The 524,179-nt window shown below is 41.9% G+C and overlaps 4 protein-coding genes and 4 long non-coding RNA genes across 17 annotated transcripts; 3 read left to right on the plus strand and 5 right to left on the minus strand.

Annotated features, from left to right (window-relative positions):
- Nucleotides 1-35,923: 35,923 nt before the first annotated feature.
- Nucleotides 35,924-39,558, minus strand: NEUROD6 (neuronal differentiation 6). Its single transcript, XM_061464723.1, has 2 exons — nt 39,314-39,558; nt 35,924-37,883 (listed from the first exon to the last, which is right to left on the minus strand). The coding sequence occupies exon 2, from the start codon at nt 37,860-37,862 to the stop codon at nt 36,849-36,851; it is 1,014 nt and encodes a 337-aa protein (XP_061320707.1). The 5' UTR covers nt 37,863-37,883; nt 39,314-39,558; the 3' UTR covers nt 35,924-36,848.
- Nucleotides 39,559-46,863: 7,305 nt separating this feature from the next.
- On the minus strand, nt 46,864-61,235 carry LOC133275197 (uncharacterized). Its single transcript, XR_009745432.1, has 3 exons — nt 61,057-61,235; nt 60,500-60,593; nt 46,864-46,964 (listed from the first exon to the last, which is right to left on the minus strand). It is a non-coding gene; the product is annotated as an uncharacterized LOC133275197 (long non-coding RNA).
- Nucleotides 61,236-105,765: 44,530 nt separating this feature from the next.
- Nucleotides 105,766-149,056, plus strand: ITPRID1 (ITPR interacting domain containing 1). The gene is made up of 12 exons (XM_061464725.1): nt 105,766-106,035; nt 113,826-113,877; nt 114,693-114,779; nt 115,422-115,624; nt 121,303-121,865; nt 124,488-124,542; nt 140,520-140,605; nt 140,978-142,468; nt 145,562-145,689; nt 146,501-146,612; nt 147,286-147,639; nt 148,537-149,056. The coding sequence occupies exons 2-12, from the start codon at nt 113,846-113,848 to the stop codon at nt 148,591-148,593; spliced, it is 3,168 nt and encodes a 1,055-aa protein (XP_061320709.1). The 5' UTR covers nt 105,766-106,035; nt 113,826-113,845; the 3' UTR covers nt 148,594-149,056.
- A 17,626-nt stretch (nt 149,057-166,682) lies between these two features.
- Nucleotides 166,683-183,955, plus strand: PPP1R17 (protein phosphatase 1 regulatory subunit 17). Of its 3 annotated transcripts, XM_061464727.1 has the most exons (6): nt 166,683-166,955; nt 169,075-169,148; nt 173,867-173,979; nt 175,888-176,040; nt 177,345-177,506; nt 182,451-183,955. In XM_061464727.1, exons 3-6 carry the CDS (start codon nt 173,901-173,903, stop codon nt 182,528-182,530), a joined length of 474 nt encoding a protein of 157 aa, XP_061320711.1. In that variant the 5' UTR covers nt 166,683-166,955; nt 169,075-169,148; nt 173,867-173,900; the 3' UTR covers nt 182,531-183,955. The 3 variants fall into 3 exon arrangements, with proteins under 3 accessions (XP_061320711.1, XP_061320712.1, XP_061320710.1); XM_061464728.1 differs by lacking the exon at nt 169,075-169,148 and having other exon boundaries at nt 175,891-176,040; XM_061464726.1 differs by lacking the exon at nt 169,075-169,148 and having other exon boundaries at nt 166,684-166,955.
- A 5,351-nt stretch (nt 183,956-189,306) lies between these two features.
- PDE1C (phosphodiesterase 1C) lies at nt 189,307-466,097 on the minus strand. 8 transcript variants are annotated; one of them, XM_061464732.1, is made up of 20 exons: nt 366,261-366,408; nt 365,690-365,792; nt 347,296-347,322; nt 330,526-330,588; nt 256,699-256,812; nt 255,617-255,799; nt 254,501-254,567; nt 250,727-250,843; nt 249,519-249,659; nt 244,563-244,663; nt 242,268-242,396; nt 234,720-234,821; nt 233,336-233,456; nt 229,771-229,852; nt 224,687-224,807; nt 223,309-223,484; nt 217,874-218,173; nt 214,554-214,628; nt 192,788-192,853; nt 189,307-189,984 (listed from the first exon to the last, which is right to left on the minus strand). In XM_061464732.1, exons 2-20 carry the CDS (start codon nt 365,788-365,790, stop codon nt 189,815-189,817), a joined length of 2,256 nt encoding a protein of 751 aa, XP_061320716.1. In that variant the 5' UTR covers nt 365,791-365,792; nt 366,261-366,408; the 3' UTR covers nt 189,307-189,814. The 8 variants fall into 8 exon arrangements, 7 of the variants coding, with proteins under 7 accessions (XP_061320716.1, XP_061320714.1, XP_061320715.1 ...); XM_061464730.1 differs by lacking the exons at nt 330,526-330,588; nt 347,296-347,322; nt 365,690-365,792; nt 366,261-366,408 and adding exons at nt 414,011-414,182; nt 420,047-420,097; nt 465,890-466,096; XM_061464731.1 differs by lacking the exon at nt 366,261-366,408 and having other exon boundaries at nt 189,308-189,984; nt 365,690-366,231.
- On the minus strand, nt 412,966-413,983 carry LOC133275031 (uncharacterized). The gene is made up of 2 exons (XR_009745373.1): nt 413,774-413,983; nt 412,966-413,717 (listed from the first exon to the last, which is right to left on the minus strand). It is a non-coding gene; the product is annotated as an uncharacterized LOC133275031 (long non-coding RNA).
- LOC133275029 (uncharacterized) lies at nt 431,875-437,449 on the minus strand. Its single transcript, XR_009745370.1, has 2 exons — nt 437,340-437,449; nt 431,875-431,950 (listed from the first exon to the last, which is right to left on the minus strand). It is a non-coding gene; the product is annotated as an uncharacterized LOC133275029 (long non-coding RNA).
- Nucleotides 466,098-477,412: 11,315 nt separating the features above from the next.
- Nucleotides 477,413-481,019, plus strand: LOC133275030 (uncharacterized). The gene is made up of 3 exons (XR_009745371.1): nt 477,413-477,553; nt 479,263-479,348; nt 480,854-481,019. It is a non-coding gene; the product is annotated as an uncharacterized LOC133275030 (long non-coding RNA).
- The last annotated feature ends 43,160 nt before the right edge of the window (nt 481,020-524,179 follow it).

The raw sequence follows: 524,179 nt of genomic DNA on the forward strand, positions 1-524,179 counted from the left end.
TTGCAGAAGCATTGAAAGAACCCTATCTCAGTCCTGTGATTACAGAGAGGAAAAATTCAGTTATTTCCTAGAAGAAATAATCTGAATTACACAATAAGTTACCAAAAGTATCATTTTGGGGCAAGGTGGAGTATTTTGGTTTGAGTGCTCTGACTTTAGTTCTTATATTGTGAAATTAATTGCATGGACTTGTAGCATAAGTAGTTTAAAGATAAGTGGAACACTTTTAAATACTTTATTTATTTGCAATTTTTTCTTCTTACATAAATATGAAGTTTCAATGACTAGACTGAAATAAAAACACTGGTCAAATGTTTATTTGGATGCAAAATTTACCATTTTTATTTTGGGACTCCATAAAACTTCTCAAAATACATAAATATTTTTAAAAGTTAGGTTACTTTGAAATTGAAATTTCAATTAAAAGAACAATAAAAACAATTTGCATTGAAATTTTAAAGCAAGCCTGTCAACTTCTCATTGCTATTCACCTTCTCTTAAGCAGAGGAGGTGTAAGAGGTAGGTGAGGGTAAGGAGAAAGACCAAGAAGAGTTGCCAAGACATGCCCCAAGCAGAACAGAGACCTTGTATGTCTTTGCTGCTCTGCTCCACACTCTGATGCAAACAGGAGAGTTTGGGACAACAAGGGAGAATATAGTATTGGAGAACAGACACCCGTGGATCTGAAAGAAGAGATTTGCCTCCAGTCTTTTTCAGTGTTAAGTCTTTTGCTGCCTTATGTCTACTAAAGGATTTTCCTTTGTTTTTTTCTAGCTAATTAAAATTTTCATTTCATCACTACTAATGGCTTCATCTTCCTATTCACATTCTCAAATTAACTTTTTTGGAGTTTCATTTGTCCAGTACTTCATGTTTTGTAGAATAAAGTTTGAGTTCTCAAAAGTATATAGCATAATTTTATTAGGAAGCAAGAGAGACTAGTAGAAATCATGTCTGCTATTTTTGTGTGAGAGAAGAAAGAGGGGGAACTTTGCATCCTCTACACAGTGTCAGTTGATGTTTTATTTCATATGCACACAGTTATCTGAATTTGCATTTCTGGTAAAAAGGAGTTAACAACTAACGTGCAGTTTGTAACAGTGAGGAAAGTTTGCATGCCATAAAAGTGAGACTGGCTATTTGGATTTAGCCCAAGGTGACATCAAATAGAAATACAGGTCTGTTTTTATAAATGGGTAAAATGTTATACTGATCACAATAATATCAATGATCATTGTGTTTGTGGGATGTGGTACAGTTACTGTAACACCTTGAAGATGAACAGGGCTATGGCCATTCAACATCACTACTGCTATGGTATTTTTAGTATTGGCCATTTTACAATGATGTCATAGATTTGACAATGCTAGGCAGCCTTCCTATAGGTCTTCTTATTTATCTGACTTCTACTAAAATAATCCTGACAACAACTTCTCTGGTGTGCAGCTGTGAATGTTTTGTGCCATGAATCGTGATTCCTTGTCTCTTTCTGAGCTGCTAGGATACACTGCTTACCAGTAGCTGTAGCAAAGTCTTTGAAAGCATGCTGTAATTCATGGTTTTGCTTCTTTTCACACTGTCTTTCACTGTTTTCAGCTGGACATGTTCTGTCTACTTAATACCTGCTGGCATGGTGTTGAGTATTTTGATAGCTGAAGAAGTTTACTTTTTTTACCGTCCCTTTACTTGAGAGGGAATTTGGATATTCAGTGACAAAATCACTTGGTCTTGTAAATTATCTGAATGGTCCTTGGTCTGCTTAAATATTGTTTCTGTTGTGCTGTGTGATTATCAGGAAGTTTGAATACAAAATGAATAGCCACTTAAGTGTCATTAGGAAGTAATATTTAAATGTGATGTGATTCTTCAGGTTCTGCAGCTTAAGGCCCATTTCTCAATTGCTTTAAATAGTATTTACTCAGGATTTGGCTGGGAAATGAAGTGGCACCATCTCAAATGCTGGCTGCTTCTTACTGCTGCTTCTTACTGCAATTGCCTTCCTACTGCTGTCAAAAATTTGGAGGCAGGATCAGCTCACCTAGCAGGAACATTTAACTGTCAGTTGAGGAGTTGGGCTTTTTGCTACAGGAAGGAACGCGATTTGGAGTTGAGGTTATAATCTGGGATGGGAGCGGGGACAGAAAGAAGCTTGAGGAGGGAATTAGCTTTAAACATTATTGTAACCTTTCATAGAGGGAATAACCCTGACTTTCTCTAAAGCAGTGACTGGATATTTTGCATACCTGTTGCTTTCACTGAGTAGCCAAGAGGCATGGAGCCTTATTTGCTGTCAAGAGTCTTTGATTAAATCTGAAGATTTCAGATCAGATGCCACCAGCTCTTTCATAATAGCTGTGCATCTAGTAGTGATGTGACTATTCCCTGACCCCAAGCTATCTGCCACAGTGAAGCCTCTATCCACATTATTAACACTAGAACCATGCTGAGGAATGATTGGAGCGGGTCCTGGCTGGCCTGGGCCAAAACTGGGCAGCAAACTGCTCTGGGAAGTTTCCTCCGGGAAGGTGGGAAGTTTCCTTAGCACTATGTAATTTAGTAGTACAGGCTAAGTAGCACCTTAATTGACTGTTTTGATAAATGAGTAATGAAAATAGGTGTTAGCCAGCAAATGAATAGTAGAAGCAGAGCTTTGGTGCTGTGCACAGACAGTCAAAATCAGGATTCCTGTGCCCATAAGGAACATGTGAAAGCCTGGTAGATTAAATGGCCTACACTCTCCACTGGTGTAAACCAACTGATGATTTAACCTTTACCTATTGTCAGCAAGAGACAAGAATGCCAAGCGCTTTCCAGAACTATATGTTCCTATTTAGTATGAAAATAAAAGCCTCTGGCAATAGTAGAGTCTTCAGGTTACAAGAAAATGGGTACTTTAGAAGATGCCTGACTTACTCAAGAGCAAATAGAGTAGTAGGCAGCTTCTCAAACTTCTTGGTAGGATTTTTTTTTACACCATACTTTGTGCATTCTTGTCATGCATTGCCAACATGCCATATGCTTACAACACATGGTAAAAGCATGGGTAAGAAAATGTGATTGTGACATGTAAAGACAACTCTGGATCCGTAATACTTCTAAGCTAAAATACATTTGTGCATTTGTTATATAAGTTTAGAGGATATCTTATCAAGCGCTTTGGATGTATATCACTAGAAAGGTTAGAGTAATTCCAATTTAGCAGACTCCATACAAAGAGAACAAAGATTGATCAAGTGGTTGGCAGCCAGGTTTTCAAGGCTGTAGTCCATAGTTTGCCACCGACTCTGAGAAATCAATGCTAGTTGCTTGGGTGTCCTGTGCCAATTTTACTCTGTAAAAACATATTTAACTAATTGTTTGTGAAGTGTTTAAAAACTATATGCATATACCAAAGAACTGAAGTGCTATATCTGTGATCGGTGCAATGGCCTGTTTTCTGAATGTAAAGAGTGGCAGAACCCATCTCAGAGAGTATATACCATAAAGATATAAGGTAGAAAATGAGTGAGAGAGAACAGGAGCTAATGAGAAGTAAAAAAGATTTACTCAGGGTCAGTCACAAAACACTCAGTGACAGATTTGGAATAAAATCCAGGCTTCCTGCATTCCCAACCAGTTTCAAACTCACTGGATCTTGCTGTCTTCAGCTACCACTGTTACTCATCTCCCTGGAGAACTGGGGAGCCTAGCAGCTGTCCTTGGCTAGTGGCATATGGGGTAGGCTCCTCTTCAGAAGTTATTGTAGGAGTTTCTCTTTTCAAACACGCCATTAATAAAGCCAACTGCATTCAAGAAAAGTATGTGATAAAAGAAAATGCATGAGAAATTGCAGTTAAGAGACATTAACCTACTGACACAGTTAAAAAAATGATCTCTGCAGGCTCCATCTATGACTGAGCAGAGAGAGATACTCTTTCATAGGGATATTGAGTAAAAGAACATAGTTAAGATGCCTGAGCCAGGCGAATCTTACATGTATGTGTATTTATAAGTGTGGACCTTGAGGCTTGGCAATTATTTGATATAGTTGATTAAGAACATTATGTTACTTATCCCCACTAAAATCATTAATACGGATGCAAGATTACCTGCCACCAAACAATATACAGACTTCTCAGAGATAACATGTATGACAGCTTTTGTCACAGACACCCAGGCAGAAGCCACTGCAAACTCAATGTTAGTTCATTCCTTGCCTCTCCCTTTGCCTCTCTTCTCTCAGCAGGCCACTGGGCTCATCACAAACTAAGAGATGAGAGAAAGGAAGCTACACTTCATTTATCATCCCTTCAAACTTTAAAACCCAAGCGGTGCCTCAGATCAGACACATTTGATTTAATTCATTCATCTAACAATAGAAAACAGAGCCAAGGCTAACATACATTTTTGTTCATTTACTGTGCCCCCAGAGGGTTCGTAATGGAGTTTACTGATACCTTGTTGGCAATGATGGTGAAATACTCCAGACTTTAACCTCCAGAGATTTCAGTGTTCATGCTGACAGGAGTGCAGATATAAAAAATCACAGAACCGATGTCTTCACTTCCCCATCTGCATTCCCAGGGCTTAACTTTTACTCACAGGCAGTTTCAGGGCTTGCTTAAAGAGATTGTACTGTGTCGTGGTTTAAACCCAGCCACACGACTCATTCACTCACTCCCCACTTTCCTCCCTTTTTCTTTCCTCCCCCCCCACCCCTGCCCTGGCTCCCAGAGGGATGGGGAGGAGAATCAAGAGAATATAACTCCCATGGGTTGAGATAAGAACAGTCCAGTAACTAATGTACAACACAAATCACTACTTCAATCACCAATGATGATAAGAGAAAATAACAAGGGAAGAGAATACGATACCACCCGCCAAAATGAGTCCGACCCAAAAGAGAGCCCGTGCCCTTCCCCGGGTAACTCCCAGTTACCTCCCCAGGCATGACGTGCTGTGGTATGGAATACCTCTGTGGCTAGCTTGGGTCAGGTGTCCTGTCTCTGCTTCCTCCCGGCCTCCACTCCTCCCTGGCAGAGCATGAGACTCACAAAGTCCTTAGTCAGAGTAAACATGACTTAGTAACAACTAAAAACATCAGTGTTATCAGCTCTATTCCCAGGCTGAAACTCATTTTGGGTACATCAATCCCAGCTCCAGGTCCTCCCCACTGGGTGACTTCCAAAACCAGTGGAGAGTGCACCTTTGTCCCCTAAGGACATGAGTTTTCTCCCTGCAGAATCCCCATGTGCAGTCATTAGCAAATTTTAAGGCAAAATAAACTCAACCAACAGACATGTACAGGTGACAGGTAAAGTTCTTGAGTGCCTTTCACTACATGTGGCCTTGCATTTTATTCTGTGGTGACCCACTGCTTTAGGACAGTGTTGGCTGAAGCAGTGTTTGAGAAACAGCATGACTTGCGAATGTAGTTTTGTTGGAAGGTTTCACATAACTTCATCTTTCACTGTTAGCCTTTAACATTCCTGCTTGTCATCTGTGTTGGCCAGTCCTTACCTAAACATGGTTCTCATTTTGACCAGGCACAGTGTACATATACCATGTAGTCTCATATTCAGGAAACCACCAGCGAAACACTGAAGCATATTTGAACAACGGGCATGGTGTGGATGTGAGGTGCTCTCCATGCCAGGTTGACTTGGTGAAAAGAAAATCTATTCTCAGCTCTTGACCCCTTGTGTTCAAGGTGCTCAGCTGTTATCCTTTTATTTCTAAAAAAATCATTTACATCTCCAGAAAGGAGATTGTAGTAACAGCTCTGTATTCAGAGCCCTTTAGAGCTCTTGTAAGACTAAACCTCATTTGTGCAGAGCTAACAACATGGTGTCAGTGAACGTGTTAAGGAGAGCCTGAAAACTCAATTAGCCCCAAAGCTGTGCAACCTGATTGAATTATTGACACACCTGATACAGCAAGAGCTGGGAGAAGAGCTTATAAGAGGTTGAAAAGAAGGGGGTAAGACTTTAGGGCCTGACCTTACTTGGTTTTCTTTTGTGACCAGCACCCTTGATCCTTTGGTGTGCCCATCTCCAAGAGCATGGGGATCCTGCTTCCTCTCCAGGCACATGGGCTGGGAGTTATAGGGGCTGTTTGCCCAAAATTTCTGGAAGAGTGAGTCTCAGAAGGGTCGTCTAGTATGGAAGACATGGACAGAACAAGGTAAAGCTTTCTTTTTGCTGGTGGTGTTTCTCTTGTTTTTTTTTTGCTGTTGCTGGTTTTGTATTTTTATAAACAATTGAAAATAGGCCATTCCGATACTAGTTAAGAGGGAAATTGAACAAAAAAATGAGCTATTTGGGGAACTATTATGTTAGAATAAATTTGGCAGGTAGTTGCTGATTAAATTAGAGATGGGTTTATTCTGAATCTGAGATCTGAACACAGAAATTTAAAGAGTGTTTAAACCCTGAGTAGAAAAAGCTAAAATCAATTTCCAGGCTTGAGCACTGGTGCTATGTCTGGTCCTCTGTATGCACGTGTTTTCCTAATAGTCTTCCTGGCCTTAAGCTGAAGGAGTAGGGTGTCAAGAGCCTAACGGGAATGAATCCCCAAAGGTGATAGCAAGCCTCTTGGTCCTCTAGGAGAGCAGTGGCAACCTGCACATAGTTGTGATGAAGCTTTCTAGGATTAAATCCCCTAGGTAGCCATGGAAGTAGTTATAATGAGAATTTTGCTCTTTTCATTTTGCCGTTGGATTCAAATCTGGATCCCTCCTGTTGTCAAGGTTTTCGAACCTTGAATTTTAATTTTGATGGATTTATCACCAGCCACCCTTTGCACACGGTTGTTTCCATCTATTTCTGGACATACTGGCTGTGCTGGGATAGCAAACGGTAGGAGAAGATATTAACTTAAATGAGCTACATGAAACAGATTTCTGTCCGTGTCCCCTCGGCATTTCTTGATAACAACACTGTCAACAGATCTAAACATTGTCAAGACGTGTGAAAAGAAGCTAAGTTTATGCCTGTGACTAGAACTTTTCAGAGAATGGGCTTCAAAAAGTTTTCATGTTTTTATTTTTTCAACAAGCAGGCAAATTTCCTTAGAAAGTAGATACTTTTTGTAAAAATTTAATTTTAGTCAGAACACCAGTTTTTCTGTTGGAAGAGATTCGTTAGGAAAACGTTGACAGGCTCTTCTTGGTGAGTAAGTGGTTTCAGCATTTCATTACATAAATTATGGAGTCTGCTAATGGAATAAAGTCCACTTTAGACTTAAGAATTCTGGTGGATGCTGGTGACCAGATTTTCACCAATACTCTGTATTCTGTACAATGCTGATGACTCAGCCCTCATCAGGTGCCCTATGCAGTAAATACTTAGGATAGGTCAACAAGAGAGAGCCATTTTGTGTATAAGGCTGAAAGATGATTTTACTCAAAGATAAAGTTAGTCTTTGCATGGGTTCATAACACTTTTGCACAAAGAGGAGGTGAAGTTTGTAATATTTGACACTAACACAATTCTTTCACCCTAGCTTCCCCAGAATAAGTTTTTCTCAACAGTCTGTGTGTGCAAGAAAAAGCAGACGGAAAACAGCACACACAATTGTCCCCTTTGGGAGAGGAGGACAGAACAAATGTGTGACACATTACCCATGTTGTTTGCTGCTCTACTGGAAGGTGCTCTGATACTGCATAATGCAAGAGATTGAATGGAAGCACTTTTTACTACATTGTCAGATTCTTACTGCCCTTTTCCTGGGATCCTGTCAAAATGAGATATACGGATCTCCTCACATAGTTCTCCAAGAAAAGATTTTACGTAACAGGAGATGACAATGTGTAAGTGTATTCCACAGAAATTCTTAGCTTGTCCATGTAGATAAATTATTTCTGCTAGCATAGGAAATGAAATTATTTATGTATGTTTGCATACATTCTTTATTACATTAAATACATTCCACATTATGGTATACATTTGGCATTTATATACATTTCTTTGGCACATACATTTCTGTGTATCAGTCTCAAAGAAGTTTTGAGCTTTTCTGCTTGTTGATTTGTTCCCAGTTGTGGGCTTGATCCAATATTTAAGCAATGAATGTCAAATTTCAGGGAACAAGTGGTTTCTTCTCACACAATTCCTTTCATATAAAGAAACTTCCTTTCTTGCGAGTTAACTAGAGCTAACTTTGCCTGCACCTCTACTCTGGTGTCTTAGATTTGATGCCTACTTAAGTTCTTCTGAGCAGCCCTGGCAATGGGATGGGGGAAGAGGAGTTCCTCTTACCTGTAGGCAAGAGAAAGGAAGGTAATTAAAGGCTTTCTTTACCTTGTAGTGAGCGTAACCTATTTGATAAGAGTTGTTTTAATGAGCCAAATCACAAATACTAGGGTGTTGAATTCAGCTTGGGCTAAAGTGTGAAACTCCAAATGTGAGCCAGCCAAAGAGTTCACAGTTTGTGTGTGTACATATATATATATATATGTATGTGGCTGATGATGCATTTTACCTCTGAGTCTAAAGAGGTCCCCTAGGCGTTTTTCCATCAAAGACTTCAATAGTTTGTTTTCAAGAGGAAGGGTGAGTCTGAGGTCCATTAAACACAGTGAAATTTCCTAATGTCTTACGATTACAAAACCTCCTGTGCCAGGTAGAGTAACTTTTTGTTGAGTCACTGGATTAGACTCTTGAAGTAAATGTGCTTATATTTGTTTATAAATCACTTTAAAAAATAAGCAGCATCCCATAGTGCAATTTACTTTCTTTAGATAATTTGATAATTGCAGCATTCCTTACAGTATTTATATGAGGAGATTGGCAGTTCATAAATGTTAAATTATACTCTTTCTGCCTATTTGCCAACTGCATAAAATTACTGAATCTTACAGCTACCAGAGTAACATAGCTCAAGCTACAGTAAATTCTGAAATACAGCTATCCTATGCAATGCAGCTCTAAATAAACTCATGTCAAATACTGTCAGTGCTGTGAAGAGATACTACCTGTTATTCAGAATGGATACAGCCATGCTACAACTGCAGTGCACTAGGGTAATTTGCTCTGCCCTCAGGGTTGTTAAAGAATTTCTAGCTAAATTTTTCTAGATGGGTTCATATTCTTAGGAAAACTGTCTTTTGTTTGTGCTCAGTTTTGGAGAACAACCTTATCTCGGTTGTTTGATAAAACATGTTCCTATTCTTAATTATTCCTCATTATTATGGTTTGATTTTTATTTTCACTGTTTTATTATTCAGGCTTGGCTCAAAATATCTGCTAGGTTTTGTTTGGTTTGGGGGTGTGGTTTTTGTTTTGTTTGTTTGTTATCTTTTTGTTTAGCCACTGAATGCAGAAGAAAAGCCCAGAGTTGCAGTTCTGCAGCTATTCCAAGTGAAGTTTTTTTTTTTGTTGTTGTTGTCAGAGGAAAAATAAAAACATGTATTTATAATACAAATCCTAATGATCAGAAACCTGGATGGGCTGTGCTGGTGTTCTCTAACAGCTTGCATTTATTGATGTATACGTCGTATTCCTTTCAACAGAGTTTGCTCATGACCCTTTCCATGCCTTAGAAGCTTTGAGCTCCCTTGATAATAAAAAGAGACAGAATGGGATTGTTTTTCTTTTTCAATTTGGCTTTTTTTCTTCCTCGAATGTGGTGTCCAGATATGCCAGCAATGAGCAGCACAGCCCGGGCTGAGGCGAGCAAGGCAGAATGTCAGCATATGGATTCCTCAAGCACCAATCTGGTGCACAACTCTCTTATTAAGCCAGAGAACAGGACAGGGCACTTGACCCATCAATGTTATTTTGCACAGAGGTTGCTCCCTGGAATTGATGATCGTGGTAGTCTTGATTTCCCTGCGGTGGTTACAGGCTGAGTTGGTAAGTTGCAGAAGTATTCCTTTACCATTGGATCCCAGTTGGCATGCAGAGCTGCTTTTGATGGTCCTGTATGTGATCCTTGTATAGTCTTTATTTTTTTTCCCTGTTAAACATAACAGAATTTAACTTGCAGTCTTATTTATTGAATACGAGCATACAGTTAAATTCTCAGGCAGGAGTTATTAGCATTTTGCCTTTGTAGCCATTTTCTAATGTGCAGATGAAGTATTTCAGGATGAGAAAGTTAGTGTAGTTTTTTAGCAAGTACCTCAGGCAATTTGCTGACATATATCAGTGCACTTGTCAAATGCTTTGACACAGATGTCTAGTTTTGGCAACCACAGAATTTGAATATCCTACCCTGTACATATCTATTCATAGAGTCAATTCAGATCCGGTGTAGGTGGGTGCAACTTCATTGACTTCAACTGTGAGGCAGCCGCCTGTACTTGAGCTGAATTTAGGCTTAGAGAAGTGTGCCCAAGAACAGCCTGGAGACCACTTAAAAAGGTCCTCCAAGACCTGTTGCTGTCTGCCTGTGAGCAAGGGTGTATCACAGGTGCTGCTGAGCCACCAGGGCCAGCCGTGGCAGTGATGGATTGGCTGGCCTTGCCCTTCCCCACCTCTGCGGGAAGGCAATTTGGAGTTGAAGCCAGCCTGGGTGATGGGGTAGTCTTGCTGTCACTCATGCTCCAGTCCTGATCCTTACCCTCTGGCTGTTGCATTGCTTCTCCAGTTGGCCCAAGAGCAACTGTGGTAGTTAGGACTCTGTGTTTCATCTTATAAAGGGCTTTGTTGGCCACTGCAAATATCCTAAGCATCAAAAAAGACTCTTTATTCTCCCTCTGGCCAGCTATTCTAACTTCCTGCAGCTACAAATCCCCAGGATTATTAATCATTACTATTACTCACTTAACTGAGCTTCTCACTAGTTTCCCAGTAGGCATTGAGAGGGAGGGTTTCTTTTCCACCCTTGGAGAAGCAGCCACCCCAAACCATCACAGTGATGGAGGTCTGGGCTGGTGGCACAGAGGCCCTTTTTCACTTCAATTAGTCCCAGTCACTTTGGGTACCCTCCAGAACATACAGTTTCCCCTCTGCTGCCCCAAAACCCTTCCAGGGAGAGTTTCACATTGCAGAGAGGACAGCCAGGAAATCAATGCCGACAGGATCAGCCTTAACGTACCTGCTAATATCCCATGGGTCCGTGGTGGCTGGTACTGCCTCTGCAGCTGTCACTTCCACACTCCATGATCCTCCATACTGTGAAATATGTTAGTGTGGCTGGAGGGGAGAGGGAGGGCCCATGTCCCTCGCATTGCTGGTAATCGCCTCTTCTGCTACATCCCAGTCCGGAGCTGTTGGGTCCCCTTTCCTGCCTGTCGCGTCAGGGGTGGCCTGGAGAATGCATTATAGTTTGGAGCAAAACCCCAATATGAGCATATTATTATTTCTAGACATTGGGATTTGCTAAAGATTTGACTTGTTTTAGCAATGCTGTGAGAGAAGAATAAAAATATTGTTGTAGATGTTTGCCTGTAGATAGAAACACAATTGCTGTGGTATATTTGGGTTTGTCACTTCATATTGTGTCCAGATTTGATTTTTCTCAAGATGGTAGTGAAGTGAAACCCAGTGGATTGACACAATGTCTTCGCTTGTAAATCATTGTGCCGAGCTGCCCTGCTGCTATTGGAAATAATCAGCGCTACATGACACAGACCATCCTTTGGTTTGAAGAACACAGTGTTAATTTTATGCTCTCCTTTTACATAAACACCCTCACTTGCACCTTAACAAGCCCCCAAACATTGGTTACCAAATGACCATATTATATCAACCCCCCTTTTTGTTCACTCGCTATAAAATTGAACAACTGGGACTGAGAGAATTTGGCCTCTGTCCAAAACATGGCTAGATGCATCTGCATTTGGCTTTGTGCCCAAAGATATAATATTCAAATGCGAGTTGTCCTTAATTTTTGTTTAAATCATCCTTTTTACTTTTTTCGTAGGGAGGGTGCAGTGCTTGCAAGATGTTTTCCCCTCTTGTCTGATTTTTGGTTTTTAAATGCAATTTCTATCTCCTCTTTCCCCATGGAATTCCAAAGAGATGAAACCCAGTGGGACTGTTTAGAAATTAAATACCCCCCCCCCCCCCAAAACTATTCTTTCAGAACCACTTAATGTTTCATAAAGAATGGTACCATTTCTGTAGGGTTTTTTAAACATTCTATGAAGTATAATGGTGAACCTTATTTCTCTGATTTTTTTTTTTTTTTTATTGAAAGGGCTCCTATTACCTATTAAATTCTAAGGGTTTTCTACTCAAACAGCTTTAGCTGATGCTGCTGATGATTAATAGTTATAAATATGCTATGGTCAATAAGGGCTTAGTACAGACTGGGGGGGACGCCTTCTCTGACGGCAATGGGCTTTGGGTCAAACCAGTGCAGATCTTTGCTGCAATGGAGTTGCACAGAAATCCTTTGTGCATGAAGCTGCCTGTGATTGAAGCAGGGCAGGACGTTATGAAGTGGCACAGTACAAAATCAGCTGCAGATTCGGTCTTGTCTTGCACTTCTCTGTTGATGCTGCCTTAAATTCAATGACATAAAGGGAGGAGAAGGTCAACGGAGAGTGTGACCTTCAGCTGAGGAAATATTTGCTGTATTTTTCCGTGCTGTAGTTGCTGTTATTAGTACTGATAATGCTTAGCGGCAGTACCAATTAGAGTGGTGTAAATAGAGATTATAACATGGTTAGGGATAACACAACTGACGATACGTGTATTTAGTAAACAAGACTGTCAGTATGTGTAAAACATCAGCAACATGTTAAAGCTTGATATTTCATAAGACAGCAGAGCATGGGGATTGCTTTGAGACAGCAAGCTGAAAAAACATTTCATTTATAAATGAATCGTGTTTTAGTGTTATAAACCCCAGCAGGCAATTCACTCATTGGGGCTAATCATTCAAAATCTGCTCTTCTTTGGTAACAAGCTGAAAGAGAGACAGAGCAGCATTTCCAAAGACATTGGGGGTTTTCTAAATCCTTAGGAACAAGTTTATTCTAGCTTTATGTTGTTTTTTTTTTTAATTTAAAGCTTACTGTCTTCTGTATCTGGAGAGTAGTCCTAAAAGGCTGGATTTGTTAGTATTTTCCAGATTTACATGAACTGTTATGTAAATAAAGATAAATATGGAGACTTAAAATACATACCACATGTGGTGGAGGTATTAAGCATCTTTCTTAGACATCGGATCCAACAACCTTGGTTATGGTATTTAAAACCAGGTATAGGGAGTAATAAATTGTAAACCAAGTGCTTGACTGGCTGAAGCAGTTAACAAAAGAAGTTTATGCTTATTGTCAAAGTATTTCTGAGACTGAATTGATTAGTGTTCGGTCTCAGGCTCTTGTTACTGCACTTTTGCAATCCTGTGATCTGAATGGGAGATCTGTAGCTTGTTGTCGGGGCTGGCAAGGTGGATTACCAGCATACCGAAACAGAAGAGGTTTAAGTCTTAGTAGGTGGGTGTGAAAACTGGAGTTGTTGTCAATAAATTCTGATCTCCCAGAGGTAACCAGGTGCAAAAGATTTCATCTTATCGGAATTTATGAGGGATCAGCTTTTACTGAAACTGACTGAAAAATCACAGCCCTGGCTCGGCATTTTCTTTCCCTCCTCTTTTCTCCCTACCTCCCTGCGATGGTACAAGACTTTTTCTTCCAGCTGTAACTGTAAATACAGCACAAATCTGGGAGACATATAGTGGCTGTGGGTATGCCATATTCAGCATTTGGAAAATGAAGCAAAGTGGCAAGAGAAACTACTCAAATAGCTTTCTGTAAAACTCTGGTCTTGGTTGCCACATGGGTAGTAGTTGGCCAGCACTGGGAGGAGACACAGCAAAATCAAGGAACACTATTAAAACATACTGGGCATAACAATGTGTTCCTGTCCTTTTACTACTTTCAAAAAATGTCTCTATACAAAATGGTGTTTTGCTTCAAGTTCTGGGAAGGTGACTCTTTCTTAAGTGATATAATGAAGGTCACTTAGAAATTGAAAAATATGAATGATGTAACAGTCCTTTTGTACTGACAGCACAAAAATAAATGTTGGAAGTTGATGAGGCTGGAAACATAGCATAATTTAAGAAAAAAAAAGCTGAAACTGGTGATTGAGGGGGGGGGGGGGGGGGGAGAAGGCAAAATAGATGTACATCTGCATGGAATGAAATAGTCATACACTTATCTAAGTTAGAAGGGGAAACGGGGTATTTCTCCCAGTCTGATGTCCTCTCTTTCCCAGGTTGTTCTAACTTTGGGAAAGAGATGACCTCATCAGTAGATAATTGTTCATATTGAATCTGTTCCTTATACTTTTTATGTCTGGCATAGTAACTTCCCCAGATGAATTATCACAAGTGGGAGCAATTTCTTCATTTCAGGTAAAGATTTTTACCAGCAACTGGTACTCTCCCTTAACCACCAGCAAGGAGGTTGCTGTAAGACAGTATCAGAATAATATTGCCTGTCTTTAAAAAAGGCAGTGAGGGCAGACCTGATTTGTATATACTGCTCTTAAATTATAGAGCAGTACCAATGAAGCATGAATTGTCACCTGCTGACATTTTGTTCAACCGGTGGCCGCAGAGCACAGTATCTGCACTGATAGACACTGATGTCAGGTTCAGTGAAGGTGTAGAGATACAGAAAGAATAAAGATCAGAAAAGCAGATGCTTGGTATTATTTGACCACCTGGGTGTTGTCATTTCTCCAACGAGCGATGTTGTGTGTGTCTACACCAGGAGAATCTAGCTGCAGATGCTGGGGATAGCGTACGAGGTAGCACTCCAGCTGCATGAAGCTTCCATTCCTACCAATTGTGGGTCTCCTATGGAAGAACAGATGGCAGATCTCCAGAGTGCTGGAGCAGTGAGGACACCAAGTTGTTTTGTCGAGAAACCCTGGACCCTCCTCCTGGGAAGGGAGGTAGGTTGAGCACTTCTCATTGCTGCCTCACTAAAGTCACATGTGGATGTGGAGGTCCACGTGCCACTGCAACTGAATGTTTCTGCTTGAGTCAGCAGGTTACTTATAAGCAACTGCAATGTGCACTGTGTCAGTATTGATCAATCAGTGTTATTTCTAAGTTTGACAAGGAGATAACTGTGGGAAGGCTGTCCCTTGTGAGGTTCTGCCATGAAAGGGCTAGACCCAGTGTCTGTATTATAGAGGCTCGTGTTTCCCTGTGCTGACCCACTGACACTCAGATACAGCCTGTAATGAGCTGCTTGGTTTTGAGTCATTTCTGTGCAACACAAGTACTGCTCAACTTCCCCTTATACACTGCAAACAAGTGCAAAGGCTGAAATGCTTATGATTGTGCTTCAGTGCAGATGTTTGGGTTTTTTTTTTCCACTTGAGCTTATGTGTCTTTTGCTCAGCTGCTGCCTGAGTCTTTCCCACAGCACCTTCTCCATCCCATCTTTGGTGCAGTTCCCTATGGCAATAGTTATGCCGGCTCTCCTTTCAGCTGCCTCCTCCGCAACAGTCAAGCTCTTGTGAAAGCAACTCAAAATCCTTCCATCAGAAATTTGAGTGACTGCATTATGGACATCATGGATCACATATGCATGCCATATCACTAGATTGTGCTGTCTGCTGCTAATTTTAGGTTACAGATTTTCTCAGGAACAAACGAGCTTTTCCATGGCTTGTGCAGCACTAACTTCACCTTTAGTGCCACATGGTTACTGAGAGGCAGACACAATTTTTTCAGCTGGCTACTTTTACTGCCAATTTTCTCTGAAAATGGGTTAGGTCTACCTTATGACAAATCTTTTGTGCCCATTTTCCCACATCTTTTGACTTTTGTTTTCTCATTAAAGCCTCTCACATGTCTAGGGAGAGGTTTTTTCTTCTCCTTGGGAAGGAAAGACTCTCACTATAACACTTCCCTTGATGATTTGCTTTCCATTAAAGCTGTGGCAGCCATTTCTTTCTGTCCTTGCCCAGTGAAATCCTAAGAAGCTCCACTGACTGCAGTGAATGCCACTTTGTGTCTGAATTCCCACAGCAGTCCTAAGGCAGCCATAAAGTCTTTTGACTCTAGGAGAAAAGGTGATGTTTGGTCCTTACAAGATAGCTGTTCAATATTGGATTCTTATTCCAAAATCCCAGTTAAAGGCAAACATGGAAAGTTCATTATCTAACATACATAATGTAACAGCCCCAAAAATAGGTTAATGTAACAAATTATGTGCTTTCTGAGTAGGAAAAAAAGTCTAAAATGAAAAGCCATTTCTCAGTAACAGCTTTAAAAATTGAATTCTACTTAGGACAAGGGCCAGTGCCATGGGCATAGCAGGGTTCAAGGTGGAAAAGTGATAATTCAGTGCTTTTTCACCTCGCAGATGCTCAGTTGTCATTGAAGAGAACACACGAGAGAAATGATGCAGAGTGACCCATCCTTGTGACTGCTACATGGTATAAGTGCAAGATACTCCCTGGTTTGTTACTGGAACGGGGATGCATATAACTCTCAGAATGTAGACCGTTATTTCAACCCCAGAGAGCTCTTGGGTCTTCCAAAATGGCTAAAGGAAAAGACCTACATAATTTACAAAAGAAACAAAGGATTCCTTTGATATTTTTCTTTGCTTGAATCAGCAAAATTAAAGGTATCTTTGTTATTATTTCTTCCTTTTCCCACCTCCCCACAGAGTAAGATTTTTGATGAATAAGCAACTGATGACCACGCTGTTTCTCTAGATCCTCTTTGGTAGCAAGAATATTGAAAAGTTAAGAAATAAAAATGCTGTAAGGGTGTTTCTCCTTGTCAGCTTTTCCCTGCATTTTAGCTATCCAGAAGAGATTTTCATTCCAAAAAGGTAAATTTAATCTGTCATTTCTGCTATTCTTCTAAAGACCCACTTATCACAACATACACAGGGGTAGATAGGGGTTACTCAGTGAAGTCGATCTTAATTTAGTCTAACTATACAGGATATTTTTCCTCCCATACAGAATAATCAAATGCTTTATTGGCTTGGCTTCTGATGAGCTAGGACCCTACTTTATTGTGTAGACCTGGATCTAGTCTTGACAAAGGGATCTAATTTTACCATGTTCGTTTGTTTTTTAACAGCCACGTAGAAAGACCTGGTCACACGCAGTATTTGTCTGTTTTGGTACTTTACTTCATGTTTGTCTGTGCGCAACAGGTCAAGCACAAGACAGTTAAATACATCAATATGGAATATAGCCTCATTCATTTTAAAGTATTCAACAACTCAATCTTTATCATAAAAATAGTGCATGCATGTTTCCCTCATGCAGTTTTATTCCATGCTAGCTTCTGTACTGTGTACATTATACAAAAAAATATATTTTTCATAAGAAATACTCTTGTAAGACCAGCCTGCCATCTGAGAGTCCGACTACCACCTTCTCTTGTTATTAACCAACACCAGCAGTGAAAATGCCTTATTTTTCCCTGCCACAGCTTTTTATTCAAGATTAGACTTACCACAACATTAGGGTTAATACACAACCCCTGTGTTTTGAAATCAGTTGTTAATGCTGCCTCCTAAAAAAGAAATAGCCATACTCATTCTCTGTTATTTTGTCTCTGCAGGGCAGGCAAGGAGCAGAAGCAGCAATAGCAACAACAAAGATTTGATGACTAAGCAGATAAAATTAAAAGCAGTGATAAAATTTTTTCTAAACGCCTGATTTTTAATTCAGTAGCAATTATTCCTTTGTTAAAAATACTTACGGTATTTAAGGATTTATGCATAGTTTCTTTAGCAACATGAAGGGTCTGTGTTTTGCTTTCCCCAAAATAAATAGCATCACATATTCTTTCCTTTGTGAAATATGCAGTTTTCCCATAAGAAAAATAATAAAATTCCCTAATAACTTTGTTAAATTGTTTGCAGGTGTCAGTCATAAGTATAGACATGCATAAACCAAAATAATGGTTGCATAATATTAAGGAATCATAAACCAGAAATACAGCATGAATAAACTGAAACATCAAGGGGTCCTGAACGTAGTTCCAGTCTTTTGTTTCATACAGTAATCTCTGGACTGTGCATGCATCTCCCCTGTTCAAATGATATAGCGACCTGCTGCAATTTAATTTTAATCCTGCCTAGATGTGGGGTTTTTTTGGGAAAACAAATATTCTGCTCCAAAGCAATGTCAAGAACTGTGTTCTTGATATATTACAGAAGATATTTAATAATGTGCTTTTTTTGTCTAACATAGAGGAGTATTTTGATTGCTTAATATAAAATATAGCGAACTTTCTTTAGCATCTGTGTATATCTGTACTTTCACAAGAAAAGCTTTCTAGAATTCTTGACATTTAGCTTCAAGCACAGTATTTACTGTGCAACATGTTTACTTTTTCTTTCTTGATGCTGCAATAGCTTTCTTAACAGCTTAAGAAAGAGTATTTGTTTCTATTGAAAGGTGGCTATTTCACTTTTCCTTGCTGACTTATAAACACATGCAGTCGCATGGGTTATTTGCCTTGACTTCACATGGGGTACTGCTGGTAACAGAAACTGAATGTTTCTGATGGAAAGGGGTAAAATAATTCATGCTAATTTATCTTTCCACACTCAAGCTTTCAACAGAAAATATTTGAAGTACGAGAAAGTTACATGCCTCATAAAATGTAACAGATATTGCATACTTTAAGCAACTCATCAAAATATTGTCCAGATTTCCAAAGCTGTACACAGCTCTGTGTGTGCAGCAGGACACGCATCACCAAACTATTTAAGCACTTGGACAAAAAATCATCATATTGCAAAGCTCTCCATAAGCACAGTAAGTGGTCTGCATTTATCCAGGCTCAGACTTCCGGTGACAGAGAAGGGTACAAACAGTTGACATCATGGCCCTGAAACTATTCTAACCTTAGAGCAAATACAGCTTTCTGATGAGAAGTTTTTGAGTTTAGAAGAGGCTTTGGCTGTTTAGTGGATTAGCCATGGTAGATGCTGAAGAGAGTCACTCCACCCTTCTTTCATTCTGTAAGCATGCCTGTTGCTCCTTGAGGGTTAGGAAGGGGTGTGCTATGCAGGTGTTCCAGCAGAACAGACCCTTACAGCAGTACATTGCTACGCCATGAAACCCAAGACCATTGCCCCTTTATGCCACCTTGAAAACACCACTCCACTAAAGAGCTAGAGACTGCCTTGGTGTAGCAATGCTATGACTATAATCCTAAAAGCAAGGACTGAGGCAATATCAACCTGGCCTGACCAATAATCCTAAAATTACCTTACAGGGGTTCTCCCAACAATATCGTGTGAAGAGTATCTCCATGGAAAAGGCATGGCTTTGTTTTGATGAAATGCAGAGTGCTAAGAAAGTGCTACATGTAGACACTATTTCCCATCTACCCCGTCAGCAGCCCATTCTGCACTCATCCTAGAAACTGCTCTACTAATAGGCTAGCTCCTGATATGGTGTCTGCAGTCCTTGATCAATTATTTTTCTCATTTTTCTGGCTCTGAACAAGGACAGCTTTCTGTAAAGTAAGTGCTGGCTCAAGAATTCTCTGCTTTTTCCCCGGGTGTGTTTGCATGCGTGTGTGGTGGGTACATAATAATGTGATGTCTCTGCATCTAGAGCCTGGTGATTTTCTCTTGCAGTCTATGTCAAATCATCAGGTATAGCGATGTTGTGCCATGAAATAAATCTCCCTCAAAAATCAGTATACCGGTTGTGGACTGAGATGAGCTTAGCACCCATCAGCAAGCAACAGTTGCGTTATTCTGCTGCAGCATTGATTTATCTCTTCTCTCTGAGACAGAACCATGATCTGAGGCTTTAGGGGGCAGCACCCATATCGTGGAGTCCTGTTCAGCCCAGTGGACCACCCACAGGGCTGAAAGAAAAGCCTTTACACCAGGGGTGACCTGGTCTGCTTTAGGGGATGGTGTGCTCTTTAATGGCTGAGGCTTCTTCAAAGTCCCACAACCACTCTGTGAAGATAGCTGGTAGCCCAGGTGGGGTTTTATTTGCATGCCTGGCTTTTGTTTGTGACAATATGCAAATACAAGTGTCCTGCACCTCCAGATAATGACAAGGAGTGGAGTTAATTTTTAAGGAGAAGCTGTATAAGCACAGCACAGTTAAACTTCTTGATGTAAAGAAAGTCACCAATTCACAAAGGAATTTGATTACCTCTATCCATTATACACACACAGTGAGTGATCGTGCTACTAACCATCTGTCATCTATTTCATTTGCATCATCAACACCTGCCCTGTTTATCTGCTACATTCTTTTCTTCGCTGAATTCTTACACTGCTTTAATAAAATACAGAAATGTTATTGTTAAAAACCAATTAATTTACAATCCTCCATAGAGATAGTATTACTTATAATTCAATTTAGCTTCTAATGACCTGCTTTCTTGCAAAATGACTTAATTCTAGTGTCAAAGATTAGTTATTAGACATTACCCTGCTGCACCAGTCATGTACTGCTGAGACAGGCAAAGCAGCTCTAGGTGTCCCTGGTCATTAATCAGAACTCGGAGACATTTTCCCTTTAACTCATTACAGAACCTGATTTCATCTGCCACTTTAACTCTTTGCTTTACAGAGTATTTTGAATCTACCTTTCCTTGTGTTCTCATATTTGGCCTTCAAGGGGGAGGACAGAGCTGGAAGTCCAATTGCTTCGGAAAAAGCTGTTGTAGCTCATGCTTTCTGCTGACCCTCCACTGAGGAGTTCATTTTGCATCTCAACCATTATGTGAATAGGGCCCAAAAAGCAATACTGGCTTTATCCTACATCAGCTATCGGGAAATTAACACAACTGGATTTTCCACACAATTATAGCACTGGATGTACTTTCCTTCTTATTAGAAGAAATGGCATTATGCGCATCCACCACAGAGGCCAACCTGATGCCAGGTGAGTGCCTTGGCAAGGCAGCTACTGCCACTCCCTTCCTGGGCTTCACAGAAGGCATTGTGAAGCAAGTGGCCAAATCCAGCCAGTGTTCACAGCATCAGATATGCTCATGGCCATTCAGAAGTGACGTTTTATATACAAAATATGACATACAATTTAGAGCTGGACCATATTCTTTCCTTCTCACTCTATCCCAGGCAAGGGTTGACTTTTCTTGCTTGTTTACTAGTATAGCTTCTTCCTCTTTCTCAAGTGTTATATCACTTTACTGGGAGTAAACCTATGTGTGGGCAATTGAAGACTGTGATAAGACAGTAAGGATGGATTGATCTTTGGAAAACAGTCTAAAGCATTATTCTGTGTCTTTGATTTTTTTTTTATTTCTGTGATGCATAAGAGAAATACCTGCCATTAAATGAAATCCCAAGTCTGTAGGGCATTTCAGTAACAAAGGGCATAAATGTGGCATATGCAAATGGGTGGATTATATACAGCAAGTAAACCTTTTAAACAATTTATGGCAACTTTAGCTTTTGAACAATTGCACACAGAGTATTTTTAAAATGCAGAACAAAATTAAAAGTTCAGGCTCATCAAAACCTCTTCATGGAGACGGCACAACTGGCAGGATTTAGTGTGGAAAAGGTTATTTCTCCTATTCACAGCCAAGTCTATATGCTGCAGTACTACTTCCAATAAAATCTTATTTTTAGCATGTTTGAGTGGTGCAGCTTACAGTTGCTGAATTTTTTTATTTTCCCCAAATACAGTCACTTCTGTCTTTTGAAAACTGAGAAGCTACCTAGTGTTATAAAAGGCAAATAATGTCTCATCTGACTTCTTGACAACTGCATGCCACGCTGGAAGAATAAGAGATGCTCATTATTTTCCTAAAGCACAGGAATTGGCTGTACAGTGTAGGCTGACGAAACAGCTGTCTTCTAAGAAGCAGGTTTTTTTTTCGCAATAGACTATCAAGGGACATGTGAATAGTACACCAGACTAACTCTTAAACAACAGGCATTCTTACAAATGAGCAAACTCAGCTATGAGCGCCTAAGAATAACCTCCTCTGGATGGCAGGGGTGGGATGTTGCTCTTCATGTACTGCAAATGCTAAAGCTTTACATACAATATTTTTCTGGGTGAATGCTCTGTTTATATAGCTGAGATTATTTGCAGACAAAATCTATCTGAAACACTAATTTCTTAAATACAGTGAGGATCAGCCCTTTGGACAATATGGTAAATATCTTTGTATGAGCATTCTTAACAACACTGCTTTCCAAATGATATAGACTTATTGCTTCAATCAAACTAATAAATAATTCACATTTCTAAATGGTTTCTACACAGGGTGATGGAGCGTTATGATAGGGTAGGAAACATCCAACTAGAGCCTGAAATGTCTTCAGATATAATCCTAAAATAATCCTGTTTTCAAATGGTAAAAGTTCGTGCCTCCTGCTCAGGCGGCACATCATCAGCATCCAGATCAGGAGTTATGCCAAACTAGCTGTAATCTAATATGGAAATGAGATGTTGGCCTTGATATTGTGTCATTCTTCTGAATGGGATCACCTGCACCCATATCTCCTAGGAGGAAATTTCAAACAGAGTTAGCTCCTTAAACCTTCTAATTAAAATGAGAAATCCCCAGGCTTCCATGACTCAGCCTCGGAAAAAGATTATTAGGAATTTAATAGGGAAAATATCGCATCTCAGACCATCTGTGACCCAGTGCTCTGTGAGAATTTAAAGAAAACTGGAGGGAGGAGGTGCACGCTCCAAAGCACACTCTAGGAGTACTTTGTTGGAGCTGCAATAAATCAACATAGTTAGAGTACAGCCTTTTTCAGATTTAATTACTGTTACATAATTATTAGCAAAGCAGTCTCCTCTGAAACTGTAAAACTCATTACATCAAAAATCCCCAAGCTCCTGATGGAATTTATGAACTAGTTACTTTCTTCCTAGCTCTGGGAAAATGCAATAGGATGCATTTGGTTTTGTCTCCAGCATTTTTTAGTCTGCGGATCTATTCTGCTCTTCTTAGTTTCAGGGAACATTCCCTATTTGCCTTTTTTTTTTTTTTAATATTATAAAACATCTTCGTTTTCATTTGTTTGCTTTTCTGCTCCTGGCACAGAATTTAGACATAAGCACTGGGGGACAGATACCCTTTCCCCCCTCGCTGAAAGGATTCACATCTCATTTCCTCTATCACTCTAGCTGCTACTGTTTGAGCTAAAGCACAGATTCCCTCATGGAGATGCCAAAGAACAAAATTTTCATTGTCTTTTCCCAGAGGTTTTGCTGTGAATACACAGCTTTAAAACCTGCCAATGATCTGAACAAATTGCCACCAGGGAAGGCCATTTGGAGTCTATATCAAGCAAGCCTGAGGCCAGCCCTTCCTGACCATTGCTGCCTAGTTTTGAGACTGTTGACAGCTGCCTTCTGGCTCTCCTGTAGGATAGCAAAGGGATTGCACAATGCCCTAATAGACAGGCTAACCCTTAAATCCATGACAGAAGTAATAATAGACATTCCCTTAGACAGCTGAGAGAACAAGTGAAGAAAGATAATGGCAATGGCTCCTTTAGGGTCCTATTATTTCACAGCTGGTGGGGCTGGGCTGAGCAAGCAGCAAGATCTCAGCCCAACCAGGTGAAAACAACTACAGTAATCCTCCTTCTTCTACTTCTTCCTTCAGCCAGGAAGTTGTGCTTCTTAGCAGACCTTTGGGTAGTACAGCCCAGCCATCAGTCCTGGGATGTATTCATAAAGTTAAGCCTGATGTTGACTGCTTGTGAGCTCAGGAGTTACAAGTCTAGGGAAGGCATCATAGTTTGTTCAGGATAACTCACAGCTAATCAATGCTTTTGTGCTATAACGCAAAGCTGAAAACACATTTGCCTGTTGAAGTTGCTGTGACAATGTCATTACCAGGTGATGGAAGACTGGCACGCTTTTTCTTGAGCTGCTGTGGTAAGTTTGTGGTATCACGGAGTAACCAGTCTCCCTGCATTCGCCCACTCCAAAATATGACTTTGTGAGTTTATGAATTGGCTTGTTCTTTCATGCAAAATTGCAAATCTTACAGTGATAATTTTATACATGACGAAGCTTCTTGTCTCAATCCATTTTTATTTACCTGTAGACATAATAGTGAGGTAAAATGTGCCCCAGAGTTTGAACTAGTGACTGAAGAAAACTTCAGAACCTGAGCTACACTGTGTCAGGAACATAGGGCTATTTACTTCTGCTCTGCATTTAATATAATTTAATGATCTTCATAGATATTTCTCTTGGTAGATGTTACAGGTTGCAAAAAAAACAAGAAATCCATGCAAAACAGTAAAGTATAACTTCATTTTGCATAACATTTTAATGTGATCTGGATACTAAAATGTTTAATAGGGTTAAATGATACATTTACAATACTCCAAAAAAGATATTAGGGAAGGAAACAAAAATGAGTAGGTGCTCCCTTTCCAAAAGAAGGGATATGGCTGAAGGATCAGGATGTGCATTTCACACAGCACCAGCTGAACTAAAGTTTCCTGCAGTACATTTCTGGTAGACAATAGACGAACAGATGGTTTAGGGAGAAGGGAGAGACAGTTTGGAAGTGCATTTTTAAATGAAGGAGGAGTCAGAGTTTAATGAAAATAGGGTTAGATGGCTGATTTTTGGTTTTTGGTTTTTTTTAATATTATTTTTCTTTTCTCTCTAGGAAAAAGCATTTGCTTGAAGTGTTCTGGAGAAGCAAGTCTTGAGGAGATCATAAGAAGAAATTACAACAGTTAAGGTAAGAGGAATGAACAGTGTAATCTTCGTTGGTGCCCTGAAGAAGAAAAATTTGTATATGAAACAGAATATAAAGACAAGACATAAATCCTAGTACTGTTCCTGGAGTTTATTTCAATTGCAGAGAGCTTCACCAAGATCTAGGACAGGGACAAAAGAAATAAAAGCGTCCTTGAGGATTCTCTTCTTATCTGAACAAATCTTCTAAGGCATCTCACTGGAAAATTGTACTGAGCTTATTTTATTGGGCATGTCCTTACTTTGTGAAAGATGGGCTCTGGGTGTTTATTGGCATGGAGGCAGAGAGTGTGATTTGGGCAGTTATGTGGGCCACTGGGTAAAGCATCAGATTGAGGTCTCAGACACTTGAGCAAGTTACCATAGCTTAATGAGTTCCTGTGCAGCAGCTGAGCTGTTGCAAATGTAGGGTAGCACACACTAATTTAAACTGTTTTCACTGGGGCTCAGCTGATGCATGGCAGCCTTTTAGCCAAGGTAGCTCAATCATATGTCTGAAATCTGATTTAAGGAATCTGGGCTGAGCTCAGTGCAGGAGGTAGGACACCAAGCTTTTGCTTGCTTTGACTTCTTGTGGCAAACATTTCATCTTGTTTTTTTTTGTACATGCAGCAGCAGTAATGGTGCCCACTCACAGCTATGAATGCTTTGAGGGAAAAGAGAGAGGGGAGGGGAAAAGAAAAGAGGAGGGGGTAGTGCTAGAAGAGCAAGATGTGTCTATTTGTTGTTGAGTAGAAGTGTGGAATATGTTGATCTTTGGCTGAGGTTAATGCAAAGTTTTTATGCTTGTCTGTTTTAATACCTGAATAAATCCAATGTGTTTAAAGGGTTTTGCTTGTATAAGTGAGGGCAGAATCTTGCCATAGGGACCTAGCCTACTGTTGGTAAGCATGCATAACATCAGCTGAGATTTATCACAATTCCTGGGAAGAGCAAAAGAATCAGCAAATGTGCTTTTTGCTTAACACTTACTCACTTTGGGTGTTTTGGAAAGTATCAGGTGCCCCTGTCCTCCCAGGGGAAGTACAAAAAGTGTTCATTTATATTTGTTTTTAATGATATGCTTTTAAATCATTTAATATTGAGAGGTTTGCTTTCTCCCTTGTTTGAAGTGAAGGTGCTCCCCTGTGGAAGGATTTTTATTCTGTCTTTTTTTTTGTGGTGATCATAACATGTGGCACTCCAGACAGCTATTCTGCTTGGAGCGGAAAAACACCAAGCATTTCCTTTAATACTACCAATAAACATTTGTGTGATTTTTTTTTTTTTTCCATAAAGTGGTACTCTGAGCATTGTGCCAGTTCTCCAAGTGACAGATTCTTTTGGAGGCAAAAGAAAAGTATCAGTATTTAATAGTTACCATAAGTATTTTCCAACAGTTTAAGAAGCACAAAGTCCTAAAATATTTATGTATTCACATCAGTAGCAGTACTCTACTACCATTTATTAGGCAGAATGACATAATACATGTATCAGAGTTATGATTGCTGTGATAATTACTTGAGGGAATCGTTCCATAATGAAAATAAAAACCAAAACCATGGCATTGTGTACAGTGATTAAATATTTGTGTAATGATTTCCTTTACGTTCACAGAGGTGGTTCATATTTCAAAATATTTGACCCAGAAAATTAATGTCTTGCTGCAAATGGTCACCTTATTCTTACAATTACACCTTTAGAAGTTGCCAAGGACAATGGTTCTTGTGTACTTGCAGTCAATTTCCTGCCTTGTCCATCCTGTTTGTTACAAAGCACTTTCAGACAATAAACTCATGAACTGCTACAGAAATTGCCTCTTATCGCTCCTGTGAGTATTTACACTGGTTGATAATGGGGAACAGCAGAGCAAGAATCAAAGGTCGTGGTTTGGGGTTCCTGCCTCATAAGCATAGGCAGCCTCTTCCTAGTTATTCAGCAGACTAAAGATTTTCACCAGAGCTGTGCTAACCCCCTCAGCTACTGCTTCTGGGCTGGCAGTAGCAGCTGTCTCTTACCATTATGCCCCGAGGAAGCAATGGCATTTGCCAGCAACTCCCTTTGTGTCTAACTCATTTCCTACATTCTCTTCTTTCATTTGCATAGTCAACTGGTCCTTACGCCTCAAGAAAATCAGGAGAGCATCTGAGGAATAAGTTGTTAGAAATGGAGTTTTTAAACATCACACCAGGAGGTGCATGCACAGACCTCATTATATTCCCAACAGGTCTGCCAGCTCACGAGAACATAACGCACCAGAGAGACTCTTTGTACTAACAGTTGACAGTACTAAAATAAAGAAGGCAGCACCCCCACTCCCTCTGATCTCAGGAAATCATTGTGTAAATGCAATGAAATATTTCTGTGAGCCTGCTTTCCACCACGATGCCCTTCTGGTGGACAGGGCTTATTGATGTCAGGAGTGCTAGAAAGAGTAGGACTGAAGTTATAACAGGCTGCCTGCTTCCATTGTTCTTCCCTCCATCTGTCTCCCTTCTTTCACAGTAATTTAGCCTGGGGTTGTCCCAGAAGTGTCAGTTAGAAATTAGTCAAAATAACCTGAAAGCCTAGAATGGGTTAGATCGGAGACTCGTTTCACTGAACCTCTTCAGAATCAGGGCTTCAGCACTGTTAGTGCTTTGATCTCTGATGTTTTTTCCTATCTGTGGTTAGCCTGACTGCAATGGCATGCTGATGCCTTTGCTGCCCAGGAGAGATCGGGCAAAGATGTTTTCCAGGTGAGGGGCTGTGTTGACACCAACCACTCTAAACAACCAACATCTAATGATGCCTCAAAGGTGTCTCTGGTAAATAACAGTCATCAAGACACTCCCTTGCTGCTCCCTCTTCTCATTCTTTTTGACTAGACCAATGTATATGCGGTAAGCCGGACTTCCTGGTTCTGGGTGGTGTTCATGCCTTTGTTAGGTGCTTTCAGGCTCTTGATGTATTGTGGTCTCAGGATGTGAAAGCCTCTTTTTTGCCCCAGTCCCATGCCTTCTTATTCTAAGTCCGGATATGACTGGAGCTATGCATGATGTGGTTTCCCAGCTATGAGTGGAACACAGCAGAGCAGTGCTGAACCAAACCAGCTGCTGACTTGTCAAACAAGTGGCAAGGGTTCAATGGCAAGCACTGCTAATGAAGAAAAGATAATTCTCTGCCTATGATCTTGGTCTGATTTGCTGTTGACCTGATGCTGACCACCATGCTACAGCCAATGCCAGCTGCAAATTTGAAACAACAGAGAAAGCACACTGGGAATCTCCAACAGTTTTATTAACAAAGCTGGTCAGAAAACTTCCCATGAAGAAAGAGTGCTCTGAAATATCTTGCTTTGGTTATGAGAGAGAAGTCATTGTGTGGGGGTTTTGTAGGAGGGGAAAGAGGGATGGAATGAGTATTGCTGTGATCTGTGTGGGCTTGCAGCCTAGTGGCTAGAGCTGTGGCATAGGATGCCATCATTTGTGGCCTGCTCTTATTTGGAAGGGACTCAGTTTACCAGCCTTGCTCTCAGTTAAGCAACCAGTCAATCAGACTTGAATTTAGAGGCATAAATCCACTGTAATTACCCTTCAGTGGGTGCTTTTAGGCAATGATTCTGGTGTTGCTGGAGTTTTGTTGTGGTCTCAGTGCTTGCAGGAAGTAAGAAAATGACAACTTTGAACAACCACTGCTGCTTCAGACACGATAAGGTTCTGCAACAAGCCTACTGAAGATGAAATGTATGTGCAACATAAGCTGATGTGTTCAAACTAATTACAGTGTATGCACAACTCTGAGTATGTTATGCATAAACTCAGCAGTACCTCAATAATAAACTACTTATACGGTGCTGTCAAAATGTAAGCTCTTTTGCTGTTTTTAAGCTTTGTAATCAATGCTGATGTATCATCTTGTTGTGCTTTGGTCCTTTTGGCTCTAAAAGAGGTACTGGATGCTCAGTGCTTTTAAAAAAATGTGCCCTTATAGTCAGGAGGCTGAACTGGTAATAGCAGTCTGATTATGGATGTGTTCTTCATAAAGACTGGTTATAACTGTGGTTCTATGAAAGCATGTGGATATTGCTCAGTCTTACACAGGATATGATAATCCCAAATGGTGTTGGTGGGTTTGGACCTGTTTGGACTGTTGTGGGTATGTAGGAGCCATCTAGAACAACTTTTCTGCCAGTAAGCACAAGCTGACTTCCCATGCCTACAGACCTTTCTGCAAATGAGCCTCTGGAGTGACCAGGGAACCTAAAATTGAAGCCATATGGAAACTTACTGTGCATATTAAATTGCATGCAGCAGTGTTAACAGCATTTTGATTTGTGGCTGCAAGTAATAAATGAATTATATTAATTTTGTAGCTGCAAGCTAATTTCTCCAGAATTACTTTTTAATAACCAGCATCATGTTCAGTGGTAAGATTTAAATACATTTAGGAACAATTTGAGAATTCTTTTCTTTTTTTTTAAAAAATAATGCTAAATTATCATTTGAAACTGAGTTTATTTAATAATTCTCTAGATAGATATTTCAAAGTAAAATGTCACATAGCAATTGAGTGACCTGGAGAGCAGATTACCTACACACGATGCATGAGCTGGGATAAATCACAGGTGAAATGAGTAAGTAAAGACTCTATATTGTTTATTGATACCTTCCCACCTACTGGCCAGCAGGAGAGGAAGGTGAGCTATAGCACTGATCTGGGATATCTGAGCTAAGAGTTATTCCTCCCTGCATGTGGGCTTTCCTTGCCAATAACTTTTTGTTTTTGGAGGAGTTGCTTCCCAGACATCTCATTGGTGACTGTAAGAAGGCAAAGCATGATGATGAGTGTATGGTTGCAGTCTGGGATTGCTAGAAATGTGCATTGTCCCATATAGAATATCTTCTCTTATGCTTTAGTCTGTTAATCATATATTTAATATATTAATACTGATACTGTTAGTGTCATTTTTTCCCAGAACAGTGCTGAATTTGAAGGAGGGCACACACCCAACACATGGATAGGAAAAAGAGTGTAGGGAACATGACCGCAGTAGCAGTGAGATATTGTGCTCAGGCAGCTTGTACTGTTAGTCTCTCATGGAGGCCACTAGGCACAGCTTAAACGAACTACTGAAGAGCTTTTCCATAAGGCTGTGCCTGTGGTAGGGGCCATTACTCATGGCAGAGTCACCATCTTACAGAACATGCTGACAGCTGTGTGAGTACCTGAGGGTACAGGGAACCCATGATTAAGTAAGATGTGGATGTATTGTACAGCAGCATATCTCCTCTAGGGCATCTTTTGCAGGCTCAGCTGTTGTGAAGTGCCTGTTAATCCAGCATGAAGGCTGAAGTAACTGTTATGGGGTAGATGACCTGCTGTGCAAAGCAACTGCGTTGTTCAAATTGGGGATAGGCAGAGTTGTGGTTGGGACACACTTGCTGTCCAGGCAAAGCACACTGGCAGCCCAGCTCATGTTTAACATGCTGTTTCTGAGAGGAATTATCTGAAAGTGTTCTGGCCATGAAGCTGCTTCTTCCCCACAGAAGCCAGATATTCCCTTACCTACATTTCCATCGGGTGCCACAGTGCACCCTGCACTGAATTACTCTGTTCACTGGGAAAGACATGGTCATACTTCTGGTGCAATTTAACCACATGCTGTGTCACTTACTGTGTTGGGTATGTTTTTCTGTGGTTGCTATTTGTCATTCATATATCTACGTTTAGTTATCTTAAGTCTTTCCTAAAAAGAGAATGTGAGATGAGGCGTGGGGCAGGGTTATCCTTTTAGCTAAGCTTCTGTTTTATTGAATAAGTGAAAAACTGACTGTAGAAAAAGTAAGACTATATGAAGCTTAGGAGGAAACATGAAAGTTATGACTGGTTTGAATCCATGGGCTGAACACTTGGGAACAAGTGACTGGACATATTGATGGTTGTTCACTCCCTGTCTTAGCACACTCCTAAACTTTGTGCCATTTGGCATCAAAATGAATAAAGCTATACATTCAGTCAAGTGATTTCCTCAGTTTCTGATGGGGACACACAGAATCTGTGTCTCAGTGGGTATAAGAATGCCTCTATATGTACCTTGATGAGGGTGGACCAAGATGGTTAGGTTATCATACCTATTGTGGGGAATAGATTTACTTTAGGAAAGTAATGTCTGTTACCAAGACGAAGATGCCACGCACAAGAGCAGCTCTCTTTGTAAATCCAGAGGGCAAGGATTTTGCATTGTGACTGACACAGACTCTCCCTCAGAATTTGGGGATGGAATCTCAATTTCTTAATTGTTAAAATTAGCAAAAGTCACACTCCTGCTGTTCTTGGTGTCTGGACAATGCTTTTCTTTCCCACATACACTTGTCCTAGTGCAGGGCAAATATCTGCTAGTAATCATGTGGGCTTCCCCCTGGATTCTGAGGATGATCCCATCACAGTTTCTTTGTTTGCAAGCTGTCTGCCCAACAGAAATGTCATTTCAGTTGCATCTAAGCATTATGCATCTGCTCATGTGGCTGTAAATAAATAACGTAGTGGATAAGGCTACGTTTAGCTTCCCGTGTGATTTAGAATCCAATCTGGTATCTGATGAACTCCCATGGAACAAGAGCAGAACCAAGCCCTCATGTTCCTGCTTTCAGGAGTACAAAATGTACATTATAATCTCTGTTTTAGCCTGTATTTTCTATCTGTATGAGGATCTCCAGTTGATTATTGTCATTTCAAAACAGAATGTCCTAGCACTTCAGGATTTATAACCTTTTTGTGTGTGGATGTAGTTACAGAAATGCAATACACACACCAACCCCCCTGAATATTAGTACAGTGTTCACTAAGGTGGGGTGGGGACACGCTGGATATCCTAGAAAAGTGATAAATCATAAAGGTTGCTTTTCTGTTTCTTTGTTTTATTGTTTTTGTTGGGTTGAGGGGGGTTAAGCTCTGAAGTAGTCAAGAATTTCAGCTACAGCTAGATTCGGCTTGTTTCTATATGGTATGTTCTACATACGTGGTGTCCTAGAATCAGTTAGTGTAAGTAGTGCAGTTACAGGGATAAATGTGGAAGTCTAAGGAGCTAGTGACAAAGGAAAGCAGCCAAGAAAAAAACAGTGGTTTGGTGTAGAAAGGGAAGGAACCCTCTTTACAACCCTATAACAACCTTTGTGAGTGATGCCAACTCAAAGCCAGTTGTGAGCTACAGGGACTCCACGCTTCATGCATTAGGGGGGAAAGGCTCTTTTGCCTGTGAGTTTGGCTTTCCTTTCCCTGTCTTGTTCTTGCACATCCTCTGGGGTATGAGGGAAGGCTGTGCAGGAAAATAGGCCATCCTTTTGGCAGAACACACAAGGATTCTGTGAGACTACCTGCTCAGGTCTGATTGTGCAGCAGAGAGGGTTCTGCGTGGCAGCCCCGTGTGCGCCGGTTAGATTTGTATCAGTGAGACACGACAGGTCTGCCCTTGAGATTCTGCAGTGGCACAGTGCCAGCTGCTCGCCACGCTGATCTGTGTCTCTCCAGAGCAAAATCACAACCTGCTGCCATGGTTCAGCTCTGGGTCAGACCCACAGCCCAACTGCGGAAGAGGGGGGTGGGTTGGTGTGGGGGTTTTTGTTTGCTTTTTCTTGCTTTTAATTGGGAAATCGGTGAAATTTTATAAGAGGAGCTTGTTTTTTGACAATCCACCCCAAAGCAGCACCATCTCTGCTACTGTACATGAAAAGCTGTAGGTTTTCGGTACCAGATTAAACCTGCTTTGACCTTGGGTATGGGCTGTAAAATATGACCATAGGCTTGAGTTAAACTAGATTCACAATCTGAAAAACAAAACCATGCAGCTACTTTTTTAATTTAGGCAAGTATTATTTGCTTTTGCAAGGAAAGATTCTGCCATGTGTTTCACTGGGATTTCATTCATCTTTATTGATGGCATTTCACTTAATTTGCTGCCATTTGAGAGCCCTACAGGCAAAGGGGTGAAGAGAAGAGTAAAATAGGGGTAAAAATGGGAGAGGGAATTTCTAGTGTAGAAAAAAAAAAAAACCTGCTGTCACGTTTGTGCCTGTGCAGTCTCCATACATTTTAAGAATCTTTGTGCAGGTAACTATGAAGTGAAAGAATGCAGACAGTCCCGATGGGAGCACAGCCGTGATGTGTCCTAAAATGAGCGTCTTCCTACTGTAATGCAGAGGAGCTTTGAGATCTCCTCTAAGCTCTGGCAAAGCAGTGGCTACCCCTCCCTTTCCCTTTGTAGGACTGCAGAGCTGGGACCACTGATCCTGATAACATTTTGGGGGTTTGAGGCTGTGTTCAGAGGTACAGCCTAGAGCTACCCAGTCCACCCTACCCAGTGATTCCTGGTGAGCCCAGTGTTGCAGAGGAAAGTGTGTGAAAGCTGCAGTACGCTGTCATGCCTCCCACCTCTTTTTCCAATTCAGGCACATCCCTGTCTTCGACAGGGCTGGCTGAAATCCTGGAACATGATGTTTGGTTTCTTTTCCAGCATTTTTATTACTAAAACAAATATTTATTTTCCTCACCCTGTTCTGACATCTTTGGGCAACTTTTTTCTATGCCCTTATGTTGCAAGCAGGGCACTAGGTTAGATGGATGTTTAATCTGAACCAGTACAGATATTCTTAAATAATTAGTGTACTTCTGATACCACAAACCCATACAGTGCCTTAAAAAAAAATAATCACACTAAAATGTTACTCTGGGAAACACTAAATGGCAAAGAGTTCCACTGTGTAAGAAAATGTATGAAATAGCTTTTCTTCTGCCAGCTATGGGGTTCCCACTTCTAAAATTGACAGAAGGCTTCATTACTCTTGTGCTAGAGGACAGGGGAGAATAGAAACTTCTCACCTAATTTTTCTGGAGCAGTTGCTATTTTACATATTTCTATCCTCAAGGAAGTGAAGGCAGTTAAGAGGGGAACAAGGCAGGCAGAAATGAGCAGCTTCGTTTTGCTGTATGAATGGGGTTGAAAGGAGACAAACCTTATATAGCAGAGATTACGGTTAAAGAAACCCACTGTTTTTTATTCCTGCGAGTTTAAAGCACCAGAACTTTCTCGGCACTTGGGTTTATTCCCGAAAATAAGGCAACTTCTGTGTCTTTTATAAATCACGTGAGAGCTCGGAGCACCTTGTGTTCTGTGACTGGCCAGGGAAGTAGCACAGAAATGTTTGTCGTGTGCGTGAAGGAGAAGGTATGCAAGAGAGCCTGCTCCCATGGGAATCCCCTACCTCCATATCTCTAAATAATCCATACCCTTCGAGACAGGGAATGTCAGGGTTTTTCATGCTGTCTCAATATTTTTCTGTGACTTGCTCCATTATTTATTCTGGACTGGCTTTCCAATTTGCAATGCCCTGAGCAAGCGTGGTGCCTGCCTTGAGCTACCAGAGGGGGAATCTGGCTGCGAATTGCCTCCCCATCTGTCGTGGAGTGAGCAAGAAAGATCCGAACTGGCAGGGATGTATTTTTCCCCTTTCCCTTTGCTTCTGCTGCCAGAAGGGGAAACTGGAACTGGCCCATGAGTTATTGAGTTAATAGAGGGCCACAGAACTGGAGATCCCCAGATTGCAGAGCCTGAAGTCTTAGCACCCTTTAGGTTCCTGCTGAACGTATTGAGGCTGGCATTTCCTTCTCTTGGTGTAGGACTTTACAGCTGCCTCTTCGCTTTGCTCTTAACTTGTGTAAACTCACCCCTCCCAGATGCAACAACGCTGCTCTGGAGTGCTCAGCTAACTTTCAGCCTCCTGGAAGAGGCTCCTCTTACAAAACTTAGTTACAGAAGTTTGTTGCCACTGCTCTGTGGGAGGGTATTCAAAAGATACTCTGTTCCTGGATCCACTTGCCTAGAGCTTCTGCTGATATATATCTCAGTGTCTCTTTCCTGTGAATACGTGCCCAGGACTGGATGCTTGCTCCTCCTTGGCTGGCTTCTTCCTCTTTTACTCTCCTGTCACCTATTCCCTGCTTTGCTGATTATCAGCTAATTCTGAATAACAGCAAAAGCAGTCAAATTTACCCTCTTCTCTTTCCCCAAACCCCTCCTATATGGAATGCAAAACACCTGGGGATGCTTCTGAGCTGACAGGCATCAGCATCACTTTTCATCCAAGGCAGAAAAACCACTGCCTATACCTTCCACAGTTCCTGACTCTGAAAAAAGGTGGGATAATCCTGAGCCAACCCCACTGAACCATAGCTGAAAGCTCTGCTTCAAAAGTCTCTGTTTTGGGCCTGGCTCACCCCCCTCCCTCTGCAAGATTCAAGCATTTAGACCCTGATCTAAACTTTGTAACTTGTTAGTCCTCTCCAGCTGTTGTGGTAGCCTGGTCTTATTTGGAAGAGATGACTCTTAGGCTGCTGTTGTCCTGAAGGATCTGCAATGCTTGATTTTGCAGGCTGTTCATGGCAAGTCCCGCTTGTGAAATTAGGAAAATTATCAGGAAAATTGGCCCGTCCCCTCTTTGCCAAGCTGTGTGCTCAAGTGAGAGTCTGAGATTGATGTATCATTAAGAAATTGTGACCCAGACTGTAATTCAGCCAGGGGTCTCAAACTTGAAAGTAGAATTTGCACTTTTTATGTGCTGACTTGGGGTTTTTTTTAACTATTTTCTGCTCATTCACAGCATAGCATTTTGGTGCTGCAGATGAATGCCTGTCAGGTAGCTGCTATTTATCCCTCAAAATCAGGAGGTCTTGCTCACTCACAGGTTTAAAAGCTCTTGGCTTTTAGCTCAATTGGTCATTCCTGTTGTCGCTCATGTAGCTTATTGAGAAATAGCTCTGAGTGGTTAGAGAACATCTGAGGCTCAGCTGAGCTCAGCCCTGTTAAGGTGCCGTGCAGACCCCCATAGGTGCTGAACTGATGCAGGTTGCGGATGCATCTGTAGTTTACTGGTGCTGTTTATTATCTACGACTAACTTTGAGCGGTTCAGGGAGCCCTTCCCGGTGCAGATTTTAGGCTTCCTGAGTTCTTACACCCCTCTGCAAGCCAGAGCTAGAGGGGCAGCCAGTGGCCTGAATGTCCGCTCAGGGCCCTCTCCTGTGTGAAATTTGGCTTTTTTGTTGAGAGATAAAGTTACCTTCTTCCTCTAACCTGTGTTTCACTTAGCACACAGCTGTTTCCGTGATATTTTTGGGTCTGCTTATGCTGCATTGCTAATACATCCTTCTGAAAATAGCACGAGGTTCACCCTGATAATTCATGATTTCCATCCCCAGGCTCAGGCACTACAGGGGTGCAGAAAAGACAGCTTGTGTAGGAAAGACCAAAGGCAGCTGTATACTGTGAAATAACAAGTATCAGGCAAAATACAGTATCACAGCTAATAGATGTATTTTAAAAGTGGAAACATCTATGTTTAATTGCATTTAAAGTACGTAGTGAGAAACCACAGTTATACATTGTTATAACAAACCTTTACATCTGAAGTCAGAATAATACAAAAAAAAGTGCTGAATATATATATATATATATATGGTCAAAGTAACTGAGGCAAAATTTTGACAACATCTTCTAAAATATTAGCATGTGGCCCCTGCCAGCAACACTCTAAAGGTCAGGCTGAATAATGTCAGTGACAAACACTGGTTTTCCTTAGCTCACCCAAAAACAACAACCCAAAAAAAACTGTTTTGCTTTTTTGTTTGCTTTTTTTTTTTTTGCATAGCTTTCAATATTGCTGCACTCTCACCTCTGCATATTGCAAGCCCATCTCAGTTCTGAGATAATTTCTCTAAAGTTCTGAATATGTTTAACCCAGCTCTCCTCAGATACATAATATATATTTTCTACCAATTATAAATACATCATTTTAATTAATCTGATTTCAATAACATGCATTTGTATAATTACTGTACAATCAAAATAGACATTGACTTTACACAGTGTGTATTCTTTTATTTCAGCAATATTTTTTTCAGACACACTGCTCAACATATCAAGCAAAGAGGGAAATAAAAAGAAAGAAAGAATAAGGTGAAATAACCTCTGGGAGGGAACAGAATCTCACAGTGTTTACAGACAAAAAAAAAACAAACAAAAACACAAAAGGAAAAAATAATTATTGGGAAAAGGTTTTATTAGTACATAGAAAATCCCCACAATAGTTGAAACACACTTTAGGAACTAGTAAACACGTTAAATAGAGTTGTGCCAATTACGCAGTGCCCAAGCATCTGCTTGCTCTTAATTAGATGGGGAGGTGAATGACCACTGTTTATTTTCATTTTCCTCATTAATTATGAAAAACTGCATTTAATTCATCTTGCATGGTGAGAGACTGGCTGCGCAGATGTAAGTCGTAAGGGAAGTGGCTCTCTGTAGGCAACCTGAACATAGAGCTCTGCCCAAGGGGACCCCTGGGTGGCACTGCACAGTAATGCATGCCGTAATTGTAATTTTTGCCATAGTCCAAGCTTTCTTCTTGCTTCAGGGAAAATATCCCATTATAGTTAATTGGGGGAGGACTTAAGGGACCTTCAAACTGTGGGCTGGCGCACTCAGGGGAAGTGCTTTCATAGAAGGACTCGTAAGCGCTGCAGTAATTGTAAGGTTTCATGGACTTGGAGTTGTCGAGAGTCCCATGCCCCGGGGGGGTGCCAAGCTCGGGGCTGTGGTAGGGGGGGTAGAAGGTGGAGTAGGGCGAGCGGGTGTGATGGGCACCTTCGCCCGCCTGGCCCATCAGGAAACTTCTGGCATTCAGCTGCAGGCATCCCGCCACCAAGTTTGTCGTTGGCTGGGACAGACCCTTGCACAAGTTTTGGACGAAGGTGAGCAGGTCAGGTCTCTTGCCAATTCGCAGGATCTCGGAAAGAGCCCAAATGTAGTTCTTGGCTAGTCTTAAAGTTTCTATTTTGGACAGTTTTTGTGTTTTAGAATAACAAGGGACCACTTTCCTTAAATTGTCCAGGGCGTCGTTAAGGCCGTGCATCCGGTTCCTCTCTCTCGCGTTGGCTTCTTGTCGCCTGAATTTGATCCTTTCCATCCTTATCTTGCTTGTCTTTTTTTTCCGAAGGCCCCTTCGCCTAGGCAAGCCATTCTCATCCTCCTCTTCTCTCTCTTCCTCCTCCTCCTCTTTTTCTGTGTCTTCTCCAGGAGATCTTTTAATATTCTTTCCCCGGAGCACAATTTGCTTTGAAAAGCTTTCTGGGTTCTTCATTTGCTTTTGGTCATCACTTTCTCTGGGAAACTTTCTACACATCTGGGATTCTGGCATTACAACAGACTCATCAAACGGTAGTGTTAACATGGTTCTATAATCTTAAGTTACCTGAAAGAATGCCAGCACAATATTTAAATATTTCCATTTTTAAAGTTTGCCGACTTACACACACATCCTCATGCACGTTTTGTACGTCTGCATGCACGCTCAGTGTACATGAGTGTCTGTGTGTACATAGAAATGCATAATATATCAAATATAACACATTTTTTTTGCATAAACACCAGTTGAAAATGCTCATTTAAAAAAAAAAAACAAAGCTGCATAGAATTTTAACATCACTTGAAGCTGTCAGGATTTTGCAACTGAAACCCCACATTTCTCACAGATAACTATAGAGTAAATCAATATTTAAAACGTACAATTAGCTCTCTGGTCATTTATCTTATTTTTAAACAAGCTCTTCAAACCTTTGCCACGGTGGAATTCAAAGAAATGCAAAACATGATAAAACAATACAGAAATTTCATTAATCCAAATTCCCCTGGGTGAAAACCTGAGGCGAGCGAGAGCACTCTGACAATTGAAAAGTGCCGTATCTCTATTAACTGATGGATAAATATTTTTAAATCACTTTTGAACTTATATTTTGAAGTTTTCTCCCCCGCTCCCCATTTTTTCCCTTATGAATTGAGATACTAAACTCTAATAAGTTAGAGTGGGTGAGAAAACAAAATTAATGGAACATTCCCCTCCAAATCACTCAGTAACAGTTAAAAATGATTTTTTTCAACTAATGAGTTGTATGAAAATTGCATATTACTTTTTTCCTATTATGAAAAAATCAGAATTATCTAACCCTATCCGTATCCAGATTAGAGTTAGGAAATAAAATCCCCCTACCTTTGTTTTTCCTTTTTTCCCAGCAAAAAATTCTAACTGATATTATCTGTTTAGTTAAAATAAACTTATTTGAGGTTTTTTCCTCCTTTTCTTTCCTCTTTATTCTTTTTTTCTCCCCATCAGTTGCGGTGGGGGGGGAGGTGAAAAATTCCCTGCACGCTATAGCAGTGTTTATGTTCTGCGAGGCTCAGACGTCTCCCTCCAGCTCGTAGCTGACAGGAGCGGTCTGTGGATTCTGACTGCAGTCCTGCACGTGTGCTCAGAATCCAGCCTGGAATGGAAAAATAATTTCCTTTTCCCCCCATTATTTTGCTTTTGTTTGCAGTTTGGGAGCAGCAAAAGCTGGGATCCCATGTTCCTCAAAGAGACAAGCAAACCAAATGCAGGGACTTTTCCTAATAGAACAAAACTAAACAAAAACCCCAGTCAAAGACTAACTCTCTCAGTATTGTCTACACACTTGCAATATTACATAATACCAAGGAAAGTCTGCAATTGCATCAGAAGAATAAAAATGTTAGGAGGAGTTATTAGACAGTAAATAGCATACATAAAATACAAGACAATGATACTGTATCTTTAAACACTTGCATGCACACCCAGCACCAACTGAAATATATCTTTATTTGTATTACCTTTAGCTTTTTATTTCATTCAACAATCAGTTTTCATTTTTTGCCTTCCAAATCTTTTCAGTCTGAATGTCGCATCGTCTCCTGGAGTCTAGATCTGTGTATATCTGCACTATCTCATTGATCTCTAAAAAGTGACATTGATGCCAACTGCCAGAGCTGGTACCCATGCCATCTGCTAGTGACGTCACGGGGCAGAGAAAACCACGTGAGCCTTTCTCCTGGGACCTTCATTCTGCACTGATCATCTGGCATCCCTCTAAGTGGGTACCAGCATTCATGTATCAACACAGAAGGTTAGACTGATAGAAAAAAAAAAAAAAGGGGGGGGGGGAAGGGAAAAAAAAATCTGCACCAGCATTTCACATACAGTAGGTGCATTTCCACTGGAGCTGCTTCTTTTTAGCAGTCTAGCTGCATGGATAGACGTGCCAACATTTGGTGCTATCCCTGCCTACAGGTACGGCTGCCCTGTGGTTGTTAATACAGTATTGTTTATAGGGAAAGTGATGGCTTGTATCTCTCAGAGTCCCTCTGGTGCACCTGGTACCCTGGAAAAAAACACACGGAGGGGCAAGGAAGGGAAGGCAGTAACGGGGCAGTAATGCTGGTGCTGTAACACATAACACAGTCACAAAAGTAGTTTCTGTGTGAAACTGCTGGGAGAGATTTTTGGGGTGTGGGGTTTCTTTGAGTGTGGCGTGTTGCCCCAGAGTGCAGGGTAATGGGAGCAAACCTCCTGCCAGCTGGAAGAAACCCTCCCCTCGCATCCCTCGGTGAGGTTTAGACATTCCTGAAAGAAGGCGTTTGTGAGAAACTGGACATACAAGGTGAAAGCGTAACAAACTGATGCTTTATTTGGAAGCGTGTGTCGGGGCTCGCTGGTCCCCATCCTGCCCAGTGTGATGCGTATGACCAAGGCACACCTGCGTCTGGTGGGGTGACACACTCGGGTCTAAGTTGGGGTGCTCGGAGGGTTTGTGCTGCTGCCAGATAGTCTCTGCCTGCCTGGCATTTTTGCAAGCGTTCCACTGAAACCCCTTTGAAAACTGACTTATTTCCTTTGGAAATACACTCTTCCTCCTAAAAATCTCACCCTGTTCTTCCATTTGCCTCCCTTGCTGCTTCTTTCTTCGTGCCCTTGTTTCTCCCCGTCAGCTCCCTCTCCTGTACTCCCTGCTCTTCTTCCCTTAACCCTTTTGTCTCTTTCTACAGGCAAGAAACTGTTAAATGAAGCTGACAAAGCCTCTCGGCTCAGCCTTGCCATGGAGCTTATGGCAAACTCCACCTTGGTGTGTTTGGGGTTTGTGGGTTGTTTTTATTTAAGGAGTGGTGTGTCACATATAAGCGATATCAGGAGAGTTACAGGGGGGATGGCATATCATCTTAAAAACAAATTTATTTCATTTTAAAGTTTGCTTTCATTATTATCGCGTATCACTGCTTTTTAGTGACCGAGTAATTTCTGCTTTTAAAAAGTGAGTGACCGAGTATGCTTTTAGTATTAAAATAATCCCTGGCAGAGCTGCTATTGTTATGGGTCTGTGTCAGCGTTTCCATTATAAATCCTGGTTTTGAAGGGTTTATAACTCATCTGCTTTAATTCGCATTGGGCCCAAGCTTGGCGTTAATGTTTTCAGCCCCGATCCAATTATTTTGTTGTCACAAAGTTTCATTTAAATCTGTTTGGGTGTTTTTTTTTTTTATTAGAGAGAGGAACAAAAAATGAGGCAGCATCAGAACAACGTGTGTGTGTGGGGAGAGCATGTTGTGCAGATCTATATGTATATGCTCAATGATTTTAGAGCCTTTCATTGAAAAAAAGAAGGAAAAAAAAAGCCTTTGAACCAAACTTTGTATTTTTCTCTTCTTTACAGAAGTGAGACATATCGGGTCATTCATTCTTTATGGAGCTCAGGCCTTTTTGTTTTATTTTTTCCTTCCTTTTTTAATTTTATTTTTATTTTTCAAGGAAAATATATTTGAAGTGATAAGGATGCTAAAACTTCAGTGGCAACTATTCAAAAGGAGCAAGAGCTGTATTATTTGTAACATTAGTTTCATTTTATCCCAGATATCACAATCTCTGTAACAGAGGAGAGGGTAGAATCCCATTATTCTCAATAAGAATTTATGTATTAAGATTTATATTGTGGAAGGTCCTAAGGGTTGTCAACCTTTTCAAGGATTTTGCATATTCAGAGTATTATACAATGCACAATCATCTAAATATGCAAAGTCCTGAGGAACCAAACCCTGGTTCAATGCATACTAAAAATACTACGAGAAATTGAAGGAAAGGTTGACATTGTAGTGGCCTTGTATTAAGGGAAGGACCATCAAAATTTCCAGTTATATCCCCCCAGCCTCCAAACTACACTTTAATAAAAATATTTCCTCCATCCTTTTTTTATTGCTGAAGTAGGTGGGGTTTGTTAAAACTCTTCAAATATTACTGTAAAATGCCTTTTTGAACAGCTTTTATACTGCTACTAAAAACCAAATAAATGAATTAGTTTGTGTTGAAGGTTTCCCTCTGTAGTAGTAACATTACATTTTTGCAGATTCTTAATCCATCATTTGACCTTTTTAATATTTTCAAATAAATAGTGGAGAAACAAAATAGCTGAGATATCAAGGTTTAAAAAGCTTCTACTGTGCATGCATAATAACTTTTCATAAGGATTTTACTACGCATTTTGTATTATGGATCCATGATATGCAAATGTGTACTGCTGTTAATATGCATTCACAGCATACCCCATAACTGCTGCTTTGCTGTCTACTGTGAATGCATGTTAAGAATAATACACAAAACACAGTTAAATGCACTCTATAGAATGGCTGCGCAGCAACAAATATGTTACTGAGCACATACCACGATTTTTTTTTACTGTATAGTTTTGAATTATAAGTGACTCTATTTCCAAAGCAGTATTATCATAATACACTTAACAGAGCCAAACATTAATACATTCACTGAAATAATACCAAGTTCAAAGGACTGCAGAGCCTCCACAGTGCATCAGGGGGACTGACCCAAACTGCACTGCAATCAATGGGAGCCCTTCCAGTAACTTCAGTGCGTGCTCATCGGATACCCAGGGAATGTCTCTACTGTGGTTTGTTTTTTTTTACTTTAAGTTTCTTCATCATCCTCTCCCAACTGGCTCCTATCTCCCAGTTTTGCTGAAACATTGGAATTAGAATAAGAATCATTAGAATTAAGAAACTCTAATGAAGTTTGCTCAGGACCAGTTTGGTGTGTGGTGGTCTGGGTCACCCACTGACAGCAATGGGACCTTGTGGTCAGTGGGGTACTGTTCAGAAGGGGGGGTTAGCTAAATCTTTTTCTCTTCTTTATTTCCTTACCTTTCTAACATAGGCACTAAACATCCCAGCAACTTTGTTCCTTGTGTGTGTAAAGTCATGGTGACAATCCCACAATGCCAAACTCCCTCTTCTTCACTCATGAGCTGGCATGAGTTTGCCTTCCTCCCACAGCACCTACATACACAGCCTAAACACCACAGGAGGACCAGAAATGCCCTCTCCAAACCTGCTTACGTCTGGTCAGGCTGCAGTGTTTAGTGTCTAAGCCAGAGCAAATACATAGGTAACAGTATGAAAAACAATGGCTTCTGGCTCCAGGATCCTGTTGAGTTTGGAGCTCAGGGGGAGATGGGAAGACCTTTTTGGAATTCTTTTGTTTGTGTGGTTTTGGGGTTTGGTTTTAGTTTGTTTGGGTTTGGTGTTTTTTTTTCACTTTCATTTTTATTTTTCTTTTACAAAAGTAGAACGAAAGAGGATGGTGTCTTGTGCAGGGCTCTGGTCTGTCAACCCCAGTGAGTTTAAGACTGAGCAGAACTGGGACCCTCTGGTGAAGGCAGGACTGTATCCCTACGGAAGGAGCTGCTGAGGGAGGAACCAAGACCAATGTGCCATATGCTGGGTGCCTGTCCTGTGTGCAGATAGCGCACTATGAACTGAGGTGATGTGTATCCCTGTCCAGCGATGACCCAGCCCCGTTCTGCCTCTCTGTGTCCCTAGTGTGCTGCCTGAGACTATGAACTGCTTTGTGAGGGGAACTTGATGTTCCCATCAAGTTGACTAAGCCCTCTCCCACCAGTGCTAAAATGGTGTTCAAGGATATACGTCCTTCTCCCAGGAGATATTAAAGATGACATTAATAAGGACCCCTGGCTTCAGAGGAATAACCTAGATTAGCTCAAGAGTTCAGTCTGAAGATTGTTGGGTTTTTTTTTTTAACCCATCTGCTAATGCTGCAAATTATTATAAATGTGCTCTGCTCTCAGCTCCCTGTAATGAGGATGTACTTTTTGCTCTAATCAGACATCCTTAGTTTTATGTTTTGAATAGGCTGTTAGGGACAAATACGGAAGAGCTGCAGAGGGGTTAGTTACTCTATTTTAATGGGAGTCGCTTCAGTAAAACATGAATTTAGAATCTGAAAATGGTCTCTAATACTAATTGCTGATGGTTAAGCAAAAATGAGTTTGTGACCAGAAATTCCTCTAAGATTTCTGGAAGACATGACCAGAATGGGTCTGATTTAGATATAACATACATTTGGCTTAACCGTCTTAGTTTTGAGCTACTCCTGGCTTACACTTAATATAAATGAGTTGAGAAAGGGTGGGACCAAATAATCTTAAAATTGAAAATACATATTTTTAAAGATTAATAAAATGTATTTCACCTATAAAAGTAATGGCACAGTATAGGCTGAAAGTTTTATTACCAGCTTAAGTGGTCATATGTACCATGCAGCAATATGGGATTTAAGGTACTTCTTTCCATGGGGAAAAATGCTCTAGTCAGACCAGTCATGAAGCTGTGTCACTTCTTGAAACTGCAGGGGGTTAAGATCATTCCTATTGCTTTGTGGTGTGAAGCAACCCTATGGTACATCTGAGAAACTTTCTTATTTTATTCATACTTGGTGGCTGGGGTTGTCACACTCTCTGTTACCTTACCTTAAGGATGCTCTGAGATCAGTAAGTTAGCCTTTAGAGGCTGCAGCAGGGACTCTTAGCTGTAGCACACACCCTGATGCTGCTAATCAATGTCTACTCTCTAATGGCAATCTCTGTCAAACAGCTAGTTAGTGATGCTGCTTTTTTCCTCTCTGTAGTCTGCTGGTGGCTACAGTGATTCACAGGCATGCTTCCCCCGTGTTTCCATTTTGAGAATGTCTCTGTCCCCATCAAATCATGGTTTTGGGGATGGACCTTGCAGCCAGTCCTCTCTAGAGGAGTTAGTGTGGGTGTGCATGACCCCGGAAGAGACCTATGCTGCTTCCCCTTATAAGCAGACCCCATGGCTGTGATGCATGCTTTCTCTTCTGTAAAGTGTGGCCATTCTTCCTTACAAAATCCCTGAGGTTTATGATTTGGTTTCCTCTCCCCAGTACAACTCTCCCACAGCAAGAGGCACCTGATGGAATGCTCTCCCTAGATCACCCATCTGGGTGTTCCTGATACTTTTTCTCCCTTCCTGCAGTCTTCTCCCTGTGAAATTATCTGTTGCATGGGAAGCAACAGTGTGCTGAGCCTTGTGTGGTGAGGTGGTGCTGGGGCAATGACCCTCTGGGAAGCAGTGGGACCTCTGAATGTGTGGCACTGACACCAAACCAATTAGAGGAGCAGAATGCCCTTACAGAAGGCGCATACAGAGATGAACAGTTTGCTTAAGACTTGCTCTAAGTTAAGTGCAAAGCAGAAGGAAACAGGAAAGTTAACACTAACTTGATGGAGTGATGTCAACTTCTGGTGGACAGTTACCCCCCAGGAAATTATAGGATGTTTTGTAAGGGGAGCTTCATAAACGATTCTTGCAATCTTCATGAGAAACTGACATTTCCATTAGTTGCAGCAGACCTTTGAAACTCAGCAGGGAGAAAGCCCTCAGGCTAAGGGAATGACTTTTCTTTACCCCTATGAAATTTTATCCAGGTTTAGGTGAGCTGTAAGCTCTTAACTAAGAATCACCATTTCCTTTCTCTTTTGTGCACTCCTCAGGCAAACTTTAGCAGTATGTTGAAATAATGCCTGAACATCTTGGGGGGGGGGGGGGGGGGAAAGACCTTAGAAATAAAAATTCCTTTAAACTAATTTTGAAAGGAGATTATCAATGTTGAGAAGTTGAGTAGCTGAAGGTAGAGAATGCCAGAGCTACAGCTATGAAACCTCTATTTATGTGCAAATAGGCAGGTAGTTTCTGAACAGCACAGCTCGGCTGAAGGGCTTGTTTCTATGGAATAATATGAAGTATGGGGCAGGATGACTCAGGCTTGCTGTAATGGGAATATCTGCTCCTTTTGGTTTGCCTTCTATTATCTGAATTTATAACCTTCCTTGGACAGAGCTTTTCCTGAGATACTGGTCTGAGGAAGGCAAGTAAATTTTCCATTCAAAAAGCAGAAAAGCTGTGCAGCCAGGCATCCCAAGCTGTTAACGAACTATAGCTTCCCTTACCTTCCCAAATCTGTGTTACGCTTTTGACTCCTCCTAGCACCTGTGATTGCCAGCCAGCATCTGAAATGTGATGGTGTTTACTTAAAACCTTACCAGAGATCTTTTCTTATTGAAGAAAAAAGTAACTTTGGGTTAAAAACTAACTAATAAAAAAAAACAAAAACAAAAAACCAAACCCAAGATAAAAAGAAGTAAACCAAAGCCAGAATTCAATGTTTTTCTTTATACCACTCCTATGAAGTAGGAAAATGTTACTTTCCAAGAGGAAAAGGGAGGCACTTAATGCAAATGTCAGGAGTAATGAAGAGCCCAATAGCTATATGATAAGCACTACAGAAATTATTCTCTGAAGAAGATTATATGAAATGTACAGTCACTGGATCCTCTGGTCTTTCTGCTTTTTCCTCTTACACAAAACTATATGTATCTTCACTGATTTGAAGGCAGTGGAAGATGGACAGCAATACACTTTGGAGGATCTTGACTGTCACATTTTACCTCAACACAGAGAAAGTTTTTCACTGCCGGGAGTAGGAGCTGGGTCATTTAAGGTGTTTTACCCTTAAAGATCGGTTTTCCCCTGACAGTTTGAGAGATTTGGTGGCAGAATTTGACCACAAATAGAACAGGATTTTATAAATCTGTTTTCTGGATTCGATCCCCCAGCTTCTGAGAAAGTGAAAGGCACAGCCAAATTCAGCTCAGCTGTAAAATGGTGCTGAATTCAGATTGGGCTGTAATGATCTTTTTCCAAAATCATTTTGGGAAATTGATGTCTAAAGAACATTTTTTTCAGTGATGCATGAACAACTCCATTACTTCTAGCTGCAGATCTAGTTTTTTTTCTTATCTTTATAAAAACCTGTTTCAGAACATTTGTCACCAAATTTCCAGGGCAAGCAGACACACAGATGTTGTAAACTGTAAATTCCTTAAATTCCCACTGCAATCCTCATAATTTTCCCAGGACAAGAGAAGATTAATAGAACAATAATTCCCATCTATTCAAATACACAACTGAAAGAAGTAGAGCTCAAGTGAGGGTTTTTCTTATACCTGAATAGATATTTTTGGTAAGATTTGTGGACATCCTCTCAGAATCAGCATTGTCAAACAGCAGTCAGTAAAATTTCCCCAAATCAACATGAGTTTATGGTCTGCTATAAAGAGAGGTGAGGTTATCATGTGTTCAAGTATAAGCCGGAGTAAACAGTAGTTTCAGTAATCTCTGTCTCTTTCTATTTCTTATGTCTGTGTAATCTCTAAGGAGTTGTGTAAGCTCTACAGCTTGCCAGCTTCCTCAGCCACCAGGCATCATGAAAATCAGTGCTTCATGCCACAGCCTCAAGCACACAGTGTTGTTTTTGGAGGTAACTGCTCTGCACAGCAGTTTCACCTTACAGAGTGTGCAAAGGAAAGCAAGTAGTATCTTTTGGCAGCCCAGAGTTTTCATTTCAGTCCTTGGTCTGGCTGAGGACTGGTTTGAATCCCCAAGTAGTTTAAAGCAACCATGGCCAGAATGCACCTGGAAGTTTGGCAAAAAGCCTTCTTTCCTGGCCAAATTCCCTTTCCTAAGAAGGGAGCATGGCTTCCTGAGCCCGAGTGCTGCTTGTGTTTCATTCTGTGGTGCTAGTTGCTGTATGAGTTTGACTTTTTACCTGGCTTTCATGGCCTTACTGTGGCCTTGACCCTTTAAGCTCTTGGGAAAAGGTCATACAGGGCACAGTTCACAAAATACTAAAACAGTAGCCATCAGAAACAGTACTGAATATGGATAGAGTTTTACAAGTTAGGAATCTTTCTACATTACTTTTCCCCCCCCATGGCATTGTTTATAGTGTCAGCTAGGACGTATTTGGCCTTATTTTGGATTCTTCATGATCATCTTTAATTCAATTGCTATTTTTGGGGAGATGCCTATTGTAGTTTGATTTGTTATTACTGCGGTGTGACCAGGAGAGAAAAAAATAACGCACTTTACAAAGTATTCAGAGATACGCATTCTGAAGAGCATACTATAATATGGTTAAGGCCTCATTCGTGTGCTCTGGAGTTTTATGTGTGGCTTGGGTTGAAATTTGAAGCACACTTTCTGCCTAGAGAGGAGTGCTGGCTTCTGCCTTGTTCATTTGGACCTGTAAGGCATCTCACTATGTAAAAAGCCATCTAGGTAAAATTTATCTCAAAAGGGTACTTTGCTATGAATTTTGAAGACAGCCATGTGGAGAACATTTGCTGTCACCAGCAGATGGTGACTGGAATAGCTGTCTCTCCCTGTACCTCTAAGCCCTTGAACAGTGTGAATACAGGCAGTGCAATAGTGATTTGGGGAAGTGATGGAGTAAATACACCCAGTGTTACAGCATGGGAGCAAATCCTGAGAGATGCAGAGCTCCTGCACAATGCCTTGAAGGCTGGGTGTTGGAAGAGTAAAATCTACAAGGTGCAGGTTGGTGGGGTTTGGAGTAAATATTGCTTTCCATTGCTTTCCATTCAGTCTGTTGTTCATTTGCTTTTTGTGGCACTAACTGACATCAGTGAGTTTTTTGCAAAGAGTCTGTGCAAATGTTCTGACTCCTGTGGAATCAGAAATAGGGATTATGAACAAGGTGTTTGCAGTTTGACCTTGTGACATAAAGTGGCAGAAACTAGAATATGTTTTCTTTCAGGAGATTGTGTATTACTTTTCGGCGTAAAACTGTATGTATTAAGTGCAATATACTGAAATTTCACTTTGAGGATAAAACACTTGAGAAAGTAAGGTCTTTAATTCATTTCAAAGGGATTCAAAAGGATACTTCTTTTCAAAATCACATATATATATAAAATAAAATAAAAAAAAGGAACTTTTTTTTTTTTCCTAAAATGAGACATTTTGTTTGATGTGAAACAAACAGGTACTGAAAATTTGGCATTGTGGAAATTTCCCCCCCCCCCCCTTTGCTTTTGTTTCATATCTGAAGGAAAGCAAGTTTTGTAATGTGAGCTTTCTCCAGACAAAGGCATTTCTAGCTAAATCAGGATTTCTGAAAGGCAAACCTCTTTCAGCCGTGTATTCTGGATTTGCAATTTTCATTTTATTAATCTCTTTCTCTGTCATTTGTTATCTCCTATAATTCAGATAGCCTATTCCTGTTATTTAACTGCCATAGATAAATGTTTCTACTGCTCCCCAAGTCTTTTTGGTTTCTTGTTCCTTGTAATTTAATCATCAGCAATTCTCTGAAGTAGCAGTTCAGGTTCCCTTATACCCTCGATTCCATTTTGCCAAACACAACACAAAAAAGATAGCCTTTGTTAAAAAGTTTAATGTTCTTAATTAGTAGAATTGTCAGACTAATTAGAATACCAATTAGAATTGGCAGGGCTATCGTTAATTTAGAAGTGCTGTGGTCTAGTGTTAATCGCTATTAAACCTTATAGTTTGTGAAAGAGAGGGAGCAAGGAGATGAATACACACGCACACAACCTCCCTCCCCTCCCATTTGAAATGTTAAGGGTCCATAACCATAATGATCCGTGCTGTCAATGTGTACTTAGGGACTGTTTAATCCATGGAGATGTTGATGCAAAGTTAATAACTATTTGTGCACAAAAGTAGCACTACGGAATAAAAACTTGAGGGTTTTTTTTTTGTGTGCTGCTATTAAAATGACAAAATCCCATTGGCGGCTGGAAAAGATACTCAAAGCACCAAAGACTTCCTATTGGAAACGTGCAAGATAAATTCACTTTACTTGCTGTTACTTTTGGTACTGTGGAAGTTACTTTGCACTTCTTACAGCGCACAGCAAATAAAGATCTCACAGTACTGTAGATAGTGAAATTAAGCTTCAGCACCTGCTGGTTCAGTGAGTTCATATCAGTGCTTCATAGACAGAGGAGCTATCTCAAGTTCCTGTGGTGAGTCAAATATACAGTGGGAAACAGTGAGAGCTCAGCAACTTTTGGTCTCTGTATCTAACCCACTCACACACAGTCCCATCCCATTGACCTAGTTCTAACTTTAAAATGGTGAGAAGTTTATGGAGCAAAACAATTTTATTTTTCAACCTCAAAGGAAAATAATGAAACTTCTATTCAAACTACGTTCTTAAAACATCTGTTCCTGAATGAAACCATAAGGGACAAGTTCCCAGAGGTGGATGCTGTGAATATTGCTGTGAATTCCATGTATGCTGATACCATGCGCACAGAGCCCAATTTATATCTGCAAGCGATTAGGAAAAAAGGGTACTCAGGTGGCTAGAGAAGTGCGCAAGAGCCTTATGTGTCCAAGTCCCAGGTACAAGCATAACTTTTCCTTGGCACAAATATATTTTCCACTTTGATGTTTTCTCCAGCTGGGCCAATTGCCTTTTGAAATCTCTTACTGGTGATAGATTGAGGCTAGAGTGCTGGTGCTGATTATTATTTATCTGCGGCAATAGTGATGTGAGCTAGAAGAGGATAGACTTAGGGCAGAGCAGGAAAGAACGGTCAGTGACACTGCTGGTCTTGTAGCACAGCATGAGCATTTTTCTGTTCCTCTCCAGCTTGATCTAGCTCAATTATTTCTCTACATACAGCACAGCTATTTCACAGTCTGATAAAATCCATCCAGATCTGACTGGGCTGCCTCTCCTCTTCCAGGGAAAGTGAATTATTCATTTTCAAGGAAGTCAGATGTTTAAATTGCTACTTGTGTGTGGTCAAGAAGTCTTTGCCTTGGTCAAATATCATCTTGTACACTAATGCTTCATTTAACTTCTGTTTATTGTAAAGCTATAGTTGAATATGACACATATGTCTCTCTGCGCTCTTGCAGAAAAAACAGTGTGAATTTACATGCTTTATAGAGGAAAACGGATTTAAGAATTGGCTACAAACTTAACCTTCATATTTCCAATCCTATTACTGCTCAAAGCTAAGATTTGATTCTGGATAAGTAGAACACTTAAAAAAACCCAAACTAATTAGGATACAGTAAAATTAACTGATGAAAAAATTGTTTAACTGAAAACCAGCCTGTAGGTTAAATCTTTCTCTAAGTTAGATAGTGAATGTCATAGAACTACATACAAAGCCATTTTGCTCTCTGCTCTTTACATTAGAGGGTAATTCAAATGATAAATAAAAATTAGTAATTAGTTAACAAAAAACAAAAAAAAAATCTTTTCTCCCAACTCAAACCTTTGTTAAACACACAAGGATTCTCCCCAAAACATAATTGATTTATTTTCTTTTAGGGATTTTTATTGACTATGGGTCTTCTTTTAAGTACTAGTACACTCATTTCAAGGCTTCAGTTTTGAGCTGCCTAAATGCTGTACGCAATGTGAGACCACTAGGACTTTTTAAATCTCATCAGATCCCACTCCAAATCCATCAGTTTCATTTTCAGTGAGAGTTTTTCTGATTAGGGAATGAAAAGAGGTTCTTAGCCTCTTAGGCTGCTGAAACATTTTCTCTCAGCCACTTATTTCATGCTATACCTGCAGGTCTTTCCCACTTAGAGTCTAAAGAATCATTTCACTTTTGTTGAGGCAGAAATATGCAATCAGGGTGACACTGAGGATGGCAGTAAAGGTGGGCTTTTTTCACTGAGCTCAGTCCCAGTCAGATTTCACTCAGCACCACATTAGATGGGGGGTGAATAACAGCCCTGCATGTACGTGTGATGCCATGCAATGACTCACGTACCCCCAGCTTGCTGCTCAGTGAAAGCCAACTGTCTAAACTTGCTTTTAGAGAATGGAAAGAGCAGCCACCATCTTCTCCTGGGATGTCTAAACTATATGCAGTGAATCAACTTCTGTTACTTTCTACCAACTCTGTGTGTGTGTTAGACACCCTGCTCAAGACAATGTTTTTTTCGTGGCTGATGTTAGATGAATTGAATTCCACTGTAAGTCTTCGCAGGGGTCAAGACTAGAGATGCTTGGAAATCCTTTGACAGAAAAAGTTTCTTGTGATAGAGCTGCCTTCACAAATCAGAATTTTCTTAGGCATGTTTCACCATTAGTGAAGTCTGTTGACTGTCTACTCAGAAAACCAAAATCATTCCTCTGTGGAGTCAATAAATCCCAACAGGAATAACATGTTCCTTGGGCTGTCCCAAAATGTGTATTTCTCTAGTCAGTTAAATGACAATGTGTCCTGTCTTAGAAGACACACTGGGTCATGGAAGCTGTGGTGTGGGCCCCAGTTCTCCTTCATGGCTTTTGTTCTGCGAGCATAATATGTTTTCCAGGGCATACTGAAACCCTGCCTCTGAACGACCATCCTTCTGTATCATGAATTGCAAACAGAGCAGGAAGAAAATGCTGTTGAGAACTATATTAAGTAAATACTGCAACATTTCTTCATGGCTGGAATATAAAATACTGACATTTTGGGATAACTCACTGGAAGAATATTCCAATTTTGGATTATCTTTAACTATTTCAAGGTGTCTTGCAGCCACAACTTCATTTTAACCTGTCATATAGCAGGCTTTATGTTTCTGCCTCAGTGTAGTACAGTGAAGTATCCCCCCAGTAAAGATGAGTGAAGGACTTTGAAATACAAGAGAATAAGCCAGACCTTTTTATCTCCAGTTCCATTTTCCTGATGGGCACCAGTGGAAGTCCCTGTCCCTGAAGCACTGACCTGCTTCACACCTTGATTGGTGTTGGAGATGCTTGTTGTCACTGCCTTCCTGGGCAGCTACAATTGCAGCATCCAAGCACAGGGCTCCCACTGTTGCTATACATTGCTGTATCCACCTGGCCTGACCTCAAATCCTGTTCCTCATGCAGCTGTCCTCTCTGAGCTATGGTGGTGGTGCTGCACCGATGTGGGAGCAGAGAGAGTGGCGTTGCTCTGCTCCTAAAAGAGATACGAACAGCAGTGTCAGTTTGCTTCTCTGGATATCTTACCACTTGGGTGAGAAGGCATCCTTGTGCTTGGAGTGCCTGGAGGCAATGAGCTGCGGTTGTGGAGCTTTGGTCTAGACAAATGGTTTTCCCGTTTTACTGCTATTTCCCCAATTGTTATTTTTATTTTTTGCTTAGGTGGTTTGCAGTTACCATACTTATTCATTCTGTTGTTTGCCTTTAGGGCTCCTCTGTGCCTTTCTCCACCATTAGTCTGTCCTCCTTTTTTATTCCCTCAGTGATTTTATATGTAATCTTCATTTTAATCTAGCCCGATAGTTGTCCTCTTGTCCATTGTAGATGCAATTGTTTCTAAAGAGATGAGCAATATTAATTAATTTGTTTGGTGCAAAAGACCTTGTGTATTATGTCACCTCTTTTGCTCAAGTGATCAAGTTTTCCTTGTTTCTTTTTTCATCCCCTTTTTATTCTAGCCTTAGAGAAAATTAGGAAAGAAACTAAATCAACTGCCAAAAGCCAATCATTCCCATAAGAGAAAGGGCCATGTAGGAATATAGTCCACAGCTGAAAACACAGGAATTGTTCCTATTTGTTTCGATCTAAGATCGGTCTCATCTTGTATTTATTTTCTGGCAATAGCCATTGCTGAATAGAGACCCCTAAAGTGTGTACATGAAGGTTAAAAAGAGATTATCCTTGTTAAGTCTCAGCCCGTTCTCTAACAGTTGCTGAATTCTGTGAGCTCTGAAGCATGACCCAAAAACGTTATTATAATTAATTATGGTAACTCTGATATGCATATCAATTCCTTTTTGCAAACATACATTTCTGAAATCCACTTCTTTTTGCAGTGAGCTCTCTAGCCTAAGTACATATTGAGACAAGTCCATTTAGGATGCTTTATTTTGTCTTTTTTCAGTTTAAAACTCTTAATATGTACGAGCAAATCCGTAGCATCTCACATTTAGGAAAACAGCAACGTTTTCGCCGTCCTTTTGCTTTCTTTTCCACCACTGAGCCTTTTATTTCTCAATTTAGAATGAACAGGACCTTGTTCAGAACCCATCACGATCCTTGATAAATTTCTGGCAACGGCTGCTGTACTGCCATAAGGTTTCCTACTTGTGCGCCCTTCCTCCAGACATCACTGAGTCAGTGCACAACTGAGGACAAGGCTGCAAATTAGCTCGGCGTGGTACGTGTTCTGTTGCTCTGGGGCCACCCGTCTTTCCCTTAGCAAGGGAGGGGGGTCGTTAACCCTTAAAAGAAGAGATGCCCCAGCACTATGTGTGTGGAAAGCATTTACCTGGCAGCAGCAGAGTGACAATAGTTAGGTGACATCCTCCTCCAGTGCAGGGCAAAGGAAAGGGACATCGCTGCAGTTCTTGTTTGTGCTTTGCTCACATTCAGTTCTTTTTAAATAGGACACTAATAAGTAGCAAATAATATATAGCAAAAAGCTAACAGAAGTCAATAGCAAGTACGCTGGTTTACTTGCCAACAAGAAACAAAAGTGAAAATGTTAACATGTGAATGCTGCTCTCTGTATGAAGAAGTGCCATGTTCCAAGCAGAAGTGCAAACTAAAACCCCATTTGTGTGAATAGCTAATTATAAGGGTGAAAACACTGTCAATCTTAACACTCATCTGGGTTTCATCTTGATTGCCAAATGGGTCTTGCTGTCCTATATGTTAAGAAAAGCCTTAATTTCACAGCCCTGACAGGAGAATAAATATCAGCCAGAAGTAACTGAAAGGGAATAAACACAGACTATCATGATGGAATTTTTATTAGCATCACTCTTGTGACTCTAAGTATTCTGAATCAAGACAATATTCTTCATAAATCAGTATTTGCAAAACTTTCTTAGCTATATTATGAAGACAATCAAAAAAAGAGATTATTTTGTTTCCAGTGCCTGCCGTGAGGAAGCCTAGTGCAGTTTGCAAAATAAGCATGTGCTGTTGAAGCTGTCTAATTGAAACTAACCCATCAAAGGGCCTAGAGACTTTGTCAAATATCTTAAGTTATATCTCATGTCCCAGCGCAATTAAGATTTAAATGTAACTCTTTAATGAACACTACAGACAACCAGAACGAAGTCCCATCACCACCTCATACCTCTTCATTATTAAAGAGTTACTTGTGGAGTTTTGTCAAAATCTGCATGCATTAATCTCTGAAAACTTGTAGGGTTTTAAGAAAAAAAAAAAGCTGTTTTTTAAATATCAGGCAAAAATCACAGTAGGCGGCGGGGACTGTGCTCTATAACAAATAATTTGAATCCCTTGTGACTCTAGGATCCTGCAGACCCAGAAAGATCACAAAGGTGGTTTGCTTTTAGATTAGTATTTTAATTTGTGTGCTGTTAAATGGCATAGCCATTAGCGTATGTTAGTATTTCAGGCAAAGATGACAACTTTCTAAAAACTAATTTTATCTTTGGCTGTTAAATTCTCGTTTAATTTAAGTTGGTTTAGTTTCCTCTGTTTCCCAGAACCTAAGTCACAGGACTTCAGACTATTAGTTCAATATTATTTTATTCTAGTGTGTGGGTAGGAAAGAAAAACAAAAGAGAAAGAAGCTATCCTATCATTCCACACTGTGAGAAAAATATACAGCTCAAGTTCTGGCTAAACCTAGCATGATAAAGGCTCTCGGAATTTAATTACTTGTAAACCTCATTTATGGTTTTAGTTTAAACCCAATAATTTCAAGTATAAAGCAAAATATTTGTTAATGCTTTTTAAAATTATTCTATTAATATTGGTAGACTCTTTAGATGTGAGATGCCTGAATCTCAGAAATACAAGAAGAGCTCTATTGACTTTTATAACATCTTTATCTGTTTTTCAGACTGTCTCTCTGAGGCAGATTAACTCACTTGATCACATTCAGACTCTCCAGAAAATGCTCTGTGAATGTTTCACATTTCTTGAAATGATGGTATGTAATAGTGAAAAGTAGCAAGTGGAGGCTGAAGAAATCTTCCAAGAGCAGTGGGACGTGCTGCATTTCTTGTGGCTTAACTTGTGTAAGATAAGAGGATGGACTTTGCTTAATGTCTTTCTGAGGCTCTTAGGAAAGCCTTTGGCTCCTAGGATGCCCACGGTGCACTGTGCACCCCAGTATTTGTGTGACTTCATGTAGATCCATATGGTGAGGGGATTGAGTGGCCCTCTTTCTGCAGCCAGGTGCTATTGGGTTTGTAACGCTATGGGGATGTTCTTCTGTTCGACAAGGAGGAATATGTAGATAGAGTGACATCCGCACTTTGTCGGGCTTTGGCATCTGAGCCTCCACCAGCGTGACACCCTCCTCACTGCACCTTTCAGACTTCAGCATGGCGAAGGAAGACCACAGCTCCCCTGAGGCTGGGCAGTCCAACAGTAGGGGGTGCAGTGGAGCAACCCCCCATTCCTGGGATGTGCTGGGGAGATGAGGGGTACAAGGGAGATGTGAAGCTGACTGTGGAGCCTCAAATTCCCTGTTAAAATGGATCAGAGCCAAAGTAAAATTAAAGGCCAGAGGAGGGCTCTACAAGCAGTTTCTTCTTCAGCTACTATTCATTTTTTCTGGCAACCCTCCCTACTGGGGTCTAGTGAGGCTTCAGGTCTGAAGCGTATATAGTTCCGATGGTTCTAGCAGACCCAGCTTCCTAGTATTTGAGCGCAAGCTTTAGCAGTCCGTTCAGGTAGAGCAAACTGAATGCTTTCCTCCAGATTATCTTTCATGTATGTATAAACAGCATTTGCTGCAAAATGTGTGAACTACGGAGCTCAGAGTCACAGCCTGCAGCACAGCAAACTGGCTTTTCCTGGAGCTCATAATGTGATAATTAAATTGCTAACAGGCACCTTAGTGATGGCATTTGCTGGAGATGTGAAAGCCTTCTTACAATCATACCTTTCTGTGGGGGACTCATCAGTAGAAGCAGAGCTATCAGAATCAGGGTTTTTTTTTATATATTTTCTTCAATGAGTACATTAAATTTTTATGTGGAGTGAAATGGGACAGGACGTGTTTCCCTTCCACTGCACAATGATTTATTACCCCAAAAAGACCGCAGAACTAATTAGCAGAGTAATTAATTAATATAAATTTGCATATTTGCATTTGCAATTAGTGCAGCCGACTGATTAGTCTGAAAATGGGAAGTTTGACTCATTAGATGTTAGTGTCTGCTGGACCGGAAAGCGGCTGCCAGATGAGGCGAAAAAGCATAGAATAAGCATGAGCGTGTGCGCGCGCGCAATCTCATCATGTCTTTTGTTACAAGAATGGAGTGCAAATATGTTGTCTAAGATATTAAGACTGCTATTTTTTATTTTTTTTATTTTATTTTTTTATAAGCACCTTTTCAGCTGTTTTCCCCATTAATTTACTTCCTGCAATGAGCCTCTGCAACCATGAAACCCACTGATGCTTCTGAACAGCCAAATCTTTAAGGGAGGGTAACTGCTGCAGATATTCTGATTTAGGTGCTGAAGGGGAGCTGTAAGGAGCCTCCTTGCCGTGTGATAGATGGGACAGGGACATTTTCCCTCTTCCTAGTTACATCGTCTAACCAATTGCTAACAGTGAGAGGTCAAACTCAGCTGAGCCCATAAAAACCTGAGATAAGTGATTAGTTTTCCAGGTTGCCGTGCTGTCGTCTTTTCCTCCTTGGGCACCCTTGTGGGTGTGCCTTTCTGCATACAGCTAAACAGTCCTTTTGCTCTGCATACCTGAACTTGGTATACATGGACATCCATTGCTGCAAGTTTTAGTGAGGCTTAAAAGAACATTGAAAAAAGACATCTCTGTCCATTGGGTAATATATCTGGATGTCAGAGTACCTGTAAGCTGATTGCTAACGCTCCTCTCAGGGTGCCAGAGCAAGGCTGGTTTTCATGGGGGTCGGTGGAGGAAGCTCTGGTACCTCTCTGGGCTACTTTGTATTGCTCTCCACTACAGCTGGAGGAAATCTGCAGTCCTCTCCCAGTGAGTTGGATCATCTTCTCTTCAAAGTTCTGTGACTGGGAAAGGGGTTGAGCAGAGGGTGGCCCTAAAACAGTCCTTTGAAAGCTCACTGGGTCCTTGTTCAAAATCTTTGATCGGATTTTAGCCCTTGATGCCACTTTGACAGTTGTGTGGGTGTTCTGGAAGACTGAAATAGGTATTGCCTGTTACTTGCCATCTCTGTGCATTTAGAGCATGGTGGTGGTTTAGACTTAGAGTAGCTTCCTCTAGCTCCTCTGCTGTAACACAGCAAGTCACTTTGCTCCCCCTCCTTTTCTGACCTCTTTGTTTTTGCTACTGAACTTAAAGATTTAGAGCCATAGAATAGATGCAGTCGTACTTTCCATAAAGTATATTTCTATTCTGTCCAAGGAAGGAGTTAAGTTAATGTACACTTTGCAGGTATAAACTGTCTCCTCTGGTGTACCTTCATCAGTTTGTAAAATCTAAGGGTAAACTGGGCCGAAGTTAACAAGATTGTCTTATAAACTTGAATCCAGTATTTTTTGTGAGATTTACAGGTGTTGATTAGCTCCCAAGATGCCCCTGGCACACTAGATGTATGCAAGATGATTCAAAACATAGTTGTCCCAGTGAAATGAGGCAACCCCTATCTTTCCTTTATGCGCATACACCCAGGTACAATAATTCGATACAATAATTTATTACAATGTCTTTGTGGTGATTACAACCAAAATTAATTTTTTTCCTCCCATACCAATCAGTAAATTTTAATTCTGTATTTACTACAAAATATTAATAAATTTCATCGGTATTTGAAAATACATACAAGATGAGCAAATATTATTTTGCATTAGTATTATTTCTTAAATGCTATTTGTTTCAATTATGAAACCCAGTACTAGTAAGAAAGAATATGTGAATAAACATTTGATGAAGAAGGAACTGATATGGGTAAACAACAGTACCTGAAAGAATCTCCAAACATGTTCAGGACCTATAGAGGCAAATTGGCTCCCACTGCTGTTTTCAGTGCTTCATTCCCACAAAGTTCTCTATCTGCACCCTTTAGCAGATAAAAATCTTTAAAAATCTAGCCCTATAGGCAGGTGAGAATGATTTTGGACACAGATACATGTATGTCTATGAGACAGCCCTGTCCTGTGATCCATGTCACTATGTTATATGGGTGTTCACCCTGATGTTGAACATGCTGGTTGTTAGAAAGGTGTATTATTGGGGCTCAGCACCACAGGCACACAGCTCATGGTGAGTTAGGATTTCTTGATGCCCTGTCAGCCTGAAGTGCAGACAGATGCACAGCTCTACATGTCTGTGAGCTCCCAAGTCACTGAGCTGCTCTTTGCTTTAATTTACAAACAGCTGTGAATTTGCTTTTGGATCGAGATGGAAATACCATCTTCCCATATTTGCAGCTTTGTGTTCTGACATTGTCTCTAATTCTGTCAAAACAGCACTAAAAGGAAACAATGCTCTGGCCATTTAGGGAGGTCCTTTCGTCCCTCACTGCCCCCAAATGCTGACTCAACAACTGAGAAGCTGTTCACCTTCCTAACCCCCCCCCTTGCAAAATAGCAAAATATTCCGTTTTCATGAGGTCCAAATGTTTCATTTCAGCTTTATTGAAGAGTTGCATTTTGATAAGGCTGTTTGATTCCAACCACAAAGTAAACCGTTTTGTAGGAGCATGACGCATAAGCAAACAGAAAAGTACAGGGTGTACGGTGCTGGCAGTTGGAGAGCACCCCCAAAGAGACTCAAGCAGCAGCAGTGACACAGCACTCTTCTTGGCTACCGTACAGTACAAAGAGAAGGATCACAATGCAGCTAGCTTCCTAGGTCTCATTAGCTGCATAGGGCCAAAGGAAAACCTGTGACATTCAAAACTGATAACTGGGGAAAAACCAATCTGTATTCATGAGACAGAAGATGGGCAAAAGCCAGCTTCCATTTGGACTCTAACATTGCCTGCATCAGTAGGTCTAAAGAAATACAGAGGTCTTCCACCCCAAGTGTTGGAGGAATACAGATTGAATATAGCTGCAAAGGGAAAGGTCAGCCTGTCTCTTTCTATGTGGTTAACATGCTGGTAAATCAGTCCCGAAACAGAGAATGGTTTTCCTTGCTACCTGTGCAATCCATTTCATAGCAGAGGCAATTAAAATGGGTTTTTTCTAACAGTTAAAGTTTTTTTTTGCCTGGAAACATAGGCTAAATCCTGGAAACCGCAAAAATAAGTAGTCCTCCAAGGCTCTGGTACCCACAGCTCAGGTATTTCAGCAACCAATTCCGCAAGTGAGGTGCAAAGACGTAAAGGAACCCCAATGCCTGACACAAAAGTATGATTTAAAGTAGTCAGACCTCTAAAATGGGTACAATGAGAAAGAAAATGACCTTTCAGATACCTACAGATCACTTCAAAAAAGCAAATCAATTTTTCAGGGAGGGTGTAGGCTCCCTGTGTTATAGGCTATTATTTATTGGGACTCTGCAGCATATTCTGAGCTGCATGAGGCAGGTGAGACTGAAAGAAGAGATGAGCAGCCACAACATTTGGTAGGAAACACCTGCTGGCCTGTTATCAGCACAAGAGATTTCCTGGGAAAAGGGTGCACGATGCATGAATGTTGACAGGAGGTGAAAACATACATGACAACTTAGAGGTATGCGACCGAGACAAGAGGGAATACTGCCACTCAGCCAAAATTCGGGAGCATAAACTAAACCTGGATCATAGCAGAATGTAAATCACTGCATAGCAAATGAAGGATTCAGGCACCATGAATGAAGTGAATGCCGTAAAACAACCTCAGCTAAGAAACTGGAAGCCTTGTGTTGGTTAACTACTTACCAATTAATAATGGGTACCAAGATCATCAGAAGTCACAGGCCTTCCATAACAGCTGGGATGGGGCAGCGATCTGGAACATGAAGAACGGTGTTGTCTTGGGAAAGAAACAAAATACTTTATGAAAACAAGGGAAATCCCACCACAAGGAAGTGCTTAACAAGCAGCAGTTGGAAAAGCACTAGCGCAAGAAAAAACTCCAGTGAAAGGGTCAAGAGTCAGACGTCAACACAGCAAAATGATGTTCAGATGGAAAAAAAATTGGATTATTGCTGTTGTCCCCTAATACCAGGAGCTTAGTCAGCACCATATAAGTGTGCTTTTATTACTGAAAGAGATCACAGGTTCCCGGAGGACATTCCTGACAAACCTTGAGCATCTGCATGACCAGGACTTCATTGCAGCACTTTTAAGCTGTGAGGGTGCTCCTTGAAAGCACAGTAAAAGCCCAGAAGAATTCCTTTAGGAGATTTTTCTTGACTGCTGTTGTGTCAGGCAGCATGTTGCAAAAGGGGAGGAAGAATTAAAGGAGCGGATGTGTGTGCTGCAGCAGCACTTACCAGGAGAGAAACAGAAAGTGACAATGTAATCGGTCCTTTGAAAGAAGGGATTATGTCAAGAGGGTCTGTACACCAGTAAGTTCCTTTTGCTCTGGAGAGAAAATGAAGCAAATTGTAGAAAGTATAGCAGGCTGAGTCCAAAGAAGCCATGGTCAGAGCCAGAAATAATATTCCTAGCAGACACCTTCATATAGCACTATCCAAAATACGGTTTGGAGACACATCCTCCCAGTTCATCATTTGTGTACCAACAGCCCCGTGCTAACACACAAAATCCTGGGCTTGCTCCACATGGTAGGGCTGTAGCTGCAGGGGACCTTTGGGCGTGCATGTTGGACCTAGAAAAATGAGGCAGCAGCTGGTCTCCTCTGACACAGGAAAAGCTGTCTGATGGTGAGTGAAGACAACTGAATTCTTTTCAGGCCTCTTCAAGAAAAGCCAGGCCAATAGTCACCGCGTTACCACAAAGTAATCCCAGAAAGCAGGGAAGAAATTTTGCTGGAAGACTCTTGAAGATTTTGGAGGCTGGGTGTCTCATGGTTTGCATGCCACGCTGTCCCTGGGGAGGCTACTACAGGTGACTGGAGAGGAGCCAGACCATTTCCTCAGACAGCTGAGTGGCTTCAACATACCTGATGATATTTTCCCCTGACTCCAGCTATGAAGGTGCTGCCCATTTCATGGCCCAGAGCTGGAAAGCTCAGCAAATTAATACAGCTTCCTGGCTAGAAGAAGGAGGAAATCCTTCTATGACTAAAGGCTATAAGATGGAAGAAAACCTTTATACTAGCAGAAAACCCTGTTGGATGGCATTATGCTCATGTGGTAGTCACCCAGGTGAAATGCAAAGCATTCAGTTAGAAAAAGTAGTTATCAAAGTGAAGCTGCAGGCTCCAGGGGATTGCTAATATTAGTGCAACTGTCTCTGATAATGAAAACTCAGGCCGCAGTGCAGAAATTGTGAGTGAGATTACTAGCAGCAATCACAAAAGCACAGCAAGAAGGGGAAAGGAAGAACACAATTATAACCCCTGTAATCATGGTCAGTCAATGACACCACCAGTATGTGTTCAGCTACCTGGCTTTCTGAGCTGCCAACTATAACCTCATCTTCCAAGGTATCTTCCATACTCAGTGAAGAGAAAGAGAAACTTTTCTAGAGGGATGAGTACTTGCAGTAGGGTCCTGTACTATGTTTTTCTCTGACGGTGCCTGTTTCCCATTTCTCACCATTGGAATGACCTGGGGATTTCAGCTCTGTGGTGGGTGCTCTGAGGAAGCTGCCTCATGGTAGGTGTTCCCATAACTCTTCTCGCTCTGTCTTTGTATTCAGAAAGTAATACTGGCTACAGACACTGAGGGAGTTTCCAACTCCAACTGTTCTGAAGCAACAATATCATCAAACTTCCTTGACTTCCTGATTGGGAATACTTTGTGTCTATCCCTAGTGAGATGTTTGATGTCCCTTGTAACAGAGGGATAGGATCCTTGCTTATGGGTCCCTAGAGCAGTTGCAGAGAGCAAGGGATCTGCTTGTGAAGAGATTTCCTAAATCAGCCCTTCCTGTTTTCTTCTGTTTAGTCTAAAATCTTCATGGCGGGGAATGGCCTGAACACAGGCAACTTCAGTGAGACAAAAGAGGCAAAGCTGAAACGACATTAATTGGTGGCCATTGTGCAGCATTCTGCAGAAAACCCCACTCTCCTGAAGACAAGACAGAGTGCTCTGCAGGCCTTGCAGGTCTCTTGGACTGAGCACTTCTAAAGAGATTGATAAAAATGTCTTACTTACGCAAGCAGGTGTCTTCCTCACCCCAGGGAGAAACCTTCCAGTGACAAGCCTTGTGGAGGGGCCAAGGGAAGGCTAATTGAAGATTGAGACTACAGGGTTCAGCCCTCGACCAGAAGGCTGCACACAGTTCCGCAGCAACAGCAGCCTTAAGCAGGGGACTTCCAGCAAAGGGAAAACCCCTAGAAATTTCCTTTCAACCACAGCAACAAGCACAGCCATGGTTCACGAGAGAAGGCAGGCATTTGAATGCAAAGACAGGCTCACAGAGAAGAGCACAAGTAGTCAAAGCTCATGTGTTCCGTGCTGGTCTTACGCAACAAACTTCCGCCTCTCTTTCTCTCGTAATTAGGTCCCATTCTCTTGCATATGCAGGACAGCCTTGTGGTTTCCCTCCTGATCCACCTCTTACTGATGAGATGTGGTATATGGAGTCTCCATGGGAAGGACAGACCATGACGAAAAGGAGAGGTGGGGTGTCATTTCAACGAGCTCAGGCTGGAAGTACACTTTCTCTCAGGGCCACACCACCAAGTTTCAACATGCCTGCTGTGGCTGAGCATGCCAGAGCTGCATCTCCCATGTGTGGGTGGCATATGCAGGGGATAAAAAGCTTGAGGGGTCCAGAAATACTGGTAGTGGCAGAAAGAGACTTTCTATCACAAGGTTTGCAACTTCATCCAAATTGCATTGTGAGCTTGGCAAAAAGGGTTTCAGAGAACCATCTGGTGGCGGTTTGGCATCCTGTGGGAGCTGAGTTCCTAGTTAGTGGAGTATCTGGCCAAACAACAATATAATTATGGCTACTATTGGCTTTAAAGGTCTTCTTTTGTGGTTGCTTCAGCACAGATATTTAGATCGGAACAAGAATGGAGGTTGAACTGTCTTCCCCTTGTTGATGATGGCTGCGGGTGAGGAAAGATTTGTGGTGGTTTAGATGGGGAGTTATATGAAACATGAATCTCCACACAGCATTTCGATGGTTAAGCTTTTGACTTTCAGCCTCCAGAACCTGTCACTCTCACCTTTCTCCTGAAAGTCATGGGATGTCAGGCCAAGTATGGTTCAACACATATTTTCCTTCCTGCTTCATACATCTTGTTGCCTATAATACATGTGATTAAAGCAGCAGTGCTAGAGAGTGCAGCATTACAAATGATACTGTAGGTCTTTATACAGATATGTAATTTCAGCAACGATAGCAAGGGAGAGTTTGAAAGACATACAGTGCATCTTTTCCTCATGCCTCTTTCTTCTTAATAGGGAAGTGCTGAGGAACCATTATATCCCACTGGTAAAATAAGTTACCAAGTCTTCCATTACTCCTCTTCCTATGTATTACCCCTGTAGTGGCTGCAAATATTCACAGTCAACAATTTCTGTGCTGTGGAACTAAAAGAGTTCCTTTAAAATAGCACAACTCAGAATGTAGCGCAGCCACCTTATCTGACCATTATGTTAGAAGAATGAAGTAAGCTTCACAGACACCTCACACCATCCAAATTATGGCAGCAGTTGTATCTGCAGTTCTGTTGCTGAAGTTTTTCATATCATAATCTACAGTCAAAAATAAGGAACTCCCTTGCAAATGCTTGATTTGGCCTAAACATTGTCAAACCAAGTCTCAGTGTGATAGAAAGAGCTAGATGGGATAAGGGTGTTTTTGTAAAGAGGATGAGAAATGTCAGGTCAGAGTGACAACAGCATTTGATTCTCTAGTTCCCTTCCTCCCATGTTGAGATGTGGTAGTGGTATGAAGTCTGAGGGTGTGAGAAGCCCATGTTGCTGGTCATTGAAAACTACAAGGCCTTGAATAATTTAGTTTTAAATGTTGCTTTATAAAATATATGTTTGCAAAATGATTTAGAAAATTGCCTTTCTATCCTGGCTTCAGTTCTTCACTGCAGTAGGACCATACCCTCGTGTTGTTTTTTTTTTCAAAGCAATTGAAAAAAAGGTGGTCTTGAATATAAACACACAAGTATTGTCCCAATGGAGAGCCTGTGGTTTCTGAGAGGGAAGCAGTGAGAATCAGAGTTTCTTGCCAGGATGCAAAAACCTCTTCTTGAGAGGGGTCTGATAGAGATGGATTCCCAGCATGGATGTGCAATTTCAAAATCCCGAGTCCAACTTTCAAGAGCAGCAGGAATATAGAAACCTAAGGCCCATGGACTTCTAAGAAGGGAGAGGTGAGGTTTTGTTAATAAGACACAGTGGTTTGGGTTTTTTTCTCTGTCTAGGTAGAAAATTATGCAAGAAGACCCCTCATTAGATTTAAAAAAATGTCTGATGGCTCTTTTGAGGTGAGCTATGGCCCAAATACTAGAAAGGGATAAGCTGTTTGAAGTCTCCAGATCTGAGCTCTGCATAAAATCAGTTGAGAGCAGGAGCAACCATGGCTATGCTGCCCATCCAGAGAGGATGATCAGAACGTGATTCTCTGCAATTAGCTGTGTTTCAAATTAGTAAAAGGCAAAAAGAGATTAGGTGCTTTTGGAAGTGAGCAGAAGAGGCAGGAGAACAGCACACAAATTGGGACATAGCTGACAAATAGGTGATGACTAAAAGGAAAAAGAAGATCTTCCTCAGAATTTATCCCAGTCACATGGCTGTTTCCTTGCAAATGTTTGTGGTAGAATCAGGTCTTCCAGAGTTATCTGAACATAGTGAAAGTTTTAACTCAAGGGACAATCTAGCAGAATTCCACACAGTATATAGTATAGAAGAATTGCCAAAAATGTCTGTTGGACAGTAAATAAAAACCTAGCAATTTAATATGTATATTGAAAGTGAATATCTCAGAACACACCCGGCGTCTTTTTCTTAGTTTAGTGACATTAGTAAATGACACCTTCCCTTGAATAGTGATCGTGATTACCTTGTGCAAAATCTTTGTTCTGGAAAATAGGTGGGACACACTGCACTTGTGAATATGTTCTTGCTACACCCGCTTCTGATGACAAGATATAAGAGAACTGCAAAATCATTCTAGTGAGTATTAACTCACTATCAGACTTATATAACTGTATTTGCACATGCAAAATATCTTCATTGTACAGCAAAGAGTACAGAATTCTTATGGATATTAACTATTTATTCCAACACATTAGTAGAATGTGAGTCTTGATTTTATAAATACGAATATAAACTCCAGAAACCTGAATCTTATAATTAGATTTATTTAGACAGGAAGAAGAAATCTGAATATTGTCTAGAAAATCATTGTTGGTTGTTCTGGATGGTATGACAGCCTCCACTGTAATCAGCCTAGTCAAGTGTACTGTAGACATAGCTGTTTCCCCTCACACTTTCAGTCAAATCACATGTTTTGATGTAAATTCTGTTCCCATAGACATGTTTATAATACCTATCTGAAGAGTGTCTAGGAGAGCCTTGTAACTACTAGAGGCTCTGCCTTTATGCAAGCCTCCACAAAGTGCAATCTGTCTTACACTACAGATGGACCAAACCTACTGCACAGGCAGTGTAGGAAGTCCAGACTTGCTCACCACTCAAGCTCTATGCACCTTTATAAATTAGACTTTTTCCTTCTTATATTTGTGTGGCTGTGAGAGGCTTTCTGCTAGGGTGTATGGACAGTTTGCATGTCTGATGGTGCCTGATGACAAAAGTCACTTATATTCTACACAACACAGGGGTATGTGGTGTACTACGTAGGACATGAAAAGAGCAGAGGTGTCCAGGGTCTAAGTTGCTAACAGTGAAGTTGGCTTCAAATTTTGTTTGCAGATCTTGTCCATTTTATTTGTGGTCTTGCTTCTGAGGCTAATGTAATCATTTAAATCCTGAAACTGAGCTTTCAGAGACAAACATCAAATATTGTGAAACTTGATGAAACCATGAGCTCTGGCAAAACCACCTTTAAGCTGGCTGGTTTTATGTTAATACACCTACAATGTTTCTACACAACATTATTTAGAAACCCTACCATCAAAAAGGTATATACTAACATTTTCCCTGTTTTTTATTTAAGTTCACATTTGACTTTAAAAAGGCATAGTGCAATAAGTGTTACCTGAAGGCCAGAGTCTGAATTCCTAGCTCATATTGAACAACACCTTGCTCCACCAACAATACCAGAAGAGTCAGACTTTAGGTGGAGAAAGCCACTAAATCAGTGTGAGGGAAAGAGAATTAATTGTCCATCAGGTTAATATACTTCAGAACTTGAAGACCAGTTCACTTTGCCAAAACTGAATGGTTTAATTTTTCAATTTCTTGGCAGGGATTTGGTGATTTCCTGTATGCCCAAAGCATGACTTTGAGGCCTAAAGGATTTGAGTAGATGATCCAACAACATCAATGTCAATGATGCGTGAGAGGATCCTAAATTAGCAAGGAAATAAAGGCTGCTTGTGTAGGCTTTTTCCAATGCTAACTCCTGTGGTACCAGGATAATTTTATTCAAGTATCACAGTATGAGAAAAAAAATCTGCCCTGGTAATTGAAACTTTACATCAGGCAATCATTCATTTTAATATGTCAAATGTACACATTACACGAAACTGTTGAAAAACCCAGACTGGAAAACCCCAGGCCAAACCATATACCTCAAGATTGAAACCTATTTAAATTCCAAGAATAAGTAGCTGACAAAGATAATTTTCATAGATTAACATTTTTCACCTGGGTTTTATATATCTGGAAGAAATATACACTGCATTGGTTATGCATTGATCAAACTTTTATTGTGCCAGCTGTACTTCATAGACCTGAAAAAGTGATTCAAGCAAAACAAAAGAGAACATAAAAGCACAACTATAATGGTTTTAAATCCCAAAGAGGCAATTACAAGTTTGATTCCAGTGATGCAGCTGGAACTACATTGGAAAACTAAACACTTTACACATATTAAGTAGATATGAAGGCTAGGACTAGGACTGTAAATAATAAATCCATCCTGCAGTTTTATTTGTGAAGTACAACCCTTTTAATAAGTTGGGAAAATACAGCAATAAAATTCACACTAATTCATGTGTAAAAGATAGTTTAACAGAGCCAAAATGTGTTAAAACAATTTTTACTTTTTTTTTTTTTAATACAAAATAGGTTGCACAATAATCATTTAAATAAAGCTGGAAAGTGGACTAAAATAATGTTGCAATAAGAATGAATTATAGTTCTTTAACCTTTGTGAGTGTGTTGGGGTATAATATAGTGGTTTATATTTAGAATTGTTCTTGGCCTGTTTTTGTAAAGACAAGATGGGTAATTGCAGTATATAGTATTTATCTTTGCTCTGGGGGCTAAGGAGAAGAGTAAAAGGCAGGTCAGTGTGGCACATAACAAAGTACCCAAGCAGTGGGGTAAAGATGGTCTGAGGTTTAAAAATGTAGCGATGCAAATGGCAATTGGCTGGTGTGAGTAAAGGGGAAGGGGACACGCAGCCACTTCTGTGTGCACCTTTCCCAAAAGCAGCCTTTGCACTCAGGGTGCATGCACGGGATCTTTGCCTTCGGGTCACCCACTCCAGCTAAATGTGACATGCCAAGTATAAGCTGGTTCTGTTGACCGCTTCAGTAGGCGCTTGAGACATTTTGGAGAGCAACTCATCCCACAGAAACTGCTTCAGGCTGAGATGGGTCATCAATCTCCGCTGACCCTACAGGGATGGTTCCAACTGGATATCTCCATTTTAAATGGATAAAGTTAGGCGGAAATGAGTCCTTCCCTCAGTAGATGTTGTAAGACTGATCCATCTTTTATTTGCTGCTTCTTATGTGCTGAGCATACAGCTGGGCAGAGCAAGCTGAGGCAGTTCCTGGGCTGTTCTCAGAAGTTTTGCATGTGTCTGGAGTAAAGTCCTCCTTGTGGTTCTTTCTGGGCGGAGCAGGGTGTTAAGGGTCACCTCCTTTGCTGAAGGCCAGGATCAAACACCAGTGCTTGGGCAGGGGAAAATGGCTCATTATACATTTATTCTCCAACATTTTGGCTCTCAGAATTAAAGTAAAATTAAAAAAACCCTGAAGCACAAAATGAAAAGCGACAGAAGGGTAAAAACTAGCAGATCACAAGGAAAAAAAAAAAAGGACACAGTAAATCTGACATTTTCATTTTAATTCTTTGTTTTCTACATTTGTGAAAATGTAGGTTCACTGAAACAACAACAAAACCTGCTTGTAAGAAAGGATTAGCTTTGATTGTTCTGATCTAATCTGAAACATTTCTGGGGGAAAAATGTTTTAAAACGTTCCCTTTTGATATTTTCATGAAGAGTTTACTGTTTCACAATTCAAACCACTGCTTTCATCACAGCATTTTAGTTAATTTCTAAAGTTAATTAATAATTGATAGTTGCTAATAATTATTAATTAAATAATAGTTCAATGTATAGTTTAAACATTAACAAAAATACTATTTCCATGAAATATTTTAACAATTTAATCTTGTGGATTTCTATTAATTTCTCCTCTTGTACAGCATTATTTTTCAGGTTTTTGGCTTTTTACCAAAACTCTAAAATTTCTCATGCGACAGGAAAAACGTTTGTGGCTTGGCCTAATGCTTAAAAGGTTTGTGGCTGAAATAATGGTCAATGTTGCACTGTCAAATTTTGGATGCACTTCAGTGAACTGTGGGGTGATGCTGCTTTCCATAGGAGCCTGGTGGATTTGCTGCTTCTCTTCAGGTCTGAGAGAATGAGAGAACGTTAAATATGCCCTAACATTTATAGAGCCACCTTTCCCGAGCAGTATGATTTAGACTGGAATTTACACCATTTGGCCTTAACATTTGAGGACACGCAAGAGGATATGGATGTCCGCCCAGGCGGTGGAGGTGTATAAACGGCAAGTACCAGGAGAGTTTGTTTCTTGTTTTATAAATGCATGCTTAGTTTGGCTGGAGCTGCTTCTGAGTGTATTTAAAGTTTGTGATTAACACCTCTACCGACAGCGAGGGACAAATCAGGCAAGAATCTACAGTCAAGGTCCGCAGAAATAGTGGCAAGCATGGGCTGAGATGTTACAAACATAACTAGTGCCATCTAAAGGTAGTAGGAAAGTAACCATTAGAGCTGTGGTCTGCTTTGCTGATGAGTTGCACCACAGTAGCTTCTAGATTTGGTGGTGTCGGTGGTTGTCTGCATTATTTGCAAGGTTTGTGAACAGGCTGTATTTCTTTGTTGTTTCCAGGTTTTTCTAGTATGGACATACTATTGCTCTAGGTAGTGAGCTGAAGCTGCAGAAGTAAATGGGATAATGTAGATGATTGAAAGAGAAATATCCACAATGGTTTCCTTCAGGACGGAAAAAAAGAACAACCCATTATTTCATGTTTTTACATTTTAGCTAAAGGAAGTTACAAACAACTTGAGATGAGGAGCAGGAACTTAGGTTTAGTCCTTCACAGCAGGACCAGAACAGAGCTGAGAGAAGCTGGATTAGAGTTGACTGAGAAAGAAAACCAAGATCATCTTTAAAACCAGACTTAGGGGCACAGTAAAATTATAAGTAAAGTTTCAAGGGCTCTTCTCCATCTCTGCAGTCTGTTATGATTGTTATTACTATTTTAAAAAAATAAATAAATCAGACCATACAAAATACTAGTATAACACTCTATTACAATTAGGTAGGAATGGCTTAAGGAGCCCCACAGGTTTCACATCTAGCCCTGGGTGCTATTCCTACTTCCAAGCTTTAGCAGTTTCTATAGATCTTACATCACATTATTTTATATTTTTTCTGTGAAAGATTTAGGTGATCAAGCAGGGCAACATGAACCTCAGATCATGATAAGAGTTGCTAGAGATGTTTCTTGCTCCTGTTTCATGGGACCTTCATTTGAGGCCAAACATGTTGGCAGTTGCAGAACAAAGCCCTGGTTTCCTGTTCAGGAGAAATACTGAAATTGCTCTGAGTGTTCCCACAGGCTACATGTAGATTTAGGTAAGCTTGGTGCCACTAAAAATGAGAACAAAAGTGATGCCAGATGTAAAATTCAATTGATTTTATGTGTGGGAAACTCATTCAATAAAGAAAACATATAGAAAAATATTAATTTCACCTTCCTTTTCAATTATATTTATTATAATAATAATGACTTAAAAATTCTGAGTGGAAATGTGAGTCTGAAGTTGACCTTGTCTTGTGTTGCTTTTTTCACAGCTTTCAGCAGAGCTTTAAAATTGGTTTTGCTGCAAGGGTTTTTTTTCTAGCATATCTAAGGTATGTTGTCATTTTTCTTTACTGTTTCCTTCTGTCTCTGTGTGAGGAATACGACATAACCCCCATGAGATTTTGTGTTGCCTTTCCTTGCTTCCTAGTGCTCATCCTTGGTATGCACCATGGCCTGATTTTTTGGTCACTGTTCTGTTGTGTTCCACTTCCCTTTGTTGATGTGTACATACCATGCTTTGTACTACGCCTTGTACTACTAGGGCTAAAGATAAGAAGATTTTACTTTTCTGAACCTCAGGACATCCTCCCATTCTGATGCTTTGTGAGTTGTAGCTTTTTATTACCATCATGAAGTGTATTATTGCCTGTCAGATAAGCCAGAGAAAAAAAGAGTGTGACAGGCTTTTTGTGAAGCTTCAAGCTTTCGGTGTCTGATCACCTTCTCTCCACTCTTATCTCCAGCTGATGAAACTTTGAACAGTTTTCCCTTTTTTTCTATGTCTTTGAAAACAAATTGGGCAACTGTTTTGTTGCTGAGGACAAGTAGATGTCTTCTAGCTTGCCAAATAAGGAGTGATCCTCCTATCTGTAGCAAGCACAAGTGATAGTTTTAGTAGAGTTGCTGTTAAATATCACTGTCTGGATTTAAGTGTTTGGACAAAGATTAGCTGCCAGTACAAAATAAATAGCATGAATGTTTAATCAAGATCTATCATTCCTCCTGGTCAGATACTGCTTTTTTTGTAGTCCTATGACTCTGTTAATAACTGCATAGTTTTAAGCGAAATCCAATTCATTCCTCGGTGCACAGTCAGGAGTGAAAGAAAAGAGACTTTAATAGGTAGGTAGATGTGTACTTTACAGTCCCTTTAAAAATTATATCTTTAAAGTTGGGGTCATGACTTTCAAAAATACAGATATTTAGTCACTAGAGGGAGACATGATCTCGTATAACAAGAATTCCCACTGGGGGGAGGCAGATGTCAACCAGGCTGGAGTGCTGCTGCCCAAGTGAAAGCCTGCTGATTTGTTAAGCCTCAGGGGGCCGTGGGGATTGGAGGGAGTGAAAGAAGCCTCTGAAGACGTGCCTGATCCTCTAGAGTAGAATCAGCAATGCCTTTATGTAAAACACATCTCACTCGGGTTCCAGTGAGAAGATCACCTGTAATTGAAACAGGCAGAGAAGGCTTTAACCACATCTTCCATCAGTGCTGGTCTGTGCTACGCTGCTCATCTTTCTCCAAAGACTTGCTGGGCAAGACACTGTTTCTCACCCCAGAGCAGTTGAGAAGTACAAGATTGATGCAGAGAGCCCTGCTTCTCCTCAGGAGCTCTTTTATTGTCAGAAGTGGACTGGCACTTTTATCAGCTCCTGCTGCATGCTGCTCCGTAAACTGTCTATTCCCCAGCTGCTGCATTTGGGCTGAGCAAAGTTGCTGCTCGGAGGAAGCCAGTGTGGGAAGTAGGTGCAGAGAAGGCTCCTGGACCATTTGTTGGCATGGGTGGGAGAAGACCTGCCTTCTTCTTGGTGCAAGACCCTGTAGGGGACAATCTGTGCAGTCACTTGGCTGCGGAGAGCAGTCTGCAAGGCTGGATTGACAGGGTCTCACCCCAATGAGTTACTTTAAAATGAAAGCTTAGGTGCAAACATTAGAGGCAGATTTTGTGCCCACTGGAAAGTGCTTTGATCAAAGCATCAAGCCCAGCACAAAGTCTGCACAAGTATTATTATTCATCCAAAAAACAAACAGAGCATGCCAAAGGCCCTGTCCACACTGGGATCAGGATTGGGCTAGCACCAACCATGTTGCTGCTGATAAAACCACAGGGAAACATCTCTACATCTGGAGCTTCTGTTCAGTGTTAATCCATACTGGGATGCTGTTTAATAATGTATTTAACTGGAGTACTGCAAATGTGCGGTAAATGACATTTTTACCATTACATTAATAATAGGTGTTATTTATCCTTTATTGCCCAGAAACATTTTAGGGACTGCTGTTAATACTTCCTCAAAATAAATGTTTATGGAATCATTAACTCTGGTTTTATTGGCCATATTTCTCACAAAGCTTCTGAGTCATGCCTTCAAGTCTGCTAGGATTTGTGATCCTATTTTCTGTTTGCTTTGTACATTTTGTCTGTCTGTGTAATTTGAAGAGAGAATTGTAGAGGGTAAGATGGAGGCAAGTATTCTTTATTTTAATTAAAATGCTAACATAAGAAATTATCTTATTGAATGATTGTGTTGTAACATAGCCACTTGCTCTGCCATACAGTAGTTAAGTGTGATTTGATGCTTCCTCTAGAATGCTTCATATTCTCCAGGGCTTATACTGTAGCCAAAAAAAATCCCTTTAAACTGAAACTTGGCATGCAGAATCTCAGCTAAACTTCAGTGCTGCTTGAAACTGAAACCTTTGCTTTCCCATGTTCAAGTAGCTTTGGGACACTACACCTGGTGGTTTCTTGGACCATTTCTTTGTGGAGTGATTGAAGAGCTGAACATCTTTCTAATGTTAAAAATGAAATGTTGCTGGCATTAATTCATAATGGGAATTCATGGCTGCTGACTGTGGAAAAAGCCATAGGCCAGATGAGTTCTAGATGGGCATACATATATCACTGCACACAAGGAAAAGTTAATTCTTTCTCTGTCAGGTTTTGTCCATGTTGCCCATCCTAAATGGAAGTCTCTTAACCATTTGCGGAGCTCCCACGACACAGGCTCCATAGCTGACCCTTGTCGGACACAGGGGTGTCAGCTAGCTGGACATTTGGTCTGATCCAAGCGTAAGCTGTTGTCTCTTTTCAACAGCACAGTGAACTATTGGAGAGTCTTGACAGAGTGCCAGTGGTGTGACCTAGACTCTGCTATGATTGTCCTGTCTATGATTATTTATGTGTAAATGATTTCTGAAGCAAGCCAAGTGTGTGGCTGAGCACATTGCCTGTTCCCATTCCACTGACCACAGAAAGCTGGTCTTAATCATCTGTTTAGCCCGTTAGACTTGGATAAGTATTTGATCTTTTGGTTACAGTATATGCCTTTACTCGAGAAAAGAGAGTCAAGCCTACTGTAACCTGAGGATACATAAAGATTGAGTCTAGCACAGCTTGCACACCTGAGACCAACAAGTACCTGTGCAGCAAGGTTATGAAGCTGGACAATACACATCTACCTAGGTTTTTTTTCTTCAGTAAATTGTGTACATGATTGATTTCAAGCCATTTTTGTAGAATGTTTTTCCAAGATCTTTACCATAAATTTAGTACTTTGAGATGACTGGGATGTGTTTTCTAACAACATTTTTCTCCTGTTTTTCTTTATATTCACCCTTTGAAATGTCTTTGCACATAAAAGAAATGAAAGGGACAGTGTTTATTACATGAAAATTCCCATGTCTGTGAGATTCCCATGAAAAGGGCTCCTTTTGGTAGAAATAAGGAAAAATTTTAGTTTTTTCAGTATAGGAGAAAAGGAGCACTTGAAGCTTTTGCAGTTGGGGAAGTACTGATGGACACTTTAGAAGAGGAAACAAACTCTTGAGTGGAAGAATTTGTAGTCATTTAAGCCAGCCAAAAGTCATAAGGAAATTCAGAGGGAGACAACAGGACCTAACAAAATGACATGGGACACTGGAAGCTGATAAATGCTAGTCATTTATCTTAGGATAATGAAGGGAGAATTTGAAATAGCCCATTCATTTTGGAGGTGACGAGTTAACTTTAATACTCAGGAAAAACACCACTGAATACAGGTCAGTCAGAACTGGTCAGTCTGTAACAGTAGCTCAAAAATAGGCAAAATGTTAGCACCTGTAAATGCTGGACTATAAAACTATGTCAGTCAGTTACAGAACAATATGAACCTGGTAATATCACTATTACCAGGTTTTTATTAGTATCACTGGTAATGATCAGTGATGCGTCACCTGCAGCAGAGGATGAGACAGGACTATACAGAAGACAACACTTGCATTACATTTGTAAGAGTCCAGTGCTTACACGCCAGTACAGTTCAGAAAACCTGCTTTTGACAGCAGATACTCAGAAACAGATGTGGATCTTCTGTCACACTGTCCCCATGCCTGTGGGAGTACAAAGCTGTATAAATGCAGAAGAAACGCTGACTTGCCATTTTCTATCTTTCCACGGACCACATGTCCCTTTTTGCTGTATATTTTGAGACAGTGATTGGAAGGAGGTCCATTTCCATGTCATGTCACTTATCCTAAAAGAAGTGGAGGATTTTCCTGTTCTTTCCAGCAAAGCATCTACTTACCTGCTCAGCTTTGAACACATCAGTGACTTGGGAGTTCTTGCAGGAACTCACATGCACAATAATTGTGGGCAGGAGCTGGGTAAAGAGAAACTTGTTGTACCCTGTAATGGTGGGGGAATGGCCTGTCAGAGGACAGCAGAGGGTGCGTTAGTGTGCAAGGCTGTTCACTGTGTGCACGTGGAAGAAGAGTGGTTGCTCACAAATGAAGCCACGGGTCCTGGTTCTGCTCTCAGAGATTATGGGAATCATTGGTCTGAAAGAGTTGGAGATGCATTTATGCAGAAGTGGCTTAACAGGAGTGAGACCCTGCGTCACAGCCTTTGTGGGGTTAGTCTTTTCATGTTTCTGAGAGCAGCATCAGTGAACAAGGTGAGTTAATAGTACGTAAGTAAAATTGAAGCCTTCAGCAATTAAATTAAAAGCTAAAAAGATTTAGAATGGTAAAACTGAATACATTTTAATTTAACATAATTCTATTGAAGACTATTAAATTGCCACAGTGGAATAGAAGCACAAAAAAACCATGATAATGAGCTCCTGAATGAAAATTTTAAATGGATAAACTGAAAAATTGCAGGTACCCCGGTGTATGACATGCAGAGTGCTCATGATACGAGAACATGAATTATTTATATCTTCTTTAAATGTGGAATGTAAATTTGTTTTGAATTAATTTCTGTTGGGAAATCACTACACAGTAAACATAACTGTCTCTAAGGGCAATGTTTCTTCCTTCTAATTATTATTATTATTATTTTATCATATTGTTGTTTGGAGAGGGGAAGAAAAACGGCAAATTTTATGGTACTAAGTCATTTAAGTAATAGTTATATTAAAAAGAAATATAGTGCTTTACTTTGGGGTGAAATATACTTGTGAGCTAGAAGGCTGTTCAAGTAACATAGAGCACATAGACTCCACTTTGATGTTGCTATGCTGGGACAAAGAAGTTGGTATCTCCTTGTCTTTCCCACAGCAAGAAGTTCAGTAGACTGGTAGGGGACATGAAAGTATCTGGATAGTGCCTTTTGTGGTCTTTGGGTGCAGAGGCAGGTGCCAAAGCTTATGCTGGGGTGGTTATGGCTATAGTAATAATCTAAGAATGGATGAAAAGCTCTTGTGGATACAGAGAGAGTTGTTGAAGGAATGAGCCACCATTATTGTTACCTTTATTCTCTCTTCTTTGTTTTCACCTGCATAAGTGTGTTTAGCAGTAGAGGACACATTGCTTTGACAAACAGGTTTGTTAAAACACAGATATGCTTGAAGTTTGCCTGTTGGCATTATTTTAGTTGAGTAATTATTGCTTCTTCTTTGTAATAATCCTGCTGGAGCAATGTGCAGGTAGGTCTAGGATAAAGTCATTGAGGATAAGGCCTTCCCAGCTGTGTTTTGTACTCCTAAGTTTAGAAGAAATGAGGCAGAGACCTCCTTATGGCTTCAGTGGGGCCTTGTGCTTGGGTGTTCTTAAAGTACCTTTGTCTAAGACAGAGTTACAAGGACTGAAGCTTTTGCTGCTTCGTCTGACCTTTGCAACGCTTGCTGCTCATTTCTTATGACACTTTATTGGTTCATCTCTCCCACCCCAGGGGATAATAATGCCTTGTGGATAACATTATAGGAAACATGAATTTTGAGTGGCAAGTGGAAAATTAAAAATATTAAATTATTTTGCTGCATATACTGTGCTATTTTTTCATTACTTATATCTTTGACTTGCAACCCACCTGGATCTGCAGCTCCTTACTAGCTGCAAACTGTCTTCTGCCCGTTTCCAGTCCTCTGACAACGGGAAGACGATGAGCTAAAAATGTAAAGATTTTTGTTCTTATTATTTTGGAACAACTGCTTTCCCATTTTCTGCTGTTTTCTTTTCATGGACCATTAGCAGCTTCCAAAGGCAATATCCTTTCACTGTCACACTATGCCATGGGGTGCCATTTCAACAACTTCAGACGAGGGCATTAAGTACAATTCTGGATGAGAGTCAGAGCATAACCAAATAAAAATAATAAAGGAAAGCTTGTAAGAGCAATTTGGAATGCTGTCCTGTGCTGAATTCATTTGCAGCTTAGCAGAGAGCTACCAATCACCGGTGATCAGTGCAATACTCTGCAGCACCTTATTTAATTGTAAAGTATTTCATACCCCAAGAAACATCGCTGTTCATTTGCTCTTCCTTTTTCGGTGATCATCTTAGCTGAATGCTGAGCGGTGAATCAGTAGGAGGGGAAGAAAATTCATGTTTCTAATTCAAGAAGAATAAAAATGGACTTCTTGTTGTTCCTTTCCTTTCCCTTTTTGCAATTAATCTGGAGTTATGCATTTCTTAGGATAGTTAAAAAAGAAGTCCTGTAAGGAGGGAAAAAAAACCCTCATAATCCTTTGGTAAATCTCTCAATGCATAAAGGTCAGATTGTGGTTGATGTTGCATGCAGGTACAAGCCAAAGCATCCTCCTGGTCAGTGATAGGACTGTGGGGCAGGAGCAATTTCCTTTAGAATGCCTCACAGGGAGACAGAGGAAGGACTATTCTACAGGTTCTCACAGCATCCCACGCTTTGTAGAGAACTCAGGCTACCTACATTCGTTGAAATAGCCCCTAAATTGGCACTGACTGATCTGGCACCAGCTTTTGCATTCAGTGCTTACACAAATTATTCATTCTTTATAGTGGGGAAAATCTGTAAGTTGCACAATGAACGGGCTGCTCGGGGCTGGAGCCGAGGCAGCCGCTGACTCTGATGCTGCATTCCCTCTCTGCACCTCTTTGGTGGTGATGGATATGCTATTTAACAAGCACTGCTTGGAAGTGTGGTGCAGAGATCCGTGTAGAGCTTGTCAGCTGGAGAGCAGATCAGTCAAGAGGCTTAAGCATAGGACTGGGAGGTAGCTGGGATGGTTGCTGTCTTGGCTATGCTGATAGATCACTTTAGGCTAGGTACTTAACATCTGTGTATTCTGTTTCCTCCTTCTGTAAAAAAAAGGCTAATCTCTCCATTTATGTGTGTTGGAGTTTTCTCTGGCACTGGCCTGTGAAATGATATCTTAATGCCAACAAGGAAGGTGTTGGGAGTCTCTGAGAAAGTTTGTAAAGCATTCTAAAACTTGTGTTGGGCTATGTTTTAGGTGTTACTTGCTACCAGAATGTTTACCTTTGACTTATGCCTTATGTTAAATACAGTTTTATGCTGCTCTCTGCTCTGCTGAACAGTGTTGGAACTCCTGTCATTTTCTCCCTAAATAGGAACTATTTCACCTGGGTGTGGTAGGCCAGACAAGGGTGTCCAGTACTGGAGTAAAAGGCACAGTGGACATAAGACTGGAGATGCCAGGGCTGTAAAGAGAGGACTAGAGCAGTGAACCCCTTGAATTAATTCCATCAAAGTAGTACAGATTGCTGATCCTAATGTGGTTGATGATTTTTAGAGTTCTCTGAATTTTTTCAGTCCCTTTTGAAATCATGCAGAATTTCAGCATCTCCAACAGCCCTGACACAGAGATCCAGAGCCTAAGCACATTATATATGAAGCAGTATTTCTTTCAGGACATTTGAGCCTGGCAGTGCTAGCTTTATTTCATATGCCCTGCTTGTTACACCAGAAGATGCAACAGATCGTTTCCTATATCAGTGGCACTCTGCTTTATAGATTTCTTTGGATTCCCACACCATCATCCCATGCCAAGGTGAAAGCCTATCAGTCTATTTAGCCATTCCTCATACAAAAAAAAAGTGCAATACAAAAGCTACGTCCCACTCTTGAACATCCTTGCCCCAATTCCTTTTAACTTTTCAGTTCTACCTTATTATTTTAAAAGAGCAGGGACTAAGGTTGCAACAACATGCATGAGACCAGCACATTCTGGATATTTAAAATGCTATACCCGTGTCTTTGGCTTGTCTTCAGTGACAAGAATGTCATTCATGGGCTTACACTACAATTATTTCAGGTGTGGCAATAGCACTGTTACAGTGGCTGAGGGTATACAAGAGCCACAGTGCTAAGTGACAGGACAGACAGTGGAAGGAACTGTCCAGACCAGCAAGGTTTCCTCTCCATTCTGCCTCGTTTGCGTCTTTGCTGCTTTATGATGCCCCACATTTTATTCGTCACCTTGGATTGTTTTCCTCTTATTGTACATTTGCTAGAAAAGCAAAAAGCCTCTCTAAAACTGCTGGACTGAAAATGAAATATAGGATGGCTGCAGGCTATGTTTTTCTTTGCTGGGAAGCACTACCATGATAATTGTTTCTACAAAAAGAAACTACTACTCTGGCAAAAAGGGAAAAAAAAAAGACAAAACAAAAACCAAGAACCCAAACACCCTCTATTTGCTTGAACCTACCATAAACTACTGCTAGTAATTATGGAAGCCGACTGCACAACAGCTTAATTTGACTTAATTGGCAATTTTTTAAAGCTGCGACACAATAAAAATAGAAAAAGAACTCAGTGCACAGGTTCTGGAGATGTTAAATTTCACTTTATGAAAAAGCTGTAAACCTTCATGCAACGTGTTGCCTTGTAATTCACTTCAGTTGGTTATATAGTATTTTCTTTTTTGTGGTTTTTCGGTTGGGATATGAAAGCGTAGAATTATGCAGCAGTAGCTGAAAGACGACTAAGCTTTGCTTTCGCTCTCAGTGCTGGATTCCAGTCTGACAAACGTTTCACAGTGAAAGGTTATTGAGAGACAGAGAGATCATCTGGTAGCCTTATTATTTTGTTAATGGCCGCAAGGTTGGGGTTTTCTTTCTTTATTTTTTTTTAAAGTGACTAGTAATTGTAGATGCTAATTTCTTTTGTTCTCCTCAAACACTTAAGAAAATAGTGGTCTACTAAAGCAACAAATCCTTTTTGAGCTACAAATCTATCCGTTGTGGGCTTAACTTTAAATAGATTAGTAGTCCCCTTTAAGTCAATTGAGGTTTAGTGGGTATTACAGAAAATTAAGCCATCTGTACACACTACCAGTGAGATGATTTAATTACACAATGTTCTAATATGGTAAGAGAACAATTTATATTAAGTCAATGTTTATTTATTTGAAAGTGAGCTGAGGATTGTCTGTTATAGCATACAGATATTATACAAGTTGATGTGATGACAGAGTAGATGAGTTTATACAGTAAGTACCTAAAGGTTGTGAATCTATGCACACAGCTAAAATAATCAAGTAAGAATCTGCAAAAGCCAAGAGTTCAAAATTTACATCCAATATCGTATTTTACACCTCTCCTGTCCCATACAAAGCACCTAGTCCCAACTGCCTGAAGAATGGCCCTGGCCCTGAGAGTCCCTCAGAGGTCACCTAGGCCCTTCTCTGGGGAAGGTGCTGTAGATGGAGGGGATTTGAGAAAGACCTGGGGCACATTGCAGCTAGTGGATGATTTCTACTGAACATTTTCGCATGACATAGTTTATCGCAGCTGCAGGCCAAGCAGAATAGAATCAATTCGTTCACATAATTCATCCAGTACTGTGGAGAATCTACTCTAGACTTTGACATTAGTCCTCTGTTGGCATCACAAGCCAGACTCTGCACTTTGTCTAAAAGAGTTCAAGAAAGATGAGTACATGAGCTGATTTTAAGCACATTTGAACTTCCTTAGTACTAGAGTTGGTGCACAGTGAAGGCTGTTTTATGTTGCCTGGTTTCATTTGACCTAACTAGTCACAAGGATGTAAGTTTGCTTTTCTCTTTTTTCCTCTGATAGTGGGCAACAGGATCACCAGTTCCCCAGTATAGCTTTATAACAATGATGGTTTGACTTGTGGCTTAAGCTGATTCCATAACTGTCAATCGGAACACACGAATCATCCCAGATAATGAGGAAAAATGAGCCCTACCTGCAATAAAGCATGTACAAGATGCACACTTCCAGTGGCAAATGTGTATGCATTCAATAGCACTTAGCCACTCCTAGAAACAGACTTTACAGTTTCATACTTGGAGTGCTCTGTACTTATATGAAAGAATTATGCTGGATCATTAGCCATCAGATGTTACGGGACTCTTACTTTGCTTTTATATGAGCTCCCTACACTCTGATGCTGCTGAGTACCATGCTGGAGTGTGGTTTAGTCCTGAATCAAAGAGGTACTGCAGGTAAATTCTGACATCATGTGGTGATGCATACATACACATGATATTACTCTGTGGTTTGCTTTTGGGATTTTTGTGGCTCTTTTTTCTTCTTTAAAGTCTCATTGTTTTATACAGAAATGAACCATTAAAATGTGGAACTAGCTCTCCCATACTGTCCAGTCAGCGTTTAAAACCTACATGCCAGATATATCTATGTCTTTATGGCTATGGACTTTTCAATGAGAGTGGCAGCACGCTGCACACTCTCCACAGTGGTTAGAAAAGAAACAGGAGGAGAATATTTGAGACTGAAGCTGCAGGAGTAGAAGATGGCAGGAGCTGTCACACAATCTAGCTTTTCACCATCAGTTTTAGCTCTGTTCCATTGAGAAGTTGCTAGCAACAGGAGCAGAACTGGACCTGTTAAATCATTAACACTCCTAACCTGCATATTTAGTACTTGCCAACTGGCAACAAAAAGTGATTTGTCTGATGTGTTTGCAGAGAACCATGCAGCCTCCACGGGGGACATGCTGTTATCTACTGAAATTTGATGAGGGAGGAAGTAGCAAAATCCTAGCTTAAGGACCGTGAATGGAGAGAGGCCCACTTTGTGGGTGCCTTTACAGTATTCCCAAGGCAGATGTAGTATTTGCATTGTTTTGTTGAAACACATCCCAAGGCAGCAGAGAATATCATACATGATATGGCAGTTACACAATAAATCAGACCTGTTGAGGTCATGAGGATACTCTGCCAGCCACAGAAAACTCTGAACTATCCAGAATGCTTTCCCTACATGCAGTCAGGTCCTAACAACTGTGATCACAATTTAGAGGTTTAAAATGTCAAGAAAAATTTAAACACCCAGGTGAGAATTTCTTTGTCCAAACCTGGAGCATTCACCTTAATTTCATGTTAATACCATTTCAGCCAGCACAGCCAGCAACTTTATTTTTTAGGGTTTTTTTTTCTTTTTCTTTGGGGGGGGGGGGGGGGGGGGGGGAGGAGAGGGGTTTATTATTGCTTCTTCTAAACTGGAAATACCACAAAAGAGGGAAAAAATAAAGAAATCAGTAGTATTTGCACTACGAGGGAGTAGAGCAGTATGTACTCCCAGGTGCACAGAGAATTTAATGATGGCATGAACTTTTTTTAAGCCTCATGCAGACTAAATATGGATTTTGTTGAAAGTTCTTGTCAGGTTTTTTATGACCTGAGATGCTTTGATGTCCATAGCTGGGATATTTCAATTGCCACACAAATGAAACACTGGAAGTTTCCATCCAGGCATGGCTTCATCATAAGTGAAGATTAATTTACAAGCTGATTTGCATGTGCTTATCTTTTCTTTCCCCCAATAACACCTGTCTCTGATAAAAATTATTCTCTGTGTGTTTGAGTGGTTCCCCTAACCTAAATATTCATTTCTTTTCTCTGTACATTGACATTGCCTCTGGCTAAGACAACTGCATAGAGCCAATGAGTGTTTAAGGTACAGAGAAGAAGCTTTTGGCTTTCTATTCCCCCCCCAGACATCAAGGTTTCATTTCATATTTCACCTGGGAGTTGCAGGCACATGCTAAGAGAAAAACATGACCCCAGCCATAGCAAATATTCAGCCCTATTGATTTAGTTAAAAGTTTCATTTCACCTCTTCAGAAAACTGGGCTAATTGACCCAAAACCGCAGCTGGACTGAGTCAGAGTTGGCCTGCTAGCTCAAGGGATCTGTAGCTACAGTATTGCTCTCCATGACTTATACAGCTGAGGATAGGGCCTCACTCTTTTGTGGATAAATCATTTCAAGATGCTCAGAGCTGTACTTCTGCCAGAGAGTCAGCACAGTGAGAAGCATCTTGGACGTGTGTTGAAACATCTCTTGTTTCTCTGAAGGGAATGACACTTAAGAGCGATCAAGCATGGTATGGATAGTATAGCTGTAACCCAAGGATGTATTGTATAGGTGGAAATGGAATGCAGATAGGGTAACTGTTTGACACATCAGCGTATGGTTTTGTTCTTGTTTCCTGGCGTATTGCTCCTTTTCTAACTACTTCAGAGTTAATAGTCTTTGACTCAAGGAGCTGCTTTGATTTTAACACCAAAATTTTGGCTTTCTGCCTATACTCTAAACTGGTGGGTTTTGGGGGGAAGGGGAGGATTCAACATAATCTAGAAATATTAAATACTGATCTGAATTCCCTTGAACTGAAGAAAAATTCAATCTATTTATTATGCACATTGAGTTTTCCCTAAGCTTTTTTTGCTCCACATAAAGCTTGGCACGATGTGCTTAAACTAATACCACAGCAAGAACCATTGAAAAACTCACTTGTGAGTTGTGGATCATTATTTGTGATTACCTCACCTAGAGTCCCCTAGAAAGCGAGCTGCAATTTACCATGTGTTGTTATACTACTCAGGTGTTGTAAAGAGCTCCATTTTTTAAAAATGCAGAGAATTAGTCCACCTATAAAAGGCAGTATTTCCTATTTAGTTGAAAGAGTTACATGCCAGAGATTTGCCCACAATGATTAGAAATGCTCTGTAGTGATTTTGTATTCCTTTACATTCATTATCTTACATTTCATGACTGAATTCTCTTTATTCTCTTTTCTATTCTGCTCTGTCCTGTCCTGTTCCACGTGTGATCAGAATAAGATACTCAAGGTCTTGTCTTAAATTTCTCAATAACCACATGGAATTTGGGGCTTATTCTTTGAATTTCTGATTTCATGCTGATTTCATCATAACCCAACATCTTCTGATCACACTCCTCCCATACACAACCCTTGTTATGAAAGATGTAGCTCCTGTGCTTGGGAATTAATTGTAAATGAACTCTTTGACCATAAATTATGGTTTGTTCTTAGAGGTACCATGTAAATTTGTTAATGGAGTCAGGTCAAGATGTCTCCAAACAATAAACCTAATAATTTAAAACTCCACACTTCAGAAACAATTTGTCTAATAAATCTTCCACTTTTCTTTCACTCATCCAAGAAACTCTTGTTTAAGCAGATTTCATGTAAAAAATTAAGACCAATGGAGGTTATATTTTTTCTGATCACTGGATTTTGAGTTTCTCTGATTTTTTTTTTTCTTTACCTCAGGATGTTTGCCTCATATGCAGCAGATACCCTTTTGTGATGTTCATTTAATAGTAGACACCTCATTGTTCTTCACCTTCAAGGATGTTCAAAGAGCTTCCGAGGACTGAAGTAGGAAAGGGTTTTCCAAAAGTCAGAAGCCACAGTGAACATGCGGGTGAGCAAGGAGTTTCTCTTTCAAGTTTTCAAGAGTTATCATAATCAGTTTCCAAGGAGAAATAGCTTACCAGTGTTTTCTATGGGAAAAAAAAATGTGATTCTTTTCCCAAACTATGAGCATTTGTAGTAAAATATTTAAGGTAGTGAATAAAACCAAACTGAGATATACATTAAATTCTGGAAGTAATACTTGGTCATGGCTTTAACGCATGCATTATATAAAGTACTGACAAAGTGATGCCTTGATGAAGTAGATAATAGTATATCATAGATTGTGTTCTATCCCAGGCAGAGGAGAACGTCCTGGAAGACCTTGGCTTGATTCTTGGCTCTGTCACAGTCTTTTTATGTGACCATGGGCAGGACTTTTCATCTGACAGTGACTCAGGGTTTTTTATTCCATTGATTTATTTTGGTTTCATTTGGTTTATGAACTCTGTAAGGAGGAAATGCCTTGCTCTGTGCTCCACTATGAAAAAGAAACTTGAAGAACAGTAATATAATGTAACTAAACTTTATCATTTGAAGAGGCTGATTCAGTTCAGTGAGTAGAGTGATGAACTCTGAAGGGTATATAGTTCATGATGCTGTGTGTGGTCTGAAATCTTATGCAGAGACAGATTGAAATACTGGTATTTTAATGAAGCTTTAGGTATGAGGAATAATACACTGTCATATAAAATGATGGTAGTGAGTTATTTTGCCAATTTGCAAGTTCCCATAACACTGTAAACAAAAATTAAAAAGCCCTACCCTTGGAAGACTTTGAAAAAGAATCAAATCACACAAACCCCTTGTATTTGAGAATAGCCTAAATAGAAGAGTTGCAATATTATCACAATAATTTCAAAGTAAAAGGATAAAGCTAGGAAGCCAAGTATTTTATAATGAATGCAACATATAGCTTTTAAACAGGGCTAACATATGGACCACTAATGTGAATGTGAATGCAAATTAGATACTTTTGATTGCTTGAAATAAAGTCAGCAGAATCCAAGCTTCAAAAAGCAAATTGTGTGGATTTAACTACCTGAGTGCCACAGAAAGAATGCTGTTCCTACAATATTTCCATATGAAACAAGGTAATGAAGCTAATTAAGATAATTCTAAGACAAGCTGCCCTAGATAACTTGAAGATGAATTGTATGGTTTCCTCTTGCCATTTTTCCCCCCCTTTTGGTTTACCTGGATTTCTCAACCCTGGTTTGTTTAACCTTTTGAGACTGTTCTCTGCTAATTTTGTCACCCAAAGCTACAGGTACATTACTGGTATCTGTCATTTTTAGAGGGGATACAGCTTGCTGCAAATATGTTGCTTTTGTGGAGAATCATGGAATCAAAAGTAACACAAGTGGTGCTGGCTGGAATAAGCAGTCACTGGGAACTCCTCAGCTCATAAAGTATGATTTAGCAGATTGTTTGATTGGGCTTCTAACATGCTCTAGTTCAGTTAAAGGGAGAAGATTAGAGGTTGCTTTAACCTTGAAAGTGCTTGCGTAACAGCACAGCAGGACATACTTTGCATCCAACCCTGCTGGGCTGTGAGCAATTGGGAAAACTGGAGAGTAATGCTCATTTTCTCCATGAGCCATTGGCCTTCATGCGAAAGCAGTAAGCTGCTCTTGGTGAGAGGGGAAATTAAGTGCCTATCAGGCTACTTCTGGCATGGCTTGTCCCTATGCAGCAGCTATATCACACCCTCCCTGTGAGCAGTGACTTGCAGGTACTGCAGGAGCTGCTGCTAGGATCTCTTGGGTGATGGATGCCCATGGAGCTGCACAGTCTGCAGGGGAAAGACCCTGGAGTCTGGGTGCTCAGACATCTCTATTCCTGCTCCATGTCCTGATTGACTGTTTTACAGCCAAATCCACAACCTATTTCTGTCAAACCATCTTTCCCTCATCCAGGGACACCAGCTATTCTTCAAACTGCTGTTCCCTGCAGCAAAACCAGTTCTTTAGCTCCCCTCACAGCCGGTGTTGCCTGACCATGGTAAACGTGACCACACACACACCCATTTACTGCTGATACTTCTGCAGCTGTGCTGGGTACTCCCCTGATGCCTTCCTACTGCATCTGGAGATCTTAATGCATTAGCAGCCTGAGCTGTTTATTAACATCCTTATCATGCTTGACCCAGGCACATGGGTACCCTAGCCCAAACTGCTGCAACACCTGCCAGGTTTGGGGCAGTTGCATTAACTTCCTCTCATTGCCGTAACTTGGGGAAGGGTATACTGATGGCAAACTGAAGTTTAAAGGAAGGGGAAAATGACTAAATGAGCTCATTTACATGTTTGCCAATCACTTGCCAATTTGCAAATATGTGAATTAGCGCATTCTGAAATTTGCATAAATTCACACATGGAGCTGTGCAAGACTTGGCAGCTATGAAACAAAAGAGAAAAAAATGTATTAATGGCTGTGCAAAAAGGAAAGGAAACTGGTTCCAGAATATAAATGCCTTTATGACTATATGAAGAATGGAGAAATGGCTTTTGAGCCTAAGATTGCTTGTCAGATTCAGGACTGGTGAAAACAGATGCAACTCTGTTAATATTGCTATACCCAATTATTTAAGTCCTGAAATTGGACTTTGGGATTCAGAGCATTGATTTGGGCCCTCTTCTTTCTTGGGAAACCATGAAAAACTGTTGTGAAGACTAGGAAAAAGAATTCTTATGAAAAGAAAAGTGCTGTGCACGAGGCTTTGTTTAGTGTTACTGAAGGGCTTGGGGGGATTCTCCATCTCCTGCACTTCACGTTTTGCACCAGCAGTACTCACCCCTGGCTGCGCACTTGCACTCTGAAAATGGTTTTGATTAAAGCAAATGATGTTTCTAACATATGGCTGTGTTAGAATTTAAACTGAGCCTGAAGGGCTTCTGGACGTCTGTTTTTGCACTCATGTTCACGTGTGGGACTTATCTAGTAAGACCACTGAGCTTAGGCTGCAACCTGACTTGCAGTTTTCCTGCCTTCCTAAGAGCAAGCAGGTGTGTGGTGTTTGCAGCTTGATCAACCTCAGCTTGCAATCATTCTACAGGGCGCTGACTCTGACACATGCGTTCACATCCTTACCTATTTCAGGGATGGCTGCGTGCAGGTGAACAGGTAACGTATAATCCTTGTTTTCCGTGCCTTCCCAAGTGCTGCTGTCTCCAGCTAGTTACCTGTCAGCAGGCAAAACTGGCTGATAATATCAGTTAATGTCAATGACATGGGCAGCATCAGTCTATACCACACACTTTTATTAGCAGAGGTGTAGCTCCCACAGATAGGTAGGGCAAGGTGCGAATTATGGCACATGTAGGTCTCACTTATGGCTATACAAGGGGTACCTGATAGTATGTTATGTTGTCGGAACTGGGCTTTTGTCAGTATATTCTGCTTTACCTGTAAAGGTTGGATTAATTGCTACCCAAAAAGCACGCTGTCACTTCCAAAAAATCATGATCCCTTTTGCTACTCCCATATCCTGTTACTGTTACACAAGCTGCTTCCATCATTGGTAGGTCTGACCTCTGCTGTCAACACCATGATCTTTTATGAGTTGAAAATTAAAGGCGCAGAGCTGTGTGCAATGCAGTGGTTAAGTTTCAGTGTAAGGGCTTAAGGAAATCTCTTCTTTAAAAATGCTTTTTCATAAGCAACTGCTTTTTTGACTAGGATAAAAAATTGTAAGTTTGTCTGGAGTTTCCCAAACCCTTAAAAGCAATATTAAAAAAAGGAAAGTCAAAATTGTTGTTATAAGTAAACTTATTTTAGACTAAAATTACCTTTTTTTTTTTTCAGAACTGTATTATTTTACAGAAAATGTTTACAGAAAATGGGATTTTTTGCATTATTAATATACAAATAATCTTTAGGAAATTTAGGAAAGCAGGAGAACTATTAGATATTGTAGGCTGACTTTTTAAAATTCAACTGGAAATGACCATCTTCATCCTGAAGTGCCTTGATACCGCAGACTTCAGGACCTTGCTAAAGTGTTTTGGATCATTAGATGCACAGCTTTCACGGGTTTGCTTTTTCCTAGCTAAAAATGGTTGAAACAACTTAGTCCTTGGTTACCCCTGTTATAGGATATATATATTCTATATCTCTATTCAATATATACAGTGAAATATAATTAAAATATTTTTAATATATTAATGGTTGGAACTAGATGATCTTAAGGTCCTTTCCAACCCTAACTATTCTATGATTCTATGATATATGAAATTTATTTAAACAAATATATGCATGAAATGTATTAGTTATAGGTGATATATTATTAATATATTATAAATAGATTTATATTTCATTGTATATCGCTATATGTTACATATAATGAATTTTTATTCATTATTTATTGTTACATATTATTCATATGTTCATTGTTATTGAATATTATTATATGTTATATAATATATATATTTCAAGGGCTGTTTATTAGGCAGTATGTGAAGGTATGATATACAGGGGAGAGACGGTATAAAAGTCAGGACTCTTTTACTTCCAAAATACCTGAAAAGATTCCCAGTCTTCAAAGTCTCATAGGTTCTTCCCTCCCTGATTTGATTGTCATCCTCCATGCTGAATATGTTTGCACATTAGGGTCACCGACTACCTTTGTAGACTACAGTAATTAATCTAATAATACTCCCTTCGGTGTGAATGACACAATTGGAAATTTGTCCAGGTAAAGACAATTATGTAGAAAAGGCGAAACATAATCCTGCTGTCCCTGAAGTGACACAGTACTTATCTGCCACTCTTCCTACATTTCTTCTTGTGACAGTCAGCAACTATTTCCATTTCCCTCACTTTATTCACTTTCAAGTCACGAATAGATTAGAAAATTCTGCGGTTGACTCCTTCCCTTAAAATTCAGGAAAGCAGAGCTGAGCTGTTTCACTTTTTAAAGATCATTTAATTGCCTTAATGAGTTTGCTTGATTTTTTCAAATCTCCCATGAAATCATAGCCAGAAGTTGAAATGGTTTTATTTGCCTTGGAGAAAATATATACACTCTGTACTAGGCAGGTGGTTTACGTGTGTAAAAACATGTGCCAAAGCAGTCTCAGCCTCATATTTCCACAGCAACGATGAGGGGACTCCCATACTGCCCTTAGCACCTCGTGATGTGCAGATGTAAAATCTAGTTTGTAGACAAGAAATGCCCCAGATTTTCACCAGTGCTAAGTATTCTCAACCTGAAGCAGAGAGGAGCTGAAGGGCTGCAATATCCTGCCAGAATAAGAGTATGTTATACAAAACTATCCATGCAAATATTCATGTTTACGGTGGTCAGATCTGGGTAATTTGTTCTTGTATAGGTTTTATTTCTGATCCTCTGTAAAGAGATTCTCTATTCTTCAGAAGAGAAGGGAAGATGGTGCCATGATGCCGATTCAGACTTTCCAGGTGGTCTGAAGCAGGTCATTTATCTTCCCTGAGACTTTATTGTCCACCTACCTAAGAAAAACATAGTGCATAAAGAGAAATTTGTTAGAGGTTGTGGGGTGCTCAGAAGCTGTTAGAATCATAGAATGGTTTGTGTTGGAAGAGATCTTAAAGCTCATCCAGTTCCAACTCCCTGCCATGGGTAGGGACACCTTCTGCTAGAGCAGCTTGCTCCAAGCCCCATCCAACCTGGCCTCGAACACTGTCAGGGATGGGGCATAATGGAGGTGATGTGTTTTAAAACTATTGCAGAAGTAAGTGAAACTAGCCAAGGGGTATGCATAATCTCCTTACCCTTCAAGTAGGTAGGTTAAATCTGGATAAAGGTTGCTGGTTCAGTGTCTGAAACAAATAGATGTCAGTGGGTCTATCTATGCTTGCAAGCTTAAAGACTTCACTTGCTTCTCTGGGCTTTTTGAATTAAACCACAGGAGATTTGTTTTGCATTTAGGACTAGGAAGGATCCTATCTGCTAGTGAGGCACATAGCAGACATGGAGCTGCTGTGCAATCACTTAAAATACTGCTCTATAATAATTTTGGAAATCCCATCTGTAATCTTATCTGTGAGACAGAATATCATTTTGCTGAGACACAGGATTTCCCTGCATGTAGACATTACCCTAGCTGAAGAGGGCATACTGGATAACCAAGCAAGAAATCAACCCAGTGGGTCTGGATAAGCATCTTCCCAGCAAACTTGTGGGGGCAGTTATCAAATACAGGTCTGTGCTCAGGGTTGCAGCTGAGGCTGTTTTGTAAAAGACCAGAAGGACACGAGTGATTAAACAGTGATTTGTTCCCATAGCAGGAACAAATGGCAGGGACTGAGCAGTGTCAGAAGAGTCTCAAAGCTATGTGGGGCCATGTGAGAGCACAGGATCCCAATGGCAAAAGCTGACCCAAGGCAGGCAACCTGAGAAAACCCTATAGCGGGCTTTTGTGGTTCCTGGCAGGTGAAACTTCTGTGAGACCAGTAACATGAGCATTGTTAGCATTTTTTAGAGAGCAAGGGAGGAAAAGCAGTGTTGAGCAATGTCTGCTTTGCCTTTATACCTGCCTCCTGGCCAGCTGTATTGCTGGGGTTTCGATAGCAGGAGCTGCAAGCTGGGGTGATGGTCACCTTATCTTCATTTGCTTTGGTGTGCTGGGTTGCTGCACATAGGGCCACCAGCAGCCAGGCCTGGCGCTTGGGTCTGTCAAAACCCCTTGCTGTAAGGCTTCTGTAGTACCAGCTGTGCAACACAGGACCCAAAGCAACTCCTCTTTCTCTCTTTCTTTATTCTGTTTCATCTTGTCTGAGAAATAAAAGACTGCATTTCAAGTGCAATAAAGCACTTAAGCGTGTATTTACAATAGCTTTACATATTTAATAAAAGCATTTCACAGTGTTTTTGATGCTTTAGACTGTCACAGTAAGAACACTTTTAATAATGTTTTCTTCTTTAGTACTTCAGTGCTGGCCCTTCCTGTCTTGATCACAATTAAAGGAAATAAGGGTAAGAAATAAAAACCAATCAAACGCAACCCTTTACACTTCCCCAAAGGTCTGTGATCTGGTTTGTTTCAAGTTCAAATAAAAGTTTGTGTCATTTCTTATTTAACAGCATTGTTTTCCCTTCTCTGAATTAATTCATCCTGGAGGCAGAATTGTCTTTGGATCTTTCTCAACTGCTTTTTAACATGCCCATAGAACATACAGTATTCTAGTGATGCGCTGCCTTTTTGAACAGCTGCCTGTAGCAGAGGTCTACTGAGTTTAACCTCTTTGGTCTCTGAAATTAATGAGTGTTCACACTTTGCTCTGTATCCAGGTTGGACTAAATGATGACAGTAGTTGTGATGAAAAAAGTACATTTACTTTGGTATTTAAATTCCATGTCTAACCATGCAGTGAAGTGCTGAACTGATATGGGGCATAGACGACACTAATCAGACTATGATAGCTGTATTTCGTAGCAAGAGTGAGCCTAGCATGTTTCCTTGACAGAAATACTGGCACATGAGCTGCCCAGTAAGTGGCCAGTATTTGGGAACATCAAATCTGTTGCACGTAGTAAACACTGCATGAATCAGATGTACCCTGGAAGTGACAGAATCAGTATACATGGACTCTGAGGTTTATCTATACTTACTCATTGCTCTTCACCATAAAAACAAGGATAAAAAAGCCTGTTTCAAGCAGCAGGAGAAGACAGGTCTGAGGGACCCCAAAACCAGAGCAGCTTTATGCAAATATCAGTTGTATGGGTTTTGTTTGCAGGTTATTTAAATACTTTAGAGATTGTTAATTGGGTGGAAGTGCCTTTTTCATCTTTGAAAGGAACAAAATCACCATGTGGAGGCAAGTGAAAAATGTAAGAGGCTTTGCTTGCGCTGCTCCATGCAATGCACCTGGAATTGTATCTATGCAGCTTTACAATTTAATTTAACATCTTTTTAACTCAGATAGAACAAATGTCAAATGAAAAACGATTGGCATCCTCACCGGAAACAAAGGATGTAGCAGCCAGAAAGAGTTTCTGCAAATCTTTTGTGTAAATGATGGCACTGCTATTGTTGGCATTGTTATCTGAATTATTGAAATGCTTGATGGTTAAGTGGGAGAGACGTTTTGATTCCTCTACAGGTATTTAGCAATAAACTTTATAATGTCTATATACTGAAGATTATATAGATCTAATTTTGTATACACAATACAAACAAGTACTGTGGTTAGATGAACCCACAGACTGGGTAAATTAAGATACTAAGGAGTAATTGCTTTTCTTGTGACCTTTGAAGTGCATCCCTCAGCATTTGCAAATAGCACCTTCATGTGAAAATGTATATTCTACAGATGGGACTTCAGTTTTTAAAAGCAAGCCAATACAAAATGACTGCCACAGTATTAGGGAATCGTGATCTCAAAATCTTCTTTCATAGGTGTACCTGTCATTGCTTTCCTTACTGTCTGCTACCAGTTAAACCTATGTCCCAGTTATGCCATCTATGTGGAGAGAGCAAGTTCAGGCAGGTTGCGCACAGCTGCGGAATTTGAGTTCACTTGTCAGAAATTGCTGGTACTCATGTTTTCCAAACGATGTGCTTTATTTTTTAACCTAAGTTCAGTGGGATTTGATCCGCTGAGCTTGCAACCAGCCTGTTTGCGGCCCTAAAAGCATGGCATTCCACAAGGGCACAGTGATGATGCTGTAACAGTACCTCATTTAGCACAAGAAGGGAGCTTTCTTCATCAAAGAGTTCTCCTGAAAGAGGAGGAAGTGCCAGTCATGCTCCAGCCACAAACAAGGTTAGGCCTGGCCAGGACACCCCACTGCAGTATTGGAGGAAATGTGAAGGTGTCACAGGCTGTGCTTAGAAGAGGCTTGTAGCAGGATGGGGATAGCTATCAAAGTACCTGCTTGTAAGTTGGACCTTGCAAGGCAAGAAGAAAGAATTTTTCTTCCCCAGTGAGCTTATGTTTGGGGGCAAGAAATTTATGCCGAGGAAGAGGAAGCAGGACTGTGTTGGCTGGTGAGAGCTGAGTGCTGTAGGCAGAGTTGGAAAGGATGAGCGTTTCTAGAGTTTCCTCCCATCAATTAGAAATGCAGAGTAAAAAAATAACATTGTTCTCTCACTAAGTATTTTTATCTCAGAAGAAAATGAAAGAACTGTACTCTCGTTGCTGAACTTAAGTCCTTCAAAACGGTTTTTGTACCAAGTACTGCAGGTGAAATTACTGGTTCCAGACAGTATCAGTCCTTTATGATTCCAGTGTGCTCTAAGGTAAATATGTTATTCGTATTTAATGCCCTGTTTTGTTACAGTATTGAGCAGCTATGGTGGTTTCCCAAACTCTAAAAACGGAGTTCTTCTATTTGTATGAGAGCGTTAGGAGTGGGATGCATCCCATTCCCTCCAGCTGTCTAGAGTACAAATTTCTGTGCCTGAGATAGTTAACCTGGATCCCCTTGCAATCAGCCATTTGGGTGAAAGAACCCTGCTCTAGATGTCTGAGATTCATGGGTGTAATATTCCTTTTAGATTTCATGTAGGCAAGTTTGGTGGGGTTTATTTTTGCTATTCCACTCCTCCTTTTTTTGAACTTTATCACTAGGTAAACCCTCTCTCCCATCAGAAACTCGATACTCCCATATGCTGTTATTCACAGGAAGTTTGTACTGATTTCAATTATAAATATACTAACAGTAGTTTATATGTGCTAGCTGAAATATATTTAGCATTTTTCTAACTCTTAAAGAGCTCAAATATTTGTTTGCATTGATGGATGAGTAAAAACTACACATCTTTTCTTCCCCTCCTAGTTCCCCACACTTTGGGAGAGAAAAGGCAAGCAGTTATGCTTCTTAACTTTTGGAAGTTTTATGCCTCTACTGTCACCACAACCTGTGGTGTAGATCTTGAGAAGTCTTTTGCAGTCTTTGTGATAATGGCAGTTTTTAATGAGACATTTGCTGGAGAAAAGTGAGGTACTTGTGTGAATGTTCTTAAGTCCAGGGAACGCACAGGAGATACTGTGATGGGATTTGTTTGCAAATGCAGCACCAGATTGGAGGAAGATGACCTCCCATTTGAGGTAACATCACTTTCTCTTTTTCTTGATCTTCTGTTCTCCCCAGGCATTCAGAAACCATGAGTCAAGCCTCGGAAGAACACCATGAAAAGGAATGGAAAATAACTGACTTGGCATGCTTTTCATTTCTCCATTCACAGTTGATTTTGCAAGCTTTTTCTTGTAATGAGGACCACAAATTCACTTCCTGTTCTTGTAGAGCAGCTTAGATTCTTAAAGATTCACAGGACTCCAGTAGCTGGAACTTCAGGAATAATATTGTGATACATTCATTATAACTGTGATATATTCACGGGAGCTAGCAGCTGTGAAATAGATTTGGAGCTGAAAGTGTAAGTGTGAGCTTCCACTTTCTGTAAGTGGAAGTACTTTGGGCTAATTGACCTGTAGGCTCCTTCCCTTGAGGTACTTTGCTGCGACAGGGATGGAGCACAGTCTCCTGCACTGCCGCTGCATCCATGTCCAGCTCTTGGTTTGAGGTTGTCCTGGAATGTTCCCCCTCATACTGGTTTCTGAGGATGTCTTTTCTTGATTGCACTATCAAAAAGTCCAGGGCTCCCTCTGTGATGGGAGCTCAGGCAGCCCAAGAAGGGCATAAGTACCTCTTCCAGTTTGGAATGTACACACACGCTTAAAGGCATGATCTCTGAGCAGCAGTGGGACTTGTCATCGTAATTTCTTGTGTGCCACGGTGACCATTTACATTTTGCAAAAAGCTGTCCCTACAGAATGAATTTTCAGCGTTGGGGAAATATGGGCAGCTTTTTATAGTTTTATAATAATTTATCAGCCTCTCTCCTGCAGTCCTTGGCTGGCTGGCTGGCTGTTCTAAAAGCACACAATCAACAAGAGAGCAGTGAACAGAAATGTTTTCAAGAGCAGATGGGATGTACCTTCAAAACCCAGGATTGTCCCAGTGAAACTGGGACATCTGGCAACCCTAAAAAAACCCAAACTAGATGAAATAAAAATTATGAGATGGAGGAGCAGAAAAATATGTCTTTGCATTGATTAGTAGGCAAAGTAATTAATCTCCTTCAACTCCCCTTTCGGTCCTTGGTGTAAAACAAGGAGAAATAGGGATATTATTGCTTTGCCAAGCATTAATTCCTGTATAGTGATTGCCGAGCAGTGTTTTCAGACTTAGAAGGGCTATTTCACATAATTTCCTCCTTTTTTCCTATTACCCCCACTAACAGTCTTGATGGCATTTGTAAACAAAACCTGCCCCTTGCTGTCTTTGGGGATGGGTCTAATTCAATGTTTTTGTGTTGTCTTTCAAGCACTTTGGACCAACCAGCTTTGCTGGGTTGCTGAGATTGTTATTGTGCAAGACACCAGCACGTCCACAGTCCAGTTACAATTGACTTTCCATCCTGGGACTGCTTTATAACAAGTAAACATATATGGGCCTTCTCAAAATGCTAGACAGACAAAGTAGCATCACTTCTGTAGTTTCACATGCATCATCGCATCCCACAGTAGGTTTCGGGGTAGGACGTTCACCATAATGCTGAATGTGAAAGACGGGGACAATTGATCTGTCCATTCCAGAAATTTCATGTATCTTGCTAGAAATACGTGCTAGAAGTCCATATTAACTATAAAATTTTGTTCCTTGCATTGCAACAGTTTTGAATTTATTTCTATGCCATGAAGTAAGTTCATGCTAATAGCATTTACACAGTGCAGTGAGATCCTCGCCCATGTTGGGGTGTGGGGAAAAAAAATCATGTGTTTTTACAGATAAGCTCTGTGGGAATGTTAAACAATACTGGGTTTGTACTGTATTTCTTCAGCAGACAGCACAAAATATCCATAGTGGAAACTTGTCATTTCAGTAAAGGGAAAAACTACATAGTAGAGAGGTATTTGGCCAGCAAGTGCAGATGTTTTAATGGCAGTGTGATGGTGTAGAGGGAAATGTTTTTCTTAGCATCTTGTCTCTCATAAGATGACAAGACAATGCAAAAAAAATCAAAGCTTCTTAATATCCAGCATAAGTGCACTTCCCAGTACAATTATATGAGGAATAGTAACTATTAACTCTTTTCTTATACATGTCTATTTATCAGAATCATTGTGTTACTCTCAATGTTCATTTGGATAATTGCACATATTTCCCATTTCTCTTTGCTTCTGTTTTTAATTTACTACAAAATTCCCATTTTCCTTTGTTCCTATTGTTAATGTGTTACAGTACAAAAGGGTAATGCTTTCTCAGGTTCATGCCATCGGTGTGCCTAAACAGGTATTCCTTGGTTTTTAAATTTTTTCCTTTTTTTTTTTCTTTTCCAAATAACAGATCTTACCTTTGCTAAAGCTAAAAACTTAAAACACACTCCCTTCCTAAAAAACACCTGCCAGCATGCATTAATTCATGGTTTGATCTTCAGGTGAATATTATGCATGTGTATGTCCTTGTGAAAACAGTGTCTTTGTCAGACGCCCCTCATCAACAGCCGTGCCACCAAGGCAGTGTATGTGAGGGTGGGATTTGGCCTTCTGGGAAGGGAGTCACAGATGATGCTGGTACACACGAGAAAGAAAAGGGAGAAAACAGATGGCTCCCATTTGCCCACTGCATTTTTTACTGAGACTTACATGAAGTTTCAGTGTTGCATAGGCAAGTTTTTCCCAGACAAATATAATTTTTCAGGAAAAATATTTCGGCCATCAGGGTTGCTTAAACTGACTGATCCTATACACACAAGTAATGTGAAAGCAGAGATTTTGTTGATTTTTGACAGCACAGACTGAATTTGTTTGATCAAATTAAGAATATTTGTTTAAGCTTTTTTAACTTTCATTATATCCAGCCCCGGACTACTTGCCTTTATGAAGAACACCCTGGGCATTGGGACTGGATTTAAGATATTCCCTTAGATAAAAAGACAGGGGTTTTTATGAGCTCCTTAACTCATTCTAGAGTGAAAATGACCTCTGCTGGTGGAAATTTGCAAGTCTGTTCAACTAACCAAGTATTATCCAGGTCTTTTCATGAACATTTTTTTCCAAATGCTGTTATGTTGTTTTCTCAGTGTATTTTATTGCAGCAATCTTCAAGGGGGAACTGGAATATTTCAGAGATAATGCATGTTACAAGATTTTCAGCTGTCTTCAGTACCAAAAAGGTATAGGCCCAAGGAATATTAAGGAGGAGGTCACAAATTCTGCAGCACTAAAGAAAAGACAGAGTGACCCCAAATATTTGTTCTTATGTAAAGCATTTTGACTGTGGACCCATTCCTGTAGCATCCTCTCCTTAAAAGTACCGAGCAGACTTCCAGCAAGGATAAAATTAGATCACATAAGTAATAGTAGTAGAATTATTTTACTCCTTTCTCCACAGAATATGGATTTGATTTGGAAGATCAGCATTCTGCACTTTCTTTCTAATCTTTCTGTAGGATCTTAGCTATTATGATCTGAATCATGTTTATAATATATGTAATTTTCTACCTCCTTTTCTACCTCTTATAAAGCACATTTAGTGAATGATAACAACCAACAAACTGCATACACAGTAGTATTAATGTATGTGCAGGTATGGAGATACAGAAGAAGATGGCCATATAGATTTTGTAGATTATGGCAGTTTTGACAATGTTAACTGAAGTCATAGTACCGATTTCTAGATACCAGTTCACTGGTTTCTATGTCAGTGTCCACACACTTTTGTTATTGTCAAAGACATGAACATAATCAAGAAGAAAACTGGGGGATTTACCCACTTTTTTAGCTTCTGAGCCATGTTTGCTGGTTGTAACACAGTAGCAGGGTGGGAAAAGGGGATGTTAAAGCCCTGTAGTGTCTTTCTAAATGTGCTTCTTTGAAAGCAAGGAAACAAACTCCCAGCTTGTGAGAGCTTGATTCTCATAAGAATCTGTTTCAACATAACCCCATTTTTCACTGGGGAAAGAAAGTTCTCAGAACCTTTCCAACCAGACATCTCTAGGGAGCATGGACAGGGCAGGCCCTTTCATTTCTATGTTGTTTTCCCAAATTGTCTTTAGCACTATGACTTGGACCCTCCCACGTGATAAAAAGGATGCAGAAAAGACACAGCAAAAGCTCAGAATGTGTAAGAGAGCACATATTAGTTGTTTCCCCACCCAGATTTATTATTTGCCATGTTTCCGTCTAACTTCACAGAGAGTGCTGGAAAATGCATACTTTCAGTATTTCTAATTTTGTACTCTCCCCGTATGCACCCATAGAAAAGCAGACACATGCACACATGCAAATAGCTCCTTATTAATTGCTGTCCTGTTGAAAAATGTTCTCTTCTTTTTTTGTCTAGTATTCTAGAAATAGCTCTGAGAGGAATAGTTTCACTTCAGTGTCACAGGTCACCAACAAAACTTTTCTATTTGATTTGTACAGACGGCATCTGTGGCTTTAAATATCTGAGGAAAAAGCTGGATTATTTGGTTTAATTATTTACAGGAGGTGGGGAAGGAAAATTTTAAAGATTACTGCAGAAAAATTGACCAAAATCTCCTGCTAAAGGGCTGAACCTGCCTTGCTTAGTTTCAAGTGTAAGCCTGTCTTCATCAGCAAAACAGTGGAAGCTGAGCTTAATTCTAAGGACGCACTTTGCTACTTCCAAGCCTGAACCCTCGCCAGTTGCTTTAGATTCACTGGGGGACACCAGGACATGAGGAGGGAAATTTGCTCATTGGGGTGTTTGTGCAAATCCACTCTGTCTACAGAAAATACAACCTCATATTTGTTGGTGCCATCCCAACTTCTTTGCAATGGGTGAGACTGAATTTCCCAGTAATGAATGAGCAACCTTTTAATACCTGGTCTTTGGGATAGTCCTTTCCTGTGGTTTGTATGGAGCTGAAGTAACAGTATGTGTCTTTCATTCTCTGTCAAGGGCCACAACAAAGTACATTCACTCTGCAGACCCAGCCAAGGCTTTCCTTGTAGAAAGCCAAAGACTATGTGGAGAGAAGGGCCGGAATGAGCTGTGGTTTCCCACCAAATGCAGAACATTTGCCTGCAAACCTGAGGAGCGGGTTGGGGAAAAAAAAGGAGAAAATATTAAATAGGAAAGGTGGAAAGATCAGGAATATAAACAATCAAAGGATTTTGTTGTGATGAAAGTTCAGAGAGAAAACTGAGAATGCAGTTTGACCCAGCAGTTACATGCTGCAGAGTGAGTTGTTGACTTTGAAACCCAGTTTGTGAGTCCTGATGAAATCATCTCAAAATGATTTTCTTGTACAGTCAATAGATTGTGTTCATGGTAACAATAAGTTGTGTCATCCTGGCTGTCACAAAGACATTGAAGTACAGACTTGGTTAAAAAGCTGTGGAAAAAAGAGCTAGTTTATTTCTGTTGACCTCTTTAATTTGATTCTTCTGACCTCACTTCTCTAGTACAATGGTGCACTTAATGCTCTGAAAATAAAGGGAGAACAAGTGCAGATAAATTGCTAATCTAGGCTGGGTTCTCCCGCTTAAAGAAGCTGGGATTTCACTAGAGAAAATAACATAATTTTGTGAAGGTGAGTTTGCTTTATGAGCATCATCAACACCACTTTGTGTTTAGAGACATCCCTGCAAGCTCTGCTGGGCATCTTGCTGCAATATCAAACTAGTGCTGTTAAGACTTGTTTAGTTCTGGTAAAATGCCATGTGATAGTGCAAGCTAGTTAGTGCTGTACACCAGGAGTTTGCTGGAGCTCAGTGTGATTATGTTGTGCTTATTTACTGCTTTATTACATCTATCCTCAGGCATAAGCGAGGAGGGATAACGAATGGACTGAGGTCACACGTGAAATCAGTACTCTGTGTTTTGGACATCCTCACTGACACTATGGGAAGCCAAAAAGTGCAGAATACTGGGAGGAAGAAATTACACTTACTGAAATCATGTGTTATTTATGTGTATTCATGCCTGGTACGTAGTTCCCCTCCAGGAGCACTTACAGAGCTCCAGATTAAATACCTAGATTTTGACTTGGTCATGCTTTGCCTTGTCTCGGTATTGGCTTAGTTAACCTACTTTACTACAGTTTCATGATCTGCCTATTTTATGTAGCTTTACAGGTTGTATTTGTTGTTTTTCAGGCTGCTTATTTTCCTTTCAAGTGTGATGAGAGCAGCTTTGTAAGCTTTGGCTGTGTTGTTATTTTCATTAGTTTTCAAGTGCTGAGTTTGTTTTGCTTAGTAGGCCTGTGATTTTTTAAAGGATTGTTTGTTCTTGGGATTGATGTTTGAGAGCACTTTGTGCCATTTCCATGGGTCGTGAAGGTACCAGGAATTTTTAGTGTTCTGATGAACCCTGTGGTCATCACCATCCTCAGGCGCCTGACACACAACTGAGCAGGCTGGCTTCTTGCAGACATACAGACCTTCACAGCTGTAGAGGATGGCATGGATTGACCACTTTAAGGCAGTTTTGGATGCTGTTGGGACAACAGCCTGTGTCTGCCTTACCCCAACAGGATTGCCCAGAGTGTTTTCCATTTATGTACAAGACTGTCCACAGATAGGTTGGCTTGTGGCATCAGCAGGGCAGTGAGAGGTATTGTTGGCCCTAAAATCTGTACCATGTCAACTTCCCATATTGCTTTAAGGAAAAAAATCAACAATACAAAACTTCCTGAACACATTTATTCTTGAAAACATGTGACACAGAATAGATAAATTGTGTTTGAAAAACAGGTTTCTTTTTTGCATGAATGGTTGGGGATTATGAAAATATCAGCCCAGGTTAGGCAAATGTTTGTCCTCTCTCTTTTAGGAAAGGGAAAGCTGTGAGAGGTTTTCAGAGTTGTTGAGCTCAGATGGGAGAGCTGCTGGAGACTCTCACTGTCCCTCCTCTGGCTTCTGAAGGGGCATTAGAGGATGATCTGCAGTACCAGGGCTCACCCAGGTAAGCTTTGTGTCCCTTATTCTTTACTGAAGCTTCATTCTTATTGAAAGCCTACCGCAAACAACCACTGCTGGCTGAAGTGTGATGCCAAGGGAAGTACCTTTTGAGGACAAAATTCCTTTTCTACTGTTCCATTGCATGCAAACATATGCAACAGAGAGGGAAGGTGTGTCTAACACAGCATGACTGTGTCTCATACTCCGTGTTCATGGGACAATGTAATTACCAGCAGCTAAAGCTTGAAGCTTTTGTCACTGAGTAATTAAATATACAGTGTCTAATGATACCACTATCAAAGACGTTAAGCCATGTAGTTTTATTGGTCCGTATAAAGTCAGATTAAGTTAATGACTTATCAACTATACTCTCTGTTTTCTCAGACAGAGAGGTAGGATTATCAGTTGTTTAAATAAAATTCCTGTTTGACTAAGGGACATAGAATCTGGCCTACAACATGAAAGATTACATATACTTAGTGTCCATACCTGCCCTTCCCTGGTATGCAAAGAAAAGGAAAATGTTTGCCCTCAGGGTTTCCTGTGCCAGTACACAGATGGAGGAAATTAATGCTTGTGGTGGCTAGCAGAGTTCAATGTGGATGAAGGCTAAACCAAGTTCTCAGTGAGTAGATTTTGATTCACTTCTATAGTCTCAGAACTAGACCAGAAGTGACTTTCAGTTAAATCAGGAGTAATTCTGGGCAAAGCCTGCCTACTTCCATAAGAAAAAAATTAGTTGAAACCTTGCACTGAAGAGAGAGAGAAAGGAGCAATTATGGTTAAACACTTGTCAGAGCAATTCTAGTGAATATGTGCTATTTCTAACCATGATAGGAGGTCAGCTTCATCTTATTTTTTCCTAATACACTGACACACACTAAGCATGCTGGCTTCTGACTGAAATCAGCCAGGCTGCTTGTGAACTAACCTAAAGCTATCTGAATCTGATCCAGACTCATGGCAAAACTGGGTATGACTAGCTGCAAGCAAGCAGAATCAGTGTTTGCTTCCCTGTGTTAGGACGTTACTGAGATATGAATGAAATACATACCCACCCCATAAATCTGGTACTGGCTTTTTGAACTGTTGTTGTCCAATACAAAGTTTGAGCTCATATATAAGGGTGAGGTAGGGTGATAAAGGTTGGTGAAAACCAGATTCCACTTGAACTGTGTGGCTATAAATAGCAAAAAAAGAAAAGTAAAAATAGTTTGCACTGATGCTATACTTTGAAATGAGCCTTGTAAGAATGACATTGCAAGGGCCAATGCACTTCACTATTTCTGTATCCTTGATGACTTAAAGATCCTAGTTTTACAGAGAAGATAAAAACTAAATGTTCCAAATTTCAGTTCTGTAAATTTAGCTTTGTCCATAAGAGTTAGGGTGAGTTATTCCTAGCTCTGACAATGCCAAGAATAAAAACAGCAGGTCGCTTACCTCTTCTGGAGTATCTGTCTAACTCCCTTGAAACCAGTGGAAATAGCAAGATATCTACCATTTATAGATTCAGCATTACCATATAGAATTTGCTGTGGTGCAGATGTGGAGAGGCAGGGAATGCTGCTTTTCCCATCCCTGTTGTGGTTGTGCAGGATCAGTAGAATTAAAGCAACAAAATGGTTTTTACTAAAATAGAGGACTGAATCCACAGAGGAAACCGGCCTATTGATTGGTGGACTGAGCCCTAGCTTATTTTCAGGCATTAAAGTAAACAGTGCTTTTCATAGATTATTCACTCCAAGTCATTTTGTCACTTGAGACACTTAGCATCCTGCCTGCCTCACTACATCTCCACTGGCTTGTGTACTTATTCTTACAGAAATGCCAAGAAAACTGTTTCCTAATCAATTTTGTTGCAAAGGAAGGACAGGCTCCTGCAGGGCAGGAGGATGGAACTGAAAATAAACAAAATGCTAAGTTTATATTTCAAGACCTACGTATGGTCTGCATTTACATGTGCTTTGGCCTGACAACACAGGCTGGCACCAGCATTTTCTACTCTTTCCTGTTGCTGCTGCAGGATGCACCTTGAAGTGCACTAAGAGCAGCCCATGGATGACTTCTCCCCACTCTGCATGGTTTCAAGGGGAGGCTGAGGACTTGCAGCTGTGGAGAGCTGTAGAGAGAGCATGCAGAGAGAGCAGCCTGTCCAGGTATTTGCTCCCATTTCAAGTCCCACCCTTCTCCCTCTCCCTTCTTGACCTGCTTCATGGGATGATGCAGAAAGGGAAGAGGACATAGTAGACCCAGGGCTTTATTTCATTGCTAGGTGCTCTGAAAGGATAGAAAAAGACTGAAGTGTGTGTGTATAAAGTCCAATGGTGCTTATGCGTGCACCAACGAGACTGAGGCAGCATTTCTGTGGTTATCACTTACCCCCTTCCCCAGCAGCACATTCACTGGAAGGCCAGACAAAATCTGTCCCATCAGTAGTTAACTTAGCATTATGGTTGGTGGAAATGCCTGAAATAATACTCGGGGTACATGAAGGTGTTGGTCTGGTGATGATGTTGCTGTGCACCTCTAGCACCAGTCTCAAGGGTGTATATTGCTGTGTCGCTAGGGAGTCTGGAGGTGAGAGTTCAAGGTGGGACACCAGAGCAAAGAGGCAACTTAAACCGTCTGCAGGGCTCCATGTTCTCTGCTTACTGTGTTTGCTCAGGGGTACCATGGCTTGAGCTCCCTGTGATTGGTGTTAGGAAACGTATTCAGGGCTAGGCACGGTGCCAGCTGCTTGCTTTAGAAGAAAGGGAAAAAGCTTCTGGGGCTGATGCATCTCTCACTTGCAGACACCAGCAGAAAAAAAATCCACTGATGTGAGTGGGATTATATTGGAGCAAAGCTACTATTTAGTGGACCTTTTGATGAGCAAATGAATGGCGGTGGTCATCCTAATTGTCCCCCTGTACCCGTAAGGAACAGTGGTGTAAGGACAGAGGGAAATCTGGCTGCACCCTCTTTATCAAAGGAAAGCTATTTGGATGGTGTTGGTGCCCTGTCACTGGTTGTGGGCCACTCTCCTGGACTGGGAAGCCAAGAAGAGTATCCTGGAATGATATAGCTGCCCTGGCCCTATCAGAGATGTGCCTAGTCCAGTGCTAAGGGAGGAAACACTATTTTTGCCAAACGTCTGATCTACTGTCCTGGTTAATCCATGCCTAAAATCCCTTGGAAAGGAAACCCTTGATTCATGCATGTGGGCTAATCATTTGGGATCCAGTTACTTTTTCACTCAAACCAATAGTAATTTGGCTATTCCTATCCATAGAAGAAGGGTCATGCTGTTGTATTGTATGTCAGTTGAAATAAAAATGATGTGTAACTATATATCCGGCAGAGCTTAAAGCAATAATTAAGAATTACTGACAATTAGCAATCTAATAGACAAACAATCATTTGCAATTTGTTATGGGGAAACAAGACAATTTCCCTCTTTGTTGTTAACTGTACTATGCTGGTTCCCACTGGGTCTGCTTAGGGGACTGTTCATGTTGCTCATTTAACTGGCTTTTGTATAAAATTAAGGTACTTTATAGAGTGCTTCTGCAGAATGAAGAGGACACTTAACTGGATAAAAACTTGCCATCAGAAGATTTGGCTGCTTCCTATTCCATTCCAGTGCTTGTGAAAATCTCTTCTTCCAGATTAGCAGCATATTGCTTCAGCTCTAGTACCCCAGGGGGGAAAGCTGTAAAGCTGAATGACCACCATACCTATCTTCTAGCTATTTCTCACAAGAAATGCCATTTCACCTGCAGATGTGCATGATTCTGTCTCTTCCTTCTTCATCTGAAACACAACTTCCCTTAGCCTTGCTCTCTTGGTACCAAGCACAGACCCAAAGTTGGTGGTTGTTTCACTTTTGATCAGTCATAAGGAAGAACCTGGAACACTCTGTGGCCAGAATATCAAGTTGGGTGTCCTTCACTGCTTCTAGTCGTTTGCAATGCAAATGGTAGGCTTTGTCTCACGTAATGCCATATCCATGGTAACCAAATGAAGACAAGTTTGCATTACTTCCTTAGCAAAGTGTAATCCTTCCCTTGGTATATGTGCCAAAGAGGCATACAGCGTTAAAGGGACAGCAATATATTTCTTGGGAATGGAAGCAACCAAAGAAACTTCTGCTTTCTTTCCCTAATTCACATTGAGTTATCGCTGCCTGTAATCCTTTACCCTCTCTTTCTCGTTTATTTCTAGAGTTCCTGTTCTTAAATCTAGACCTGTCTGTGCTTCTGCTTTGAGGCTAGCAATCGATCATCTGTCTGAACTGTCAACTTAAGCACCACTTCTTGGCAAACAGCCTTTCCTTGCCCTTCCTGGTATCTTTAAAGAAAAACGACAACAACTAATAGGAGTACAAAGCTAAGCCAAGAACAACAGCTCTTGTCCTTCAGTTTTGCAGACTTTGAGTCGGTGGCAGCGCAGAGGCGCAGATGCACCAGCCTTCAACTATTCCATTATATTAGCAGCTGGATTGAGCCATACAGGTTGGAGCTTATCAATTTTTTCATTGTAGTGGTCAAAATTTTAGAAAGCTTTTTTTTTTCTTTTTTTCTTTTCTATTCTGAGCTGTAAGATATGAGGTGGGAAATATTTATGTATTTATTTATTTATAATTTCTGGGTTGAATTCCAGTTAAAAGAGCTTTTATGTATTTCATAGCTTCTTTTGACCAGCCAGGGTATGTTTTGGGATCAGACTCAAACTGCATGTACTGCACTTATTGTTGTTGTTTCTGTTTTCACTGTTGTTCTGTTGCCTTGTGCACCAAATTTATGCATTTTTCTATTATGTATCTTGAAGGCTTAAACCACAACTCTTTCTCTCCTTCTTCAGCACAATCTTATGCAGTTTCAAATGGAATCATCTTTAGCTACTGTTATTTACTGTTATCTGTAATGTTTCTTCTCAGTTAAGAGTGAGTTAAATGCAGCACGATAACTTCACCTTCCAATGGGGTTATTCACAATGAGCAACACTGATTTTCTCAACCAGCCCCAGGACTTCTACTTTGAAAAGAGCAGAACAAGTTGATATTGTAGCTTCTGAGCAGGAATTTTACCAAAGACTTCACACAGACAGAACCCTACACAAATTTATATTTACCAACATATGAGAAGGCTTGAAGTGTTATTACAGCTTTCACTACCTGGAACACTTCCAGGAAGGCTTCACTCCCTTGTGAGTTTTCACATGGATGTTGCAGGGGTGCTTTGAATATCAAACTGAGTGTCCTTCCTTTCTTTCAATGCAAACAAATGGTAGGCATGCTGCGACAAAATAAACTAATACCTTCCTACAGTAGCTGCAATTTCAGTGTGGTTAACAACTACCACTTTGATAGGTAGGGAAAGGTGGCCTCAACTTCATTTAGCTGTCCAAAGTCAAGTCCTAATTTTAAAGACTGAAAAGGCTTTTGTCATCTTCTTTTGTTTCTGAGTAAGACAGTAAAAGCAGGAGTCCTCAGTGTTCAAGCAGTAGTTTGTTGTTGTAAATGGCAACTGAAAAGAATGAATATTACACACCAGAAATTATGATTACTCCTGCCTGAGGGCACCGTGCTAGGTGTATCTTTCTTCTCATTTACTGGAGTAGAGATGGGTAGATGGGTACTGTGAGCTTTCTCACTGATGGAGCTGCCATAAAAAGCATAGCTTTTATGCAGAATGCAGAACACAGCTACATCACATAAATGACTCCACAGTAATAGTATGAAGAATCTTTGCTGTATTCCTGCCATTTTTTTCTCTTTTTTAATGATTACCTAAATGTAGCGATTGATTCAGAAACTATATAAGAATTCATAGAGTTGATAATGGAAAAACTTCTCATCCTAGCTATGAGATCTGAAAAAAACAGGTTTTTTTCTCCTGTTTATTCCATGTGTCATAAGCATACTTAGTGTTCTGCTGTCATGCTAAACAGACCAGTCACCGTAAATACGCTTAGTTACTTTTCTGGATGGATATGGAATATCTTGGGAACATAAAGGCTTTCCTAACTCCAAGTATCTCAGACTTGCTGCTAGCTCCTAATTCATGTCTGTACAATTGCAAGTTTAGTTGTATAGTTCTCAATATTAAAGTTAACTGTAGGCTGTCTACTCAAGTATTGATGCACCTGGATATGGATATGGAGATGTTTGCATTCATAAATGTCTAAAGAAAGTGGATAAATATTAACCAAGTGTGACTGGGTAATCACTTGACAAATGGAAAGGGAAGAGTGATATTAACAGCACTATCCAGCAGGTATCATACAGTGTGAGGAATATCATGTAAAGCTGATGAAGTTCAAGATCCTGTTTCAGTGAAACAAACACACTTTACTGTAGTTGGTGGCAAGGAGAATTGTTTCGTTAAATGCTGGCAACTGAAGTGAGACAAATCTATCTGGGAACCTGCCATGAACTGTTCATGTGTTGATCAGGTTTTATAAACTTATTTCTTGCATTCTGTAGTAAAGAGCTGGTACAGATTTCTTGCTGGTGCAGGGTCCTCAGTTCTACCTCAGAACCTCCTTTGAGGAGAGGGGGGAAAGGGAAAGACTTAAATAATTATTAAAAAAAAAAATATTTCCAAGATGTTCTCAGTGTGTTATCAAATGAACAAAACACACAGAACATGGAAACCAGCCAGTCATTCATTCCATCGACAGATTTGCAGAGCTAAATTTGCTTCTGGAGAGCAGTTAGAAATTAAAACACACAGATGATGAGTGGTGCTGGCACCCAAACTGTGATCAAGAGGACACTCTTGCCTGAAAAGATGTACCCTATCAGATTAATCATTATGTGTTAATTAATTTGAAATCAAAAGGATGTCTTCTGCTGTCTACGCACAGGAAATTAATAGTGATAGCACTAATTAAATGTAATGGAAGTTACCTCTGTACTTCCCACATCTGGGGCCAAACTTTACTGCCCTTCATGTTCTGTCATTTACAGTTTAGTCCCATTGTAGCATCTTACCTTCATTGTGTCCTCCTGTAAATGGCTGTGCAAAGGAGAATCAGGTGGGTGGATTACTCAATGAGGAAACTAGCTCTAAACTTTGACTTCTAACCCTGAGATGGTGTGTCATTGCATCTCCTCCACTGTAAGTCATCCAAACATGATAAAATGGTCCTTCTGCCTCACTCTCTTCCTTTATTCCCCCCAAATACTACTGTTCTTTCTTTGACCTCCTTCTGTTGCACAGGCATTTCTCCTGGCAACTTCTCTGACAGGTGGGAGGCTCCGTTTCCTTGCAGTTTTTCTCTTTGACCAAATGCAGCAGCAGATATTTTCTTACCATTATAGTGTAATTGCAATGCTCCTACTGGAAGGACTTTGAGAGGCCAAAGAAAGTAGTTAAGACTGGATTCTCTCTGCCCAAGCACTTGGAAAAACAGTTCTTGCTGCATATCCCATACTCTGCACAAAGAATGTTGTTAGCCCATTCTTTCAGTCTTTACAAGCCCTCACCTTAGTAAAGGAAATTACTAGAGCCTTTTCCCAGTATTTATCATGCATTCCAGGGTCCACCAAAAAAGAAACAGCACAATAGGGTGGTTAATCGTTATGAATTTATTGGCAACACTTTACATTACATCTCTGCTTTCAGTTTTAGAAGACTCTATAGAGGAAAATATTAATCACTGGTTGAATTACTGTGTTTTTTAAGTTTGAGTCACATTATTATTTGTTGCCTGATTTCTCCAAATAAGAAATAGAATTTCTGTAATAATAAAATGTCCAGTAGGGAAATTGTGACCCCTGCTCTGGACGATTTCAACCAAAAGATTAGCTTTTTCTTTCGCTCTTTCACAAGTCTTCAGTCTGAAACAATATGTCTTATTTATGACCTAGTGCCTCGTGAGAAATGTATCTCAGTGCTCTGTTCATTTCCAGAGTATTCTTTGAAGGAAAGCATTTCCCATCATGTTTCTGGATAGCTTTCTGATCAAGCTATTTGCTATACCATGGGAATTTTGCAGTGCTGTGTGTCCCAGGGGAGACATACCCTGCTGCATGAATATAATTTATGGCGCAAACTGATTACACAAAGCTACCACGCCTTGAGGCAATGTGCTACTATAGGAAAATACAGTTTAACCTTGAACTTACTTAAATTTGGAGGAGTTTTGTTCACCAAAATTCTGATATTTTTAAACTTTCTGTCCTTCTTCAGGATAGAAATGAAGTCTGAAAGACTGGTATTTCCAATAAACTTTTAGGTATGACTTCATGCACTCACTGCATAAGCAAGCGCAGCTGAAGTGTATTTAAGTTAGATGCAGTGTTTTGCCAGAGAAGAAAAAAGAAAATAGAATGATGTTTGAAAGTAAGATGAGAAGCAAAACAAGTAATGGTAATTGTCTGCATCAGTCATATCAGCATTTTCCAGTAGCAGAATAAGGCCAAGTCAGCCAAACTCATGCATTGCAGGACTGGTGTCATGAATAATTACCATGTCACCATGTGCAGACACAGTATTATACAGATAAGATGCCTCTTGCGTGATGCACTGAAAAGGTTTTTGCTTCCATTTTTCTCACTCCTGCCCCAGACATGCTGATTTAATTAGATTCTTGGTAAAAATTAAGTTCAATAGTGACAGACTTACGCAGAATGCAAAAATTTCATCGGCTTTGTTTCAAGAATTAACTCAAGATTTGAATCTCTTAACAGAGGACAATGTATGTTGAGGAGAAAGTAGGTGATGTTCACAGGCAGGAAAGAAGGTTGAGCCTATAGGTCTGTTTATCTACCAGTCATCCCACCCAGCTCATCCATGCCTTAAATGCCCCATCAAACTGTCTCTCTAACCTCATCCCTTCTCAGGAAAGAGTAGCAGTTCTCTTGGGGCCATTAATTTCTTTGCTTTTTTTAATGGTTTTTGTTTTACAGTCTATCTATAGGTAAGGATAAGCTGCAAGGCCAAGAGTAGGCAGGTAGGAGAGAATGCCATTTATAATTTCCAATAAAGACTCTTAACTGTAAATGTCAAACACCACAGTTCTCAGGAGGGGGGCTATTGGGAAAATGTAGTACCCATGGATAAGCAGTGTATTTTTTCCTCCATTTGGTGTCATAGCAAGAAAATTCTCCCATGAGATCTTCAGTAGGAAAGACTTAAGCTCACCTCCACTGGCATGATTTGATTTTCTTCTGCTGAAGGAGTGAAGGTCTCTAGGATGGGTTTGCACAGTGGTCTGGAAGTTATGGTACAAGAGTTTCAAGTGACTGCAATTCTGCCTGACCTGAATGCAGAACTCTTGCTTGTTCTCATCTGCTTTTCTGATTTGGTGAATGTAGTGAATTCAACATTTTTTTCAGGAAAGGATACAGAAGACCAAATCACCTCCTGAAAATTTCCACATTTTTAGTGCTTTTGGAAGCCCGAAATATTATTTTCAGTGCTTCCATATCCAGGTTTTTTGTTTATTGGGTTCTCAAGTAGAAGATGCAGTTCAACAATATGTGATTTAATCTCATTTCTTGTTAATCAGAGATTACTGAGGCTAAAATGCCTTATCTTCCCTCAAGTATCAGAGGCCATGTTTTGCTTATCAAAATATATTATTCATAAGCAAAGATATACTTAGATGTGCAGTAAACAGAGCACCAATTAGCACCACAGTTGGTTTACAAAGTATTTTCTGTTTGTTTGTTTGTTTTCATAAGGTTTTCTGACAGATTTCTAAAGGGCATTATTTCCCCCAAAGTATCTTCCAGTTTGGTAATGAGATTCAGTGTTTCTTGTGTCAGGAACAAAATACTTACACAGATCAGGAAATGTAAATACCGTACCCTCCCCATTACTATTTCTGTGACCTCTTAAATATGGAGAAAACAAACTCTAATATTTCAAAATGTCAAGCTCTATCCTCATTAGGAACTTCTTATGAGAGTCTTCTCATTAAAGAAAGTGGAGACTCTACCCATGACTGAAAAGGTCCATGCTACACAACCTAGAGGGGCAAAGTTTGTCCTAGTCACAAGGGCTCCTAAGCAGCTCACTACCACTTAACAGGTTAGATGGCTTAGCCTTGGTAACAGTACATTGGCATGTTCTTGACCCACAGCAGTACAGGACAATTCAACTTAGTTTAGCCTGCAAATGGTAGTTAAGGTTTCACACCTTGTCTTTGCCTGGTTTGAGAGTACAGCCGCACCAGCTACTGCCTCTTACTCAACTTACTGTATCCTATCAAATACTGCATGTTTGACTTTTTGCTGACCTGCTACTTCCTAAACCTCCTGAAAAAAAACAGGTTTCTCATCATTAAATTATTTACTTAACACCCTGGCCAGTGTTTTACAGTACTAGGAGTTTTATTTGGCAACCCTTTTTTTTGTTCACTCCTGACAATATGAGGTATTGAGAAAATCACAGCAGCAGCCAGTTTGTGGTATAATGTTCCGTTACAGAGAGGAGTGCCTACGTGCTACTAGGGAAAAATTGTATTAACTCTCACTTTCAGATCTTAGTTTTTACATTCTCTTGCATTTTTATGGTGAATCTACATCTTCTGTTGGCACATGAGTAGGAAATAGTATACAAGAAGTAGCTGATTCTTATTCAAATTATGCTCAGTTTGCTGCTAGAAAGTCTCATTTATGTTACCATGGCAAATTACAGGATGTCAGTAACCTTTATGTTCTCAATTTGAATGGATATCCTTGCACTGAGTAAGCCAGAAGGAACTTATGTTAGAATTTATGAGCGGAAGAATAATCCAGCAGAGAACATGAAAGGATGTTTTCTCCTTCTTTATTGACACGATTTTGTTAAATGGAAAAGAAAATTTTAAAAGCTAGAAAATAAAAATATATTAATCTTGTGGAATGCAGAATCATAGACTCATAGAATAGTTAGGGTTGGAAAGGACCTTCAGATCACCCAGTTCCAACCCCCCTGCCATGGGCAGGGACACCTCACACTAAACCATATCACCCAAGGCTTCTTCCAAGCTAGACTTGAACACTGCCAGGGATGGAGCATTCATAACCTCCCTGGGCAACCCATTCCAGTGCCTCACCGCTCTAACAGGAAAGAATTTCCTCCTTATATCCAATCTAAACTTCCCCTGTTTAAGTTTTAACCCGTTACCCCTTGTCCTGTCACTACAGTCCCTAATGAATAGTCCATCCCCAGCAACCCTATAGCCCCCTTTCAGATACTGGAAGAACGTCTACTGCTGCTTGCTAGGCTAATGTTACCCCAACTTTCAGAAGGTCAATAAGTGTGTTATTGTGGTGTTAAGAGGGAAGTGACAACTACAGGCACTGTATATTTGCATCTTATTTATGCCCATTTCATCATCGTAAATATAGCACACTTGGAGTCCATTAAACAATGTTATTAGTTCTTGGGCAAATATTTTCTCCTTCAGAAACTCTAAGCGTCCTGCAACTGTTTCCCTCCTCTCAAACACATTTAGAGCGTGATGCATAGGGATGCTGGGGAGGGACTCTTCATTAGGGACTGTAGTGATAGGACAAGGGGTAATGGGTTAAAACTTAAACAGGGGAAGTTTAGGTTGGATATAAGGAGGAAGTTCTTTCCTGTTACGGTGGTGAGGCACTGGACTATGTTGCCCAGGGAGGTTATGAATGCTCCACCCCTGGCGGTGTTCAAGACCAGGTTGGACAAGGCCTTGGGTGATATGGTTTAGTGTGAGGTGTCCCTGCCCATGGGAAGGGGGTTGGAACTTGATGATCTTGAGGTCCTTTCCAACCCTAACTATTCTATGATTCTATGCACAGCCTAGAGAAATCAATATTCCCGAATACTCAAAAAATTTCAGTGGATTAGACTTGAAAAACTGTTATACACAAAAGAAGTTGTACCAGTTCTGCTGGAATGAGTATTTAAAACAGTGTATTTTAATTGCTGGGAGAGGGCGGTTACTAGAAAAGCAGAAATTAATTTTTTTCACCATATCTGCTCTATGTATATCTTCAATGTCTCTGCAGCAGCTACCAAAACTCAATTGATACTACTTACTTTTAAATAGAAGGGGTTTGGAGTGTACTGCTACTGGTTTATGAAATGTAGAGACACCTATCTTCACCTTCTTATTGACATGTGTTGCATTTACCTATGACTAACGTAGACTCTGCGTTGAGCTTCCCACAACGACATTGTTCTGCAACTTGGGCACTTGGGTTAAAATGTTTCCTTATATAATGGAATCAGTCTTTTGGTCTTTTCTCTAGTTTGATGCATTGTTGTTTTGATGGGAAGAAAAGGTAAGAAAATAAATTATTTTAATTTCTTCGCATTTGCAGATTCCCTGTCGGTACCAGAAATGGTACAAATAACGGTGCAAAGCTACAGGAGGTAGGTGTCAGACACCAGATAGCTCTGTTATAAATTATTTGTGCTTCCTTTTCCTTTTGACAAAAGAATGAATTTTAGTTTCTTTATTTTTTTTTTTCCTCCCCCAAATTGATAGCTACAGTGTAGATTCAAATGTCTGCATATACCTCCCGGCCTGTTTAAGAAGTGAGCTGATGGATAAGCTGCAATGGTAAAAATATCAATGCAATGCACTGTATATAAACATTTGCTGCTGACCTTGATAGGTATGTGTAGGTAAAGTTAAGCTTGGGTATAACAAAACCATGTTGTTTTACATATCAAGAAAGACTCCCATGCTGCAGGAAATTTCTTTAGCAGTGAGAAGGTTCTGAAAAGCAGTTATTTATCTGCAGATTAGTGGATACATACACAATGAGAAGCAAAGCACAGAATTGTTCTCAGGTGCCACTCCTGTTGCTGCAAATCATTGTGCCTTGTCTCTCCAAAACTTTGTTAAGAGCAATTATATCTTTTGAAGTAGGTGGCTAGAGAAACCATGCTCCCTAAAGGTTCCTCAAAGATTTACCATCTGTCAAAAGTGAGCCATTCTGCCACCTTTATAATTAGCATTTACTGGTACCTCACACCTACATTCTCACACCTACTGTAACATACTGTTCTTGAGAATAAGTGTATTGCCATGCTCTCATGCCGACTCTCCTTCTAAGGCATCGCTATTATGTATTATTATAAACCAAGAGAAAATGCAAATGTTTACTCTAGGAAAAAATCATAATGACATCCCAGAGGAACACATGAGTAAACACATTTCATTGTTGTTTTTTTCCAACCAGGTCCCTCCAAGAGTTTTCAGAAAGTCCGGTTATGTCAAGATGCAAGAGTCTCAGCTCTTCCAACTTGCTTACTGGTGCACCCCAGAGGTTAGTTATTTCCACATATTTCCAGCTAGGAATATAAGGTATTATATTATACCTTATATTATTATTATACATTATATATATAAGGTATTACACTATACCTTATATAAAAGCGTGTGTGTATATATATATATATATATATATATAGGTATATATAATATAAGCCCATCTAGGGATCAACAAATGTGAGTACAATTTTGAATACAGAGTCTAGGTTATAGTTGTAAAAGGCATATCCTCATTTATTTAAAACAAGCTCAAAATAACCTTCTTAACAGGTGGCTGGTCTCAAATGCATTTGTACCAGTAAAAAACCAAAACCTACCTGAAACTGCAGTGGGCTTTATCGGTATTGTGTCTGGAGAGAAGTGACCTTGCAGAGCTGTGAACCTACACCTTTTATTAGTGTTCTCCTTGCTAAGATACCTAGATCCAGTGCCACCAAGTTCCTCTGGGGGAGGAACGTGTATTAATCTCTTAGCAATGTGACTGAGAAATGCTACTTTCACTTAAGCAGAAGCATCCACAAGAAGAGATAAGAAGGGAAGATAATCATTTAATAAAAGTGAGACCATATGATAGACTCTGCAAGAGAAAAGTGGTACCAAAACAGTGGTGTAAATAATCCCAATGTTTTCACTGCAGCATCACTGAATGGCTGACACTCTGGGAAAAGGATCCAGTGGAGATTCTGCTTGATTTGGGCTTTGGTACAGAAGAACCTGACGTCTGCACTAAAATCCCTCCTCGGTTCCTCAGTGGTGCTTCTGTAGCAAAAGGGATCAATATCCGAGTCTTCTTGGAAGCTCAGAAGCAGCGGATGGACATTGAGAGGCCAAACCTGTATGGTAAGGGAAGACATTTTGGAAAAGCAGAATTTTTAACCATAAATAGCATGGAAACTGCTAGAGTTTTCTGAAAAAAAAAAATGTGAAAAAGGAGCATGTATTCAGGAAACATTGAGGATCCTCAGGTACCCCTCTCTAGCAATGGTACTTCCTAATACAACAGAAATATTGTGTAGCTCTCCTCAGCTGTGGGCTCTGATTTATGTGCTGAAGCTACCAGCTTGTGGCATTTTAAAGCATAACTGCCTATTCCCTGTAAAACACACCCCACCACCAGAGATTGTCACTGATGTCCCAGAGGCTGAAGAATTGAACATGAGCTCATTGCCTCAGCCACTTCACTGGGAGCACGTTAGTGTGTACCCATCATCATTTGTGGTGTAAGCCAATATAGTGGATTTTGAATTCAGCCAGGCCTTTCCCCTTGCTGGGCACAGGACCCTTCTCACAGGGAAATGCACAGAGCAGATAAGACCTTAACTTCCCATGACTAGAGCTGCCAAAGCTTGTGCATCAGACCCACAAATCTCTACATGGAACCTACAGTTTTGTGGTTCAAATATGCCCTAAGATATAGATGAGGATCATATTTTAAGTCCTATAAAATTTCACCATTTAAAACACACAGTCTTTTATTCATTTAGATGGGTTTTGTTCTCTTTTTGTGTATTTGCAGTTGAAAAATGAATACAAGGTCCTCAGCTTAAAGACATATCTGCATTAAAACAGCATAGTTATTTTGCTGGTGTATCACCAATCTGAAAAGTCCAATTTTGACATCATTTCCCCTCATGTTTGTTGCACAGTATAGCCAGATGGCTCTTGAAATCTTCTGTTTACTTAAGATGCTCAGCAAAGCAGGATCTCTCACATAGCCCATGCATTCCCATTTAGAATTACACCAAGAAAGCAATATGGATGGAATAAGAATTGAAACAGAAATGTCAGAGCATTGTGGAAAATGTGTTTTTCTCTCTTCCTCTCTTTTTTTTTATAGCAAGATCCGTGCACACATTTCAATATTTACAGCAAACTGACACATCAAACAGGTTTCTCTGCTCTCACTCTTCTTCTCTCTGCAACTCCTCTGAGACAGAGAGAGAGGGATCAGAGATAATCAGTGTGAATGGATAATGGATGGAGACCTCAGGGAAGAAGGTAGAGAACTAGAAGGGAATGAAAGCAAGAGGAAGAGCCTCTGAGGGAAGGCGTTGAAGCCAGGCAGTGGTAAGCCAAGGTGTGAATTTAATGACTCGTCCTGCAGTCATCCTCAATGGGAGCTCTCTTAGTACATGCTAATATCTTATCTGTACGGGGGAGTTGCTGTGAAGTAAGATAGGATCTGAATTTCTGTTTTGGTGGGTGTGATGTCCATCAAAACATATTATCTTGCTTTTGACAGTTTGGGAGGGGATTTTCACACCATCTGCTTAGGCCTCCAAAGTATGTGCCTGGGCTGAGAACATCAGATCCAGAGAGGTGGAACTGATCCTTCAGGAATACTTACCTCTTCTCTTTTTGCTATCTTTCCGTATATGTGGTGATTAACATAAGCCTGGTTCGTTGTACCATATTATAGCCATTTAGCTGAAGCATCATCTCAAGGGGCTTAGTCACTGTGGAGTCTATCTCTCCCCATAGCAAGTGAAGAGAGTCAGCCAACTCCTGCGGGTGATCATCCAGATACCACTTAAAACACCTCTCAGAAGAAGCCAGTCTGTCTCAGTGACCATGGAGGTAATCTTGCACAAGTACCTTCCTATAGCCGGTGTTCCAGGAGAGGACTTACAGCTAAAAAGGGATGTATCAGGAATATCCTCAAAAGGCATTTGTTTTCAGAATGTTGGGGTTTATTTCAATCTTGCCAACCTTAGTTTGTCTAATGATTTTTCAATGATGCCTAGCAAGAAGGAGTGAGTGGCAAATTCATGTTTATTAGATTTTAAAATGGATTGCATCTTAGAGTGGGACCTAATCTATCTGTCTTCAGTCCTAAAACTGCACCTGTATTTTCAGGCAGATGCCTACATTGTCTTGTAATGGCAATGAGGAGAACAGGTGCTTTTGAAGGTCTCCAGAAGATGCCTCGGAAAAAAGACCTTCAGTAGAAGGTTCAATTCTAGAGATGTCCGTTGGCATTTACCTCTCCGTGAACAAATAAGGGAACTCTAGATTCCTTACTGTTGGAGGACTTCTTCACCAGGGCATTGGAATGAAAGTGCCAAAATGAGGCAGACCATGCACCACCTGTAGAGATTCCAAGACTGCATTGAATGACTGTTCCCAGAGATGTGCTGAATGAATTCAGTTATTGTCACCCTGTTAAGTTTATTACCACTGAGCCATTTCAATGCAAATACAGTCTGAATCCCTCTCATTTGTCTCTAGCCATGGAAAACGAAGAAATTGTTTAATCTGAGTTAGTGAATACCTGAGAGGTTATCTGATTGTCTGTTTACTTTCTCCTGTTCTCTGAATCAGCAGAGAAACTTAATTGATTTGGTGCAATGTGTTATTCTGAGAAAGTGAGAAACAAGGAGAAAGATTATAGTTACAGTATGGAAGACAAGAAACCTGAAAGAAAGAAGGAGAGAGGGGTGAGAGAAACCAAGGACTTCCATAGCAGGGTGTTCCCTCTCCACTTTCATATTTAATTCATTTCCCAGTGCAGCCTTTTTCTGTTTATGTCTGGCTCTTCCCTGCAGCTGAATATAGTTTTCTAGGCCTCCTTTACTGCTGATTAGACCTTTTAAAATACATGTGGATCGTTATAGAGTTACATTGTTCCCTCACTTAGTTCTGTTTCTCCACCATTGTCAGAGAGGGTTTTTAAAAGGTTTCATTCACAAGACTAAGGTGCATTTTCAAAAACATCGATCACCCTTTCAGTTTCTCAGCCAGATCCAAAAGAAAAGTTTATCTCAATCTTTAGCCAGCTGAGAAAATGTTACTGACCTCATTAGAAGTGATATTTGACTTCTCAGCTGAGGAAGTAGCCTCTTGACAATCAGAAATGGTCTCAAGTGAAAAGTAGTTATGCTTCTGAATATATTGCTCCCCAAATTCTTTGAAAACTTCAAGTTTCTGAATGCCTTAGTTCAGAAATGTTGAAATGTTTCAATCTGACACTTAATAATATGAAACCCCACCACATTTCAGTGCCACCTGTTCTTACTGCCATATCTAAATCTATGTCGGGTTTGGTGTCTTGTTCCAGTGGATTTTTCACACTCATTTTCAAACTCATTTCTGACTCAACTGCTGCAAGCCCCTCACTGGAGCTGTAGTTCAAGTCTCACTATCCTCTGTGAGATGAGTGTACTAGGTGGACACCATTTCCCATGATACATGGTTCTGCCATGACAAGCACAGGTCACAAATATATACAGAAGCCTGTATGTCAAGAAGATACATACGTCAGCCTGTAAATACAGCCCTAGAAGAAAAATTAAATGTAAATTGCTAAATGCATTCTCTGAAGTACAGCTTCAATTCAGGCTTTGATTCAGTATTGCCAGGACTCAAGCTGAAACAGTCTAAAAAATAAAGGAAAAATATTTTAACGTATGACAAAGTAGACACTGCTGACATTTCATTTTTCCTTTTCCTGAGGAGAAAGAGCAATTCTTGATTTCCCCGCTGAAAGCTTTGGGGTTGTTTTTTTTTTCTCCAAAGTCTGCCATTTGCTGTTCAAAAAAGATCTTGATTGAAAATTTCCTGCTGGTTTTGGCAGTGTTCTACATTATTTCATTGCACTGTGGGCCTACTGAAGACTTTTCAACTCTTCCACGGATATTACTACATCAGCCTATGTAATGTTATACATTTAAGGTAGGAGGAGCAAAATGGTGAGCTTCTCTTCCTGTATTATAAAGTGGTTGATCGTAAAGTCATTAGAAGCCCTATAAAATACATAGATTCTATTGAAAATTCATTGATCATTTTTACAGCATGGCCATTTGAATTTTTGGCTGAAGTTTCTGGTGAAAATAAATCCTCATTTACGTCCTTTAGTATGTCATCTGTGCTACAGTTTTAGACTGGTCTGCAAGGATTAAAGAAATCTTACCAGCCTCTTGCCTATTTGAGAAATGATCCTTGGAGAGCACACCTAAAAACTGAAGGGACTGCTTGCCTGGAGGGAAACAGTCCACGGAGCAAGGCTGCCCCTGACATCATTTCTTTATGACCCATGTATTTATTACAGTTCACGTGAGCAATGGGATTTTTTTCTGTTGTTCATTTACTATGTCTGGTGTAGCTTGATTGGTTCTTTAGGTGTCCCAAGCTCTTTGAAATGACTCACAAAAGCTAAACAGTGTGTAAAAACTATTTCAAATTGCAGCAAGTCTGGTTCTGGTTCAAGCCCAAAGAAGGACTGGACTGCTGTGCCACCGTCAGTCAAATGAGATTAGCATTTTGCATTTTTATGGCCTGATGTAGTGGGAACCAGATGAAATACTGAGGATAAAATGTGCTTTACACAGAAAGCATATGGTAGCAACATGAATGTACAAAACCCAAAATTGCTTAGTCTGATGCCCCAAATTTATGCAAATGGAAACTACACAGCACTGTGTGTATCTCCTTTAAGCCATATCAGGTGAGACCTTTGCCTGTATATCTTAAAAAGCAGCCATATTTTCCTTCAGTGTTACAAATCAGGCAATGTCTGGGACAGAGACAAAAAGGAATATTCCTGAGATATAGTAGCTATCAGGAGATATATGTCACAGTATTGGTCCCCAAAGCAAAGCACCAGCTCAGATCCATGTTAAATATCCCCTTGTTGTCTAATTGTCAGTGAAGCAGCATTAGCAACAGCCTGCATGCAGACTGCATGCAGTAAATTTGGCTGCTCTCTAAGAGAAATGGCAGCCAAGAAAGTTAGCTTTTGCCATCTACTGTCCTCAATGAATCGCTCAAGGAAGGAGGAGTCCTGGTGACATGGTCATTGCCTCAGGACAGGTACAAAAACAACATGCAAGCAAATGCATTGTGTTTCTTTGTATAAATAACTTCATAATGTTGTAGTGATGGAAATCTCTGCATCCCTTAGAGAAAAAAAGATTTTCTTCTCTTTAGATGTTATGCCATTTTAAAAAATGACCCTGAAATTACAGGAGGGTGGTACAGTGAAAAGAATCTGGGAACCTTTATTCAACATTGGCTATGAGTTTCTGGGGGATAAGGGTTTTGCTTTGCGCTGTTGTGAAATCAGGAACACAGCTTCTGCGGTCAATTTTTGTCAGTTAATGCCTATATGCATTTTGCAGTTATCCTGGACAGGTGCCAGCTGTAAACATTGGAGATCAGATTTTAATAACTTTATTCACATGAATTTTAATAAGTCCTCAAAAACCAGCATCCAAGTCTGGCCCAGCCAAGCGGAGAATTTCAGGCTGGATTCTGTAACCTTTATTCACACAAAACAGCATTCAGCTGCACTTGACCCAACAAATTCAATGTTGTGTGTTTGCCTAATAAAAAGAACTATGCAGTGACGTCTGTATGTAGCCTGAATGGATCCTCTGGAAGCAAATGGAAAAATTTAGGCACTTTTGAATGAGATACTTGTTATGTTTCTTGGCAATGACAAGTTTGATAATCATTGTACCTGATTATTTCAAATTACACCTTTAAATAACCATGTTGCCTTCCATTCTGCCAAACTTAAGAACGTTTTCGACAGCTGGAAGTACTTGACCATGTAACGAGTGCACTCTCATCGCTGCTGACCGGCATCAATACCCAGCAGACCAATCTCCTGGATACTACGAGGAGCAGACCTGTGGTGACACAAGCAAAACGGAGAAGAATAGGACAGCTCCTGAAAAGGGCTTCTCGGCAGACACTGCAGCTGAAACAGGGCTCACTGGCACCTGGAGAAGCCAACTTGCCCAGCAGGAAAGAGCAGCCCTGCTCTAGTGCAGATACTGCTGAGAGGGGAACAGTCCAGGCATACTCTTCTGCACATGTTACATTGAACTGTCTGACCAAGGGGCAAACTCCCAGAGACAAAGGTGCCTCAGCATATCCCACATCCCAGCGTTCACTGGCTCCATCAGGGAAAGCCTGGGCTCCATCACAGCAAGTTGCAAAACCGCTCCACCTTTCTCCTGTGTCTGAGGTACCTGCTAAAGACAGGCCAAGAAAAGAGCCACCTTTGCTTGTAGCCCACACACTTAAAAAAGTGGCCAACCTGAACTGCAAGCTGCCAGACTCATTTGAAATGGAAGAGGTGAGGTGTACTGTGCTAGCAATGTATCACTACCCATATTTACGGTGTAAGTTTGGATTCCCTTTTTGAGGACAGAAGCTAAGTTATTTTCAACAAGCACCATGAAGCAGCACTATGGGAAAGAGCAGTAGGATTTACACTGCTCATTGGGGTTTTGATTAGTTTAAATTGTCTTTGTGTTAGGAGACTGTCAAAGAAGTTGGCGCTGAAGTTACTGAGATAGGATTCATTCAACCAGTATGATAGTGTGAAGATGCCAATGTGTTTTATGTACTGCTAGGTTGGTGGGTTTTTTTTAATAGAAAGAGGTTGCAGGAACACTAATACATATGGTAAAGGATATTTTTTATAGATCCAATCATTAACCAGGTTTGGGTTTTTTTTCCCTATCTTTTTTTCACCCCCTCAGCTCATTTTCTGGTATGCTCTTTCAGAAAGTTTCGTCACAAGATTAGCCTTGATTTTCTAGCAGTGTTTGAAATACTTTATCGCTCTGTAAGCTGAGCATCTTAGAACCAGAATAACTCAGAACAGCAGCTTGTTCACATATCCAGTCTGTGAAGTCCATGATACTCAGCTCCCTGTATGTTTTAGCAGCAGTGGGCTGTCAGTGGGTGTTCAACATGAAGTAGCAGAGACCAGGATACTTGCCAGTCTCTTTCTTACTTCCAGAGTTGTTATATGAGCAGCAGTTTTTCTGGCCATATACTGCAGAAAAAGGGCAATGACAGGATACTCTCCAATCATACAGACTCCACTGGGATGCCAACAGGGATACTAATGCTTTTCCAGCCATCCTTCAAGAGCAAGGAAAAGGAAGGAGTCCAAAAACTAGGCTCTACTGTAAGAATCAAAGAAAGGAGGAGAAATGGAATGGTTGAAGATCCCCTGAAAATATGTGGAGAATGAGAGGGAGGGAGGAAAGGAGAAAAGAGAAGGGAGGAAGGAAAGGAAAGAGAGAGCAGCAAGTGACAGGAAAAGGTGGGAGGTTTAAAAAAGTTTTCAATTCCTTAAAGCTTTGGAAAAGGTCAGGTTAAGATGGCATTCTTCCTGAGGAAAGAATATTTATCTTTCCAAGTCCTTCCAAAGGTGTCTTTTGTGTTTTTCTGTGAAAGGTTTGGTGCAGCTTTCAGACTCAAGAATCAGCACGGGCCTGATTATCAGCCTCCGTGGGGAAGAGGGTGTCTTTCAGAGATGTCCAGCACAGTAAATTTATAGTCTCAGAGCAGCCCATATGTCTCTGTATAGCACTTAACATGCTGAAGACCTTACTTGGAATATTGTGAGCAGTTCTGGTGTCCTCAACATAAAAAGGACATGGAACTGTTGGAGCAAGTCCAGAGAAGGGCCACGAGGATGATCAGGGGACTGGAGCACCTCCCGTATGAAGACAGGCTGAGAAAGTTTTGGCTGTTCAGCCTGGAGAAGGGAAGGCTGCATGGAGACCTCATAGCAGCCTTCCAGTATCTGAAAGGGGGCCAGTAAGGATTCTGTGGAGGGACTCTCCATTAGGGACTCTAGTGTCAGGACAAGGGGTAACGGGTTAAAACTTCAACAGGGGAAGTTTAGATTGGGTATAAGGAGGAAATTCTTTACTGTAAGGGTGGTGAGGCACTGGAATGGGTTGCCCAGGGAGGTTGTGAATGCTCCATCCCTGGTGGTGTTCAAGGCCAAGTTGGACAGAGCCTTGGGTGACATAGTTTGTTGTGAGGTGATCTTAAGGTCCTTTCCAACCCAACTATTCTGTGGTTCTATGACTCGCAGCTCTGTGAGTAGAGGCTCACACAAATGTGATGACATTGACTGAGCAGTAAATACTGATGAACATAAATTGCCCAGTTTGATGTCCAAGACAATTTGGTGAATGCTGTATGCTCAAATTAGACAGGGTGTATATTGTTTAACTTCTGAGTGTCCTCTACCACATAGTTAAGTTAAGGCTGTAAGAACAGTATAATGACTGAAACAATCAGGCCACCTAAACTGTTAGCCTGGCAATGGCCAGTAGGAGATGTATGGGGCAAATCCTTCTCTTGTATTGTTGTAGCTTTTGACAATGAGGGGTTTAGAGATCTCTTGAGCTACACAACATGTGTGTTCATGTGTTACTTGTATCTATAAGGTTCCCTTTTCTATTAAGCATTTTTCTGAAGGAGTTTATGCAGCACCGTGACAAGATGTTCCCTTCATACTATGAAAAAGTCAAATGGGTCTTCGTTCCTAGAGCAAAAAGAAATCCCAACCTTACATGCACTCTCTGGCAAGAATTTGCTTCCATATGGTTACATTTCCTTGGGTTCCTTCTAGTAAGTAATTTTTTTTTTCCTAGGGATATTTCTTTGAGGCTGTTCAAACAAGATTGTCAGTGTATTTACATGTTGGGAACCTTCATGTATTGATGACTTTGAGCAAGGCTTGGAAAGGTTCTGAGACTAGAGTGTGGTTTATGACAAAAACAAATACTTTAAAGAGGAAGCAACCAAAAAAGAATCATCTGAAAGATTTTACATTTTCACATGGAAATGTAGAGATTTTTTTTCCTGTTTTTAGTCCTACCCCCCCTCATAATAAGGCATAATCATTACCATCATTAATAATTGTTCCTCCTCTCTTCCTTTTCAGATTCAGAGTTTCGAGGATGAAACGCTGTATGGAAATGCTCCTGCCATCGCTTTAGGTGAGTGTTAAGAAACAGACAGTTTGGCCAGTTTTGTTTTTAAAACACTGTTCCCATGTAGCTGCTTCTAAAATTTAACCAAACAATACATTTTCCCTCTGCTCCCTTGATCTCTGGCATTTGGATGTATTACTCTAGATGTGGCAGTCTAGAATAATGATGATATGACCAGATAAATCATAGGGGTGTAAAATATACTCAGCTTGTCAGGCAGACACAATGAGTGCACATGAAAAGGTACCTCACATGCACAGCTTTGAGTGTGTGGTGTCCCTGTCTGATGCTATAAGCAGAGCTTTCTACTCTTCCAAGCAATACTAAAGCTTTGCTCCTGCTTGGTGAATTAGTTGTCAGATTCAGATGACCCTTCATCTGCCAGGTCTCAGACCCCTAGGAAATGACAACCAAGAGACTGGAGATAGTGGCTCTGCAACTGCTCTGTACCCAGCTCAACCAGGACCATGCAAACAGGTAGTTGTGGTGTCAGCATGGCCTCTATCCCGTTACCTGAGTATCCAATATTACATAGACTATCACCCCATGAGCTGACATAGCACTGAATCATGTGCTAGAAAATAAGTGATTTGAGGAGTCTATGAAAGGATTAAGAGCAAAGCTGTTAGACCAGACGTTATACTGTCATTTGGGGCAATTTGAGTTTGGATCCCGAGTAGCTTTTGCTGTCAGTGGCGGCAATATTGGGGAAATGGCTGTTCAGCCTCCAGAGCAGGGAGCACTCGGCCCTGATCTCTAGAGACCCTTGTTAACCAGTGCTTAAAGCAGGACTGGCATGGGGGGGTGGAGAGGGTTATTATTATCTTTTTTAATGGTACAGAAACTTCATGTGAAAGAACTAATGGATAGCAAGAACAAGATAGAGAGCAACAAGGGTGAAAGTTTGATGAGCCTCACTTTCTGGGGACTACATTGTATTACTTTAGGGGAACCAGCACAGATAATTAAACAACCCAAGTTCATACACAGGTATCTAAAAAACCAACTCAGCTATCCACTGATGCTGGTCATTAACAGATGCCATTGGCTGGAGTGCCATTGCAGGAGTGATATCATGAGCCTGTTGAAGGCAGTGGCATAAGTCCTACTGACTTCAGTGAGGCCAGTGTTTTCATCTAAACACTGTGTGGGGGGTTTCTTAGTAAATCCTAGAGCCAAGTAAAGGTGATGGAGTAAAGGAAGAATTCCTTAGTTCCAAAGGGCTTATTTTTGTTTTCACATGACCTGTAAGCATACATTTGCTGCTCTGCTACAGGGCTTTTTAACTGTGTAATAGATTGCATACCTATGACATTCAGCTGTTCTTGCCATATCTTCTGGCAGGGCTGTATGCGTTCAGTCTGTCTATGTGTGGCTCCAGTGACTTTTGGGGCTTAATGTCAGGTCCTTGTTGTTATTCAGACTGTATGATTTGTCACCTGAGTACCGTGGGGTTATTTTGATTTTATTTTCTGATTGATGTCTTGATCTTCTTGAACAAAGACAAGCCCCCATATCAGTATGCTCATAGCAGTATCTATACAAAGAATAGCAATTCCCCAGGACTGGTGCACTGAAAAACACCATTTGGACAAACATTCAGTGAGAAATTAAAAAAAAGGAGAATGTGGACATAGATCAGTAGGGAAAAAAATAAAAATGTAATAACGTACCCACAAATGCTTCTTTTTTCCTTTCTTTGCCCATCTCTAAAACATGGCTTTGCTACTTAATGATGAAGGGCATAAGTTAAAGGATTTAATGGACTATATAGGTATAGCAATCACAATGTAAGGAGGAAAAAATAAGTATGTGCCCTGAATACTCTTTTAAGACACAGGAATAAGCATGTATTTAGCAGTAATTTCATGACAGAAAACACTGAAAGTAATTATTTGGTTTGAATTCTGATAAGACTATAATCCACGAAAGTGGTCAGTCAAAATCATACAAGTCAACTGAACTTTTGTAAGGTTTACGCCTTTGCAGAACCATAATTCTATTTCAGAGTTTTGCTTAAGCACTGGAATATTTCTCCGTCCCCCTCTCTCTCTTTCTCTGTTGTTTTAGTGTCATTAATGCTTGGCCTAAATTTAAAGTGGATATTTCCGGCTGGTTTTTACAGGTTTTTTTTCCATATTCTGTCTCTTTTTCCCACTGCTCTTAAATGGTGCCCTCCTCCAGACCCATGGGAGCTTTGTTGCAATTTCAACGTGCTCTGCATCATGGAAACAGTCTAAAAATGGCCGTCTGTGAACGTGGTATTGTTGGTAGTGAACAATACCTCTCTCTTAAGAAGGTTCCTATCAAATTCAGCAGAATGTGTCTCAGACCCATAAGTAGGGGTCCTCAAAATAGGCATGAGTGGGAAACAGAGTCCATCAAGAGCCTGTACAAGGCAAACTTCAGCTCCCAGGAGATCATGTCTGAATTTAGGGTTTGGCCTCCACATTCCCTTGGGCACAAGCTGCCTATTTTTCAAGGCTCATGCAGTGCCTGATACCATAAGGGCCCATTCTCATTTAGTTGTGGGCTCTGTTGGAAAGGGTGTGAGTGAAGATGAAGATGTGAGAGCCTGACGTGACCCTGCTGAAATGGGAGCTCACCTGAGCAGGAAAGTGCAAGGTTCTCCCTTTGAGAAGAAATAGAGATCAAGAGGAACAGACTGCTTTGCCTAGATGGAGCATATTAGGGACGAGTGACTTATGGAAGCGCTTTTCCCAGTGGTATTGTCCCTTGGCTCTGTAGCCTGGCCTCAATTTTAGTCCAATTGCTTAATTTTCTACACTCCCCATGAAAGCCAATTCCCTGGCTGCTGTGTGTCTTCTTTATATTTCTCCATAATGTAGATTCTGGCTGTTTAACTGCAGTAGGCTTTATGATAAGGCTTTTTTTCCCCTCTCTCTTGGCAGAATGCTGAGACTTAATTTTAAAAGACGCTGAAACCCCCAAACATCTCCGAATGACTTACAGGGGAAGCAGAGTGTTTTCTAGCTCTGTTTTAAAAAATATTACAATCTTTTTTATTAGGCAATTTTATCATTGTTATAAATAAGTAATTGTACTGGGGAGAAGGGATAATCCTTATTTAATTAAATTCATCTATACTCCCAGGTTGGCAGCAACCAGACATATGTGAGACTAATACCCACAGCCTGCCTGTATGCATGTGCAATTAAAAATTCACTCTACAGTAGCACTGGCAGTTTAGTGTTGCTTTTGGCATTTACAAATTCTTTTATTTTGTGACTTTTTTTTTTACCATACACATATGCTGGAGCAGATGTTGCTTATTTGTTGTTTATTCAAATCTGTAGGCTCTGGCAGCTAACTCCATTGTTCTGTAATGAAGCTTTATTCACTGTCCTGTATTAGGACCCAGCAAATGCATGACAGGCAGAGTTAGCTCTCAGCAGGAACTACAGTTATTGTCCTTACTTATTGGCTGTTTATATTCTAAAGCTCACAGTTGAGAAAGCTGGCTGGGCAGGGTAAGGGGCTGGGGATGATGTGTGCAGAGGAAAATTACTTGACTCCACTCACTGTATCTTTGCCCTGATGAGGTGCAGGCTTGCATGTAAACTCATCTGTTGCAGGATTTCATATTCAGCTCTTGAAAAATAGAGCTGTTCTCTCCCTCCACCCCCTCTTCTGCCTTGTTCTCCCCCACCCCACCCCACCCCACCCCTGCTGCTCCTTGCTTTTTCAATTAGCCTTTGTAAAGAGCTGGGTTTAACTAAAAGATGTTTCCGTGTGGCTCACCCCTGTTAACTCAGCACGTGCCAGAAAATTCATTAGCAGCAACGCCTATTAGGGAGGCATCAGAAGTCGGTGCTATTTCAGTGTGCATTCGAGTCACCCGCTCCCCCTTGCTCCTTATTTACTTCCTTCTCCATCTGTGGGACAGCCACGTGCCCAAAAGGCAGGAATTCCTGCACGTCGCTGACCCAAGCGGACACACTGAGTGCCAACAGAAAGGCATTAGCCTGCTGGAAAAGCCCTTGGTGTAGCCCAAGAGGCAATCAATCAGGGAAGTAACCACCTCCATCTGGCTCACTGTGACATGGTAGCTCGCTACCGAAGCACTTGTGATTCATCTTGTCCCAACGAGTGATGCCAGGGATTGCATCCACCCAGTTTTTGCAGCAGCTGGGAACGTCCTAGCTTGCCCGCATGCTGAGCTAACACATTAGCTCCTGTGACTTCTCAAGTAGCAATTCCTTCAATTATCACACCTTCACTCCTCCTACTCGCCAACTCCTCTGATGGTTTGGCACCATGGGAATATTTGCAGGATGCAATTGGTATCTCTTTTAATTGACTGAGTGCCAAGAATGGGAGTCTTGTTTGTTATCTATTATCCATTGTAACTTCCGCCTGCAACTGAAAGAACAGTGCCTTTAGAAGTGCAGGAAGAAAAGGCGCATCTATTTCCTGTGCTTCAACGAGCCCAGGGGTTTCCATGTACCTCTCTCCAGTTTCAGAATGAAGAAGTGAACAGCTATTTCGTATTTTGTAGTTGCTGTAGTGCCTACACAACACTTTATGTATGACACAGTGACTTTTAGTTTTAAGTACAGATTAACAGAAAGTGAAAGGCAAAGAGATGGCCAAAAGCAAGACTTGTTAAAGCTGCAGTCAGAATCTTAACAACAAAAATCCTACAACTGGTCTTGTGTTGAGTCTGCCTGACATTTATGTGAACTTCAGCATTGGTTAATGATAACGTACATTCTCCAAATATGAGTCTTCCCTTCATAAAACATGATGAATTATAGATCTATAAAAGATAGACCCCTCTTGGCAACAGTTTAATTTTCTGCAGGTAGAAGGAGCAAAGGAGACTTCCACTTTCTTTGGCTGCTTTGGGTTGCCTCCATTTGTTTTATGATGTTGCAACCCACACTTTTCCCATCTTCTGCACATGGACCATGGAAAGGCCTTCTTATTCTTCCTTATTTCTTACATAAGGCATCTGTAAGTGAGAGGAAGCTGTGCCATCTTAATGCACTTCTTATCCTGAAGTAGTCTGAAGGGAAAATCCTGCCGTCCCAGGAATGAGCAAAGACCAGGAGAAAGAACAGATTGAAAAGCAAAGTCGTGAAATGATGAGTCATCAAACCTTCCTGCATCTTTTCGCCTTCTAGAAACATCCTGAGTTGTCTGGTTCCCTGAAAGGAGTCCTTCTAGAAATACAATTTGCTTCTTCAGCTCTTGAGAATGCCCTGGCTGCTTTGCTTTGTCACAGTCCTCCTTGGTGTATCTCACGCACTTGCATGTCGAAGTTCAGCAATGGAGGTGGTGATGCCACGTTCACCAGTACAGAAACTAGATGGGCAGCAAAGAAAGGAAGGGCACCCACCAGTGGTGCCAGGACACCCTGCCTGCAGTCCTCAGGTTTAAGAATCCATCCCAAGAGCTTTGCAGGGTTGTATAATTCTCAGTGAGTACGTTCCTGAAAGTCATTGTCCATTCATTTCATTGCATATACGTGTCATACTTTAGGTCCTACTGCAGCAGGCTGATTCATCCTAGTGAGAAAGGATATGCATACAACGTATACTTAAGGCAGATGGCCTAGTGAAGGTTATAAAACCTGCTGTTGTTTAAATCATGGGGGTAAAAAAAAAACCACCGTAGGTATTGAGGAGAACAACCAAATACTTAAGTGACATCAGTTTAGATTAAAAGCAATAGTGTCTTACACAAGGAAAGTACTGAAATGAAATCGATTGTGCTAAAGTTGTGCTGAGATTTTGAAAGGTCTTTTATAATATTTCTTCCTCTGCCTTTTCTTCCCATGCCCTCAGCATGGGAGGATCAGAGCCTTGCCAGTGCAATTGCAGATCTCCATGTTGCTATAGTAATTGTTCTAGTTGACAGCTAGACCCTTTGAACCTTCCTGCAAAATTCATAATCCCAACCCCACATCCAGCTCAGGCTTTGAGGCAGCTCTGTGAGAGCATCCATACTTTTTCTGATGGCACTTCATTGCTTTGCTGTGGCTGCTATGAGGGTTGATTCACCTATCAGTGACACCTGTGAGAAGAGGATGACTGGTGTTATCCTGGTTGTATTTTTATGTTCTGGAGAACTTCAATTTCTTTACAGGTGTGAAACATGATTCCTATTCCACACATCCTCTACATACTTGCCAGCTACTGGGTGTAGCTGTGGCTGCCCCATCCCTGGCAGTGTTCAAGGGCAGGTTGGATGGGGCTTGGAGCAACCTTCTCGAGTGGAAGGTGTCCCTCCCCATGACAGGGGGTTGGAACTGGATGAGCTTTAAGGTCCCTTCCAACACAAAACAGTCTGTTTTCTCCTTGGGAAAGTATCACTGACAAAGAGAGGAAAACTTACTAAGCCTGATGCTCTTAGACATCCTGCTCACAGTTTGAGTAGAGCTATTATAATTGACTGTTGATTTCTGCAAAGAAGCCAGATACCTGTTCTGGACTCCTAATTGCTTTGGGCACTACTGACCAGGCAGAAGTTGCAAGACCTACCAAAAACATAGGGATTTTCACTTATTTTTTCTCCAGGGTCTCTGTAAGCACTGCTGGAAGCCATCCTCCCTTTTGTGAGGTGTTCTCAGTTGCAGAAAGCCCTATGAGGCTCCCTGCAATCGCTTATTTTTTATTCATTATCTCTGTGCAGCTGCTACTGGGAGAAGTTGTGATGTAACGTGATCTACAGTGTAGGCTGATGACATTCAGCTCTACCTCTCATTTTCATCAGAAGCAGACACAACCATCACCCGTCTCTCCCGACATTTGGCAGCAGCACGAATCTGAATTAATGACAGTTGGCTGAAGCTCAGTTGAAATAAGATGGAAGTGATACTGATTCTCAGGGAAAAGTAGGAGGAGAACCTGGCAAAGTTTGAAGCTGTTTCATCAGCTGAGGGAAGATAAAAGACCATTGTCAAAGTGACTGCAATCTCAGGTTTTGACTAGATTCATCACTACTTCTAACCTCCCAGACTGCCGAAACATCATTTATCACAGAGAACTGCCTACAGTGTTCTCTCTTTTCCTGTCAAATTCAGCCCTTAGATTACTCATTTATACTTCTACCATTTCTAGGGCAGTGTGTTCTTTTGTAGGACAGGCAGGAGATGATGGGAAGCTCTGACTCGCGGGGAAAGCAGCTGCCTTGCTCCCGAGCATGGCAGTTTGCAGGGATGCGTCTGCCACTCTCAGCAACAGCGTGGGAGATTCACGATGTTGATCTATATTACCAAACCTAACATGACCTCCCTCCTCACCTACATTAAAGGTTTTCTGAAGCTCCAGTAAATCTATTACAGGAGGTTTACAGAGCTGTGGACCAAATTGTAGTGAAGATATTCTTGAAAGGTGGAGACTTCTGAATGGGGAACCTGTGCCACTAGTGCCCACATACATCAGTTCTTACCCCTCTAGAGATACACGGTGTGACTCATTAGTGCAGGGAATTATATCCTTTTTCATTCATGTACAAGGTAGAGAACATGCTTCTTCCTTTGCCCATATTCATCTCTGATTTGAGTAGGGAGGAGAGGAAATGAACATTAAGAAAAAAATAAATTATTTCATTTATCTTTAATGAGTAGCTTTATGGAATATTACAGCTAATTCAGTCCTTCTCTAAAGCTTCCTTCTACACACGGGCTTGGGACAGCCTGTAATGCGGAAGAGTGAGAGCGCCAACCAACCCACCCACCAGCCCCAGGCATTTCACAAAGGAGTATATTTATACCTGCTGTCACGGCACTGACTGTAGTGCACAACAGATGTACTGAAGCTAGTTTTAAATCAGTAAATATGTGCACCAGCTTTGAAGCATCCTAGCATGTAGCGCAGGTACCAGTGGCTGTCTAGCCACAGCACTGGGGAGCTGACAGTGTACCCTCTCACTCTGCTTTTCAGACAGGTTTTGCAACCTGGGCAGTGCTCCAGGCTGCTGTGCTCTGCCTGACGGCTCTGCTGTGCTCTGCCTGACGGCTCTGCTGTGCCACGAGCATGCTAGACATAACCACACTCTACACTGAATCTTAAGCCAAAAACTTGGCTGGAACTTTGTGTAAAACTGCTTTTTTTCCTCGGGTGTTCTGGAGGAGGGCTGAAGCTGAATGCTCTGATGATAGATGTGGATTTGCTACCTAGCTATGTCTGTCATACTCTAGGCTGGCACAGTTTGTGTCTTTAATGCTCCGTGACCTGGTTCCTACAAGTGCTAATAACTGCTATCTGGAGAGCATCTAGGCCAATGTCCTCCCAGGGGAATGTAGACACCTACAGGTCTACAGGGAGCCAGGTCCTGGGTGAGGATGTGGAGCACAGAGTGTGCATTCCAGTGCCTGTGGAGCTATGCACGTGTTTCCTGCTGTGAATGATGGCTGTGACAGCCAGACACCAGTGATAACCATGTAAAGAACCGCAGGATGAGCATGGAGATGAAGCAAGATATCAGTAGCTGTCACTTGTCATATGTGCCCACCACCTTTCATCCCTCCTGGCCCTGTCTCACCTCCTCGGGGTGCAGCATATGTGCATTCATGTCCACCTGAAGTGGTTGCAGCCGCGAGGACTGCGGGGCTTTCCCCTCCTTGTTTGCAATGAGTCTGGCTTCACACCCACAAAATGTATAACTGGAGTCCTCCATATGCCAGTGGTACCCAAAGTGATGGGGAGAACATTGCAGAGTGTGTGAGAGCTGAGGAAACTGGGTTTTGACAAGCAGAAGGAAGTAACTTCAAGAAGAGTCAGGTTTTGTTCACCTTGTCAGTAATTCTGGGCATAGACAGTTCTCCTGTCCCATCCATACAGCACCTATCAGCATGGTGTGGCACAATTAATAATAGAAATTGCTTCGTGCAGAGATTTTTAAAGATATATTTTCACCCAGTCACACTGTGTAAGATGATTGACATGAAATTCCCTTTCAATTCAAAAGGAGCAGGGGGTAAACAAATTTAATAGCTACGTTTGGTTTTGAATGCGAATAGGAGCTTTTGCTGCATCTAGTGCATTTTGGGGTGTATTATTTGCTTTACAATAATGTGACTATTCTGATAAGATGGTTTATCTCATTTCTGCTCCTTTGGAAACACGATTTGTGGTTTATGTGCTGCTGCCATCTGGTGATTGTTCTCATGAAATGCAGCACAAAACAGCGGTACAGAAAGGGGTCGGTCAGCGCTGCAGCCCTGCTCCAGTTGCAAGCATGACCGGACTGATCTCTTTTACGGACAGGTTATAGAATCGTTTATTGCGTTTGGGTAGAAAATAAATATAAAGTAGATCTTTCTCACCTCAGTTTGCTTGTTCACCATTTCTGCAATGTGGAAAGTGGATCAGGGTTACAGAAGCTGGACAGAAAAAGACTTAGATTTTCCCTTTGAGAGATCAGTGGTACAAAAGTACATAGTACAAAAGTACTATGACTACATTCATAGTCAACAGCCACTAACCAGTGCAGTTGCCTATGGGGGAACTACTTAGACTAAGTGAAGACAGTACGGTATGCTGGGAATGAACGGATTTTATGGGACACTTACATAGGATCAAGTTTTTCCGCATACATGGGAACTGATATGAATAACAACATTTCTTTCCACCAAATGCTGACAGTTGTACAAAATCATTTCTTCTAGTGCATCCGGTTGAGTGAGCTTCAGCAAGTCCACTGTTCTGGGTAACAGCACTAAAAAAAATGCTTACGCAGAATGTGTACTTTCAGTGGAGTTTTATTAGCTCTTAATAGCCATATTGTGGAGTGTGATACTTAAAAATTGGTGGTATCTATCCTTTGACTAGCAGGAGAGGGATGTAAGCTGCAGCAGCTCTCCCATCATAGGACTGGGTCATCTGTAACTGTAACTGTGCTATGTAGCTGACTTACTCCTCTAGAACATAGCCAGCTTGTCCTGCAACATCATTTTGCATGGTGCTATAGGCAAGGCAGTGTTGTTAAGGATAATTTATGGATTTACCAATTTGCAGAGCAGGCAGAGATAAGAGTGAAACCTCTAAATGAGATGGATCCAGTTAACTACTCAAATGAGCCTATTTCTGGTTTGAAAGTACTGTTTGAAAATGTATTGTTGAAAGCCCCTTTTTGGCATGTAAGATGCAAATTCTTGACTTTTTTTTGCTTTATGATGGAGAATCAGAACCTTCACATCTTCTGCTTGCTGCCACTAGAGCCATAATGCTGAGCAGCTTTGGTGGACCAAGCACTTCCAGTATGTGATGCCTGTGTTTGACAAGCGAAAACCCCAAACATCCAGGATGCAATAAAATACCTATTCAGTTCTGGCACTTCTGTGGACATAGTGTGATGTTCCTTCAGCACATCTCTTAATGCATTTGACTACTATTGAATTCAACTGTCATTGAATGGATATGTTTAAGGCAAAATCAGTGAGATATTTGTGTCTCCACTTAACTCTGGGTGTGGGAATATTGCACATTGATTTAAGCCTGAGCCTAGTTTCCCTGCTGAATTTAGCCCAAGTGTTTAAGCTGCAATGAAGTTAGTGCCTTGAGAGTTTTGTGTGAGAGACACTGCAAATTACTTTTGCTAATAGAGGAAAGCAGGAAAGACATGTTCTCAGTCCTTCAAGCTTCTTTTTCTTTGAAAAAGCATCTCACTAAATTGAGGCTTCGGTGCATTGTTTAGTCCCGTCTATGTAGCAGATTTAAAAATATCTGAAATTTGAGCAGCGTTGCTAGGTTGCAATTGGCCATTCTGCTTTTTCCTGTGACAGGATGAGCAGTCCAGATTTTCATTTGTGATTTTAAAGTTCATATTTGCACAAATGCTCTTGGCTTTGAAGTTTCTGTGCCTTTGCTTCCTCACGTACTCAAATGATGTCGAAAACAAATATTGAAGTACATTCATCAGTGTTAATGTGGTCCAAAAGACATGTAAAAAAATGTGCTATTATTTACAAGCAGTATAATAGCTCTCATGGTATCTTCTGCAGTTTGCAAGTATTCTCCAGGCTGGGAACTAGAAAAAGGTTGTGTCGTTTGCAGCCAAGTCCACAGAAAACCAGCTGTGGAGTCTTCAGAGGAATGCAGAACTGTACTCTAGCACTGATTTTATTACTGATTAGGGAATATTCTTTCATTAATGGTAAACCTAGGAGCCTGATAGTTTCAGAAAGTTTCTGTAATGAAGGCTGCTGAAAATGGGAGCCACTGTATCTGCATGCAAATAAGGGGAGAGAAAATGTCTCTTAATGAAATTGGACTGATCAAGTAAAGGGTTGGAAAGCAGTGGGAGCTTTGGGGTTTGGAAGGCATGTACTTTCTTACACGATACAAAATGAAGCAGAAACCTGATTAGTAAGTTCCTCTAGCCTGTTTTTATTTAAAATTCAGGCAGAACAGAAATGGGATGCAGGAGCTAAACTATCCCAGTTCAATTAGCACAGAAAGGCGAAGAGCCAAGGTTTTCCTCACCAAGATCTTCTGGGGCAATCCTCAGGTTTCCTCTTTCCAGCATAGCCAGATGTACTCTCCACACAGGGCCCAGAGTTGTAATTTTTAGTTCATAGTTGAATACGGTCTGCGTCTTTACTTCTTCTCCAAACATACTTTATCTTTCCTTGGTGTGATGCTCTGCATGTATTTGCAGAATCTCTACAGGTTTTGGGTGTCTCTACACACCAGGAGAACTGAGTAGAGCTACATGAATAATAGATACTTTGGTTCAGTGGCTGAACCAAATGGTTGGGGAAAAAATGCAGTTTGGGTAGACTAGAAACAGAAACATGTTTTGCTTGAAGTTCAGGTGATTTAACACATTTTTTTGCACCATTCTTCAAATTAAGAAAAAAAAAAAAGTTGCTTTCAGGAAAACAAAACAAAAACTGTTAATCTGAAAGAGAAAGGTGAAAGCATCTAAAACTGTCAAAATGAACTATGTAAATTTTGCTGACCTGACTCCCCCCCCCCCCCCCATATATTTGGCCAACTTGTGTCCCTCCTTTAGGACAGTATTCCAGTTGCTAAAAGGCTTTAGTTCATTTAAACATAAGGAATTGTTGTTGTGAAGAAGCGGTGACCTTGGCCACTGCTGAAAGGTCTTTAGGTGCTAGTCTATTCTGGCACAAGCCGCTAGCACCAGCGTCCAGTCTAGACATTTTCAGATACCTGGTAGATAGAGGAATTTGTCCTAGGAGACATAGCAAAGACCTGCTTTGGACCCCTGCGAAGAGTCAGTCTCCTGCTAGAAACTTGGGCTATGTGTATCCTCACTGGGGAGCAGGGCCTGCCAAGAAAAACTGGACTGTTACCATTGGCAAGCTATTAACATTGCTGAAAAATTCACAAAGAGGGAGACTCGAATCCTCATCAGGCACGGTCTAATTTGAAGTGTCACTTAACTGCTGTTAGGGACACTAAGAGGAAATGAAGTGATCGATCGGCTCACTCCACACCCAAAACACAGTTTCCGCGCTATGCAAATGCTGCCTGCCATTATGCAAACATTACTTGGCTCTGGTATACAGACATTACACCAAACTATATTTACATAGGTTGAAAGCTAGCTGCCTCAAACTGAAAAGGCTATCATGCTTAATCTGGTTTGGGCACAGCCCCAGCTTGCACTGCGTCCTGCCTTCCCAGGACAGCCCATCTCTGTGTCTCTCCCAGGGCCACATTCTTCAGCATGAAGTCCTTGTGGGAGCACTTTGGCAACCTCTTCGTAGCTTTTTACCCACCTTGAGTTGGAGGCCTGTGTTCGCTTTTACTGAGTCTTCTTTAAAATTCAGGCTTCCACTGAAATCAAGGGAATTGTGACTGGCTTGAATAAAGCATTACAGAGTCAGAGAAACATCTCATCTTCCAAAAACCCCGTATCCTCACCTGCCTACCTTCAACAAAGCTTGGCATACTGGGTAGGATCTTGCAAGTCCATGTGGGATGTAATGATTAAATTAGGCATCTGAATGTATTTGGAAAAGAACTGCAGCTCAGACCCTCAGAGACATCGCTTTGCACTGACTGTATGTGGAATTTAAGCTTTTACTATGTATTAGGTCATCTTGTATCTGCTATGCACGTAGGTGTAAATTTGAGGCCTAATGCAGTTGAAGGTTATTACTTGGTCTGAGGACAGGAAATCACAGTAACAAGCACAGGTGAACTGTGCTTAACATGGTTTGCATTCTACTATACTTTTATAAGTTTCTATTTTGCTAACATAAAAAGTTTTAGAAACTGGATTTATACTCAGAATGGTCATTAGATTCTTGCCACAGAAAATATATGGAGTCAGTCAGAGATCAATATGATCAGACAAAAGCCATTTATTATAGCGTATCAATCCTTTTTATACTGTTTCTCTGCCTCAGCTTACAATAGCTTGTTGTATTATAATCGGATACATTTTCTCGTAATACACCTCAACTACAGTTACATTTACAATAGCTCGCTGTATAATATTGGATACATTTACAATAGCTCTCTGTGTTATAATTGGATATATATGCAATAGCTTGTTGTATGATGATTGAATACATATACAATAGCTCAGTATACTATGCTTTGATACATATTCCTGCAGCACACAGCAACTAGTAACAATGAGCATATGAGAACTTAACCTTTAAAATTTGCTAACAGTCCACTATTTTGTATCTTAGCACAGTCCAGTTTCTTTTTATCTTGCTTGCACTGCTACTTTTGCTGCTGCTGCTTTTGCTTCTTTACCCATGTCCTCCTTCATCCTCTGTTCATGTCGAGCTCCACATAGGCACTTGCTGACTTGGGAATGTGGCCATTCTTTGCTAAAAATCCATCCACAGGTTCTACTGTATTGCCGTTTTTCAATGAATACATAGACAGCCTTTCAGAGGGCTTTAAACCTTGATTTATTTAGATGCCTTGCATGTTTTATCAATGAGAACCATGATAGCAAATCACACATCACACCTCCTTCCTGGGCAAGTCCATGGAGATACATGGAGGTCTTTCTGTAGCCTAACTGCAGTGATATTAACTTGGTATGCAGACATTTTATCCAGTCTTTAATGTCTCACCTTTTACCTAAAGATCAGCCCTTAGTCCACTCTCCCATGTTTTGGGTAGCTGTCTAGCTAGAGCAGAAATGTAAACGTAGGTGGGAAGATTGCACTGTTGTTGACAGGTACATCACATTTAACTTAATAAATGAGTCAAATCTGGCTGCAGAAGATGAATTCTAGCTGCACTTACTCTTCCATCAAAAGCTACAGGGTTTTCACTTACATGTGGCGTGCCAGCTACTTTGCCTGCACACCTAAGGAGAAAAACAGGCACCTTAAAACACTAGGCAAGCAGATTGTGGTCTTCTAACTGCAAACTTTAAAGCCTGAAATCAGCTGTTAGGTTTGTAGGATTTTCAGTATTTGAAACTCAAATAGTTTGAGTCTCGGGTTGGTTGGAACTACAGCAGCTGAAGCATTTCAGCTTTTCAAATCTTTCCCTAAGCCTTTCTTCATTTTTATGTGTGGAAAACTCTAGACCAGAACAGCACACTGGAAGCAACAGCTGGCAAAGATGCAAAGGGTAATTGAAACAGCTTTAAAAAAAGTTTCGAGAATGTGTAGATCAGCCCACCTTGGGGAGAAGCTGGACCATGATGCTGTTTGTGGGAAACTGCAAGGAAGAGTTTTGAGACCACCCACAAAACCAGGCAATTTTCAGCAGCATCACTGCAGATTTTATAACGTGTGAAATGGTAACCACATATTTCTCATCCAAAATAAGAAAGTGACTGACTGGCTGGTGTGCTGAAGATGATACCAGGACTAACAATGCAAGTAATTAATTTCAAAACCATAAAATGATAGCTGCTTTTGATTTTACAGTTGCTGCCTACAAATAGATTGTGTGATTTTCATTAACTGATGTCCAAGATACATTTAATTAGAACATAGTCCGTTAATGTGTGAAAATATAATTTGTAGACTGCAGATTTTTGCATTTTCCAATTCACACAAATGGGAATTAATAACTCAGGTCTCAGAACTGTTTGGTGAATTGTCATTTTCCATGGATACAACCAGAAGATAAAAAGCCCTAGTGTTCAGTAGTGGTTATATATGCAAGGAACAACAAAGGAAGTGTAGCCAGATTGTCTGTCTCCATTCCTTCCATTCCCCTCAGCCTGCTCCCCCAGCTCTACCTCTGGGTTTGTGTCAGCTATCTGAGAATGAGGGCACTATCTGAGGATTAAAGTTACCTGAAAGTGTAAGTTATCCAAGGGCTGATAGGTATCAGGATGTACAGAATAACTGAGGGTTTACTTTCAAGCATTTGTACTTTTAAAAAGGGCTGCCTTTTATTCATTAAATCAGCCAGTTACTGGTGTATAATTTGTCTAATTGCAAAAGTTGGGGTAAGAATTAATTTAGCCAGATGGTGTGGGTGTTAAATTAGAAAACTGGATTAGTAAATCTGGAATACTGTCCTCTTCCCTTTTTGTCTTGCCATGCAATCCTGTATCATCTCTGTTACTGTGATTTCTTGTCCTCAGACCAAAAAATGGCAAAGATGATACTTAGTGCCTCAAAGCAGAGACAAACAGGTTTAGGGAAAGGCTGGGGTAGATTCCTTTGCCTGCAGGAGTCACCTGGTTTAAGCCACCAAAACTACACAGATATGAATGAGACTTGGTCTGAGCCAGTTCTAACAATCAGAAGTCAACATTTTATAGCAAAACAAGCAGTTGGCTGCTTTATGCGTTATTTACACAGTATGCATTGTGTGAATATATCGAAATCTGAAATCTGTAGTTGTAGATTACACTGGTAAGTCAACGCTTAGTAATATCAGCAGTAGCTATGCTGTGGTTGTAGCAATATTGCAGAGCTCTGGCCAGGATCAAGAATACTTCTAGAAATGGACAGTTTAAAGTGGTCCTGCTTAGCTCCACATTCATTTTGGCCTGGTACTACTTTCTGTCCATCTTTCTAATTTTTCTTATCCTTTTGTTTTCCCCAGCAGATGTGATGGTGACAAGAACAAGCAGCTGCCAGTCAGATAGCAGTGGTTTCATGGAGGAGCTGCCAGAACCTTCAGGTTTGCAAGTAAGAGATGAGCAGTAGTCATCAGTAGGTCTGTAGAAATTCAGTAACCCTGGCACAAGTAACAAATAAATACATAAAAATTCATGGAGTTGTAAAAGCTTCATGAAAACAAATTGATCTTCCTGTAAAACCTCAGAAGGTGAGAAGCTTTCTCAGAACTTTGTGCACCACACTGATGCAAGACTAGTTCAAGGCTACAGCCATTAAGGAAGAAATAGTACAAGAATCTTTGATTCTTTAGTTCATGGAGTATTTAAGATGTATTTAAAGATGTCTTGGGGTGCCCAGGGCAAAATAGTGATAGGCAAACCAGTGTGATAGAACAAATGTAGTATTTCAATCCCTCTTGTTTTGGTTTTTCCCTCCCTTCAGAACGCTTCTTCATCGGGAAAGATTAATTTTATTTCTGATATCTACAATCAAGAAAGAGCTCTGTCACACAGGACTGGTTTTCCTATGCTAAATCAAGATTTTCAACAAGAGCCAGATGATTGTGTTGCTAAGGTCTTTATTGCAGCTTGTGAGAGCATTTTGGCAGTACCTGGATCAATGAAAGCATGCACCAGTCAGGGAGAAGAGACTCATCTGCTGCTGACTTCAGAAAACAGCACATATCAGGCATGTAAAGCTGCGGCACAGAGTTTTGTCCAAGAAATTGTATGTGACAAGGACAAGAAAGAGAAGACTGAAAGAAAGCAACTGGAAAAAGAGAGGTGCATAGAAGAGCAGAGGCCTTGTTTGCAGGGTGATAGCGAGGATGATCCTGGCTCCTCCAAATTTGATTGTTATTTATATTTTAGTAAAGGACACAAAAAGGCAAACGTAACCTTCACTGAATTGAGTGATCTAAACCCTGCAGTCATCAATGAGAACAATATTAGAAGTGAAGATGAACGTAAGAAGTGCTGGACTGACAAGGACATTGGAGTTGCAAGCAATGAAGATGCTCATGGAAGTAGTACAGGACATGTTAAAGGACCGAGGTGGGATATGGAAGTTGCCAGCAAAGACGATACCCTGCTTACAGCAAATGAAATGACAAACAGGCAGAAGTTGTGCAAAATGGATGGTGATTCAAAAAATACAAGATGCTCCCCCAAAATGGGGGTCCCAGAAACCCTGCAGTGGGGCTCAGCACCACAACGTGGGAGCAGTGTGTCTTCTCTGCAAGTATCACAGAGGCATCCCTCCTGCCTAGCAGAATGGCCTGAATTTAGTTTATCTGAAGAGCAAGAGACTGGTAGCACAGGGGAGATGTTAGGTGCTAACAAATCAGAACAAGGAGATGCTGTCCAAACAGGTGAAATGGCTTCTGCTCCCCTGAAATCTGTTACTGTTCAGATGCCTTCAATGCTGGAGTTTACTCCAAGAGCAAAGGGCACAGGGCAGAATGCTCCTCTTGGTGAACGCCTTGCTAGGGAAGGTCCCGTGGACTTCTCCAACATGTCAGTGCACAGTTCTGAGGGTGCTCCTCTCATACAGTCAGACCCAGGGGCTTTGAAGGGTGTTGTGAAACAGACCACGGAAGCCTCCAGCCAAACTGACAACCCCACCAGGAAACCCAGGTGGCCACCACTGCTTTGTTCACCCCATGCTCATCTGACAAAATCAGCCTCTCTTGACAGCATGGTTTGTGGCAAATACAGGTCACGCTATGGGGGTGAAGCCTCTGGCACCAGGGGTGTGCAGGGCAATCACTGCTGTCACTGCTGCTGTTGCCATGGCTGGTGCCCATGGACCTTCCCTGTGGCTGTCTCTCCCCAGGGCCCTGTGGGCTGCTGCTCAAACCATGCCACCACTGAGCTGCACCTCTTGAAAACATTGGTGCTCCTACAGGACACTGCAACACATAATCCTGCTCCGGTGAGTAGCTTTCTCCACACACTTGGATAGCTGACACGCTAGCTAAATGTACAAGCTGCCTTTTTCCTTCCTCTCCTGCCATGCATGCTTCTTTAGTGAGACATGTCCTGAGAATGTAACTGGGAAAATGAATGGGGAAAGAAACACTCCTTTCTGGGTAAAAATGACAAACGTATCTGTGTGCCTTCAGTTGTGCCTCTTTTAGTAACTTATGTACATCAGTTCAATCTTAAAATGATTACTGTGAGCTGGGTGATAAAGTTTACAGGTCAAATGAGAAATTGGAGTTCCTCTTCAGAATTGCTGAGGGTTCCCCAAAGCTGTGAAAGACTCAGCGTATGTTGTGGAAGAAAGCAAGCAGGGAAGTCGAGAGAAGCCTTTGCATCCTCAGGGAAACGTGGTAGGAGCAGCATACCTCCTGCTAGTTTGCAGGCATTTCCATTTTTCCTCTTCTATTTGCTCTTCATAAGGACATGAAACTTGAACTGCTGTACAAGCTGGGGAAGAAAATTCTTAGCTAAAAGTTCTAGAAAATTAAATTGATGACTTTTATGCTGCTACATCATTGAATAGATCATCCTGCAATGTCTTGTCTTTGAACAGTGTATTGCAAAATACACCTTCTGTCAGCTGCCTTGCTGTTGCCACAAGATGGCAGTGAGTCAGTACCTTATCCTGGACTGAGGAGCTTTTCCTCATTCACTACCATTTTAGCAGCCTTCTAGTGGGGGCTAATGGTAATTTGTCCTCTCTAGTCTGTGGACAGGGAATGTGGGAGGAACAGACTGCACTGTACTGTTATCCAGCCTAGTCTGGTGGAAGTGCAGAGAGGGGGGTGGAACTAGATGAGCTTTAAGGTCCCTTCCAATTTACATTCTTCTATGATTCTATGATATGTTCTTAGGGATATGGCTTCACATCCAAGTCACTGTGCAATATGTGAGTGAATTTAACGTTAGTCACTGCAGAGATTACATCCGTGCCTACTTTGTACTTTGCATTACAGATGGGGTAGTTTCTACATCTTTTACTGAGACAAGTTTGCTCAGGTTACATCCCCTTTACTGAAGGCATGCATGGGGAATGCAACCACCACAGAGCAATGGTTAGATAGTAGGTTTAGCCTGCTTACATGCACATTATTTTGAAAAAGGTCTTGCATGAGAATAGTTCTAGAACAGTTAATTCCCCTTCCATCCCTGCAGAGTGTGAACTCTGAATGAATCCATATGAACTTGTGCTCTGCAATATACTCAAAAAGACAGTGCCAGGGGAGCTGCCTGTACCTCATCTATAAGGGCTAGCATGACTTTGTACCATGATTAGATTATGGGCACTGCTCACTTGCACTCCACACACTTCCATCTAGGAACAAGAAAACTGTTTGAGGATCAAGATTAACATTTAGGGTGGAGGAAAATGGACAATCAGCCAATACTCAGTCTGCAGGTGCTCATTAACACACCAAGCTGCCTCCCAGGTGTGTGATTGCTGCCCTCATCCGCAGCATTAAGAGTTACAGTTGTGCTCTACATGAAGCAGATACATAGGAGAGTTCACCTCCGCTGCAGTCACACAACTGGCCATATCAAACTACTGTTAGTCTCCGAGTAGCCTCTTCTGGTGCAAACCCATGGCTGTTGGGTCAAGGCTTTTTCGTTTGCTGCTATGGGATGGTTTATTCTGGATCACTCACGGCAGGAGTGCTCGTACATAGCGTCTTCACTGAAATTGAGATGGAGAATTAGGTTTTTCAAATGCATGGGGAGCAGCTTTAGCCCTCTGGTTGAAGCTGATCCCCTAGCAGGGAGGGCTTCATCATGTCTCAGGTTTTGCTGGGACTGAGGGACATATTCAAGCACAAGCACAGATGTCATCAAAGGATATGATTGCAGGAATCCAAAGAGACTGAGCATTTCTATGCTTTGCAAACATGCCTCTTTATCAATTCCAGTAGTCAGTAATGGAGTGCAGGTCATGCACTGTCTTCCCATGGCTTACTAGAGACCAAAATTTGCTAAGATGGGAACATGCCAAACACCTTCTTGCACTTCGAGTACTTTCAGCATAATAGCGGGAGCATGTTTTCAGAAGGCAGGCAGTATTGCTTCCCAAATCACTTGGATGATGCTGTCTGCATTGCTGCCCTGGACAAGGTGTGAAAAGCCAAGCAGAAGTTTTAAAGTGGCTAGAAACTCAGACCTAGATGGCCTCTAGTTTTATTCTGATGGGCTGCTATCATTGTACTAGTCCTGTGTTGCAATGTAGTAACTTGCAAATCTGCTTATGCTTTTTCATGTGCCATTCCTGCTCATTTATCTCCCCTGCATTGAAACATTCCTGGTGTAGATAGATACATCAGGGTAGATGTAGATGATCAATCATACAAGATACCTTTTTCTCAGTGAAGAGTAATGGTCACATTTGTGGCATAGGTCCTCTGACCTATTACAGATGTCTACTTCTGGATCAGAACAATTGCTCTGTTGCAGCACCTACCCATACACTGTTGCAGTAAATATCTGCACTTGGTTAGATAAATCCAATTTTAGGTTAGTAACTGGTAATAGATGAGAAATTACCAGTGTAATGCTTGGCAGAACCCTTCAGGAAAGACTCTTTTCCTTCTCATAGTTTGTATTTATCTTCCCTCTCTTCCCTTCTCCCTCTTTCGCTTTTTAAAAACAGTCCAGTGAACAGTAATTTAACCTATCATTACTCCATAGCAACTCATCCTGTTCAAATATAATGTCTGACAACAGGGTGATAACATCAGATTTTGGCACATTGCATCAGATCTTTGATCAAAGTCCTTTTCCCCTTCAATGGCAAAAAATGGAATCATCGGGTAGTGCCAGGACTTGATCCTACATGCTTTAGGGGAAAAGGTGGTGACTGGGATGTGAGTGATGCACACAGAGTAAACTCACTTGAAGTGCCATCTGGACTTTCATGGCAGCTGCTCACAAGGTCCCTGTTGTGCAGGTAAGAGGAGGACCCATAAGGTTTAGGCTGTCAGCTTCAAATGCACTCAACATGGAAGTGTCCAAAGAAAGGAAGTAAAGTGGGATGTCTTCTTGATTTTCTGTGTAGTGTACCCTCAATGAGATAGAAGTGATGAAGAGCTCCTGCCAGCACTTCCAGGAGAAGCTGGATGAAATTGAACAGCACCTGACAGAAGAGCAGGTGCTGTTTTCCAGCGCTATGCCAGATGAAGGAAGGTAACGGCAGCCCAACACACTAAATCCAAAACTAGCATCAACAAGAGCCCATGGGTGCATGCAACATGACTGGTCATTTGCGGCACCACAGCACTTCTGGTCACTGAGGTGCAGCTGTGGGCATCTCGCAAGTGGAAATGTATTGTGATGTGGGTTTTGCTCAGAGGAAAGTGAACTTCTCTCTGCGTCATTCAAGGATCTTAAATATAAACATCCTAAAGGGGAAGATTGCACCATAGATGTAGGCTAGATTTTTAGCATGGAAATACTATGTTTTAATAACAACAGTAACACAGGAACAAATCTCATTCAGCTGGAGCTTGGTGTCCCAGGGAAGGAGGTGGTGATGATCTCTGACAAATCAGTCCCTTTAGGCCATGTATTTAGCGCACACAATCAACGCAGGGGCAACAGAGGAAAACTTGAACTAGCTCTTCATGGACTCAGCCCAAGTTCACAGTGATTACCAATAAACCTCAGATTCACAAGAAATCACAAGGGGCTTCCAGTCTCTGCTGCCTAAAAGTAGGACATTTATGCAGTGTTTGTGCGGGTGATAAATCAGAAGTGATAAACCTGCCCAGACTCAAGCTGGCTCTGCAACTACAGTGTGTTTTATCTTGCAACTGAGATAATCAAGGAAATGAGAGTCTAGCAGAGAAGGGCTGTTATTTATTGTTTTGTAAGGTATCCTGTGATCACGGGTAAAAACAAGACTGCAGTGGAAGAAGATACAGGCATTATGTTGGAGCTGAAGAAGAGGAGGTTGTTCGCTGCTCGCTCAAGTGTGTTTTCACTGCTGTCCCTGCAGGGAGGAAGCCAGACACCTGCGACTCTTACGGCGAGCTGTTCGTCAGGAGGTTGCAGAGCTGGAATTTCAGCTGAGGGATCAAGCTTGCCAGGTCAGGGGGAGCATCCTTATGGTATGTTGAACAAACCACTGCTATGGGTTGTGAGGGGAGAGTTTAAAGTCTGTCCTGCTATTCATTGTTTAAAGTGCTGACCCTGAGGTACAGCTGAACAATCCTGTCACTGCCAAAAAGAGGAGGCTTTCCAATAACAGACTTCAGTTTACATCTTTGACCCTCTTTCTTCTTGGTTAAGCTGCTTGAGCTCGACTACCCAGGAGAAGTGACAACACTTATAAAAGTGTCTGCATCCTACTCTGCTCTTGGTTGCTAGAATAAGGTAACAGGCAGTCAGCCTACATAATCATTGAGAAACAGTTACCGGTCTGGTTCTTTTCTGGTCTAGCTCTCTGGTCAATAAGGAAAGGTAAAGAAATTATGGTCAGGGGACTTGTCTTTAATTCTTCCCTGACAAGGTTAGGTTAGAGGGCCAAGATTGCAATGGCCACAGGCTGAAGTCCATTTGCAGATTTTCCATTAGGCAATTAGGTCTATAGGTTTGGATTAAATGTCCTTTAGGCTTTTCTCTTTCTCTTTATGGCTACATCACATTAGCCAGATATTACATGTCTTCTCTGGACCAAGCAGAAGAATCAGGCATGCTTCATAGACTCTTGTGTATCCTGCTTGATTCCTTTTATTATATTTTTATTACTGCAATATGCTTTTCCTTCTATTTTCTCTGCAGCAGCTGGACCAATTACTAGCAGAACAATCCCATCTGTTTTTTGAGCTTGGACTCTCTGATTGGAAGGGAGAAAGAAAAGCCCAGAATAAACAAATGTTTCCAGATGCTGCTGACACTGAGCATCCTCAAAGTGGGTGCTCAAAAATGGTGATCCCAAGAGCTCCTAGCAAAACCACAACAGCAACATGTTCACTCTCTGCCCCACAGCTGGAGGCACCCTCAATGCAGTTTCCCACCAGGAAAATGCCTGAGTCAAACACAGTCAAGTCTGCCCCACAGGAGCTCTCTACCAGTGCAAAGGAAATAAAAGGAACTCCCCAAGCAAAAATGGACTTCAAGGCATTTATACACAATGTAAGGAGGTGTTTCAGGCTCACCCTCAAGGTTTTAAGTGGAAGGGATCGCTGATCTGCAATGCAATTTTACTATTCCGTATCTCATTGCCACAGCCTAGAGCAGGACACTTTCCAGCTCTGAAGGGGTGGAGCCCGTGTTTCAGGGCACTTTCAGTCCTCATAGGCAACACGGGCAGAACTGGAACTGGACCTGCCTTGATATTTCTCATTAAACTCTGTCAATGATCTAGATTCTTCAGAGAAGAACATATAAATATGTGGATGGTATTTGGCTTGCTTGGATTTTGACTGCAACTGTTTGACTAATTAGTACATCCAACCCTCTCCTACCGTGTGAAATCAGTAATTTATGGCTTCAGATTGCAGAGACAATTACCCAGTTTTACAAGGGCAGTAAAGGCAGTGAACTGGAAGGTCTGTTGTTTTTCTGGAGAAGCTCAAAGTCAGCATTTCTGACTGCTCTGATCTCACTATGTAACCATAAAATATTGTTTGCCTGCCTTTTGTAATATAAAATATGCCTCAAAATTCTCTTAGATGGCTGCCTTATCGTTTAATGGTCTCTTCCACATACACATTCCTTAAAGGATTTTTGAGGGATTAATCAATTCTCTTAAATTAACAATAAGGGTTCAATTCTGCAGAAACTTCATGTAAACACCATGGGAGGGGATGCTCTTTATTATAGTCTTATAATACTTTATTGATTTATATTAATATTACCACTGATATTATCAAGCAGAATCAAGTTCTTTAGCACACAATTCAAAGAGTGAGAGCCCTAGACAGTGAGGAACAAAGAACTGAAATGTTTGAGATCATCTTTTGTCATCTTTTGCACCCATTTCCTTTTAAGATTAGCCTTACTAACACTTATTTCCTTTTTTTTTTCCAGTTGAAGAAATCTTTCCAAAACTCTTTAGGTAATGATTCAGCAGAAGGAAAAGACTGATAGAGGACAGATTTATGGATTTTGTTTCTAGTAAACGCGATGGTTTTCCTGAAATGCATGGTGTATCTCAGAAAAAAAGGGACCAAACATCACATTATAGAATGTCCTGATCACAGCAGGTTCATTTGCAATGAGATGACTGGCCAGAAAACAGGCATTTTTAAAGGAATTTTAGAAGAGAGGCGCTATGTATTTTGCTATTCTGTGTCTGTGAAACCTACTATGTGCCCAATTGCAGTAACATGGGATAGGGCTGTTCTCTGAAAAGCCATTTAGCAGGAAGAGAAGAAGGTTTGTTTTAAGGATAAACTTCAGAGCTTGCAGACATCTCAGGAGATACCAGCAGAAACGTATTCTCCTTATAGCCAATTACTTTAACACAGTCCTTCAACCAATATTAATCCTTAAGCCCACACTACCTTATATAGTCCTAGTCACATTCTAACTTTTAAGTTGTTACTAATTTCCTCTAATTTTGTAAAGTTATAAAGTTGTATCTACTGTTAGTATCAAATCAGAAGCTCAGTGACAAAACACGTTAAACACCTGCTCTGTCAAAATATTACTGTGACTAGTCTCCTGGCTGTCTTCCTCATATTTTATTTGTTTAAATCCAATTTAAACCAAAATGAGATGAGAAACACAGGATTTTCTATATTAGAAGCCTTGAATCAGAATCCTGGTTCCATTTGCTGGGAGTGCATAGAGCCTGGATTCACACAGAAAAAGCCATAAGAAAAGGCCTCTCAGGTTTGGATCACAGCAAAGAAATTCAACCGGTTCATTTTCAGAGCAGTGTAGTTTGTACTACTGCTTTCAATATAGCACTTCCCAGACTGTGAGATGTCCTACTAGCTTGTTTGTTTAATGCTCTGGAGGGATCTTGGGTGTCATTTAGGCTTTGGTGTTGCAAATCACAGCTCTGCAAAGGTGCAAATAGAAGTAGCATTTGCACATGTTTAAGGAGAAAATGGAGTCAAGCATGCTGAGCAGCCTCGAGGCTCCCTGCACCTCCACGTTTCCGCAGATGTTCAGGGTAATAAAATGATTGGGGGAGAGAGGTACATAACATAGCAACTGACAGGATCCTCCACAGTCTGCTGGGCCATGAATTTTGCTGGTTGAAATTTGCCCCTTCCTTGAGACCCCGCATGGGATTTGTACACCACTTCCTTGTACCAAGTGTTTCAGAGTTTGTATGTCAAGACTTGTGATTGTGACAGTACCTTCTGGCAGCATGCAAACTGGACCAAAACATCCTTCACCTATGTTTTGGAGGAGCAAGCAATAAATAAAGCTTAATATTTACTTTCTTCACTGGCTTATGAACTGCGCTTACAGATGTTGTACCTCAGTTTGTGGAGGAAGGCAAGCAAAGAGTATGGTTGAATGACACACAATGATGCCAGCGCTGAAGGTCTCCTGGAATAAAGGATGACAAAGAAGCTTCCTTGCCTCAACCACACCATGGCTATGATTATTCCCATGAAACAAGATGGTTTTTTACAAGTGCAGCATGATGCGTAAAAGCTCTGTAGGTATGTGATGCTGCAATCACTGTCTGCCTGTCTTATGTTCATGTGTCCTGAAGATGGCATTGGCAGGCAGCGACTGTTCTTGATTAGAAAGGTCACGCAGGACCTCTGGTGCCATTTGAATTCTACCATTTGCATTCTTGACCAGGACTGAATCTGACTCCTGCTAAGAACTTTGTATGGTTTCTAGACTGGTATGTGCAGTCCAATTCCTCATTTCAATTTAACTATGAAATCAGTTCATGCAAGCCACGGATGGGATAGGGTTGTGCCCTATGCAAACACTTAGACACCCACAAATACTGTTAACTGTGAACTTGTTTGCATTTATAGCTAGATGACATTTCAGGCCCCCAATGTTATTCTAACAGTTAAGTTGTAACCTTGTGCAATAAAAAACATCCTAAGCAATGTGAAAGGGAAAAATCTTCTGACTTACCCTAGAGCACAATGAGTGATATTTCACTTCGTAACTCCTCCGAGCGTGTTACAAAGATGGCTGGGCAAAGTCTCATAATGCTGCTGTTGAAGATGGGAGAGAAAAGAAAACAGGCAGTAATTTTGTGATCAGGAAATTCCAGAGGTAGCACTGGTGACAGCCAGCTGTGTACCCACTTAACCTCACAGTGCTGTGAACCCTTTAAATGCTATCACTTCTTTCCCTTTAGGGCAGTCATAAGCAAATATGGTGGGAATCTTAATGATAACTTCACAGAATTAATGAAATACTAACATATCTGATTGAGTCTCATAATTGCTCTAGCTAGCTAGAACCATAAAAATTAGCTTGCAGGCTCACAAAGCAGCGGGTCATATCTTGGGGGGGGGGGGGGAACACACACGACTACATTGCTTGCAGAAAGCACTGGCACAAGGCAGTTTGCAAGTTTGAAATGGGAAGAAAACTGACCCTGTGACACTGAAGGACTTCAGACAGAAAAAGAAGAAGAAGAAAAAGGAAAAGAAAAAAAAAGGAAAAGAAAAAGAAATGCAAGTATTTGAGCAAAAGGCTGTTTTCCTCCCTATTCCAGCTCTTTGACCTATGTAGAAACTTTGGCTCTGTTTCACAGAGCTGTTGGGGCCCCACAGAGGTCCATACAATATAGATCAGAGTTGTTATGGAAAGGGGTAAGATACCCAGGGTGTAGGTATGCTACCGCAGTTGTTCTCCTCCCTGCTCTCTGGTGCTTTTTCAGCATCTCGTACCTGCAGAAAGCTAAAACTGCCACCTGAAATCCTTTTAACTCCCTGTTAAATGCTCAGCATTTCCTATGTCCCGGTCACGCCTTCTGGAGTGCAAAGGCAACATGCAACCTCACTGGAGTAGAAGGGAGGTGGGCAGGGGAGGGTCAATGGAAAAATGGTTCCTTAGTGAAGATAGAAAATTCAAAAACTAATGATTGCTTTTGCCTACCCTTTTGTATCACTTGGATTTTACTTCTTTTGTCATTGTCTTTTGCCTTCATTGGTTTTCCCTGATGCCCCATAAATCTTTAAACCCTGAAGCTAAAAGAGGCTGCATTGCGCACCAGCTTGAATATTGATTTTGCTAGAGAGTATAAAATCTAGAGAGATAATAAGGAAATCCATCTAAGGTACCCTGCCAAGGGCTCCCATTAGTTGCTTTACCAGGCATCAATTCAATAAACCCTCGAGAGCAGCACATGAATAAACATCAGAGCCTCTCTGGCATGTTAATGCATCAGTTGCCTAATTGTCAATGCTGCCAACAGACTACAAGAAAAGTACTGTCTTGGGAGTTCAGACCCTTCCAACTTCAAGTCCAAAGAAGATTTGACACAAGTTTAGGAGGCAGGGCTCAGGAGAGGGGCCGTGACAGCCTAATAAAATGGGCACAGCTGCTTGAAATGTATTGCTGATCTGCTGGATGCAGAGCCCAGCTCTAGGTGTGCTGCCTCTGTAATGCCCTGTAATGCATCCCAGTGCATGGTGATGAGGTGCCCCAGGTCAGGCCCAGGGTTTTCCCTGTGCAGGAGTGGAAATTGTGTTTGGGGAGAAAAAAATTCTCAAATCTTGGCCTCAAGCAAAAGAAATAAATGGGTCCTGACACGAACAACTTCCTCCTTTAGGGCTACCAGTGATGCCCAGTGGCAGGAACTCAGCATCTTCATCCTAGCTCTGCCATGTGTGTTTTCCCTGTGACCAGGACCCTTTTCTTTACCCCGTGGGGACCCTTATTCCTGGCACAGCTTCTTTCTGTCTTATGTAATGAGGTTTTAAATTCCTTGCAGAGAAGTTATTCTCTCCTAATGTGTTCATACAGTGCCTGGCACAACAGGGGCCTAATATCAGTTGGGACCTCTACTTGCTGCTGTGATAATAATTTTACAAGCAGCCTTTCATTAAGATCCATTGCTACTTAAGAAACAGCTGCAGTGTCAGTTTATAAGGCTGGTGACTGTTTTAACTGCCTCTGCTCCAGAAACAAGGTTTTGATCTTCCCTGTAAAAACGGATATGTGTAAAAGAGGCTTGAACAAAAAGGCAATTTTGTTATCAAATGGGAAAATTCAGGATCAAAACATCTCAGACTTCCAGGAATTAAACAAATGTGAAACAACATTGTTCTCACCTTGCTAGAGAAGTGCTTTTGAATTCATCCATCTTAATTTCTTTCTTTTCCATTGTCTTTCAATGGGCACATCATTCACTCAATTAGTACAGATCACAGCTAGTAAGAGGGACACAGGTGTGTCCCACTGAGGCTATTCAACCTTAATATGGGAAACATTTATTACCATGACAAATAATGCAGAACACAGGCAGCCTTTTCCTGATTTCCTCCCCCAGCCTCCTTTAAAATACTAAAGAAACCTGTTAGGACATTGGGGTTTATAGTTAATGATAGGCACAGAAGTAGTGAGGAGGCTAGAGGCAGGAGAGATTAAAGGATCTAAGAAGATTTTCCCCAAGTCACCCCTTATCCTAAGGGAGTGCGAGGGCTCCCTAGGGTTTCACCTGAAGCTGTTAACAAGTGTATTCCTTGCATGTCATGGCAAAGTCTAGCCCTGTCACCTGCAAAAGGCTTCTGCAAATACATAGGTAAGATATTCCTGCTCCTCTGTGCTCTCTGCTTGGCCAGCTGCCACCAGGAATGGCTACAGTAAGCATTTATTAGAGGGACTTCAGGTAGGGCAAGCACCGGCCAAGGGTAGCAGGTTACCAGGGGTCCTGAAAAGGACCAGGATTCAAATACTGGGTGCTGAAGAAAGCTGTGGTACTCACCTCAACATTCTCATGCTCCATCACATTTCATTTTCATTGTATGAATTTTGGGCAAATTGTTTTAAGATGGCTCCCAGTCTCTGAGGGTACAATAAGGTATACCTTTCACAAGCAGAGCTTCCTTTCCAACAAACAAGTCAAGCTATTGTAAGCCTACTGTGAAACAAGGAGTGTGGGGGGAGAAAAGCCTGTAGTTAAGTATTACCTTGCTAATGAATTAGCTTTTTAAAGGTTGACTGGACTTTCCAAAGGTTTTTAGGAGCTCCTGGCAGAGAAAAAATATAGTGAGTAAGAAACAGTTATGGTCACTTAGGGGAAATAAAATAAAAAGCTAATTACTTGAAAACTAGGGTCTAAGTGTCTCAGTCCTGCTTCTGCAACGTCCTGCATAAGGGTTCCACTGCCCTTAATTTTTGATCTACAAGGAATAGCAATAATGAGAAAATGTTACTCTCTTTACATCAAGAGAGCTGTTCCAGATCTAGGGCTGCTCTAACCAGAGCAGAGCACTATGGAAGCAGGGTAGCCTGGACTCCTCACATCCTTGTCCCATTTAACAAGGTGAGAAGTGGAAGCAAGGGCACCCAAGTCATCCCAAACCAGGACAGGCAAATATGAGAGGTACCTTTCTCAGGCTTGGGTTTTCTGCTGAGTACGAGTGCGTGTGTGGGGTGGGGGTTGCAGGAGTGAGATGTCCAGGGAAATCCAGAGCAGCTGATGCCAAAGAAATCTCATTCTGGGAGTCAATGCTATAGCCTGGTGGTGTCGGCAGGTTGTATCCAGCTGTTGCCTAGCAAGCCCATCCTCAGAGACAGGCAGCAGGAAGCAATGATGCCAACGCATGCAGCAGCTGGGCTGACTACCACCCAGGCAGGAGATGAGAAAAGGGGCTCCTCAGCAGCATGGGAGAAATGTTGTAGCTATGGATGGGACAGGGGAGACTGGAAATAAGGGGCAGACATAGAGAGAAATTAAGAAAGAACAACAGTAAAGCAGGTATAATGACGTGGACTGATAGACCTGAAACTAGACAAAGGAGAGCTGAAGTGGAAGTTCACCTATGAGTAGATTCACCTGCCTAAATGTACCCTAAAGCTGTTAGTCCAATACATAGAGTTCTTTCAGAAATAAGTAAGCTTAGCTCCCACTCAGAAACCCGAGGAAATAAATTCACTTAACTGCTTTTTCCAAGAACACTTACAAGCACTTCAGGGTCACAGACTAGCAAAGGGGTTAAAGACCACAGTCAGATTAAGAGAAAGCACAGAAGAACAGTCAATTTAAGGCTATCTAAGTCCTCAATAAAGCACACAGCTGTTGAGAACATGAGAATTTACAGGGCCAGACCGCCTCTGACAAGATTATATCTTTGACAGAGAAACTAGGAAACATCTTTTTCAGAAAGCGCCTGGCCACTTTTTTGCAAGCTGCTCTCCTCACATGTCCTCTGCAGCCACAAAAGCTGGAGAAGGGACACTTGACCAACTGATGAAGCTCCTGATTAGGAGGCACCTATCCATGGTAAAGAAAAGGGATGGACATCAGCAAAGCATCCGGTTAGAATCAGTTTGCAGATGCTGGCTAGAACTGGAAGATGGATGAATGTGCTGTATGACTGTGCAGATGCTTTTCTGTTGCTGTTTTCCCCTTGGTTCATAGTTTTACTCCTTCTTTACTGTTTTTATTCTTCACTTCTGCTATGGGAGATCCACTGACTTTTTTATATCATATCCTCTCAGATTCAGTCTTGTTTTTTGTGCTCTGTATTGCAGCCAACCTGTCAGGTAAAGCTTTAGAGCCCACAAAGACAACCTCAGAGAGTCTCCATAGGAATATTTAAACCAGAGGATGTGTTGGTCTTCTGCTAGGCAGCTAGCAGTGTGAGTGCTTTCCCTCAATACAAGAGGGATAATGTTAACACAGTTAAGCATGAATTTAGACGTGTCACTGCTAATCCCTAGATTAACAAGAGGGAAGGAAATGTGTCAAAATAATAAAGTACCTATTAAAAAGGCTGTAGAGACAGACACTGATCCACAGTTAGCACCGATAGATGACAGAACATTGCCAGTGAAGCGTGAGCTGTCATCTGGCAACACTTTGTTCTGTAGAAACCAGATGAGTTAGGGACTTATGTCAGATTCACTGGGGATTTCCAGACATTGAAAGAAAGGAGTAAGGAAAGCAAATTTGGAAAATCTTATTTATTTATTTATGTTAAATCCTCACTTTAATTTGGGGTCTTTAGGACTTTATCCTTTCTTTCTCTAGAAGTACAGTGGGAAGTGGTGATCCAGCAGGGTACTCTGAAGCCCTTTGGAGGAATAAATCAGTTACTTTCTTTAGCTCATACTAGGAAAGAGAATAAAAGTCTCAGAGGAAGTCAGGTAGGAGCCCCAAGAGTCTAAGACATCTGGAGACACTTGGGGGCTATATGAAGCATAGAGCTTCTCAGGCGCTAATGCCATGTTGCTGATTTAGTTTATCAGGTAACAGCATGTATGTGGAACTGGCTGATGTTGGTTTTAATGTTTGTTAGTGGTTATGCTTTCCAGAGGAGGAAGGACAGTCTATAAGCTGCTTTTTAAAGCCCACCATCCTGTCTGTGGAAGCTGTGAGAGAGCCGGGCAGCAGAAGGTGGATGGTGGTTGGGGCTAGTGCCTTGGCTCTGCCTGACTTCTGGACAGCGTGCTTGGCACCAGCAAGAACTCCCACCTCATTAAATGGAGATTAAAAAAGGAAAAGAAAGGTGTGTGTGGTGTCTTTTAATTGCCTTATGGTTTTGAGCCTCATTCAAGATTTTCCTATAAGCAGGTGGGAGGTCTAGGAACTTAGCTGGATGTGTCATTCTGTGTCTCATTTGGAGAATGAGTGGCGTACAATATTATAAGTGCTTGGAAATATGGCCCATGGCAAAATCAAAGGGGAATCTTTCCATCTCTCTTTGCTATAGCTTAAGAAATACCTGCTTGCTGTCCTCTTTAGCTGTCTCTTCCCAGCATTCATTAATAGAGTATCAGCTTTCAACGAAATAAAAGGTGGGTTTGCAATCTCCTTTTCTTGCTTCTCCTTTCTGTGCTTCTATGTTCAAATCTGCCTGTACTGTCTGAAAGGTTATGTGTCTATGGGTGGTTTAAGGTATCAACTTGATACCTGTTTTTATAGCAAGGGTACTTAATTATACAACTCCAAGAGAAGCATTTCAAGGATAAAGATTAATTGCTTTTAACATTGCTTCATATTTGTTATGCTGTGGATAATGCTTGTTTTAAGTAAATGGAAACAGGTGTGTAACAATTGATTAAATTAAATTAAACAAGCAAGTAGGGAACGAAATGCACATGGCTATTTTCAAGGAGAGATATTGTAAACACTAATTAAGCAGCTGGAAATCAATAACTGCATAAAACTATTCCCTCTTCCCAATTTTGTGAGATGGAAGACACTCTCATATTTTCAATCATGACATGTCTGTTTATACTTTGCTGTGGTATGAATAAGAAGTGCCTATAACCAGGCCAGCCATGATATGTAGCCAACTGAATTTTCTTTTCTGAACCTTTCTGAGTCCTGTAGAGGCCCAAGCAGCATGATGTGGAACCACTTCCAGACTGCCTGTTGATTCCCAAGAGAGAAAATACTTGTCAGAAGTGAACCAGTTTCAGAACTAATTAGCAAAAATAATCCTCCATTCCCCTTCTGGCTAAAATTAAGTCCTTTTATATGAAATAAGGAATATCTAGTACCTTTCCAGTGCTGAATTACCATGCAAGGCTACTGTCAATTTTGTGTGTATATGAATAAAAAAGGGGACAAATGGATTTGCTAAATTCTCCAAAGGCCTCCATATTAATTTCTGCTTTTAGAGAGTCCCCATTAGCATTGACCTTCTTAGTCAATAGTTGTGTTCCCTGCAGAAGCACAGACAGGCTCCTGGCTTTTGTAACTAATATCAGTTTGATGGCTTTTTTCTACTACTGCTAGCAGAATTCAACACAGCTAAGTAAGAGCAAGAAGCTACTTTCCAGTCTGCTTTGTGCAATTCTATGCACAGTGTTTTACAAAGCTCCTAGCAGCTACCTGTTGCTGGCTCACACAAGGCAACAAAAGGCTGACACTGGATGCACAGAAGATCCATGGCAGACAACTTGCCTCATGGGGTTGATTTCACAGGTCTCCCCATGTTGGTTAAGGAGGGCATTTCCCTTTACCCAGTGGAGCAAGGCTTGTGCTGGCTGAGGAGGAGGAACAGGTCCTGCGGCAGGTGGCCAGCCCTGCCTGCTTAGCATTTGTGTTCACAACTGGCTCTGAGGTCTAAGGTACACCTCAGAGTCTACCTTAAAAAAATTGGTATTATTATTAAAAATAATAATTGGCAAAGAAAAACATGTGTGGAGAGGACAGAGCTGTAGTCTTCTCTTTTTGTCCCTAGGAGCCACAGGAAATGTGAGTGAAACTGGTTCTATCTCCATGCGTGAACACCGTCTCCAGCTAATACTGAATCAAGTCCAGGTATATTTTGCAGGCAGAGAGTGGTGTGTCACAGGGTCTGGATGGATGCAAGCTATCTGGATGGATGGAGCTGTTCACTTGGCATATATAATTAGAAATGAAGTGGAACACAGACTGGACTATGCTCATCTTTGCCCTCTCTCTGTTGCTATAAGGGATGGGAAGCCATAAAAATACTATTCCTGATAAGGGAGACTTGGAGGGGGAGCAAGGAGGAGAGGAGGCTCTTCTCCTCTCTCCCGGCTTTACAGGTATGCATCTGAAGCTTTTATTTTGGGTTGTAAGGGCATCCAGAGGTTTAAGTGGAAGGCTGGATTTATGTTCACCTGAGCACCTTCAGCAGGGACCCACACTGCTGCTTTCACCTGGTCTCTGTTTGGTCCTCCCTCCACATGTATAGGAGCATTTGTGACAGAGGCTGTAGAAAGTGGGCAATTTGCTGTTATTCATAGAATGGTTCGGGTTGGAAGGGACCATAAAGCTCATCCAGTTCCAGCCCCCTGCCATGGGCAGGGACACCTTCCACTAGACCAGGTTGCTCCAAGCCCCATCCAACCTGGCCTTGAGCACTGCCAGGGATGGGGCAGCCACAGCTTCTCTGGGCACCCTGTGCCAGTGCCTCAGCACCCTCACAGTAAAGAACTTCTTCCTTATATTTAACCTGAACTTCTCCTGTTTCAGTTTGAACCAATTACCCCTTGTCCTACCACTACAGTCCCTGATGAAGTGGTTTGCTTGTGGCTGGAAACTCATGGTGTTTTGTTTAAACATGTCACACCTTCACTGGATGAGAGTTTATGTAAAGAAAAGAGGGTTCAGTTCAGCTTGTTTTCAAAGCCTACTTGCTGGAAGATCTGTCCACCTCTTCTACCATGCTTTATGTTAATAATTTCCTGGCCCTGATGAACAAAACTTAGACCTCTGTGGTCTCACTGAACAATTACAAAAGAGAAGCAGCTCTCACCTGTCTCTGCAAAATTTTCTGATATTAGCAATTATTGTTCTGATGTTTTATCACTGGTAAGCAGGAAATCCACCAAAGAATGAGCATTTAATTAAACTACAGGCAAAGAGGCACTTGATGGTTACACACTGCTTGAATTGAAGCAGTCTTTATTAACATAACTGAAATAGGTACTGACCATTGCATATCAGCTTCATGGATGTTCCTCTCTGACATTACCTTGGCACTGTTCAATTCACACTACTCAAGTGGTCTCTTTTCACTAGGATATTACTTCAGAATACATTTCCCCAATGCCTTGTGGGGAAAAATAGCAGTACTGAGAGTGGATACGTGCATGGTTGCCCTCCTCAGAAGAAACGTTGCCCAGTTCATTCTGGTGACGTCAAAACTCTATACGCACAACAGAAATTGTATTGCATCAGCTGATTAATCGTGCACATTTTCTGTGTGTCGTGGTAATGCTCCTTATTCTAATGGCTGCCTCAATAGAAATATGTTTCTGATAAGGTACCAAATCTGCCTTGCTAAGACAACAGAGAGTTTAATCTCCTGAGGTCTGGACTCCACTGAACTCACTCTTCTGGGAGAGTTTCCAGTTTTCACGTTGTTTTGGGAAATTAACTTTGTGCCATCTTGGCCCCATTAAACCAGTGGGAGTTTTGCCTTGGACTGCAGTAGAATTAGGATGTTGTGCGCTCTATAATAATTGAACTGGAAATTATAGGAGCACAATCTTCCTTCTGCCCTGTTAATGAGCTTAACAACTTGCTAGGAGCAAGCTTCTGCAGATAAGGAATTTGTGCAAGTATTTACACAAATCCCACATGAAGTAAAGCTTATGTGTTTCTAATGAATGAAATGTAATGTGCTCATGCTGGGCTCAGTGTTCAGCAGCTTGTTGCCAAGCCTTCAGCTGGGCTTGGGTCTATTGATGTTATAGGAAGAATGGATAAAATGCTAATTTGTGACATACCTTTTTGGTATTAGAATTGCAAACTTGAAATGCAGGCACTGAAACCGAGGGGAATTTTAGACTTGGTTTCAATGGAAGCAGAGCTCCTTCTACAAATTCCATCCAGCATGGGGAGGGAGGTTTCTGTTTCTCTTTTCTCCGGGAAATATTTTGTGTTATCTCCTTCGTACCATGTCACGTAGAGGAAGATATTGTCCCAGACAGAGGACACCATCCTACTCTGAATAGTAGGCACCAATCTGCTTAGCAATAGGAACCCAACAAGGACCATTAGCCCATTTCCTTCCCCCTTGCCTTCGTGGGATTGGCAATCTGAAAGTTGAGGGGTGTGAGTGAAGACAATGGGGAAAGCCCTGCACCACTGTTGCCACTGGTCATGCACCACTACTATCCTCTGGGCAACTTCGGATTTCTCAGGATCCACCACAGGATCCACCATCCTTTTGTTTCCCTTCAGCCCTTAGCACAGCCGCACTCTTCAGGAGGCAGGGCTACGAACCAGGTAGCTGTCAGTGAACTGCACAAAACCCTGCAGGAAGCCAGAGGGCTCTCACTCTGAAACCTTCTCTCAGCAACACAGCACAGAAAGGTACTGTAGGGATCTTTTGAGCAAGCCGTTAAGGACAGAGGAATACAAATAAGATGCCCAGAAGTGGACTGGGAGATGTTTTGATTTGCTTCATTGGTTAACACTCGGGGGATCTTTAGCATTTCTATTAAAGCTCCTTCATTATGCAAGTAGAAGTTTTCTCAAATTCTCAAGAATTACAAGTGATAGTATTCACAAAATGCATATATATTCTCTCTCTCTCTGTATATACAGATATTTATATGTAGATACCACAAAAACAACTGCTTTTTTTCAAAAGCATATCTTGATGAGAAAACTGCATTCCTCAGCTGGCCATCAGCACATGATGGTCATCAGGGCTCTGAAGGGGCCAGCCAGTTGATCAGGTAAGGACTTACTTACATTAGGTATTAGTCAATGATGACACTCAGAATGAAGAAGGAAAGCCATGGCATGTAGACGACTGCTTCCTTGAACTCCCATCCTCTGTGTTCTCTAACCAACAATGGTTTCTCATCTACTTAATTTTTCAGGACTGTAAATACTGAAAAATAAGTTTATTTTCCTTTGTAAATTTAAAAGAAAAAAACTTAGGGTATGGACAGATATGTTCTTACCTCTTCTGGCTGAGTGATGCTGGACAAGTCAGCATCTCTGCACAGGTTCCCCCTTGAGACCTGAGCCAGCTGCAAACCAAAGTTCATCAGCACAGAGATGTGATCTCATTGCACAGTAGGACAGTGACTAGCAACGAGCATGTGATGCTGCCATAAGGTGAAGAATAACAGGTGGGTAAGATGCTTGCAGAACACTGGAGATTCCCAGGGAAGGTGAGAGGAGGCAGTATTCACCTTTCCTGAATCTCTCTGAAAATACTTCCATGTGGATCACTCTGCTCCTTGCTTATTTTGTTTCATGCCCTGGATTGAAAGACTTTTAGTCTGGTTTCAATCAAGCCCAGCTTATTCCCCGTTTAATAAAGTGTTTACTGGATAACACATGCTGAAATATCCTTTGTCGGGAAAGTTCACAGACATCCTCTCAGATGTCTACATCTCTTTGCCATCTCGCTGTGAGGCACAGACAGGTGAGGGACAGCCCAACTTTGCTAACGATTCTCTGTCTCTAGTCTAAGCACACACTGCAGGCACTGGTATTTCTCACACCCGTGCATGTAATTTCTATTCAGGGAAGTTGTTTTCTTCCCAGGTTGGCAGTCTAGTAAAACAAAGCAGCCAGCATGGAGGGTGTCAGAATGGAGAGCAAACACAGCGGTGTTTTAGAAGCTGTTTAATATTTTAAGCTATAAATGCAGGAGGACTGTGATGATGTTTGAAAAGATAATGCTCAGATGCATAGTTAAAAATGCTGTAATCTTTTCAAGTGTTTCAGCAGAAAGACCCTGTGTGTCAACGCATGGGAAGACATGGGTTCAGCACTGAATTAACTGAAGCAAGAAGTTAGAGGGTAGGGTGAGGAATTACAGCAGGTGATCCAGGAAAAGGAGCATGACAGATCTAATGCTGGAAAGAGAAGGAGAGAGACTTCTCTCAGGGCAGCATTCACCCCATCCCAGCTCCCACCTTGCTCTGTGCTGCATAAGAGTGATGCATTTATGAAGAATCACAAGTTACATGGGCCAGAGGTCATCTGCTACTGCTTTGTCCCACGTCTCCCTGGAATACAGTTTTCCACTACCATCTGTCGTTTGCTGGAATTTTACATCTGTCTTTCCCTAAAAGTTACTCTCTCAAAGCACCCTGACATAAGGATCAATGAAAGCTGTGGACTGGGGTCTTTAGGAGCTTGAAAACTATTTTCCCCTCATTTAAAGCCACATCTTTTCCTTTCCTTGTTTTCTGCTGGCTTACTCCTCCTGAAGTAAGCATGAAGGCTTAGTTAATTAACTATCTAAATGTGAAAGCACTGGTTAATCTACAATCATTTTCATTGTCAACTTAGTGTGATGATTTTCTTTTCTCTTGGCTTTGTACAAGGAGCCTTGGCACAACACTGACTCTTAACATTGAAACTCCCTTTGCCACTCTAAATGGGGTTACTCTCTTGCAGCCTTTTAGTTCTCCTTCATAAGCCTCCTAACCTTTGATGGGGCAGAAGAAAGGACGTTTGCATGAGAGCCATCTGTCAGGGTCGATAGAAACCCCAGACTCATATGGGCCTTAGAGACTGCTCCAGCCTTGAAGGCTTCACTCAGCAGTACAACAAACACAGATGGTTTCCCTCTTGGACCTGGGACAAACGTGCTGCCTTACAGGACATGGCAATGATTTTCCTCAAGTAAGCCTTCTGTTTAAAATCATGAGCTATCTGTATGTTTAGGTCTGCGATAAATGCAACTTATGCCCCTTTATGTGTATTCTTTTATATATAAGGGAAAATGTAAATATTTATGACAAGTTTTCTGAAAAGCTAGGTGTGCTGAGTGCAGTTTTCAATCTACTGCACTTTTAACCTCCACAGCTTAAAAGGAAACCAGCAAAGACAAGTGTTGACTGTACCTCAACCAATCTGTTTGATAAAAAACAACACTGAACATTGATCTATCAATTGGACTGATCTGGCTGCAAAGTAACTTATTTAATCAACCATAGTCTGTTTTATACCTGTGACTAAATGAATAAATTGGTCCTTACAAGATACAATTCCTTAATTCTCCATGTATAAATCCTCCGTGTACAAATTTACTTAATATGGTTAATACTACCCCACGTATAAATTTCCTTATTTTATAAATTTATTTAATTCTCCACGTATAAATTTACTTTGGGCATGCACATGCTTGCAGTGGCTTAGGAGTTAGCACAAACCTGCACCAAACTTTATGTACCGTGCATTACACTTTCACACAGAAATAAGCAGCACAGGCTCAAACTGGGTTTAAGCACAATAGGATAGTGTGAGCCCTGAGTTAGCTCCTCTGCAGAGAGTGTTATCTCGGATGTAACCACATGTTACTGCATAGAGAAGTCACTTGAGGCTGGATCATTAACAGTTTTCAGATGCCTAAGACCTGTTAAAACGAGATCACCCTTCACCTGTACCTTCTCAGGGATTCTTATTTCATCTGAAAATAGTGCCAGGGGTGGAAAGTCAAATCTGAACTTAACCATAATGTAAGCAGTTGAATACAAAACCCCAAAGAATCACAGTGGAACATCTCCTTTGAATTGAGAGAATGGAGAGATCTTCTTTTGAATGGAGATCAAACAAATACCTTTGATTGTATGCTAGTTTTTTCACAGCCTTCTGCAGTAGATATGGAATATGCAGAGGTGACAACTACGTCATTTTTAGGACAATGGACCTCCTGGTGCTGATGACACACTCACCCTCATTTTCCTTTGGCATGGGAACATGCTGTGATATGACTTACCTGATGGTACCTTGTTCTTCTCCCTTGCAGCACAGTTTCACCTCCTTCCCAGAAGACATCCTTGCATTTGCAGGCAGCTTCAGCAGCTCTGCTCCACACCCGTGCCTGGTAGACAGCCTTCTTTGTGTATTAGGCATCTTTTCCAGACCATAATGATTATGAAAAAGACACTGTTATTAACAAGGACCAGCATAGAAATCCATCATGTAGAACTATTTTATTCATGGTGGAGAGGAGACCCGAAAGCCAGAAAGCTCAGGCATTTTAAATGCCCCATGGCATCTGATATTTACCAGCCTCAGTGCTCTACTTGGAGTAATTCCCCTCACATCCTGAAAGTGGGATTTTTATTTAATGTAAGACTTCTAAGCAGGCAAACAACCCGCCACGTGTTATGAATCAAGACTAATAATAGTTTTGTTCTAGCAGAATGTCCTCAAAACCAACCCTACAAACCCATCATACTAGCCATTTGTCAAAGTTGTTTATGCTGGTATGAGCACAGCACCAGTAATCTGTAAGGAACAGTCTTTCATCTGGCCACCCCTTCTATAAATCCAGTATTTTAACTGGTTTATAATGGACTGCTATTGTCATGAATGAGATCTGGTTTTGGTCTTCAATTTGTACAGATTCAAAGCGAGTTCACTGTGAGCAAAATTACAGCTGGAAAAGGATCTTTACTAACCACTGCAGTGATGAAAAGCCAGCTGTGTTTGCTCTGCAAAACCCAGTGCAGACCTACTATTGACCAGCAAGCATAACATCAAGGGGCACCATGCATCTTTCAAGAAACCATTCTTATGCTGTGTGCTGGAAAGCTTCAGTAAGCCAAATATTCAGTATAGAAAAGGAAAGAAAGTATAGAAACAGGAAGAAAATATCAAAGGCAGGCCAAATTCTCACTGGCCTTTGGACATTTGAAAATTTGACCCTTGAATTGAAAACCAAGCCAGAAACAAACACAAAAATAACAAATGCACAGGTCAGTAATGGCTACACATACATAGATATATGCACATATGTACGTATGTGTCTGTGTATACATGTGTTTGTGTATTTGGTTTCTATTAGATTGTCTCATCCTTTGCCATCTGTCAAAGCTGCATCTTCTGTCTTCTAAAGCACTAGCCTGGAAACTTTTAGACACGTGCTTATCTTTAATTACATGAGTAGTTCCCCAAGTGCTGATGGGAATACTCGCATATGAGGGAAGAGGGTTAAAGTGCAGATTTATTACAGACTCAGACTGTTTTCCAGGCTGTGTTTGTGAAACAACTGAACAGGAAGGATTAAAAAGCTGGCAGGAGTCCCAGCCCTCTTACAAGCAGGACAACAACTGTAAACACTTAAAAGATCAGATATGGGAGTAAATCCTCCATCATACTAGTGATGCGGCAGCCGCTATGAAAAGACTGGGATAAATCTAAAGTGTTTCATGGCATCGTGTGGTGCCACTCAAGAGGTGACTAAGGTTGGATGTGTGATCCTGCTGTGAGTGATAGGCCACTTTCCTCATGGGTAAAGCTATCCTGTAATATTCCCAAAGCATCCTTGGGATCCAGTGACTAGAGCAGGAAATTATTTTCTTATCCTCAGGGAATTTTTCCAGTGCTATAAATGACTGACTGACTTCTTCAGTCAGGACAATGAAAACATAAAAAGGCAATCTTGAGCTGAGTTTCAAGTTATAATTTCTGATTTGAGCATTTTGCTTCATGAGCTTATTTTTCAGTGATCTCATTCTGACTTTTCTGTGTTCATAGGAAAATCATACGTAACTTGTGCTTCTAAGTAAAAAGCATCCCAGTGTAAAAATAGAGGGTGTTTTACCTAAACTTCACTGCAACAGAGAGGTCTTGACAATGTTGAAAGTAAAATCAGTCACATGGAAACAATTTTTTCCATGAGCGGTTTGGGGATTGTGTGGTTTTGAGGTTTTGGGGTTTTTTTTGTCAGTCAGAAATCTTAATCTTGCCCAGAAGTTCTTCACGTACTTTGCTCAGGAGCCTATGCTCCATTTTTTCAGGAGCCATACAAGCATTTATGAGCTTGCTTTTAAAACTGGGTCTCTGAGACACCTAAACACACACAACTTACACTCAGCGAGGTGAGGAATGCACTTGTCTCTCCCAGGCATGGATGGGGAAAGCTCACGGTCCTTCCTTTAGAGCATTTAAAAGCATGCTTGGTGCTTTGTGGAACCACACGTGATCTGAGAGCGCTGCACGTTCTGCAGGGCTGGCCATTAGCAGCATCTCCCTTTGGGCTTTCTGTACAATGTATTATTTATGAAAGAAACCTTGACTAATTTAAAGCACGCTGGTGCTGTTGAACTGCAGTTGCTGATGGGGGAAGAGAAGGAGGAGGTAACTACAGATGTGAGCTCCCACAGGTTTTAATGGTGTTTTAATAAAAGGGCACCGACAAAGGCATCTTTGTTGCAGATGAATACTGAGAGAGGGGCAGCTCACAGCCCCGCCACTGAGTAAAGCATTTCTCCCGGAGCTTTTCCAACGTCAGGCGTGTTTGCATATGTTTTCCCTCATTTGAAATAACAGCTCCATCCAAAGGCACGGGCTAAAATAGGAGAGACTGGTCTCTGCTGGCAAACAAGCGGCAGCCACAGCAGGCTCCGTAAACACCGCGCCTGTGTAACTGGTTGTGGCCAGGTGTATACACAAACACGGCAGTCATCGCTGAACCCCGGCGCTGGAGACGGTGTCCATCACTTTTAGGGCTTGTGGTGCTGCTCCCAGACACATGTCCTGCCTCCTTGCTCCACTTTTATCCTCGCCTCTCCCCTGGGTCCCAGACAGCACCAGCCTCTCTCCCTCCCCTTGCCATTTTCTTCGCGCCTCCTGCCACGGCTGCCGCAGCTTGCCTTTTGCCTCTGTGCGCCAGAGCTCCGGCAGCCTCCCCTGCCTCTCTGGAACAGAAGAGATGCCCTCCTCGCCTTGAGGGGCTGCCGGTGTCCCCGCTCCATCGGCCTCAGCACTGGCGGCAGGGGCGGTGATGCGGCCGCCCCGCGGAGGAGGCCTGAGCGCGGCGTTGCCATAGCGACTCCGCACCACGCTCCCTAGATAAGAAGGCGGGCGGCAGCGGCCGCGGCGGCCCCAGCCCGGAGAGGTCCCGCTGCAACCAGCCCCGACGGCTCACCGCGCCGTAAGTACCGCACCCGCACCCTGCCCTCCCTGGGCCCTCCTCTTGTCTCTTCCTTTGTTTCCAGCACCAGCGAGGAAAAGTCGCCCCACAGCGGGCTGGGGATGGTCCCATGTGGAGAAAGTTGGGGTGCGGCCGAGCTGAGAGTGGAAAGCATGGGTGGTGGGTTACAAAGGACAGTGCTTTAGAGAGAAGTGCTTTAACTAACTTTAACTGCTCAGACAGCTTGCAAGCAGCAGAGTGGGAACTGGCATCAGGGCTTCTTACCCCACTAGAGACGGTTGGAATAGGTGAGTTTGTAAGGAAATAATTACTGCCGGTTTGACTATATTCAAACACTAAAACTTTGTGACTAGAACCTCCGCAGATATATCTTACTGTTTTGTTTGTTTGTTTGTTTCTGTATCAATCAAAGTTTAACTGTTGGGATTTTCATTTTTGCGAGTTGATGGGAAGCAGTGTGAGATGGTCCCAACCAGGGTTTTGAACTAGCCCATAGAAGCTGTGAGAGGAAACTACTCCCAGACAATTCTGCTATCAGCAGTAAAAAGTTTTGGGTGGAGGGAGGTGCCTGGATTAGGCTTTCAAATACCAAAGTGTTTCCGAAGTGCATTTAAATACTTTTAAATAAATAGAACTCAGACTAATCCGACAAGAATACTTCGAGAGAGCAGCCTAGTGCTCAAATAACTGAAGAAGCTCTGTGCAGCAGCATGAGGCTGTCTTCTGTGCCCAGGGAAGAAGTCACTCCAATAGAGTAATGTTAATCATATAGTAAAAGTGAGAAGTTTGGAATGCTGAGCAGGAACGCCCAGACTTTCTACTTTTAGGGCATCTATTTTCTACTTTGGGTATAGTTTTCTACTCTGAGATGGGTTGTCTTGCTTTATTCACAAGGTTTGCACAGGAACCAGTGGTAATGGGGTTAGGATAGGACCAATGTATAGGCAAAGGTGTGCATTTGCCGGTAAAGGAGCCAAGGCTGCTTGCTGAGTGCAGATGGAAGGAGCTAAATCCAGATGATAGTCTCTTATTCCTTCTTTGTAAATGACTTCATGCAAATAAGGGCCTACTCACACTATGGGACCCCGCAGAGGACATGCAACAGAAGGAAGGACAGGTCTTGTCTTTCCCTGCCATGTAGGGAGGGAAGAGAAGAACGGGTAAGGATGCTGGAAGCCTGCCTGTCCCTCCTTGCTCATGTGCTCATTGTAACCAGACAGAGAGGGGCAAAGCAGTTAAGAGTTGTTTAATAATTAAAACATGTCAGGAGACCATAAGTGTGCGTGTGGTTGGAGGAGAGGCACCAGGCTTAAAGGGCAAATCTGATGCCTGAGCAGCATTTTGGGCAGGGTAGTGAAGTGCTGCCCTTGGTGCAGGCTGGACTAACTTTTACAGTCCAACCTCTGCCTCATGTCTGCATGAGGCAGCACACTGTAAGATATTCCCACTTGTTCCGTTTCCAACTGTCAAGTGCATCAGCGGCACCAAGGCCAGGTGCCGCCTATGGGAATATGGACAAGCATGTGCGTGTGCTGTCCCACCCTAGGGCACCAGTTGTCTCCATTTCGGTTCTTGAACTTTCCTTCTCTCATCTCATGGCAAAGAAGTGTTCATATGCAGTGCTCTGTGTCCCATGAGAAGACAGGCACACAGGCTTCTGTGGCAACTTCATTATCAACCTACCAAAAAAAAAAATACCTATTAGATTCAGACTGCCTGCTGTCACCCAACAAGGACACTCTCAAGAGTACTTTTATTCCTGTAGCACCCTTATCAACACGCCAATGGTTTCTTTAATGGTTATGCATGTCCTGCAAACTAGTGCATGCTTTTTTTTTACTGGGGATTTGCTCAACTGTGGGAACAAAACATTCCCCTGGGGGGAAGGGATGGGGAGAGAAAAATCAAAATCCACATACTTGCAGACAACAGTTTGTGGAGACCTTGCAAAGGGTTAGTGCAGCAATTCTAAGAATTAAACACACAAGAAAATGACATGCAGGTATAAAAACTCATGCCCTTAATGTACAATGTGAGGACTATTGATGCTGATGCTCAGGTAGCCCGTGTCAACTTTGATATGAATTGCAGATCAGGAATTCTTTTCTGCATCTTCTAGGTAAGAATGATTGCCTGCTGATGTCTCATTCGAGTTCTGTATTGTCTCTTAAGACTGGATACAAATTGCCATAGGTACCTAATTTCCCTCTAGCTGCATAGCACCTACAGCCACTCAAATCCTAGGAGAAGTCAAGAAATGGAGAGTTAACTTTCCCATACCCAAAGCCATTTCCATGCCTAGTTCAAGATCAAATAAAAAAAGTCCAGCTCTTTAGTTTGGTACTCAAAGCTTTAGTTTTCTGTTCGATCTCATGAGATTTCATTTCACATTGGTTTAAATGTCATAGGATCAGATGGCTTCAAAAAAATGCATCATTTTGGTAGAAGCATGTGATAGTAGCTTTGCTGAGTATTCCCTAAGCTCTAGCCTAATTACTGGTGACAAATATCTACATTAACACAGCCGCATATACTAATCTGAAATAATAAACCAAAATTGGTTTCCTGGAACCAGTTACATTGGTGACTTTTTGATGGAGACTCACAATTTAAGCAAAAAAGGATACCCTATTATTTGCATTTATAGTGTTTTAAGACAGTGTTTGTGAGTGGTAGGAGCTGTACATCTGTCTCTGGATAACTTTATTTGGGCACTTTAATCAAGCATATACAGCAACTGAGAACTCTGAAAAAAAATCTTGAATGTGCTTTAAGCTACATAGGAATCCAAAGCAGACATCTAAAAAGTGAAAAGGTCATATATTTGTCATCTAAATCACCATCTCTTACAAGTGTGTATGCCCAAAGGAGTCCTGTTGCTACACGCCAGGGCTTCAGCCTGAGACCTTATCCACATGAGGATGAAGAGGCTTTTACCCATACCTGTATTTTTCAGGCTGCCTTATCATTCCTTGCTCTTCTCCGTCCCTAAGTAGAGAAAATCTTATTGAATGCCAAATGTTTTTACAAGGAGCAAATGTAAAACTGTGTAGGCAAAGCTAGAACTTGTCTCAAACAACAGATTGCTCAAAGAAGTGGTAAATGCCCTATCCCTGGCAGTGTTCAAGGCCAGGTTGGACAGAGCCTTGGGCAACATGGTCCAGTGTGATGCCCATGGCTGGGGATTGGAACTGAATGATCTTAAGGTACTTTCCAACCCTAACTATTCTATGATTCAACCTTTAGGGAAGCATTTCAGGTGTTTATCAGCTCTGCCTTTTCCCAGAAGTAGGCACACATGTCTGCAGGGGGTGGTATAGCCTAGCTGCCTTGCTCCAAAGTCCAGGCTAAATGAGTGATGAGTCCTAACTCATACAGAAAAATCTATATGCATTTCAGGAAGTGTTTCCCACTGACTGTGATTTAGAGCTCCATTGTAACCATTACAATTGAACAGCAGACGAATGTGGATCATTATGTCAAGAAATATAAGACTGCAAGAAAAATCCCACCGTAGTCCATACTGTGAATAGTAAACACTACCCACCAAAGCAACTGATGGCAGCCGAGAGCACAAACCATGTATGAAGGCTGCTAGAATAAGAGTTTCATGTGTGTTAACACAGAAACCTAAGAAAGCGCTTCCATTTGTAAAGGTGTATGAATGACTTCATATAGTCCCCCCTCATCTTCCTTCCCATGTGAAAGATTACTGGGGAATCTGTTTCTTTAGTGGTGGGAATTGATTTCAGTGGTTTGGGAAAGCACCATTACAGCGCTCACATACATCACCTCTCCCCCGAACGAGCACTTTGTGTGTAATGTGAAGTGACAGGATGCAACAGCACTCACAGGTTCACACGTCATATGCAGTGGGTAGACACCCAAGATACCAAAAATCATGACACATCTTGGTAATCTTTCTCTTTTTATTCTTTTGTCACACAGACTGTCACTATGTGCAGTGGGAAAACACTTGTAAGCGAAGCAAAGTTGGTTGCAGGCAAACTTTAAATAACAAAAAGGGTGCATGTGTCAGGAATTAAGCTATAGAGCCATATTTTAAAGCACTGAAGGTGCCAAGGGCTTGGCATCTGTGGCTATGGAAATGTGAGGACATCTAAGAGATTTATTTAGAGTATAGTTTTTTCAAAGGAGTATAGTAAGAAAAAATAACTAAGGAAGTCTCACAGCTGGCATATACCAATCCTAAATTAAGACTCTTTACAAAGCTTTATTTTTATTAGGTGAACTAACTCAGGGAACCACTTCAGTGAAATCAAACCAAAATTAATCGTATTTTATAAGGCATTTCCAGTCAGTATAATTTACCACCAATCTTACATTTAAATTTTACAATCTAGTCTCAGCCTTTTTTTGCCTCAAGACCTGTTCAAAACAAGTCCATGGTGTCTGAAATGGTATCCCTGATTTTACTGAAAACTGTCTAAAATGAGTACCCTTCAGGAAAGAACAATTTTTCCTACTATGATAATATTTAGCCAGTGTGGCCTAATCAAATCCTATAAAATCAAATGGTATTGAGGAAGAAAACCTCCCTCATCACAAAATGCAGTGTGAGCCTTCATATGGCCAGCTCATAAGTTTGTTTTTTTGCTTTAAATAAAACTGACTGCTTCATTTTAAGCATTTCATTTCATTAGCTATAGCTAATTTATACAGTGGATAAACAGAGCAGACATGCCATGCTAAGGTGCATTCAAAGGTTTCTTTGTACAGGGTCTTCCCAAGTGGAAGATGATTAATTTTTTTCCCATAAATGCAGATGGAGTCTCCAGGCAGCGTAATCCTTTAGTACAGATGTGAGGCTGGACAGGGGCAGTTCTACAGTGAACAGGCAGAGGTCAAACCCCTTATCCAGGCCTGATTCCACAAGGTATTCCAGAATTCATAGAATATTACAGTTTTTGGATACTGAAGGGTATGGGAGTTAGTCCCATACATACATTATGAGTCAGTGTTCCTGACCTTTATTGCTGTCAGCCAGTGTCGCTCCACTTATTTTGAAGCCACTGGAATTTAGGACACGTTTTTTCATCCCCTGAAGAATTACCTCAGTGAGTGATTATGAGTGCGACCTTTCATAGTTTGTTTGGAAAACATTTAAGTGACTGGAATTTGCTTGAGGATTAATTGTTCTTTATATAGATGTAAGTTTAGTCATAGAAATGAGGTTGACTCCCCTACTGTTCTGTTTCTTGTTGACAAACAACCACTGCAATTTACAGAGAAGTAATATAGGTGTTTTGTTTACCTCCAGCAGGATAAAAGCAAACTCTCTATCATGGTTTAAGCCCAGTTGACAACTCAGCCACGCAGTCCACTCACTCACTCCCCCTCCTCGTTCCTTCCCCCACCCTGCTCCCAGAGGGATGGAGGGGAGAATCAAAAGAATGTAACTGCCACAGGTTGACATCAGAACAGTCCAGTAACTAAGGTATAACACAAATCACTGCTGCTACCACCAATAATAATAATGATAAGGGAAATAACAAGGGAAGAGAATACAGCTGCTCACCGCCTGCCGACCAACACCCAGCCTGACCAGAGCAGTGATCTCGCCTTTCCAGGTAACTGCCCCCAGTTTACATACTGGGCATGATGTGCTGTGGTATGGAATACCTCTTTGGTCAGTTTGGGTCAGGTGTCCTGTCTCTGCTTCCTCCTGGCTTCCCCTCCCAGCAGAGCACGAGACTCAGAAAGTCCTTGGTCAAACTAAACATTACTGAGCAGCAGCTGAAAACATCAGGGTTATCATCACCGTTCCCAGACTGAAAGTCAAAACCACAGCACTGCACCAGCTACTGAGAAAGAGAAAAATGACTGCTACTGCTGAACCCAGGACAGTACTCCTGTTTTTTCTCTTCCTCATTGCCTTCCTCCTCCCTACACGTTAGCCATGGTCTGCCATTATTCCCTGAAAATGGAGAACAGAGATTGTAAGTAAGAAGCTGCCTGAGCTGTTGCTGGCAGAAGGGACATACCAGGATCACTCAGGCTGCACCTTCAGGTTGAAGGTTCCTTTTCTTTTAACATTGCTGTAATGTGTTTCTGTTAAGCAACCATAGAAATGGTCAACAGTAAAAAATGGTCTCATTTCCTTCTTCCTGTGAAGACATCTAGGGTGGCCTCAGAGTGAGCAAGTCTGGGGTCAAGTCTTAGCTTGGGAAATGCTGGAGGAGCTCAGGTAGGAGGCTGGGCTCCAGGATCCTCTGCAATTGTGAGAAAAGGGGAATAAAACAGCCAAAACAGCAATTCAGTGGGACTTACAGAGAACAGGCTCTTAAACAGCTTTGTGAAACAGGCTCCTGCGATCTTACCAAGGTGATTAGTAAGTGTACTTCATGCTGGCTTTGGGGTACTGGCCATCTTTCAGAGGGAGCATTCACATAGGGGTATTTAGGGGTATCAAAGCTCTGTTAGAGGAGCTGGGCTTGTAAGAGTAACTCAACAGTATTCATTATTAAGGCAAGATTGTATGATAAACACCAAATATGATCCTTAGTATAGAGTTGGGAAAAAATGGGAAAAAAACAGAACAAAACACCCTATTTCCTAGCATATACTTTGTGTATGAGATAGATAGATAGATAGATAGTGCTTTCTGTATGCTCAAAGTCAGTATTCTTCTATAAAGCCAATGTATTTCCCATGCTAGTGTGGGTTGCTTACAGCAAGGTAGGTGGAAAACCAGGATATTGCATGTGTAACCAAGGCAAAGGCAGTGAATAAATGTATCATCTCTTAGCACATGTGAGCCAGCAGACTGCATGACAGAGAGCAGCTGGAAGACAAGAACTTCTCATGATCTGGCTAGCAAGTGGATACATAACACCAATATGTCTGATTTATGTCAGGGTGCAATTTCTTTTCCTTTTCTCCTGGTGTAGTAGCTTCAAAGGGGAAGAAAAGCCCGTTTCAACGATGTCAACAGAATGTGTTCAGCCATTTGATATCCCAGAAGACAGACTGGACAAGCGAGACTCACACTGTAACCATTTAGGTAAGTGTTATTAGGTGATGTCATTGCATTAATTAGAGAGGTGTTGTCTTCACATCATTAGGCCCTGCCCAGTGTCCATTTTTCCCCTCCAGCAACAAAACTGAGCCCTCATGAAACCCGATAGATTGCACCTTCTGCTGACACTTCTGGTGCCAGATGGAAAGGCAAAGAGAGCTCTTCCTGCATATAAAAATCAGCTGAAGCTGGAGAGCAAAGTTAATTAAAGAGGAGAAAGAAGAAAAGAGTCATTGTTCTTTCCCCTGGTAAAAAAAGGTAGAGAAATTTCTCCATTTATACCACTGTAAACTAAAAGCTGGGATACGGCTGAGCCTTCCCTGAGCGTATTTTATAGATGCAATCTCAATAAAAGATTTCAGACACCCCCTCCCTTTGCTTCCACTGAGTCTGCTTTCTGAATACTTTTTCCCCTTCATTGTCAGTGTTTCCTCTCTTGAACCTATTTCATACATAACTTTTGCACTGAGAGCACCAGAGGCATCGTTTCTCCGCCGCACTCCTAAATACCAAGCTTCATACTCGATAGATGTGCTTTTTTGCGTATTCATGGTCTTTTGCCTCTGCTTCAGATTCTGTTACTTCACTCCTGCCTTGCAATATTGTCATGAAGATTTAGCAACCCAGAAACAAAAACCTATTTTCTTGTTGTTACCCTTGTGATGACAATAACGAAACACAAATGCAATTTCACTTCCTTGTCAAAAGAAGTGTCTCACCGCAGGCAAGCACAATCTTATAAACTTTGTTTATCTGGCCTGCAAGGAAGGTATCCTAGTTCTGCCTCTGCCACATGGCATTCCTAGCTAAAGGCACTACTTATACAATTGCTGGTATACCACATATAATTGTTCTCATTCTACAGTTAGGAAACTGAGGCAGCAGGAGGTGAAATGATCTCATTAGGACCATGCGAAAAGTCTGTGGGTGCCAGAAAAAGACCCCACATCTTCCTGGGGCTTCACCCTGGAGGTTATCCTTTCCATGCGTATACCCACTTATAGCTGTACACTGCCTCAAATAATGTGAGAGAGCCTGGAATGAAGACCCAGCTGAAGCCAAACTAGCAGCTTTTTAAGAAACCAAAGCATTGGTTTGTGTGATGATTCCAATCATGGAATCACTTAGCTTGGAAAAGACCTTTGCAATCATTGTGTCCAACCATACACTTAATACTGCCAAGTCCACCACTGAACCGTGCCCTAACTGCCACATTTACAGGTCTTTTAAATACCTCCAGGGATGGTGACTCAACCACTGCCCTGGGCAGCCTGTTGACAGGCTATCATCTTCAATATTTTTGGCTTGCATTAGCAGCCAGAAATGCAGATTCTTGCAAAAAAAAAAAACGTCTGGGTCAAGGGAAAACCAAAAATCCAGTGTAATGTTATGTAAATCAAAACTGAATACCAACTGCTCTGGAAATAAAGCCAAATCTTGAGGGGAACAATATACTGCCTCGGCTTACCGATACCTCAGGCTGACCACACACACGTAAATCTTTCCTTCACAAAAGTGCCCTTGTAACTCTTGAAGACACAGCCTGCACAGTTAGTGTGGGATGAAAACAGGGATGGCTGTGGGACCCCTGCACACCATGGTACAGCTTTCCTACTGCCACGTAACACACAGCTGCCCACAGCCTCTTCCTCTGCTTTATGTCTACCACCTACAACGCAGAAGGACCACCTAAGTCACTTGACTCCCCTATAGTATGGCACATAGGCCTCTTGTGCTGATGTTTTATTAATGAGATGTTCCTCCACAGGCATTATAATTTACTTGGATGAAGGCAGTATTATTAAAGCTTTTCTTTTTACCATCTGGTTTGTTATTTCTACTCAGTTTCATGGCTTTTTACATCTTTTTTTCTTTTTGTTTTTTCCTCTGCAGAAGATCTTTCAGAGCAGCTGATTCAGAGCTGTGACCTCAAAAAGAAACCAAGAAAAGGGAAAACCATCCTGGCTTCCCAAAACACTGAACAGGACCAAAAAAAGCCAAGGAGAAAAGATACACCCGCTTTGCACACCCCACCACCTCTAACAGGTGAACAGTACGTCCCTTGATTTAGGAATCACAATTCAGCTGAGGGGACTGAGTCCAGGCAAATGTCTGCAGACCCCTCATTCACTTATGTCCCCTGGATGTGGGCAAGAATGCAGCTCAATGCCATGTGCATAGTGGTGCTGCCTGTATATGACAAATGATGTGTATTTGTCTGTAGCTGCTGAGCCATGCTACTTCAAAATCAAAAAGGATCTAGTTCAGCCCCTGTGCGTTCTGTGAAACATGTACTCAGTGCTCAGAGGGAGGCTGACCAGGGATGAGGCTGGGATGAGACCTGAGGAGCACACAAGCCAGCTGCAGGATGCTCCTCCTAGAAATAACAGGGCTCTTGTACTCATGGGGACTCTGTCAAGGGCCGGGTGTTTCAGGAAGCCAGAAACCACTGCAGCAACAAAAGGGCTCCTTGTAGGATGCTCCCTGCTGATGTGCATTTACAGACCTCTGAAGTTTGAGAGCCAAATGCCACCAACCTGGGGAAGGGAAGAATGAGCAGGAGACTGCCACTGAAACTTGATGACCTTCTAAGTCAGCAGTAGGAATAAACGTTTGTCGCTCCTCTCTACTGACAATCACTCCTTGTGCTCTCTGGGGAGAGAGTTGTGCTCTTGTATCCACTGCATTGAGTTCTTCTACCCGTATTGCACATACACAGAGGAGTTAGCCAGTAGCTACTTGCATGGTCCCCTGAGTACCAACAACAAATCACCAAGAACAAGAAGCTGGGATTTGCCAGTATTTGTAATCCAGACATTGACTCTGTTCAGCTCTCATCTGTATCATCTCCCCAACAATTTCCTCTTAGGGAAGAGTGGTTCAGAGGCTAGAGAGCTGCATTTTGTGCCTGTAGTAGCCATACCATAAGGCATTATTTCACTGGTTAAAACAGGCCATTTCTGTCTCGTTACATTGCTCCCAAGCAAAGGCTTTAAGCATCCATATGATTGAGCTACTTTGGTGAGATGTTTAAGCTTCTGGAATAGAAGATTGCCCTCATCTTTACCACGATTTCTGATGGGCTGCAGTTTAGTGCATTAAGTACAACCAGAAGCCAGCTGGCCTGATAGCATCACTGTCATTAGCCTGTGGGATAAAATTGACTTGGAGGAAATGTATACCATTGCAAAACCTGAAGGGTAGGTACACCATGCAGAGCAGATCATGCACTCGGCCGCCTTATTTCAGAGTAGTCTTTGGGAAAGTTGCACAAGTGCCTATTTTCTCCGATGTGAGCAAGGCTTAAGTGACATTTTCTTTTTTGTTGCGTTTTTTTTCCTTGCCTACAGGCATACTTTCAGACTTTTCTGATAGTTTGCTGAAAAGGTATGGTATCACAGAGAAGCCACAACGAGAGAGAGTGAATCCAGGCTCTCAGATCGCTGAACTGGAGCAGAAAAAGCCCAGGAGAAAAGATACGCCTGCAATACACATCCCACCTTTGATTATAGGTAAGAGAATATTTATGTCAAGGTCCTCCAAAGAGGAAGCAAACAGTGGGTAGTGCCAGAGGTGTGTTTGGGAGGAGGCTGGAAGGAGGTTGCTAGGCCCAGTGTACTTTGCAGTTCCTGCTGAGCTGGACCTATTTGGTCAATGTATATAATAGCAGTGGTAGCTCATGGAAAGTCTTTTTTGTTCATGCCCCGGGGATAGAAGGGAAGGGGAGTAAGAGAAGACATTAGGTCACTTGATTACCTGCAGACACAATGCTACTTTTGTGAAAGGCCAACAACCGCCCTGCTTTTCAAACCTGATCACATGCAAATTTTTAGGTCAGCAGCACTAACAGTGGCTCATGCTGCCTTAAATAACCTGGAGCAAAGGTGTCCTGATTAACCTTCTCTTAATTCCACAGTCCCTGGCTGCACTTAGGAAACCAAACTGTGATGAACTTCTCGTTAACAGCACCTTAAAGACAGCTCTGTGCTTCTGGCATAACACAGTGCAGCACCTAATTTGCTTGGTGACCACATGAAGTCAGCCAGCCATGTTTTGGTCCTTAAGACCCTTTGTCACATTTCCCGCACTCCTCTATCACGGAAGAGCCTCAGTTCATCAATCCTTCTGAAGGGGTAGATGTTAATTATTAATACTAGCTAGGGATGCAGCTTTCAGTTGTTTTCAACCATACCTCCAATGACTCTTGCCTGCTGGTGAACCCATCCTCCAGCACTCAGCATGGATTCAAAGCAGCCTGCTAAACACTGCCTCTCCTTGTCCAAAACTTTTCCAGATCCAGTATTCTGGGGTTGTGTCCTAGTGACTGACTACCTCTGACAGGCTTGTGCCCATAATGGGGCAAAGTAGCCTGTGTGTTTGAATGCCTGAATTTCACTCACTCCCTGCTCTGAGGATGCATGTTTTCATTTCAAGATGCATACCGCCATACAGTGTTCTGCTGGTTGAAATTTGCCAGTGGTGGTTCCATGACTTGCTATGAAAAAGTGACTCATTGTGGCTAAGGACTGCTCCAATATTTACTACTTGTTTACTCTCAGGGTTATCCCATCAGGTAGCAGACAGAGCACAAACAAACGGAGCTCTCTTGTGAAACTGCTGTGCAAAATAGAACCTGAATTACAGACTCGGAGACCTGAGAAGCCCCAACAGGGCTATGTGTGCTAACTAGATGTAGACAGGCCTTTCTGTCCCTGTTTCCCTGTTACTGGCCTTGTTTGCACGTGTGCTGCATGTATCCCTTGTGACCTGCTAATAAGGATTGTCCCCATTTCTGCCATTTCTCCTTCAGATCCCTCCCAAATGCCACTTTCAGATGACAATTCAAAAACTACATTTAATTCTTTGAAGTAACAGAGCTTAATTACTATATTATCTTTTTAAGCAGCTGTCCACACAAACAGCTTTGTTGTAAATGTAGCTAAGAATGGCAGCTGTGTTACCTTTCTCCCTTTTGACCAGCTGGTTAGGAGCACTCTAGGACAGTCCCTCACCCTCTTGGGTGCTCAGAGAGATTTTTTACCACAAATAAAAGTAAGTCAAATAGCCCATAAAATGTGATATAAATCAACGTATCTACTAGATGCCACATGATCCAAGAGAGTAGAATCAGTTTTACACCTTGCAAACACCCAATCTAAATAGGGGTTGCAGGTACAGAAAGGAGGCTGCTAAATTAGGATCTTAAGGTCCTTTCCAACCCTAACTGTTCTATGATCTGAATGTTACTATCTGGAGAAATCCATGGCTACCTGTTGTCCACAGAAGGAGCCTAAGGAAGTCAGTCCTTAGCCAGCTTAAATGTCTAAGGATGGGCATCACAAAACTCTCCCCTAGAAGGATCAGACTTCTAAATGTACGTAACCTTCAAACTCCTACTGAAGTAGCATGTTGTTCCATGTGTATAAAAATGAGCCATACGCAGAAGTCTTCTCCAATGGCCAGCTCCCCTTTGGTCAGCCAAGACCTTGTCTTTCTGAAGGGATTAGACCAGAAGACAAAATACAACCCCCATGCTAATGGTGTTTTTTTCAATCTCACATGACAGCAAATGATTTGAATCTGATCCAAGGCCTGTACTCAGCTCTGGGATGCTCAGTTACACATCCGCACTTAGCAATATATTCAATTAGCTGAAGCATTTCTGAGAGCTCTTCAGGCCTGTGGGTTTGAGCAAGAATGTAAATACATGTGTAAATATGGGAACGTGGTTCCTGAAATATGGCTGCTTGAGGTTTCTTAATCAGATCAGAGATAACTCGTAAAACCACAGTTTCAAACCCTTGCTCTTCCTCATGCCCTAGAAAACCAGTTAAGGTTGTCTCTTTAGGATAATATCATCCTCCCCCCTAAAACTCCGAGCGATACAGGGGAAACACAGCAGTGTAATGCCCCCTCTTGCCTTTCTCCTGTGCAAGTGATGTGTCTGGAGCACACCAATACTCTCCCAACCCAGCTGCAGATGCTGTCTGTAGGTAGTCAAGTGGAAATGGTGCAGTCTTGGTGGGTTTCTGATTTTATAACCCAGGAGGAGTGGCTTAGATCCAGGTGGCACCTGGCAAATGGATGATTTAAGCCAATTTCTTCTACTGTCTGGGGTTGAGTTTCGTAACAGAAGCTCTCATGTCTCTGTGAGCCTTTGAGGTCCTAGTCCCTAGCTAAAAATTGCAAGGGGTTGCAAGTTCTGTTGGGAAAACATGACTACATTGCATTTCTACTGTGCTTTCTGAAGTCAGATCACTTGGCAGACACTAACAGAACCACCTAGCAATCCTTAAAACAGATCTGCAGGATGAGCTGCATTTCATAACACACACAGCTGGGAAAACAGGGGCACAGGGGTTAGGTGATTTACTTGAACAGTAATGAGAGAAATACTGACTTACAAGCATTCCCTAGATCTAACATCCTGCTCCTTTAAGGATTCAGTAAAGCACACTTTCTCCAGAAGTGATCAGTGGCATTGTATCAAAGGAAAAAATCCTTTCCCAAAAATAACTCTAGTTTCAACATCACGTTTGCATCTCCTTTGCACTGTTTTGCATTAAAAGGCTGATTTTAAAGGCATGTCGTTGTCCTTGAAGTTACTGGTGGGCTGGAAAGTTAATAACCTGCAGCTCTAGGCTACATCCTCCTCTGAGCTTTGAATCCTGAGCTCTACTGGAAACTTTTGGAGTTCATCAGTCACCAAAGTGATTTATTGATAATGATGCATTATCTTGCTATTGATTGTGGTAAGTGTCTGGCATGCTACTGATGTGGGTCCAGCTGAGAGCTGGGGACCTCTGCTTGGCGGCTACCTTACAGCTGTCTCTAGCATCTGCTCTACAAGGGCTGGTTTATGTGCTATAACCATCAGAATTACATAAACATACTTTTCCTTCCTCACTTCATAATTTAAATGAGAGTGTACATGATCACAAGGCACAGCGCAACTTTATTTAACTTACATTCCTGATCCCTTATTCCTGACTTTACCCCCAAAACAGGTAAGCTCTCATCAAATGATCACTGTAGCTTAGATTTTAAGCATATTTGAGTTATGTTTTCCTCATTCCTCAAATGTTCTGTGAAGAAAACAGCCACAAAAAAAAACCCACTCCCCTCTAAAAACACACAACCCAACCCCCAAAGACAACAGTGGAAAAATGAGGTGTCTGTATTTGCCTATGTGAATAGAAGTCTGGGTGGGGAACATTCACATCCATCCCATAAAACAGCATATTCTTTGCAGTTAACAATGCTGTTTTCTCAACTGTTGCTTGAGAAAATGAAGTCTTTTGTGTTTCAAAATAGTATTCACTCATGCCTTTCGGTCTATCTCATGGTTTTGCTGAAACCAGCTGGTTCACAAGAACTGCATGTAAATGAAGCAGGAGCTAACTTAAATGAAAGGCAGTATAAGTTAATACTTCCATAAACTCATAAGCTCTTGACAAGCCTCCAAAGTTGAAGAAAATCTTCCTGTGTGGTATTGCTCTATTTTCAGACCTCATCAAGACTGAAAGCCTTCTCTGTGAGAGGGCTTTTGATGCAGAAAGAAGCAAAACAGGTTGGTTTGACAGAACAACTCAGCTGGTTAGCACAGACTGAGAGCAAACAGTAGGAGACCAAATTAGGGTGAGATTTTGTTGGTCTAGACACAATGGTAACCCTCATCCTGTTTTTAGACTATGTTAACCTCCACACCAAGGAATGTAGGCATAAAATCTTGTTTTTTACTGGCAACAGGCAAAACCAACACAATATGCTAAAATAGGGATCAAGAACATTTTCTAGTTAATATATTGTCCTCTCTTCACTCTATTAATTTAATCTCTAATGAAGAGAGCAGTTACAATAATTGTGGTATCTTGGTATCACATAAAACCCTCAGAATCCTTAAGGGGTGGACTTACTGCCTTTATGGAAGAGAGAGATATAGAAGGGAGAGAGAGAGATTTGTGGAAGGTATAACCCAGAACCTCAGTCCTTTTCCACATTGATCTTAATTCGGTTGCTTTTGCAATTTATTGGTAATATGTAACTTCAGTGGGGATGGCACTTGGCATGTGGGTATTCTAACACTTGGCTCATTTGGCAAGATCTAATAATGCTATGTACCTACAGAAAACATACACACATTCACATATGCTGACTCAGTCACAAAGATCAATCACAGTATTTATTTCATCATGTAAGCTCTTTTTTAGCTTCCCACACCCCTTTGACAAACAGGTTCCCAGATGAAACTTAGTGTCTCTTTCCACAAGTAGCAGGAGTAACTCCCATGATGTTGGAAAACTATATTAGCATCAAGAAATTAGAGAGGACTGAAAAATTCTTATCTGGATATTTTCTAAAGAAGCAATATTTTAAATCAACTACTTTTTTCTCTCTCTTTCCTCTGTCTTCTTTTTGTTTGTTTTGTTTTTTTTCCGTGTCCTTCTGTTTTTAAGGCACTAAGCTGCTTACGGAAGAAAAGCAAACAGTGATTATGGAAGATGAAGAAAAAGATGGAGACGCAATCCCCAGTTAAGATTACAGTGATATTTCCAGTAACGCAGTGTAAATAATTCTGGGTCATTCAAAGTGGCAGTACATAGAAAGTTAAAAAAAAAAAAAAGTCCTTTCATTTTTATAGATAATAATTCTCTCAAGCATGCACTTGAATTTAAATTATCTTCAAGTGCTTATCTGCATCTCATGGAATTCCAGCAAGCATCATAGGAAATGATGGCAGAAATTTCACTCACACGTGGAAGGATTCACTCAGTTTGCTAAAAGTGGCTTCCCAGGATTTTTGTCACTGAGGAATCCACCTCGGATCAGAACGAGCTTTGTGCATGGTGATAAGGGTTAATACAAAGGGACACCACCAGTCAAGCGTACCTGGCACTAGATACCAGAGCAGCTGGTAGCACAGAGCAATAAAACATCAGCAAGTGATTCAGATAGCATTTTTCTCCTGATAAGTTCACTTTGTTTGTCTAGCTTTCCTCTGCTGGAATATCGTTGACCACAGTGAAAATTCGCACATGCAGAGCTGATGGGATAGATGGAGAGGAATCAATGCTAGAATCCCTGAAAGGCAAAGCACACACTTCTTCTGCCAGTATCTGCTCGTGACTTGTGTTTGTGAGGAGGAAAGAGAAGATTTACCATAGAATGAAAACTCAACAGCTAAGGGCTGTCAGCACTGACACATCAAACAGGACAGAAGGCAGAGCTCTCAGAAGAGAAACATGGAACGTGCAGTGCCTGCCTGTTACACCAGTGTAGACCATTGTGGGTTTTTTTCCTCTCAAAGGTTTTATTCCGGGTTAGTGGGAGATAAACTTGTTCTCCATGGCTTTTCACTCCATATTTTTTCTTTTAACATCTGCTTTTTAACTGAGTCCTAGGTTGTCAGTTAGGAGATTGAAGAAAATCTCCTAACTGACAAAAATTAAAGATTAAAATTCACAGCAGGAGAGTAAAAATTGAGTAAAAAGGGTACTGTCACTCAGTGATATACACACACTGCAAGATGGAACAGCACCGTGCTTTTTTTTAACAGTTTACCTCATTGGTTCAATCAAGAATTGTTTTCGCACCCAGCTACAGCCTTCAGCATTGGTGCAAACAGAGACAGGTACTTGTAGAATATTACACAAAATAGGTAGAACTGGGTAGTTTTGTGCTTACCTTAATAGCTCTGTGCGCTAGATGGGGCAGCACTGCTGGCTGGACCCTTAGGGACCTCAGCAGAGAGGTAAAGATTATCTATCTAGCCTGGCAGACTGAATTTAGTTGTCATCTTCCTAACATCCTTAGGCAGACAGCTAAGGAGCACACTAGTTTGGACTTCATCTGCCACAGTGACTGACCCAGCATCTTTCATGAGCACGCAGTCTACTCACAGGTATTCAGCTTCAAGATGTAATTGACAAGCTTATAATAAATAATCATGCGTTAAAGTCTACAGTAGGCCAGGTATGTTATTGATGTTGATGGGATGCCTGGCACCTAGGAGAGGTATTTGGTTTTTATCCTGTTAATCGATCAGCGAGATGAGCTAATATTTTAAAAATAATCAATAGTTCATGTAACAACATTCATGTCAGGTCCACAGTAAAGGATGTCACAGCAAGTGCGTAACAAGAGATATGCATGATTCAAGTCAAGCTTTACCAGTGAAGTCGGTGAACATTTTCAATGCACAGTACAGCAAGAGAGCGTAGAGTCCAGAAAAGATTCAAATGGGCAGTGGATTACCTGAAAAATGTACACGTTTAGATATGAAGACCCTTACCAACACAAAGCAGGAGCACAAATAGGATGTGACTGACTTCACTGCTCTGAAGAAGATTTGTTTCCAAGCCTGGGGAATGCTGACGCAGCTTAATATGAAATAAAAAGAGCCCCCTTTAAGCCTAGCACTACACGTTCTTCACCAAAGAGGAGTTATGGTCTCAGTGACATCTCTGACGGCACAGCAGCCTAATTTACCATCCCTCCACAGATCAACTTGAAGCCCAGCCATAAAAAAGGCTGCAACATACATCATTTGCTGCAGTTCATTTAAAATCGCATATTCATAGCCTGGTAATTCCGCATTTACTGTTTTTTCACCCAGGAGCAACATGAGCGACTAAAAAGTAATTTTTCACTTGATCAATTAAGTAAATAGGGGTTTTTTTTGCAATGTTCCTGGGAAGTAGTGTGAAGAATCATTTCTTAGAGCTTTCACCTGCCTCACCGCACTCCGTGAAAGTGTTAAATGTTACTTTATTTGGCAATCAAATATGATCTTTTTCCAATCAGATTAGCATTGCCACTTTCCCCAGAACAAAGCCTCTAGGTGTTGCAGAAGCGTGTGTAGACTCTACAATGGCCTGAACATTGTTTATTGGGTTTATTTATTGCCTTTCAGGCTCTGAACTCTCCCTTTAAGACCAGACAGTGCTAAAACTGCACAGATTGCTCTCCTAGGCAAATGGCTGGAGTTGGTGTGCTCTGGGGCAGAAATGCTTTTGTACCCAGTGTCCACAAGGGTCCCCCATGGCCATTACAGCAAAACCAGAAGGAAACAGAAAGCACAGAAACAGGATAAGCCTTTCTATGGCACTCTTAGGACTGGAATACTCCAGACTGAGGTTGTGTACAATGCCTGCACATAGGCATGGGCTGCTTGAAGGCCTTAGTAGCTGGATTGCATTCAGATATTTATTTAGCTGGAAGTGCTAAGTCTGCACTTCTGCACTAAGTGCAGAAGTCTGCACTGGCCAGGACAACCATTCCAAGTCCTCAGAGGGAATGAAGTGCTCCAGTCAGTGCGTAAAAGACTGACTGCAGTCAGGAGGCTGTGAATGGATAATATTTTTGCAGGAAATTCTCTATTAACCTCTACCTAGAAACTAAGGGACAGGTCTCCATTTACAACAGACTTGGAGCAAAGGGATTTAATGGCCTTGCACTGTCAACAAAGGATTGCAGAAAGCCCATCACCCAACAGAAGAGGATGTATTTCTGTAGTGCTAAACATGAGGTGCAGAGGTTAAGTGGTTTGCCCAGCTAAACCTCAGCAGAGACAAATCCAAAGCAACATTCATGATGCTATCACTAACTCACACTATTTACAGCTAAAGCAGCATTTGCACGCTTTGAGGTTAGCAACACACTGAAATTTTGTCTGGTTGAAATTTTGTCTTACCAGTTAATAAATCTATAATTGTAGAATGCTTCAACCACTTAAATTAAATAGATGTGGCTGGTTATTATAACCAATTGTTTTCCTGCATGTCCTATGTCATTCCTGCCTTTGGAGATAACATTTTCTATGCATGACCTTACACTATATTTGTATGCAGACAGACTGCCCAGCATTTACATCTACAAGCCAAAATCAGGACTGCGTGTCACTGAAGCAAATGAGAAATTCCGGCTTCTCACTTTCATTTAGATAAGTTCATAAACATATCATTCTGTTACTTACATCCCCCCAAAAGCCACGGGCCTCTTAGAGTGAGGTTGTGCAAACAGAAATACCACTATTATGGAAATGTAGTTCTACAGATAGAAATAGTGAACATTAAAAGCCAGTTTCTGCTCCATGACACTGGCTCTTGGTCCTGTGGGAGAGACCCACATCAGTCTGTTAGACTCAGGAGCTGTGAAGGGAAGCTTAATCCATCCTTATACCCAACATCCTGAAGAATCCTGAAAAGACACAGACTTTGATGGAAAAGCAGTAGCAAAATTAGAAAGCATATTCCAGAAACAAAAGAAGCATTTTTGATGGACCATTCGTGCTTACTCTTACAGGTGCAATGATCCTGTAAAAAGCAAGCTGTGTATTTATAACTGTGAGACATTTAGCCATGAGCTTTGGATTTTTCCAAGCTGTCGAGTCTTTTCCAACCTTCAAAGTAGGTTTTAGTCCCCCAGGTGGTCTTAGCATCTAGGACGAAGTTATACCTGTTCCAGGTTTGTTTTTCTGTATTCTGTTTAGCCTGCAGGAGAGAAATCTTACAGGGATCTTATCAATGTATGTAAATGTCTGATGGGAGGGAGTACAGAAGAGGGAGTGAGGCTCTTCCCAGTGGTACCCACTGACAGGACAAGAGGCTACCTCATAACCTAAAGAACTGGAAAGGTCCATCTAAGCTGCTGAGCCACAAATCCTCCTCCCTCTTCCTCTTTCCCTTTCCCCTCCATCTCTGCTCTGGCTGCTGCAATTGCCCTTGAGGATGTTGGAGCCAATTTTCCTTTCCAGACCCTGTTTGTGTACACATAAAAATACATGGAATATAAGGAATGAATACTCAAGATTCTCTCCATGCCTCACTCACTGTGGATTTTGACATTTAGATTTTTAATTCAGCCTTAATCCTTTTCTAAAATAATAAACAAACAGCTCCCTCACAAATAAGAAAGCACCAAACTTTCTTGCCATAGCAATGTGATCCAGTGATTAGAACAAAGACACAGTTCACAAACAGCCTAAACAGAATAAAAGGCTAAATTTGCAAGTGTTGATAGTTGCAGCAAGTAATTCATAACAAGTTGAAATGGCATCATAAGTCTGAGCTGCTCATAAGACTTTCCAAGAAGGACAGATTACTCATACTTCTTTCTGTGCTGGCAACAAGTAGTTGTCTCAGAAATTATCACTGCAGAAAAAGGCCGAGTGCGTGGCAAAGCCAGACCTCCCCCAAGTAACACAGATTTCATTGCTGAACTTCACTCTTAGAAAATTTCCCTGCTGTGTACACTAGATGTCAGGGTTGGACTGAAAGGATGAGCCCATCCACTCCACCACACAGCTCTGTGCATCCGGAGGGGTGCTACCAGAACAACCAGTTCTGCTCAGCAATTGCTCTACCTGATATTTACAAGGAACAGCCTGCACAAACATCCTCTTCCTCCCTGCTTTACAGTATTTTGCTTAGGCCTAAAGCCTCAGGCTTTGGAAGAGGGAAGAGACATCCTGAGATCACAACTACATTACATTTTTGGGAGTCACATGCACTCCCCATGACACCTCAGGTAGGTTGTTTCATTCCCCTGTGCCTTGACTATACAGCAGTACCTTCAAAACAGCAAGTTACCTCTGCTTCTCATGGCAAGGGAGGGACTGTGGACCAGGAGTGCAAAGACAAAAATACACAGCCTTTATGAGATGCCAGTGACACAAAACCAATAATCCCAATAAACTGTTGGTCATAATGAAAGGCAAATAAGAAGAGGATCCCCTTTTAATGCCCCGGTGCTGTCCACTTGTCCAGAGAACAGTTAGATGGAACTCTGTTAGGTAAAGTGTTAACCAAAGGTGTCCTAAGGGGAAGGAATGACACAGCCAGAAAACATGTTTGGAAAGACAGTATAATTTTACATTTCTACACAGCCTATTTCTGTAAAACATTTCAGGGAATTCTACAAGCAAAGCACAGTTCTAGGGGAATTCCTAGAGATAAATCACATTTATAAGCAGGCAGCTTTAAAGTGCATCCCTCTTTGCATTTGGCTTAGGCAGTGACCCAGCCCGGCTGCTGAAGTCACAGGTTCTGATGGTGGTTACGGTCAAAATCACAGACATGAAGCACAGGGAAAACACAATAACAAAAAAGGGAATTAAATAAGGTGCCACTGGAGCCCTCAGGCAGCAAAACACTGCGGAAAGGCATCAGGCCTCAAGGGTGAGTGTGCATGGAATTGTAGTGATCCTCTCTAGGGGTACAAGGGACATCCTCAATACTGGGAAAACACCCTGTCCCTTTGTGGCCACAATTTTAATGTGACTGTCACACAACAGTGCTACATACCCCAGCTGGTGCACTTCTGATGTTGGATATAGTTACAAACCTGTAGTGTGTGTAACAGACTGTGATTCACAGTGAGTGAACCATCTACAACAGAATCAGCAGGGATACTTAAAGAGGGGTCAGCCTAATTCTTACAGGAGAAATTTTGCCTCACAAATCTTTGAGACTTCCTTGGAGCAGCCCAAAATGGCTTGCAGTTTTCCATTTTGACAAGGTCCTGCTCCAAAGGTTGTCATGGATTGAAGGACGATGGGTAAATAACTGGTTAACAATGGGGGAAAGACAAAAGAAGACAGAGTGAGATGAACTGGTCAGCATTCACAGTAAAGGAGGAGTGTCCTCTCTGCCATTTAACATGATTATCCCAAAGATGTGATTTGGAAAAGGTATTGATGGAAGAAGAAAACATACCGGCAACAGAAATTAAGAATGTAAGGTTAAAAAAAGAAGCAGCAGCAGCAGCACCCTCCAGTGTAATTGTCAAAACCACCAAATCAATGTTGGTAAGTGCAGAACAACACGTATATGGAGAGGCAACCCCAACTCCCCAGCTCCATATGTGCATTTGGACTATAAATTAATTATGATTCATTATAGATAATGCTGCAGAAACTACTACTTAGTGCCCAAGGAAGTGCAAAAAGGGAAAAACAACTTTAAAAACTATTCGGAATGGCATGGAAAATAGAAAAGAAAATGTCATTACATTGTTTCACACCTGCATCTTGAGTACTGTGTGCAGTGCTCACCCTCCTCTTTCTGTAAGAGATTAAAAGACAGAGAAAAGAAGATATAGGGAAAGAGAGCAGAGTTATTTCCACTGCTTCTCATAGTGTAAAACTTGGGGCAAGAGGAACCTTTTCAGAGGGAGCATGTGCAGCTGTGAAACTCAGGCCCATGGGACACTGTGCACCAAAAGAACACGTGAGATCAAACTCAACTGAATGAATGCCACAAAAGACAATCAGTGATATTTAACATTCACCATGGTTTGGGCAAAGAACAGTTTAAAAGCTGCGCTGTCTTCTTTTTCCAATCAGTGAAGCTAGAGGATTATTTGTACTTCAGCCTCCTACCTTCAACCTCCCTAACACCCATCACACTGTGACATTCAGGATATTTCTTCTCAGTACAGCCAGTACTGAGTTCTGTACTCCCATGTTGTTGGAAACAGGAGTTGCTGTCTTACCTGTGGTAGGCAGAAGGTCACATTGTGAACGCTGTAAGGACCCCAACAATCTAGGAAAGCATTGGCTTCCTCAATTTGAGATACCGATATAAAATCACTTCTTTTAAGGTAACAGCCCAATAACTTAGTACTAGGTGGGTGTCTGCTGCAATAATAAGGAGGCTACTGAGAACATTTCTAGCAAAATGTCCATTATATTGCTTAGCTAAATCATACACTTGCTTTATCTAGACTTGCAGCTGCTGTACAACATAGCATGGCCTGTGCAATGGTTACACACTGTCTTCTGTCCGGCTGTGAGAAGTGTCCTTCCTCTTTATCTCTTCTGCTATTTCCTGTTCCAGCTCTGGGAAATATGTTGGATCTTCTTCATCCTTCCCCTCTGGTCAAGCAGCTTATATCTCACCGGGTGTTCCTCCAGTTTCTTGTGGGAGGCTGGGAAATAGTCTCCTGAGCTATGAGTGGGCCTCCTGAGGTGCCACAGCTGAGGTTTGATGGCTGGTGGTAACAAAGGAAGAACAAGGATAGTTACCATGCCTAGCATTCACTCGCTGCTGGGCAAGAAATCAATTCCTTGGAAGCTGCATCCATCCCACTCAGCACAAGCCTACCTGTGCAAAGGAGGGTTCCTCAGCCTGAAAGCCAGGACTCTTTTGGGTTAATGGATAGTTAAAGAGGGTTAGGAAAGGTTCAGGGGGAAAAAAGATCCCAGAATCACAGAAGGGTTTGGGTTGGAAGGGATCTTAAAGACCATCAGTTCCAAACCCCTGTCACAGGCAGGGACGTAAATCATAAATATAGATGTAAAACTCTTGAATGAAACACAGACATCTCCAAAACTGAAATTTGGGCAATTAAACCCTTTGGAATACTTGATCTTGAAATCATGCCCTTATTCCAACACCCCAGAAGATTACACCCATGCAGGTGAATGCTAAGGAACGTGCTCAAGGTTGGGACACAACAGTTTAGACAGATGAAAGTGCCAAAAGTATAAATGAAGAAGAAACATTACACTTACCTAGCTATATGCATATAGCTAAACATCGCACTGTTTTCAAAATACCATTGAACAAGGTCACTTTAAGGCAATAAATGCAGATTAAGATCACATTTCCTAGACTACAGGATGAGGTGGATCTGAAGGGTTTCATATGATTTTCCAGTAAACTAGAGGTCATTGTGAGAGTCACAAGTGGGATACAAATGAATTTAACTAGTCTCAGCTTCTTGACTCTGTTTATTTGAATCTGTGCCTTGCTTTCTTACATCTTCACATAGGTAGAATAAAAAATCCAACATGATCAAAATGTATTTGTCTTCTGCTTGGTTATTATTTGCAAAATAATCAACTAATAAGTCAATAATTAGCATGACAAACACTTTAAAGTCATTGCTCTGAGCATGAATCCTAAGCAGCAAAAACGATTCCCCTGTGTGAGCTAGCTAACATCAAACGCTAGAACAGTCACACTCTCATCTTGGTAAACTCTTTAAGTGATTAATCATACTCTAAAATGTCTTGGGAAACAAAAAACCTACGGATTTCATAAACTTCAGAGGTCCACATCCAGATTTCTGCACAGTCATAATCTTCTCTGTTCTCAACTAGGCTAGATTGACATTCTTTAAAAGCTTGAAAAATATCCAGGTGAGATGCTGTTCTTTGAGGCACATCCACTTTTCAGATTAATTCCATTTTATGGACTCAGCATGGACTCAGCCAAACTGTTATTGGGTTTTCCATTGTTCAGCATTGAGGAATATTTACTGTTAATTGGAATTTTACTGGAGTTGTTGCCAGCAGAGTTGACTTGGCTAATAGGTTTAAGGGGGTTTATCCAGAACACTGGCAGTGCTGTTTATCATCCTCATACAGGAGCTGATAAAATGCGTCCATGACATTTAATTTCTTCAGGCTTTAATGACTCAAAGTGATGGGGAGAAGACTCTCTCAGGGCTCTAGAGATCAGTTCCCAGATTTCTCACTCACTTCTCATGTGACCTGGACTGTAACTTTCACCCCAGCTTCTCCACATGTAAAATGGGAATAAAAATGAGCATACTTACCTCACAGGGTTTCTGCGGGCTTCAATAGGTTATGATTCTCAGGTGCTTCATGCATGGAGTTATGTATTACAAGTTCCTAACCTTGGTGCTGCTAAGGCTTTAATTTCCCTTTTTTCATTTAAGGAAATAATTCCTTTTTAAAGATCATGGCTACCATCAGGCAATGAAAGCAGAGAATAGGTCCCACATCCCTGCTTGTTCTTTCCCTTCCTTACACCCCAGCAGTGGCTGCAGCTGTGCCTGGGGAAACAATCTGCTGAGGTGGTGGCTGCGAAGGAGCATCACGCCATGAACAGCTTGGAGAACAGAAACATGCTACTGCACATCTATATACGGAGCCACACCATACCGCATCTGCTGGCACAGCAACCACTGACAGTAATATCTGTAGTAAAACTTTTTAAGGACTTTGTTTGAAGTTTGGGGTTTTTTTCTTGGTGATTTCTTGTTATCTTCCTGCAGACTTGCTCTTTCTTTCAGCTATTGTTAATTATACGTATATGAACGGCCTGCATATGCACACGCAAGATAATATCTTGTTCACACTAAGTCACTATTTTGTGTAACTGCTTCATATAACCTCCCTTTCTTCTGACTGTTGTGTGGGACAAAGACGAAGGGACTGAGAAAATGGTTATGATGGTGAAATAGAGACAGCAGGACTTTTGTGCAGGGAAGGGCACAAAAAGAGCTATGATTCAGCCCATAAAACAGCCTTACTTTTTCCCTTCAGCATCTATGTCCACACGATAAAGGCCCAAATGAACTTGCCAATTGAATTTAAATAGTCTGTGAAGCCTGCACTGCAAGCCACAAAACATAAGGTATTTATCACAGAACCCCAGAGTTGTTTGTGTTGGAAAGGACCTTAAAGCTCACCCAGTTCCAACCCCCTGCCATGGGCAGGGACACCTTCCACTAGTACAGGTTGTTCCAAGCCCCATCCAGCCTGGCCTTGAACACTGCCAGGGATGGGCAGCCACAGCTTTTCTGGGCAAAAAAACCCAACCCTATCATGCAGTAAAGACCATTAAAAACAACAGTTAATTTGTTCAACCCCAGTGAATGGGTTTAACCAGTGAACGGGTTTAACTTGTTTAATGTGTGTAGAAGTCATGCCATACCTGGAGAAGCCATCTCTTCATGTCCATCTCCCAGACAGTAGGCACTGTGAGTGCCTATTCTAAAGCTGTGCATATAAGCAAATAAAAGTGAGGTGGTACTGACTGACCTGGCAATGTAAGGTGGTTTGTTGAGGAGCCAAAGCCTGGGAAATCAGCTGAACATCGTGCTGGACCTTTAAAAAGAAAGAGCAGTTTCAGCAGAGATGGATGAACCCGAGTTCCACCAGCCATTCAAATGCTTTTTGTAGCACGGCCACCGCTGCAAGGTGTTTGTTTTCCTTCTGCCATTTCTTATCCATGATTTTAGGTGAGGCTAACTGGCAACATAGCCTCTTTTCTGGGGACTTTTCCATCTAAAGGAGTCAATACCAAACATATCTTTCTTCTTTGTACTCAGGTATCTCTTACACTTACCAGGGTTTGGGTGGAGATACCCGAGTTATTGATTCTGGAAGTTCCACAGAAGTTTTGGACCTCTGAACTGGTGTCAGATCCCAGACAGCTTTCCCTCCAGCTACCTCCATGTCCCACAGAACTGGAAAACACCAGTTTTATTCCCCAGCATGGCTTTGAAGGCAGTTACACAGCACTTACCTTGAGTCTGGGGTGGTTCTGCAAGCAGCTGGCATCACTTTGGGAGCCACTAGTTGGTAACGGCTCCAGACATTTGTCACTGGTGATTCATGCCAGAGAAAAGACTCTGATACTGTATTTGCAAGCAGAGGCAAGTCACCCGAATCATTAGATGCCTTTTCTCAACCATCTTTTCTCCCTTCTTGCTTCTGTGGAAGTCAGTTTTTGAAGATGACAGTCAACTGCATCAACACCCTCAATGTCTATTAGAAAGTGGCAGGTTGTTTTCATCTCTACTTGCACTGCACTGGAGGTACTTGCAGACTCAAACCAAGCCAGTAAGGCATAAGAATGCAAGAAGGTAGAGTGCTGAGCACATTGCATGTTCTTCGGGATACCAGTGAACCTCCCAGAGAGGAAAGGAGTGATTTAAAACTGGAATTTTAGGAAAAACAGAATGAACAAAACCTGTCACGCTTGGATTGAACATCCCTGAACTGCACATCCTCCTTAGAGAGAATGGCCTGGCCTCTGCCTCCCTTCATCATGATTTTTTCCCTTTTTTAAGGAAAAGATCAAATAGCAAAACAGCAGATGGGAAAATTCTGGTCATTGCATGTGCAGTGTGGTGACCACTGCACAGACACTGCCTGATCCTACCTGTGGGGTAAGGCACTTTGTAGAAGGTGCTATGTAGAGACATAGCTATAAGAAGAGGTCTCTAAGAAATATTGGAGCACAGGACACCAGCCCTGAGGGACTGATGCTCATGCTTCAAGTGGCAGAAGAGAAAACATCACACAATCAAGTGTTTGAGTGGGCACGAGTGTGGTGTGCTGTTCTTGGGTTAGATGCTCTTCTCTGCTCTGATTTTAGTCAACAGAGAAAAGGGGAAAGGTGAAGTTGGCATGTCTAATCCCCAAACAGGCAGAGATTTACCTTGGGGTCCTTAAATAAGCTCTATAGTTTCCCTGTGTTTAGATATTACATAATTCTACTAAATCATCCTCACAGGGGCAGGGGGTGAGCAATGACTGCTGTCCAAGCAATGTTCCCACTAAAGATCATTATTACTAGTAATTTACAGGGAGCTGGACACTGGAAAGCAAATGACAAGTGCCATGCCTGGATCAGATGTAGAAAGCAGCAGAATAAAAGGAACCCTTCTACAGCTTTAATTCAAATGGAGCGGAGACCTTGGTGGCTTTATTTGATAATAAGATGAACATACATGGACTCGGTTACAGAAAAACTGGAATGTTGAGAAATGGTTTATACATTCAGAGACCACGAGCCTCCTCTTTCAAATAAGGAACTAGCAATAAATACATAGTGCTTAAAATTATTCTCATAACAGTTGAGAATACTTGGCATTACAAATGGCATCATTCATTTCAGGTTTGCATTTGTTTGTTTCCTTATGAGTCTTCACAAACCAAAGAGGTTGTTTTTCATTACCCTGCCCACCCAGTCCCAGGAGCAAAAGTGCTGAGATATGCTCTCAGCATGCATTTGAACTTCTTGTCTAACCCCTGGTGCAAAACAGTGTAACAACCTGCCTCTTTCTTCCTTGGGAAATGGGAGAGAACAGGTTTCTGTTGTTTATTTTAGTTCAGTTCAAGAAAGGCATCTCCATTATCGGTTCTGCTAATATAAACACATGCTAAAGTTTATGTTCAGCTTCATACATAGAATTCCCTGCAGAATGCCAGCTGAGAAAAGGTTATCTTTTACAAGACCAAGATTCATGAATTTGGTTAATTTCCCCTTATCCTCCCTACCAATGGTTTAAATTTCTTAACATTAGTTAGGACCTGACACTGTAGGGTTAACCATAAGAGCAGTAGAATCTCCTGCCCCGGATAAACCAGCATGCTGAAGGTAGTCAGGGCCCTGGGGTATGACTTTGCAGTGCCTACAAGAAGCAGCAGCATCAGAACAAAGAGGGGGATGTAGTCTTATTTCAACACCTCAAGGTGGAAGCATATCCTACCAAAGCAAAGAAGACAGCACCACCCTGATGCATTGGCTTCACACAGACCGCCCTGCGTGCAATTAGCTGTGTATGTTCAGGTTATTTCATCTTCAGCCCCAGTGGTGGGACCAGCAGGACTTTGCATGCAACTTCAATTTCAGTGCAACCAAAAGAGCGATCAGGCCCAAGGTGTTATTTCGCTCCAAGCTGATGTTGCAAACACAATGGCTTTTGTCTACTGGGGAGGAGAAAAGGGAAGGGAAATATCCCTGTGAGAATCTGGGCCTGCAGACAGCCAGAAGGTCTGGTAAAAACCCAACCAGAACCCTACAATAAAAATAGCAAATATTTTTAAAAATTGCATATAAAAGTGTATAAAAAATAGCATCCAAGCAAGAAGAAAAGGAAAATACTCGTTCTGTCATTCTACTGCTAGGTTTTATCACAGAAAACCCCAATGGCCATAAGTAAGTTTGTTTGATGGATGCACTCCTACGACCACCAGCAGATACAACAGGATTACATATATTCCTCCTACCACTGGATAGCTTCTAAACCCAGGGTGTTATGAATGCACAGTAGCTGATACACATACACTTGGAAGAAATTGAAAGTATACAAGATGCCAAGAGTGTGCTGGGAGGCCTGTGAGCAAGTGCTGTTGTGCACTTAGGTGTGAGGGTAAATAAACTTGCTAAAACTGAGCTTCAGGTCCTCAATCAGCTTGCCTGAAACAGCTCCATTTTCTTTTACCTGCTGGTCAAGTCACCAGAACAGGGAGAGCTGAGGCCTTGAAGACCAACATGTGTCCCAGTCCTGCTAGGGTACAGATCAGATCCCTCTGTGCTTCTTCGGGGATCAAAAGGGACATTGCAGCAACAAGAAGGCAGGCTCAGCAAGTGAGAATGCACAGCCAGTGCCTGGCATTGCCTAATGGCATTGGCAGTGGTTCTGCTTTGATTACAGTAATCGGATGTTGAAAGGTTGCCTGGGATCCCAAAACTTGTTTGCCTGTGGAAGCAGGGGGAGCACCGGGCACTAAACTGAGTCTAGAGCAAACCTGTGGTGGGAAAAATCTCTGTACCTGCTTTGAAGGGAGATGGATTGATGCCTTTATGCCATGTGAAACTATGTTTTTTCCCCCTCCTTTCTACCTGGCCAGCACCGATGCTCACTCCCAGGAGTGATTTGCATGGAGTCAGTGCCCTGGGGCTCCTTCACATCCTCAGCCAGCTTTTCCTCCTTTTGAGTGCTGATGTTCAGACCCCGCACCAGCACAGCTCTGAGATCAGCACTGGTTCAACACGTGAAAGCACAAGATTGCTCTGCTGTTATTAACTATTGGATTTAAACAGTAAGAGAAAAGGACTTGATTATGCTGTCATTAGTTGAGTGTAATGGCTAATGTATGGTATAGATCATTAGAAGATGATTATAAAATGAAATGTGAGGAAAAGGAGCCAATATGAGATATTTAAGACATCTCATGAGTTCCTGGAGATAAACTAGTTTATTCTAGTTGAAATAAAAGAATTACTATCTTTGTCAGGTTCCATCGTTTTGAATTTGAATAGATTATTGTGCTTTTTAATTAAAAAACACATTTGGGACATGCTGTAGATTTTGCAAGGCCTAACAGCAAATTCGGGCGGTATTTGCCCTTAGCTAGGCGAGCTCAGCATTCTCAGCTATCTAGTCTGAAATACTGCTTCCAGACTGAGCTTGTAAGATTTGTAAGTACATATGCAAACATGTGCATATTCAAAGGGTAGTTTGCAAAACCACCGCCGTATCCCACTGCTCTCCTGCACAACCAACTATATTTTGGAAAGATTCTCTCCAACAACAAAATTTATACTTGAAAACAAGGAACATGGAGAAGAAGGAATCTGCCTCCTTCATTCATGCATCAGGAGCTAGGCTCCCAAATTCCAGATTCATCCTGATGCTAATCTTCTTATTGTATTAATGCATAGTGTGTTTACCAGCTGCATTTCCTACATTGACTACTCTGGAATAGGTTTTCAGTCTAAAATGGTAACATTTCTTGTTTTTTTTTTTAATCTACCACCTATTTTATCATCAGCAAAAAGAAAAGTTCTCTTCTGGCATCCTTTTTCTCCAACATGGAAAAGATTAGTGACATCCATCATCTTTTTATAATTAAACATACAAATCTGATCATATAACTTTGGAAATAATAGTATTTGTGTAGTCTGTAAGGAAAGCTGCTTAATTTAAGCATTTTGAGAGGGTGCATCACAGGCTTTTACACTTGAAACAATAAACAAATCCCTTATTTCCCATGTGTGAACACTTCTCGCTTGCTGTCACAGAAACACATAGTTCAGATCACGGACTGAGTGCAGTCCAGAGAACTGGCACCTTTGAGCCACTTGAATAATGAACAGGATACAATGAGGGTGGTGAAACCCTGGCACAGGTTGCCCAGAGGGGTGGGAGATGTCCCATCCCTGGAAACATTCGAGGTCAGGCTGGAAGGGACTCCGAGCAACCTGCTGTAGCTGAAGATGTCCCTGCTTATTGCAGGGGGGTTGGATGAAGTGACCTTTAAAGGTCCCTTCCAACCCCAAGCACTACGTCACCATGAGTCAAAGATCTGCTATATCCCTGAACACCAATCCCATCTAAAGGGAAGACCACTGACAGGAATACTGGCAATGGAATCCCTCTCTGTTTTAGGGTGTAAAGTGCCTGGATTCTCCCTCTCAAGTCACACAACAGTTTCTGGGAAGCAGAAGGTGCCTGGTGCTCTTCCAGAAAGGCAGAGCTTCCCAAGAGCATCAGCAGTCCCTGTACAGAGATGGAGGTGCATCCTTATCACACAGCTTCCCAGCCTGTGCCAACCTTCAGAAGCAGCACTGGCAGCAGAAGACCCCTCTGTGCCTATTCCAGGGTGCTCCCAAATAACTGTGTAGAATTGCAGCATGAGGCTAATGGTAAGCTCCTTACATCTGCAGAATTTCGGGCTTATTCATTGCTTATATAGTCTTAGTGAGGATGGAAAAGGATCTCCACATCTAGGGGAAGACAGGTAAGGGTGAAAACCAGAAATCCCTTCTCACTCTCTATAAACGAAGACCATCAGCTGATGAATGCCTGATCCTTTTCCACCTTTTCTTTTGTTCGTTTCCTTTTGTGGAATAAAATAAGAGCAAGCAGTTCTGTTATCATTATCTTTTATTTTTATTGGTTTTGTACACAATTGCACAGTGGCTGATCTCTAGTTTGACTGGGAGGTGACTAAACATACCATTCCTTGGCTCACAATGCACTAGCACAATGCTGCAGAGTGTTCCAGGGAGGTGAGGAGGCAGAGTAGGGGGATGGAATTGTGATCCTGGGAGGGGACCCCATGACAGATGCTTTCATCTGGCCTAGCCTCTTTGGAGGTTTTCGGTTTCTAGATTTCACTTTCTAAATTCCCAAAGTAATAAATTTCATGGGGAATTTTTGACACAACAGAAAATTCCAGAAATTGCTAACGATTCACTGTAGCTTATTCAAGTGATTTTAAAAGAGCAGGAGAATGTTAGAGCTAGCCCTGACTGCCTGCATATTGCAAACCATTCTGCTACATACCTTTGTGCTGAGATTGGTAACTCTGACTGTAGCATCTCTTCTCGAATGGCAGCTCAGACCTGCAGCCCCCAGAAGACAGCAAATTCACTACTCCCCTTACTAGCTCCTGTTGGTGGTGAGTAACCCTAACCATTGAGGAAAACCATTTTCCAGTCTGATTTCAGACCTTTGTGCCAATGCATGAGAAATAAGAACTGACCAGCTGTGAACGAAGCAGTCTGGCTTCGCTGTCTGAAAGAAACCACTCCCCCCAGAGAGATAGAAAATATATATCAGAAATAGATGAAGAAAGTGATTTAGGTATAATTAAATAATATTGATTATTATTCTACTGTGCATAATCTAAGGCATCTTTAGTCACTGTACATCAGGTAACTGTAGCTTAAAAAATATTGACTAAACCATCCTGCACCTCTGACCAAACACTTTGTGAGGGGATGTTCCCCCTGACTTTAGGGACGAGTCATTGCTGCAGCATTTAGTTCTGCGTTATTGATATTTCACCAACATGCCTTCAAAGAGCCTGGTCAGGGCTGGAAGTCATATTCTACCACTCTTATCCAGGCTGAATGCTGATGGAAGGGGGAAAAGGAAGGTGGGGAAGTGCTACGTGGTGACACAGCCCTCTGCTTGTCACACCACATGGAGCTGGCTGTGGGGGCCACTGCCCTCCCAGCACTCTGCTTCCATTAGAAAATCTGCCATTGAACCAGGAGCTCATGAATGGGAACACTACGTGCCCTTGTATTTATTTTACATAAACGAGCTGGTTCAGTGAAGCCGACTGCGAGTTCTAAGAACTGCAGGAGTTATTTCTGTACTTCTTCCTTCTGAAAACATGTGATTGAAGTGCAACCTTTAAACAGCATGAACCTAATCTAAATCTCTGGCTTTGAACAAATTCAAACTCCAGTGTCCAAAAAGAGAACTCAAAATATCTCTAGCCTCAATAATCAAAATCCCAGATACAAACACTCCTGAGTGAGAAGGTACTCATGTTTAAATGTGGATTTAGGCTGAGCTCACTGCTGTGATTTTTGCTAGTGTCGCAGAGAAGCTTGTCCCTGTACATGCATGGTTTAAGCAGGAACAGAGACCCAAGCTCTAATATATAATATAGGCTGGTGGTAAAGTCCTGTGCTTTTAAACATGAAAAGGAAACATCAAAGTTTACCTTCCTAAGCCAATGTTTTGCATGTTCTCTACATAGCAAAGAGCCATGACAGCAGTCTGATTCCTTGTATAACACATATACAACTAACACAGCAAGACCTCATCCTGAACAAAAAGGAGTTAGTCAAAAACAGCTGTATGTGTACGTACAAGTCTTGATTTCTTCACAGACAGGTAAAGTTACTTACAATTAACTGGATCCTTACCAAGATCCCAAGTCAGAAAAGCACTCACATACATGTCTGATGTTTCTTATACAGAGATGCCTTCCTGAATCAAGGCCTGAGTTAGGTTTTTAACATTTCTTCTTAGAAATGGGCCAAAATGATGGCTACTTTCCATGTGTCTAACTCCACTGAATGAGACAGTTTTATCCATCGACTCCAGCAGTGCATTTAGGACACACTGTTTCATTTTGGTTTTGTCTGTCCATACTTCTCCAGCAATGCTTTTCCCTTTCTTTGGCCTGTCCATTCAGTCAGTGATGAAAGAAAGACCACACTGAGACGAAAGTAACAACTGATCTGTGTGATTCCCTGCGTGATTCCCTGCTGCCCTTCGTCTCTTAGATCTTCAGGTCAAAGAGTGGCCCATGAACAAATGTGGGAAACAGCTCATTATCTGTAATCTCAAGTTAAGGCAGGCACGTCAAGCAGTACATTAGTACGTGCTCTCAGAGTCTGTCAACAAAATTGCCCCAAGGGAATATGGCTTTCATTTAATTATTCCTTTCCTATTACTAACAGCAAAACCAGGGCAAACCAGTGAGTCTGCCTCCTGTTTAGAAACAAAAACATTTTGCTATCATTGCATTGTCTAGGAAAGACATCAAATCCTAACAAGTGGTCAAATGACTCTACAAATAGCCATTCTCATTAACAAAGTATTCTACAGCAAGAGTAAAACTGGTGGCAAATTCTGCCTACAGCAATTGGAAAGGCTCTCAGGGAAAAAAGTAGAAGTGAAGTATAACCCACGAGGATGATCAGGGGACTGGAGTACCTCCTGTCTGAAGATAGGCTGAGAAAGCTGGGGCTGTTCAGCCTGGAGAAGAGAAGGCTGCGTGGAGACCTCATAGCAGCCTTCCAGTATCTGAAGGGGGCCTATAAGGATGCAGGAGAGGGACTCCTCATTAGAACTGTAGTGATAGGACAAGGGGTAAAACTTAACAGGGGTTCAAACTTAAACAGGGGAAGTTTAGATTGGATATAAGGAAGAAGTTCTTTACTGTAAGGGTGGTGAGGCACTGGAATGGGTTGCCCAGGGAAGTTGTGAATGCTCCATCCCTGGCGGTGTTCAAGGCCAGGTTGGACAGAGCCTTGGGTGACATGGTTTAGTGTGAGGTGTCCCTGCCCATGGCAGGGGGATTGGAGCTAGATGGTCTTACGGTCCTTTCCAACCCTAACTATTCTATGATTCTATTATCAAGTTTTCTTTTTTTACATATGTATATTCTTTTGAATCACGCTAAAGTTGGTTTCACAAGCTGAGCCATAGCAAAGGGCAATACCAGCTTTCGAAGATGACTCTCATGTATTGGTTTGACCTGTCCATAGGAACAGAACCATTGCATGGTGAGGCACTGGAACAAGTTGCCCAAGGAAGCTGGGAATGCTCCATCCCTGGCAGTGCTCAAGGCCAGGCTGGACAGAGCCTTGGGCAACACGGTTTAGTGAAAGGTGTCCCTGCCCATGGCAGGGGGGTTGGAACTGGATGAGCTTAAGGTCCTTTCCCATCCAAACCATTCCATGATTCTACGATTTGCATCAGGAAACCACCACTTCTTTTTCGTAACAAAAAACTTCCCAAAACAACAGAAAATGCACAGATACAGGATCAAACAAACAAAAATCAAACTGACCCAAAAACCAAGGCCCCCACCCTAGAACCCAGAGTCATTAGCTGTGAAGTAGCCAGTGGGAGGAGGAGTGCTTTGAAAGTTGTTTAACGCCTTCCCCAGAAACTGGTCTTTGCGGAAGGAGGAGAACAGGAATGAAGAAGCTCAGCTAAAATGATGAAAGAAATTTGCAGTCTCTTTTTTTATATGTTTTTACTCTTCTGTATCTGGAAAAAAAAAAAGAAAAAGAAAAAGAAAAAGTGTCAAATGCCGCCTTTCTCCCCTTTGTCCAAGGAGCAGGTAATCTGGGAAAGAGAAAGGAAGGTATCAGTTTAGACAGCCCCATTTCCTCCAAGCAGTGCAGCTTTGCTTAACTGTTGAAAGGCTGCAAGGTGAAGCCCACCAAAGCAATAACTCTTATTGGCTTGAGCAGAAATACCATTGCATCTTACACAAAGTGAAATCCATTGCTCTTGGACTAACTCTGTGGGAATTCAACTTTTGGCATCAAAAGGATCATGTAACAGAACACAGCATGCTTAGATTGAGATCCCATTAGGTTTCTTTGCCGTAGGGTTCTATGATCACCCTTTGCTCACCAGTTCTTTCAGTACCTTTTTTGCTCATGAAAGCAACAATGTTGTACATGTGGTTCAAGGTGAAGAGAAGAAAATGATTCAAACATTTGGACTTGATGATCTCAAAGGTCATTTCCAACCTCTGCTTTGATGATTCTATGAAACACAGATCACTACCTTATAAAAGCCCTTTCTCCCAGGCAGATTGCAATGTCTAAATTGCACAGTCTCAGGTATGGATAAGTGCCTGGGACCTAACAAGCATTTTAGAATCTGAATGACTCCTCTGTCAAATATTTATATTATATATATATTGTATATATTTATAATCCTTTGGCCTCGAAATTAGGCTCTATTTGACTAACGTTATCCTAAATGTACAAACCTAACATTTTTATGTAGTTATACCACAAGTGATTCTTCACAATGAACATATCTTCCTCAAGAAGAAATATAGGCAAGATAACCTTTTCTTCCTTTCTAGTGAAAGAGGACAGTTTCTAATGAAAGAGGACATTCTGTCCAATCCTCTTCATATCCTTCTCTAGAAATCCTCTGGAACAGTTTCAAATGGGAACATGAATATTTTACTGTATTGGCTGTCCCAACCAGTTATGTGAATGTACCTGGCACTCTGCTTAGCTACTGTTATTCTAACAATGCCTATGCCAGCAGAGTTGGAAAGTACACATAAAAGGGTTCTCTCAACCAAGGGGATTCATCCCAGGGAGAGATGAATTCATCTATAAGGCTGGGCATGCCTTGGAAGATGTGACTACATCAGAATCTCTGTGTCCCTTTCAGAAAACAATTTTCTTTTGCCTTCATTAATATATTGCTCTATTTTTCTAAGCAGTGTTTGGGCAAAGGCAAAACAAAGAGCGAAGATCCCTGCTGGACTGCAATATCTCTGATGAATGTATAGTGGCTGCACAGATTCATCAGTGAGTTGGTATCATTTTCTTCTACTGCATAGTTAGCAGCAGGACTTCTTTCAGGATGGTCCCCTGTAGGTTGCTACTACAATATCTTGCTTACTGATGCAACTCAAAGACATGGTTGTAAACAATTAGGCTTTCAGCATTTCATTGGATTTATTTAGACTGAATTCTCCCTATTCCCAGCACTATTGGCAGCATAATCTACAACAGGCAATAGTAACAGCCATAACAACAGTACTACACTTCCTTGATGTCTCCTACCTCAAAAGTTGAGCCTGACTTACTGTCATTAACAGGATCATAACAATCCTCTGACATGTAGCATTAACCATATTTTCAAGAGAAGAGTGACCCAGAAGGCAAGGTAATCATTTGGCACACGTGGATGAAATGACATCTTTGAGCAGTAATTGTTTCTGAATCTCTTAAATGATGTGCTGAATCACACCAGGAATCTGAAACAGAGCTCCAGGTACCACCCAACAGGCTCTCCCCTTCCAATGCAGTACTCACAAGACTTTTAACCCCTTTCATCCCCATTAATGAAGCAAGGGAAAATGCAATGTTTTTTCCAGACTTCAGACGTTCCCTGCAGAGAACTGAGTCATATATTGCTTTTTTGCTTCTGTTAGCCACATCATCAGCTCCAGTGAGAACATTCCCATACACCATTTGCTTTAAATGGTTTTTCTACTTGCTGGAGCAGATGTGTTGGTTTCCTAGCCGAATTTTTCCTTTGGATACAATACAGCTTCCCTACAACTACGTTAACCTTGGATGTGATCCAGCTACTTTCTCATTTCAGCACAATAAATACAGTGCAAATATTAGTACATATCAACAGAGGTAACTGAAAGAAGAAAAAGAATGAATATGCAGCACTCAGTACACAGGAAAACTTTAAGCAGTTCACTTGGCATGTATTGAATTTCATTATCTGAAACAGCTTCGTCTGAATGCACATCTCAGTCCTTCAGTGTTGCAGATGGGTTTATATTGTTTGCCGAGTGTTGGCCTTCCCCTTGATCATTAATGCAGACACCAGTACTTCTACAACTCTTGATGTGATAAATGTTAACATGTAACAGCTCTTCATGTTATAACAGTCTTCCAGAGCCTAAACGGGCCAGAAGAAACCTGGAGAGGGGCTTTGGCCAAGTGCCTGTAGGGACAGGACAAGGGGAATGGCTTTAACCTGACAGAGGGGAGACTGAGATGAGCTCTTAGGCAGAAGTTCTTCCTGTGAGGGTGCTGAGGCGCTGGCACAGGGTGCCCAGAGAAGCTGTGGCTGCCCCATCCCTGGCAGTGTTCGAGGTCAGGCTGGATGGGGCTTATAGCAACCTGTTCTAGTGGAAGGTGTTCCCTGCCTGTGGCAGGGGTTGGAGCTGGATGAGCTTTGGGGTCCCTTCCAACACAAACCAGCCTGGGATTCTATGATGCTGGTTTTACCAGCTGGAAGTGGAGAGCTGACCTCTCTCAGCACCGCTTCTGAAGGTGGCAGCCCTGTTGCTCCAGCCAAATGCCTGCCCTTTCCCTTCATCCCTTCCTCTCCAGCTGCCAAAGCACAGCAATGTCCAGAGATGGCTCAGGACACTTCCCCGTAACATCCAGTGCCATGCCAGGCTGTCAGGGCAAGATCAATCCCTGTGGTTTTCAAAATACATTTAAAAGAACACTGCTATTTTTTCCCCTAACAAATAAATGGTGAGTGCAGACTGCAGGATAGCGTGCTGTGGAATAAGGAATTTTGTGAGCAGGGTTTTGTTTTGAACTGTTTCTTTTTTTCTTACAAACTACTTTGCCTGCTTGGCAGTCCCTGTCAATGGAAGCATTTTTGAGGTTATGACATGATCCCTATTTCATCTGCTTAAATATGCATTCCTTCAGTATTACCACCATACTTCCTTATGAAGGAAGCACAAGATAACATCACAGTTATCCAGGATTACACACTTAGATTTTCTTTCTAAGCAGACTGTGGTAACCTTGCAGTTCACTCATGAAAAGGTAGTGCTTAGCATGAGCACATCTCATCTGCGTAGCATGCTGCATGAGCACTTCTGCAGGATGGTTTAGTGGTGGCCTTGGCGGTCCTGGGGTAAAGGTTGGACTTGACAGTCTTACAGGTCTTTTCCAACCTTGCTGATTCTATGATTCTATGACCTTCACCACACCACCACGTAACACTGAGGTACTATTACCCGAAGATATTTTTGAGTTAGAGTTTTAATACACAGAAAAAGCAACAGGAGAGCACCTCAGTTAACCATATTCATTCAGTACATCCCTTACTGAGCCCCTTTGGTGATGCCTTTCCATGCTTTTATAATGTAACATCATAAAGATATCAACCAAAACTATCAGCATAAAAATATATTAGAGATGAACATTTTTGTATTTCATGTATTTTATTCTTGAAAACTTAGGGGGGGAAAGGTGAATCCTACAGGCTTTCTCATTGCTATTAAAATCAGATTCTCTTGTCACATCCCAATAACCATGTGTGTAACAGGCTGTCAGCATTAGGTCCTAACATAATAAAACAGCAGATACTAAAAGGGTTGCACTTGAAGAGAAGTTGAACACACAAAGTTTATGCACACTGATTCTTTAGCCTGAAAAAGGAGAGTTGCAAGGAGAATCTAATAAAAGGTAAAGGAAATCATGACTGGTGCTAAGAATGTGAATAGGGAACAATTACTCACTGTTTCTCACAGTCCAAGAAATGGGTTATTAAATGAAACTATCAAGCAATAAATTTGAAAACAATAAAAAGATCTGATTTGTCATATAATGCCTAAGTACATTATTTTGAATTGTGTTGCCTCAGTGCCCAGTACACAACAGGGTACCAGGGCTCTAAAGTACTTATTTGAAGAAAAATCCATCAGAGGCTATGCAAGTCAGAGATTTGACCTCTGCCTTAGCTCTCTGAAGACAGATAAGGTGTAGGGGGGAGGCATTGCTCTGCTTTTCCTCTTTTTTCATTAAGATCTCTGCTATGAAATGTTGTCATCTAGGTGATGGAAAGCTAAAAGGCTTTTGGTCTGACCCAGCATGGTTGGTCAAGTGTTCCTAGAGAAGCTGGCATTTGAAAGTAGCCTTCACCCTCATTTATTAAAAGCCTAAGCTTTTCAGGATAAGAGTATTCCAAACTCTGCCCTCCTCCAGAACCCTGTTCCATCCAGGCACTGGTTGAAATGACAACAGAAATGACCAATTGTTATATGACATTTGATATCATAAAACCAATTACTAGTGATGCAGTGCACAACTAGGGAAAATAATAGTCAAATTACATGTGTCTCAGATACCCCACAATCCAAAAGGCAGTTATCCTTCTTACTACACATGATGGAAGTATTTGCAACTGGTGGGGCAGATTGCTCAAACTGCCACTTTTAACTCTTTCTGTGACTCACTCAGCATCTTGCAGGAATGACCCCTTAATTTTGTAAGCTATTCCCCAAAGCCAGGGTATTTCCTCTCTCCACTGACTGCTAAAGTGTGCTTAGTCCTAACCTGTCCCCATCTGAACAGCACTGTTAAAGCTACTCCTAGTGCTCAAAATAAAATGAAGATGCTGAAAATCACAGTGCTTAGTTCTCAGCACTGGATGATCCTATCTCCTCCTAAAGCCATTCAAAAAGCCTCTTCAAAGAAAACTAAGACCATAAAGAAAGATATTCGGCATATTTGTGCTGTTCTCTTGCTTCTGTTGCACCAGAGATGAATGAGGCCTAAGAAACATGAAGATCAGTGAAATGAAGAAGAAATATGTGTTACAAGTTAATTCATCTTCATTATCTGTCTTTTTAATGGATGAGAAATTTTAGAGTTATTATTTTTTCCAAGGGAAATAATGTTACTCGAAGCTGCTTGTGTCCTGTTTAAAGCAAGGAAAAACAAGAATAAATGCTGTTGGGAAAAAGTTTTGAATACTTGTTTTGTAATTGAATTTAAATACCATCATTCTAATTTAGCAGACGACCCAAGTGCTTAACATTCATTTTGCTAGGAGGAAAAATGACATTAGCATAAAAGGTATTCTGATTTTTGAGCTTTGGCACGTAATTATCCCTAAATCATTCATGACATCAAATAATTTTTAGTCCTTTCCACACTGATGTTGAGTTTTCTGTTTGCTTGCAGCTTGTATTACCCTTGACCTGAGAGTACACCAGTGACAGAAGAAGATTAGCTTTGCTTTAATATATGTTGTTTGCTTACCAGCACATTATAGAAATATGTAAGAGCAGAGAAAAACACAATGAATACATTGGCAGAAGTTTGGTTACACCAAATGATGTTTGAGTTTCCTGAGTAAAGCATGTAGGTAAAAAATTAGACACTCATTATTCAAAGCAACCTACAGGAGTAAGTGAGAAACCTTATTCTGTATTTGATAATCAAATATAATTCAAAGCTCTGAACATGTCTGGGGTAGAAGCTAGATCATGGATTTCATAAAGAGCTGTTCCGCTGTGGATGGAAATGAAAACCCCCATACTTTCAAAGCACAAAAGTGATGAGCTGCCATAGGCAGAAGGGTAATTGAAGCCAACAAAGTTTTCAGCTGAATGCATGAATCAGGATTTTGTCATTAGCATTGGACAAATAATTGCTTCTTTGATTGAGTGACTAAACTGAAAAATTAGGGTAATGCTTAGCTCTGGGTCAGACACAATTGCTTTCCTTCTCTCAGGGCAAAAATGACTGTTAGGGAGGGGGTTACTTTTGTGGGAGGAAGGTGGAGAGGAAATGAAAGATCAAGCTGAGCTTTTCATCTAACTCAAACAAAACTTTTATTTTTGCCATTTACTTAAAGCTGGCTGAAAATGTGAGACATCACTTGGAAGCAAAAATTCCCATTTGGATATTTTTTCAGTGCCTCTTCAGTTTTTGCCAATCACTTATTTTGAATTAGACATAAATTTCTAAATACTTTCACCTGATTCAAAATAGCACTTCTCAACTAATATCACTTCCTACTTTTCTCCTACATTTATTACTGCCTCCAAGTCCCTGGTTTTGGCATTAGGAATAGGAAAGCAGTGGTTTAGAAGCAGAAAAAAGAACCATTGTAATAAGTGGTAAAGATTACTATTAGGGTATGAGTTTCAGAAAACAAACCTGTAAATTGACTCCCTCTTCTCTTTGTTCACCTTCTGTGGACTGAGCGGTACAGAACTGCGGACTAAGGGCACTGGTGTCCCTTTGCCTCTGCCCTCAGGGAGAGACCAGGCAGCAGGTCCAGCACACAAAGCAAAGGGCACGAAGGTACCCACCAAGCACCTGGCTGGCAGTTTGTAGAGTGCCGTAGAGTTTACATTTGTTGAATGTTGGACTTCTTCCTCCTTAACGCTTCTACTTACACTACCTTGTCAGAATCCCTGCCTGGCAAGATACCTATAGCTGGTATGCTCAGACTGGGAGCTAGTTGTTTCATGGGAAGGGGATTAGATGGAAGTTAAAGGTCACTGAACTTCTGAGGACCCATTTCATATTATTCCTTCCCTTCAGGCATGAGCTTGTTTCTCTTTCAGGGCTAAGTGTTACAAGGGGAAAAAGAGGCCTGATTGTCATCAGATTGAACAGAAATTCACGGAGCTGGGGAGCAAGGAGGACTTTCCTCTTGCTGAAGCAGAGAATTTTTATACATCATTGCACAGGCAAATTATCCTAAATGGGGTAAGAAGGACTGTAACAGAAGAAAGGTCACAGCTCCACTCCCTCACTGGTGCAAGAAAATTGCTGATGGTGTAATATCAATGAGGAGTTTTCATCATGTGATTTATAAATTGTATATTCCTCCATGCTTCTAGGACCATGGATGCTACCCCCAATGAGCAGTGCAGCCATACGCTATCTCTGAGAAGAACTGTATTTAAAGGGCCACAGGTAACCTGAATAAATGCTCCCCCTAAAGTCAACTACTCAAAAAAGCTACTTAAGTATCTACAGTGATTTTTTTTTTTTTTTTCACCATGCATCTGAATGAAAATTCCAAATATTCACTTAAATGTGAAATCAGCCCAAATGCCATTCCCAATTTTTAAACTTGTCACAGCTGGGGCTCCATGTAAAGTAGAAGCAAAATGCACTCAAACATCCTAAGGACTTTCTAACTACCTGGCATGTCCTAAATGGTGGAAAGCAGGCTAGGAAAAGAGATACACAGAAGTCTCAAAGGAAAACCAGGTGCTTTCCATGAGCTTTACACACACACACTGACAAAACCGACAAGTTTCAGAATCATCTGCATAATTATACAAGGTACCTTTCTACATCCCTATATTCTCATTGAGCATGTATGCCATGGTGATGCAATGTTCCTGAGGTCTTGATGCTACCAATGCGTTTCGCATTTAGCTTCAAAGATCATATCACGTTCATCTTCTATTTGATTTTAAAACTGCATAAAACTTATTCAGAGTACAACCCTCTATGCAAATTGAGCTTGCCCTGGGTGCCACTTGCTAAATTAGACAGACGCATTTCTTTCAACAGAGCACAAAAAGTACTTTAAAAAGCAGGGAAGCTTTTTCCCCCTCCAGTTATCCTATACTGCACTACTATGGAGCAATTGTTCAGCAGAGATAAATTAGGGTGAAATATATCTTTTTGGATAGCAAAATGCCTTCATGTTTTCAAGCAAGCTTTTCCAGAAGGGAAAGTACCACACTTTCTGATTTCTAACTTGAGGCAATAACCTCTAATGTAATTCAAATAACAGGACATAAAAAGAAGTAAGAAAAGGAAGGAAATTGTCTTTATAAGTAGCCTGAGACTATTGTAATTCCAATTTGCCACTGCTGCTGGATTCTGACATATAATATCAAGAGCACTATCAAGCAGCAAGGAGGAATCTAACGTGTTTGCCTTACAAATTGGGCTTTCTGCTTCTGACAATAATGAAGAGACCAACCTATCTTTTGGAACAGAAATAAAAATGGCTCTATTATTTATATGACCTAAAATTTACCTTTTCACCTCTCCCAAGAAGATACAGACAAATGCTGCTCATTTATGTGCCTGAGTAACCTCTTTTAAAACAACAGTGGCATTATGCAGATAACATGAGCAGGGTTTTCTCAGAAGTCTACATAGTGTTCATCACTCTATAGCAGTCTTGGCTAGACTGACACACATGAAAACCGCATCTAAAGGAGGCTATTCTTAAATGGGTGAACACTTTGCAAAAAGCTGCATTCTCCTTAAAAGAAGCTGAGAAGATTCTTGTTCATTCAACTCTGTTTGGCATAACTGTGAAGCCATTATCATGACCCCTTCACACCACCATGTTTCTATACCAAAGGCATTCGCAGATAACAACATCCTGTGCCAGCTACTCTGCCACTTGATTTCTGGGAACAAGTGGGACAAAAAGAAATGCAGCCCCCCTACTTTACTGTTATCATCAGGGAATTTTCAACTTGCTGATCAAGGAATGATTGTCAAGAAAAATTAAGACCAAAAGGCAGCTTTATATGTTGGCATCAGCAATGTATAGAACATCCAGGAAAGGCTTTTGTCTTCTGTTTAGCAGCAGTAAAGCTTAACAGAATCAAAATAAAGCTAAAACCTCCATTTCTGGTAAGCCTGTTATGAACTCTTCGTAGAGTCTATTTAAAAGAATACATACTAAATTATATTACATTATATCACGTTGCATTACATTATATTAACTGTATCCTATTCTAGTCTATTCTGTTGCACTGCTGAGGGAAACGTTATTACTGAAACTATAACCTGTCAAAACGCAGGGTTACAATTTGACCACGAGGTGGAAGCATTGCTCATCACACACACCCAGAGCACATCAGGCTTTCTGTCTCTGGTCTTGCTGTTGAAACCACAAATACCCTTCATATTTCTGTGCTGCAACCTGCAAAAGTGCATGTTAGCACCAGAATAATGAGCTTCCAGAACAAAAACAAACAAAAAAAGAACCTTTTAATTGGCTGTAATTGCTAGCTGAAAAAGAATATCTGAATAAACTGTTTGGTCCCCAGAACAAAGAGCTGTACTGCAAACTTTGCATTAACATTGCAGAATCCATTCCCAACAGGAAAAAAAAATGCAAAGATGGTAGAGATAACCTGTGAAAGTGGTAACCATAGTATCATAGGATAGCTGGAGTTGGAAGGGACCTTTAAAGGTCACCTAGTCCAAGCCCTTTGCAATGAGCAAGGGACACCTTCCACTAGACTCAGTTGCTCAAAGCCCGGTCCAACCTGACCTTGCATGTTCCCGGGGATGGGGCAGCCACAGCTCCTCTGGGCAATCTGTGCCAAGGTTTCACCACCCTCATTGTAAAAAACTTCTTCCTTATATCTAGTCTGAAATGGGAGGAATAATTTTCTCATTTGTTGTCAGTGTCGTGAGTAGAAAAAAAAAAATTGCAAAAAAGAAGGTTTGTAAATGCAGATAAAAGTCATGTCCATGTGACTGCTTACAATCTTCCACTCAAAGTGTTGAAAAGCAACCATTTCACATGGGAAAGTCAGGTTTTCCAAAATGGTTTAATAATGTTCTATCCCACAGGGAACATTTGATGAACTACTGATGTCTGATGATGTCTCTGATAGGGTGTGTCTTTGTGTGGGAAATGGCAGCCCCATGTCTCTTTTCTTGGAACTGAAGAAAAAGGGCAACAGTCCTGAGTAACAAGCAGTATCTCCCACAGAAAAAAAAACAACAACCCAAAACACAATAATATGAAGATTAGATTAACATGAGAAGGGGACTAGCCTATGGTCAAGAGACTTGCACAGGAGTTTGAAGCAGTTAAGACTGAAATCTAAGGCATGACTGCAGCTCACATAGCTATCCTCAAGCTGGCTTAAAGTAGTCAGCTTTGGTACTGATAGGCTCAGTTGTACAAAGCTCTGGCTAGATGCATACGTAGTTCCTTGGTCTCAGCAAGCCTGATCCCTGTTCCTGGAGGCATGCCATTGAACTGTTCTTGGGTAGACTCAAGGTAGCTCAAATACAGAAGCTACATTTCACACCTGTGACTACAGTGTAGACATGCAGCTTCATTGTCTTCGTGTCCTTGTGTGATATTCTACATGTCCCTGGCCACTTGGCTCCCCAAGTAGTAGGACAAATGTATTAGAAATAGTTTGGTATGTATTCCTGTGACAAGATATTAAAATATTTCCTTTGTATGTGCTCAAAAAGCAACTTGGAAGCAGATCCTGCAAAGGTTTATGCAACGTATACACTGCAGCTTTCTTCTCTGGGTGCAGGATGCTTGTGCTGTAGGACAGGCGAACAGACTGACCTTAGCTGGATGTAGGGTTCTAGCTGATGCTGATGGGCAGAAGCGAGAAAGCTGAAGCCCTCATGGTAAATCTACACAAATGGGCAACTGTTTAGTACAAATACACCCAGCTACATACTGCACAGACCTTGTAAACCCCAAGCACCCTTGACCCTACAGGAAGTTTCACCCACCAGCAAACCACATGTGGTGAGTGCATTATAGCTGTAACCTCAATCTTTCTAATTCCCCCGCTTAATCCTTTTTTTTTTTTCCAGCATGTGAAAGAGCATGGACTGGCATATGAGAAAGCATATGTTTGGGTAAACATTTCAGTAGTCTGTAAAGAGCTATGTGTTATCCATGGATAATGTTCCTTTCTCCACATCCCCCACATGGCTGGTAAGGAGATTTGCTCTGGAGCGAGTATGGACAGAACAGGTTGTGCAGTCTGTCAAAACAGATCTGGCACCCTGCGCTTTCCTTTCTAAGGCTGATCATTCACAATTTTTCTCCTGTTCTATCAATGAGACTGTTAGCTCTAATCTGTCTACAGAGTCTGAATGAAAAACAGTCAGCCTACGTATTCTCCTTGCACGGTTACAGTTGCTTATTCGCTGTAATCAACTGGTCCCATGGTATTAGTCTTTTCTCTAAGGGGATGAGTGGAACATTTTCTCATGAGAAAACAAATATACATTAAATAACTAACACCATGCGAAGACTAACAACTTGCAAAGAACCAAATTCACCCCCTCAAGAATGATTAAATATATATATATATAATTCAAGTTCAAGTCTGCATGAAACATGCCCTTCTTGGTCCTTCAGCCCAGCTAAATAGGTGCCCCTAATCCTTCTGAGACCTTGAGAGCGCAGGCCTTCAAGTGTAACCTGTTCCTCAAAGTTAGAGACTCCTGGGTCTACTCTCTTAGCTGCACTGATGCTCCTGCATCCTCCTAAAGAAGCCCCAGTGCTCCTTCATCCACCTGGCCGCCTTCACCTGAGGAGTTACATGTTATTCGAGTATTTGTGCTTAATTTCTGCATGACTGCATGAAGAGTTGCGAGTAGTATTTGTTCAAGACTGTTTTCCTGACACTTAGCTCAGGCATGGAAATAACAGGACCTCTAAAGAGTTTTCCTGAAACAGTATTGCTTTAAAAAAACATATTTATGTGTTTGAAATTATTACATGCTTCTACATGAATTTTTCTACATTTTTAAATTGAGATATCAGATTTTGTTCTTTTTTATCACTTTGCTAGAGCAACAGAAATTTCTACACTAGGCTCAGACTCATTTGAAATTATTCCCAGATGCCCAAGAAAACATCCTATGGCTTGGGATCACTTCAGTTCAACAATGTCTCATCCCTTTTCTATAACATCCTTAATAGGACCTTTATGCTGTGATTCAATAATGCTTGGCAAATTCCCTCGAAGTCAGTTAAATCAAGAAAGCTTTATGTTTGTATTAGCATAGTAGAACAGGCAACCATGAAAAACATTAACCCCTTGGGCAGGTTTTTTGTTATCTCTGTTTGTTGCATCTTCCATACAAAAAACTCCCATTCCTGTCCTAAAAGAGAGCAGAACATGGCCCAAAATAACGCAGGATAGACCTCACACACCTACATTTCCTATTAAGCCGCTCTAGGAATCCAGAATTTTTCCTTGGAGGCACCATGTAAATGTTGATGGATAAGGCTTACTAAGAGACCAACTAAGGCGTTGTGCATGATGTGAAAGGGATGAATTTCCCAGGAATGCCCCAATGGCTTTTTTTGAGTCTAATGACTGTACCTGTTAAGTTTGTTTCTGGTTACCACACCATGTTTTGTTTTAGAATAAAGTGCAGAAGTTTAGGAAAGAATAGGTTGCATTTAAAAATGGGTGACAAAATGTAATAAAATGTTTTCCTTACCATCTGTTTTCTTTGATTCATCCCCCACACTGGGCTGATCTTTTTTGTCCAACTTATTCTCTTCCTTTAATTCACCTAGAAAGAAGCAATAAGAAACACTATAAGCATTTTAACGCAGACTGCCATTTATTAATGCCTGTAACTCAAATTGTAACATCCAAAGAAGAGGCTCCTTAGGAGAAAAGGTCTGAATTCACAAGGAACTGGATTAACATACTTTCACAGAATAAAGCAACAGATAAAATTATTGTATAGAAAATGAAGCTTTGCAATCTACTTTTAAATTCATTCTAATTATTAACACCTTCTTAATTGCAGATGCAAACTCGTACTCCTTCTGGTTGTATGTAGGCCACTAAAAACTTGAGCATAACCTTCATTTCAAAATCAGGACCCTGCAACATTTATGCTTTTAAAGGACTAAGACCCTGCAAGACTTCCTCATTAGTCTCTGCATTAGAGAACCACTTTACATATCCCAGACAGTCCTATATAATTTTGCCTTACTTTCTCTAAGCAGTTTCCTTTATCCACAGACTCATTTGGGTTGGTCCTTTGATGCCAGTACCAGAGAACAATCACCCCAGTATTGATGACTGGCTTTAGAGTCTCTATAGCAAACCAGGCAAGCAAAGACTTTGCAGAGCAATGTTTGATGCAGAATGAAAACGGCAACCTGAGCTGCGGTGTATTTTATGAAGCCAGGATGGTTAACCAGGGTCATTCCAATCTTCTGTCCTCTGTAAGTCACACAACAGAGCACATCAGACCTCCCCAGACCATCCCTTCATTGAACAAGAATGCCAAATGCACATCAAATGAAAACTAACTTAAAAGAAGAGCTCCAGTAGAACAGGGCTCTTTCAGCTGCAGTGTCCAAGCAGCAGCAACGAAGGTGTCCTTCCTTCAGATGTCCAGAGAAGCAACAGCAGCCTGCCCAGATGGGAGCAGGCAACTTGTGCTTCCCCAGTGGAGGAGTAGCAGTGAATGTGTGATCCACAACTCAATACAAAAAGTCTCATTTCTGAATTTTGTAACCGTGAGGTATGTTACAGGGCTGTATTAAAGTGATGCTTATTCCGTTTCTATTATTAGTTTTCTTACTACAACTGGTTCCTAGCCTTTGGATCCAGATTATACATATTATGCGTTAAAGAGGAGCTGATCTGCTTCCAAAATAGTCATGGCTAGTGGATATATTTTTAGCAGCTCAAAAAAAGGAGTAATTGTAGATAAGTAAGGTCTCCCCCTTCCACACTGGGTCCTAACCACTGGAATATTTGTTATTCTTGGATGACAGAAGATCAATGTCTCTGTCCAATTAAGCTTCATCATAGTATGAAAGAGGAATGGTTTTCAAACCTTAAAATATCCAAGAAGATGGAATGAACATATCCTGTTCAGTTCTCATTCAGTGCCAAAACTTCTCACGCTTTTCTTCCCAAGCTCAGTGAAAGGAAAATGAAAGCATGATACGGGACAAGTAGCGACCTTCTCAGCTGATCACACAACCACTGACTTGGGCTTCTTGAACAGAGAGGTATGAGCAGCTCCAAGCAGGGCTGAGGTGTCTGCTTGATGAAGGTGGCCTCTAAAAGGACACTGTCTTCAGGAAATGAAATGAAAATGCATCTAGCAGAGTACAAGTCTTCCTGCATTTCCTCCACCGTCATACGGCTGATGGTAACGATGAGCTATTAATGCTCTTTTTCGCCATGCACAAAGAAGTTGCTTGACCCTAAGTGTGTGCAGGAAAAGATGATGAGCATCCACACACACATTATTTAACAGTTTGATCTCTTGGAGAAAGCACACAGGCAGCAAGTGACTGAAAGAGACTTTAAACTCACTCAACAAAACAATTTCTGAACTTTCATTGAATATAACTTATTATGAATACAGGGCTTTTGAGTATTGTAATATCCACCCTGCCATAATGCCAGCAGCAGAGCAGAACCATGATCATAATGATCTTTTTGAAAGGGATTACAAAGGCAGAGAAATAACAAGGCAAATACTTTATGATGAGATATTAACATATAGGCGTAAAGGGAGCTGTGGTGAACCCAGAGATATTAATGTGAGGATTTCATCAGTCTCCAAAGACTCTGCAGTGATTGTACCTCATAAAGGCCTTTTCCCATAAATTAAGGAGCAGAATTTCTTTTCCTGAGGATGACACTAATCTTCAGAAATCATTATAATTCTTTTCAAAGCATTTCTGACACCTGCAGCAGAGAGACACTGCAGAAAAAGGTACTGTCAAAATCACTAGAGCAAACTTTAATAACCCATTATTGTTAGAAACATGTAAAACAAAAGATTTCAGAAGAAAAGTCTGATGCAGTCTAGATGGGATTTCAGATGTCCCCAACCTTTTTGCCTCTTGACCAGCAACCAAGTGAAATACATGAGAATCACATCAGGAATATTTTAAACTGAATTTCTGCCTCTGCTGCCATCTAAACTCACTGTCTGACTTTCAAAGCCTGTATGCTCAACTCAGGCTTTTCTTCAGAGGATGCTTCCATGTCTGACTTTGTGCTGGTTTTGGACTGACTGATGATAGCCAAGTCTGTGACAGGTATCATGCACTGCCTTTTTTTGATAATGGCTTCAAGGAGCAGGAGCTGGGGAGTTAAGGACAGTGAAATGGCCTAGAGACAGCTCGTCTGTTCAAATGGGGGAGGGGGGGGGGGGGGCAAGGGTTAATGTTTAATGCAATTTTCAAACATATTTCCTACCTTTTCTGGGTGCAAAATGTGATTCTTATTTTAGCTCAGTTCTATAGCAAGTTAAACCCCTGGAATCAAATTTCTGACCAAACAAAAGGCTTATGACTGCCCTAATAAAAAAATTGAGCAAAGGAAGAGTAAATAAAATAACAGAAACAGAAAGGAGGGAAAATCCTCTGTCCCAAGCCACATTTATATCAGAGGCTCAATTACCTTTAATACCTTTACTAAAATACCTTTAATTTGCCTTAAAAAATTTTTATAAGCCAACTTTGGCTTGTCCTCTGTCAGTTACCCAAGCACTGAAGGTGTTCACTGAACCAAGAACATTTGTTTCAGCTTTTCAGCCTGCGCACAACAGCCTTCTTCATTTCCACAAGAAGTCACATTTTCCTTCCCTCCAAAACTGCCCAAGCAGGTATGGTGTATCCCATCTTCAACTGGAAGAACACTACTTGGGAGTTAAATTATAGCTTCTGGTTCCCATATGCAGGTGACTATGCCAGTGGTCCAGGTTCCCCATCACCAAGGTGAGATACTGGTTTTAGGGCTGGATTTACATTTCAACGGAAGAAGAAAACTCACCATTATGGACATGCTGTTTCTCATCTCCCACTGCATGAGGAGAGTCCATTCCCTTATCTGTCCTAGGTGCATTTTTCCCTTGAGAGGCTTCATGTTTGTTCACCCCAGTTTGCCGAGTCCCATTTGCATGATTCTTGTTGGAATCTGCACTTTTGTTTTCCCCCGGATTTGGTTCTTTGCTGTTTTCTGTCTTTGCTGCTGTGGTATCTTCAGCTGGCTTTTTCTCATCTTTTTCATCTGTTTTCTTTTCATCTGTTCCCTGATGAGTATTTTCCTCTGCTTCTTTCTTAGCTTTTTCTTCTGCATCCTCAGCAAAGAGAGAAGCAAAACAAGGAAAGAAATCATGATTATCAGTCAATTTGACAAGAGTGATACAACTCACACATCTAAATCTTCTTCAGTTTTTTACATGCAAACAGCTTTTACTTAAATGTAGGAATTGACCTGACACAGGAAAAAGAGCACAGAATAACATTTAAGAAAGTATCCTCAATAAACCCAACCCATGTTGGCCTATAACGTATATTATTTGTATGTCTTTTTTACACCATGGAAGGTTCACCTTTGAAAATACAGTACCTCAAAATTCTTAGAAGGCAAATTAAAAAGAGACATTAGCTATCGAAGGTTCTAAGGGTGAAGAGGTTAGTTTAATTTTTGACACACAACAATCATTCAAATTACATTAATTTTATCTTGTACCATACCACGTAACCCTATGTGCATAGAAAAACTTGGTTCTTTGATACCTGCCTTTCCCCCCTCTTGTTCCAGGTTGCTTCCTAATCTCTTCCCTTCTAATTACTGTTATGTTTTCTTTATGGCTCTGTCCTTTCTTGGCAGACTCATATACTGCTGCTAGTACTTGCCCTTCCATCCCTAAAAGCCTTACAGTCAATCACAAATACACAAAGGTGTAAATTCAGAAGTGAGTGTTGAGCAACTGCAGCATCTCAAAATGCTGTCATTCAGAAAAATATCAAATCACAGAGAAGCCAATTTCCCCCCTTTTAAGATCCTGCTCTTGTTGTTATCCAAATCCTAGGTATTGATGCAACACTTATAACAGAGTTTGCAAATTACTGCAGCTCTAGGTGTTGAGACCACTGTTTCTAGCCGAGGCTGGGTACAGAAAAATCCCCAGACTCAGCTGCAAAGGCTCTGTATGGCTTCCTGCATCTCATTGCAAAGCAGGACACAACCACAGTCCCTCAGCACAGCCCTCAAGCTATTAAACATGGCTGGGTGTGCAGAGACTCTGGGCAGAGACCCCATCATTTTCTTCCCCTTTTCCATGATCAATAGAGACTTCACCTGCAAAAGTAGCTGAGTAGCTCAGCACATGCTCAGTTTGGAACCTGTGAGCTTAAGCAGCTTCAGAGCATCACATACATCCATACTGAGTCTAAGCATTCAGATGTGACCACCCTATGTATTCAAGGGTCTGCATTCAAGATCTCTGAGTTGGCAATATCCTAGCCCACTCATTACCCCATCGTGGGCTACCAATTGCACTTTGATTGTGATAAGGACGACAGATGTAGGTCAGGTTGGACAAAGTCTTGGGTGACATGGTCTAGTGTTAGGTGCCCCTGCCCATGACAGGGGATTGGAACTGGATGATCTTAAGGTCCTTTCCAACCCTAACTATTCTATGATTCTATGTATGTTCTGAGCAACGTGATCTAGTTGAAGATGTCCTTGCTCATTGCAGGGGTTGGATTGGATGACCTTTTTGAAGATCCCTTCCAATCCAAAGCATTCTATCTATCTTTTATCTCCTGTTTTCTGAGAGATTGTGTGAGCTGATGAGCAGAGGAACAGATCCCACAAAACACTGAATAAAGTGTTGGTCCTATGGAAGTATTCTTGATGTCTATAGAGATGTTTCACTCATTACAGGAGCAGCGTCTTGGCCAGGGAGTAAAAATTGCAAAATAATTTTCAAGTGTCTTGTCAAGTAGTTCTTATGAGTGAACCAGAACTAGTTTTGAGGAAAATATAACAATGGGATACCAGAGAGAAAGTGGGAAATCTGTCTTTGATAAGAAATGCCAATCTGTATTTCCTTGCCAGCAGCCAAATAAATTAATTAATTTTTAAATTAATGAATTCTGGCTCACATGAAAATATAATTAAATTAGATATGAGCCTCCCTCACTTTATTAATAATTCCTGAGATCTACGGTAGTTTCCATTGACGGCTCAGCAATGCATGTTTATGTTTTCCCTGGAGTCTCATGGTATACAGAAGGATACTTCTCATTTGGAGATCTGAAAAGTAAAAATGCTGCATTTTGCACTTGAGCAAGAGAGAAGTTCAGCTCAGGACATTAGGGGTTACTACAGCACCACTGGATGAGCGCCTCTTGTCAAAATTAGTGTCACAAAATACTTCATCTAAATGGTGCTTTGCTCATCAGGGGGTTTGTTTATTCAGCTTTTTCATTTGTGAGTATTTAATGATTACCCTTTAAGCAAAAAGAGATCAGGAATAAACCCCACTTACTTTGCCCACACAGTCCTAGAAGTTTTCTATAAATAACACACCCAGGATAAAAACAGCTCAGTGATGATCCCAGGGACTATGCCATTACCAAAAGGAATAGAGTATTCTACAAAGAAATTATGACTATTATTATATACAATAGTAATTAATAAAAGTCACTGTAATAATAATAATAATAATAATAATGGCTTCCTTCCCTCCTGGTCACCAGTTGCTATCTGTTGTCAATCAACTAGTTAAATGCTGTATCTGTCTTTGCTTAATAATTCTTATTTTTATTGTGAGAACATCTTTGATGCTTTGCAAGCCACTGGTTTGACAGGGTCAGCAATTTTAACTCCTGCTGTGTGGCAGGCCCTGCTGCATATGGCAAAGGCAGGCAAGGCAGATGGAGGGGGGTGCAGAGACTTGCTGCAAGACAGAAGCAAGAGAGCAGCAGAGCAAAGGTTTTGATGCAAGGGCTTTGGGGTTCCAGTTCCTTAGTCAGGTCCCAGTTCTCAGCCACTCTGTCTGAGCCAGACATTTGTATAAACCTTTGAAGATTAGAAAAATATGCATGGTTGTACTGCTAAATGCACCCAGAAACACAGACATTATGTGAAAGTTAATGAATGCAGATGAACAGAAGCTGAGACTGCTTTCTGAATCTCTGATCCGTAAACTGAGGCCCTGATCCAAGTTGCTGGTGATGAAGTTTGGCAAAAACATAAAGTAAATTGACTTTTCAGGGCTGAAGTTTGTCAGAAAAGTAAAGATAAAATTACCTACTCAAGAGCTCCCATGTCTAATAATGCAGACTGTTGAGCTCTCTGCTTTCAAGTGATCAGCTAATTCTTACACAGACCACCCTCAGGAGCTGCTAGAAGGATTTTTTTATGAGGCAATTAAAAATAAAACATTCTCCTCTCCAGCTGAAGTATTAATAACCAAACACTTATCGTTAGGATACCCCGTAAAGAATGGATATGGAATACTGCACCCAGACATACTACCAGTGCCAGCATTAGTTAAGTAATGTGTGCACATCCACTTGAGTCATAACTTGACATTTACATGTGTACATTTAGGAAAAAGTCTTTATGCAAAGCAGTCGCTGCAAGTGGGTACAAAGCACATTTAAAAATTAAATATCCAGAATCTATTCTGAGCTAATCTATATATTTGTTTTAAATTAAATGTTAGATAGATTTTATTTATTTCCCCATAGGTTCCTCTTGCATGTAAGTTTTTTATCTAGCAGATCCTTAGACAGGCAATTGTATATGGTACATGTTGAAATTAAATCCCTAAAACTAGTCAACTGGATTGGCTTAATCTGCTCAACACCCCTATTCTGTAAAACACTATCCATGTTAAATGCTTTGCTTGTTTGGTTAGCTTTAATTTGGTTGCTCCACAAAAAACTGGGAAATAGTAAATGCCAATTGAAAAAAAAAGACCAAACAACAAGCTACAAAAAGAGCCCCTGGCAAAAAAAAAAAAGCAGATTTTGAATTATGTTTTTGTTTTCATTTTCATAGAATGCCCAGAAAGGCTTTTCCTGAATGGCAAATTTAAATCACAAAGGAGAATTTAATTTGAATAATAATGCATGCTTTCATGCACCTTTAGACAGGCCTTTCAGTTGGAGAGGAACAATCTTCTCTGGCAAATAGGAGAGTGATGGGAAATCTTTCACCAGTCCTGAAGCCAAGGACACATAATACATTAAAATCGAGCTCCTTCCATTTACATGAAATAAAACAACTCCATTAAATACAGGTTTGAGTAACAAACATTCAGCTCGGAGAAGAAATTGTATCACCAACAATTCCATGGAGAAAAAAAAAACCACAATCAGTGACACATTCCTCCTTTTTTGTTCCAAAGATGATCTAAATCACCTGAGCGCTCTAGGAGACCGTGGGCAATTATCCAGCCCCTGGAGACAACGGCCAGTTGTACATAAGTTCTCAACAGATGGCTCTCACTGATTCCAAAAGATCTCTGACAATAGAGATTTGCCAGTGTCTAACTTATTATCAGTTTGTGATTAGCTGCCAATTTTTTCTCCTCTTAACAGCCATGGGTACTTGAATAAAACCAAATCATAACTCCCTTATTCTGCAGCTGCAGTAGTCTTCAGAAAACTGCTTTGAGCTACCAACAACAGTTATAGTTTGCATTGCTGTACTCTGCAGTGGTCTGCAACTGGTCCATGTGTTTCCTGAACTGCAGTGGCCAAAACTGCACACAATACTGCTGTGGGGACCTTGTTACTGCTGGTTAAGACAGGAAAGATGCCAACGGGTCTTAGAAGCAAGATCTGGTGATTTTTGTTGTGTCGTTTGGGGGCTTTTTTCTCTGTTTGGTTTTTTTTTCCAATTACATGACAATACTGAACCCTGATCAACCTGCAACCAACACAGTCCCCATGCTCTTCTGAAATATTTGGAGTCCCTCCCAGGTTAATGATATCATGGGTATTTGCTGCACAGTTCCCAAGTCATTATCCAAGTTATCACTAGCAATAGGAAACCAGCTATGAATGCACAATATCCTCTCCTTCCCTGAAAGATTATCCATAGCTCCTTCAAGCTTAACAGTGAACAACTGCGAACCTATCTGTACAAATGCAGTTCCAGCTATTTTTGCACCCACCCCAGTCTGACTCATGACTTCAGGGGACCTCCCTTACAATTGTTTTTTTCCCTTCCCATTGTCCACATCCTCTTCATGAAGTCCACTTAACACCACCTCAGAAGAGTAAAAGGCACAGATGAGTCACAGTATTCCTATCTCACTGGGCTCACTGTATGTTGCTGACCTTGAAAAGCAGATTCTTTCAAACTAACAGTGCTTACTTGGAAAATGATTTGATTGAAGAAGAGCTTGAAGAAGAGGTCAAAAGAATTGTTACTCTTTCCCTAAGAAGCCTGGCTGTTACCTTTGGTGGCTTGCGCTTTCCATTTCTCCCGGTTCTGCTGCACCACCTCAGTCCAGGTGGCTTTAAAACATTTGAAATCCACAGTGAGTATGGAGCAGTTGAGTGAGGCACTTCCTTCGGACCCAGTGCTCTTGACACTTGATCTTTTAACTTCAGAGGGATTAATGCTATTCAGACTGGGACACAAGATCACAAAATGCAGAAGAAATCAGTATCCTATTCACCCAAACATAGCTAAGAAGAAATTATGACTGTAAGTCTAAACTTAATAGAGTCAACCAGAAAAACAAAAACTAAGCTTGAACCCCTCTTTCTCCCATCCCAGGTCTGATATCAAAGAAAACAGTATGATCTGAGCCAGTACCAGAAATAAATGGCAGCTTTTCCCCACTTAGTTTTTGGTATCCATAGTCCCTAAGACACAGAATCACCCAAAGTGTTGCCATTACCTTCATTGTGCATCTTTACTCCCTACATATTCTTTGGAGAGTCACACAGTTCTAGAAATCAAGTATGTCAAAGGAGGAGTCTCCTAAAATTCACCAGTGGGAGCCATTAGGCACAGGACAGGAGTCAAACCTCTGTCCAGGTCTTGATGAGCTCAGCTGAGGCTGAAACCAGGCGCTCATTTTGGTTACAGACCCTACAGTTGTCTTTCAAGGATAGACACTTCTTTGTGCACACTTTTATAAAGGCAGCAAGGTAACTGACATAGAAAGATATTAGCACTTGTTCTTCCTGCAACAGCCCAAGAGTAAAGAAGTCACCTGAGAGAGACAGTCTTGACTTGGTTGCCCTACTCTAGGGAGCACTAGCCATGTGGTGTTTGAATTCCAAGACTTACCTTGTCCATGAAACAACTAAAAGAGTAGTTTCTCTGCAACAGCAGAGCAGGTTAAATTGGCCAAGACTCTTTACACACAAACTCTATGTGAATCCGATGGTAGTTCACACATACCCATAGTGTAACCCTGTCTACTGTCACTAGGATGTGCTGATACTTCCCAGTCCTATTCTGTATTTAAATGGGATTGATCCCATTTACGCTTCCAGACATGAAGAACTGTGCACCTCCCCTCTACCTTTTTTAGGACATTAGTGACTGAGAGCACTAAAGTTCACCTGATTGCACGGCTAAAACCATTTGTGCTCACTGCCTTCGGAGGCATGGCTCAGGTTTATGCCAGCCTCCCTCTTTGCCCTCCCCTGGGCTGGAGTTTCCCTGCAACAAAGTCATGTCACAAGGTGAGCTGTGGTGTCAGCAATGCAGATACAGGGCTTTAAGCCACATGGAAGATATACACTGTGGGAAGGAAACTCGGGGAGTTGGCACAATGGCAGCATGTGCAGAGGGAAGGGAGAGAGCTGTGTTATTCACCTGGAACGCCTGAACCCAGACATGCCAGAGCGGGAAGCTTCATCGATGAGCGGAGTCACAATCTTCTCAGTCATGTCAGTCAGCACAGTAAAAGTGGGTTCCACGATGAAATCAATGAAACCTGAGCAGAAACACAAGCAGAGTCAAGCAGGCAAGAGGAGGATTTATGTGGAGTCACTGCTTCAGCGATTGCAGACAGCCACACTGTAAAAGACAGAGTAAAGAAAATTATACCTTGAAAGAGGGACAGGCAAATACTAGAAAAGGAAAACAGAGTTATACATTCATCCCTGACCCAACAGCGTGGATATAGCACACAATAAAAAGTACCTACTTAAACACTGGAAAGAAGCTGTGGCAAATCAGAACATAAACAGATGCATCAGAGCTTGGTTTATACAAGAAGTGTGAAGTTTAAGCCAAATTCCAAGCGGATTTGGCTAAAACCCAGTATCAAAAATGAAGTCTCTAGAAGCAGAAAATACAACAGCAATAATACTGCTAAGCTTTGCTGGTGTGGAGTTACATGCAAAACTCCCTTACTGCAAATCAGTGGGTTGCTGTGAATATTCTCTTCTCAGTGTTCAACCAGCTTGTTCTTGTTGATAATAAAACAGATTTAGAAGCTTTCCCCTGCATTTTTTTAACATAAAATAATATCTGCTTCAGTATTCAGTTTGGCAGAGATGAATACAGCTCTGATCCGAATGTCGGGATGGGCAGACTGAAGGGCCCTGTGGCCATAAGTTCACAAGATGAGGGAAAATCCAATCTGCATGATAAAAATGGGGGAGTGAGGAGTTTAGAGTACTTTACACCTTCCCCTAAATTCTCATGGGGGACAAGGACTATTTCTGGTGTTCATTTTAGCACTTCACTTAGCAAATTTCTTGGTGCTACAGGCAGCCAGGAAAACAATAATGTCTTTAATCCTTCCTAAGGCACATCAGGATTCAGGTTTTCCCACTATTACAGTTTTTAAAGATTTGTAACTATCAGATATTGATTCTACAATCATAATAGTATCATTTCTGTGACTGGGTCATGATATGTTTCGACAACAGACCCTGGTGATTCTAGGTGGCAACAACAAAAGGAGAAGAGACCACATGGGCCATGCACCTGAATTCACAGCAGCTTTGATCCACACCTGGAGTACAGTCAGTTGAGCATCCTTCTAGTTCCATTTCCCTTCCCTGATTTTGTCTAGATGTCTAAAAAGATGGGTAATTAAGTGCATTTTCATGCCCAGCCAAATGAAAAACATCACTTGCAAGTTCTTAGAATTTCACACTACCATTCTGTAAATGTGGAGAAAATATGCGTTCAGTCTTATTTGAACATCTGAATCATGTGCCTCCATCACACTGAGACAGTCTTATCTATTCAAATTTAGGGAATTAATCAGGAAGGTATGTAGTATAAAGCCACAAGAGGAAATTGTGTGCTAGATCACAAGCAGATAATCCCAGCAAACTTCATACCATTTTTTTTAAAACACTGGAAATTGTACTGGCTGACAACAGTGTGCCACAAGGATCTGGAGGATAAGGAGAACCTGATTTACGTATATGTGTGTCTGTTTCTGTGTCTCTTCTATTACCCTTTACTCAGAAAAAAATTACCTCTTAATGACCAAAGAAACCCAAACCATGGCACCCTGTCACTTCTGCTTGCCAAGTAAATACGACTGCCATTTGTTCCATCACCACTAACACAAATCCCTGCTATCAGATGCATGGCTGTGTCACTAACTGCAGCATCAAGGTGGTGGGATCTGCTTCCTGAGATGCTCCACATTTGCACATAAACAAAAGGTCCAGTTGTAAGTGTCTGAGAAACAAGTTTTCCCTGGGAGAAGTCTTGCATCTTGTCAACAGACAGGGAGAGGTGGCACAAGGCATCACAGGTAAAAAAACTCTAACACTTCTTGAGTAAGTGGTATTTTTATCTCTATTCCCTACAAAACAGATAAATTATTCCATGTCCTACCTTAAAATAGGGATTATAATACTGCTGGGAAACATAATCTGCTGTTTTAGAAACAAAGCTTAGGCCTTTATTAATAATGATGCAATTTATGCCATATTCTCAGGTGTCTTCCCCCCACCCCTGTGTTCTCTCTCTTCGTACCTAAAGACACTGTAATTTAAATATGGTAATTTAGTTTGCTAAGTAAAACCCCTGAATATCAAATAATGAACCTGGAGTTTAAAACCTATTAATGCTAATGACCATTTTATCATCCTTTTTCTTCTTCAGCACAATGAGCATGGTAAATATTTCTGTGCCCCAACGGCTAAGACGATTTTACCTGCATGCGGAGGTGGTTTCCAGGCACATGCCTAATGTTCATCCATTCTACATCAGAATGTCACCATAGCAAACACAGGCTAGAGGACAGTAACCCTAAAGGCCACCACCCAAAAAAAGAAAAAGAATCATCAGCATGCACTCATCAGCCTTTATCTAATGCTTTCTGAAGCTGCAATTTTCTTTCCTGCCAAAGGACAAAAATAAACGGATGCTGCTACATTCATCTGCAAAAGACAATGACAACAAAGGCTGATCTCCACTCAAACAAGCTTCCTACAGCCTGAGGCAGACACTTTAACTCCTGATATTCTTGTGGGGAAATACAAGTCTTAGCCTGGTTTTCTTTACAGATTGTTTGTCTCTCTCATTTTGATAAGCAGCCCCACTTCTGGACATGAATGTCTCATGATTTCTGTACTTCACTGCGATATGGAAATATTTACCACACTTACTCCACTGAAGAACAAAAAGGATGATAAATTGGTCATTAGCATTATTAGGTTTGAAACCCCACGTTCATTATTTGATATTCAGTTTTTTGAATTATCAGTTTAAACCCTGAGCAAGTTCTTCACAGACTGAAGCAACCGGGCAGAGAGGCATTCTTTCTTTAGAGGAAGCTAGTCTCATTTGTGACAATCTTTTGGTAATGAACATGCTTGCCCATTGTCACTTGCAGTGACCTTAGAGCAGCAAACCAGCAGCTACAAACAAGCCAAGCCACCAGAACAGGATTTCTGGGCTCTGTCCCTGACAAAATCGAAAGCCCAACTTTATTCTGCAAAGGACAGAGGGGTTTTTATCTGTGGGAACTGATGGTTGCTTGCTGCAGATAACAGCACAATTTGGGATTCAATAAGAACTTAGTTTTGTGAAGAAATGTAGTAACTACTATTCCAGGGAACAATTAGTTGAGGCTATTAATAAAGTAAATAAATGAATGGGAACAGATTATTTGCTTGATAATCTAGCCTTCAACATTGAAAGCCTTACCTCAGCAGATATCCAGAAAATACAAGAGGTTTTGCTTTAACAAATGGGACATCACAGAAAGACACTGTCTATGTGCATCAGACTGAGAAATGAACGTTTCTAATGTTATAAGGCAGGATTTATAGAGGGTAGCATATTAATGTCAACGGATTACTAAACTGCACAAATCAAATATAATGACAAATAGTATATGACTAAGTAAGGCTGCCTTTGAGTGCTGAAAAGTGCTTCTTTTATAAGGTTGAATTGTGTTGGTGATGGTTTAATTCATCATTAATTTTGCAGTGGCTGGAAACTGGGGCCTCAGTGCATAAATTTCTTGGCTTTCCTCCCCTTCCTGAACAAAGAGGCACAGAAGAAGAGGACATGGAAAACTAGTTTCCAAGCATAAACAGCCCTACACAGAGGTACACAACTCCTCTTCCCTGTAAGGACAGAGAGACGTATCTGAAAGCTAACAGAAGGGATGTGAAAGAGAAGTCTCTGTATGAGCTTCCCTCCACACCAGCCAGAAAGAGAGTTTACCTTCTCCCACAGCACAGCAGTACTTGTAGCGTGCCCAGGAGTCCTCAACATGGATTTTAGCTGAGACTGCAACACTTCGAGTTTGCTGCTGATTCCCTCCACCGAGCTGCTGGCAGAACATGCAGTTGCACTGCGCTCTGCGCACACTCCCACTCTTCCAGGTTACCTTTGCAGAGCAGGAAATGCTGCATGTCTGGCAACCAGGCAAAGGGCTTTTCAAGTGCAGATTTTTGGCTGAATTGTCTGAACTTCCAAAGCCAGAAAAATCTGGGATGGGGTCCCTCAGAGAACGGCTTGCCTAACAAGAACAGTGAAATGATTTTAAACAGAAACAGGCACAGATAAGAATCTGAACTTCCCCAGGTTCAGGGATATCTTTGTCTTGTTCTTCATGAGAAATTTCGTACTTTGAAGTTTTTGCTTGTTTTCCTTTACTATATTCTTTCTTTTTCTGCTTCTGGTCTCAGTTTCCTCAGTTTTAAGGTCTACCTTTCTTTTGTTATCCTGTTTGGCTCCCTATTCTCCAGTTGAAGTTAGATCACGTTCTTCTGTCTGCTTCACTTGCCTCCTAGGTATGAAAATCCACCCACAAACCCACCTTTTCCCTTCTAGTTTTTCTTTGCTCCCTGCCCCTCTGAACAGTTTTACTCCACTTGGCCCCTCTTGTTTTCTCACCAAATAGCAGTCCTGTTGCCCCATCCTTCTACTTTTTCACTCAGTAACTGGAGGAGAGGCAGAGAAAGTGCTGTTGGTGAGTGTATAAAAAGATCTGCGTTTCTAAAATATGGGTGGAGTTAGAAAAAGTTTGCTCATTGCTTGGCTTCAGTGAAAAATACTGGTTGAGCTGAAGCACAGGGAAGGAAAGAGCAGGAGGAATTAATGGTAAAACACACACTAGATTTTGCACAGGTCATCGAAGGGACTGACATTACATTTTCATATCCACCAATGATACTCAAATCACAACATGTGCAACACAACTTCACAGCTCAGAAAATCATGGAGCAATGTCATAACCAGGTGCTGTAACCATCTCTGCAGACACATCAGAGGTAACTTGCTTACTGCATGGAACCACCACCATAAATTTAATGGCTCCTCAGCTCTGAATTGTTGATCTGGGGAAAATAACACCACAGTACTTTATTTCCTCTCTTTAAGTTTCAAATGACGAGAGATCCCCATGAACTTAGCCCTACAGGAAGTTTTGCTTTTAAGATGCTACTTTGCATGCACCAAAAGACACATACCTATTTGAGACTGAGCAACCATAGTAGACTTGCGATCGCACAGTGGAGAGAAGGGAAGCCCTAGTTCTGCTTCTTTGTCACCCTGAAGAAACAAAATGGAGAAGAAATGAGAAAAAGAGAAAGAGACAAAGACAAGACACACTGCATGTTGATACCTTAGGTCATGACAATATAATTTCACTTTCTTTAATTCACTTTTGATTTTGTTTTGCTTTTACGTTTAATGCAAATTGTGAAGAATTTGACTATGGCTTGAAAAGTTTATGAATTAAGCATCTTGATTCCTGTGAATCTTTCCTCAGAGCTTTCCCTGCCTGCTTGGTACTTCCATGCACCAACTAAAAATCCACTTGAGCACGAGAATGCTTCTCACTGCAGATCTCCAGAGAACCCAGCAGAACTCAGTTCTCAGAGCAAATCTTTCAAGAGAAAACACCAGTGTCAGGACTGATTTTTCAGGGCTTGCACTTCTTTGCATGCCTTTTCTAGCCTTTCAGATAAGAATTCACAGGTCATGGCTGGCCAGATGCAGATTACTGTTTTCTCCCAAAGGAAACGCTGACATTTCTCTGTGACAGAGTAACCTGCTTGGTTGATGTGGGTTGAAGGGTGGATATTTTCTATCTGGATTTCTCCAAGGCTTTTGATATGGTTTCTCACAGAAACCTCCTAGAGAAACTGATGCCTAATAGTCTTAACAAGTAGTCTGTGCAGTGGGTGGGGAACTGTCTGACCGGTGGCAAATAGCTTGTTTTCAAATTGGCAACTTGTCACAAGTGGGGTCCCCAGGATCAATATTGGGCCCAACACTGTTTAATATCTTCATGAGTGATCTGGAAGATGGGATTAAGTGTGCCCTGATGAAGTTTGCCAATGACACCAAACTGAGTGAGGAAGTGGAGACTTTGGAAAGAAGAACCACCCTGCAGGAAGACCTGGATTCCCCAAAACTGGACACTTCTAATATTCAGCTGGACAGGATGCTGGGACATCTTGTCGAGACTGTGCTTTTGCCAAAAAAGGTTGGACCACATGACCCTTGAGGTCCCTTCCAACCTGGCACTCTATGATTCTGACACTGTCAACATTTATTGTACATTTTAGGTACAAAAGTCCAAACACACTTTCCAGAACTCAGAACTGAAAGTTTTTGATAAGATCACAAAATGGTCCGGAAGATCGAGTGATATAATCCCATTTTTTCCCCAGCCTTTCAAGTGGCATATTCTCAAAAAGCCCTTTAACTTGGTTCAGTCACTCTGTAAGATATTGCTTTATGTTGAGAAGATACATAGGATGACATAGTTGCAATACTCCCCACTGAGCATTCAATTTTAAATAGCTTGTTAAATATACTATAGAATCAACTCCTTAAATCAGCAGCTCACATTAACTGCGCTGATCTTCTTGCCAGTTTTCTGACTAATGTCAAATGCAAGCTAAACCAGCCAGCAAAACAACTGAATAAAAGATTCTGTAGGCATAAGAAGAGTTGAGTTCTTCTTTTGTTAATGTAACACATGGGAAATGGGGGCACAAGTCCTGTTAAGAGTTTTGGGTGAAACAACAAGTAATAGTATTCTTCTATTGCAGAACCATTCTGCTTTATGCTAGGAGTCTGTTACACAAATACCAGGGTAAAACAGAACCAAGCCAGAAATATTTCCAAGTAATGTTCCTTTACTGTGTCTGCTACATCTCTCAGGAAAACCATCTCTCAGTACTGGCTCTTACCTAATCATTCTTCTTTTAGTCCTTATACCTCTTATAAATCCCAGTGCCTACTTATCTTTAGGAGGGAACCCCTAACTGCCTTTATGACTGCTCAGAGTCACTTGGCTTCTTCTAATATGGCTGGTCATCTCCCTCACGGCTAGCTAAAGTACATTAGTAAAACAAATTAATTCATGCAAGACATTTATTTTAAGAGATGTTCACCATAGCTGCTGAATGTAAAAATAACAGTACTGTACTCAGAAGCACCACTCACACCTACAGTGCGGTTACTTGGTGTAGGAAGACCTGAGTCACATCACAAAATACTTTGAAATCAATAGGGCTGTGGACCTGCACTTATACAGATTAAGCCATGCTTTATGTCTCTGTAGAGCACATAACAGAAAGGACAGGAGAGGGTCTGAAGGTGAAGAGCAAAAGGAAATAAACACCGAATCTGAGGCTGGCTCAGTTCCTTATCACTATGGTCCCCTCTGGCTAGTGAACCTTCTCAGCTCGTGAGAAGAGTCCGTGTTGTTTTTCTGCTGTCAGACAGGGATGTATTTATTGATCCAGTACTAAGCAACTGCAGTGAACACAAGTCTGTTTTATGGTAAGTTTAAGGGTTTTCCCAAGGAGGGAATTAATATTGCATCTGAATTTGGAACTACAATATAAGTTTTATATAATGCTTTATCTCACAGTAGAAGCACTTGCTATTCAAAAAGAAAGTGGGATTTGTTGGCTGAAATGAAACTATTCTCATGAAGACTTATTTTTGTCTTCAATACATGTGTAAAACAGACAAAACTTGGGGTTTTGTCGTCTCATCTAGCTAATCCATCACCAATCTTTAGGAGACGCAGTTGTGGTGTATTCTAACACATCTAGCTTAATTTTGAACTGGAAAAACTTAAATATGTACATTTTTACCCAAAATATATGCAAAAATCACCCTTTTGCATAAGCCTCCCATGTGGCAACAGAGACAACTGAAGGTATGATCTATCCTCTTCCAGCGAGAAACCCATTCTTGGTTTGAAAAACAAAAGAAAATATTAATTTCAAAGCAAATGCTTGCTTTGAAATTTCCTTATTAAGAAGGGATTCCCACAATCCCATGTTTTTTAAAAAAATAACTTTATTTTAAAATTGTCATATTTTTCTTATTTTGCATTCAGATGAAGTTACTGAACTTTGGGGGGAAATTAAGCACTTGGTTTTCTGCTTAGTTTAGTAATTCATAGTGCTGAAAAGTATCCTAAACACTAAGTGCTTTGTTTACTTTTAACTTTGATTTTTGTTAATAAGGCAGCTCTTTAAATGTTTTTAATTAGTCAGTTCGGGAGCTTATAGCTCTCACACAGAGCTTAATGGTTTGTCTAGATTTGTGTGTCTGTCAACAGGCAGTCAGTCCTCTGTGAGCCATTAAACTAGATCAGTTTACTCCACCTAAAGTAAGGGTAATGCAATTTTTACATCTACCCCCACAATGTAAGTACAGTTGTACTAAGTACAGCTACCTAAATCTGTTTTCTTAGGTTCTACAGTTAATATTCTACATCACATATTCTATATTTTGCTGATCTGAAACACATTAGCTTTCCAAATTAGAACTTCTACTATGTAGAAACATCTTTATCGATAGACAATGTATGAGAAATAAACTTCCCAAGAGGCATAATAGCCAATGCTACTATTGCCAGATAAGAAAGCTTCATATCATTAGGAGGTTCTTGCATAAACCAGAGAAAAAGGAAAAGATCTGTGCTCATATTTCCCTACTCCCTCACCCTGTCCTACACATTCCTTCTGTGCTGCAGAAACAGAGGGACTTTCTTAACTTTACCTGTCTAAAGAACTCCTCTAGCAGGGACATGGTCCAGCGATGATGGAGATCCCAGGCCTTGGCTGGATGACTGATATCTGCTGTATGCAACAACAGTGATAAGGCTTTCGGCTTGTCAATTCTGAAAACCCAAAAGATCAAACAAATTAATTGTCTGCTCTTGCAGTGGAGAATGACAAAAATCTCACCTAAGTAGGGAAATTAGGTCATTAGAATCTTTGGCCAGGATATTAATACAATGATTTCTGCATTCATAAAACCAGACAGTTATGAAATATTGTCTCACTTCTCCAACATACACCACTCCTGTTGCAAAAGAGACATTAAGAAGTGCAAAAAGAAACTTTGCTGAGCTTGGCTGTGCTCCTACCCAGGCTTGCTTGTCTGCACAAGCAGGGTTGAAGAGCTGCTGTGCTCCCCATTTCAGCTGGGCTGCATTTTATGCGGCTCAGAAGTTGGTCCCTACCACTTTACTGCAGTAAACAGGATCCCATCTCAGGGACTCTGAAGAGTCTACACAGTAATTGATAAACGTTCCACTGCTAGAAAACTGATGTGAGGTCAGAAGGGGATCCTTGCATCTGTTTCCAGAGAACAACAGCCATAACCTATGAGGCTAGCCCAGGATCCCAGTAGATAATGCTTTCTTGGGAGAGGTAGTCTTGCTTTTTTAATTCCAGCTTCTAACTATATGAAGCAGTTGGAAAAGTTGCAGCTTTTGAGAGGACCAAGTGGCCACAGTCTAGTCTGATCTAATTCTGGAAGGCTCTGGACAGACCTGTGTCCAGGGTGAAAAAATTACCATTGCTCAGAGCTTTTTGCCATATAAAATTAATTTTATTGGGAAGAGCTTAGAGAAAATATTACAGCACCCAGTGGCATATTGGGAAGAAGAACAGGCCTTTCCCATACTGCTTCATCTGTTATTTTCCAGTCCTTCCCTCAGTGAACCTCAAGTTGTTTTCTTCTCTCCTCTGGTTATGGAGCAGGCCCCTTGCAGAGGTGGCAGCTGATACCATCTGCAGAAGGGCAATGCAAAAGTTGTGCTCTGCAGATCTTTTAACCTTGAGTCATACTCAAGCTGTTGAGGTCACTCAGCTGGATCATGTTCTTGATGCTACCCTGACAGGCAATGGGAAATGCACAGGGAGGTTTATCCGAAAGTGGTGACCTTTGCAAGCTTTAGTCCACCAGCACGGAACAGAGATGTGTGTATAGGGGGGTGCCAGTCCACTCTAAGTGAATTCACTCAAAATTCAACAGCAGAAAGAGAACTGATGCAGACATCAAACAGAGTGAGGGCGTCTGGGGAGATGCTTTTGAAGTCAAACACAATGGCAAAGCACCAGCTGAAATGCAGCCCCTCACTGGTGAAGTGACTCACCCTTCTGGCTGCTGCAAAGCATTCTTCATGGCTTTGATTTGCTGGAAGTGACAGGACATATCGGTGGCCAACACCATCTCAATCACTAGAGCTCTGAATTCCCTTTTGGATGGCATCACAATGAGAGGAGCAAGGAAAGAGAAACACAAAAACATCAGACACACTCCAGTTCCTTTTGTTGTCTATCTGCAAATTATTGACTGTAGTTCTGCTTTTGTACACTGCACTTGCCATTAACCTTTCAGGAATGAGGAAGAGGATGAATGATTATATACACAAACAAAGGAGTCAGAGGGCTGCAAATTAAGCCAGGTTAATCCTTGCTACAAAAAATCCTAGATGTTTTTGAAAAGCATGTTCAAATTAGTACCCCCTTATTAATTAAGCACAAATTGATTTCTTTTATAGGGCATTCTTAGAAGGCAGTACAGAGACTGTTTAAAGCCTCAGCATGAAGCAGGTGCACTTTTGAACCTGAATCTCTATCGACTTGACTAAAATTGGTCAATACCTAGTTCAAAGTTTACTCATATTATTAAAGGAAAAACATTGTCTTAAATAAAAGCTCCTAGTACATATGATGCTTATATGCAGTCAAGACCTTTGAGAACCTGCATTACTCCCCTGATATTATTCATTCAAACTATGAATTTTTGTTAAGCAAACTGAAAAATATCAGGACATTCTGATCTAGCACTCAATACAAATTTACTTTCTCTCAGTTCAGCTATCCACAGATTAACAGAGGAAGAACACCCCAAGCTTAGCTTCTCAGCTCAGGATACAGGAGATTCAGAAATGGGTCACCTTCCATCTAAAAATAAATGTTAGCATTCTTCTTTTCATGAATGTTTCATGAAGGACGTGGTCTATTTTGATCATGTCTGTCTTGCCTTTGGTGGCTGTGCTCAAGCCTCAGTGCCAAGCCACCACCACGTAGAGACTGTCACGTAAAGAGTGTTCCATCTCCACCAGGAGTTCTGCAGACATGGTAAGATGGCATCATTTGGCCTTGCTTTTCCCCCAGTATACCCACCATCTTCTGCCCACACTTACACACAACCAGTTGCACAGCCAGCAGCATTCAGGATGATGCTATGCTGGCTGAAAATAATCCATCTTAAATTATTTTGTGTTTTCCTTTTGACAGGCCTGGTCAGTTCCCTGGTCTGGTTCATTCCCAGCAGCACAAACCTCTCTGTCAATACAAGCAAGAGAGGCAGGGGAAGAGAACCTGAATGCATAGGAACAAACTTTTACAAGAAAAGGGTCTGTTTATGCTGTGGGAACAGTTAGAGCTACATTAGATCCTAAACCAAATGCTACATATAATTTGGCTGTGGGAACAATTAGCACTGGGGATTACTCCTGGGAAAGAGCAGACACTTTGCTATATCCTTTGGAGTGCCATTCCTTCGTAACAGTCTGCATGGGACACTTTGTGAGTAGCTTATTACAGCAGAATACTAAAGGGAAGGGCTCAGCTCAGGTGAATGATTCACTGGCTTCAGTGCCGCAGCCAGTAGGGAACGGGCCATGGTGTCAACGGTCTTTTTACACCTTGGTTTCTCATCAACAGCACTATCAGGTTTGCTGCCACATGGAGCCGTAGAGCAAACTGGCAGGTATCCAGCACAGGTTCACTGCAGCCCAGGGCTTGCAGCAAACCAAGGACCACCTGAAGCTTTGGTGCGCCTCGAGGACTTTATATCAAGTTTGCTCTGTACATAAGTAAAACCATGGAGGCTGTTTGGTCTCATTTAAGTATGTTATTTTGTTTTTCATTTTATCTGCTAGATCATCTCTCTCCCTCTTAGAACAAAAAAAACCAAACCCAAACTACTCCATCACTTACTCATGTCTTTTCAGGCCCTCCCAGCTCTCTTTAATACTTGCCTTGCTTTACTGTGCTAAGAGATAGAACATGAAACCTTATTCTGTGGCCCTCGCACTGTGGCAACATGGGCTAGAATGGAACAGCAGTTGTTCATTCACAGGTGAATTGAAGCTCAATTACTAATAGACCAAGAAGCAACAAGGTGGAAAAGGGCAGTTCTGAACATGCAGAGGCTGGAGGCTGCTGTGCTTACGCAGCTCTTTCCTTCCAGTCGCCTTTTTGGAGCAGAGTAGCAGCATGTGAAAACTGCCCTTTAACTGTCTGAGGAGAAAAAGCACACCCATTTGCTCACCATTACAATGTACTTTGCATTACTCAACACTGTATTATTCCTACAGATTACAGCCTTCAGTGCATTTTAATTAACAGCCCTAAAAGCAGCAGTGACCAATTCAGGATCTCACAGGAGGTTTGAGTATGCATCTGTACTAATTGCAAACCTGACCTAATTCCTATTTAGTTCAGACACAGAGCAACTGACACAACTTCAACCAGAATTTGGCAGTCTGGATCAGGCCTTGAGACAGACTGGGACTGACTCCTTCAAAATATGTCTTTAGAAAACACTGCAATTCACAGGAGCAGTCTGCATTCAACACAGGAGGCTCGGGACATGTTTACAGGAGGCGCTGGAGCATGTTGCTGCTCAGGGAAGAGCACCCAGGTCTGGCCTCAGCACTCAAAGCAACACCATTGTGGTGATCAAGAGACTGAAGGAAGGCAGACCACATGCACAACAGGTTGTTCCTGAGTGTAAGAAGCTCTACAGCTGTTGAAACTGGCCTAAAAGACATAGCAGGAGCTGTGCTATGCCTTGTTAGCTTGCACCTCTCTGTCCTATGACTGAAAATCCCACCTCCAGGCCCCAAAACCAGGCTCCCTGGTTTAATATGTAATGTCTAATATCCACTCCGGAATCTCATTTCAGTTTCTCTAGTTCATCTTCAAATATATTCCTGTTGTTTGTCTCTCTAGCCACTGTGGGAACAAACTGCATGCTAGGTATTTTGGTTTAAGCCTTCTACCCGTTCCTGTCATTGCTGTCAGACTTAAGCTGCCTGTCGGTTTCCATGTGAGCCAATTCAGCTGGTTTTGCTGTAGAGACTGGGTGAAGATCAGCATCTCCAGAGCATGGTTCTTGTCATCCTCAGATGAGTGGAATGAACTGTCCTCTGGAGGTAATGCCTTGCTCCCTTAAGGAAGAAGAAAGCAGAGTTTGCTTCTTCACATTAGGAGAAATGAATTCCAACAATAGCGTGTTGGAAGAATCAGGAGATCTGTGGCAGAGTGAAAAACTGACTTTGGATTTATGATTCATCCTCTTTCAGATCATTGTTTGTGGCAACAAAAATACAGTCACATGAAAGTGGTCAATATTGAGAATATTATGCTCTGCTAGAGCTTTGGCATGAGTTTTCCCACAGGTCCCCTGTCGTGGTTTAAACCCAGTCAGGCAACCCATTTACTCACTCCCCCCCCCCCCGCCCCTTCTTTCCCTCTCCCTACTCCTGGAGGGACAGAGAGGAGAATCAAAAGAATGCAACTCCCACGGATTGAGATAAGAACAGTTTAGTAACTAAGGTATAACACAGATCACTGCTGCTACCACCAATAATAACAATGATAAAGGAAATAACAAGGGAAGAGAACACAACACCTCACCACCAGCCAACTGATAACTCGCCCCCCACAGCCTGACCAAGCACCGACCCATACCTCCTCCAACCCCCCAGTCCCTAGCCCTTCTGGGTAACTCTCAGTTACCTCCTGGGCATGATGTGCTGTGGTATGGAATACCTCTTTGGTCAGTTTGGGTCAGGTGTCCTGTCTCTGCTTCCTCCCGGCTTCCCCTCCTCCCTGGCAGAGCATGAGGCTCACAAGGTCCTTGGCCAAACCAAAACATCCTTGTTATCAGCTCTGTTCCCAGGCCAAAAGGCAAAACACAGCACTGCACCAGCTACCAGGAAGGAGAAAAATGACTGCTACTGCTGAACCCAACTGGATATCCCTTGTACACTCATAGCCTTTTTTACAGACCTGGCTGTTCTGCTTGACTGACTAGTTAAGGATTTTAATATTTCTCATTACACTTCCAGATGTTTTCTCTCTTAGTAAAATATGCATTTCCCTAAGGCCAGGAGCCCAGGAGACATCAAATTCTCTCACCTAGAGCCCCTCACTAAGAAAAAGTTACAAGTTACCAAATTTGATAATAAATCCTAAGATAACTTGCCCATGCCTTTTAATACCCCTGCAGAATTAGGGAAAGGAACAATAAGGTGGACAGAGCAGGTTGTCAGGGAACAGGCTCAGGAAAAGCCATCGGAGGAGAGGAAAAGGTGAAGTGAATTTCCTGGTTTATTAGTGTCGCACGCTGAGTAAGAATTCATCCTGTGGCCACTGTCACAGCTTTGATTTTTTGTTTTCTAACTGGTGGCCTGCAAATGATTCATGAGTAAAGGTGGTATCTGGCACAATCCCATGATCAACAACAGTTCTACGGTATCTTTACTACAAGACAGACTCAGGCTGATTTCTCATCCGAATACTTCCAAGCCTTGCACTGATCCATCTGGCAAATACCTTAATTTCTTCTTTAGAATAATTACTTCATGGTTTTACCTCTCTTGCCTCAGAGCACATTACATCATTTTGTTGGATATTTTGTTGGATTGATCTTTGCTCTGTATCAGTGTCCACCTTGGAGCTGTATCCTAGTGAAGGACTCTCATCTCCATGCACTCATGGGAAAGGAACAGGAAAAATACCATTTTAGATCACTTAATCCCTGTGCTAGGAACCAACAATAAACTCTCCTGAAGTAAGCTGTTTCGCTCATTTTGTCCACTCAAAGTCTCAGTACTTCATTCTTAAAGAAATAAACAGGAAAAATGCTATAGTCAAGGAAATATTCTCAATGACTGATTCTCACCATAGGTATATAATAATCAGAATATGCATGTCCCCATCCTGAATGCATAGAAACAAACTTTTGTAAGCAAAGGGTGTGATTGCACAACCACGCACATGCTGGAATGTACAAAAAAAGGCTCTGACCAAAGTTGTCTTCAGCCAAAAACCATTCAAGTTTCTCATTCCAAACCCAAAAGGAATAACACTGATAGACAAGGAGGACTTTGAATTATTTGAGGAACAAAACCCCAAGCAGCTTTACTGACAAAGTCAGTATTGCATTAAAGGTCACTTCCTAAAGCTGTACTCCAATAAAGAGCTAAGGAGATAAATATTTTCCAGATGCCTTTTTGACCCTGTATTTGATGGTAAAGGGCTTCCGCTAAACATACTCTGTCTTAAGAAATGCATAGAAATCATTAACAATTAAATACAGTGCCAGAAAAGGCATCTATAGCAGTGTCTTGGAAAGCATCTGTTCACTTTACAGTTTATTTTCTTAATTCACTGTAATCTGTTCTGTTAGGGTTTCTTCGTTTACTCGCTAATGACTTGCACAAGTGGGATTCATGAAACAAGGCAACTCAACTGATTTTCAAATATTTAATAAGCAACAGAGGGTTTCTTAAATGGAGGAAAAAAAAGTAGTTTAAGTATCAGCAAGCATTTAACTCTTTTCTCCTTCACTGTAGCCCAAAAGATTTTTCTGTCTCATCTGCTTTCCTTATAAAATCTGTGCCCATTTATTTTCCAACAGTAAAATGTAGCTCTAACATTCTACATTTCTTTCCTTAGAACACATTCCCTAACTAAATAACTGAATACCACAAAAGCAATAAACCCCACACAGACATATAGGATTGCAAAATCCACTGACCATCAGATTTTCTCTTACTGGTAATGTAAGAAAAGCAGTGAGAGCTCAGCTCATAAAGGCACTTAAGAATTTGCTTTCCAAAACCCATCACTGGGGCCTTTTGCTGAGAGAGATTTATCAGGTATGTCTAAAAAACATTAAAGTTACATTTGGACATGTTTTCATAGTTTCCCCAAGCATCCTTCAGCACTGAGGGTCCTATTTTTTGAGTGCCAGCCTGGGCAACTCTGGGCTTCTTGGTTTTACTTTCAACACCTCAGATCCTGCAGAAGTCACCCAATGCTTCCAGTGCTATGGAATTTCAAACTGGCAGTCAAAAGCAAAAGCACACAAATATCACTGTTTTGGAGTTAAAGCACATCCAGACAATGGCCTTTATTCTACAGCTGCTGCTTGATCAGCAGCTACAAAATAATAAAGCCCTACTTGAGAGAGAACAAATCATCAATCCAAACGTCTCAATATCACTGCTTGGGCAGTTACAGTATTTCTTAAATGGATTGGTTAATCTTCGACACTTTGGGTCTAAGCATATTGCCTTAAGAGAACACACATGTTGACACTACAGAATCAATGAGAAATACGCACAGCTAGCTGTGATTCAAGCAAAACCAGTTTCAAGCTGGAAGCAGACCATCTTCCTGCAGACAGTATCTGTGCAGTGAAGCATACTCAACGAGCTGCTCCACTGTTCCTTGTAGATGCTGGCTCTAAGGCTGCTGTTTCTACTCAGTTGGTTCCTTCTGTTTTCCCCACCAACATAAAAAGAAGCAGTAATTCGCTGCCAAAATTTGACAAGGCATTACCAGCTGTAGCTAAAAAAATAAATTAGGTTTTTAACACCTTTGTGCAGATTTTTTTTTCTTCCAAGTTCCTGCTTGCTGCCCACCAGGAGACTGTTTTCTATATTGGGGGATAGAATTTCTCAGGCCACTCCTCCACAACAGTCACACTGATTGAAATTAGGCATGTAAGCTCCTGAGTTTTATTCCTGGTGCTCAGCTATGTGATCACATCACTGTCCACAAGTTGAAACACATAGGAAATTCAGGTTACATAGATTAGCAAGCAGAGCCTTCTCTGACCAGCTTGCCATAAGCCAGACACCAGAGAAGGGCTCATTTCCCCACATTTATATTAAATTAAGACTGCTCAGCATTGTATCACATTTAAGTGTATGCAGGAGGCACTGCGCATTACATAAGATTCCACAAGTTGCTTCCCCTTCCATGAGAAAGACCATGGAGCAGGATTCTTCCTGTCTAGCACACTGCGCTTTTTTTAAAGTACCACCCCCTGGAGTTTAAAAAACCCCATAAAAAACCCAGAAGCCCTCACTGGTTCGAACTGTCTGTTATTAGAAAGCAAATCATGGGCTGATTTTGGCACATAAATCATATGTTGCATCGAGGCTTATTTTAAATTACAGCTTCTTACATCACCTTGGCATATATAGCACACTGATTTAAGATCCTTGGACTAGATCCTTTTTTGCATGAAGCCCCATTTATAATTTCTAGGCAGGGAGTGTCAAAGTAAATAAAGATTATGTTTATGCTTTAGGATGAACAAACAGTGGACCAGCTCTACACTCGATTACAAATGAATGCGTGAAAAGGGTGTCTCTGTGACACTCAGAAACTAGATGGGACTTAGCTTGTATGTTATAATCCATTGTCACAAGGTCTAGTCTCACTAGCAGAGGTGAAAGCTAAAAGCAGAAATAAGCAAAACAAACACCTTTCAAAGCTCTTTTTTCTTGTAGCAATAGAAATATTAATATGCAATATACAGTAATGCATACTGCCATCCAAACAAAGCAATAACAGCCTATGGTGATGCTGCAATGTTCATTTTTTACCTCCAGTCATCCTTTGAGAGATTAGATAAAATATTCATCTCTTCATCATCTTGCAAAAGACGATATGCGGCACTAACATGGTGATTTTCAAGCACGGACCGGTCATTATATAGAATGGCTGAGTCTGACCTAGTATTTAAAAGAAAACATAGGAAAGGTTGTTTCTTCCCTGTCTAAGGAGTCTCACATTCATAAGTTTTCCTTTGATCAGCTGCAGAGATTAGTTATATAGCACAGATATGAGCATTTTAAGAGCACTTGTAACACTTTGTTCACTGCTGGTACTCAGTAGAAGAAAACTAAATTCACTCAGAATCTATTTCCTCAGCTGAGACTCACCTGGATTCTTTGTTACGTACTTTAAAAAATATAAATGCTGAGAGCTGGGAGAGAGATATAAATCTACAGTTGAATCATGAGGCTTTTTTCCAGCTCCTGTGTATATTGCTCTTGTATTAAAGCCTGACTGCACCTAAGTAACCAACTGAAAGATGTGTCCCAGTATTATTTCCAGAGCAGCAAACTGCTGTAAGCAACATATAACTGAACTGCTTTTGGCCATCTGTGCACTAGACTATGCTGTCTGGAAGACAGTTCCCAGCGGGATAGAGAAAGACCAAAGATACTTTGGGCCTTATTTTAAGCACCAGGGCATAAATCTGAAAATGATGAACAGCTAAACTGATCTGAAACTCTGCTCTGTTCTCTACTCTGCGCTAGTGAGTCCCCCCGCTGCAGTCCTGATCCAGCTCTGGGACAACAGCACAAGAGGGACGTGGAGCTGTTGGAGCAAGTCCAGAGAAGGCCATGGAGATGCTGCGAGGGCTGGAGCAGCTCTGCTCTGGAGCCAGGCTGAGAGAGCTGGGCTGGTTCAGCCTGGAGAAGAGAAGGCTCCTTAAGGGGAGACCTTGTAACAGTCTGCCAATACCTAAAGGGGGCCTACAAGAAATCTGTAGAGGGACTTTTGACAAAGGCATGTAGTGACAGGACAAAGGAGAATGGCTTTAACCTGGCAGGGGAGATTAAGATTAGATTTTAGGCAGAAGTTCTTCCCTGTGAGGGTACTGAGGCCCTGGCACAGAGTGCCCAGAGAAGCCGTGGCTGCCCCATCCCTGGCAGTGTTCAAGGCCAGGTTGGATGAAGCTTGAGGCAACCTGCTCTAGTGAAAGGTGTCCCTGCCCGTGGCAGGGGGTTGGAACTGGATGCGCTTTAGGGTCACTTTACACCCTCTGATATTCAGTGTTACAGAAATTAAATTACAACTGTCCTTCCTTGAATTCTTCTATAAGTATTTGAAAACAAAGCAGATCCCTAATTCTTGCATGCATGAAGCTGTAAGAAGTAGAGTGTGGCTTGGCCCAGAACAGAGACAGAAATGTCTTTCTACATTCTCAAGCTTTCCTGAGCATATGTGTTATTTATCCTAGCAACCTTTATATATCTGTGATACACAGCGTGATTCAGCTAACATACTCCAGACATCTAATTTAGGGTAAGACGCAATGCATCTTAGAAATGCCCAAGTGTGCAGCATCAGTCGAGGACATCTAGACATTTTGTCATTGCTACCAGTTCACTCCCATTGTCAAAGGAATACACAAACATTAGATGCCCAATTACCCCTGCAACTAGAGACTTCCCAATCTTTGTACACTTCTGAATCTTGCTGTCATACTCAACTCCTTCACCTCTCTTCCACCAACCTAAAAGCCTTATAGAAGAAGCCAAGATCAAAAATGCACTGGTCCAGTCTAGCTTGTGATCAGCTCATTACTGTCTAGTAATTTACAAAGTTATAAAAAATGATATCCCTGAACAGGCAATGGTAAGCATACCCCCTTGCTGCAGGTGTGTTTTTCCACTCAAGTAAAAATAGTATATGCCTAGTATTGGTGTTCACAGATATTGGTGAATTCTTGATTTATGCAGTTAATGTTTCAGTCTTCAAATTCAACAAGGAGTAGTGTTGTATTACAGTATCTCCTCCAAATTCCTTCCTCAAAGTACGTAACTCTGCAGAGTGATTTGTCTTTGGTAACTTTACACAGAAACATTTTAGGACCTTCCTTTTTCCTGATTATTAATATAAAACAATGCTCAGGAAGCTAGAATACATGCATTCTATTTTAAATGGCTGAGCAGGAGAAAATGAGATGCAAGGTAAGGACATGAACTTTCCTTCTGTAACACTTGAAAGTAAAAGCTCCTGCACTTTTCTAGGCAGCTGTGCTGTCATCCTCCAAAGTTTTCCCTCTCCATTTCCCAACCTTTCATCATGATTTACAGTGGCCTCACCGTGTCTGGATGTGAAAGTTGTTGGTGGTTCCAGTGTGCTCATAGTCATGGATGGCAGCCGCAAAGATCATAGCGAAGATCTCCAGTTCTGTCAGCCAGTGCTGAAAAGAGATTACAGAGCAATCAGATAAGCTGTCATTTTCCCAGGCATTAAGGCTTTTGTCTTTTAAGGCAAGTTATCCCCTGCTGATAGGCAATGCTGCACGTCACTGCCTTTCCCTGCAGCATGCCAGCTGGTTTAAAGCAAACTTCTCTAGCTGATACACAAAAGCTGAACCAATGTTTTTCCTGAAGCTTCATCTAAATAAATTAAACTTCACAAGCTAATAGGACTTAAGGTAGGGCAAAGGGAAACATGTGCCTTTCTTAAGGAGCAATGTGAGAGGAAGAGAAAGAGAAAGCTCAAGAAAATCAGGGTTCTTCAAGTGGAACTTGATGATACATGTCTAAGTATGCACATAACCAACCAGGTATGTATTTCTGGCTCAGCTGACCTGGGTAGCAGAGCCTCAAATACAGAAGAATGTCACTGATGTCAAGTGACTGAAAGTCTTCATCAATCACTGAATCATAAGAACAGGGAGCACAATCACACAAGGTGTACTTCTTGTTATTTATCACTTATAGAAACATTTGAGAAAGCCCTGAGTTGATTTTTTTTCCCCTAATTTCCTAATCAAAGCCTTATTTTATAATGTTTAAGTCACTCTGAATTGATTTCTGAATGACACATCAAGTATTTTATGTCTGGTTTTCCACTGGTAGCACACAAGGCGTGCTGTTAACATCAAGCGCATCAGAGACAAAGGCTTTAGATACTGTAGATGCTGTAAATATTTGTATGAAATGCTTGAATGTATTACATTTACACAAAACCTTTACCACAGTTGCCAAATATTTTTGTAACAGCTCATTGTCAACCTGCAAACGTTTTGACAGACATTCATGTATGAACTGATTTTTAAAACACAGCAAAGGCAGTATGGTTTCATAAACCTATTCTAAACACCCAGTGTAGCTCAGGGACCACCACTGGTCTGTTAATCATGTGCAGGGGAAGCACAGATAACTGTGGGGCTCTGCACACACCAACCTGGCCAGCTCTTCTCCTGTCTTTGACAGACAACTCTGCATAACCCATGAAGAATGAAGCCAGTCTCAATATTAAAGATCTCCTTACATTAAAGATGCAGTTTGAAAATACTGGGCCAGAAATATTTTGTACAATTCCACTGACCGTAATCAAGGCAGCTCTTGATTCATTTATCGGGATGAAGTGATCAAGAAATGAGCAGACAACAGAAACCAAACTATTTTCTCATTTCTACACAATTCGTCCAGGACCCGAATGGACAGTACTAGTGATGGAGAAATCTGGGATGTTTTTGCTTCCAGGTGCAACTTGTGAACAAGGAATGCTTTATAGATGAAGAAGGATGTGATTTCAACTTTCAAGCACCAACTTCTGTTAACCGTAATGGGGGGAAAAAATAGAGCCAGGGTTTCCAGGCTACATGCTTAGGCCTGGACATCCATTCCTCAACCATGTTCTGCCATTTTCCAAAAGGAGAGAGTGCAAATGATAGAAAAAAAATCAGGCAGAAGTTCTCAGAACAGGCTGAGCAAACACACATTATGCATGCAGAACTACTATGGAACTCACCCAGCTAGTCTAATGTACCCACTTCAGACCTCTGGGCATCATCTCACAAGTCCCACTCCAACATGGTCTCATCACCCAGGTCTTAAAGCATCACTAAGGCAATGAGCTCTGCGTTTGAGGTCTCCTACCCTCACCTTTTAAGACACATACAGAAAAAATGCTAATTTGCATGCCCTATCAAAGCATCACTTGTTGAACAAGTTTGGGTAATGGAAATAGGGTATAATACACCTGAGGAGAGGTATTAAATATCATAAGAGCATTTGAGAAGACCACTCAGAATACGGCTTGGGATTATTATAGCTGTGAACTGTGGGTAACTGTGGTAGCACAAAGTCAAAATAGACTTGCGAGTAACAGGAAGGGAACAGTAGGTAAATTGGAACCTTTTAGTTCCTTTTTTTAATGCTACAGCCTTGCAAGGAAAAGTAAACAAAATGGCAAAAAGCCTGCAGAGAATGGAGGCGATCTCCATCAAAGCAGTGATACTACCTTTCACTAGTCTGTAATGGACTTCATCTTGGGAACAGAGAGCTACTTTTAAAGAACAAAGCCATCAAGAACTATTGAGAAAGCAGCAGGATGCTGTTGAAGGTGAAAAGAGAATGAAAATGTGAATGCTTTTCATTTCTAAAAGGTTGACAAAACCAATCTAGAACAAAACTTGCAAACTTTCTGTCATGGTAGGGGGTGAGAGCTGGCAGGGAAGAAGGCAGGAAAGAACTAATATTGGCTTCCAGATTGGAAACAAAAAAAGCGTAATGAGGCATGACTTCCTTGCACCAATGTACAATAAAAATGAAGAATTAGCTACTAAGGCAAATCATTGGCATGTAAACAAAAGGATCAATGCATAGAGAAAGAAAAAGGAAGAGGAAAGAGCAGTGTTTCCAATGCTAACAAAACAAATGGATGCTTTTCCAAGAAAATGCTACAAAGACAGCAATAATCAGACTTTATGGTCTTTTATTCCAAAGTAATCATCATTTTCAGAGCTCATGATGATCATAAGCTTATTAATCACAATAGTCTGGAGGAGAAGAGGATCTCACTTCCCTTTGGCACAAACAGATGTTACAGAAGTCCTGTGTGTCTGCAGTTTTCCAGGTCTGCTGTGGGAAACAGTCTCCTGTCATTCTTGACAATATCAGCGAAAAGAAGTTTACGATTTGCACCTCATTTTCTGGATTCACAAAGAAATCATATGGCAATTCCTAATAATTGTAAAGATTAATCAGAAAATAATACTGAAGAAAGTAATAATCACATCTGAACGACAGAGTTAAATAAAGGAAAGAATGAAATGAGCAAAAAGTGTGCCAGCTCTTAGAAGTTGCTCCTACACATCATGCTTGTATACCAACCCTCTAAGAGATAAATACCAGAGTAATTCCAAATTCGCTTTCAACATTATGTCTATGAGAGAACCCAAAATATTCTATTTCATATGGTAAAGTATAATGAATTCATTCCAAGTCATCGTCCTGAGGAGGAAAAAAACCCAGGAAAACTGAAGAGATTTCAGGCACTGAATATGATTAGAAGGAAAGAAGATTTTTTTAACTGAAGAAAGAAGAAACCTGGAATAAAACTGTTGAGAGAGCTTGGAAATAACAGGGAGCATGACAAAGACAAATGAACCATGTAAAGATAAACCAGACAACTCTTTCTTCCCGTTGAGACTAGAATAAATTAACACTACACAGACTATTTAAATCTGAAAAGTAAAAGTGCTTTTTCCACATTGCAAATGACTTGTTAACAAGATAAATGAGGGTCTTTTTCTATTTTATTGTATGACTTTTTCACATCTTTGTCTTCATCCCATTGAAGAATTAAACCAATGGCCCTAGCGCTCCCTCTGAAACCAAGGTCTTGTGTTTCAGCATGTCCAAGTTCCTTGCATAAATATTGTGAAAGTGATGATCTGAACAACAAAGTATATTAGAGTAAGGATATGATACTGATGTGAGCAAATTCTGGAAACAGGAGAATGTCCCCTACCTTGCTTTACCATGGGGGAACCTACTATGCATGTTAGAAGGTGGCCCTGCTGTGAGTAGGAGGTCAGGAGCACTGACCTTTGGAGCTTGTTTTCGGACTACATGAATGCATACACATTGAAATGGGTTGTATCCTGCAGGGGAGGTGGGGTGGAAACTAAGAAAAAGGGGGGAAAAAAAGAGAAGAAAAAACAAAGATTAAAAATGGGTTCTAACTAGGGAAGCAAAGCTGAAATGTCACAGTTGCAGGGTAGCGTTGGGAGTCCCTTGTTCCTGATAGCAGGAGTGGTTTCTTATTGTGCTTCATTAGATCCTAAACAAATGCCACATACCGTTTGGTGTTTGAAACAATCAGTGCTGAGATTATTCCTGGGAAAAAGCAGACACTTTGCTATATCCTCTGGAGTGCCACTCCAGCATAACAGTCTGCATGGGATTCCTTGTGAGTAGCTTATTACTGTAGAAAATACTAAAGGAAAGGGCTCAGCTCAGGCAAATGACCCACTGATTTCAGTGCCACATGTACATATGCTCACACACATAAATGGTAGTTTCCCCTCTACAGATGTCAATTCAGCATATGCACATTCTCTGACCTCTGCACATATTTCAGAACATGGTTTCCTCTGAAACAGAGGTTTAAATACTTCAGATACATGAAGCAAGAAAGCATTTTAATGCTGTGGAGCTCTTATTTGTCACTTCAGGCATCACAACACCAGGTGACTTGGAGAGGTGAGTGGATGCAGACACTGAGAGAAAAACTCCTAAGATGTATGCTGGGGAAGACAGGTTTGTGCATTTGCTGCCAGGTTGAGATAAGGCTGAAACACATTACAGAGAGAATGGAGGACAGCTATTTAACCATTTCTTGTGTTTGCTTCTCAGTCAGATTGGAGCCTGGGATACACACAACTGTTACTTTTTGCTTTGACCATCTTAAACACTTGGCTTCTCCGACTGTCATCAAAGTCTACAAAACACATTACAGTGCTGCAGTCCACATGCTGCAAAGCAGCATCACCCAGGAGACCTGTGGCAGAGTGAAAAACTGCGCTTGGGTTTATCAGATCACTGTTTATTTAGATCACTGTTAAAAGAATTACTAACATCTTCACCTTCCTTCTATTTCTAAATAAGCCTAAATCTCTACTTTCATTAGTACAGCCATATCAAACAAAGTTTGTCTACGGTGCAAATGGTTTCTAATGGGGATAATCATAATCTCCTTACTAAGTAAAAACTGTTGTAATCTCGTTATATATTCAGGGTGCCAACTCTTGTACTTACTGCTACGCCTGTCTTGAAAAGGAGGTAATGGACCGTCTGTGTCACATCTGCAGCGTGCATCAGGTTGTGGTAAGGATTTTTATGTTTGCTGTAGCCAACCTCCAAAGCTTCCACAAAGGACACCAGGGCAGAAATGGGGATCTGAGTAAAGCAATTAAACCCAAATGAATTAAAAACAAAAGAATCACCTTTAATGGCTAGAATTCAGAGGGCAGCATTTTGATAAGAGGTCCCAAAGGCAGTTTGTACTTCACAAATAAATAACATGCTAAAATATCTGAAACAGGCACTCAAGAGAGGGTGAATCCAGGTTACTTCCTCAAACAAGCTTTCGTTTCCCTAATTACATTATGGGTGACTCATCCCACATATAAGCACACACAAGTAATGCCGTCTGGAAAACACACACAGCATAAAAAGTAACAGCACTTGATTGATTGAGTGCCCCTGGAGAAATATTTCTAATTAGGCCACAAGCATCTGTCTGTTCTCCCCAAACCCACTGGAATATATCTCTGCTTTACAACATACATTCAAGATTTTCTAATGAAGCACATCATACAGGTAGTCTGAGATACTCTACTAAAAGGACTACCATTTATCAGAACTCTAGCTTTTCATGGTGAAATCACAGAATTACAGAATCAATAAGGTTGAAAAAGACCTTTAACATCATCAATTCAACCGTTCCTCCAGCATCGACAAGTCCGTCACTAAACCATGGCACTAAGGGCCTCACCTACATGGTCTTGAACACTTCCAGGGATGGTGATTCCACCACTGCCTGGGCAGCCTGTTCCAATGCCTAAGCACCCTTTTGGGAAGACATTGCTCCTAATCTCCAATCTAAACCACCCCTGGTGCAGCTTGAGGCCATTTCCTCTTGTCCTACCACTTGTTGCTTGGGAGAAGAGACCTACGAAGAACCATCCTATGTGCTTGCATACTTTTGTGACTCCAAAAGTAGAACTGCACATACTTGAGAAAAGGCAATTCAGGGCATTTCTAGAGAGGATATGCAGGTGGTGTCAGTTGGCAGCATGGGTTCTCCAGTTTCATCTCCCCAGACAGCAAATACCCTGAATGCTTGTATTTCCATATTATAAGGGGAGGATGCAGGTCTGAACATTTAACTTCTTCAAGCAGGAGTAGAGGGAAGCTGAACAGCATCTGAGATGGAAGAAGAGACCCGCCTTCTAACTACTGACCTTGAAGCGGTTGATCAGATCATAGCGCGTGAGAAGTTCATAGAAAATGAATTTCAGTGCATGATCCCCACTGGCATCATTTAGTGCAAATACATCAAAGGACCACTTGTCTACATTCTGCAAGGGGGGGAAGAAAAGACAGTTAATATGGTCATCCCTTTTACAATGGCAGTTCAATTTCTATCACCTTACATTTACAAATGGAGAATTAAAGAACCAGTTTAGAGTCTAATTTATTTGTTGGCATTGTATGACCCATGTTAAAGAAGCTTTCATTAAGAACATGTATGCTGTTTGTTTATTCTAAACATGGCAATTCTCCAGTCCAGAATTTAATCAGGAAAGGCTAAATCCCAAAAGATTCAGTATCTTTCATATCTGAAATACTGGGATGGCCCTATATGACTGATTTTACAACCCCTACCCACATGCTCTGTCTGTGAAAAGGAATACTATCTTTGAAGGAAACAGCAATAACAAAGATATGCTTTTTAATTATATTAAAGCCTCTGGATTTTGCTCTCCCTACTTTGTATTGTGAGCAAAGCACTCCATGCTTTACTCCTGTTTGAAACAGAAGAAGGTGATTGTTTTTTTGCAGTTAAAAAAAATACAGACACCTGTATTTGTAAGCACTTACTGTTTAATCAACCAAAAGAATAACTAACTAGAAGAACTACCTTGCTGCACCCAAAGAGCAACTTAGATCCTTCTGATTCTAATATTAATCCTGAATTGTGATTATTGCAGCTTAAACTGGCCAAGGACAGCACGATCCTAATTTTCCTTTTTTTTTTTTTTTTTTTTTTTTAAGACAAGTGATTCCATTTGGCCTTTCAGAAAACTACAGAGCAGGAGGAAATTACAGGAAGATTGCATGAATTGCTAACAGTGATATAAACCCCAACCTTAATAACAGAAGAGTAAAAACATGTAATTCTAGTTGGGAAAGTTCCAGTCAGCTGTAAATGATATTTGAATGTTGCAGGGTGGTCAGTCAAGAGACTGAGGAGGGAAAGCTCTCTTCCCAGCTCATAAAAATGAAGTATAAGGTATAAACCTTCTTGTAGAAGGTTGAGTTCAAATCTCAGCTCTAAGGGAAGGCTGTGGGAGCTTACAGCACTCATTAACTAGCAAGATAAAGCTCCTTGATCTCAGAATTGGATGTGCCTGAAACCCTATGAACCCTTCTCTCCTAACAACAAAGAGGAAAGCTGCAGAAGAAGTTATAGCTACAAGAATGACATGCAGACCAACCACACAGCTGCATCTGGCACAGGACCAGATCTCAAACTCTCTTGCTACTGAGAGCTTTGATGTGCTTCCTACAGGGATTTATCCAAATGACACTCCTTAAGCCACATATTAAAGACTGACATCTATACATGGAAGTTTTCTTCCACTTCCAAACTCTGTTGCAGGTTACCTCCCATTTCCTTGTGGCACTTCCACCAAGAAAGGAAAACTACAGCTGCTCCCAGTGCAAGAAATAGGGTTTGGCTAGACATAATGTTGAATACTGTTAAGGATCAGAGTCCATCTAAAAATCTGCCATCTTTTTTAAGCAATTCTAAAAATGCTAAATTACAATCATCTACTGAGCTCTTAAAGCCCAACCCACCTTTGTTGTTTGTTGTCATGGTCATGTTCCAAGTTAGAACCTGACTTCAAGTCAAATGCAAGGACAGTGACATTTAACCACCTTGTGGTTCGTCACCCACACATCAGCATAGCTACAGGCCTTCTTATGTTCTGAATTAGGCCAATGTATCCTGGTACCGGCTCTCTCCATGATGGGCTGATTCTGATAACCTTGCTACTTGCATAATATTGACTACATACAATTGAGTTTTCATCTTGTAGAAGTATAGCCCACAGAGAAGCTAATTAGTGAGGCAATATCAAGGATGCTGAAGGTGTAGCTCTGCTTTCATCTGTCCTAGTAAATCACTAGCTTGCAGAGCAAGCTTTGTGGAGCCACACACTGAAGCAGGGTCAAGCTTTTCCAGAGATGATTTGTGGCCCAAGTTACAGAAGAGCAATCATAAATTGCAGCTTTTCAACACTTTCAGTGGGTGTTGGAGAGGAAAAACAACCAAAAGAAAAAGTTCCACCGAGAAAGATGTTTTAAAGCCCTTGAACAAACTTAGAAAATGGTCAAGAAAAATAGTGCCCAAAGCATCCACTCAGTCAATTGTATTTTCCTGTGTTTTGAGTGGTTTTGTATTGTAATCACGTAATCAGTAGAGCAAATTAATTTAACACTTGCATGTATATAATAATTTACTTTTTAGTCATATGGCATTGAAAATAACATCTCAACTATGTTGAAATTTAATTCATTGTAAGGCAGTAGTGTTTAGTGGGAAAAAAGGGGTTTTTTTTACTTGATGTACTTTTCCTGTAGCTAATGCGCTCTTGCGGCATATAAAATTTACCAAATAATGAAACTGAAGAACAATATATCAGAATTGTTCTTTTGCACAAAATAACGTAACCACATAGATGCGAAGTTTCACAATAGATCTATTTTACTGAAGGAGAAATCCTTGCTCTTGTCAAGTAAACAGAAGTTTTGCTATTGACAATAATGACAGCAGCATTTTACCCTGAGTAACTAGGGGGGAAAATCCTCTTAAAAGAAGCATGACAGTGTCACAGATGGCTAGAGGCCTGCAGCAACACCAATTATGCTTTGAAAATTTGTGGATTTTATGACCTTAAAAAAGATTTTAACACAGAATTGACCCCGATACTGGGGGCAGATCTAAAGAGATGCAGAAGTTCATAGATGTCTTGTGATGGAGGAGAAAAACTGGAAGGCGTGACATTGCTGTAGCCACAGATAAACAGACACTGCAAGTGATTACAGGTTCTGAGTTCATTACCTGTATATTAGCTAGCCCAGAAAATATCACAGTGACCACCACATGGGCATCAGAAAAGCTGAAAAATCCACTTCTAAAGTAACCACTTCAGCAGCTAGTTAACATGAAGTTCTGTCTGTAGCACTACAGTGCTGAACAGCAGATCACCACAACTTACTGGGTAAATCAACATACTCATTCAAACATGTCTGTATGAATGTATGCATGGCCATTAGGCAAATGACAGACAGGGTGATTGCTCCACTGTATCACCTTTTTCTACCATTGCATGGCATGCCTGAACCACATACAACATGTAGTCTGCAAAGCTACCGTGTAGGAAGCTGGTTGCTAACTGGTGTTTGCAGTTTGATAATTCCTGCCTGAAGCAAGAACCTTGCAATTGTCCCATGGATTAAATCTTTCTTCTTTTATTCTTCTTTCAGACTATTTCTGACTAATCAGTTTTCCCCTGAAAGTCATAAAAGGGTCATTATTCCTAAACTGATTGTCACCTTGAAGACCTAAAACTGAGCAATACAAGAAATTCCCTTCTTTCACAACAACTTTTCCTTTTTCACCTCTCTCCACCATGTTTTCCTTCTTATCTGTGGGAGGTTGTGATTGATTCCAGCACATCACGATGACCTCAGTTTAATCACTGTAATCTAGAACAGAGCTGTAACCTTCACAACCTGATAACGGCCACAGCCTTGAACTCTATTTTTTCCTTTATTGAAAGGATATTCCCCTAGGCCACTAAATGATTAATGTATGTGAACTAAACTAAATGTCAAAGAGAAATAAACAGCAAGTAGTAAGACCCCCTTATCAAGTCAAATATCACAGTGTTACCTTGATGCTTTATACAGAGCCACCACCCCCAACACCTTTTTACTTGGATTACCTTTAGCACTCCAATTACAGCTGGTGGGTAGCTCAAACCAACCATATTTGAAGTCCGTCTGTACATTCTACCAAGATAAGACAGATAAATAGAATTAAACAAAACAAGCCAATCAACCAACCAAACCCAATAAAGCAACACACCATTACAGGAGACCTATTTAGCCCAGGAAACCCTAACTGCAATTTGGGGGGTGGATTTATTCCTCCTTGTTCCTAACTTGCTACTATATAGTTCCTAACTTACTTATATATTCTCTATGCCATTCTTTCTGTATAGCCTATCCTAAGACTCTACACTCCCTGGTATCTCATAGCTTGGTTACCTCACAGGACATCACAGAGAGTCTGCTAAAATCAGATCTTCATCAGAGGGAAAGGCTACACTCAAATAAACAAGATGTTCCCCATTTGCTGCAGACGACTATACTGCTCTTTCAGTTCCCTTGGTCCTTGCTGATCCACATGTGAGCTAATTCTGAATATACTTCAGAAACCATTTGTTGTCTGCAATGAATCAACTCCAGTTCAGTACAGCTGTTACAGTTATCTGAGTTTAAGATTGGTATAAAATCTTTTGGGTGTTCACCATGTGTGTGTATGAGAGGGAGAAAAAGAGAGAAAGAATAAGGCAATAATAAACATCTGCAACCATAATAAACAAAGTACTGAGCATGTACTAGCTTTTATACTTGTTTTCAGGCCATGTTGTTTTTAACAGGCATGGTGAATAGCTAAAATGCCTTCACACAGACCACCCTTTCTTGCGTTTAAGAAATGTAGAACTGAAAGAAGATAATGAAAAGTTCTCTTCTCCCATCAGAAATGATTGTGTGTGAAGTCTTCCTTCACTTCCCCATACACACCTTTTTTCTCATGCTCTGCACTCAGACCTGAAAAAAGTCATCCCTCTTTGGAGAATTAAATTCACCCATTCCCCAAATTAGATTTTTTTTTACCTCCTCCTCTGATGCAAAACACAACAAAGAATGAGAGAACTCAGTGGGTTTTCTGAAATCCTCCCTGAGCTCCAGAGTTTTCACATCTGTCATGGGCTACAGTTCATTCCAGCAATACTAAAAAGCTACTAGAACAATGTAATTACATGCTCCTTCACCTTTCCACAAATATCCCAGCTTGTACTGCATGGACAATACTCCTGAAACGGGGTTTTTCCTCTGTCCTTTTGAGCATCATCCCCATTTGCCGCGTGAAGGTAGAAGCCAACCAGTCCCGGACCTCCGAGGGTACGGAGTCGGACTGGATGTCACTGAGTTCATCTTCTGTGTCCAGTAAACGCCTAGAAAGGGAAGGAAAAAATGGGTAAACAGACTCCACTGGAGAACACTGTAACATTATTAATAAGAAGAAACTCATATATATTTTAATTAAAGCAGTTGTTAAAAGTCTTTGGCTCATCAGCCCTAATGGAACACAAATCGTACAACAAGTCTTCAACAGATTGTTTATTCTCTTGTATAGTTAAATGTCAGACTATGAAACTCACTATTGGGCCAACAAACAAGAAGTATCAGCCTCTGAAGCACAACTACATCATCATCCACTGACTTCTCATCTTCAGCTTGTCAATATTCCTGACCTCTCTGCCCTTCAGAGCTCATTTACAGTCATGTCTATCTTCCCAATTAGTATCACACAGTCCTCTCTCATTCTGATCATCTCAGGTGACTCTACAAGTACATTTAGCATGTAACAGACAGGGGAACTCTTCTGCAACATCTTATCAGTCTACCTCTATCATGACCTTTTTTTAATTTTAAAGATTTGACACAAGTTAAAAGATTTGGAACTTGATAATCTTAAGGTCCTTTCCAACCCGAACTATTCTATGATTCTGTGATTTAACACTACTCAAAAGGAATAGAGAAGTAGGAATTTAGAAACTTTCTGGAAAAGTGGGACAAAATTATTATGAAAACATTTCTCCAAGAGAATATATATTAAATGTATGATTGTTTTTGATCTCTTCCCCTGCCACAGGAAACTTAAAGAAGCTTTTAGACCAAAGATTATAGATCTGCTTTACACAGAATACAATATTTTAATGATTAAAAACATCATGCTTGTGAGTAATAAATCTTGGCTAAACCAACTTTTCCAGCTAATGTATAAATTACAATTTTGTGTCATTGGTAGATATAGATATAAGAAGAGTGCTGATGTCTGTAGCTAACTCACCTAGTTTCATCAATATATACTGACTCAAGAACAGTTGCAGCATATTCCAAGTTCTTCTTTAGGTCTACAACTGAAGCTTCCCCTCTCTCTAGCTGCTTTACCAAAGACCGTAACCTAGAGAAAAGAAAAACAAAAAACTGATTAGTACAAAGAGAAATAGGTTTGAGAGTGAGTGTCAGTTCAAAATTGGATCTAGCATGAGACCTAGCATACATGATTGGTTTTGTTCAGCCTAGAGAAAAGAAGGCTCAGGGGAGACCTTATCATTGTGTTGCAGTATTTAAAATGGCTATAAAGAAGATGGAGACGCCCTTTCTACAAGGAGTCACATAGAAAAGACAGTGGGTAATGGGCACAGGTTATTCCCAGGGAGATTCCATTTGGACACTAAAGAAAAATCTTTCAAAATGAGAACAATCAGCCATTGGAATAATCCTCCAGGGAAGTGGTGGATTCCCCAACATTGGACATGCTTAAAATACGGCTGGACAGGGTGCTGGAGCATCTAGTCTAGGTCATGCTTCTGCCAAGAAAGGTAGGACCAGATGGTCCTTGAGGTCTTTTCCAACCTGGCATTCTATGATTCTATGACTGCCAGGTGAAAACTTTTGGAAGTCCACGAGATTCTTTAAGCCGCATTCAAGAAATCAATAAAAATCCCTTTTCAAAGATCAGTCACAATGATACGAGGCAAGCATGACATTATATTTAGGGTAAAATAAGTCTGTGAGTTATGACTGTCCCCTACTCATACTGACATAAGTTAAAATAGAAATCATTTGGCATTTAACAGAGGAGCTAAGAGAAGGAATTTTCATTCCAACCGTAAGAAATGAACTTCTTAAGCAGTATCAGTTGGCAAATACCCATTTATGAGGATAGGTGTACACATACATAAAATCCTAGTACGGTATATTTAGAAATACTGTTGCAGAAATGCAATACAAGGTCAGGAAATGCTGTGATTTTCCTTAGATCAAGCGGTCATCCTTGGGCTGCCCCATCTATACTAAACAGAATTCACAGAAGTTTTTTATGAGGTTATTATCAGGGATGGGGGGAACAGACTCTGAAAACAAAGATGTCTCTTGTGTCACATACAATTAATATATTCATGCAATTTTCTTTCATCTCCTCTTCTCCTTCACTCAACTGTCTGTGGCAAATTAGAAAAACAGAAAAAGGAAGAAAGAGGAGGTGAGAATGCAAAAGTAAGAAGTAAAATCTAAATATTTTAAACAATCCAAGAATATCCATGCTTACAATCAGAAGATGGATATTATCATTCCTTTAAAAGGACAATGGGATAAAGATTTGACATGTTAAAAGTTTTTTGTGAATATCTTCATCCTTGTTAAGCAGCAGTTAAATAAACACTAAAATATATATTTAGCAGTGCAGCAGAAATCACAAGTTGTTACTTTGTCCTGTTCAAGATGAAAAAACGTAGACAAGTATAGTCATGTCATATAAAATCTGTCTTCTACTTAGAGGACAACTCTTCCTCAGCTTATTCTATATTCCAGGGAGAAAAATACCTTTTCCACAAGGTAATTCAGAGCTAGAGCCCAATATAGAGGTCTGCTCTCACTTTATGCACCATAGTGAGAGCCCAACCTCCTTGAATAGACATATGCAAGAAGTTCTTAAAATCAAGCATCTCTATTCCCTTGCTACTTCAATGCCCCTTCTAGAGAAATGAAGTCTCCATGGGGCTCTATTTCACGGCAGAGCTGAGGAGCAGCCAGTCTGCCTGGTGAAATGCACCAACAGTTCTTTCCAGGTGGGTAACCTTCTTCCTCCTTTCCCCATATAAACAGTGAGGCTGTGGAGAACAAAGATCATACGAAATATTTATTGGTCCTCTGGCCAGGTCACATAAACTCCACTTCTATTGACAGTGGTACTGCTGATACAGAGCTACATATTTAGCTTTACAAAGAAGCTTTAGCATGAAGTGGACCCTCCATCTCTTGGACGATTAATTCATCCACTTGTCAGCAGCCGAGACCCCAAACTTCATGCCTGATGTGGGAATGGCAATGGGAAGGTCAGTGATGAACGACTGTAGTGAATGCAACTGTTTTCATCTTTGAAAGCCAGGTGAAGAGCATTCAACTATGCCAGCACGTTTCCCTCCAATCCGGGAACCCATCTTGGGCAATCCATGGAGCAACCTTAGCCCCACAGAAGAAGGAACATGATTTGGTACATCCATACCCCTCTTCTGTGTAACTGCACCATCAGGTGTGAGCAGCAACATGTTGTTTGACAAGCAGAGCTAGGAAAGGTGCTCCCTCACCTTTCAGCTTGATTCCATCCTCAGGCAGCACAAGCAGAAGATGAACTCCCTAGAGCTAAACCATTGATCCCTCCTAGCCATTCCTAGCTTTTCGTACCAATGGAGGAGGGAAGGAAGAGACAAAACCAAAACAACTTTCATACCCAAACGTTGGTTCATATGCCTCCATCTTCCTTCATCCCATGTATGAGGAGTTCATAGGTGTGACCCCTTAACTAGTTACCAGAAACATCATTTGTGCATAAACCACAGGAGTCAATACTGCAGGAGGAACATTGTCGTTGCCTCTTCCTGACTCTTATTTCATTGATTTAAGTACCTGGCAGCTCTGTGCCACAAGTCATTCAAAATTCATGTTCAATAATAGCACAGTGAGTAATGGTTGCTTCATGGCACCAACATTCATCATCAAAGATTATGCAGAGTACTGCGTGCATCAATCATTTGAAAAAACAGAAGTGCAGTTGTTATAATAAAACCTTGTCACACGATCAGCCGCTTTCATGTGAAAAAAAAAATTGCACTGTCTTTGTCTTACCATCCATTATCTACGACTATTTCTGATTCATTGAGTCACAGCAGCTGCTGCCAGTTACCTTTACTAAATAAGAGCCTGGTGATAGTTTGTCTTTAATGCATTCCATGTACCCCTGTTTTTTTTTAAGTAGTCCTAAATGCAATCACAAAGTTAAGGCCAGGCTGTCCCACTGAAGGGCATCCAGGCAGATTTATTAGCTGAAAAACTCTGTTTCAGGGTGGATGAAGTAATTCTGGAATTCAATCAAATTCACCAAACTGTTCTGACTGAAATAAAACCGTTACCAGAAACTTCTAACTTGTTTTATTTTTAGGAGCTTGTGTTAAAGCCATGGAAGCACATGGCAAGATGCTGACTTCCTATCTTTACCCTATAGACCAGTCACTGCAGTGGAGTCCCATGTAGCACTTCACAGGAAAATGCTGAGTCTGTCAAGTTGCTAAAAGAAATCTACTGATACTGATATAATCATCAATTGAAGAAACCCAGTTCATCATTTACTTTGCTTTTATTGGGACTGTTTTGTATGAACAAAATGCTTTTTTCAACCAAATCATGTTTTTTTCTGTCCTGATTTAAAAAGTTCATTATAGACTGATCAAAACCTACATTTTCATTCCACTTTTTTATCTCCTTTTCCTTCCAAATTCAGAACTAAAAATCCACACAGATCTACCAGACCTTGTTCCACTGAAGCCCATGGAGCCAGTTGTAGGAGAAGCATCCGCTGCCTGTGTATAAGGAGATTCCAGGCCAGAAGGGAGCTGGAAGAGAGTTAACCTCTTCTGGGAGGTTAACCTAAGCTGAGAGAGTTAACCACTTCTAATATTAAGCTGCTTTAAGACCACGGCACATGCCACGAGTGAGCCAGGCTGTAGGTCAGCCAAAAGTTTCTCAGATTACGGTCATCAGTATAGCAGTTACAAAGAATGGGTTAGTCACACAATGTTAGCTCTAAATCTAGCTGTTTAATTATATTAAGACACAGCTAATGCTTTTCTTAATGAGATTTCCAAGGGAAGCTATTCCTCCAGTCTGCAAATTCTCTGTGAACATGTGCCAAATATAATGGAAAAGGTCTGAGAGCCTTTGTTCAACTCAGTTATTTCATGTTTTAGCCCTCAGAAAAATCCCCTAACTACCTAAAGGAAAATCCCAGTCCTGAGCAATGCTATGCATTTTAGCTTTCACTGACCCAACAGGGAGCTCAAGTAGGTGTAACATCCTGGAAAGGGGCCCATTCCAAAGTACAGCCTCCCACACTGCCCTTCCAAGGAAAAGATCTGCATGCACTCACCATAAAACCTGGTGGATTTATGGGTTTTATACTCCCTATCCCTGGGAGTATCTGCAATTTATCCCACTGAATTCAGCAGAGCAATGCATCTGTGTAAAGGGGGAGATTTGGGTCCTCAGTGAAGGTGAGAGGTTATCCAAAGCTTTCCCACAGCCCCACTCCTGCTTTTTTTAATGTTTCCCTAAAGTACTTGCTATCATAAGATTCAGGAAGATAGAAAGCAAATGACTAGAAACTGGGCCACTGTCCTCAGTCCATGAGAGATACACAGCTCAAAGACTCAAAGCCACTCTAGATCCAAACTGAGTAACAGGGAAAAGTGAGGCTGTTTTCTTGGAATGTACAATTTCTGAGTAACTGCTCCAAGCATTGTCCTCTCTGTTATAAATAAAACAATATCTGTGTACAAATATTTATCTTCTTAGCCAGAGGGCTTGTTTTTATGCTGTTGATATCACTGCAGAGATTAATACCACCATGGTCTGGATGCCAGTCAGCTCCTATTATCATGCAAAGCACACATATGAATACTTGAGGCAAGTTCCTTCAACCAGTGTGAAGTGTGCAAAGCTGCGTAGCTGGTTTCTGTGCTTCTTTTCAAAGCTTTATGACTGTGAATCACCACACGTTTTCAACCACACAACTCAATCTTTGGCTTTAAACTGACAGAGGGGAGATTTGGATTAGACATTGGGAAGAAGTTCTTCCCTGTGAGGGTTCTGAGGTGCTGGCACAGGGTGCCCAGAGAAGCTGTGGCTGCTCCATCCCTGGCAGTGTTTGAGGTCAGGTTGGACAGGGCTTGGAGTCAACCTGCTCTAGTGGAAGGTGTCCCTGCCCATTGCAGGGAGTTGGAGCTGGATGAGCTTTAAGATCCCTTCCAACCCAAATCATGCTAGGATTCTAGGATTGGGCCATCTGAGGAAAAAAGTTACTTTGAAAGCACATTAAAAATATCACCTCAAATGATCCAGGATGGAATATTTATCCCTGTTTTACTCTTGATATTAACACCTCAGCAGCTGGATATTGACTGCTGAACCTGATTAATATGTTGTTTCAACCACAATAACCTACTACCTGCCAGGTGAGGTTCGTAGAAAGCAGAAAGATTTTTATTATAGCTGGGAAAAGAGGGCAAGCTGTTGAACACAGCACTGCTAGAGCTGGTCAAGGACTCTCTTGAGGCAATGTTCTTTCGTCAACTGTCACTGATTCTTTGAGCTCAAAAGCCATTCACAAGCCTCCATTCTGTCTGATACAAGTTTCACTCCCCAAAAAGCCAAAGCTCTTATCAGAGAGGTGAACCCTGGGATGAAGTGACTGCCGCCTGGTCCCTTCTAACACATACTGAAATTGGACATCCCAGAGCTCAGGTGATAGACTGAGGGAATCATCTTTGGTAAGTCAGGCCCTAAACAATAGCTCAGTGAGAGAAAGGACTTGCATCCTAGATCAGAAAATCCTCATGAGCAGATTATTATTATTATATTATTATTACTATTATGAGTTATTATATATTATTATTGTGAATTCAAAAGTTTGCTATAGATATAAGTTGGAAGACATTATTCAAAGCTTCCTTCTGCCTGAGGAGGAGGAGCAAAAGGTAGACGTGGTCCACACCACACCAAAAAAAGGTTTTTGATTCATCTTTCTGCAAAACATGAACATGTTCTGAAAGAACTTTAAGAGATCTGAGCAGCATTAGAACATCTCCCACCATTGCTAGTAGTGACACAGCTAGCTAAAACAAGTGGCTTCCTGTAACCCCAGAAAAGATGTGTCATTCGTATTTCATTTCACCAACATATGTAGTTCATGCTCATAAATAGAGAAAACCTTTTCATAACACTAAATCATTCCACAGCTACGGCTATACATGAGAATCTCCCTTCTCAACTCTTTTGCGAGAGTCTTACTGATGTACCAGGCTGTACCAATGTAAGAACATACGGTAAAAGAAAGTGCTGTACAGAGAACCAAAGGTTATCAATGCCTGACAAAAACAGGTGTATGCAGCAACAAAACATCAGGAATCGTATCCTGACCGCTGGTTTGCTGTCCCAGGAGAGAATCTGTTCACGTTATTCTTGAACTTTCCAAAGCTTTGGAGTCAACTTTTCCTTAGGCAGACCGTACCCCATTGCAGTCAGTGCAATTCTGACACTGCAATCCATGAGCAAACATTTTGAGGTTCCCTATAAAGGATCCTGTAATACAGTCTGTAAGAAATCAGGCTTGCTCCCATTGTCTCCCCTGTTCTTGTGAAGTAACTTTGTGCTGTTCAGTACTTCAGTCTCAAATGTCACCAGCTTTCAGCGGGGATAATTGTAAAAGCTGTTGTAGTTGCATATTGGATAAGGATGCAAGCTGCTACATCCACATAAGAAACCATTTCTAATAATCTTGCCTTCACTAATGCTTAGATACACAAAATTCTCCCCAAAATACTGCCAGCAATAATTTCAGTATGGGACACTATTCACAGTCCTGTTCATTGCAGAGGTTCATGAGTGAAAACTGGCACACAATGAGATTCATCCCAGCTACAATAAGGTCCTTCATGAGTTTTCTGCAAACAAAAAGAACATCACTACTATTAGACACCAGTGAGGAACACCTTCAGCTTCAGCAAATCTGTCTCTCTGGCCCCGTGTGCATGAGTAAGAGGTACCTTCTGCTACCACTCTATGTTTATGTGGCTCTCGGTAAGTCAAGTTGCCCTTATGTAAAGAAAACACAAGAGAATGTTTTCAAAGACAGCTCATTTGTGATAACATTCTTGAACATTCCAGCCAGCTGAAACAGCTTTAAAAGAATCAAAATAAATAAATCAAATCAACCAGAAACAACAATCAGAAATAGACCTGACTGCATAAATGCCAGCTTCAGTTTACACACAGAATAATTCCAAGAGATGTTCCTACTGGCTGGAAAGACAAACTGAGCTGAAAGACAACCTCCTGCCTTCTGATCTAGGGTATATTGCCCTTCTCTGGAAAACCATCATTATTGCTAGTAATCCAGGAGCTCACCATGTCTTTACCTGTCAGCAGGTATGATTCATTCCACAGTCTGCCACATCTTAGTCTGAGGCTCTGTATATATAGCATGTGCGAACCACGGAGGAAAAGACAACCTAGAAAGCCAGCTCCAGTAATCCTGGATTACTGGAAGATTAAATTTGAGTAATCCTCAAAACACAGCTGAAAACAGAGTCACTGGCAGCCTGTGACCCCATGGATATGTATTAGGCTAGATAGTTATCTTCTGTCCCTGCTTCTGTGTAGAAAAATGCCAGTGACAACATCCAGAGGAAGAAAAAACATGTGTTTGCAAGGAGCAATCACTGAACCACAAAGCAATGCTACACTGGCATTTTTCATCAGACGAAATTACAAGCAATTTCCCAAGTAATTATTTTGCCTTCCTCATGTTTCCTGAAATATCCTTTTTCCTTTGAATAATAATAAAAAATATATAGAATTGAAGTAATCAATTAATTTTGTATCATTTAGAAGCATGAAAATGCAACAATGATAAGTTCAGTGGCCTTGGTAGGATGATGAACAGCTGTTTCAACTCACCTTAAGTCAAATAAGCTTTTGACCTCATTAGCCAACTATAAGTGAGATCATGTTAGTTCATATTTTCACTTCACAGCCATGAATTCTTTCCCATTCTCAGATGCTGAGCTTTGGGGACTGAGTCAGAAAATATAAGCAGTAAAAAGCTGTAATGTGGGTAAAAATCTGATGTCAGAGTATTTGGTGATGAGGTCATTAAAAGCCTTAATCATGGGTCTTCATTCAAGTCAACCACCTCACCTAGCACTAACCTTTTACAGAAATCAGGCACACAGATGCTTATGGAAGTCAAGGGAGCCGGGGTGAACCACCATCAGAAGCTGTTTGTCATGTATTTCCTCAGGAAAGGGTGCACTGGCTTTTTGATGCACCTTCATAGACCTACTAGTGATAGAAATGAGCTCAAAGACGAGCTCAGGCAGTCACTGTGGTTTCAGATGGATAAGATGAAGTGAGATGACTCCACTGAATAAATTGACAGCTGAACAAGAGTAAATTTCAGATGTGGGAGAGAAAGAAAGGCTGCTGTATTCTGTCTTCACAACTAGCCATCTTCTAACTGGTGTTTCCCAAAGTAAGCTTTCCTTTTGGCAGACTACTTCTTTTTGGGATGTTAGTGTGAATTAGCTTTTTTGGGAAACTGTAGGATCACTGAATTTGTTGAAAATGAGATCCAAAGATAGCAAATGAGGTCTTCTGGAATTAAGGCTTTCCAAACCACTGGTGCCTTTTATAAAACATGACCTCAGTTACAACATGGCAGGCAAAAATCTAATGATTTTTAATTCGCATCTTTAAAAATAGGTACCTGAAAATGAACCATCTACGCCTGCATTTGAGGAAACTAGCGCATACTATCTGTTTAGTGTTGATGCACTCAATGACGCATTTCCCTTTGTTTTATACAGATGGAATCATTTTCTTTGAAACCACAATTATCACATTTCTGGGTCCTTGAACAAGGTCATTCTTCCAAATGATGCTAGCAGATTGCTTTGTGCAGATCTGAATGTCAGAGCTCCACGCTTACTCTTTACTTAATGCTCACTGCAGAGATCAGGGAGAAGTTCAACACAGAATTCCAAAATACTTCATTGTAACACTAGTTCTCACCCATCTGTTACCATTAAAATATCCACAGGCAGAAAGTCTGCAATTATCTCATTCTTTCCAGTTCCTAAAATCAGTTATGTTCCAGAGCAGCTTTTAGAAATCCACAGGGCCGTTAGGAATGCATTCAGAGTCTTCATGCAGTGTGAAGTTCAAGCAGGAATATGTCCCTGCCTGGTCTTCAGAAATGCCCAGTAAGCAAAGGCAGAAGTGGATCACAGGCTGCTTGCTTTCAGACCACCTTCAGCCACCCGCACTTCCCAAAACCAGATGAAGACTATATCTCACAACCCATCAGTTATGGCAAGAGACAGGCACAGATCAAAGGCAATATTCCCATATGACCTTAATGCTCTTTGCTGAGTTTGGGTTTGACAAACTTATGCTTACTCTAATGGACCTCTAAGCTTCCCTAGATCCCTAAGGCAGCTGCATGCTTTTTAAGTCATCATTGCTGACCCTACTAGAGACAGGCCAGCTAACATAAACCAAAGATTTTGTGCTATACATAATCTGGATTTATAAAGCATATTCTTATGAACGATACATTTGACAAAGCTGCTAACTTTAATTTGTGCTGTCATCAGAGGTAACTCATTGATAAAACATTCCAGATTTTGTTTTATTCTGAACAGGTATAAATGGCAAATACTCAGATTTCTGGTTAAAAACTTCAACCACTTCCTTTATATTTAAAGGCTTATACCCTTTACTGTTAGGTTTTGGATATCCAGGCACTGAGGCTTTTAAATATGTTTAAGATGTGGATCCTGACTTTTCTGCCTCTGTTTTCCATTTGAGACAACATATTTGCCAGGAATATTACAGAACTAATTGATTGATATTATTTACACAGCTGATTCACTGGCCTATAAAGCAGAAAAATGAGCAAAGTCAGTACCAAAATCTTCCTTCCTGCCATATTATAGCCCTGATCTTCACTTTTTGTAGCCTGAAGAAATCAACCTGAGAGTTCAGGAGCTCACCACACTCCTCTGGTATACTAGCACATGCATTTGTTAGCTCACATATTTAATATGCCTTTTATCATTATACAATTTACCCTTTCAACAAATGCCATTAAAACAAGCTGTTGTTCTCCTAAAACCCACAGAGCTTGCATTAAACTACAAAATCACTTCCCTCTGGATGGCTGCAAGTTGGCTGGTCTATACTCCTACAAAGCAAGCCCATTCTTGATACCCTTAATTAGCTTCCTTTTGAGGGAAGCATTCCCAAAGAAAGGAGTAAATATTCCCTTGTCTTTTGCTAAGGATGGAAAATCAAGACCTTTGCCAACTTCCAGCTGCACATGATGAGGTGTTGAGCTAGATATTGATCATGCCAGGAATTTTTAACAACCTGGCCACTATCAGGAGAACCAGACTTTGCAGAGAAATGGTAAGAAGCAGCAATTACAAAATGAAAGCTGGAGGTTGCCAGGCCACAAACTGTAACATAAAATAGTTCAGATAGGGTCCCAGTCATGGACTTTTGGAATGCAAATGACTCAGAATATTCTCCACACAGTAGTCTTTATTGACACCCTGGCAGTTTGTGCTTTGCACTGCAGAGCACTTCTTTGTCTACTTTAATTACCAGCCTAATAGACCATAGAATCCCAGACTGGTTTGTGTTGAAGGGACCTTAAAGCTCATCCAGCTCCATCCCCCTGCCATGGGCAAGGACACCTTCCACCAGAGCAGCTTGCTCCAAGCCCTGTCCAACCTGGCCTTGAACACTGCCAGGGATGGGGCAGCCACAGCTTCTCTGGGCACCCTGTGCCAGGGCCTCAGCACCCTCACAGGAAGAACTTCTGCCTAAGAGCTCATTTCAATCTCCCCTCTGTCAGGTTAAAGCCATTCCCCTTGTCCCGTCCCTGCAGGCCAGCTTCAGATTTTTTTGCAGATAAATGTTTTCATAATTTTTCCTTCCTCACATATTGCTAAACAGGCACAATAAGTATGTGTTAGCTTGAAGCCTTGGCACCAATACTATCTTCTTTCTGCTTTTCCCTCCCTTTTCTTCCTGTTTTCATTCCTTATGCTCAGATTCAGCTCCACCATGACTAGTTGGAATTTCACTAGCAGCATCTCGGTGATTAGGTTTGCTTGACCTTCCTGAGGCCTATTTCTGCATCATGTCAATAAGATTGCACAACAACATCAATAATGCAAAATGGAACAAACATATACTGAAGCTGTCCAAAGCTGTTTTATTTGTCCATCCACCCCCTTCCTCAGCTGATACAGCACTTGGATGGTATGGGAGGTGCTCTAGCCACCTTATCATCCTCATGGCCTCCTCTGGACTTGATCCCACAGTTCCATGTCCTTATTATGTTGGTGACACCAGAACAATAAAGCAAAAAAAACATGATTAGTTTTAGCCTAAATGATATCTTTTAAACATAGCTGCTTAGGAAAATGAGGCTGATTTAAACTGTCTCTAGAGACCAATAAGACAATTTCAAATGGTGTCAAAGAGTTTTCTAGAACATGAAGTTTGTACACATTGACAATAAATGGCCAGTGTACATGACTGAAATCACAGCAACATAACCTCTACACTATTATTAGACAACAAAGAATCTAGAGAGAGCCTTGACTCCAACACAGAAGAAACCAGGCTTCATGACTGCCACACTTTTGATGTCAAAAGGCTCAGTGAGACCATAGTAGTCAGCCTCTCCATCCTCTGAGCAACTGAGTAAAACCAGACTACCCAGCCGAACACGTATGATAGCTTCAGCCATTTGAAAAAGAGAAAGATGAGGGAAAATAGATAACATTCCCCCATATTTGATAATTCATTTGAAAAGCTGCCTCTAAAATTGCCATTGACAAGCAGAAAAGCTGGGAAAACTCATAAAATGCCAATGAAAGTTCTGCTGTCAGAAAAATCGCCTACACAATTCACATTCCTGGATGAAAACTGAAGTAGGGGGAAAAGTATGATTTTGGACATTGTGTTGTTTTGACTTAGAATTTACACAGGTCTAGTCATAACTGATGCTCTGAAAGTACACAGAAATACTCAATTTCACACGGTATTCCTCAACTGCAACCAACACCAAACGAACAATACAACCTCCTGTGGATTCTTTGCTATGTGAACATTGCTTTTGTATGAATTTCCATTTGCAATGTTTTCCTGTCTTTGACACTTTCTCTAAAATTGCATAAGAAGAGAAGTAGAGGAAGTCAAACACTCAAGCAGAAAGAGAGCTATCCCCACAATCAATTACACTGAGTAACTGTCGAGAAGGAAAAACACACCAAAGCAACAAACTTGAGCAAATTTAAACAAACTTGTAAGGTTTCTCTACTCTAAACTCAAAACCTGCTCAGGTTTTAGGAGATAACTAGCCAAGAAAAAGGTCCTTGTAAATATTTAGCCTGACACTGTTGTCAGCATCAGGGGTATGGGAAAAGGGAAAACATTACAAAAGAGGCTTCTCTCAAACACTGCTGAGAAAGAAGAGGCTAAACCCATACTTGTGCTCTTCCCAGGATAATCTGAAGAGGGGCAGCAAAACTAAATATGGAAGCCCAGAACGAATGGATGAAATGACAAGCCAGACACAAATCCCAATTTCTTTACTTACAAAAGCACTTTGAAAAGCATTTTCTTCCCTAACTCTAGCACCCCTTGGAAGAGCTCTTTCATAACTGGTTCTTTCACACAAAGAAGTCCAGCTAAAATATTTTACTTTAATTTACCAAAGGCCCTTATGGGACTGATGAATCTGTGTAGGGTATATGCTGACATTGGTATATAACCACTTGTGATACTTGTAACATAGCTTGCTTGGAATTCAGGCTCACAGTCAGTGTTGTTCCATTGGTTTATGGATTACAGTCAGGATAATTCCTTTCCCTGAACATTTATGTTTCAAGGCTGAAAGTTTGGGTTCTGCTCAGCAAAACCAGGAGTTTGGCTTCCAAAAAAACACAAGGGTGCTACCCTTGTCTTTATTTCACCATGTTAAGTTAGTGTAACTTGATCATCTTTAGTGAAAAACTTTTTTTCCTGAAAGGGGTATAATGGTGCTGTAAAACTCAAAACAGAGGCTCCTGTGTAGGTACTAGATTAGAAATTAGGAAGCAATTCTTCCCTGTGAGGGTGCTGAGGCGCTGGCACAGGGTGCCCAGAGGAGCTGTGGCTGCCCCATCCCTGGCAGTGCTCAAGGTCACGCTGGATGGGGCTTGGGGCAACCTGCTCTAGTGGAAGGTTTCCCTGCCCATGGCAAGGGTTGGATCCATTCCCCCTTGTCCTGTCCTTACATGCCCTTGTAAAAAGCACCTCTCCAGATTTCTTGCAGCCACATTAAGTATGGAGAGAAATGTGAAAACCAGAGTGTGTGCACCATCCTGCAGGAGCTTCACAGAGCTGTCACTGTTTCAGTGTCCCAGCACACTCCACCTGTATACTGAAAAGCCTTAGTACAGTTCCAAACATTCCTCCCAAATGCTGAGTATTCTTGTGCCTAAGGAGAGAACTACAACATAGCCCATGGACTAGCTGTGTGACTCAGGTCAGCAGTGCTTCAACACAGTTGTACTTGCACCTAGAGGTCAAAAACCTCTTGACACTAGGCTACAAAGAAAAGACAAAGGCAAAGATGGGCATAAGCAGCTACCTGGACTCACCATTGACAATATTAACCATGTGAATCCATGGCCTATGGCCATGAAGTATTTTTGCTGGTTCAGTATTCGGAGTCATAGTCTTCCACCTCTGGGCACTTGGCAAGGTGGAAGCTTCACTGCCCCAAGTTCCACATCCAAACATATGCACAGCAGACACTTGGGAACAGCAGGACAGAGGTTGAAAAGGAAAGTGAAAAATACCATGAAAGATTGGCCATAAGGAGAGAAACAAAAAGGGGCAGTGAAATAAGAAGCTTTTGTAACAGCTGTGGAACTTTTGGGTAATGTTTTCTCCAGCTTTTCTAGGGCTTGTGGGCTGGTTATTTCCCCTTCTCATTTCCAGGAAATAAACTGTCATCCTGGTGAATGTTTGCACTGATGAATGTTTGCTGTATGAACTTTGTACTGCTGCTCTGTCTTACGAATGTAAAAGCTGACGGGATAACAACAATACGTAATGTGATTGATTTTACAATTATTGTGGCAACAAAAAGAGTTGATGTACTTTCGCATCATCTTTACAAAGGAAGTGTAATATTCTCTCAAATTCTCTTTCTTCAGTAATCACTGCATGTACAGTGAGAAGCTGAAATGTCACCATACACTCAAGTGAAGACCCAGGGAACTTTGCAGTTTGGAAATTTCCAGGTCGTAGTATTTACCCATTGCTCATATTCATGGATCAATTTATATACACTGCAAAGTGCTTGGATGTTAATTAGCTAGCTTAAAGAGATACACAGTGTAGGCCGATACCCTAGCAAGAATAGGCTAGGCAACATTTCCATCTACCAACATGCTGGGTTTATTTTTCCTGGGTTAAACAGTCTGAGCAAGGAAAGGTGCTATGTGCCACAATCAATCTAAGAGGAAAATGTTCCATTTCAAGCCTGAGAACTTTTTATCCAGGCCAAAAAAGAATTCCCTGTAGCTGTCAAGTAGGTATCACTTACCACCAACCTAATTTTTTTAAAGGTGCAAAGTTATCTATAGTACAGAGGGGGTGGAAAGCCACATAGTTGGAAAGAGCACTTGAGGAAGCCCTTTCCAATGGAAAAGCCAGTGGGAGACACAGCAGAGTGTTCCAATTATGAGACACACCAGATATAAGTACAACTAATTTAGTAACAATTCGCAGTGTACTACTCTAGTGAAACTTCAGTAGCTGGGCTGCAATGTTGATTATCTTCATATAGAATCTTACTGCCACATACAGTGAATGCGTGTAATAAAAATAGCCAGAGTTAATTAACACAAATCATCTGGCTTACACCTTTTTCCTCCCCTTGCTCACTGTAATACTACCTCGATTTAGCTGGCTACCACTGGGCAACCCTGACTGACTTTTTACACCTACTGTACCATGTTAAAATGCCTCCACAGACCATTACAGTGTGCTCATTAGCACTGGAGTACTTGTTTAAAGGCAGGACCTAGGTGTTCTCCAGATTCTGAGGGTCACTAGATACTGTCACTTAGAATTATTTAGGGGATATAGAATCATTTAGGATGGACAAGACCTTTAAGATCATTGCTTCTATTAGCTTCAGTGGAAGGCTGCAGGTAATATTAATTCTTTAATGGATATTAAGGATAAGCATACTTCGTTTTACTTTTTCAACATGAATAAGACTACCTCATTTCTGCTGTTTACGTGGGCTTCCATCTCCATCCCAAAAACATGGGGTTTTAGTTAGAATAGAATAGAGTGGTTCAGTTAGAAGGGACCTACAAGTATTGAAAGAGATTAGTTGTTTAGCTTAAATAACTAAGTTTTAACTAGAATGAGACACGTAGAGTTACAATACTGTGTGGTTTAGTATGCTGCTTGCTTAGCTTTACAGACAGAGAGAATCCAACAAGGTGTTAGAAGATCCCAGACCAAAAATCACCACTGAACTAAAAAGGCACAGGAAAAGTAGGTGCATAAATAATAAGGATATAACTGCCCAGGGATTTCTTTGTTTGGGGTCCATCTCTGAAGGCACCCAGCTCAAGCTGCCCCTTTTGCTGTACCACTCAACCCACAGGAGCTGCCCATTGTGAAGGGACTCTGGTCCTTGCAGTTAAAGTCTCAGGTGGTGTGTGTATGAGTCCTTGAGCAGGGAGGGAATGCTTGGGCAGCAGCTTTTCTTTTAACACAGCAATCATCTAGTCCAACTGCCTGACCACTTCAGGGCAATCATTTCCCATCTTTAGACTGAAAAGTGCCATTTGTGAAGGAAAGAAAGCACAAAGAGGCACCCCACAGCTTTGATCAGCCATTTTCCAGAAGCTAACAGTGCAGAGGCAGATTTCAACTATTATTTTCATAGGACAAAAATTCTTCCTGAAACATGGGAATATACAGCATCATTTGTCTTTTCTATCAGTCTAAATGCAAGCAACCATACTCTTAAAACACATACACTGAAAACTGTTTCTTCTTTTTCTTGGAGGAAGAGCTGAGAAAAATCTAACCAATCCTTTGAGAATAAGTATCTTCTTTAGAGTGCTGTGATGAATGATAGTATGAAATTCAGCTGTGTAAGTAAACATCAATCCTCCTTGCACAAGAGCTATCTGAATTGAATGGGTTCTGACTACACTGTCTATCAAGAGAATAGGCACCCACTGAGGTATACTTGCTGTGCTCAGGGGCATAGAGTTTGACTCAAAAATCAATTTTAGTTCAAATGCCTTGGTGTTGTCCCATTCCCTCGCCTTTCCTGTAACCCTGCTTTGCAATATTAGTTCTTCCAGATGAATAAAGGTTGGACAGAAGGCAGGTTTTCATGTTGATTCTCCAAATCAAGATGACCTTTAGTACACACTATTTAAGGGAAGCTGCAGTATTCTGCAGGATCAGGCACCCCAAGAGAATTCACACACTGAATTCAAGTTTTATTAACTCAACACTAATCCCTTTGACCCCGTGTTTCCAAACCTGGAAGCCTAATCTTCCCTCATGGCCTAGACAGTGGCGTGAGGTTTAAGATCAGTTCCCTGCCAGGCAGGTGACTTGGATGGAAGGCCACAGTCAAGATTTCTCTGTTCCCTTTCCATCCCACTTCTAAGCCAGGCAAACATGACTCTTCATCTGTGGTGGATGACTTCACTCCCCAGAAGAGCCAGTTCACACACAGGTCCTCAAATTCCTGCTTTTAAGTATCTCTGAAACTAGACAGGATATTTTGACTGGCAACTTGGATTACAGGTTAAAAAATGAAGTGCAGAACTATCTCTTGGTTGACACAGCTGCAAAAGTACAGTTTTGTCCAGCCTTGTTGCAAAAGGTTAACATTTTCCTAAAGAGGTGGTTAAATGCATATGTTCCTGTATGAAGCTGACACTTGGCATCCAGAAATCCTTCTTTCAACACTAACCACTAGGATTTCCTCTTGCTTTCTTTCCATGTGGCCTCACAAATCTGATGTTTCTTTAGGTTGGAGGCCTTCCAACCCTGCCACATTAGTTAGCCTGGGAAGTGGAGGTCAAGGCAATCTCCTGGCAACTTGATGTAAAAACCCTTTCTCTCAAGACGACGAGGAGGAAAGTCTTGGTGTTGTCTATGCCAGTGCTCTAAAAGGCCACCATGTAAATGGGAAGCAAAAATGTTCAGGTTCTTTTTTGTCTGGTTAAGGTTTTCTTTTATTTGGTTTGGGTTTTTTGTGGGGGGTTCAAACAGAGCGCTGAGTTCTTGGGATATTATAATATCTTAATATTATAAGAACTTACCCTCTAAAACAGAGTAATGACACCCCATGAACTTACCTCTATGCACTGGTCTCCAGCTAGGAGCTAGACTTCCGGCAGGTAGGCACTGTGCTGCCCAACTTGCTGTTTTTTACAGCCTTAATAAATACACTGTGTCATGAAATTTGTTGGCTATGAGAAAACAGAAAAGCTGCTTCAGCTCTAGGAGCCTGAAACTAATTTGTTAGGATGATTTCTAATAGACGTTCTGTAAAAGTGCTTTGAAATTAATTTTGCAGAGCAGAAGGAGCTATTATAACTCCTAAAAATAACTCATCCACATCTAAAAATACCACACGGTTGTAGTCCAATAATTCAAGCCCCTTTAGGGTTGGTAATTAAAAGAAGCACTAATAAAATTGCCATCTATTCTTGTCAGTCAGTGAAAAAAAGTCACATTTTTAACTGTACAGGACCATGATGAACTGGCTTTAGTGCTTTAGTTCCTTTTTCCATGAAGGACAAAGCTTATTCTTCCTGTACTTGGTGACTGGTACTTTGGAGAAGAAAAACTTAATAGAGTCTTCCAAACAATGCTTATGCAAAAACTGATAAACGTGGGCCAATGTGTATTCACCGTTTCAGTGTGAACTATTGTTCCTTTGTTTTAATCTTCTATTTTAAATTCCCATACATTAACTCATTTATATCGAGTTGTTATTTTACTCCTTTTTTACATCAATGAAACATAAGAGCTTGTGCCCCACCCTGTTGAGCTAGAACTGCATGAAATAATGAATGACTTTGACTGACAAGCGTTGACCAAGATTTTCATGCTTTGAGGACTTCTAAGCACTCCAGCTATATTTAGCAATGTAAATAATCTTGACATTAAACATCTCAGCAGCCTGATAAACCACTTTTATATGGCTCAAAGGCACAAGAGGACTGAAAAACACAGCCTCCTGCCCCATTTTGTAATTTATAATGTACAATTTAATAAAATTATTTTAAGGAAATGTATGGTTTTTAAAAGAAATGTTATATTTGTTGGCAGCAAATCCTAAAGAACAGGGTGAATATTATATATTTATATAGGTTTGAAAAAAAAAAATGTATCTCTTTCTGACAGCGACTATTTAATATTTTTTTACATTAAATTGAGAACTGAGTCTCCTTATTCTTCAGAATAAAATGAAGTGGTAAGAAAGGCGAGCACACTAAAACACCTTCCCTTAGGGGGAACATTACAGGGACTGAAGAACAGTCAGTTCAATTGGAAGCCATTGTTCAGGTAATACTGGATTAAACAGAATAAAGAAGACCAAAGGCTATATTTATTCACAGTTGAAAGTATTAATGTTCCTCTGTATATAAATTTCTGAAGGCATATTAGCACAATAACTCTTTCTCAGTAAGTATGACAGCAGCTAGTGATATCTTCTTCAAATCTGACCTATTTTCAGCACAGCAGACCCACTTGATACAACCTACCTGCTTTGCTTCTGCAAACCCCCATATAAAATATATTGGCTGTACCCAAATAACAGCAAAGAAAAGATATAGATCCACATCTTTGAACTGCTGTCAAGTGTCTCATAAGCCCTTCAAAACAGCCTCCAAAGTGTAGAGGTGAACAAAACAGGCCAATTTGAAGGAATTAACTACTCTCTCTCTCTCACACAGCTTCTGGTAACTTTACTATCTTTTGCCATTTGATTCAAAAATCTTGCAGCAGGGGTGACTGCATTTCAGATGCTTGCTACGAGAATCAGTGCCTCAGAGATAACTGCCTGTAGGTATGTACCACATTGCATCACTCCAACCCTGCAACGTTTATTCACATGAGCAATCTGAACCCTCTGTTTGATTTATGTGTCTTACATTTTCCAGCACAGCTATCCCAGCAAATCATAAGAGGGATCATAGAATCCCGACTGTTTTGGGTTGGAAAGGACATTAAAGTTCATCTTAATTCCAACACCTTCCACTAGAGCAGGTTGCTCCAAGCCCCGTCCAACCTGGCCTTGAGCACTGCCAGGGATGGGGCAGCCACAGCTTCTCTGGGCACCCTGTGCCAGCACCTCAGCACCCTCATAGCAAAAAATGGGATGCCAAGGGATGGCAGCTTCACATCTTTAAATAAGCTCTCCACAGACCTTCCCTCCTGGTTCCTGAAGAACGATTAATGCGGTGATTCACCCCTACAGTCTCACTCACTTTGCCACTGCTGCAGCTGTCTGAACTTCTTCCACTGCTCATTCCCCAAGCACAGCTGACAAACATATTGGGATTCACTCCAGTGACTTCAAGCTGTGGTATTTTACCTTGGGGCAGATGTTCCACTGATTTCAACCAGACCTGCATGTCCTTCATTCAAATTTTTATGTTAGGTTTTTAAAGTGTTCTGTAAACTGTATGAGAATTGGATCACTCCCACTAAAGGTCAGTGGATTAAAAACAACATTAAGGCTAATTCTTTTCCTCCAGACATAAATGATATTCTGGAGATAAGTGTTCATATTTACTTGTTAAACAACTCAGGATACTTCTGCCACCTTTCACCAAAGTTATGACTTCAGTAGGTTTTCTCCTCTTTCAAACAGGTTAATGTCAATATAAATCAATGTAAATTAATCAGAAGTCCGAGTCCGTAAGTATTATGTTTCAAATCAAATGACAGTAGACAAACTCACAGAATACACCATAATGTTCTGGATCCATAAACAACCCTAAAAAACCCGATGTGCACAACAAGTCTGATTTAAATTGCATTTAAATATGAGATTCTTTTGCTCTCGTCTTAACTCTATACTGTGTGAAAAATCTAAAATGAAACAATAGACCCCACTTATTCTTGCCAACTATCTGAAATTTGGGAGGAATCTGAGAAAAGATGTGGCAAACTTTGTACTTGACCCTCTCAAACATGCAATGGAAGGATCCACTTTTTTCCTAGTGACTCCACACAAGAACAAGGAGGAACAAGAATCTTTCTGGTTACTTTTATGGACAAGTAGTAGTCTAACAGCCAACAACAAAGCTTTGGTGTGAATGCCCTTCATTAAGCTAAAATAATTAACATTACAGAAACTCAGTTTATAGATCTTCAGCTAACAGAGACCATTTTCACATGGGTCACATTAGACAACAAGCAATTGTACCTCAAACCTGCAGTTCTGTAAACTATCACTGTCTCAAATCCAGTCCCAGGAGTTAACAATCCCTAGTAACTTCTATTTTATCCACATTTCGTTCAACTTCTTTAGTCTCCGAGACAGTAATTGATGATGCACTCAATAGCTCATGCTCCTCCTTACTATAATCTCTGAGAAAACAAAAGAATTCTATGCTCTTCTGAAATATCTACGCTCATTACAACAACATCCTGTTCCCTCTAGGGCTGGAAAAGAGGAAATGAAGGAATCATAACTCTGTTGTCAGTGAGGGTTCATGACCAGAGTGGGATATTGAAAGCTTTTGGAAACATACTAGGAGCGCAGGAGAACTAGTGAACAATTCAGTTAAGGAATGGTAAAACAAGATTAATTAGTGGAATAGCTAAATGTTTAGGACCCAGAACGCCTTTAAAAGTAATAAAGTGGTAAGTAATAAAAAAAGCAGATCTGAACTATTCTTAAGGTGAGAGGGAAATAGTAGTTAAAAAATGCATAAAGGACAGATTTACAAGGTGATTTGCTTTGTTAGTTTCCACTGACCTCAATATGCACAGGCTCCTTCAGTGTGTCCCAGGTTGAAGGGGGCTTAAATTTAACATGGTAATTAAAAACAGGAAAACAGGATCTTGAACATGAAACCACAGGTTGCTTTTGATGCTCTCCCATACATAGTTTGGTTAAACATTGTGCTGTATTCCCCGTCTTTGTGCTGTTCATTAGCACTATCATTATGTCTTCTTAAATTAGGGTCTGACCTTGAAACCTTCTGCTTAACACAGCTGCACAATGTTGTAAAGCCAAGAATAAGTATCAACATTTGTAGGATCAGTTCAGGCTGTTGTGAAATAGTCCATTTCCTTCTCTTGGGCTTGAAGATAACAAAACGTCTTACTTACTGATTTAAAATATAAATACACTAAAAAAAATCTAAAATCAATATTCTTATCCTGCAGTACGCAGCAGTATCGTAACATTTTATACATTGGCAATTGAATTTCATTGGCATGAACTTGGTAACATGTCCCTTACATGAACATTATTTTTAAATTCCTAATGTAGGGCATCACATATCTATCCAATAATCATGAAACATAATTACAGCTTTACTCATGCTGTTTAAGCCTAAACCACACTGACCATATTGTGATTACAGCTCTTATTCCTAATCAGTTTCATATTTCTCCTCTCCAGACAGTATTTTGATTTCAAGCTCCTATTTTGCAAATGACAATTTAGAAGTTGTCATTTCAGTCAAGATTCACATGGGTTTCCTTAAAAATGGGCTTATTACCATGACAGGTAGAGCATTGCACGGATAGCTGGAAGCAAGGGATTTGACCATTTACCCTGGATAAGCAGCATGCTTCTGAAGAATGTACTACCCCATCTGGTAGTACGCCTGGGGGAGGGCACAGACCTCTCTGTCTGTATTGCAATATGTTGTGTGCACACATCCTGAAGGAACTTGCAATATTTTGATTTGACAGCTTCAGCACATTTCAGTGTATCAACAAACTGCAGAAACCCCCTTCTCATGTGTCTGCAGAAAAGCCCCCAACCCTGCCTTGTTCACTGAATATTTTTCAACTGTTCTATTAACATTTTATAAGCAGTGTAATAGGGGAACAATTATGTGAAGAATTTATCGATCCTGCAGTCACTTTAGATAGTGTTATGGTTCTTTGACGTATTTGAGACTTCAGTTAAATGGCTAATAGCTTTGTATAATGAAAATGACAGCTTGTTTCAGGAAGAAGAAAGCAAACCTTGGAATCTGGCTAATTTTGCCATGCTCAGAGCTGGCCTAACTCTGCCACCAGGGAACATAAAGAATCTTTCTCTGACTACAGAAAAACTCAGATGTTGTATGAGATCCCACCCCAGCATCCTTGCATGGAAGCTGTAATGTGCCTGACCCCAGCTCTTTGACTTTTGCTGCTAGTGCTGACAAAGCCAGAAATTGGACATAATTTTGTGAAATAAGCCAAAAAGGGTCAGGTTCAAACTGAGACATAGCTGGGGCTGGACTGATTCTTGTTTGTCATTGCTTCCTTTTCTTTTCAATTGTCCATGATAACGCAAGAGGATAGGAGAAGTAGAAACCATTATAACAGCAGAAATGCTTTAGAAACAAAACTGTCACATTTGTCAAGGACATTTAGCAATGGCTCCTTTTGTCAGTAACATCCCTATTATCCTTTATGTAGGCAAAGCATTTGAGCCTTACTAATTAAGCCTACAACCACAACAGCATACTAAAGGATATGCGCTGGAATTGAGTGAATCTCTCCTAACTATTTAAGGTAGGGTATAAAAGATGTAACTACACAAATCAGGCCTTCAAATAATACTGGAGATGGAAAAGAATAACCATGTGTTCTGAATATAGTAACAAACAGCCTGTTTCTCCATCTAGAGGAACGAATATATACTCTAAATTACCAGTGTAAGTGAACAAACATACAGCACAACAGCAACTTTCCAAGCTACAATATACAAACAATTTTAAAGAGGCTATGCAATAGCTGCGTGATGGAGAGCACAATCCTTATGAACAGTCAACTTTTGGGAAGAACATCCCTTTGATCCATCTGGCTTTCCATTCCAGCATCACAAGAACAAGCCTCTCTTACTATCAGAGAGTCTGTCATATGGACTAAGAACATATGCATTAACATAAGGGTATTCCCGTCAGTGAGCAGAAATCACTCTCTTGATGAAACCTAACCTAACCTAATGCGAGTGAAAGGCAGGGCATGTCTGTGAAGGACAGGGGTAGCAGCACTCTCTGGTCCGCTCTCAAGGTTGACTTTTTCCACTTAGTGATGCAAATTTCACCTGAAAGTCAACAAAGACTTTCATAGAATCCCAGAGTGGTTTGGGTTGGAAGGGACCTTAGAGGTCACCCAGTTCAATCCCTGGGCAGAGGCACCTTCCACTAGAGCAGGTTGTTCCAAGCTCCATCCAACCTAGCCTTTCTCCAAGAAGAATAAGAATACATATATAATATTGTTCATACTTTAGGGCATGATATACCTTGAAAAAGTTACTATAGAAGAAATCTTACAAGATCTGTAGAAGTCACTATGGACTAAAGCATTAAGTTACTACTAGAGTCATCAAGGAGGATGAATGCAAGGCAGAGATAATCAGCTACGTGTGAGCAGAGTGTGTGTCTAATTTTAAACATGCTCTTAACTTACTAATGCATAGTCAAGGAATCTGAAGGGCAGCGTTGACAGAAACTGTCATTATGTTTAGAAATGAGCTTTAATCATCAAAAATTATACAGATTTTGTGTAGAAGAATCAGCATAAGAAAAATCAAAGAAGGTAACCAAGTGTAATGACAGCTTGGAGAGGTAGAGCAAAAAAATGGACCTATTGAAGGGGTGTAGCTCTTCCTAGCCACACAGGGGATGCCTCATGTACTAGTTAGCAGAGCAGTTAGATGGCAAGAAGGCCTCTGTAAGCAGAGGAAAGGACTTTTTTTTTTTTCCTGGAAAAATGGTTTTATGTTATTTTTTCCTACACCAATCTGAGTGCAGTAACTGCTCCTGCAGACTTGAGGCTTTAGGCTACAAAACACAAAGCTCATAGTGAGACGCAGCATATTTTAATGGAACACCAAAAGAGCTGAACAGAGAAAAAAAAAGGTGTGCTATTAACCTTAAAAAAGACTAAGTAGTTCTCAAACTTTCTGCCTTTTCTCCAAATGGTCTATTAAAGATACTATCCTTTTCCTTTTATAATACAACTGCTCATATACAGGTGATGTATGATCACCCCCTCAATAACTTTTCAAAGAAATAGACAATTTCAACCAAGTTGGCATCTGTATTGCACCAAGTTTTGAGTAGCAGATGTACACAGAAAGAGACTGAGAAAGGTGCCAGTACTAGCACAACCACTCCTAGACTTCAGGGCTTCCAAGCAGGAGTGACACTGTGAATGCTCCAAAGACTTTAAAAACCCTGCAAGTTTTTTGATGCTGTATCTGTCTAATAACAAGCCACAAAGCCATATGGAACCAATCTTTGGTGTAACATTCGTCACTTTACCTGTCTACTACTGGAAAGGCAACAGCAGTAACCTGCTGCAATCTTAAAGACATACCCTTGTTGGTAAAGGGGCATTTGATTGACTCAGGAATGAAACTATGAAAAAGGGATAAAAGCTTCCCAACCCATCTGTGTTATGTGTTCTTTACATACGCTCCTTCTGTTGGCACTTTTACCCAATTGCCTTCACACAGCTTTTAAGAAATTATGTTCCCCTTTGTATTGTTGCCACAAGGAGTGGGTATTGGGTTGTTGTTCTCCCAAACACAAGGCCTTTATCACTGTATATTCCCAGGATTGTTCCTTAAACTTGCTCTTTCATCCTGTAAGCAGATTCCTTTCTTTCAGCCATTGTAACAGCCTGTTCTTATGATTTTAGAAGGCAAATAGTAGAGCTGGTTGGAACCAGGATAAATTTCTCATGAAAAGTCAAAATAGAAATTCTGAGCAGTTTTAGCCATTAAATAATAAGTGATTAGCAGGAAAGAAAAAAAAAAAACCACCTTCAAATGTCAAATACTTCTATTTCTCCTGAATTGAGTCTAAAAGCTATTGAAGTTCCCTTTAGCACCTAGTTTCTTCTTAAATCCTTGGGGCTAAGTGTACAGTAGGGACACTGGGACTGACAAGACAATGACAGGCAATTGTTACCATGCCTTTTATGCCTTTGTAACATCTGAAGTACAAAGTTATGGCTGTCACTAAAGAGAAATGGGGATTAGAGACAGGAGTTAACTGAAACATCTTTCAGCCAATACCCCTTGACATGGGATATTTACAACTTACAATCTCCAGCCCCTCCTGCTGACAAAGCCTGCAAGTTAAAACAGTAACATACCCACAGCTAATAATTAACCTTCTCTCAACTAATGCTTGGCTCTTTGGAGGAGACATAAATTTACTTTTCTATTACGTATAGAAAGACTGATGGCTGAGCTGGAAAAGACCCATTTTATATAGGTTGAAGAAAACCCCATTTCAAGATATATTACATTATCAGTGACTGAGAAAAAGATTTCCTCAAACAGAAAAAACAAGAGCAAAATAAAAAAAATTCAAAAGTATTTTCCATAGTAAAGTAACCAATTGATCTTTTAAATAATCTTCCCTTTATTTTCTTTAGCATATTTCCAAAGTCAAAGATTCAGAAAAAAGAATACATTTTCCTACCCTACCAGGTCAGACCTACCTATCACGAAACTCTCCTCATGAACAAGACACTTCTTCACTTGAAGATACTTCTCCAGGTATGCAGCTACTTTAAAATCCATACAACCCCCCCTCCTTAATTCCTGGCCCAAATTTGTCCACTGCTACGATGTTAATGCATTATTGGCTTTGCACTACATCCAGTAGAATAGAGGTCATGATACTTCTGGTGTAACTATCACTGCAACTTTAAGGAATGTTAGTGATATCATTTAATATGTGCTGCTGGAAAGCATTGAGATACTTTTGTGGAAGGACTTTATAAGAGCCTATAAAGACAAGAATATTTTCAGGAAGTATCTACCTAAGGCTCTGAAACGCTTAAGTGACTTAATTTCCCAAAGTATTAGCACCTACTACAAATGTTTAAATTCCTTGAGAACAGCTGAAGCCCCAGAGCTTGAATAACTTGGTTAGAGAGCTTGAGATTATCTTCTAATTTTCAAGGCATTTCATCTGCCTTGCTTGCCAACTTCAGACACAGCCAATCAAAACAGCTGTTCTGGTGAAGTGTATTCTCAAATACTCTTTTAAAGATGCAGTAAAAAGCATACTGACTACAAATCAATTTTAAAACTGATTTCTGAGGAATATTTTGTAGCAGTATATCCATCCTGTTATCCAGCAATGAAAAAGTTAAAATTCTGTAAAGGACTATGTGTATGAAAGCTTTAAAATCTTGAGTTTGGAAAAACACTGTTTCCTTGCTATGCTTACAGACCTTGAGGGCACGTAGAGGACTAATGAACTATCTGGATCAGAACAAGAGTAAACTAAATTCAGGAAGATCAGAAAGAAATCCAGGGTCAAAAATACCAAAGTCACTTTGAAAAGTTCAGCAAAAGAAGGTAAAAGGTCCCTAAAGGAACTTGGTTCATAACACTGAAAATCACACCCCCTGAGAGAACAGAACCTTACCCACTGAGACCCTTACTCACAGAACACACGTAGTGAAATAAATACTGTATCTTAAAAGGAAGATGAGAAAATGCAAAAGACAATGATTGTAGATAAAGACTGTTATAAATAGAGAAAACACTGATTTTCACGGTTTGAAATGTCTAAAAGTGGATAGCTGGGAAACAGAAGGTGTGTTAGCTTTGTGGAATTACCACCTAACACCCATCTCTGCACAAATATGAATTGGTATCTTAATTTTGTGTGTGAGATTGGCTCATTGCACCCTGGGTGAACAAGCCCACATTTAGGACAATGATATTAGAAACAGCTCATAACTTTATTCAAGCATATATACATCTCCTAGAACTCAATAACCTATTTGGAAAGTGAACTGATGGCAATTTGATACTCTGCAAGGAAAATTATTCCATCACAGGAAGTTTAAATGAAATGCAGTACAAAGTGCAATTATTATGTTTAATATTTAAAATCATTGATTCTAATGGAAATATACATTACTAAAAATTGCAAACAAGCTCATTAGATGCAATTTTACATTTCCTACAACACTAGCAAATAACCCTTTCCCTCTAACAACTCTATTTAAAATATAATGCATGTTTGATCATAATGGAGAGAATAGAAATTTCTGCTTCATACTAGAATTAAAGAGTTTATATACGGCCACTAAATCACTACATATTACTTGGTACCTAAAGCTGTAATTTAGTACATTCTTTTAGAAAATGGGCCTTGGAATAAAAGGTAGTTTTATACTATGTATACATAAATGGCCTTGAACACTGCCAGGGATGGGGCAACCACAGCTTCTCTAGGCACCCTGTGCCACTGCCTCACCACCCTCAGAGGGAAGAACTGCTCATCTTATCTAAATCTCCCCTCTGTCAGATTAAAGCCATTCTCCCTTGTCCTGTCCCTACAGGCCCTTGTCAAAAGTCCCTCTCCAGATTTCTTGTAAGCCCCTTTTAGGTACCAGAAGACTAAAAACACAGGTGGACTTCAGTAGCAACTTTCTCATTCACACAGTGGTGCAAGGCAGCAGAAAAGAAAGGTCATTTGATAAATAACAGGAAAAAAAAACAATGACTGAGATAAAATACTGACTTCATTATAGACGTGTGCCTGAGAATTAATTGCCTGAAAAAGCTACTGCACTTACAGACCTGGAGTGTGAACTGTCCTCTCCACCCAGAGAAGGGACAAGTAACTGTATGATATTGCTCCTCAGTAATTTAGATAATAAGCTCTATTACTGTGCCCATTCTGCTCTTGAATTTCTTCAGGAGAGACTTAGCTTCATTAATTCAAGGAGAATGATTGCTCTTATTCCCTACAGAAATATACCCAGAGCAGGGCACAGTAAGAAATGTATGACGTTTATAATTCCACATAAGTACAGGGAAGTAGCAGAAAGGTGACCATTTCAAGCACAAGCAGCAAATTCAACACCCATCACTGGTAAAAGCATCACGGTTACAAATCTGAAATGGATCACTAAGTAAAGTCCTTTGCTATCAGAGACAGTTATATCATCACTTTTACAATCAGACGAATATGCGTCTTGGGATCAAGGGGACACTTCCTCCTCCCACAAATCCTACCAGAGCACTGTTCCAGAACATCATTGAAGGAATGTGATTTGCTATCTAAATTTATTCATGACCAGTTTATATGCACTGTCCATGTTCCAACCAAAAGGAAAACTGTTTACAGAGAAAGTGTTTAAGCCCTGGATCAGCTGTGGAATGTGCATTTTTGGAGACTTTTGAAAGCCAGCAGCATGGGACCCTGGGACTCTGACGTTAGCCCTGCAGTCAGCGGGAGGATGGACAAACTGACCCCATAGGACCCTTCCAGGCTGAATTATATATATGTAATTTATATATGAATTATGTATATGTAATTTATATATGAATTATATATATGCAATTTCCTTACATGAGTATCTTTTATATGAGAGCTGTGCAACAACAGGTGTGCTTCTTGATGGTAGTTAGTGTAAAACACAGAATCACACAGCTAAGCTACAGCTAATAGTAAAAATGTACAAACCACTTAATCGTGTGAGTTTTTATTTCCATAGAACAAGATTTACAGAAAATTTCCAGTTTTGTCACTGGGAAATTGCATATTGCACCTCATGTTTCCAGAAGTGTGTATGTGTGTACTTCCATGCATCTCCATGGGCAGTGCTTGATTCCACATAGGAAGACTTAAATAACTGAATGATGCAGAATCAAAGTATACTGCAGGCAAATCAGAAAGGCCATTAAACCTAAATCATTCTTATAACAACTCAATATACTCTCTTCAAATCTGAAGAAAAATAAATCAAGACAAGAAAAAAATGTAAATAGTATTACATTAATGTACTTCATGGGCAGGGTTTAGGCATTTCATGTGGAAGCTTGCAGAGTGACACCTTAAGCCTGTCTTATAGCAGCCTTCCTGTACATAAAAGGGACAAGGAATCTGGAGAGGGACTTTTTACAAGGGCCTGTAGGGACAGGACAAGGGGAATGGCTTTAACCTGACAGAGGGGAGACTGAGATGAGCTCTTAGGCAGAAGTTCTTCCTGTGAGGGTGCTGAGGCGCTGGCACAGGGTGCCCAGAGAAGCTGCGGCTGCCCCATCCCTGGCAGTGTTCAAGGCCAGGTTGGACACAGGGGCTTGGAGCAACCTGCTCTAGTGGAAGGTGCCCCTGTCTATGGCAGAGGGTTGGAGCTGGATGAGCTTTGAGGTCCCTTCCAACACAAAGTTTATGAAATTTGATTCACATCCACCACAGGCAACAGGGCAAGTACTGATGAAGCTGGGAAGAAAAGTTACTGAGCATGTTCCTTTTCACCTCTGTTGAAAACCCACAGAAAGAGGTCACTCAAGGAAGTGAGGTGAAGGCATGAGGTCACACAAGGAGCCGCTTCAGCTGGGGTAGGACTGAGGGCCCTGAATGCTTGACGATGGGTGCACGATTATAAATAGGAAATGAAGTGATGGGACACTTGGGGAAACCTCACGCTTTATTGGTTAGGCCAAGTTCTTTCAATAAAGTTATCTAGTTTTTACCCATTTCTGAGAAGAAATTAACCATGCTGCTAAAACAATGATTATTTTGAGAGATGTCCATCCCCTGATCTCACAACATCCAAACTTCAATACAATCAGATCAGAGCTTCTCTGCGGGCACACCACAAAGGAACTTTTTGATCCGATCAGCCCAACTTCACTGCAATTAGACAGCTAAGCATACAAGCTCCAGGTCAAAATGTAGGCTGGAGTGAAACATCTCACCTCCGTTGCATCCTTCTCCAAAGCTGCTACTGATAGCCCACCCCAACTAACCATGCATTTGATGGAGCAATCTAGCCTTTGGTCCAAAAATAAACCTGTTGGCTCAGTTTAACAGTTTATCTCCGTACATTTTAGCCTGGCATGAACTATTTTTTCTGGATCTTAAGACAAAGCAGCCTGCAGATGCAATGTAACAGTCGGCCAAACAGTTTTAACAAGGCACCACTAACAACCAAAACTTCATTGCAACTATTGTATGGGATAATTGCACAACTCAGCTAAGAGCACTTAGTAAAGATACACAACCATGGAAGACAATTAAAAATCATGTGTCAGAGAAAGGATGCTTTCAATAATTCAGATCAACAAAATAAATATTCAAATACCATCTCTAAAGGCCTAATTGCATTGTTTTAAAAATAATCACAATGATTTCATGGAAAACAAGAGGGTTTAAAACAACAAAAACCCCCAACAAACAATGAAGTATGATCCATTAGAGCCAGTCTTGATTACTTGATGTAAATGAGGACATCATTATAGTTATATTAATGAACATTTATTTCTTTTCCCCTAAGCCTGACCGGTGCCACAGCCAGGGCTTCAGTTATTTAGAGCATGGGACTTGCTTTGAGAAATATGGTCTACTGGGGATTGATGGAGTTCATCTGTCAGAGAGGAGGAAGAACGTCTTTGATCATAGGCCAAGCTGGTGAAAAGGGCTTTAAATTAAAGTTGCCAGGGGAGGGGTACCTCAATCCATCCCACTTCTACTAGTCTAATGCCAGTGCCAGCAGAAGGTGCCCAGAGACTGGAGAGGGATTGCACCTGAACAGCAGCATAAAGGGAGTTGAAGTTATTCAGTCTGGAGAAGAGAAGGCTCTGGGGAGACGTTATAGCAGCCTTCTTGTACATAAAAGGGCCTACAAGAAATCTGGAGGGGGACTTTTAACAAGGGCCTGTAGGGACAGGACAAGGGGAATGGGGGATGAGCTCTTAGGCAGTCGTTCTTCCTGTGAGGGTGCTGACGCACTGGCACAGGGTGCCCAGAGAAGCTGTGGCTGCCCCATCCCTGACAGTGCTCAAGGCCAGGTTGGACACAGGGGCTTGGAGCAACCTGCTCTAGTGGAAGGTGTCCCTGTCAGTGCAGGGGTTGGAACTGGATGAGCTTTAAGGCCCCTTTCAACACAAACCATTCTGTTATTCTATATTTGTGTAAATCCACAGTCAAAACAACTCGGTGAAAAGGTTACTAATTTCGTCAAATGGGGTTGGAACCAACTAGTAAATCTGCCTGTCACCAGTGACGACAGTTCAGAGCAAGAACATGGCTGTAGGCCAAGAGATGATAAAACAGAGTTGCTTTCAGTCTAGTTTTTACCCAAACAGGCTAGGAATTGAGTTTTCGTTTACTGTTTGGGTTGGCCTACAACATCAGAAATTGGTCTACATAAAAACGCTAGAAGCTGGTCCAGTGACGGGAGCAAGCATTTTTGTTGCTGGTGGAGCCAAGGTTCAGTCACACGATGCTCTAGATCTGGTGTCTGGCAGCATTTGTAGAAACTGGTGGCAACTCGAGTTGTCAGATCTCAACTTGATCTAACAATGGAAATATCTGGTTTTTCAGAGCGCAAGATAAAAGGACTGTTCAAGAGAGCCCACAGGTTATTTCTGGCAGATAAAACTTTGTTTATCCACTTAAATGCAATCAGCTGCACTATAGGAGAAGAAGTTTCTAATAAAAATGGGTATGCATCTATCCAAGGTGGGAGGAAGGGACAGGAATAAACATATTTGGGCCTATGGTTTTTGTAACACTGAAGTTATCCATCGACATGGCATAAGATTGAAAAAATCAGCCATAAGATAGCATATATCTATGAGGTATTTTGCCTTCAATGGAAGATAAACTGATCACAGATCTTCAGCCCAAAGAAAATACACTACCTTAAGGTATTGAAATGCATTCCTTACACAAACTTTCTTTTATCCAAGCCCTTCAATAGCCCTCATCACCATTATATATGAGCACCTCAAACAAACATTAGAGAATTTTGATGAGGTAATGACCATAATGATCATTAAAATCAAAACTATGATGAGGTAACTTAAATCATTTTAAATATGGAGAGCTGGGATTCAAGACCAGTTTGGCTGTCTTGGTCTGCATGAAAAAAGGAAAACCCTGGATGAAATAGGAGTTGAATAGTTGTCATGGCTTCAGGCCTTATTCATTAGTCTGACCATACTTCGAAACTTCTGGTTTTCAACACTGAAGCAGAGCATGAACACCCCTCTAATATACTTGCTTTTAAGTGGTCTAGGGTTCTAAGTTTCAGATTTGAATACTGGATCACATTTTCACCATGCCACATTATTACTGTAAGATCTTATTTTCTCTTCTTTCATGCTCAGTGTCAGTATGGGTGTCTATAAATACAGTACCCCTGAGGGGCGTATTTCCTATTGCTTTATTGACATAAAACACAAGTATCCATTTTTCTCCTGATTTCCCTATGTCCCTGTCAGAAGAGGTAATAAGTTGTTTAGAAATCTTTACCAGAAGGTTTCTTAGGAAGCTAAACACACACCAAAGCACTGAGAGCAAAGGATGTCAGCAGAGCAATGGGAAAAGTACCTCTATGGGCAGAGAAATCTAATGTGGGCCAAGGGAAATCTGCTCTTAATCCCCATGATTGCCACAGGCCTCTGAGGATTGACCCTGCTGAATAAAATTAAAAACTGAGAAAGATAAACTCCTGCCTGCTTTTCCTATCATACAGTTCCCTTAAGGACATCACCACACAGGGAAAACAGTTGTAAACCCTTTGCTTATGGTGTGCACACACAGACTCTAACTCATTAACAAAGCCTAGGAAATAGGTGTTATCTCTAGTTCATCCCATAAAAGCTTCAATACAATGAAAAAATCATATGCAAGATCTTTTCCCCTTTCTCCCCATCACACTCTTGCTCCTCAGCCTCTTTGAAACAGAATTCCTCCAGTCTGAAACCAAAACTCTGAGCTCTCTGTATTTAAAATTACCTAAATTACCTCACTATAGGACAGAAATAAAAAATCCTCTAGCTTTTGTTTGAGGTGCTCATACCTAATGGCACTGAAGGCTATTTATGGTCTTGGATAAAAGCCCCTTCTTTCTTATGGGCCTCATCTTACAGGTCACCCTGGAGTCTTCTCCAGGCTGAACAAGCCCAGCTCTCTTGGCCCTTCCTCATAGAAGAGGTGCTCCAGCCCTCTGATTGTACTTGGTCCCTTTTAGGATTCTTGCTCATCCTCCTCTACAGCCCCCCACAGCACCTGTAAGTGTGGGAGAAAGGGGAAAAGCAAACAACAAACCAGATGAAATAAAAATGTGTACATCTTTCAAAACCTTACTTTCACAATTAATCCACTGACACCAACCATGGGGTTGCTTATTTTTTTCCAGCTTTTCAGGATTCCCTAAACACTTCCACACAAAAGCTTTATTCTTTGTAAACAAGTTGCCCACATTTTTAAAGATCCCAGTATATAACCCAAAAGGCAATCTCACTGTCAGGAAGGGCTGAGAATTTTGAATGGCTCTATTCATTCGAGGGTTTAATCACTAATGCGCTTGAGTTTTGGAAGGACAGGGTGCTGAACCTTCTAACTGGAAAGCCCTCTGAAGATATGTGGCACAAAACCTGAGTCTAATAACTTCTAGGGGGAGAAACACTACTTTTCAGCCACACCAGAGAACACTACTAAACTTAATCATTGCTGTAGCAGAGTGTCAGTGGCTTTGAGCCCAGAATTCCCATCAATGGGGCTTCTAAAGAACACACTTACAACATCCAAGGAAAATGTATTGCACTTTAATTCTGCTTATCACTTTATCTGGTGCAATATCCAGATAGCTCTGGGCTAGGTAATCGAGAGCAATATTTCACTGCAAGCGTGCAGTGCATCAGCATTCACCAGAGGAAGCAAGGTTATCTATTCCTTCAAGGAGGCAAGAAGGAAATTCCCAACCTAGAGCTATATATGTTAAGAATGGTCACAGGTGTGCCATCCTGCCCTTGTTGCCTTTGTTAGTTTGAGTTTAGATCTAGCCAAAGCTAATGAGCAGGAAGACCTGGAAACTGGCAGTTTATGTTTATACACGGAAGGCACACAATATGAGCAGAAAGAATAAAACTGGCTTGTGGGCACCTAATAAAAGACTATCTCTGGAAGTAAATCTGGTCCTTTCTCTCTTAAGATCAGTCACTGAATTGACAATTCATAGTGCAATGTAAGACTAATTGCACAAGTGAGAACATTTTTATCTAAGACCCAGCTGAAATCAGGATAAGGTAGGAAATTCATCACAAAAACTACATATGCTTGCAGATCTTCAGATGAAAGACGTCAGGCTAAGGATTAGATAAAGAAATTTAGCCAAAAATCTCATTAATTCTTTCTTTTATTTGAATATACAGCAGCTTCTTTCTACTCTAATTCAATGTTTCTTTTCATAGTAAGTGGAAATTAGGCCTTAATATCAGAGGAACTTCTTTTTTTTTTTTGTGCTTAGGTTATTCTCTTATCTCAACCCATCATTTTATCCTGCCCTCAAAAGGAAACTATGGGAAAACTGAAACTTTTCATGTCACATTCACCTGCACGGCCTGTTTACAGAATGAGGGAGGACTATGACAAAAAGGTTTTAAGTTCTTGTCATCAACTGAAAATAATAATGGACACATACAAGATGGCAACAAAGAAAATTGCATAGAGAAGTATAACTGGCATTCCTAACTTCCTAGTGCTTGGCTCTAAAAAAGGACTATCAGTATTGTTCTATGTGTTGTCCTTGATGTTTTTGTCCTAAAATAACAAAGCTGAAAACAAACTCTCCATGCAACATCTTTCCCACTTTAATTTCATGTATGTGATGGCCAGGGATGACCCAGGATGATTCCATGTATGTGATGGCCAGGGATGACCCAGAGATGACCCAGGATGATATTCTTCCAGGCACAGAAGCAGGTCAGACTTTTCTGTGACAGAAAAAGCCATTTCTGGATCTCAGGAACAATCCATAGCTGACAACGTTTTTCCACAAACCAGGAAAGTGTCAGTTTCTTCAGTGATTATAATAAATCCCAAGGTTGGTGTATGACACACAGTCTTACGTTACTTTCAAGTGCAGTGGCCTAAAGCAGAGCTCTACTGAAAACAACCGGAAACATTATTCTCAACCTGGAAGGATCCTTCAGAATGAAAGCTTTGGGATTCACTGATAAATTCCCTTGCCCCCTACATGGAGTATTAGAAAGGGTTATAACTGTTGACCTCAGCATTACTGAGGCACTGTTTTTAATGAGAGCCATAGAATCACCAAAACAGGCCTGGTTCTCCTTTTTACAAGCTTTATTTGTGTCATCTCACTGACTGCCATCAAGTTACTCCTGCTCCACTTAGAAATGAGAGATGGTTCCACGGTACATTGAATGCTTCCAAGGTGTCTGGACATGGCTATAAAGCTTCTTCAGCTGTTTAACAGAGAGAAGCATCCTCTGCATGGAGCTTTTTGTGAACTCTACAGCTATTATAAAAGATGATTTTGCAAATCATGCTGTAGACATCAGGATAAGCTATAGTGTTATAGTCAGTGTTCACCTTCCTATGGCTATGTCTGAGCCTTCTACTTTCAATGTAGTAACAACATGTTAACCACCGCTGTGAGCAGTTATATCACTCCTCCAGTCTGGAGTGTGTTTTTAAATGTTTATCAGAAAGCAAAAAGAAAAAGGGTCCATTTCACAGTTTTATAGACATTTCCACTTCTGAATACCCTGAGTTCTGCAGCCACAGAAGGACTGCCATAATAAATCTTGTTTTGGCCACCATATTTGGCTGTAGCGAGACATTTCACAGCTAATACAAGTAGTTCTCACATCTTTCATGATGTAATTTTATTGATATTTTAAAAAATATATAAGAAATATTCCATCTTTGGAAGATACTGAAAAGGCATATGGACACAGTCCTGGGCAGCCTGCTCTAGGTAGATCATCTTGGATGATGATCTTGGATCTTGGAGATCATCTTGGACCAGACGATCTCCAGAAATCCCATCCAACCTCAAGCATTCTGCGACTCTCTGGTAAGCGAACACATCCACTTGTGCAAAGGCAGAAGGTGAATAAGCTTTTAAGACTATATAACTACTTCCACACTAGCCAAGACAGTTTGAATACAGAAACATGTACAGTCAGTGCTTTCACTGACAACTAGGGAATAAAGAGCATGAGAGGAAAGTTGCTTCTTAACTCCATTCATGAAGAGTTTTATGTCTTCTGTATTTTTTAATTCTTCTAATACAACTGTGGATGTTTTCCTTATTGAGATTAGTGGATAATCCCTTTTTTTGGATCCCATCAAGCTTCTCAATTTCTTAACCTCACAATAAAATCAACTATCAGCTCCTATATACAATTAACAAGTAGCATTTAGCCATGGTGAAGTCACCATGCATTTGAATTTGGATAAAGAAGCTACAACTACAATTCCAGCTAATAAGGGGTCATTTTATTTTATAAAGACACAGGAAATTTAAGCATCTTGGTTTCAGTGTATCTGCAAAACTGCACCTTTCCAGAGAGGTTTCATCAGCTCCATAGACTTTGCTGGGCATTTTGTTGCCAGCTGACATGCCTCAAACTCGTGCTCTTCAGCCCCACTCAAAACTCCACACAACCTTCAAACACATCATGCATTTCCAAATACTAAACTTAAAACACTGATAGTTTTAAAATCATTTCACCACTGAAAAAGCTAAGGAGTGGGTAAATTGATTCAGAATTGTTGAGATTAGAAAAGGCCTTTGAGATCATAAAGTCCAACCATTAGCAGAACACTGACAAGTCCACCACTTAACCAGGTCCCTAACCACCACATCTACAGGTCCTTTAAATACTTCCAGGGATGGTGACTCAACCACTGCCCTGGCCTGCCTGTTCCAATGCTTGACAACCCCTCTGGTGAAGAAATGTTTCCCAATATCCAGTCTAAACCTTCCCTGGTGCAATTTGAGGCTGTTTCCACTTTTCCTGTCATTTGTTACTTGGGAGAAGAGACTGACCCTCACAACACTACAATCTCCTGTCAGGCAGTTGTAGAGAGTGATAAGGACCCCCTAAGCCTTCTCTCCAGACTAAACGCTCCCAGTTCCCTCAGCCGTTCCTCATCAGACTTGTGCTCAAGACCCTTAGGCTTGACAGCATTATGTTTAGAGATACTTTCTAGAGAAAAGCAAGCTAAGGTCACCTAGAAAATCAATGTCAAAACTGATGTCAGGCTCTGGATATTGCCTCCTCTACTCTCCCATTCCAAAATCCTCCATCATCACTATCACATTTCAAACACCAATCTGACACAAATTGATTTTGATTGTTAAAAATGAAGAAAGGTTCTCTTACAATGGACTGAATGCTCATTAACTGACTTTCTGACCAGATTGTCTGAGACTGTTTGGACAAACAAGAACATGAATTCCTAACAGATTTGATTAGATTAGTAACTACAGCAAGCTTTTGATAATAACTACATTTAATAGAGCACATATCTTATTTGTACAGCCTAATGAAACAACCATTAATGTACTTTCTAATCCCATCAACACCACTGCCGGCAGAGATGAAAACATGGTCATTTCAAGGTCCTCAAGAAGTAAGGAAACACTCTAACTGGGAAGAAGAAGAGGGAAAGAGAAAGCATTTGTAATCATCCAGTGCTCTCTGACTCCTAAGTAAGTTAAGCCTGCTGTTTGATGTGGCTGACGACATCTCTGTGGGCTTACTTAATTTTAGGGACTTCACAGAGTCTCCTGAATCATGACCTGGTTACTCTAACACTCCCTCTGTAACCAATGAAGAAAGATTTTAAACCCATGGACCAATTTATGTAGCTAAAGTAGGACTGAGAAACCACCTCTGCAAGTGCCTCTCTTCATTATTTGCCAAGACATCCTTGGCTCTCTGCCATTGGGTAGACAATAAAACTCAGATCAGCTTCGTTAGCATTGTTGCTGTGGTTATAATGATGTAGGGCAATGCCTGAACACTCTAGCCATGACATCAGGGTCCCTTTAATGGCCACAACAGAGATCTCAATTTCTAAAACATACTGGAAAACCTGCTTAAGTATTTCTTTGAGTTTCAACCTGGTGAGAAATGGTTCAAACATCCTTGTACTGTATTAAAATCACAGCAGCAGGTTCTGCATGATCATACTCAGAAGTCTGAATATGGCAGTTTCTGTCATAAACATTTAATGAGGTGACACTGAAACACCATGGATACTTTGCAAGAGCTAAGGATAGGACTTACATAACTGAGCTTGCCAATTTGACTGCAAGCAGCTTGAAGGAGTTTGAGCTCATGAAAACATTTTGGTTTCACTAATACAGCTTTTTAAAAACAAACATTTCATACCATATTGGTTCTTCATTGGTTCAGAGAAATACCAGCCCAGTACAACTTCTGCATAAGTACAGGCTAGTGATATAACAAAATGTTATTTTGCTTCTACTTAGAGTTATTTGAAGAAGAATAAAACCCAACTATCTATTGGTTCTGCTGCTTAATGAAGACAAATCAAAGAGCTTTAGAATTTTAGCTGTCTGCTAGAGTAAGAATAAAACAGTGTTATACCAGCCAACAAATGGGTCAGATTTCTTGAATCCACAAATTACCAATATATGGCTGAGAAGATGGAGGTCCTTTTCATTAGCCAGGAAAATACTATATATAGTGGGAAAATTTCCACTGTACATGTTCGTGTATTCTTGAACTTCATATCTATATATTCTTTAAAAGAATGCTTATATATTCTTACTCTTATTGTAGCTCTCTGTCTCTAAATATATATTGGTTATGCATATGTTAGATGAAAAACATGACAGGCAATGCATCATTTTTCATCCAGCACCTTACAGACAACCCTGAGAGCCCAAACAGCACATACCAATCTAAGTGTCTCAGCAGTTCCTCTCCTAGTTGCGTCTTTAAAGCACTCTACAAAGAAAAAGCTCCTCTTCTAGGCTCTGAGCAGCTCGCAGGATTAGATGTGCTTTATGTTTTTAACAACTTGCTTTCCAGATGTTAAATGGCTCTAAGGATTAGATGCATATTATTAAAACCAGCATGTCCCAGCTTTGAGCTGGACTTATACACAACACGAAACACTGTGTATTCCACAAATCATCAGAGAACAGAAGGACACCACTGAAATCACCAGATTAAGGCAAGTGTGAGCACAGATTTAGCCAAACATTTCTTTTTCTTTCTCTAAATTTCACAGAAATATCTCCCTTAGAGATAAACCTGTTTCCATATTTCCCATTAAAGTTCGAAGCACTGGAAAAAAAAAACCAACAATTCATTTAAAACAATAAAAAAAAAAAAGGACAGGTGTAAAAAAACCTGCTTCCATATATACTGCTGTTGGATGTGTTTTATGTCAAGCCTATAGCTTAATACTTTTGATCATGCAGTGCAGCAGACTTATTATTCGGGCCTCCAATTGCTTCCTGTTGCAATTTCCTTAGCTGATGAACAAATCCTTCCACCTTCCAAGGCTGTTTGGTCCCTGCTGACCCTGATCCAAGAGGATGCATTAGCATGGAAACAAGAGACAGCCACTGATCTCAATGAGATGGTGCTGGTGAGTCAATCTTCCGCTGAGGGAAGGGTATGCAAGTGACTTGCCTGGGTCAAGGAGCAGATCCCAAGATTGAAAACAAACCCCAGAATAAATCTTTTCACATCTTTTGTTTTCAGCAAAGAATCTTTCATTAGGAAATATATTGATGAAAAACATGCAAAAACTATGAAGTTCTAGTATTTTAAAAGAAACCTCTGCACCTCCCTGCACAGGGAAAGTGACAGAAAAATGCAACCTATCCCAGTGTCTCACCACCATCGTAGTGAAGAATTTCTTCCCAATGTCTCATCTAAATCTCCCCTCTGTCAGTTTAAAGCCATTTCTCCTTGTCCTGTCACTACATGCCCTTGTAAACAGTCCCTCTTCAGATTTCTTGTAGGCCCCTTTAGGTATTGGAAGACTGTTACAAGGTCTTTTTCATCCAAGCCTCCTCCTTATGCAAAATAGGAAATGCTGCTTTGAGTGACATTTACTAGATTAAAGTTGCAGCCAAAGGCAGGTTTTGGATTTGCAGTTGGCCCTGGGTATAAAAAAGGAAACTTTATCATTTCACCTTCAGCAGCCTCGTTTCAGACCACTTTTTAAAGCCCTGCCATACTCGAGCTTACACTGTGGTGAGCCCTTTTAGACCCCCGCATCAGTTGGAAACCAAAGGCTCTCAAGTTCAGCAAGATGCCTGCTGAAATAGAAAACAAATCCCTCAACAGAAGACTGGGAGAAATGGGAGGCATATTTCACTTGCTGAGAGAAATGACTCACTTCTCAGCAAACCTCATTTCCCTATGGAGCTGCTGGGAGCCAGGGAAGGAGGGAGAGGGAGAAGTGGGAAGTGCAAAAAGTAAAACTGCAAGAGCAAAGCTTTTAGCATTTTCAGAACAGCCTCTGATTGACTGCAGCTTGCAGAGACCAGTGGAAATAAAAGACACTTTCATTTTCTAAGCTTGCTTAATAGCACAAAGGCACTTAATGGCACTGCATGAAGCACACACATCAGCTGCTGAGCAGTGAGCTATACCACAGCATACTGGTCAATGCCTTTGGGCTTATAGTAAAGCAATTGCTCATTGCTCATGCTTTTTTATTATTTACAGCACCAGCCGAGAAGGAGAGCCCAGAGAGAAATCCCTGAGTTAGGGCACAGTGAGAAGCGAAAAATTGGTAACCTGTGAGTAGTGATTATATCCACTAATAGAAGTGGATATGAGCATATTACAGTGATGAACAAAAAGTAGCTGCTTTTTGCTCAACTGGTTACTAGTTTCTGATACCCTATTTCTAATGTTAACCCCTAGAAAAATGAAATAAAGGGAAGGAATTATAGAATCACAGACTGGGCTGGAAGGAACCTCAAAGCTTATCCAGTTCCAACCCCCTGCTATGGTCAGGGACACCTTCCACTAGAGCAGCTTGCTCCAAGCCCCATCCAACCTGGCCTTGAACACTGCCAGGGATGGGGCAGCCACAGCTTCTCTGGGCACCCTGTGCCAGATGATTCCCTCAGTCTATCACCTGAGCTCTGGGATGTCCAATTTCAGTATGTGTTAGATGCGACCAGGCAGCAGTCACTTCATCCCAGGGTTCACCTCTCTGATAAGAGCTTTGGCTTTTTGGGCAGTGAAACTTGTATCAGACATAATGGAGGCTTGTGAATGGCTTTTGAGCTCAAAGAATCAGTGACAGCTGATGAAAGAATATTGCCTCAAGAGAGTCCTTGACCAGCTCTAGCAGTGCTGTGTTCAACAGCTTGCCCTCTTTTCCCAGCTATAATAAAAATCTTTCTGCTTTCTACGAACCTCACCTGGCAGGTAGTAGGTTATTGTGGTTGAAACAACATATTAATCAGGTTCAGCAGTCAATATCCAGCTGCTGAGGTGTTAATATCAAGAGTAAAACAGGGATAAATATTCCATCCTGGATCATTTGAGGTGATATTTTTAATGTGCTTTCAAAGTAGCTTTTTTCCTCAGATGGCCCAATCCTAGAATCCTAGCATGATTTGGGTTGGAAGGGATCTTAAAGCTCATCCAGCTCCAACTCCCTGCCATGGGCAGGGACACCTTCTACTAGAGCAGGTTGACTCCAAGCCCCATCCAACCTGGCCTTGAACACTGCCAGGGATGGGGCAGCCACAGCTTCTCTGGGCACCCTGTGCCAGCGCCTCAGCACCTTCACAGGGAAGAACTTCTGCCTAAGAGCTCACCTCAATCTCCCCTCTGGCAGGTTAAAGCCATTTCCTCATGTCCTGTCACTACCTGCCTTCACAGAAAGTCTTTCTACAGCTTTCTTGTAGGACCTCTTTAGGTACTTCTATGTATTTAGGTATAAGGTGGCACAGTACCTCTTAAAAAAGGACTGAGAAATTAGTTTATATAATTGCCTAGAAATATTAATCTTGACAATGTTTCTATAAGGCAAGTGAACATACTAGGAACTTTCCCATGACTACAAATATGGGGGGAGGAGAGACATGGAAATTAAGTGACTTGTGAAGTAGCCAAGACAATGAATAATATGAAAGTCAACATTTTAATTAAAATTTTAAATGACTGAATTTAATTGCTATATCACAACTCTCTCTAGCTTCAAAAATCTATTTCCATAGGCTCTAATTCACATCTCACTCATAATTGTGTATTACTTTTGCAGATGTCAATGAAGTACGTAACACTAATTTGAGGAAAGAAAGAGACTATTAATATCTGATGAAGATGTAAGAAGTGCTGTTTGCTGCTGTTTCTGTTGACTGCAGAAACAGAAAGCAAGTTTCTCAGAAAAGTCCACAGCAATATTCCTGTGACCATAAGAATAAAGGTCCTTTCCAACCCTGACCATTCTATGAATAAATATTGGCAGATCTTCTCAAACAGCAAAAGAATATATTTATCTATCTAATAATTGCTTGCTAAAGGGAACATAATCCTTGTTAAGAAGAGCGGGCAAAAGCATCAGGCCTGTAGAACTACTTCTTTCCAATTTTTACTTGCTAAATAGATCTCCAGGTGAGAATGTGCTTTCTTAGTAATTTATCTTTGCCTTGAAATGAAAGCTACAAGCTATTTGATAAATGGATCAAAATTGCCTCCCATCCTCCACCCCCAGAGGAGCTACCTAGGAAGGACCATTTACTCCTTGCATAAAATGCTGTTCGGTAATAACTTACTAGCACAAGGCAAGCACTGCAAAATCCAAGTTTGAAGGTTTGAAGAATTATGAACCACTGTTGAAACAGGTAATGCTTCTGAACCCTTTTCAGCTCTGATGCATGTCTGAGGAAAAACTAGACATCCTTCACTAGGATACCTACACTGATGTGATAGTATGTGCACATGAGCACTTGAATATGAGGTGCTGAGAGGAGCATCATCTAGAAAGATGTGGAAGTCCTCCAGTCCAAGAATAAAAAACACCACCAATGCCTTTGGTGAGCCAGAAGAAATAGCATATTATGAGCAGTGAACACCTCTTCAAGTAGTGATTCTGGTGAGTCGTTCACCAAATCCACAGACTGGCATCCTCATATAAACCATCCAAGTAATAATTATAAATTATGAACAAACAGGCACAAATCACACTCTGTTCACTAAACAGTCAAGCACCAGGAGAACAAGGGTCCAAGCCATCTAATAAATCATCTCTCAAGAACTGTTGTCCTCTGCTTTATTTCCACTTTCCCACCAGCAGATGATGCTTGATTCTCCCTGGTGTGGTTGCAGCAGCAACGTGGGGGTGGAAACACACTGGGTGCCCCACAGGTAGTGTTTTGGCAAGGCTGTGTCCTCCCACCTCTTCTCCACCTCCACCAGGGCCTGCTCTAGAGCAACCTGCGTGGAAAACAGGCTGCACACCTCCACACATAAAGTATAGCTCACTTCAACCAGTATAAAACAGTGATTTTTATTTCCCTCTTCATAGCAACATTGGTAAGACGAGCTCATCTTCTTCCTCCAAATTTATCTTTTCACTATTTTATTAACTATGATAGCCACCAAAACTGCAGAACCTGGGTTTTAACAACCTTCCTAAGTTCTTCTCACTGTTACTGCCTCTGGACAAGTTTTCTGTTCGCCTTATTTCAATTTGCCTGGCCTTTGAATTATTCTAGCCAACAATCCCAACTTAGTCCCTAAAACTACTCACACGCAAAGGTCTGTAATTCAGTAACTTGGAAGATAGTGGACATACAGACCCATTCCTATTTTATTTAGGAATCACAGTTTCTTGCAAATGAACGTGTCACAGGCTGAAGACTGGATGGTACCCATCTCTGCCTGGATGCTCAGTTCATTGACACATCTCTTCATCTCCGCATAACTTTGGGCTGACAAGCAAGAGGCAGCATAAACTCAGCTTAAAAATTTATTTAGTGAAGAAAAGGAAAAACTCTCTTGTGCATTTTTGAAGTGTTGTATTTTCCTTTCTTTCTGTTAAAAAGCCTATCTCATTCTTTCAAAAGTATCTAAGATGCGCCCACCAATAGACATGCTGGTATTTGCATATATACCATTGATGAGACTTCTATGGTGGGTCAGCCTTGAACTTTACTTAAAGGTACAACAGAGACACTCAAAAGTGCATCTCATGCCTTGTTTTAAATATAGGAAACATCTCTGAATCTGTAATCTCTCTAAAGCTAGAATAAATGTAATTGTACAGACTAGAAAGGCAGCTATATAAGGTTAATCACAGTAATAAAATAGCAAAATACAACATAAGTACAACAGACTTTTACAAGCAGACCATCCTATTCCCCCAGATGTATTTGCCAGTACGGCTGATTAAGATGGCTCCAGACAGGAGCACAAGGAGCAAGCAAGACAGCTTCTTCTAAGGGAGTAAGATCAGGATCAGATGAAATATCACTGACACAAAGCAGAGATCAGTTAAATCACATGAACCATTAACTTTTGACCTGAACAATTACACAAGGCCTAACCAAGGTCAGAAAAAACTAAACAACTGCTAACTCTCCATCGTTTTCCCCTTGGTTTGCATTTAAAGAACATGGACAGAGGGTTGTAAGTACAGTCCTTCATGGGATATTTTCAGCCAAAATTCTCAGGTCAAAGCTTCAATGTCCTTTCTAGTCAACTCAGATCAGCTTCATATAACTTCAAGATCAAGCCTTTGTGAGTAAAAAGCAATTTCAGGTTGTTCTAACAACCCAGCCTACAGAAACACTGGGTTTTTTTTTTCCTGTTCCAATTGAGTCTACCCAGTACCCTCTCCATGTTACTTTCATACTCTGTCTTCCTCTCATAAATACATCTTATCTGAGTAAAGCGAAAGTAACAGCACAAATACAACGGTGTTATTTCATCATAACAAAAAAGATAACCCAACACCTTAAACTTTAACCCAAGTACATGAAAGCTGAGATGGAATCCTTGTTCTGACACGTTTTTTCTGTGTCACTGTAGGCTAGAATTTTAAGGTCATTTAAACTTTTTTTTTTCTTTTTTCTTGCAGCCTCTGCCAAAATTGCTTTATTCTCAGTAGCTGTGTGTAAAATAGGAATGAAAACACCTACCTCCTTAGCAATAACACCTACTTTTCTGGAGGATGCACTAAAGACAAGACCACAGACTGCCTGGATATCACAGGAGTGGAAATGAAGCCAGCAGAAAGAGAGACATGCAATTTTAAAGTTCCTTTCTCAGGACATACATTTTCATTTCAATTACAGATTCTTTTCAGAGCATTGTGGAAGAACAACTATTCAAACCCAGGGGCTGAAACATGGAATTGCATCAAGAAGCCGAAGAATCATTGGGTATCCCTTGCCCTTTTTTTCTTATTCTGATAGCAAAGTTTTTCATTTCCATGCACTCCAGAGTCTTGCCAGTTTGTTTCCCAAATTATCTCCCAGTCATGGTGGGAGGGAAACAGGAAGAGTCACCTGAAGGAAAGCAAAGGAAGCTCCCCACCCATCCAGCGATCCACATGATATCTCAAGAGGACTCCTAGTTATAAACCTGCAGTTGAGAAATGAACATGTTGTAAGGATCTGTAGAAAATCACGAGTAAGGAGAAATAAACAAAACAAGTAGAGAGTGAAGCAATTAGATTCATAGTGCAATTTTGAGAGGAAGAGTTGGGTGGAATGGTTAAGAAACTATACACAAAACCTGAAGAAAATTGAAGAGAAAATCTCAGAAATCTTATGAGAAAAACAGTGAAATGAAACCAGAACAAGTAAAGTGAATTTCCTCAAGAGAAATACCAAGGATGTTTTTAATGGCCACAGAGAAACCTCTCTTCTCAACCCGCCTTGATATCATGCAATGCTACTAAAGTATAGAAAACAAGCAGTGGCAGTTACAATGCAAGGAAATAACCCCCACATCACATTCAGCACACAAAAAAAAAGGGAGGAGGGGGGAAGCATGAAGGGAGTAAAACAGCAATGCCAATAGATGCCTTTATTTCTCAGATCTGTTATATTAAAACATGTACTTTCATTATCACATACTGCTGAAGATTGGAAGTCCTCTTCAGAGGACCCAAACAAAGTGGCCCTATGCACAACAGAAACTACTGCTGTTTCTGTGCACAGTAGGAGCTAAAAACACTGAATGTCTCTCAAAGCCTTATTTATTATACACCCAACAGGCAGCGCATGGTGTAATCACTATGAAAATCTGAAATGGAAGCAATTTCCATTCTCTCTCTCTTTCACCCTGCAAGAAAGGAAGAAATACATAAGGAATGTATGTTTTTGGATCTGAAGAGGATCTTGCTTGAGAAAAGCTTTTCTTGAACAGGTACCTATTGAGGAAGTTAAGTCTTCAAGTGTTTGTCAGATAAATGCACTATACAGATAAAGCTTCAATTCATTTAATTCCAGGACATAAGCCAAGTGCTCTTGTGTATAACAGGGGTAAACTGTAGTCTCCAGTGTACAGTCACATCAAGGGTATTAAGACCTGCAAGTATCAGATCTTTTTGTTCTTATGAATAAAGCTGTAACAGAAGCTTGAAATCTCAAGTACTCAATGCAATTCTTCTGAATAAATGTGATAAAGACATCTATGTTATTATCACAAAAGTAATAGCTTTTTTTTTCCTTCTTCATTTTCATGAAACTTCAATGCTGATGCTATTTTTTGAGTGACATTCGAAAGAAATCTCCATAGAGGAAGAAGTTCATGTGAGAAATACAGGTCTCTATTTAACATTTCATTAATAAACCGAAATGAGAGAGTACAGCAATGCCGATGAGTAACAACTAAAGTATTTTGACAAACATGAAGATGTCAGAGACCCCAGGACTCATCTTTCAACATCCTTAACACTAAAGTGACCAGCTAATATTTCATCAGCATTATGTAGGTCGGTTAACCCGATGCACTTGCAGAAGATACTGTTCGCTTCATTGTCACAAACTGTCATTAGTGAACAGTCAATTAAAACTGATTTCAAGACTGACTGACATTAAGTAATAGTGGAGCACAAAAAGTGGGGAGCAGAAAGTGGAGAGGGGGGCTGAGAAGGGGAAAACAGTCCAAACAGGGAGAGCTGGCAACCATGAATGCTGCAGCTCTGCACTGAAGAGTTTGTCTTCAGAGGATTTATTTGAGCCAAGACAATGCAGGCAGAACTGCTTGTCTCAGGGCCTTTTGATTTTCTGCTTCTGCTCAAGCAGCTGTTTGAAGAACACACAAAATAAAACAATGTATTAAAGAAAATGAATCACCCCGTTCCATGGAAAACAAATTTTATGTCTAAGGCAATTCCTGAATCCAATTTGCTCCCCCCACCCCTGCAATAAAGTGGAATCCCTTTGTCTATACCCACAGCTGAAGCTAGGTGCACCATCTGTCAACATTGACTGTTTTCCAGAACCCTGACAGGAAATTTTCGGATTTCTTGTCAGGACAAATCTCCTCATTCTGTATAAACACACTGAAGAATGGGATTTAGGGGTTTATTTTCCTTCGTGTTTCACTCATGGTCTCACAATGTGTGAAGATATCACTTACTTGCATAGCTGCTCTATGTGCACAGATGTTGCTTTCTGTATTGATTCAAGTATTGATTACCCAGAGTATTTGAAGTTAAGGAATGCTTGGCTCACTCCAACTGAAAAAAAATAGCCAAGTGCAGGGCCAAAATACATTCTGGAAACTGAAAAGAAATAGAAATAAAATGTGTAATTCATTTTAACTGCCTTTTGACTGCTGAGATCCCCAGATAACTCACTCTGCTCTACCCCTGAGGACTAAAAAAATCTCTGCTTTTTGTTTCTTTCTTAAAAATAGAAAAAGAAACTCATGGGAAAAAAATGTGAAAACTGGCAACAGCACATCTCCTTTGGAGAGCAGAAGTCACTTTGCAAAAAGTGCATGTAAAGGTGTTGCAGAAAATAAAGTTAAAAATATTCCTTGGAGAAAGCTGAATAGCAAAAGAATCTCTTTTTGGCAACTAAAGTGCAAATGGGTCCACAGATGAGATCAAATCAATGCATTGAAGAGATCACATGAAGTTTCATTTACAATTTATAGGCTGGGGAGTTATCAGTGGGTTTATGATTCCCTTTCAAGCTTCAGAATTGAGGAGACAGAAGTGCCGGTCATGAAATTAAATGTTTAGAGAAGGTATCTCACGTATAACATGAATCATAACTAAACAACATGCAAGGTGAAATTCAGCTGTTGCTTCTCAAGGTAACTGGCAACTAAAAAAACAACTCAGAAAACAATGTTCATTTACTCACGGTAAACAGAGCGACAGCATGTGGCACCTGTACCTGTGGTATGTGCAAACACGGTCACCAGGATGTGTCCATCTAGAATGACTATATCATGGATAAGAAAGCTCTGCAAAGTCTCTTCACACACGATAGGATACATCTATCCTTTTCAAGTGCCTATCCCACCAGCCCACTAGTCTTTACTTATTCCCCCACATCCACATGCTCCATCTCAGCTCTTGGGATATACCCAGCATCCCTCAGGGAAATCCCAAAGCAGAACAACTTCTTCCAGTGTAGCTGAACTCCAGGTCCATAATCTCAGCTACCCTTTTCACTACCTCTCTCTTCAAGTCCTCTCTTGCTCCAGTATCATTTCCACAGATCCAGTGGTTTCCTCAGAAGGAGTATGTTCAAAATGATCTGTCTGTTCCCTGGTGTCTATCTCTCCCCAGCTCTCCCATCTTCCTTCCCTGCCACAAAAGCTGACAGTTGACCTCTGTTATCTTCTTCTGGCTTCTCCACTCCCCCAGTTCCTTATGTTCTTTCTCCTGGTCTCCTGCAGAACCATTCTTTTCTTTCCAACCCCTTCTTTTTCTCTTCCTGAACCTTCTCAATACAAACATAGAATCATAGAATCATAGAATCGTTAGGGTTGGAAAGGACCTTAAGATCATCAAGTTCCAACCCCCCTGCCGTGGGCAGGGACACCTTATGCAAAATTATATCACCCAAGGCCTCGTCCAACCTGGTCTGGAACACTGCCAGGGATGGAGCACCCACAACCTCCCTGGGCAACCCATTCCAGTGCCTCACCACCCTAACAGGAAAGAATTTCCTTCTTATATCCAATCTAAACTTCCCCTGTTTAAGTTTTAACCCATTACCCCTTGTCCTGTCACTACAGCCTCTAATGAAGAGTCTCTCTCCAGCACCCCTACAGGCCCCCTTCAGATACTGGAAGGCTGCTATGAGGTTTCCACGCAGCCTTCTCTTCTCCAGGCTTAACAGCCCCAACTTCCTCAGCCTGTCTTCATACGGGAGGTGCTCCAGTCCCCTGATCATCCTCGTGGCCCTTCTTTATGTTGAGGACACCAGAACTGCAAAGAATACTCCAGGTGAGGTCTCACAAGAGCAGAGTAAAGGGGCAGGATCACTTCCTTCGACCTGCTGGTCACGCTCCTTTTGATGCAGCCCAGGATACGGTTGGCTTTCTGGGCTGCAAGCACACACTGAAGCCGGCTCATGTTCATTTTCTCATCAACCAACACCCCCAAGTCCTTCTCCGCAGGGCTGCTCTGAATCTCTTCTCTGCCCAACCTGTAGCTGTGCCTGGGATTGCTCCGACCCAGCTGTAGGACCTTGCACTTGGCATGGTTAAACTTCATGAGGTTGGCATCAGCCCACCTCAGAAGCATGTCAAGGTCCCTCTGGATGGCATTCCTTCCCTCCAGGGTATCAACTGAACCACACAGCTTGGTGTCATTTGCAAACTTGCTGAGGGCCCACTCAATCCCACTGTCCATGTCAGCGACAAAGATGTTCAACAAGACCGGTCCCAACACCGATCCCTGAGGGTCGCCACTCGTTACTGGTCTCCAGCCAGACATTGAGCCATTGACCACAACTCTTTGTGTGCAGCCATCCAGCCAGTTCTTTATCCACAGAGTGGTCCATCCATCAAATTGATGTCGCTCCAATTTAGAGACAAGGATGTCGTGTGGGACAGTGTCGAATGCTTTACACAAGTCCAGGTAGATGGCATCAACTGCTCTACCCCTGTCCATCAGTTCTGTAGCCCCATCATAGAAGGCCACCAAGTCGGTCAGGCAGGATTTCCCCTTAGTGATGCCATGCTGGCTGTCACCAAGCACCTTGTTGATTTTCATGTGCCTTAACATGCCTTCCAGGAGAATTTGCTCCAAGATTTTGCCAGGCACAGAGGTGAGACTGACTGGTCTGTAATTCCCCGGGTCATCCATACTTCAGCCCCTTCTACACTTAAAACCACAACAGAACAAACCAAAAAGCTTGCTCACTCCTCCATTTGCTTTTCTGACTACATTATTTGCTGTGAAGATTAAATGATATGCCATTTTCAGGACCTGTCTAGTCTGACTATAGAACCTTATCAGCATATTATTATCTATCACCATGCACTAATGCAGTCTTATCCTTCCCAAACTGATCAACCACCTTCAACCATGGGAAACACAGCTTCTTCCCACTCATCATTCCTTTACTGCTCAGACAACAAATTCCTCTATCTGAGTTTTAATTCAGCATCCCACAACCAAGCATGCCAAGTACCATCTATTTAGCTCAAAAATTTAAATTCCCCAGACTCCATATGTTACACCACACAGTTTTCTGATCATCAAATCCCAACCCCATGGGCACTTTTTGTCACTGACTCGTCTACGCTCTCAGCAATATTTCATCTGTGAGCTCAAGAGAAGTGGTAACATTTGTACAAGAACACAAATTGGCAAGAACACAGAACTCTTGGTTCTGTACTCTAACAGAACACCACAAAGTGTGCATGTTTCCAAGCAAGGCCAATTTTGAACCAAGAAGGTGCATTAGAAAAAGACCTATAGACAGCACACAATTTCCTCTCTTTCATCTTATTTTTAAGTTGATGCAGTAAGGGATACATTCTCTTCTTGATATGTAGGCTTAACTCCACTGTATTCAAAATAGGATTATGCAAACCTAGGTGTTCAACAAACAGTTCTGTAACAGGTCATAGAACAAACAGGTCACAGAACAAACAGCTACCTGCTAACCATGTCAGAGAACTTGTAATCTGGCTGTACTGATAGATGCTTACACATAAAACCCTGTAAAAACCTTGAGTCTACTCACAGGAACAGCAGTTTTGTCTAGCTGAAGTCATAGCATCGATTCAAATGGCCATAGACGATTCAAACAGCAGAAATTGACTAGTGACAACATATTCTTCTGTTGAAGTTCTCTCAAATGAGTCATTAACTCCTGACTGTGATGCCACAGTGATGATGAAGTTTATTGAACTATCTTTATTTCACTGTCTTCTGATGTTCTAAATGGTAAGATGATAGCCGCTATAGCAAAGAATTAGGATTTTAGAATATAATGCTCTTGTACAAAAACATTAAGATCGAACTGTGAATAACAGTTCTCCCTGAAGGTGGGAAAGCATGCTGGGAGCAATAGCATCCACTTCAGAAGGCAAAAGTCTGTATGATATACCCAAGGGTGCCAACGCATAAATGGGTAAGACAGACAAAGCAATCAAACAATCAAAACAACCTCTGCCCACACAGATTCCAGTAGGTACAACCACTCATTTATCTCCCGTCACTGAAAATGTTCTGGCCATAATGAAGAATGTCAAATGTTTTCCTTCTTGTTAGTCATTACTACTGTATTCCCAACCAGATGAGATGACAGTACACAAAATCATTCTGGCTCCACTTCATCCCCTCACTGGGGAATTACAAAATCATCATTAGACTGTGAAAATACTTTTACAGCAGTGAAGTAGCATCAGTATATGCCAGTCCTGACCCATTTCTTAGCTGCTTTCTAAATCTGATACATCAGTGTAGACACAGAACAGAAAGAAATCACTGAGCTGTAAGCAGTCAGCCACTGGCACAAGCAATCACCTCGTTTATCAAATCAGATACCAGATTGTCTCCCTCAAACATGTCAAGTCCATCTGAAAACTAGTTGTGTGTCTGGCCCTCCGTTACTTTCTGAGAAATAATTTCCTGAACCTCCTTACATTGCTGGTTAACACCATCTTCTCCAGTCCTGGCCAGGTAAAAACATTTATCATTTACTTCAGCAACACTGTTCATCAGTTCAAATGGTTCTTCTACCATTCTTTCAATTACTTTTTGCTGTACTTACTAGCAGCAATTACATTCACTCATTTAGGGATAATGAGTCTAGATCTTCTAGTTCCCATTCAAGCTACCAGTTCTTCTCTGCCTCTGTTCAAAACTTCTTGAGTATGAATGGTGTAGTACTCTACATGGGGATGGAGCAATGGCTTCCTTGAAATGTCTTGCCTGACATCGTCTAAGATGTCAGTTGCCCTTTTCCACTACTACTCATTTCATGTGAATGAACATTAGGCCTAAGAATTTCACTTCTGTCACTGCCACATTACAAAATTTGAACTATTTTCTTGTTATTAAACAAAAAATGCATATAAGATATCCAACTTTTCACCTACATTGCTAAATTTCATCCCACTGTAGTTACTTCACCCCTCAGTCATTGTTTTTCCTACATTGTCCCCTACACTCCCCTCCACTAAAAGGACTTTCTGAATACAATTTGCTTTTCTTTGAGTGTTCCCGGGACTGAGGTAGAAACACTGTCATTCGAAACATATTGGTTGGAGCCTCTCCAACGCTAGGCTTTCTTTATATGCAGTATAAACAGAAGCTGGGTTTAATTGCAGCACAGACAAAGGCTCCTCCTTCCTTCATCTCATCAGTCAGCATTTCAACTCTGCCACATGCTGGAAATGCAATTAAAATATTTTTCCACAGGCACCCACTCTCTGGTAGGACTGACAAGTCAACATATAAAATTATGCCATTGCTTAGTAATGGCAGGATACCAAGTGATTGATATTGGTGCCTGGGACTTCAAGGTAACTGTAATGTGCATTCTAATGCCATACATTTCAGCATAACAAACTCTTTCAAGATTATTAATGACTACAGGATTTTTTTTTAATGATGGCTGCTAAATAATGGACGGCATAAAAGGCTGAATGATATTTTCTATTACAGCAAATAAATTTATTGACAGCTTCACTGACATTGCAATACAGAGGCAAAACAAATACATTTAAATATCCACCCCATCAATTACATGAATTGATACTCTCACAAAACACCCTTGTAGAGTCAGAGTGCAACTGACTGCCAGGATTTTTTCCAGAAAATGTTTTTATATTATGTCTTCAATTTCTAAAATAATTGAATAATATTCCTAGGGATAAGGCATTCTCCTTTTGGGCAAAGGCCTATACCGTGAGCAATTCAGAAAGGGCTGACAGAGTTGTTCTCAGTAACAGCACCTGAAACATGCAAACTCTGGGGCAAAACCCCCAAGAAACAGCTCATACCAGGAGCCAGAGGACAACATCCCCTGGATTCTAATAGGCTGACAGCGGTATCACAGAATCCCAGACTGGTTTGGGTTGGGAGGGACCTCAAAGCTCAACCAGTTCCAACCCCCTGCCACGGGCAGGGAAACCTTCCACTAGAGCAGGTTGCTCCAAGCCCCATTCAACCTGGTCTTGAACACTGCCAGGGATGGGGCAGCCACAGCTTCTCTGGGCACCCTGTGGCAGTGTCTATGCCTAACTCGAACACAGGGAGCAGGGAAATGACATGGGAAGCAACCCTAAAGTTGCTACTCTACCAGCAACATGTAGTAAGCCAGGCTGAGGACTATGCTAAGCTATGCAGCTTCCATTTCAGAGCTGATACATGTCATATTGGTGATAAGGAAACAGCAAGCACATAGCTGTGAACAGGCCTGTTGGTGTGCTGTGGTGGAGAGGGTTCTGGGTTTTCTTCTCCACGTTGGGTCCTGCAAGCACAATAACTGTGATAACATCTCAGTTCAACTGCACAGATAGAGGAGATCTGACCTGGGATATTAGACTAACACATGGCTAAGCCATCTACCTGATCAAGAGAATGGTTTTAGACTTCCGCTGTTGATGCTTCTTAGTTTTGGTAAGTCATTTAAATGCAGAAACACTTTAAGGAAGTAGAAAGAAGTTAACAAAATTCCCCACCTCCAGTTCCAGTCATCTCCTGAGTTTTATTACACCAGTAACACAACCCCTAGAAACAAGACAGCCCCCAGTGAGACAAATTAATGTGAACAGCAAGAAAGAACTGTCATTACATGCAGACAGTTCAGCAGTAAAACACACCCCTAAATGAAAGGAACACTGCTTATTCATGAGGTACAGAAATGACTCTGAGGAGCCAAGTGAGGTTTGGTGGAGTTAAAGGTGCCCCTAAAAGCCACAGGAGCACGGCAAGTCTTCAGCAGTCAGCCTGCGCTGGTCCCCATTCTACACATGCAGAGTTAATGTCTCTCTCGGCTCTCCCACCTACCTAAAGAAAGTCTGTTCCTTTTATAGCATGATATTTCAGGAAACAGGCTTCAATAGAAGTGTCATGATTCTGCTTCTGATCTTTCCCGGAGAAGAGATTCCATAAACACTTTGTTAGACAGTACAATAATGTAACATTACAAATGATAGTAGCAAAGGGAATAGCAGAACTCAGATAACCTCCTTATGGAGACATGCAAAGTTAACAGGTATTTTTTGGCAGGAATTCAGTAACACCCTGCCAGAAATAGAGGCAATAGTGGGCTTTACCTTTATCTTTACATCTGATCTTTACCAAATCAAACACACTGAGGTTAACCCATCTTCTCCTCTACTCCTAGCCTTAAGATTCTTTTACTTGAAGAGATATTGGAAAGACTTGGAGGGGGGCATGCACCTCATTTCTGCATTTACTCTCTCCACAGATCCATCAGGAGGTATATTTGAGAATTTTCCAGCATCAGGTATGTGCAATTTTAGCTAACTGCATTTCGAAGTAGGTAAAATAATTTAAGTGATATCTACCACCTTTCTGGTTTTGGGAAGACCACATACTGCTGAGAAGAAGGATATTCACTATGAGGGTGGGGAGGCGCTGGCACAGGGAGCCCAGAGAAGCTGTGGCTGCCCCATCCCTGGCAGTGTTCAAGGCCAGGTTGGATGGGGCTTGGAGCAACCTGTTCTAGTGAAAGGTGTCCCTGCCCATTGCAAGGGGTTGGAACTGGGTGAGCTTTAAGGTCCCTTCCAACCCAAAGAAGACTGGGATTCCATGGTGTACTTCTGTCAGGTAGGGAATGGCAGAATAACAAGGGACTGTGCACATCTGTCATGGGGCTGGGGTACTTTTCATTAGAACCAGAGAAAGATTGTTTTAATGTGTGAGACAACCCCATCAATACCTCACAGGCTGGACAAGTGTCCTCAAAAGTCAGGACAAGTGTGCTGAGAAGACATCTTGCTGTAACCCTCACCTCCATTTCAAGGCAGCTGGCACAAATCAACATACACCTAGAAGTGGTAAAGGCTGTTTAGGGTGTTAAAGCCAATATTTGCCACACTCATTGTGTGGCTTGCATCTCACTGACCTATGCCAAAGGATTCACTTGAATGTAGATGGATGTAAGAACATGCTTATTCTTCAAAGCCTGTTATTATTAGCTGACTTTTTCTGTATCCATCCATTTTCCTCTTAATCACTTACAAAACTTTAATAAGCTTTAACTGGCCCACAGCAGTACAGGAAAACTGAAGCTGCCCAACAACAAAATATCTTGTATATTTGCATGCATGAAATCTCAACAGTCAAGTCTTTGCACCAGCTTATTCTGGGGATAGTAGGACAGAGAGCAGAAGGCCAAAGTAAGACATTCTGATTTACAGAAAATCTTTCAACTTACACAGAGAATGGTTTTGATAGGGAAGACACCAATAAGGGAATATATAAGGGAACAAATATGACTAAAGCGATGGAAGAACCTAGATTATGGCTGGGTTAATAAAAAGAAGAGGTTACTAAATCAATACCTGTCTAAGAGCTGAAATGACAGGCTGCCATAACATTAGAAAGATCTATAAATTTGCTTTCTCAGTTAAATACACCACTATATTAAAATAGGTCTGGTTAGAAAGACTGCCCAGTAAGGCAGCTAAACAAAAGGAAGAAAAATATTAAAAGGAGAAAAATACAGACAATTGCATGCCTCAATATGGAAAAATATTAGGGCGTGACAGCAAGCCCAGGTGCAGCAGATGTAATGACTCCAGTGGGAATTCTCTCTTAACTGCTTGCAGAAACAGGTTTTAGTTTGCCAGCAGGAGTGGGTGCTTCACTGGAGAATGTTTTCCATATTCACCTTAAGGTGAAACAGATCCAAGGATCTCAGCCCAGGCTCCACAGGACAGGAGCGTTTCTTACAAAACATCACCAAACAAGAAGTTAGGTGCAGCAAAGCACAGGCTGGTCCAGAATCACAGAATCAACCAGGCTGGAAAAGACCTTCAAGATCATCAATTCCAACCACTCCCCAGTACTGCCAAGGCCACCGTTAATCCATGGCACTGAAGGCCTCGTCTACACAGTGTGGGAATGCTTCCAGGGACGGTGACTCCACCACTGCCTTGCACAGCCTGTTCCAATGCTTGAGCACCCTTTGGAGAAGGAATGGTTCCTAATATCCATGCACACACATAAGCTCCAGCTTCTAAGATAGCCTCATCTTTGCTTGCAGTTGTAAGAGTAATAGTGGCTCCACAGCCCCAAGCAGTCTCAGACAGCTACATTTATTGACAGCACTGAGGTTACTTGCATGAGTAATAAATAATAAATATCACCACTTTCAGAAAAGGATACTTTCAAACTTCACAAAGAGGACACTTGCAGTGGCCCCATTAAAGGCTGTTGTCTCTGACAGCATTGGAAGAAATGGTCAAAAAGTTTGGTAGCTACTTGGCATTAGAAACACTCACAGAAACACCCAGCTTGGCATATTACGTCTTCAGAACACCAGAGGATTTCGCTTGTGCACCTTCCCCACACACAAAGAGGTCAATGTGCTCAGGGTGCACATTTCTGAGAACTGAAGCATCTGACTAGAAAACAATGTAATGAGCAACAGATGCAGAAGCGTAAGAGGAAATTCAGATGTTCTTTGGGAATGTGGGAATAAATCGGCCTTTACAAAACAAATAATCATAATACAAGCCCTCATTTATACACAACAGCCTTCAATTATCAAACATCTAAGTAAGAGGCAAACAGCTTGGAGAAAAGCAAAAATCAACACAGCCTGACAAAGAAGGGATCCATGGGAGGAACAAGGGACCTTTGCCTTCTCCTGCTGCAACCCAGCCAGTATGGCAATAGAGCTGCAGTGACTGTCCATCATGAAGGCTGGGGTGGACTCACAAAGGCTAGCTTAGTAATGAACATAATTATCTGTAATCAGGAGGAAGAAAAAAGTTCCTCCAGAGGGCAAACTGGAGCAGGAGAAACATAATGTGGCTCTTCAAAGCACCCTCTGTAAGAATTCTTCTGTCTCCTCCTCCCCATTTATTTTAGCTGGAAGACTTGCCTGTTCCTCATAATTCACCAAGCAGTACATAATAGCTTCTGGGTTTTATTTCCTCTCAGGATAAATTCCTCTGCAACTTGTAAGTGATTCCCAGAAAACATTTCTCAGTCACCACACTCGGAACATGGAGGCAAGCAAAGATCAAAACATGTTCTGCAGCTTTTTGTGTCAGAAACACTTTTCAGCACAAAACTCTGTGATCATAAAGCTGAGTCTACTGGGTTCCCTTAGGTGAGACCTAGGGTCCGCTGACAGAGATTGTATTTCACAGCTTGCATCCCACACCAACATGTCAATTTCCTCTTCCTGCACCTCAGAGTCATTCAGCTACAGCTTGCACCTAACCTGGATGCCTCTCCTGTATACTGACAGCAGCCAGAAACCCTTAGACTTCCCCAGATCCTCTCCCTCCCCCTGTAAATATAAATAACTTGGTCTCCTTAAAACTAGATGGTATCCAAGGGGAGAGGAGGAAGAATAATTCAGGAGGAGAAAAAATGCAAGTGGGTATTGCTCAGAAAAACACCAGCATGTAGTGGGAAAGCAGCGTGTTTTTCTAGTTGCTGAGCATCAACCCTCAAGTCTCTCTGGCTGTGTTCATGCTGCTGCAGACCTACCTGAACTACCTTTAAATGTGGGTACTGGTCACAGGTCAGCTGCAATGATACACTTCCTCCAAAACAGGCTATAAATTCACTCAAGAACTCACTCCAAGTGCTGCATAGACATGACTAGACAAAAGACACAGAGTGTGGTGGTGGTGATGCCACTGAAGAGCAGTATTAGATGGAACCATCCTTTCCAAGTCTGTGGATGTCATCGAATTTGGGGAAGCAGGAGATACAAGCAGGAGCTTGGAATACATGGCTTGCAAGTGGCCCTTTCAACCCAAATTCTTCTATGATTCTAGGACACATAGACCAACACAGAGTTAAGGAGCTTCCACTTCTGGTACCCACCACCAGCATAACTGCTTTTTTTTTGGCAAACTGAAAGCTGGAGGACAAACTAGCTCTATCCTCTGACTCTTCCTTGCTACGTTGCAACCCCATCTCTCACAAGTACACTAATTGCATGATCTGGGCATGTGGGAAACACTAGTTCTGTGCCTAATGACACCAAGATAATTGGCTGGCATATGGCACCATGAAGGCTGATCCCAGCAGCATTGAAGTGCTGTTTGTTACCTCTAGAACTCGGTGTTGGCAGAGTAGCAGTGATTGCTTTTCGAATACCATTTGTCTAAATAGGAAGCCTTAGGACTCTTCTGGGCATGAAATGTCTGCAGCTGCACACCATTTATTCAGTAGGAACACTTCAATATTTTTCAGCCTTTGTTAGACTGAACTATTTGGTACAGACAGTTAAGAAGAGGTGAGCAACAGCAGCACAGCCTGTAAAGGTGGAGAAACAGATCTGTAATCAGAATGCTGGTTCATTGGTAAAAAGGAGGGTTCAAGAAACATAGTAAATGTAACTCAGCAAATGCATTGTTGATCTCTTGTAGTTACCTGCTACTCTGAATCCTCCCAGCACATACTTGTTGCTCAGAAAATAAGAAGAAATAAGTTTGGGAAACATTGGTTGCAGTGAAATATGCTAAGAGACTGGTATATCATCTAGCCTCAATGCAGCATGGAAGCATGTGTTGACAAAGCATTATATAAACAAATGCCTGCAGGATATACTCTACTGTACCATTTACAAACATTCATTTTTCTTTTGCTACATATGTTTCAGGAGTTAAGAGAAAAGAAAGAGAAAAGAGGAGACAACATGGATTCACTCCTTCTACAATAGAGACATGTCATTTGAATGAGTAATGCAAAATACATACTAAGCTTATTCAGAGGCTCTTCAATATCCTACATTTTCCCAAAACACAGACAAGCAAGTTTAGAACAACAGCATATATTGCTTTGCATGATGATTCAGAATGCAGAAGGACTAAGCCCATCTTCAAAATTACTGTCTTTTTCTCAGGGAGCATTATTTTGACAACTCCAGAAAGCACTATCTATTAATCCCTCTGCTTATCAGTATTGTTAATTCATTGCATGAATAATGAGTATGCATTCTTGTCTGAAAGCAAAACTGAGAAAGGATTAAATTATGGAAGGAAAATTTGGTACCTAAGGTGACATGAGCCTGCCACCACTATGGCCCCAGGAGGTCCTTTTTCCCCTTTCCCTTGGGTCTCTGGAGCAGGGTCTGCCCTGGAAAGCACCTAGCACATTTGCAGCGCTACGTCAGGTTGTAATCATAGAATACTAGGTTGGAAGGGGCTTCAAGGATCATCTGGTCCAACCTTTGTAGGCAAAGCATGACCTAGACTAGTTGTTATTTCCCCAGCTGCAACAACTTCTATTCTTCAGCTACCCAAATGACAGCCAACCACCTCAAGTGCTTTATGCAATCCTATAGACCAGGGGGGTGAAGACAACACGGCGATGACAACCTTTTAGCTAAAAAAAGACCTTCATGACAGAGCAACTTCCCCCATTGCTCCAGGTCAGTGGGGGTACTCTTGACTAAACATGAGTGATGCTCAGGTAGGTTTCCAGGCTGCACATGCTTATGCCCATCTGTCAGAAGGAAGTGCTGCTGTCAGGCGTGACAGGAGGAAGGATTCTGGGCACAAAAGGCCAATATCAAGGAGGAAATGCTGGGCTGCAGTCCGAACCTTCCCCGTGACGCCTGCTCTGCATGACACTCCGGCTCGGTTCCAGCTCTGTGGTGCCATATGTCTATTTATACTTTATACCATACACCTATTGGCATGTGCCCAGTTGATGCATGGGGTGCTGGCATGGAATTTAAGAGAGGCCTGGGGTCTCCTGGCCGGATTTCTGATCTTCAGGATGCCACTTTTATTTTCCTTACACTGCCAGATATCTTCCTAAAGCCCTTGAGAGCCAAACCCAACACATTTGCTTTCCTCCAGACCTTTTCCATCCTTGCTTTAAATCTCTACGTGAAGTAGAAATACATTTTTTAGAATTTGCTGACAAGATTCTGCAGTTAAAGCTTTCTTTTATATATAGGTCCTCCCTCACCCACCAGAGGCAGGAGGAGCTCTAGGTCTCTCTGAGGACACCCACACCTCCCCAGCTGGCTTCCCCTTGCTCTTACCAGTTGAAAGGACTCCCTATGCTCAGTACAGGGCTTTCTGCAGCTGCATTCAGGAGCAGGAATCAGATGACTATGAACCATAGTTTCAAGTCATCTCTTTTGATGAGATGGATTTTATACAAGATAAAACTATTCACTGCTACAGTATTTGGGACCAGACAAATGACATCCACTGCACATTGACCATTTTTGGCCAGAGGGATCCTCATTTCCCTCCTAATGACAAGCTGAAAAAGCTTCATTGCTTCACTGTGACAAAGAATCCCTCGAGAGAGAAAATCGTTCTGTCCAGGAACTATATATCCACAGAGAGCCATGCTCCTCGCACTGCAACTCTGCTAGATTGAGCCTGCATTAGTCCTGCACATGCATAGTTGTGTTTTGTCAGTGGAAAGATAAGAGGGAATATAAAAAGAACAGCTTCATATGAGAAAAAGCTGCCTGCCTGCTTTGTCTATGATGTGGTCATTTGTCATTCACTAGATATTACCTGCTGCCTGAGGAAAAACGTGTCATAAATATGGGAAATTTTCAGACCAAATGTTTGATGTGCTTGGATAGAAAGTGAGGATGAAAATAAACCATATGTGTCCATTAAAAATGCACACATCACATTATAAAGGATGGTAAAAAATACTCCTGCATCTGTCATCCCAGTAACGTACCATTATTGTGCCTCCAGAGCATACCCAGTCACACAGGTTGCGTCTCTATTTTGACATCCATTACTGAAGATATTTTCCCAGCAGAAGCAGTAGATAGAACATCCAAGAGAAACTTGAGGGGTTTTTGCTGCACATTTTTAAGAAAAAAGGAACTGTTTTTTTAATTCTTCTTTATTTGGTAGATATTCTATTAGGACTTTATTTTCTGCACCTAATTTTAATGATTTCATGTTTTGAGGAGGAAATTTAAAGGCAATACTTGTGTCAGCAAAGATGCTTGACTTTTACCTTAACTGAAAAGGTATAGTGATATAACTGATAAATATCTGTTATATCTGATGATTATTGCATTAGTGTAGTTTTTATATCTATGAAATAAATCATAAAACCATGACTCAACATTTGCCATCTGAAATGGATAACTAGAATAAAACCATAAAAGTAAAATAAGAAATAAATGGCATAAGCTGTTTGAAAGTCAAGCAGTTACAAAACCAGCTATGAATTTAAAAGTTTACAACCACAGCCTGTGTAAATCAGATAAAATTCAACTAGAATAATAGCCATTTTTTCAATGTACTTGATTGAAACTGGGAGATGTGAGTCATATTGATATTTAGTGGGTGAACAGAAGCCGGTGATCAGGCCTGGGTCCTGGCTGGGTTCACAAGTTAGAGATGTGGCTCCAAGGATGTGTCTTGTGTCTTACCAGAACATTGCAGCTCAGCCATCAAATGTGAACTTCTCTGGTAGAGACTCAGGTACAGTTTGATCTGCAGTGCTTTGCACTCTCAAAACCCAAACTTTAAAACCTGTTTCCATCAAAAAGCTGGAATAGACATAAGGCAGTGTCTAGTGCATATTAGTACAGTGGAAAAATGGAATCACAGAATGGTTTGTGTTGGAAGGGACCTTAAAGCTCATCCAGTTCTAGTCCTCTGCCATGGGCAGGGAAACCTTCCACTAGACCAGGTTGACTCCAAGCCCCATCCAACCTGGCCTTGAACACTGCCAGGGATGGGGCAGCCACAGCTTCTCTGGGCACCCTGTGCTAGGGCCTCAGCACCCTCACAGGGAAGAACTTCTGCCTAAGAGCTCATCTCAATCTCCCCTCTGGCAGGTTAAAACCATTCCATTCTTCTTGTCTCGTCCCTTGTAAAAAGTCGCTCTCCAGGTTTCTTGTAGCCCCTTTAGGTATTGGAAGACTTATCTGAGACTAAACTCTCTGCCAATGTAAAAGAGCTAAATTCCAGTGGAGTTTACTCAGATATTTTGTCCATTTATAGAAGCAAGGATCTGGAACATCGCACCAATTTCTTCTTGTTTAACTGAAGCTACTCACTTCCAGCTCTGTCAACTACCTTCAAATATTTTGATTAAGGTTTTTCTAAGTGTGGAGGAACGGATGGGTGAGGGAGTGGAGTAAATTATGGATTGTCATTTGGTTTCTGCCAACTTAAATCTGGCTCAGTTCTCATGGAGGAGGTTGTTTGATAGTTTCCTAACAGCCCTTCATAAGCCCTAGAAAATAACCATTCATTTTTTCACTCCTGCTTCTTCTTCTTCAAGACAGCATCTGTGCTGGAGGCTGAGAAGCCGTATACTGTGTCTCAGGACTAAACACCTGAAGACGGAACTGTGGTATTCCACTTTTTCCTTGGTGTTGCCCAGGCAAAATGCATCCACCAAATGAAACTAAGAAAGATGATGGCCTGTTTAACTCAGAACCAGTCTGTAATTGAGATGCAGCTGATGTGTAAATGTGCCATGGATACATTTACATGAGCATTTCTGCATGTTGTTGTTATGTGAGTGAACTGCACAGTAAACCTTGAGGACTGAAATGGAGAACCCAGTTGTACTTCTGCACTCACCTGCCACAGTCCTGCCAGTACTTAGGCAGGTTAAATGCAGTGTAACTACTAAAGGCAGAGTAGTTTCCCTGATACAAATGACACCACTGGCATGGGGTATAACTACCAGTATTAAGCTCTACGGTCTCCACACTGCTGAGTGGGTCCTAGCAGGGAAAACCCCCTTCTTTTTCTACTCTCTTCTTCTACTCTTCTTCTACTAGGAAGGAGCTAAGAAGACACATTTCAGAATGCATTATTAAGAAACGGAAAAGCCTACAGACCAGCTTGTAAGTGAGTGCAAATTTCCTCCACTGATTAAAGCAGGTCTAATACGTCAGCACCGCTGAGTCAGAGCACCAGATTAATTCTAGAAGTGCTCTGTGTAAGAGCCAGCAGCGAGGAGGAAGGTCATAGCCAAAGTTACTGTGTCACTCCTTCAGGACAGAGCTCTTGAATAAGCCATGAGGATCATTTGTGGCTGTTCCTAATATATCCTTTCCTTTCTCTTCACCTCCAAGCCTGATGGCCAGGGCATGGGGGAGAGAAGGCATTCATTAATAGAGGTGGCAATTTGAATTTGTCAGCCAGCTGTCCCAAAACCAAAACAGAAGTGTAGTTTTTATACCTGGACCCTTTGCTCCCATAATGCTGCAGTGAAACAAGCAGTCACCAAGCTCACTCTGCATCCTTAAAGGATTGCTCTGCACACCCTGTCATAGGTGATCTATATCTACTTCAAGATCGATTTCAAGTAACCAGGGACTCTAAACACATGTTAAACTGCTCATCAGCAGTTATTAATAAGGGCTTTGAGCTGCAGTGAACAAGCTATTCATCACATCTACTCACTACAAATCTTACAGCAGTTACTTCTCCAGCATCAGAAAGGAGCAATTTGTCTGCATATACATGTAAGCATACCAAACATTATCCATAAATACAACTTACTGTTGTATTTACTTAGATGACTGAAAAGGTACAGCAATGTTCCTATCTCTAGAGACATGCTGTTCTTCTTGTGACACATGGGACAGCTCATACTGGAAGAGTGAAATGAATGGCGATGCTACTACTGACCTGTTTCGGTACCTTTTTGCTGGTCTTGGTTTTGCTCATGAATGCAACAGGCCACAGCCAAGAGCAGGATTGTAGAGAAATACCAGACTATGCAGGTCTAATCATCAGGAGAAACTCACACTAGCAGAGTTATGAGTTCTCACATACTGCCAGACTGACGCACAGCATAGCTGCTAGGAGATCCCTTCTGGCCTACACCAGAGTGCCCTTTGCATGGAAGCCCAGGCACGAGGGGAAGGATGGCATGCGAGTCTTATCTTTACACAAAACAGGACTCGGCTGACATACACACCCAAAGTTAGGAGGCAGAAAGCATTCTCAAGCTCCTGAGGGTCAATGTGGTCTCCTTTATATTCAGTACTGTCGAGAATGTGCCTGTCTGAATACAAAAGTATCAAGAAAAACATCAAAACAAAACACAAAATTCTACTCTTACAGAATGAAGATGGACATTAAAAGGCAAGATTACTCCCTTTATAAATTTTGTTTTGGGCTTTTATTTTGTTTGTTTTCAATGGAAAACTAAATTTCAGAAATTCAACAATGATTGTACATTTGGACATGTTACAATGGGGGACCATAAGAAAATCCTGACAGACGCGGTATCAAACCTTTAGCTACACTTGCAGTATATATAGCTTCAATACAAAAAGCAGAAATCAGTTTCAGTGAATGGATAAGGCACTTTGGTCTTAAACTCAGTATTACAGACCTGAAAGGATTAATAATACTACTGATTTTATTTCTTCTTGTTACACAACAAGCAATAATAAATAATTTATCAATAAGAATGTAGATGGATAAGGTTTAGTTTGGTTTTAAGTAAGGCATTTTCATTTTATTAAAGGTAGAAAAAATGATTCCACAGTTTTCTGTGAGTGGAAACTTTGTTAGTTTTACTACTAGCAAGCCCTGTGATTTTCTGTAGGCAAATTTCAGAAACACCAATGTGAATTCACACAGAGTGGGCAGTATAAGCCTGTCAGCTCATATAAATAAGTAGTGCTCTGGTTTTATGGTGGTTCCTATAAACTCCACAAAGTTGGACTGACAGCATGTGCTTAATAACCAGACCAGTGATCAGGACTTGTGCATTCTTGAGTCTCTTACTAACTCACATGACTGGGATGAAGTCATGGGGCTTTCCCACAGAGCAGCCTTCCTGACTTCACAATGACACTCCACCATCAGTGTCCCATGAAGAGGATTCTGGGGCCTATTCAGGTGGGGTTTATGGTTTTCTTCACGTGCTACCATCAATGTTTTTCAACTGGAGGGCCTTAAAACACAGCACTCACACCACCAGTGTTGTGCTCTACTGTTCAAATCAATAAAAACAGATAATTAAAGGAAGTTCACTTATACGTACAAATATTTAGGTGACAAATACTGGAGTTGCATTAATATTGATCTTTAGGGTCTTGCCATGAACCAAGAACAGATTTGAGGACAAAGCAGTGAAACCCAGATGTTGTGGCTCTTAGCTCTATACCTTATTCACCTGAGCACCCTGCTACCCAAAAGATGACATATTTTATTTATCTGAGAAGAAAACCCTGGCAATACACTATATTTATTTTTCCACTATATCTTGCAACTATACCTTCTCTGTGCATGGTGCCTAAAGGGACTGGATAGATACCAGAAGGTATGTTGTAATAATATAAAACAAGAAGATGCTTATTTAGCATCTTTTGACACCAGTCTCATTTCCTAATCTCAAAGCTTGGTATTTTTACAATAAGCTTTGAGGAGCCTGTGAGCTTTTTGTCCGTGAATCTGATCTTGGCACAGAATTACAGCAAGGGTAAGACAATATTTTGCAAAGCAAAACCAATTTTTATTAGCCTCTCAATCTTTCCTTTTTTCATTAAAGAATTCTGCAGTCAAAGCAGAAAACAAATGCCAATATACCTTTTCAGAGCAGTCTGTTCAATTTTAACTCTAAGTGCCATTCATCACAGAGTTAGTTGCTTCCTTGCAACGCTGCAAGTTCCAATTCAAGTACATTAAGCAATTGGCCTTTTGATAATGCAATGACTTGATGGCACTGCAATTTTATTACAGCTGGATTGCTTGTCAGATAACACTTGCAGAAGTCTCTATCTTCAAATAGGAAGTAAGAGTAAGGTAAAGGAGTAGTAAAGGGAACTCACAGAAATTAAGTGTTGTATTCTACATAAAGCTTTTTTAAAAGTGTTTATTGGGTTGGGGGGGTTAAGTACTGTCTAGGACAAGTATTTTGAACATTTATGGCACATAGGCTTTTAAATTGACTTTTTAATACCGCTGTACAAGCAAAGAAGAGAAAAGCTGGGAAGCTGGTATTGTACAATGAGACTGCATTGTAAACTTATTGGGAAACAAACAGTACACATTCGTACACACGGTCACAGTTTTGGCACTCTGCATCCCTGAGTTTAATTGTGACCTCCAGGCACTGGCAAATTAAAAACAGCAAAGAGCAGCTTTAGTGATACCGAAAAATGATCCCAATCTGGAAATCTCAGCGATCAACTCAAAACACTGGCATTATTGTGAAAATTTATTTAGGCCCAAATCTGGTTTTCTATTTAAAAATAGCTTAAATCATACAATTCAGCTTGCTGAATTAATAAGAAAGGTAGGATATTAAATGTAGAAGACTGAAACGTCAACAGAATTAGTAGGCCAGTAAACCACCTTTAAAATAACGAAGGCAACAAAGTATATTGGTGGAAATTCTGAATATGTGCAAACTTCACATGAGATAATAGGGCTATGGATAGGATATCATCATGAGCTTTGATCTGTCCTTACGCTTCTTTAGACTGCCCATAAGCAATAGCTTAAACACTTAACAAAACAGCTAACTGCTAGAGAAAATTGTTACATCCATGGGAATAGAACAGTTTTTAAATGCTAACTTTACCTTTTTATTACTTTGTCTTAAATCAAATTATCCGTGGGCAGTAAACCAATTTTCTCTTAAAGAAGTGAACTTTTGCAGTTCATAAGACCTATTTTCAATGTAAATTGCTGTTTCCAAGTCGAGTGCTTGCTTGGCCACTTGCCTTAGGCAAGCATCTAAAAAGAGGGAAAGTCAAATGCAAGATAGCAGCACTGAGAGGTTTTCTACATATATGAAAAAATACTATGTTGTGCGGATCCATGTGATATTAATTCACAGGGATTCTAATTACTAAAGTCATGCTGGGCTTTTTGATACAAGTATCTATTCTAAGCATTACCTTCTCATCTCCTAATTGGTCCTAAGCATAAGAACTATTTTGCCACATAAGAAGACTTAAACTTTCCCATTATAATTCATTATAAACTACAATTTCTTGTTGGTATTTAAGGTCCTTACTCAGTTTGCTTCTGTATTGCACCAGAATTCCTCTCTCCAGTTGCCACAAAGGAAAATAAGAACTGCCATCCTAATATAGGTCAATGTCTAAATCTACCCCAAATCTCTCTTCAAAGGTAGTCAATGGCAGATGTCTGCAGATATGAAACTTCCCTTATGGATATCTATGCCATAAAACACTTTTTAAGCACACACAGATCAATATATCTCCAGTCAAGATGGAGGAAGGAGGTATGTCTCCAGATCTCACCTCACTGAGCATTAACATGAAAGAGCAATATCTGAATATATAGCAGGCTAAATGAGTGGCCTGAAGACCACACCCACACAGCCATTTCTATTACCTCTTTTCCTCAGCCACTCTCTCATTTGTCATGTCCAGCAGTGGCATTTCTGGGCAAGCTGGACCAGCTTTAAAATATTTTTAAACAGCCTCTAGTACCACAGAGCACAAACTGAGTGTTGAGCATGGAGGCTTCAGTCAACCCTAAAATGAGTCACATGCATGTTTGGTAAAACTGACATAAGAAAGGAAAACATATTTATTTTCTTCTCCTTTCACTTCCCAACACACTTGTATTTTCTCCCCACAAAGTGCATGGAAGTTGCATGTACAGGTCTGTACATGGCTTATTCCCAACAAGCAAACATTGAGCTTTCTTATCAACTCATCTCCAGTTTTCAAGAGGCGATGAGCACAGCAGAAGGGGTTCAGTTCATAGGTGACAGATGAGCTTTTCATAAAGTTACAATCTGAAAACTCCAGCCCTGAACCCAATCCTCTCCAATGTGCACACAGGCTCTCCCTAGACTGAGTTTAGATGAGTTCTCTACAACACGTGGGCAACCAAGGAGAAAGCAAACAATGTTTGGAGATAAAGAACCCGTGTCCCCCAGAGAAGGCTGAAATATTTTCCCAGCCCGTTCCTTCAGCTGCCCATCTGTTATCACACACTGTGTGTCAAACTTGATCTCAGAACCGTCGGCACAAAAGGACATGACAGACTCAAGTGGGTGATGCGAATAAGAAGTGACATTTGCAATGTTAATAACACAAGCTGGAGAGATTAATCATTGGCTCCGACCTCTGCTGCTCTGCCCAGTAACTATTTCTATGCCAAAAAGAAGTGAACTACCTCTCTATTACCTTATTACTCTGGATTATGGATTTTGCTGCTGTGATAGATGGAGGCAGAGGCAGTGTAGGCTTTTTTGTCTAAAAGCTTCTTAATTTTCTATCAAATTTTGGTCCAATAAAATATACTAATCCTCCCTCCAGACTCTGCCTGTTTCTGCATGGGCCATTAATACTGCAATTATATATGGCATTCTGTCTAGATCAGTACAATAAAATATCACTTAAAGACTTGACTTCTAGTTTAACAGTCCCTCTCTGCAACACACTGGGACTGCTTGTCACATTAGTATTTCATTTGCTACATCCCAAAGCAGGAAATTAATAGACCATCTGCATAACCATCATCCATTCACTGTGCAAAATTCCTCTTCGTAAGCCTCCTTTCAAAGCCAGTGCAATCTGATTACAAGCATCTAATGACAGTTTATACCCAAAATAGGCTGAACAACAATTCCCCTTCTCTTCACCAATTCTGTGTCATGACATAATTCGTATTGGAGGCAATGAGCCCATTACAAAATCACACATCAAAAACCTAAATTGAAGTCAATGCATGTTTTACTAGGAGGCAGGGTCCAGGTTCTGCCATTCTGCTGTGAATGCATAATACCCCACTTTGCATGAAGCCCCCTTTGTAGCGTAAGGACTACACAAGGTGCCAGAGAATCTGAACAAGAGAAACTCAAGTCTGACTCAAAACCAAAGTGTATTAGAAACATGCCAAGGGATTTCCACTGCCATTTTTCTGGAAAGAGTGACTAACTTTGACATTTCAGAGCATTTTGCAATACAGTCCAACCAACCCCACACTGAAGAATTCATTAGGGACTGTAGTGACAGGACAAGGGGTAATGGGTTCAAACTTAAACAGGGGTTTAGGTTTAGGGTTTAGATTAGATATAAGAAAGAAGTTCTTTACTGCGGCGATGGTGAGGAACTGGAATGGGTTGCCAAAGGAAGTTGTGAATGCTCCATCCCTGGCAGTGCTCAAACCAGGTTGGACAGAGCCTTGGGTGACATGGTTTAGTGTGAGGTGTCCCTGCCCATGGCAGGGGGTTGGAATCTGATGATTTTACGACCCTTTCCACCCCTAACTATTCTATGATTCTCTGACCTGAAACATCCAGAAATCTACTGCCCATCAGAAAAATGAGGTAAGCATTCAAACACATGCACCTTTCCTTTTCTTCGTGCCTAAAACCTCTGCTTCCCTTGGTCTTTGTTTGCTCTCTTTTCAGTTCATCCTTCTGCCATCCAATACAAGCTAATGAGCCACACAAGGCATTCAAGTCCTTGAGAGTGCTCATTTCTGTCTAAAAAGTTTTAATAAAAAAAGTTTTCAGGCACTAAAGTTAAATCAAAATAGTGTAGGATCACTTGTAATTTTCAACAAGCTGCCAGCCTCTTTTCTCATCCCTTCTTCCCCCTTACTCCAATTAAAGTGAGTATTTTTGAGATCAGTCTGCAGAAATACATTTCACTTTGGAACTCGTGCACGTGTTCTTTAAAAATCACTGAGCTGAATCAAATTCATATCTGAATGACAATGAACGATTACACAGTTATTGAAGAGGAGCTCATTTTCTGTACTCATTCTGTATATTGAAAAGGAAAAAAATACTAAAATTGTCTTTTACTCTCACAGAGGTATTAAAAAAATATATACTCTGAAAAAAAAAAAAAATGTGCAGAATATTCGGAGTCTCCATCATCATCTTAAGAGGTTCTAACAATCCCTAGGGTTGCATTTGCATGCTGCTGTTCTGGAAATCTTGATCTAGAATTAACACTGGTACAATATAATCCTGCTGTTCTTTCACTTCTCTACTAGCCCAGGTTTCTTATAGCGGCTTCAGAGACAGATTTAAGAAGAACGTTCAACTGCTGAACTACTTGGCTATTACTCTCACTCAGCATGTCTTGCCCTGTATACAAACTGTGGCACAAACTGCTCATAAAGCAAAGTGCAGAGCCCGAAAGTCAGATAACGGGCAGACTTCATGGTCTTCTGAAAAGACTTCTTATATATAAATTAGCTGCAAATGTTCTCATTCTTTGTAGAAGCAGCAAGCACCACTGTGAATTCTAATGAACTTGTTGCCTTACAAATATGCAGCTTGATAGAGCACAGTTGTATTTATCAAATTGAAAAAATTGCCTCTCCTTTACTTTTCTTCCCTCTGGTTGTTGTACTGCAAGAAAGAGGTAACGCCTGTTCTATGTCAGGGGTTGTTTCTAAAACACCAACATATCCACTCTGATTTATCTCGTCTTTAAAAAAAAATTTCTTCATCTTTCTAGTCTTCCCTAACACAGAAGCCTCATCATTGTTGCCATCAGGGTTAGGAATCCTCTCTGCTTTACTTTCCATATCACAGAGACTTACCATGAAATGCAAAATTCACAGGGCAGGAGGCCCATCATTTCCCAGAAGCGCTCTTCAATCTTTTGAATATTATGTCCCATCACCCATTTGCTTTCTGAGTACCTCTGCACACTAAACAGAGCTTGTTCTTCCAGCAAGTCTGTCCAGAGTCAGCATCTCCATGCAAAAATGGATAAAAGACAAGGCACCAATTAAGAGACCCTTAACCTAAGATATATACTCTTGCAAGATATATACAGCTCTGATATTAATCCAAAAAGGCTATTCCACCCCACTTATTAGTACCAGTCTGTGGCAAAAGACTGGCCAGGCTCCCCCACAATATCCCAACTTGGATACCAGATGGGAAAGCCTAGAGCCATCACTAAAAATTTGCTAGCTAGTGATTTGAAAAAGTCCTTGCAAAAGCAACTCCATTATTTCTGCCAGTGTAAGCAGACAGCCAGGTAGTTTTGATCCTTATTGCCTCCATTAGATGCCAGCTACTCCCACTGCATTCTTTACACTGTGCACATCTGAAGAGCATTCAGTCTATATCTCAGACTGATACAACCATTCTGTACCAGAACTATAAAAGCTCAGTAGTTTATCACGCACTGAGCTGTTTGGAAAACAAGGATACTGACTCATGAAAGAGAAACAAAAAAGAAAATCAAGGTTTCAGAAGCTTACTTCTAACGCCAACAAGGAATGAACTCTTTCTCCAAGGCCTTGTGAAAGCAAAATGGCAACCTAGGGCAGATGTGTGACAATGTTCTGTATATCAGCTGAGTAACTTAACCACTCAGGCAGTATCCTCCAACTTACCTTTCCCCTGTCCCCTTCACAGGCCTGCCCCAAACCAGGCTTATTTAATTGTTTACCCCTAAAACAAGTTCCATTTTAACCAATATGCTGCTGGAAAACAGCTCTGTGTCATTTAAGGGAAATTTTGAAGTACGCCATCAGTCTAGTCAGAAGCAATACACTAGAAACAGGCTGTAGCCAAAGTGGGAGGAAAATTGTGAAAACAACACTGTGTGTTGTTTCCGCTTGCTGTGAGGTTGTTCTGAATGGTGGTGAGTGCAAAAACATAAACATGCATTCAGGCATGCCGCAGGCAAAGGTATTATTAACAACATGTGCAAGAATTCAGGAGTAGTAGGGAAAAGTCTACGGGTTTGTGCAGGATCCTTGGAAATCTTCCAGTCCCATGTGGATATATCCCAAAGCAACCTGGTCTGAGCTCATTGCTGAGCCTGCCTTTAACGGGAGACTGAAGTAGGGACCTCCTGAGATCCCTTCCAACCTGAGGGAATCTGGGGGGAAAACATCCTTTTATTCAGTAGCAATCACAAATCTATCTGCAAGGAAAAGGTGGTAGTCAGAGATAGATAAATTTATCCATGTGCATGCAATTATGGACATTTTGATCCATTTTAGTAAAAATTTCATGCATTTACATGAGACAGAAGTGTTAAAGAGGCTTATATTTAAAGATAAGTATGCACCAAAGTAAACTCCAGATAATCTACCATTAACTAAACTAGGATGACACTCCTACACTTTAAGTTATTCCACAAAAAAAAAGTTCCCTAGTAAATGTACAACATGCCTGATGAGATAGAAAGCTCAGATTCACAGCCCTGATCCCACAGGCTGCGTTATTTTATTTATATGTATTTACACAGATGCGTCTGTAGAACTGAGCAGCGCAAAGCAGGGCTGGAATCACAGCACCTAACACTGGCCATCTAAATAGATATTTACTCCCTTCTCCAAGGTCTTTTCCTTAAGCTCACTCTACGGTTGCTCATAGAAGAGTCACCTACCACTAAATCTCGCCTTGGCAGACAAATACAAGTAAGTAAGATGAATTCCACCCTTAACAAGACCTTTTACAACTAAGCACTTAAAGTCAAACACTATAGTGAAAACATTTGTCCCTAATAACACTAAACAGGCTGTAACTGAACATACAGCGACTGCATGGCAAGCAATAACTCTTCCAATTCCTCTCACTTACTCCTCAGGGTTTCCCAGTGTGACTTGCTGGTTTAGACCTCTCTTGGTTAGCCTGTTAATTCTCTTCAGAGCTGGGGACTGTTTGTATCGCTTATCTAACCCAGGACTCATGCCACAGTTTAATCTCCAGCACTTGCATTAGTTGCGTATAACTGTCCTGAAAGCTACTCTACCTTTCAGCAATTATCTCTGCAAGATAATTAACTCAGTGCATATACCAAGTTGACTGAAAACAGAGATGACATTTAAAGTGTGAGACAGGCTTTGCACAAAAAAAGTTGAGACTGTGAGAAAAACCAAAGGCAGTATTTCTAAGACAGGCAGGCTTTCGTGGTAGTCTCCCAGCTCAGCCCCATCCCCACACCTCAACACCCAGCCTTCATTTCTGTTTTGATGTAAAATATCCTTTTATCTGGAGGTTTATATTGCAATTTTTCTGATTGAGAATCTTGCCATTTGAGTTGTCACATACACAGCACGGGAGCTCACAACCTTACAGCTGTTCCACCCAGTCCAAACTACAGCCTGTGGGGCTATAGCCTGGGTGGGGGCTGGACAGAGAGAAAGACATGAGAAAAGACCTCCAGTCTCCAAAAGCCTAAACTAAGAGAGTTGGTTACACATGGTTAATGTGAATTAGGCATTTAGCAACCAGCTCAAACTGAAATAAGTGGAGTATTTTCTGAAGATCGAGAGTTTCACTGTATTTATTTATTTTCTTCTCTGTAAAGGCACATAAACAGGATCTTGTGACAAACTTCAGCAAAAACCTTCGCACACTCACACGTGCACACAGTGACTGACCGTATGTGAATGATCAGACTGTGGAGACGCTCAAATGTGACCACTGTTTCCCAGACCAAGTTCCTGAAACAAAGAAAGTCCGTCAGCTCGCCAGCATTCATCATGGTCCCTGTCCGTAGGGACAGAAAAGAGCCTGAACTCTGGATGATGCTTTTATAAAGGCTAGAAGAGCATACGCTGTGTTTTCCAAGATACAAGATGGAACTCTTAACCAATTGAAAGCTGTTAGATGCCCTTGAGCATTTGTACAGGGACAAAAAAGAACAAAGTCTTTTAAGCCCCTTGTGAAGTTCAGTGAGGGTTTGACTGATGACCTTTAACCTTTTAAAAATCTTTCTTTAGGATATGAAGGAAGTTCAGTATTCGTTTCCATAAATAATATCTTTGCAAGTTATATTCTTGCCTGGAATAGACTCAGGATTTTAAGTGAAGTAAGCATTGTTTCATAACCTGAGGAGTGCCAAACAACAAAATATCTCCCTTCTAATTTGTTTCTGCTGCATAACATTAGTTTATAACATAACAAGCAAGTGAGAGGAAAACATCCGGCAGACCAGGTTTTACGAGATCTCCTGAGATCAGCAGCAGATACAGGGCACTTAAAACTGGTTTTGCACATGAGATGAGAAAAGATTAATTAAATTAATTATTAAAAATAAATACAAATCAGTGGTAGAAAGTGACCTATCGAATTCAATAAACTGTTTAGTTGAGGTTTAGAGATACTCCGAACTAAAAATGAACCTCAGGTCATTTGAAAAGCTCCCCAGAGAGCTGCAAACCTGCTGCAGATTATCCCCAAACTAACAAATCAGAGGACAGGAATGTTAAACATCTCAAACAAAGCAAAGGGGAAATACTACTTCTAGGCAAGGTCATGCTACCTAAACCTCAATACTTCCTTGCAAATGTATTTTTCCAGACAGGGCAGACATAACTTCCCTTCTGAAAGGTCTGTAGCTTATTATTCTCTGTGATGATTCACACGGTACTATGATGTTTCTATTGGAAAAACAGAACCTGTGCAACTTTGAAATGAGTACATTATTTCCATTCAGGACACTGTATGTTTAAGTTGATGAGCTGTTTGATCCTCTGAAGACCTATATAGTTTCTCTATTTGATAATCTACCCAGTTTTCTAGGTTGTTTTCTCCTTTTATTACAGCTGCATCCTTTGGATAGGATACTGGCATCATACCACTGAATAAGACTCTCCACGTGGCCTGTGGCATATGTGAAGTCAAAAGGCAGGTAATAAAAAAGCATTACTGAACTATTCAGCAGTACTGGCAAAGTTTCAAGCCTAAGGTTTCCAAACAGCACAGCTTGGGAAGTGTTGATAAGACCCAGGCAGTAAACAGACATTAAACAAACATCTCAGGAATGGCAACGTGAAGTGACAATTCAAGCTAACTTACCACAATGAGATTATTTTATCTCACCGTACTGCGAAAATAATACGTCACCACTGTTCTTGGTAAGTGACAGAATGAGGTGCTGCAGTCCCATGCAAGAGTAAGTAGTTCACAGGGAAGGGAAAGACACAGTCTTTGCACGGGTTTCTTCCAGTTCTCACCAACGATACTTTTAATTAGTTAGAGGGTTTGAGTAGTCACAGAGCCGCATCCACACACCACAGAACAGGCTGCGTGCTGCCTACAAAGCATGCTTTAACATAGCTCAGAAACAGCCAGTGTGAAGGAAGACAGGTAAATTATTCCAAGGGCAAGAAGCAAAACAAACAGCTTTAGAGTATCTTCAGCCATAACCATTAGTTTCACTGATGACTGTAAACGTGTAAGGAGAACCTTTCTGAGAAGAGGGCTTGGAACTAGATGAGCTTTAAGGTCCCTTCTAACCCAAACCATTCTGTGAATCTAAGATTCTATAAGATGATCTTCTGGAAGCTTTCTCAGTGCAAGGAAACTGCTGCATGATCTCTATGCATAGATACAGTCACAGAGCTGCATTTAGACCTCAGCAGTTATCCACTCTACAGTTCTCTTAAAAGCTCTGCTTCAAACACATCAGCTTTTAAAACTGAATCACTCCTAGGCAGAATAGTGTTTAATCGACATGCACTTATTTGCTTGGTCATTCTTTCACCGTGTGAGAGGGTGGTGGCTGTTAGAATTGCCTAAGAGGTATTCTTGGAGATGAAAGTTTCTTGCCTTTCCCAGAAAATTTGGTGCCAGTGTCTCTTCACACTAGCTTGGAAGAGCCCTGTGTGGAAATACATGTCCAACATAGCCTGAACACAGACAGTACTGCTATATATAACTTGGGATAAAATGGTTTTCAAATAACAGAATGAAAACACATATATATTATAGCAAGCTTTAAACCACTAGAGCAGACAGAGCACATTGAGTCTCCATCTGTTAGCCAGCCAAGAGAATTCTGTTTCTCCTTGCACTGGAGATTCCTCTTAAAGACTTTTAAATGCATACATTAAGATAAGGTGTATGATACATTAAATCCATCTTTTTCTCATCTAGACTAGGCATCATAACTCAGTACTGCTTGTGTGATATGGATATGTTTGAGAAAACACCTGTCATTAAACTGATTTCCTGTGAACCACTTGGTAACCTCGACTGCTTTTCAGACCACACAACAAAGCTGAACAGCTCTATAATCCACCCTTTGCTTTCCCAGTACTGCTCACTCATTCCCCCCTTTCCTTCTTTGGCTACAAGTACATACACACAGGTCACATTTCCTATTGCTTTTCCAATATTATGCATGATTTTGATACTAGAGTAACAGGAGAAACATGTAAATAATATCTTTGTCCTGATACTGACCTAAGATGTCTCTATAACATCTAGAAGTTATTTAGCTGTTCAGCAAAAAACAGCTTGCGACTGTATTTCTGCCTGACTTGATAGTGATAAGAATGATAGTCACCTAAACAAACCTATTTGAAGAGCCCTCAGCATCCAAAGCATCTGCAGTGGCTTGGCACACAAGACATAAAGAAGACCCATGCTCTTTTGAAGCCAGGGGCCACATGGTTTTGTGAAGCAGCACAGGATATGTGTGCGTTAGCACTTAAGTCCTCAGTTTGAGATTAAATGTGTGGGAGTTTAACTGATAGACTGGAAAGACATGCTTCCAGACATACAAATCCTTCTTCAGCTCTGAAAGACAGCTAACGCCTAATAACCATGATACCTAGTTTTCTGATCCAGGAACAAGCTTTCTACTTTTGAGGGGGCTGAGCTCCAACTCAATTTCAGGAGAACACTACTAACCTATATTAATTCAAGAGAAGGAGGATGGGGAAAGCGCTGCTGAACAGAAACACAGATTTATTAAAAGCTGTACGACATAGTTATGGCTGTTCAAAAGTCTCATTCAAAATGTTTGTTGGACATCTTTCTCATGGAAGAGTAATGCCTAACAGTACAGTTAAACTAACTTCACTCGGGGTCCTTTCGCTTTCCCTTGATACAAATCTAGCAGCAATTGAAAGACTCCTCTGTGTATTCCTGACAAAAATATGGATGTCATTTATTGATCCACTGAAAATGTATGTCATTTCTAAATATTAATAATTTTAGTTCAAAGCAAAAATGTTACATTTTTATGTTTCCAGTTGAGTTCATGCTTTCATTAATGTTCTGTGCCTATTCCTTGAGCTGAATCCCTCCACAGAGACAAATCCATCATATGCTCATAAAACCTGGTGTCTAGGTAGCATATTCCTCACTCAGATTGAAAGCTTTTGCTGAATCTGCATGGATATGATGCTTAGAAGAAATATGTTTTCCTAATTACAGCCTTTCAACAAACAGCTGGAAGAGTAGGCAGGTGAATGCTGTCTGCTCTTACTATAACAAAACAGGTTTCCCAATTAAGAATGGGCAGTTACATATATGCAGACATCACAAAGTCTGCATCTGAAAATGCCAGTCATCTTTTTTATCCCCTTTTCCCTATTTTATTCAGCATGTAGAACTCTACCAGTTCATTCACCAAGCAAGTCCCTCATGCACTCTCAACACATGGCAATCCAGATGTCCCTACTGAAGTGTTATGCTAGAGGTTAAATACGGTTTAGCTTATGTTATTCCTGCTTCTGCTTCTCTATCAGCTCCTAATACCTCCTTTCAGATGAAGAGGCTGAAGTCACTTTTCACCTTTTCTTCCACCAGCACCTTTTACAGCCACAGCATCTCTTTGTGCAGATCTGCAGACAGCATGCAAGGCTTCTCAGAGCCATCCATGTTTCCACCACTGAATAAATGAGAGCAAGTCACAACTTTCCAGCTGCACATGGCAGAGGAAAGTGCTTTTGCCGGTGATGTGACAAACTCCCTACATCTGTGAGGTTCCGTGCCACCTTCTGTCATTCTTTTAACTGTCCTGAACTGGACCCAAACCACCTGAGACAGAAGCCACGTCCTCACCACACAACCTTGTGAATGTGTTAGTATTGCGACTGCCCCATCCCTCACAGTGTTCAAGGCCAGGATGGACAGCTTGGAGCAACCTGCTCTAGTGGAAGGTGTCCTTGCCCATGGCAGGGGGTGGAACTGTATGAGTTTTAAGGTCCCTTCCAACCCAAACCATTCTGTGATTCCATGATTCTATTATTCTTTTAATTGAAGTGTTAAAGGATAATAAAGATGCAATTCAGAAATATCTTTACGTCTATTCTTTAAACTCCCAAGGGAAGGTTACTAGACAAGGCAAATCCAGCGTTAATGATATTTTCCTTCTAAGATATTTCAGTTCTGAATTCAGATGAGAGCACAGTGCCAAGGCTATGCTGATAAGTAAAGGCTGAACTTTGCTTTCTAGAGATAAAAAGTTGAGAGCTGATGTTGATCACCACTGGTCTCTCACTGTTTCTCAAGGATACAAAAAGCAAAGCATCAGCCTGCCCATAGGCCCCACAGACAAAATAACTGGGATGCTGCACTCCAAGTGTTCAGAATGTTCAGATAAGAACAGGGGTGAAATGAAACTGAACTAAACCATACACATTGGGAATAGTCATTCAGAAAGTCCCAAGAGATTCTGGCCCCAAAAGAGTCAAAACCTTCAGCTATTTCAGGTATTTTCTTCACACTAATGCTCTGCTGTCCAGCTAATTCACATCTCGCTTTAAAAACAGGACAGATGCATCTATTCCACATACCTTTGTATCTCCACCCTGATATTCACTGCTTCCAGATGCACAATGCAAGGTAGCTGTGATAATGTGAACCCTGATACTGAATGGTCTACAGCACTGTCCTCCTCCAGGGCAACTTCTGTGTGTGCTGAGGACAGTCCATCAGGCTCTGGGGATAAAGCTCTCACCTCTGGACTGAAGTTGAACTAATCTGGTCCAGCTTTTACAGTTTTCTCTAAAACAGCCATCAAAAAACAGCATTGCTTGAGAAAGCAACAAGGCTGCTGATTGATGATACCTACTGTCACTTCAGTCCTTGGTGTCTTTAAGCTGCGTCAATAAACAGATCGGTGTTCAAGCTCTCTGGGCCTCATGAGTCATTAAATTTGAAGCTATAACATGAAATAGAGCAAGTTGTTGTCACCATTGTTTATTAGTGCAGAAACTCCCCAGAAGGAGCATTTGTCATCACAATCTGAAAACATTCAGAGTACTGCCAGAGGAAGAAGAAAAATAAATTAAAGAAATCACAATCGCAATCTGTAATAAAGCTGAAGCAGAATCACAGACCCAGTTGCATTGGGAAAGACCTTTAAGATCATCCAGTCCAACCATTCCCCAGCACTGCCAAGGCCACCACTAATCCATGTCACTGAGGGCCTCGTCTACGCGGTGTGTGAACCCTTCCAGGGACGGCGATTCCATCACTGCCCTGGGCAGCTTGTTGCAATACAACCATTCCTATAGCTTAGCCAGTCTAGAGAAAAAGCAGCAACCAGCAGAATGCTTTTCAGAGCATGAGCAACATATTTTTACAGCAGTCTTAGTTTTCTCTTCTAAGCAAATCTACTGGCAAAAGGTGTTGGATAAGCTGCTAGAGATCAAACTCACTTATTTATCCATACACAACACAGTAAGCATTCATAATCCAAATGTCTATCTCCTCACTATGCTTTTAATCATGGCCTACATGAGTTCAGCTCAGCAGCAGTTGGACTATAGCTTAGTCTCACTGCCTGCTCACCCCTTGAGCATTCTCATGAGGATCAACATGCTGTTTCATTTGGAAGGGCTTAACCAGATGTTCCAATGCCAATAATTTACTTCACAAAACCACAGGACCATTACTGTTCCGGGAGGTGGATCCCACCAGCTCTCACAGTGGGTATTTGTCTTGATTATACTACTTGACCATGAGATAAAACTGGCAAAGAAGTTCTTAGCCAGTCATCACTAAGTACTGCTGGAATTTGTTGATATGTTATTAGGTAGCTGGGAAAAAAATTCTAATAGAGAAATTACCAGCTCATGTGGAACTCAGTTATAGCAGGATCCATTTTGATAGGAACAGAAGTAAAAAACCCTAGAATTTAAATCACCTTTTAGCAGACAAAGAAATCAGATAGATTCCATGTACAGAGCTAACAACCCAACAAAGAACCACTTCCATCCTATCCACTCATTACTATTAAGGCCCCAGACCTTGAAAAGGAACCCAAGGAGACAATGCTCTATAAGCCTAGAATAACTGTATGTTGCCGATAAGCAAGTCCAGAGAGCACTTGCTGCACTTCATGAAGCATTGTTTCTGACAATAAACTTAAGAGAACAGAAATACTTCCCCCCCCCTTTTTAAAAATAGCAGGTCCTAATCGAGACAATAATTAAAGATAAGCTGAAAACATGTTTTATGTAAATACTAATCAAGAAACATTCTAAAGTTATGAACCTTAATTACATGCACCACTAAATCTGAATGTGTTGTGCAGGAGCACAGAAATAAGATACTTGTATATGCAGAGAGTAATAACCTCAGAAAGAACTCATGATTTAACTATAGCACTTCTATTACGTTCAGACAATCAGTATTTCTTCTCTCGGAAGGTATGGCTGTAGCTAGGTGAGGAGAATGTGGGTTTAAGTACTCTATGAATCAGAAGGAAGATTAGGAAAAAGCAGCTATACTGAAAAAAGCACAAGCTTAAAAATAGGTTTTCTGATCAGGCACTGGAGGCCCAGATATCCAAAGTCTTGTGCCTGCATCTTGGGAGAAACCAAAGCACTTCTCTACTATAAATGTTCTCAAAATCCATGGGAGAAAATAACTGAAAGTGACACAACACAAAAAAAACCACCACACATCTTTGGAAATGACCTTGCCAGTCTTTAATCCTGAGAGCTTGGGATAGATCTTACTACTAAGCTGGATTCATCTAACCTACCTATTTTAGGTTCATCTAACCTACCCACTCATACATCCACACAATCAGGCATGTTAGTATCTCTGAACACAGTCAAACAAACCCACAATATAAACACCTCAGATACTTTACAAAGCCCTTGTGAAGCACAGTATTTGCAGGTAAGTAGGTAACAACTGGATGTTTCTACATGAACCTGCTCCCTAGCAGGAGAACAATTGTTCTGCTGCATGATGACAGTTTAACATCATCATCCACTGGGGCATAACTTTAACTCAAACCTTGGAAAAATACACATGAGATTCTGTAACAGCATCTGCATCTCTTCCAGTGCATCAGTAGATGGATGAGATTGAGGGAAGGAGATGCACGGGATTGAGGGAAGGAGATGCACCAGCCAAAAAACTAGAGTAAATTGCTTCTTAATCTTCTCTGTGGTGGTGCTCATTGAAACGTGTATAAAGGGTATTAATGTGTGGTTCCTTTTTAAACTAATGCATGCACAAAGGAAGCCCAAGTCCTTTCCTTCTACTTAAGGCTTAATTTCCATTTTTGATGTTAACACTCGGAAACCTGCCTGCCAAAATACATTACTAGCCCTGCCGCACCATGCCTGGGGAGATGGCATGGCCCTTAGCAAAGATCTGCCAAGGTTTTCACAACAGACTCTTGCGGATATTTTCACCTTAATGTGTGATGAATCCCTTGGCCCAGAGAGAGAGCAGCATCCATGTAGATATGGCATAAAGATCTGGAGGACTTCTTCACCTGCCACTGAATTAAAAGTTAAATGCCATCCCAAAATAGGCAGGACAACACCGCAAACAAAATACATTTGTTGGGGGTGAGAGAGAACTAGTCATAATACTTGGAGAGTCTGCTGAGGATGTGCTAAAGGAAACACAGAGCTTAATCAGCAGAAATCAGAGATGTGGCAATGAAGAAAAAGGGTTTCTAGCATCAGTAAGACTTGTCAGTGGCTCTGGTGTAATCCACACTGAAAGTGAGAAATCTCTCTCGAGAACAAGTCACACTGCCAGTAGATAGCTGACTCTCTCTGGGGCACATTATCTCAGCAAGGATGCCTCATCTGTTGCATTTGATAGATGTTTAAGAAAATGCCTCAGGATTCCCTCTTCATCATTTGCAAGGGAGACACACATTTAGGAAGGGAGAGATTCTGAAGGCTAGAAACTTATACAGGACTTCACTTATATCGCTCTCCCCCAGAGGAGGTCCTCAAATAAAAGCTCATTCCCACATTAACTGCCAAAATCATGGCAGTCGCTAACCATTTTTGTCTTTCTCCCTCTCTCCTCCTCACACCCTCCTCAAATGTTGCCCTTTGGTCTGACCACCAAATCAAAGAGAGGGCTTAAAACAACTCATTATCAATTCAAATTGAATTTGAGTCACAGCTAAGACATAGGAGTTCTGAATTAGTCATGGAAATGCTGCATCTTAGGGTAATTCAAATGACCAGGTTTTTGTAATTACCCAGCTTGCTGAAAATTGCCTGGAAGTTGTTCCAGCTCATACATTATAAATGCCTGATGGGAAAAATCAATGGAATACCTATCCACTACTTGAAGTGCTGGCTCCAAGGGGTCAAGTCATTAGCAGCTGTTGGGATTATTGGTTTGACCAGATGCAATTTAGCATTATTCAGTTAAAGAAGAACAATCCATTTAGATTATTTTGCTTTCTTCCTTCTCATGATGTTTTATTCCCCAGGAACTTTTGGATATGCAACTGAAGAGTAGAGTGGTACAGCCTAAGAGCAGCAAGTGGCAGTGGGATCCCAAATCTGAGTTTCCCACTTGTTTCTTGAGGTTTCCCTTGGAGGAATAAGATTCAGAAAACAGATAAGGAGGAAACAGATAAGATTCTGTGATTTTGAGTGTAGTGTGTGCTAGTGGAAGACCAGTGCGATACAGAGTCTCAAGACTAAATCCTTATGTTGTAGATTAGACAAAAATCACATACAGCTAGGAAAGAGGGATGAAATGAACAGAGGAACAGGAAATGGCAGCTGGGGAAAGCAGGACTGGAGACAGATGTCTTAGCATTTGTGTTAGCAGTTATTTTCAAGAAATAGAACATGATTTTTTCCCAGATACTCATGCAGTTCTTCCATGAACATTGAGAGATTATCAAGAAACTGCAGCGCAAATAAGAAGGACAAAAAAAAAGAAGTTCTATAGAGCTCCAACAAAAGAAGGCCCCTTACTAGCAGCATAAATCATTTTCATGCAGACTTGGAAAATGAACAGTTTGATTATCTATAGAAGACTGCGTGAGTTGCTCTTATGTTACCAACATGACCATCAAAGTTAATGTGATTGTCACTAAGGAAGTTTCACTGTGTTGCATGCATCAGACCCAAGTAATTTGCTTCTCAAGGGTGAAACAAAACCAAAAAATCAATAATATTTTACAGGAAGAACATGTCTCATAGGCAATAATATAGGGCTTAACTAAATTCTTCATTAATTTTTATTATCCTTCATATACAAATTATGTCTACATCAGGGGAGAACTCCTCCCTGCTACATCCCCTCACCAAATCCTAATCTAATTCTCTAAACATGCTTCAGTAAAGGATCTCAGGTTAACTCAAATGGAAATGAACACTTACTGGTAGGTACCTGTGCACCCACAAGCAGAATTATAAGCAAAAAAGCAAATCCCTTCAATTTAGCTAAAAATAAGTCACTGAGAAGATTGGACACCCCTGAAAGAAGCTAAAGTAACCCAATGGGAAGGTGTCTGGAGACTGGATTTATTCTTCCCCATGCAGCTTTCCAGATTCATATATGCATTATTTTGCTTGCTTCCAATCGGTGCAAACAGAAGTGCCAAACTATCATAAGGCCCTAGTGTATCTAATCTATATCACCTATTTTAGGAATGTTAATCACCCAGGTGTACAGTCAGTGCAAACCTGTTTTCCAGCAGCTCTCTTGCAGACAACTTTGCATAACAAAGCCTAGAAAAGTAGCAGAAGGCACAAGACTGCTTCTGCTCTGCCTCTCCCCAAGACTTGAACCAGGCACCTAGAAATTTAAAATAGAAAACATCTGCACTGTGCAAAGTCATTTTGGTTTGAACATCTGATACCAAGCATTTGATAGCAGTTTATCATCATTAAAGACTATGACTTTTCAACATCATTTTCATCTTACACTGATCCTATCCTAGCAAAAAGGGAACAAAGCCTGCAAATCGAGGGACTACAAATATCTTGCAACAAATAGACACAAACACTATCCAGAAAATCTGAATCTAGAAGACACCACAATTCCACTTTGAACACCAGTGTCGTGTAGAGAGAGGACCAAATCAAAAGAAGGAGTGTGTTACCAGTTCTGCTGAAAAGATACTGAAGTTTATGGCTGAATTTCACCTAAACATTAACAGTTTTAGGAAAAACTTGAACATAACTTTCTTTTAATAGATAAGAACACTTGCCATCACAGTATGAGTAGCAGAAGCTTCTTGTTTCATTTCCAAATCTGGCAGAGTCCATTCCTTATTAAGCAAGATGTGTTATTGTTACAACAAATTTTGCACAACCAGTAATATTTTAGATATTGTAAATCAGCTGCAAAATTATGCTCAATATAGTCAATATTAGTCATTAATAATTAAAGACTTGTATTTACAGATAATTATTCAGCATTATATAAGATATGGAAAAATTAATTTTAGTAAAATAACAGGAATATACTGAAAGATTTGATATCATATATATATCTATAAAATACATAATAATGGAATATATAAGAAAGATTTGGTCACTATTTAATCATGCTTCATAATTATTTTGTAGTTGCTCCTGCTCTGGATAAAGAAGTCCCATTACTCATGACAGGGATTCAAAATTCATAGCCTCCTCTTCCAGAGCCATCACCTTAAGGAATGGTTGCCTCCGGTTAGAGTAGAAAAACTAAGAAAGATTTCAAAGCAGGGAAAAAACAATACAAAATTGTGTGTATCTGTCTGGAGCCCAATCTCATTGCATCTTCCAGCTGTCTAAAACAGAGGAAAGGAGAAGGACGGAAAGCAGGAGGATATGTAAAAGCTTACATTACTTTCAGTGTTTCAGTGTTTTTTCCACTTACAGAAAGTGTCAGGAGAACAAAAGCTGGGATCTTCTAGAGGTAGGCTACCTCCTCTCCTCTCAGCATGAAGGTTCCCTACACACAGCCAAGTAATATAAACTCCCTCCATGAGTTAAAGCACAAACTCCACTCAAATTTGTTCACTTGACCTACAGCCCCCTTTGCAGAGCTGTGTAATGCTGCCAGTATCTGACTGCACTTAACCTGCATTAGAAGATCACTCAAGTTGCACCCAGAAAGCCAGGAAATACCAAATTAAGGTTACCAGTGTCATTTTGATTCGCCCCCTTCACATGCAGATTAATTATAAGCTTTACTTACATGACCACGTTCAATTTTTTCCCAAAGCACCTATGACTCTGCAGTGCAATGAATATAGAGCACTCAACAAATTAATACCTTTCTACTGAAATTAAGTGTTTATTAAATTTAACAGAACCAGCTTCACTTGTAATATTATAGAAATAAGTCATATCTCTTTTTGCATAATGACCAGCAGCCTTGAATTGAAAATTTAACACCAGTTTCCCTGAAATGGAGAGTTTCAAGAAGTCCTACTGAAGTAACAGGGAGCCAGGGAAGTCTCAGCACCCAAAAGAATTTACAAAGAATTTGGACACATGAAGTCCCGCATTGTGTGTGCACATCACTGATACTACATGTATGTATATATCTACATAAAACCTTGAGCTAAGCAATATTATAATTACTTGCACAGCTTAAGGAATTAGGGGTATTTTTATCATTTGTAATTAAGATAACCTTGCAAGGTCAATAGATAAGCTGTGGAAATAAAATGGTATCAGAACTAAGGTCTAAGCATATTGTCAAATGAAGTAAGTTCAGGAATGCCAAGAGTCAATCAGGGCCACAGTGATGTCCTCAAGCACCAAGAGCTGGAAGAGATGACTTGACCTCCAGAGGGCCCCTTCAATCTGTGTTACTCTATCACTGGGAGAGATAACTTCCACTGTATCTAATGCCTTTACACAGAGAATCAGCTTTGAGAGAGCACTGATGCTTCATTCCAGTGATGATCTCTTTAGTGTATCCTAATAGCACTAAAGGACAAGAATAATCCCAGCACAGTTTTCCACACAGGATCTGGTCCTGAGTAAATGCCTAACTTAAAGATTACCTAGAATGAGACTTTTGAAGTGATACACTTGCCTGTATTTTGAAATAATGGAAAAGATGCAGTCGATTATTGTAATATAAAGAGGTATAAACATGAGTAACACTGAGGATGACTATCAACTAAAGCTGGGGGGGGGAACCCATTTTCCCACTTATTTTGCATGCAACACTGTGCACTTATGGTTTCACCTCTTGTACTATACATGAGCATAAATACATAATCCTTTTATTCATTTCTTAATGGAAGAACATGTTCACGTTTTCCTCCAAGAGTATGTTAACTAAATGCTGGAGCAACTGGAATTAAGAAGCACAGATATACACGAGAAAGTACAGGAAAGCATGGGAGAGGGATGGAAAAGAAGATCTCTGCTCATGACATTCCTGCCTGATCATCAGAAGGAGAAACAACAAAACCTTATGAAGATGAGGGAAGGCTTGATGTTCCAGCCATGTGATTTGTATATCAACCTTTTTTAATTTGAGTACAATCCTTTTTAAAGAAATGACATTAGTATTTTGCAGGGCCCTTTAGGATGCTTCCTTTAGGGTCACAGCCATATTCCAAGGGCACATCGGTTATATTTCCTTTTCTACTTTGTCCTTCAGGAAAGCAGTAGCAGGTACTCAGGGAAAAACGTCCACCCATCCATGATGGATGGATAAAATATCAGGACTCTTTTTACTTGACTTTTATCTAAAATGAGCTCACTGTAAAAGAATTCGCACCTTAGTAGAAAATTAAACAATACAATCAACCAACAAATAGCTAAACCAAATCAGCAACACATGCAATTCTGTTACTGGTAGAGTAAAAATGCAACGCTATGGTTCATAGCCGTGTAAACTAACACAGATTATATATCTGACAGATTTTGAGAAGATAAACAGGCCTTCATTGAGTCCTTAGAAGTGCAGAACTACCTGCACTATATGAATGTCACCCAAGCACAAATCTAATCTAGGAGAGGATTGCCATGAGCTACTTGAAAAGCTCATTTCCCTTTCAATATCCCAGGGAGCTGAAGGAAACCACGGGCAGCCAACAGCTGGCTGCCTTCAGGATAACTGGGACTCTCGGCAGACAAATCAAACATGACCGAGGTCTCAGGTGCTCCAGAAAAAGCAAACCCAACCCAGGACCTGACAGTTCAAGAGAGCTTTGGCTTCCTGTCTAGTTCTCCCCCTTGCTGACTACCCCTCCAGTCACTATTTAATAAGCTTATACCTACTACTCACTTACCCAAAGGGAACTAGATGGGAGAATGATAGATGACCCGACTTCTGATTAAATATCCTGCTTCTCTGGTATTGCTGTGATTAATCTACATCACAGTTCAGCGGTTCAGATGCAATTACTGGGTTGGGTCTAATGAAATTAAGGTTGTCTAGACAGCTGTGAAACTTCCAAGTTTATGAGAAAAATCATATCAATATATTATTGTTACAAAAGCATTTAAGTCAACTCAGTTAACAGGATGATCAAGGCAAAAGTCAGCGTCTATCACTTCTATTTGCAATTTTAGAATGACTCAAATTTTGCTCTGACTCTATCACCCCACATTTTCTTGCACGTACCTCATCTTCCTTCCCAACAGGTCTGCACACAGGGGAACCTGTTTCTTTACACTGCAAAGTACAGAGGACAGCAGTGTCTCCTTCTTCATAGCTAAGTGCTGCTTACTATCACCTCAGCATTCCTATGTGGTAACACTCCCCAAAGAGAAACAAAAGGAAGAAGATGCAAAAGCAAGTGGAAGACAAAGATGCCCCAACAGCTGGAGCAGCTTTGCTCTGGAGCCAGGCTGAGGGAGCTGGGCTGGTTCAGTCTGGAGAAAAGAAGGCTCTTTAAGGGGAGACCTTAGAGCAGCTCCAGTGCCTAAAGGGGCTACAAGAAACTTGGAGAGGAGCTTTGGACAAGGGCCTGTAGGGACAGGACAAGGGGAATGGCTTTAACCTGCCAGAGGGGAGATTGAGATGAGCTCTTAGGCAGAAGTTCTTCCCTGTGAGGGTGCTGAGGCCCTGGCACAGGGTGCCCAGAGAAGCTGTGGCTGCCCCATCCCTGGCAGCGTTCAAGGCCAGGTTGGACGGGGCTTGGAGCAACCTGCTCTAGTGGAAGGTGTCCCTGCCAATGGCAGGGGGTTGGAACTAGATGAGCTTTGAGGTCCTTTCCAACCCAAACCGTTGTATAGTTCTATTAAGAATGCTCCAGTTCAGCTGTCAGCCACCCTCCAGAGCCCAGCGACATCAGAACCACCAAAATCGTTTTAAAAAAACATAATGAAGGAAAGAAAAGTCCACAGCAAATGAATATGGGAAAAGAAAGTGAAGACCTGAGACAAGTCATCAGCTTATGTTCATTGCTGGAACTACCAACTCAACAGAGATGCTACTTAAAACCAACCTTTAAATGAACAACCATCCTACTGCTTCCTTTTCCCGGATGTTACACTTCAGCATCGGATGGCAGCATGTGCAATTTCCGTTTTAGTACCATACCTTAATGACACAGCAGGTGGTAAATTCAAGTCAGAAGCGCACTACTCAGCTAATTTGCCCTAGGTGCTGGGAAATTACGATTCCCAACCACAGCAGCTACCCTGCTGAGCTGCACAGCACTCCAGCCAGCAGCAAGTGCCCGCTGAGCAAGGTTATCAAGAACAAAGCAAGGTTAGCAAGGCAAAAAACATAACCCTGTAATGGTATGTTTAAACAGTCTGGCATACTCAATTCTCTGTATGTCATTAATAGAACTGTGTACTGAGCTTGTAGGAGCTTTAAACATACTTCATCTCTCTTCCAAGGCTTACAGAAAGTCTCCTGTAGAGATGCTGAACACAAACTTCTTTGATGCCATGGTTATGTACATAGAAAACACACCCAAAAATAAGACACACTACCGAGGACATTGCAAACAGTGCTGAGGGGATACACACAAAGCGCAATCACTGCTCCTGGAAATTATCTTAACCCCAGAACAAATCCTCTCACAGCAACTCAAGACCTCTGCTCAGATACATGTTCATAATTAATTAGCAATCATGGCAGCAGAAAGGGAAACAGGGAGAAAAGTAAAGCTGCAAACAGGACTAGTGTCAGCCCCACATTCAGGAAAACAATTGGGAGCATATTTACCTTCTCCCTGTTCTTGTGCTCACACTGCACAATGCCCACCATGCAGCTCAGCACAGAAACCTCCAAATCAGTATTTCCCACTAAATTGTCATACCTCAACATGATTCAAGCCACTGCACTTCAGTGTCTAGCAGCTGTGACACACAAGCACACACGCAGCCCATCCAGCCAATGCTGCAGTGGAGTGATCATCTTCAGCGTAGCATGATAGCAAACAGGAGGGGTGGCTGTGATGTCTTAGCCCATCACATCACCACGCTGGCTTATCTGCCAGCTCTCTCCATCATCACATAACATTAAAGGGCATACTCAGCAGAGCTGCAGGGTTTAGTCTTTAGGAAGCACTCTGTTGGAGTCTCAAATCCAGTTAAAGTCAACATGAACTAAAGATGCTCAGCACGTCACGAGATTAAGTCACCAATTAATACTCCCCATGCAGGGAAGAAGAGTCAGCTCAGCACCAAAAAACTTTGTCCTGCAAAGTGTGGGCTCTGAAGCAACCAAATACAAGGGCCCCAAAGAAAGAAATGAAACTGTCAAAGCCCCCCATTGGTCCTCTCTCCTGCAAGGAGACAGTACGATAACGATCGGGTAGCTGTAATAGGGCCTGTTTATCAACAGTGTCCGTGTTTTCCTTCAGTCTCCTGCAAAGGCACAGATCATTAGCAACACTACAAGCCCACAATCCATTTTGTTATTACAGCATGAGTAAGCGATAGGAGTTAGAACCAGCAGAACTTGTAGAAGGAACAGAGTGACGTTTCTTAGGGCTTGATACCTTCAAGGATAAATATTTCTGTCCTTACTCAGGGAAAAATACTGCTAATGGCAGTGGGGATCTGAAGGAACAAATAATGCTAGCAGCAGAGGGGGTCTGAAGGAAGAGCAGTGTAAGATGGACCTTCAGAGGGGGCAACAATCAGTACAAGGGCATTTCCCTGGGAACAAAACCAATCTGGTAATAGGAAAATCCTCCTTCAAACCCCCTAACAAAAAGAGACAGATGACTCACAAACAGCTTCCAGTCCTCTGCGATTTACTCTTACCTCTGTGATGTTTTCTTGTATTTTCTCCTGCAGGAAAAGAACAAAATACAACTGAGATAAGAACACTCTACTGGTGAGGAGGGGAAAAGGAGAGGATCAGAAATCAAGAGCTATTACATGAAGTCACTTCTGCCATGAGAATGCCCCAAATGTGATGCAGCCGAACCCTTCTGCTAACCTCAGTGGTGGTTGCCACTAACTTCAATAGAAAAAGGTGTTTGCCTGCCTGCATGTGCATCTTGCCTTTTCTTGTAAGAGAGGGTTGCTGCAGCTAGGAAAGAATGAGTTACTACTCTAAATGACTTAACAGGAAGCCCAAGTGACAGAAACTTACTTGTACTAGTAGTAAAGTAGTTTCTATGTCTCCATCCAGACGATAAGTGTGGCCTTACCTGTGGAGAGCCCCCTATGATGGTTGGGTGCATCATAGTACCACCCCTCTACCTTGGCTGTGGTCACTTAGTGGAAAGCCCCAGCAGTTTCACAGCAGCCTTGCTCTAAGAAGGAAGCCTAGATCTTAGCAAGTCCTTTACTCCACCAAATCCCAGATACCACACCACAGAGGTTCACTTAATTGCACATACCCTGGGACCTAACTGACCTGAGCCCAGGAACAGGAATGGCAAGAGTGGACAAGCACACTGACAGCACCTCTTCTCCTCAACCTCTTAATGCGCTTAGCACAGTGGACTGTCTTCTACAGCAGGCAGTGGCACAAGCTGCCAATGCTAAGAGTAAAGCAATAACCATGAGCCCTTCTGCATGGCTACCTCCGTGGCTATACAGAGGTGTATCAGCACTGTATGTTCTCTATGAGCTCCTCATCCTACAACAGCCTTTTCCAGCAGCTTCACACAGTGCCTGGCAAAACAGGGCATTGATTGCATTTGAACTCAGCTCTGCTTTTTATGTTTTAAAATAACACTAATGATCTCTAAGCTTCCCAAGCAGTAATGGGAACAAGTCTCAGTGTCAACTGTGATGAAGGGTGCAAGACCAACACCCTGTTGTTCAGCCATAGAGACATTCCTCACCTTTTTAATGTGTAGGTAATACTGTTAGAATGCGTGTGCTGCTTTATAGCATCAAGTGCTGCTCTCATACTACTGAATATGGAAAACTGTGGCTAAGGCAGACCCAGAATCATAAAAGTTCTAAATATTTACTTTAAAATGATTTAGAAATATTTCATTTACACTTTACTGTGGGAAGAATTACTTAAGCTTGAATAGACGCAAAGGAGTAAAAGAGTGAATGTTCACAGCAGTATCAAGATTATTATTATTATTATTATTACTATTATTATTATTCTTAACAAGTTAATTCTTTCCCTTGAAAGACTCAGCTGGTGTATTCCAGCACTGCCAGAACTATTTTCCCTATATTGGTTAGTGACTTTCATGTAATCTTATGCAGTGCTTTTCTTTCAGACAAGCTTCACATTTGAGCAAAGATACTATTCATTAACTCCCCATCACCCGAATTTCCTTGTATATCTTAAAGAGGTGGCTAAGCCTTAGGGTACCTTTTGCATTTCAGTAATAATGACACTTTTCTGATCTGTTACCCCTCTTTTTACTCAACAATATTTTTACTGCATTAGAAAACTGTATACTATCACAGATGACTACCAGCAAAAAAAGCGTTTGCCTGGTCACAGTTGTTTTTAAATCCATATATACATTCTTTATTGCTGTAGTTTATTGTTTCCACACCTGCAGTTCAATTACAGTTAAGGTTTACATGTACCAAGTGACTGCATTTATAAGCACTGAATTTGCATGTTACAGTTGAAGAGTATATAACTAAAGCTACCCTTGTTTGTAAATTCAGTATCACTAATGCATGCACTTGCTTCAGAAAGAACACCACTAGCAGATTCTGATATCCAGCAGCAAAAATCCCTGCACACCTGAACTTCCAGCACTTCAAAACCAAGGTCTAACAATGCTACTCATCAATGTTACAAAAAGAAGGAGCTGATAACATAGTCTGACAATAACTAAAAGGGGCTACAAGAAAGGCAGAGAGGGACTTTTTACAAAGGCAGGTAAGGACAGGACAAGGGGAACGGCTTTAAACTGCCAGACAGGAGATTGAGATGAGCTCTTAGGCAGAAGTTCTTCCTGTGAGGGTGCTGAGGTCCTGGCACAGGGTGCCCAGAGAAGCTGTGGCTGCCCCATCCCTGGCAGTGTTCAAGGCCAGGTTGGACACAGGTGCTTGGAGCAACCTGCTCTAGTGGAAGGTGTCCCTGCCCATGGCAGGAGTTGGAACTGCCAGCCTTTAAGGTCCCTTCCAGCCCACACCACTCTACGATTCTATGATAGTATAGCCTTCAGTCAACATCCACCTCCTTTATGCTTACAACCCACCACTGACACCTGCTTTCTTTAAATGAGATCATTGCAACCAAGAAATTAGAAGGTGCCTCTTTTAATACCTCAGCCAGCACCAGAGGTTGGTTGCAATCAGCAGCCATGTGTGAATTAACAAGGGGAAAGCAGGGAGAGAGGATCTAGCCTTGTTTTTGTGGGGTTTTGTTCAGTTGTTTATTTTCTAAAAGATGTGGGACAGACCATCCTGGTTCATCTCCCCAGGAGGAGCCTACACAGACAGGAACTAGCTGCTCAACTACCTTTAGTTCTGGGATAAACCTGGAAACAGACACATCTCCCAGTCAAGCTCAAGGGACACGTGATTTTCTGAACAAACCCCAGCTATTCCTCTTTCCCAGAAGGGAAGGAATTAGACCTGCAGGAGGTGGTGTTCCAGCCTCCCACATGCAGGCTCATGCCTGCAAGAGGCTTGCTGGTAGCACCAGATCTGTGTAAGTTCAGGCTCTTTTCCTACAGCACACAAGCCGCGCTAGAACTGCCACATCCATTCATTGCCTGGTACCTGCTGTGGAATGTATTACTCATAGGCCTGCATTTAGCTTACATTAAAAAAATAAGTTAGAAAATGTAGTTGGTATTTTTTTCATGTTGAAGAGAATTAGCAGGTGACTCACACCAGGTAGGCCCTGTATTACCAGTGTAAACTAGAAATAACTTCACTGAAAATGCAATTACACCTGCATGAGTGTAGTATGAAGTGAGTCAGTCCTCATACAAGTAGTCTGCTGGAACCTAATGAAAATAAACCCAGTCAGATGTCTAAAAATAGGTATTTTGTTAACTACCAAAACTAACCAAAGTGGTGGATGGGACGACATTTTTGTCTCAAATGAGATGAAACCAACAAGAGAGTTGAGCCCATTTCAGTATCAGCTCTTCTGGGAATGAAGGAATCCTTCATGTGCCCAGAGCAAAAGCAAAATATACTGGCCCAGTATAGAATAAGGACAGACTTTTGAAGGTATTTAAGCATCAATAGGATTTAACTAGCTACAGCTATATGGGCACCCAATTCCCATTGAAATAAATAGACATGCAAAATTTCTCTCTGTGCTTTGATACCCATCAATTTCTTCAAGGATAAGTATCTGTTCCCAGGGTTGTGTTTCTGCCCTTTAATTCCAGTGCACCCTCAGGCAAACTGATTTTTTCCCTCTATTTCTCCTTTAGACCCTTTTCCATTGTATTTTCAGCTCTTCGGGTTGCACCTTTAGAGGTTTTGCACATCAGTTTATGGCAGTAAGGCATAACTGGAGCCCAAATAACACTACTTTTGAGTTGCTGCAAAAAGCTTCCACCCTACCTGTGCATCCAGAAATTACAAAGATGAAGAGAATTTAATAGAAACACACAAAAACTGTGTCTGAATTTGGTAATGACATTCTCAGGCCTTATTCTTCTGAGAGGCACAATGGAGTTAATGCGTCTAAGTAGGTATGGAGAGGAGTGAGGGTGGAGGGATTGGGGGCATTAAGTAACACATTCATTCCACAGGGTTTGCTATTAATGGAATCTTTTCAGTATATGGAGTAAAACTGTGGGTCCTGCAGAAGTAATAGGAAGATCTTTGCCTAGCTTCATCCCTGGAAATTTATACTAAAATCTGAAAGTTGATGAGCATCACGCTCTGCTCACACTGCTGCTAGAGACTAAGGGTTATATCTGCCCTTGGTAAGGTCTCTGCAGGCAGCAATCAGGCCACCAGGGGTTACCATGCAGTTAGCAACCTGAGGTGACACTTCTAACTGAGTTAATGCTTTGTGGCTCAGGAATGCCAAGTGCCACAAGCACATCCTTAGCCTGCTGAGATGGTGAAGTGACTCAGCTTTCCAGCTAAAGCTCAGAATCAGCACTGACAGCAGCTTACTCTAACGTGTTTTGTTTTGCCTGACCATTGCAACAGGTTCATAGGGCACACACAGCTGGTCAGTTTAGCAAGCCAGCTATACTTCTGAAGATCTGAAGTCCTTAAACCTGGTGGCCCATGCTCTCCCCTTCATACCACCAGCTTATAATTCACAAGCCTGAATCTAACACAGTATGTGCTTAGTGAAAAAGAGGGCAACAACTCTTCAGAGAATAGCTAAAGTGAATCTGCCACAGTGGTTCAAAAACCATTGTCCCCAGCACCCTCAGAGCCTGGCAGACATGGGTGCATCCCTGCACATCACCTGCTTTGGTGCAAAGTTCAGCCTTTTGGCTTAAACTGCCCACAACGGTGGTTTTAAGCAAAGGTGCCAGGTTTGCTACTGCTGCAGCCAAGGTGTACTCTGTACTTCCCACTCTGTGATGGAGGCAGAGGAGAAGCTACCAGGACATTAACTCCTCCAGCTGATGCAGAGAGCCTCACCAGAGCTTGCCTGCCATACCCCTGATTTTGTGCTGACATTGGTAAACAGGATCAGAGCTACCTGCAGAAAAGGGAAACTGCCTCAAGTGGAACATTTTACATAAGCTACTTCTTCAGAAGAACCACAGTCATTAAAGAAAGCAGTTTCCACAAGCAAATATTTAGTTATTCATAGGCTGGAATAGGAAATGGGACTTTTCCTCATCTATATTTAGAAGCTTTATAATTAGCATGTTTAAGGTGTGAGTGGGAGCTTAATCATCCATTAACAAAAGCACCCAACAATGTCTGTCCTTCAGTCCTGGAGTCTCACCACCTCCATAGCTCACCCAAGGCTGTTCATCATCTGTTTCCTTGCAGGGCTCCCCCCACCAGCTCCTTTGGAAGCACAGAGAGAAGAAGCCACCTTACCACAATGAAATGTAGTGAATCCACCTCATAACAAGCACATTCCCACAGGTCTTTCCTTTCCTGACACAGTTGACCTTCTGACAGTAGGATAAGGTGTCAGGGCGTGAAGTTCAACGTTACTAAAAGGCCTGGTTTGTAGTTTAGCAGACCAACAGCAAGATAAGCAATGAAATTTGGCAAAAGAGAAACAAGTCTGCCTACAGGTCAAATCTGGAAGGCTCTTCCTGCTGTTTTGTTACCCATCAGTGAATCTATGCGGAAGGAACATTATCCCTCCACTTATTTTTTTTAATGTGAGAAATGACCACAATTTATTTACTGCTTTTGTCTCCAAATCCTTCCAGCTCGTTGGTCCAGAATCCCCAAGGTTTTCCTCCCGTGGCCATGCCTAGGGTCAAGAGCATTTCCATCTCCCAAGACCTCTGTGGCTGTACACCAGTGGTGTAGCAGTTCACACTGCAGGTAGATGCCATCAACCTGTGCATGGCTCCCAGGGAGAGGCAGCTGGGGGCTCACATCCAGCCACATTCTCTGACTGATGGGATCACTTAAATAAATTGAAAGCCTTCCTTCCCAGCAGCTCGATGCTCTGCATCATGCGGTGCATTACCAATTAATCGTCATCATCAAAGGATTTGTGATGCACTTACGTTACGTTACCAAAGCCTGCATTAATAACCATGTATAAATCAATCCACAAAACCCCAATCGCACAGCACAGACTACAGAACGGCATCTGCCAAAGCTCAGGATCCCATGGGAGACCTGACCTGAACTCAGGAATATACTGAGATCAGACTTCAAAGGGTATGATGCCATCACCTCCTGCTGGGGTTTTAATTCCCGAATTGAAACTGAAAGACCAGTTTCTTTCTTTATTCACTCCCTAGTCAATAAAGCACGACCCAAAACAACTCATTTACTCTTCCTTCTACATTTACCAGAATACTGTGCTGAGTTAAAGACAATATGAGCATACGGTGCCAGCAGAAGAGAAGAAATGGGTGCAGAAATGGAAGATTTCGGCTGGCACTTGAGATTTGATGGAGGATTTATGTGGGATTTTAAAAAACACAAGAGAAGTCATTTTAAATTAGACTCTGAACCACACGGGGCCATAGTGAAATCATAAGAGGATGAAGCAGGCACTTGTCTCATTCTAAGTAGATTAGAAGGTTCTGCGTGCTCTGAAGCATGGGCATGTGCAGTGCAGGCATACAAGGACGAGCTGTTCACAACCTGAAACAGACACGAAGATTTCAGTAGAAATAGAGACAACACAGCTGAGAGGCACAAGAGATTTACAGTAAAAATGGAGGGAGACACATTCATATCTTGAAAACAGGAAGTACTGCTATGAAGTAGAAATGAAGCTTGCACTCAACTCACAATTGGTAAAAAAAATGCATGGAAATAATTTAAGGTCAAAAAAATCCTCACTGATTTTGCCCAAGGAAAATGCTACTTTGATGAATTGCCAGTCTGCCTGACCACCGGATTTCTCCAGTCTAGTTACTGAGATCTCTGTATTTACTCAGTTTCCCATTTGCAGTTGGTGTGGATTTAGATTTTTTATATGAAATAAAAAGGAAACAGGGTCTGTTTCTGAACATCAAACCCTTCAGGAAGAATACGATCTACCGCTCATTCTGCTTTTTCTTAGTATAGAAGAAGCAAATTCTCTTGTGCTTCACACACACCACATTCCTAGAAAAGTGGGTGTACAGGAAAGTATGTTTCAGGAAAATAAAGACCTGACGTCTGAAAAGGATATAGAGATGTTCTCACTATCCATGCCTAAAAAGAAAATAATACAAAAGATAGGGATTGTCAAATCACTGCAGAGCATTCACCATAGTGTATGACCTTCACATATTTACTATTTGAAAAATAGATATAGGCTTAGAGAGACTGTTACTTTCTAGCTGGTCACTCCACATGCCTTATGGAACATTTGGCTCTGAAACCAGTAAAGGTGATGACCTGCAAAGTACAGGATGGGTGGTACCTCAACATGCCTATTCTGTAGCCTCTCCCACTGGAAGAGATTGTGGCACTTAGTGCACAATAGAATCGGAGAGGGACAAATACCTCCCTGCTGCTCTGAGCAAAGATGTGCTTCACATCGTGCTCGCACTGCAACACTGACATCCGCAAGCGAGATGTAGCTTCCTTGCTAGTACAATGTCTCAAAAAAGGGAGTGAAAACACAACCTTTCCTGTGCGGTCTTTAGTTGTATCCTGTTTGTTTCCCTAAGAAAACAGCTTGTGAAAATGAGTCATATCGACAAGGAGTGTAGAGTGGAACAGTTCCTCTTGGAATAAGGTAAAGCATAATGTTGCAGAGCACATATAGGGGCAATATTGATGTATTGTGTACGCTGGAAACACGTAATACTGTTTAGTGGAAATTCCATTCCCCCAGTGGCAAAAAGCTGTTAGGTTCTGGAAGAAACAACCATGTACAGATTAAAAATGTACTCTAATCACTGCTGCTATGTAAAATGAACATACCAAATTCTGCAGGAGCCAAACAGACAGCTATTTCATGCAGGGTGGCTCTGTGATTAGTTACAGCACGCACCACAATGGGGAGGGAGAGAACCACTCTTCATACCCTGGATTAAATATCAAGACAGGAAACACGGACTGGAATTACATCAGAGCAGACCAGCCGCGTGTGTGAACTCACTAAACAAATCTGCATCTTGCCCTAAGCTCTAGTAAATCTATTTGGTGCTATTTGTAAATCTAAATGTTGCTTGTTATTGTTATACCCCCCCTCCCCTTCAACACAACCCACCCCCTCTGCTAGTAGACAGCTGGTGTGACGCAGAACTTTAAATCTCATGGTTCTGTGCCAGGCCCTCTTCTGACTCTGGGTTAGAGGCTGGAACACTCAGATTACTGTTGGACAAGCCTAAGCAAGGGGAGAAAAAATTGCTGCACAAAGATGCAGTGTTCCCTTTCCAAAAGAAGGGAACTTAACTTTGCCATTGCCACCTCCCGAACCCCCCTCCTTCAGTGTGCTGGAAGCTTTTTAAAGTTCCTCAGCCTTTTAGCAGCCCTACTTTGTGTAGCAAGGCAGAACTGCTACAGCCCTGGCAGGGCCTGCTCATTCATAGGCCACTTATTAAATGCCACTCTTAGGAAAAGGCAACATTGGACAGGCTGAGAGACCTGGGCTGGTTCAGCCTGGAGAAGGGAAGGCTCCTTAAGGGGACACCTTAGAGCAGCTCCACTGCCTAAAGGGGCTACAAGAAACTTGGAGAGGGGCTTTGGACAAGGGCCTGTAGGGACAGGACAAGGGGAATGGCTTTAACCTGCCAGAGGGGAGACTGAGATGAGCTCTTAGGCAGAAGTTCTTCCCTATGAGGGTGCTGAGGCGCTGGCACAGGGTGCCCAGAGAAGCTGTGGCTGCCCCATCCCTGGCAGTGTTCAAGGCCAGGTTGGATGGGGCTTGGAGCAACCTGGTCTAGTGGAAGGTGTCTCTGCCTATGGCAGGGGGCTGGAACTGGATGAGCTTTAAGGTCCCTTCCAACCCAAACCATTTAATGATTCTACAATTTAAACTCCTCATGAAGAGCCAATGCTCTTCTCAGGACTTCCCAGCCCTCCACGTTTCTCCAGGAGCATGGTTGCTAGAGAGCAGAGTCACCTGAACAACAATGGACCTCTGAGATAGCCAAAGCAAGCCTGTTTGCTGAGGAAAAGCAGATTCACAGGGGCTCCTATGCTCAAAACTGCTGGTTGCAGCAGGGCTCAGCACCTTCAGCAGGGTCCCTGCTACTCTGCCAACACTGTTTCTGTATCACTGCAACATTATTCTCTATAGAGAGTAAAAAAAGGTGCTGCCCAGGCATGAATGACAGCGGTGTGATGGCACACAACTGGCTCCACCAAATTGGCCATAAGGGCAGAGGGAAGGAAGAGAGGAAGAAGAGGGAGGGAGGCAGCAGTGCTGCCCTGTGCTCCCAATGTAGAAACTGTTCACAACACAGGGGAACACTCAGGGGAAGGGAACTAGGATGGGCAGGTGAGTGGATGGGAACAGGGACTAGAGGAGGCTATGCGAGGCTTCTATTCCTTAAGTCCCTACTCCATGCTGTCGGCGGCTGTCTCACGAACATCTAGATGCCACAGCAACCATGATGGAGGAGAGTGAGGGGTGGTGGTGTCTTCAGAAACCTCAGATATAAAGATGGGTTTAAATAAGCATGACCTGTCCTTTCCACATACCAAGTGCCATGGTTCCAACTGCAACCAGCTCTTAAAAGTGTGGCTGCTGTTAAGGAGGAGCTGAGTTCCCTGCCTCTGGCCCAGAAGAGGAGCAGATCTGCCTCCTTAAGGTAAATAGGGAATACAAGCTTCAGAGCCTGACGTTTCATAGGTAGTGAGGCTAGGTCAGACCACCATGATAATTCACTCCAAGTTATTCAGCTAATTTGCACAACTTGGGAATTTCCTTCTCCATTTGCAAGCAGATTTGTTAACTACAATCACACTAACTAGAAACAGGTCTAAAGGTCACTGAGCATCTACACACAAGCCTTTCTCCTCTGCAAAGCACTTTAAGGACATTCCCTGTATGACACAACTGACTTAATCTGCACATCCAGTCAAACTGCATCCAAACATGTACAATCTGCACATGGAACACTAGTGCAAAGGTGGAAAGGTGAGTGCCCAGACAACACGGCTGGAGCACCTCTCCCATGAAGATAGGCTGAAAGAGTTGGGCTTGTTCAGCCTGGAGAAGAGAAGGATCCAGGGAGACCTTTTATCAGTCTTCCAATACCTACAGTGGCCTACGAGAAATCTGGAGAAGGACTTTTTACAAGGGCCTGTAGGGACAGGAAAAGGGGAATGGCTTTAACCTGCCAGAGGGGAGATTGAGATGAGCTCTTAGGCAGAAGTTCTTCCTGTGAGGGTGCTGAGGCGCTGGCACAGGGTGCCCAGAGAAGCTGGGGCTGCCCCATCCCTGGCAGCGTCCAAGGCCAGGTTGGGTGGGGCTTGGAGCAGCCCGCTTTAGTGGAAGGTGTCCCTGCCTATGGCAGGGGGTTGGAACTGGATAAGCTTTAGGGTTTCTTCCAGCCCAAACCAGTCTGGGATTCTATGATTTGCCTGAATGAGACGGTGACACAGAAACAGTGGTTTGTACTGCATTTATAACCAGAGGTGTTCTTGCAGCATCCAGGCTTTCCTTCTAGGTCTCCTATTAGAATCTGAGGCAAAAAATACTGCACTACAGATTGGGCAGCATCTTCAAATATCCTTAAGGGCAGCTCTTGTCCCTGTGATTTTCAGCAACACCCAAACTCCTAAGTTGAGTATGACTTGCATATATGTTGTGCTATGAGCTATTTTAATTTGGAAGGAAACAAATCTAACACTTATTTATGTGCAGGGACCTGAAGAACTCACAGGGCTACTTTTTTATCCACCACCTCCTTTTTTTTAAGCTCTCTTTGGTTCTCCTCTCCGCCTTTTTATGAGCCAGTATGCTCTTTTGTAGATGATCTCCACAGTTCTCCCCTCCCAGCCTCAACCCCCACAGCTTCCTCTCTTTTCAGACTTGCTTGAGAAGTGAAAGAAGAGAGTTCTCCCATCTGACTGTAGCTGTCCCTGCTGCATCAGTGTGTGTGTGTGTAGAGGCGCATATTTAAATTGTGTATTCAGACTCCTTGCTTAGCAGACACCAGTAACTGCTTACTGCTAGTGAATCCCAGAAAACCAGCTGCTCCACAGGAGGCATGGGAGGAAGTGTGATCTGAGCATCATTTACAGCAACCATCTGAACTGTTCAGCCTTGCAAGGGGGTTTATGCTCTACTTCTGTTCCTTTGCCCCTGGATGCTTGCTGCAGCTTGTGCCACATGCTCTTCAGGGACTCCCTGCATGCCACAGCTGTAGCTCAGGGGCTCTGAGCAGTCTCAGCTGTTAAAAATTGCACAGATCTGATGTTTAATTTGTGCTTATCTTGGTGTTGAAATGAGATTTGCACCAAGCCAGGATTCATACTACAGATGGATATAGTGCAACTTTCTGTCTTGGCTGGGAGCTTTGTGCACAAATAATATCTGTCCCTGGGAGTGTAAGAAATCACTCCTGAAGTGATGACACAGACCTACTAATAGCCATTCGAAGTGTCACATTAATAACAAAATGACTCTACAGCTTGACAGCTATGGAAGAAAAGCACAGAGCTTATCATACATGTCTGTACGCATGTTAATAACTGAACTGGCTCCTACATCTCCCTCTCCTAGAAAGATTATTCTCCAAGAAAGGCCAGGTTGGACGGGGCTTGGAGCAACCTGCTCTAGTGGAAGGTGTCCCTGCCTGTGGCAGGGGGTTGGAACTGCATGAGCTTTAAGGTCACTTCCCACCCAAACCAGTCTGGGATTCTATGATTATGAAAATCCTCTCCCACTGCACGCCTGAGCTCACATGGACTTCTGCATCCAACATCACCAATTGCAAGGTGTGGAAGTCCTCCCAAAGAAGGTAAAGCAGACTGTTACAACATGAATTGGACTCCTTGGCAGAGACACTTCCTTCCAAAGCTCTTCTTGACACCCATGTAGAGCAATGCCTCCTGGAGAGCTCTGCACCCTACTTCTTGGCCAGGAAAGTTCAACAATCCCCAACATGGACCTTACCAATTGAGTTGATTACATCCATTTTCACCAGAATCTGAGTTGCACTCTTCATCTATTGACAAATTCTCATTCTGGTTTCTTTGTATTTATATTCACACCTTCAAAAGGAATCTGCTTTTCAAATATGCAAGACAACAGCTGACAAATCTTGGCAGAGGCCTGGAGTGGTACTGACTGCCAGAAGGATTATTGTTCACATACAATTCACATTTAAGAGCAAAGTTGGCCTTAACACTGTGGGTGAATGCTTTGCATTGTCACAGGGCTAAACAAGTGGTCTCAAGCATCAGTTACCTGGAAAACTTAGATTTTCAAAGAAAACAAACAAAAAAAACCAGCTCCAAAGACCAGGAACTGGATTCAAATTTCACCCCTGCAAATGCATTGGTATCAATGAGGTTGTTCTTTCCAGTGTTTACAGCACAGTTCAGGAGATCAAAATCAGCAAACAAGCTCTTCTAGAAAACCTGGCCTTATCCAAATCCCCAGTGTTCTGAGAGCATTTTGAATCTGTAGAGGTGTTTTACAGTTTCTGTAGTGTTTGAATGGGTCAACCCTCATACATGAACCTCAGTCTTCTCCCGTCTACCAGTCAGGATCAGAGTCCGACCATTCCTAGTGTTCTGAAGGGGCTGAAGTAATTTTTTGATGGGATAAGAGAGACTGGAAGAGGAAAACCTCACATGAATTGCAGGAAGAGAAAGAAACACACTAAATAAAAATCCTTTCAAGGGCTGAGTTGGGTTCAATTTAGTGTTTGAATCCACCAAAAGCTGGCAGATTAGGAGATGAGCTGGTCTCGCAGGCTTTAAAACACACACACAAACATACACACAGAGAGGATTTCCCAGTGCTGTCTTCCATCGGGTTTTATTCCTTTCTTTACTAACTCCTATCCCACCAAGACAGCTTTAAAAAAGAATGCCAGAAAGGACTCTTCGTTTCCCTTTTACCCAAGGTCTGAATTCATCTTTCCCAAAATAACCTTTTTTATATCCTTGTTTCCTATGCAGGTTTGCAAGCTTTATAGCAGCAATATTTGAAAAGCACCGAATTTAATATTACAAAGGGAGCCCCTTTCTCCTATGGCAGACTGTGGTGGTCTTTTTATGACTGCTGGAATCAATAATTGCTTTTTGAGCTGCAGGGATGATTCACTTGTACTACCCCCAGAAGAATAAAATCTCTTTTTTATGATTATGGCAAAAACTAGAGGGTGTATATTATTTCTTAGTCAACATTTTAGAATTAAACATGAAGTAGTCTCTCTTTTGTTACCTGCAGGACTCATCTATTGATTTAAGATTCAAATAAAAGTCACTGGGAGGAACAAAGTAATAGAAGGGCTGTAGAAAAAATGGATTATGTACTGAATTACTACACCTCAAAACACTGCACTCTGTAATTAACTTTGTCTGAAGTGGCTGTTCTGCTATTTATTATAACATATTCTCTCCCCTGTCCATTTGTTCAGGCTTGGGATTAGCAGCTGGCAGCACTTCTCCTGTTCCCCTTGCTCCTTCAAGGGCTGCAGACAGCATAAAACAAGCTGTTACAGGTTAGCGTAATGGTACAATTCAGCCCTCCTTCACACTACAGGGAGAACAATATTACGGATCAAGCAGACCCTGACAGTCCTTAAAACCAGTTGAGTCATTCCTACCCACAGAGCAGCTCACCCAAACGAAGAATCACTAAGTCACGCTGGAGCAGCGCATACCCAGCACCCCCTCACTTAACCACTGAGACCTTCTTAATCCTTCTAGGAATCGTGACAGCCACAGGGAAAGTGAAATTCAGAGCTCAGAGACCTACAGAGAGGTTTCCTGATGTGGCTCTCTGACAAATAATCCCTGTCTGTGCTCATTAGGAAAGCTAAATGAGAAAAAGGGTGGTAGCAGCTCTATTTAAATACTGGTGAAGGTAGCTCAGTTCTGCACCCAGGGCTTCAGTTTGAACCTATACCCTCAGGAGGTTCAGGAGGTCTGAATCCAAGACCAAAGACAGCCCAAAAGCCCCTCTTGCCTCCAGAAACAAATGAGCATATATTCCACTTGAAAACTGAGTAATTTACACATTTCCTAATCAAGTGGTGACTTCTGAGGGGCTTTTCTAACCTCTGCTATCTGCTACCCGCTAAAATATTTGGGGACAAAGACCTCTTTTTGTACAGTGTGCCTCTGGAACTGAAGGGAGATCTCTGTTTTCCTGTTTATGATGGTCCCATATATGAAAACGAAGCAGATCAGGATACTTTCACTGGCAGAACCAGCTGTTCTCTATGTGACGTATTTCAACTAAGGAAACCTAAAAATATCATAGAGCATGTACAGATAAGACAGAAAAACAGATAACTGAGCAGTGCCACTCTAACGCTTGCCAGATTGTCTTCAATCACCAAGGCTCCATGTTTTCCCATTGAAATCAGCTGCTGCTTCAGCATTTCAAGAACAAATCTGGATCTTACACAAATGTTTGCACTGGGACCTCTTCATTGTCGGTAGGACAGCACAGTGCTTTGTAGTGGAAGCTGAGGATATGCCCTAAGTGCTGAAACAATGTTCCAGTTCTGCAGCAAAACCATGAAGCTTTCCAAGACAGTGGTTTTCATGTGTTTCTATCTTCTCCTGCCATCAGATTTCTGAGACCAATTTCAACACTGACAGATCTGAGCAGGAGAGTCCAAAATATGAGTCAAGCATCCCATTCAAGGCACAGTTCAGAGACTGTTGCCGTCTTCAGTAGCATGAGAGCAAAAGAATTTATTATGTATTTATCAATTTAACATTGTAATCCCAGCTACTGGAAAGAAGGTTAAAGTCCATTTTCTCTCCTCTCCTTCTGCAATGTTTCAGGCATTGCAAGGGCACCAGCAGATGCCAGTGATGCTGGTACTATTGTAATAGCTAGAAACCACAGGTTTGTTTATATAAAAGCAACCAAAATCAAACCAAAAATATCTCCAAGCTGGGTTTTCACATGCCGTAAACTATCACATCTTTACTGAAATTAGGAAAGCTCTTTGGGTATATGCCTCTGCATTCTTCAGTCCTGTCAGGCACAATGCCTAATCCTAGTGTTGAAAAAGGCTCCAGTGCTTCCTCTGTTCTTGAGAAACTGGGAAGCAACTGAAACCACTTCATGTAGCTTTAAGAGTCCAAACTAGCAAATGGGAGTTCACAGTCCTACAAACTAGGCTCCCAAGGGCTAAAACAAGAACACCCCAACACAGCCATCCCCACTCATACCTCCCTAGAGAAACCCTCAGATTGAAAAGCAACCATGAAGCCGTATTTTGAAATTAACTTCTGCTGCTAGCAGCGTCCTGTAATGGGTCCCACCTAATCTTAACTGGTATGTTTTTCAGAGCAGAAGGTTCCAAGCTTAACAGAGTTCTTAGTAATCATAGGAGAGTGAAGGACAGATTCATATGCAACTCCTATGTATACAGTGTCCAAGCCCAGAGCTGAATGAGGCAAGTCTGAACAAAAGACTGCCTTCTGGACAGGATCCATGGGGCAAAGAAGACAGAAGAAAGCAAGAGACTCAAGAACCTTTTTCTGGCAGCAGCAGCTACTGAGAGCCATAAGCAAACCTGGATGAGCTTTAAGGTCCCTTCCATCTCAAACCATTCTAGGATTCTACGTAAAAGACATTTCTTTCACAGACCCCTGGCTCGAGACACCCCAATATTTTGTCACAGACATCTTATTGCTCAGTAAGGCAATTTATCACACTCCCTTAAACTTGAGAAAACACTACAGGTCTACTGACTTGATTCTCTTATAAATTGCTGCACAGAATCATTAAACTATGGATTTCTATGTTAAGTAAAAGCATTTCACTATTGTTATTACATTAGCATTTTACCTCATTCTTAAACAGTAAAAGCGAAAGGAATCTGGATGTGGCCTAAGCACCATCACCTCATACTGCAACCAGGCTCTCCTGACTAAGAAAACAAGTCTTGGAATGATACATAAGGAGAAGGAAATCCTTCCACTCCAGAGGCAAATTCAGTATCTTGTCTGACTCTTACAGCAACGTATGACTCATGTTGCAACAGACACCTGGCTTCAGCCTCACAAAAACCTGCCCTTTGCACACTGTCCAAAATATTCCTCCCTATTCCTTGGAAATACACAGCCCACGCTCAAATCTCCAAAGGCCAACCATCCTGCAGGACAGAACTGTATCAGGCATACGGCAAAAAAGCCTTCACCAGAGCTCCTTAAGCAGAAAACACACTACATAAGGGAATCTGAGAAAAACAACACCCCTTTGCAGCCTTTGGGTTTCCATTCCCTTTGAATCAAGCAAGCTGATGGGGTGAAAATTAGAAAAGGCTCCTTCCCTGTTCCCTGGAAAAGGCAGGTATTGCAAGAGGTGATGAATATTGGTTTGTCCACTGAGTCACGGTGAATAAACACACCAGCTGGCACTGAAGGTGGGAAGACAAAGAGGAAGGTGCCAGAGTTGCCATGGGTGAAGTTCTGCAAGGAGATGTCCAAGCCAACACTGAGCACCTGAGACCGTTAAAATCACAACAGCCCTTCTCAGTGAAGAAGCTGTGTCAGGATCTCACTACTTGCTGAATATCTGCCTGCTGCAGACTACAACTCCCCCAGGCAGCTTCGGCAAGCAGGGTGCTCGCTCTCAACCTGTATAACTGTTGTGCCTCCTAACTAATCCCTGTGTGATATGGCTGTCGGGGTACCAGAGCAGGGGAGAGAGGCATCTGCACAAGTAGTATTTGATCTCTCCAGGATGAAACATCTTATTTAAGAGTTAATTAAGATGGCTGTGCACATCCAATCGTTCTTCTTACACATACAGGCATGCATAAAGATGGACAAGAAAAACCATGGAACATGATGCCAAACCTCAGTTTGTGTGTGTGAGTATGCGTTTGCTAAAAGCCTCATTAAAAGGACTGGGAATGGAAAATCTTCTGCAGCCTTTAGTTGGAGCTAAGCACATTTCAGTTTTCATCTTGTGATCAAGAATGCTACAGAAAATCTATCTCCTCTTTAGGCAAAGAAATCCCGCAACTCAGGAGCAGAAAGGATGCGTTTGTTACACTCACACACAATGCCAACAAAGAGGGCTATACTGAAAAACAGCCTGAGGTTTAGTTATTACGGATCCAGAATAAGTCTTAAGAGTTTTGCCAAATTTCCAAAAGAGGGAAGAGATCAGAGCTTGATGCATAACACACAGACACTGCCCCGTACTATCAGCATTTTCAACTACAATGCTGCCGAAGAATTTTCTATGAACTTCAGGTGGAATCCGAATCAGCACGCTCCTAAACTCCTCATTAAACAGGAATGCGAGGACTCCTAATACTACAGCATGACACAGACTTGAAAATAAGAGGGTTTCTTTTGTGTGACTGTTCTATTTGGAAGGCTTACAAGACAGCTGTCCTCTACTTTGATTAAGTTCCTTCACAAAACAGGTTTCCTGGAGGGATGCTTTGAAAGGAATACATATTCATGCACACCTTAGACTCCTCGGAGTCCTACAGAAGCTTTAGACATGCTTTACAAAATGTGCCACGCCTGCTCACACAAAATAACGCTCAAAGAGCAACTCAAGTTTAACTCGGACCCATTTGTTTTCAGTTATTAGCCTACTCTTTCTACGTTTTCTTGCTTCTGCTGTTTCCCTCCCCCCTTTCCCTGGAGGGCTGAAATCTTAATAACTCTAACATGTGAGGCTGAAGAGAAAAAACAACAACAAACCATTCTGAACACAGGGAGGGATGCAGCTTAACGTGGTAATGCTCCGCATTGCCTTGGCCAAAAACTGATGGGCAAATAAATACTTTGCTGCCAGTAATGGATTTTATTGCTGGTAGGCAGTACTTTACATACTGAGAATCTGAAAAAGACACCAGACATTGACTCCAAATAAACTGCACAAACTCTACAGCCTAGAGACTTTAACTTTCCTGAAGTGTTAAGTTCCTCTTTAAGTACCGGTACTTTATGCAGTGTCCCATCATTTCGCGTGGCTTGCCACGCTTAATGTGTAAATTACTAAGTAAAACTAAGGCATGGGACATGAATTTGCTGCCATTACAAATGCTGGTAGAAATGTTTCCCGATTGTGCCTTCTCTGCCTATTTTGCCCTTATTAACCATGTCAGTGCCACGAATGGTGTACATTCACGGGGGGGGGGGGGGGGGGGGGGGGAGTCTTTTGTATGTTGTATCTAAGGGTGACATTATTGAAAACACGGAATCCAATTAAGCCCCATTCAGGCTACATAACAAAACTTTTCTAGTCTAGCAGCTAAAGTAATTAGCACCTCGGTAGCTGCTCAGATCTCACAATGCCTCGTTAATGACATTTCTACATTCCACCTGGAAAATGTTTGCTCAATGTAACAAGCAGTTCAGTTTAAAGAAGCAAATGGATCTTTTGCTGGGATTAAACCACTGTATTGATGAGAACAGGTGTGGAAACTCCTGGTACCGGCAAGAAAGGAGAAAGAAAAGTGCCACCATCATTTTGACAATGGGAGGAAACGGGAGAAGGATAAGGGAGGGAAAGGAAAGTACTACTTACAAGCCTCGGAGACGGAGCCAGATTTTCTCTATCTGCTCTGGCTGCAGGTATTTCAGAGAGTTGCTCTCAAATTCTTCGATCTCTTTGGTGGGTGACTCCATAGCTGCGGGTGACCGCTTCGGTTAAAGCTCTGCGAGGACGGCGGCTGCCCCACGCACACACAGACACGCTCCCCCTTTAACACTGCCCGGGAGCAGCCAACATTGTTGGCAGCCACTTGTCCCCCTTCTGCCTGCGTGGGAACCGCGGTGGCGCTCAGGTGGCCACGGGGGGCAGCCGCTCCAGCAATGCCACCACCATCCGTGGGCTGACCCGGGGGATTAGAAGCTCATCTCCAGATGGCAAAGCCACACGGGGTTTGTTTCTTCCCCCCCCCCCTTACAATAAGGATACCATCGATGATGCCAGTTGAGGGATATTTATCAAGGGAGATGGGGAGGAAAAGCCCTCGCTGACAAGCGAGCTGCCTGCATGGGTCCCAAGGGCTGCCCACCACGGTGCGAGCGGCAGCTCCCCGGCAGATCGGTCAGCCCGGCTCTCCCTGCCCTGGCGTTGTTCTGGTCCCGCTTACCAGCAGCGCTGCCGACAGGCTGGAAACCTGACAACTGAGGGAAAAGTCGTCTGTCAGCATAGCCCAGGCACGGCTTCTCTCTTTGCCTCCCTCGCTCCCGCACACACACGGATGCAGGCACGCGAGGGAGAACAGGCTATTGGAGAAGGGCTGGCGCTGCTTAAAAACCCAACCAAGCCAAACCATTTGAACAGAAAAAGGGTAAATTACAGAAAGTGAGCGACTCGCTCCTGGCAAACAGCCATCTGCTTCATTGCAGGCAGCCTGCTCTGCTGGGAGAGCGACGCCAGCACGGGCTGCAAGGCTTCAACTGGGGCAAGCCCCGCTTGAAAATCAATACATCAAATCAATAAATCATTTTAAATAAATCAATAAATCATCAAAGCACGGTTGCCTAAAGTCCCCCCAGACGCGTCAGGGACAGTCTGTACACTGAGGAGAAGTCAAGCCCCGCATATTAGTCACGGATATATCACTGCTTTTCAATAAGAACCACAAACAATACATTAAAGGAGAATACAGTATTTGTAACACATGAAACTTGAGACAGGAGCTATGGATCAAACTCAAGAGGATTGCATCCAGCAGGTTAAACCCCAATTCTACAACAGGATACCTGCTTTTGGGACCTCCCTGTACTGACCCCAGGCACAGCAGGGACCACGATATGGAGCGTGCCTCTGTACACCTTTGGGATTCGGGCTCTGGGAAGAAGATAGGGCAGGGATTTCCTTCATGGCACCAACCCCATCAGTCACCTCTCAAACTCTGCCAAGAAACCCTGCATGCCCCTCTTTAACTACAGTTATTGATGTGATGTTTTCAGCCAAAGCCACTAGCGCAGAGGGAAAGTAACAGTGAAAACATGGAATCCCAGGCTGGTTTGGGTTGAAAGGGATCCCAAAGCTCACCAAGTTCCAACCCCCTGCCACGGGCAGGGACACCTTCCACTAGAGCAGGTTGCTCCAAGCCCCTGTGTCCAACCTGGCCTTGAGCACTGCCAGGGATGGGGCAGCCACAGCTTCTCTGGGCACCCTGTGCCAGCACCTCAGCACCCTCACAGGGAAGAGCTTCTGCCTAAGAGCTCATCTCAATCTCCCCTATGTATCATCCTAGCTTTAACACATTTTGTCACAGATTGCAAAAGTTGCCTCTTGAGAAGCAGAGCTTGCAATGGAGGAGTTCACCGTGTGAGGGAAGACAGGTCCCAGGGAAAGTGTACTCACTAGTGATGACTTTCAGCTCCAGATGTGCAAGTCCACACAGCAACACTGCATGGCTTGTGGAAATGTGACGAACACATCAATTAGCCTCATCAGGCAAGCCCCTGTTTAAAGGGCCTAAATCAGGATGATACAGACAAAAATGCCACTGCACTCAACTGCTGAGGAATCTGAGGGCTGGACTGATATGACGCCACAGCAATGATATTTATAGGAATTCAATGTTTGCAAGAAATGAGGTGACATGCAAAACATGAACTGGGAGAGGAAAGAACACTGGCAAGAGCGACACCAGTGTTGGAGCTTGTGGAAGCAAATGGAAAGTCTAAAGGCATCCACAGAGGAATCAGGAACGTGTCTGAGGATGCTGCTTCTGCCAAAGGCAAACACTTCTACAGTTGTGACACTCAGCTGAAGGAAGTTGAGACAAAGATACCAGTTTATCTGCTCAGTTCCAGCAGAGATGGCACTGACACGAGGTGGCTTCCTGCCCCATTTGATTTACTGTTTTGGAACAATTTGGGGCCGGGATAGGAGAGAGGTCCCTAATGAGATCCCACACAGCAGCACCACTGTGGTAACAAATTAAAAGAAGCTATTAGCAAGAGTCTCTCCCCCTCAGTCTCCATTACCTCTCCATATGGCTTTTTATAGAAGATGACTAGAAAAAAAGTCACTTAGGACTTCCTAAAAATAACCTTTCCTTCCTTCTTTAACAAAATGTGACAGTACAGTAACTCTTTTTATCTTCCCATGATAACAGAAACTCCAATAATTAATTAGAGGCAATGAGGAATTCCCAGCAGCTGAAGCAGCATAACGATCTTAACTTCTGGCAGGGGGTTGGAACTGGATGAGCTTTAAGGTTCTGTTCCACCCCAAACCAGTCTGTGGTTCTATGATTTTCAGAAAGCTGGTTGTTTAATAAATGTTAGCCTTCCTGTTGCAAGGTGCTAAATTATATCAGCCATCACTCCAAGAAGTTTAAATCCTTCCCCAGGAGTTGCCCAGGTACAGCACTGCTGCCACTGTTAACCATCTTCAGCTCTCTACAGCCCAGTGAGATGCTCAAATATAAACAGCAAGCAGCTGACTCAAGTTGGGACACATTCAAGAAACAGAGACAAGTTATGAGACCTTCAAAGCTCAAAGGTTGAGCCTGGATTTCCCTCTGCTGATGTGTTCCCAGCATAACACGTAGGGCAGGACACCCTCCTGAGCTCTGGAAACAGCTTTTCTTGCCCCCTCCACTTGCTTGTGGGAGAGGAGCCAGGACATGTGCCCTGGACAGCTTTCTGCACGCTCCCTTCCTATGGTACTGTGTCAGCTCCCACAGCAAGAGCACAGGATGAAGAGCAATGCGAGGCTCCCAGGCAGGTCAAGCAAGCCCTACACCAGCTTCCTCCTTTATCACAGCACATACACTGGGGCAAAGGGGGCTTTGCCCACTTTACCTTCCCTTCCTTAAAGGCACCTACAGTTCCTTTCTTTTATGTTTTAAGAGTGGGAAGTTCAGAGTCCTTGCAGACTTCACCAGAGCTAAGTAGGTACAACAATAACATTTAAAAGGCCCACTGAAATGCATCCCAAAATGCTTCCAAGGCAGCAGCCGACAGAAACAGCAAATCAGAGCAGTAACTTCAAACAGCAAGATTCCTGAAGGCTTTGCTGGGCTGCATCAAAACCAGCTAAGGTACCCTGTGCCAAAGGGGTAGCACAAGACACTGGAAGCCTGATGAAACATTGCCTTTTCCTACCTACCACCTGTGTGAACATACGTTTTCTCCCATCAATTAACTGATTTGACAGAACGAAAGCTTCCAGCGTTGTAACAAGTACTATAATTAGCACGACTACAATGTATTAGTATGTCTGTTCATGCATAAATAATCTAGAATATATTTCATTCTCTTCCCACTAATGCCTCCAACCAAAGTTGCTGCAGAGTATTTGTCTTTGCCTTCATTATTGCAGGGCTGAGTCTGGATCTCTGAACTTCAGTTGTGGCAAGCAGTGTGATGAGCCTGCCAGTACCATATTCCAAAATATTATGCTAATACTAGATTCAAACAGTTTGTAAAACACTGACATTTCTGATAATGCCAAAATAAGCTGGGCAGATTTTGCTCAGTCTTTATCCTAGCAGGAAGAAAGTTTCTTGCTTGTTTTCAGTTAAGAACAAATCTGTTGTGTTTTGTTTGGAAGGGGCTTAGGAGGAGGGAGAGGGGATCAGCTGCATCACTGAACTGCATTTATTCTAGTCATTCTTCATGATGAAATATAAGACAGTGACACGGAAGTATTCAGACATCACACCCAACTTGGATGTGGTTTTGATGAAAATCAGAATTGCAGCCCTCCATCCTGAGCAAAACCTAACTTCAGAAGTTTGAACCCTGAGGAAGGTAACCGCTGTGCTATGTGTATGAAGGGTTAATCGAAAAATCATGAGGCTCAAAAAAGCAAACAAATCAGACAATTCATCTAATAGCATAATTAATTGTCACACTTCTCTACAAAATTGATGGTAGTGAACAGAATTACTTGCACCTGATTCAGCTTTTAGCTGCTGAAAAAGCATTAATATTCACCTCAATATTAAGCATTGTTGATAGAAAGAGACTGTCAAAGCGTAGATGCCTCTGTCTCATTTAGTCAGGAACATTATACGGCCCTGAGCCTAATAAATGTGCTCTGAAGAGTCACAATTCAATCATACATTATTCCAGTGTGAGGCGGCAATGTTCCGGTTAGCATCTGGAGTTACACTCCTATGAATGAGGTACGTTGGTTTCAGATTTTTGTTGCAATCCCACTTTTTAGTTTTATCATACTAGATCTAGGGCTTCTCAAACTGTAGTTTGCAAGTGAAACTTAATCTCTTTTTTCTGCCGAAAGTAAGATTTTAGGGATTGATGGTAACTGATTCATGCCATAGCTGCAGATCCATCAATACCACCCTAAGTGAGGGCTGGAAGACAGGGCTGCAAGGGTTAAAGCTAGCCAAGGAATAGCAATCTAACGGACTGCTAACTGCCTTTAATTACAAGCAATCACCCAGTTTCCTCAGGGCTGGGGAATTGTGAATTCTGTTGCATCCAGTAATTACAGATAGTTTCGGCTTCTCTCCCTGGAAGAAGCAGGGATGCAGCTGACCCCGGGGTATGGTGCACTTCCAGAAAGCTTCAAAGACAGTGAACTAGATAGATACGTATAGAGATAAAATCATAGAACCCCAGACTGGTTTGGGTTGGAAGGGGCCCCAGAGCTCATCCAGTTCCAGCCCTCTGCCACAGGCAGGGACACCTTCCACTAGAGCAGGTTGCTCCAAGCCCCTGTGTCCAACCTGGCCTTGAGCACTGCCAGGGATGGGGCAGCCACAGCTTCTCTGGGCACCCTGTGCCAGTGCCTCAGCACCCTCATAGGGAAGAACTTCTGCCTAAGAGCTCATCTCAATCTCCCCTCTGGCAGGTTAAAGCCATTCCCCTTGTCCTGTCCCTACAGGCCCTTGCCCAAAGCCCCTCTCCAGGTTTCTTGTAGCCCCTTTAGGCACTGGAGCTGCTCTAAGCTCTCCCCTTAAGGAGCCTTCCCTTCTCCAAGCTGAACCAGCCCAGCTCTCTCAGCCTGGCTCCAGAGCAGAGCTGCTCCAGCCCTCTGAAGACAGGGTGAGATTGTTGGGCTTCTTCAGTCTGGTGTATAGGTATATACATATATATATATATATACACGCAAAGATATATATGAAGATTAATATATTGAGACTACTGCTGCATTTCCTGCATCCTAACAATGTGTTCAGTTTCAGACTGCCGCCAGCACTAGGCATGCTATGGAGAATTCCAAGCAGGAGTTTTAGGAGAAAGCAGTTATAGCTTTTTGTCTCAGATAACTTTAAACAAATTACAAAAGTGACAGTAAAATCATCAGCACAAAAAAGATGCAGCTGATGAAGTTGGTGGAAAAGGTGCTGTGCATTTAAACTTTAAGTCAATCGAGCTGACAGTTTCAATTAAAAGCTCTGGTGACTGGCAAGAAGTGTTCTGTCAAATACTATCAACTAATATCACCACCAACACAAGTGATTACCTCTCTTTAGCAGCGTGTCCTTTTAGACCCTGAGTTGTTCAGTTTCTGTGAAGGCAGATTTAAGCAAACTTGCAGAAACCTTCAACTTGGGAGCTTACCAAAATGAGAACATTTCCATCCTGATGCCACTTGTAATTACTTAAACCATGGCACTGCAATAGCTCTGTAAAAATTCCTATGACTGTAGGTGACAGTTTAGGAAGGAGGCATGAGAAAGGAGTGATGGTTAAAAAAACAGGAGCTATATAAATTGTTTCACCAAAAAAGAATGTAGAGAACTTAAAAACTCCAGTATGAAAGAGGTGAGGTGTGAGTAGCAGTCCACGCAACTAGTTAGTGAAAATCAAAATGTAGAGGATTAAACAAGAGCTGGCTTTCTGGTCTTTGCCTTTTTCACCAGGAAAATAAATACTGAAGTGTATTTAAAACAAGAGCAAAATTGACTCAAAGGGGTTTTGAGTCACTACTTAAATGTCTGGAAAGAAATGTGAGATTTTTCCCTTCTCTATGTCTCACACACAAAGTACATTTTATTACACACGCCAGTGCTGCCCCCTGTATCATCAAAGTGCTGCATTTGATCCTACATTCGATACATTCAAACTACAGAGAGTGAAGATGGAAATCCATCATATAATATCCCTTGTTGGATAATATATATATTCATCATATATTATCCCTTGTGGAGCCAGGAAACAAATCCATGACTATCATGGAATATCTGTGTATATACCATTGAATTTTAGCAACTTAAAATCTGGAAGTCATTTATAAACCAGACCTCTACTTCCCCCCCGCCCCCTTTTTTTTTTTCCTTTTTGGGAGTTAAAATCTGCCCTGCTGCTGTACAGAGGAAGATTGTCCAATTGCTTTTTTGGGCTACCACTGCTTTTTGATGCCAGGGAGCCCAAGTGCTGTTCCTTCTCATCCACTGTCTCCTGCAGGGATAGGTATCCACCTCTAACTGCTCCACTTGCCTTTGCCAGCAGACACAGCCAAGTCAGGGCTATTTAACTAACCAAGACTGACAGAACACAGTCCAGGTGTCAAACGTTAGCTGTGGGGCCTTATGTAGGTCTCTTTCCACCCCAAAACCTCCAATTAAACTAGCATTTCCCCTATTTTTCCATGGACAACATGCACCGGACATGGGTGGAAGTGGAAGCAAAATGCAAAAACATGCTGCAGAATGCAAGACCATACACTGTTCTGAAACCAGGAAGCCCATAACAGCATCATCAAAGACATGCCTGCCTGGTAGCAAGGATCTATAACATGCAGGGACCTTTTGCTGAAGTGAGTCACAAAGTAGAAGCTCTTTAGTCTGATCTCAGCAGCGTGCCAGGCATCAGAGCTCAGAGGAAAGAATCATTAAAGCAAAGCGGAATAAAAAGCAATGTCTATTTATCACACTGGATCATGGCTGATTAACCTGCTCTCTTTCTTCCTGAATCCATGCCCTGTGATCACATAAAGCTGCTAGATCGAACCTATTTAGAGTTTACAAAGGCCCCAGTTTCAGTGTCTGGAAAAGAACGAACAGAGAACTGCAATGTGAGCAGGGACATGACTAAAAGCAAGATGACAATGTGGAGTAGCACTGCCACACCTGGCTCGTCTTCCCTACTTGTCCTTGCTTACGCAAACCCAAAAGGATCAGCTGCTTCAAGAGAGTAAAAGGAAGGCTAAAACCAATTGCAATTGTGTCCTGTCCTTATCAGAGGTAAACAGCAGGAGAAAAAGAAAACCCAACAAACCTTTAAATGAACAATCTTGCTGCAAGAGCAAACGGAAATAAAATGGCCTTAAATACAACTTGGAAGCTGGAAGACTTCTAAGCACCTGAGCACAGAGCCTCTGGAAAAGCCTCCCAACTGGTGCAGTATGAGCGAAAACTCCTACCTCACTTATTTGGAGCTGAAAACTGGGATTACACACAATGCAGCAGGCTAGACCCAGCAACCTATGCTGGGTCCTGCGCCCTGCAGGTGTTCCTGCTCCTGCACAGAGAGGTCTTGGGCTGACACCCACAGGGGAGGACAAGCAGCCCATGGCAACCCGCTTGTCAGAGAGGAAGAACAACACCAGAAGGTAAAAGGGGTTTCCTCTGGGAGGAAGAGAGGCAAGAAATTATTACACTGTTATTCAGTACAAATGGCTCTTTACTTCACAGGGGAGGCTGCTCCAGAGGTTTAAGAGGCGTTCCTCAACGACCGCTCTTTCCTCACTCAGCTCCAATGGCCGAGCTCCCTTGAACAGCTTAAGGGCTTTGGGGCTTCCTCCCTTCTCATAAGTTGTCTGCTGCTAAGAAGAGGAAAGGCCTGCCCTTGAAACCTACGTACCTTTGCCCTGTGACAAAAATAAGAGGTCTGTGAACCTGCAGGTAGGTTTAGACACTTCACTGCAATGACGTGCTCCCCATCCCCTGTAGCTGCAATTAGCCTTTCTGTAATTGATTCTTACCATGCTTAAAGCCAGTAATGTTTATAATAAAGACAAAAGTTACAGAAAAATGGGATAGCAAGAAAACCTATATAGCTGTGCAGACTCCAGACACTTCCCAAATAACCTGTTTCCCCATTTCCACTGCATGTTACCAAAACCTCAGCCACCAGTGGGTGGACTTCAGAAGAAACTGAAGTATTGAAGATGGAGGTGAGTGAAATCATTGACATGATAGCTCCCACATATGGCAATCAGCTGGTGCCTGGGAAGGGTGAGGCAGCACACCATCCCCAAGGGAACCACCATCACTAATCTCCCTCTCATGACTTGTTGGTAAAGGTTTCATTTGGCAAAGGGTACTTTGGTCCTTACAGGTCACTTTTTCTCACTTTTGGTGTGTGTCACTCTTCACCTGCACATTCAAAGCAACAGAAAATACATAGAAACCTCTCAGCCAAATCCTATGCAAGAACCTCCAGAATATAACTATGAATATCCTCTCCAGACATCTCAGCTTCAGCTCCATCACATGAAAATCAGTGTAGTTTCACAATCTGATTAAGAGTTATGTCTGCAACGTAGCAGGAAGGGGTTAACTTGTATAAAGATTAAAAGACACAGGCCATGTTTTGAAAGGTTCCTGAGTACAATCACTGCATCTCTGAGATGAAATAAGTTTGGAACTTTCCACAAGTGCCTTGTGAAATTACTTATATGGGTCACACCTAAGAGAAATTTCAACAGTGCATCTACACACCATAGCACCCCCCAGAAAAGTTACCCAGGAGAGGCATTTTAATTATAAAGACGACTACAATTAAATCTCTTTGGAATCAAGATGTTATTACACTACGGTCCTTTAGGAACAGATCTATCTTTGCCCTTCCTTCGGATAAATACGGTGCGGTGTCATAAATCCACCAAGCTGCATCTTAATACAAGCTGTGCAGACCAAAGAAGTATCTACTAGCTTCATCCATGCCTCACTGTTTCCTTCTCACCTGCTATCTTCATTTTTGAAAGATATGCTCAGCATCAATCAGTTCACTCATACAAATATCTGAATTATATGTTTGAAGCATCTGCCACCATAATAACTCAGTCCCGATCACTTCCTAAAACGATTATTATTGCTTTTCGATTCCCATGGCTTTAAATGTTTATTGAGTCTTGAATGATCACTTTTCTATGTCAGTTGTGACCACCTGCACAGAACCTGAAATCTGTGTGCACGCATCTCTGTGTGTGTTTGAATACAACGGTGAGACCAAGCACAAGGATGTTCAGGTGAAAAAGACAAGCACTAAAAGTTTAGAAACAGCCAGTGCGAAGAGTGCTCAGACAGCCCTAAGAAATTCTGTTACATGCCAACAATCCGAGAAACCTTTTAGCTATGTGATTATACCTGTTCCCATACTGCACCGCACAGTGAGGTCTTTCCCTATGGCCATTTCAGGGTTATCCATCTCTTCCTGTATTAGGCTGCTCAGCGTAGCAACCAGACCAGATAAAGCCTATAGTGCTACGATGCCTGGAAATAGTCTTGCAACGGTGATTTGGTTCAATTTCCACATTTTCACTCAGACGCATTGGACACTGATATTAGGAAGGACAAAGCTGGAAATAGCAGCTCTTCTTTATCAACACTGCATTTTCATCATTGTTCCTCCACTGTGAGGCACTTGTGTCTCCAGCATTGGAATGAAGCAGCATCATTCTCCTGTATTTTCCTCAAATGGTCTTTGTGTTTATTTTATAGCTAAATGTGTGTTCTGAATAGGGTATTAGGAGCATATTATGCACAGATTCTGTGAATACATTTTAATGATAACTGATAAATATGCTGCCACCCCTGAGCATGTAAGTGTGACTTGGGGCCTGTTGTGCTTATAAAACATACAGTGCTTGGATTTGGCTGTCTGTAGAAATACAAAATATTAATAATCCAAAGGCTCCCGGAAGTCATCTCCCATCTGTATGTATGGACAGGGAGAAAAAGAACTTCCCTCTTTTCACCAGCTCTGACTTCATGCTAGCAGGGCCACACTCCATTATAAAGTGTCCTGAAACGGATGCAGCGAAAGAGTCTGAGCAATTCTAACCTACACGACCTGACAAATTGTGACTCATGCTTCTAATCAGAGCTCAGAAACAACATTTTGCTGCAACATCTCATCTTGCGTTAAGAGTGTGTTAAGAGGAAGAGAGTAAGGGCAAAGCTTTTTCTGCTTTCAATTGGAAAAGAAGTTACACAAGCTTGCAGAGAACGAATTGTGTGCAAATAACTATTAGAGTTGATGATATCTGCTGGTTTGATATAGCCTGAGATTAGTATTTGAGTAAATTGTAGAAATCAAAAGTTATGGCTTAAAGACAGGAAAGGAGGGAGCGAAGGAAAGAAGAGAAGCACAAAGCACTATGTGAACCCAAAACAATCAGGGGTAGGACGCGCCATACCTCACACTAAAAATCCCTCCCACACAGAAACATGGGAGAACGAATATTACGTTGCTTTACTTGCAAATATCCCAGTGACCAGGTCAAGAAATTTAACGTACTACATTTCAGTGAAGTCTTAATCAGATCTGTAATTTCCCCGTATATATCTGACTGCATTTCCACATGCCAGCCTAAGATTGCTACCAGAACAGGCATCTGTAGCAGGATTGGGCTGGTTATTTCCTCATGGCGGACCTCACATAGGCCTTTTGTCTGTGTATTAACAGGCTCAAAATTGGAACCAGGTGTCCAGCTTTGTGAGCTGTGAAGTCCTTCTGATATTAATTACACAATTACATTAATACAGAAGGCAATAAAATTATTTAACTTAATCTGCATTTTTTTGAATATTAGTTTTAGTTTCACTTTTCAGCAAAGATTGATCATCTCAGGACACAGAGAGCTCCTGAAGGGATTCCAATCTTCCCATTTGTATTGGAGGGCATTAGAAACAACCCCGTATAAACATGAACTCAGTCCTACTGACTTTTGTACGATCATAGAATAAACCAGGTTGGAAAAGACCTTTAAGATCATCCAGTCCAGCCATTCCCAAGCACTGAGAAGGCCACCACTAACCCATGGCACTGAGGGCCTCATCTACATGGTGTGTGAACACTTCCAGGGACGGTGACTCCAGGACTGCCTGGGCAGCCTGTTCCAATGCCTGAGCACCCTTTGGGGAAGGAATTGTTCCTAATCTCCAGTCTAAACCTCCCCTGTGCAGATTGAGGCCTATCCCTTGTCCTATCACTTGTTCCTTGGGAGAAGAGACCAGCTACCTCCTGACACTACTACTTAGAAGCTCAACTGAAAAGCAAGCCTGCCTGCATGTAAAGAAGTTTTCGTCTCCCTTAAGCTTGAAGTAGAATATGCAAAACTGTTTACTGTATAGGAGCTAGGACAGCAAGTTAGTGGTCTCACGTACAGGTACACAGCAGCAGCTACCAACTTTATCAAAAAGCTTTTCTCTGGCAACACTTGCTCATTGAGTCCCCTGGAACTGGCTTTCAAGCTGAAACCTAGATAAGTGTCCACTGTCTGCGCTTCATTTCCAAACACCAGTAGGTGACACAGTTGGCTCCGTTCATAGAAAGGTCCCTCCTGATGTCAGACAACTAAGCACACACTGGAGACCCATACATTGTCCAAACAGACAAATCTGCTTAGAAACAATCTAAACTTCTCACTCCAAAGATACTTGCAGTACCCAGCAGGAACTTCATTCAGAGTTGCTCTCAGCAGCAGCAGTGTTGAATAAAACTGGTGGAAGTACTGACTGTTTTAACTGAAGAGTTGGCTGTTTGAGCCCAGTGTTTATGGAAGGGGAATGTCTCCTCAGAGGCATGAGGTATTTCTCTTCCAAAAAAGAAATGAACCCCCATTGTGGCAGGAAAAACAGGCTCCGGGATTCAGTTGGAAGAAGTGCCATGCTTACATCTCTAGCAGGCTGCCTAGCCTGCGCTGCTGTCTCGGTGCCGGCTTCTCTGGGGTATTTTCTCCCTGGCAGTACAATATGGAGCCCTTCAGTAATAAATTATAAAGCACCAATTTGCCCAGGAACCTAAAAAGGCACAGAAAAAACCCAAACTATTACTCTTATTCTGAACCAAATAAAACCGGACATTTTAAAAAAGTCACCCATGTCACCACAGCACTAAAATAATACTTAAGGCCCCCTGACTCTGGTAATCTTCCTATCCAGGAAGATTACACTTGTGAATCACGGAGGTGTGCAGACTGTAAGCAGAATCTGATCTATACCCAAGGTATACGACACTCATATAATACTCATTTACGTACCTGTAGTAGTCAAGTGAGTCAAGATACTTGTACACTTCTACATTAGATAGGATGAAGCACTCGAACCTTACATTTGCATGCCCTTCAGTAAAGCATCTATAATAGGTACATACTTTAAACAGGTTACAGAAAAACCAGCAGTTGCACGCAAGCTTTAATACAGGGAATTAAAATCACGCAACTGTAAAGCTCAGCTCAGCAAGAAGCAAACCTACTCCAGATTTGATAATCTGGATGCCTTTAGAGTTTAGGACAGGTGACACACTCAAAATTTGCTGAAGCAAGAAAAATGGCAGTAAGGAGATTAATTTATCTTCTAAGATATCAGAAATGTGTCACAAGTATCGGTAGTTCCTTTAGAGAAAAACGATCACGTCTGCTGCTGGTTGTCATTTACTGTCTTGCAGAGAACACAGAGATAGAAACAGGTGGGTTTTAAGCATTCCTCTTCAGTTACCACAAGTAATTCACTGCTGCCCCATCTGACCACAGGACTTTCAAGAGGGTTCTTATGGGCTTTTGGTCAAAAATCAGTCATTTGAAACTGCACATTGTCAAAGGTAATGGGATATGAAAGCAATCTGCAGGTCTCCAGCTTTCAAGGTCGTATCAGATAGGTGTTCCTCGAGGATACCTTTTTCATTTCAAAACCTACTCTGCTCCTAAGGCAACTGTACCAACCTTCAAAGGCTGCTACAGGAGTGAAGTCAAAATAAACAATTTTCCATCCACAAAGAGCAATCTGAAATCTCTGGCAAGCTGAAGGCTGGCATTCACATGGGTAACCACACCAGCAGGCCCCTATTCCACGAATTTTTTGTTATCACATGGTCTAATAGATGGGCTAAATGTGAGGACTCCCTACGTTCAGTGAGCAGACACCCAGCAGAGATTTCCCTATGTCAATTTAATTCTAAGGGAAAACGTAGCCAGATGCAGCAGTTGAAATTCAGAGGTGTCCTCAAAGAGCTTCTGACCTTTGCTTCAAGCAAGAAAGTTGCAAAACCTCAGACACTGGCTACAGTTTCAGGTGAAAACACACTGCCATTACCAAAGCAAAATGACAGAGAGCTATGAAAGAGGGTGACACCTGTATGCATTGATACACCGAGGAACACCACAGGCTTTTGCTCAGATGTATGTGGATTTCTTTTCTTTGTGGTGGCAATAGGTTTTACAGATCAGCTGTCTCCTGGAACGGATTCCCACTGCATAATGTCGCTTACATAAAATTAAACAGTTAAAGGAATAATCTAGATGATGATTTTAACTTCACGTAATATTTGGAGGCAGAGCAGTGGAGGCAGATGGAGATGTGCTCTATAGATAGAAAATGGGTCTTCATAGGCAAATGATATTCAGGAAGAACCAGTTTTACTGGTAGTATGCTCAATAGTATCCAAACATAAAGAAAATAAAGAACACATCTTTTATGCTTTCATGTGAAGAGCTGAGAGCACCGCTCGGCATCATTCTGGCTAGCACCATCTCCCAAGAACATCCCAAAACATACTTGCTATCTCACAAGTATTTACTCCACTACCATAATCTGCTGCACTCACATGTTACTGTGCTTTGCAAGCAACAGGCGTAAGCTTGGGCAAATCTTGCTCATAGGAAATGACATCTCTACCCAGATGCCTGCATTTTGTTGCTGCCTTATGCTTTGCATGACTGACCAGCATTGTTGATGGGGTGGCAGAAGCACAGTATTTAGAAAGGAGCTGCTCATCCTGGAACAACAGAGCACAGTTCTGTCCAGACACCTCCAGGGCTTTGGTACATGCAGGTGTCACATGGTCCTCATCAACCAAAGGATCATATCGTGTACAGTGACCACAGAGGATGATATACAGACAAATAATGAACCTTAATGAAGGTGAAGAATCATTGCCTGGGAAGTTACCTATGAATGTGATGTGAAAGGAAAAGCTCTTCTGTGTTAGAAGACATACTAATGGTCACTGCACACAGATACTGAAATAAGATATACAACAGCCTGTTATTGCCTCCATATAGGAGATTAATATTTAACACCAAGTAAAGAATTCTCTTAATATAAGGTTCACAGACCCTTGAAGAATTCCAGGGTCCTCTGCAACCCTGGAGGCCCAGCAGAACTAAGATGATCTAGAAGTTCCCATCATCTTTTTTTTGCTACTCTCAGGTTGCTATCACTGTTTGCATTCTTAAAATACAAACTGAAAAGAGGAGAGAGCTCCTATCTGCGTGTGCTTCCATTAAAAGTCGTAGCTGTTGAAAATGTATTTCTTCTTCCTGAACACTCTTGCCAGCTCATTTACAGGGAACCCAGCTAACAGAAGTGCTTTCAACCCAGCATTTCAACTAGGGAGCCTTTTATATGTACAGTGTAAGTAACAGTGTGTATCAGGTCTCCAAAATATAGATGAGGAATGAGAACAACTTTTATCGCTCTCTAAAATTTTATATTGCAAAGGCGAGTTGCATGTATGTATTGAAGGGAGAATGTGCACCCCCCGGGATGTTGCAGCTACCGGTGTGTGCCAGGTTGTCTCACCAACAAATCAACAGGCACCATAAACTGGGGTATTTCTGGCAAAATAAATAAATGCTAGAGAACACAGTTCCTTATTCCACCACACATCAAACAAGGAGCCTGAAATAAGACTCATCTTAAATGATCCCTTTACATGTCCAGCCATCACATCCAAAACCTGCAGTTCAAGTACTTTCAGCGGAAAAAAGGACCAGTGATCTTTGCCAACAAAAGAAAAGAATCTGGAAAAAGGGGAAAAATCTGACTTAATCCCAACTGACTCCAGGCGCTGCAGTGCCAAAGGACTTAACCATCCTACGCTGCCTGGTAGTCAGCAGTGGAAGATCTTGAGGTGGGCTGGGTTCTCCCCTTGACCTATGCAGTTGCCTACCTTGAGAGGGAGCAAAAATAACTGAAGATTAACCTGAATCCAAATCTCTGGGCCTGTGGCTTTATTCACAGCATTAACCATGGGGAGAGACTAGTCTTGCTTCCTTCCTGTTTCTCCAGTGAGATAAATCATACATACTAAGAATTCCACTTGTCTCTAAGGTAAAGGTTTTGATTGAATCATATGCCTGCCAAAAATTTCCCTTGCAATCATCTTGATCATGGGCACACACGTGGACTGTGTTCACCACACACTTCTGTGCAGTAAAATGGGTTCCATCAGGGCCAGCAGTACCGTCATCCATGTCTCCCTGCCTTTTATCCAGCAAGTCATCAGTCAGAGCATCCACTCACGTGTGAAACTTCAGGACACTTTATGACTTGCCAGAGGGTCAGCAGCGTTCCAGTCCAGCATCATCTGCGTGGGCAACGCTCTGGGTGAATCACAGACCTTTGGGAGGTCGGTACTAATGTGTCCCAGGTATTCACTCTTATGAAGCAAAACAAGATGAGGCATCTAAATCTTCTTTCATTTCTATTTTCAGGCTTCTCCTTAGTTTTAGATGATACTTATTTACAGAAAAAAAATAGGTGTTTAGGAGACTGTTTTAACCTGACATGAAAACACTGAGGGTTTCTTTAAGAAAAGGAAGACGTGTTGGGAACATCAGAAATGCCATTCTGGGTCAGACACATACTCCATCACTAACAAATAGAGATGTTTACCAGCAGCAACAAAAGACAACCAGCACACAGATCTGGTATTTCCATGATGAGTTCTTGTAATTGACTTAACACTCTTTTTAAAGGATTATTTGCTTTAAGTTATGATGGGTCACTGAGTTACCAGTATAGTTCTTTGCAAGCAACAGGCACTTGTGTAACATTACTAAACGGATGTGGCCCTGGTCTGTTTAAACAATTATGCTCTCTTTCAGAAAGTTAGGAGGGAAAAAGAAAGCACCTCAGTTTGTACACTGACTTATTCTTCATAAGTTTTCTATTTAAACATGTGTCAGGCTCCTCCAAACGGTTTTTCTAGGCTGAACTGGTTTCTGTTTGTAGCCCCTCTCCTTCGCCTCCTGGGTAGGAACCTCTCGGGTTCCCATCCAGCCATTTCTTCTCTCACCAACGCAACAGTGTAAAGTGCACTCCTGTTCTCCCTCATGCCGCATCTCAGCGCAAACTCAGCTCTGTTTCTGATTTCAGTGAAGTTAGCTGAGAAAGTGAGATGGATTTTGGTGGAAGAACAAAGAAATGTAATTCCTGTGTGGAGCTGTAAGTCAATATACTAACAAAACTGCACAAACTGTGGGTGAGTCAAGTGATGGATGTAGAATGACACAAAAATGGAGCAGGATCGAGTTCCCATTAAATTCGTCAGGGAAACTTGCATTCATTTGGGTTAGGTGGCCTCAGATTTCTTTACAGAGGCACAGTAGAACAAAGAGTAAATAGAGAAGCTTTCTTTTGCTTATCCTGTCCACAATGATTCAGTTTACTGTAATATTCAATCCAACAATGTGTCTCCATGCTGGTATTCAGTCTCGAACAGATACCTGCCTCCTCCAAAGCAGAGTTTGACAGGTATAGTTCTAAATGTTCTAAATGTTTGCTGGCCTGCAAAGTGCTGGGCTGAGAAAAATCAGAGGAGCATTGAAGAAAAAGGAACAAAGGGTACTCCTCAGCTTAAACCGCTGCACATCCAGTCTTGCCAAGCACCAATACTCTGGTTAGACAAATGGATTGACGTTTTCATTCTGTTAAGATGCTGTCACTGCAACACTGCAAGTACCTTTAGACCTCCGCACAGTCTCATCTTCATCTGGATCTGCCTGCTGACGGATAATGTTCTTTGAGGCCGAGTTGTCTGTCTCAGGTAACCACTAGAGATCATCCCCCCCCTTGCAGTACTTCTGAACTAACTGATGTCATTTTATTCCTCATCACTCCAATGGTGGGTTTTTCTAATAAGATGAATCCATATGTTTATAACCTGAACATGAATTAAAGTTGCAGGCTCTCACATTTATGTCCTTTCAAGAAAAGACAGTTTTCTCAAAGCAAAATAAATTACTAGAAAGGCCACTGGAAGAAATCAAGCTGAAAATCTGGCCACACACTCAAGTGCAATGATGCCAATTTCTAGCAGTTGAGGATCTGGTCCGCATTCTGTAATTAAACTGAAGGAAATATGCTGCCTATTATGCAGCTAAAACCTTCATTTATCTTATACGCAAAAACAGAATTGATCTTGGAAAACAAATACTGTCTCTTGTACTGAATGTGTTGGAGGACGGCGCTGGCCTCAGCAGTCAGATTCCACATCACTGTGTGCCTTGCCTCCAGGCCCTCGCAGTTTTTCCTCTCTTTTTGGACAAAGATACGTAATTACCCACCTTCTTCTGCCCTTCACAGGGCACATGAGGTTTTATGACTGAAGCATGCTCAGAGCAGAGGGCACTACAAGCTCCATAACACTACTAACAGTAACTAGCTAGACAGGAACACAGCCATGTGGATCAACAATCCCATGCAGTCAAAAGTCTCCCCTTCCCACAGTTTCACATTAAAGAGACCTGTCCAAACTCTTCCCTGCATGAGCCTGTCCTTTCTGCAGAGCTCCAAGAACCAGAACACTGCTGTAACTTGTCCTATTTGCTTCCAGAGTTAGGTCATCCGTAATTTTGGACCGTTTTATCTATAAAGCAAAATTGTTTTCCAAGGGCTTTTATCAGCAAGCTGGGAACACACACAAAATGTCTCCCCTTTTACTCTGTATCTAGACAAGACTTAAGTGGTGTCAGAGAAAAAAGCTTTCTGCACCCTCTTGGCAAGTGTTTACACGCAAGGCTTCTTCTCTGGTGTTTTAAGAGTACTTCACCATCCCATTCCCTTCTTACCTCTTCATTCCACCGTTGAACTGTGTGGCACTGCATGTATACACGTATGTATGTTTAGAGGCACAGATAACAGTATAAGGTATTAATATTGTATTTGAAATGTCAGGCCTATCAGGTGTTTTCACTTAGCAGACAGAGAAGCTGTCCTGGATATTTTTATCTATTATTTAGCAATGACAAAAGAAACTGATAAAAATGTGAAAAATTGGAATTTTCCTATGAGAAAAAAAAAAAGAAAAATGAAAAGAAAAAAGAAGAAAATCCAGGAGAAGCAGAATAAAAGCTGAGTGTTTTAAGCTAGCAGCAAGTCCAGGGTTTCAGCTGACTACAAATGACTACTTCCACGATGCAGTCTGAGGCAGGCTTCTTTCTGGTTTCAGTTAATCATTCTGTCAAACAATATGCTGGCATAACATTATTTTTGCCATAGAAGAGGAAAGTAAAGCCATAAGAACGCAAGAGATGGAAAGGGAATCAACACCACCTTCAATTCCGAGGGCAAATGGTATTTCAGAAGTTAGGAGCACAAGTTCTGTGATCTTGAATATGACTTTCAACTCATTTTCATTGAGTATTCTGTTCCTATACATCCATTTTCTTAGCAGAAAAGTCAGAAAATCAAGCAAAATTATCTTTCATAGTGAAAAGATACTTAATTTCTCCTGACACCATGGCAAAACCGGGTAAGTTCTCAAAAGTTTAAGTGAGGCAAAATAAGAGAGCAGTTCAGAGTATGTAAAGCAGAAAAAAAATACATTCCAACAACTGATAGATAAGCCTCAGTCACCTAAGAAAGCCTGTAAACCGAAACGTGTTAAAATGTAAATGCCTTTGATGTATATCCCTTTAGCACCTGCACTCATGTTGTTTTGGGGTATATAGATGCTTTTACGAAACAGAACTGCAGTGAAAATGTCATGTATCTGTAAGGCCTATGACACGGTCCCCCCCAAGCATTCTTATCCCTAAATTGGAGAGATAAGAACTTGATGGATGAGCTGTTCAGTGGGTGAGGGATTGGTTGGACGGTCAGATCCAGAGCGTAGTGGTCAACGGCTCAACGTGCAGATGGAGATCAGTGACAGTGTATCTCAGAGTCTGTACTGGGACCAGTGCTGTTTAATGTCTTCATCAACAACACAGTGGGACTGAGTGCACCCTCAGCAAGTTGCAGACAGCATCAAGCTGTGTGGTGCGGTTGACATGCCCAAGGCACAGGATGCCATCCAGCGGGACCTGGACAAGCTCGAGAAGTGGGCTCACATGAGCCTTCTGAGGTACAACAAGGCCAAGTGCAAGGTCCTGCACTTGGGTCAGGACAACCCCTCATATCAGTACAGGCTGTGGGATGAAAACATTGCAAGCAGCCCTGCAGAGAAGGGCCTGGGGTGCTGGTGGATGAAAAGCTGGCAGCAGCAGCCCAGAAAGCCAACCATGTCCTGGGCTGCATCAAAAGGAGCGTGACCAGCAGGTCAAAGGAGGCGATCCTGCCCCTCTACTCTGCTCTTGTGAGACCCCACCTACATTACTACCTTCAGCTCTGTACACCTCAGCACGGGAGAGACATGGGCCTGCTGGAGCAGGTCCAGAGGAGGGCCACAAAAATGAGCAGGCTGGAGCACCTCTGCTCTGGATACAGTCTGGAGCACCTCTACTCTGGATACAGGCTGCGAGAGCTGGGGTTGATCAGCCTGGAGAAGAGAAGGCTCCGGGAGATCTTACTGCAGCCTTTCCATATGGAAGGAGCCTTAGACACTTTAAGATAACATGGTCCCACAAAATGGGGTATTCCTTTTTGTGCATGGTACAGACAAGAGCAGACCCCACACTTTCAACCACCTAAGCTATATTCCTCCAACATAACCATGCTTGCTCACAGGCAGCACCCACCCCCATGCCTCACCATCTAAGTACTTGATGCTGGCACACTTGATACTGGCAGCACCTCCTATTGACACTGTAACTCCACATACCTTTTCACTCCACTAAAAACCTGTCAGGTTTTTTATCACACATCAAGTCAAACGGACCTCAAGCATCCATAGCAAGAAGCGGCTGAACACTTTCTCCCATGATTTGTACAGGGAGCAATACCTTACTGTCTTGATGAATACTGTGTGATGGTACCTGCTTTATGTGAACTTCAGGAGGATATTGGGGGTTTTATTCCTTCCCAGATTTTCATGCCAATGGTAGTAGGTGAGACTGTAATCCATGCTTCTTAATTGCTACGGTAAGAGGAAGAAAGAAGAAAACTGACTGCTGAAAGGCAGTTACTATTTGTTGCAAATTAGTAAAGGCACTGCAATGTGTTGTGCACCAAGCACTGTACAAACTGAAGTTCAACCTGCTTTGCTGCAGGCTTGGAACTGTTTCTTTAAAATACCAGCAGGAGGATTTGAAGAGTCTACAGGTCATGGTTAATAGAGAGTTGTGTGATGCTGCATCTCCAAGCCTAATCTAAGAGCTGCTTCAGGATGGCCCAGCAAATCACTTCCTAGACTATGAGCTGGAGAGCATCCTGAATCTACCTGGGGCAGGATGCCTGTAAAATGTCCTGTCCACCACCTTGAGATATACACAGAATTAATTAACTGGGTTCATATTCACAACAGAAATGCAGATTGCCATTAATTTTGCCTTCGTTTGCCTGCCACAACACTTCTTTTGTCTCCTGTGCTACACCAGCATCACAGCTCAGCAAGGCTAGCAGCTTACCAAGAGCTTTTTTATCTCCTGCTTCTAGCATTGCTCTGTCAGATTTGCTTATAGTAGTTGACTTCCCTCCTCCATGCTCCACAGAATTATACCACTAATAACCAGACAGCAGTCAGAAAGACTTGAGTCCAGCTGCTTTGACGGTTATTCTCCAAGATGGAAGAAGCAAGAAGGAAGACAGTGTTTCTGCAAGTATCTAATATCAGGGGCATTGCAGCTGTCTTTTTCATATTGCATAGCTTGATTTAACTTGACCTCCTGTTATTAATGCTAAGCAATCTGTTCACTAACTCAGGAGATACAGAGCTCTTGCCGTCATCAGGTTGCTCCCTCAGAGAGTCCTCTGTGTGCTCTGCTGAGCTAAGGTAAGTCCTGACTTCAAGGAGCTTACAAGAGAAAAGCCCCTTGTGGTGGATTTAGTGGGGCTGTTTGAGGACCACCACGTGAAAAGGGGAAGAAAGCCAAAGGACAGTGTAACAAACAGCCCTTTATGAACAGGTCTTACAGGAGTCATAGTGATGTTAGCTTCTTATGTCACAAACTTAAGCATCACAACCATAACCCAATACCAAGACATGAATGGAGCCTAAGTAGCCTGCTACCATCTTACTCTTCACCTTTCCAGGGCTGCTTGTATCCAAAAGGCCATCTGATTATACAAGCATCTGTGACTAACCCCACGTTAGATGTGGGGTTGGTGATCACACTGTTGGGTCCATGATCATGACTGCAGTACCGCAGTTTGACCTGTTATTTACTAAGTGACAGTATTGAAACCCTGTCTACATGAAAACATCTTTTTAAAGCTTTTGTTGGGAACTTGGAAAATCAATGCTACACACATTTAAAACCCCTTAAAAATCACTCTAAAGACACTTAGGAATCAATGCTATAAAACCCCAATTTTTTAAAAGAAAAACAGTGTATCCCATTTACTAAAATGATTAGCTGGGATAGCACATCAGTAAGCTCTCAGGGAATGGAACATGATGAAAGATGCTCTTACAGAACCGGCAGAAATCTATGGGAAACCACAAAAGAGAGTTCATGTACCTATGAAAAATGGGTTGCAGCTTGTTACAAATCAGACATAGATAAATATTTTACTTCCAGCCAAACTTCCCTCACAAAAGTATTTAGAGTGTCTCAGAGCAGAGCCCAGACTTATCTTTTCCTTTTGGTATGCTTTTCGAGCCGGTTCTATTTAGCCCTTGTGCATGAAAATTCTGTTAGGCAAGATGCACTGAGATACATTTTCTTGTTGGGAAAAAAAAAAAGGGGCCACCTGTGAAGATTTCACCTTTGATACAGCCCATAGTGTCTAATCTAGACATTAGAAATTGTCTGCTTCTTTTCAGTTGCTTTTGCTACTCAGCATGACAAGAAAAGGCTCTTTCTGCTGACACCTGCTCAGCACTTCTAAGGTCTGAAGAGACGCAGGAGTTGCCAGAAGTCTGTAAGAATCAAGCTAAAGTAAATGCCATCACTGCCTGTGGAGCATCTTTTTTAATTCCTACTAAGATGCAACATCACTATGAAAAAACACTGCTCCTTGGCATCAGGCCTTTATGGTACAAGTCCTGGACAGACAAGAAAAACATAGCTAAGCCAAAACCAGTGGAAATACACCTAACCTAGTATGGCACAGTGGGCAAATGCTGACTTTCACTGATGACAGGTACAGGGAGCTTTCTTTGCAGTGCCTCAAATTTCCAATCCCTGTTCCAGTACATCAAGGCTCCTGGAATGAAATGACCTCTGACACTCTCCTACCAGTATTCAGCTCCCTCAGTGACTGCACAACTGCTAAAAAGTGGTCTCAAGCAGAGAAGCAGAAGATCTACATGATTCAAGGTGCAAACAGTAACCCAAATATCACTAAGTATTCAGACCTCAGTGGGCAGTAAGAGCTTCAAGGAACAGCACAGCTCCTACTAGATTTCCTGGATCACAATTTCCATTTCCCAAGGAGGTAGCCTGCGGAGTCTAATCTTTCCCATAGAAAACTAGGTGGGAGTGTAAACTCACAGTATAAATAGGCTGCTTCAGAAAACAGAATGGTGGAGAACAGCATAAATGGTACATTCAGAATTGCTTAGCCAGTCTTAAGAAATAAAACTGAACACTTGACAACAGCCTGCTGGGGTCCTGAGGCCAGGGTACCCATGTGAGGTACAGCACATGAGGGTCTGAATTCCATTTACATCCCATTTTGCTTCCAGTAATTGAAGGAGAAGGCTGGTTTAGTGCCATACTTCAGTGTAACTCCAACCAGCCCACTGAAGAAGTGCTGCCAAAGGCATCCTGCTGCATTCGCAGCAACCATAGTGGGCAATAGCAGCTCCTGAAGCCTCCCTCACCCCAGACGTCCTTCCCCCCAGCATAGCTGCCACGATCCTCCTATCGCTCTTTAACTTCATTTCCAGTCCAGCTCTGTGCTAATTGTAAGTGACAAGTGGAAGCTGCAATACTTCTCCAGCTCCAGATCATTAAATAAGATGACCTGTATTTCCTGCAGTAATTAGACATTGCTGCAAGTTACCTCTGCCTCATGTAAACCAGGGCCAGCAAAAGGACCACTGTGATCACGGAGGGGATTTTGTTTGGTTCTTTCCAAGTTCAAACCATAAGCAGCACTCATATTTCATCCTTTTGCTATGTTCGAGCGTTGAAATTTGGAAAAGAATGAGAAGCAGATAGCCTCTAACTGCAATGATAAAGAAGGAAGTGGGTAGCACCTGTATTTTTCTGCATCTACTCTCAGGAAGACATAAATGCAAAGACTTAGAGGAAGAAGGTGACTTTGGAGAAGAAAGCATTATCAGCACATGAAGCAGATGGTCTTGCCATTTTGGTGGATTTTAATTGTTTTCCCACAGAAGATCACTTGCCTAAGGCTGTAAAAGCCTTGCTCAGCTGGAAAAACAATTGGAGGAATTAGAAGTGGAAATGAATGTGGACATTAGGTAAAAAGGAAGGAAAGGGTGCTGTTATCTGTGCTTTCTCCTTGCCTTTCAACCTTGCTGCTGGGAGAGGACGAGGTGGCTGCTTACTTTGTGCGATGTAGTAGATGTGTTTTCTGTTTGTCCTTCCTCACTCCATGGAGGGATTTGAAGAAAGCATCTCAAGAGAGCTCTTATGCCTTCAGTGACCAGCGTTGCAGTTGATACTGCAAGTATTTCCTCCTTCGGCCTCTCCCATTGTGGTTATTCTGCTTTGTGAGAAATACTTGAGTAATCCTGGGAGCAGGATCCAGACACTGATGGCTCCATCCTATGGATGTGCCCTGACCACCAGAACAAAGACTCACTCTCCCTCATCTTACTGCAGACTCTTACATCTGCCTGCCTGGTTTGGCAAATCTGGGCATAGAGAAGGAAATTCAGGAGCTGAGAGAATAGAGCTGGGCAGGGAAATGGGAGAGAACCTGATGATACTGACTTTATTAAATGCTTACTTCCTTTTTGGCTTTACCTCATGTGTATTTGCCCAGTTTGATGAGAGTCAAAACCAGATTTGCAAATAGCTCAAGACTGACAAAGTCTGTATCTAAGGGCAGGTTGTTCACCCCAAAAAAGCCTGTTCAGTCTTCATCCTGAACTTAAATGAACTTAAAGGATTTCTTCTTTATCAAAAGAAGCAGCTTTCCCACAGATGTGTTGTACCAGTAAACTTGAATTTGATACACTTCTTGAAACAATCATTTTCCCATATTCTGAGATGCTTTCAGTTCTGTGTTACTTTATAGTTGTATGAGATATGATTCAGCAGTCCTAAATGTCTTCTAATCTGTTACACGCTCAGGAGAGAGGAGGAGGGAGGGGTTTCATTTGTAAAGCCATGAAGGTAGTATGCTTCACGTAATATAGTAGATATTATATAGCAGAACGTTCTGGGGGAAAAACCCCAACCTCTTACATGCCAACTGTAAGCAGCGACACAAAAGGGCATAGGACAAAGCCACTGCAGCATGCAAGGATTTGCAGGCTGTTGGTCTCTCCTGGAAGTGAGAGGGGGAAATGAACTTCAGAGATGACTCGGAAGATGACCTCATATTTTTTCTGTAACAGAACCTTCAATCAGGGTAGCCTGATGCTTACATTTAGTGCAAAAGGCAGATAGAACAGGAGCTTGAAACTGAACTGTTCACCTCAATGTCCTGTTTACCAGTGTCTTCAGCCTGAGCATATTTTAATCCCCCCTCCTCCCCCCGCCAATTCCCACTCCCAGAAATCCCTCTTTGCAAGTTCGGTGCCACTCTTTTAAGCAAGAGATGATATTGTCAGCAGTACTACAAATTTCAAGTAGATTGTGCAACTGATCTCAGTCGAGAAAGCAGCTGGTTCATCTGTTCATCTAGGTATCCAAGTGCAGAATAATCCTCAGGTAGGCTCCTTTGAAAACAAACCCCAAATTCCAGCCCAGAATATACTGGGCACTTGCTGCCAGTTACCAAACCATTTTCCGTTAATTGCCAAGAGAATAAGCTTTGCAACTTGAAAGGCAGCCACAAGGCCCCAGGACAGTAACATGTCCCTAAATCTTGGGCAGACAGATGGGGTAGCAGTTGATTTGCCATGAGAGCCTGGGTGTTAGTGCTGCACCAGCCCCTTCCCCCCAGTAACCACAGTGGCTGGTAAAGGCATTAAGATTGTGAAAATAAGCCTGTTTCCTTTGGACAGCAGCGATCCTACAGCATCCCTGGATAGCTGCTTCCAATAAAGAGGCAAAGCAAACTGGTATAATACAGCCAGACCATGCTAACCAAGAACATCTGCCATTGCTTCAGGTACAAAGGAAACATAAAGCAGGCTCTGCCTTTGGTTTTCATCCTCTTTCCTACAGAAATGGAGGATGTTCCACCTTTCCTCAGTATAAGACTCTCCTGCTATCTTCCTATTCCTTAAACTTAATGTGGACTCTTTTCTAAAGCATGGCATTTTGCAGTTGGACTTTTCACAAGCTTATACATATCTGTTACCAGGTGAGGGACTAACATCGGCACCCTGACTGTAAGCATCTCTACTCTAAGATTGCCTCACAGCATTTTCCCATTGGTAACTACTGATGCCAGACAGACACAATTCAAGAAGATGTTTATTCATGTTCCAGAAATATGGGCCCTGTAGTGTTTATCCACTGGGAAGGGACGCAGTGTCCCAGCACAGCCTGCCAGCCTTGCACAGATGAACCAGCCTGCCTGAGGCTCTGGTCAGGTGGAGCAAACAGCAGGGCCACGGCAGCATTCCTGTCTAATCTCCTGAGGTGTTTCCATGAGGCTGGCTATCCTGGTATCTGGGTGCCCTTTTCACAACAGCCCCTCTGCTGCCAAAGCACCGGCACTGGAAGCAGTAAGGCCGGCTACAGTTTCATTACAAAAGACAGAAAAAGGTAAGAGACAATGTACCTTGTGAAAATGGAAAGAATGACCAGTCTCTGAGGTACGTGCCTAGTGGGAGACCCCATGCAGGTGCCTATGATGAGCATGTGACACAGAAGGGATGGGAGAAAGCTGGACTTGCTTATGCACCCCCTACCACTGAGGGTGAGGCAGAACTCCAGGCTTCTAGCCCCCTTCACCCTGCAGATGTTTCTGATGGCTTCCCGCATCCCCCACAGCAGTTCTGACATTGCTAGTGCTACAGTCTCCTACAGCCTTGCTAGAAGTTCCTTCAGTGGAAGGCAACTGAGGACAAGAGCTAGCAAGTAGCTTGCATCTCCTACAGTGTCCTCAGACCTTTAAAATACACAGGCAGAGAGGTTCAGCAGATCATTTATCCCAGTCCTGCAGCTGCTTTGAACTCCGATTACAGGAAGTCATTAAGGAAGCCATACCCATGAATTGAAGTTTCTACTTTGCCCTCTGGTCAGCACCTGTATTTTGGAACAATACAGACATTTCTTTATTCATGGCAACCTAAAAACATTTTTTCCCCTTAATATTGAATTGCAAACTATGCCAAGCCAAAAACTCAGAGCTGGAAACATCAGTTTGTCTTTCAAATGTCCTCCTGGCTTGCATTAAATCCTGGAGGAATCTCAAGCAAACACGTGATGCCTCAGCCCACGTGTGTGTTGAGTTATTTGGGCATGCTGGCTAGGGAAGAGGCTGCTGAGATAGAACAGCTCTGTGCTGTACCACCAGGAACTCACGGAAAGGCACAGAAAAGGGTGTGTGTGTGACTGCTGGGATAGCTCTGAACACTTATACCAGAATTAAGACATGAATTCACTTGTCATAAAGTAATTAAATATCATTAAAAGGTGACTAAAGAAGTAAAGTTTTCCTTCCTGCCATTTTAATCACTATTACATTTACAAGATCATACAGCAAGGTTTCGTCAAAACCCATATTTGTTGGGTTTAAAAGGATGAATTTAGGCAAATGGGGGGTTTTGTACACTGATCTCAGGGACGGATCCCAAAGCCTTTGGATCCCTCCAGCCATTTTGCCAGCGTTCATGTCCCAAAGGCAGAACACTCCTATCATTACCGCTCTACTGCTAGTGTAGCAAGTGATGCAGAAGTAAAAGGGAAAATACTAACTCAGGTATACAGGAGTACTTCTAATTTTACCAAATCCAGTCTGCCTATCTGAAAACCAACCCTGTAATTTCAATTGGGCACAGTGTTCTTTATCTCATTCTGTTTAGTTATGCTAACATTATAAGGCTGTATTTAAGAGAAATGCTACTAACTTAGACAAATCTTTAAGTTGAAAGCTGTATTTAGGAATAAATGAAGTCATTTATAATCATGCTGTTTTAAGAAGGCTCACATTAGATATGCCTGGGCAAAAAAAACCCAAACATTATCTATGAAGATATTCTATGTAAATTTCATTTAATGGCTATTTCCTTTCAACATCGTTTAGAAAATATAATGATACCATTTCTTCAGCCAGAGAAAATGATGAGCTGTAGTACTACAAGAAATGGAGTCCTGAGGATAGCAGGAAGCTAAATACTTTGCTAGGGAGTTATTGATGGGTTTATTTGCTTTTTACTTATTTAATCTAGTGATGACTTTCCCCTTTGCCTGTTCTGAGCCAGGATTCACTCTAACAGCTGGTGACCAGGCAATTACGCTCAGTAAATAACCAAATACCAGGGGCCATCATTTGCATATCCATGTTAATCTGGTTTTCACGGCGCATCCTTTCGTTCACTTATAATAAATAAATCCCACAAAGAAAACAGCAGATGGGAATGAAGGTTGCTGTGCTGCTTTAAAAGCAAAGCAATAGCCCAAGGAGCCTCAGAAGGGGTCCTGCCCCCTCTAGTGAAGAGAGCAGCAGCATCCCCTGCAAGCAGCACTGCTGCTTTCACCAACAGGCGCTGTGAAACAAGGTGCCGAGTGTAAGGGTGAAGAAATCGAGCCCCACATCAGTCTACTGCTGGGGCAGTTCCTGGCTGTGCATATCCCACTACAGTAAAAAAGAAAATGGATTCCAACAGTGCAGAGAGGAAGCTTTGGATTTTGAGGCAAACTTTTTCCTCCTTTCCTGTCAGACCCTGGAGACCGGTGAATGGCTGCACTTTGTGGTGCTCTTGACACATCACTGCTATTGCAAAAGCTGCAACAAATTCCTTTTGCTCCCTATTCAAGGAGAGTTTCACCCATCTCCAGGAGAAAACAGCAGCTCCAGTTTAAATCCAGCCTGCACTTTCTTTGTGCACTACTAAATGGATACAACTACCTCTTACATTGCTAGAGTCACCACAGAAGGCATCTCTGGTGTAATTCCGCTCAGTCTAGTTCACTTATGCCGTGGATGACTTTTGAGTTCTTGCATCTTATCAATCTTTTGAAAAGCCTTCACAGTCCATGTAATTCTGCACCTTCCTATGTTCCTATGTGTCTCTTTCACTGAAGTGGACAAACCATCCATTTTGTTTTCAAATCATGTTATCAAATGCCAGACAGACATTGTCTGACCCAAGAACCCATTAACTGACCCAAGCTTTGCTCTCCATGAGACAAATTCTTTTAACAAATTGAACATTCAAATGTATTTCATACAGACCATATATATATCTCCATATATATAATCCCCTCTGTTCTAAACAGGGCCCTCTGCCTCTGACTAGACCCACAGATACTACCTGAGGTTGCTTAGAGTACAGTGCTGCTTCATCTTTGTACACTTAGAAGTATCTTTATGAATGATATTTCACAACATGCTCTTGCATGTCCCCTTCAGTTAGCAAAACATCATTGATATGCTCCACATATCAGCATCTGTATCATCTGTATTCCTAAAGTTGTCCTGCTTATGTAAAACTGATTTTAAGTCAAGATGTTATGCAGCCTACATCACAGCTGCTCCCTAATTAAATTGGAAACCAGAAAATATGATGGAGAAAGTACTACCAGGTTGCTGAAGGTAAATATTCATAGATGAAATCTGTTCTCCTTAGCTCAAAAAACTATGCCATTTAGGGATCATAACTTCTAAAATTAATCAAAATCTTGGCTGATGTATCAACAAAAATTAATCTTAGTTTAAAAACAAAAACAAAACACCACACCACCACTTAAAAATAGTCTGCTTTAGCTCAAGCTCTGCTAAAATTACCTGAGGTAAAGGTGCCTAACTTGCATCATGAGCAAGAAATTCTATACATAACACCTCGTTATACACTTTCTTAGTCACCTGCATTGCTTATCAATATTCATTCCCTTGTTCACATACCATGCTCATTCGAAGCAACTTACTTCATTAGAGCTATTTTCATTACAGCTTTCCGTCTCATTGTCCACATCAGCTGGTCAGGCCCTGGATATGCACAGGATTCCCACAGGTACCTGCACATCAGTCTCACTTGGTGCATTCAAGACAGATGCTGCATCCTCTAGCCACAGCACAGACAAACACAGGACTACAACTTCAGTGATCCACTGAATTTACTGTGTGAGAAAGGAGAAAATGGAAGAGGATTTGCCTTCTGAAACGGGACAGTACTCTTTCCAAGAGCAAGAACTGACACTGTTTCCAGAATCTGCAGCTAAGAGGACTCTTCTTTTGAGCTGAGTACTTAACAGACCTTCTCCACTCATAGGTACTTGACAAATACAAGTGTATTGTCCCTTAGGGTGTGTTTTGGCTTGATTGGGGTTTTGGTTGGTTGGTTGTTTCCAGAAGAAATTATCAGAAAGCAGTAAATGCCAACAGCTCTTCAAGTACTCTTGCATGGGTTTGTACCGTTTGTAGCCCTGTCTCCAAAAGAAACACACATGCACACAATTTAGTGTTGAAACTACTTCAGACCGTACTGATGGCTTTTCTCCTTCCGAGACTCAGATTATAATTGTTGGAAGGAAGTTTTCTAGTCGTAAAGTTAGCTGAGGTATTGGAAAAGCCTGCTGTATGTTACTGTTATGCTGCCATCCACCAGCACAGAACTTGCTGTCCTCTAATAACTATGTATCTCAGATTATAAAATACATGTGCATGTGTTTATAGAAAACGATTGGTTATTTATTTCCTAACTGAAGAAACATATCTCAATGTGAGAAAACAAATATACCCCTGCTTGCTCAACTGGGTGTAAGCTTCACTGCAACACACCTTGTATTTTTAGTTTATTTCCAGAGGGGATGATAGATATCAGGAATATTTGATACCAAGGCTGCTTTCACCTACCCAGAATGTTATTTCAAGTTATTGCTCTGTGATTAATACAAAGATTATACTGTGCTATGGCTTGAAAGGCTGACCATTTCTCACACACTGCAGAGTGTGAGGCTTTGTACACAAATAAGAGAAGGGTGAATCAGCACGGGTAGATCAGGGAGTTTTCTACTTCACACATACAACAAAGTGCTAATAGGTTAATTTGCAACTGACTTTTATCCTTACATCTCTAGCACTGGTAAGCCATTTGGCTGAGATCCTTCAGCTCTGGACTTCCAACTGGTTTACCCTGCACTCAATATTTTCATCTTTAAACATGGACCTACTCCAATCAAACAACTGATTTCAGTTTTAAAACATCTCCAAGTTCGAGAGCAGCCCAGTTGTATGAGCAACTCCAAAACATCCCTCACCTGTAAATCTACCAGTCTGATGTTGTTTTACATTACAGATTCTTCACTCTTTCACAAAGCACAATGTTCCTGAGGCGGGTATGATGCAGAATGTGCCCATGTAAACTCCTTTACATAGCCAGGGAAGTTCAAAAGAGGCTTTAGTGTGCCTGAGAATTCAGGTTGGATAGAAAAGCACACAAGTAGAAAATGTTGATTTAAAGGATGTCAAGGCACATCTTTTCATTGCCTGCATGGAAAACCCAAAGCAGTATGTTATGGAGATCTGCCCCACCATTGCCTCAAAGGACAAGGGGCAGATTTTCACACTGCTCGGGACAAATGCCTCCCTACTCATGAAGATCTATAAATTGGTATTATGTGTCTGAAATGACTGCATGCAGTTTCTGCATCATGCTAGAAGACAGAAACTCTCCTGCTGCCTTTCACCCCCGCCATTCTGCAATATCCAGGCCACCTCAGAGGTCTGCACATCCACATCAGTTCTCCTCGGGTGGACATTCCCACAGCAGAGGAATTCCACAAAGCCACGGCACGAGAAGGACCCACCAAAAAATGGTACATTTTCTCCTTGATAAACTCCCTCTGGACCCAGAATTCCCAGCCTGCCCCTGCTCTGCAGCACACTGGGATACCCGCCCGTCAGTTACATCCTACATTTTCTCCATGTCGGTTTTTTCTTGAGCCGCACTTGCAAATATCCACTGGGGAAGACGGTAATCCCAAAACACTGCTGCCTCTGTGCTGCGAGGTTTTATCATTCATCAACATTAGCTGTGCATTAGTGCATTATAAACTACTGGCTTATTTCTACAGGAAGTAAAGACAAATGAGGGAGTTTGGGTACTAACATTTTATCAGCCCTGCCTTTGACACACCATCCTGTCCTGTTACAGAACTGTGGCGTTGAAATAAGCTGCACAAAAATTACACACACTCTCTACTTTTAGCCCACTTTCCCCACGATCAAATCCCTTTTCAGAGATATAAGAAGACAAGCAATGTAGAAAGCACTTTGAAGTTTACCTTCCTGCTTTTCCAATAAACAATGTGAGTGGTTGCCTCTGGAAAAGGCTTGAGGAATTGCATCATGTAAGGAACCTCAAAATGAGGAGGGCATTTTGGGCTGCTCTAAGTGTCACTCTGCCCTGAAACTGAGACCTCCAGCACAGCAAAGATCTCCAACACTGAACAAAATCAGCAATGAACAACAATGAAGATGATTTCCCACACAAAACAAACCTCAATCCTGCTTCTGAGCAACTGCAGGTTATTTACTTAGAGGACAAGTTTTGTTCGGCTATCAATTCAGCAGCAAAATTGCCATCAAGTAAAAAAACCAACACAAAAGCATAACCTTGATGCAGCTAAGAGAGACCTCTGTTGTCTCTAGGGGAACTAAGATAGACGCTATAAGTTAAGTTTATTTTAGCATCAGATCCTGTTATTCACTAAAGTCAGATAACAGGATCTGATTTCTCTTTTATCAAGCCTGATACACATCTATTCATTCCTAACTCAAAGTGGACAGAGTAAAATATGGTTTAGGCATGATATGTTCTCAAAATTCACTTAGAAGTAGAGGATTTCTGCCACTCCTGACATACCCTGACATACCTGTTTCCTCTCTGTATTTAATCTAAAAGCAGCATTTATTGAAACGATCACAAATTACACACTGGCATTTGGCAGCCTTTGTTAAAAACTACCACAGCCTCATCACAGCTGTCTACTGCCATCTCCCCATTGCTGGAGCTAAATACAGACAGAGTGGCAAATCCGCTACATCATTTACTGTTCATTCAGAGGTAGAAATGCCATAGCAGATGGATTTGTCAGGTTTTGTCCATTACTTTGTACTTACTTGTTCTGAATATTTAACCTGCATACTATGCATTTTGGTAGGTGGAGTAAGAACCATTCATCTAAATCAGAATGATTCATCACAGGAATATTTTTCTCTCCTCCACCTCATAGAATATTAAATTCTCCTGGATCACCTTATTAGTGCACGTCTGTTAATAGCAGAGTCTGAAAACTCCCCACTTCTCCATTAATACTGCTCAGCCAAGCATCCCATGACTGCAAGGTCTCAGGATGGCTATGGAAGCTTTCTGTTGCAGGAACTGAAAACCCTGAACGACACTTTCATGAGGCCAACGAGATTTTCTGAAGTTTGTTACAGAAAAAAGTGCTATCTGGTCCAGACCGTAGAATCAGAGCATGGTTTGAGCTGGAAGGGACCTTAAAGCTCATCTGGTTCCAATCCCCTACCACAGGCAGGGACACCTTCCACTAGAGCAGCTTGTGCCAAGCCCTGTCCAACCTGGCCTTGAACACTGCCAGGGATGGGGCAGCCACAGCTTCTCTGGGCATCCTGTGCAAGTGCCACAAAAACATATAGAGCAAGTTGCCTGTATTTGTATTTTGTAACTCAGATCCTGACATCTGAATAACTGGACGGTGAGCTGGAGGCTGGCTGTGTTTCACCAGTCATACAATTCTCCCCAACAAGGCCCCTCTCTTGCCCAAGAGCAATAAACTCATATTGTTTAGGCTACAGCAATACAATTTCCAAGCACTAGAATAAGAAAAGGTTTGGGTATTTAATTCTGAATAATAATGAAAAAAATGCCATCCGTTAAATATAAACTGACAGGACCTAATCCTTTCTGTCTCAGTGTTGTTCACCGACCTTTCCTTTGCTTTCTTTAATAATACCCATGATGAATTTTAGGAAGGGTTCGGTGTGGATTACTTGAAGTGTAGTGTGAGGGCTGTGTCCTGTGCCAGAAGCTTAAAAGAACAGAGAACTGGGTCAAATGGAAAGAATCACAACTGCAAATCTGCAAGCACTTAAATGACAAACAATCCCTGTTTGATATCCTAATGTGGTGAGCAAAGCAATCACAGTGAGCCTGCTCCTGTAGTGAGAAGGGGCAAAGGAGAGGACAAACATCGGTCGGATGCCATGACAAGCCATCACTTCTGCACAAAATTGAAGTACAATGGAAACAGGCTGAAGAAAGGGAAATACAGAGAATGGGTGCGGAAAGATGCCCCTCTGTGTTACTTCAGATATTCATCTATAGGAAGTGAAGGAAAAAAATGACAGGTGATGTATTTGGGATTTCCTGATGAGTGCCTGAACTGGCACAATAGCATCTTCCTCCACACAGGTGTGCTAGAAAGGGAACCTGCCAACTGCAGCAGAAAAAATACGGACTCAGTCAGCGATCAATGTGATCAGACAAAAGCCATTCATTACAGAGCATCAATCCTTTTTATACTGTTTCTCTGCATCTGCTTACAATAGCTTGCTGTATTATAATCGGATACATTTTCTTGTAACACACAGCAACTACGGTTACATTTACAATAGCTCGCTGTAGTATAATTAGATACATATGCAATAGCTTGTTGTATTATGATTGGATACATATACGATAGCCAAGTATATTATACTTTGATACATATTCTTGCAGCACACAGCAACTAGTAACAATTAATCAAATAAGCGTATGAGAACTTAACCTTTAAAATTTGCTAACAGTCCACTATTTTGTATCTTAGCACAGTCCAGTTTCTTCTTATCTTGCTTGCACTATTACTTTTGCTTCTTTACCCACATCCTCCTTTATCCTCGGGTCATGACGAGCTCCACATAGGCACTTGCTGACCTGGGAACATGGCCATTCTTTGCTAAAAATCCATCCACAGCCCACCTCGGGTACTGAACTTAGTTAAAGAGGTGCAAGTACTAGGTTAATGAACTGATCTCTACTCACTGCTATTTTCATCGATAGACAAGGTCAGAGCCTCTGTGACTGAACTTATTTTAATCTACAGGATTGCAGTCCCTTAGTCTTTCACTTAAGGTTATTCCTGATTTCACTCCTGAAGCAAACAACTGGAAAACAAAGAGATCCCTATCCCCATGCTTACTTGCAACTAATGATAAAAGGATGGTCACAGCGCATGCTTTTAGGGTTTTATCTGCCATTTGACAACACTTTCAGTTACTCACTGGTCAGATAAACACTAAAATTAGGCACTGCATAGGTCTGGCTTCTCAGAGCTATCACTCCTCTGTCACTGGGTTCTCTTATCCACAGCTTTTGTAGAGCCACAGCAAAATAGTCATATGAAAGTGGAGCTGGGCATGACCTTCAGCATCAAGATCACCCATCTCCATGCTCAGAGCAGCGAGGAAGCCTGTGTCCCTTGGTGAGGAGCGAGGCTCTGCAAGCCAACAGAGATATGGGAACACACTGCCTCCTACCACAGATGCTACCCTGACACTGTCATCACTTTGCTGTAGCAGCACAGAATCATAGAACAGTCTGGGTTGGAAGGGACCTTTCAAAGGTCATCTAGTCCAACCCCAACCACGCCACCCCCGCAATAAGCAGGGACATCTTCAACTCTATCAGGTTGCCCAGAACCATACCCAGCCTGGCCTTGAATGTCTTCAGGGGTGGCGCATCAAAATGGTAACAACAACAACAAAATATCTGAAACCAACTTCCTGTATTCTACATGAGAGGGAAAAGTATGTGCTTCCCTCCAAACTCTGCTGCTTCTCCCCATTTTAACTCCATATTCAGCTGGTTTCTTTGCATCTGCTCAGAGTTGAGCACATGTCTGGTACCTCATGACAAATTTCACTGCCAGTTTATAAAGCTTCTTCTAGCAGCTAAGTTTTGTCCCTCAATACATTTTCAGGCTTCCCACCTGGCTCAGTTGATGCAGTGTGTTCATAGGTGTCAACCTATGATACTGCCCTGAAAGCAGCAAGATTTCCACTTGCTGATGCTAGAGAGGAAACAGACTTAAGGCTATGACAGGCCACAATTCCTCTTCTCCTGACAGAGTGAAAAAAGCAGGTACTTGGTACCGCACACCCTATTTTTCCAAGATATGCCACCTTTGTCAGGCTTCTCACAGAGAAAGCTCTTGAAGAGGGAAGACAATCCAAGGACGAGTTATCCTGGAGGACCACCAGCATCTCTGAGCAAGACCCTAGTCTGACATTCAGGAAGTGGCCCATGGCTCTCCCTGCCTGCACATGAACACACATAGAATACCACCCATCAACTCTCACTCCTCATTTTCCTTTCCATTGCATTCCCATTTTTTGCTGCCACAAACTAGGTATCCCAAGGAGAGTGTCGTAAGGGAGGTCCTTTGCAAAGCTGGTGAAGTAAGATTATGACAAACCACCAAACAGAGGTTCAAAAACCACAAAGCATATTCTGGAAACCATGCAGTGCTATTTTTCTATGCATTTTTTCATGCTGCTTGGCAGTGTGCATGTTCACAGTGCATCCATAAATCCTGATGAAAGCATTTTAAAGTGGAAAGAACATCCGCTGCAGGAAAAAGTGCCAAAGAAATCTCAGAAATTCCCAATATTTACTTACTTCCTCAGAAATACAACAAAATAATAATGATTTTCATTACAATTCCATTTAACTGAAGTATATTTTCTACCTCATGAAATGGGAAACAAGCATAGCATTACCCTCAGTGTTAACATACTACTTTCAATTAGCTGTACCATTCTATTAAGTTTAGCTATGAGACGTTTACATGCATCCTTCCAAATACACAGTTGGGTTAATTTTAGAGTCGGTGCTGTCTGGAAACTCTGGAGCCAGAACTTCTTATTTTTTCTTAAAGCTTTATTTTAAGGATATATGACCAAGACGAGTAAAGCTGAGAAGAAGGAATTTCAGGAAATGTATATAAATCCAATTTAGCAACCCTCTCTAATCTCTCCACTGGTTATATTGAGACTTTCTTGTCAAAGCCACTTCACAGGCTAACTTGGCCATATGTCCACGCTGCCTAGGCTGCAGCAGGGCCCCAGCCTTGCCTCAACAAGCAGTAAGGCTTTGAAAATATTAGGGTTTTGATACAACTTCCCATTCTGTACTCATATGTAGTTTGGATGCATCTTCTGGATTCAAGCCACTTGAAGCATAGCTAGTCAATGCACCCCTGGAGAACAGGTATAGCACCTTGTATTCACTGCAAACATTGTCTTCATATGGCCAGGTCAGCACAGTGCTATAGCCAGTGTGACCCAGAAATCTAGATCCAACAGTGCCACACAGCAACCAGTCATGATGTCATCTCAACACAGACACCAAACAAGGATGTTTATGGTCAGATAGCTGTCACTGGGCTTCACAAGACTAAACTAACACCTGGGACTTGACTGCTAGCAAGTCTGGGCCAGATAAAAGCCCTAAAACACACAGAGATCTTGGTCTTGATGAGCAACACTAGCATAAATGAATTGTTTACGGCAGGCATCCCAGCAAAATGGTTAAGTGCCCCACAAATGGACACTATCCTCCAGCAGATGCTACACAACAGGGATTCCATGACTTTCCCAGCCCAGCCAAGGCTGGCTTTCTTTAAGATGACCAAGCCAGATGGCTGTGGTTTCACACACCTACATGCTTCAACAACCTAGTTGATTCTATGATACCATGATTCCAACAACTCTGACATTGATGGTGGTGACAGCAACTGGAGGCTGCTGTCAAGACAGGAAGGCCACACGGTAGTGTGAGTTTGGTGCAGACAGAAGAGGACGACCACCCTCTCCTCCTGGCCTGGGCAGCCCATCCCAGACCTGGTGCTATTCCAAAATTCCTGGCAGCTCATTTAGCCCATAGCTCAGTCCTGTAAATCCAATCCTACCAAAGGATGCTGGTGCCACTCCTCCGGAAACACCCAAAAACTCACGCACACCAAAACTGGCATGGGAGCTAGACTCCTGCATGTGAGCCAGCTATCCACAGCCATGAGGAGGTCACCTCAACTCTTCTCACCTGCAACTCTGGCTGTCCTACAGCTGAACCCCTTCTGCCTTTCCTGTCTTGCTAGTAACACCACAGCGTAAATAATCATCTCGTGGTCACTAGAGAACAGCCAAGGAGGACACCGGGCAGTGTGACTTATAAAGGTGACAGTGAGGTGGTCCTGGGATCCGCATGGTTACAGAGAAATCAGGGATGGCACAAGTGCTCATCAAGACCACCAGGCAGACATCAGGTCATCAGGTGCTGGGACATAGCAAGTATCCCTCATGGCACTCAGCCCTTCTGCACTGGGAATGCCAAGCAGTGTGAACATGGATGCAATTCTGTAGCCAGAGTAGCAGCCATGGGGGCATACTCTGAAAACTCCACATAGCTGGCCCTTAAAAGGCATATATTGCACATAGCTGGCATTTTATCTCAAGAGTTCAACAAAACCAGTGGTCACATAGCAAGCCTGTTTCTTCCACCCTCCCACAAAAAAAAAGTATCTCTTACTCCAAAAAAGACAGAAATTGCTGTTGGTAGAATCATAGAATCAACTGGGTTGGAAAAGATCATTTGGTCTTTTAACTAAGGATAAACTTTTGACCAAGATGAACTTGATGATCTTAAAGGAGTTGATTCTATGATTCTACAAGTTTCCCCAGTACTGCCAAGGACACTATTAAACCATGTCACTAAGGGCCTTGTTTACACAATTTGTGAACACCCCCAAGGACAGTGATTCCACCACTGCCCTGGGCAGCCCTTTTGGGGAAGACACTGTTCCTGATCTCCAGTCTAAACCTCCCCTGGTGCAGCTGGAGGCCATTTCCTCTTGTCCCATCCCTTGTTTGTGCTACCTCTAAAGTTTGGAGTGAAGCTAGCTTTTGTTTCTACCACCGGATTCCCTGAAGTTCCCCCAGAAGTATGAAGACACTCAGAAGAGATCAGAGAATTGGGTGACCAATTACCTTTCTCCCTCTCTGAATTGCATTTAATTAGCTAATGTCATTCAGTTTGGGACGTCTCAGTTGCCTTAGGCATATATTGGTACAGCTCTGCTCAAGTCAGGTACTCCAGTAAATCTGCATGGATAAAACTGGCAGAGAATCTGGTCTCATGCCTGAGGCAAAGCCTTGGCCAACAAACCAAACCAAACCAAACCAAACCAGAGAAATTTAGATGCAATAGAAAATATTTAACAGGTAGATCCCAATACAGTGTCTGGGGAGAGATGAGTGTTGTTAAGATGACTTTATCCTGACAAGACAAAAGAGTTATAATCACTTTTTGCACATCAGTAGACACAAATTCAGTAATTAAAAGGTTAATAAGAGAATTATTTGCTTTTCTGTCACTTTGTCTTGTATCATGCCAGAGGAAATACATTAGAAAGTTTCCTATGTAGTATGCTAGGCCAAGTTCTCAAGAAACCAACTTTAGTAGAGAGCACTGGTTAAAAATAGATGACACCTTAGTCTCATCTCTGTGAAGATAAATATTTAAGCAATATTTCCTATGACCTAGAGGAAAGCTCTGCAGGACCCCCAGAAATGCTCCTGCAGAAGCAATAAGCAGTAACCTCTGTTACCAGGCTTCAACCCAAGACAGATCAAAGTGTTAAGCTGACCCTGGAAATGAACTCAGGATTTCTATGGCTACAAATCTTACTAAGACTCAACTCATGATGAACTGATGAGAAAGTTTTCACCAGTTCTTTATGGAAGTTATGTGCACTTCCCCTCCCTTTCAGAGGAAACTTTTTCAGACAAATTTAAACTGCATTTGAGGAGCTGTATTAGTATCTCATTACATGAGTTTCTTCTTTCCCATCATCTACATGAGCTGTGAACTCAGTGCCATTTTATTCTGGTGGCTGGGAGACGAAGCTTCCATTTTAATAAACTTCTCTATGGAAGACTCAATTCACAGAACGCTCCATTTACAGAGGGGAAAAGAGTTAAAACATGTTATTCCGGTTTGTCTCCAGCACAGATGGGGAAACTCTAAGGAAAAACCCCAGTTGTAAATCTGCACTGCAAACTTCTACTTCATATTGACGTCAGAGGGAGTTCCATGCAGCAGATGATGCAACAACCATCTGCAATGCAGATAACAGATCTGCAATGCATATCAGAGACAAGGACTTTACTCACAGGTTGATAAATCAGCTTCACAGCTCCCACCACAGAATCACAGGAATACTGAGACTGGAGGGGACCTCTGGAGATCATCTACTCCAATCCCCTTGCTCGAAGCTGTGTCAGCTACAGCAGGCTGCCCAGAACGGTGTTCAGTCATGTTTTGAGCATCTTCAAGGATGGAGACTCCGCGTGTTCCCCAGACAGCATGTGCCAGTGTCTGACCATCTTCACAGTTACAAAAATAATAGAATCCCAGACTGGTTTGTGTTGGAAGGGACCTTAAAGCTCAAACAGTTCCAACCCCCTGCCATGGGCAGGGACACCTTCTGCTAGAGCAGGTTGCTCCAAGTCCCATCCAACCTGGACTTGAACACTCAAGGGACGAGGCAGCCATCCAAGCTATTTCAGGTCGTGCCTTACCAACACCATTCTCAGATGCTCATAAAGTGCCTTGGCTACGTTAGAACCAGCACAAAGCAGTGGAGAATAAATGTAAGCTGTATGGATTCAAAGTCTGCAGACTGTACTGAGTTTTTGTTAAAGCCAGTGGGCATTCCTCAGCTGGGAATTTGCTGGATCTAGCCCAGGCAGCTTTAAACGTATGATTTACCAGCATTACACATGATTCACTCATGATTCAGCAAAAACACTCTGCCATGTTTACCAGATTAATAACATTAATCAAGGAATAAACACATTTTGTTGTACAACCACTGTTTTGAAATATCAAGCCACATACTTAGTATGAAGGTGGTGAGACACTGGCACAGAGAAGCTGTGGCTGCCCCATCCCTAGTAGTGTTCAAGGCCAGGTTGGACAGGGCTTGGAACAACCTGCTCTAGTGGAAGGTGCCCCTGCCTGTAGTAGGGGGTTGGAACTCAATGAGCTTTAAGGTTCCTTCCAACCCAAACCAGTCTGGGATTCTGCAGTAAACCAATATAATGCCACAGAAGTCAACTGAGGTTTATGCCAATTAACAATTAACAACTCAGCCCACTTACACTACTAAACTCCAATTCTTTTACTCAAGTAAGGCTGACATTGCTGATAATTATGTTATGAGCAACTTTAAAACAATTTAGGAAGTGAAACAAACCTCAAAAGGTGGTACTGTGCCATAAGAGGAATCCAATTTTCTCAACATCTCATCTTCAGAATGAACAACACTCTTTGGAATTAGGGCAGACTTAATTATAACTGCTACAAGAAGCAGTAGTGCAACAAACATCTCTTTGATTCAGGAGTAGATACTAATGGTGACAATTATCTAACAAAAATCAATCTTGAGGCTCTATACTGGGAACAGAAACATCTTAGAAACTGCAAGTACAGATGCTCACACTGATTTAAACATGGCTTGCCCACATTATTTAGGAGAAAGGAAAAGAAGCTTCTGATAGTTTTCCTTCTTACAATAAACACTCTTCAACAGCTGTTATTTAAATAAAAAGAAAAAGAAGAATTTCAGGTCTGGTCTTTTTTTCAGTTGAGCTGAGAGAAAATTTGCTCTGACAAGGAACTTAAGAGCTCACGTGGAAGAGAAGACAGATCAGAAGTACATATATAATAGAAGGAACCACAGGGCACAAGCAGGGTCCCAAAGCCCATATTTCTGCATCAATTTCCACACCTCAACATGAGGACCTTTCCACCAAAAGAAGACAGGAGATTGCTTTTGCCAGTAAGCACTGGCAGCAAATTTAGACTATAGACCTGGTTTCAAAATAGCCTGAATCAATTCATAAAGTTTAGATCAATTTCTAAAGTTCAGCTGGAACCCAAGGAACACATGATAGTTTTAGCAGTCTTGCTGTGAACGCTTCGGTAGATTCAGATCCAAAAATTATTGGAACTAAAAATAAATGTCCCAATCTGCAAACCACAGACACCGTGACTCTGACATCAGTGAGTGCCGACTACTCAGATGGATGGTGCGTGAACTTCCAAATGAGACCTTTCTATTACAAAAAGGAGCTTTTAGAAATTGCCTGCAGGCAGCTTAACATGCATAAACCAGAGAACATCAGCCATTAGCAAGTTCTGTGGGCAAGGGGTGTTGACAGTTGGCAGCAGCTTTACTAACCTAGATGTTGCTGTATACCTCCCAGGTCACTGGTAGGCCAGGCTGGGAGTTTTTGACAAAAGCATTACCAGAAAAATACAGTCATCAAAAAATCATTTTGCATGGGAAGGAAAACTGGCCAGAACCTTCATTGGAGACCAGAATCAACAGACAGATACAGAAAGCAGGGGGTGCCAAATGGGGACACCAAGAACCTAGAGCCTGGTGGTAACACCATGCCCATGGGCATCGACAATTTGATCCCTTGGGTGGGTAACAACTTTAACAGGTATGGGGAATTCCAATGTATCCCAAGTAAATGGTTAGCATAGATTCTTTCCTGGGTTTCATTAAATAAATAAATAAATCATTCTGAAATTTCTATTTCAATGCATACGTGGCCAGTATTTTCCCAAGACAGAATACGGTTCTCTGACTGTTGTACTCGATTAATTGGAGCTAAAATTTATCCATCAATCTTGAAATTACTTGTGATAATTTCATAACTGCTGTTGTTGTTACTCACTTCAAAATATTCATGATCTTACTTGCAGGTTTTGTGGTCCCAAAACCAAACCAAAACTGTCCCTGATTGGGCTGGATATAGAGGATATTTTACCACATCCTTTAGGAAACCAGTACAACATACCACTTTGCCTTCAACCAGCCATTTAAAAGTAGATGGAACTATACAAGAATTTCCTTTAAGTTCCTTTTTAATGTGTCTTGCTTATGCAAATCAAAGAACTCAAGATAAAGCTTCAGCAACTGATTACTCAAAGAATTCTATCTTTCACTCATCACAGTCTCTGACTGCCAAGAGTAAGAAAGCCACTATCTCATTTTATTATTGGTAATGAAATATATACTATGACAAGTCTTAATAACAGGATGAGCAACTTGCAGCCCAAGGGACATGCACAAACTGTCAGGACAATAGATCTGTTCCAGAACCTGCACACCCTTCTCCCAAGTGCCCTTCAAGTACAGACCACAGGCTGGAGTAGCCAGCCACGTAGCCACTAGCCCCTTTCCAGTGCTATTTTGCCTGAAAACCCAGCTGCTCCTCCCCATTTCGTGGCACTCCATGCGAGTCATTTCACACCAGGAAATCTCTGCATGCGCATAGAAAAAAACACGATGGCTTTAACAGATTTTCTCTCTCCTGTCCATTCCTTCTGTGGGACCATTTCTTATCCTACCATCAGTTTTCATTATGTAGGAAGTAATTACCTTTGATACATCTATCATCCTTTAAGCTACGGATCAAGTTCAGCTGCGTTTAAGAAGTTAATAGGAAGGCTGACTGAGAGGCAAACAGCAATTTCCTTAGGAAAAGGATAGCCAGGTTTCCTTAGGAAATTATGCCAACGGGAATTGCAAGGCATTCCAGTTTGGTACTAACATGCAGAGGCTATTAATCTCTCATGTGGAGATAACTAAACAGTGCATTATTAAACACTTCTTTACCAGGCAGACTGTCTTTAAATACATCTATTTTGCTATATACAACCCTCTGCCCACATCCAGTTTCTTCTGTAAACCTGCAGGGAAGACTGGGCTGGCACCTTCAGTAAGCCAAGCAACTGACCACAGCCCCTGGAACAGCCTTGTCCACACACGAGTGCTGCACAGACATCTGAGACTCACATGGTTGTACAGGTATACCATGTCTGGATTAAAAGCCATATCCACCCACTGCATGTGGTGGGGGCTAACACAGTCTGTGCCAAGAACTGGGCTGATCTGTATGCTTATAAAGACAGTACTGGAAGCCTTGCACAGCTGCTAAGCAGGTGTTCAAAGGTTATTATGACACAAGATTCAGATGACCTACATCAGGCAGAGAAGCATGGGCAAGGACAGGCACTGGTCAGCCCTCAAAGCAGGACTTCGTTACTACCTGGAGTTTGCTTATGCATGAATCTTCAGCTCAAGCTCATTCCCATTTGGGAAGTGGGTTTGGTCCCTGCCTTTCAGAGGCATGGCTCTGTTAAGGACACCCACAGTCCATGTGAATTTCTCAGCTTGGGTCTTTTGATGTGGCTGGTATTTTACAGGGACAGAATCGCTGGGTTTGCCTGTCATTAATAATACATCTATCCTGTGAAGAACAAGAACACTGTGATAGCCAAAAAAAGAAAAGCAAGAGAGAAGTCCACTTCTATTTCAACTGCCTGAAAAAACACCTTCCCCTTGGACCCATGTGGGTATATGCAGCCTTTGAACTGTAACTGGCATAAATCTTTCTCCTCTCATCATCCCCCTCTGACTCATAAATCTCCATCTACAAGAAATGAGCACACAGCTCTCACAAAGCATAGCATGCACCTAGAAGGGAGGCAAAATTAAAAGAAAGAAGAGAGACAAATTATGTGGGAGCCCATTTCCTTAATGAACAGAACACATTTCACTACTTATTCATCTCACTGAGTATCAATAAATAACAGGAATAAGCAACAGACTTGAATAAAACATGGATGAATTTAAGTTTAATGCAAGTAAAGTGTCTTATAATAAGTCTGGATTGAGAAAGATGTTGAGAAGGGTGGTTTTCAGAGACTGCTTACCTCCCCCTCTGACTTTCAGACATCACATATTAGCTTATGTAGCTACAGCTGAGCTTTGGTGCTGCCCAGAGAGCATCAACAGGGAGGGAGTAAAGGAGGAGTCCTGCAGGTCCCGCATATCTGCCATGTGACTGGAGATGGGCGCTTGGGGCTCTTGCAATGACTCAAGTAAAGCAGGAGAAAAGGCGGCTCATACTCCTTATTCCCACTGATGCCACCCTGACCCACACATGGTTGAGGCTCATGAGCTGACCCCCAGCACATGCTGCTGTGACTGAAGATTTTGCATTTGGAGCAATGTAGTTTCACCTCTATGTTGTAGCCCAAGTGGCCAGTCATTGGCAAGAGTTTACATCACACACAAGCAAACCAGAAACACAGAAGATTAGCTGCCAGCATGATTTAAAGCTCCCAAAGCAGAAAAGGAAAGCAAAGCAAACTGTCCTTATGAAAATAAAGAAACTTTGCAGCTGGCATAGGAAAAGCAGCTGTTAAGGTAAGCAGGGGTGTTACCAGCCTCAAGCTAAAAGCTGGAAATATTTCAAAAGGTTTCAGAATAAGCCGCCATGCAAATCTTGAGCTCAAAACCACTGTGACTTTGAAGGAACTGCCTTTCTGGTGCCCTGGCCCTGGACCAGCATGGAAGGTCTCAGATGAGCAGCTCCATTCTTCCCTGAACATCTCAGTCACTTTGTACCATGGAATCCCACTTGACACAAGACCCAGTGCAGCCACTACATCGCATAAGCACCACCACAGTCATATAAACCAATGCAGTGTCCCAGGTCTTCAGAATAACACTCCATCTCTCCCGTACATCAAAAACAAATGAGTCTAGAAGAAATCATAAAATCAGCGAGGTTGGAAAAGACCTCCAAGATCATCAAGTCCAACCATTACCCCAGCACTGGCACGCTTTTTATATACATTGTATATATACAGTACAAAAATTGTATGAGAAAAATCATTGTATAAGAAAAATATAATAAGTGTATCAGAACACTTTTTAATTATGAAGAGATCATGCACTACGCTTATTTGGGGTGCAGAGAAGAGGTTGGTGTCATTTGGCTGTTGCTTCACAACTTAAATTACTATTGCGGGGAAAGTATGTCTGAAATGACTGAAATAACCACATTCCTCCTTTTATGTTTAAATGTGTTTCAAGCTCCTATCTCAATGCTGAACAAAATTGAACATTGATCTCTTCTCAATTTTCCAAGCTGCAGAACAGCAAGTACTGCACAGTAGAAAACGAGAGCTAATAGGAGAGGTGGCAACTGGGATTTCATGCTGCTTATGTGTATTCACATAAAAGGATACACAATTAGAAGGAAGTGTGACTCATTTGACACTGGAGAGACATCTTTTTAACTATGCATGAAAGGGATCATAGTGCCACACACTGCTCTAACAGCAGTGAATCACAAGCAGTAAGGGACAAGCTGCATTTTAGAGTTCATAGCAGTCATGTTCGAAAACAAGGCCTGGTTCTTCTCCCTGTAAAATCAGTTCAAACAAGGCCAACACTGGCCCTCAAACCCTCTGAGATTCAGCACCAGATTACCAATGAAGACATTCTTGACTGGGCAACTTGTAAAGCTTGTTTCATTTCCCAAAAGGCAGCAGAGTAGCGAGATCTTCCATTGGTGTCTGGTAAACAAGGAAAGCACAACCAGGGAACCTCTGCCACTCAGACACGCCAGTCTCACACTGTCAAAGAAGCAGTTGAAGGTCATGACCCACAAAAGACCCTGATGAATCAATCATGCAACCCATGGTATAAAAGATGGTACAGCCTCCTAAGCCCCAGTTAGCACCGTGACATCAACAAGACCCCAAACTGAATAAAAACACTGCAGTGTTTTCATTTTCTGACGCCTTCAGGCAGTAATTGCAATGTACTCTCCTATCTTCCGCTCCTCTGCATAGCTCAAACACACAAGGGACTTCCTTTCTTTATAAATCTAGGCAGTTTCAATTTACTCTGTAATGACAATTTGTTTGGATTTCCAGATATAAAAGTCCCCACAAAATGTCACATCATACAGTAATGCAAATACTGATGAAATACAAAGGTTCAGTCATGTTTGTAAACCCTTTTAAACTGCATTAACAAAACCATTTTGCTACATTACATTTTCCAACTCATCAGTCCTCATGCCACATACAAGAGCACTTCTTCCAACAGTCACCCCTACTCACATAATCAAATCATGCCATTTGGAACACTGTGGCATTATGTTGTCATATAAAATGGTTGAAATTATCTTGACTATAGCAATGTAATGTTATGAGAAATGAAAGCTGAAGAAAAGTTAGACATCTTGAAGTGGTAGATTTGAAATAGCAGAGACACAAAGTGTTGAAAAGCCATCAAATACCACAGGTCAGGTCATCATAAAAGGAGGATCCAGGTTCTGAAACACTTCTGCTGAATCATTTCAATGGAAGCATTAAAAAATGAAAATGCACTAGGGAATTACAAGATTTATTTACACAGACTGACATAAACTCACTTTCTGGTCAATGTGTTTTTAAATGGCAAGCAGTATAAACAAAGTATCTTAAATTACTACCCAATATAATGACTTAAATAAGTAACTTCAAAATAATGATTATATGAAGACTGAAATAAGAATGACAGACTGGGGTACAAGTAAAAAATACTGTAGTCAGAGAGATTTATCCAAAGCAAACCCCATTTTACACTTGCACACATGTGCACTTAGTATAAGAGAACACAGAGCATGGTTTTTCAAAGAGAACAACAAAGCTCAAAACCACTTGGAAAAGAAATCAATTCTGCCACTCTGCTTTTGCTACGACACCAGCTTCCACATTATGGTCAAGGATGCCCTGCATGCACACAGCTTCTTTTTCCACCTCATTCTGAGAAAACTGTTTTCAGAAAACATGCCTCCAAGAAACATTTGACAACTGTACATCCACATGATTAATAAACAAGAAAAAAACCCAGCAAGAGATACATCACACACTTTACAACACCAGCAATCGCTTGCAAGCCCCTGGCCAGGACCCTTCTCCTTGACAGAATAAATTAATGCTAGATCATTCTCAAGACATTACACCAACAGAAGTTTCAGCTTTCCCTTGCATCAATAAAACTAATCATCAGATCTAAAGGGCAAGTCTTCATCACTAAAACACTTTCAAATGAAACAATACCAACCTTCAAAGATATCTTCATATAACAAGCTGTCTTTCTTGACAGTTTTGGCTAGCTACAGACTTCATATCTGTCTATGAAGTCTTTCTTGACAGTTTTGGCTAGCTACAGACTTCATATCTGTCCAGCCCATAATCATTTAGGAAGGCTAATCAAAGATGAGTCCAGCCAGTATTGCTTACAGACCTCTTTCTTTCACTCTTGTTCAGTATAAAGATATGCAGCATGGCAGAATCCTTTTGTATCTATATCTCTCACCAAACCCACACTGCAGACTCCATCTTAAAACAATAACCTCTAGAGGACAAAGTAAACTCGTGTCAGTCAGACCTGAAAGATGTTTTCACCAGCGCTTCAGGACTGTCCACTGGTGGTAGTTCATCTGCTAGAATTTCTTCAGGAGGTCTAGGGTCGTTGATGATGGTCGGCTTTGGCCTTTCCTTGAGGTTGCCGGTCAGCCCATCGATAATGGTGTTCCACAAGCAGTTTTGTGATTTAGAACCTGCAAAAACAGAGTGAGAAGGAAAATAAATTCATAAGCCTATCATCAGTCTCTCAGCAGTCTGGAAAAGAGAGATGATCTAGTCTTTTTGCTTTTGCATCACTAGTTTGGGATTAAGCCCGAAAGCCTGAAATAAACCTGAAAGTGGAAGCCAGCACCAACATTCAGGTCACTCCAAATCCGAGACTGTATTGCTTCCCATAAAAATATTTGATTACAGAACATGGAGTTGTCACATCTCAAGAAAAAAAATCCTCTCCACATTACATTTATATTATAGTTTAGCATGTATTGATATGGCTGCACTGTAAAATGAAGAGCTGATCAAAAACTAAAGTACCAAATCTACACAATATTTATTAATCATTGATTTTCTCAGACTAGAGTTAATAGTGGTTAAATTATAAAGCTATTGCTGAAGGACTGAAAACATACTTCTGTTGAAACATCAACTGTTCTCAGTAGACATTCACATGCCAAAATCTTTCTACAGATTATCTTTTCTACATTTATTTACAAGGATCAGCAAGTGCCTCTTGCACATCATTCAGAGAACCCATCCTCACCTCTAAGTCTAATTCCACTGACAGAGTACAATTCGCATCCTTCAGTCACATCTCCTCCCCACCTTTGGGGAAGAGAATATGTGAGTTACTTCTTAAAACTGATGTATTTGTTTCATATTTTCAACAATTTCCAATAGCTTCTGAATAAATGAGGAAGTTCTGAAAATCACACTGACACTACCACACTGAACACCTGTGGCACATTCTCACTTTAGAGCATTACATTATAGAATATACAAGGGTGAGTCAACAGATCCCGAGATGAGCAGCTCAGTACTGAAATACTGATCATTTCAACTAACAGACTTCCCACAATAGAGGTGCAGCAAGCATTAATCTTACTGGATTCCAAAGTACGAAGACATACTAGCTCTGTTAGTAGGCATTCTCCATGGGCTTTTTATCAATATACAAAAGGAGAGGAGGGATAAATCTGGTAAATGGGGTATTTCTGTAGCCAGTAACTGATTTTTATAAGACACTGCACAGATAAGATTTTCAAATATTTTCCCAGCATTCAGATTTAATTATCCAACAGAGACAACTAAGAAGCAAGTAGTAGACCACACACATGGATTAATAAGGCTGACTTTGTTGCAGCACACACCAAGTACATAAGAGGAAGACAAATAGAAGAAGTGTTATGCAATACATCCTGAGAATATGTCATGAGGAACTACTCTGTGAGAAGCTGATGCTTCTGATCCTGTTGATGCTGATGCTCCAGACAGGTAAAGGCAGCCTTATTTTCTGGTTGTCCTAAATGCCTTGTTTTCACATTGCCTAAATAATGCAAAGACAGAAGATCTGGAAGATGCTACCTATCTCCTCCATTCCAAAATAATTTTCAGACTATTTCTCAGCTAATCAGGAAATCTCCATGCTCATAGGCTTCTCCAGAAAACCATGCAACATCAATATATATTTATCATTCAAGGGCTTGAGATGTTACGGCAACAGACTCACAGACTGGTTTGGGTTGGAAGGGACCTCAAACATCATCTAGTTCTAACCCCCTGCCACAGGCAGGGACACCTTCCACTACAGCAAGTTGCTCCAAGCCCCGTCCAGCCTGGCCTTAAACGCAGACAGGGATGGGGCAGCCAAAGTTTCTCTGGGCAACTACACATGCTGTCACTACATGTCCTTGTAAAACTTCCCCCCTCCAGGTTTCTTGCAGCTCCTTTAGGCACTGGAGCTGCTCTAAGGTCTCTCCTTAAAGAGCCTTCTCTTCTCCAGGATGAACCAGCCCAGCTCTCTCAGCCTGCCTTCAGAGCAGGCCTGCTCTAACTCTCACGGCATCTCCATGGCTTCCTCTGGACTCACTCCATCAGCTCCACATCCCTCTTGTGCTCGTGCCCCAGAGCTGGACACAGGACTGCGGGGGATGGGGGGGGGGGGGGTGTCTCACCAGAGCAGAGTAGGGGGGAGACAGAATACCCTCCTTCAACCTGCTGGTCATGCTCCTTTTGATGCAGACAAGCAGACGGACTGTAACCACACACTGCCAGATCACGGTGAACTTTGTTCTTTAAACCACCACCCAAATTTCCCAAGTTCCTTACTTTTACTTGAGAAGGTAAGCAATTGTTTTCCAATTCTATATTGGGAAATATAGAAGGTGTAAGAGTTTTAAGTTATCTGACCATACCAGCCACTTGTGATAGAGCCAAAAAGATTGTAATTCCCTATAATACATTGAGGGGACCATTTCTTTTGAAGAGTGCTCAGCACAGTTGGAAACAGAAGTTTACCCATCAAGAATGAAAATTCAGTTGTCAACCAGCCATGTACGCTGTACACTAAAGCAGGAGAGCAGGATAGCAACACTTACAGGAACAAGCTGCTGAGGGCTATCAAAATCATATTGTGTTGAAAAGAGGCTCTCTGAAGCCATTTCAACTGGTGAGATTTTCCCCTGAAATCACTGCAAGGAATCTGCTGAGCTTCCTAAACCAGCACCTCCTCCCTGTTTCCTCAGCTGTACCCTTTCTTTTATTCCAGAAGCCCTCCAGCTTGTCATGCACAGGCCAACTCCATGGTGCAGGAAAAAGACACATTAGGCTTTCTCTACACTTACTAGATACAAGCAGCTCACTGTTTGCACTTCCACTGAAAACCAATAGTGGCAGGTTAACTAATTGCCACTGAGAAAACCATACAATCACTCACATGGAACCTTTTCTTCCTTTCTTTTTTCTTAAGAAAAAAAATGGAAGAAAATCAAACACTTGTTTCAGCACATACAGTTGTTTTCCTATGGTCTCTGCACCTACACCCGTACCTTTTCCTCTCAACTGGGTATCCATCCATCTAAGCTGTAGGCACAGATCTACTTGGCTTTTACAAAGATCAATAGCAGCCATGGTGTGTGCCATGCCCACCTAATCAGTGTTCAGCCTGCCCTCAGCTATGCTCAGCTGAGGGGAATTAGGCAAATAATTGATTTACTTACCAGGTCTGCCTGAGCTGACACAAGCCAGGAGCTTCCAGCTGCATGAAAAGCTGAAAGCCTGATGAATTTACACCTCCACAAACACTGATGGCACCTTGGTACTCATAGCAAGATGACATAGCAAGATACCAGGCACATTAACTGCTGCTAAAGGCAGGAGTACCCTCTTAAATTCAAAGTCTCCTAAATGGACTGGAATTTGCCATTTAGGAGTACAGGAGATTGGGTTACCCTAACATTGGAATCAATAACGCTTAATTTTCATTTCAAATCCTTGTGAATAGGTGTAAACATTTGCAAAAATGCTTCTCCCTGATTTTACTGTCAAAGATGATTAAAGCTGAGCTAGAGGCAAAAGCAAAATAGGTCTAGGTGCTACAATTTAGAAAGCAGAACTCTGCTTAAAGAATCTGTGAGTAGGTGTTCAAATACCTTCATCATACAGCCTGAATATATTCTTTAGCTGCAAGCCACCGATAACTATACAGCTACCATTCCCATTGCCTCACTTAACACCAGCAGCCTTTCCCTCCTTGTGCATGAACTAAAGGGGAAACAACTACATGCTCCAGAAAGCTGCAAACAACAGTCAGGATGGACAAGACTCATGTGGCTTTCAGTAGGTGATGTCCAGTTGCCTGCACAGGTAAATAAGGTCAGCCAAAATGGGTATGGTTTGTTAAGTGTTCAGGGACACCCCAGCTGGGATCCCACTGAAATCTCTGAAGGTTCTACTATTGAGTGTAATAGTAAAGCACAGCCATTGCAGAGCAATGGAAATCCTGTTCCATGCTGTGAAGATGAAGTTAATAATTGCCTCTGAATTAATCATTCGAGTGAATGCAAAAGGCACAATCCAGGAAGATACCCAGTCTCTGGTCTGTGACTCAGACACAAGGCTAATAACAATTATCCTCTGCAACTTCAGTTACTGCTTGGATCCTTGTCCTCAAATGCTGCAGCTTTTCCTGACGTTCAGTCAGGATGTTTCTGAATGCTCGATCTGCACTCTACTGTTTGATCAATGAAACATGGTGTGGTAGAGTAGGTTATAGTACTCTCAGCACAGATTTGGGCATCACGTTAGCACAGCACATGCCTCAGACATTTCTCTCCTTTCCATAACACAGTTCTCATTCTAATTTTCCTTCCCATTGCCACAGAGTTGTCACCTTATACTGCTCATGACTGCATAGTCATCATTAATGACACCCTATGAGAAACTAGCTGGATCATTAAACCCTTAACCTGACTCCTAGATCCCTAAATTTAACTCCTAACAGTGAAGGTGTGGTTTACACTTTGAATTATCTCCCTTCATCCCTATGTTATGCCTCCGTGACTATTTCCCAAACAGGCTTACCTAAGTGGTCCTCTCTGCATTGCACTTCTGTTACTCTCAAATGGCCTTGATCTCACCTCCACACTTAATCCCATGCAGCACTGGGTCCTACGACAAGGCCTTACAAGGGGGTTTCCTGCGCTTTCATTCAGCTGATAGCCATGCGCTGGTCTGTTCTCTTCCATGTAATGCCAGGCACCCCTAACTCTGCAAATAAGGCTTGGCTGCATGGTTGAGAGTCAAGATTATCAAGCAGGAACAGACCCTGGTTGTTGCTGGGTCTCAGAGCTGCACCCGACACACATTCACCAAAAGTCAAGTTCTTATGGATGTCAGAATCAGAATTGGAAAGCCAGCTCAGTTTCAAATGTCATGACATTACACTTGACCCACTTGTCAGGCAGTATTGCAGCATGAAGGCCTTGTAACCCAAATGTCCAGGAATAAACAGTACTTGGGCTGAATCTCCTGCGTACCTACTACTCAGGAGCCAATGGACAAAAAGCTGGTGATAACAAACTTGAAAGTGTTTGCAGTTACAATTACATTTTTATCCTCTGTGATTTCCTTTGCCATATGAATTTTGAGGGCTGAACCAGGCAGGACCAGCCCCTTTTTAAGCTTTAGTGTCTACAACATGAAGGAAAAGAAACCCTAAATAAGGAATGACAGTACAATTATCTTTCAGTTGTTTCCATTCTGCTCCATCCCACTGTAATTCACTACATGCAACAGATTTCATAGCCACAGAAGTTCCTTCTACATCACGCACCTTAGCTACCTATGTGAGGTATGGCATGCTCAGAGTGCCATCCTGTGACTGTGTGAAATACTGCACCATAGATGGAAACGGCTGTTTTGATCTGCAGCGCCCACGATGATGGCAACTGCCATCATGGAGAAAGGGATTTTTCCCCACTAAGTGGTCACAAATCATCGTGAAACTGTGCGTGCATTAAGAACAGGATTTCCTATCTTCGCCTTCAGTCCTACATACTTAGTTAACATGCATCTTTAATAATTCATATGGTCAAAAGTCACGGCCAGTTGGTGCTACATTACCAGCTGCATCCCTTCATTTGCTTCAAACCTGGGTCGCTTATTTCAAATCCCAAGCCATACCTTTAGTTCCTAACCTTACTGTGTGAAGCAAAAAGTGATGGAGGAGCCATCAGTAAGGTTTCATTCCATTTTTCATAGGCTACTTCAAAGGCTTGACTCAAACCTCTTTATAGCCACTACAGTCAAGTTCATTTGACTTTGTGACACTTAATTGTTATAGCTTCTTATTCTTGAAAAAACAGTAAGGCCACAAAGCCTTCCATCCTTTGCATTTGCATCACCTCTGTTCAACAAGACAACTTCTGTAATTGACTTTTCCAACTAAGTACAACGAACTGCAATAACAGGGCAGCCAGAATATAAGATTAGAAGACTTAGTAAATGTGTTTTCTACAGTAGCTACAGAAATCAACCAGTTTAAATAAGAAAAGCTACTTACGGGCGAATCGGGAGAGTGGTCGTGCATTTTTGTCACCTGTTTCATTCGCAACTGAAAGCAGAAAATACAGAGAAATAAAAAGCATTACATTTAAATGTTACATTAAGATTAATGATAATACCAACTCCCATGCATTTAAAGAGTAACAGCAGTTGAATATATATGTACAGGTGTATACACATATAGATAATACTTGGTTTAATCCCACCAAATATATTACTCTGCATGTTTGTCCGTCTGTTGGTTCAGTTTGGCTTTCAGAGTCAGTAGGGCACCTGCAAACCTTGCCCTGCCCACATAAAAACTGAATCATGTAATTGCCCAACATTCAAGCACTAGCCCTTAATGGTACATAGCAATATATGATTGCAGTCATATCCTTACAAATCCTATTTTACGTTGGACTTTTTCCCAAGTCCTAAATAAAATGTAATTTTTTCCCATTTGCATTAGTGATTACAGCAAGAAAAAAAGTAAGATTATTCCACCTAAATAGAGAAATGCACTAGTAACTTTGGAAGCCCAGAGAATCATTTAATAGCAAATTAAATGAAATTCAAGGATCTGTGCAAAGGAATCTTCTGACATTTGGAACTGCATACAGATATCACCAAGGACAAAACCAACCCCATATAAAACCTGCTTTTTTCTGCCTCAGATTCATACTGGTATAGCTCAACAGTTCTGTGACCCAGCAGCATGCATTCAGTCAAGAGCATAAACAACTCTTTGGGGTTTTCACAATATTAAACTCAGCTGTAAAAAGAGCGTTATCAGAAAGAGGAATTACCATCCATGACTTTCTTTTTTGTAGCTAGAATAATGATGAGGAACAGCATTGATGGGCACATAGGGAGGAAGCCAGGTTGGACAAGGTGTGGGTCTAGTGGAAGGTGGCCCTGCCAGTGGCTGGGGGGTGGAACTGGATGGATGAGCTTTAAGGTCCCTTCCAACCCAAACCATTGTCTGATTCTAAGTGCAATTCTTTGCTTTCTTTCAAAATGCTGTTTTCCAGAGACAAAACCAACCAAGCTAAAGAATTCCAAAGGATGCAAAATATGACCAGAACCAAGACTCACAGATTCCTATCAAAATAACTAAAAAAAACCCTGACTTTTGAAGCCGAAAAAGATTTTTGATGAAATTCAATTCTTCTGACAAGTCTTAAGGTTGTAGGTTTAAGTTTGACTTCATTTAAGAGCCATATCCAGTGTCACTCCAGCTTTCCCCCCTTGCTCTCCAATCTTTACCCGGTGATTAAGGTGGCTCTGGCACTCGCTTTAGCGAACAGAGAGACGTATCTAACAAATCACTGCCTCATTTTGCTCCCATTAGCCAGTAGATGGTGCCGTTCAAACACTGGTGCCTCTCTATCAGCCTGGGGAACTAGCTAGAGCGCGAGCCTTGAGGTCCCCCTGGTCCTACAAGACACCCTCCCTTGAGTCCATCCCAGGCACCTGCAGCACAAACCGCAGCCAAATAAGCTCTCCCGGGATATCGTGTGCAGAGACATCGGAGTGACTGTACAGTTACGCAGGTCCTGAGCAGTGCATAGTTTGAGAGTCAAATCTGGCTCTACATGAGGTGATGGCATGGTGGAGAGGCAGCAGCATTCTTCATGGGGCAGGGATCTAAACAGCTGGACCCAGTGAAATCAAGAACCATGCCAGAAAACACTGCTACAGCCAATCTGCAAAGGTCAAGCAGCCAGGCTTTGTCTTTAACTCAGTGATGACAGCTTGAACAGGGTAAGCAGAGATCACCTACAGGACTGGTCCCTTTTGTGGTCTTATGTAGCTCTCTGTATCGCAGCAGAGCCTGGGCAAATTCATAGTATTTACTGATATTCAAATTGGGGTATCAAGTGAACTATTAGATCAAAGAGGAAAGAGCCTGCTAAGGGCCTTTTAACTGCACTATTAAGTATATCCTCCACTCCAGTGGCAGAAGGCACGCCCTGGTCACCAGGGGCTTCAGGTACACACAAGGTTTCCCCTTTGTGCCACCCTCCAGCAGGATGCTGCAACAAGAGCACTGCACCCAGCATCTGTGTTTGGGCAGCTCAGCTCCCGGACTGGCAGCATCCAACAAAACAGATGTTTTTAACCCCCTCGGAAATACGCCTTTCCCAGCTCCAGGCTTTGCACAGGTTTGTTGTCGGTTGTCAGTGCTTTCCAAACATCAGATGGTGTCACATACAGAGTAACACCCATCCATCTGCTACACAGCCATACAAAGCAAAGGTGCAGGCAGAACAGTGAAGCAATGAGCAGGACAGAGAGTACTGGGGATGCTGAACCTGCATGCCTAGCAATAATCCTGGTACCAGCGAGCCAACTGCTCTCTGGGAACTGCCTGGGACCAAAGAGGTGAGATCTCAGGTTTGTTTGGCCCTGCAATCAAAAGCAGAAAGATTCAGAGGCAAAGAGCATGTCTGTGTTTGGTCTGTGTGAAAATCTCGGAAGGTTTTACTTGATGCAGTTTTTACTGTGGAAAATCTGCATATATATATATATATATATATATATGTATATACAGACACACACAGTCATCTTAATGGAGTCTTTGGAAAGACACAGAACTAGCAGACCTACGTACATGATACATGTAAATGAGAAGGCTTTTTCTCCAGATGGCCCAAAACCTTCTCAACCCTCTGTTTACTCAAGTTTACTCAAAAAGTAATAAACTTTTGGCAGAAAGCAGGTATGGCAGGGGGGTGGAACTGGATGATCTTAAGGTCCTTTCCAACCCTAACTACTCTATGAACTAATGAAGCTGGAAAAAAAGGCCGGATCTGAGGACAGAAGTCACAATCCACACCAAAGATGAGTTCTGGTACTTCCAAAGATTTCCTGTACCACTGTGTCTTCATTATGCTTATTCTCCAGGTAAACTCTACCCTTGTATGCTGAAGTCTCAGCTGTTTTCCTCATTAGATGAGACCGTCAGCATGCAAACTGCAGGTATTCACTTCCCTCTCTTCAGCTTCCATCCACCATTTTCTAATTATATTTTTTTTGTATACTAAACCACACACATGTGAAGTTACTTTGTATTCTAACCTTGGTGAAGGGTATAGCAAAATGCAGACAGCTTGCAACTCCTGTTCCTTCAGAAAGACAGTCACGACAAGCAGGAGGCTCCGTCCTGTAATCATCATGTTAGACCAAAACACTCATGCACTGACCACATAGACAACAATTTCTCCATTCCAATAGTATTATGTTGTATCGTAACTATGGAACTATGTATCGTAACCTGGAACTCTCAAAAGCCTCTTGCTGCAATTATATCTTCAAAGACATGATGAGTACTTTGATTAACATGGATCACTCACATGCAAGTTCACTGCTTCATATTTTAGTGTCTGCCCTGTTCAACCATTTCCTCCAGCTTGCCACTTCTTCCTAACAGAAGGTATTGATTTCACCAGTCACCCCCTCAGCCAATTTAGCTTTCAAAGATCCTTTGTCAAACTTCTAGTACAACGCAAAGAAAAACATAGCACTTCTTAGTATTGACTCATCAACACTGACAGACATTAGCACATCATCTATATTTTGCCATGAGAGTGAAAAAAGAAAGCCAGGTATTTTTTACCCACCATTAAATACATTATTTCAAGAAGACTTTTTCTGCCTTTTTTTTAAAAAAAAAAAAAAAAGACAAAGGCAGATGAGCTTAACTATGTATTGCACACTGCTAGTACATTTGTCAACATTCAGAAAAGGACATTAGATAAGGTGAACACAGATATGTAGATAAATTTACATGGAATTATAAAATCATAGGATCATAGAAAAGGTTGGAAAAGGCCTTTAAGATCATTAAGTCCAACCATTGCCCAGGACTGCCAAGGCCACCACTAACCCATGTCACTGAGGGCCTCCTCTACACGGTATGTCCAGCACTGCCCTGGGCAGCCTGTTCCAATGCCTGAGCACCCTTTGGGGAAGGAATTGTTCCTCATCTCCATCTAAACCTCCCCTGGTGCAGCTTGAGGCCATTTCCTCTTGTCCCATTCCTTGTTCCCTGGGAGCAGAGAGCAGCCCCCTCCTGGCTCCATCCTTCTGTCAGGCAGTTGTAGAGAGTGATAAGGTGCCCCAGAGTCTTATCTTCTCCAGATTAAACTCCCCAGATCCCTCAGCCACTCCTTCTCAGACCTGTGCTCTGAATAAACTCTTCTTCTTTTTCTTTTCTTTCTTTTCCTTTCCAGTGCCACATATTTTAAACAGTATTCCTGCTTGCCCAAACATACAATCATCTGGTAATCATTTCCTTTAAAACTCAGGAGAATAAAAGACAGTACTAAGCCAACTGTGCCTGTCTAGCTTACACAGGTAAATCAAAGCGAGAGCCTTTCTGTAAAGTCTAGAGTTTTGCTCTCAAAGACTCTAAAGCCATTAGATGCTTTATAAACTTATCAAGCTCCATCTTCAAAGTAGCTTGGTTTTACGCTTACCTAGCTTTCGAGACTTTGCCAGAACCTGATTGCAGGATCAGTCATGACCTAACATTTAATTTGTATCAGTTTATATCAATTTGTTCTTGTGCCAGCAATCCCTCTAAGCTGAAGTATTTATTTTTTTCCTCGTGTTTAATCCTTCTGTGACTTGGGCACAGGAGGACTGAATTTCCCCTTTCCACCATCATTTTGTGGGCTAAACACATCATGATTATCTGGTTTTGCCTTAGAAAACAGGTATGTTCATACCCCTCCCCATCCTTATTGAGCCTCTTCGGGGTTGATTCATTTTCCCACGGGTACCACACACAAATGTTAAGATGCTTTATTCTTGCCTGGTCTCGCATCAGTTGTGAGCTTTGACACCCCCTCATACAATTAACAGGCTCTTAGATCCTAGTAGAAGTTTTTGTTATTAAGTCCTCATCTGTATGATCTTTCACTCCATACTCCCTAATTTCAGCCTTTGTTGTTAACCTAATCCTCTAGGTCACATTGATCTCATTATGAGATAATTCAGATCTCCCCTGTACTGTTTTGTCTCAGCAGCAGTTACCAGAGCTTTCCTTTTTTCTGTGTTGCAGTCATTAACAAAATTCTTATGCAAGATCAATCCCACACAAGGATCTGAAGCACAACAGTACTGAAGGCAGGCTTTCCTGGTGGCTTCCTGACCCACAGAGAAGCTAAGGTTGCTCATAAGAACACCTATTCTTGGGGTATTATGAGCCCAATAAAGAGATCAGAAAACTCTCAGACCAAACAAATAATGCCTCATAATGAGGAAAATTCTGCTTCTGAGAGATTTTATCCAGCACTACATAAATTGCAAGCCAGTGTGCACATTACTGATGTGCACTTAAGTAAATTAATGGTTTAATGAGCGCTTAAGAGTTCATCCAGTTCCAACCCCCTGCCATGGGCAGGAACACCTTCCACTAGAGCAGGATGCTCCAAGCCCCATCCAACCTGGCCTTGAACACTGCCAGGGATGGGGCAGCCACAGCTCCTCTGGGCACCCTGTGCCAGCGCCTCAGCACCCTCACAGGGAAGAGCATCTAGCTAACAGCTCATCTCCATCCCCTCTGGCAGGTTAAACCCATTTCCCCTTGTCCTGTCCCTGCAGGCCCTTGTCCAAAGCCCCTCTCCAGGTTTCTTGTAGCCCCTTTACATACTGGAAGACTATTGTAAGGTCTCCCCTTAAGGAGCCTTCTCTTCTCCAGGCTGAACAAGCCCAGCTCTCTCAGCCTGTTTTCATAGGAGAGGGGTTATTCAAGCCCTTCCAGAGTCAGTTATCTAGAGTTTTCTAGTGTTGTATCCCAGTACCATGCAGGAAATGCCAGAACTTCATATGATTTGAAATGCTCATGCTGTAAACATCAACAGCACAGGCAGGATAAGCATACCCTATAAAACAAATCAGTAGGATCACAAAGTTACAAGAATACACAGCAGCCTTTCCTGATAAAAAAATACTGGATGATTTGACTGTCTCTCTCAAGATTCTAATTAGTTACTACAATTAAGAAATCAATGACACAGACGGAAAAAGCACAATATGTGTCTCTTGGATGTACTCTGAAGATCAAAAAACACATTCAAAACAAGAGCTGTTTCAAAATACTTCTGGAAGGCAGGAAACTGCAATCTTCACTTCCAAGTAACAACCAAGAAGCATACGCCACCCAGCATTTCCTGAAATAACTCCTAATGGATTTTTGTTGCTGCTGTTTGCCTGGCAACAGCACTGCACACCAAACATTGTCCTTCTTCATTAACTGGAGAGGAGCACCGCACACAACAGATGACTCATTTTCCTTATAAAAGGATCCTTACACTGTAGGCTGTTTGCATCTGTGATGGCAAAGTTGCTTCAGACTGATGGCTTGATCTTTGAGCCTTGCATAGGATTTTGCCACAGGAAACATAGCAAAACTGGATGAACCCAAAGGAATTCCAAAATCCACGCTTCTCACTTGCTTTTTTCCAAACTTGTGCAGATGTTCAAAGAAACCAGTAACAAAGGCAACTGGCAGAAACAACCATCCTCATGATTTCTTCTCACTTTGCTTACAAAATAATAATAATGACCGACTGTGACAAACATTTCTGAGTGCAATAGGGACCATCTGGTTGCATAATGAAAGGTTTAAATACTTGTTGTTTAAATCCCCTTTTCCACATGGGTCAAGATCTTAACATCAAAATGAAATATAATGCAAACAAGGAACATTCCAACATTTTCTTCTGTGCTCCAGAGCCATGAGAGTACTCAAGTGACTAGGGCATTCTAAATTATAAGACAAACCTTCTAGCAAGAACATTTCTCTAAGCTTCTTCTACCTGCTGGTACTGCAGCAAACAGAAGCAATTAATGGACCATCTGCACTGTCTCATTTAGACTTGCACATTGTCCTAGTGACAGCCACAGCCATTCTTACAGCAGGATGCAAGATGCCCTCAACTTTGGTGGATGCAACTGAGGGAACCAGTATTAGAAGAACAGCGCTGCAGTGGTCTTTATGTACTGCTGCCCTCTGTGTGGGCTCACTCATGAGCACCCACACTCCAGGCACCTTATCTATGGATGTGGATATCCATCACTTACAGAGTTCTTTGGAAGTCAGTGAAAAATATCTGTGTTGCATTGCAGATTTAAACAGTGCTACAAATAGCATCAATCAAGCACAAGAAGGTGGAAAATGGACAACTTGCAGCCTTCTCCACTCATAAGAAACATGGGAAGAAGAATAACTCTGCACTACCCTGAATCCCAGATCCTCCTCCAGAGCTTCAACAGAAAGAGAATGCAGGGCAGCTCTCACAGCTTCTGTGGATGAAGCTCCTCCCAACCTGCCTCCAACCTCTTTTTTAATCCATTGTCCTGGTTTGTACCCAGTCAGGCAACTCATTCACTCACTCCCCCCCTTCCTTCCCTCCCCTTACTCCTGGAGGGACAGAGAGGAGAATCAAAAGAATGCAACTCCCACAGATTGAGATAAGAACAGTTTAGTAACTAAGGTATAACACAAATCACTACTGCTACCACCAATAATAATAATGATAAAGAAAATAACAAGGGAAGAGAACACAACACCTCAGCACCAGCCAACTGATAACTCGCCCCCCCCAGCCTGACCAAGCACCGACCCATACCTCCTCCAACCCCTCAGTCCCTAGCCCTTCTGGGTAATTCTCAGTTACCTCCTGGGCATGACGTGCTGTGGTGTGGAATACCTCTTTGGTCAGTTTGGGTCAGGTGTCCTGTCTCTGCTTCCTCCCGGCTTCCCCTCCTCCCTGGCAGAGCATGAGGCTCACAAGGTCCTTGGCCAAACCAAAACATCAGCTCTGTTTCCAGGACGAAAGTCAAAACACTGCACTGCATCAGCTACCAAGAAGGAGAAAAATGACTGCTACTACTGAACCCAGGACATCCATGCCCACAGTACAAGCACAGGAGGCAGCATCAGTGCCTCACAGGCTGTAATCATTTATTGCCCACACCTTTACAGGGAGGAATGAGAGTGAGCTCTGTAAAGAGGAAGGCAGAGGAGTGGAGAAAACGTAGCTGCAATGCTACCCCAGGTGCTCTCTCAACTGTAACTCATACTATAAGGAAGTACCTGAAAATCAGTACTGATGTTCCTAGGAAGGGGAAACAAAGGGAAGGAGTGTATCTGGTTTGCAGCTTGGCACTGTCAGCTTCGAGGGCCTCACTGGCTGTTTTTTCCACCTTGCTTCTGGCAGCAGGAGCATGCCAGTGCTTTGGTCCTACCCCTGGTGCATGCAGTTTCCTGCTCCTTGTTTCGGCTCCCAGAGCATTGCAGACCCCCTGCGCTTTCCCCTGGGTTCTGGCCACTTCCTGATTTCTCCCTTTGCCCACCACATCCTGCCCATGGATGACGGCTGCTTCCCATCAGGCGGTGCAGTCTCCCTTCTCAGATTGCTCTCCTGTCATAAACACAGTCAAATCCAAATAGAAATGGACAAGGAGAAAATGCATGATTGCTAGCCCAAGCTCAATAAGAGGATACTATTTCCCCCCTCTCCCCACCATTTCCAGCATAAGGGGTTCCTAAAGAATCTGTAATTAACCTCCAAAAGCTGTTTGAAGTCACATATCCAAATGCTGCTTGAAATCACGGACCGACAGGTACCCAGGCCATGCTATCCACCTCAGCAGGCGGATATAGTTCTGCCTACCCTGATGCAGCTGCAGCCACCTTCCTAACAGACCTGACACAGCAGAGGCAGCCTCGCCACCTCCCTTTATTAGCAAACGACAGTTTGCTCCCAGCTCTGGCAAGGCCCTTGCTGTTCCCCTGGCTCACCTACCTCCATCTCTAAATGCTGAGATGAGTGGCTCCCCTCTGACTGTGCTTTGAAATGAGTGCTGTCTTGTCAGGTTTTCACAAGAAATGACCAAACTTCTTTTAAAATGTCAGGTATTAAGGAAAAATAAGCCTGCAGTTAAAGACAAAGCACTTAGGAACTGAGATTTCTGAAACCACGATTTCCATGAGGAGGGATACAAAAATGCCCGAAACTATAATCCTAACAGACTACCTGCTACAGGCTTGCATTTTACCAGGGAAGTTTCTAAAGCGGTTCTCACAGAAAGAACTTGATGGGAATGTTATTAAACAGGGATCCTCCTCCTCGCCTCTGTTTAGCTAAGAGCAAAGGAAACAATGGCATGATGTTTCTCACTGTTTTGACACTTAAGAGTGTTCTGGAGGCTGCTTACATTTAGCACACACTTTTAGGTTGGAAACTGTAACTCCCCCATTCCTGCAGAACTACAGTTCACCATTACGGGTTTGAGATGCCACCAACACCACTTCTGCTTCTTTCCTTCTTCTCAGGTTTTGTGTTACATTATTCACCTCCCAGGGGCTTTCTACAATCCCTCCCAGGTGTAAATTGTTCCAGAAATGATCTTTGGTTTACATGCAGGATCATGGCCTCAGATCCTGTGTAACACAGCCACCCACTTGCATGTGTAAATATTACCAAGTGCAAGATTAATCAAGAGGAGGGTGGAAGCAAACTGATTTTCCCAACAACTTAAACTTGGGTATTTTTCCATTCTGCACAGAAGAGAAAGAGATGGAGAAAAAACAAAACCAACCAGACCTCAGCACACAGAAACCAAATTACACTTCTGAATATTCTCCCCAAATGGACCGTACCAGTGAGATGGCTCATTAGATCCAGCCAGGATCTCTTTGAACATGAGCAGAACCTTGGCATGTCTCTGCTCCTGGGCAGATCTCAACGGGGGGTGTGTTTCAGCACTTCCTTGACAATGAAGCTTCAACCAAAACTATTTCAGTCTGGTCAATGTATTTAGACCAAAGATTAGTTTACACATCAGCAACAGCAACACTAGAGCCTTCCCTACCATTTAGTTTACTAACAAGCTGAAGCTCCCACCAAAATATGCAAGGAGAGATTTGCTTCACATACCCAGTCACTTATTTAAGTTGAAATCACAGTCAAAATTTGGCAAGAGCAAGTCTGGAAAGAAACAGACGTGACTGACTGTTTAAGCACATCCATGTGGCTGGAAGAGCCGACGTGTCTCACGGTAAAGGGATAAAGTTTAGACATGTAGGTGCACCGTTAGCTTCTCCCCTGCTCAGTTCTCAGTTCTGTAGGCTGTCTTACCTTCTGATCCAGGTCTGGCACAGCTAAATGCACCGTATGCACTCCTCTCACACCAGCCACCGTGCTGCTGCTCTGTGTTTTGCTTTGGACTGTCACCCTGTACAGAACATCTACCCACCAGACTCTGGAACCAGAGAAGCATTACAAAGCTTGGTCTTCCAGAACCGAAGCCAAGATTTTTCAGTAAGCCCTTTCACATACAAATACAAACATTTGGCTCCTGTGGATGAATATAGCAAGCACAAAGCTGAGTTATGGAGTGTGTTTTATTTTATGACGATTGCCAGAGGGGTCATTCTCTGATGTTAACAGGGTCCCTATGAATTGAAAAGCACTTCCTGCACACCGTGATGGATGTTCATCCAAAGAAAGCTGCTGGACACTGCTGTTGTTCAGCTACTATGTGCTCATCAGGAGGCCACAGAAACTACCAAAGAGACCACAGATTTCTTAGCCAGCATTTTCAAAAGTCAACTGAGGTTTTAAAGCTATAAAAAGCTACAGGAAAAGAATGGAGTTATCACAAGAATTTCATATTAGTTCCATAAGTAATGGAAAACTAAACTTTATGGCTTGTTACACATTAAAGCATCTCATTTATAGTGCATTGTATTTCACAGAAGGCAGCAACATTCCTGCCAGTGTTAGGCCAAGCTGCGGGGAACCATCATGGAAGGATTTGATCCTGCCAACATAAGAATGTATCTTCAGCTTCTTGGAGGAGAAATGGGAAGAAAAGTGCTCTCAGGCACAGGCGCACGCTGAGCAGATAGACGTAGGGTTCCAAACACAGAAGGAAGCTAAACCAAACACTCCTCTGTGATGCACATGGGTCACTCAGTTTGGCTGACTTAAGATGTACCCAAACCATAGGTACACAGTTCAAAGCCTGCAGGCTCGGGAAGCCCACATGTTCCCCCCGAGTGTGCTAAAAGAAAATGACTTAAAATGATGTTTTTTTTAATTATTAAAACTTAAGTATGTTGATTTTTGTTTGCTTTTGATTTGGTTTTAAATCACACTTTCCACTGGTATGGAAAAATAACTTCTGGAACAAGCTTACCTCAGTTTGCCAGTTTTATGATATTCTTTGTTACAGCAAGTAGGTATAAATGAGCTTTGGCTAAAAGGTAAACCTGCACAAAGTGTCTTTTTATCAGACTAATTTGCTATGATCTACAATTTTGCTCACACACATGAAAAAGGCTTCTGGAGTACTTGGGTTTAACTACTTGCAAAGTGGCATCAGCTATAGCAAAGTTTATCAGGAACACAACTCACACTGCACAAATATTTTAAAAAGTGGAAGTTTATGTGTCTTTCCATGGCTCAAATAGCAAATAAAATAAGTACCTGGTATTTCCTAGTGCCTATAAAGTCTCATTATAGCCTCTCAGACTGTAACTGCGTCTGTTACATGCCAATCGGGATCCATAATGCCACCAGCTCCAAAAAGAAACATGGAGCTCTGCAAGAGCTAATGATTAGAAAGCTATTAAAAACATATATACACACACAGAGGTTTTTTATCCCAGCAGCTATGTGATAGCCAAGTGGATTTCAAAGAATAGGGAATTTCTACTGCCTGTAATAACTGGATGTGAACTGCAATAATGCCCCAAAACTGAAACATGCATGAGTTTTCATAACAAAAATGAAAAAACCAACCAACAACCAACCAACAATGAGACTTGGTTCTGATGCATTTAATTGACTGAATGTTCTCTATAGAGCAGCATGAAGATCCTGGTGTAGTACTGAACAACCTATGTAAGGAGACAACAGACAAGGTGAGGTTACTGCAAAAGAGAAGTTTCTGCAGCTCTCATGCTGCAACTGACAGCTCAGATTCTCCTGTCACTCTTCACATTCCTCTCCCACTATTCACGTTCCTCTGCCCCTCTTCACATTCCTCTGCCCCTATTCACAATCCTTTGCCCTCTTCACATTCCTCTGCTGCCTTCACAATCCTTTGCCCCTCTTTGCAATCCTTTGCCCCTCTTTGCATTCCTCTGCTCCTTTTCTCATTCGTCTGCCCCTTTTCACAATCCTCTGCTCCTATTCACAATCCTCTGCCACTCTTACTCCTCTGCCCCCTTAACATTCCTTCGCCCCTCTTCACAATCCTTTGCCCCTCTTCACAATCCTTTGCCCCTGTTCTCCTTCCTCTGCCCCTCTTCACATTCACATGAAAAGTGCTCTCATACCTGCCCAGAGCTGGTGTTCCACCCAAGGATTGCTGGAAAGTGGCAGCTGATCATGGGCAACAAGGATGGAGCCATTCCAAGCACAAGCTGCTCTGCACAAGCCAGAACCCCTGGGGAAATGGAGCCAAAGGAAGAGTAGTGCTCGCTCCCGCTCCAAGCTTGCACTGGACAATGGAGCCAGAAAGAGCCAAGGCAGGAGTGGTGCCCTGGAGGTGTGAGAGCAGCAGCAAGAACCGAACCCAAAGGGAAGCCCTGACAAGGGGCTGTGCTCAACGGTACAGAGGACAAGCAGCAACCCCTGGGCCACCCCAGGTGTTTACAAAGCCTCCTCCAAATGTGAGCACGAGGGGCCACCTGACTGGAGCAGGAGCAGCAGCCTTTGGGCCACAGCAGCCCAAAGGAGCCCTGTCAAGGAGCTAGCTCACTGCTGCAGAGGAGCATATATTTAAAGATTTTATGGATGTTTCCCAGGGAAAGTACTGATTTCTGTTTCAAAGCTGAAGCTCTTTCAGCTTGGGCACCTTTTCGCTTTACAATGAAAACTTAGATTTCTCAGTGGAAATAGAGACTTGTACAAATAAAGTTTGTGAAAACTCAGCTTCCTATTTTAAACATGTACAATCAGGCCGCACTGTGCAATGCCATTAGTCCCTAAGATAATCCCAGATGAATGTGCTCCCAACCCCAAGTCAACCAATTCTTTCGATAAAAATAACCTTCTGTGATGTCTGAGCAATCAGTCAAATTATACACCACTCGCATACAGCTCTGTAACAATATTGGTCTAGTGGTTCTGATACAATAGAGCTGCTTTATGGAACAGCAAATACTAACACACTGCAATATGTAAGAAACACATAAATCGATATACTTTTGCAGGGAAAAATATTTTAAACTGTACCTTAGTACAAATAAAAGGCAAAACCCCTCAAAGTCTGGAGGAAGATTCAGAGCTGCTTTTGTACAAGAGGGTTTTGTCCCTTCTTACTTAAGCCAGCTGGAGATCTGAATAAAGCTGTAGTTCCTTCTCCCACCTTATTCTGACCATTCTTTGAAATGTGCCTAGCTTGTTCCCGGAGCTTCTACTGAGACTGGATCAAGCATCAGATGTTGCCATTATCTAAAAACTTCAGCTCCCAATCTCTCCTGTCATTTCCACACCCACTTTTCCCCTTGCAAATAATGCATGAATCATCATCAGAAATCACTCTCCGGTCCATTAACAAACTAAACAGACTCACAGCAGTACACACATGCCTATCATTACATCTGCCCTGATATTACAGGGATCAACGCTATAAAAAATACTTGCAGTTAGCAAATATTCATGTTGTATTTATTAGCACTTGCATTGCAGTACACACATTATGAAACAACTTTTCTGTGGTAGGAGGAAGCCAGCAAGGAAAACTGCTTTGCTGCTATATTAATAACTTACAGTGCAGTAATCCTGCGCTCTACACAGTCTCAGACTGGTTCACTGGACAAAAAATAAACTTAGATGGCTTTAAAAGGTTGTGTATTGGGTCAAAAGTGCCACAAATATTACAGCAAATCCCTGAATTAACACAAACTCATCATGTTGGTCCAAGTCTATCCAGAAACATATTCACCAGGACTAGGCCAAGGGCCCTCTGCTGTGTCTGGCTAATTTAACAACAGGGCACTCTGCTTGGGAAAACCACTAATCCCCAAATGTAGTACTAAAGATGAGACCAAGACTACAGAGACATTTATTCACCCAAGCATGAGAAAAGGCCCATGTCTTCCTGACCCTCCACAGAGTTTCTACAACGTCTTAAACATGACTTCAGTAGATAATTTTACAGGAAGTGACTCCTAACAGAATTTTCAGATGCCTTCAGGAATGAGACAGGACTCCAGTGATCTCTCTCCCTTATATCCTATCTTAGAAAACATGCCCGAGAAACAGGAGAACTGGAGTGAGGACGTGGGGAAGGCCGTAACAGTATTTACAGCAGTGACTTCCACTCAACCAGATGAAGACTGGCAAGGTGTTAGTAGAGGTGTGGAATAGATGTGAAAGCCTCAGATGTTTTGACCATTAGGGAACACGATGGGACATAAATGAGAAGATTGTGGTCATTGTTTTTCACAACACAATGAAAAGTGAAGTTAATATTGAATTCACCCCAGAAAAGATGTCCACACTACTCAAGTTATGAGAGGAATAAGCCCTCTTAGGAGACTGAAGGAGATGTACATCACCCTTAGTCAGGAACTTCCATCCAGTTCAGTGAAAGCAGAATTGCCTCTGAGGTGCAGGAATGATAAAGAGAAAACTCTGCTTTCGGTTATACCTAAGAAAAGGCTTGCAGAGGCACTGGTGGGAAGGCTGCTGAAAACAAAGGTGCTGCCTGGGAGTCAGGGAAACAGAATTTGCTCTCCATCACCTATACAAGGAGCATCTTTCCGACTACAACTCTCAGCCACCTTCAGCACTGCAGCTTTTTAACTGCAGTCCTACTAATTTGCACTTTTCTGCGTATCAGTGAGCCAGTTCTATTCAGAGATAAGAGCGGTGCTGCTGCTGAGAGCTCAGGTCAGGGCTTGAGCCCATCTCTATTACCTCACACAGAACTAAAAAACCCAAACAAAAGACAGAGAAGCTGTTCCATTTCATCACTCCACCACCACCCCATCAGCTTTCATCTGTTTGCTTGTTTGAAGATACAATCAATAATACATTCCAGGTGCATCCTGATTCAGAAGTACCTCCCGCAATACCACAAACCCATGGCAATCCCCCGCTTAAAACACCCTCAGCTTGACAGGTATCACGGGTGTTCTGACCTTGACAGGCTTCTGACCCTGACAGTGTCAGAGAAGCTGAGAGAGCTGGGCTGGTTCAGCCTGGAGAAGAGAAGGTTCCTTAAGGCGAGAGAGAGCTTAGAGCAGTTCCAGTGCCTAAAGGGGCTACAGGAAACCAGGAGAGGGGCTTTGGACAAGGGCCTATAGGGACAGGACAAGGGGAATGGCTTTAACCTGCCAAAGGGGAGATTGAGATGAGCTCTTAGGCAGAAGTTCTTCCTGTGAGGGTGCTGAGGCGCTGGCACAGGGTGCCCAGAGAAGCTGTGGCTGCCCCATCCCTGGCAGTGTTCAAGGCCAGGTTGGACGGGGCTTGGAGCAACCTGCTCTAGTGTAAGGTGTCCCTGCCTGTGGCAGGGGGGTGGAGCTGGATGAGCTTTGAGGTCCCTTCGACACAAACCAGTCTGGGATTCTACTACCTGCTTTGTCAGCTCATTTAGGATACAGATTACATTGCACTGGAGGCACCCAGACCTTAACTCCTGTAAAGTTTCTGGGCATTTCATGCCCTGACTCCTACATTTCCATCACAGATTTCAAAACGTTTGTGTATTTCCTGCAGTTCAGGGTTGGTAACAGCACAGCAGATGCCAGGAAAGGCCACCAGAGACATCGCAGAAACATTCGCAACCCCTCGAACGCTGTCTTGTAACGCCCCTTCTCCAAACCGGAGGGGTTCCACACTGCCACACCCTTTGTCCCCAGCTGCAGGAGGCCCCGCTCACGCTTGCAGCCCAGGGGCTGCGGGTCACCCCCCCTCTGCGAACGGCGGCTGCCTGCGGCAGGGCGGCGAGGTCCCCGCCGGCTTCCTGAGGGGGGCTCCGGTCTCCCGGCACCCTCGGGCCGTCCGTTGACGTGCAGGGACCGGCCGCTCGGCGGGAGGGTGCCGCGCCATGGGGCTGGAAGCGGCTAACAACCGCCACTTGGGCCGCGGAAAGGGCCGCGCCCCGGCCAGAGCCGGGCCCGCTGCAATCGCCGCTGCGGGCTGCGGCCCGACCGCCGTCCATGGAAGCTCATGCAGTGCGAGGCTGGCCGGGGCCTCCAGAGGTGAAGCGGGGCTGCAAGGAGTGCTCGGGGCTGCCTGATGGGAGGATGGAGCCAGGAGGGGGCTGGTCTCTGCTCCCAAGGAAGAAGGGATGGGACAAGAGGAAATGGCCTCAAGCTGCACCAGGGGAGGTTTAGATGGAGATGGGGAACAATTCCTTCCCCAGAGGGTGCTCAGGCATTGGAATAGACTGCCCAGGGCAGTGCTGGAGTCACCGTCCCTGGAAGTGTTCACACACTGCGTAGATGAGGCTCTCAGTGCCATGGGTTAGTGGTGGCCTTGGCAGTGCTGGGCAATGGTTGGATTGGATGAGCTTAAAGGACTTTTCCAAAGTCGTTGATTCTGTGATTTACATCGAGAATTACATCAAGATTACATTTGGGTTTCCAAACGGGCACTAAGTTACTTGCTTGTACTTAAATCTGTGCTAATGGTAAGATGCAACTGCCAACTTGCTTAAACACTGACACTGTGCGGCAGTATTTGGCTGTCTGGTTGACACAACCTTCTAAGACGATGCCTAATGGGTCACCTTTATCAAAGTGAGTGAAAGCCAGCCACGGTTTTCCAAGTGAGCAAATCCATTATTCTAGAATTCAGAGAAACCACGTTTCTCCTAGAAGAGAAACTTTGGTTCACATAACAAACCCCATAGCTTCAGGTGCTCCAAGTAAGTAAGTATACCAGGTATTTCCTAGTACCTACAAGGTCTCATTATAGCCTCTCAGACTATAACTGTGTCTGATACATGCCAATCAGGATCCATAATGCCACCAGCTCCAAAAAGAAACCTAGAGCTATTAAAAACATATATACACACACACAGGTCTTTTATCCCAGCAGCTAAGTGATAGCCAAGTGGATTTCAAAGAATAGGGAATTTCTGCTGTCTGTAATAGCTGGATGTGAACTGCAATAATGCCCCAAAACTGAAACATGCACGAGTTCGCATAACAAAAATAAAAAAACAAACCAACAAATAAGCAACCAATTCTGAGACATGGTTTTGAGCATTTGACTGAATGAATGTTCTCCATAGAGCAACATCATGACACTGGTGGAGTATTTAATAACCTGTGTCTTCAGGAAGACAACTTGAGAGAAGACAACAGTCAAGGTGACGTTACTGCAAAAGAGAACTTACTGCAGCTGTCACGCTCCGACTGACAGTTCAAACATAAGGATTTACATTCTTCTGTCACTCTTCTCTTTCCTCTGCCCCTCTTCTCATTCCTTGGCCACTCTTCTAATTCCTTTGCCAATCTCCTCATTCCTCTATCACTCTTCACGTTCCTCTGCCCCCCTACACGTTCCTCTGCCCCTCCTCGAATTCCTCTGCCCCTCTTTGCAATACTCTGCCCATTTTCACATTCCTTGACCCTCTTCACCTTCCTCTGCCCCTCTTCACTTGCCTCTGCCCCTCTTGGCATTCCTCTGCCATTCTTCGCATTCCTCTGACATTCTTCGCATTCCTCTGCCACTCTTCACCTTTTTCTGCCCCTCTTCACATTCCTCTTCACTCTTCTCGTTCCTCTGCCCCTCTTCAAATTTCTCTGCCAACCTTCTCAATACTTTATCACTCTTCACATTACTGTGCTACTCTTCGCATTCCTCTGCAACTCTCCCCAGTCCTCTGCCCCTCTTCACATTATTCTGTCCCTCCTCTCATTCCCTTTCCCCTCTTCTCATAACTCTGACCCTCTTCTCAATTCTCTCCGCCCTTCATATTCCGCTGCCCCTCATTTCTCTGACCCTCTTCAAATTCCTCTGGCCCTCTTCTCATTCATCTGACCCTCTTCACAGTCCTCTACCCCTCTTCTCATTCCTCTGCCACTCTTCAAATTCCTCTGCCACTCTTCACATTATTCCATCCCTTCTCTCATTCCTCTGCCCCTGTTCTCAGTCCTCTGCCACTCTTCTTTTTCCTCTGTCCCTCTACACATTCTTCTGCCCCTCTTCTTGTTCCTCTGCCCCTCTTCTCGCTCCTCTGCCCCTCCTCTCAGTCGTCTGCCCCTTGTCTTTTTCCTCTGTCCCTCTTCACATTCTTCTCCCCTTCTTCTCAGTCGTCTTCCCCTGTTCTCATACCTCTTCCACTCTTCTTGTTCCTCTGCCAATCTTCTCAGTCATCTGCCCCTCTTCTCGTTCCTCTGCCCCTCTTCTCATTCTTCTGCCCCTTGTCTTTTTCCTCTGTCCCTCTTCATTCTTCTCCCCTTCTTCTCAGTCATCTTCCCCTGTTCTCGTACCTCTTCCACTCTTCTTGTTCCTCTGCCAATCTTCTCAGTCATCTGCCCCTCTTCTCGTTACTCTGCCCCTCTTCTCATTCTTCTGCCCCTTGTCTTTTTCCTCTGTCCCTCTTCACATTCTTCTCCCCTTCTTCTCAGTCGTCTTCCCCTGTTCTCGTACCTCTTCCACTCTTCTTGTTCCTCTGCCAATCTTCTCAGTCATCTGCCCCTCTTCTCGTTCCTCTGCCCCTCTTCTCATTCTTCTGCCACTCTTCTCAGTCATCTGCTCCTCTTTTTTTCCTTTGTCCCTCTTCACATTCTTCTGCCCATCTTCTCCTTCCTCTGCCCCTCTTCACAGTTCTTTGCCCCCTTCACATTCCTTTGCCCATCTTAATCCTCTGCCACTCTTCTTCTTTCTCAGACCCCATCACAATCTTTTACTCATCTTCACAATCCTCTGCCCCTCTTCACGATCCTCTGCCACTCTTCAAATTCCTCTGCCCTTCTTCACATTATTCCATCCGTTGTTATTCCTCTGCCCCTCTTCTCACTCTTCTGCCCCTCTTCTCATTCTTCTGTCCTTCTTCTTATTCCTCTGCCCGTCTTCTCGTTCCTCTGCCCCTCTTCTCAGTCGTCTGCCCCTTTTTTTCCTCTGTTCCTCTTCACATTCTTCTCCCCTTCTTCTCAGTCATCTGCCCCTCTTCTCATTCCTCTGCCCCTCTTCTCGTTCCTCTGCCCCTCTTCTCAGTCATCTGCCCCTTGTCTTTTTCCTCTGTTCCTCTTCACATTCTTCTCCCCTTCTTCTCAGTCCTCTGCCCCTCTTCTCGTTCCTCTGCCACTCTTCTCAGTTGTCTGCCCCTCTTTTTCCTCTGTCCCTCTTCACATTCTTCTGCCCTTATTCTCATTCCTCTGCCTCTCTTCCCAGTCATCTTCCCATCGTCTCATTCTTCTACCACTCTTCTCATTCGTCTGCCCCTCTTCTTTTTCCTCTGTCCCTCTTCACATTCTTCTGCCCCTATTCTCATTCCTCTGCCACTCTTCTCAGTCGTCTTCCCGTCTTCTCCTTCTTCTACCACTCTTCTCATTCATCTGCCTCTCTTCTTATTCCTCTGCCCCTCTTCTCATTCCTCTGCCCCTCTTCTCGGTCCTCTGCCACTCAGTTGTCTGCCCCTCTTCTTTTTCCTCTGTCCCTCTTCACATTCTTCTGCACTCTTCTCGTTCCCCTGTCCCTCTTCACAATCCTTTGCCCCCTTCACATTCCTTTGCCCATCTTAATCCTCTGCCAATCTTCTCCTTTCTCGGACCCCATCACAATCTTTTACTCATCTTCACAATCCTCTGCCCCTCTTCACGATCCTCTGCCACTCTTCAAATTCCTCTGCCCTTCTTCACATTATTCCATCCGTTGTTATTCCTCTGCCCCTCTTCTCATTCTTCTGTCCTTCTTCTTATTCCTCTGCCCGTCTTCTCGTTCCTCTGCCCCTCTTCTCAGTCGTCTGCCCCTTTTTTTCCTCTGTTCCTCTTCACATTCTTCTCCCCTTCTTCTCAGTCATCTGCCCCTCTTCTCATTCCTCTGCCCCTCTTCTCGTTCCTCTGCCCCTCTTCTCAGTCATCTGCCCCTTGTCTTTTTCCTCTGTTCCTCTTCACATTCTTCTCCCCTTCTTCTCAGTCACCTGCCCCTCTTCTCGTTCCTCTGCCCCTCTTCTCGTTCCTCTGCCACTCTTCTCATTCGTCTGCCCCTCTTCTTTTTCCTCTGTCCCTCTTCACATTCTTCTGCCCCTATTCTCATTCCTCTGCCCCTCTTCTCAGTCGTCTTCCCGTCTTCTCCTTCTTCTACCACTCTTCTCATTCATCTGCCTCTCTTCTTATTCCTCTGCCCCTCTTCTCATTCCTCTGCCCCTGTTCTCGGTCCTCTGCCGCTCAGTTGTCTGCCCCTCTTCTTTTTCCTCTGTCCCTCTTCACATTCTTCTGCACTCTTCTCGTTCCCCTGTCCCTCTTCACAATCCTTTGCCCCCTTCACATTCCTTTGCCCATCTTAATCCTCTGCCAATCTCCTCCTTTCTCGGCCCCCATCACAATCTTTTACTCGTCTTCACAATGCTCCTCTGCCCCTCTCCACAATCCTCTGCCACTCTTCAAATTTCTCTGCCCTTCTTCACATTATTCTATCCGTTCTCTTATTCCTCTGCCCCTCTTCTCACTTGTCTGCCCCTCTTCTAACTTGTCTACTCCTCTTCTCATTTTTCTGCCCCTCTTCAAATTCCTGTGCCCCTCTTCTCATTCCTCTGCCCCTGTTCTCAGTCCTCTGCCACTCTTCTTAGTCATCTGCCCCTCTTCTTTTTCCTCTGTCCCTCTTCACATTCTTCTGCCCCTCTTCTCGTTCCTCTGCCCCTCTTCTCAGTTGTCTTCCCCTCTTTTCATTCTTCTGCCAGTCTTCTCATGCGCCTGCCCCTCTTCTTTTTCCTCTGTCCCTCTTCACATTCTTCTGCCCCTCTTCTTTTTTCTCTGCCCCACTTGACAATCCTCTGCCCCCTTCACATTCCTGTGCCCCTCTTCACATTTCTTTGCCAAACTTCTCATTCCTCTGCCACTTCTCATATTCTTATACCCCTTTTCACATTCCTCTGACCCTCTTCTCATTCCTCTGCCCCTCTTCACAATCCTCTACCCCTCTTCTCATTCTTCTGCCATTCTTCAATATTTTCTGCCACTCCACAATCACTCACCCATCCTCATAATCCTCTTACCTATTTCACAATCCTATGCCCCTCTTCATGATTCTCTCCTCCTCTTCACATTCCTCTGACACGCTACAAATCTTCTGCCACACTTCACATTCCTCTGGCCCTCTTCTCATTCCTCTGCCACTCTTCTCCTTCCTCTGCCCCCTTCGCATTCCTGTGCCTCTCTTCACATTTCTTTGCCAATCTTCTCATTCCCCTGCCACTTTTCACATTCCTCTGACCCTCTTCATATTCTTCTTCCCCTCTTCTCATTCTTCTGCTAGTTTTCACAATTTTCTGCCACCACAATCCTTTGCCCATCCTCATAATCCTCTTACCCTTTTCACAATCTTCTGCCCCTCTTCATTATCCTCTGCCCCTCTTCACACTCTGCACAATCCTCTGCCACATTTCACATTCCTTTGCCCATCTTAATCCTCTGTCACTCTTCAAATTCCTCTGCCCCTTTACATTATTCCATCTCTTCTCTCATTCCTCTGCCCCTCTTCTCATTCGTCTGCCCCTCTTCTCGTTCCTCTGCCTCTCTTCACAATCCTCTGCCCCCTTCACATTTCTTTGCCAATCTTCTCATTCCTCTGTCCCTCTTCTCATTCCTCTTCCCCTCTTCTTGTTCCTCTGCACTCTTCTTAGTTGTCTGCTCCTCTTCTTCTAACCCTCTTCTCATTCCCCTGCCCCTCTTCTCCTTCCTTTGCCACTCTTTTCAGTTGTCTGCTCCTCTTCTTGTTCCTCTGCCCCTCTTCTCATTCCTTTGCCACTCTTCTCATTCTTTTGCCTCTCTTTATGTTCCTCTGCCTCTCTTCATGTTCCTCTGCCTCTCTTCACAATCCTTTGTTCCTCCTCTCATTCCTCTGCCCCTCTTCACATTTCTCTGTGCCTCTTCTCATTTTTCTGTCTCTCTTCACAAGCCAGAACCCCTAGGGAAATGAAGCCAAGGGAAGAGCAGAGCCCCTCCCACTCCAAGCTTTCACTGGACAGTTGTGCCAGGGAGAGCCAAAGCACAGTTGTGCTTTAAGGTGTGAGATCACCAACAAGAACCAAGCCCAAAGGGGAGCCCTGACAAGGGGCTGTGCTCAGTGGTACAGAGAACAAGCATCTACTCCCAGGGCCACCCTGGGAGTCTAAAAAGCTTCCTCCCCCTGGATGCGTTCACAAGGGGCCACCTGCATGGAGCAGGAGCAGCCAGAATGGACCAGAGGAGCCCTGACAAGTGGTCCTGCTCGATGCTCAGAGGAAGGCAAAAAAACCCCCGGAACCAGTGCCAATGTGCCTGGGGGGGGGGGAAATTCCTTCCTGACCCCAATGTGGCGATGGGCTGTTCCCTGAGCATGTGAGCAAGACCTGCCCCCTGGCCACAGGCTGCACACACCTACCAGGAGATACCCAAGCCCTATTCTCCTTCAACCTAGAGCCACCTGAGAGGCTTCCGAGATTGGCCAAAGGCCCCCAGCCTGGTCAACCTTTGCAAAAAAAAAAACCCTTCCTACAGCTGGCAGGGCACCAATGGTGCTCCAAGAACCAGGACTCCTGGCAACATTTCTGCATCCTATTCGTTACGGCTGCTGGCCCTGGCTCCACAGGGAATGAAGATGGTGAGCTCTCCAGTGCTCCTCAAGAAGGCATTCCCTTGCTCGGGCCACTGCTATCCAGCTGAAAAAGCCTGGCTGTCTCAGCACCTCCAGGGCTTGTTGCTGCTTCTCCTCTCCTGCAGCCTCACCCATCCTCCAGTCCCCCTCCAGGCAATACCACCGGCTCCTCCAGCGCTTCCTCTGGGATGCATTCCGGCTGCTGCGGGCCATCTCTGCCGGGGGACAGAGAGAGGCCGCTCCCTTTTATACTGCCCCGGGGCATTGTGACTGCCACGTTGCTGGGCAGTGGCACTGTGACATGGAGGTGCCGGGGCTCCCCATGCCCAGCCCTGCCTGCTGCCCCTCTGTCCAGCATCCTCCAGGGGAAGGCAGCGCATGTCTGCTCACTTAGAGAATCTCAACACTGGGGTGCAAGTTCAGTGCAACAGACCCTGCATGTGTCCAAATGTGGGTCTGAGAGTCAGGAGGTTTTAAGGAAAAAAGCAGACTGTAAGAAGCAAGAGCTTCGCACAGCATGAGACTTGTGAGCTAAAACGTATGCTTTGAGTTACACTTGACAACGGACTGGTAGCCAGTGCATTTTAAAAACAAACCTTCTCCCTGCTAAAGGGCCACACAAGGCAAATGCAGGCTGACGTGGCACATCCTGAAACAATTAGCTGTAGCTGTACTAATTGCATTCCTGTAGTGTGGGGGATGCTGTCCTGGAAATTGAGCTTCTCTATTTAAAAAGGATGTGAAGGTCCTTAAATGCATCCCAAGGAGGGCAGCAAAGCTTGGACAGGCTGGAATGCATCTGCATATGCTGTGAGGAGCTGCTGAGAACATGGGGTGCGTCTTGTTTGGAGAGGAAAAGGCTGAGGGGCAGCCTCATTGCTCCCTACAGCCTCCTGAGGAGCAGAAGTGGAGACAGAGGTGCTGAGTTCTCCTCTGTGGTGCCCAGTGCAAGGATGGGTGGGAATGGCTCAAAGCTGCATCAGTCAGGGAAGATTTGGCCTTGACATGAGGAAATTGCCTTAGGGGGGGGCTCTGGCCTCCTGGCACCCTCGGGCTGTCTGTGCATCTGGAGGGAATAGCCAGTCCCTTACAAATTTCCAAAGAGCAGTTCCAAACTGTCCATGTGCAGGCTTCTTGAGCTATCACCAGTTTTGCCTGCAGACATAATCAGCCACAGAAGGATCCAGTCTCACATACTAGGGCTGCTGATCTAACTGATTATTATCTGGACGCATGAACTTTCAGTGTCCTTTCAGTCTCCAGTAAGAAGTTTCTAATGGACTCAGCTTTAATAAGTACATTCTGAAATGTGCCTTAAGATGCAGAAGTTTCAGCAGAGCTGATTAAGAAAAACTGAAAAACTCATAATCTGCACAACAGAAGCAGATCATGTTTCCTTTCTTTTGATTTCTTGTGAAAGAATCAAGTGATACAACCTCCTTGGGTAATCATTGTGTGTTTTGCAGCTGTTTTTAGATGGAAACCACACAAATCCCCCATACTGAAACCTGACATGACAGCGTAATATAATACCACAAGAAAACCAGGAGTCTCCCATTTCTGAATGCAATCAGTCTGTTCCTTCAGTATAAAAAGTTACATGAGCTCATTCCAGATGGTGACATTTGTACAAGCAAAGTCATTAGAAATCATGAACCTCAGCAAAGCACACTGTATGTAACCTGGGTTTAGATTGGTCTGTGCATGTGTATGAACACTAACGTACACATTGAACATGTTTAGCTTAGAACCAAAATAGCTAAAAACCCCACAGTATCAGTCTGTAGAATGCTTATGTCCCTTATATTTAATAGAAGTTAAGCCTACTGTAAGGAATACATTTATAAAACTATCAAGCTTTCAGTAGGCTTTATTAATTTGGGTACAACAGGGTGATAACATAACTAGAAGATACCTTCCAGCCTGAAGCCAGCTGGCGTCCATCCACTTCAGAACCAGCTTCAGTAAGTGTGCATGCAATTTTATATGAGGTAAGTCACCAGCCCCACACAGAAGGTGCCTGTAAAACTGCACTAGTCCTCTCCAAGCTCCTAGCCTACAGCTGATCAGCAGCATCCATAGTCAGTATTCCAGCACATACCACATTTAATAGCCTTTGGCACATAAAGCATTTCTGTTTGCCATGTACCAAGCTGTCCTGTGGTCCCAGGAGCAAATCTTCTGCACAAATCCCTTTTTCTTCAAATTTCATTGCTCACTGGTGAAGAATGAGAAGTTTCTGGGCCCTGGTTTATGGAAGCAATTTCAAACTTCCCATGTATTCACCTTTCTGAGGTTTTAAAGTAGTCATTTCAGTGGTTTCCCTCCTTCACACTTTGTTCCCTCTGCAAGGAGGATCCAGACTGTAGAGCTCTGCTCCATATGATGTTCTTAATGTTGATGTATAATAGCTGTGAAGTTTCAGAGAACTTAGAACTCATGAGGCAGGAAAAGTACCCAGAAAGGATAGCATCCAGGATGTCTCAAATGGCATAGTTTATATTTCAGAGTATTTCACAACACACGCTACTGGATTTTGCTCTCACCCCCTTCTGCTCTCAGACTCAGGCTCTGAACACTTCTGAATAGAAAAAGGAGATTAAGGGTTTAAACACCCGAAGAAAAATAACTATGTCACACTTAAACTTTCACAGATTTACAATATGTTTTGAGCTAGCAATCCAGCAGTCAGAGACGTTAACCTCTGAGCAAACTTAAGCATTGCAGAAATGGGCAGAAATTTGTTACTCATAGCATTGCCACCAGGTTGTGCAATTGAACTCTGGGTCAGACAGACAAATAATAAAGGAAAATGCCCAAACCCGAAATGACATTTTCACAGTTTCAAATATATCTGCTTCCTAGAAGAAAACCAGCTGTATTTGCAAGGCTAAAAACTACAGGTTGAAGTCGTTCCATACACAACAGAGTAATAGCATCCATGTTTGTCATCCCGATTGCTAAATTTCCCTTCAGTTAAGTCCACTAGCAAATGGTTCAATCTGCAAATAGCAGGTGGTCATTGCAATGAATCTAAATACTAACCACTTCATCTGTGAGTGCATGGAAGAAGAGACATCAGGCCCACACAAATTAGTTGAATTATATTTAATGATTGCACAGGAAGCAGATCCAGACTCCCCAACACACTCCAAAAACGTTGAAAGCACGACAAATGTCCTTGGTTTCTAGATGATGCCTAATGAGAGCAAAGCAAGATGAAAATGCACTTTCTTCTTAGAGCACCATTTGCTCCCTAAATTATACTTTGTAATTGGAAGACTGACATTTAAACTTCACCCTTTGCAAAATTACTAAAAGATGCCAACTACTGATCAACAGGCATCACACAACTGGATTCCTGCTTTCACCAACACTTTAGGTTAGCATGGTGGCTAAAAGAAGCAGTCCTATCTTTTCATCTTCCGCTTATGCCTGAATCTACACCAAGCTCTTCCTGACACTGGGAGAAAAGACAATACTGATTTTATCCAGGGTCAGATCCTAGCTCTAGTGCTCTGCCCAGATGCAGCACCCTCTGCAGTGGCTGGAGGTGAAGAGGACGCAGTGACACCTAGCTGGTTGGAGGGAGGTGGCAGAGCTACTGCTTTCAGTGGTACCAGTGGCTTGAAACACCTTGAACTGCCCAGGAAACATTGATCTGACTGTCTGACTTCTACCATTAGAGAGGGGGTAAGGAAGCAATACACACAGTAAGCACATCCACTATCACATTTCAAATTCTCTCGCTGCCAAACATTCCTGTTACTACAACAGATAAACTAGGGGAATGAGAAATAGTAAACCTTTATTCTTTTAAAGCACCATTGCTGATTGTTTTGAACCATGTGAAATCTCCTCAGATGTCCCATGAAGCACTTAGTTTGTGGATATTAAGTATGCCATTTTTATTGCTTTTCTGATATTTTAACTATCTTGCTCAGATTTTATTTCCATTCAAATACTCTACAACACTTCATGTTGGGCAGCCAAAATTCTCTGGCAATCCCCCCCCAAAAAAAAAAAAAAAACAACACCACAAAAAACTTCGCTCAAGAAAATCCCTTTACAAGAAAGGGGGGAAAATAAAGAGAAAAGGAAAAGAAAAAAACCCAACATGTTTGCTTGGGCTTGGTTGTTTGGTTTTTTAAATACATCCTTGAGAAACAAAAGGAGGAAAACCAAGCATGTGTTGTCTTGACAGCAGGAAAGAAGTGTATCATTAAGTACCTTTGTGTTAAGTAGGAGGCTGGAACTGCTGGAGTGCTAGGAGCTTAAGCAACTTGTGGAATGCTTCCACAAAAAAGCAGATAATCAGTACTTCTCAGTGTCTTTACCCACTCCTTTCGCCCAGTTCAATCACTTCTACATGTATTTGGAAACTGTTGCATGCGTGTCCCTCATTTCATCTTTTCCAGACTACACAATTACTCATGCTACCTTTTTTTTCTTAAAGGCATATTTTCTAGACCTCTAGATTGCAAAAGCATCTGGGGAGTGAAGGGAGCATCTCTTCAAAGCTGGGTATCAACAAGTGTGATAGAGTCATCCAGGCTCCCTTTATAGTCAATACAAAGCAAATGTCACTTCTAGGCCATGATTCAGCTCCCACAGAGACTGGTATCTAAAACAGGTCAGGTACACAACATCCTACAAGGATCTGTTTCTCTACAGTGGTTATAAAGGAAGCCAACATGGTTACCTCAGGTGAGGATGCCTTAAATGGGGTGCAATCCTGCCCTGACCTGGTTTCATGTGCTGCTTGTACACACTGTGTTGGAGACTCTCTCCTTGACAATAACTGAGCTGTGTAAAAACCACCAGTAATATCACGTGGGGTTATACCTACAGCACCAGAGCTGCTTGACCTCACAAACGCCTGCTTCGCTGGAAGAAAGTTCTTCTTGGACAGGTTTCCAAGCAGGCTCATTAGAAAGTTACCATGGAAACATTTCTTTCCCATTGGTAGAGCCCAGTTGGCAATTAGCTCCTGTGGGTGTGACCCTTTGGGGTTGAATTTTGTAATACCAGTAAATGAGGCCTCCTGTGAATTTCTCACAGGCACCTTTATTCCCTTGCTGAACACCAAAACAAAAGGATAAGAGTGTATGGTGCTGTTCCACACAGGGCTCAAATAGAGCAATATATACATATATGTATACATGAAAAAAAAGAAAATCATTGAGCTGTGCACAGCTAAAGGAATGCCAGACCAGAAGTTCAGCTTCTGATACAGGTGAGGTTTTCCTTCTCACCAAAGGAACTGACTTTAAGAATAAGTGAATCCATCACAGAGCAACAAACCATCTCAGCCTCATGTACCTGCCAGCTCTAACAGCTTGGCCATAAAACTGTGATGCAGCAAACCAACTGATTGTCTAGCATGGGCGAAATGCAGTACCTCCAGAGCTCTTTGTCAACAGGTACTTCAATTGACCATGATACAAAAGCATCCTTGCTCAGCCCATCAGGCACTTCTGTTACCTGGTGTACTGGAAATACAAGACTGATGCAGCCATTACTCTACATCAGTTCTAACATACAAAAGCAGGTAATGCTTTGGAAGCACAAGTCCTGTTTTTAAAGGTCAGTTCATAAGTACTTGTATCATACCTGAAAGCAGAGCCTCAGCTCCTCCATCATGAGGAGCTTTTCCAAACGTCATCCATTATGAAGACAAAGAGGTACTCTTCTGGTAGCCATCAACAACAGCACACCTCTATGATCTTAGTGCAGTCAGGCTGTAAAGAAGCTGTTCCTGAAGAAGTAAGAGAGCTGGAGCCTTTGTATCCATAGCAAAGGTGTCAGGCTACTGTGGTAGTAACAGGAACATTCAAAGGGGAAAAAACGGACCACAGTACGTTGCATTTGCTTTTCCCTTCTCATTGTCCCAGAGTGTTTTCAACTGCCCTGCAGTAAACCTCTGTACTGATAGTGCCCAATATGTACCACAAGACAGAACATAAGAGGTCATGCAGTATTAGGTTGATTTCTTCAGCAAATGCTGAGCTACTGCTCCTATTAGTTAGTGCCATACTTCCTGTTTAAAAAGCTATAATCGTTAGCTTGGACCACATATAAAAGACACTTGGGACTTGGGAAGCATGGCTGCGATAGCCAGCTGTAGGGCAAACCAGCATCTCCAGCAGCATGCTCCGCACCCATTTTCTCTCACCAGGTCTATTCCAAAAGCCAAATAGAAAAGAGGACCCATTGCCTCCAATTTCAATTGAGTTTATATCAGACAGAGCAAGAGATGACTGGGAGAGGGAATAGGCATTTCTGATTTTTATGAAGAGATGAACTCACTATTTTGTGTTTTGCATCTTTTCCTTTCCAGCATCCCATTTTAATCATTAAGCTGTATGCACCCCTGGGATCATCGATGCCCACTCAGGTTTCCATCCGGTATCTTTCTTTGCGTGGACAGGTCATACTCGGCAGAGAATAGAAACACTGTGTGTGCTCTGGCTTGGTTACCAGCTCCTAGGAGAGTTCACTTTAAAGGAACTCCAAAACATGCGGTCTCTGGAAGCTTCATTCACAAAATATTTGGGTTTGCAAGGCAACAATCCCATTGTTTTCAGCAGGGACCAATTACACACCATTTCCTTCGCCCTTCTATTTCAGTCTGCAGTCCCAGGGGGATCCAGGTTTAGCCCTCTGGCTGTGAGTGGGACTCCTGAGGAAGTTCCTCTGACGCCTGCTGTCCTTCCCTCCCCTGCCAGGCTGGGACCTCAGGCATCATCCAAGCCCAGAGATGACCCAGAGCACACCTAGACAGCACTAGAGGAAGCACATGCCAGGAAGCCCACACCTTGTTCCACCTTTCCCTTGGAGGAGACTTACATCTGGTTACTAAGATGCAGTTTTCCCCATTTGTCTTTCCCTACGAGTCACTTCTAATGTTTCCTATGAAAGCAAAAAAGCCAAGAGGCCAAAAGAGAATAGCGAGGAAGGCAACTAAGTGTAATCAATGCCTTTTCAAAACCCTCTCTTCTGTTTGCAGCTTTATCAAATCCCAGGTCCTAACTGCCTTATATCTTTGGTCATTTATATCGCCACTAAATCTGTGTATGATTGCTGTGTAGTTTCTTTACCTCTCCCTGAATCCATAAATCCAGACAAATACACACGGGCATATATCAAATGAGGCCTTGGGAATTCCTTTCTTGCCCCAAAACATCAGCACTTGAGCTGCACGCTGACAGAAAGGCAAGCAGAGGCAGGCAGAACTGCTAGCTCTTTTAATCACAGGAATCCTGGACAGATGACCATTGCATGTGCCACACAGCACAGTGGAGTCACAGCTCAAGTACATGGATGTACTTGGATCAAGTTGTGGCTGCCCCATCCCTGGCAGTGTCCAAGGCCAGGCTGGATGGGGTTGGAGCAACCTTTTCTAGTGGAAGGTGTCCCTGTGTCTTTCCAATGGGAGAATAACATCCTTCATAAAACACAAAAAAAATAAGCAAGGAAGTAAAAAATGAAAGAAAAAAATATTTTTAAATGTATGATTTTCCTTTTCGTCTTACCTTAACCTGGAGAAACTTTTCATTCACATACAGACTCACTAACAACTTAGACTGGGAACAACCTTCATGAGGTCATGAGGTCCAATCCTCACTTAGAGTAAGGCTAACTGAAAGCACACTGCCTGTGAGCTACAGGATGAAAACAAATGTTTAAAGCTTTGTGTCAGTTACAACCTTGTGCAGAATGGCTCTAGGAATATTGCAGAAATGGTTCACTACTGGTTGTGCACTGAGTTTCTGGCTTCCTTCATTCCTCATCACTTTGCAGGCATTGGTGATGTGCCACAGGATCCCTTCATGTACACTTTGGCATAGGTGCATGCACCCTTTATGTATTGCTTTACAAGCAGCATGTGGTCAGATATAAAGGACTTTCTGACCTATGTCAGGACTCCATTCTGGGTGGTTGGGTAATAAACACTGCCTTGCAGCGATAAAGCATCCTCAGACTCAGATATGGTAAGACCCTGTGCCTATGTGCCTGCGCTTCAGGGAGCAGGCCAAGAGCAGGGCAGGAACTCATGAAATCAAGCCCGATGTTTAATTAGCCCTCACACCCCTCTGGCCTCCCTGCCAGGTGGTACAGACAGGAAGGGTATCTCACAGAGAGAGAACAGCATGTGCAAAAAGCTAAGGAAGATAATCCTGGTAAATAAAGTGCTCATCAATAGGTGACACAGTAAGTCAAGCATACAGTAACACTACACCGCTTTCTAAGCCACCAGTGCAGATGTCAGGGAACACCGTCATTGTGTCTCTATCCTTTCCAGCTTGTCTGCTTTCTACCAGCTCACAGCAGAGGTGGACAGGTGATGTGATCCCATCCAATCTAATTGTTTCAAGCAGCTGAAATTCAGGTCAATAACTAAAGCTTCTGGTGCATGTAGAAACAAAGTGCTGCTTCCCAGTTCCCCATTGCTGGGAGCCTGCTGGTGAGTACTTGTAGACAGGTCTTCTCACAGCTGCTTTTGCAGAAACCGGTCTCCGGTCACGATGCAAAAGAATTCACTCACCCAAAATGCATTTTAGAACAAAGACTCTTCTCTAACTCCTATTATAAAATCTCCACTTTGAAGCAAGTACAGCCAAGACATTAAGCACTTCTGACATGAAAAATGCCACCCAGAGTATTTGCCAATGTTACCATTGTTACTTCACATAAACTACCAATAGCTGTAAAAGTAGCTACCAGTATAACATATACACTTCCCCCAGTGCTGCCTTCCTACTTTAAAGAGGACAGGTTTGTCTTAATCATACAATCATAGAATGGTTTGGGTTGGAAAAGACCTTAAGATCATCCAGTTTAAACACCCTGCCACTGTCAGGGACACCTCACACTAAACCATGTCACCCAAGGCTCTGTCCATCCTGGCCTTGAACACTGCCAGGGATGGAGCATTTACCACTTCTTTGGGCAGCCTGTTCTAGTGCCTTACCACCCTTACAGTAAAGAACATCTTCCTTGCATCTAACCTGAACTTCCCCTCTTTAAGTTTAAACCAATTACCCTTTGTCCTACCTCTGCAGTCCCTGATGAAGAGGACTATAATATATACTATATGCTATAATACTATATAAATTTAAAATTAATATCTTTAAAAGATTCCACAAGCTTCACATCCAGTTGCTGTCTACCTGTGATAAAAAGAAAAGAGGAAAGATCCAAGCCCTGAGTCAGAGCATTCATCACACTGCATTTGAATATATGCCCTTGCTGAAGACTCCAAGCAAAAACACTGACACTTGCTAATATATAATGTCAGCCTTAGGTTAAAAGTTATATATGGCTCTTTAAATGAAAAGATTGACATTTAAACTAGCCAGGGAGAAATACTTGTGGGGTTTTTTTGTTCTTCTGAAAGCCACTAAAAGAAATGCCTACAAAAAGTGATTCATTCTTTTCCTCAGTCATACTGTGACTTCATTGCTGGTGCCATGCAGACTGAACCAGGCAATAATAAATGCTACGTCTCCCAACAGACACCTTGGTTTTTAAGGCACATCCCTGATTCTGTATAACAAAAAATATCCCTTGGCTCTTTCTAGAAACAGCGCTACTTCATCAGCTCCAACCGAGGGCAAGGCAGGCCACAGTGAACGCCTTGTCTGTGCAACACACCGAACACTCGGTTTTCTTGCTGAAAATAGGATATAATTTAGGGGTTGGTGCTCAGAAATCAGGAGGTGGTCATGTGCTTATCAGGACAGAGCAGCTGTGGTCTCTCTGTGCTGCAGGAGCTACCTGCTGGCCCTGCAAGTGCACAGCAGAAGGTACGAGTACCACTGAGGAGCTATATGAGAACAGTGTGAGGCCTTCTGTCAATACACTTGATGCTGTGGATGCAGACCATGCTCCTTTATAAGTTCTTACAGCAGTACCTCTCTGCAGAGGACAGAGTTTGAGTTTGACTGTTTTACTGAGTTGTTCTGAGATGACTGCTGTCTTATTTACTCAGGTATATCCCAGGGAGAGGCAGAAGGCATGACAAACATGTGGATACCCCAATGTAAGCATCTCCTCATATTACTGAAAGGTCCTGGGAACAGAGCACTCTCAAACCCCACAGAAACACTGCTTCATAAATGCATGGTGTGCAGCACTGAAGAGCTGTATGACTGAGCTCCCGAAGCAAAGAATCATCTGTATTCTGAAAGTTATCAGTGCAAACAAGTCTAATTTGGCAGCTCTTGCAGTCATAAGTACTCTCACTCACTGTAATGGGACTAATCACATTGAAATGCATGACTGAGCTCAAAGTACCTCTCATTTACAGACTCACAGATTGGTTTGGGTTGGAAGGAACTTAAAGCTCATCCAGTTCCAACCCCTGCCACAGACAGGGACACCTTCCGCTACAGCAGGTTGCTTCAACTCTGTCCAGCCTGGCCTTGAACACTGCCAGGGATGGGACAGCCACAGCTTCTCTGCGCAACCTGTACCCAGTGTCATTTCCCACTTACTGCTTTGTTCACCTGTGTCTCAGAGTTTCAGTGATTAAAGAATACCTTACAATGGCACAAATTACATCCGCAACAAACTGGAGAAGAGAATACCAGCAATACCAGTGGGGAGAAAAGTTATCAGATTAGTCACCACACCTGTAAGTGTTGTGGCCCATGGCCCTCCAGACACAATGAACTGTCAAACAAATGCTCCTTTCATTTAAATCCCATTATTGTTATGCAAAATAGCAGCCTTATTTTCAAATATCAAATAACTCGAGCATAAATCTGAAATCCTTCCTCTTATCACTGATATTGTTAGGGATTTGGACTGAATAAGAAATATAGGCTAAATCTTTAATCCTATCTTTTATAACTATTCCTGCTCCTCACTGCTGCTGGTCTTTAACAAGTTCTGGAACTGCTGCTGTGTTGTTCTTCACCAGCCATACTAAGAGATACTTTCATTTACCAATGCTAATCCCTCCTGCAGTTTATAGCGGTTTAACAAATGGGGAATTATGTATACAAGTACAGACCTTATATAGACTGAAAGGCAAGGCAGGACAAAAGAACATTCAAAATATTACCAAAATGATTTCTTTTTAGCTATCAGGTGTTGTTTGGTGGTCATAACAGGCCTTTTCAAAAGATTCTGTTCTTTGTTCCTTTTTGAAAGCCCAAAGGTACCAAATCTCACTTCATACAGCAGTCACAAATGTCTAGGCTTTTTGAATGCTGCTCAGTGGCTTTGTACTGCATGGGCAGTTTACTGGATGTGGTAAATGCACCGAATACATCAAGCTCATCTTAAAATTGAAAAGCAATTATTTTGCATGAAATTAAACACCAATTGCTTTTCCTTCCAACCTAACGCTTATTTCACCAACATGGAAACATCCTCTTCTTCCCAATTCAAAAGGATATTTATAACAGCACCTGTGCACTACAGGCAGAATTCCCCAAAGAGCTCAATGGCCAAATTCCCTTTGCCTCTCTGCTTAGGGACCTAAAGATACAGGCGTTCTCCGAGAAGACTTATCCAAAGCATCTGAAGAGATTAGTGCTTAAGAAACACTAAAATGATCAAAGCAAAAAACTTCCCAAAAGGGCACAGAACTCGCTGCAAACAACATAAGAGAGATCAAATGCAGGTGACTGAATACAACACGTAAACACACAACCAGCTGGGAGCACATCCCAGAGGTTTCATTTAAGTATTAATGCAGAGCAAGAGAAAAATAATTACATGTGCAAATCGTTACTGTAAATGATAGCTAATAATACAGAAGGTTCGAGTGATTGTTGCTGCTTCAGAGGGCAAGTAGGCAAACACAATCAGACAGTAAATGACAAGTTGTCATGCAGGATTTCACATCAAAAATGCCACTTCCCTTAAATGGCACAATGAATTCTAATTAATAGGAAGCATTAGACTGGAACATAAGGCAGCAAACATCACTGAAGGATAAACATATTCTCTCATGAAGGAAAATTTACTCTGATCATGTTGTCAAGCTGACAAGAGCATCTTCATCAGGGACTGTAGCGACAGGACAAGGGGTAATGAGTTCAAACTTACACAGGGAAAGCTCAGGTTAGATACAAGGAAGAAGTTCTTTACTGTGAGGGTGGTGAGGCGCTGGCACAGGGTGCCCAGAGAAGAGGTAAATGCTCCATCCCTGGCAGTGTTCAACCTGTTGATTCTTTGGGGATGGAGGAATGTTGCGGAGTGTTGGCAGACTGGACCGATAATTGAGGCATTTGCTTAGTTACAGTATCTAACTCCAGCTGATGGATCTATATTCAAGTCACAGCTTCAGCCTGTCCAGGTGAAACTCACGCACAATGCTTAATAACAGCCAGAATCCCCAGGCTGCTGTGATGACTCCCAGGTACCATTTTCAACAGCAATGCTTTGGTCAGGGTTCCTCCAGCTGTTTGCCTTTATCCTGTGTCTCTCCCAAAGGTTGCTCCTGCAGCTGGGCCAAGCCAAGAGGAAAGGGCTCAACTTCACAGCCACATGAATTAAAGTTACCAGCTGCTTGTGCAGCAAAGTGGTCACTAAGGAGCTGCTACACCTCCCGTTCAACCAGGTCCTGGGATAATCATCATTCACATATGGATATCTGGGTTAATTCATCATATCAGTATGCCAGGCTCCAGCACCAACATACATCAGCATGCTGTGGCTTTGCACTCCAAGGCAGGAAGTCTCCACGTACTTGTTTCTGTCTGTGTTTACTAGGGAGGAGAGGTAAAACAACTGCCATAATATCCACCTCCCTCACAACCAGAAATTCATAGTGTGGAAAAATCCATCAATTCTGCCCAAAACCACATGCACCCAAATGTCATTAAACACTTTCAGCTCAAATCTACCTGGAATTATGCTTGCGAAAACTCTGAAATCACTCTGTTGAAGAGAAGCAAGATGCTCATTATCAGCTGATCTGTATATGCTGCATAATTTCTTGCAAGCAGACAATCAACAGAAGTCAAAGGTTAGCAGCAGTCATTACATCTGAGCTCTTTCCTGCTGGAATTCTGTTCAAGTGTTGAGGTTACCAGAAAGAAATTAATGCTTTATCTGCAAAGGAACTTTCCAAAGTAGCACAGGGCGTCTGCTCTGGGCTCTCTAAGGGAGTCCATTGGTATTTGTAACAGCAGAGTTCCAAATGGTGGAGCTTGGAAAATCCCCGTTTGCATTGTTTGAGCCATGAAAGGAGATTCTGTAAGTTAATGCTGAAAAGTTATTTACTTTCTTAGGAGTAGAATTTACCACAGTCCCTTGTGCTCTGTATTATTATTATACACTAATCTTTACTGTACACCATATATATAGTATATGGACTACAAAATATGCAGGTCACCCTTCCTATAACTCAAATTGAAAGCACCTTTGATTACCAAGTTCTATGTTACTATTCCAGATTTTGACAAGGAAAAAGAGCCCCACAGCTTTGCACAGATTCCTTACATTTGCTTATGGGGCAGTTTTAAGAAAAATAATATACACTGCAGGCCAGGTCATGTTTTGTGTTCCCAGGGTTGCGTAAGAATCAGAACTGTTTGGTCTGCAAGAGCTGTAATTCTGAATTATGATAATGTTCAAGGTGCAAAGAATTTGATTGCCTTTAAATCAAAGGCTGGCAACTGGAAGAAAAGACTCCTGTAGACTAATAAAATGTGCTACAGTGCCACCAAATAAGGGTAAAATAAGAAATATGAACATCCTAAAGATCCCATTTTCAGAGTACATTTCAAGGGAAATCGTGATTATTAGCAGTATGTGTGTCTGGTAGTAATCACAGCTTTGGGAGTGGGGGAGGAAATCAGTATAAACGAAATGGTATATTATTCTGCTATTCATATTGCACACAGCAGTGTATAAAACATCCTATCCTGCAAAACACTGGGTTTAACGGGTAAGGAAAACAATACGTTGCATTTGGAGCACAGCTGGCAATAGCACCATATAACAGCCTTCCAATACCTAAAGGGGGGCAACAAGAAATCTGGAGAGGGGCTTTGGACAAGGGACTGTAGGGACAGGACAGGGAGAAATGGCTTTAACCTGACAGAGGGGAGATTGAGATGAGCTCTTAGGCAGAAGTTCTTCCATGTGAGGGTGCTGAGGCGCTGGCACAGGGTGCCCAGAGAAGCTGTGGCTGCCCCATCCCTGGCAGTGTCCAAGGCCAGGTTGGACAGGCTTGGAGCAACCTGCTCTAGTGAAAGGTGTCCCTGCTTGTGGAAGGGGGTTGGAACTGGATGAGCTTTAAGGTCCCTTCCAACCCAAATCAGTCTGGGATTCTGTAACTTTCAGAGAGTCCTTTTTTTCCATGCCCTTTCACCCTTCGCTCACTTAGAGTGTTACAATTGCTGTCGTTCCCACTTGGTATTTGATGGAAATTATGGTTGATGTCATCTAATCAGGGAACGCACTTTTATCACAGAGCTTCCAGCCTGCAACTGAGGACCACTTGTTTGAAACATCTTGCAACCTCAGTAAGGTTCATCCAACAGCAGAACCGTGGCCTGAATGTAAAACTTCTATGGTTTCCTAAGGGTATCTACCTGATGTGTGTAAATCAGTAGTCTTTACCTGTAAGGTTTATAAAAATCCAAAGCTCAACTCGGTACTCAAAGCAGAGGGACATTTTGCTGTAAGTAGCTTCAGAGAAAGTTAACATATTTACAGTTTTTACTTCGAATCTATTTCTGAAGAGGTTTAATAAGTTGTTTTACTTGAATTAGCAATACAAAAAAATCCCTGGAAATTTTCTGTATATGTTTAGCTGTGCGTTGCGATTAGAGCAATGAAGCTTAGTTTTCAGTGGACACAATTCAAACCAGATCACACTGGCATTCATGAAGCACACAAGAAGGATAAAGCATAAAGAGGAAAACACAGTACAAGTTTTGGGGACTAGATCCATTAGCACTGTTCAACAGTACAAGACCCAGAAATGGAAAGAAAAAAAGGAATGTGGAAAAGTGAGTCTGTAAAAAGCATTTAGCAGGGACATGGGGGAACTGAAAGAACTTACATTGGGAAGAAGCTAGTAAAAAATTATTTTGGAAAGCTTTCACCCCTAATAAGCATTCATTATCAATACCACAAGAGAAAGGCTGTGCACCTGAATGCAAACAGTGCTCCTCATCCTCACCTCTGAATGGTACAAACTGTGTAAATCCACTGAATGTAGAAGAGGCACTTGGAGTTGACACTGAATGAAGCAATCTTGTGAGAGCAGGTTGTCTGCCCTATCCCCCTTCCCAGTAAATCTGACAGGTCTCATCACCCTGCATCACTATGGGAAGAGGAGCAAGTAGTTGGAAAGGGCACTCCATCAACAGAATGAGACATAGCATCACGCAGCAGCAAGAGACTAAACACCAGGCGCTGCCATTTAATGGAGAGAGATAATGTTTGCTGTCTTCCGAAGGGAAATTTCCAGGGGGCTGATTGCAGCTGCTATGACAACAAGGGAGAGGATGCGATATCACCCCACAACTCAAGCAACTGCTGTCACACTGTCCCAGCACACAGTTCCACTCGCTAGCTGGGAAGCCGGTAGAGACCTCATTAAGTGTATCTGTCAGTAATTACTACAACTTTCCCCATGCCACGCTTCCAGCTTCGCACACAGCCACAGAGCACAGCTAGTGATGTAGTCACGAGGGTCGAGTTCCCAGGCCTCCGAATGTCAAGCCTGTAGCTATTAGACATCCGTGATTTTAAGCAGGATTGTTAGGTACAGGCAGGAAGAAGTGGGGAGCAAAATCACATCAACATAATCTTGATGAAGTCTTAGAAGTGAGCCATGGAAAAGCTGCGTGATTTGCCTTCTTTATATATAGAGCAGCATTTAACTTTGACCTACAGCAGCACTCGCTTTAACTGGAAAAGACTGTCCAGGGTAAATCCTTTGCTCATTTAAATCATTGAGGTTCTCCAGACTGCAGTGGAGTGATGAAGATTCAGCAGCAGCCAGCATCCTGCTTCTTGACATGATGTGCACTAGTACACAAATAAGTGCAGGATACATTCAGGAGATTTTTGCTTTCTTATTCATGCCGAGCTACAGAACTTGGGAAAATGAGCTTGCATTTACACTACACCACGAAAATAGACCGATTAGTACAGCACAAGGGTTTAAAATAGAAGATCTGCAATAGAAACGCAAATCCCCAAAGGCAATTAAACTCCTTTGGGGATTTGAAAACTCCTAGACTGTGGTCCTCACAGGGGCACAGTAAGGCTTTTGAGGGTTTAGGCCATTGGGTGACATTAGTCCTTGAAGCTAGATTCAGAGATGATCGAGCACCAAAACCTGGACATATGTAATTCACCAACCTTAAAGTAATATAATAATTACATGAAGTAACTGAAGGAATACTTTCTGACATCGACGACAATGGTTTTATCCATTAGCATCTCTCCTCACCCAGGGCTCTGGAAGTTTTTTCCTGTGTGTGGAACTCAGCTGCAGAGAACAGGGACACCTATCCACTCACATCAAAACATGCTGTGAAGCCTTTACTGTTTGCAGCTTCCCTGAGAAATAAACATCAAGAAGAGGAAGGAAAATAACACTTTTGATGTGACCCTGCCACAGGAACGTGCAATCTGAGGCTGAACCTTTGTGAGCTGGCAAAGAACCTGGTACGCAGCCCTGCATGGTAACCTCTCACACTAAATAGCACTAACAGATAACAGCCCCAAACACTCGCTGTGTTTCTGGATGCCAAGATACAGGCAGCAGAGCACAGCTGTGAGCAGCAGGTAGCAATGATAAGGTAGACCATCCACAGAGGCAAATGGGCAGAGCTCCGTGAAAACACTGCCAGGCTTTTTGCCACATAAGAATTACCACTGGAGGCTTTCCAAAGTTCCTTTAACTCAGCTTACAGCAGTCCACACCTGCAGCATTGAAGATGTCAGTGCAATATCAAGACCCTGTAGATACCACAGAAATCACCATCTCCAGCCCTGTACAGAAGCAGCTACAGGTTAAGTATCAACAGCAGGAATTCCTGTTGCCCATCACTGTGACAGAGACCATCTGCACCACACAAACGGCCAGCTGGGTATCTCACCCATAGGCATGCCGACTGCAAAGACTCCTTGCAGGTGTATTTTCAGGCAGAGCAGAGACACACCAGGCTGGTTTGAGGCTTAAACACGGCTTTGTAATAGAGGGAGGAGAAAAATCTCTAACTTCAACACTTTGTCAAACAGGGTGCCCAAAGAAGCTGTGGCTGCCCCATCCCTGGCAGTGTTCAAGGCCAGGTTGGACACAGTCGCTTGGAGCAACCTGCTCTAGTGGAAGGTGTCCCTGCCTGTGGCAGGGGGCTGGAAGCGGATGAGCTTTAAGGTCCCTTCCAACACAAACCATCCTATGATCATTTCACTGTCTATTTGCTGGCAGCTTCATATAGGTGAATTTGCTGGGGATAAGACAATGTTGGAAGACAGTTTAATTCTTTCAGGTCTATTTTAACAACATCAGACTTCCTTAAATAACATTAAAAACATCTCATGTCCTATTACAAGCTTAGTATTTGTATTATATTATTTGCTAGATTTCAGATGATAGCATTCCAGTAGTTACACAGAAATCATCAGTGCTTCCTGTCAGCTCTTAATGAGAAAATATCAGGGACGTCTATCAGGAAAGAGAGGGAGAGGAAAAAACAGAAAAGAAGCAAAGTTTTGGAGGTTTCATTGTTGCGGTTTTTAGATCTTTTCTATTATAACAAAGAAAATGGTAGGGTTTAGGTACTAAGACAAGGAGAGCCTCCAGTCCACTGCAAGACTGGTGGCTATGCATTCCCCTTCATCTTTCTGCACACTGCTCATGTGCAGGCAGATAGCTGTCCCATCCCCGAAAGCTGACTGAGCCCACAGACAGATGTGTCTCTCCTTTGAATGAAGGCTACGAGTGACGCACAAGCAGAATTAGCGAGAGGTTTGTCAGCACCTGATAATTACAGTGTGCTTTCAGCCAGGTTTTATTTGTAGTAGTATTATAATAAGCAAACTAAGGGCAGAATCAAAGTAAACCTCCATGAAAACGCACTGTGTATGGGCCTGTGGGTATCTTCTGCTGAAAACTGCCTCTTCTGTGGGTTGCAACGGTACCATTGTCTTCAGATAAATAACAAACTCCCATAAGGCTGAAAATTAATACACAAGAGCAAAACAGGTAACTGAATTGTTATAATGTACACAGTTCTCTGGCCAAACACAATACAAAAAAAAGGAAACTGCTCTTATTTCTCTATTTTCTTTCTGGAATAATCCCATTCTTGTCTATTCCACACCTATGGACAAGCTTTCAAGAGAGAATAATAGAAAATCCACAGCAGCATTTTTCTTTATGTTAAGCACATGACACAGAGCTAAAGGTATTTTTCCTTATCCAAATAAATCTGACTTCAACATTTAAGTTGCTTCCAGTCTTCCAGACCAACACAGCACATGCACCTCCTCAAGCAACATCTTCTTTGACCGCAGCACAGGAGGTGGTTCTGAAGTGATCTGTCAGAGGGACCAGCAAGGACTACTTTGGCTGTTGTACCTGTGCCATCGAAAGGGACGTTGAAATCGGCTTCAAGCAGCGAACTGCAACAATGAACCCACACTTTTAAAGGATTATTTCAAAATGGGGTCCAAAAGCACCACCAGGCAAAACTCGGAGCATCCATAAATAACTGGAGGGAGAGACATGCACAATGGAGACAGTGTCCTCCTAAAGAAACTTTCCCGAAAGGCTTAGAAACAACTGCTGGGAGCTAACCTAAGTGTTTCAGTGCCATATCCCTCCTCTCCAGTACCAGCCGAGTTACAGCAGAACTCCCCATCACTCCATCTCATTGTAACCTATAAACATACATCTATTAGATATGTTGGACAGGACAAAACATGCTACCAGGTGCTTCTGGACATGAAAAGCAGAGAGTGGGAGCTTTAATCAAGTTAGCTCTTAGTCATAGGAGGGTGAAAAATGCAGAAAGAAAATATCCTTTTGTTACTGTCTGTGTTTCCCATTTTCCCAGGTTTAACGATGGGATGTTTCTGTCTTGCATCTTCAGTCAGTCAGTTACAGCATCAAAGTCACACAGTAACATGCTGGCATTTTGATTTAATAGCATTTCCTTTGCACAGGAGCGATGAGACAAGGCACGGGATAGGGAAAGAAAAGAAAATAGGCCTTAATTCTTCATTTCTTTTCCTTTAAACTCAGCTGCTGTTCTGGTCTGTTTTAGTGAAGGGAAATTTAGCCAAAGTTAAACAAGAGCTCAAGTACAGTAACTTGTGTATACAAACCTTCAGGGACTCTGAAATTCGGTGGCATAGTCCGTGGCAAACAAAGATCATGAAGCCTTCATCTGAGCAAACTAAATTGCATGGCTCCTGTCTTAAATAGTCCCAACTAAATGGCTCACACTGTGGCCCCACTATAGTTCCTTTACATTGTGCTACCAGTGCAAAAAGTCCATAAAAGCAGAACATCCCAAACCACACAGAAATCCACAGTGGGTATAGGGCAGCACAGCTCAGTCCTCAAGAGGGTATCTGGAGGAAGGGGATTTGCAGCTGCCTTGTTTCTTCATACACCAGAAAGCTATCGAGCATCAACATACATTTATGTGTATTTCTGGTATGGCATATCCCTTTCTTCTGCAGGGATGCGAAGCCCTTGGGAAGTGTGGGGTTCCCACAGCTCTCCTGTCCCATCACCAGTGCTGTAAGCAACCAAGGTGAAAATCAGAGCAGTTGAGAAGCTGCTTGAGGCTGCACTGCTGTGCAAATGGATGCTGACCATCTCCAGAGACAGGAGGCTATCTAACTGCACGCAATCAGCAAAGAGCTCTTGCCCCAGCCTTTTTCCATGCCCATATAATATCGTGTTTGATGTTAGACCCATTAAAATTTTCATTAAGTCTTATTATAAGCTGCCTTCAAGAGGAAATGGCCTCAAGCTGCACCAGGGGAGGTTCAGATGGAGATGAGAAACAATTCCTTCCCCAAAGGGTGCTCAAGCATTGGAACAGGCTGCCCAGGGCAGTGCTGGAGTCACCATCCCTGGAAGTGTTCACACACCATGTAGATGAGGCTCTCAGTGGCATGGGTTAGGGGTGGCCTTGGCAGTGCTGGGGAATGGTTGGGCTTGGTGTTCTTAAAGGTGTTTTCCAACCCAGTTAATTTTATGATTTGTCGAAACACTGTGAAGATCATCCTTTCTTAGCACTTGATTAAGTGAATCAATGCAAAATATTTTTTCATAGAGCGATAGAATCATTTAGGTTGGAAAAGATCTTTAAGATTATTGAGTCCAACTGCAAACCTAACACTGCCAAATCACTTCTTACAGCCAAGTCCACTGTAGAAGTGATAGGATAACCAGACATCCTGCTCTAGGTATTCTCCACAGTGCAGCTGCAGGTAATGACAGTGAAGACGAGGGTTATAACTTTTGCCATGCTTCCCTTCTAGCAATGCAGACATTTCACCACAGACCTACCCAAACTTCCCGTGTTGTTCCCACCTACGCTGGCGCTAGCTCTGGCTGCAGCAAAGCTGGACAACAATTTCCAAGTGTTGCACGCTGACAGCTAAGATTCATTTTGTGTCCAGATGGAAACTCATTTCTCTCCAATTAATATTACTCAGTTCTAAAGGGTATCAGCCTTCTCTCCCAGCTGACACTGCAACAGCAGATGCAGCAGCTCAGCATTTCACAAGAACTTTTAAAAATTTGCAGTGTCCCAAAACTAGAAATTGACACAGAAGTCATCATCTGATGGAATGTTTAAGCCCACCCCTGACACACTAACGTTGCTGTGGGATCTCCTGGATACATTAATTTCCTTTGGTATAAAGATTACCAAATCTTTAACAGCCCAGAACCCCCCTGTGTGCTGGCTGCATCCACAGAGCGTGAGCAGCAGGTTGAGGGAGGGGATTCTCCTCCTCTACTGTGCTCTGGGGAGAACCCCCCCCTGCAGTCCTGATCCAGCTCTGGGGCAACAGCACAAGAGGGATGTGGAGCTGTTGGAGCGAGTCCAGAGGAGGCCATGGAGATGCTGCGAGGGCTGGAGCAGCTCTGCTCTGGAGCCAGGCTGAGAGAGCTGGGCTGGTTCAGCCTGGAGAAGAGAAGGCTCCTTAAGAGGAGACCTTAGAGCAGCTCCACTGCCTAAAGGGGCTGCAAGAACCCTGGAGAGGGGCTTTGGACTAGAGCCAAGGGGACAGGACAAGGGGAATGGCTTTAACCTGAGTAACCTGGTCCAGTGGACCAGGTGTCCCTGCTCATGGCGGGGGGTTGGAACTGGATGAGCTTTAAGGTTCCTTCAAACCCAAACCAGGCTGGGATTCTAAATACATGAATCACTCAGGTCTGTCTGCCACACGGTGCTGGTAATACTAGATAGCATGTTTACAAAGTTTCCACGGTTATGTGAGTCAATCCAGTGCACAATTGGCCCGATATAAAAATAAATGTTATATAATGCACGGATCACAGAATCAATACACTGGCTGCGTGCACCAAATAGAAGAAAATAGCACAGGAACGCCAATGCAACAACTGCCCTGAGAAGCAGAAAAAGCTGCAATTCTAAACCCGAGTCATTTCAGCCAGAATTGTTCTGGTTGTTTTGGGAGCACAAATAGCAACCAAGGCATCAGAGCAACAGATACAGCAATCCTGTTGGCTCGTTTATGAACAAAACCAATCTCTGTCTTCAGATTATGTGTGTCAAAAGGGAGATGTCTATGTTCCAGACTGACCCCAACTGATGAAACAACACTATTAGTAATGGTGATTAGAGGGGGGAAGATTAACTAGGGAGTTCAGAAGTGAGCACGTTGCAACTTAACCTGTGGAAGAACTACTACCTTCCCATTAGAGAAAGACATTTGAAAAGTTGCATTTGCTGGCAGTTTCACTTTAACAATGTCGTATGCACAGGTACAGGTGAGTACATGAAGGTAAATTAAACATTCATTTCCACCTCCTATTTATTTCCAGCAAGTTTAATGCTTGCATGATGTGAATGACTGCGAAATAAGTTTTCCATAAAGCAGAGGAATAAATAGGTACCTCTTCCTACATCAATAAAGAGCTTGTATCCATCATTATTAGATGAAAATTGTGACCCCATCACACTAGCATAAATCAGGGAAGACTTCTGTGATTTCACACTGCTAGGAAGCAGAATCTCTGCCATCTTAAAGGTATCCAAGGGGAATTTGTATCGATTGATTATTACAAGTTATCATGTATTTTAACTTGGACCTCATCTAAACATTAGAACAGGAGGTAAGCTTTGTCTGTTTCCAACATCTATAGGGATTTACATAATGTAGCCTCGTCAGATATACAGTTTTAGTAGAGCTGCCTGCTCAGGGAATCACTTTTGCACAGCAAGTCCCCTGGACAGATACGGAGGCCGATACCTGTGGCTTTGAGAAGCCTCACTTTTCCCTAAGCCACTGAACACAAACTGCACCCTTCAAGCCTCTACAGCCAACCAAAATGCCTACTCTCCCTTTGCACCTTTCCCTGCCCCAGCAATATTGCTTTCTGTGTTTGAGAGGCAACAAGCACTGTTACATACATCTTTACGCAAGCCGAGAAACGTCGAAAGGTTACAGTATTTGGAAACACTGGCTAAGTAAACAAAGCAATACTGGAAACAAAGCCAAGGCTCCCAGGGGTTATGTTCCCGGCTCATTGGAAGGAAACACAGCCAGCGAGCTGGAAACCCGCAAGCCTGAGAGCCAGGCTTTCCTGAGATAAGGTTCCAAAACAAAAAGTTCCCGGTGAACTCCTCCCAAAACCCAGCACAGGGGTCTGGAGCGGCTGCGTATCAAAGGCAAGTTTCTTGGGCAGATCAAAACAGAGAAAGGCAGAATGAGGAAGCAACCCAGACAAAAGTTGCAGGGCATCCGTGCATTTTAAAGGCAGACATTGACAAAATGCGGTTGTCAACAGCTGGTTTTTACCTGCACTTACTGGAGCTGCAAAGGAACAGAGGAAAGGAGGCAAACGAGGTAACGAAGAGGGATGAAATGAGGCTCACCGATTGTGAAGCTATAGCCATCGATGCTGAAAGTGGCACTCCGGCATTTTTTAAATCCCTCCTTTCTGCTGCTTGGCTCTGTCATGATCCTGCCAGCTTGTACTCGCAGCAGCAGCCTTCCTCTGCCCCCGGGGAAGCGGAGCACCGGAGCTCACTCTCAGCTGCCCCTGCCCGTGTGCCTGTGACAGCACGCACGCCCAGCCTCACACATCTCCCGGCGCGGGCAGCCGAATCCAGGAGGCATGCACCCAGCAGCTTTCTCCTCCCCCAAACATTCTGGCTGGCATGCTACCGACGTGCCTACTCACAGCTTAACAACTGCTCTGGGGCTGCTACGGTAGCTAAAGCAGCAGTTAATCAGTACAAGACTATCAAGTCAATAAGCCAGCTGTAGCTGTTAGAGCTCTAGGTAGGAGTCAGCGCACAATTAAAAGATGAAGGAGTTGATTTGGCTGTGATCTACCCACTGATGCTCTGTGTGTTCCCTGCTGTGCTGCAGCCCCTGCTTCTGTGGCTCCCCTTGCTCGTGGGGATTTCTGACACTCAGCAAATTGTGCTCAGATTTCAGCCCTTCGAATCCATGTGGTTTTAATCATTTGAGATACACTGAATAAACCCAAGACTACAGCACACCATCAGTCGTCTAGGGGCTTGGAGCAACCTGCTCTAGTAGAAGGTGTCCCTGCCCATGGCAGGGGGGTGGAGCTGGATGAGCTTTAAGGTCCCTTCCAACACAAACCAGCCTGGGATTCTGTGATCTACTACTTATACTAACAGGCAGTCTATAGAAACTGGCAGCAGAGCATGAGACATTATCACAGTGAGCGGGATCATAAGTGACTGGGGGAAAACAACAACAGTAATTTACCAGCAACAATGATAAACCAAACACAATGTACAGACACACACATCTGAGCTCTTCATCCTCCTGCTAGTTCACCACACCGTTTGTAAACTCCTCTCTGCAGTTTTCTTACCCAATGATGCATAAAGAATGTGATTCAGAGGGCTTGCAGCAATCTGCTGAAAAGAGGCAGGCGAATCATCCCTATCCTATGAACAGGCAAAATTTAGAGCCCAGGCTGGGAAAGTTTTCACAGAAGGCTAACAGTAAACCAAGGTTTATAAATAGGTATCTGAGAAAACACTGTCAATCTCTTCATGATCTCAGTTCACGTAAGTCTGTGCAATCCTTTTCTTTTCCCTGTAATGTGTGTTATTACAGAAACATGCCCCTAAAAGCTCTCAGGTTCCCAAGCATAAAAGTAAATTCCAGGTAAATTCAGCAGGTTTTGCACTGTTCTGGGTGGAAACCACATGGAGACACCGAGTTTCAGGGAGGCCGATATGAAAATAATAGCCAAGACAGGCTGCTAAAAGCTTGCCCAACACACCCCAAAAGGTTGACAAAATATCAGCAAACCTGGCCTGTGTTTAAGATACAACCCTCAACCCTACCTCAGTTTCTCAACAAAAGCTGAAGTTAGATAGAACTGTCGCACTTTTTAAATCCCCTCTCTTCAAAGAATGGAAGAGTCACTGAACTCCAGTGGTTAACTTAAACTCTGCTTGGTTCTCCCCCAGTAAAGAGCCTCAGTAAATAGACCTTTTTTGTTAACAATTCTCTTAATGATTCGGATGCTCGATAGCACAAGGCAAGTTCATTAAGAAAAAGCTGTTAGCAGTGAGGCTTTGTTTGCTGGCTTTGTTACAGGAAGGAGGACCTGGTTTTCCACGTTTCTCAGCCTTTCAAGACTGAAATAATGACAGCATTTCCATCGCTTGCACCTGCGATTATTTTTGACCTCAGAAAATTGGGCACAGCTCAGGGAATTGAAAAAGTTGCTGTTAACAAAGGCAGCCACTGCAATGAAGAGTTCTCAAGCAGTTTACTGGAGTCCACCGTGCAGCTGCCTCTTCTAAATGAGGTAGAAAAACAGCACGAGTATAAAGTGTTTTGAAGGAATCATTTTCTCTGTCACTGGTTATGTAGGTCACATAAGCACTAATGCTCTGCCTAAGAAAGCGAAAGCATAGAGAGTTACTCACACTATAACTAGAGAGCACAAAGTGAAATGTTATAGAATCCCAGACTGGTTTGGGTTGGAAGAGACCTTAAAGCTCATCCAGTTCCAATCCCTGCCACGGGCAGGGACACCTTCCACTAGAGCAGGTTACTCCAAGCCCTGTGTCCGACCTGGCCTTGAACACTGCCAGGGATGGGGCAGCCACAGCTTCTCTGGGCACCCTTTGCCAGCACCCTCAGCACCATCACAGGGAAGAACTTCTGCCTAAGAGCTCATCTCAATCTCCCCTCTGGCAGGTTAAAGCCATTCCCCTTGTACTGTCCCTCCATGGTCTTGTAAAAAGCCCCTCTAGAGGTTTCTTGTAGCCCCTTTAGGTATTGGAAGACTGTTACAAGGTCTCCCTTATCTAAAGGAAAGTCAGACATTGGATCTGTCAGGCGTTTACTTGTTTTGTTTTGTTTTTAAATTTATTTGATGATGCCCCTTAAGCCATAGAGCTTTCCCCTTAAGCCATAGAGCACTGATTCTCAAATTAAAATAGTGGGAAGATACCAGTGATGATCAGGAAGCTTCAATCAAGTCTTAGTCCAGGAGGGACTTTCTCCCAAAAAAGACAGGGAGACACAGTCACACTTACTCCCTGGCTTGGACCATATACTTGTGTAGGAATCAGGAGAGCTGTACTGGCATTTCTCGTCTTAGGAGAGTATCCACACCACCAAGCTACTGATCTCCTTCACTGGGGCTTCAGCTACCTTGTACAGACCACCAGAGAGAACATGACCCGGCCATTCAGCGGCTGCGCACACCCGAGTTACCTTGCAATGAGACCTCTTTCAAGCTCTACCTAATACTAACTCAAATACCTGTTATAATTTGATAAGCTTATTGAGGTCAAAGTGAGCAGCTCCCCCCGGAAGAGTAAAGCCAGTCACTCAGCAGGGAGAAGGGACCAAAGAAGGATAGAACATGGATCTCCCGCATCCCTGAAGAGGACTCTAAATGGGCTGGCTGCAGCATGATGCTCTTTTCCTTCAAAACTCACCTCAGGGTGGGAAGGGAAAGGTTTTGACCTACAAGTTTTTTGAGAAGAATTTCCTCCCAGCTCTAGTAAAAATTGAAGCCAGCTGCTCAAAGAACTACCAAATCCTATCAGTAACTTGAGACCTGATCCTATCTGATTCCTTGCGTTTTGCTGCTCAGCTCTTGGCCGTGTTTCAGGTCTGCCACTTACATTCTGCTTTCCCAAACAATCCCTACAGATTCACCTCGGGTACAGTACGTTTTCTACCTTCCACTGCCAGGCGGTACCAGCAGAGATTGTGCTGCAGTCCTTGTGGCTGCAGCTCAGTGCTGTGTGGAGCAATCCACATCCGTCATTTGTAAACCACCTGGGGATCCTTTGAGATGAAAAGCACAGTGTGAATTGAAAACATTTATTATTATTGCTGTAAACAGACCAGGGTATCCATGGCAACATTTAATTTGTCCACATATAAAACAGCAATTACTTAAATATTTTCCCTTTACTTTTCAACGTGTAGAGCAGTTTGCATGTTTTCAGGAAGTCTGTTTTAACCAAAGAGCATATCCAAATTCAACCAAATATCCATCCAATCTTATGTCCTCCAACACATGTGCTAAAGGAAGTTGGGAAAATACAGTCACCTACAGCAAACAAATATGCAACACCATCTTCCTGTCCTTCGGCAGCCCGTTTCTGCCCTGCAGTATAAAAAGGCATATTATTTATGTACATTTGTCTCAGGAAGGCTGAAAGATTTTTACATCCAAATACTTTCCCAAGCATAAACCTTGAAAAATGAATTGAATGGAGAAATGCTTCTATGTATCTGCTCAAAGACATGACTTGTTATTCCAGTCCTATATCCCCTGGCTCTTGTAGTGTGAGAATGGGAAAATAAAAGCATTAAGTAAAATCCTAGCTCCATGGAAGCCAAGGACAAACCCCCCAGCTGGCTTCAGCAGGGCTGGAGCTCTATCCTCCTGGTTTTCTATCCTTTTATTCCTGTTGACTCAGTTTCTAACACAAGCATGTTTCACAGGAGCAGTGATGAATTTAGACCTCAGGCATCCATATGCTTCTGTAGTGCCTGTCACCGAAGTGGAATTAGCATCTCTCAGCTTTTCTCTTTCCAGAAATGCTTCAGTTATCCTGAATCAACTGGCAACTTGACTTTGAAAATGTAGTCCTACAGGGTCAGACCAAAGGTCCACTGAACCCAGTGTCCTGTATCCAGCTGTGTATCACATCCCCATCACCGCACAAAACCAGATGCTAAAAAATGAATATGATGGTAGAAATGATCAGGAACAAGGCAGGCTGTGGTCATACTGCGTATCCAACCACCACCAGCTTGAGTACTTCCCAAGACACCTGTGTGTTCTGTATATTCATAAACAGGCAAAGTTTTCGATTCAATCAGCTTAAACTATTAGCACCCTCATCATCCATTGGCAGAGAGTTCCACAGCTTAACTAAGCATTGCATGAAGACTTCTTGCTTTTGTTTGCTTTGAACATTTCTTCTCACTATGGGCTGCTCTGTAGACTAATACTCACTTTGATACCAATATCTACTCTGAAGCCTTCTGGCTATGAATCCAAAGGTGAGGAACAGTTATGAGATTCATAGAATGGATTGGGTTGGGAAGGACCTTAAGGTCATTTAGTTCCAACCCCCTTGTCATGGGCAGGGGCCCCTCACCCTAGACCATGTCACCTGAGGCTCTGTCCAACCTCGCCTTGAACACTGCCAGGGATGGAGCATTCACCACTTCTCTGAGCAACCTGTGCAGTGCCTCACCACCCTAAATTGCCAGAGGATTCTGCATCATGCAGGATTTCCAATGGTCACAATCCCCTCAAACTGTGGGTTCTGGTAAGCCTGGACCACAGAAGCACTAGGGAGGTCCTGCCTTTGAAAACATCATTTGGAACGCCTTATTTTCCACAAACTTCAACTGAATCAATTTTATAAGCAGATATTTCTCAGAGCAGTTTTAGGGGGCTCTTCTCATCAGTGGTATTGATGTTACTTGAAGACATTTAACACCCCAAAGAAGAGCTCAGCACTTTTCAGGACTGGGCACGATGTACTAAGAATTAATAAGCCTCTTAAGAAAACGTCTTCCACCTTCAGAGAAGAAATTAACCTGAAATCCCCCAAGGTGCTCGCTATATTTCCCACAAGCAACAATGCAGCCTTGCACTGCAGGTTGTTTCTGGAGAGGTGGCATTCTTCCCTGAAAGCTTCTCTGTTTCGCTGTTTCCTAGAAGTACTCCATCTGCATGTTATGATGCTTTTATCAGCCATCGTCAGTGTCAGGAATATCCACATTTAAGTTATTTTTAGGCGTGACAGCCAGAAGGCAGCATGACTTTTTAATGTTTGGCTGTTCTGATGCTTTCTGCTTGCTTCAAGCTTTACCATTTTCTCCCTTACCAAATGCTGACAGAAGGAAGCTGGAGAATTGTCTTGGTTTATGCTGCATTTCACAACATACACTCAATTTATGTTATTTAAAGCAACCTCAAAGATGAGTCAGAGCTCCTGAAACCCAAATCATTCACTGGAGAAGCTCTTTCTCTCCTTGGAGGACCAAGAGAGCCCAAGGCATCTAAACTCTGGAAGAGGTAGCTTAGTGAGTAGACTAAAGTTGAGCAGCAGGATCCTTGGCTATAGCTTACACATCCTCCAGATAGCCTGAGGACAGGAACACAGTAAATCATAGAATCATAGAACAGTTTGGGTTGGAAGGGACCTCAAAGCTCATCCAGTTCCAACCCCTGCCATGGGCAGGGACACCTTCCACTAGAGCAGGTTGCTCCAAGCCCTGTCCAGCTTGGCCTTGAACACTGCCAGGGATGGGGCAGCCACAGCTTCTCTGGGCACCCTGTGCCAGGGCCTCAGCACCCTCACAGGGAAGAGCTTCTGCCTAAGAGCTCATCTCAATCTCCCCTCTGTCAGGTTAAAGCCATTCCCCTTGTCCTGTCCCTACAGACCCTTGTCCAAAGCCCCTCTCCAGGTTCCCTGTAGCCCCTTTAGGCACTGGGAGCTGCTCTAAGGTCTCCCCTTAAGGAGCCTTCTCTTCTCCAGGGTGAACCAGCCAGCAGCCTGGCTCCAGAGCAGAGCTGCTCCAGCCCTCACAGCATCTTCATGGCCTCTTCTGGACTCAACCCTCTTCCAGTTAGACACAATCTGTGCTCAACAGTGAGGTCCATTTTTTGTGATGTGTCCAGGAAACATGCCATGTTAACAAGGTATCATATAGCTTTCCACTGCAACCTGTCATCGGGCAAAACTAAGCAGTGAAGGAGCATCTGGTTTGGATATTTGCAAAGTTAAATTATGGGAAAGAGGCTATAGCAAGAAAGGAGAAAGTGAAGGCTTTGGAACACCCCTGTAAATACACCTACCCTCCTTCATTTCCTTCACACACTAACTTGCAATTCCTAGCACCATGAAAGCCAAAAGCATCCCTGCCTCTGGGTGTAGTTCCACTTTAAGTGAGATTTTTCTCGTTTGTTTGCAGGTTCTTAAACAAATAATAGAATTTCAACAAAAATCATTCTTAATGCTGCAATTCTGCAGTGCTGCTGATCAGATTTTGTTTGTCTTTACATTTTAACTTGATTTTTTGGTCTCATTTCGCACACTACTGAAGTATGATTCTCCAGTATAATGTGATTCTCTGTATTACAGCAGCAGTTCTTGAAAGCAATTCAACCAAAATCAGAGCCAATAAAAATTATGCCATTAGACAACTAACTAAAGCTTTGGACTACTGCATTAAAAAACAGATTGCAGAAGAATTAATGCTACAGGATTTTGTTATATACATGTGATGATGACAGAATTCTGCTTCTAATAGCATTCCTGGGACTATCCCACAATTAAAGTAATACTGATTTTCCTTTCTGCCTTGTCAGAGACATTTCTGATCCTCATGGCACTTGCACTATAATTTACTTTGGTAGTGAATTTTCCTTCATTCCTTCCCACTATCCCTCTTGGAAAGTTACCATATAGCAGAACAGCAGTGACCAGTTAGGGCATGCATCCAAATCATTGTATCCCTGGCAGGCATTGTCCTCCTTGATGATTTGGGCTGTGGCCAGACACATCATGAAAGCCACTATTTTGCTTTGCAAGTCACTCATTATAAAACTAACAAGTTTCCCCTTGCTGGATTTCTCTCTCCTCCTCTCTGCCCTCTTCTACAAAGTTAGTTTTAAATAACAAAGACATTTCATTGTGCTCAAGGAACCCACAGACATGCTTTATCTACCATGTGAATGAAAATCTTGAGGGCATGCTACAGTAGACAGAGCAAGGAAGTAGATCTTGTGATGGTGCAACTTCACCAGACTCAACAAAGCTGCCCTAGCTCTTAAGATCAAGATCTGCTCCTTCCCCTCCAGCCTGGAGGGGAAATTTGGCGGCTTGAACAGCTTCTTATCAGTCAATGTCCTGCATGCCAGGCTCCTATCAGTATTTGGCTTTTAACATACCATTGGTTCCACATGGTAACAGCACATTAACTATGTACCCTCCCAAAGAAGTCCAGAGCATTGCTTTTCCCTATTTTTATATAGGCTGTGTATATACTTGCTTTTACTTGTATTGTAACCATATGTTCCTTCTGCCTGGATTTTACCTTTCTAGACCACAATTTGAAGTCAAGGATTGGAGTTATCATGACAGCTGAATTCTTCAAATTACCTTAAAAAAGGCTAAAAAGCACCCAGGTATAAATGACAACCTAGCACTGACAACCTAAGGGAGTGCTCCAGCTGCTCCTGCTTCAATTGTACCAACATGAGTGAGTAAAACAAGAAACGGCTCCAACTCCTCTTAACAGGTATCTGGAAACAAACTGCCTACTACAGCCACACAGTTCCTAGACCCAAGGTTTTTTGGCTGGATCAGAGCGTCCTTGATGCTACATGAACACAAACTGCATCTTGTTTGCAGAACTGGTTGTTTTCCTTGTTGATACAGAAACACTTGAATAAATGGAAATTAAGCCTCAGAAAGGCGGTTTGAAATGTACACAGAACACACACCCCCACAGGAGCACGCACACAAACACCTTTTCATACCACATACAATACATCAGTGATTGTTCTACCCTATCTCTTGGGAGAAGGGCAGCACAATTCTGTCCCAGAAGAATTAAATCAGGGAATACTACTCTGAAAGATAAGGGAGGAGGAAAAGGGGTTTCCACAGGGAATAAGAGACAGGTACCAGACCTGTCATCGCTATGTGCATAGCAGATTTACTTAAATCTCAAAACTAACCAATGAATACTTTAATCATAAGCATAGTCAAGCTAGGGAAGAGAAACTCCCTTTGAATTATATACAAGTTAATATTTTATTGTCAATCAAAAGTCAGAGATCCAACAAGCATCTTTTTCATGGTTAGAATTCCATTGTTGTCAAAGTCTATGATGCTTCTGAGTTTTCCATTTCTCTTACTGCTTTAATCTGATTTTTTTCTTTTAAAGCGAGTGCACTGAGAATTATCAGCTAGAAAGTGTTTTCATACATAAGCCCACATCTTCCTAAACATCTGAAGCACCAAAACTAGTTCTAATATGTCATATACTATTTTAAGTACGAGAGACCCAGCACATAATATTCTATTTGGCTGCCATCTGCCCTTTACTTCCTACTAACTTACTTTGGGCTAAATCCCTGTACTGCAACAGGCAGCTTTCACCCCAGGACATTGAGCTGGAAGCACCCTGCCTTTGCTTTCTACACTTCCCATTTCTTGCAATTACTTTCATTTGAATTCCAGCCATTTGAAAAGCAGGCCTCCAGCCTAAGCTCATCAGGCAGACATGCTCTATAATCAAGGAATAGACATAGGCACCTACAGAAATGCGGTTGTTCCACGCCATTTCAGTTAGAATACAGGGAGAGCCTAGCTGACCAGCTTGTGTGTTTGCCTAAAAATTGGATCTCTGGCCATAGAGGAGCTGAATCCTGCCCCAAATCATTAACTACCAGGAGAGACAGGAGTAATTTATTCACTTGCAGGTTGGAAATATTAAGCACTGCTCTGCTGACTCCTTCAGGATTGCTGCCCCAGTGACCTGGTAGGAGTGTGAGGTGGTCCATGGCCACATACCAAGGACTCTCCCCTTGGGATCTTGCCCATCCAAGTCTGGCGATGTCAAGTTAAGCAGACAGCTTCCCCCAGAACCCTACTTCCTATGGGTGTCTTGTTCCCAGTGCACTCAAAAGGGTCAAAAGCAGAAAAGGTATTGCCTGAAAACCACCTAAACCCACCAAATACTTCCAGACATGCAAATTGTTCTCAGAGTTCGGACATGCCAACAGTGGAAACACTAGGTCATTGGCTGTCTGCAGTACCATGCAGATACCAAGGTGTCGCTGAATAGAACCACTACCCATGAGATTGTCACTACAACACTGTTCATGCAAGAGAAGCATTTAGCCACATGCAGCCAAGCCATCAGATAACCTGCACACATGCCCCATCCTGATAACCTGAATGACTTCAGAAGGAGAGACAAGGGGAATCAGACTTGTGGATGGGCAAAGAAACAAACATCTAAGGTTGCAGAGGTAGCAGTGTGTCAGGAGCAGTGTTTCTTCATTTTACCTACACACACGAAACATGATGGTATGAGTAGAGTTTGGGACAGGGAAGCAAGGAAGCAATTTCAGTGCTAAAAGTACCCAGAACACATAATTGCACAGTAAATGAGACTACTTTAGGTCCTGCACCAGCAGGAATAGTGAAAGGTGGAAATTCCCAAGCAAGCAAATGCCCCTCAACATTGCAAGAAATGCAGAAAAAATGAACAGGCAAGCAAGGAAACAGGCACATAGATGATCCTCACTAATCTCACCCAAGGGAAAAATCCTTTCTGACCCCCAGCTCTGGCTATGGGTTTAACACACAACACAGAGCAGCAGAGAGGCTTTTCCACTATCCTTCAGAAACTGTTCTTTTAGTTTAATTGCACCTATGTTTACAAGAACATCCACAAAAAACCTCTTAAGAAAAGCGGAATTCATAGTAACCAAGTACACATTTCAGAGAGCTGCCACAGGAGGCAGCTACCCTTGGTGATTAGGGAGATTTTTATGTTGTTATGCTAATAGAAGTACTTGGCACATTTTATTTCTGATTACAAGACAGAGTTTGGAGCACTCTCTTTCAATAGTCCCTGCCTGATAGCACAATGCCAATACCAAGTGCTCACACTGAGCCAGCAGACATGAAAAATAATGCAGGAAGAAATTAGCTTCCTTTAGATTCATGCAGCCTTTGTACACCTTTGGCAGAGCAGGCAATGTGGGACAAGAAAAGAGCTGTTTAAAATCTCTCTGTTTGAAAGGGCGTATTTATTTCGTATTTATAATTACAGTACATAACTATAGACATTTCAAGAGAACAATGTGCAATAGGCCACCAAGACTAGCAAAGGAGGGAAGACTTGAAATATTCAATTGTGAATCATTAACATTCAGACATGAATGCAGGGATTTATTTAACTTTCACCCTAATGTAAAATTCAAGTCACCTTGCACTGAGATGAAGCAGGGAGGATGCAGGGTGACTATAAGATAATGCAAGAGGGAAGCAGGACCATCTCCTTTCAGTAGTAGAAGGCTGGAAGATCCCATCAGCTGATCCAACTGCATCCTTACCTAAATCAGTTTTGCATTCACATCACTGCTTTGGAGTGTCTTCGCTACATAAAAACTCCTGAAGGATAATCCACTCAGACCTCTGCTGTCCTCTCAGAGAAAGCCCAGAAATGCCCATGGTACAGCCTTGTGTGCAACTTCAACTCAAAGGTCTGTGACACCTTGCTGTGTATCTCATTACACCTTGGGGCTGGAGCATCAGACCTGAGCTACCTCTAGGAGCTCTCAGCTAAGAGACAGAATAATTAACATTGCTCCTCATAATTAATCAAGTTGAATGCCTCTAACAAGGCCAGAATTTAGTAATCAGATGATAAATGCATTTTCCATCTATCACTGTTAAACCTAGCAAGGCTTGTCTTCCTCGGGGGGGGGGGGGGAGGGGGGGGGAGGGGGGGGAGGGAAATCATTTGAAGCTGCTTTAGTAAACTCAAAGGACTGCGTCCTCCCAAAGCTCATGAGAGGACAAAGGCCTGATGAAGTTACAGAGCACCAGGATTCCATGGGCACTAAAAGGTCTTAACAGCTCCAACCAGCCTCACCTGGGACCTTTCCCTACACCCTGTACCCAGGGCCCCAGCCTGAGCTTTGTTTTAGGTAGCCCAGCTCTGCTCCTACCTCTTGGATGAGCCTCAGCCCTCCACTATAGGTAGCTCATGTGTGGATACTCCAGGTCATCTCCAGCCCTGCTTCCCAGATGGACCTGGGACCCCTGCTGCAGCCTTCTCTCCAGCTGCATCATCTGCTGCCTCCAGCCAGAGCTTGGACCAGGCTCCTCACTCATTACCAGCCTCTGTTTTTTCCCACTTGGCTCAGGCACCAGCAGGACAGCACCCATGGGTGAGCCATGTGCCAGGGTCACGCACAGCTCCTGCTTTGGCTGCTCTGAGGGAGCAGCCAGCCAGCCGGCAGCAAGCACGTACACTGCAAAGATAATGTGAAAGGACAGTGCTTGAGCTCTTTCAAGGTAGAAGGAAGAGGAAGGAACATACCTCCTTTTCATAAATCCACTTTCCTCCAGTCCAAATGACCCTACTAATGCCACAGCTTCACTTTCTTTTCACAGTAATTATCACACTTGTCATGCCATCAGATGTGTCAAGGGAAAGGCCAGGGCCCGAGCCAAAAAGGCTTAGAGCTAGCACAGGACATGAGACTGCAAAGAGGTCAAACCCACCTCAGCTTTTCTTGTGATCTTTTCCCCTCTTCTTGCAAGAGGCTAAAAGGTTGTGCACACAGGGAGATAAAAGAACAAACCACTCTTTGTAAAGCTCAGTGAACTTTTGCAATTGCCAAGAATGAACTTGTTGCCTTCATGTGTAAAAAGGTTCTGGGTCCACTATTTAGGGAGACAGTAACAAACCAATAAAGAAACCTTTTCATAACAGTAAACAAGCTATTAAAAGTAATCAACACACAAACCCCACAGGTCCCAGCAGCATCAGTTTTGAACCTCTTTGGATCCAAGCACACACAAAAGTGCAGGTAAATATAAGAGATTTCTGTTGAGACAAGGAGGCACAAAAGTACAAAATGTAATCAGTTCTAAGTAATGTTAAGTTTGATGGCTTTGTAATGGAAAGTAACTGCGGTGCTTGGAGGTAGTTGACATAGTTTCAGGCCCTCAGGGCCTCAGTACAAAAGGTGTGAGAAAAGCAGACTAGAAGGACAGGACCTGGGATGGGGAGTACCCCGGACTAGCAGATGCCCAGGATGAGAGCAGTTAAACTAACTGATAAGTAGAAGGCCAGGATGATTGCTATGTCTGTAATGTTAATTAAGCTTGTTGGGAAAAGTAAACGACCCTTAAAGACCACCACATTTTGTATGCATGCCGGAAACCTTTTGGAAAATGATGTAATATGCTCAGTGACCATGTAAGGATGACCTGTAGAGCAATTCGGGGACACACGTTAGGAAGAGCTATCCCCCGTGTCTCCCGGCGCCGCGATAAAGAATACCTGCTTGTCAACTTGAAACTCTGTTGGCAAGTTTGTTCCTGGAGTTTTCTCCGAATCACTGTTAATGGATTAACCAGTGTTAAGGCAGGAATGTTGGGTTCACTCCATTTTTCTCATGCATTCACAAAAGCCTTCTGCTTTGGGACTTGCTAAAATACCTTTAGTCACAAAAATATGCTTTTGGATGAAGAAACACTGGCTCTAGTTACTCTAATTGTTGTAATATGAAGCAATACTCTGAGTTAAGTAAGTAGTATGTGAAAGAAATTGTGGCATTAGAAATGGTCACTCGAGGGCTCAAAAAATAACAAAGAGGAGGTATAAAACCCTCAGAGACCTACCCCAAGAGACAATGGTGGGCAGCACCTCCTTGCCTCACTGACAACTGCCCGGCCAGCAAAGACTCATCACATTGCTGCACTGAGCACATTCATGCTTAGCCCAACAGCGTGTGACCCCCAGCTGTGGCTTAGCAGTACAGAAGATCATTGTCATGTAGTCATAACCTGTTTACTCCTGCTTTCCAGGGTCTACACATGGTTAAAGATGCCCATTAAAAATCAACTGAAGAGCTGAGGTTTCTGGCCACAAAGTATTCCCACTCCCACGTCTTTCCCACCGCTGTGCCAGAGCTTACCACCTCCTACATTGTGCTTTGTCACAGCAGGGAAGTGATCCATATTAAAAACAGTTGCTAGAAGACTGGGGGAGAAGAGTAGTCAGTCAGGGTCATGGCCCTCATCTATTTCACCAGTAAGTCTACCAGTGTACAGAATAGGGAGGCAAACCAAGAGCTGGAACCACTGGTTGGATGTCAGAAAGATGGTCTCTTCCACCAGATATGACCACAGGAGTGTACCTCAAGAGGTTATGAATTGCCTGTCCTTGATCCTGCTCCTACAAGCTCCAGTGGAAGCAGTAGTGTGCTACACTGAAATCACAGTTCAGCTTATGAGCAGAAATTTATAGCAACAGTAGACTCTATTTTCTCCTTTGAACCCAAAGCTACCTTCTGCTGAAGTTCAAAACCCAGCCAGCCAAATAATGATCTAGACAGTGTGGTCATAGAATGGTTAGGGCTCGAAAGGACCTTAAGATCATTTAGTTCCACCCTCGCTGCTGTGGAATCACATATCATGAAATATGAAGACTATGGCCTCAAAGCTTCAAATTCACCTGCCATCTACTTGGCTGTTTCTTCCACCAGAAGTGCACAGTAGTTTATAGCTAGCAAAGAAACTGTACTTCAGCTGCAGGCTGTGATGGTCTATGTCCTCCGAAAAAATAAGGGAGAGGGGGAGGCAGCATGCAAGGAAGAGAAACATCCAAATGCAACTCATTTTGGTAGATAATAGGTTCACAAGAAATAATTCTGGAGGTAAAAGCAATGAAACATCCAATTCCCATTAACTTTTCCAGGATTTGGACACTTACCTGTTCTGCGTGTCATTGACTACCTACAGAAATACCTAAGGGTTGATTGTTTTCTGTAAGTGTCTCCGTTTCTCTAGTCCCTAGAAAACTTCCAGTATTTTTCCAAAGTCTCCAAACAATGAATAAGCACTTAAACTTGTTTATCTGAGTAGTTCTAAGCTTTAAGTTTACATGCCAAGGTCTGTAAGCTAAAGGGTCCATAGCAGCACCTCCTCTTTCCTCCATTAGCTGCTCTCATTATAAATACTGAAAACTGAGCTTGACAAAACCTCTTATCTAAGTTGTCTGAAAGTAAATACCTGACATTACTGTAATGGATGTGACCCTAACAGGGTTCTGGTGTTCTAAACATTCATTGTCATTTTCAGTGCACATCCTCACAGTTCAAACACTTCACAGCTCCATTCCCCCACCATCCTTCACTCCCTATCTCTAGAATCACTTGAACACAGGGAAAACGCATCTCACTGCAACCTGAGCTGTCCTTCCAGTCCCACAGATGTGTGGCATAATAACAGGATCTGCAAGCAGTTGCACAATGCAGATATTGTTAATGCACAATAGCCTTGGGAAACCACAACAAACAAATAAGGGAGTGTTGAACAAAAGGTTCAAAGATGTATTTTTTGTTAAACACAGAAGAGTCATTGACATTTTATTTTACCTTCACATGCAGAGAAAGGATTATCTGAAATCATTAAAAACTAAGTTACACTGTTTTTTTTTTTGTTCAACATGTTTTTATACCCTGCAGCTGAAACAGTAATCGTAAAGGAAAGAAAATAATGTATTGCTCACCTCTCCTTGCAATCTCCATTTCACAGTTTCCTCCAGTTCCACTTAAAAGCCTGAGCAATAAATTGACCCAACCCCAGCCCATGCCGCCTCCCACCACTCCTCTAAAGATGGATGCGGTCCAGCTTTTATCATATTGAAGGACGTCAAAGTAGTTTTTGAAGGAGAAGAGAAAAAGAGGGAGGGAAAGAAAAAGTAAAAAAGATAAAACCTGAAAGATATCTCTCTTATTAAAAACTATTGAAAAAATAACATGGGCAAATATAACCTCTTCAGTTAGTCTTTCCCATCCTAAATGCTACTTTTAGTTCAAAATTTTACAGGAGCTGCCTACATGGTTATGCTGGATTTTGCTGTGGAATAATAATATGAAAAAGACTTGTAGCTATGGCCAACAGGGCAGGTGGCTGGGCTGTTTGGGCAGCCCATGGAGTCCAGAGCTGGTCTGACACAGGGGTGAGCAGGGCTGCAAGGAATGACCCTGAAACAATAGTAGAAAACAACAGTAGAAGTCACCATTTTTTACAACTGCCAAATTAAAACCTGCTCCTCATCCTTTATCTTTTTTTCTCTCAAAAAGGATAAAGACCACACTAATTTCACAAGTTGCTGAAATGGTCATTTCTGAAAATCCCACACTAGTTTGGGTTGGAAGGGACCTTAAAGCTCATCCACTTCCAACCCCCTGCCATGGGCAGGGACGCCTTCCTCTAGAGCAGGTTGCTCCAAGCCCCGTCCAAGCTGGCCTTGAACACTGCCAGGGATGGGGCAGCCACAGGTTCTCTGGGCACCCTGTGCCAGCGCCTCACCACTTCCCTAAGGAATATTTTCCTTAGGTCCAATCTAAATCTCCTCTTTGTCAGTTTAAAAAGATTGCCCTTTTCTTGTGACTGCAGGCCTAGATAAAAAGTCTCCATCAGTCTCTCTTATGAAGTTCCCTTGAAGTATTGAAAGGGCTGCAGGGCTGCAATACAATATCCCGAGCGCTTTCCCTTTCTCAGGCTGAAGCATCCCAACTCATTCAGAAGAGCTGTTCCATTCCTCTGATCATTTTCATGGTCCTCCTCTGGATCTGCCTTAGCAGGTCCACGTCTTACCTGTGCTGGGGTCCCCAGAGCTGGAACCCATACTCCAGGTGAGAGTACTCATGAGAATGGACTATAGAAGGAGAGTCACCTCCCCTGACGTGCTGGTCACGCTTCTTTTTATGCAGCTGACAGCTCCCAAATCACCTCAGCTAATACAGCATAAATAGTAAGAAGTATTTTAATACAGGAATGAAGCTCTGCAGTTTTACTTACCTGGAGCTAAGCCATGTAAACCTTGGCGGAGGTGATAACAAGAGCTGACCTTAAGTAGCCACAGTGATATCAACACCACATCTGTCCTCACTCCACCATAATATTTCATCAAAACAGTTACGAAAGACCATTTCAAGGTAAAACTAGGCTAGAGCTTTGCACTATCCTCTCATACTTTACTGGGTCTGACTGGGATGGAGTTAACTTCCCCACGGCAGCGCATGTACTGCTGTGCTTTGTATCTGTAGCTAGAATGGTGTTGATAAACCCACTGATGCTTTGGCTATCACTGAGTGGAGCTCACACAGCATCATGGCTGTGTCTTCAACACTCGCCAAAGACCAGTAGGCTGGGGATGGACGAGAGGCTGGGAGGGAACGCAGCCAGGACAATTGACCTGAACTGACCAAAGACCTTATAACAGTCTTCCAATACCTAAAGGGGGCCTACAACCCATCTTGAGAGGGACTTTTTACACAGGTATTTAGGAACAGGCCAAGGGGAATGGCTTTAACCTGACAGAGGGGAGACTGAGGTGAGCTCTTAGGCAGAAGTTCTTCCCTGTGAGGGTGCTGAGGCACTGGCACAGGGTGCCCAGAGAAGCTGTGGCTGCCCCATCCCTGGCAGTGTTCAAGGCCAGGTTGGATGGGGCTTGGAGCAACCTGCTCTAGTGGAAGGTGTCCCTACCCATGGCAGGGGGCTGGAGCTGGATGAGCTTTAAGGTCCCTTCCAACCCAAACCAGTCTGTGATACTCCATACCATACAATGTCATGCTCAGCAATAAAAGCTAAGAGAAAGGAGGGCAGGGTGGGGCATCTGTTATTAAGGGGTTGGTCTTTCAAAGCAACTCCTATATATAGCTGAGGTCCTGCTTCCCACAACGTGGCTGCCCATCACCTGCTGGTGGCAAGTAGGGAATAAAATTGTAATTGGTTTCTCCCCCTCTTTCCTCCTGCACATGGCCTTTGCTTTTTCTTAACTAAACTGTCTTTACCTCAAGCCATGAGGGTTTCTTTCAGTGTTGCACAAAGTTGTGCTGCACACATCATGTTTTCGTGCAAGTTTTACTTGTTTGATTTTCCTAGCTTCGTGTTCATTTGACATGAATACTTCACTTCCTTAAGTATAATTAAGCATAGAAACCTGCCTTAAGAACCAAGCATTTTATCATTCCGGTTTGCTATCTCTGCTATTTTAAAGTGGAAGTTAAAGATTTAAGGAAGAACATCTTTTATTCCTTATTTTATTCACACCAGAGTTTATTCACACAGGACGTGAAAGGGTTAAATTGTTTTTTTACAACAGATGAGAAACTCTAGACCACGACCCAGAAAAGCTAAATGCATTTCCAGACCTACAGCTCCATTACCTTGACAAAACTGAGACATCACTTCCACAGACTCAATTCTGCAACAAAACGCACACTGAAGAGCGGTGCCTACTTTTAGGCAATTGGCTTCCACAGCTCAATCTATTAATCACAGATGAGGAAAAAAACCTTCCTAGCAACAGCCCAAACAACTGAATTGCTAAGACTTCTGAACTTGAAGAGATCATAAAATGAAAGATACTTCCAACCTCACAGAGAGCATTTAATTCACTTCATTACTTCAAAGAAGAATATTACTTTCCTTATGATTCAGTGCACACTATAAATGTGACAGTGAACATTATCTTTAATTGACAGATAAGAATATATACTGGTAGGAGTGAAGTATCTCAGAGTAGCTTAGGTTCATGTTTTCCCTGAGAGAAAAAGAAGTAAATCAATCAATCAGAACATAACCACTTTCTCCTGTTCTTTATTCTTCGCTGTAGATGATACACAAATAAAGCAAAGACTTCCTAACTTAACACTCCATGCATCTGTCATGCTGCAAGTGGTATCAGCTACAAACAATTCTTTAAGCTGTACAAAGACCTCTGTGACAGAGAACACAGAAAGCCAAATTTAGTCATGATTCCTTAAGGAAGAATATGGTTCAGAGGCTGACAAACAATCCTGGGATGAGGGCCACAGAGCTTTTATATAAGACTACTGAACTGATCAAAACAATGGGACTCCTCTGCCTTCACTTCGGATTTTTCATTCCCACCAGCACCAACTGCAGCTGTACATACATATGAAGGAGAGAAGCAACACTACCATATGCCAGGCTTCCTTATTGTTACAGAATTACTAAAACCAGAGTATGCTGATTTGAATCTCTAATTGTTACCAATGTATTGCTGATACTCGTTTAAGGAATATGCCACCCTGTTGTAACCAAAGGATGTGAATATGACCATGTCCAGATCCTGCTTGCAACCCTGTTGACACCAACTTCGTTGCTACTGTTCACACCTTTGCGTAGTGTACCACAGTACTATGTCATTGTCCATGATATTTAATGTTCATTAGAAATTTGGATCTTGACAGGCTGAAGGCAGCTTTGATCTACCATATTTAGCTTCCAGTCAAGGGGATGCAGAGCACACACACAGTCAGCTCATTCATATTGTCCCACAAAACCTGATAAAGAGCCTCTTTAAGTTCCTGGCTGACCCCAAGTACAGCTTCTGCTGTAATGACTCCAGTTAACACTACACAGCAGGTTGGAAACAGAGCACAGGGAACTTGATTTTGAATTTTTAAAAGCACTATTCTCAAAAGAGAAAAGAATAGCTGTTGTTGAAGGGATGGGATGGAGGAATGCAACCATTTCACTTGCTGGAGGGAATAAAAGGCCATAAAATGTGAGACCCTCACAATGCTTTCATTGTTTTGACCACTTCTAGCCTTGAATACACTTCAGTCCAAACTCTTTACATTGCCAAAGCCCCAGTTCCTTGCCCAGGCTTCTCTGCCTTGAACTGATATCCCAACATTAAGCGCTGCCAATGTAGCTGTATCACTGCCTGTGCAGACCTACCATGGCCACTACTTAGGCACAGGCCAATGTACAGACTTTCTCATTGATTGCATGCAAAACAAACCCTTCTAAACTTCTGTTCTGCTGGTAGGGGAAGCTGTAGATGATCTTTTACTGGTGTATAGTGTTTCTAAATACATGCTTGTTGAAACAGCTGGTGTTCATGAAACACCTTCATCAAGAAATGAGGACAAAATGATTTAAAACTCATTGCTCTGATGAATATATGTGTGTAGGTAAAGCCCACCCTGTGTTAGCCAATATATGCTTGAAAAAAGGCAATTATTGAATACATTTCTAATTTTACATATGAGAAAGTAGCTTTCAAGAGAGCCATCTGTCAATATCTCACCTCCCACCAAGGAGGACAGAAAACAGGTAGTGATCTGTTTGATTTGATGAATCAGCAAGCAGGAATACTAACCACTGATGTAAAGGTAGCAAAGCACAAGCAGCTGTCTGTGGTTTGGTATATTTTATATAATGTATGCTCACCCAGCAGTGTTTTCTAGTGTCCTCCCTCTGTCCTCTGCAGTAATCTTAATCCCACAATGCAGTTACTATTACAGAAGTTTTATTTAGTCCTCAGTGCACAAAACAGCACACACATTTGTGTATGTATTAGGGGCAACACAATGTTTATGTATGAGATTTACCTGGAATCAGGCACCTTAGGGTTCTTTCTGAGGTTGTCAATGGTTTCAGCACCTGCTGAGCTGGACTCACTAATGCTTGCCTACTCCACTAGTTCTCTGGGAAGACTTGGTTGCACTTTAAGATAGAGATGTCAAAGAATTAATTCAGGGATCCCAGTTTCAGGATTTCAGGTTTTTTTCCAGCATTTTCAGACGGGAGGAAAATCTTCACTGCAGAATTTCATGGCAAATTCATTGAGAGCTTTTCAATTCATCAGAATGGCACTCACTTCACATGACTGATGCGAACTCACAACTCTTGTTTCCATGGTTTTTTTCCTGATTTCCTATGCCATTACTGGCTAATGCTTAATTTGCCAGTCAGGGACATCATATTATCATGAGAAAGGCAGCAGGTTAGAGTTGGCAGCAAGTGGGAGCATGAATGACTTGGTTTGGGAATGCTTTTAGATATTTAAGCTACCTTAAGACACTTTCCATTATAATAATTTCTCTCTCACACATTTAGCAACATGATTTTCTAACACAATACCAGAATAATAAAGGTAATTTGTATGAAAGGCTCCCTCCCACAAATGGCATGCAAGTTTGGCTCCTCTTTATACAAAGATCTATTACTGCCTGTTGCAGAACTTCAAGGCTTTCTTATACTGATTTTGATGTCACTAGCGTCTGAAGAGGGAATAATTTGGGGAGCAGGAGGAAAAAAGCTTACTAAAAGGAGACCTAGGAACATCTTTCCCCAGAATGTATTTGTTTGTATTGTGTCCCTGCAGCCCAACCCATTTTAAAAACAAGATAAATGTTCTCCACAGTAATCCTCATAGAGGTATAAATGCCAGGAGTAGAAAAAGGAGATTTAAAAGTATCTTTAAGAGCTCCCCCATCACTAGCTTCACTATCAGTACCGAAGGCCATGTTCAGAAACATCGCTGAAACTAGTAACTTCACATGACTTATTTAACATCCAATTCAACCAGCTATTTGCAAGCTTTGTTCCCATCATGTTAACCTGTCAAGAGCTTTGTTCTTCCCCAGTCAGACACCCAGCCCTACTTGCTCCAGCACACCAGTGGCTTGGCATTCCTCATTTCCATCCCACCAGGAAAGCTTACAGTTCCTCCTTTCTTCCCATGCTCCCTCCTTTTGCCTATTTTCCACCGTGCCAGGAGCCCTGTGGGGTGCTGCCCTCTTCTGAGTCTCTTCTGCTCCTTCAGCCTGCACACCCTTGTGCTCATCCCTTTTGCTTGGGAAAGAAGTCACTCAGGTACAAAAACAGGGCTCTATGAGGAAGTTTTTCTCAGCCACTTAGACCCATCTCTCCCCCCTTGTTTGTTTCTCCAGTGAAGGTTTCCAGCCTCTGAACTGCACCCATTCAGCTGCTTTGGACAGGAAGGAAAGGAGCATGACAGGATCGTACCCTGGCTTTTATTTCAGACCATTTCATGGAGCAGAGATCCCTAGCATCCACACTTCATGTTTTCATTAGCTTTCTGCTCACTGGACAAAGTAAGTAGCATTTCTCTGCCAGCACGTAACATTCAGTTATATGCTTTCTCCATACCACATGCTCTCAGCAGAAAGTACCATTATCCATAATTCAGCAGCCAACAGTTCTGACCATTTTTACCTAAACACTACCAATTTTCTCTCCCTGATAAATCAATCCTTCATTGTAGGATGGTCCAAGACGAACTCTCTTTCATAGAATCCCAGACTGGTTTGTGTTGTAAAGGACCTTAAAGTTCACCCAGTTCCAACCCCCTGCCACAGGCAGGGACACCTTCCATTAGACCAGGTTGCTCAAAAGCCCTTCCAAAGCCCCATGGCAGGGGGTTGGCACTAGATTCTATGATCCTCAGCCTGATTAAGAGCTTGTCACACATTCACCACCTGGGTTTTTCCAGAAGCCTATGGTCTGACATTCTCTGCACTGCCTTAACTGATGCCCAGGTTTTCCAAGCTGTGAACTCCCCTGGGATATCTCAGTTTGGGTACTCTGAAGTTCATGTTTTTCCTGTTTCCTGACAGCCCAGAATGACACAAAAAAGGCAATCTTACTGGAAACAGATTGCTCTCTTCATTACCAGTTTAAAAAAAAGCCTGTTATTTCTGCAGCATATGTAGTCACACAAGCTACAAAACAGTATCTAGGTAAACTGGAAGTTAGAGGTCATAGAGTATGATTACAAATGACCCGTCCCTGATAGAAATCAACTGACACTACAAGAACCTCAGAAGACACAGTAAATTCTTGCAGTTTATTCACCCTAAACAAGATCATTCTCCATCTTACCATAAAGGTTAGTTGGAAAGACCATGCAAAACCAAACAGGACTGTGGAGAATCTCGATTTCTCCCCCCTTCCCATCTTTCCTTCGCCGTGAATACCCTGGGATGGATTCTTCCCTACATAGGCCACTGATAATGCGCTATGCTTCAGCTATTGTAAAGCTGACAATACCAAAGAACTGATTCAGTCTGAGCTAGTTTGATTGAACTATGATGTTAACAATATCCTACTTTTAGGTATTAAATAAAATCATGAGACAGGTTCCAGAATTAAGAGCTTCTTTAAACATAAATAGAACAAAGAGGGGGAGGGTCTTCACTTTTCTTCCAATATTTTAAGAGTTTTGGATTACTTAATAGCTTAGCTTATAATAGGCAAATGAAGTATAAGAGCTGGAAAATATTCTTCCCCATTTAAACGAAACACAGGAAGGAAAGACAAAAGACATTTGTATTTCAAATAATATATGAGGCTCATCAACATCTGACTGATGAAAAGAGACCTGCTAAACAGCTGGACAAATAACCTAATGACTGAGGGGGGAAGTAAGATGAAGACTGGTTTTGTGCTAAGTCAGCAAGAAAACAAAAAGACCTCATAAACATTTACATATGGGACCCATACTGTGACTAATTTATTCCACTCGTCAGCATGCAATTATCAAGACAGATTTTACCTGTTGGCGAAGAACAGATTGAAGTAAACCATGTCCACCCATATTTAAGCATAATGTAACTAACTACATTTCTTTCGGATGTACAGAGTTTAGAACTCGACCATCTCATTGTCATTGTTGCCTTGGATACAAGAACTGCTCTAAATCTATTTAATAATTAAGGATTTTCTCTTGGAAGATTCTGTGCATTCTGGCTTCCATCCAGCAAAGCACTTGCCTACCTGCATACCTTTAATCACTCAAATGGTTTCAATAAAGTGCAACAATTTGCTGCCTTAAAGTTCAGTTACATGCTTTAATCTTGCTGGATTACAGCCAGAGCACTGAACACCTTGCAAACCCCAAGCAAGAATGGTCATTATGGAAGGGAGTAGCACAAATGTGGTACACTGTGTTGCTAAGCTTTTGTAACACAAAAAGGTGCATAAAATGTTTACTTCTTTGTTAACTGCAGATTCTTATCTGGTAAGAACTTTATTACATGACTTTTATTTAATGTATAAAATCAAAGTTATTTCGAAGCCCAACAGCACATGACATGCAAATAATCTAACCTAAGCATGTATCCAATTGCCTCCTGACCCACAAAGGGCAAGGCATTAGCAGGAGCAGACACTGGGTGGGTTCTGCAGAGGGACTCTGGTCTTTAGCTTCACAGTGTGTTAGGGGCTGCTGAGTTTACTGACCAAATTTGTTAATTCAACGATCAAACTCAAACTGACTGCAGGTTTTGATGTGAAGCAGGACCTCTCTCCCATCCCCTTGTCTTCAGGTTGTTTGACCCCATCCCTTACAGTGGGAGCTGAATACAATGCACACAAACAAGCCATTGTTATCAACACAGAAGTCCCCAAGGTCAAGTTTACATATGGGGCTTTTTTGCTAAGCAGAATTAAAGTGTAACCTTGGCAACGAGGAAAAAGGGAAAAAAAAAGTCGAATCACCATAGGAGAGACTATTACTGGAAGCTCTCACACCTCCCTGGAGAAGAGCAAGGGGGTTAGGTTCTCCAGTGTTCACACTATCCCTTTCCTTAAATCCAGGGCTGGCATCCCCTTCCCAGCAGAAGGGCCTCACTCTGCACAGAGCCATCCACAGGTACAAAATGTAGTGAGTAACCAGCTGGAAAAGTTTGGAGCAATGCTCGGAATGAAACTCAGGAGTGCCAACTGCTGAGTTTTCCAGAAGGAACTTTATCTATCCACCTTGCACAAGCAACAGGCCTGGCTTCCCACAAAGGGTGGAATATTAGGATATGCACACAGGGTGCCAAGAGCCATGGGTTTTCTCTCCAGTTGAGCTGGACACAGGCTAAAAGCAGAGCCACTGGAAGAAGGAATTAGGGTTTTGTCACATTTGCCAGAAATGTCCCCATTCCACACTGTGTGCTCTTGGGAAAATGAAGAAGGCTGGACAGGACCTTGAGTAATCCGGTCTAGTGTGAAGCATCCCTGCCCACAGCACAGGGTTGGAACTAGATGAGCTTAAGCTCCTTTCAAACCCAAACCATTCCGTGATTCTATACCAACTGCTCAACCTCAAGCCTCTCCTTTTCTGCACTCCTTTAAATCACTGCTGAATTGGCCAGACAAAGCTTTCTGAGTCCAATTCACTGCCTTGAACCATGTGACTGACTTTCTGAAAGTGGTACTCTTCTTTGTGAGAGCATTTCAAATCAATAGACACAAGTAAAAGGGCTCTGCAACTCCCAACAGAGCAAAAATTCAAGCAGATTGGAGAGTCTACTCTGATACGCAGCCCTTACCTGTGCAACAGGGATAATGCTTTCCTGGTGGGGAGGAATGCTGAGTGTTTGGAATATGATCCTAGATCCCAGCAAGTAAGATAAGCAAGTTGAGAAAAGGTATTTATAGAGAAAGCAATAACCCCGTTTCCTTTCCCTCTTAATCTTCACCAAATCAAGTTTCAGAGTCCTCTTACGCTGTCCTTGCGTTTCTTATATTTTAACCCCAATGTTCTCTGCAGAGCACAGAACACTCCGACACAGGGGGAGAAAACAGGAACATGTAAAGATATGAACTATTCTAACTTCTCTCTCCCCATCTTCCCTTCAAACTACATAAAGCCAGAAAAATAGCATCTATAGACCAATTAAACTTGATAGGTTAAAGCTGCTCGCAAAGGAGTAGTCATAGTCTAAGCAAACAAATCCCTTCCAACACTCCCGAGAACCATTAACAAAAGGTCACTTTGAAGTTTTGCCATTCTCTTCAGCTGCTTAATTGCAACACACCAAAATACAACTTATATAAGCAAGAAGCACACTCTTCATCCCCCAAAACCAGCCAAAGCATCCATGTGCCCTGCTTCGTATTAAGCAAGCACAAATCTCCGCCAAGCATCAGGAGTCTACCAAAAGGCTTTATGTCCATAAATATTGCTTATAAAATACATAACTAAGGGAAGGGGGTGGAGGAGGAGGAGGAGATCAGACATTGACAAGGCTGCATGGAGAAACTGCAGCTTCTATCCCGTTCTGTTCTTAGCTTTCTGCTTCTCAGTGCTGAGGAATCTGCTTTAACCTTTTAATTGCTTCTTCATTCTGCACTATATCAAGAGAGAAATGGGACAGCTGCTAGCAAGTAGTGCACTATTAGCAAGTAGTACTGCTCAGAGCACCAGCTGTCCTGCAAACACTTCCCAGACTTTCCTCATTAATGACTAATATATTCAGGCAGTAGCAAATGACAACAGTTCTGCTTTTTGCCAACGATATGAATCTTTAATACAGCAGAAAGTCTTGCCTGTTTATGAGCACTGATAGGAAGAAAAACAGTTGAACAGCTGGCCCTGGGGGAAAGAATTCATGATTTAATTACCTCGGTGTGTGAATTTGATTATCATTACTTTCAAGAAGAGGGGCTAAGAACAGTGCATAAATGGGGGTGGGAGAGGAAAAAGAGTAAAACGGGAGTTTAAACCTTTCATATGATAGCTTCCCTTTGAAATCGCATGCATCCAAGACAAGCCAACCAGAGATCTCAACCTGGCCTGCAAGCTGCTTCTAAACAAAAGCCTTGCTTTGAGGGGTCATGCACTGGGTCAAGGAAGGAATCAAGTAATTGACTTGGGTTTTCTTTAAAAGACTAAGCACCACCATACCCACAAGACCCAACACACCATAAAACAGCAGCATTCTGGAAAAGACATTCTGACTGCTGAAATGGTTTGAGAGAGAGCCTCGAGAAAAAACAGTGTCAGTAGATTAAAGCAGCATGTATTTAAGCAGAAGAGATTTTAAGAGACTGTTTTCCATTCAATAAAAGTCTGGGTCTGTCATTCTCATGCATTTCAGACAGAAAACTTGGGTGAGGCTGTGTTCTTCCCAACTCATCTTTTCCTAAAACACAAAAAGCTGAAGTTGGTACCACCACAGGGAACAGCCTCTACTCATACAAGTGGAGAAGACATGCAAAGTTTGGCCCCGTTTCCTCTGCCATGGTCTTCCTTGGTAACTAAGCATCTCTACTGCCCATGAAACCAAAGCACAGTTTAAGCTTCAACACAGTGTGTTTAAACAAACAAGTTCTCCCTGACACAATCAAAGATGTCCCTGCATGACTGTACTACTGTGAGACTAGGAAAGATTCCCTTCTTGGTAGTACAGTGTAAATCCAAAGTAACTGTAAAGGAACAACATCACTGTACGGCTCTTGTTTATCGCGATATTGCCAAGGAAATCTGAGACCTCTCAATTAATTCTATCTCTTGTCACATTTATAACAACTGACAGAACCAGCTTGCCCGAGATAAGAGCCAGTCACTGGGGAGGGAGGAGTAACAGCCAAAAATGTGTCAAACACGCTTCTGTTACAAAGACACCTGAATATCCCATTATTGCTGTGTAACAAAGAGCATGATGCTGTCCATAATGCTTCATTAATGCAAATGGTCCTCAGGGAGGCTGATCTATTTGGTTATTACATATCAGATCTTCCCCTGTAGCCTCCAAACTAAAGTTAAGAACAGTTCTATAATCTTTATTTATATATGCAGAGTGAACTGAACAAAAGTATTCTACATGGAACCAACTTCACTTCATACTCTACAGTGGCTCTTACTGTAGCTTGAAATGACTGAAGCATTCAATTCCTTCTACTCCAAAGGCTACTCTGAGTGCTATTTTAATCCTTATTCAGATCTCTTCCTCCTCCACAAAACCCAAGTAAAATGATCCCTTTTAGCATGCAAGCACTCACATATCATTTCAGCCCAGGAATTAAGGACTTTGGAGGTGGAAGGAAAAGTTAAAAATAGGAAAAAAGTAAAAGGCTGAAGGGCTCAACCTCAATCTTCACTTTTTCACTAGATGTCAGGTACAACTATGACCAGAGACCACCACAATTCAACTGGCTGACCTGGGAAATGAGAGGATGAAGAAAAATATGCATTCTTCAAGACAACACAGCTACTCCCAGTGCTATGACCTTAAGTTTCCTCCCAGTGGCTTTTGCACAGGCAAAACCAGCCCAAAACTTCATATCAGCATAGGTTCAATATCGCTCCAGAACACTAAGACACCATAGCACTGGGATTTGCACAGAGCAGCATATAAGAGACTGATGTCTTTGATGTTAGGTCCAACTTCATATTTAGATCAGATTGGTCATGGACTCCCCTGCCCCTATCATTGCAATAGCTGGACTCATTCGAGTGTGTCAATAGTACTGGCACTGAGGAGTGCAAAGCTGGACACATTGCTACAAATACACCCTCGTAAGCGCTGGAGAGAGGTGTGCAAACTCCTTCAAAACTGGCTGTGTACTTCATGATATACCTATATGTGGTTAGCTCACTGCATGAAGAGCAAGGAGGGAAAACAGCAGGCTGTGGTCCAGCTGGAGAGGTTATCAACCCAGGCTTGATCAAATCCTGTGATCGAGCAGACGGAGTGATTTCAGTAAAACTTTTACACTTTAGGACATGTCATAATGCTTCAGCAACAAGGTTTTACAAAAACGACAGCACCTTCCACTCCAAAACGTAGCCTCCCACTGCTCCAAAAAGCACAGTTGTAGCTGTCTTGACACGGGCAAGTGACTAGCTAGCAGACAGTGTTAAAAGACAGATAAAGGAGAAGGGAACTGTTTATGTTTTTCAAAATAGGTATGGCACATGGGAAAGAAAACCTCACTCCATCTGTGCCCCAGCTGTCTCACTACATGAACCATCTTGAGTTTTTGGCCATCTCTGGCTCTGACTGCCTACAGGCTGTGGGTGGAAGAGGTGTTAAAAGCGTAGGGTGGGCCTGTCAGCTCACAGCTCTATGGTGTTGCTACTGCATTTTTGAAGTCCAGATTTACTCAGATTTTACTTGTATTCCTGGGGAAAAGTTAGTCATGGGTTATTCTTTTTACACAGCACTGGATGAAAACACTTACTCATTTTACCTTTTCTCTTGAGAAATCTTTGTATTTGTAGAGCTACTGGGGGATGATTAAAAATAAAGCAAATTTCTAAACAGTTCTTGATGAGAAGCACTTGGATAAACACTTCACCTTCTACACTCATCTTGTCTCCCATTTTCCTTTTCACATTCCCTTTTTCCTCTGCAGCACCTCTAGAAAGAGCTGTAGCACAGTAAAAGTTAGCAAAACCAAACTTGGCTACTACAGTGAAAACACATTTATAGAGTGATCAGTGCTGTAATATTATTCCATTTTTCCTGCTGTACTATCATCTATCATATTTATAGAAACTGTTAAAAACGCTGTTTCTTCTGATTGAAAATAAACTAGGAGATGTGGGCTCCTATTGGACTTCAGAAGTGTAAACTTGATGCAAAAGTTAGCTTACTTTGTTCCTGCACCTTGTCATGGAAGTGAGAAGAATGAAAATAAAAGGTACTAAAGAACAGGAATGTAAGTTTTAAGTTTTACAAGAGCACTTCATTTGATGTAGGAACAAGACACACCAACATAAAGAAACAAAGTCCACAGCTATGTCATTTCATCAATGACAAACACATGCTCACAATGCGCAAAAGCTAGACTATCCACGGAATGGGGGTGTTTTCCTAATGTTTTCTGTATTCAGAGGCTTTTGATCAATGGCAGCATACTTCCTGCGTTAAAGAGCACATTTGAAGGCAATGAGAACCACCTCCTGGTAATTCTGGCACATGTCACAGACCAAAGATTGACAGAAATCTGTACAACACAACAAGTTTGTCATCCCAACCAAAGCCAGCATAAAGCAACAACTGGGAAAGCTAAAACTTGGGCACATACACACAACCACTGCTCTGGTAGATGTGGTAACCTTTCAGCATGGTTGCAGTTGCCTGATGAGACATGACCAGAACATTGTCTGAAGAGTATTTGATTCTCTTTTAATTAATTTAAGCACTAAACTGTAGCGTTCCCTGCAATCCATGATCCCACTGACATTAATAGGTTTAGAATCACAGAATATCTCAAGCTGGAAGGGACCCATAAGGGAACTATTTCCAGGGGAATAAGGCTGCTCCTTTCACATCCTACTCCCCCCGCCCCAGATACTTTGAATCAAAGGAGGTTACAACGGTGTCCCATTTAAGTATTAGATCTGCTGTCAACCAAGCATAGCCCCAGATGCTAATTTAAAGCCAATGATGTTTCTAATTTGACTGCTCAAGACAGTTTTCAGGTTTCCACAAATACAGCTCTTGAACACACCCAGCACTTTCTGCTGTATAACTGCTTGCATCAATTACTCCATAAATAATTCCTTATTGCAGCAAGGGTATTTCATTTAAAGTTACTACCTAGTACAACTTTCAAAATGTTTCTCAAAGAACAGACCACTACTTATCTATGTGGGGTTTGTGCTGAAGATATAAATGTCATCTTCTAGAGGAGGCAAACACTGAGCTTTCCGCTGTTATGAAGATGAGTGTGAGCGACTGGCTATTTGCCAGACAGCAAAACTTGACATTTCCAAAACATCACATCACCAGATGATAGGCTATCCTCCATGTAGGCACCAATTTCACTGGATGCGTATAGAACCAAGACTGCACATAAGAAAGGAAACAAATGAGAGCTACACTAGCTCCTATGATGCTCTGCAGTAACTCAGCCTACTGAGCCATCCAGGGAAGTATCAAAAATATCAGTTACTTGTACTCATTTTCTGAACCACAAAGGCAGAGGTTTCAGTAGCTGAAGAGCAATCTGAAGTTATTTGGATGACGGTGCCAAGAAATGGCACCTTGTAGATTATGCACACATCAGCAATTTCTAATTAAATAATCCAAGGGAAGCTATGTGTGCATTTTTCTAACCAAAGAAGTATCACATCTAAAGAATGTAATACTCAGGGGTATAAATTTCCTTAGTGCAATGAAGGATAAAGCTACAGTATACCTGAAGCCAAGAACGCACCTCTGAGATCACATTAACTTGACAAAAGTAACAGTGACAATGCAAGTGTGATGTCATGGCTCCAGTGCGGGTTGGTGACATTGAGCAGGGAGCCTGGAGAGCTGCTCCACTGACAACAGCATGTGCCAGAACTTGATCTCCCATGTTTGGAAGCAACTATAGCATCATCCACACTATGATGGATAGATACCATCAGTGACAACAGCACCAGAACAACCTGTAGCAAATAGCCTTTCTCTTAAAAGGCCAGGTCCTTAGAATTGGAAATATCAGTGCCAAGGACTACAGAAGCTGATAGTTTTGGATAGGTGATCTTTGTAAGATGAGCTGTTACCTTGAAAGTAAAACAGCAATGGAGGACGTTTTAATAGAGAACATTTGTTCTTCTACACCCAGAATTATTGGGCTGATGAGTAACACATCAATATCAACATCTTAAGCGTCGCATAAACAAAGCTCAGTGTATATATAAAGCTGTATATTTACAAAGCTGCATGTAATTTCATTGCTGTATTCAATTAAATACTTCAAAACAAGAATCATAACTGTTATTTGTGTGGACTATTCTGAAATGGAAACAAATACACTATGAAATCATTCTAGAGTGATGCAAACAAAACATTTAAGCAACTGAGAAGATATGCTGCAGGATCTAACAGAGAAGAAAAATACCACCAAAACCCTCAAATGTCACAAAATTTCATTGGAATGGAAAACATTGCACATTTTCTGTCTGAATTTCTATGATATTTATTTGCTATGAACTGTCTGTACACGATAATTCTGAAACAGGCTGCCACCCTCAGGTCCACCTGTGATTAAAGTGATTAATCCTGTGATTAAGCCACTTGTTTCCTGGGCAGACCCTCTTAGAAAGTAAAACATTCCAGAAAAGCAGAAGGTCCAACAAGCACATAGGAATTTGCTTTAAGGAACACTGAATATAAGCATTAACTCATTTAACAATGGAACAAAACAATACCCCCAGCTACTACTCATTACCAGACTATAGTGGCACAGATGATACAAGATGTCGGGAAGGGGAGGCAGATGTGTTAACTCCCTCTGTAATCACAACTGCTTTTACACTCACCCAAGACCTCTTACACCAGCATACCTCCCTCTGATTACACATTATTGTCCTGTAGGACACTCACATCTGTGCCAGGAACATACTTTCCAGAGGCACCAAATCCTACTCCATGCAATTCAACTCCTATGCCAGAGTCTGGAATGCAAAACATCAGCAAACAAATATAACTAATGTAAACTTTTTGACACTTTCCCATTCTTCTGCTGGCATATATTGAATTTGTTTTGCCTGACAATTCCTACATGGCCCTTCCAAATAGTCCTAAATAACTTCATTAACCTTAACACAGCAGCCTGCTCAGTATCTGTCAAGTTGGGATACTGAAAGAAGAGCCATCTACTGCTCAAAGATCCCTAACAACCTGTATCATATCTCCAAAAGGGAGAAGGGAATTTTCTGCAGCATCTTGATGTATTGCCATTGAATGTTAATTTACTTTGTGACCTATAAGGCATCTGGAAGCAGGATATGATTACTGAGATGAGAGACCCTAATGCAATATATCTGTCACTATTTGTTGCTGTGGTTACAGTTCCCAAAGGCCATAATAAGGCCCATTATACCAGATTAGGAAGAAAAAAATAAACTAATAATTGCCCTATTATTTTTCTATCTTCTTCCACAAAAGAGTTCAAACTGGTTTGAAAATTAGTATTATTAAACCTGACTTCAGAGGCAAGAAGCATTTTATCACTCAGCATTGTTAGCAGTGATAGAGCAGAGAAAGAGGAGAGCAAAGCTCTGTGGGGAAGGGGAAAAATACTTTTTTAAGAAAAAGAGCAGAGGCACTTTCATTCAATTTAAAACTGAGTTATTTCTGAAGCTGACATACATGGGTCAAAACTGACCTCACATCTTTCAATGCATAAAAGCCCTGAAGGCTGCCCTGCAATCAATGGCAACTGGCGACTTGAAACATGTGAAACACTGGAGAGTCAGGCTGGGTAGATGGTCTCAGATCTCTCTTCTCCCACCTCTGTCACACTAGTACCATAATGGTGAACCCACTTGGCAGGTCAACAGCCCAAGTGCTGCATCCACCACCTCCCTCCAGGGTACTGGAGAGTGCAGTGATTCAAACAGGCACCCCCAGCCACAGGGCAGCATAAAGGAGAAGTCAAATGTGCAGAATCCTGCTCAACATTCAGCCTTGACCAGATCTGCAGGAACAAGGAATGAATTTACCTGTGAACTCTGGAAACATGGGCTATTTGATAGGAAACAACATCACTGACTCGGAAGTCAGCCCTGTTGTCAAGCAACAAGAGGAGGAAAGCAGTTGACCGAGGAAAAACCTCTGGCATTTTGTGTTCCCTAAAACGGTGTTTGTTTTCCTAAGTCATGACTGAGATGTGGCCTCTCCTCCCACACTCAGTGCCTCTAGAAAGAAAATAAACATGTCAGTCTTTTACAGCAAGGGTCTTCTACAGTTTGTTTATTTCCTTGTGCCAGGGTAAGACACAATGACTGACAGGCCCACTCACTGTCATCTTTTCATGTGTTATTTCACAGTTAACATGTACATCAAGCTTTCGTATACCTAGCTGCTTGATGTAAGTGCCCAGAGGTTTGTGCTTCAGCCTGCCTCATACTGTTTCTGATAGTCTGGATCAGTGGCATACTGTATGAAGTCCAGTATTTAAGATCAAGCCCTCATGAAATTGTGTTACTGATTGAAGTCTGCTGAGAAAGGCAATAAAAGTAAAGCATGCAAGATCAGAGAGAGCCTCAAATAAAGGATGCTGCCAAGATTTATTAATGACCCTAAAGATTCAATACAGTAGGAAAAAATAACTGGAGCATATAACACCCTGCTACACCCTCACCTTCTGCCACACACTATAGAAAGTGATCTTGGAAGACCCTGCTATGCTTCTAGCCCTTTACACAGTTATAGTCATTCTGCTTTTCTCTACCCTGCTGCTAACCCGAGTGTCAATCTAAAAATGCTTTCTGGAGCACATACCTATAAGGATGCATACGTGTTTGCAATTCTCCCATAAAAACATCTGAGCTAGTCAAGACTCCGCTCAAGTCAAGACTTAGCGTAGCTGACCAGAAGCCTTAGGTGCTCACCATGTGAGGATCATCCTCTGATGTGGCTGTAACAAAAGATTTTTCTCTCTTCCAGGTAGGGCAAAAAATCATCACCGCATCCCAGGAAAAGAAAAGCCACAGGAGATGGCAGGAAGAGGAATGCTCGAACACTTACCCAGCAGATAGAGTGCATCTGCTTGGGCAAGTGCACTACTTTAGAGCACAGACACATTCATACACAGAACCCTCTGGTGAGGCAAGCTCTCCACTGCAAGCCAGTCCTAAGGTCAGGATGCATCAGAGGAATTTCACAGACTTACAGACTGCTTTGGGTTGGCCTTAAAGCTCATCCAGTTCCAACCTCTGCCATGGGCAGGGACACCTACCACTAAAGCAGGCTGCTCCAAGCCCTGTGTCCAACCTGGCCTTGAGCACTGCCAGGGATGGGGCAGCCACAGCTTCTCTGGGCACCCTGTGCCAGGGCCTCAGCACCCTCACACGGAAGAACTTCTGCCCAAGAGCTCATCTCAATCTCCCCTCTGGCAGGTTAAAGCCATTCCCCTTGTCCTGTCCCTGCAGGCCCTTGCCCAAAGCCCCTCTCCAAGTTTCTCATAGCCCCTTTAGGCAGTGGAGCTGCTCTAAGCTCTCCCCTCAAGAAGCCTTCTCTTCTCCAGGCTGAACTAGCCCAGCTCTCTCAGCCTGGCTCCAGAGCAGAGCTGCTCCAGCCCTCGCAGCATCTCCATGGCCTTCTCTGGACTCGCTCCAACAGCTCCACGTCCCTCTTGTGCTGTTGCCCCAGAGCCAGATCAGGACTGCAGGGGGGGATCTCACCAGAGCACAGTAGAGATGAATGCAGCCCAGGACATGTTTGGTTTCTGGGCTACAAGCACACACTGCCAGCATTCACATCTCCCAGAGTTCCTGCCTGCAGCTGCCTTAAACTGAAGCAGAACCTGGTGTCACCCATACTGTGTTTTCCAGATTTATTTGTAACTGTGAACTCTAGAGCTTTCGGGTTTTATTTTAAAAACAGGAAAAGGAGATTATATTTCTCAAGTCTCTTGATAGGAAGCAGTTTCCAGGTTTAAAAAGGGCTCCAGTGTTTATAGTAGCATTTGGGGTCGAAAAAAATAACACTGTGTTCCTGAAACACTCTGGTAAGCTGCCACAGAAGTGAGTAATGGAGCACCTTGTACCAGACCTGGCTCACACCATGCTGCACTCCATCTGTGAAGCCCATTCCCACACTGCACAATAAGCACTAGCTAACCCCAGCATTTCCTGGAGGACTTCCAAAGCCACGTTAGTCCAGAAACCGGGATTTTTTCTCCCCACGACATCCCCACTCCCTTTGATTTCATAGATCTTTGTAGGTACCGCAGCCGTGGAGACAAAAGTTTGACTTGACAAGCTGAGCCCAGTGGCCACTAGATGGGGATAAAAGAAAGGAAAGCCCATATCTGGGGTGAAAGGACAGGAAAAAGGGGGAAGAGATGCTTCTTCAGGAACCAAAATGGATACGGGAAGTATCCATTACTTCCCGTATGGGTACACGAGAATGGATACAGGAAGCCCTGTTTTGTTAAAATTATGCATTTATATTGGCAGACTCTGATATTTACTTGCAGGGCTCAAGCAAAGAAATCTTCCTCTCTCAAAGTGTTTTCTCCACACATAAAAAAAAAAAAAAAAAAAAAAGAGGAATTTTACAAAAAAAGCACCCCCAAAAACAAAAAATCCTCACACTTCCTTTGTTTCTCTTCTCTGGGGATTCCTCTGGAACAGGAGCTGGCAGCATACTGCGTGCTGTGCTTATCCAGCAGCACTAACGTGTCCTTTCCTGGCTATCTCCACACATGCCCCAGCTGCTGACAGTCCTGGGGCAACAAAAAGAGCAATGCAAGTAAGCATCTTGTGCTGTTTGGTGTTCTTTTGAACACAGTGACTGCTTTGAATCATTGGCACTAAACATTTGGTATGTTTTATTTTTGAACATGGCTCAGTGAAACAAAACAAACTGCTGAAGTAAAAAAAACCCTGAAAGATAACAACAGAATCACATGCGCATTTCTTGCACATTGCTACCCATTGTTTCCAAATGTCAAGTGTAAACACCTCCAGTTTTGTTGTTAGGTGTATCTGGACAGCCAAAAAAGCTACTCCAATCTTTTAGATGCTGTCCCCACAATTTGAGCACAAGACGTATCTTAGTTGCACACGCAAACTTGGTTAATGTTGCTTCGGTCAGTACTTGTGCTTCTCCAGATCATCACAAGGTGGGAGGTTCTGTTTGTTTGTAATACAGTACCCATCACATTTAGAGTGCAGACATGTCAACACTTTACACCTTCACCAAAATTGAATCTACATAGCAAGGTGGACAGGCTGGCAGACATTGCAGCAGTACAACATAACAACATAAGTCCTGCCAGAATGACTGATTACTAACTCTTCCAAAGAAAAATACAAAACCCACCCCAAACTATAAAGAGCTGTGTATTTCATAGCGTCATCAAGTGGCTTGGATTGGAAGGGAGCTTAAAGCTCATCCAGCTCCAACCCCCTGCCAAAGGCAGGGACACCTTCCACTAGAGCAGGATGCTCCAAGCCCCTGTGTCCAGCCTGGCCTTGAACACTGCCAGGGATGGGGCAGCCACAGGTTCTCTGGGCACCCTGTGCCAGGACCTCAGCACTCTCACAGGGAAGAACTTCTGCCTGAAGTCTAATGAAGATTGTAACTCACCACTGCCATTGTTTCTGTGGTAACAAGATAAAACAGCATTAATAGTGTAATTTAATGGCTAAATTAAAGCAGTATTCCAGCTAACATGCCCGCCATGTCCCCATTAGCCAGACATCATGGTGTAACAAAGGCTTGTTTAAATTTGAGTTACCTCCTGACAAACCACCTTTCCCTAGAAAGACTGGAGCTAAGCCTGTGGATGCTGGTTGAGCTCTATCAGTGTTTCTTTTAGGATACAGAGAAGGTGAAATACGGTCTTCTTCTTAGAAAGCTGGCCATAAGCACCAGGAATTTCCACTGCAACTATAACTTTATTTTTCAAACCCTTCAAGGCATTTTGTTCTGAAATTTTGGCCAACAACTTTAATGCCCTACTTTAAAGATTAAAACAAAATATTTTAGTCTTTTGTGATAACAGATCACACACCTGCAGATCAACAAAGAACTCTTACTAGGAGTAATACAGAAAACCAAAGCAGTGCCATACATCAGATTTATTTCTTATCTTGTACTGGCAATGCTTACATGTTTCAAAGTATGCCTTGAATTCCATTACCCTTCACCACATCAATGCAAATGGGACAGATCCCTTGGCCCATGCAAAATGAGCATCTCAACAGCTTTGCTTCTCCTCTTGATCGCTGGAACAGCCCAAAAGGGAAACCAGGATCCAGATGATGCTTATATGAAAGGCACAGGAGAACAACATATGCTGAAGCACACAGTTGTGTCCAGGAATTAGGAAAAGCCTAGGAGGGCACCAAACTGAGAGAGGATTCAGCTTTAGCTTGCATTAGCAATGATATAACAGCTGCAGTTACTTGTTGCAGCTATATGTATTCACGCTTAGAACTAATAATAACTATCAAGTTCCCGTCAAGACCCGCTGCAATAAGATGAGCACTTAAATATAGCTCAGAACAATAACCTTTAGTCATGCCTTGTGTTGTAAAAATGCCAGTGTCAGGCTTTCATGCAATTACGCCCTTGATAACCAAATGTGAGTCACAAGTGTTAGCAGCAGCTACAAAAAGGCAGGTTCCTCTCTGCAGTGGCAAGGGCATACAGACCAAAAAAGACCTCCAGAATGCAGAAGAAGAAACAGAAATGGACAAGAAAACACAGACACAGGAGTGTGCCTGTAACTTCCCCCATAGAATTTTACAAATCACACTTGGACACTTCAAGGAAGCATGTGAATCCAAAGCAGAAAGAAAAACTTCATCCTCAACCTGCCACTTCCAAACACTTACGAAAGCCCACACAGCTCCAGGCGATGGTGGTGGCACGCAGTGCTGATGGCAGCTAGTCTCATCACCTTCCTCAAGGCAAAAAGAGAGGTTTCCCTGAGCCACTGTAGTAAATCAACCCAAAGGTCCCTTCAGCTCAGTACATCACCTGCAATAGTGGTCAAGCCCTCGCAAAACAGGTAACAGCAGCAGAGGTGTACAGCTATAATATTCTCAGAATAGCTTCCCAACAAGGGCCTGCAGGGACAGGACAAGGGGAATGGCTTTAACCTGACAGAGGGGAGACTGAGATGAGCTCTTAGGCAGAAGTTCTTCCCTGTGAGGGTGCTGAGGTGCTGGCACAGAGTGCCCAGAGAAGCTGTGGCTGCCCCATCCCTGGCAGTGTTCAAGGCCAGGTTGGATGGGGCTTGGAGCAACCTGCTCTAGTGGAAGGTGTCCCTGCCTTTGGCAGGGGGCTGGAACTGGGTGAGCTTTAAGGTCCCATCCAGCCCAAGCCAGTCTGTGATTCTATGAGCACCCAATGTGCTTTTCTTGCTACCAGAAACTAATCTGAAAACAGATCACAGAGATGAAATAAAATAGGATAGGCCTTATTTACATAGAAAGGAGACCAAAACTTTTACTTACAAAAACGCAGCAGTGCCAACATTACTTTTATATTTAAACTAGACACATAGTAGTCTATGGACCTGCCTGCTCTCCAAAGCCTCAGTCAGAATAAAGCTGAATTTCCTATCACAAGAACTCAATGTCCATTAGTTCAGAGTTGCTGACACTTAGAGAGCTGTATACTGTGCATCCAGCCGGGTCTTTTGGTGACCCCTGACAACATACCCCTCCAAAACACAAAAGAAGAAAAAAACCCACCAAAACAAAAGCTTTCTGTTACCATACTGGCACACCAGGGCTGACCTAAACTGCTTTGTCCCACCTCTAAGAGCAGGCTGAAAGATTGCTTACCAGTCCAGATGCAGTAAGAGTTCACTGCTCCTCAAGAGATGGGGCTCTCCAGGCCAGAGTGGCCTATCCAATCTCCCCAGTACAGCAGTGGGGCAGCCCCAGAAGTGGCCACAAGTCCAGATCACCAGACAACCCCAAGGTGACAACACTGGTACAATACTAAGCAAGGAATTTAAGTCAGGATCATATCCAGAAAGTGGAGCTGAGGTCAGACATGGTTCCACAGTGGCCAGGCAAGTCCACAGTGACAAGACAATTAGTAAGCAGGCAACATGCAAGGGCCTAGAGCAACGAAGACCAGCAGCATTCCTGCAGCACTACTGAGAGAAGAAGCAATACCCCCAGGCTGAGCTTAAATGGAGCTTCTGGGCTGGGGAGGGGGTGCATAGAGGGCCCAGCAGGGGCTAATCAGGGTAATTAAGGCAATTTTTGCCTTCAGGGCCTTGGCACAGAGGGCTTCCCCAGCAGAGAAAAAGTGGTTTAGAAGATGGAACAAATATTCCCATTTAACAATGGGGAAGGTAACTCCACTTTATACAACAGGCACCGGATACTGAAATCAAAAGCATAACATGAAATCCCCCTCCTACTAATCCCAATGCCCTCACTTGCCGAGACAACTCAAGCTCATGTCCAAATACTGCAAAAGCATGAGAAGAACTCATTCCTTCTCCCTTCACCATCGACATGCAAAGCGGCACTCCTAAGAGAGTACAGGCAGGTCAGTGTCCAAGAAAAGCTGAAGCAGGAGATAGTTTTTCACTGAGCTTTCAGGAATGAGTTGGGGAAATCTTTCTGTCTGCTTTGAGCGCTTAGAAGATGTGGGATACCTTTAAAGTACAGATTGCTCAGAAAAGTACAAGAATGGTTGCATTCATCTTATAAAATATTCCTGGTCACCCAGCACTATCTCCTTAACCACCTGGAGAAAAGTGGCTCTTTCCACTATGCACAGGTGATGTAATCGGCCATAACTGCATCGAGGAGGAAACAACAGCACTTAGATTTGTCCAGTTGCTGTTGGATGCAGTACTTGGGCTGCCCAGGATGTTCAGAGTTGTGCCCTAGAGGGGTTTGTGCACGGTGCCTGACAAATTAGAAGTTCTGACTCAAAGGTCCTCAGAGCATGAGGACCAATCCAGAGGTCTTCAGAAAGGGAGAGAAGTTCTCTATCCAAGTGTTTTTTAGCCAAAGAGAAGCAGTGCTGACCTGAAAACCCCTGGACTATGACTTCCATCTCTTCCACTGGAAAGTGTTCAGCATTTTTTTTTCACTCCCAGTCTTCACTACCAGGAAAATAACCATATTCACATGGATTATAAGTGTCAGGGGATTTTAAAATGAAACACTAGAAAGAAATGTGAGAGTCTAACATTTAAACACAAAATTCATCTGTTTAATTTCTGCCTTTTAGACTACATGTTTTCTCAAACTCCAATTCCAGGCTTTCCTAGCAACCTTTCCTAGCATCACAATAACATGCAAGCTTCCTGCTAACCACTGTGATCTCATCCATGAGCTTGTCAAATATGTTGTTGTACACAAACAATTTATCTAACAAACTACTGGCAGTGTGCACCTTATATGCTCCAAAGGGTAATAAAATCTTGTACTGCTGTGTTGATTATTCCATTAGCTGAAATATTGGAGGTGTGTGCTTTGGACCAGAAGGCTGCGGGCACATCAAGCATTGACTACATGGTATGTTTATTGGAAGTCCCCTATTAGCATTTTGGCAACATGCCCCCACTACCCTGAGAGCTAGATACCACCACCTTGGAATAATGTCAGCCATTTAGTTTTTCACAGCAATACCTCAGCCACATATCCACCCAAAACCCTCACATCAAATCAGTATTTCACTGGTTTTACTCATTTTCAGCTAGTTCAGATGGTCTGGGTTCTGATCTTTCATATACCATAGCAGTAACCACATTGCTAGCTAGTAATTAGCAAGTTTTATCAGCGCTGCATGCTCTTATCCTCAAACAGTCCCCAAGAGCCCAATTTAGTAAGATATATCTCACTTGTTTAACACAAATTTAGCCTCCTAAATTATTCCTTTTTCCATAAACAGCCAGCACTAGAGCCCTGAGGCACCATAAGTAATTAATATAGATGTATTTTTTAACTATTTCTGTATGCCAGAAGCCAGCCACTTTCTGTAGATTTGCAATCACGGAGAGATGTAGTTCTGGATGTCTTAGTAAATGATCAGGAATAGAGACAGTAGAGAAGTTGACAAAAATAGAAAGCAATAAAAATCCATGATCATAGCATTTTCGCATAAGAACATAGCATGTAAAGAATGGCAGGTGTCTGGCAAAATGTTGTCTGGTAACAGAGGAAGGTCTCAACTCCAACAATGCTGTTTCCTTAAAAGTCAAATTAAAACCTCTGAATATTTTTGCTGATGTTAGGAAATCAGCTTTATGCTTTTGCAGCTCAAATCCCCCAAGTCAAAATGCCCTGCCACCCCCTACTCATTTCTCCCTTCCCCACCTGCACTGGATGAAAATCACTCCTTGAGCTGGTAGAGATAATGGTGGGGCTAACAAAGAGTGTCCTGAAGTCCAATGGATGAAAACATGATAGTAAAACCATCTATTACCTTCCTATAACTGCTCTTTAAGACTTTGAAATGATGCCCATTGTTCTGATGTATTTATGCACAAGTCTAGCTTAATAATGTGCCCTATAGATTAGATAAAATGTTTTATGGATTAAAAGAAATAAACTCAAAAAAGGATCTGGAACAAATATATCACATCTCAACCCCAGACTAACCACAGGTAACTTACTCGCAAGAAGACTAATATTTCTAGATAGGCTTTTTCATTAATCTTGCATAAATGTCTGTCATTAGGAACAAAAGGTGCCTAACCAGAACCTCACTAATGACTATGCTCTGACTGTGAGGACTGGGACTGTTTGGCACCTGGGCACAGAAACAAAGCAGCTCTTCTCACCCTTCATAATCATTGCAGATGCAGAAGGAGGTGGGAGGTGTAACATTTATGATTGGACATGAAAGCGCAATTTAACATCTGAGGGCTCTATAAAGGAAGGTTAGGTTGCTGGGAGACAACGTGGGCTGTTTGTTTGCAAGCTAGCCCTGGAAAAAGAGCACTCTTGCCACAGGTGGATTTCTCAGGTCCTTGATTGAGGGACAGGAAATGGCTCTGAAGGGGTCAGAGAAACTTATGACTGGAGTTCAAGTTAACAGGAACAGCAGTGAAATCAGTGGGGCAAAGCTGGAGGCTCAACAGCCATTGATAATGATATTTGAATTAAGCTCTTCAGTAAAAAAGTCCTGGGCTAGTAAAGAGGAAAAGTGGAGAGTGTCCCTGACAGGACAAGGGGGAATGGTTTTAAACTGACAGAGAGGAGCCTGAGATGAGATCTCAGGCAGAAGTTCTTCCCTGTGAGGGTGCTGAGGCGCTGGCACAGGGTGTCCAGAGAAGCTGTGGCTGCCCCATCCCTGGCAGTGTTCAAGGCCAGATTGGACACAGTGGCTTGGAGCAAGCTGCTCTAGTGGAAGGTGTCCCTGTCCATGGCAGGGGTTGGAGCTGGATGAGCTTTAAGGTCCCTTCCAACCCAAACCAGTCTGGGATTCTATGATTCTATGAAAAAGTCAATTCATAAGTTTTTAGTGCTAATTAATAAATGAGGGCTTGACTCTTTTCCTACATTTCTCTTGTGTGATCAGAAGTGGCTAGTAACTTATGTGATTTAGGCACTGGTACACTCTCAGAATAAACCCTTTTTGCCTACTGTCTGAGGCCTTGTGATCAAAAAGTCATTAGAGGTAAATTAAGGTTTTGTTAATTTATGCCTTTTGTCTTATTCATATACTAGCACACTCTAAGTAGATAGTCTTCCTGCAATCCTAACATCATAATGCATGAGTGTATTATGCTACTGTGACTTCAAGACTAGGCCTTAAGTTCAATAAAACCATTGGAAGCCACTTAGCAACTGTAACTGAAATAGATTTTGCTCTTAAGTGGAAGAAAATGCTTCTAAGTGGCAAGGCCACATGCTGGTATTTCAGGCAATTCAGGATGAATTGTGTTGGGCCATTTCTTTTGACATATGTGAAAGGAACTGAGCTAAAAAGCAGACTTGATTTCCCACTATCCCTGTACCAATGCTTCCCAGAGCCCAGGAAACTACAAGGTAAATCTCTTGAGCAATGGTGTCTCCAGGAACTCACTTAAGAGCACTGCACCTCTGCCCCAGTGATGCTCTTTTCTCCTGTAGAGTGAAGAGTTAGAAAGCATAACTAGATAAATCTTAATGGCAAATTATTGGCATCAACCACTATTATTATATTCTTTCTCAAGGGATGACAGCACCTCAGGATCTGACCATTTCTGAGGAATTTGTGATGTTGGCATTATAAGGGTGATCATATATCAAGTGCATTACACTGAAGACATAAATACAGGACCTGACATGAAAGGACAGATGAGTCAGTACTTATCAAAAATTGATGGGACATAAAAACAGTTGCTCCAACTCATATAACATCATAAACAGGAGATATTAAATAGGAAGGAATGGAATGAATGAAAAGGTCACCATGGTCAAGACTTTCATGAGAAATATTATATTTTAACATGAGGAGACACATTTTGCGTTTAGTTATATGAGTACTCTTAAGATTTGTTAGATCATTGATATCAAATGATTACATATGTGGTCTAAAGAGTAGCCACAACAAATGAGAGCCATGAAGCAAGCCTCATTAAACAGTTATACTCGCCTACACCTAATGTAACTGGAGCTGTATGAACAAGAAAAAGCTGATGTTCAGCAGCATAAAGAGCTGGCTATTTACTTCCCTGAGTATGTAACTTTGTTTTCATGTGAGATTACATTCCTTTGCACCATATTAGATATTTTTGACCAATGCAGTACCTTTTACAGTAGGCTTTTATTACTCCAGATCACACTGATCATACCTAGAATCATGGAATCATAGACTGGTTTGGGTTGGAAGTGACCATAAAGATCATCTAGTTCCAATCCCCCTGGTACGGTCAGGGCACATTCCTCTAGACCAGGCTGCTCAAAGCTCCATCCAGTCTGGCCTTTTGATCATTTTTAAATCATCCAAATCATTTAAATAATTTGAAATCACTAAAAAGTATGGTGTGCTGTCTTGAAACTGAAGGACAGCATTGGGAAAACTGTTGCACAGGCACACACAGCAAGACCATAAATCTCAGCTGAGTAAGTTTCAGCACAGAAGTAGGAACTTCAAATAGCCAGCATCCCAGGAAGAATCTCGCTCTTCATCCTAAAGCTATACCCAGACAACCTCATTAGAAAACCGGGAGGCTTAATGCAACCCCCACTGATCCGACCCCTTTCCGATACAACACCGCTAGCGCAATCCGCCCTCGGCTTTTAAAGAAGCCCCGCGGATCCCCGGCAGGGATCTCGCCGGAGGGAAGGAGCTGCCGAGGACGGGCTTTTCCCCCCGCACACGCTCGGGAACTCCCTGCCCGTCCTTCAGGGCTCCGCGTCCCTCCTCGCATCCACTCCCCAGACACTCACGGACGCCGGGGCTGTCGCTGGGCTCCAGGGGCTCCTCGGGGCTGCTCTCCGCCGCCTCCTGCTCCTCCTCGCGGGGTTTCAGCACCACGGACAGTGGCGCAGCTGGCGGCGCGGCCGGGCGGGGCTCAGTGTCCACCCGCACCAGGGCGCGCCGCTGCCGGGCCAGGGCCGAGGTGGCGGAGCCCATGGCCGCCGACTGAGCACCGCCTCTGCACCGGCAGCGGCCCCGGCACGGCCTGAGCGCCGCTCCCCGTCTGGAAGAAAAGCCCCGCTCCCTGTGCCACCGGGACGCTGCTTCCCCCTACACACACCCGGCTCACAAAGTGCGGAGCCGAGGGAGTGGAAGAACTAATTCCGAGCACCTCCCGACCTGCGCGCACTGCTCCCACCCCGCTGGGGGAGCGTGCGCCCCGCGGAGGCAGCGGTTCCTCACGGACGTGGGCTGCGGTATGTGAAAGAGACTGGCTTCGGGGAGTTCATGGCTCCCCCGGCACCGGTTGTGCCACGGGTGGCTGGAGCTCACAGAATCCCGGACTGGTTTGTGTCGAAGGGACCTCAAAGCTCATCCAGCTCCAAGCCCTGCCACGGGCGGGGACACCTTCCACTAGAGCAGCTTGCTCCAAGCCCCGTCCAAGCTGGCCTTGAACGCTGCCAGGGATGGGGCAGCCACAGCTTCTCTGGGAGCCCTGGGCCACCTCCTCAGCACCCTCACAGGGAAGAACTTCTGCCTAAGAGCTCATCTAAACCCTCCCTGGACTCTGCATAAGAGAGCAGGAGTAAATTTAGCACTTGTTATTGCTTCTTACTGTCCTTACTCAACGTTCAGTATTACCTCCTGAGCCAGAGAAAGGGGTTACCTTGGCACAGACAGAGCAAAAGGCATCCACGGTGGTACACAGAAGCTTGGCACTACCTGCCCTGCCCTGTCCTGGTTGACCCTGCCTTTAGCAGGAGGGTTGGACTAGAGGATCTGCAGAGGCATCTTCCAACCACAACTATTCTGTGGTATTAACCATGACAGCATCACTGACCACGCCATATTTACAGCTTGTAACTGTTCAGTTTACAGCAGATCTGGCCAGAAACTTTAACAGTAGCAACTAGCACAGCCTTGTAAAACGGGGACGCAGTTCTCAGCCAGTGGAGATTTCCAAAGCCAACTTTGATTTTACATCTGTAAAATGGGCATCATAAAACCTCACAAGGGCACTGCAAGGTGCAAAGGCACTTCAGTGCCTTCGTAATATGGACTGTGATACTGAGCTTGTTAGGTATTTAAACTGACAGCAGAGTACAGATACATCTTCCTGAGCATATGGCCTCCATTTTCTCACATAACCCTTTAGAAAACAATCTTTAGCAAAAAAGTAACAACCGACTGCATCTCTGTTGAGAAGTGTCACCCCACTTCCTTCTCATGCCTGGAAAGAACCCACCCCTTTGCAAGCACTTCTGTTCCTCAGAGCTGCCAGCCACCAGCTGCTTCACTCTCCTCTTGCACCCTTACTGCAAGATCCCAAAGCAACTCGACGCTGTTGTAACAAACTGTGAATGGGAATTTCGCTTGCTAAGGCTGCCTTCCTTTCCGGGCTAAAACAGTGCCACTACTGCATCTGAGAGCAAGAATGCAGCAGCACTCCCAGCCTGTCCGTCTGAACCCTCTGCAGTTGCTCAGTTCTTCCCCCCCCCCCCCCATGTCTCTACCTGTGGTTTCATCTTGATTCTCCTTGCAGGGAAAATGACTTCAGCACAAAAGAGCGTATCAGGTAGAGAACACTCTTTGCACTCTGGGGATGTTGCTTGATAGGAAGGATTAGGGATGTGGACGTGCTTGAGCCCAGAGGAGGCCATGGAGATGCTGCGAGGGCTGGAGCAGCTCTGCTCTGGAGCCAGGCTGAGAGAACTGGGCTGGTTCAGCCTGGAGAAGAGAAGGCTCCTTAAGGGGAGACCTTAGAGCAGCTCCACTGCCTAAAGGGGCTACAAGAAACTTGGAGAGGGGCTTTGGGCAAGGGCCTGCAGGGACAGGACAAGGGGGAATGGCTTTAACCTGCCAGAGGGGAGATTGAGATGAGCTCTTAGGCAGAAGTTCTTCCGTGTGAGGGTGCTGAGGCCCTGGCACAGGGTGCCCAGAGAAGCTGTGGCTGCCCCATCCCTGGCAGTGCTCAAGGCCAGGTTGGACACAGGGGCTTGGAGCAACCTGCTCTAGTGGTAGGTGTCCCTGTCCATGGCAGCGGTTGGAACTGGATGAGCTTTGGGGTCGCTTCCAACCCAAAGCAGGCTGTAGGTCTGACGTCTCACAAGCAGATGAGACTGCTAATAGACAACCTATCCTCTAGAACAACCCCACCTCCCCATTTGCCTCAGTTTTGGCCTGTGGCAAGGAAAAGCCTGGTTTATTTAAAGGTTAATTTTTAAAAGGATAAAACTTTAAACTGAAGAGGTATTACTGACATGCAGCATTGCAGAATTATGAAACGCAGGCACAAAATTTTAACCAGGGAGAAAAAACTTCCTAGCTCAACATGAAGCCAAATGGCACAAAGGCACTGCAATTCCATCTTGAAATGTACAGTCCTGTGCATGGTTCTTTTCCCCCCTCATAGCCCCACCCTCAAGCTCCAAATACCCTATTTCCATGGAGTCTCTTCAGACAGCTACAGGCACTTACTACGCAGGCCCCACACGCGCAGCCTAGAGAATAATACAGATTGTTCGTGAGCTGAGGCCATGTCAGATTTTAAGGGGGTGCATGACACATACTCATGCTTGGTGAATCACCAGCGAAAATGCCAACGTGATGGCAGGAGCAGCTATTACAGAGTTAAGGGTTGAGTCAGTTATTTTTCTGAAATGCAAAATGCATGAAATTGGGGTCTGCCACAACACAAGGCTCGAGTTCTTTTTCTTGATCTACCTGAAATTAACTATGTTCCTATATTTTAGCCTAAAGGAAAATAAGGCTTATAGGCTCTCTGACTTCCTCCTAATTTCTTAACTCCTCATCAGAGTTATCTGAATCTAAAGGGATAAAAGTGCTCAAAGATGCAGAGCTAATGCAAGTTTCCTGAAAAGGTTTGGAGGAATAAGTAATAAAACCTCCTCTCCACCATGGGAAGGATTGCAGCATTCACCTATCAGCCATCAGCCTCTACATTCAAGTCCCAAACTGGCAGGAGATGAGAGTACACGAGCTCATAGAACAGCTCACATTAGGGATACCTGCTGGCCTCCCTCTGCTCAGCTGCCAGGGCTGTGCCCTGCCTTGTGAGCCCACAGAGATGTGAGCTGGGTGCCCTTTCCTTCAGCTAGGTGACAAGCTTTGTGTCAGGTGCTGACATTTCATCTGTGCTGAAGGCCGACAGAGCAGGACCAGCAGATACATGACACCAGCCTGTCCCTGATAGAAGGACAGAAAGAGTAGCAGTACTCAGCAACTGAAGAACAAGTGTGGGGGAGGAAGACTAACAGGGAGAGAAGAAAGTGAACTCTTTCTGCTCCACCAGCAGCCCCAACACGTTAACTACAGCTCTCTGGAGAAACACTAAAACATATATAGTAGATACAGGCTTTCAAGTAGCAAAGCCAGGTCCACAACACAGGGTGGATAGTCCTTCACATTCTTGCTCCATCTGTTGTTTTTCTCCCTCCTGAAGAGCATAAACCACATGTTCAACCCTCGGGCTAATCCTGTCACATACCAACCTTGAGGCTCAGCAGCAAACCTACAATTGTGCTATTCAATAGAAAGAAATCCTCTTGACCACACCATTTCACTGGACCATAGATCTCTGTACCACTCCCACCTCACAGGCAGCAGCTTTTAAATACCCACAAGTTGTGCAAACGAAGCTGTTCACATGGATTAACTTGTCTTCTCGTTTACACTGAAGACTATTTAAGTCACGATTTCTAGCCTTTGGCCATTTGAGAGGATTCCTTTGTCAGGTCTGAATGACTTGGAAGACAACAAACACAAAGTCACAGACCAAGCGGTTTGAACACATTTATTTGAAACATTATTGCTGATGAAGTGGGGCTTTATTTCAGAAATACCTGATTTTTAGGTAGCTGTGAGCCTTCCCTCATCTACCATAAAACAAGTTTCAGAGTCAAAAGTTAATAAATTCCAACTTCAGAGATGGAATGAAAAGTGGTAAAACCCAGCTGAGATCAAGAAGTTTTTAGGCCTGGGTAGCTTAAGGTGTCCTTTTTCAGAACCATCAGGGTGGCACTTCACACCCCAGTTGCCCTTTCTAGACAACCACTCCTCATAACCCTTAGGCCCAGATACCCCCACTGTGATGCCATGAGAAGGCAGGAGGACTCACTGAGCACTTTATCAGCAGGGGTAACATTTAAGTAAAATAAGCTGAGGCAGTTCTCTGGTATTTAGTGGTACAATGGACAGTCCATCCCTGGCAGTGTTCAAGGCCAGGCTGGCCAGGGCTTGGAGCAACCTGCTCTAGTGGAAGGTGTCCCTGCCCGTGGCAGGGGGCTGGAACTGCATGAGCTATAAGGTCCCAACACAGTCTGTGATTTTATGATTTTATGATTTTTAGAAGTCGTAAACCACTTACACAAACAAGTGGGATTAGATAACAAACAGGATTTTTAAAAAGGCATCTTCTGATACTTCAATCTGACTCAGTTTCTGTAACAGCAGGTCCTAAACTATGATTTATGTATGCTGCCTATTTGTTGTGCTGCAACTTCTCATCTATATCTGTGCTATTACTGTATTTTTCACGGCTGTTTTAAATTCAAGGTAACACTGATCTCAAATACTAAGAATGAACGGTCATTTCCTCTAACAAAGAGCTGTGAGCTACTATCTAGTTGTATATTGTATTCATGAGATCAGAAACTCATAATTCCTAAGGCTGCTACATGGGTTAAATAATAAATCTTGGCTGATAAACTGCCTATATTGCAGCTCCTGTATACATTTATGTACATAAACATCAAGACAAAACAACTCTGTGTCCTGCACATGTCATTTTAGACAGAGAAGACACTGATACACACACATAGACAATTAAGACGCTTGGAAGATTTTGAAGAACTGACAGAAAGACAAATAACCAAAGAGGAGCGAAGATGTATCATCAAGATAGTTCTGCCATTGCATGTTTTCTCACTGCTTTCCGATAGATGTTCGTATTATAAAATAACTGTTGTACTTTGCCTTCTGAGCTTCCCACTCTTTGTGAACTGTGTCAAATCTGTGCAAAACTGAAATACCATCCTAATCTTATGTTGCAATATTAAAAGAAAATGCCATAATGTAACATTCCGATCCAACAGCACTGGTAGTTTTGGTCAATGTCTTTCCTTTAAAGGCAAGAAATAGCTCAAGGTGGCAGCTCTCTTCTGCACGTTCAGAACTTCAGCACACATTTCTCCAAATATTTACAATATCCAAACTTGAGTAATTTCAACTTCTGTATATACAGGCTAGAGAAATTCACTGCCTAAGTATGTGACTACTAACTATGCATGTATATCATGCAATGTCTATCCAGTATGAGCAGAGCACAGGAATTCAGCTACTTCTTTACGCTTGTACAGCCATAATGTACTTCTGGTTCATCGCTAATCATGACTATAACAACCATACTCAGACTGATTGATTTAGCAATTGCTTGCCACAAACCTCTTTCATGGCACATTGGAGTGCAGACTGAGTAACAGCTTCCCTTGCCTTAAAACCCACTAACATTTCTACTTCAAGATTGCCTTGATACTTGATTTTTGACATAATCTTGGTGGGGAATGAGATGGGGAGAGTAGCAATGCAAGAGAGGGTTAATTAAACCAACACACTCATCCACTTGGTCAGTTGGGACTATTGCCGTAGTGAAATGCTTTTTACATGCAGCAGCCTAAGAAACACATGCCAATTATTTGAACTAAAGTGGATATGCTCATGGCACCATCCCATCCTCTGGGAGCATGACAGAAAAGGAAAGAGAAAGATAAAGAAACATAAAAATCAGCAGCAAGAAGAGTGTTGTTTCTTCTTTGGTCAGCAGATAAAGAAACAGAGAAGATTAAGAAATAGGTTTAAGTTAAAACCGCTCTTCCCCAAGAGCTTCACATTTACAGCTCTGATCCATAACAATATAGCTTTTATGCTCAACCCCACTCTTAAGTGCGGAGGACAGCCAAAGTTTCTGAGAACAATAGCTTACTTTCAGCTAAATGTTTAACATGAGACAGAAAGCATCGTTACGGGTAGAAGAAATGGCATTCTCGTAAAATTGCTTCTCCACATTTTGTTCTGTAGGGAAAACTCAGTGAATTTTTCTTTTCTTTAGGTTAGCATGTTCTTTCAGTACACACCTCAGAAAACGTCTGTTGACTCAATGCGACAAATCACTTCCCTTTTTACACAAACTGAAACTTCAGGAATAAGCACAGTGAATTCGTTATGTGAAACCTCAACTTCAGTTTAATATTAGTTCCTTTGTGCTCAATAAGAGATTACTCCTCGCGTGTTTCATTTAGCTAAGTCTAATTGAAAATACACATCTTCACTTATGAAGGGAGCAGGTGATTTGGCAGTATCATGGATTTCTGTTACAGGTACCTCCTGGCAAAATTCTCCTGTCATAGTTTCACGATAAATTATAAGCCATGCCAGATGTCATTAGGTTCTTGTGTTGTTATGAAACATTAATTTCAACTTATTCAATGTACTGCATTATGGCATACACACAGCTTAGCATTCACAAGAACTCTGAACAGAGGATAAAGAAATACACTGGTAAAAGCAGTTGGTTACAGCTAAGCTTGCACCTGTAAGGTAAACTCTGGCTTTGGTCCATCAAAGCGTACAAGTTGTAGTTTAATTTCTATTGTACTTTGTGTTCAACACCCAGGTACTACTGGATCACCTAGAAGCTGAAATTTCCTTTGCACGAGGTGTGAGCACATTTCTTTTGACTGAGCCAGAACTTACAACCTTATGACAGTTTTAACGCTTTATGGGGGAGGAAACAATACATGATCCACCACAGAAGCTTCCAGGACAAACTGCTCGTTCAATACTTATTCACAGAACAAATTAGAATAGCACCTTTCACTGCTTTGCATCATAGCTGAGTGTTCTAAACTAGTGTTGAGTGTACTAAAACCAGATGTGCTGTTTCAAGAAAACATGATGCCACTTGAATTCAGTAGAGTTTCTTCTGTTCGTAAGCATTAATTGTGCCCTTAAAAGCTTCAGCAGATCTATACATTCAAACCTGTGACATGTTACTTAGTCCTATCTTTTCCGACATCCAGGACATACGGAAATAAAACTTTCAGCTCCATAGTTGTCAATGAGAAAGATCTGAGTTAATCTAGACCATTCATCTAGAGATGGAATAATACTACATTAACTAAGTAGCCTTTATTAAGAGATTAAAAATAACTTCTCAGCATCCTTTAAGTTTCTAAGCATGAAATCATTAGTGCAGCTTACAAGATGTGGAAGAGAAATATTTTGGTATCACAACCAAAGTAGTCTTTCCCTCTGTGAACTGGAACACAATCTGTACTGTTACATTGACACTTCAAAACCCACTCTGTTTCTCCTCTTTTCTCATCCCACATTTCCTTTTCAAGAAATTCTTTCATTATCTATCTCATAAAAAAGAGAAATAGATTGTTATGGAAGAGCTCATAACATAAAAAGTCAGTGCATTAGACTGAGATATGAAAGTTATCTGATACATATTCTATTTGAGCTTCTGATGAATTACTGAGTTGTTTATAATTTCTAGGATTTCCCTCAGTAGTAAAACATTGGCAGTGTGCATAAGCACGTAAAACTATTCATGAGGTACATTCATCCTGTATGTAGTTAAACGAAGCTTTTAAATCACAAAAAGATTTGGCTGTGACACAGTACATGAGATAGTAACCAAAACCACAAGACCACGTCTGTCATACCCTGTTCCGTTTCAGAGCAATCTCAGCTTGCAAGGCAGATCAGCTTTCTAAAACAAAGATAACTAGGGCTCACACAAACTTTTCATTTAGAAGGCCTCAAAAAGAATCACAAAGAGACCAAGTATCTTTTGTGCTTTTGTGCTTACTGACAGCCGTTTTAGCTCACAAAGTGCTATGAAAATTACTTTCTCTAAAACAGCGTTCCATTTATTAATCTTTTATTTTTCTCCTGAAAACAATCTTATATCTTTATCCTTAAAATTATTCTTCAAGTTTTGATTTTTTTCTAATGAGTATCAACACAGGAACATTCTAAATTGCTTAAGCAAATTAAGTGTTTGCTACAACTGCATTTGGTCAACATCCCATTTTTATCCCAACAAATGAACAAGTACAACCAAGTTTCTTTCAAGAGCCATACAGAAGGAGAAAGTATAGAATCACAGAATCCCAGGCGGGTTTGGGTTGGAAGGGACCTTGAAGCTCATCCAGCCCCAACCGCCTGCACAGGCAGGGAACACCTTCCACTAGAGCAGCTTGCTCCAAGCCCCATCCAACCTGACCTCGAACACAGCCAGGGATGGGGCAGCCACAGCTTCTCTGGGCACCCTGTGCCAGTGCCTCAGCACCCTCACAGGGAAGAACTTCTGCCTAAGAGCTCATCTCAGTTTCCCCTCTGTCAGGTTAAAGCCATTCCCCTTGTCCTGTCCCTGCAGGCCCTTGTCCAAAGCCCCTCCCCAGATTTCTTGTAGGCTCCCTTTACATATACATTCTGCTCTGTATGCTAGCAAGTAAGTGAAGAAGCTGATACCAATTTGAAAACCATATAGGCTCTGCTGTACCAATTTTGAAATGGAGAAGAAAAACATCCCTTATTGCTTTAATATTCACGTCCACATTTTCTAAGCGGATCCATTGCTTTGAGAGACCAACTAGAATTACCTGGAACAAACCTTATTTTAGTACAGTATCTGTTTGTTAGCTGATAAAAAAGTTACTATGTCTTGATTAATGATACTAGATGATCCCATCAACATAGTTCTGTCTCAAGGGTTCCAACTCTATTTTATTTTCCAGTTACACATTCCTATCCAATTCCTATCTCTGACTTAGAGGCAAGCAAGGCACAATTTCTCAATGTCTACTGATCACATGGGGAAGTCAATAAATCTCTTTTCCATCGGTACAAGCAGTTTGCAAAGATGAGACAGTTTGCTCTGGTCACCAACTGATTCTGAACAAGGAGGAGAATACAAAAGGATCGATAGAGAAGACCTTTGGTATCAGGGAACCCAGACCAACTGGTGCAGCTTCCTTCCCTATTGATCTGAAAAGACTGTTGTTTGACTGTCACTCATAATCCACATATTATCTACTACTCTTTCTAGCCAAAGGGCTAAGGCTGTGCCACCAGCAACTCCGTAACATACCCAGAAACAAAAATCAGATACTACAGCTCGAAGTCTAAGGAAACAGCACCAAAGGCAACATGGAAGGCCTGGTAAATGACAGTTGTAAGTCATTCATAATTTATCATGGCTCTGTTTCAAATACTGACATTTTGCATGACTTGGATTATGCCTATTACTCTGAGATCATTGAAATAAAAACTGCTAGACAATCTGCAACTCGAAGTCACCCAAGCAAGGGAAGTTTGAAATTGGAAGCCTGACTGATTTCTGACTTTGAAAACCTTTCTCCAAATCACTTACGGTGTGTCACTAAGATCCAGCAGCAGTTCTGTCTTTAGTCAACTGAAGCCCACAGATCTGCACTGCTAGCTTGAAGACCAGCATGCCAGCCTCATGTCCCGTTTCCGTCACCTAGCTTTTATGTACCGTTTCTCACTAATTAAAAGGTACAGTGATTCCTCACCACGTCACACTTGAGTTAATACATCCACACATCTTCCTTTGCACCATTATATTTGCATGGTTTGCTCTTGAGCTCTCCAGCTGGCATACTGCCTTTCCAGAAGGGTATAGTATAACCCAGTGAGTGCCTACAGGAAGTCCCAAGAGGGTGCCCAATGATCTACAAAAGTCTGACTTCAAAGCATAAACTGAAAACCAGCTGCTCAAGATGGAAAGGGACATGCTGAAGAGAAACAAGAATGTTTAAACATCTAAAATGTAGCTATAAAAGAAAACTTCTGGGTACATCCACTGCACACAGGACATACAGCAAAGGGGTCTAAACTACCATCTGCATCATTTAGGATTCATAGCAATCTTTGCAACAGTAGCAACAGCTACAGGAAGTTTCAAAGAATAAATTAGACATGTATTTGTAAAGAAAGATACAGAAAGTTGATCATTCACCTTTAGAATGAGAACACTAGACTACCTTCAAAGGTTCTTCTTTCACCATTGCTGCCCTTCTGTGTATGTCTATGGCCAGCAAACACAAGCATCATCCTCAGCTGTACACCTACAATTATGTATGCATATGCACATGTCTATCTACGCAAATCTATTTCTTTGCTACACACAGTTAAAGGAGATTAGTCTTAGGTAAGCCAATTTACATAGATAGCATTTGAAAGTTAAACACCTCAGTTCCTTGCAAAAGATTAGCCCAACAGATCACTGTTAGCAGTACGTAAACCCTTACTCCAAAACTGTATTCTCTTAAATCTTATGAAAATTTGTGCTAATATAAAGCCCAACTCATCTATTTTCTGACATTCTCCTCTTATTAAAGGTACTTATTAGACAATAAAACAACTGATTGGGAGCACATACCATGACAAGTCAAATAGCCAACTTCTGTAGCAGTTGCATATTACATCTCAATAAAGGTTACCATTTAGTAGGTATACAGGTAGATACATGCTTATAAATGCACAAGAACTGGAAGAAATAATCTTTAACTGGTAGATTAAGGGCTCTGCAACAGCATGCAACCTAAATCCATGTGCATCTATGGGTAAGCATAGTACAGAAACATTCTTCTGATTAAAACAATACGAGCAGCAGTACAGAAAGGTATTTGGAATGTCTTACTTGAAATCCACTGAAATAATGTCTGCGACAGCAGTCAGAACACTGGCAAACTACCTTTTCTGTTCCACAGAGCCTTGAAACCAAAATCCACCATCTGTTGATAGTTGCCATTAACAAACAAAAGCATTATGATCAACAAGTGTGTAGGACACCAAAAGTGACATTTTTGAATATATCACATACAAGATACTCATTCTCAGTATCTGTAAGGTTATACAATTTTGAAATAACTGCAAAACCACGAGTCCTGGAGTCTGTCTTGGATTATATTAGGTTTTAAAGTGTGTTTTCCTGCATTTTCCCCCAAAGTGTTTCAGAAATGAAAGAATTTTGGTAAAGTGATTCTCACACACTGCAGGAACACAGTATTTCTCCTACTGAGAGAGAAGTATAAAAACACTCTTATCTCTATGAGTGACCAAGGTCACAAGAGAATCTGTACTTTTCCACTGATTAAAAGGTGCTTTGTGCCTGTGCATACAGTTGCCTGGTAACTTGCTCTGAGCTACTGCATATTAATCACACAGACATGCAGGAACACAAAGCTGACCCCTTCGCTTTATCACCCAAAACAGGTCACAGCAACACTAAAGTTTATAGCAATTCAAGAAGTTTAACACCGAATTTACTGGAATTTAGGTATGTGCTTATATGGTTTGATGAACAGTAATTTTATGAATAAAAAGGAAGCAACAGAAGTCATCTGTACAATAGAAGTTATTTATATGTGATTTTAGAGCATACAAAAGGCATTGCCTACAAAGCAAACATCAATTATTACCAATATTTACCTTTTCATAGGGCAACATGTAAGGTCTCAGGCTCAGCAAGCATAACCTGACAGACTGTTATGATTTGGAAGTCTTACAGAAGCTCCAATAGTGCACTCAAACTGGAGGTGTTTCAATATTTGGGATAGACTCATTATCTTCCATAAACATATCTCTTTTCAAACACAGGATAAAACTAATCTATAGATTTCCTCTTGTAAAGAACAAACTGCTACAAATACACTGTTCACTCCTATTTAGAATATTAAATCCTGCAGATCAGAGAATCACAGAACCCCAGACTGGTCTGGGTTGGAACAGACTTTAAAGCTCATCCTGTATCATGTTGAAATGCAAACAGCTATTTTGATAACAACACATATTATTCACTGAATTTAGGCACCCTGTTGCACAGTTAGTAACATTGAAGAGCCGCTGGCATGCAACAGATGCAACTTACAGTACTTCATGCTTTGAGACAGCCATGACCCATCAGCTCATGGCCATGAAGTCAGACAACTTGCACATTTCAACTGGAAGCCAAAAAGTTCTGAGGTGGGCTGCTGACTGTGTTCAATAGTCACAGCTGATGTAGGAGCAACCTGGTCTAGTGGAAGGTGTCCCTGCCCATAGCAGGGGCTGGAAATGGATGAACTTTAAGGTCCCTTCCAACCCAAACCAGTCTATGATGTGAGCATAGGTAGGAGCAAACTTTACTCATTTGCCTTTAATTGACACTCCAAATGTTTAAAATAACTTTTAAGTAGGTTGCTGGTTTGATTACCCTTCATACAAAACCTTCCTTCAAATGCAGGCTTGTTCTCTTCAGATTTAATGCACGAGCAGAAACCAAACCTGCATAACCACTGAAACCAGTGCAGTTTCAATAAACTTCAGCAGTGTCAGAAATTGTCCTCAAGGATCTTCCATACAGCAAATGCTTCCTTCTTCAAAACTTTCCTAAGCAAATGTTAGTGATGCTGCACCACAAACACTCACCCCCAGTCACACACACTCCTCCTGAGACTGGTACACAGCTTAGGATTTTAACCATCACCATCCTGTGGCCTTGATACAGGTTCTCCCCTTTTCAAAGTCTGCTGATAGGGAAAAGCTGCAAGTGCTACACAACCAGGCAGACTTGATGCTTCTTGCTGAAAAGATTAGGCTTTATTAAAAAATACAACTATTGCTTATCTTTAAGGATCTGTAAAGCTATGAACTGGTATGATGGCTTGTTAGCGTTAATATTGAAACACAGGTATGAAAAATGTCCTTCAGCTGAATGCCAAAGTCAATTAATTAATTGATGGGCAACTCCCCAAGGATAAAACACCTATTAAAAGCCAACAGCAAGCCAGAAATCTCTTTCTATTTCATGTGGTAAAAAACCCAATACATAATAAAACCTGAAAGAAGGTCTAGATACAGAACAGGAAAAGCCTGTATTGTTATAGGGCAAGCACACAACTTCACAACTCCAAACAGCTGTCAACTATGGCAGCAAGTAAACTGAAACAGTAGGTAGAGAGGAACCATGTCCATACGAAGCCAGTTAGCCATGTGGCAAAACTAAAGATCATGGTAACCAGTGCCATCTTAAAGAAATAAAGCCCAAAAACCTGCAAAACACAAAAACTGAGAGGAACCATCACTTCGCATGGCATAAGCAAGAAGTTATTTTAACCTGATGACTTCCCTGCTCTAAACTTTTAAGCGTAACTTTCACATAGTTTTAAAGCCTGGGGTTATTCTGTTAAATGACCTAGTGGCACCCTAAGCGGACAGCAGTGTCCACAACTTCTACAGGACAGTGCAATATGATTAAGCACTAGATTTCTAGGGGAGGCAAAAAAAAGCCCACACCAGCAGTGACTCATTCCATTGAAGAACTTATTACCTGCACTTCCAAAGCAACAGGCTACAGAGATACTGAAAACAAAGCAAACCAGATCCACCTGGAATACTTTGTATTCTCAGCTGAAATTTATAAACTCCTCTTTTCATATTATAAAGGATTGACAGCATTTGTATGCACAGAAACTGCCATTACGAGTGATGCCTGCAGAGCTCCAAGTCATGAATTAAAATATCTTCCTAAAATGTAGCAGTCTTAGCACTTCCTCTAAGTGAGGGAAAAAAAAACTGTAACCAGAAAAGGAGACTGAGGCAATACCAAGCTTTTTTCCCAGACATAAGAAAATCCTGAGAGAACAAAACGTTTGTGCTATGAGAATAAAAACCCAAAGACAAAGAATAGTTCACCTTTCCCCCTGTAAAGTTGTTTTTGAGTGAAGACCTGCCCTTTTCCTCACCCAAGCATGAAACCTCTCTTCAGTTTAAGACCGTTTTCAAAATCCTGAGTGAAGCAGAAATCAAGCGCACACACTGGAACATGTACAGAATCTTACTGGTAACAGAAAAACAACACAACACATAGTATTACGTTGGCTAGAACACTTCAAGTGTTCTGACAAAAAGACTCAGCTTATTGCTAGGAAATAAAGCATTTGGAGCCCAAACCAACATTCCAATCAAATGCCAAGTTCAAAGAAAAAGAGTATATTTTTAATTGTATCTAAAAAAAAAAAAAATAAAAAAAGCTGGAGAAGGAAATGGGGGCAGAAATGAAAATCCATCCAGGGAGTCAATGGCATAGCTTGTCATCATGCAGTCTGAACATGACAATTGCAGATATTCAGAACAAGCAAGTCCAAATACCACATTCCCTGGGAGAGAGGAGGGAGTCTCTTGCCCTTTTCACCGGCTA

The sequence above is a fragment of the Pezoporus flaviventris genome, unplaced genomic scaffold, assembly GCF_033815535.1.
Source record: "Pezoporus flaviventris isolate CSIRO_AGI_PZ_B2104156 unplaced genomic scaffold, CSIRO_AGI_Pfla_v1 ptg000037l, whole genome shotgun sequence".
Taxonomy (NCBI): Eukaryota; Metazoa; Chordata; class Aves; order Psittaciformes; family Psittacidae; genus Pezoporus; species Pezoporus flaviventris.

Bases quoted from the DNA above. Each gene is read 5' to 3' on its own strand.
- NEUROD6 (XM_061464723.1), bottom strand. From the start codon at position 37,862: ATGTTAACACTACCGTTTGATGAGTCTGTTGTAATGCCAGAATCCCAG.
- ITPRID1 (XM_061464725.1), top strand. From the start codon at position 113,846: ATGGTACAAATAACGGTGCAAAGCTACAGGAG. The intron at 113,878-114,692 runs GTAGGTGTCAGA...TTTTCCAACCAG, and splicing joins ACGGTGCAAAGCTACAGGAG to GTCCCTCCAAGAGTTTTCAG. The intron at 140,606-140,977 runs GTAAGAGATGAG...CCCTCCCTTCAG, and splicing joins CAGAACCTTCAGGTTTGCAA to AACGCTTCTTCATCGGGAAA.
- PPP1R17 (XM_061464727.1), top strand. From the start codon at position 173,901: ATGTCAACAGAATGTGTTCAGCCATTTGATATCCCAGAAGACAGACTG. The intron at 176,041-177,344 runs GTGAACAGTACG...CCTTGCCTACAG, and splicing joins CACCCCACCACCTCTAACAG to GCATACTTTCAGACTTTTCT. The intron at 177,507-182,450 runs GTAAGAGAATAT...TCTGTTTTTAAG, and splicing joins CATCCCACCTTTGATTATAG to GCACTAAGCTGCTTACGGAA.
- PDE1C (XM_061464730.1), bottom strand. From the start codon at position 465,974: ATGACAGAGCCAAGCAGCAGAAAGGAGGGATTTAAAAAATGCCGGAGT. The intron at 242,397-244,562 runs GTGAGGCCACTG...TTTAAATACTAG, and splicing joins AACTTTCACATCCAGACACG to GTCAGACTCAGCCATTCTAT. The intron at 229,853-233,335 runs GTAAAGTTAAGA...TTGTTTCTTCAG, and splicing joins TAGAGGAGTTCTTTAGACAG to GGTGACAAAGAAGCAGAACT.